Below are 576,716 nucleotides of genomic sequence, written 5' to 3' on the forward strand. Positions count from 1 at the left end.
CCCTAATCATCACACCAGGTACACTGCTCCCCTCCTCCATCACTGATGATGACATTACACCTCCTGATGTGTCGCTGGTCATTGACCACCATACTGCCTACACAGCACTGCCATCCCCCTCTCCTCAGCCTTCAGCAGCTCCTCCCACTTCGCAATTTGCCTGTACAATGTGCCCACCGGTGCATGTCGCTGATTATGACATTTCAGCGATTAACACCTCCACTGCACCGACATCCCACCAATGCACACAGCTTTTTCCCTTTTGCCACATTACAGGGAGGGGGAGGGGGGGGGGGGGCGACGGTTCTGTGGGAGTGTAACACTGTGGAGTCACCTGGGACAATATTGCTGCCCTGAGGTAGCTCAGCTAACCTCTCTGGCTCTGCAGTTAGCTTGCTGTGATTGATATTCGTGACAACATGCTTTGTATCTTGTAGACAATAAAATATATTTGTATGGAATTGTATGACCCATCAGTTGTTATCATACGTAACTACTATCCTGAGTACTGTACTTCCTACAAGCTATTCCATGACTAAAAAATTTGAAAACAATTTGCAGAGAAAATCAGTATTGTATTGCCTCTCTTTGTATGTGGGAATACAATATACACTACTGGCCATTAAAATTGCTACACCACGAAGATGACGTGCTACAGATGTCAAATTTAACCGACAGGAAGAAGATGCTGTGCTATGCAAATGATTAGCTTTTCAGAGCATTCACACAAGGTTGGCGCCGCTTGAGACACCTACAACGTGCTCACATGAGGAAAGTTTCCAACCGTTTGTTCATACACAAACAGCAGTTGACCGTCGTTGCTTGGTGAAACGTTGTTGTGATGCCGCGTGTGAGGAGGAGAAATGCTTCCATCACGTTTCCGACTTTGATAAAGGTCGGATTGTAGCCTATCGTGATTGTGGTTTGTCGTATCGCGACACTGCTGCTCGCGTTGGTCGACATCCGATGAGTGTTAGCAGAATATGGAATCGGTGGGTTCAGGAGGGTAATACAGAACGCTGTGCTGGATCCCAAAGGCCTCGTATCACTAGCAGTCGAGATGATAGGCATCTTATCCGCATGGCTGTAACGGATCATGCAGCCACGTCTTGATCCGTAAGTCAACAGATGGGGACATTTGCAAGACAACAACCATCTGCACGAACAGTTCGACGACTATTGCAGCAGCATGGACTATCAGCTCGGAGACCATGGCTGCGGTTACCCTTGACACTGCATCACAGACAGGAGGGCCTGCGATGGTGTACTCAACGACGAACCTGGGTGGACAAATGGCAAAACGTCATTTTTTTGGATGGATCCAGGTTCTATTTACAGCATCATGATGGTCACATCCATGTTTGGCGACATCGCAGTGAACGCAGATTGGAAGCGTGTATTCGTCATCGCCATACTGGCGTATCACCCGGCGTGGTGGTATGGGGTGCCATTGGTTACACGTCTGGGTCACCTCTTGTTCGCATTGACAGCACTTTGAACAGTGGACGTTACATTTCAGATGTGTTACGACACGTGACTCTACCCTTCATTCGATCCCTGCGAAACCCTACATTTCAGCAGGATAATGCATGAACCCGTGTTGCAGGTCCTGTACGGGCCTTTCTGGATACAGAAAATGTTCGACTGCTGCTCTGGCCAGCACATTCTCCAGATCTCTCACGAACTGAAAATGTCTGGTCAGTGGTGGCCGAGCAACTGGCTCCTCACAATACGCCAGTCACTACCTTTGATGAACTGTGGTATCGTGTTGAAGCTGCATGGGCAGCTATACCTGTGCACGCCATCCAAGCTCTGTTTGTCTCAATGCCCAGGCGTATCAAGGCCGTTATTAAGGCCAGAGGTGGTTGTTCTGGGTACTGATTTCTCAGGATATATGCACCCAAACTGCGTTAAAATGTAATCACATATCAGTTCTAGTATAACATATCTGTCCAATGAATACCCGTTTATCATCTGCATTTCTTCTTGGTGTAGAAATTTTAATGGCCAGTAGTGTATGTTAAATATGAATTAGTCGGAGACTTATATTTGAAAAGGAAAACAGATGGTAAGTGCATTGCTACAGAAAATCAGTTAGCAGACTTTTTACAAAATCTTTTTGCAAACAAAAATTTGAAAAATTGTCACAAGGGTTGGAAATGTGTAAAGTTGTAGACTAGTGTTATATATAATTGAGGTGGAGTGAAAGAATACTAATTCTATATTATGCTCCTTATGATTTGTTTGAAATCTTTGTACTGGAGATTGACTTGCTCTGTAGACTGAATGTGTTTGTATGCCTTGTTGTAATATGTGTCCAACACATTGTTCTTTCTTCAGTGAATAAATTAATTAAAACATAAGTTTCCTGTTTGCAACCACACTCTGCTACTAACTTTCTTCAACATCATTAACACTGACAAGGAGAGAAAAAAAGTACAATTATGGCTAGTAGTAATCAGATGATTAAAAAGTCCAAGATCCTTTTCCTGGGGAGTTATCAAGGGAGGGAAATGTCTGATACAGAACTCCCTGAACAGGTAATTTCAGGTAGCTAGGATAGACAAAATTGTAACAATCAGTGGAGAAATAAAAGATAATAGCTTGGAAAGCACGCAGGGTAACAATCATAATACATTTGGATTTTTCCATCAGAACATAAGTATTTCTGCGAAATGTGCTGTGTATAACAGAGCACAGTCCTAGACCATAGACATAAATGAATACTGCATTGACAGTTATTTGGGTGCTATATTTCAGTAATAGACCAGAGAAACATGCAATAGCAGTTATGACATAAAGGCTCATAACAGCAAATGTTTTAAACTTTGTTAACAATACTTGCAAGATTTAGTAGAAGTAATTGGGAAGAAAATGTCTGTTGAGATTTCAATTTTGATTACGTCTTGGATAGTTCTGATCAATGGCACTTGGTGTTGCTGATGTTCAGGTTTGATTTGATCCACATAGAACATTTCCTATAAGAGTAGAATAATGAATATATATAATAAAAGTAAGCATACAATGTGTGTGCTGCTAAAACTAAGAAATGAGTCCCAGTACAATCAAGGGAGTTGTATGGTGTGATCCATCCATGACGAGGATTCCTTTTTTTTACCTGAGGGGCATACTTTTGAAGATATAAGGTCTGGGAAGGTTTGCCCTCCAGAAATTTTAGAATATTCCAGACCATTTGAGAGTATTCTACAACATTCCAGAATGCTCCACAATCATCTGGGATGTTCTGGAAAGTTCAGAAATAGTCTGGAACATTTGAAAAGATTCATGAATCTTTTGGAACATCCCAGAATGCTCTCAAATGTTGTGGAATGTCTGGAACATTGTGTACCATTCAATGCCTTTTTGGTATATTCTGGAATACGCTCCTGGTGGGGCTACCCATTGGTAGAGGTATTTACCAGTCGTGGGTTCAAACATCAGTTTCTTATCAGTGACGAAGAGAGGAACTAAAAAAGTAGTGCAGTGAGTGAATAAAAACAAATAGTGATGTGTGAATTGTCAAAGTGATACAGTTACTGAATATAAATCGAAAATAAAGTGTGAAAATTGTGTAAAGTGTACTTTGTGTATTTGTTAATTTTTGGCAGCAAAAAATAATACTGCTGATGATATCAACTTTAATATTCAAAAGAGAATTCCCAATGAAGAGAGAATACACAAGTCAGTCAATATGATGGTAAATGTTGAAGAAAGAGTGAATGCCTCCATAGAATTTTTAAACACTTTGCAAGTTCCACGAATGCAAATACACTGCCTTTGACTTAAAATTGGATCTCTGATCATATTCCTCAGAAATCTCAACTCACCAAACTTATGTAATGGAACAAGGATGACCATCAAACAGCTATTGAATAACATCATTGAAGCTGAACTTGTGACTGGACAGTGTGAAGGACACACACTGTTTATCCCCAGGATACCACTGATCTGTACTGAACTGCCATTCCAATTTAAAAGACTGCTTTTTTTAATCAAATTAACCTACAGTTTTACAATTGATGAAGTGCAAGGACTAACTTTAAAATATTAAGGTATCAACCTCAAAGACTCCTGCTTCTCTCACAGTCAGCTACATGTAGCTTACTCTTGAGTAGTAAATTTGAAAAATTTATACATATATACCCTGGATAACAGAATGAAAAATGTTGTTTATAAACAAGTACTGTAAGGAGTACTTGTTCCGTAGATTCCGTAGAAACACTGGAACACGTGAGGCAATACTGACCTTACGACTTATCTTAGAAGAAAGATTAAGGAAAGGGAAACCTACGTTTCTAGCATTTGTAGACTTAGAGAAAGCTTTTGACAATGTTGACTGGAATACTCTCTTTCAAATTCTAAATGTGGCAGGGGTAAAATACAGGGAGCGAAAGGCTATTTACAATTTGTACAGAAACCAGATGGCAGTTATAAGAGTCGAGGGACATGAAAGGGAAGCAGTGGTTGGGAAGGGAGTAAGACAGGGTTGTAGCCTCTCCCCGATGTTGTTCAATCTGTGTATTGAGCAAGCAGTGAAGGAAACAAAAGAAAGTAGGTATTAAAATTCATGGAGAAGAAATAAAAACTTTGAGGTTCGCCGATGACATTGTAATTCTGTCAGAGACAGCAAAGGACTTGGAAGAGCAGTTGAACGGAATGGACAGTGTCTTCAAAGGAGGATATAACATGAACATCAACAAAAGCAAAACAAGGATAATGGAATGTAGTCGAATTAAGTTGGGTGATGCTGAGGGAATTAGATTAGGAAATGAGGCACTTAAAGTAGTAAACGAGTTTTGCTATTTGGGGAGCAAAATAACTGATGATGGTCGAAGTAGAGAGGATATAAAATGTAGGCTGGCAATGGCAAGGAAAGCGTTTCTGAAGAAGAGAAATTTGTTAACATCCAGTATTGATTTAAGTGTCAGGAAGTCATTTCTGAAAGTATTCGTACGAAGTGTAGCCATGTATGGAAGTGAAACATGGACGATAAATAGTTTGGACAAGAAGAGAATAGAAGCTTTCAAAATGTGGTGCTACAGAAGAATGCTGAAGATTAGATGGGTAGATCACATAACTAATGAGGAAGTATTGAATAGGATTGGGGAGAGGAGAAATTTGTGGCACAACTTGACCAGAAGAAGGGATTGGTTGGTAGGACATGTTCTGAGGCATCAAGGTATCACCAATTTAGTATTGGAGGGCAGCGTGGAGGGTAAAAATCGTAGAGGGAGACCAAGAGATGAATACACTAAGCAGATTCAGAAGGATGTAGGTTGCAGTAGGTACTGGGAGATGAAAAAGCTTGCACAGGATAGAGTAGCATGGAGAGCTGCATCAAACCAGTCTCAGGACTGAAGACCAGAACAACAACTGTAAGGAGTTAGAAAAAATGTCCTATGACTTTTTTGCTTCTTAAACTGTATCGTTTTATTTCAACTACAACAACATAACTGTAAGGCATTTACACCTGTCAAGTTTAAGTGAAAAGAGAAATATACAGTTTCATAGATCCATAAATAACTCTGTTAAAAATACAGGATATTCAGAAATTCCTGTTACAAACTTCTAGGACTTGTAGAGGGGAATGTGTACATAATATTTTGATTAGGAATGCATGTCTGGAAACCTATCATTTCCATTCTATGATGATTTCAATTCAGATGTGTAATGCATCCATGTTTTCTGAGGGATAGAGAGTTGCCGAGTTGCTCATCCTGGTGTGCAGTAGGGTAGACAGAATGATGTGCACTATGTCAGACGATCACCTGACATCACTTAATGTCTGGCTTACTGCCTATTCATCTCCCACATGATTCTGTGCACATTTTCAGAATACACAGACATGCTAATTGTGTACGATGAAGCACGAGGTAATGGAAGAGCTGCTAGTCATCTGTATCACAGATGTGTTGTATAACATAGCAAGCCATCACACAAATGTTTTGCCCGAATTACCCAGTAGCTCTTAGGAACAGGTACCTTCTCACTGATGAGGCAGGATTGTGGTGCTCCATGGCAATGCTGAAATGCCTGAATATGAAGAACATGTACTGCATCACGTTGAACAGAATCCATCAACAGGTACATTCTAACAATTATGTGTACAATGTGTGTTAGTCAAAGTATTGTCTGGGATGTTATGCGGGGAGCAACAATTATGTCTGTACCACTTACAAGGGGTATGTGCTATGCGTCCAGCTGATTTTCGAGAATGCGTTGCCTACAGCATGTGGTTCCTGCACCATTGCATCAATGCACCCCTTTTTCTACAAGGAGTTCTGTTCATATACGAATCTCAGTTCACTAGGGACTGTGCTCAGAATTCACAAAACAGCCATGTCTGAGCAAACAAAAACCCTCGTGTCACACATGTTCAAAGATTTCAGCACAGGTTTGGTATTAACGTGTGGGCAGGTATTCCAGGCAGTCATGTGACTGGGAAAGCTAACTGGTACTGCGTAATTTATCTTCATACAAAACACATTTGACCCCTTCTTAGAAGCTGTAACACATTTAGGTCCATCAGGAAATGTGGTTTCAACATGATGGTGCACTACCTCACTTCTCACGTGCGGTTTGGAGACATGTCATCAGATGATATGGTGAAAGATGGTTAGGCTGAAGTGGTTAAACCATGTGGGCACCACAATCACCAGAATTAACTCCTGTGGACTACTTCTTGTGGGGCCGTATGCTTTAATTTAGGAGACTCCTGTAAAGACAGAGGAAGATCTGCTGGGACAAGTTCTGGTCGCTGTACTAGAAATTGAAGAGATGCCAGGTGAGATGGAGAGTGCATACCAGAACATACTGTGTAAGTGCAATGTCTGTGAGAACGTTGGTGGTCACCATATAAAGTTGCTGTTGTAATGTGGTGGTACTGTGCTGTACATATAGTAAGCTGGGTAATTTTTGTTTTGGATGAATGTAAATGTGTAATATTAAATGTTAGTACAAACAAATGTACTTAAGCGATATACCGAGCGAGGTGGTGTAGTGGTTAGACACTGGACTCGCATTCGGGAGGACGACGGTTCAATCCTGCGTCCGGCCATTCTGATTTAGGTTTTCCGTGATTTCCCTAAATCACTCCAGGCAAATGCCGGGATGGTTCCTCTGAAAGGGCACGGCTGACTTCCTTCCCCATCCTTCCCTAATCCGATGAGACCGATGACCACGCTGTCCGGTCTCCTTCCCCAAAACAACCAACCAACTTAAGTGATAAATCAGTGTTTCATTATGTTTACTTTTTAATTGTTACCTAACAACTGTACTGCATCATGTCTAATTCAACTCCTTAAGCAGAAGTGGATGAGTTAAACAACTGAGCTTAAACTGACACAAAACAGAAACAGCACATTTCTGGACATGAGTTCCTACTCAAAGTATTACATACTCACTCCCCTCTACAAATCTTAGAAGTTTGTAGTGGGAATTTCTGAAACACCGTATACAAACGGCACACAGTAGATGAGAAATTATGTAAAGAAGATTGTTCTTAATGACAATAAAAGTTTTCCTTTACAATTGTTCGGACAATTTAAAATCAATAAATGAGAAGAATTCACTAATAACACAACACAGAAATGCAATACAATAAATATGTTTTTGCTATATGATATTACACTGAAAATAGGTTGAAAATTATGTGGCGGAATGCCAAAGAGTAAATTAATCAGTTTGCTCAGAAATTTTATTTGGTTTCCACTGATATAAAAAGGATAGCAGTGTAACATACACAGAACACCAAAATTTCCATGTATGTACATAATGTAATATAACGGTTTCTTTAGCCAGAAAGTTTTATGCTATTATTTACCACTTTATTGTTTCAATCCATCTGTAGACTGCTTCATGTTAACAACAACAAAAAACAAAAAAAGGTGCTTTTAAATATTCAGATCTATGAAACAAGAGCACTTAAATTTTTAAATATATAACAGAAACATATGAACATTATTTTACGTGACTAGATACGCAATTGTTATGAATGGAAAAAGATAGGCAATAAAACAAATTCTGGTAAGCAGTTACTGGTAAGACTGATAAATATTGTCAGCAATATACTTCATCAGAAGTAAGCGCATTAACTTTGTGCTTCATTAATTATCTCCTTTGCAATGTCAGAATACAGAACAATATGTAAAACAACTTTAATCTATCATAAAGCTTGCAGATACAATACAACAAAGACAGATGATGAAGAATATTTGCTACACAAACTAACATCAATTAGCACCATTTTAGCTGTACACACATATATATCTTGCCATGATGATTGGTAAGGAAGCATGAATCTGTTTCCAACAAACAGATTTAATTTGGACCCTCCATGCCTGCAGCTAGATTTATATCTTCTTTAAAAGTTCTCCTCTAAAGTATTTTATGGTTAGCACAGAAAATTCTAATCAGAGAATCCTTATGAAGTTTTGCACGTATGAGGCATCTGCTCCAATTTCCAACTCCACTCACGGAAATCACTTTATTACTTACAGACAATTGAAACTACAAGTTTACAGTAGAAAATCATTTTTATACAAATATATTAGTACATTTTTTTCAATGTACCACAGTGTTTTACACAAGCTACCTTTAGTTCTTTCAATACCGATGCTTACTGAAATCTTACACGATATCCTTTGTTTCATATAAATTCACTGATTATTACAGATGAATATCTTAAAAATAATTTGAGCATGGTTACATCACTTTGGAAGCAACATACCTATTTTAAGCTTGCCAAAATGAAAACCAATATTAATTATAAAAGACAGCTACAATATTTTGAAAAGTTTTGGATCACAGAAATGGGTTTTCACCAGGCAGAATATATAACATGTTTTCTATACAAAGCTTTATATAGGATGTGACATAATAATTAGAATATAAAAATAAACCAAGCAGTCAATGATTTGCACTCAATGGACAAGAGCTTTTTTTTAGAATCTAATGCTAACATCTTTTTGACACATATAGATGCACTTTTATACAAATTGTCACATGATCATTAAAAATATGTGCATTTGTGTTTACATTTACACTGAATAGCTTTAGTTCATGTCTTTACACATGGTTTCAATAAAAATTATATACTTTTAATTAGAACAGTACATAAATCTATAACCATGTGCCTTTATGTAGCATACCTCATGGAAAACATTCACAAAAAATCATTTTCACAAAAAATAATGCAGATATTTTGTATTGCCAATGTATCACACTGTTACATTGCCTTACACAAAACAGTTCCAGTTAGAAGAAATGGTGCTTTGCAGACAGAAAAATCTGCATGAAAGTCTTTTTTTCAAGCATATTTGTCACTTTTGTTTGATCATGCACATCTGGAAGCATCAAATATAAAATGTGCATAAAGTCTTATACTTCACATCCAAGAAATTCAGCTAGAAGATTTGACTTCAAATAAAGATTTAGGAGCATGGCACTAAATTGTGAGTCACCACTCCAGTAACTATAGATTAACATTTATTCTCCACATACAGAGAGTTCTAGCATGAAAAGTATTCTGTCCCTAACCCACAGTTCTGGGACAAATGTGTACTACCTGCCTATTTTTGTCATATTGATGCATAGCTGGTGATCTCTAATATCCCCCCAGCCACCATTACCCTTTCGTAGTTTCTGCTTCTTGTTGCCATTCGTAACTGTCAGAGTCAGATGTGTAGGATACAGATGTTTTGCTGCAAATTTCAGGACATGTTGCACCTTTGAAATTACTGCAGTAGATTCACAGTTGGCTTTCTTGTGATGGACACCACTGTAATTAAAGAGCAGTGTTCACAGAATGTGTTGCATAGTTAAATCTTCATTAGTTAAATATAGAAATAAAGTTAGTTTGATGTTATTTTATCAATTTGGTTGCTACTGTTCCCTATGTCATGTTTTGATTTTTAGACTACGAACATAATACTGCTTGCTGCAGTCTCTCATAGTCCAGCTGATCACAAAGAAAATGATACCTAAAATGAGTTAAAGAATAGCACAATTCATTAAAAAAGTAATGGTGGTGATTATTCATTCACACTAGAGCTCCATTAGGCTCACATGTTTCCCAAACGTTCCTCCTCTAGTCTTTCTGTAATGTGCACACAAAAAATTAACATTAATACACTCACCATTAGTGATAAATCTGACTGTCTTGCAGTTCAGTGAACTACAGAGCTGGGAGTATTATGGTTATGCACCCTCATGTAACACTAAAAATTCCTATATGTGTCATCAAGAAGGTAAGAAAAATTATGCAACAATTGCATTTGATGTCTCTCACATTTGACTCAGTTATAAGAAGACATGTGCCTTTTATATAATCTTAATACATTTGGCTGATGTGTGTATCAACAAATATGTGCTAAATACTGATGACCCACTGTTCAGTTTCATTATCCGTATGAAATACACCCTGTGGCCCAAAGTCTCTAGACAGCCCAATGAATGTCCTCTATGTGACTTCATGCTATGCATCTGAAAATATAAAAATGCATTTAAAATGAAGCAACAGAGGTACTAAGCGCACCTGTACAGGTCTAGAAGTTAAAGCATTCTATCAGATATTTCACAGACATCCCTAGATACACTGTTAGCCATACTACTGTGAAATGGAAAAAGCAAAGCAGCTTTAAACATAATCACTATTCTTGTAGACCTATGAAACTGACTGACTAGAGACATCAAACTTTAAGATGCACTGTGTAAGCCAGTCAGTAGACATCTTCATGAATTACAGCAGAGGATTTGTGTTTCAGCTCAGGGGTAGAGATCAGTGACACAACAATCCAATGGGAGATGTCACAGCTTGGTTTTTATGCTTTTATTGCTGTCATAAAGCAGAAACTAAATATGCTATCTACATCCATACACTGCAAACCATCGTGAGGTGCATGGCAGAGAGTACATCCCATTGTACCTGTTATTAGGCTTTCTTCCCTTTCCATTCATGAATGGAGCACAAAAATAATGATCGTTTGGATGCCTCTCTACATACAGTAATGATTCTAATCTTATCCACATGATCCCTATGTGAGCAATACATAAGGTGTGAGCAATACATAAGGTGATGAAGTATACTCCTAGAGTCATTATTTAATGATGGTTCTTGAAACTTTGTTAATAGACTTTTGCAGGATAGTTTACATCTATTTACTAATTCAGTTCCTTCAGTATCTCTGTGACAGTTTCCCATGGATCAGACAAACCTGTGACCATTTGTACTGCCCTTCTCTGTATATGTTCAAAATACCCTGTTAGTCCTATTTGGTATGGGATGTACACACTTGAGCAATATTCTAGAACTATTTGCATGAGTTATTTGTAAGCAATCTTCTTTGTAGACTATTTGCATTTCCCCAGTATTCTACCAATAAACTGAAGTCCATCACCCGCTTTACTCACAACTGAGCCTATGTGATCATTCTATTTCATATCCCTATGAAGTGTTACACCCAGGTATTTGTATGAGGTGGACAAGACCAACAAGGACTCATTGATATTATAGTCATAGGATATTATATTGTTTTGTTTTATGAAGTGCACAATTTTACATTTTTAACATTTAAAGCAAGTTCCCAATCTTTGCACCAGTTTGAAATCTTATCAAGATCTGACTGAATATTTATGCAGCCTATACAGACAGTATTTAATCATAGATAACTGCATCATCTGCAGAAAGTCTGAGGTTATTATTAATATTGTGTACAAGGTCATCTACATACAACATGAACAGCGAGGGTCCCAAAATACTTCCCTGGGGCACACCTGAAGTTACTCCTCTGTGATACATGGACCCCCATCAAGAATAACAAGCTGCGTCCTCCCTATCAAAAAGTCCTTAATAAAATTGCAAATTTTGCTCAATACTGCGTACGACCATACTTTTGACAATAAGTGTAAGTTTGATACTGAGTCAAATGCTTTTCACAAATCATGAAATACTGCATCTTCCTGTCTTGATACAAAGATTTAAGTATGTTAGGTGAGAAAAGTGCGAGTTGGGTCTCACATGACTGATGTTTCCAGAATCCATGTTGGCTGGCATGTCAGAGCTCATTTTGTTCAAGGTACCTCATTATGTTTGAGCTCAGAATATGTTCTAAGATTCTACAACAAATCAATGTCAATGATGTTGGACAGTAGTTTTGGGGATCACTTCTACTATCCTTCTTGTAGACGGATGTCACCTGTGCTCTTTTTTCAAGAACTGGGCACAGTTTTTTGTACAAGTTTCTTTACAGTGACTGTGTGCTACGGACAATCCCTCCCTTTACAAACTGTCCTACTGGGTATGTATCTATCCAGTGCATAGTCAACTATTCTTTTAAATCCAGGCAATAATTTCTCTGCATGTTCCTGCCCTGTGCTGAAAGTTTCAAATTCCTCATTGAGAAATGACACTACTGATTTTTTAAACTAGTTTACTGAGCAGATATAGCTTTCTGCTTGTATTAGTTGTTCTTTGTAATTTGGTATTCACTGTTGCCAGAGCCAAGGCATGGTCACTGATAGCAGTTTCGATGTAGACATCCTAAAGAGGTCATGTCTATTTGCTGCCATTAGATACAATATATTTCCATCATGAGTGGGGTTTATAACTATCTGTTCTTGGTAGTTTTCAGAGAAGGCATTTAGTAATGTTTCGCTGGATGTCTTATCACACGCACTGCTAACAAAACTGTAATTTTCCCAGTTAATAGCTGGATGATTAAAGTGTCCACCAATGATTACAGTATGATTGGGAAACTTACATACAAGTGAACTGAGGTTTTCTCTGAAGTTTTTGGTTGCATCAGGAGACGAGTCTGGTGGGTGATAGAAAGATCCAATTACTATTTTATGTCCACCCTGATACTGAGTCTTGCTCAAACAATCTCACATGCAGCGTCAGTTTATACCTCAGTGGATCTACATTTCTTGTCTACCCCAGAAGTCTCACTGTTATCAATTTCAGATTTCAACCAGCTTTGTGTACCTTGTATTATGTGAGCTTCACTGCTTTTTGGGAGTGCTTTGAACTCTGGCACTTTGTTATGAATGCTTTGGCAGTTAACCATTAAGATTTTAATACTCTCACCTGTGGAAGACATTTCTTTCAATCTTACACTGATACTTCTGGGTTTCCTACAGCTATCATTATCTGGATTGGATGGAGAGTCAGCTAATCTAAAAAAACCCTTGTGTGCACCCCACACGCAGTCAGCTGCCCAAGTAGCAGCCCCTGTTGTATAGTGCACACCTGACCCATTTAGGGGGACCCTACAGTTCTGGGCCCTATGCACAAATCCAGGAAGTTGCAGCCTATCTTGTCACAGAACCTTTGATATTCTCTGGCTCAGTCCTTCCACTCACTGTGTTAAAGTGATATGTTATCTGTGGTGTCACCGCCAGACACCACACTTGCTAGGTGGTAGCCTTTAAATCAGCCGCGGTCCGCTAGTATACGTCGGACCCGCGTGTCGCCACTGTCAGTGATTGCAGACCGAGTGCCGCCACACGGCAGGTCTAGAGAGACTTCCTAGCACTCGCCCAGTTGTACAGCCGACTTTGCTAGAGATGGTTCACTGACAAATTACGCTCTCATTTGCCGAGACGATAGTTAGCATAGCCTTCAGCTGCGTCATTTGCTGCGACCTAGCAAGGCGCCGTTATCATTTGCTATTTATCTTGTGATGCATGTACCGTCAGACCGATGTTCACCAATTATGGATTAAAGTTAAGTATTCCAGAAGCTATGTACTTTTCTTCCTACTATAAACTCCTATAACTGTTCCAGACCTCACGCCAGCCTGCGTGAGCTTTAACGCGTGCTTTTCGGCTACCCATCATAGTGGCTTGGCTGTCTTGCCAAGTCACAACATTATCCAATGTATACCTAACTGATGAATTGTGACTGTCACACTTGAAAGTATTTTTTGGTATACTCCAATTAAAATTACTCTGTGATGGACGTATTGCAACTGCAGGGGGCAGTGTTGCCATCATGGAACCAGCCATGCTTCACAAGACACTGTATGCAACCTTCAAAACAGTGACACAGTGAGTGCATGGCACTTGAGAAAGGACTGTGACTGGATGGTGGCTGGCCCCTACCATGTCAAGTACAAAGTAATTTTAATCAAAGTATAGTTAAGAATTTTAAAACTGCAAGCTATTTGGAAGTTTTTGTTACTGTTTGTTCATGTAAACTGGTACAGTTGGGCATCAGGCATCTTCAAGGTGGGACGACAATGACAGTACACAACATATTGTGATACGTGCTGGCTTGGCAGTTATTCCATACAGTGGCATCACAGAAGACATATTACGCATAATTATCTATCAAATTGGTGTGGGACTGTCATTTGCAGCTGTCTGATGAAGTTCCTGTAATGCCACACTGACTGTATATGCAGTGTTCCTTTACAGCTACTAATTGTGACAGGAGACATAATATAACTCTTGTCAGAGGAATTACTTTCTGTAATTTAACAGAAAGGTGAAAATATATCCAAGTTTACAGATTTTAGCAGGAGAGAGAGAGAGAGAGAGAGAGAGAGAGAGAGAGAGAGAGAGAGAGAGAGAGAGAGAGAGAGAGAGAGAGAGCATGCATCAGTCCTGCAGTCTTGGTGCTTTTTCCTCCAAGCTTTAGCTTCTGCAGGTGCTTAGCAACATTGAGAAGTTTCTTTCACATTTCTTGATCCTACAAAATTATTGTTGAATTGCCATTTCTTGGACTGGAACATGGAAGAACAACACAGTTCAATGTGTGACACTAATTCATGTCTAAACCTGTATATGCAGTCCACAGCTCTTGGTCTTTACTCACATCAATGTTTGAGTTTTGTCTTCACTATTTCATGAATGGTTAGCACATAAGTGACTTTAGATGTGGGTAACTGTAGCTCCTACAACAAGATGCGTAGTATTATTTGTCACTAATGGATTTCCTGACAACTACGGAAGAACAGTGGCTATCTTTAACACTTTGAGTTAGTTGAACTTTAAGGTCCTGTTATGTTAGATATATGTTGTATGTCATATCTCATGCATAAAAAATATAAATATATGGAGCAATTCAAAATGAATACAGAGGTTAAAAATAGCTATAACTATTTAAGACATAGTAATACATCCATTAGAAATACAGAGAATGTAAATGGAAGTTAAAAAATTAAGTGTTCCATCACTGACAAAATCTTCTCTGCACTATCAGGACAGAATGACGATTGCTATATTCTAATGCACAGAATATCTTCTGTAAATGATCTGACACAGTCACTTTCAACGACATGAAGTTTTTCACTTATGCATTACTGTGTGTGTGCTGGCCTTCAGTTCAGTACGATGGTATTTGGAGCTTTCTTTTACATTCTGTGTAATTCTTATCAATTTATTGCTAAATATGAAATATTTATAGCCATTTATAATCATTATATTCATTTTAAATTGTCTTGTGGGTGCAACAACGAAATTTTTATATAATGATATGAAAACTGATCTTACCATTCTCCAATGTGAAATACACGAGGCCCTTTCATAACCATTGCATACAACTTGTGTGCCATGCAGCCCTGTGAAATATGTTGCAAACTCCAGTCCCAGTTGTAGTCATCGTAGATGCAGAAAAACTCAGCACAACGTCGAATGTCATTCCAAGTTGTGCGGTTGAAAGCCATTCCCATATTATGTTTACTGCTCACCCATGGTGTCACCTCAGCCTATGAAAATCCCAAAACATTACAGTATATTTAAAAATACAAAGCATATATTTGTACTAACAAGTGGCAAACAAAAGGTAAGTGACTGGGTATGTTTTATATGTAATTGCTTTCAAGAGTGGAACTCAAAAAGTTGTTATGAGAAAAAGAACATATTGTGAAGGTGTCAAGAACACAGCAAGAGAGGAAGTGACACATCTAGACTGAGTAAGGAGGTAAGGAGATGGACAGTAGAAACCCAGTAGTACATAAAGAAAATTATTCTTTAGTTTGTTGAACTAGATATGGTGACTCCATCTCATTGCTGGATAATGTGCACAGGTGTGAATGGAAAAGGGGACAACTATATGTAGGTATAGTAATAACCCACTTCGGGCACAGACAAACGGCTGTTAAAATTGTGCAATTTGGAGTCAGAAAAATGTTACTTTCTAGAGGCATTAGATTCTGTAATTAACTATAAATTAATTTACTGCCATGTAATTATATTGTTTACCTGTGTTGGTAACTTTGTTTCTGTTGTGTTGTTCTCATTTCTTTCTGAGTCCATTCTTCACGAGAGGATGAGAGGGTGGGCAGAGGACGATTACTTAAATCCACACACTGTGGGTGGTGTGTCAGTAAACGATTTTGCAATGCAGTGTTTTTATTTTTCCTCAGGAAGAACTTTGTGAATAAAAAAAGGGAATGAAGATAGTGAAACCTGGTAATGGCAAATTGACAGTTAAAAGGGGGTCAGCAACTTTAATGTTGTCATTCAACAGGTTTGTTATCATCACCAGTTTTATGAGTTCTAAGAAGGTCTGGAATTTAACTCAGGACTTTGATATCCCATCTGGTAATCAGGAATACTAATCCACAACCTGACCTAATAATGCTGGTGATAGTTTCTTCCTTCACCTTTGTGCAAACTGAATACCTCCTGATTAAAAGTCATTACAGCAGCATGAGATAGCTACATAGCACACATAGCTCAGGATATTGTAGTATTAATATTGCAAAATTATTAATTTTGAAATTATTGTAATACATATCAGGATCTTCATGTAAATTGGTTAATAGGCAGCATCATTTTCTTTATCAACTTCTGTGAAATTGCCGACATATGGACATATGACTTTTGAAATTTAACAAGTGCCATTCACTGCTTAATTCGTAGTCTGAAGCACAACTATGAACATGATGCTGCCCACAGATGGCAACAAAATGCCAGGAGAAAGAATTCCTACTGTTCAACCACAGCCTCTTAGCCCGAAAGTTTTAATTAATGAAGATGCTGGCTGTGAAAGCCTACACATTATGATTAAACATTTAAAAGTTTTTGTGTGACCTTCTCTTGATTTGCTGTTATTATGGCACAGAAAAGTCAGCTCAGTATGACTCCAGTAATTCACAAAAAGGGGAAGAAAAATCCCAACTGATGTTATCAGTGTATAAATGCTAACAGTCTCTTGAATGCCTCTAGTAAATGCTATGTCACTTTTTGATGTATACTGCAGTCTATATGTAAAATGAGAGCAGTTAGATTCAGGAGGTAAAGTAGTTTATACCATATGTTTCCCTCATCCTTTAATCATGACACCTACACTTTTTTATCAGAAGCAAAACAGAATTTTTTTAAAGAATCACTTCATTTACTAAGCACTTAAATTCTTCATTTGTCTAGTCGTGATGTGTATAGTACATGTATAATTACATAACGAATTTTAAATTTGTCCCTCTAATTACTAAAATTTGTATTTATTTTTCCATACATATTCTTTTTTATTGTTTTAAAAATAAGGTTAGTGGTTCAGAATCAAAAATATTTTTAATTTTGATCTGGCTGTAGATCATAAAACACTTCTTTTCATGAGCTGCAGGTGAGACTGAAAACAGGCCAAACAGACCAGAGAAAATGGCAGTAATAGCTGAGAAATGTGCATGCAAACCACGCTTCTGGTAGTAAGTTGAAAAAGCAGTTCATCAAAACACACTTCAGTAGCTTATAAAAGACGCTCTTTTTATAAATACTATAAAAACAATATTGTAAATATGTTTAATTCCACACTACTGATGATTTTTTAAATCAATAAAACAAAATACATATGGTAAAATAAAAACACTTTTTGGCAGTAATATAGATGTATTTTTGCAGTCAATCATTTCTAGTCAGTTTACAATTAAGATGTTAAATTTACTAGAGCATTTTCACAGCCGTTTGAATATCTCATATTTTATTCTAGCCTTTTTAGCATTTCTAAGAAGTTGTGGTAGTTGCTAGTGGAAACTGAATTTTATGTCACCTACACTGGATCTTAGTATGATACAAAACATTTTTAGTAGACCTGTTGTTGAAACATATGTATATATTTTTGTTGTTTAAGTGTTACAGCATTCTGAAATTGTCATTATAATGGTTACAATAAGTTTATTTCTTTTTCAATTGCACAGTAACAAGGTTTAAACTACAACAAACTCAAAATTATATTACGAATACTGGAGCTATGTAATAATCACTTAACCACTTCTCTTATATTTGATGAAAGCAATAGCAGTAATATTGGAGCTTGAAAGCATGATTACAATCAGTGATATCCAGTTTAGCACAGCTATCTACTGCTGTCATTAGTATTATTTAAGCACAAAATTAAAGTCACCAAGATAGCAAATATAGTAGGCTTTAAGAGGCTTAATAGTTAAATTCAGATTCTTAGCAGAAGCACTTACTGCTTGCACATTTATTAGTATATAAATGCTAATTAACTATTAAGTAGTTATGCAATAAATGCTGATTATCTGTTAAATAGTTACACAAACCTAATAAATAATTACTAGTATGTTGTTGCCGGTAATAAGTCTGAGCCAGTGTGACTTGCCTCTGCTAAAGCACTTATCATATTGTAGGACCTGGGACGATACAACGAGACAGTCTTGGCAGTTACTGAGACTTATATGAATATGTGGTGTCTGTTTTTTCAGAATAGTGTCTGTTCTTTCGGACATGTCACTTTAGATCTACAACTGTAATATATATTTTGTAAATTGAAGGAGGAGGGGAAGAAGAAAGGAAAGGAAAGGAAAGGAAAGGGAAGGGAAGGGAAGGGAAGGGAAGGAGCTAATGATATCAGCTGCATAGGGACTCTGTGTGGAATCAGCAGTTGTAAGTTAAATTGTGTGCTGGACTGGGACTTGGACCTGATATCTCCTGCTTAGTAGGCAGGACGTACCTGAAAGAACAGACACCACACATTCTTATAATTAATTTGCTTTGATGGGAATGAATCCACTACCTTCAGTGCTGATGCACATTTATGTTTGATCTCCAGCGGGAATCTAAAACTAGTGAGCACGGAAGACATTGACGAGGACTGTAGATAGGTGGCATTAGGTGGGAATGTGAGTTGGACAGGGAGCATGCCAAGATAGTCTGTGCATTTGCGATAAACACTGTGTCTGGGTAGTGCAGTGTTTAATGCAACTGCCTTGTAAATGGTAGTTCCCAGGTTTGAGTCCCAGTCTGGCACATATATTCACTCATTGCTGCTGATTCTACACAAAGTCCTAATGCAGCTGACATTAGTTCCTTCCCTTTTCTTTGCTTTCTCCCCCTTCCCCCTCAGTTTACATAACAGTTACTATAGCTGGCTGATGAACCACTAAAATAAAAAGCTGCATGTCAGAAAGGAATACTATATGTTCCAGTCTGAGATGCAGAGGAGGAAGCTGTTGGCAGCTGTGCATAGAACATAATTGGGTGCTATTTGTATCTCATGGTTGGCACCAACAATAGCTTTGATATGTTTTTGAAGCCCAACATGAAAGAAAAGGCTTTATCTTCCTTCATGGAGTGGGAAGCACCGTCAAAATTTGCAGCATTTTTACAAAGTTTGAGTGTAGTTTCCTATGTACAGAAGTGGAATTTCTAAATGACAGCCTTCATTTACCACTTGTTCCTTGGCCTCAGTTTGTCAGTGTCCATTCATGTATCAGACAGCTGAACACGCTACCAAACATGTTATCCTTCACCAAGAAACAAGTGAACCACCCTGTTGCTGAACATGCTACCAAACATGATCTCCTTCATTTCAATGACAGCTTCACAGCCTATGCCACATGGATCCTTCTCACCAACATCAGCTTTTCTGAAGTGCACAGGTGAGAACATACCCCTCCTGGCCTCAACCTTCATTAGTCACTGCTCCCACCCATCCAGCCCCTTCCATGTTCCCATTCCAGCACTACACAGCCATCAACCCACCATCACATCCAGTCTTTTTATTTCTTTCCTTTTCCACTACCTTCTCCTCCACCACCCCCCTCCTCTCCACTCTCCTGCCCTCTGTCTAACTTGCAGCACTTCACTGTCTGCCACCACCACTATACTATTCCTCCCCCTCCCTGCCCCAGCCTCCTCCTTACCCCCACCCAGCCACCACTCCCATCATGCACTGCAGATAGAATATAACAACTCTAGTCAAGTCAGTGTACAAAGAAGATCCCTGACATTGTTGTGGGCTGCGCTCAGCAGCTTTGCATGCCTACCTCAACCGATCATGTAATGTGATTTTGTAAGTGTCTCTGTGGCAACACTTCATTGTTGTCACAGCTATATGAACAACTATATTTTTGCCTTTAGCCATTAGCACCACACAGCTGCAAGCGGGCAACAGCACTACTAACTGTCACGGGCCATCGTATGCCGACTCGACTACAGGTATCGTCACTGCTTATTCACTGTAACTTTTATGTAATTTAATGGATTCTGAGCTTTATCTGTATAAACTCTATACTAATGAACAGTATATTGCTCAGTTGATTTATAATGTCTCTTGCAACATTTATATCAGCCTACAAGCTTTCTGAATGAATGGAAAAACCTGATTCTTGTATTGCCCTGTGAACCACTCCCGCACAGCATTATTGAAATTAGTGCAAATTGTTAAGCACTTTAACTGTGTTTGATCTAGATTATGATCATTTCTCTAACAATAGGAAGGTATAGCAGATTATATTACACAGCAAGGTCAACATACACAAAAGATAGTTATGTAGACAATGAAACATATTGCAAAAATACAAAAGAAATCAAATGGAAAGAAAATCTCAAATGAAACAGATCAGCTGTTAAAGAGAAGGTGACAGTTTCAAGGAAAGATAAAAGGAACATGATACTATGGCAAATTAAACAAACCTATTCAGAAATATTTTGAAGAAAAAGAAAGAAAGAAAGCAAAATGAAAATTTGAAAACAGGAACACTTTGAACACCACTGATGCTGCACTGGAGTGCTTTTATGCTGATGAAGTCAGTGAGGCAATGGTAAGCAGGCTGATCTAGAATAGATGAAGATCCAGCAAGTTGTGGTCAGCACTGGGCAACAGGATGCTTGAGGCGGCTGCGGTGGTGGTGCAGGGGGAAGGGCGGAGGGGCAGTGATCATAGCCTCTGGGGAAACCAGAATAGTATACTGAAGATTAAATTAGTAATTTAACCCAAAATGTTGAATGATGGAATTAGAGGCTGGAGCTTTATTTTATTTTGGAGCAAATGAGCCATTTAGGACTGTACAAAGAAATGAAAAACCTTGGTTGGCCTTCCTCTGTAATAATATTTATTTTCATCTTTTGTTGTGATTTGTCCCCACAATTCAGACAACACTGTAAACTTTCTATCTGAAGCACACTGAAGCTTTACACTTCGTTTACAAAAAGTATGCCAGGCCATTTTTACTTTTGTTTCCTTCTTTAGCTGACTATATAACTATTTTCTTAAACTGCTCTAAATACAAAAGTTCATCACTTCAAGAGTTCATCATTAACTTGTACTACATTCTTTTCAATCTGTTGACTATACAGTACTATAGTCTTATTAACTGGTTAATCTCATTAATTGATTTTCAGCCCTACTTTTCGAGACTGCCATATTAAGTTCTTCCTTGGTCGTTGAACTTTATTTTCACTATAAGAAGACCAGAATATACAGTAAGATGTATTCTGTCTTCATTTTCTCAAATTAAAAATCTGAAGTCTTCCTCCTGGACTGCTAGAAATAATTTTAATGCACTTCTAGCATGAACTTCCCAGTATTCTTATGAATTTTTATGGACACTGTAACATTGGTGTCTATAATCTTCAGTATACTAACAGTTGAATTAATGCTTGTTTCTCTGGAGCGGTTAGGAAATATTTGTTGGGAACTGAGTCATAAGCTTCCTTAAACACAAAGAATCCCAGACAAAGTTAAAATTCATACTTAACTACTTTATTTTATAATGTGGTTCACATGCTTAGCAGATTAAAACTGTGTGCCAGATTGAGATTCAAACTCGAGACCTACTGCCTTTCACAAGCAAGTGCTCTACTGACTTAGCTACCCAAGCTCTGGTTTGCTTCTGCTGGTACATCATCTTCTGCCTTCCAAACTTCAGAAAACCTTGTACAATTAGTACTAGTACTGCATGAGTACTAATTCTGCAAGGTTCGTAGAAGAACTTCTGTAAAGTACTGGTGGAAGTAAAGTTGTGAGAATAGGTCAAGAGTCATGCTTTGGTAGCTCAATTGGTAGAGCACTTCCCTGCACAAGGCAGTAGGTCACAAGTTTGAGTCTTTCTCCAGCACACAGTTTTAATCTGCTATGAAGTTTCATTTTTTTATTTTTTTTATTTTTCCAATCCATTTTGAGGTCAGTGCTTTTGCTTTACTACTGGTTTCAGCATTCAACTATTCAGTAGTCAGCTATATTTTTCATTTTATTCTTTTGGTTGTAAAATTTTAATTTGCTTTTTCTAAAATCACAGTGAATGTCTGTGTGCTGGAACTTTATTACTATTATTATTATTTGAAAGTTCCCAACAGGCAGAATAAAACTATGTTCTGCACTGGAGCTCAAACCTGGGGCCTTTAACTTTCAGTGGCAAGTGCTCTCCTTTCTTTCAGGAGTGCTAGTTCTGTGTGGAGAACTTAAGTGGAGTTATACAGGTAGGAGATGAAGTACTGATGGAAGTAAAGCTGTGAGCACAGATCATGGATGGTGCTTGGATATCTCAGTTGGTAGACCATTTACCCACAAAAGCAAAGGTCACAGGTTCAAGTCCTGGTCTGGTGCACAGTTTTACTCCGCCACAAAGCTTCAAATCAGCACACACTCAACTGCTGACTGAAAATTCACTCTGGATTATTATTATTATTATTGTAGAAGTAGTAAAAAGATAATATGTTTTTTCTGAATGATGTGATTTTCAGTTTAAGCTGTAAATGTTTTTATTTCATTATTGCAATTTTGGCCCTTGTGATATTTTCAGCATCTACAAAGACAAATTCTTAAATAGCAGCTTTCTTTTGTAACATGTGTTACATTTTAAAATATTTTGCACTGTATATCAATGCACATTTGTACAATGTGATTGGATTTCAGTTCACAAGCAGAGATTGACCCCACTAACAACATAGTAGTTAGCTGACATTTAGCCTATCATTGAATTTCTGTTTTGTAGTTGCCAGAGTGGGAGCATTGTGAAGGGGAGGAATATTTCTTAGTATACATAAATTTATGCAAAATATGTTTTCCAAGCTGAAATGTGATAACAGTAGCATTCAGAAACACAGAATAAGGCATTATTTAGTTCGTGTCAACACCTTGACTAAATTTTTTAAACATTTCTAGTGAACTTTTCAATTTTTATAAGAACAATTATCTTTCACCTACTTCCTACACTGAATCACAATTATGACATCAGTTTTACAGTATATATATAAAAAGGAAGGGAAATAGAAAAAATAATAGAAACTTATTTGTAAATTACTGATGTGTTCGGAATAAGAGATGTATATGTTTTAAGAGTTCAGGAAGTACAAGTAAGTAAGCAACAGGCTGATCACTAATATTCAAATCACTGAAGTAGTTTAAATAAAGTAGATGCAGCATGTAGCAAAACTGACACCTGTTACCTGTAATAGTAACTAACAATTGTAATGATGAATGTGTTAGAATACTGAAAACTTAGGTGATATATACATGAAAGATCATTATTGTATGAAGTTGCTGTTAAATTAAATTTTATGTAAATAGCTATCACGGAATTGGGAAAGTGAGGCTCAAGTAATTTTATGTTAGTGCAAAATCAACACCACATGCTATTGTTCAAAGACCTATATAAATATTGTGATCCAGGAGTGGCTCATAATTAAAGGCTCTGTGGTGGAGTCATCCCAAAATATATATTAAAATACATTTCTCAATAATGGATTACAGAATTTAAATTATGAGGAAGCATTTCAGATATCTCTGACATGAATTCATGGAATGACAGTCAACTAAAACCTTATATCCAATATCAAGTGATGTTTTTCTAACAGACTGTACATCAAAATGCAACTTAGCTCCATGAAGGAGAGGTTTATGGATGCGGCTTCTTAAGAGTACAGTTCTTGTGGACTTCAAGAAGGCTCAGCCTCTTCAGTGTAACCATCCCACATCAGGTCTCCATCACAAGCACACAGACTACCTTTGTGATGGAGAAATGGTTTGTGTCCTGTTTTCTCTGGAAATGTTTTATTCACTTTTGTGTTTTCATACAGGAGCCTTCTCCCCATCTCTATCTCTCAAAAGTGAGTTTGTTCCACTGTGTTACCATGCCAGGGAATATGCAACAGCTAATTTCAATGTTGTTTGCTATGTCAATGTCTGACTTGACTGCAATTGGTTATTTATTTATTCATCCAAAAATCACAATCACAGCACAAGACCCATGACATCACAGAAATGTCATGGTTTCAATTTATAAATGTTGCAGACTGAACACACCACGAAACTTCAAGCATTTCAGGCTTAGAATTGAAAACATGAAAAGTATGAACCATGCAGAAAAGCTAACATACACAGCATTAAAGATCTTTCCAAAAATGACTTTCACTACTATTTGTTGCAATAAAGTGTTGGGAAATGTGATGGTGTTAGATAAATAGGCTACCTATGATTATGAAACAGAAGGAAAATAAAGTATGTTAACTTTTGGCTGAACCCTTTGCCGACTGCCCCCCCCCCCCCCCCCCCCCCAATCCTGAGATCTCAGTGGTTGTGACAAACTGATCTGAAGCTTAGCCTAAATTCTACACACATCAAAAAAAGTTTCACCACATCACCCCAGTTTCCTGAACTCCTGAAGACAGATGCTGACCGTGGATGTTGCATCACAGACACGGTCCCTTTCACTGTTCAGATATGTCACTAAACCTGCCCAAAGATGTAAACAACCATGCATGAGCAGCGCTTATTAGAGGGAAGGGGTCTGACAGCTGATCAGTTCCAGTCATTCCATCAGAAAGGAGATACACAGCTCATGTTGTCTGTAGTTCAACCATGCCTAGACGGTCAATACCATGGTTCGATTGCGTCAGCACTGTTACTTTGTGCCAGGAAGGACTCTCAACAAGGGACATGTTCAGGCATCTCAGCATGAACCGCAGTGATGATGTTTGGACATGGAGGAGGTACAGAGAGAGACAGGAACTGTTGATGACCTGTCTTGCTCAAGCTGCCCAACGGCTACTACTGCAGTGGTTGACCACTACCTACGGATTATGGCTCGGAGGAACCCTGACAGCAACACCACCATGTTGAATAATGCTTTTCATGCAGCCACAGGATGTCATGTTATGACTCAAACTGTGCAAAATAGGCTGCATGATGTGCAACTTCACTCCCAATGTTCATGGCAAGGTCCACCTTTGCAATCACAACACCATGCAATGCGGTACAGATGGGCCCAACAACATGCCGAATGGACTGCTCAGGATTGGCATCATGTTCTCTTCACCGATGAGTGTTGCATATGCCTTCAACCAGACAATTGTCGGAGATGTGTTTGGAGGCAACCCGGTCAGGCTGAATGCCTTAGACACACGGTTCAGCGATTGCAGCAAGGTGGAGGTTCCCTGATGTTTCAGGGTGGCATTATGTGGGGCCGACATATGCTGCTGGTGGTAATGTAAGGTGCCATAATGGCTTTACGATACATGAATGCCATCCTCTGACTGATAGTGCAACCATATCGGCAGCATATTGTTGAGGCATTCATTTTCATGAACAACAATTCGTGTCCCGATCTTGTGAATGACTTCCTTCAGGATAATGACATTGCTTAACTAGAGTGGCCAGCATGTTCTCCAGACATGATCCCTATTGAAGATGCCTGGGATAGACTGAAAAGAGCTGTTTACGGATGATGTGACCCAACAACCACACGGAGGGATCTACGCCGAATAACCGTTGAGGAATGGGACGATCTGGACCAACAGTGCCTTGATGAACTTGTGGATGGAATACCATGACAAATACAGGCACACATCAATGCAAGAGGACGTGCTACTGGGTATTAGAGGTACCAGTGTGTACAGTGATCTGGGCCACCTCCTCTGAAGGTCTCGCTATATAGTGGTACAACATGCAGTGTGTGGTTTTCATGAGCAATAAAAAGGGTGTAAATGATGTTTATGTTGATCTCTATTCAAATTTTATGTACAAGTACCAGAACTCTTGGAACCAAGGTGATGCAAAAAATTTTGTGATCTGTGTATTTCTGATCGATAGGTGTTGCAGGTTTCCCCATTATGGAAACACAAGCTGCACCCACTATGATCCATTTCAAGAAATACTCCTTAACAAAGGAGAAAAAGTAATTATTTACTGTATAGACTCTTACCTCAGTGAGTTATATGTCTAAAATAGTGATGCACCAACACCACTCAAGCTCCTGAAATCTACTGTCTCCACTACACAGATATAGTAACTGAATAAACTCGTTTATGGTATGAGATATACACAGAAGTTTTGGAGTAATGACCATGTGTGCTGGCATAAGTACACATCAAATAAAAACCATCTATCTTATTACAATTTGCTCAGACATCGTCAGTGCAGCTGAAGACAGTGACTACAGGTATTGATTGTTTAATCTCTCTGATCTTTCAAAGGAAGTATTGTCAATTTCATTGCCAGACGTACATGAGTTGTTAGTTACTTATCCCATGGATCAAATTCTTGATAAAAATTGATGATATGGATGTGACAACAGAATAAACATATAACACTTGTATACAACTAAACAAAAACTAAGAAAATAATATTTATATGGCCACATGCTGACCATTTACATGTCTTTTTTAACTGACTATCTCCACTTAAGAGTTTCTATATGCTACATAAGGAGTTGTTAAGTAGAAAGCTCTTTAATTTGCTTTTTAAAACATTACTGTTGTCTGTCAGACCTTTTATTTCCATGGGTATATGTCAAAGAACTCGATAGCTGTATAATTCAGCTCTTTCTGTGCCAAAGTTAGATTCATTGAAGGGTAATATAGATCATTTTTCCTTCTAGTGTTGAACTTGTGAATACCTCTATTACTCTCAAACTTAGATGGATTGTTGAAACCAAATTTCACAAGTGAATGACAGTACTGTAAGTCTATGGTTACTGAACTCAACGAGAAGATTCACATGGCATGTCAGTGAAGTGAAATCATCTTGAATTACTAATAACATCAATCTGCAGTGAGTCTGTCTGCAGTGAGTCTGATATGTTTCAGAAGCATAGTCTTATGGGGCAGTGCTTGTGCATTATAATGCATATTGTGTAGTTATTGAATATGTCATAGTGTTAAATCCTGTAAAATTTAATGATCTCACCACTGCTTGTTTATTAGGGTGGAGCTTACACCTACTAACCCATGAGGTGCTGAATAAAGACACTCCAGCATTACTGCTTCTGAGTAGACTACCAAGCTGGACTAAGGTTACCTTCCTTATTTGATTAACAAGATTAGACTTACATTTATACTTTAATTGCTTTCTTAATTACACCTTCCCAGAAAGTAACTGCCAAACTGACAATGAACATATTTTCACAATTCATTGTATGCTTTTATCTTAAAAGTGCTCAATTAGTGCAGATTTGTTTTCTTGCTGATGTCTTTGTTTTGTTTATGTTCAATCTAACATAGCCATGCACAGTGCCATGTCTGTCTTATGTCTGATTTGTCTCATTTGTAAGAACACAATGAACTCCAAATTAATATAGCTCCTGGTTGACTGTAGTGCAGAAGACCTCTTATTTTTACAGGTGGTTAGAGGCAGACTCAGTATTGTCCCCCCCCCTCCCCCCCACACCCCCAACTGCTCGTCTTTTTTTTCCAAAAAAAAAAAAAAAAAAAAAAAAAAAAAAAAAAAAAAAAAAACTCCAAAGAATGACCATTCTGGTGGGGGCTCTGACAGAATGTAGTACAAAGCAATATTATATTTCCATGATACCTATTCATAGTCCTTTATCTTTCAGTAACTAGTTGCCAGCATCCAGGGACAACAGTTTGTCTATAATGATGATAACAGTGCACAGAGCAAGCACTAAATGTGATGATGGTACTTCCTGAAGGAGTGTAACTAGCTGAAAAATCATACCTCTAATGGATACAGAAATTAAGGTATTGTAAGGGCACTGAAGGCAGCCAGATGTGGGAACAAGAGCAAAGAAAAAGAATATAAAATTATCTTTCCCAAAATAGAGACAAGAACAGTTTTAAACTGGGGAAGGAAATCAGCTGTGTTGATTTCAAAAGTTCAAATCCAGCACAAAACATCAGTAATGGAGGGGGATCTGAAAAATAAAGGAAAGGGTAGCAATCAACTTATCACCAACAAAAAATAAATAAGAAATCTTCTGGGGAGTGTGAAAGATAATGCAAGCATTTCCACTTCTGTAGTATTGTATTCCTTGCCACTGTGGCAAACCATATGTTGGAAGAGACAGCACTGTTTCTCACAATTTTACACTGAACAAGTATGCAGAGCTTTGGTGGGAAGACAAATCTCCTCTAGATGAGCACAATTTGGGACAAGAGCACATAAAAAGGCTTTGATTGTCTGCTTGGCAGTACAATTGTGGGCCAATATATAAAGCAAGCAACAGAAATGTCATTAATCAGGATAAGGGATTTTCCCTCAGTGCAGCTTTACAACTCACATTGAAAGCGATAATATGGGACTAATATTGTATTGCTCTCTGTGGGCAGGTAGAAGGTAGCCAGTGCAAGGTACCACCCATGTAAACAGAGTGCACTGAATTTGTTAAAGTGCCCTGGAGTATGTGTTATGGAGAGGAAGGGGGGGGGGGGGGGGGGGAGGGAGAGAGGGGGCAGGGGCTCTCCATAGAGGAGACATCAAGATCATGATATACTTTGTTGGGTGATGGAAGAGGAGAATATACTTCCTGAAAAATTAGCAAAATCATGCAGTATTTTATTCACTTTCTGATACTACTAGACAATAACACAACTCTTGAAAAATAGCCTCTAACTGGAATATTTTATTTGTGAAATATTTGAAGGTTTTTTGTGCAGAAAGTAAATGATAAATAGAGAAAAGATACTTCAGTACTTCATAAAAAGGATTTACCTTTTTGGGTAATGAGATGACATGTACCTTATAGGGAGCGCAAGTACTAGAGAAATTTGCGACGATGACAGTTTTTGTCTGTGCAGTGCATGAAATATGCACAATCACCTCTTTAGAACCTTTAGAACCCATGTATTTTCATCAAATACTGTCAAGACGAGGGCTAATAGAAATCCTTGGGGTAACAGAAGAAATATTGAATTTAACTGATGAAAGGAGAAAATATAAAAATGCAGTAAATGAAGCAGGCAAAAAGGAATACAAACGTCTCAAAAATGAGATCGACAGAAGTGCAAAATGGCTAAGCAGGGATGGCTAGAGGACAAATGTAAGGATGTAGAGGCTTGTCTCACTAGGGGTAAGATAGATACTGCCTACAGGAAAATTAAAGAGACCTTTGGAGAAAAGAGAACCACTTGTATGAATATCAAGAACTCAGATGGCAACCCAGTTCTAAGCAAAGAAGGGAAGGCAGAAAGGTGGAAGGAGTATATAGAGGGTTTATACAAGGGCGATGTACTTGAGGACAATATTATGGAAATGGAAGAGGATGTAGATGAAGATGACATGGGAGATAAGATACTGCGTGAAGAGTTTGACAGAGCACTGAAAGACCTGAGTCAAAACAAGGCTCCGGGAGTAGACAACATTCCATTAGAACTACTGATGGCCTTGGGAGAGCCAGTCATGACAAAACTCTACCATCTGGTGAGCAAGATGTATGAGACAGGCAAAATACCCTCAGACTTCAAGAAGAATATAATAATTCCAATTCCAAAGAAAGCAGGTGTTGACAGATGTGAAAATTACCGAACTATCAGTTTAATAAGTCACAGCTGCAAAATACTAACGCGAATTCTTTACAGATGAATGGAAAAACTGGTAGAAGCGGACCTCGGGGAAGATCAGTTTGGATTCCGTAGAAATGTTGGATCACGTGAGGCAATACTAACCTTACGACTTATCTTAGAAGAAAGATTAAGAAAAGGCAAATCTACATTTCTAGCGTTTGTAGACTTAGAGAAAGCTTTTGACAATATTGATTGGAATAGTCTCTTTCAAATTCTGAAGGTGGCAGGGGTAAAATACAGGGAGCGAAAGGCTATTTACAATTTGTACAGAAACCAGATGGCAGTTATAAGAGTTGAGGGGCATGAAAGGGAAGCAGTGGTTGGGAAAGGAGTGAGACAGGGTTGTACCCTCTCCCCGATGTTATTCAATCTGTATATTGAGCAAGCAGTAAAGGAAACAAAAGAAAAATTCGGAGTAGGTATTAAAATTCATGGAGAAGAAGTAAAAACTTTGAGGTTCGCCGATGACATTGTAATTCTGTCAGAGACAGCAAAGGACTTGGAAGAGCAGTTGAACGGAATGGACAGTGTCTTGAAAGGAGGATATAAGATGAACATCAACAAAAGCAAAACGAGGATAATGGAATGTAGTCAAATTAAATCGGGTGATGCTGAGGGAATTAGATTAGAAAATGAGACACTTAAAGTAGTAAAGGAGTTTTGCTATTTAGGGAGTAAAATAACTGATGATGGTTGAAGTAGGGAGGATATAAAATGTAGACTGGTAATGGCAAGGAAATCATATCTGAAGAAGAGAAATTTGTTAACATCGAGTATAGATTTAAGTGTCAGGAAGTCGTTTCTGAAAGTATTTTTATGGAGTGTAGCCATGTATGGAAGTGAAACATGGACGATAACTAGTTTGGACAAGAAGAGAATAGAAGCTTTCGAAATGTGGTGCTACAGAAGAATGCTGAAGGTAAGGTGGGTAGATCACGTAACTAATGAGGAGGTATTGAATAGGATTGGGGAGAAGAGAAGTTTGTGGCACAACTTGACTAGAAGAAGGGATCGGTTGGTAGGACATGTTTTGAGGCATCAAGGGATCACAAATTTAGCATTGGAGGGCAGTGTGGAGGGTAAAAATCGTAGAGGGAGACCAAGAGATGAATACACTAAGCAGATTCAGAAGGATGTAGGTTGCAGTAGGTACTGGGAGATGAAGAAGCTTGCACAGGATAGAGTAGCATGGAGAGCTGCATCAAACCAGTCTCAGGACTGAAGACCACAACAACAACAACAACTACTGTCAATTTTGTCCACAACAGAACAAGAAGTCATTGCACATGTTTATTGAGAATCTGTTCAAAACATAGCAACATGTTGTACAAAATAATGCTTCTATGAATGTAACTATCACTATTTTTAAATGTAATGTGATGCTCTTTGTGGCATGAATGGCATTGTAAGTGAGACAGAGGGAGGATTTTCAGTTTATGAAGGACTGGGTACTTATTATCTGACTACAGTGAACCTATTTGGAATCAGGGATGGAAATACCACATAATTCATGATAATAAATAGACAGTGATCTTTGTAAAGTTACATAGAACCTTTTTTTAAGGTATTAAATAAAAACAGTTTCTGAGCTCTATAAGAGGAGGAGTACTTTTGCCTAATATTTGTGTACATATAGAAAGTAATCTAGAAGTAAGTCCCATAACTACCAGTGTGAGCAGGTTAGTACTAGACATAATTTGTTGTTACTGAAATGGCCTGGAGTGTCTGCTTCTGGCTGTTAATGTATGACTTGACTCAGTCCACACTGATCTTGAAGGAACGTAGGAGACTTCATACCTCGACTGGAATATTCCTAGTATCTATGGTCTCCATGCTGAATTTCTTTAAACATGATAATTGAACATGCTGGGTGGACTACAAAAACATAATGATGAAAGACAGACAATTATTTTCGCAATATACAGAAGCCGTATTCCAAAGTGTAATGACTCCAATATTTTAATAAACATATTTGTAACTATATTGGAATCAACCACACCATAAAGCACTCAGGGAAATGACATTGTGGAAGTTCCAATTTCCATTGCTTTGCAAAATAGGTATCTTCAACTTACAATGCACTGAATGTGGTATAAATCTTTAGGAATGTATGAAATATTTTTAACAATAATGAAAATTCCTGGATGGATCAATATGTAAAATAAGGGAAAGGCAACCACTTATCTATAACAGATCAATGCATGAGCACAGTAACTCATAACAGAAAACAGCATTCACACAAGCTTTCTAGCACTACCTCTTTCTGTAGCAATAGTACAGAAATTCATACGCACGCAACCACAAAGACATACAAATCTACACTCCCATGGCCACAGCAAGACTTGTTGCTGTGGCCATGGGAGTGTGCATTCAGGTGTCTGTGCGGTGATGTGTTTGAATGTGTGTACTACTGCTAGAAAAGGAGCTAATGCTCAAAAGCCACTGTAAATGCTATTTTCTGTTACATGTTACTGTGCTCCATGCATTGATCTGGGGTAGGTGAGTGGCTGACTTTCCCTCGTTTTATATATGAAAGATTATTAATGTTCCCAGAACCAAATTTTTTCTTCTTGAGATCTACTACTTCACCGTCCTTATTTGTACACCTTTTTTTTTTTCCACCATCACCAGCCATCAGTCATCATTACTCCTTAACATGAATATAATTGTTCTGATCTTGATATTTTCAATTGCTCCTACTTGCAAATTTATGAATTAAAAATAGAAATTTCTCCTAAACTTGCCTGAATAGATTAGAGTATGTCTCAATTTAAAAGTTATAAAGTAAATTTATTTATTTGTTTTCATGTGCAACACACAAATTCCTAATAATACTACAGCCAACATTCAATTTTTGCACTTATAACTAAGTCATACCACGTGCATGAGTGCTAAAAGTATTCTACAACTGTAGTTCAATATCCAAGCATAGTTACATACATAGCATGTCAGTGAATAAGCCACAATAATATTGCAACATGCAGACTTGCAGGGACTTTACTGTCAAATGGCAATATTGGCTACATTTTGAGTGCCATTATTAGCCAGCAATCCTATACCTTCTGGTAATGCTGATAGAGAGAAGGGAGTATCTGGAAGCCCCAGGATGGAGGAATTGAGCCTGCAGAGAAAGACGGGTGGCGTTTCATGGCTCTCAGAGCCTCCTTCTGGAATGTAAGAGAGACAACACAACATACACACACACACATATAGCAGAGGCAAGTGAGAAAGTGAATCAGCATGACAGTGCATGGAAGCTGAGTGAAGCTGCTGCTGAAAAGTTATGTTTCAGTGACAGTTTATGTATGTTATCATTAGGAAAAATTAATGGTGATCTCTACAGTCAACAGCAAATTTTGTATCTTACACAGATTATTAAAATACAAGGTAACTGAAGGGGAACACAGATTAGAATCAACAGTGCAACAGTTATCTGTACATGTACATACAATCTCATTTGTAACCAGGAAGAGGGGACGTTTTATAACAAATGGTGTTTATACAGTTATATACAGCTTGAAACATCACCAAATAGAAACTGCAATAGATTTAAAAAAAATTCTAACACAAAAAAGCAATTTGCAAGCAAAGTTTGAAAATATTGTGTCACTATTAAAAGCTGAAGGAAGCTTAACGTAAAGTGCACAACACATATCAATACAACAATTTTATTATAGAACTGGAAATCATTATATTAAGATGTATATAAAAAGAACAAGAAGTCAAGCATTAGTGGTGAAACATAGTTTCATCGAAAACCAAAGTTTCCCAGAGTAGTACACACAACACTTATTGAATTACTGGTACTGTAAGAAGTCAGAGCAAAAATTACATGGCATGAACATATCCAATACAAAACTATTGGAATGAAGTTAGCATTGCTACTGATTATTTGTCATCTCCCCTCATTCTCTTGACTTGTGATTCACAGCAGGTTAGAGGTATATGTTAGTTGCAGTATCAATGGAACAATGAAGGGCTGTTACTGACTGTTCTGTGTATTACAGAACTGTGCGTGTTTCCCTGGATTTGTCAATAGAAAATATTGTAATACTATTGTGGGTGAAACAGAAGTATCATATTACTTCATGTAACCAACATGTTTTAAGTAATGGAGTTAAAGAATATTATTTATTTTTTAAAAGCTGGTTCTTCGGTAAACTCTCTTGTCTCCCCCTCCCCCTGTCCAAACCTCTCAGTTCATTAAAAATATTTGTTCTGCTTACTAGAGGTTGCTCTGTTGTCTTAGGCCTTGAAATGCCAATACAAAAATTCTTATTGGTTTTAATTTTGAAGACTCAACTTTTGCAGGTAAAAGCATTCCTTGTGTTCTACATTTAAGCAGTTTCCATAAGTAACACTGTGTATTATGTTATTAACAAAAGGGAAGAAATTTCATTTTTTTAATGCAGAAAGAAAATAAAATTGTTCAAAATGTTCAGATGAAGTCTTGCAATCATACACATGCACTCCTATATGTAAAAAACATGATTACCAGGGATAACAGGAGATTACAGTAGTCAATTGATCAGTCCACATAGTACTGCAAACCTTATACGATTAACAATTGATGCTGCGCAACTAGGGTATTCACCATACACTTATTTACATGATATGCATTCCATAAGCAAACACTGAGTGATACAAGCAAAATAAAATCTGAAATTTTATATATCTATTTAATATTGTTCATTTATGTGGTTATATTTATGTAATATTATGTACTCATAAAATTCAGATATATAATCAATATTGTTTAATGTTGTTATATGACATGAGCACTCATGTGATGTGATGGAATGTTCTTGCTGAATTTCATAGCACTTAAGAATATGTATTATATTTATTAGACTTGCATGTCCGAAATCACAATGTACAAATTACTTTTCTTATGAATTATATTTATTTTAATGTATCATTAAACTTAATTTGAAACTAGTTTTAATATCCTATTATAATTTGACATATATATCTTGGCAAAAAGGAAGTCTTTTACCGGAGTACCATTTAGCTTAGAAATTGTGTGTGTTCTAATTTTAAGCAGAACAACTCTGCAACCAAAACAGATTGAGACAAACTGGAAAGTAATCTCAAAAGCAGATTGACATTTGAATCCCAACTGAACTTGTTGTTGAAGAATGACAGTCTCATCCTTTCTGTCTATGACAGAGTGCAGCTTTTATGCTAAAATAACTCATACACTCACGCAAATTTGTTCTTTCTATTCTCAAAATTTGTGTTCTGTATATCCAAGAGGCATTAATTTACAATTGTCCTGAATTAAGTGCAGTATAACTTCCTGGTTAATTGCTATAATAGAAAACAAAGTACATGACAGAATATCTCAGAACATAAGCAGTAAGTGAAGTAGCCATTTCATCAGTGTTAAGGTACACAGATGGCCCTGTCTTTTTGGTTCATGGATAGGAATGCTTGTAAGAAAAATTAAATGATCTTGATGAATTACTGATTAAACAAAAGAGGAGTAATTACAGGCAGAAAATTAAACAATGACAATCTAAGCAAGTGGCGAAGATTAGAGGGAAGGAGGGATTGACATGCTGAACATTAAAATTGAAAAAAAAAAAAAAAATACAGCAGAAGTAATGAAAGAAGTGGTATTAATAAATCCTTAAAGCAAGCAACTGAGTTGTCTAATTCATATCTAGAGACTCAATACATTGTACATTCATCAGATCGGAAGGTTTTTGGCAATTGCTGTACTGAATCTTATGCTTTATTTTAATTTTTTTTTTATATATTTTTCCACATGTGGAAAATATATGTGAGAAACACACACCCAAGTTTCTTACAAAGACTAAACCAGAGCAAACTACTGGTTGACTGTGTGCTGTTTGTTGAAGACATATTGAATGAGGTTTTTTTTGGGGGGGGCGGAGGGGGGGGGGGGGGGATGCATGGAGCAGAGAAAGCCAGCTCCACTTACCCAAGCCCAACACATAGACAACCATGGGAATAGTGGTGGTGCAGGGGTACATGTTGCCCTTACCTCATACAGTTATGGGACTACACTGGTGCTTACTATCTTGACAGGGGACACCATGGCATTCACCATTCACTCGGTAGTGGCTATGTTATGCTCAAGTATTGTATTGTTACATCACCAATCTTGCCTACAGCTGCACACAAAACACTCCTGGCCTGCAGTCTAATACTTCCACCAGCTTAAATATATCAGGAACTAAGAAGCCCTCATTCAGTACATTGTGAACAAACCAAAGTTGGAACATGAAATACATATTTCTGTTTCACACAAAATACTTTGTTAGAAATAACATTTTCTGTGGGAAATATAAGAGTTAATGAACATCTGGAAAAAAAGATAACAAAGAGGGCAGTTTGACTGATAGCTGGTCACACACAATTTAGTTCATCAAAATTGCAAAGTTGTGGTTTAGATTGACATAGCCCAGTCCAGTTGAACCAGGAAACCAATAGATCAAAGTATATGTGGAAACATATACAAGGTACTTACTTCTAATTTACCAAATTTAATATTAAAATATTTTAGGTAGTCAGATCATTCATTTCTCTGACTTTAAACAGTAAGTAGGTGAGTGAGAAGCTCTTTTACACTATGAAAATTTGCCATGTATTACATACTATGCTCTTCTGAATAAACTGAAGGTAAAATGGTCATTCTTGCTATCTTGTATTCAGCATGCCTATAAGTAATGATTTAAAAATATTTATACCTGGTAAACTGTTTCTGAATTTTTTGTGAGAAACTTAAATAATAAAATTTTAGATTCTTTGTACATCCCTCTTAAAGAAACATGATTTTTAAGACCTTCATTTTTTTTTTTTTTTTTTGTGACAGCATAAAACGAGCACATCCTAGGTGCCTGGACTCAGAAGTGTTTTTCAGCAAGAAAGAGTAACAGAACACACATGGCAGTGTCTCCAATCTACTTGACATGGGGCACTTATTGCTGCAACACAATCTGTGGTGGAGATTTTAGCACTGTCTTCTAAGTTGTACTTTAAGGTGTTAAATTATTAATTGTACTTTTTTTTAAAAAAGTTTAAATGCTCAAAAACTGCACATTCGAAAGTGAAGTGTAGACCACAAGAGCACTGGAAAAAGAGAAAACTGAAGCACTTGAAATACTGAAATATTAAACTATTATGTTAACTGAGGATATACTGCAAGGAATATTTGAGAAAGGAAGTCCACAGGAAACCCTTACCAAAGAAGTAAAAAATTAATGGGACCTATACTGAACTATCCAGTATTGGTCACCAAAAGGACCAGAAGAGGGAATAAATTCTGACTGTAGCCCAATTCCAGTACATATCACACAGATTGTTGAGCACATTGGATGTAGTATGCATGCAAACATGAGCACATAATCTTAAGTTAGGAAAAATGAAGGGTATTACCAAAATAGTTGAAAGACTGACAAATGTGGAGAGGTACTGTATGTACAAGATGAAGTAATTAAGTAATATGTGAAGGCATTTTGTAGACATGTAGTAAGGGCAGCCAAGTTGATCAGAATAAGAGATATGAATAAAAGGACTAGCACAGGAACAGATAAGCATAAAAAAGATCAGAAGAATATAAATGCAGTTTTAAAGAGGGTATTAAGAATGCATATTGATCTATATTTTTCCGGCTTATTTCAGTTTCACAAAAATACAGCTGCTCTATTTTGCAGGATTTTGTTTTAAAAATGAAGTTCTCATAAGAGATGAAATATCAAGACCAATAAATAATGTTGTAGTTCTGTGAGGTTTTTGTCAGTATTTGTTGAAACTCTTCTTGATACACATGGGTGCATTGTACTTGTGTCTGAAAGTGAATCTTTGTCTTTATAAGTGATTTTACTTTTTTTATAAAGTCCCTATTGTACAATATAGAGCCAAATTACAGATCTGTTAGTCTTTTTACTTTTATTTTAGGCAATTGGTCTACATCATAGCAAGTTATCCCCAATAAACTGTTACCACTACATTTCCAGCTAATCCAATGGTTTCTACAACCTTTGAAAATGTTTGTAAGTATAATGTAACTAATCTGGTATTTCCCTGCTCTCAGTTGGCAATTTATGTATTCACATTTCATTGACAATAAAATGCCACTTCAAATACTACCAGGTTCAAATGTTTTGAGTATATGGTCAGTTGATTCCAGGTCAGTGAAACAATGTATTTCTAGCTAAGTTGGGATACCACATATAATGATCCAGATTTAATACATAAACAAATATTCTGATAGAGGATGCAAATATATTCATTTATCAACAATATTCTTAACAATTTAAACTTGTAAACAAATATTTCTTACTTTCTTTGAATCTCCATAATAATTGTAGGTTTTCAGGTACGTGCCAAGGGAAAGAATGTTGCACCTATCACAACTGACTTTACAAGTTCTTTCCATGAGATGCATGACATGAATAAAGTCTTCAGCAACAAAATGATCCTCCTCTAGGAACAACACCATCCCTGTAACAATGCACATAGTTAACCTGAAACATTCCCACACAAAAAGTTCAAAGTCTATTCTCTCATAAGTAACCGTTTTCTGAAAGTTGTAGTTTAGCTCTTCAGTGCTGACTCTTGTGTGTGCAGCATACCTGTATGATTTCTTGTAACATCCAGCTGATTGAACACCCTGTTTGCTTTCCACCACCAGTGGTGCTTTGTTTGAGTGAATTTTGCTTCTCTGTAGTGGCCATATAAGTCAGGGTATAAAGCATTATTGCACATCATTTCCTTGGCCCTGGTAGGGAATAAATGAACAAATTTTTTAACTTCATAGTGACATGACATCAAAATACTTTTTCCATATTGTATGGAAATAAACATTAAGAATTAAATGAATTATTTTTCCCATTTCTTAGTTAACAGTTCACCAGGCTATAATTTCACAATACATGTAAGGAAGAAAAATGTTTTGTTAATTCAATAGAAACTAAATAGAAAAACAGAAAATAGAAAATAAATGTAGATTACTCACAATAAGTCACTCTTAAAACTTTGTGAAGTACAAATGCAACATTAAGAAAATTTAGATGATATAAATCATGTGTTCCTGTCTATAGAAAAATACACACACTGTACTCATGTAATCAATGGGACTGAATAAAAATAAATATTTAAATATGTCAACTAACTATGAAAAGGTACATTGCATGCAGTATTACATATACACTTGCTTCAACATTGTTAATGAATAATGAATTCTACAACTCATTTAAAAGTGTATGCCTTTTTCCTGAGAAACTGTTACAAGGAATTTGCATGATTATGTAATTTCTTAGAATATTAAAGAAGTGGGCAATCCTCATTCTATGTGTTTACCCCTGATAGGCAACTGTTGCAGTGAATGATAAATTGTTCAAATCAGTACTCTAAATTTTTGGTTCAATAAAAAATTAAACCAACATACTCTCCATTCATAAAGTGTCAAAACTCACGAGTGAAACTGAATTATTCCCCTGATTGCCTCCAATAAGGGAAATGTAATATGATTTTCTCTCAAACACACCCAAGAGCTCTCCTGTTATGATAAAACTCTCATTATAACAGCTGTTTTATGACAAGAGCCCCCAAAAGACAGGCATCAGTCCCTAAATAAGAACTGAAGCTGCCTAATTGTTTGTGACACTATATGTGTTTTCGGAAGCAGCGAGGTTTAAACACATGTCCATCCACTGGTATTTATAATTTACATGACATCACCCAAATCATTTGAGATAAAAGCTTCTTCCTCCATCTGAGCTATTAAAATTCAGCCTTTTTACATCAATAAAAAATGGAGAAATCATTAAAATCTGGAAAATCCTTTTCCACTTACGTTTCACAAATATACCTCTATAGGACTGCTAGAGATAAACATATTATCAATGTTGGTTCCAGTCTGGAATTTGCATTATCACAGTAATTGAACTACGATTTTCTCCACTTTGTTCATCGTCATTTTTCCATTTGCATGTACTAGCTTAGCACCCACTGCTTCACTCGCATAGACCGTATGGCCTGCAGAGATATTTTTTTATTTAATTGAATTTTTATTTGTTCACAAATTGAAAAACTTTCTAAGCTTTTCACGCTAAATAAGGACATATACGTATGGTCTCTTCCAATGTATTTCTGATCAAAATGTGCTTCTGGTAGCGGAGTCTTAAGTTTTTCTTAACCATACCTTTTGCTTTCTTGTGAAGGTATTTCCATAGCAACTTTCACCCACTCACAAATATTTATTTATATTCAACTGAGAAGTGAAATATTAATTTTCATAAATTTAGCTTTAAAATTTTTTAATGTAATGAAATATTTACTTAAAATTTTTCATCCCTTATTGTACTCTCTTAGGGCTTAAATTTCCAGAAACACTGAAACAAATATTTTTTTATTTCCAACCAAGAATTCAAATACCAGTTTTCAAAGATTTAGCTTTACAAATGCTTTCACAAAGAAATGTTTTCATAAAATGTTTCACCCCCCTTAGGGGTTGAATTTCCAAAAACACTGACATGCATGTGTTTTATTACCAAGAGAGAAGCCAAATACAAATTTTCATGTATTTAGCTTAAAAGATATTTCCATAAGACCTTTCATCCCCCATTTAAACCCCATAAGGTTTGAAATTCCAAAAACGGTGAAACACTTATTTTTTGTTTCTAACTGAGAAGCCAAATTTAAAACTTCATTGATTTAGCTTTAAAAATGCATTTGTAATAAAATATTTTCATAAAAAATCTCAGCCCCTATTGCACCCCCTCAGGGGTTTAATTTTCAGAAACACTGAAACACATTTTTTTTAAATTTGTAACCAAGAAGTCAGATACCAGTGTTCATAGATGTAGCTCTAAAAATGCTTTAGTAGTTCTTTAATAATGACATATTTTCAAAAAAGCTTTCACCCACTATTTCACTCCCTTAGAGTTAATTTTCCAAAAATGCTGAAACACAGATTTCTTTATTTCTGACTGAGAAACCAAATACTAATTTTCGTAGGTCTAGCTTCAAAATTGCCTTAATAGTGACTTATTTAAAATGAAAACTTCATTCCCTATTTCACCTCCTTAGGGTTGAAATCATGAAAAATCCCTTTGTAAACGATGCCTAAAATATAAGATCCATACCTCCTTCAAATTTCAAGTTTCTGTCCTTAGCGGTTTGGGCTGGGCAACGATGAGTCAGTCAGTCAGTCAGTCAGTCAGTCAGTCCATTGCCTTTTTATATATAGAGATTAAGCCAGCAAATGAACTTCCCAGTAAGATAGGGCTGTTATACTGTAGAACAGTATCAAAATGTAGTGGGTGTTTCAATGCTGTTTAACCCAGAATTCTAGTTTACCAAACATAATAGTTGCAAATTGCAAAATGTTTTAATATTAGTCAACTAGCATGACCTTACTTATGGGGACAAAATTACTTTACTTTTCCTTAGCTTGCTATCTTCAATATTTTGTGTGTGTGTGTTTTGCTTTGGTAAACACTTTTCAGATAAACTAAGAACCACAGGCAAAATGTATTTTTTTTAAACAATTGTGAAGGATTTGTCATTACTGTCTATGTGTGTTGCCATGTGACTGACTTTTGTGTAGGGTAAATGCTTAATTTTGAACATAAGACAGTATTTCATTCACAGTGTAAATGCATTCACATATTTTCATGGGTGTGTATGGTAGAATTAGGGAATAATCTTAGATGCAAAAAATAGCGAGTTTAGCTTCTTACACACATGGCCAGTGAGATCAATTTGTGCACAAGTTACGTAATTTTATATTTGCATAAATATTTTGAAACAACATATCACATAATCTGTTGTAGCTCACACAAAAAATGAAGAATTAGACCGTATCTTCTGTTTTATAATTGTAACAGTACAATAGATACAAGATAGGAATGAGAGTTAAGATTTGGGGTAAAAATGTACTATACTTACTGCTCTTTCTTTATGTTGCGTGGACAGTCCCCTGGGGATTCTCCTGGGAACTCCTTTGGATGTGTCTGTATGGAAAAAGGGTAGAAAATCTGCATGACTTTGCAAAAGTCTATGCTCTGCACAAGCTCATTAATCTCTTCATCATAGTAATCATGACTGAAGATTAACAGTACAGTATCTATGTCCCTTGCTTGTGCAAGGCTGACAATTAGATGCCTCAGGTAAATAATCCTTGTGTGCACCTGCAACAGAGATGAGAACATTTGGTCATTGTATTTCTAAATGAGTTTTTACATATACAGCACAGTTCCACTTGATTACAATCAAAACTAATATTTTCAATAAAAATAATCTTTCTCATGAGGAATGACTTTTAATACAGGAAATCTTACACATTGTGCTACAGCCACATCAAAGGCATATAGATCAATGGGCAGATACTCAAGATATCCTCTTTCCTGTCACATGGGTAGCTACCACTAAGGATGGAGGGATAGTCATCAATGCTCAATCAATTTGATATCCATAATGCAATGAAATAAACTATATTAAGGACACAAAAGTGACTCCACTTCTTCACTGGATTGTTAGTTTTTCACAATGATATCTGGATGGCCACTACCTTGTCAAAAGATTTGAAATAAACTACCAGCCATACCATTCTCCAAGACATAAGTGCTCAAGGAAGGATTAGGGGGTATTTTCACGACAATTGCATGTATGGCTAGTGTTGTACACGTTGATGGGTGTTAGATTAGAAAACTGAAAGCTATATAGTGGTGATCACAAACTCTGGATTGACTGCAGTTGGACATAGTAAAGATTAGTGAAGTGAAATGGAAATAATAAAGAGACGTCAGATGGGTGTTGTGAAGCAAGAATGTTACCAGTGTATTATGTAACATAACATTGTTGTGGTTATGAATAGCAAAATGGGTAACACAGTGATAGTTACTTTCTTACAAAATGACAGCAACAGCATTATATAGGTTTGCTTGTTCACATCACAAGCTGACAGTACTAAAATAGAGACAATGCCTGAGGAAATTTAGTAATTACTACTACTGGTTGTAGTGAATATATTGCCCCCAAATCACAGAGTAGAATGGATACTTGTCTAAACAACTTGGAAGAATACTAATTAGTGTAAATACAAGTCAGAGAAAGATTTAGAACAAAATGCAGGGCAGCATATGATGTCCAAGTGATGATGCAAAATCAGATAATAACCCACTATTGAAGATAAGAAGCCAAATTCAAAATTATAAAGAAAGAGGCGTATAGCATTAGGTGGGATGTCAAAAATTCAGGACAGACTGTGGAAAAGTGAAAATTCTGCAGATCAATGACCAACAGCATTAGAAATGGCATTAAGGTTAGAAATAATAAAGATGAAAATAAACAAGTAGGGAAAGGCTGCCATAAATACAATGAAAACAAGGGTGTTTGTTAATTATGAATTTCAATGTGTATGTGTGGTTAAATGACTACTATGTTTTATTCATACAGAAAGATGGTTTCGTTTTATTATAACATTTTGGTTGTTTCGCTAGTATGTATTTCACTGCCTACGTTACGCGAGACTCTCGCGCATTACAGTAGTGCCCTCTCTCGTTAGATGTTCCAAGCGCAAGCTTTATCCGTTTGACACTAAGACACAGGTAAATTTGGTTCTATATTTCTAGTTTACATAAATGTCTTTAATTGGCATGATACGCCTTATTTATTAAGACAAAGTTTGAATTAACACAACCTTTAATAATTTTTGATGCGCTTATGTATGTATTTATGGATTGTAATATGCGCGAGTCTGGCACATGCAAGTGCCCTCTCTCGGCGAAACAATCTACCTTAGTGCCTTCACACTCGTGTCTCAACAGTTCATAGGCGAAGTAACATTGTTAAACTGTTCGCTTTGATCCTGTGCCCATTACACATGTTGTACAAATGGAGATGATATTTTAATTACTGACGACGCCTTTTGGCATAATTGTTTCATTATTCTCCAGTGCATGATGTAATTTTAGTAAGTACTAAAGATTGTGTGCCTGTATTACTTTAGCAATTTCACCATTATTTAAGCTTCTGTTTCTCACTTTCGTTGATATGGCTTTTCTAATGAATGTGTCTTTCTATTCAGGAAGTTTACTTCTGATGAAGGTATATTTATATGTACCGAAACCTTGGTCAAGAATTTTAATAAAAAAATTCTATCCTGCAACTGTTTTTGGCTGCCATCCTTTATTGTGAGGGTGGAAAAAGTCATGAATAAAGAATGAAATGCTCTAGCTCTGTCAGTGAATGTTGAATAAAGAAAATGTAAGAATGGAAATGTGATACATGATGAAATGAACATAACCTATATGATCAAAAGTACCCACTCACTCTAATGTAATATGGAACTGACCACTAGATGTCATTGGAGATGGACCTACCAGTATAAAAGAAGGCAGCAAATATTGTGTCATCAGTAGAGTAGCAGTACCAGCAGAATGGGTCAGTCAGGAAAGCTCAGTGACTTTCAGCCAACTAAAGCTTCTCTCTGTCTGCTGAAGAGATACAATGTAGTAGTCAGGCAATAACTTCCTAAAGCTCAAACACCAATACACTGAAAAATCTAAGTCAATACAAAGAAAACTAATAAAAATCAAAGAGTAAAGCAGATTGTCCGTGCGCTCTTTGCCACAAAATAATATTATGTTTCATTGTGCATTCACAGATGTTCTTCTGGTGAGTCCCACACAGCCCCTCCTCCTCCCCCCCCCCCTCCCCCTCCCATGTAGAATGGATCACTGAGAATGTAGCGGCATGGGGTATTTATATGCCACCCGACGTCCAGCACTCGTGTGTATTGAAGGCTTTGCTTGATCTTCTTCAGCCCCCGGTGCTGGTAGTGATGGTGCAACTTCCTCTTGTGGCTCCAAGACAGTGTCATCCACATCCAGTAGTGTGGATGGTGACATGTCATATTCAGTGTGTACATCCTCTTCAGTCAGTAACATATGTGTGTGTTTGACACGTTCCAGTGATACCTCTTGGGACTTGCCATTTTGACCTATATGCATGGTATGTCCATCTCGGGAGAGAACTCTGCAGGGCCCAGAATGTGGGGGCTGCAGCGGTGGCTTGACAGCATCTGTCCTTAACATTACGCGTGTACATGACCGTAGACCTTTGTGCATAAAACTAGTTACTGCCCCAGGCCTCGAGACAGCAGATGGGTGAAGTCTGGCCATACACTCGCACACCATTTGCAATACATAAGGCAATTCGGTCTGTGGTGCCCCAGTATGATTGGTGAAGAATTCTGAGGGCAGTCTTCAGGGTTCACCATAAACTAATTCTGCAGTGGATGCTCCTAAATCTGCTTTTAATGCTGTACGAAAGCGCAACATAACAAGTGGCAAAGCTGATGACCAAGACTGCACATGGCACATTAAAGCAGCTTTTAATGTTCTATGACAGCAATCCACCATTCAGTTGCTTATTGGGTGGTAAGCCATTGTATGATGATCGTGGAAACCACAGAGGTTGGCCAATTCTGAGAACAGTGTCGATTCGAATTTATGCCCCTGGTCTGTTGTGACATATAAAGGGCAACCAAATTGTGCGATCCACAATGAAGAAAATACCTGGCCACCATTTCCATGAAAATGTCTGACAATGGAACTGCCTCCACCCATATGGTGAAGCAGTCCACTGCAGTGAGTATGGAACAGTACTCTTCCAAAGGCAATAGAGGTCCCATGATGTCCAGGTGAACATGTGTGAAACATTGTGTCGTGGGAAGTCTCCTTCCGCTTTGTGCATGTCTCATCCAACCTTGCCCATCTGACAATCTAAGCACTTTTTGTGCAACTACAGCAGTCCTCCTTTATATTGGACTACATGCATCTGTCCGTCATTAGTTTGATGCTGGTGTTTATTCCCGGATGAACCAGCCCATGGATGCTGTCAAATAATTGTCGTCACAATTTTTTAGGTACAAAAAGTCTGGGTTTTCCCTGTGATAACGAAATCTGCCATGACGTTCTCAGCTCCTTTTATATACTGCAGGTCTGTCATAAACTGGACAATGAATTCAAGTTGTCTAAATTGGTATGGTGAGCAGCCATCCATTTTCCTACTGAAGGCAAAAGTAATAGGCTTGATTTCTGTGAAAACCAAGAGTGGCCTAGCTTCCACTTGTGGTAAGAAATGTCTGACAGCTTCATAAACTGCCAGCAATTCCCTATCGTAAGCACCCCATTTAACTTGTGACAATGTAAATTTATGGGAGGAGAAGCCCAGGGGCTGTCAATGGCCTTCAGCATGCTGGTGCAGAGCTTCACCAATGGCTTGCTGGCTAGCATCCACAACTACTGCCAGTCGTGCCTGGGGAACCAGGTGTGCCAACATAATTGCCTGATGTAGAGACGCCTTGGTCTTGTTGAGTAAGAAAATAAGTATTGTACTTTGACAAACTCTGTCTAAGCCTGTTCAAAGCCCGGTTGAAAAAGAAGGAGGGGGAGGAGTAACACATCGTTAGAAAACCTTGGTTTACCTGACCCGGGTGATATTACCTTGTAAGGGTTCCTTGTAAGGATAACAGCAAAAACCTCAATGGCAGTGAAAGCTGAGATGCAGATCATCGGACCGGTGGAACTGGCGGAAGAGGCAAGCTTTATAAAGTAGATAAAGCAAGTGTAGAAGGCCACAAACGTATGTGTGGTAACCACCGGTACTCTGGCCAGCGTCTGTTCACCATGTGAGGTGCGGCTGAACACTGAGCTCCAGGAACTAATGTCGATATCCCTGTGGAGACACCTCTCATAGTGTGGAGCACTGAAGGGGAGATGTGAATGGCTTCATCATCTGGATGGTTTGGCATGCACAGGTATACCTGACTAGATGTGACCTGGCTGGCTGCAATGCAAAACACAGCTGGACCATTTATCATAGTTGTGTCATGTAAGACACTGGTTCTGTACAGATGGTAGAGTAGCGAATGGTGTACAAGATGCCTGCTGAAACCAAACTGGGACTTTGTGGTGCTGTTGGAGATGACGGGAGTGGTAGCACTGGGATTGCCTCTGCATCAGGATCTGGTGGTGAGGACGCCATCTTTTGAAAGGCGGGATGATATGGAGGCACAATCAATGCCATTGGGTAGCGTATACATATGGTCATCAAGCTGTCAGATGTGTGCAACGTTCCATGCCGGAGTGTCGTCACTGTAGTCAGTGAGCCACAGGTTGTTATCAACAAGTTTGACAGTAATGTTCTCTAGGCTGAAGTCTCCGAGATCAAGTATAATGATAAGAGGGTGTGCTGCATTGGTGTTGACCACCTTTGCATTAAGCGGCAATAACCTCAACTGTTTATCTGGACATGTTGAAACGCCTTACATATCCACAGGTCAAAGAATTGCAACCTGGCATCATGCTGCAGCATGGTGCTCTTTCTCACTGGGACTCGACTGTTAGGAAGCCTTTGAACGGCGCACTTCAAGGTTTCAGGATTGGCTGAGGACGATTTCCTGGCCCTCAAGGCCTCCAGAAGTAAACCTATTCGATTTTTTTTCTTGGGGCTTTGTGAAGGATGCTGCCCAGATCCTGATGCGGGACCTACAAGCCCGCATCAGAGCAGCAGCTGCACACGTTAACGAGGGCGTGCAAGGCTGTACATGCGATGAACTGGAATATGCTAAGATATCCTGCGTGCTGCAGATCGCCCACACGCTCAACTCAACCAGTTCCTACAACTTTAAGTGTGTGTGAACCTTGTGCCGTAAACGACACCGATATATCGCCATCTCTCAAACATAGGTGATCAAAGTTGTAAAGATCATTTTGGAACACCGTGTACTGCAAAGATTTGCAGTAACAAAGAGAGATCTAAATTACTGTTCGACATTTTCATCGTGTTACCGCTCGTGGTCTTGCGGTAGCGTTCTCGCTTCCCACGCACGGGGTACCGGGTTCGATTCCCGGCAGGGTCAGGGATTTTCTGGGTGTTGTGTGTCTTTCATCACTCGCAAGTCGCCGTAGTGGCGATAAAGAACTTGTGGAGCTGCGGCCGAACCGCCCCGCGAAGGGGTCTCCCGGCCACCAATGCCATACACTCATTATTATTATCGTGTTACCCCTCGCTGATTCTGCAACTATCGAATCTACAATTGGGTTCTCAACAATTTCTTGTCGCTGTATGCCGACAAGCTGGTCATCCTGAGGTTGCAAACACCATCGAATGGAATTGGCACTCAGTGCAGCTTAGTAAAATCGCGTCCTGAAGTGTCCTTACACAATTGCGAGTGACTGACGCGAATGAAATTCGAGGGGAAAATTAACGTCCTCAGCAACTGTTGCCATTTTTACTGCCTTATAATTTTGCGCACTTTTGAGTAAACGCGGAAATTGCTGCAATAATCCAAACTTCCGAAGTTTATCGGCATGACTGCATAGTTTTGAAATTATTATGACAGAAAAATACTGACGAGTCAAAAAGTTATGACGTCTGCCCACTGCGACATTGAATGAAACCTGGTAGCGATACGATAAGGGAAGTACATATGTAAACCGAGAATAGACGAATGGGGAAGCTTTCTAGCGACGATACGGGCTGCAAATGGGAAAGATCCACTGGCTTACGCGACTTTGACAAAGGGAAGATCGTTATGCCCGGCGCCTGAGGACGATCTCAGAAAATGGGTAGCTGTTCGCGTATTACCAGGGGCGGTGACAAGGAGGGGGGGGGGGGGGGGGGAGGCTACGGGGGCTGTAGCCCCCCACCCCATCCCCCAATGGAGTATAATATTACGCTGGATAAAATGACTTCAGAAATCAGCGAATATATTACTTTAACAAAATGGTTCAAATGGCTCTGAGCACTGTGAGACATAACTTCGGAGGCCATCAGTCCCCTAGAACTTAGAACTACTTAAACTTAACTAACCTCAGGACATCACACACATCCATGCCCGAGGCAGGATTCGAACCTGCGACCGTCGCGGTCGCGCGGTTCCAGACTGTAGCGCCTAGAACCGCTCGGCCACTCCGGCCGGCTTACTTCAACAGATTCAAAAGGAGAGCTGAAACTACGGAAGAAAAAGTGAGTTGATGAAAGTAAAAGATCTGAAACAACTGAAGATTTAAAGAACTGTGACAAGCAGATTTTCTGAAATGTATATGTTTTACTTCAAATATTTGGGACTATTCCTGTCACTGCAAGCACTCGTGAATGAAGCTTCTCTACTTAGGGACGAATAAAGACTCATTTGCGTAACACAGTGGGCAGGTAACACTAAATGGATTGGCTCTTGCAAATATCCATAAAGAAAGAGATAGGGACATTGAAAATATCATTGACGTTTCAGTAAAAAGAAACAGAGACGAATGAGCATGGGCAGAAGACGGAAATAACCAGTGAAATTTGTAACAGATTTTTTTAATATCATGTCAAGTTCAAGTTTTTACATTTATGTCACCTTCTGTATCCAGAAAATTAATGAAAACTTATTTGTTGTAAGTTGACCTGTTTTACGGTTTATGTAATTTATAAAATCTCCCATGTTAAAACATGTTTTATTTTTACTCTGAACTCCAAAACAGTTACCAAAAACTACTTTAAGCAACACCGAATTTTACCAGTTTGTCGGTCGGTGGAGGACTCTCCTTTTGTTCAGCGATATTCCATTCCCCCAAATCGCTACCCCCGCATTAGCCCCATGGAGGTAAAAATAAGAGGAGTTGTCATGACGTCACAAACTTGAAGCCGACCCAAGAGAAGGTCCGCCATGTTAGCTACCCCAAAACATTCGCTTCTGGTGGTTTGATTCCGTGTAGTCGTGAAGTGTTTTGATAAAAAATGCCGGGCTTGCGTCGCTCACGGGTGTACTAATCGTTCTGATTGTAGTCTAAAGTTTAAACAAATCACATTTCATTCGTAACTGGACTTATTTAAGCGCTATTTTCTTATATATACTTGAAATTCTGATGCACTGTAAAGTTTTACAGTATGGTTTTATTTCTGTGATTTAACTTTAGATTTCTATCAATCGAAGGCGAAGAGCTGTCTGGAAGTGAGCATTAAACTTGGTTTTCACTGTGTGGTTATTCTGAAGTAACTGAAAAGCCCTGGCAAGAAATATCCTGGAAATGGGGACTAATGTTTTAAAATGCAATAATTTAATATAAAACTAATGTAACTACATGTAGTTAATTAAATCTTCAGTAAAATGTGTGGAACACCAGTTACAGTGGTTAAATTATAAGTACTTAAATGGTTACATATTTGTTAAAGCAATGTTCCCTATCGAAGTCCAGGCTTAGATCATTACATTAATCACTGTGTTGTCGTATTACCCTGTAAATTTCTGTTCTTTGCCACGCTGAATGTCATTTGGTAGGTACAATTTAAAAAGAAAGCAGATGTGGAAATTGCAATGGGCCTGACAATCTTAAATTCAGTTCTGTTCCTTCGTAATTTAACGTATTTTTCACTTTGTTGACATGACAGCTGGCTTGTTTATATCATCCCTGCATACATCTATGGGACACCAAAGGAAATAAGGTAAGTTTCTTGCAAACGTGAACATTTAAAATTAGCATTTGACTTGAAAATGCAACGAATACAAATCGGTGGCTCTAAACTATCAATCATTGTTTTTGGAGTTCTGGCTTTATCAATTATCGACACAAACACAATGAAAGTGAATAGAAATGGATTACAAAAGCACGCTTTTCATAGCACATACGTCTCTTCTCGGTTATTCTAAGTGTATAAACAAAAAGGAATTACAGTACTGAGGCAAGAAGCGTAATATTTTTACGTATTACTGTATCGAATACGCATTTAAGACCAGAAAAACGTTTGAAGTTGCGTTCCTTATGCTGTGTTGTTCACTAAAACCGAGTAACATTTACTATATAAACCAAATATCACGTGCACACGACATAAATAACGAACAAGAAGCAATTGTAAACACTCGTCTGTTAATGTTTTGGGGGATCCAAGATGGCGGCAGGCCCCGCCCACTGCCTTCAAAACAACGTACAGCGCAAGTCTGTGGCGCCATCTCCCCTTATTCTACCTCCATGATTAGCCCCCTCCCCTTGACCGGCTTCTAGAATCGCCTCTGCGTATTACTATCGTCAGCATCTGTGGAAAATGACTGGGGGGCGATGAAATCACGAGTAGGCGACAAGGTGTTGGACAACTAAACCTCATCACAGAACTTAAAGCTCGGTTTGACCGCTGTGTAAAGCAGAATAGGAGGCAATGTGAGGAAGATCTGACAACATATCTGGTGCAGGCAGGAGTGTTTCAGACCACATCGTTCAGCGCACTTTGCTGAACATAGGGCACCGTGGCAAACGATCCCCACGTGTTCCTATGTTGTGCGCTTCGTCAGTTACGATTACAGTGTGAACTGGATCATAAATCAATGGAACGTCTTACTTGGTCTGACGAATCACATTTCTTGTTATACCAGGTTGTCGGTCGTGCCCGAATACACTGTCAACAGGGGAACGGCTAGTTGAAATATGCAGCGTGCAACGGATGCACTCCAGTCGGGGGCAGTGTTATGTTACGGGGGACCGGAGCTTCCATAGGAGCTGTGGTAGTAATCGAAGACGCCCTGAGAGCTGTCAACTATAAGTACGCTTAAAATCAGTTGCTACTCTTGACAGTTCAGTAGGGAGCGGGTGGAAGGAAGTAATGATGGGCTAAACTACGATTTTCCGATATCAGTAATTTCTATGAATGCTACTTCTGAGTATCTGTTATTCTTAATTGTGATTTGTTGCAGTTAAGAATCGCAGTTAAGGAATCCAGGTCTTGTATACCTCCGCACTCTACCACTGCTATTTCTGCGACTTCTGTGACTCCTGCGACTTATGACCGTATGAAAAAGTTACACTTGTTCACACAGAAAATTGCATCTCAACAAAAAGGTCATTAGTAAGTATGTTTTACATTTGTTCTTCCGTTGGCTTTACTTTTGTATAAAAGCAACAATTGTGGAAATATTAATAGTCTAATAAATATGCAAGTAGCCATACAGTACCGTAATAGTTCGTGTTTAGAAAACGAATTCTGACGTATTTTTATGTTCACAGGTGTCCGAACTACATTTCAGTCACTCAGTAAAGCGATAATTCAAAATATCATTGTCAACAGATCTGGAGAAATTGCCACTGCGTCTTTAGACTGTCTTCGTCAGACGAGAGGTTAGTTTCTAAGTGTTTCGATGAACCTAATTACCTAAATGAGATCGTTCTTGCAAATGTGAAACATCCCCCAACTATCCACATCAAGACTCTTGAGAGAGAATCGTGAAGATTCAAGGCAGCTGTTAGAGGATTTGCAGTTAAAAAGTGCCATAATTATGAAAGATGTGTGCAGAATGAGTGATTGAACTGTGTTTAATTGGAGTTGTTATGCGATTTTAAAGGAATGATAAATGTTAAATACAGTGCGTGAATAATGAAAATCTCATTTTCCCATGTTAAGCCGTCCTATATCTGTAAATTTTCGTCCATTTAATTATTGGTAAAAACTTGTTGGAGGGTGACATGCCCCCCCCCCCCCCCCTTTACCCACAATCTCGATGTGACACTGACTTGTAACATAGCCTGAGGTCTAGAGTATGCATTTTGAGGCTGTTGATATGAAAGTGGGGAGTACAGATCTTCCAGTTAAATCAGGAATAGTGTAAGTGCAGTACTTGAAGATAACCCAGGAAAAGCTTATTTATGTAGGTGGTTGTAGTGTCGGCAAAAAGTGCTTGTGTGTGCAGTTGCCATGTAGAATACCAGGTTTAAAATTTTTCTCCAGTCTTGAACTGTGTCGGAACAAAAGTGAAACATTCATATGACTCAATAATATTGTTTTCATTTCATTACACTTAGATGTCTGAGTTCTGCTGTGTTAACATTGCAAAGTCTTGTAGGACGTGGAGTATTAACCACAACTGTCATATTGGAAGCAGAATCAAGCACATTTTTTAGGTTACTTGTCTCCAAATGATATTTTCTGGAGAAAAAGGCAATGCTGCTTCTTATCGCTATAATACATTCAGGGTCACAGCCGTGTTTGACCAACCATAACTGGTGCTGAATGTGCATGTCGTCATATAATATGCAGACAGTACATCGATCTCGTGAGGCACAAGGTTCTTATAACGAAGTACGGATGTCGGTCAACAGATGGCACTAGGTAAAGAATGTTAAGTGCGTTTTTTATTTGCTACTTTCGACTTGCAATTTGCCACAGAGATCGCAGTTGGACTCGATAGCGAATAGCAGAGAAAGAGCGTAGTACGAACTTTGGCCAACAGATGACACAGTTAACTGCTCTCTTTAGTTGCTACTTGCGACTTCTAGCCGCGACTTGTCACTGAAATAAAGCAGTACGAAATTCGGCCAACAGATGGCTCATGGCGTTGAATGTGAAATGCTACTTGCGACTGTAATTGCAGTTAGATTCTGTAAAGTTGTTATTGTGATACCTGTGACTTTTCGATCACTGTGAATTCTAACATGTGATTTCCTGGCCCACCACTAGAAGGAAGCATAAGTTGCCAGAGCGTGCTGAGTGCGTCAGCGGGCGACGGTAGCACTCATGGAGGTAGAATAGCACTGCTGGGCGCGTAACCTGTCAGCCGCGCAAGCTGGTCTGTCTGCAGTCTTTCTCAAACGATTTTAAAGAACCTATACGGTAATAAATTCTGAGTCTCGCACTTCTTATAGCTTCATGATGGATTGCCTATCATTTCGTTAACGGTCATAGTTATTATGATATTTCGGTATTGGCTAAGCTAATGCAAGAAATTTTCAAGTTTAAGTGAAAAACAAGGATCACTATGAATTTGCGTTAGGTGAGTGTTACGTCATATGTTATAGCATATGAAATTTAGATAACACATTAAATTATTCTTTAAATCTCGAAGGATATCGCTGTGTCTACAGTGTCGAGAAAATGGAATGTATGTAAAGGACTCCGTCACGAACGTACTCACCAATGGAAAGGCCAGAATGAAATATTCATCAATGCCTCGTATCTCATAAACTATCGGCGGTATCGAAACAAGATTTTTGCATATGATACCACGCAAAGTGAACAGTATTTTGCCACATGATTAATATGCGAAACTCCCATATCCACCGCTATAATCAAGCAACTACAGATTTTTTTTAAAACTAAATAATTCAATTTTTATGGACAAACAATATACTTGCATTTATTTTTATTCTGAGAATGAATGTTCTTATTATTGATTTGTCTCGCCCTCGGTTGCTAGTTTAATAATACGCTGGTTTAGGATTCTTCCACAATTTCAACTGCGTTCGAGTGTTAGTAGGTATACACCTGTATAAACTCCGCTGTGTTTAGGCCAAAACAGCTGATGTTAACACAGCAACAGGAGAACTAACGTATTACTCGACGCTAATTACCGTCCTTCATGAATCCCTGCCACCTCAATTACATTCATGGTACGGTTGACAACTTGGAACCAGTCCTATGATGAAATATTTACAATGAGTTCTTTTTTTCAGCATGCCAGTCGTACTGAGAGTAAATTTCTTGTTGTTTTGCCACAGTACTTTTCACCTAGGCCCATATATTCTCAGTCAGTTTTAAACCAGCATGATAGGTGGATACCTGATTAAACTATGCTCTTTACCGTTAGCCATTTCGACGACCTGACAGTGTGGAGCTTTTAGCTTGTACAGTACTACAAGTTCCATTAACTTCGTCTTATACAAGCTAGGGTCAACTTTATCCGATCGAACATAGTTTTTACATAGAGAAAAATAGCCGCTTTCCTCCGCTGCATTGTTGGGGCTTCATCCATCACAATCGGGCGGCATTGCGCAGTGTCCATTACTATTGTCGAATTCGAAAGAATATTTTGCAACAGAACGTTATATTCAAATCCGATGAACGTGTTCTTGGACGACCTCTTTTATTGCGAATCTCTTGTTCAGACGTACTCCACTGTTATTATTAATGCAGCGCCAACACGAACCCAGATAGCACAGTAAGCCGGTTTCAAAGTTGTTTCCAGCTGTAAAGTTCAAGTATATAAGCTTGATCAAAGCTGGAATATTCAGGCCTGTTAGCTGTATTCAAGCTTGAAACAAACATCAAAGTTGGCAGAGTTCAAGCTATATTTCAAGCTTGACTTATCAAGCTTGGCTCCAGCTGTATCTACACACGTGGAATACAGCCTGGTATTTACAGCTCGTTTTAAGCTATATAAATATTAATCTGAATTTATTGAACCTAATTAATTAAATAAATATCAGAATGGAAATGGTGTGAAAAAATTATGAAGTAGTTTTAATTTATTTGTGCCACGTATTAGAGAGTTAGTTTAAAATGACCTTTTTTTGCTCAACAACTTGTAATATGTATTCTTAGCTGGTAATCCATTTCACTTTTATCCAGGCTCAATTTTTCTACGTAAAAGAATATGGTATTCCTTTACGTTACGTAATATTTAACATTTGTAACATTAACGTACCGAACTGTTTTCTAGTATAAAACAAACTTGTCAACAAACCACAACCATTAACGCGCGTCACAAAGGTAAAATGGCCGTAAACATAGCAAGGCTCAGAAAAGTAAATAAAATAAGATAAAACAGAACTGGAGACAGCCACACTAAAACCAAACTCCGCGCCGTCATGACGTCACACACGACAACACCCTTACGTCACGGCTTATAAACGCTTGTGGCGCTTCCCGTGGACGTCTATGGAAGCTATGCTGCGCGCGCATCTGCTGTACAGCCTTCCAGGGAAATTACAGCTTATTTCAAGCTTGGGAAAATTATTTTAATTCAAGCTAAATTTTTACAGCTTGATGTAAACTGTGTAACAGGTTGATTTTTCAATCTTGAATTTTCAACTGAACCTAAACTCAATACCCACCTTGAAACAAGCTGTGTAACAGGTTGATTTTTCAATCTTGAATTTTCAACTGAACCTAAACTCAATATCCACCTTGAAATAAGCTTGAGTGCTAGCTGGGAAACACTTGTTCACACACCTGACGATGTAGAACACTTCACTGCCAGAAAAAAATCACTTTACAACAAGAGCTACTGAACATAGGTGCCCCCTACGCGCGATACCACGTGGTATTGTTTTTCCATGGCGTGGCAACAGTGGCGCATTACCAACCGAACTGCTGGTGGGGTGGTAGGGAAAGCCGGCTCGCCATTGGTGTTACCTGGGCAACAGCGTCATGTCTCCACCCGGTGAGCCAAACGTCAAAAGTCGCAACTAATTTTGAACGGACTATACGTGGGCATTAATGCGGACAACCTACATCCCTTCACGCTTAATGCCTCCCTGAGGGCGATAGCATCTTTCAGGAACATAAATGTTTGTGTGACAAGGCCATAATTGTGCTGCAGTGGTTTGAGAAACATGACTCGCATTGCTGTCTTGACCATCAAACAAGCCTGACCTGAGCCCGGTGGAACATTCCTGGCACGGTATCGGCAGCTTCGTAGTCACAAACTATCGGCGCAAAATTTTCGGAAATCCATACCATGCAGAATCGCTGCTATATTGAGCTCCAAAAGTGAACTAACACGCTATTAAGAGGAGGTCTTAATGTTTCGGGCTCATCACTGTAGTTACGGTGGTGAAACTGCTTCAGTCATCTAACTTACTAACCGACTAACTCGGTTCATAGTTGATGGATCGTGGTTCACGATTCCAGTTGCAGGTTGCCTATTTAAAGACTTCCATGACCAATGAAGTTTTGGCTTTTAATATTTCATACAATTATTGATCGAATTTAAAGATTTTAAATGCTGTGATAATCTACTCATAAGAGCTATAATCTTATTAGGTTTTTACAGCAACATAAGTATTTCATTTAGAAACTGTATGACTTGAGGCAGTGTAGCTCACTACGTGCGTATCAACCCGACCATACCCATTCAGTATTTTCAAACACTCAGCGACTTCCAACAAACTTCAAACATGATTTCAAACCTTTTCTAAACTTTTTCTATCTTACTTGCTTAACATAAACTATTTAACACATTAACTCACTTTTAAAGTAAAGTAGACATCTGGAGCTGTTTTATACACAGGAGCTCGATTCTTTAAAGAACTGCGGGTTTATTGGTTTGTAATGGTCCTGACGACATATTCAAGTGTCATTCAGTAATTAAAGAGACAAATTAGTCTGAGGAAAACAGCTTTAGTAGGGCAAATTTGGTACTTTTATGGCTTTAAGTTGGCATCACTGGGATGAGCCCTGATCAGCTGATGTACCAACATTGTTTTGTTTATAAAACCTCAAAAATACATTTTAAGATGGCGAGTCCGCTAGAAAATCCACATTAGTTGAACAACGTCCTGTTTCTCGTTTTTTACTTGCTGAATGCGAGAAACCAGTGAATGTATACTGTAGAATGTCTAAAGTTTATGGTGAAGGTTGTATGAATCGTGCAAATTTTTACAAGTGGGTAGAGCAGTTAAAAAATGATCGCGACTCAGTGACTGACGAACACCGTACTGGCCGACCAGTTGCAGTTTCAACTCTCTCACTTGAAAGTCGAATTGATGACATTATTAGTGCCGACCGCCGTGTGACTGTGAAAATGATAGTTGATAAGTTTCAAGTTAGTACTGGCACAGTTCATAACATTATCTGTGACAAGCTGAAGCACCGCAAAACATGTGCAAGATGGGTCCCAAAAGAGTTGTCGCGGCTACACGAGGTAACAAGATTGAGAGTGTGCACAGGACCAAAGGAAGGTTGTGAAAGAGAAGGTGCACATTTCCTGAACAAAATTTTAACTTGTAATGAAACTTGGGTTCACTGTTATGAGCCAGAATCAAAAGGACAAAGCATGGAGTGGAAGCACACCAACCCACCTGTCAAGAAAAAATTCAAAACCCAAGCATCAGCATGAAAAGTCGTGTTGACGGTGTTTTGGGATGCTGAAGGTACAGTTTTTTGTGATTATCTCGAAGCGCAGCGCACAATGAACAGCCAATACTACTCGGATTTGCTTTTAAACAAGGTAAAACCAGACATGAGAGAGGGACGTCGTGGACCTCAGAGGAGAGGTGTGATTCTTCAGCAAGACAACGCACGTCCACATACGCTCAAGTAACCCGTGAAACCATCGACAAAATGGGCTGGGAAGTGACTGCCTCATCCCTCGTGCAGTCCTTGATTATCGCCTAGTGATTTCAATTTGTTTGGTGCATTGAAGGGGGTATTACGTGGGAAGAGGTTCCAGGACAACGAGGACGTGAAGTTTGTGGGAAATTGGTTCAAACATCAAGATAAGTGTTCTTTGGAGCCGGAATAAAAAAGCTTGTAGCCCGATGGATCAGATGCATAAATGTTCAAGGGGATTATGTTGAAAAGTAGAAAAAGTATTGTTTTTAAAAATAACGCTTTTTTTCTGCAGACCAATTAGTCTCTTTAATTATTGAATGACCCTGGTAAAAATAGGACTAGAGTCTCAAGCAAGACGAGGAGTGTGTGTGTGTGTGTGTGTGTGTGTGTGTGTGTGTGTGTGTGTATGTATGTAGTCTTTTAGCCTTTCCAGTGTATTGAGAAAGACTCGAATGTTTCCTAGGCATTTGTATCTGTAAACAAAATGAAATCACGATGTAATAATTAGCCACCCAGATCACAAAGCAAATTCAATAAATTCGTTTTTCTAAAATCAGGAAGTCAAGTATAAATAAAACTTATCGGAAGAAGAAAAGTAGTTTCGTTAATTTTTCAGTGCACAAAGCAAAATCAGTAAATCCTTATATCATAGCAACGTAAATTCAACGTTAGGTCTTATTCGTGATGATAAGATTGCGGCGCTTTATTCTTTCCCTGATGTATGCGTCCGAAAGTAGTTCTGTCACTGAGATAAAAAATAACCGAACAGTACCATGGATTGGTAGTTTTGTGCACTACGCCGTGATGGCCATGACACTGGGGTAAACATCGAACTTCTAAGCGGAACATTCTCCTAAAACTTTAAATTCAGGTATCTTTTTCCCGTGATCCGATTCTGATGGACTAAAGCTTGTAAGTTGCACCTAGCTAATCTCATATCATCTGTGCATATAGACAAAATTTTAAAAAATAGTTTTATTGTATTCTGTTACACTCCTTACATCATCCACCATTAGTTATTGGCAAATCTGTTCAGTGTACAGATGGGACGGTTTTACAGTTTTATTATTAGCATAGGTACAGAGTTACTACAGTTTAATTTTTCGAAAACACTGAGGTAATGGGCTATTACTGTTCAGAATTTAAATTACTGCACCAACAGATTTAATATCAGAAGAATGTTAAGATTATCAGCAACAGCTGCTGAGAAAATTTCTTTGTTTAACAACCAGTTTCCACAGCCCATCATCAGGTTTATATAATTTAATATTACATTAGCAGTTTCATATTGTTTTGTCCTAACCTAAACTTTCACTTATTTCCATATTAAATTGTGCTGTATTCTTTCCCTCCTACATTAACATTCTAACATTTTGTCGACCACCTGAGCCCTAGGTATAAGCAGCTTTCTAAAGCCGTTAAGTCTTATTTTCTTGTCACAGAGAGGGAGTAACGGTTTTTTTCTATTTTCTTTCCTCAACCATTTCGAAATTAATTTGAATTTGCGATGAGTTTTGCTATTTGGGGAGCAAAATAACTGACGATGGTCGAAGTAGAGAGGATATAAAATGTAGACTGGCAATGGTAACGAAAGCGTTTCTGAAGAAGAGGAATTTGTTATCATCGAGTATAGATTTAAGTGTCAGGAAGTCGTTTCTGAAAGTATTTGTAAGGAGTGTAGCCATGTATGGAAGTGAAACATGGACAATAAATAGTTTGGACGGGGAGAGAATAGAAGCTTTCGAAATGTGGTGCTACAGAAGAATGCTGAAGATTAGATGGGTAGATCACATAACTAATGAGGAGGTATTGAATAGAATTGGGGAGGAGTTTGTGGCACAACTTAACAAGAAGAAGGGACCGGTTGGTAGGGCATGTTCTGAGGCATCAAGGGATCACAAATTTAGTATTGGAGAGCAGCGTGGAGGGTAAAAATCGTAGAAGGAGACCAGGAGATGAATACACTAAGCAGATTCAGAAGGATGTAGGTTGCAGTAGGTACTGGGAGATGAAGGAGCTTGCACAGGATAGAGTAGCATGGAGAGCTGCATCAAACCAGTCTCAGGACTGAAGACCACAACAACAACAAGATGATATATGATGATGATAACGACGGACTCATCCAGTCTGCTGACTTGCCTGCACGACTATGATGAGCGTGTCATTCTGAACAGGCCCGAACACTTCCTCGTTGTGGATGGTCTGCATCTCGTTGTAGCGCTCGATGCTGCGCCGGATGTCGGAGATGTTGGGCCTGGGGACGGGCAGCCCCGCCGCCGCCGCCGCCGCGCTGCCGTTCGCTGCAGTGCCTGCCGCCGCCGCCGCCGCCCCCGCCGCCACCGTCGCGTTGCGCCGCGGCTTGGGCGTCAGGAACTTGTGCAGCACCTGCGGACCCACACACCTGTCGTTCAGCTCGAGGGCGCAGCACAAAAGGAGATGGCAACAGCTGGCGCATCGCATCAGTCACGCACTCTGAAAACAATTGTTGCAGTATGTCTCTGCTGGGTGCTTAAAAAACTACTGGACGACTAAGGGGCTGCATGTCCACAACCATATTAGATTAGATTAATACTAGTTCCATGGATCATGAATACGATATTTCGTAATGATGTGGAACGAGTCAAATTTTCCAATACATGACATAATTAAATTATTTTAACAACATAATTAAGTTAATATAACAACTTTCTTTATTTATTTTTGGTTTAAAATTTTTTTATATTTTCTTTGTTTGGTTTTTTCTTTTTTTCTTAATTTATATCTAAAAATTCCTCTCTGGAGTAGAAGGAGTTGTCATTCAGAAATTCTTTTAATTTCTTCTTAAATACGTGTTGGTTATCTGTCAGACTTTTGATACTATTTGGTAAGTCACCAAAGACTTTAGTGGCAGTATAATTCACCCCTTTCTGTGCCAAAGTTAGATTTAATCTTGAATAGTGAAGATCATCCTTTCTCCTAGTATTGTAGTTATGCACACTGCTATTACTTTTGAATTGGTTTTGGTTGTTAATAACAAATTTCATAAGAGAGTATATATACTGAGAAGCTACTGTGAATATTCCTACATCCTTAAATAAATGTCTGCAGGATGATCTTGGGTGGACTCCAGCTATTATTCTGATTACACGCTTTTGTGCAATAAATACTTTATTCCTCAGTGATGAATTACCCCAAAATATGATGCCATACGCAAGCAATGAGTGAAAACAGGCGTAGTAAGCTAATTTACTAAGATGTTTATCACCAAAATTTGCAATGACCCTTATTGCGTAAATAGCTGAACTCAAACGTTTCAGCAGATCATCAATGTGTTTCTTCCAATTTAATCTCTCATCAATGGACACACCTAAAAATTTTACGTTAGCACAAGACTTTCGAAAAATACGGGGGGCTTCAATAAGTAATGCAACACTTTTTTTCTCGGCCAGTTTGGTTGAAAAAAATGCAGAATTTATTCTGAGACATCGTGGAATATTCCCAATTCAGTCCCTACAGTTTCATGACGTTCCGCTGTACGAAGCCTTCAAAATGGCTTCTGTAACAGAGTGCGTTCCAAGCAGAGAGCTGTCATTGAATTACTTCTGGCGGAATACCAAAGCATCGCAGATATTCGTAGGTGCCTCCAGACTTGGTAGTGGTCAAAAGCAACCTGTCTGATATCCCGCCTGCCCGCCGATCGCACACAGGTGTGACTCCTGCAGTGTTGGAGCGTGCGGACACTCTCATTCGAAGTGATCGACGGATCACAATCAAGCACTTCGCTGATCAACTGGACGTTTGGCAAGTCTGCACACCCGAGAAGAGCTCACAAAACTTCATTGGAGTGTTGTTGCTGATGCACCCTACAGCCAGCACTCGCACATTCCGACTTCCATTTGTTTGTACCAGCGAAGGATGCTCTTTGCATAAACCAGTATGTGGATGACGATGACAAACTCAATGCTCTATTCTTTATCGATGGCACCTTAAATGGTGATAAACATCGAAAATCCTTTGAGGACAAATTCCCATATTGCCTGCAGACTTGCGACAAACAGTGTCGTTTCAACATGGTGGTTGTCTAGCACTTTATTCTGTAGCAGCACGCAAAGTACTAGATCGCGTGTACAATCGGCAGTCGACCGGAAGAGGCGGTCTTGTATCTTGGCCTAGAACATCGCCAGATCTTGCTTCACCTGTCTGTTGTTTGGTGGGTTAGTTGAGGAGCGAAGTTTATAAAGCGCAGACAACGCGCTATAACATGATTCGGCGTTAACACTAATGCAACAGTTTACATTGGAAATATTTATCAGTCGTTTCGAATCACCCATGTGCGGATAAATATATGCACTAAAGTGGATGGTGACATTTTTTAGTTCTTATTGTGAAACAATCCTTACAAACAATTACCCCGTTGGTGAGAGGTAGAGACACACCCTCACGACAACATCCCGTTGGTTTCAGGTTAGAGGACACACCTCAAACGAGTTTCTTTCCACAATTACTGAAACCGTCTCGTTACAGTTTTTATCTTTCTCGAGATAATAACCGTTTTTGAACACAACTGTGTTATTTGTCAATAGAGCACCATACATACAACGATAAAAGTGTCACATACAAAAATTACGCATTTTTTCCCATGGAACGCGAATCTACAATACAATAAGAATGAGGTGTTTCTGTTCAAGAATTCAAAGCTTCTTCCCCGCCCCACCTCCTGGGGATGGAGCACTGAAGGGAGGATCAACACTGATAAAGCATTCTTAAAAATATTGAACAAGCATTTTTCCGTACTGTAATCCGATGCGTAGTTTTTGAGATATTTTGTTATCTCAAATAGCTCACTCTGCATATTGCACGACTTGCAGAGGGAGCTACATTAACAATAGCTGTTCAGTGGTGTTCTCCAACTTCCACGCAGGCAGATATCGTTGAACGAAATTATGTCATATCTGTTCAAACAATTCTGGTGTATTTCGAATAATGTCGCTGGCGGTGAGACCCTCTTCAGTCTCAGCAGCCCTTGTGTGTTCAACTCGATTTCTAAACTGAAGGAAACACTTCACGGCATTCGCTTCAGAACTGCTACAAATTCGTCGGGCAATAGACTGCACCGCTCGAACTGTCAACACAACTAGCACTGCTAAGAGTATCCTACGACTTCCACATCGCTGGCAACAGGTTAAACACAATACTGGTGACTGCTTTGAAGGTCAGTAAAACTTTGAAACATGTATGTATTTTGTACGAGATGTAAATAATTAGTTGCCACTATTAAAGTTCCAACCCTCGTACTTAGCGGGAGACACAGCTTTCTAGACATTTTTACGCGCTCACTGTGCGCTCAGAACTGAGAAGAGCGACGTGACGCAATCGACAGATATGTTAGAGACACTGGCCAACAAGCATGTGCAACGCTTCATCGGATTTTAGCTGTGATTTCCATTTCGCGTCCCACCGGACTTTACTTTCCGAACAGCCTTCGTAATTCCCGCCGTGCTGTTATAATCACGTCAGGAACCTCTTTACATGAATCACATGAGTACAAATGACAGCTCACCCACTGCATTGACATTTTATACCTTGTGTAGGCGATACCACCGCCATCTGTGTAAGTCTACACCTTGACAACTATTGAACTAGATGCAGAAAACAAAATACGTAAATTAGTTACAAACTACGGCGTGCACACGCTTTATTCAACATGCAAACGCCACAACAGATATTCGGATTTAGGTTACGACATGTTCGATATGCCTGCCATCATTGGTGATGATCTGGCGCAGACGAATTGCGAAAGTCTGCATGACCTGCTGTCGATGACTCCTGAGTGGCTGCTTTCAGCTCAGCAATGGTTTTGGAGTTATTGCTGCACACCTTCTCTTTAATATAGTACCACAAAAACGAGTCACTTGCGTTCAGATCCGGAGAATGCGGCGCCCAATCGGGGCCCTTGCCAGTGGCTTTTGGGTACGCCAGAGCCAGAATGCAGCCCCCAAAGTGTTCCTCCAGGACACAAAATACTCTTCTGCTTCGAAGGGGTCGAGCTCCGTCTTACATGGACCACACCCTGTCGAAATCAGGAACACTTTGGATAATGGGGATGAAATCGTCTTCCAAAATGGCTGGCTCTGAGCACTATGGGACTCAACTGCTGAGGTCATTAGTCCCCTAGAACTTAGAACTAGTTCAACCTAACTAACCTAAGGACATCACAAACATCCATGCCCGAGGCAGGATTCGAACCTGCGACCGTAGCGGTCTTGCGGTTCCAGACTGCAGCGCCTTTAACCGCACGGCCACTTCGGCCGGCCGTCTTCCAAAACCTTCACGTACCGTTCGGTAGTCATTCTACCATCAAGGAATGTTATTATTCCGTGACTGGACATTGCACACCACACACTCACACATTGAGGGTGAAGAAACTTCACAATCGTGAAATGCGGATTCTCAGTCCCCAAATGCGCCAAATTTGCTTGTTGACAAACCCATCCAAATGAAAGTGGGCTTTGTCTCTACACCAAACCATACTAATTACCATCATGCGCGCCGGCCGGTGTGACCGAGCTGTTCTAGGCGCTTCAATCTGGAACCACGCGACTGCTACGGTCACAGTTTCGAATCCTGCCTCGGGCATGGATGTGTGTGATGTCCTTAGGTTAGTTAGGTTTAAGTAGTTCTATGTTCTACGGGACTGATGACCTCAGATGTTAAGTCCCATAGTGCTCAGAGCCATTTGAACCCGTTTCCCATCATGCACTGCACCCAACCGTGCTGCCTGGACATCCTAACACACCCCATTAAGAAGTTATGGCGATTTTATTTCATATAGTTCAATAACTGTCACCTTTTATATCGCTATCCCAAGACTTTTGTCACCTTGTATATTTTGATCACTCTTCACAGCTGCAGCATGGGGGGGTCTACGAGGCAGGTACGTATATGGAGACTACTGAGCATTCCGTATCTGGTGAAACAGGCTTCACCTGAGAAAAGTAGACAGGCAGGAAAATGATAATGGTCCTTAAGGCTCTTCAGCACTCCTTAGCTCGAGACATGCGAGATCAAGAGTCATTAAGAATTTCAGCTTGCATAATCTGTAAGTGGCAGAGGTGTGGCTGCGGCTGCTTTCCACACAGTAATGGGTGGGATGTCCAAGTTGGTTGACACTGATGGCATCTCCTTCAAGGCTTATCATGCAAGCTCATTGCCGCGCAGTTTTAGCCGAGTAACCGGGCGCTGCAGTCATGGACTGTGTGGCTGATCCCGGCGGAGGTTCGAGTCCTCCCTCGGGCATGGGTGTGTGTGTGTTTGTCCTTAGGATAATTTAGGTTAAGTAGTGTGTAAGCTTAGGGACTGATGATCTTAGCAGTTAAGTCTCATAAGATTCCACACACAATGGAACATTGGCAAGATCGTTAGAAGTCGGGTGTCCACATCGTTTGTTGGTTCTCCATTTTTTTTGTATTGGAATAGCGACTCTCCTGTTCCTCTTAACCAGTTGAACAGCAGAACACCTACACTTCGGATGTCTCCTATACGGGTACTTGACCCCAATAGAACCTGTCCATTTCACTGCAGCTTACATTTGCTTATCCATACATGATACTGTGTCTGTTAATTTCGTGTTGGCGCAAGCTGCCACCAGTCCGCAAAGAGGTTGCAAGAAGATCGATAACAGGCACTGAATCAAGAGCGCCTATCAGGAGAGAGGCCAAAGACAGACTCGCAAGCAACGAGCTGCCAACGCCCTCTCGACTGCCAGTATTCAGTATTTAGACCGCCGCGGCGGACTAGAGGGCCCAGTCAGCCCATCAGTCACAGGCAGTCAGCCCAGTCGCAGTCGGAGACGCAGTCGCAGTCAGTCACAGTCACAGCCTCTATCTCAGAGTCAATCAGTACATAGCGACCAGAGCAGAATACATTGACGGACTTGCATTTCACCAGCAGTGAGGCTAACGTGGACTATTACGGAAGAATTTGTACCACAACACATGGACTAGCTTAAAGATAAGTTTCTTTCTGTTCTGGTAAATATAGAACCCTGTTAACACGTGTGCAGTTGTGTTGTAGAAACAGGATACCGGCCACCAAACAACATCCTCTTCCTTGCTTTCCCTGATACAAGATTCTACAATGGCAACGACGACACAAAAAATTTCGTGGAAGAATGTAACGCCATTTCACTCCGGGTTAACGACTGTACATTCCAGTTCGTAAACACAGAATGCAGTTTTATTGACCTTGCATTTATTTATTGTTTTGTTTCTTTCTTTTATTTCATTATTGCTGTACGCCTGATAATGTTGCTCATGCAGAATTTTCTAGAACATAACATTACTAAGTGCCTATCCCGTAACCCAGTATGAGTTGCCGGCTGTCTGCGTAACGGCTCCCAGGGGCAACGAAAAGTTATTTTTCAATGTTTCGCGTAATTATTGACCAAATTTAAAATGCAGTCATAATCTGCTCATTAAGAGATATAATCTTATGTTAAAACTTTAACGCTACAAGCCAAGTATTACTGTTAGGAACTGTGTGAAACTTATTGGCAGATTAAAACTGTGTGCTGGGCCGAGACTCGAACTCAGGGCCTTTGCCTTTCGCGGGCAAGTGCTCTACAATCTGAGCTACCCAAGTACGACTCACGCCCCGTCCTCACAGCTTTACTTCTGCCAGTACCTCGTCTCCTACTTCCGAAACTTTACAGAAGATCTCCTGCGAACCTTGCAGAACCAGCACTTCTGGAAAAAAATGGTTCAAATGGCTCTGAGCATTATGGGACTTAACATCTATGGTCATCAGTCCCCTAGAACTTAGAACTACTTAAACCTAACTAACCTAAGGACAGCACACAACACCCAGTCATCACGAGGCAGAGAAAATCCCTGACCCTGCCGGGAATCGAACCTGGGAACCCGGGCGCGGGAAGCGAGAACGCTACCGCACGACCACGAGCTGCGGACTCTTCTGATGGCATTCGATAGGTCTCGAAAATGGGAGTATAATGAGACAACGCTTGATAGGGTTTGCAGTTAAACATTTCGTTAAAGCACGCTGGAACTGTGCTACCGCTGCGACAGTCTGTCGGCGAAAATCAGATTAACATCGAGTGCCGCGCAAACACAAACTAATGGCGCTCTGCCGGCGCGTTTCGGACTCTCATTATCCTGGCACTCAGTAACAAGCATTACAGAACGACACTCTTCATCACGCGCTATTGAATGTCATAGATAAAAGGCAGAATATTCCAGAAAAAATCCAATTACCTCAATAATTCGGCAAGTGAAAAGTTACGAGACCCAACGATACTCTCCTATTTGCAAACTGTAATTCGTTTAAGGCCGTGTTTTGATAACTGTAACCATTGATGAAATAGTGAGGATGTAACCGTTACACGTAACGTGCTTTATTAAAATAGTAGGGACCAAACTCGTATACCCTTCAGGGGTAGCCCATTTGATGAATTTGAAATAATATGATAGCTGGCAGAAGTAAAGCTGTGAGTACCGGGCGTGAGTCGTGCTTCGGTAGCTCAGTTGGTAGAGCACTTGCCCGCGAAAGGCAAAGGTCCCGAGTTCGAGTCCCGGTCGGGCACACAGTTTTAATCTGCCAGGAAGTTTCATATCACCGCACACTCCGCTGCAGAGTGAAAATCTCATTCTAGAATATGATAGCTGTTGATGTATATATTTTTGCAGGACACAGCTGCAGAGCTAGGCTACGTCTATCTCCAAAAATATTGCTTTACATAATACGGGGTGTATCTAGAAAGTAAGTTTCCCCCCCTTTTTTTATTATTTTTTTAAAGCAAGATAGTTACATGATAAACTTTATTGGGAACAGGTACAGAAAAGTTTGAGCTATTTTTTGACATAGTAAAAGAATTGAGACACTTGTCATATTTTGGGATCAACTTCTGTATTCCTGTGTCGTAGAAGTCTGCCGCCTGTGAATGGAACCAGCGTGTGACAGTGGTCTTCAGCTCTTTGTCGTTGTGAAAGCGCTAGCTGGAGGACACGAATTTCTTGTGGTGCAAGAAAAGGTGGAAATCGCTGGAAGCAAGATCAAGACTATACGCTGGATGATCAAGCAGCTCCCAGCCAAACTCCTGCAAAACAGTTGCTGTGAGCCGAGCCGTAAGCGAACGAGCATTGTGACGGAGCAGCACAACACACGAGGAGATTCCACGCCTTTTGCTCTGAATGGCATGTCGCATTGTCTCACAGTAAGAGTCAGCGTTCACTGTTTCACCTCTGGGCAGGAAGTCAATGAGTAGAATGCCCATCCTGTCCCAGAACACCGTGCACATCCCTTTCTGCACTGCCACATTCTGTTTGAATTTCGTCTTGATCGCTGCTTGGCTTCCAGGGTCAAGTGAGAAATCCACGTCTCATGGCCCATGACGATCCTGTCGAGGAACTCGTCTCCATCATCACGATACCGCCACAGAAATGTCAGTGCTGACCCAAAGCGTTTCGTTTTGAGCTCGGTTGGCACCCACCCGGCACACAATTTCTTGAATAGCACGTGCTTACTGACAGTTTAACGCAACAAGGATAGCGATACTTGCGGGAAATTGCGCTGATATCCGTAATCGTAAAGTGACGATTCTCCAGGACGCGCTGCCGCTCCACGCACCATCTGTTGGCTCATGATGTTCTGCCTGTACACCTGACGGAGCTGACGGTGAATTTCGATGGGCGCTTTGTGCGTCAAGGAACCACATCATAGACCGAACCTCGAAGGTGGCGGGAGAACGAATAAGAGACGCCTTTTCGGGGCACTGCTGCCTATGTACTGGCACCAGGCGGGACGTGTCCGGCCGGCATTTGACTGTCACGTCATAGATCTGTCGCGCATGCGTGATTTTTCCCGGCTAAAAATGTGCTATTTCAAAGGAAACAACATCGGGAAACTTACTTTCTGGATGCGCCTCGTATTTACCGATAAAAATATGTAAAGGAAAAATAGTTGCCAAATTGGTTCCTGAAGCTTTGTACGTAGACCATGAAGTAAGTCACAGGAAATCAGCGAAAGTATTTCTTCGGTTCGACGAATAAGGAACAAACGCCTGTAAGTGTACGTGAAACTTCGGCATGAAGAACGCAGCCTCGCTATCGTGTTAGTTCTTTCACTGCAAACAGTTGCTCTTCTCGTCTGAAGAGTCGTCACGAACTAGCGAAGCCGAAGCGAATGGTGGTTATTGCTCAAGACAAACGTGAAGTCCTTTGTAATTGCGTCCAAAGGGTTACTTATTACTGCATAATGCTTCCTGCAGCACGTTTTGAGTTTTACCTTCCTCAAAGGCAGCGTGATATTGTAGCAGCTGACATCATTTTACGCGGTAATTCGTAACTCACGATGCTGATGCAGTGTATGCCATGAAGGACTTCTAGAGGAGACAAATAGAAGAATGTGACTAGCTCATTTTATCCGAACCATCCTATAGAGCGATGTGGCGCTGGTTAAGACGCTGGGCTCGTATCCAAAAGGCCTACAGTTCAAATCCCCCTCTGGTAATCCATATATAAGTTTTACGTGATTGTCGTAAATCCGGGATGGTCCCTTTGAAAAAGTGCGGCTGATTCTCTTCTCTACTCATTTCCCAATCCGAGATTGTGCCCCGCTTCGTTTCTAATCACCTACATGTCGATGGGACGCTTAACCGTAATACGACGTTGCACTGCCTGTGTTATTCCGAACTACGATGTTAAAACTTTACGTCGTAATTCGGAATAACACAGGCACTGCAATCTCGTATTTATCCGCCGACACCAGATAGCGACTTTAAGTAAAATGTCTCTCGTATATGGGAATATACATAATGGATGTGCGAGTACAGGATGTCGACACATGGTTGACGACATACGGAAGTTTGGGTCTGACCGTGAGTTGCTCGGACAGCCAAATGGTAAGGCGACCGTTCGCGAAATCCGTATTCGAGTCTTCGTGCGGCACAAATTTTCATTGTCATCAGTCCATTATACAGCTGATTGTAGTCCATATTCGCAACTGCGAATACATTTCATATGTTTAACCCTAAATCCTCATTCCTTCCGAACTATCCCCAGTGAAATCAACAGATTTTTTCTTTTATTTTTTATTTTTTTTTACAATAAACTGAAGCATGGCTGGAAGAAACAAGTCTGGATAACGGCAGAACGTTCTGGCGGAATGGGGGAAGTAACCTGGTAGTTCAACAGATGTTTAGAAAATGAAATATCCCGTAATCCTACAAGATGTAGTATTGGTCACAACCAGAGAAAGTTCCTGTAAGCATACGCCTGACAACAAAAAAACTCAAACTCGTTCGAATATACCTATGAAACTTCAGATATGCTTACATGCATGGTGTCCTGCAACGTGTGCTTGTGGTCGTATGGCACACACCAACGCCTTTCAGTGTTTTTCATAACCAGACGAGGCCAAATGAACGATGAAGACCCTACTGGACGTTTTAGAGACTAGCGACTAGACGAAACCACCGCTTGCTGAGGGATGGGTGCGGTCATTTATAATATGTGTCGTGCGAGGCCTAGAAGGTGAGATGATTCTCCACCAGGCATAAACTAATGAACTCTATCTACGCTATCTAGCATTGTGGTCTTCAGTCCGAGGACTTGTTTGATGCAAGTATGCACGCTAGTCCATTCTGTGGAAGCTGCTTCATCTCTGCGTAACTATTGCAACGTACATCCACATGAAGCTGATTACTGTATTCAAGTCGAGGTCTCCTTCTGCAATTTTAACAGCCCCCCCTCCCTCCCCACAATCCATCCACACACACACACACACACACACACACACACACACACACACACACACACACACACACACACACACTTCCTTCCTTTACAAAGTTGACGATTCCTTCATGCCTGAGGAAGTATCCTATCAACCGACAGGACACTTCCCTTGTTCTGTTCCGAATATCTTCATTAAAGTCAGCTGTGGCCGAATATTGTATTGATACAGGGCATTCCATGAATTACAGAGACGTGAAGATTTTAACATCCACCTCTTCTTTTTGGGAATCTGTCTTCAGGGAAGCTATAGAGATTAGATTAGCTAATAATTTAAATAGAGATAATGGTTTTGATTTGGACAAAGCATGGAATCCGGCTCTTGGGGTAATTAAACTGCAGAGAAGTCGTCATGGTGTCACCGCCGCCGATCATACATCGATAAGCGAATCGAATGTCTGTACGCCTTCGCCACAGGCGGCGCATGTGTAAACGTATTTCTCTGACGCCAACCAGCATCTGTGACCCGCAAGCGCAGTACCGCCGCGGTGGAGCATATACGGCCGCGCTTGGCATCTTGTCGTCAGTCATGTAACCCACTCTGAGGATGGCCGGACGATACGCGGCCGAAATATAAGTGGACGAAATTTTATTTGCGCGGCTGCATGCCCGAAATTTAATGGACTATTCATTACGCCACGAGAAGCTGAAAATGCACACCTTCATTAAATATTCGATCTACCAATCTAATTTTCAACATACACTATTGGCCATTAAAACTGCTACACCAAGAAGAAATGCAGATGATAAACGGGTATTCTTTGGACAAATATATTGTACTAGAACTGACACGTGATTACATTTTCACGCAATTTGGGTGCATAGATCCTGAGAAATCAGCACCCAGAACAACCACCTCTGGCCGTAATAACAGCTCTGATACGCCTGGGAATTGAGTCAAACAGAGCTTGGATGGCGTGTACAGGTACAGCTGCCCATGCAGCTTCAACACGATACCACAGTTAATCAACAGTAGTGACTGGCGTATTGTGACGAGCCAGCTGCTCGGCCACTATTGACCAGACGTTTTCAATTGGTGAGAGATCGGGAGAATGTGCTGGCCACGTCAGCAGTCTAACATTTTCTGTATCCAGAAAGGCCCGTGCAGGACATGCAATATGCGGTCACGCATTATCCTGCAGAAATGTAGGATTTCGCAGGTATCGAGTGAAGGGTAGAGCCACGGTTCGTAACACAAATGAAATGTAACGTCCACTGTTCAAAGTGCCGTCAATGCGAACAAGAGGTGACCGAGACGTGTAACCAATGGCACCCCATACCATCACGCCGGGTGATACGCCAGGATGGCGATGATGTATATGCGCTTCCAATGTGCGTTCACTGCTATGTCACCAAAAACGGATGCGACCATCGTGATGCTGTAAACAGAACCTGGATTCATCCGAAAAAATGACGTTTCGTCATTCGTGCACCGAGGTTCGTCGTTGAGTACCCCAACGCAGGCGCTCCTGTCTGTGATGCATCGTCAAGAGTAACCGCAGCCATGGTCTCTGAGCTGGTATTGCATGCTGTTGCAAACGTCGTCGAACTGTTCGTGCAGATGGTTGTTGTCTTGCAAACGTCCCCATCTGTTGACTCAGGGATCGAGACGTGGCTGCACGATCCGTTACAAATGGTTCAAATGGCTCTGAGCACTATGGGACTTAACATCTGAGGTCATCAGTCTCCTAGAACTTAGGACTATTTAAACCTAAGTAATCTAAGGACATCACACACATCCATGCCCGAGGCAGGATTCAAACCTGCGACCGTAGCGGTCGCGCGGTTCCTGACTGAATCGCCTAGAACCACTCGGTCAATTCGGCCGGCCGATCCGTTACAGCCATCCGGATAAAGTGCGTGTCATCTCGACTGCTACCGACATGAGGCCTTTGGGATCCAGCACGGCGTTCCGTATTACCCTCCTGAACTTACCGATTCCATATTCTGCTAACAGTCATTGGATCTCGACCAACGCGAGCAGCAATGTCCCGATACGATAAATCGCTATCGCGATAGGCTACAATCCGACCTTTATCAAAGTCGGAAACCTGATGGTACAAATTTCTCCTCCTTACACGAGGCATCACAACAACGTTTTATCAGGCAACGCCGGTCAACTGATGTTTGTGTATGAGAAATCGGTTGGATCTTTCCTCATGTCAGCACGTTATAAATGTCGCCACCGGCGCCAGCCTTGTGGGAATGCTCTGAAAAGCTAATCATTTGCATATCACAGCATCTTCTTGCTTTCTGTTAAATTTCGCTTCTGTAGCACGTCATCTTCGTGGTGTAGCAATTTTAATGGCCGGTTGTGTATTTTTACGTTTAAAAAGCTTCTGTCCTTGTTTGAACTGCTTACTGTCCACATATCACTTCCCTGTAAGGCTACACTGTAGACATATATCTTCAGAAGAGACTTCAAAAAATGGTTCAAATGGCTCTGAGCACCATGGGACTTAACATCTTAGGTCATCTGTCCCCTAGAACTTAGAACTACTTAAACCTAACTACCCTAAAGACATCACACACATCCACGCCCGAGGCAGGATTCGAACCTGCGACCGTAGCAGTCCCGCCGTTCCGGACTGCAGCGCCTAGAACCGCAAGACCACCGCGGCCGGCTCAGAAGAGACTTCCCAACACTTAAATTTATACGATGCTGCAGTGCCTGTGTTCAGAATGTTCCTTCGGACATGCTTGCATGGCAATTTGTGCTGGACCGGAGCTGAAACCAAGAGTTCCCGGATACCGCGGGCGGTGGCCTTACCGGAGGCTGTCCGAGCACGCTTCACAGTCAGACCGAATCTTCCTTACGTTGTCAACCATGTATCTACATCCTGCACTCGTACGCCCATTATGTATATTCCCGTTGAGGCGAGACATTTTACGTGAAAACCTCTTGGCCGGTTTCGGCAGATAAATACGAGATTGCAGGGCCTGCCTGCATGCGTGTCGGAAGGAACATTGTGTCTTTATTCGGAATAACACAGCCACTGCAAATTCCTATTTGTCTGCCGACACAAGCGACTTTGATGTCCACCACTGGCCATTAAAATTGCTACACCACGAAGATGACGTGCTACAGATGCGAAATTTAACAGAAAGCAAGAAGATGCTGTGATATGCAAATGATTAGCTTTTCAGAGCATTCACACAAGGTTGGCGCCGGTGGCGACACCTACAACTTGCTGACATGAGGAAAGATTCCAACAGATTTCTCATACACAAACAGCAGTTGACTGGCGTTGCCTGGTGAAACGTTGTTGTCATGGCTCGTGTAAGGAGGAGAAGTGCGTACCATCACGTTTCCGACGACTTTGATAAAGGTCGGACTGTAGTCTATCGCGATTGCGGTTTATCGTATCGCGACATTGCTGCTTGCGTTGGTCGAGGTCCAATGACTGTTAGCAGAATATAGAATCGGTGGGTTCAGGAGGGTAATACGGAAAGACGTGCTGGATCCCAAAGGCCTCATATCACTAGCAGTCGAGGTGCAAGGCATCTTATCCGCATGGCTGTAACGGATCGTGCAGCCACGTCTCGATCCCTGAGTCAACGGATGGGGACGTTTGCAAGACAACAACCATCTGCACGAACAGTAGACGGCGTTTGCAACAGCATGGACTATCAGCTCGGAGACCACGGCTGCGGTTACCCTTGTCGCTGTATCACAGACAGGAGCGCCTGCGATGGTGTACTCAACGACGAACCTGGGTGCACGAATGGCAAAACGTCATTTTTTCGGATGAATCCAGGTTCTGTTTACAACATCTTGATGGTCGCATCCGTGTTTGGGGACATCGCGGTGAATGCACATTGGATGCACGTGTATTCGTCATCGCCATACTGGCGTATCACCTGGCGTGATGGTATGGGGTGCCATTGGTTACACGTCTCGGTCACCTCTTGTTCGCATTGACGGCACTTTGAAAAGTGGACGTTACATTTCAGATGTGTTCCGACCCGTGGCTCTACCCTTCATTCGATCCCTTCGAAATCCTACATTTCAGCAGGATAATGCACGACCTCATTTTGCAGGTCCTGTACGGGTCTTTCTGGATAGAGAAAATGTTCGACTGCTGCCCTGGCCAGCACATTCAGCAGATCTCTCACCAATTGAAAACGTCTGGTCAATGGTGACCGAGCAACTGGTTCGTCACAACACGCCAGTCACTACTGTTGATGAACTGTGGTATCGTGTTGAAGCTACATGGGCAGCTGTACCCGTACACGCCATCCAAGCTCTGTTTGACTCAATGCCCAGGCGTATCAAGGCCGTTATTATGGCCAGAGGTGGTTGTTCTGGGTACTGATTTCTCAGGATCTAAGTACCCAAATTGCGTGAAAATGTAATCACATATCAGTTGTACTATAATATATTTGTCCAATGAATAGCCGTTTATCATCTGCATTTCTTCATGGAGTAGCAATTTTAATGGCCAGTAGTGTACAGTGTCTCGCCTGTACGTGAGTGTACATAATGGATGTACGAGTACAGGTTGTAGACGAGTGGTTGACGACATAAGGAAGTTCGGGTCTGGCCGTGATTCGTGCTCGGATAGCCTAATGGTCGGGCACCAGCTCGCTATAAGTGGGAAATCCAGGTTCGAGTCCGATCCGACACAAATTTTAATTGTCGTCATTCCATCATACAGCTGATGGTTGTCTATGTTCGCAACTGCGAATCCATCTCATGTACATAAATTTATATTCGATGTTAACCAATTTCGCCCATTCAGAAACGCTTTTCTTACTATTGCTAGTCTGCATTTTATGTCATCTCTACTTCGGCTATCGTCAGTTATGTTGCTGCCCAAATAGCAAAACTTGATCGAAAACAATATTAATTTTCGTCAGTATCACAAGCACATTTTTTTTCGCGATTGTCGGCTTAATTATGTTTACTATAAGCTTCCGTAGATCTAATACGGTAGTAGTGGAAGGTCTGAACTATTTCGTTAAATAAACTTAAACCCGTAATTGCCAAAACAAGTTCTTGTATGAAGACGGGAATTAATATTTTGTTAAAGTAATGAGTGATCACGTGTTCACCTGTTTCCCTGTCTTTTTACATGGACTACGTCCGTTGTCTTTCTGCATGTGTAACATTTTCCGGCAGCGAACGTAGTGTGCCTTGCAGAAATTCTTGATAAACAGCATCTGTTAACGTCTTCGGTCAAGTTTTCGGGCCTACTAGTCTGTAACTCACAATTCCCGCCAACACGCCGCTATGAATCGGAGAAGATGCTTATCGTCAGTTACCGGATGTCGTTATCGCGACATGTGTCTCTCTGTGGTAATCCCTCTTCATATGTAAGTAAAATGCGAGGTGCTAGCTGCGGATCTTCGACGCCCTATCTCATAAGCAATCGCCACTACTGCATAATATGACAGTGGGCTTGAAGTCGTACCGTATGTGCGCTGTATAGATTAACTGCTCATGCAACATTAACAACGCAAGAGCTGATACATGCAGCAGCTGCAGTTCTTCTCACTCTATTTTAGGACCGTCTTCCGCTTCCCCCCCCCCCCCCTCCCCCATTTCCATATTTAGCATGTGTACTGTGTGGGACTCCTACAATTCCTTATTCTTACTGAAAATTACTCTACTTCTGTAAATTACTGGAATAATACTCTTGTTTTTAAGGCGGAATCTGGTATTACGTCTATCGTTCGGCGTTTATGTTAAGGGCCTACTGAGTAACACACTGGCATGTCGAGATTTCAAGTGGACTTACGAAGACCACAGTGCATCATATATTAGTCCCATGTTTACTCATCTGTGCAAAGTGTCTTTCAGGTGTGTTCACTTGCCACATAGTTTCATGCTCGTTAATAATACAAAATAGGGAGGAAGAGATAATGTAAACAAAAGAATTTAAGGCTTCCGACCATGTTACACTAATGCATAAGCTGGAACATTAGTGGCACAGCAGAACAATGATCGATGTAATGTCTACAAAACAAGAAAAAGAACTATGTCTAATGTCAGCAAACAGAGAACATACTTTAAACTGACTGGGGATACCACATGCATACGTTGTGGGTCCGTTGCCTTTTTTTTTTTTTTTTTTTTAAATTTGAGTCAATGATCTGTCAAACATGATACGTGATTCAAAAAGTTTTGTTTGCTGATGATACAAGTCACATTGTGAAAGACGATTTCTCAAATAGGCAGGCTCGACGCCAGCAGAATACAAACTGACATTTAAATGCGATAAAATACAGTGCATACAGTTTGTGAAACAAAACTCTCACACAAGCGAAGTCTTATTGACAGAAGGTGGAAAAGTAATGAGTGATGTCGAGCATTTTAAATAGTTACGACTGAAAGCTGGTTGAAAAACGTTCTTAGCAGTATTTCTTTCAGGGTGTGCAGCAACTAAATGCTGCTGTCTTTACCATGAGACTGATTTCCACTGTGCCTGACACTGAAACGCGAAAACTTGTTTATTCTTCATTATTTAGTATATTCTGTGGGATCATATTCTGGGGCAACTGTGAGCATTCACAAAGAAATAAAACTACTCGCATTGTCAATGCCGGTGAACATTAGGCTGAAAAATTATTTGCACTTGGTTAAAATCTTTTGATCTTTGAACAGGAAGGTATGAGTAAATTCTGCAAGTTATTTTTTTCAATAGCGTTCCAAGAGAACTGAAAAATCTAGAGTGATAATGACCTACATCTAAATTACGTTCAAAGACTTCGTTGTGGTACATTTTTTTATATTGAGCAGGAGACTGTCGCAGCAATTTAGGGACTTGCATTGTAAAGCATTGTTTATTGTCCATTCTATTGTAAACCATTTTCAAAAATTTTCATGATTGTCTACACAGTTTTTTTGTGATTTATTTCGTGACTCTCTCCATGACCAAATAGCTTTTGGAATCAGCTAATAAACCGCTTCAGTTGTAAAATATTTATTTGTTCAAATAAATCTTTTAAAACTGAAGCGATTTGTTATCTCATTCCACTGTGCTCAGTTGCGGATGTCCTGTCAACCAAATTTTATGCAATTACCTTTTGCTCAAATGGCCCCACAGAACATGATGAAGTACAGTTGGAAACGTCACTGGCTAAGCTAAAAGCGAGTATCACCTCCGACACATCCACTACGAAATAATAGGTTTCCATTTATGTGGTTTTACCCCGTGGAGCATACATTTTTGTTCTGCCACCTGTGCAAACTCAACGCGGTACGTGCGGAATGGCAAATCGTTAAAGCTGCTATGACCACAGCCAGTGGACATATTAAAAGAGAGGCAAACAAATCACTCAAAATGAACAATGGAAGGCAACATACGCTACCGAGTGCTGACCATTTTTGACGCGAGTAAAAAAATCCGTATCTCAGAAGATAGTTTCTTGTAGACAGACACTCAACGCAATGCTTTTTTTTTACTATTTTTGATTGCGGGGCACTTTTGAAACAGCCTATATGCAACTGGCGTGTAGTCCTAACCGAAAAAACCGTTTCGTTGTGGATAAGAGGAATGGCGTTCGCATCGCAGTGTCGCTTAGGATCTCACGGAACCTCCGTTCTGTCGACCAAGTGTAACATTTAGCCGTACGTCGATGTACTTTACTTGTTCTAGCAGTAGAGCGGTGTATAGCGCGTGTCCACAAGTTTCCACGAGCTTCAGCAGAAATTGCTCTTGCGAATTTGGCTAGTTAAAACTTAAGCAGTGACATTAACTTGGGGACCTGCTTCCAGAGCTCTGCTGTGCGGTGCATCACGGGTGGAGTTCACAAGATGTCAGATGATGCACGTCGTAAAACGCCCAAGTTTGCAGTAGGATTTTATCTTGGGTCAATAGCGGGCCCCTGACGCAGAAGACGCAGTGTCAACACTCCGATCTCCATCCGGGCGACCGGATACCGATCCCCGCTGCAGCCATGTTACACTTCTTGCTTTCTCGAGGACTCGTAACCTAGATAATTTACTGCATGACTATTAAGTAAGAGAATAAACTTCAGGGGGTGGTTCCTGACAGGAAAAGAAACAAAAAAGCTCATATCAACGTATGTCCAGAGAGTGCAATACAACGATTAGTACTAACACCTCCGTCCGTTGTACCTCTTTGACTGGAGTAGAACTATCTTGAGTGACGAGTTCCACTTCGAATTGAGCCCCGATTACCAGCGAGGAGTCCGCGGCTCGTGGTCCTGCGGTAGCGTTATCGCTTCCCGCGCACGGGGTCCCGGGTTCGATTCCCGGCGGGGTCAGGGTTTCTCTGCCTCGAGATGACTGGGTGTTGTGTGTCTTTCATCATCATTTCATCCTCATTCACTCGCAAGTCGCCGTAGTGGCGTTAAAGAACTTGTGGAGCGGCGGCCGAACCGCCCCGCGAGGGGTCTCCCGGCCACCAATGCCATACGCTAATTATTATTACCAGCGAGGACCTGTCTGGGGACGCTGTGGACAGCAGTGGGATACTGTCGTTCGCCACACGTTCCGACAACTACGAGTGACGATCTGTATTGTACTGCAGTGTACTGGGCTGCCATTTCTTTTCACAGCACGACCCCATTAGTTGTCATCCGCGGCACCCTTACAGCACGGCGGTACGTTGACAATATTCTACGCCTCGTTTTGTTGCCCGTCATGGAAAGCCATCCTGAGCTTACATTTCAGCAAGATAATGCCCGTCCGCGGGCGGTGATAGTTTCTACCGCTTGTCTTCGTGCTTGCCAAATCCTACCTTGGCCATCAAGGTCACCGGATCTCTCCCCAAAGGAGAACTTTCGGAGCATTATGGGCAGGGGCCTCCAACCACGTCGCGATTTTGAAGATCTAAAGCACCAATTGGACAGAATTTGTCACGATATCCCTCAGGAGAACCTCGAGCAACTCTATCAATCAATACGAAGCCGAATAACTGCTTGTATACGGGACAGAGGTGGACCAACGCGTTATAGACTTGCTCCGTTTTAGTAGCTGTTTCTCTTGAATAAAGCATCCAATTTTTCTGAAATTGCAATCATTTGTTTGTCTGTACATGTACATCACATCCATCGATTTCCGTCCCATTTGTATACTTCGTTCGTGGTGCGTCATTTTTTCTTTTGTTTATACTACTGGCCATTAAAATTGCTACTCCAAGAAGAAATGCAAATAATAAGCGGGTATTAATTGGGCAATTATATTGTAGTACAACTGACATGTGATTACATTTTCACGCAATTTGGGTGCATAGATCCTGAGAAATCAGTACGCAAGACAACCACCTTTGGCCTTAATAACGGCCTTGATACGCCTGGGCATTGAGTCAAACAGAGTTTGGGTGGCGTGTACAGGTACAGCTGCCCCTGCAGCTTCAACACGATACCGCAGTACATCACGAGTACTGACTGGCGTATTGTGACGAGCCAGTTGCTTGGCCACCACTGACCAAACGTTTTCAATTGGTGAGAGATCTGGAGAATGTGCTGGCCAGGGCAGCAGTCGAACATTTTCTCTATCCAGAAAGGCCCGTACAGGACCTGCAACATGCGATCGTGCATTATCCTGCTGAAATGTAGGGTTTCGCAGGGATCTAATGAAGGGTAGAGCCACGGGTCGTAACACATCTGAAATGTAACGTACACTGTTCAAAGTGCCATCAGTGCGAACAAGACGTGACCGAGGCCTGTAACCAATGGCACCCCACACCATCACGCCGGGTGATACGCCAGTATGGCGATGACGAATACACGCTTGCAATGTGCGTTCACCGCGATGTCGCCAAACACGGATGCGACCATCCTGATGCTGTAAACAGATCCTGTATTCATCCGAAACAATGACTTTTTGCCATTCGTGCACCCACGTTCGTCGTTGAGTACACCATCGCAGGCGCTCCTGTGTGTGATGCAGCGTCAAGGGTAACCACAGCCGTGGTCTCCGAGCTGATAGTCCATGCTGCTGCAAACGTCGTCGAACTGTTCGTGCAGATGGTTGTCTTGCAAACGTCCCCATCTGTTGACTGGGGGATCGAGACGTGGCTGCACGATCCGTTACAGCCATGCGGATAAGATGCCTGACATCTCGACTGCTACCGATATGAGGCCTTTGGGATCCAGCACGGCGTTCCGTATTACCCTCCTGAACTTACCGATTCCATATTCTGCTAACAGTCATTGGATCTCGACCAACGCGAGCAGCAATGTCCCGATACGATAAATCGCAATCGCGATAGGCTACAATCCGACCTTTATCAAAGTCGGAAACCTGATGATACGCATTTCTCCTCCTTACACGAGGCATCACAACAACGTTTCATCAGGCAACGCCGGTCAACTGCTGTTTGTGTATGAGAAATCGGTTGGATCTTTCCTCATGTCAGCACGTTATAGATGTCGCCACCAGCGCCAGCCTTGTGGGAATGCTCTGAAAAGCTAATCATTTGCATATCACTGCATCTTCTTCCTGTCGGTTAAATTTCGCGTCTGTAGCACGTCATCCTCGTGGTGTAGCAATTTTAATGGCCAGTAGTGTGTATTTAAAATGCCTGATATGGCTAGCAACGCAAGTGCTAATAGGTCGCATCTTGTTCTAGGCTGTAGACAAACAGCCTCGCAGGTCACACAGGGGCTGAGTTTAAGACTCAGCAAACAGCAGCTGTTTCAATATACGCTTTTCAGATGCCTCCACACGTTTAAATCCGGTGATCGAAGTGGCAAGGCAGAAGGGCCTCTCTTTCTTAACCCTCTGCAGTTGAAGATGATATATTCACGTACAGTGGCACGGAAGTGTGTTGGTGCTTCACCATCCACCCGTCATATTAACTGTCGTACTGATGAAGCTCCATCCTGCAGCAAAAGAGGCAGATTTTTCTCTAGCAACCCCACATTCGAGTGTCGATTAAGGCGTTCTGGCTAAATAAATGGTTTATTGGAGATTCACAGTTCATTTCCGGACAGCTGCTGATATTTTTTCTCCTATATGGAATTTCCTTCCGAGTTTTGGCCCCTTACTTAATATTCACTATGTACATAACCTGAGAAGCGTGCCCTGGCTTTTCTTCCTTTCTTAGCGAGCACGTAGGAGATGATGGAGCTGAATCTTTCAGTTAATGAGGCATGGTCTTCCCGAATGTAAGTGCCGTACGACTTTCACAACTCATGTAGGCGAGTACTAGACTGGTAGTGGAGTTTTGCATCTTTCTGTCCAGGAAACATGAACTGAACATCCAGAATATTCCATTAACGAAGGAAAGAACAAATACGTTATTTTTAGAGACGACGCCAAACATAATGTTACTCGAGGGGAGAAGAGCGGGTTTATTAAAGGTAAAGACGTAATATTATAGCACTGTACTTAGTAAATACTATGAAATATGCGTGTCATGTACACATGAAACTAATCCACCTTAAAAACATTGCAATACAATACATACTGTGAAAATTGTGCCAAATTTACTTTTTGTGTAACTGTAGTTTCTCAATCTCACCCAGTGCGTTACATAAAAACTGACAATTACTGAATATTTGCCCCGTCTTGGATAAATTTCTGCGCACATCTATGAGAACAACACGCACTTGAATACCTATCTGCTCAAAACGTTCTACCTGACACACAGAATTGCAACTCACATCATTCATATACCTGCCGACGGTGTGTACATACACGAAATTACACTGACGGTCTACCACGACTCCTGGATGCTTCACTTTCATTTTCAGGCAGTGCATCTAATGATCGCAAACGACTCTTGTTGTCGATAGTGCCCACGTATTTGCACAGCTGTAACTCTTCACGTAACACCTTACAGAAATAAGCTCTGTAAACCACAGTCTATTGTTCACTGTAGTTTTTCTGCGACACACTTTTTGACGTGTTCCCTAGTGAACTGATGACGCCTAATGACAAACAATACATTTCCAAATTTAAGTACTTTTTTCTTCCGTGGTAATCCAGTATCCCCAGCAGGAACGCATCCGGAAATCAACTGCGGCTCTATTTACGGAACCGTACCGCCATTAACATAAAGTGACTCACTGAAATCACAGATAACATACATATGGGTGGGTTGGGAGAGATTCGAACCTAGTTATTCCGAATACGAGTTCGACGTCTTAACCCTGTTTTTACTGGCGAAAAAAAAATCATTGTTAAAATTATTATCTTCTTGATATAGTCGCAATCAGACACAAGTCACACTAACATAACTACCAATATTTTCAGAAAAAAGTGTTTTGCCATATTTTACTGATGTGATTTCACAGCGAAATCTCTGGTGAACCATTTTCTGTGGTACACTGCAGAATTATTCATCCAGAGTCGGGCGCATTCTAGATGCTTCTAGATGCTCCCTTTCCAGACATACGTGCAGCTTTAATTCATTTACTCTTCTAGCTTGCAGAACGTACAGCTGTTAACAGCTGAGGCGTAGTGCTTTATTTGCTCTTCCTGTTGGCGATCATATTGATAGCACGACAGTCCTCCCAATACAAACAACTGTAAGCTCCTTCAATCTCATTAATGCAACGTCATTCTATCTACTGTACGAAGACTACAGCCACATCAGTAACATGCCACAGTATGCTGCGCCACCATTCCACTTTCACTTCTGCTGGTGAGGTTTGCGGACTGCTGATAATTTGGCAGTTCACGTAGTAGCTGAAGTGGCACGACACTTACCAGGTCAGCAGCACGAGTGCTTCCATGATATCACTGCTGAAAAGAGAAGATGGCTCCATCCCTACTTTACAATGGTTACAGACAGGAGCTTCACATGATTATCTAGTTTTGTTAGAAAGATGACTCGTAGTAACGGAATGCGCCACACGGAATGCGGTATTAACGGCACATCAACATTCAGTGTCAACAAAAACTGAAGCTCTCAGCAATGTATAATCACCAACGAAAGATTTCAGGCAACGTAGTCCAGGGGGGGACCAAACAACGAGGTCATCGGTTCCGTCGAATTAGGGAAGGATGTCGGCAGGACCCTTTCAAAGGAACCATACCGGCATTTGACTGAAGCGATTTAGGGAAATCATGGAAAACCTAAATCAGCATGGTCAGACGCGGGTTTGAACCGTCGTCCTCCCGAATACGAGTCCAGTGTGCTAACCACTGCCCCACCTCGCTCGGTAAGGAAAGGCGGAAAAATGTCCTATTACAGATAGAGTATTGCAGATGGTCGCTGGTGGTCAATAGCTACCAGTAAACGTCGTTGTTACGCTATCACACCACGGTTTAGGCAGTCCTCCTAAAAAGGATGATTACGAACGGTAACCACTGGTAAACAAATGATTAAAAGATAGAAATGGCAAACAGGATAAGCAAACGAGAGCAACTATCTTTATTAAGACGACAACGTAAAAGTAAGAAATGAAGTTGTCGTTATCATCATGATCCAGTTCGATCACGTGGTGATGTGGCCTTCTTGAGTCGGCGTGCAACATAGGATCCCTACAGGTTCTTCCATTTTAGCCGTTCTGGGACTTCCCGTTGCAGTTCAATTCGGCTGTCTTTCTTAAGTCTCCTTCCTATCCATCCGGTGGTCTTCCCTTTGTTTTTTTTTTTTTTTTTTTTTTTTGTGTAAACCGCGCTCCAGTCTAGTACTTGTTTTGATCACCTGCCATCTTTTCTTCGAGCAATACGACCAAGCCACTACCATTTCAAGGTATTCACTCATTCCAACACGTCACTGACTTTTGTTGTCTATCTGATGTCAACCGCTTTCTTTCCGTCTCTCTTTGGTAGCCCAAATTTAACTTTCATTCTTGCTTAAGAATATAACGCTAAAGGGATACATTTCGACGTTGCCACTCTAATAGACAGCTTATTAAGCTCGTAAAAATAAATAATAATGCTCACATGGCACAGCGAAAGCTCGTAGCATATGCAGCGATAATCGTCCGGCTGAAGTAACTCGGCGTATTTACTAACCTCCAAGGAAATAGCTATTTCGTGGTCTGTTTGTTTACACATCGCGGAAAAACATAAGGGAGTGCCGTATAGTCTGAAAATAGCAGGGCTCGGGAGAAATAAACCCTCGGTTTCACGACAAGTTGCTGGCAACCTACCAACGACTAAGCTTTGGTAATATTGTATTCCGGCGGCATTCTGCTGTCAGAACGCGTAGAATGTAAAGACGGTACCATATCACAACCAAATGCTGCTGCGGTCGCTGCAGTCACAACGTGACACATAAACATGCCGAGCAAAAGGTTCAATGACACGGAGGGTGTTTCAAATCTTTTGTTTGTTCCTTAGTAGTGAACATGGTTACCACGCTAATCAGTTTGTATCTCATTTAGTAATTACAAAGTTCATTGCAATCTCTCTTTCACTTAGAAGGCGAGAGAAGGTAGAATATACTCGTATTACACCGACGGCAAAAAAGTCAAGCATCTGGAAGGAATGGTTTGATGTAGACGCAGTTTAATGCGCTCACATGCCATCGACGGCTATAACGGCAATCAGACTGCATTAGTGTTGTCCCACATGGCCATTTTATAGGTATTATTTCTGATAAGTCAGATGGTTAGTGAACACTACAAAGGATGCTGCGTACTCTTCAGAGACAACGTAAAGTTTTGGGGGGGTATCATTGCGGGTAGAGATGTACATAAAAATGTATCTGCTTGCCTAATAGATTACCAGAAGGCTTTTGATAGAGTAAAGCACGACAGATTGATGGAGATTTTGAGAAATATTGGAATGGAGGAAAGAGGTCTGCGAATCATCAAGAACGTGTACTGGAATCAAACAGCGGTGTTCCGTGCTGATGGTGAACACCCCGAAGCAGTGAAAATTCTCAGGGGAGTAAGACTGGAATATATCTTGTCACCCATACTATTTAATATATACCCAGAATTCATAATTAGTGAAGCCTTGGAAGAAGTAGAAGAAGGACTTTTGATAAATTGAATGAGATTAAGCAACTTTCGATATGCTGTTGACACTATCGTGTTTGCTGACACTATTCAAGCGTTACAATTATTGATGGATCGAATTGTGAAAGTCGGCAGTCAATATGGGCTTGAAATAAACACCACAAGACTAAACTCATAGTCGAAAGTATGAACATGTTTTGGAACCATAATAATCAAGATTCGCATCGGGGAAGCAAGAAATGCCTTTCAGAAAATGAATGCTGTCTTCAAAAACAATAACCTAACTATGAGGGCAAAAATCGGACATTTGCACTGTTATGTATGTTCTGACCTCCTACATGGGGTAGAGACAAGGACATTAAATAGAAACACTGAGAAGAAGCTGGAGGCCTTTGAATTGTGGCTTTATAGGCAGATCCTGAGAATATCTTGCACCCAGAGAGTAACAAATGTAGAAGTTTTGAGAAGAATGAACACAACACCTAAATTAATCAGGATAGTGAAATACCGAAAGATGCTGTATCTGGGACATATCATGCATAATACAAACAGAATGATTTGCTACAAAACTTCAAGGGAAAAATCAACAGCAAAAGAGATCTTTGGAAGAAGACGATTACCTTGGTCTAACAACCTTAGATGCTGGTTCAGTATGCCTTCAACAGAACCGTGTTGCTGTAGCGGGGGTAGCCGTGCGGTCTTAGGCGCCTTGCCACGGTTTGCGCCCCCCCCCCCCCCCCCTTTGAGGTTCGAGTACTCTCTCGGGCACGGGTGTGTGTGTTGCCCTTAGCGTAAGGTAGTTTAAATTAGATTAAGAGGACCTCAGCAGTTTGGTCCCATAGGTACCGGGTGATCAAAAAATCAGTACAAATTTGAAAACTGAATAAATCACGGAATAACGTAGATAGAGCGGTACAAATTGGCACACATGCTTGGAATGACACGGGGTTTTATTAGAACCAAAAAAATTTAAAAGTTCAGACAATGTCAGAGAGGCGGCGCTTTATCTGATCAGAATAGCAATAATTAGCATAACAAAGTAACACATAGCAAAGATGATGTTCTTTACAGGAAATGCTCAATATGTCCACCATCATTCCTCAACAATAGCTGTTGTCGAGGAATAATGTTGTGAACAGCACTGTAAAGCAGGTCCGGAGTTATGGTGAGGCATTGGCGTCGGATGTTGTCTTTCAGCATCCCTAGAGATGTCGGTCGGGTTCCCGGGTTCGATTCCCGGCGGGGTCAGGGGTTTTCTCTGCCTCGTGATGACTGGGTGTTGTGTGATGTCCTTAGGTTAGTTAGATTTAATTAGTTCTAAGTTCTAGGGGACTGATGACCATAGATGTTAAGTCCCATAGTGCTCAGAGCCATTTGAACCATTTAGATGTCTGTCTATCACGATACACTTGCGACTTCAGGTAACCCCAAAGCCAATAATCGCACGGACTGAGGTCTGGGGACCTTGGAGGCCAAGCATGACGAAAGTGGCGGCTGAGCACACGATCATCACCAAACGACGCGCGCAGGAGATCTTTCACGCGTCTAGCAATATGGGGTGGAGAGCCTGGTTCTAATAAAACCCCATGTAATTGCAAGCATGTGTGTCAATTTTTACCTCTCTATCTACATTATTCCGTGGTTTATTAAGTTTTCAAATTTATACTGACTTTTTGATCACCGGTACTTACCAAAAATTTCCTGTTTCCGTGTTGCTACCAACAAGAGGAGAATAGCCACCATGATCGCCAACATCCAAACCACATAAGCACTGAAAGAAGAAGAGGAAGAGGAAGAAGAAGAAGAAGAAGAATCATTGTGGGTCTGCATCTAACTAGTGCAATGTCGAGGTAAATAGGGTGTGCAGATGAGAAAGCGGCCAGAGGCTGCTTTAAATGCAAGCGTGAGGAAAGCCATACGCGTCGTCAACGGTCTCGTCGACCAAGTCCAATGACGCCCAGTTTAGACTCGCCGTATCGTAATCGCTTCACATCTGTCCCCGCCTTCTGGCCACTACAAGACTCCATGTCATCCCGCACCATTGATCTGAGCCTAGCTGAAACTGAACTAATGAATCCTGTATGATTACATTAATTGATTTTCGTGCCACTGCTTGGTAAAACTTCGTACTTATGAATGAAAAGTATAAAAATGTTTAAATTGTACAGTATTAATTTGTTTAGTTCAACTAGTTTTCGGATTACAAGTCCAACATCAGATAATAACTATGGCCATCAAAGAGGCTACATTTTTGATGAATAACTCTGAAAAATACTTTCACGTAGCGAGTGAGAGGCAGAACGGTACAACTGTACTGTCGAACTGCATCTTCACACATCATGTGTAATAACTTTTTCAATGATGTTCACCAATATTCCGAAAGCAGTCTTGTAAGCCGAAAGGCACTTAACCAAAATAAATTAATAATGTAGAACATACATACACTCCTGGAAATTGAAATAAGAACACCGTGAATTCATTGTCCCAGGAAGGGGAAACTTTATTGACACATTCCTGGGGTCAGATACATCACATGATCACACTGACAGAGCCACAGGCACATAGACACAGGCAACAGAGCATGCACAATGTCGGCACTAGTACAGTGTATATCCACCTTTCGCAGCAATGCAGGCTGCTATTCTCCCATGGAGACGATCGTAGAGATGCTGGATGTAGTCCTGTGGAACGGCTTGCCATGCCATTTCCACCTGGCGCCTCAGTTGCACCAGCGTTCGTGCTGGACGTGCAGACCGCGTGAGACGACGCTTCATCCTGTCCCAAACATGCTCAATGGGGGACAGATCCGGAGATCTTGCTGGCCAGGGTAGTTGACTTACGCCTTCTAGAGCACGTTGGGTGGCACGGGATACATGCGGACGTTCATTGTCCTGTTGGAACAGCAAGTTCCCTTGCCGGTCTAGGAATGGTAGAACGATGGGTTCGATGACGGTTTGGATGTACCGTGCACTATTCAGTGTCCCCTCGACGATCACCAGTGGTGTACGGCCAGTGTAGGAGATCGCTCCCCACACCATGATGCCGGGTGTTGGCCCTGTGTGCCTCGGTCGTATGCAGTCCTGATTGTGGCGCTCACCTGCACGGCGCCAAACACGCATACGACCATCATTGGCACCAAGGCAGAAGCGACTCTCATTGCTGAAGACGACACGTCTCCATTCGTCCCTCCATTCACGCCTGTCGCGACACCACTGGAGGCGGGCTGCACGATGTAGGGGCGTGAGCGGAAGACGGCCTAACGGTGTGCGGGACCGTAGCCCAGCTTCATGGAGACGGTTGCGAATGGTCCTCGCCGATACCCCAGGAGCAACAGTGTCCCTAATTTGCTGGGAAGTGGCGGTGCGGTCCCCTACGGCACTGCGTAGGATCCTACGGTCTTGGCGTGCATCCGTGCGTCGCTGCGGTCCGGTCCCAGGTCGACGGGCACGTGCACCTTCCGCCGACCACTGGCGACAACATCGATGTACTGTGGAGACCTCACGCCCCACGTGTTGAGCAATTCGGCGGTACGTCCACCCGGCCTCCCGCATGCCCACTATACGCCCTCGCTCAAAGTCTATCAACTGCACATACGGTTCACGTCCACGCTGTCGCGGCATGCTATCAGTGTTAAAGACTGCGATGGAGCTCCGTATGCCACGGCAAACTGGCTGACCCTGGCGGCGGCGGTGCACAAATGCTGCGCAGCTAGCGCCATTCGACGGCCAACACCGCGGTTCCTGGGGTGTCCGCTGTGCCGTGCGTGTGATCATTGCTTGTACAGCCCTCTCGCAGTGTCCGGAGCAAGTATGGTGGGTCTGACACACCGGTGTCAATGTGTTCTTTTTTCCATTTCCAGGAGTGTATTTTTGTTTGTTGAGGACCCCCTCGGCCAGCAGTATTTTCGATCTGTCCTCGATAGAAACTGTGTGGAACCAGCTAGGAAGTGAACTCCGTGCCCGTAACAATATCCTGATAAAACAGCTGTGGCCTAGCTTAGATCAGGAGGAGAGGATCCACCATGGATTAATAACGAGATTCGGAAACTGCTGAGGAAGCAGAGGCTGTTGCACTCTCGGATCAAACGAGAACGCGTAAATGACGACAAGCGAAGGTTAATAGAGATTCGTGCGTCTGTGGAAAGATCTATACGCGAAGCACAAAATTACTACCGTCGTCATACCTTAGCAAAAGATCTGGCAGAGAACCCGAGAAAATTCTGGTCCTATGTAAAATCGCTAAGTGGGTCTAAAGCTTCTATCCTGTCACTTGTTGACCAGTATGGTGTGGCAGCTGAAGATAGCAAAATGATAGCTGAAGTTTTAAATTTCACATTCAGGAAATCCTTCACACAGGAGAACCGTACAAATGTACCGTCGTTCGATCACCGAAGAGACTCCCGTATGGATGACTTGGTAATAAGCATCCCAGGCGTAGGGAAACTGAGAGAGTTGACAACAAATGTCACCAGGTCCTGTTTTTCAAAGAGTACATAAACAACGGCATTGGCTTCTCACTTAGCTTGCATTTATCGCGAATATTTCTCCCAGTGCAAATTTCAAAGCGACTGGAAAAAAGCGCAGTGGACTCCTGTGTACAAAAACGGCAAAAGAACGGACCTGCAAAATTACAGAACAATATCCCTAACGTTAGTTCACTGAAGAATCCTTGAACATATTCTCAGTTCGGATATAATGAATTTTCTTGAGACCGAGATGTCCACCAATCAGCTTTGTTTTAGAAAGCATCGCTCCTGCGAAACTTAGCTTACGTTTTTCTCATTGATATACTGCAAGCTATGGATGAAACGCAACAGGCAGATTCCATATTTATACACTTCCATAAATCGTTTGACACGGTGCCCCATTGTAAGTTGTAAAAGGAGGTTTACGGATGGAATAGGTTCACAGATATGTGAGTGGCTCGAAGGCTTAAGTTATAGAATCCAATATGTTGTCCTAGATTGCGAATGTTGATCAGAGACAAGATATCGTCAGGAGTACCCCAGAGAAGTGTGATGGGACCGCTATTATTCTGTACATACATAAATGATTTGGCAGGCAGCTTGTTTGCTGATGCAAGACGACAAAATTTCTAGTCGGTGTGATGAATGGCAGCTAACACTAAATGTAAAAAAAAAAATGTAAATTAATGCTGATGAAAAGGAAAAACCCAATCCGTAATGTTCGGATACAGCACTATTAGTGTCCTGCTTGACACAGCCACGCCGTTTAAATATCTGGGCGTAACGCTGCAAAGCGATGTGAAATGGAACGAGCAAGGGAGGATTGTGGTAGGAAAGGCGAATGGTCGACTTCGGTTTATTGGGAGAATCCTACGAAAGTATATCACCTGTAAAGGAGAGCGCATACAGGACGCTAGTTCGACCTAGTCTTGAATATTGCTAGAGTTTCTGGGATCCGTACGAGGTCGGATTAAAGGAAGACATCGAAGCAATTCAAAGGCGGGCTGCTACATTTATTGCTGGTAGGTTCGAACAACATGCAAGTGTTACGGATATCCTTCGGGAACTCAAACGGGAATTCTTGGAGCGAATGTGCCATTCTTTTCGAGAAACACTATTGAGAAAATTTCGAGAACCGGCATTTGAAGCTGACTGCACAACGATTCTGTTGCCTCCAACATACATTGTGTGTAAGGATCACCAAGACAAGATACGAGAAATTAGGGCTCATACGGAGGCATACTCGTTCTATTTGTGAGTGGAACTGGAAAGAAAATGATTAGTACGGAATACCCTTCGCAGCATGCCGTAAGCTGGATTGCGGTGCATCGATGTAAACGTGGATGTACATGTAGAGCACACAACAACTACGTACATGACTGTACACGCCTCCCAAGCATATCCGTGCAAGCATATAGGCTCAAGGGAGTGCAACATATTTCTTAGTGCCAATTTCGTTGTACATTGCACTTCCGCCTCTCCATCTAGGTGTTAACACTTTCCCGTCCGCACGTCTCGCACAAATTTATTCGCTTGGCGCTGGCAGCGCTAGTTCGGATTACTTGGCTTGTCGCCGGCCGCTTGTCACGTTTCCGATGATGACAAGCTTCAAATACATTAACGTCCGCGCCCTTTAATTTTCCTGAAATCCTCTATCATGCACTATCGTTCCACAAACTCGAATTTTCTTTTCAAGTAACTTCTCTGCAAGTTCTACGCTGTTATAATAATCATCCATGCAGAGGTGATGCCGCTTTCCATCAAGAGGTGTCCATAGTTCCATCACTGTTTTTGCTAAAGGCTGTCCAGCGTCGGAATATATCTTGAATGAGGAAATGTATCCTGTACTCGAATCACACAGTATCCGAATGAGTATGCCGTATTTCGTAATTTGAACTTTAAAAATTAACCGTCCACGCCACGGTATCATTCCTTAGGTTTGAGATGTTTTGACTTAGATTAAACGTTTCTTTAAACTTTTTGGAAAAATAAACAATTACGATTTGCACTTTGACAAGCCGGTCGGCATTATCCGGTTTATTGTTGCTGTCGGAAAAATGTAAAAATGATAATATTTGTCAGAGTGGGTTGCGAGACATCGTTTGGGGAAATATCGAGTATCTATCAACGGATTCGTTGACCAAAATCATCGATCCATGCTTTTTTTACAATTCCCATACGGATAGTTCCCATAAGGATAGCAATCTGAAACCATTTTCTAAGTTTGGGTCCCGTAACGTTGACAAATTTGGCAGTTTTTAAATCCAGTTTCCTTCTATTGCAATTTTGGCTGTAGTACTTGTTGGTTTCGTTGCTAATTATTCAATTAGATCGTTCTCAATATATAATTGTACGATATCCTCGACACTCTTTGTATCTTTGGGAAATATGTTTGGACCTGAGGATCCTTCAAATTTATTATTGGTCCTCGGTAAATCAAAGTCTGACCACTGTGCACTATCTTCTTCGTCTGATTCAGCCGAATCAGTTGGCAACCGTGGCGTTCGCCGAGTTCTTCTTGGTCGTATTTCACTATCTTCCTACGATTCTGCTTCACTTTAATTTTTTTGACATTCAATGTCTTCTTCCCAATCGGCCAAGTCGTCCGGAACGTCAGACAAGACGTCCGCGCATTCATCGTAAATAATCCTATTGTCAGTTTCGTCCGCCAAGGGCACAAGTACTTATAAAAGCAAAATGCTTGTTGTCGTGTGTAACTTACTGTTACCTAAACAAAACACCAACAGAATGCAAAAGATACTAAAGCGCTGTCGCTGGACACTGAGCGATACTATGCAGACGACACCACAGTAGTGTCGCCGGCCACTGAGCGATACTATGCTCACGACACCACTGTGGTGTCGCCGGCCACTGAGCGATACTATGCTCACGACAGCATTGTGGTGTCGCCGGCCACTGAGCGATACTATGCTCACGACACCACTGTGGTGTCGCCGGCCACTGAGCGATACTATGCTCACGACACCACTGTGGTGTCGCCGGCCACTGAGCGATACTATGCTCACGACACCACTGTGGTGTCGCCGGCCACTGAGCGATACTATGCTCACGACAGCATTGTGGTGTCGCCGGCCACTGAGCGATACTATGCTCACGACAGCATTGTGGTGTCGCCGGCCACTGAGCGATACTATGCTCACGACACCACTGTGGTGTCGCCGGCCACTGAGCGATACTATGCTCACGACACCACTGTGGTGTCGCCGGCCACTGAGCGATACTATGCTCACGACAGCATTGTGGTGTCGCCGGCCACTGAGCGATACTATGTTCACGACACCACTGTGGTGTCGCCGGCCACTGCGCTATACTATGCTCACGACACCACTGTGGTGTCGCCGGCCACTGAGCGATACTATGCTCACGACACCACTGTGGTGTCGCCGGCCACTGAGCGATACTATGCTCACGACACCACTGTGGTGTCGCCGGCCACTGAGCAATACTATGCTCACGACACCACTGTGGTGTCGCTGGCCACTGAGCGATACTATGCTCACGACAGCATTGTGGTGTCGCCGGCCACTGAGCGATACTATGCTCACGACAGCACTGTGGTGTCGCCAGCCACTGAGCGATACTATGCTCACGACAGCACTGTGGTGTCGCCGGCCACTGAGCGATACTATGCTCACGACAGCATTGTGGTGTCGCCGGCCACTGCGCTATACTATGCTCACGACACCACTGTGGTGTCGCCGGCCACTGAGCGATACTATCCTCACGACAGCATTGTGGTGTCGCCGGCCACTGAGCGATACTATGCTCACGACACCACTGTGGTGTCGCCGGCCACTGAGCGATACTATGCTCACGACACCACTGTGGTGTCGCCGGCCACTGAGCAATACTATGCTCATGACAGCATTGTGGTGTCGCCGGCCACTGAGCGATACTATGCTCACGACAGCATTGTGGTGTCGCCGGCCACTGAGCGATACTATGCTCACGACACCACTGTGGTGTCGCCGGCCACTGAGCGATACTATGCTCACGACAGCATTGTGGTGTCGCCGGCCACTGAGCGATACTATGCTCACAACAGCATTGTGGTGTCGCCGGCCACTGAGCGATACTATGCTCACGACACCACTGTGGTGTCGCCAGCCACTGCGCTATACTGCTCACGACACCACTGTGGTGTCGCCGGCCACTGAGCGGTACCATGCAGACGACACCACTGTGGTGTCGCCGGCTGTTGGCCGCTATTTCGCGCACGACACCACTGTGGTGTCGCCGGAGGGCATAGTGTCAATTTTTGTCTGAGAGTGTATTTTACGATTGTACTTGAAGCAATAGGGTCTAGCAAATTAATGCTATCAACTAATTTTGCATGCGACATTGCTTAATAGATTTCTTGTTAATGTACCATTTGACTGTTATTTGCTTCTTTCACAGGGTCTATCGGTCAGGCGAAATGAATGAATGAATGAATGAATAAAGGAATGACTGTGACGAAGGTGAAGGCCAGAATAAATGTCTTAAATTAATAGGAAATGGCGGAGCGGAGAGATCAGTTTGTAACGAATAGGCACATTATTCGAAAATTAGTTATGTAGGTCATTGAAAACAAATACTTAATATTCAGTACTAAACAGACAGAATTTTAAGGACGACGCACATAATAGCGTATATAAACTTTTTCTGTTTGTCAGTATATTTGAAGATTTTTTGAAGATCTTTTAATAAAAATGGTGACTACTTCTTGAAACGAAATGTAAAACTTCATCTTCCTCGATTTGAAAAAAATTAACGTACTGTGAAATAGATTACTCTACAGTAGTTGTTTTTTTTCGATAGAGTTGATTACTTAAACCCTGGAAATGCGAACGACGGCATCAAATCCGCTTTCGGTGAAAAAAACAAAAAAAAAACAAAAACAAAAACGTTACAGTGGGAAAAGCAGTAATGTCACAGACGCGACAATATTTTCGACGCCTCAGTGACTTTTCACGAATCACACAACAGACGGATTATCCGCATACGAAACAAGCACACAATGTAATGCATGAACAAATATACACTGTTTTGATTAAAAACGGCAACTAACAGATATGAAAGCAACCGTCCAGGGACACTCGCAGCTATATTCAAACCGCAACAATGGATTCCGTATGGTGGCGTTGCGGGCTCGTGACGCGGTAACAAAGTATGTGAGCGCTGCAGACATGGACGGGTGGTCGCCCTAGCGAAAATATAGGCTGCAATCCATTGAGACAAGCGACTTTGACAAGGGGCAGATTATTATTATGCAGAGCCTGTGAACGAATATCTCGATAAAGGCGAAGCTGGTCGAATGTTCACGTGATACTACCGTGAGGATATACGGAAAGATGAAGGTGAACTAGCACTTTTTTTTTTTTGTTAATCTCATTCTGTTCTATATTGTTCGTTGACATTGTTCGTAGCAGACGTCCTATGACACTTGTTTTGGTTGTTCATAGATCGAGGCAATAGCAGCACGGCTGGTGAATGTGTGGCCACGGAGAGTGTCTCTCATTGTTGGAAAAAGCCAAAAGTCACTAGGAGCCAGGTCAGGTGAGTAGGGAGCATGAGGAATCACTTCAAAGTTGTTATCATGAAGAAACTGTTGTGTAACGCTAGCTCGATGTGCGGGTGCATTGTTTTGGTGAAACAGCACACATGCAGCCCTTCCCGGACTTTTTGTTGCAGTGCAGGAAGGAATTTGTTCTTCAAAACGTTTTCGTAGGATGAACCTGTTACCGTAGTGCCCTTTGGAACGCAATGGGTAAGGATTACGCCCTCGCTGTTCCGGAACATGGACACCATCATTTTTTCAGCACTGGCGGTTACCCGAAATTTTTTTGGTGGCGGTGAATCTGTGTGCTTCAATTGAGCTGACTGGCGCTTTGTTTCTGGATTGAAAAATGGCATCCACGTCTCATCCATTGTCACAACCGCCGAAAAGAAAGTCCCATTCATGCTGTCATTGCGCGTCAACATTGCTTGGCAACATGCCACATGGGCAGCCATGTGGTCGTCCGTCAGCATTCGTGGCACCCACCTGGATGACACTTTTCGCATTTTCAGGTCGTCATGCAGGATTGTGTGCACAGAACCCACAGAAATGCCAACTGTGGAGGCGATCTGTTCAACAGTCATTCGGCAATCCCCCAAAACAATTCTCTCCACTTTCTCGATCATGTCATCAGACCAGCTTGTGCGAGCCCGAGGTGGTTTCACTTTGTTGTCACACAATGTTCTGCCTTCATTAAACTGTCGCACCCACGAACGCACTTTCGACACATCCATAACTCCATCACCACATGTCTCCTTCAACTGTCGATGAATTTCAATTGGTTTCACACCACGAAAATTCAGAAAACGAATGATTGCACGCTGTTCAAGTAAGGAAAACGTCGTCATTTTAAGTATTTAAAACAGTTCTCATTCTCGCCGCTGGCGGTAAAATTCCATCTGCCGTACGGTGCTGCCATCTCTGGGATGTATTGACAATGAACGTGGCCTCATTTTAAAACAATGCGCATGTTTCTATCTCTTTCCAGTCCGGAGAAAAAAAAATCGGAGGCCTTAGAACTTGAATGCACCTCGTATTACGTAGGATAGATTGTGATCTGTGGCATCTCTGTTAAAAGAACACAATGATGGCGCACGCACAAGTGTTACGGAGCACACCGTTCATCATACGTTGTTGAACATGGAGCTGCGCAGCAGACCACCCCTAGGTGTTCATATGTTGACCCAACGATGTCGTCAGTTACGATTGCAGTGGGCAATCCATCGGGATTCGACCGTTGACCAATGGAAACGTGTCGGCTCTTCGGGTGAATCATACACAACTGGCCATTAAAATTGCTACACCACGAAGGTGACGTCCTACAGACGCGAAATTTAACCGACAAGAAGAAGAGTCTGTGATATGCAAATGATTAGCTTTTGATAGCATTCACACAAGGTTGGCGCCGGTGGCGACACCTACAACGTGCTGGCATGAGGAAAGTTTCCAACAGATTTCTCATACACAAACAGCAGTTGACCGGCGTTGCCTGGTGAAACGTTGTTGTGATGCCTCGTGTAAGGTGGAGAAATGCGTACCATCACGTTTCCGACTTTGATAAAGGCCGGATTGTAGCCTATCGCGATTGTGGTTTATCGTATCGCGACAATGGTGCTCGCGTTGGTCGAGATCCAATGACTATTAGCACAATATGGAATCGGTGGGTTGAGCAGGGTAATACGGAACGCCGTGCTGGATCCCAACGGCCTCATATCACTAGCAGTCGAGATGACAGGCATCTTATCCGCATGGCTGTAACGGATCGTGCAGCCACGTCTCGATCCCCGAGTCAACAGATGGGGACGTTTACAAGACAACAACCATCTGCACGAACAGTTCGACAACGTCTGCAGCACCATGGACTATAAGCTCGGAGACCATGTCTTGTGATTTGAGGAGCATTATAAGGAATTCACGTTGATGTCTCTGCGACCAAATTCACCTGATGTAAGTGCTATGGAACCCATCTGGGTCGCAATGGGCGCCATCACCGCTTACTCAAAACATCGGCCCGTTATTAATGCGAATTATATGACCTGTGCGTAGACATCTAATGCCGCATACTTCTAAAAACCTACCAACAAACTGTCGGGTCCCCGATGGGCAGAATAATTGATGTATTTCATCCAAAAGACGGATAAACAAGCTATAAAGCAGGTAGTAATAATGTTCTGGTTCATTAGTCTAACTGTAGCTGTGAATGTGCCGGAACAAAATTAAATGAGACCCTAAACTTATTTAGAGAATATGTCCAGTAGTAGCACGGACATAAATGTATACTCTCTAACCGGTGTACTGTTCGAAATACGTGGAGATATTGGATTTAAATTTTTTCATGCCGCCCTACTGATCATTTACGGCATCTGTGAAACTACTGTTTCATTGCAAAATCTTTTGTTAGTATTATTCACTAACTCGCTAGAAATTAAGCCGCATACTGAGGAGGTAATTCCATAGAAGCGTATAATAATAAATTCTATTTAAGACCAACTGGGGAAAGCGTAAAATGTGCGGAAACAGTGTTTTGCGTGTGCCAGAATTAAAAGGCCTGTGGCAACAGAGATACTCCATATCCATTACGTTACACGTATAGTAGCGGTATGCTTCAGGTATGAATTAAAATCTCAAGAATATTGTTTCAAGCATAAGCTGTAACATACACTCGTGAGTAATTGATGGTTCAAATTACTCTGAGCAGTATGGGACTTCTGTATGGGACTTCTGTATGGGACATCTATAGTCATCAGTCCCCTAGAACTTAGAACTACGTAAACCTAACTAACCTAAGGACATCACACACATCCATGCCCGAGGCTGGATTCGAACCTGCGACCGTAGCAGTCCGTGAGTAATTGAGAGGCATCTTGTATTACTTGGGTACCCTTTCAGTATGACGCTGGCATTCCAAAACACTGGAGACCCATTTCGACGTCCGTTTTACGAGTCGCGCCTTGTAATGTCTGTCAGCCACATATTGCTGATGACATTTGTAGGTTGACCAAAAAGTCAAAATCTTATTATCATATAATTAAAAGTAATATCATTCATTAAACTGAGTAACGTATGAAGTCACTGATTTTATACAAGTTGCTTAAATAAATAGGAAACAGAAACAAGTAATTAAATCTAAAATAATTAATATTTTCCGATCAAATCATATTTACATCACTTAAACGGTAGACGGCACCAATAGCAGCCTGTCGGGGTGACGCGGAAAACAGAGCAATCGTTGTCGTAATGCGGAAACGGAGCGATTTACGTGAGGTCCAAACGGACATGACCATCGGCCTTCGGCCCAAGCGTGGAAGCCTTTCCGAAACAGCTAAGTTTTTAAACCGTTGGCGTGGCACCGTTGTTGAAGTATATCGTGCATGGCAAGATCGGCACTATCCAAAATCGGCGCCGAGGTGACTGTGTTGCACCAGGGGCCATATGTGACAGGGGTGCACGACGGCCGCATAGGCGTGTACGGGCGAACAGATGTGCAACTGTTGAGCAACTGACCGCCCCGAGGAACCAAGGGGCTACCAACAGTTGCTCCTCAACTACCCTTCAGGGAACGTTACTGCATATGGGCCATCGCAGGAGGCGCCTGGTTCATGCACCCCATGATGACTGCTGCTCATAGGCGGCGAACGGTGGAATGAGCAAGCCAGTACCGAAGCTGGACGTCCAATGAGTGGAGAGAGGTGGCCTTTTCAGATGAATCACGTTTCATGCTCGACTGGCGTGAAACGTCTGAACGCAAACACCCTACAACAATCGTCGTAACGTTATGGTCTGGGTGATCTGCTCATTCTAGGAGGCACAATGGACCAATATAAGTATTCAGCTATCCTTAGGGACCATGTCCACGCCTACACGCAGCTTGTTTTTCCTCGACAAGATGACATCTACCAGCAGGATACTGCAATGTATCACGCGGCTCGCAGTGTTCGTGCGTGGTTTGAAGACCACCAGGATGTGTTTAGCGGTACTGATAACCTCGCAGTTGTGCACACGTACATCCCAAAAACAACTGAATTTAGGCGGGGTCAGAGATTTTCTCTGCCTCGTAATGACTGGGTGTTGTGTGATGTCCTTAGGTTAGTTAGGTTTAAGTAGTTCTAAGTTCTAGGGGACTGATGACCATAGATGTTAAGTCCCATAGTGCTCAGAGCCATTTGATCCATTTGAACTGAATTTATCGTACTCCCTTGGCCATCAAACTCCCTGGATTTAGACCGAATCGAGGATCTTTGGGACCACCTCGATCGCGCTGTTCGTGCGATGGATCCTCAACCAAGAAACGTAGCACAGTTGGCCGTGGCGCTGAGATGGCATGGCTAGACATCCATGTCGGTAGCTTCCAGAACATTAAGGTTCTGCACATCTTGCAGCAGTCCGTGTCGTAAAAATTGGTTATCTAGGCTTCTCACAGGTGGCCTCATTAATGTGACTGGACAGTGTAATTCCTTGCCTGTCAGTTACGAAATGGAAGTGACCAAAGCGTGAAAACCCACTTACTTCAGTTAATACGAGGGTGAGTCAAATGAAAACCTTAAATATTTTTTTAGATATTATTTATTGTGCAGAAGTGATGTAAAGCTGTATCACTTTTCAACGTAATCTCCCCTCACGCTCAATGCAAGTCCTCCAGCGCTTACAAAGTGCATAAATTCCCTTAGAAAAAATTCTTTTCGTAGTCCGCGCAACCACTCATGCAGCGCGTACCTCTTCATCAGAACAGAATTTCTTTCCTCCCGCTGCGTCTTTGATTGGTCCAAACATATGGAAATCACTTGGGGCAAGGTCTGGTGAGTATGGTGGATGAGGAAGAAACTCAAAATGCAGATCTGTGATTGTTGCAACTATTGTACGGGCAGTGTGAGGCCTTGCATTGTCATTTTGCAAAAGGACACCTGCTGACAGCAATCCCCGTCGCTTTTATTTGATTGCAGGCCACAGATGATTTTATAGGAGATCTGTGTATGATGCATTGGTGACAGTGGTCCCTCTAGGCATGTAATGCTCCAAAATGACGCCTTTTTCGTCCCAAAAGAGAGTCAGCATAACCTTCCCTGCTGATGGTTCTGTTCGAAAATTCTTTGGTTTTGGTGATGAGGAATGGCGCCATTCCCTGCTCGCTCTCTTCGTTTCCGGTTGGTGGAAGTGAACCCAGGTTTCGTCCCCAGTAACGATTCTTGCGAGGAAGCCATCACCTTCTCGTTCAAAGCGCCGAAGAAGTTCTTCACAAGCATCGAGGCATCGAGACGTCGTTCTCTCATTCCAGGAGTCAGCTGCCGTGGCACCCATCTTGCAGACACTTTGTGAAACTGGAGCACGTCATGCACAATGTGGTGTGCTGACCCATGACTAATCTGTAAACATGCTGCAATGTCATTCAGTGTCACTCGGCGGTTTTGCGTCACTATGGCTTCAACTGCTGCAATGTTCTGTGGAGTCACAACTCTTTGTGCCTGACCTGGACGAGGAGCATCTTCCACTGAAGTCACACCATTTGCGAACTTCCTACTCCATTCGTAGACTTCCTGCTGTGACAAACATGCATCAACGTACGGAACGTTCATTCGTCGATTAATTTAAATAGGTTTCACACCTTCACTACGCAAAAACCGAATAACAGAACACTGTTCTTCTCTGGTGCAAGTCGCAAGTGGGGCGGCCATCTTTATACTGATACTGCGGCGGTATGTGTGCATCTGCACTATGCTGCCACCTATAGGCCATTCTGCACGCTGTTTGTAGCACGCTTACCAATTTACAGGTTAACGGCGCGTAATCTCGATTTATTATTACAAATTTAAGGTTTTCATTTGACTTACTCTCGTACATATATCAAGCCATAGTGACCCTGCGCGTCTTTGTACGTTCGGAGAAATAATATATACAAACCAAGACAATACAATCGGGTCAATACTAGCCGACTGAAAGCTGCGATATTGTTATATCTTGCGAGTGTACCGACCGTAACATCTATCTTTCCGTTTTAGTTACATTTTTACACCTTCTGTTACCGTTATTACACCTTTTCTTTTTTCGGTACTTCCAATATCATGAACTATGATATATGAGCCATCGACCAGAAATCCAGAGACCGGTCAGAATTAGATCCAAGATGCGCCCATTTCGCTCTATGGCGTATCAAATAAGCTCACCGGACAAAACAATAGTAACCGCTTTAAAAGCGGCAGCAGCAGTTCGTATCGGGTTGAAACAGACTGTTATTGACATAGCGCTACATTCGTCTCCGAACCCTGTTGGGTAGGATATTTCTAGGAACGCTGTTCATACTCCGTGTTACACGGTTTCGTGTGGTACACCATTCCTTGTAGATACATTCCACATTAACACACCAACAAATCGGACAACTTCAGTCTTGCGGTGGGCATGAGCAAACCCAAAATGATAACTCCTTCCTGCTTTTTTGTCATGCCTTCACGTCTACCTATCTTACTGCACTGATTCTATTTAATCGACCGGATATACACGTCTCATCACTGCCATCACTGACTTCAGTGGTGGAGAGTACTAATTCTACACCGCCTACAGCGTTCCAAAGCGACCAGCGTAGAAATGTAAGAACACGCGAGGCAATACTGATCCTACGACTCATCTTAGAAGTTAGGTTAAGAAAAGACAAAACTTCATTAATAGGATTTGTAGCTCTCGACAATGTGGACTGGAATACACTCTTCGAAATTCTGAAGGTAATAAAATACAGGGAGCGAAAGGCTATTTACAATTTGTGTAGAAACCAGGCGGCATTTATAAGAGTCGAGGGGCACGAAAGGAAAGCAGTAGTTGAGAAGGGAGTGCGATACCGTTGTAGCCTATCCCCGATATTTCCAGAATGAGATTTTCACTGTGCAGCGGAGTGTGCGCTGATATGGCGGGGCGTGAGTCATGCTTGGGTAGCTCAGATGGTAGAGCACTTGCCCGCGAAAGGCAAAGGTCCCGAGTTCGAGTCTCGGTCCGGCACACAGTTTTAATCTGCCAGGAAGTTTCATATCCCCGATATTATTCAACCTGTACATTCAACAAGCAGTAAAGGAAACCAAAGAAAAAATTGGAGTAGGAATTAAAGTTCAGGGAGAAGAACTAAAAACTTTGAGATTTAGCGATGGCATTGTAATTCTGGTAGAGACAGCAAAGGACCTGGAGTACACTTCTTGAAAGGAGGATGTAAGATGAACATCAACAAAAGCAAAACAAAGATAATGGAATGTAATCGAATTAAATCAGGTGATGATAAGGGAATTAAACTGGGAAAGGAGACACTTAAAGTAGTAGATGAGTTTTCCTATTTGGGCAGCAAAATATCTGATGATGGCAAAACTAGCGAGGGCATAAAATGTGGACTAGCAATAGCAAAAAACATTTCTGAAGAAGAGAAATTTGTCAACATTGAATATACACTCCTGGAAATTGAAATAAGAACACCGTGAATTCATTGTCCCAGGAAGGGGAAACTTTATTGACACATTCCTGGGGTCAGATACATCACATGATCACACTGACAGAACCACAGGCACATAGACACAGGCAACAGAGCATGCACAATGTCGGCACTAGTACAGTGTATATCCACCTTTCGCAGCAATGCAGGCTGCTATTCTCCCATGGAGACGATCGTAGAGATGCTGGATGTAGTCCTGTGGAACTGCTTGCCATGCCATTTCCACCTGGCGCCTCAGTTGGACCAGCGTTCGTGCTGGACGTGCAGACCGCTTGAGACGACGCTTCATCCAGTCCCAAACATGCTCAATGGGGGACAGATCCGGAGATCTTGCTGGCCAGGGTAGTTGACTTACACCTTCTAGAGCACGTTGGGTGGCACGGGATACATGCGGACGTTCATTGTCCTGTTGGAACAGCAAGTTCCCTTGCCGGTCTAGGAATGGTAGAACGATGGGTTCGATGACGGTTTGGATGTACCGTGCACTATTCAGTGTCCCCTCGACGATCACCAGAGGTGTACGGCGAGTGTAGGAGATCGCTCCCCACACCATGATGCCGGGTGTTGGCCCTGTGTGCCTCGGTCGTATGCAGTCCTGATTGTGGCGCTCACCTGCACGGCGCCAAACACGCATACGACCATCATTGGCACCAAGGCAGAATCGACTCTCATCGCTGAAGACGACACGTCTCCATTCGTCCCTCCATTCACGCCTGTCGCGACACCACTGGAGGCGGGCTGCACGATGTTGGGGCGTGAGCGGAAGACAGCCTAACGGTGTGCGGGACCGTAGCCCAGCTTCATGGAGACGGTTGCGAATGGTCCTCGCCGATACCCCAGGAGCAACAGTGTCCCTAATTTGCTGGGAAGTGGCGGTGCGGTCCCCTACGGCACTGCGTAGGATCCTACGGTCTTGGCATGCATCCGTGCGTCGCTGCGGTCCGGTCCCAGGTCGACGGGCACGTGCACCTTCCGCCGACCACTGGCGACAACATCGATGTACTGTGGAGACCTCACACCCCACGTGTTGAGCAATTCGGCGGTACGTCCACCCGGCCTCCCGCATGCCCACTATACGCCCTCGCTCAAAGTCCTCAACTGCACATACGGTTCACGTCCACGCTGTCGCGGCATGCTACCAGTGTTAAAGACTGCGATGGAGCTCCGTATGCCACGGCAAACTGGCTGACACTGACGGCGGCGGTGCACAAATGCTGCGCAGCTAGCGCCATTCGACGGCCAACACCGCGGTTCCTTGTGTGTCCGCTGTGCCGTGCGTGTGATCATTGCTTGTACAGCCCTCTCACAGTGTCCGGAGCAAGTATGGTGGGTCTGACACACCGGTGTCAATGTGTTCTTTTTTCCATTTCCAGGAGTGTAGATTTGAGTGTTAGGAAGTCTTTTCTGTTGCTGTGTCGTGAGTGTAGCCATGTTTGGAAGTGAAACATGGATCGTAAACAGTTTAGTACAAAAACAGAATAGAAGCCTTCGAAATGTGGTGCAACGGAAGAATGATGAAGATAAGAAGGATATGTCATGTTATTGATGAGATAGTATTGAATAGAACGGGAGAGGAAAGAAATTTATGGCACAACTCAACTAAAAGAAGGGGCCAGTTGATAGGACACATTGTGAGACCTCAGGAGATTACAAATTTAGTGTTGGAGGGAAGTTTAGCGCAAAAGTCGTAGAGACTACAGTGAGCAGATTCAGAAGGATATAGGTTGCAGTAGTTGTTTGTAGATGAAGATGGTCGCACAGGATAGACTAGCATGGAGAGCTGCATCAAACCAGTCCCTCGGACTGAAGACCACAACAACAACAACAAGTGGCGTTGTCCGTTAGAACAAAATCATGACAAAATGGTAGCTACGGGTACCCCGTGATGTTGGGTCATCGCTTGTGCACTGTGCTTACAACACTAGTTCAAAGAGGTGATGGGGCGTGGCCGCTAGATGTCATTGGTCGACTACAGTTTGCAACGGCGTGATGCAAATTTAGAAATGTAATTTGAAGTACGTCTGCGTACAACTAATTAAATACATTACAATGCAATTAAAAGGGAGCTATAGCTAGAACATGAGTCAGAAAGGAAATATTAGTTTAAATTCTAAAGAGTAGCTGCAAATAAGTGTATGTGTCATATGCAATATAATAAAGTTAAGCTTCGGCACCTTGTCAACCGACAAAAAAAGTCGCGGGCACAGTGGGCATACCAAAAGCAGATCCGCGAACCTCTGACGGCTCGGGGCCTCGACATAATGAAAATGGACAGAATGAGAAATAAAATTAATAAAGCTCTGCGGCTAAATAAAAATATGACAGTGAGCTATAGATAAAATCATAAAAGGTAGGGCCTAGAAGTTGCCTCTGACATGTACGATTCATAAATAAGCGAATTGAAAGCAGTGTATCAAACCACGATAAAAAGCCTGCGGACACAATAGACTCGCCGAAACCGAAGCAAGAAAAATGTGGATGGCAGGGGGAGGAAAAGAGCTCTGTCAGAACAACACACCCATAACAGTTTGTTATATAACGAAAAATAAGTCATTGGGCGTAAATTTCTTCTGTTAAGAAGTTTAGAGGGATGGCGGTTCCTATTTCCACAAATCTCTCTCTCCTCCCAAATACTGAATAGACGTCCTGTTGTGTTTTTTTAAATACGTAATAATGTATTCATTAAATGCTTAGTTATTGAGCGTGCAGTTTCCCTTGCACGTCATATCCCTTCCGCTGCCAGCACCCTCGAGTCGCCTCGCTTATGAGCACTTGTACTCGAGCCACGAGGTACTGCCTTCCCCACTCCCGAGCAGCTGCCAACGTCGCGAGTAACGAGACCTCCCTGACATCACAGTCGACAAGGTAACCTTAGAGAGTAGTGTCGTGCACCAACTGACTGTGAATCTGCAAAGTTTTTTCTGTGTGTTAACGTACTGTTTGTTTATCGTATTCTCTGAGGCGGCATTTGGTATCCAACCCGCTATTTGCCTAAACGACTGTGGGCAACCGCCTAAAAACCACATTCATGCTTGCTGCTGTACGCAGACCACGGTCGTTAATCTGCCGCGCGGATTCAACCTGGGTCTATCTCACAATCCGTCTTTGCAAGCTAGCGCGCTGCGCGTGACGCTATACCAGCAGGTCGTCATATTAGAATTTTTTAATATTTTATGCAATTAAGACAGAATTTTATTTAGTATTTTGCCCGTCTTCAGTAACTGTAGTCGTATATGATAAAATAATAAGCAACCAGTTGCATAAAAGAAATTTAATTTCTTGACCATTTTTGGGCACTTAGTGCCCTTCTTCAGAGGGTTATGTCTGTCGCATTACTTGCGAGTGTCAATAATAAAATGCATACAGCAAAATGTCGTGGTCCTAAAAATATACAAGAGCACTAAGTATTACAATAATGAATACATTAATACAATAAGAGCTCTTAGATGCCTACACGTAGTTCGCAGTGTCTGCAAAATCTAGTATAAAGAAGCGAAACAAGAAGTGCAACACGAAGAGAGCTCCAAAAGCAGGCAACTGCAGGGCTAGCAGGAAGTCCAAAACAGTGAGAGGGAATGAGTCACACTCTCGCTATTCTCCATATTCAAGGGTAAAATTTAACGTTGATTTTATAGCCAAGACATCGTTTTTGTGAGACGACAGGAAGTTAGCAGCATGAGCAGGCACTGATGGCAGCATGTATGTTGTTAATGTACGCCGGATCTTTGTGATGCCACGCGGATTGGCCGTGCAGTTTGAGGCGCCATGTCACAGATTGCGCGGTCCCTCCCGCCGGAGGTTCGAGTCCTCCCTCGGGCGTGTGTGTGTGTGTGTGTGTGTGTGTGTGTGTGTGTGTGTGTGTGTGTGTGTGTGTGTGTGTGTTTTTTTTTTTTTTGCTGTCGTTAGCGTAAATTAGTTTAAGTAGTGTGTAAGTCTAGGGACTGACGACCTCAGCGGTTTGGTCCCTTAGGAATTCAGACACATTTCAAAATCTTTGTGATGGCTCTCCTTCGAATAGTATTTTATGGAGGAGAACAAGCAGGTAGTTTGGCCATTTAACAGTAAAACTTGCAGATGACATTTGGGGCTTGAAAGTCACATGCAGCTATTAGGGAAAGGAACATTTCGAAGCACTTACCGCCGGCCGCTGTGGCCGAGCGGTTCTAGGCGCTTCAGTCTGGAACCACGTTGCTGCTACGGTCGCAGGTTCGAATCCTGCCTCGGGAATGGATATGTGTGATGTTCTTAGGTTACTTAGGTTCCAGTAGTTCTAAGTCTAGGGGACTGATGACCTCAGAAGTCCCATAGTGCCTAGAGCCATTTGAACAATTTTCGAAGCACTTACCTGGGGCCAAGAATTGCTCGCACCCTTGTGCAGACAATGTATTCAGTCGAAGAGGTCGAAAAACTGCCTACCTTGTCCTATCTGTTAGGAACCTCTTGCGTTGTTCAAGTTAGACCTATATGGAAACTCATTAGACCTATATGGAAACTCAACACACGCTGCCTAAAGTGGCCATGGGAAAGAACAAGTCGAGAGCACAACGTCGCCTCTCTGTGCGAGAATTTGCGATTCAGGAATTTACTGCTTCTCCTGAAAAGAGAAGAATATTGTTAACTTTGATTAGGATTGACCAAGGAATAGAGCAGAACTATTAGAGGGGAGGTATGGAGCTCAAGGGGTCTTGTGATTGGCAGAAAACCTTGTGGGGGGGGGGGGGGGGCGGTTGCGGGAGTGCTTTTGTGACATTTACCACGGTTTGATGCAAAGTGAGGAGAGGAGAACTTGGGCTTCTGATTCAGATTCAGGTCGGGCGAAGATTCTGGTCTTGACTTTTGTTATGAGTGGGTTGACTTGGACGCTTGTCCTGGCGTGAGTTTGCACTAGAACTGATCTTAACTGGAGAGCCTGTGGTGAGGACTTAGCTGTGCCTACAGTTTACACCTCTGACATCTCACACAGCTCACTGTGGCAAGGGCAATCTACTCACGACAGGCCGCCATGACGTTGGCGTTGTGCATACTGCCATACAAGTGAGTCAAACTGGTTCAAAAATGGTTAAAATGGCTCTAAGCACTATGGGACTTAACATCTGAGGTCATCAGTCCCCTAGACTTAGAACTACTTAAACCTAACTAACCTAAGGACATCACACACATCCATGCCCGAGGCAGGATTCGAACCTGCGACCGTAGCGGTCGCGCGGTTCCAGACTGTGGCACCTAGAACAGCTCGGCCACCCCGGCCGTCTGAAGATAAGAAACCTCGCGGTTGGCCAATACTTGGATGGATAGCTGTCTGGGTGTACCACATGCTATTGGATGCTTTTTGCTTTCCATTTACGGCCAAGGGGTGGAGGGGGCGTAAAGTTCCTGATCACCAGACTTTGTACCAGTGTCCCAGATTAAATTCCAAACCTTCCTGTGGTGTTCATGTAGTGAGGGCATAGACACTGTTTATAGTGATCCGTCCATTGGATGGGGACGTTAAGCTCTTGTCATCATCATGCAACGCAAACATGACACCACACTACACGCACCCATTAAAGTCACCTATATTTAAACACGACCCCACATCTCATGAAGGAAAGAGGCCATTGTGTGCAAAGGATAGAAAAAGCTTTGCAAATAAGCGACTGCACTTGCCATTTGGGTCTCCAAACCAACCATGCCAAACGATTTTATTTTTTACCACGTTATATGAACCAAAATAGGCAGCTGTTTGGCGACTGTGGTGATCAGTCAGTCAGAGAAGAGATCTTTCACACGTTTCGGTACTAGGAAAGGAAGTTTGCGCTTGAATTGAGAGAGTCCGTGGTCAGCTCTTGTAACGAGATGCCACATACCCTGGAGGTCTAACAAATTTTGTTAAATTTGAGTAATAGTGAATTTTCTGAGTTTTTGATGCATCACAAAATGTTCAAGATCAAATGCATATGACGATTTCGGAAATTTCAGTTTCTTCCGTGATAATTGAAACTTTCTTCTGGGAGTAAAAAATTCCTCCTGGCGTTCTGTGCAATGATAACCTGAAACTATCTAAGTCCAAATGTGATGATCTGTACACTATTTGAGCGAGCATTCGGAACAGTTAAATGTCGTATGTTTTTACACACTACTCACCAAGCCATAGAAAAGGGTTAGTTTTCTAGTATCTGTTCTGCGTGAAAAACGTTAAGCTGATTACTAGAGAGAGAATGCGCTTGCTCAAAGCTTGTTATCAAAGCTTGTTATAAACTGTGGTAATTATGTTTCTTTCATTTCTGTAACTTAAGTGGTAATACATAACCAATATTGTAACTCAAGGAGTCTTTTTCATTTTATAAAATTAAATTTTCCTTTAGACATAAGAGTCTCAACTTTGTAATGATGATGATAGAAACCAAGGAAATGAATTAAAATTTATACCATGTGCAAGACGTGAACGCAGGTCTGCTGCTTACAAGGTAGTGGTGACAGCCATTACACCACCATAGCAGTGCAGGTAACACAACTGCATGGACTACACTAGTCGAATAGGAGAAAGGTGTGAATTGAACAGGACTAGGGTACTCCATGGACCTGTGTTTCCTTGACACAAATTTTAATTCATTTCTTCAACCTCTATCATTATCTTCTTTCCTTGTTATTTAGAACCGGTTCTTATGAAATCCACTGACTTTCTTATTGTAAAACAGTTAAATATATTTATGCACTCTGTTGACAACCGTGGTTGTAACTAGTTATTACAGCTTACAGTTATTACAGCCACCGCCCCATCGCCCTCTTGAGTGTATGCTTTAAGTTGTTGGAACGCCTAATACTTAATAGAATTCAGGACATCGTGGATGGAATAACCCCTGCATATCAGGCAGGTTTCACAAACAAGCGCAGCTGTTGCGAACAAGTTTTAGCCCTAACATCATATATAGAGAGCGGATTCCAGAACAGGATGAAGTCAAGTGTAGCTTTTGTTGATCTGTCGTCGGCATACGACACTGTGTGGCTCCAGGGTCTTATGCTTAAGCTCAAGAGACACATACCTAGTTTAAAACTGGCAACCTTAATGAACAACATGCTGACGAACAGGTCTTTCAAAGTGAGCATCGGCCACAACACCAGCAGATCGTATAAAATAAAAAAAATGGCCTTCCTCAAGGATCTGTGATGGCTCCAACCCTTTTTAATTTGTATATTAGCGACTTGCCAAATACAGTCAGCAGGAAATTTTGCTACGCCGATGATCTGGCACTAGTTGTACAAACTAAAACACTTGGGGAAGGAGCGAACGTATTCACAGAAGATCTGGAGTCCTTGAATTCCTATTATAAAAAATGGCGACTCTGCCCTAATCCAACCAAGACTGAGGTGTGTGCTTTCCACTTGAACAATAAAATGGACCACCAGGAACTGAATGTGAACTTCTGTGAACAAAGAGTCAAACACAACTTCAACCCCAAATACCTTGGCATAACACTAGACCGCTCCCTGACTTACAAAAAACATCTAGAAAACGTAAGCAAAAAGCTAAAGAGTCGCAACAACATTCTGAGAAAATTGGCTGGCTCGACTTGGGGAGTTCAAGCATCCACCTTACGTACTGCCGCAATAGCGCTGGTATATCCGGTTGCCGAATATTGCTCTGCTGTCTGGCATTCGAGCACTCATACCAAGAAAATCGACGTCCAGTTGAACGAGTGTATGAGGATAATAACGGGTACTACTAAATCCACCCCACTCCCTTGGCTGCTTACTCTAAGCAATATCCCACCTCCACAACTGAGAAGGCAAGAAGCAGCAGCAAGAGAGTAGTAAAAAATTCATGACTCAGATTACCCACAGAATCTACCAATCCACGATGTTTTGAACGAAATACCATCGACCCGCTTGAAGTTACGGAAGCCTATATGGGTTAATACACAAGAACATCAACCTGACATCAAGGAGCAATGGCGGCACTTTTGGAATGATTCTGGAATTAACAAACAAGGTATCCAAGATCCTACTCTGGAGTTACTGGGCTTTGTCCTGAAGAGATGAACCTGGACTAAATTAAACCGTATCAGAACGGGCCATGCAAGATGCAATGCATATAAGTACAAGTGGGGTCTATGCGACTCACTAGCCTGTGACTGTGGAGCACCAGAACAAAACGTCCGCCATATTATTGAAGAATGCCCCTTAAGAAGATACGCCGGACCTGTCTCTAAGGTTATATATGTGAAACCCTCTGCTTTGGATTGGCTGTGTAATCTAGATATTGAGCTTTAAATATATGAATGAGTATCTAGTCAGGCTTGCCAAGCTTTTAACGTGTAGTTATTTTGTCTTGAGTGGTTGTACTTCCTCCTTTTGTGCTATTGCTTGTTTTTTACACATGTGCTATTTACACATTGTTTTGTTTTATACATTTCGTTTACATGTTGTTGTGCTTATACAAAATATTGTCGCTGTATTGTCATACGCAAAATAAAATAAATAAATAAAATAAAAAATAACAGCTTTTCTTGGTTTAGGAACATAGTATGTCGCTTCAGCGCAGGATGTGTTCCGCAGAAACAACTACGTTTATTTTCGATGTTAGTACGATGACAGATAAATAAGCAACTCCGCCGTACTTACGCAGGAGAACATTGATGTGGATTGTCTCTTGTACCCAGGTCCAGCGCAGATATCGATTACGACAGCGCACCAGATATGCATGTGACGTTCGGCTTGATAAATACGCCAACCAACCGGAGGCACTGGTGGAATGTCTAGTGCCCCGCAATGCTAAATAAAGAATGCCGATCCGCGCACGCTTATTGGCGTCGTACTAATGATAACAACGCTATTTTGCCTTTAATTCCATTGCAGTAAGTTTGTGACTAAACGTTTAACTTGCGACTGGCTTGGCTGTTGTTTGCAAGTTGTTCTTAGCTACCAATGAGTGCCGCGTTGTTGGCCGTTTGGAACAAGACCACATCTGGCTGAAGTCCACGTTCCTTCCCGTATCCATTAGTGTTTGGTCGATCAGAACCTGAGCGTGAGGGCAGCTTTGCTGTACTTGGGTGTGGGTGCAGGTGTGTGTATGTGTGTTTCGGGTGGGGAGAGCTTTTTTTTTGCATTCGAATGCAACATTGTGTGTATTGAAAAGACCGCCTCCACTGAAGTAACGGGTGTTGGGGGAACACTTTCAACGACGTCATTGCGATCTACAATGCGTAACTTAAACAGTCACAGGACAGTTGTTATTAGCAAACATCTTCGCAACCAGGTGAATGCAGAAAGAGAGACTTCACCCGAGCTCGGCGTGCAGACTGTAGACTAACAAATAATGGAAACATACTATGTAATTTTCGTAGACGTAGTGGTGATAACTTGTTGGTCCGCAGCCGATAACGATGACCTGAAAAAAATTAGTTTCGCAGCTACACTTATTAAAGATGATTATTCAGAATAACTATTTCGATGTATGTTCTTCATTTTCAAATGCCTTCGATGGCTGTTACTGACTACTGCAGGCACCTGAAAAATCTGTAACTACCTAGAAGCCAGTAATGACTGTGAAAATACATTTCTTTGCTGTGAATGGAATTATGAGTATCATGTTATATCATTTATGGCAACAGGACATGTTTAGCTACTGTAACATCCTGACTGTCGTCTTTCGACTGTGAAGAATAGTGCAGATTCTACAAAGTTTTTGCTGTAATTTCAGGAGTATTGGCACGGCCTATGACTACACTAACAAGGAGATACATGTATATGCAACCATTTCGGATGCATTCATTGTCGCAGGTCTTGTTCCCAGCAAGGAAGGTATATTCCGAGACGTTATGCTCTCGTTCTGAAAAGGTTCGAAATTTATTTGATGAGAAAGATTACATAAAATTGTTCCCTGGCTTTCACAAGTGTCGGATTTGAATATTATCGCTCTATTGGAGTCCATACTGGAAGAACTATTGTCCTCTTCCAGCTACACACCTTCCGCTTCTTTTAATCCGGCCCTGATACATTTCAGCGAAAACCTTATAATTCATTGAGGCAGAAAAAGTGCTATGTTCTACCAACTAACATTAAGTTGACGTTACATGAACTGCGTCAATACTGTGTCTTCTAGCTACTATGGTTTCTATCTCACTTTGACTAGCGGCGTGCGTAAACACGTTCAGCGATTTGGTTCAGCACTTATGTTGACGCCTCGGTATTGTGTTTTGTTCATGGCCTGCAGTGACACCTTGTTTTCAGTAAATATGATGTACAAGACGGTTTTGCTTTAAAGTTATGAATTTACTTAAAAATTGCCGACAGTTTTAAGAGTTACACAAAAAAAGTTAACGCGGAATGTTCAAGGACCGAGAACTATTATTGCGTTACGTATAAAGGCTTGTTTGAATATTTGCCGCTCACCGAATTTACAAGATGTTTTACAATTTATGTTACACGCTTCTACAGGTTGTAGAGGAGACTTCATAGATCAAGTTTTACATAGAAACCCCCGTCCTGAATCGTCATCCAACGATGCTACAGAGCGTCAAAGTTCCTAGGCGCCGGTGATTCCGTGTTGATGTTACAGACTTTCAAGGTGAGGCAGAAGGGTAAAAGTATCAATCTGAGTAAAGGGTCCCTGGATCGGAAACGAACGAGTCGAAAGTAATAAGCGAAAACGGTTCTGATACCTCTAACAGTGGAACAGATGTACCTGTATCCAGCTGGAACACACTTGCGAGTAACAGGTACCACATAGGGAAGCTGTACCGTACACTGCATGCAGACAAGCTCCACACACACCCCACACAGTGAGATGATCTACGGCCGATCTCCCACTACTATATAACGATCTTGATTGTTCCAGGAACGAAGCGGCTGCAGCAAACTGGGATACATCGCCATCGCTTGCCCAACCTTGCATGAGCTATCGCAGCTCGTAAGCCACTACTGCTCTTACTACCCATCCCACTGTCGCAGAGGTATTTTTCCCACGGCACGAGCCTTAGCCTTTTTACCCTCTGCTCTTCAAATTGCTACCCTCACTCGCGTTTCGTCCACTATCTATCACCTGATGGACCGCGTTAATGCGTAGTCTTACCAAGACGCACGGTTAACATTACAGCCCAGCTTAGCCGGCCGAAGTGGCCGTGCGGTTAAAGGCGCTGCAGTCTGGAACCGCAAGACCGCTACGGTCGCAGGTTCGAATCCTGCCTTGGGCATGGATGTTTGTGATGTCCTTAGGTTAGTTAGGTTTAACTAGTTCTAAGTTCTAGGGGACTAATGACCACAGCAGTTGAGTCCCATAGTGCTCAGAGCCATTTGAACCATTTGAACAGCCCAGCTTCCTGTGACCCACCTATTAGATAGCTAACATGTTGACGGAGGTGACAGTAGAACTTTTGGTCTGGTCACCAAGTTGGTGCGGGCGTTGAGGGGCCCCATCTCTATAAAAATATTGTTGTCGCTAATACTGTAGGGTAGGCAGCTTTCAGAGGTAGTAATATGAATCAAAACAAGCAAAAATGACTAGCAAACGTGGGCTCTAAAATGCATATCTTAAGAGCTATGAGCACTAGTTCAGTAGAGGGGACATGTTTCACACAGCGAAGATGAACAAGTGCTTAAAGCTCCTCAGATATGCACTTTAGAGTCCATGTTTACAGACACTCTTTCTTGACTTGGTCCATACCAGTATCTCTGAAAGATGCATACTCTGTAGTCTTAGCAACAACAGTACCGGTACATGTATTCCACTGTCAGAGGTGTCACAACCGTTTCCGAACCAGGGACCCTTACCTCAAATTGATACATGTATCCGTCTCCATCATCCTTGAAAGTTTGTGACATAACGGAATCGCCCTGTTTATATATATACCCTATGGATGAAGTTTCCGGACATGGGTTCCGATGTAAAACTTGATCTACTAAGTCCCCTCAACGACTTCTACAAGTGTGTAATTTGACTTGTGAAACACACTGTATATGCGTCTGCAAGAATTGGACATCCAGGCGTGCGTATGGAAAAAGTGGATAGCAATGAAACGATAAAAGTGAAAAGTTGCAGAAGTAGATAACCCAGCGGGGAATATCCAACAACAAATGACACAGCACCTCAAAGCCAGCCTGAAGGTAAGCGAACCATTCTCTAAGCATTATATTTGGTCAAGGAGAAAGAGAACATATCAGACAATATTTGGTGGATCCTACACAAGTAATTAACGTGTCCTGAAAAGGAAAAAAAGAATACTTCGATAGTATTCATTTGTCTAGACTTCAACGTACAAAGAACTGGAAATATTTTCGATTGCTTTAGACAGCAACAAGAGCATGTCTGATTTAGTGCTCAGTTTGGAATTTAACTACGTCGCTTTGATGAATTTTTATAAATACTAATTGGTGAATCAAAAAAGTATGGAAATATAAATTTTCACGCTTTTTCAATGAAAAATTATTTACATTTTCAGCAGCATGTACATGCGTGTTTATTTTTTCAAATTTTATGTAATATAGTACATAAGTAATTAGAAAAATGTAAAACGCAAACTAAAGCTGTCCTAAACCCGAAGCATGTTTTTCGGGCACCACAGTGCTTTACTAGGATCGCCGTATTAGTGGTGCTATGCCTCTGCCTTTCCCCAAGTTTATCCAGTCACAAGGACGCCTGAAATCGAAAGTGGTCAGCCAGACTGACATTTTTCACAAATGCAAATCATTAGCTGTGAGGAAAGAAGCGAAAATTGACAGAAAAAAATACGATCGACTGAGGACTTGTACCCTTACACCCACTTCATCATCGGATTACATATCGTTACGTCAACATCGATATATACGATTACGTAGTTCAGGGATAAAGTCAATCTTCACATTAAATTCGTTTATACCACAGCATTACACGGCTAATAAACTGCTCAAAAAAGTTCTGCACCAACATCATGACTTATTTATCGGAAACTTCGCTCTTAATGTGTCCCTTCAACTCTTTCCCGCCGAAACTGATTATTTATAAGTTTCAGGGTTGTCGTTTCGTCTTTACGCGATGTTTTGACGGTTTACTTAGACGTCTACAGGCAATATTTCGGCGATGGATTCAAGATGTTAATGTGCGCGGACTACCACACCCATCTCTTGATTATGTATCTGAGGGAGGCATGAATCAACTGAATGCATAACTAGTGACCTGCACCCTATGGGGCATGCTTGGGACGAGTTGAAAACTTGCGGTGCGTCGTCGCAGAAACCTTCGTCACGCACTGGATGATCTCAGAGGGGTTTCCGGCGGACGGAGGGACTGGTTTGAGTGACACCATGTCGACCATTTTGTGGACAGCACGCCAAGCAGGAGCGAAGGATGTTGTAACACGTGGGATGGAGCAATGCGCTATTGAATATTACTGTGCATCTCTTTTTACTTGTCCAGATGTGCGCTTTAGGATAAATAAGTTTCATTTTGGTTGTCGTGTTGTTTTTACTTCACGGTAGAAAAAACCTTTTTTTTTAGATTTCGTAATGCTTAATATTTAATTTGTTGCTGCCCATGAATCTAAGCCCAACCACTTTTGCGGTTGTGCAAATAATACAAACCTTTTTTGCGCGGATTACACTAAATATGATGTAGCAACTTGTTTTGAATGCTGCGTTTCAGCCTTTGACTGCTATGTAGGGGTAGGTGACATTGGCAGATCATCGATGTTGACTTCGATTTCATCATCGACGTATAAACATCGATCGGTGATAACAATCGACCCAAAACATCGACGTTAAATGATGAATTTATAGAATGGTGCAAAAAGTAGCATACAACTACAGCCAACATTCATGGATTTCCAGCACACTAGATTAATTGTGGGATAGCAACTTGTGTTAAACAGTTCGATATAGAAACAGCCAAAGTTACAAGATTCACTTTTTTTTAGCTGATGAATAGTTTTGTGTTACCTGAACCCATTTTTAAATCATCCTGAGAGACAAAACAGTGTTTTCGGAAACAGCACATAAACCATGGGAAGATTATACATACACGTATAACAAAATCAAGTTTAACCATGTACAATTATATGTTTGTTTTGTCACTGTCCATGGCTAAACTTATCTTTTTATACGTATACGTATGGTTTATATGCTATTTCGGAAAACACTCTTTTGTCTGCCAGGATGATTTGAAAATGGGTTTAGGTAAACCTACACTAGTCTGCAGTTAAATACAAAGTAAAACTTGTAACTTTGGCTGTTTTGTATCGAACATTCATCATCACATTCATTAACCAATAAATACAGCATTGGGGACTGGAATGCGATTGTAGGTGAAAGGAGTTGAAGACAAGGTTACGGGAGAATATTGGCATGGTAGTAGGAATGAGAGAGGTGAAATACTAATTGAGTTCCACAACAAATTTCAGCTATTCAGCTGTTCAAGAATTACAAAAGGAGGAGGTATATTTGCAAAAAGGCCTGGAGAGACGCGAAGATTCCATCTGGATTACATGATGGTCAGACAGGTTTCTAAATCGGATATTGGATTGTAAGGCGTATCCAGGAGCAGATATAGACACTTCACACTTTAGTAATTTCGAAGAGTAAATTGAAGTTTAAGAGAACCACACGGAAGAATTCATGTGTAAGAAAGTGGGATAATGAAGTACTGAGGAATGATGAGACGCGTCTGAAGGTCACTAAGATAGGATCTTTCGGAAAAATATCACCCACACAATTCCGAAGACTACAAGAGCTGGTAAGTGCGAGAATTATCGCACATTCAGCTTAACAGCTCACGCTGACAAGAATAATATGCAACAGAATGGAAAAGGAAACTGAGGATCTATTATAAGACAATCAGTTCGTCACGGTAAATAATGACAGCCAAACCAGTTGCAGGATAAAGATTTATTAAAATTCTTGACCAATTCTTTTATTAATCTCCATTGCAGGATGTAATTTTAGATATTTTACTTCTGATGAAGGTATATTTATATATACCGAAACCTTGGTCAAGAATTTTACTAAATCTTTATCCTGCAACTGTTTTGGCTGTCATCATTTAACGTGAAGAATTTCAACAGTTGCTGTTTCAGCCATGTTTAAAATCTTGAAACAATCAGTTCGGATTTAGGAAAGGTAAAGGCAACAGAGAGAGAGAGTTCTGATGTTGTGCTTGATATGAAAGCACAACTAAAGAAAAATCAAGACACTTTCACAGGATTTGTCGATCTGGAGAAAGTGTTCGATAATGTTAAACAGTGGAAGATGTGGGAAATTATGAGTGGTATACAGGTAAGTTATAGGGAGAGATGTGTTATTATGCAACATGTACAAGAGCCAAGAGGGAATAATAAGAGTAGAAGAACGAAGTGCTCGGTTTAAGAAGCGGGTAAGACAGGAATATAGTATTTCGCCCCAACCGTTCAATCTATACATCGAAGAAGCAATGATGAAAAGAGTGGGAATACATTTCAAGGTGAAAGGAAATCAATGAGAGGATTCGCTGATGATATTGCTATTCTCAGTGAAAGTGAAGAATAATTACAGGATTTGCTGAATGGAATGAATAATATAATGAGTACAGAACATGGGTTGAGAATAAATCGAAGAAAGACGAATGTAATGAAAAGTAGCAGGTATGAGAAGAGCGCGAAAACATCAAAACTAATGGTCAGGAAGTAGATGAAGTCAAGAAATTTTGCTACCTAGGCAGCAAAATAATCAATGACGGACGGAGCAGGCAGGATATAAGAAGCAGACTAGCACTGGCAAAAAGGGCTTTCCTGGCCAAGACAAATCTGCTAGTATCAAAACATAAGTCTTAATTTGAGGAAGAAATTTCTGAGAATGTACGTTTGGAGCACATCACAGTATGTTATTGAAACATAGACTGTGGAAAAACCTGAACAGAAGAGACTCGAAGCATTTGACGTGTGATATTACAGTAGAATGTTGAAAATTAGGTGGATCCCCCAAGAAAAGGAATGAGGAGGTTCTGTGCAGAATCGGAGATAAAAGGAATATATGGAAAACTCTGACAAGAACAAAGGACACAGTAGCCGACCGTTGTGGCCGAGCGGTTCTAGGCGCTTCAGTCTGGAACCGAGCGACCGCTACCGTCGCAGGTTCGAATCCAGCCACGGGCATGGATGTGTGTGATGTCCTTAGGTTAGTTCGGTTTAAGTAGTTCTAGGGGACTGATGACCTCAGATGTTAAGTCCCATAGTGCTCAGAGTCATTTGAACCAAAGGACACAGTAACAGGATAGCTGTTAAGACATCGGGGAATAACTTCCACTATACTAGAGAGGAAAATAAATATTGGAATACATTGAATACATTCAGCAAATAGTTCAAGACATAGGTTGGTGGATACTGCAATAAGTAATACCACAGTAGGCAGTTCAGATGAAGAGGAGTTAGCATCTTTGAAAAGGTCAATCGCAGATGATGGAAAGAAAAACATAGATACCAAGAAGGTAACTACAAAGGAACCATGGGGAACAACAGAAATACTGATCAACGAAAGAAGGAAGTACAAAAATGTTCCAGGAAATACAGAAATACAGCAATATAAATCACTTAGGAATGAAATAAATACGAAGTGCAGGGAAGGAAAGGCAAAATGTCTCCATGAAAAATGTGAAGGAATCGAAAAAGAAATGATCGTCGGAAAGACTGAGCGTATAGGAAAGTCAAAATAACCTTCGGAGAAAGTTAAAGCAAAGGTGGTAACATTAAGAGTAAAACGCGAATTCCACTGTTGAATGCAGCGGAGAGGGCGCATAGAGGGAAAGAGTACACTGCAGACTTGTAGGAGAGGTGGACTTGTCTTATGGAGTGATACAAGAATAAACGGAAGCCGACAGGGAAAATACGGGAGATAAGTATTAGATTCAGAATTTAAAAGAGGAAGACTTAAGATCAAATAAGGCAGAAGGGGTTGATGAAATTCCATGGATTTCTTAAATCGCTGGAGAAAGTGGAAACAAAGTGACTATTCTCGTTGGTGTGTAGAATGCACACTGAGGCGCGTAAGTCATGGGATAGCGTCATGCATGTATGCAGATGGCCGGTGTAAAAGGGCCGTGCGTTGGCCGAGCTGACATTTGTACTCAGATGATATATGTGAAAAGGTTTGCGACGTGATTATGGGCGCACAACGGGACTTGACAGACTTTGAACGCAGGATGGTAATTGGAGCTAGACGCATTGGTCATTCCACTTCGGAAATCGTTAGGAAATTCAATATTCCGAGATCAACAGTGTCAAGAGTGTGCCGAGAATACCAAACTTCGGTCATTACCTCTCCCAACGGCCGACGCAATGGCCGATGGCCTTCACTTAACGACCGAGGGCAGCGGCATTTGCGTAGAGTGTCAGTGTTAACAGACAAGCAACACTGCGTGAAATAATCGCAGAAATCAATTTTGGACGTGCGACGAAGGTATCCGTTACGACGTTGGGCGAAATATGGCGTTAATGGGCTATGGCAGCAGACAACCGAGGCGAGTGCTTTTTACTAACAGCACGATACCGCCTGCTACATCTCTCCTGTGGTCGGGTGGTAGCTCCATAATGGTGTGGGCTGTGTTTAAACGCAGTGAACTGGGTCCTTGGTTCAACTGAAACGATGACTGGAAATGGTTATGTTCAGCTACTTGCAGACCATTTGCAGCCATTCATGGACTTCATGGCCGGCCGGAGTGGCCGTGCGGTTCTAGGCGTTTGAGTCTGGAACCGCGTGACCGCTACGGTCGCAGGTTCGAATCCTGCCTCGGGCATGGATGTGTGTGATGTCCTTAGGTTAGTTAGGTTTAAGTAGTTCTAAGTTCTAGGGGACTTATGACCTCAGCAGTTGAGTCCCATAGTGCTCAGAGCCATTTGAACCATGGACTTCATGTTCCCAAACAGCAACAGAATTTTTATGAATGACAGTGCGCCATGTCATCAGGCCACAACTGTTCGCAGTTAGATTGAAGAACACTCTGGACAGTTCGAGCGAATGCTTTGGCCACCCAGATCGCCCGACATGAATCCCATTGAACATTTATGGGACATTATAAAGAGATCAGTTCGTGCAGAACGTCCTACACTGGTAGGACTTTCAGAATTATGAATGGCTCTGGAGGCAACGTGGCTCAGTATTTCTGCAGAGGGCTTCCGACAACTTGCTGAATCCGTCCACGTCAAGTTGCTGCACTACGCCGCGCAGAAGGAGATCCGACAAGATATTAGGTGGTGTGTCACGGCTTCCGTCACCTCAATGTATGAGACGGGCGATATCCATCAGCCGTCCGGAAAAAAATCATCCACACAATTCCGAAGATTGAAAGTGAGAGGATTATCGCACAATCAGTCTCTCAAGACGAATAGACAGCAGAATGGAAAATAAAACTGAGGATCTGTTAGAGGACAATCATTTTGGCTTTAGGAAAGGTATAGGCACCAGAGAGACAGTTCTGACATTGCGGTTGGTAATGGAAGCAAGGTTGGAGAATTGTCATCCTGGAAAAAGCGTTCGGCAGTGTAAAATGGTGCAAGATGTTCGAAATTCTGAGACAAAGGGGAGTAAGTTATACGGAAAGGTCGGTAATAAACAATATGTACAGCAACCACGAGGGAACTAACTTTGGAAGGATGTAAGACAGGGATGAAGTATTTCGCCCCTACTATTCAATCTGTGCATCGAAGAAGCAATGATGGAAATAAAAGAAAGGTTCAAGAGTGGAATTAAAATTCAAGTGAAAGTATATCAGAGATGACATTTCTATCCTCAGGACAGCGAAGAAGAGTTTGAGGATCTGCTGAATGGAATGAACAGGCTAATGAGTGCAGAATATAGACAGAGTAAATCGAAGGAAGTCTAAGGTAACGAGAAGTCACAGAAATGGGAATAGAGAGAAACTTATCGAAATTGGTGATCACAAATTAGACGAAATGAAGGAATTCTGCTACCTCGGAAGCAAAATAACCCATGATGGCCGAAGCAAGGTGGACTAGCAACAGCCAAGAGGGCATCCCTGCCCAAAAGAAGTCCACTAGTAACAAAGATAGGCCTTAATTTGAGGAAGAAATTTCTAAGACTGGACGTTTGGAAGCCAGCATTGTTCTGTTGTTGAATCACTGAGTGTGGGAAAACCGGAAAAGAAGAAAATAATCGAAGCAGCTGAGATGAAGTGCTACCGAAGAACGTTGAAACTTGGGTTGACTGACAAAGCTAGGAATGAAGTAGTCCTTCGTAGAATCAGCGAAGAAAGGAACATATGAAAAACATGGAAAAGAAGAAAGGGCAGGATACTAGAACATGTGTTAGGATATCTTGGGATAATTTTTATAGTATTGGAGGGGGCTGTAGAGGATAAAAACTGTAGAGGAAGACAGAGATTAGAATACATCCAGCAAATAATTGAGGACGTAGGTTGTAAGTGGTATTCTGCGATGAAGAGGTTAGCACAGGAGAGACTTTCGTGGCGGGCGGCATCAAACCAGTCAGAAGTCTGATGACAGTTTTTGTCTACAGACTATAATACTTCTTATTAGATGTTGGTAATTCCAAGTAAAATCGATTCTTACTGCACACGCCACATTAAGAGTAACACGCAAATCTTCTCAATTTCTGCGAAGTCTTTCGTAAGAACGTAAATGCTAAAAAATATAAAAAGTGTCAACAACTCGCTGACATCGCTCGTTGGCGAATGCAATGATGCTGCACTGCCGTGTCATTTGGTAATCGTCTGTAATATTAATGCAGACAGCGTGAAAATGAAAAGTGTGTTGAAAGTATTTATTATTTGTAATAATTGTTTTTAAAGTACCAGAAGAGAGGAGTAAAATTATTCGACAACTGACAGAACATCTGAAAAGCCTTGTGTCTGTATATGATAGTTTTCTTTACGTATGTATGTAATTTATTCAGTCCGATCAAATGTAATTTTACGTATCAGAAACGGAGAATGTACTTCCATAATTGAAAGCATAATTTATAATTTTAAAAAATTAAAAATATTTTCAGGATGACTCAATATCAACATTGGTCATAAAATTACAACTGGATCCTTGTCTCGACCAGCAGGCTCACCTGACGTGAGGAACTCTGGTCCTAGGTGAAGACAGTTAGTGGCACGAAAGTTAGTGTCCAGTCACTAACCGAAGGGACAGGAATTAAAACTGAAGGTAGCAAAAGAAAAGCGGCAATGTTTAACTACGTTTCCAAATGTGAGACCTGAGTTTCTCCTGGCGTATACAACTTTCAAATAACTTCCGGGAATTCAGCCAGGTAACACTTTCAGCGACCGCCGATATTTCGGCGGGAGAACACCCCGCCATTTTCAAGGCAAACTGCAACGGACGGGCGGCGTACATGCAAATTTAATACCTCGGTTCTCCGACAGAAGCAGGAAAGATAACACACACACACACACACACACACACACACACACACACACATCCATGCCTGAGGCAGGATTCGAACCTGCGACCATAGCGGTCGCGCGGTTCCAGGCTGAAGTACAGACAAGTACTCTTGTCGTGCTTAGAAAGTAGTGTTGTAAAACTGTCATAAGCTACAGTAGACATCGCGAGTTAATGTGGAGTACGGCAGTTTTCCTAGTAGCGCTGGTCAGTTACGATCGTACCTGCGTTACGTGTATGTTGTGTGTGTTGCATATCTTTCAAGCGTTACCTCACAAGGATGGCCTTTTTTTTGCGAATGCGGTCACTGTTTTATTACATTTCCCTGAAAATCGGAGGTGGTGAAACGTCTAGAAACTGAGTGAGGGCCAGGTAACTTAAGGAATATTTTCGTTCTCTCTGTTACTTGAAAGTAAATCGCATTTAAAGCAAAATAAAAATTGTAAATACTTAATTCAGGTTCTATTCGAACATTGTTGACTTGTTAAGCGAAACAGAGGGATGTTGTAGCAAAAATAAAGAACCCTACAGAAATTGATGATATAGCGCTAGAAAAAGCTATTTGCTCAACAAAAAAGGCAAAATAAAAAAAGCACAAAACAAAAGTATATCAAACATCGCTTCAGTGCTCCGTCAAACTTCTCTAAACATGCCTCTATATGCCCATCTTTTTAGAGATGGTTGTGGGACTCGACTGTTCGATGCAGGATGTCCGATTAAACACCTTTCAGTCATCTAGTTTCCAAACTTATTTTATTTGGCTACGCCGTCGTCAGGCCCCTGATCGACGTGCAGGGTGACTCTAGCTCAGTTGTGATCAAAACAGGGGCCAACAATACTGGTATTAGTGGATTTTTGGGAATGCGACCACTTCAGCCGTCATCAGTCGGCAGATGGCTGAAAGGTGTTTGACATCCTGTGCTCTAAACATGTTCTTGTCATTCATAGACAACTTTCATATCTATCAACTATAAGAGGGAACTCTCAAGTTTGACTATAATGTAAAATAACAAAAACAACTGCAAATAGTTGTGCATATGATGTGTAATTTCAACAAAAGTAATTTCTTTGGTTACATAAAGGCGCAGAAGTTAGGCGATCAACTGATTCTTATTGCTTATAAAATGCCGTTTTTATTCTGGAGGGACATAAAATACACAATGGAGTAACACCGAATGATGTGTGGTTCTAATTGTGAGCAAAACAAAAAACCGAAGAAAAAAAAACGAGTAGTCGTTGGCTCCTAGTTTCTCTCTTAAACACTCATTTACGTTTCTTGCCCTACCAATACTATCGGTAATCCTACAGTTTGTTACCTCATTTATGTAGTGTACCGAAATTACCGAACCGCAGGTTTGATAGAGCTGAACTCTAATTGGAAGTTACATTTACAACAACCACACTGCATGATACTAGTCAAAGTTTCCATGAGGTGGACGTACACAAACTGAGGATGGCTAGTAACGGTCGAAGCTAGTTTTAGATTAGATTAGATTAAATTTACTTTCATTCCAATTGATCCGTAGTGAGGAGGTCCTCCAGGTGTAGAACATGTCAGAAAAACGAAAATGTTCAAATGTGTGTGAATTCTTAAGGGACCAAACTGCCGAGGTCATCGGTACCTAGACTTGCACACTACTTAAACTAACTTATGCGAAGAACAACACACAGTCATACCCAGGGGAGGACTCCGACCTCCGGCGGGAGGGGCCGTGCAGTCCGTGACATGCCGCCATGAACCTCGCGCTCACTCTACGCAGCGGTAGTTTTCAGTTCTCCTGTGTGTCTTTGTTGCTAATCGAAATTAAAAACACTCAATATTCGGTGAAAAAAATCATTGACAGTAGTAACAAGTAGCCTCGTTTCTCTTCGATATCGAGTGTCCATAATGTGTCTCTGCCATCGATGATACGATGTGTTCAAGACTGCAGTGTCGATATTGAAACATATTACACTACCGGCCATTAAAATTGCTACACCACGAAGATGACGTGCTACAGAGGCGAAATTTAACCGAAAGGAAGAAGATGCTGTGATATGCAAATGATTAGCTTTTCAGAGCATTCACACAAGGTTGGCGCCGGTGGCGACACCTACAACGTGCTGACATGAGGAATGTTTCCAACCGATTTCTCATACACAAACAGCAGTTGACCGGCGTTGCCGGGTGAAACATCGTTGTGGTGCCTCGTGTAAGGAGGAGAAATGCGCGTACCATCATGTTGCCGACTTTCATAAAGGTCGGATTGTAGCCTATCGCGATTGCAGTTTATCGTATCGCGACATTGCTGCGCGCGTTGGTCGAGATCCAATGACTGTTAGCAGAATATGGAATCGATGGGTTCAGGAGGGTAATACGGAACACCTTGCTGGATCCCAACGGCCTCGTATCACTAGCAGTCGAGATGACAAGTCATCTTAACCGCATGGCTGTAACGAATCGTGCAGCCACGTCTCGATCCCTGAGTCAACAGATGGGGACATTTGCAAGACAACAATCATCTGCACGAACAGTTCTACGACGTTTGCAGCAGCATGGACTATCAGGTCGGAGACCATGGCTGCGGTTACCCTTGACGCTGCATCACAGACAGAAGCGCCTGCGATGGTGTACTCAGCGACGAACCTGGGTGCCCGAATGGCAAAACGTCATTTTTTCGGATGAATCCAGGTTCTGTTTACAGCATCATGATGGTCGCATCCGTGTTTGGCGACATCGCGGTGAACGCACATTGGAAGCGTGTATTCGTTATCGCCATACTGGCGTATCACCCTGCTTGATGTTGGCATTGGTTACACGTCTCGGTCACCTGTTATTCGCATTGAAGGCACTTTGAACAGTAGACGTTACATGCCAGATGTGTTACGACCCGTGGCTCTACCCTTCATTCGATCCCTGCGAAACCCTACATTTCAGCAGGATAATGCACAACCGCATGTTGCAGGTCCTGTACGGGTCTTTCTGGATACAGAAAATATTCGACTGCTGCCCTGGCCAACACATTCTCCAGATCTCTCACCAACTGAAAACGTCTGGTCAATGGGGGCCGAGCAACTGTCTCCTCACAATACGCCAGTCACTACTCTTGATGAACTGTGGTATCGTGTTGAAGCTGCAAGGGCAGCTGTACCTGTACACGCCATCCAAGCTCTGTTTGACTCAATGCCGAGGCGTATCAAGGCCGTTATTACGGCCAGAGGTGGTTGTTCTGGGTACTGATTTCTTAGGATCTATGCACCCAAATTGCGTGAAAATGTAATCACATGTCAGTTCTAGTATAATATATTTGTCCAATGAATCTGTATCTGCATTTCTTCTTGGTGTAGCAATTTTAATGGCCAGTAGTGTATGAGCTTTCAAGATCGATATATTGTAATCGATTATCATCGAACATTCCCACTCCTGCGTGCCCAGTAGTACTGTAGTGAAGGTGGGCGCGGGCGGCGACTGACCTGAGGCACCATGCTGAGGATAGCGGCGGTGGAGTCGTTGGCGTCCGCGGCGGCGGCAGCGGCGTCTGGCGCGGCGTGTCGGGCGCTGCCCAGGCTGGCGACGTGCAGCTGCAGCCACACGAACGTGACGAGGAACAGGAAGACGGCGGTGCGCACGCACGACGCCGTCCGCCGCCGGCCGATCGCGGGCGCCGCCATGGACACGCGCAGCCCGCGGCCCGCTGCAACCACACCGCCGCACCGGCCCTGCTCTCACTGCCTGCCTCCGTCACACCACCACACGCAAATCACTAGCTATGCCAATCACAGAAGCCAACACACAAACACAGAAGCAAGACATCTGCGATAATCTATACAGGCTGTTACAAAATGGTACGGCCAAACTTTCAGGAAACATTCCTCACACACAAAGAAAGAAAATATGTTATGTGGACATGTGTCCGGAAACGCTTACTTTCCATGTTAGAGCTGATTTTATTACTTCTCTTCATACATGCATCCACCCTCCGTCGCATGGAATCCCTGATGCGCTGATGCAGTCCTGGAGAATGGCGTCTGTATCACAGCCGTCCACAATACGAGCACGAAGAGTCTCTACATTTGGTACCGAGGTTGCGTAGACAAGAGCTTTCACCTGCCCCCATAAATGAAAGTCAAGAGGGTTGAGGTCAGGAGAGCGTGGAGGCCATGGAATTGGTCCGCCTCTACCAATCCATCGGTCACCGAATCTGTTGTTGAGAAGCGTACGAACACTTCGTTGAAATGTGCAGGAGCTCCATCGTGCATGAACCACATGTCGTGTCGTACTTGTAAAGACACATATTCTAGCAGCACAGGTAGAGTATCCCGTATGAAATCATGATAACGTGCTCCATTGAGCGTAGGTGGAAGAACATGGGGCCCAATCAAGACATCACCAACAATGCCTGCCCAAACGTTCACAGAAAATCTGGTGTTGATGACGTGATTGCACAATTGCGTCCGGATTCTCGTCAGCCCACACATGCTGATTGTGAAAATGTACAGTTTGATCACGTTGGAATGATGTCTCATCCATAAAGAGAACATTTGCACTGAAATGGGGATTGACACACTGTTGGACGAACCATTCGCAGAAGTGTACCCGTGGAGGCCAATCAGCTGCTGATAGTGCCTGCACACGCTGTACATGGTACGGAAACAACTGGTTCTGCCGTAGCAGTCTCCATACAGTGACGTGGTCAACGTTACCTTGTACAGCAGCAACTACTCTGACTCTGACATTAGGGTTATCGTCAACTGCACGAAGAATTGCTTCGTCCATTGCAGGTGTCCTCGTCATTCTAGGTCTTCCCCAGTCGCGAGTCATAGGCTGGAATGTTCCGTGTTCACTAAGACGCCCGATCAATTGCTTCGAACGTCTTCCTGTCGGGACACCTTAGTTCTGGAAATCTGTCTCGATACAAACTAAGACGATAACCCTAATGTCAGCGTCAGAGAAGTTGCTGCTGTACAAGGTAACGTTGACCACGTCACTGTATGGAGAGTGCTACGGGAGAACCAGTTGATTCCGTACCATGTACAACGTGTGCAGGCACTATCAGCAGCTTATTGGCTCTTCGGGTACACTTCTGCGAATGGTTCGTCCAACAATGTGTCAATCCCCATTTCAGTGCAAATGGTCTCTTTACGGATGAGGCTTCATTCCAACGTGATCAAATTGAAAATTTTCACAATCAACATGTGTGGGCTGACGAGAATCCGCACGCAATTGTGCAATCATGTCATCAACACAGATTTTCTGTGAACGTTTGGGCAGGCATGGTTGGTGATGTCTTGATTGGGCCCCATGTTCTTCCACTTACGCTCAATGGAGCACGTTATCATGATTTCATACAGGATGCTCTACCTGTGCTGCTAGAACATGTGCCTTTACAAGTACGACACACATGTGGTTCATGCACGATGGAACTCCTGCACATTTCAGTCGAAGTGTTCGTACGCTTCTCAACAACAGATTCGGTGACCGATGGATTGGTAGAGGCGGGCCAATTCCACGGCCTCCACGCTCTCCTGACCTCAACCCTCTCCACTTTCATTTATGGGGGCATTGTCTACGCAACCCCGGTACCAAATGTAGAGACTCTTCGTGCTCGTATTGTGGACGGCTGTGATACAATATGCCATTCTCCAGGGCTGCATCAGCTCATCACGGATTCCATGCGACGGAGGGTGGATGCATGTATCCTCGCTAACGGAGGACATTTTGAACATTTCCTGTAACAAAGTGTTTGAAGTCACGCTGGTACGTTCTGTTGCTGTGTGTTTCCATTCCATGATTAATGTGGTTGGAAGAGACGTAATAAAATGAGCTCTAACATGGAAAGTAAGCGTTTCCGGACACATGTCCTCATAACATACAATCCTGGAAATGGAAAAAAGAACACATTGACACCGGTGTGTCAGACCCACCATACTTGCTCCGGACACTGCGAGAGGGCTGTACAAGCAATGATCACACGCAGGGCACAGCGGACACACCAGGAACCGCGGTGTTGGCCGTCGAATGGCGCTAGCTGCGCAGCATTTGTGCACCGCCGCCGTCAGTGTCAGCCAGTTTGCCGTGGCATACGGAGCTCCATCGCAGTCTTTAACACTGCCAGCATGCCGCGACAGCGTGGACGTGAACCGTATGTGCAGTTGACGGACTTTGAGCGAGGGCGTATAGTGGGCATGCGGGAGGCCGAGTGGACGTACCGCCGAATTGCTCAACACGTGGGGCGTGAGGTCTCGACAGTACATCGATGTTGTCGCCAGTGGTCGGCGGAAGGTGCACGTGCCCGTCGACCTGGGACCGGACCGCAGCGACGCACGGATGCACGCCAATACCGTAGGATCCTACGCAGTGCCGTAGGGGACCGCACCGCCACTTCCCAGCAAATTAGGGACACTGTTGGTCCTGGGGTATCGGCGAGGACCATTCGCAACCGTCTCCATGAAGCTGGGCTACGGTCCCGCACACCGTTAGGCCGTCTTCCGCTCACGCCCCAACATCGTGCAGCCCGCCTCCAGTGGTGTCGCGACAGGCGTGAATGGAGGGACGAATGGAGACGTGTCGTCTTCAGTGATGAGAGTCGCTTCTGCCTTGGTGCCAATGATGGTCGTATGCGTGTTTGGCGCCGTGCAGGTGAGCGCCACAATCAGGACTGCATACGACCGAGGCACACAGGGCCAACACCCGGTATCATGGTGTGCGGAGCGATCTCCTACACTGGCCGTACACCACTGGTGATCGTCGAGGGGACACTGAATAGAGCACGGTACATCCAAACCGTCATCAAACCCATCGTTCTACCATTCCTAGACCGGCAAGGGAACTTGCTGTTCCAACAGGACAATGCACGTCTGCATGTATCCCGTGCCACCCAACGTGCTCTAGAAGGTGTAAGTCAACTACCCTGGCCAGCAAGATCTCCGGATCTGTCCCCCATTGAGCATGTTTGGGACTGGATGAAGCGCCGTCTCACGCGGTCTGCACGTCCAGCACGAACGCTGGTCCAACTGAGGCGCCAGGTGGAAATGGCATGGCAAGCCGTTCCACAGGACTACATCCAGCATCTCTACGATCGTCTCCATGGGAGAATAGCAGCCTGCATTGCTGCGAAAGGTGGATATACACTGTACTAGTGCCGACATTGTGCATGCTCTGTTGCCTGTGTCTATGTGCCTGTGGTTCTGTCAGTGTGATCATGTGATGGATCTGACCCCAGGAATGTGCCAATAAAGTTTCCCCTTCCTGGGACAATGAATTCACGGTGTTCTTATTTCAATTTCCAGGAGTGTATTTTCTTCCTTTGTGTGTGAGGAATGTTTCCTGAAAGTTTGGCTGTACCTTTTTGTAACACCTTGTATATTACAGCGCTAGGCGAAGGGTGCACATGGTCCGTTATTACTACAAACTACATACAGTACTCGTCATATGTTACTTACGGAAGAACAGTGTATTCATTCACAATACTTATTTCATTAGGCGCATTAACGATGGAAAAATCACTACATGTGTCGGCGAGGACCGCGGCAGCCTAATGACGGAAAACAACTCTTTCCGATTGACTTCTATAAGACTCGTGCTGGACCCCTTCACTCTTCCAGGTTCACAACTATGATATGACGAAGAGGCAACCGGGACAACATAACTCTCCCCGCGTACGTTCTGTCCCGTGCCTCGCTGTAAGCAAGGGTCGCGCGGTTGGCTGTGTGATCCCTCGTGAGGAATTCGCAGCACTCTTACTCGGAGTTGCTTTCATGTGACAAGGCTTAAAATTTTAATACTTTAATAGCTCACGGCGTTTGGGAAATTAGTCTGCGTGTCTTATTATTATCATTCCTTATTAATTTACTTGCCTTATTAACCCTCCTATCTGTATCAATTGACCGAGCGAGGTGGCGCAGTGGTTAGCACACTGGACTCGCATTCGGGAGGACGACGGTTCAATCCCGTCTCCGGCCATCCTGATTTAGGTTTTCCGTGATTTCCCTAAATCGTTTCAGGCGAACGCCGAGATGGTTCCTTTGAAAGGGCACGGCCGATTTCCTTCCCAATCCTTCCCTAACCCGAGCTTGCGCTCCGTCTCTAATGACCTCGTTGTCGACGGGACGTTAAACACTAACCACCACCACCACCACCACCGTATCAATTGAGATAGGGAAAAATACAAACGAAAAGAATAACACCCGCTAGGTTTCTTCGAGATTCGAACCCGGGTTTCCGACTCCCAGCCAGTTACCTTGGCCATTGCGCTATCGGTGCTGTCGGCGAAAAGTGTTTAACACGTGGTTACAGAAGCGGCAGTTGTAAAAGTTTCTTACCTCGATTTCTGGAAAAGTTTGCGTTTGCGGACCCCACACCTGATGAGGAAAAATGCTCTATTTACAATTATCTATCGATCCCTCCAATTTTGAGTCGATTGCTCGTCATAACCTTTAGGGATGATTTTCTCAAAATTGCGGGGGTGTTGACCCAAAATATCTTAGATTCCTTCATTTTAGGTTGTACACAAGCGACCTACCAAATTTGAGCCGAATCGGTTGGCCGTGTCTGAGGCCTTCCCCTTGTGAGATCAAGCAAACGCAGAAATTTTCCAGTTATTCAGAACTTAAATACCGGTACCGATTTTAACCGATGGATTTTTCCGATTCCTATCTCTTATTACCATTCAACACCAAACTATACGTACGTGCATTATTTACCTACACCCAAGAGGTAAACATGACACACACCTCTCATAAACGTACGGAAAGGGATCATTGCGTTTAGAGGGAAAAAAAGACTTTCCTATTAGGCCGCTGAACCGAATCCTCTCCTAGGCAATAGCGCCACACGACTGTTCACTTTCTTTCGCCTCATAAACACAACAAAAAATATGTAACAATAAATCACACAGAACAAAACTTGCACGATTTACAGAGAGATGGCCTCTACGACGTTCCCTCAGACATCAGGCTGAGCACTGGGTAGAATCATGCAACAGAAACAAAGTAACACTAAAGCACAGACACGTAGCGGACCCTGCACCACTGCGGCACTAATCCTACGTAAAGAAGAGGCGGCAGTGACGAGTTCCTTGCAAACAACGATTAGACGAACACAATGGACCTTTTGATAATGAACTTTCTGAGACTTACTGTAATGTAACCTCATATTATCTACTGTCACAACGATCTCTAACAGCAGACAAGACAGCTGACATGAGAAGTTGTGATGCTTTCAGGAGTATCTCGACATTCTCTCGGGGCGAAGTGACGCCGTCATGGAGAAAGCCTCCCAGAAACGTGTCCAGGCGTTGCACCACCTCTGCCATAGTGATCTCATCCTGGTGACATTCCGAGAACGTTTTGTATTAGTTCAGTTCAACGAGCTACCTGAAATTTATACGTGGTTTGTTCATTGTGATAGAAGAGACGGAAATGCATTATTTGTCTACATGATTATAATGCAAAAACACAAAGAAATTAACGATCAATACCGTACCGCACTGAGCTGTTTTCTAATTGCAAGTGTGATTCTACTACATTAACTCTCATGAATCAAGCAAAAAAAATCACAAAAATAACTCACCATTGTGTGCCACACGAGATACAAACCAGAACAAAAAAATGATACAGTATGACTAAAACACAAAACACAGTTACTCACGAAGAACTTACGTACGATTTGTTAGAATTTTTTGAAATATGTGTTACAACATCGATGCGTCCCTCTGGTAAGTAGCTTCAGCATGAATGTGGTTGCCTCGAAATATAGCACAAAAAGCCATGAGTGATTCTGTTAGTGATGGCAGACAGCTCTCATTGAAATCCACGTAATGATAGCTGATCCTGAAGTCGTATTTAAGAGACAAATAAATGCTCCAATCCGCATGCAAATGAGGTTATTAAAATCTAAGTGATCAATTGCCGAACCATTCGCAATAAAGCCCCAGAGTTCGTTCCTAAAACCAGTGGAAATTACATAATATAAAGAAAGCGGTTTAAAACTCTAAATTGACATCAGAGAGGATTCCGGAGAAAATTTCAGTGTATTGGGGAAAGATAGGCTAATGGGAATTGCAACTGGTGTATTCGTCACAGAAGACAAGATTCACCGAGATGAATGCGATATCATTTGGGCAAGGCATAGATTCAAGGATGGGCATAAACTTACAAACGAGTCATTCTATCAACCACCAAAAATATAATCGAAAACTTTCGAGAAAACCTCAGCTTGATAATAACAAATGTTCGCCAGTCATATTATCGTCATTAAAGGAGATTTTAATCTTACACCAGTCGATTCAGTAGATCGTGATGGAAAGCCGCCAACTGACACCAGATAATACTGAAGTAGCTACGAACACTGCTCACTTCCTGCAGGATATATTAAAGTTTCACAATGTCACAGCAGTATAGGAGCACCAGCAACATATAACATATTGATGCGTGCGTGCGTGTGTGTGTGTGTTTTGTGTGTGTGTGTGTGTGTGTGTGTGTGTGTGTGTGTACGTAGGTTGGTGTCAGCAGGGGAGGTTGTACCGTTGATCTTATGCGGCGAAGTGTGCCGCTTTCGACCACTAGACGCTGCGAAATAGCGCTAGCACTAGAGTGACGTGCAAGTAAGAAGTCATGTGGGCGATGCGTTTTGTGAAGAGAATACGTTGGGGCGTCATCGATGTGCTCTGTTTCTGTTTCACTCCGATTACTCCAGGAAACTCTTTCCTGTAAAATGGCAACGCTGGGGAGTGTTTCACATGGGGAAACTTTATTCTGGTTTTGTCTCTCTCTCTCTCTCAAATTAGGCCTATCGCTTGTTATTGTAATATTTGCTACGTCAACTGTGTGTTCTCCGTAATAAATGTTACAATGGCCTCATCACGCCAACACAAACACCAAAATCAACGTTAAATATTCGATGCGCAACCCTTATCTCTAGAGGCAGACGTGGTAGAATGACCATTCGCCACAACCTCCCAAACTGCTTCACACTCATATCTCCGAAAAATCCAATCTAGAAGGTGTAGATTGCTGTCTAGTTCTGTTGCGGCATAATGCAGAGTCGTATAAGGCTTGTGCGACAGCTGTCACGAACACAAACCTATGGATAAAATGTCTTCCAAGTCCACCATACCACATCTTTCTCGGAGAAGTTTCCATACATTTGACGTGCGCAAAAAGCAATAGACGTAAAGAAGTTCCGTTTGGGAAAGAGGCACACCACGTGATGGAGAGGCAGTTGCGGATTAACAGTGGAATTTATTTTATTTCAATGCCAAGGTAAACTTTTTAGTGACTAAACCGATTTCGAATTTTTAGTCATTTATATTAGGCCATTGAAATTTCTTGGCCTATAGCTGAGTCAACATTTACGTCGGGCTCCTATTAGTAGGAGAAAATGACTAAACACGCTAAACCTGTTTAGTCATTAAAGAATTTACGAGTGAATGTGAAATAATCTCTGTTGACAATAGGTAATGCGCTTGCTGATGTTGCATGCAAATAACATGGCAAATATACGAGTAAATCTAAACGAATTGTTTCCTACGCGAATTCTGAAAGTATAGAGAAGGTTTACGTCGAAAAGTGGCACAATATTGTGCTACATACGCGCACTAAATCATATCTACAGGAGTATTTGTGATGTCATTTTGGTGTGATTCACGATCGTGGATGTACACTTGGGGACGTTCAATTATATGTCATTAATATACTGATTGGATAAGACACGCAGCTGTTTTATTGATGGTATTTAAATCACACAATAGATTTAAAAATTGTACAATTTAAGAGACTTTAACTAACACTCCAACATTTTCTTGAAATTGAAAGAAATAATCATTTTGTAGAGGTTGTAACGCCGGAAATGCATATCCTCCTATTTCCATCTATTGTACTATAAATTTGTTTTCCTTATTTTTGTTACCTGAATATATGACATTTCTGTGTCTTTATATATTGTAATTGTTTTACTATTTGTATATATATATTTATGCATTTATGTCGATGTGTAATTGGTTTGTTTTGTAAATATTATTTGTATTTTTACGCTGGGTCTTACCTAGGGAAAACTATGCTATCGAACGAATACATCGATAGGTCGTGTGGAGAACCAGAGTGTTTAGGATCTTTGGTAGTGTTAACTCTGTCGCGTGGAGCGCGGGCAGAGGGGGTCTGGCTGGAGGGGGGCAGTGGAGCAGGTGTGTTGTGTGACGCTCCTGCGAGTTGCCGCGCTTTCGGGGTTTGACAGCATGTAATTGCGCTCGACTTGCTATGTTAGTTTCTGACATGGTGTCGCGGACGGGAAGTGTTAGCTGGCACACATCAAGAGCCCGTTTCGGCTGGAGACCGTGTCGAGAAGAAGGCGCGCCAACATCCAGCTTCTGCAACAGCGACGGCCGACAATGAGTGACTGTCGCCACCTGCTCGATCGACGGCTTCAAACCTTCAATCAACCAACAAGGAAGACTGGAAGCACGTAAAGTTTTAGAACTGTATGGCAGACCTCAGCTTTTAAAATTGTTGCATCACAAAATTACAGTAACTTAGCTTCAACCTTTGTTGCTCATTGTCGCAATTGCATTACCAAGCAGGGTTCCTTCCTTTTCCGAAATGAACCTGAGTGTCGTTGTAATTCAGACGCCAGCATTAAAGTAATATCATTCCATTTTACTGCTTTAATTTCAAAGTTCAGTTAAGGTATTCATAGCTGGCTACAATATTTAGATTACACAAGCACAAATTAAGAGTGCGAGTTTTGTTAGCATATTTTAGCTTACCTGTGACTGCAGCTCAGCTTGGTACGTACTAAATGTTACTATTGTTAATTGTTCAGAAGCATTTAATTCAAGTTCAAAGTTAAATCTCTTATTTTTAAATTGGGTAGATTCAAGTAGCTTTTGAAATGATCGTTGAGGTAGCCCAAGACTAATCATATTTTACTGAATTTCGATGTTTTTCAGAAACAAAGCTCACTATTAATTTCAGTCACTAAATTAACTTTCAATTTTCCGGTTTTATTAATTCTTTTGCTAAATTAACTCAGAGTGTAGCGAAATTTATTACTTCTGACAAACTTTCAGTTTTCACACTACACGTGTCAACCTTCAGTTGCCACGCTTCTAGTGCTAATTATATGTGTAATAACCTTTCTTTTTCAGTTACTATAGTAATTGTCCATAGGACTGGCGACCGTAATTTCCCCCAAATCTCAAATATCTAATTACCGCTAGTTAATTGTTAACATAACGACCGCACATTTACTTTCTTTATGAACTTTACCCCATTTCAAAATTAATGTCAACCAGTTTCATTTGCATTTTTCCTTTCATTTAGATGTAACCCTTTCCTCCCTCTTTACCGACAGATTAACTTCGGTGACGATTGTTTTTCCCAAATTTCCATTAGGTACACGCGGTTTAATTTTTCACTGTCATTAAGGTCGATAAGTGAGGGGGAGGTTACAAGTTTTCGGCTACACATATCTGTGATGACGTTTGAACGTTGGTGCACTGTAAAGAGCTTTTTTCTTCACCACTAGCTGTTCCCAGCTATTCTTTGCTGTGGCTCAGTCTAAGTGAAAAAAAATAAAAGGGAAAGCACATATTTCTAAAATGTACGGGAATTGTGCGTACATCGTAATCTCCTTCGCCCTCCTGCCTCTGTCCGTCTCCTCCCTGTTCCAATTAAGACTGTTGATATTTTCAAAAATATCCGCGAGTGAGATTATCGATATTAAAAAAAAATATCGTTATCGGCTGTCGACATATCTATACGTCGATGGAGATAGTATTGAAGTAACTGGCTATAAAAATATCGGCTGCACATTGTAAATACACTGCCGGTTTTAGAGCTGTATTTTTAAGTATTGATTTATTATTAGATGTTCAGTACATGAACAGGCTAGCAGCTTGCCTATCCCCTTAGAACAAGAACTGCAAGAAAACCGATGCACGTTCACGCTTGACGATAACGACTTTGCTAACAATAGTAATTGCACCTGAGTATCACAATAAAAAGTGTCCGATGGGCCCGTCGGTCGGTTTCTTCACATCCCCGTTTTTTTCATTTCTGCCAACGCCAGCGACCTAGCAGCTGAAGTGTCAAAATTGCGTGGTAAAGCTAAACGTTGAGTTTCTGTTGGTAGCGCCGATTACGTCAGCATTTCCCCTTCCACGTCTCCGCCACACCGCAAAGACCAATCTTGTCATTTAGATTTTTGTTCAAAGTTTTCAGCACAGGTTTTTGAAAAATTCCGATGTTTTTTATCGTAGCTGGTGTGCTATTTCTTTACATTGGAAATCATGTTATTCCATTCACAGCTCCACTTCTCAGTTCAACTGGACTTCTCCTTTTGCGCCACATATAATTGCTTCACACATTCAAAGAGAGAGATTGGACGCTATAAAAGCTCTAAAAGTAGTAAGACTTCTTTACACAGTGAAAGTAATTTACTTCTACTACTTCAATTTCAAAAGAACATCTTCAAATATTTACCAGAAATTGTGAAAAAAATATAATATAGTCTTTCAATATTTCCATTTTGATGTCGATATATCATATTGGTGCATACAATATTACCAAAGTATATCGACATACTGTTGAGAAACATGTTGACATATAGATATGTGTGTTGATGGGAAATATTTTAGGGAGAATTGTCGATCTATCGATATTATATCGACAGCCTTACTAACCACTCTCTCTGTCCCACTCTCCGACCCCCCCCCCCCCCCCGTCTCTCCGTCCACCTTCTCCCTCTTCATCTCCCCCTGTCCCATCACTTTCCCCTCTCTCTTTGTTCATCACCTCATTCCCCCTCTTTCTGTCCATCTTCTCCTTTCTCTCTAGCTCCTCTTGCCCCACCTCTTTTCTCCTCTCTCTGTCCTCACCTTATCTCTCTTTCTCCGTTCATCTCTTCTCCCCCCCCTCCATCTCCTCCTGCCACCTCTCTCTGTCCATCTTCTGCTTTCTGCAAGCTATGTCCATTTGTTTCCTCTCCTCTGCCCATCTCCTCTTCACCCTTTCTCTGATCTTGAGCGTTGTTTATTATTATTGCAAATTCAACTGGTTCAACTGGCTCTGAGCACTATGGGACTTAACATCTGTGGTCATCAGTCCCCTAGAACTTAGAACTACTTAAACCTAACTAACCTAAGGACATCACACACATCCATGCCCGAGGCAGGATTCGAACCTGCGACCGTAGCAGTCGCGCGGTTCCGGACTGAGCGCCTGAACCGCTAGACCACCGCGGCCGGCTTGCAAATTCAAATTCTGTAGGAGTGTTCTAATCACAACCTGAAATCCATGAAGACAACTTTCGTGATTGATAACTAAAGTTCCACTACTGTGTCCAAACGTTTATTACACTAACGTCTAGAAATTTTAAGTAAATCGATCGAGTACTTTTTGAGGTTTTTGGTAACAATGTTTTTTATACGTTACATATTTATTTATGTACTACATAAATTTTGAAATTAGGTGTATAAAACCTTCGTGTATTCGCATACAACATTACGTCAAAATTTCGAAGCAGGCGTTGAAGAACTTACGGAGATTTAAGATTTTGAACAAAAGAATATTTACATTTTGTTACAGATTTCGCGCTCCAGTAAGTATATAAAAACACGCACGTATTCGAAAGCCACGTTGTGTCAAAACTTCAAAGCAACTGGCGAAGAACTTTCGGAGATTCATGATTCTGAACAAACGAACATTTACTGTTTTATTTATGTACGTTATTACACGTTTTGCATATAGCACGTCTGCAGTTAAAACTGTATCACTTCACATTAATTAAATACCACCAATAAAACTACTGAGTGAATTATGGAGTAACAGTATATTAATTTCTAGTATCAATTTTTAATACACATAACTGGGGTACAGTTGCGACCCTACTTCTTCGAATACAGAAACTACAAACATCGGGCGTTGGCATATGTTAGCCCAAGGCAATACTCGACTGAAACATATGGAAGCAAGAAAAGTTTTATTGCGTACGCACATCCAAAGTACGAACTCCTACGGGAAACAGAGTCTGCGAGTAAGGGGTTAATCTTCTGGTAGGGGGTTAATGGACGGCGGTCGTTGCGGTGCGGCGAGTGGGAACTTGGGAATTTGTGACTGACGAAATGCGTGTCCGGATGGCCGAGGTTGTTAATGCAACCGTTCTAGAGAAGCGGAGCATCCAGGTTCGAATCCCGGCAAGGTACATAGTTTCAGCTCTCGCCGTTGCGTTGCCGTAATGCCCTGTGCGGAAGCAATTATTTCTTTCCTATTTCTTTCCCAACCTGTTGCTTTCCATTCCTTTCAACCCAATTATTGATGGAGAAGAAGCAAGGTCAAACCAACGTCTGAGTGATGTGCCACCCTTTGCACCAGGGCTTCCCCCTCCCCTCTTACTATTCATCCAGTCACAGTTCAGTAGACGACGACTCGACGCCATTAATATTCCTGGGTCTTCCTCCCTCTCTGCGTCACAGTACTAACTGCCGCCCTACTCTGGAACACGCAGTTCTCTCCGACGTACAGAAGGATGCAAGCGGGTTCCAGGGTCACTGACATGTATGCGGTGGTTTGTGCAGCACACGTGCTCCTAAATGTTGCGGTTTTCACGATTCTCCTTAATTTATGGGGAGCAGTGTATCGCGTTCCTCGGAATTTCGCGCCGGGGCTCGGGGATCCCTTACCGGGAGCCATCAGCGTCAATTACGCAGACAAAGCGCTTAGAGCTGTGCAAATGGCGGACCCGGCTCAGGTTATGGCCGGCGTAATCACCCCGAGGCCGCGAGGTGAGTTTCGCAGCGCGCCGCGACGAGGTGAATGAGCGGGATTTGCAATTCATATAGGCGAGCATTAAGCGGCCTGTGTTGCGACGCCACTGGGGCCCGCGCAACCCATTCCTTAGCTGCCTCCTGCCGGCGTGGCTCTGCGACCTCGCTCTTCTTGCCCCTACAGTTTATGGCTTGTAACCGGATGCAGTAGCGAAAGGCATCCATCATCAGCAACACATGTCCCCTAGACACATGCAATGGCGTGCCGAAAGCGGTAATGTGAAACTGTTATTGAAAGAACGACATCGTTTCTATCAAGCTGTTATTTCAAAATAGCGCTTAATTGAGCAATACCGCTAATTTCCAGCGTTGCACATCCTCAATTGCATAACAGATCTGAGCACATTATACTGTAAAAAAGAATTAAAAAGGCTACTTGTTGAGCCGTACCAAGTCGATAGGTCACGGTACGCCTTCTGCATGCCATATTTGCCTCTAGCGGAGGGCGTGCCGTTTTGACGTAACCAAGTGGAGTGCGAAGAGCAGTGGCAGCTCGTAAGTTTCGCAAATTTTTAAATTCATATAAATATGAGAGTCTGAAGTTAATAGCGTCTGCTATATAGCAGTTACGCTTATCAATAATACGTATAAAATGTCTGAAGAAAGAAAGATTAGTCTTTGTGCAATTTTGTTGTTTTGTACATGGCAAGATCGAAATAATGTTTAAGCTTTCACTACTCTCCGTTTCGCATTTTTGTGTAAGTCTGAATTTTCGTTCTTTTTCATTTCGTCGGACAAGATCCCTAATACATGTATTAGTTAACGAATTAACTTCCGGGCTGAAAATGCGACATTCTTACGTTGCACTCACACAACATCATACGCTTATTACATACTTCTTTGTTAAATGTCCGCTTGTAGTCAATCTTATTTGATTTCGTCACTTTATCTGACAACGGATCTAGTCCGGGTGCACTAATTCCTTTGTGGCTAACTTTTCCTAGGAACTTTCTTTGCTGAAAGCACTTAAAACATATTCATCATAGTCTACACAGGAAAGCCGATTCCTGCACACTGAACAACCAACTCCAAACACAAACTGCCGTTTGCGGAAATGATTAAACTCAAGCAGTACTACCCACCAACAAGGTCACTTGACCAGAATACAAGTGAGGCGCTGAGATTCAAATGGTCCAAATGGCTCTAAGCACTATGGGACTTAACATCTGAGGTCACCAGTGCCCTAGAAATTACAACTACTTAAACCTATCTAACCTACGGACATAACACACATCCATGGCCGAGGCAGGATTCGAACCTGCGACCGTAGCGGTCGCGCAGTTCCAGACTGAAGCGCCTAGAAACGCTCGGCCACACCGGCCGGCCGTAGCTTAACTCCAAGAACCAAGAGGGAATAATAAGACTGGACGACCAAGAACGAAGTGCTCGGATTAAAAAGATTGTAAGACAGCGCCCCTACTGTTCCTTCTGTACATCGAAGAAGCAATGATGGAAATAAAAGAAAGATTCAGGAGTGGGACTGAAATCCAAGGTGAAAGGATATAAATGATACGATTCGCTGATGACATTGCTATCCTGAGTGAAAGAAAAGAAGAATTACACGATCTGCTGAATGAAATTAACAATCTAATGAGTACAGTTTATGGACTGAGAGTAAATAGAAGAAAGACAAAGGTAATGAGAAGTAGCAGAAATGAGAACAGCGAGAAACTTAACATCAGGATTGATGGTCACGAAGTAGATGAAGTTAAAGAATCTACTACCTAGGCGGCAGCCGGCCGGTGTGACCGTGCGGTTCTAGGCGAGTCAGTCTGGAACCGCGTGACCGCTACGGTCGCAGGTTCGAATCCTGCCTCGGGCATGGATGTGTGTGTTGTCCTTAGGTTAGTTAGGTTTTATTAGTTCTAAGTTCTAGGGGACTGATGACCACAAGATGTTAAGTCCCATAGTGCTCAGAGCCATTTGACCCATGATAGGTCGGAAGCAAGGAATTGAACGACATAACAAATCCAAATTTATCTACGTGAACGAAACAGACACAACATGGTTACTTTAAAAAGCCACATAAACGACACTACTACGTAGGTCGACATTTGACCTGCGTTTCTGCTGAATGTACACTGTACCAAGATAACGAGAACAACGAGAACGAAATTTCATTGACATCAGAGCCATCTCTCTGACAAGTAGAAAACTTCTCTTCGTGGGTATATTTCTTCATATGACGAAGTTCTATTCCGTGAGAAAGAAGAGAGTGACATTTAAACTTGGTGTGTGTGTGTGTGTGTGTGTGTGTGTGTGTGTGTGTGTGTGTGTTCTATTCCGTGAGAAAGAAGAGAGTGACATTTAAACTTGGTGTGTGTGTGTGTGTGTGTGTGTGTGTGTGTGTGTCGTACTCACAGGAAACACGGTAGGCCTCTAAAATTCCGTCCAGGCGCCGCGAACCCGCGCGGCCTCCGCTCGTGCTGCGATCTGGTGGTCGCGGTAATTAATAGCGACGCTGTTCTAATTACTGGCCCCATTCAAGCCGACGTTCGGCCCGCACTTCAGCCGCCTAATTAAGCCAACCCAAGGGCCCTCCTTTTTTCTTGTTGTAGGGAAAGGGAACGGACCGTTTCGGAGAACTTCACGCTCGCGGCTAGAAGTAGAAAAGAGGCACAAGAGCAGAAATTACGTTCCAGTAATTAATGGCACTCAACTCCTATCGCCGCTCACAACTCGCCGGCGTTAGTACAATAGCAGTTGTCTACGCTTTGTTCTATAAAGTGGCGGAACGGCAGGAGCACTGCGCAGAGACGGTGAAGTGCTTCCAGCGCTTGATTTCGCAAACAAAGCACATAGGTACTTTGCAAATAGGACGCAATATTCTGAGAGAGACCATACTGAAGTATTCTTTACAGACCACTACTCATGGAACTCGTCTCTTGAAAGGTCTCAACGTAGAAATATCAGGTGACATTCGCAAAGACAATCTAGGCCCTTGCTTTATATACCTATCATCTTATTTAATTACTGTACGGCAGTCGGCCGGAGTGGCCGTGCGGTTCTAGGCGCTACAGTCTGGAGCCGAGCGACCGCTACGGTGGCAGGTTCGAATCCTACCTCGGGCATGGATGTGTGTGATGTCCTTAGGTTAGTTAGGTTTAAGTAGTTCTAAGTTCTAGGGGACTGTTGGCCACAGATGTTAAGTCCCATAGTACTCAGAGCCATTTGAACCATTCGAACCTTAGGTTAGTTAGGTTTAATTAGTTCTAAGTTCTAGGCGACTGATAACCTCAGAAGTTAAGTCGCATAGTGCTCAGAGCCATTTGAACCATATGAATTACTATACGGCGCTGTGGATGATTTTTAGAAAACATCACGGAGCTGAAGATTGCGGTGAGACCGAAAGCTTGGGTTATTGAGGCCCTAAAAGGCAAACTATTCTATTATGCGTACCTCAGTTCGAGAACTGCTAATGAGTATCTGAAAAATATTGTGCCCTCAAAAAATGGTTCAGATGGCTAAGCACTATGGGACATAATTTCGGAGGCCATCAGTCCCCTAGAACCTAGAACTACTTAAACCTAACTAACCAAAGACATTACACACTTCCATGCCCGAGGCAGGATTCGAACCTGCGACCGTAGCAGCAGTGCGCTTCCGGACTGAAGCGCCTAGAACCGCTCGGCAACAGCGGCCGGTTATTGTGTCCTCCTTTGATGTTACAATCGCCCTGACATCATTTGGTGTGGGCTTCGGAATAATATATTTTTGTGTGTTTAATACTCCTGTTTAAATCGAGACATTGAAGCAAGTATGTTTTATTGTTAAAATGCAACGATACACTTTTTGAGGGCCTTCGAACACTCTTGAGAAGACGAGTACAGTAATACAACGCTCGTTAATGTTGGAGCTGGAGTTTTTCGCAAAAATATCCGAGAAATGTGCTGAAATTGTAACGAAAAGCGGCCAGAATCGACTATTTCGGTGTAAGCTTCACCTTCCATTGTTTCAGTTTACCTAGCACGACTGCACTACAAAGAAAACCTATAACATGCTGCCGCCTCTTTATACGACATAAATACAGCTGAGACTGTTGTAAATGCCAATGTCAAGTATATTTGAATGGGTTTAGGAAAATCATTTAAAATGTATGTACACACTCCTGCTTCGGTGGACAGCCTATGTGTAAAACAGTCGAGAGGCTTGTTAGGTTCAAATGGTTCAAATGGCTCTGAGCACTATGGGACTTAACAGCTGTGGTCATCAGTCCCCTAGAACTTAGAACTACTTAAACCTAACTCAACTAAGGACATCACACACATCCATGCCCGAGGCAGGATTCGAACCTGCGACCGTAGCAGTCGCGCGGTTCCGGACTGCGCGCCTAGAACCGCGAGACCACCGCGGCCGGGAGGCTTGTTAGGAAAAAAGTGTTGCATGAGGCACATTCTCTACGGGATTAAGATCGAGTCATTTTTGGGCCAGTCGATTTGCGAGAGCTTGCGTGAGTGTTCGTCAAACCAGGGACGTATGTGAGCAAATTTGCCAACATGGTTAATGTCATGTAGGAAGATGGTAGTGTTCACGGCATGCTCGTAATACGAGAAAGAGCAACATTTGGTAGTCGAGAATGGTGAAATAAATATCCTGGTTCATGTTCAGGATAAACTGACTGAAATTGTATAAAGATCAGATTGAATAAGTTTCAAAGTGGTGGTAAGATGGATCACTTGCTTTGATTCCATATAAAGTTACGTTCTCCATAAAATGAATAACAGTCATAGTATCCTATGACTAAAGTATCAGTGACAATCACACAGGCTCACTAGCAGGTGAGGTAGGTGGCAGACTTCTCTTTATTGGCAGTGTAGTGGGAAAACGCAGTCTAAGAAGGACTTTCAAAGAATACTGCTGAAGTGTGTGGAGCCCATACCTAATATACTGAACGCATACGTGGAAGGCCGGCACGAATGGTCCCAGGTTTCAAGTAGTAAAGGGTATTTCAACCTGTCACAATGATGTTCATTGCATATCTAGATTACGGTTACTGTGTGGCATCTCCACTGCAGTAAATGAACGTCAAAACATTAAAAACACTTATACACGCACATAGTCCCAAATGGGCTTTTCATGTCAGATATTTAACAAAGAAATTCGCTAAACAGCCGTGAAAGTTGAGAAGTTATTTTATTTTGGTTTCGCTGCCAGTTTCGGCAATTCAGTATGCCACCTTCCGGTCCCATATTCACCTCTCAAAAATTATGGACACTGGCATACTGGGGCCATCCGTTTCTGGATGTTGTGAATTCTCAACTGCTTCCTTCGAAGACTTGAGTTGCAGTCAAGTCTTCGAAGGAAGCACTTGAGGATTCACAACTTCCGGAAACAGATGGCCCCAGTATGCCAATAACGATAATTTTTGAAAGGTGAATATGTACGGGGTCTGAAGATGGCATACTGAATTTCGGAAACAGGTAGCGAAAACAAAATAAAATAACTTCTCAATATTCACGGCTGTTTGGCATAATTTCTTTGTTAAGTGTTTGACCAGCCACTTTCCCACGTCCACACTGTATCAACAGACGTTCATGTCAGAGGCTGAGTTGTGACTTAGTGGGTGTTGTTTTCCCGATTTCCCTGTGTGCCAGGGGTTCTCACACTTTTCCTTTGACCAAATTCTTCGACAGTCTTGGCATTTTGACGGAACACCTTGTTTGTTTTGAAGGTTAATACAATTTGTAAAAATGTAAATAAATTGGTATAATCTGTGACTACTTCAGTTTAAATCATCACTGACAACACAGAAATCACAATAATTGTTTTGAAAAATAAGAAATATGTCGGAAAAAACCATCATGTTATTGATAGTTTTTCACGGAACACTTATTTACTCTCCGTGGGAAACCAGTGTTCCGTAGGACAAAGTTTTGGAAACGCTGCTGTATGCGGTATACGGTGCCTCATTGAAACGCCATAAACTTGGGCTACCTTACAAGGGGAGGCCACGACGTTTGGAACGCGAATTTACTGTAAACTTCGTACACTCATAGTACTCCATGAGGACAACAAAATGTGTAAGCATTAGCGCGTACTTCTCAAGCGTTATTGAGAAAATCGCAAGATAATTTCGGTCGCCAGATATATACCTGTGCATGGCTATTTTAACCATGAAGCGGCTGCAGCCGAGTGGTGCCGGCACGGTAGCCTCAGCGTTTTCGGTCACAGCGTTAGTTTCCCTTTCCACTAAAAAAAACTGAGCGAACTGATGAAAGAACGAACTGAACGGGTGTCATTGGACGTCCGCCCTAGACACATTCAGCGAACAATATAGAAGAAAAATTTTTTGTTTTTTTTTTGTTTTTAAAGAAGTGGTTGGCGTTCAAGCCGCTGGATCGAGTTCCGTTCGTCAGTTTTTTTTATTTTCAATACAGTCATTTTCTTTATTATTTATATTACAATTGATGTAGTGGGGAAAATACGTGTAATCGGATGAATTTTTATTAAATTTACTATGTTATTTGGCAGTCTACTAATTTTTATTATCACAAATAATATAATATTCATAACTATCGACTAGTAAACGATCAAACGCATTAAGTGATACTGAAAATGTATGCTTGTCCGTGATTTGAGAAATCCCTTATACCTGGAAGGAACCCTAAACGACTTGCTACCTCCAAGTTTTGACCGGCACAGACGACTTTCGAAAGATGTACAATTAATCGTCGCTTTCGACGTTAGGAGTACCAGTTGTAGGATGGTATTTCTCGTAAAAACGTGGAAAACATAAAGTTAAACGGCACCAGCTGCATTTAATAAATGCCATGTTTCCGCATTCGCAAGGTCTTCTGACATTTACCGTGGAAAAACAAACCTCGTTAACATTTTCCAAAACCTCTCTTTGCGGTTCTAGGCGCTTCAGTTTGGAACTGCGCGACCGCTACGGTCGCAGGTTCGAATCCTGCCTCGGGCATGGATGTGTGTGATGTCCTTAGGTTAGTTAGGTTTAAGTAGTTCCAAGTTCTAGGGGACTGATGACCTCAGATGTTAAGTCCCGTAGTGCTCAGAACCATTTTTTTGAAAACCTCTCTTTCAGACGATAGTTTGGAAGCAAACCATGCATAACGCAGTATTTCCTTAAAAATCGGCGCTGATAATTGGTTATGCAGTATCGTGTGCATTTTAATAGCGTCTTCCTAGAAGCAATTTTTCGTGCCTCTTTCAATTAAATACGAACAGTTTTGAAAACACGGACAAGCATACATTTTCAGTATCACTTTATGCGTTTGGTCGTTTACTAGTCGATAGTTATGAATATTATATTATTTGTGATAATAAAAATTAGTAGACTGCCAAATAACATTGTAAATTTAATAAAATTTCATTCGATTACACGTATTTTCCCCACTATATCAGTTGTAGTATAAATAGTAAAGAAAATGACTGTACTGAAAATAAAAAAGAACTGACGAACGGAACTCGATCCAGCGATCCAACGGCTTGGACGCCAACCACTTCTTTTTTTTAAAATGGCACTGAGCACTATGGGACTTAACTTCTGAGGTCATCAGTCCCCTAGAACTTAGAGCAACTTAAACCTAACTAACCTAAGGACATCACATACACCCATGCCCGAGGCAGGATTCGAACCTGCGACCGTAGCGGTCACGCGGTTCCAGACTGTAGCGCCTAGAACCGCTCGGCCACTCCTGCCGGCTCTATTTTTTTTTAAAACATTTTGTTCTATATTGTTCGCTGAATTTGTTTAGGGCGGACGTCCGATGACAGCCGTTCAGTTTGTTCGTTCATCCGTTCGCTCAGTTTTTTTTTTTTTTTTATTGGAAAGAGAACGCTTTTTTTTTAATCTGATTTTGTTCGCTTTTGCTCGTTGCATCTGCTCGGGGAGGACGTCGTAAGACATCCGTTTAAGTTCGTTGTTGATCGATTAACTCAGTTTTTTTATTACAAAGGGCAGCTAGCCCTCTGACCGAACACGCTGAGCTACCGTGCCGGTGGGGCACCAATCGGCTGCAGCTGCTTCAAGGTTAAAATGGCAACGCACAGTTATATGTTTGACGACCGAAATTATCTTGCGATTTTCTCAGTAACGCTTGAGAAGTACGCGCTACTGCTTACACATTTTGTTGTCCACATGGAGTACTACGAGTGTACGAAGTTTACAGTGAATCTGCGTTCCAAACGTCGTGGTCTCCCCTTGTTAGTTACGGAAGCACCGACCACAGGAGCACCAACAATCTTCCCGCGATCGAATTGACTTAGCCCCGACACAATGCACTCACAGCTGCACAGAAACTGTGTTCTGAGTACGACTGACACTTGCGACGTATTGAGGACATCCCACAGGCACCGTTCGTGGTCAAATAAAGTAGCACAACCCGCGGGTTTGGCCAGCATCTGCATGCATTTCTCTTAGTGTTCCCATATCTTTTGTCCAACTCGTGTACATTCCACTTCAGTGCCAATGGTAGAGGCCCAGCTGACCGCCTGGTACCGCTTCGTTCTCTCCTCCCCTCTCCCCCCCCCCCTTCCCCAACACAACATACAGGGTGTTACAAAAAGGTACGGCCAAACTTTCAGAAAACATTCCTCACACACAAAGAAAGAAAATATGTTATGTGGACATATGTCCGGGAACGCTTACTTTCCATGTTAGAGCTCATATTATTACTTCTCTTCCAATCACATTAATCATGGAATGGAAACACACAGCAACAAAACGTACCAGCGTGACTTCAAACACTTTGGTACAGGAAATGTTCAAAATGTCCTCCGTTAGCGAAGATACATGCATCCACCCTCCGTCGCATGGAATCCCTGATGCGCTGATGCAGCCCTGGAGAATGGCGTATTGTATCACAGCCGTCCACAATACGAGCACGAAAAGTCTCTACATTTGGTACCGGGGTTGCGTAGACAAGGGCTTTCAAATGCCCCCATAAATGAAAGTCAAGAGGGTTGAGGTCAGGAGAGCGTGGAGGCCATGGAATTGGACCGCCTCTACCAATCCATCGGTCACCGAATCTGTTGTTGAGAAGCGTACGAACACTTCGACTGAAATGTGCAGGAGCTCCATCGTGCACGAACCACATGTTGTGTCGTACTTGTGAAGGCACATGTTCTAGCAGCATAGGTAGAGTATCCCGTATGAAATCATGATAACGTGCTCCATTGAGCGTAGGTGGAAGAACATGGGGCCCAATCAAGACATCACCAACAATGCCTGCCCAAACGTTCACAGAAAATCTGTGTTGATGACATGACGGCACAATTGCGTGCGGATTCTCGTCAGCCCACACATGCTGATTGTGAAAATTTACAATTTGATCACGTTGGAATGAAGCCTCATCCGTAAAGGTAGCATTTGCACTGAAATGAGGATTGACACATTGTTGGATGAACCATTTGCAGAAGTGTGCCCGTCGAGGCCAATCAGCTGCTGATAGTGCCTGCACACGCTGTACATGGTACGGAAACAACTGGTTCTCCCGTAGCAGTCTCCATACAGTGACGTGGTCAACATTACCTTGCACAGCAGCAACTTCTCTGACTCTGACATTAGGGTTATCGTCAACTGCACGAAGAATTGCCTCGTCCATTGCAGGTGTCCTCGTCGTTCTAGGTCTTCCCCAGTCGCGAGTCATAGGCTGGAATGTCCCGTGCTCCCTAAGACGCCGATCAATTGCTTCGAACGTCTTCCTGTCGGGACACCTTCGTTCTGGAAATCTGTCTCGATACAAACGTACCGCGCCACGGCTATTGCCCCGTGCTAATCCATACATCAAATGGGCATCTGCCAACTCCGCATTTGTAAACATAGCACTGACTGCAAAACCACGTTCGTGATGAACACTAACCTGTTGATGCTACGTACTGATGTGCTTGATGCTAGTACTGTAGATCAATGAGTCGCATATCAACACAAGCACCGAAGTCAACATTACCTTCCTTCAATTGGGCCAACTGGCGGTGAATCGAGGAAGTACAGTACATATTGACGAAACTAAAATGAGCTATAACATGGAAATTAAGCGTTTACGGATACATGTCCACATAACATCTTTTCTTTATTTGTATGTGAGGAATGTTTCCTGAACGTTTGGCCGTACGTTTTTGTAACACCCTGTATACTTCAGAGATCTTGTGCGTAATGTTGTCACAGTCTCATGAGATCTACCAGCAAGTTGCAGCCTCTCAGTAGACCGATATCGCAACTGCATAGCGCACAGTATACACTTTACAGAGCAGCGGTGGTGGAGCGGTTAGCAGGCGAGGCACGCGACTACGCATCCTCCGCGGCGGACGCAGCGGGCGACATTGCCATTCAGCGGACAGCCGCCATCCCTTTAAGCTGCCAGTGACGTCCGCGTGACGCATCCAAACAATGGCGTAAGGAGCTGTGGCTTCCCGGCTTCCCGGACGTCGCGAGCAAAATCGATCTCTGTCGCCATCGCTAGCGGCTGCTCCGGGTACTGTTCCGATTACAACTCTCTTCTGCGGCGCCTGTCGTCTGTAGCATACAGGCATAAAGCAGCCGAGGACTGGCAAACACCAACTGCTACTACAGTAGTTCACATATGCTACCGAATATCACAAAAACAGCAGCAATTCAGAAGAACTACACCACTGGCCATTAAAATTGCTACACCAAGAAGAGATGCAGATGATAAACGGGTATTCATTGGACAAATATACTATACTAGAACTGACATGTGATTACATATTCACGCAATATGGGTGCATACATCCAGGGCAGGACTCTTAACATTTTCTGTATCCAGAAAGGCCCGTACAGGACCTGCAACATGCGGTCGTGCATTATCCTGCTGAAATGTAGGGTTTCGCAGGGATCGAATGAAGGGTAGAACCACGGGTCGTAACACATCTGAAATGTAACGTCCACTGTTCAAAGTGCCGTCAGTGCGAACAAGAGGTGACCGAGACGTGTAACCAATGGCACTCCATGCCATCACGCCGGGTGATACGCCAGTATGCGGAGACGAATACACGCTTCCAATGTGCGTTCACCGCGATGTCGCCAAACACGGGTGCGACCATCATGATACTGTAAACAGAACCTGGATTCACCCGAAAAAATGACGTTTTGCCATTCGTGCACCCAGGTTCGTCGTTGAGTACACCATCGCAGGCGCTCCTGTCTGTAATGCAGCGTCAAGGGTAACCGCAGCCATGGTCTCCGAGCTGGTAGTCCATGCTGCTGCAAACGTCGTCGAACTGTTGGTGCAGATGGTTGTTGTCTTGCATACGTCCCCATCTGTTGACTCACGGATCGAGACGTGGCTGCACGATCCGTTACAGCCATGCGATAAGATGCCTGTTATCTCGACTGCTAGTGACACGAGGCCGTTGGGATCCGGCACGGTGTTCCATATTACCCTCCTGAACCCACCGATTCCATATTCTGCTAACAGTCATTGGATTTCGACCAACGCGAGCAGCAATGTCGCGATACGATAAACCGCAATCGCGATAGGCTACAATCCGATCTTTATCAAAGTCGGAAACGTGATGGTACGCATTTCTCTTCCTTACACGAGGCATCACAACAACGTTTCACCAGGCAACGCCGGTCAACTGCTGTTTGTGTATGAGAAATCGGTCGGAAACTTTCCTCATGTCAGCACGTTGTAAGTGTTGCCACCGGCGCCAACCTTGTGTGAATGCTCTGAAAAGCTAATCATTTGCATATCACAGCATCTTCTTCCTGTCGGTTAAATTTCGCGTCTGTAGCACGTCATCTTCGTGGTATAGTAATTTTAATGGCCAGTAGTGTACTTACTGTGCGTAGCGGATGATATTTCCTCCACCAGTAACTTCTGTCCCCCCCCCCCCCCCCTCCCGCCCTCCGCCCTTTCGAGTTCCATTCGTGGAACATACGCTCGAAGAACGACAGCGATACGACCTCAATTTATTTTCATCCTAACGCTCGTTTCGCAAGATGTTCGTGGGACGAGTGTGGCTTGCTGGCGTAGTGGCTATCGTCACGGAAACCAACCTTTTTAAATGGCTGTCAGCCAGCACATCCCCGGCTGGAATCAAGATAGAGCTTCTTGGCAACTATTGAAGCTCTTATAGGAAAACAACAGCAAGGAAGGATCTCAAAATGGTGGGCGAAATGTCAACATTTGTAGAAATGGATAGTTCCGAACAAAATAGCTTCCTCTTTGTCATTCAGAGAGATGGACGACATGAGAGGGTCTCAACAACGCTCTAGCACCACGAGATGCAACACCACCCTGCAGAAGTGGGGCCTTCCTGTGGCGTCACTTTTTTTCTGCAAGTATGTAGCGAACTAACAACCTTCAAGTACAATATTCCAACGTAGTACTGTATCGGAGCTGAATAGGTCGCTTCAAAAAAGTCATACAGGCCGCTGACTTGATACGTTTCGGATTTATTTCCATCACCCAAGTGCACAGAGGGTCACACGATACCAGAGTTACTAGATGTGCACTGAAGCGCCAAGGAAACTAGTGTAGGTATCCGTATTCGAAAACAGAGATATGTAAACAGGCAGAATACGGCGCTGCGGACGGCAACGCCTGTGTAAGATAACAAGTGTCTTTGGCGCTGTTGTTAGATCGGTTCCTGCTGCTATACTGGCAGGTTATTAAGATCTCAGTGAGTTGAACATGGTGATACAATCGACGCACGAGCGATGGAACACAGCATCTCCGAGTTAGCGATGAAGTGACGATTTTCCCGTACGACCATTTCACAAGTGTACCGTGAATATCAGGAATCCAGTAAAACATCAAATCTCCGACATCGCTGCGGCCAGAAAAAGATCCTACAAGAACGGGACCGACGAGAATCGTTCAACGTGACAGAAATGCAACCCTTCCTCAAATTGCTGCAGATTTCAATGCTGGACCCTCAACAAGTGTCAGCGTGCGAACCATTCAACTAAACATCATCGATATGGGCTTTAGGACCCGAAAGCCTCTTCGTGTATCCTTGATGGCTGCACGACACAAAGCTTTACGCCTTGCCTGGGCCGGTCTACACCGAAATTGGGTTGTTGTTGACTGGCAACATGTTGCCTGATCGGACGAATCTCGTTTCAAATTGTGTCGACCAGATGGAGGTGTACGGCTAGGGATACAGCCTCATGGATCCATGGCCCCTGCATGTCAGCAAGGGACTATTGAAACTGGTGGAGGCTCTGTAATGGTGTGGGGCGTGTGCAGTTGGAGTGATATGAGACCCCTGGTACGTCTAGATACGACTGACAGGTGACACGTATGTAAGCAACCTGTCTGATCACCTGCATCCATTCATGTCCACTGCGCATTCTGATGGACTTGGGCAGTCGCAGCAGGAGAATGCGACACCCCGCAGGTCCATAATTGCTACAGAATGGCCGAGGAACACTCTTCTGAGTTTAGACACTTCTGCTCGCCACCAAACTCGCTTGACATGAACATTATTGAGCATATCTGGGATGCCTTGGAACATGCTGTTCAGAAGAGATCTCCACCACCTCGTACTCTTACGGAATTACGGACAGCCCTGCAGGATTCATGGTGGTCCGTTCCCTCCAGCACTACTTCAGACATTAGTCGAGTCCCTGCCACGTAGTGTTGCGTCAGTTCTGCGTGCTTCGATATTAGGCAGGTGTACCAGTTTCTTTGGCTCTTCAGTGTATATGTATCACAAGTTTACAGTATGTTATAAATCATGATCGCCTGCCTCCTACGAGATTTCATGTCTCAGCTACATATCTTCTAGAGTGTTCTCGAGCAACGCGCACAATGAGAAACCTGATGAGGGCGACACCGAATGCACTGGACGTGGCCAATTTCTGGTCAGCCAATGTATAAACTGGTCAACGAGCGATTTCTTTTGATGATTATTTTTTTGTCCTTCTAACGCGACAGTAACGCGAAGGGTTAGTTTTGAATCCTCAGCAACTCTGGATTTTTTATGTCACTTACCGCTGCTTCCACTTTTGGCATTGATTTGTCAATATGAAAAATGTACCACGGCTCGGAATTCACGATGAACTGGTTGGTTAGTTAGGGTCCGGTGGAATTCAAGGGATCATACCCAGAAAAATACTGCGATATTCAAGTCTACCTTCCGGTCGGACGTTGCTTTATCGTCTTTACATGAAAAGAAATAGTATGAAATGAGCACCTCAGAAATTTTAATAGTAAGCTTTCCTTTTAGCGTCTGCGATTGGAGTTTCGTGAACATCTCCGCGAAAATCCTGCACTTAGTTGAGGAACCGGTGACGGACCGTGCTACTCTTCTTTGGATCTTCCGTGTCTCCTCCATTGCTTCTGACTGATAAGGCTCCAGAGAGAAGAATCGGTCGAAGGAGGGTTTTCTAGCTAAATAGCATTTTACAGCGATCCTACCAATGAATAAGTTCACACGAATGCAGCTTCACCAATGTGAAGGTAACTGTTGTTACGCGAATAGTAGCGTGCGACTTCCACAGGGCTCAAAGAAATCGACGACGTCAAATGGTTGAAATGGCTCTAAGCACTATGGGACAATCTACGGTCATCAGTCCCCTAGAACTTAGAACTACTTAAACCTAACTAACCTAAGGACATCACACAACACCCAGCCATCACGAGGCAGAGAACGACGACGTCAGCACTAACTCTCGTTAAAATGGATGAACTGGAAGAGGTTGTTTCTCGAGTTATAAAACAGTCGTCAAAAAAGTCATTTGATACATTCTATGAACAATTATCCCGACCGTTAGCAACCGTTACAAATATTATAACGAAGCAGAATTATCCAGACACTAACATAAACTGAGCAGCCAGAAGATTATGACAACCGACCTACTAAACAACGACGGCATTTGAAATCCGTGGATTTTACTCGCCGCGGAAGAAGACCAACAGGCGGACCAAAGAAGAAGTGGAGAGATGGAATCCTTGGGGACTTGCTGCAGATTAGCGCATAGTGTGGCTGGCGACAGAGGGCAGGAAATAGAATCCAGTGGAAAAGGAGCATTCAAGGTGCGCGCTGTCGTCGGGACCTGACCGCTTTAAGTAATTAACAGATTACAGTGTTGGTTACAGCCAAGTCAACAGGTTACTTGCAGCTTCCTCGGGGTAACCTAATGTGACTTTACGAGGGTGGGTCAAATGGGAAACCTTAAACTCGTAATAACAAATCGCAATTTCGCGCCGTTATCCTGTAAGTTGGTAAGCGTGCTACAAACAGCGTGCAGAATGGCCTGTAGGTGGCAGCATAGCGCAGATGCACACATACTGTCGCAGTATCAGTATAAAGATGGCCGTCCCACTTGCGACTTGCGCCAGGGAAGAACAGCGCTCTGTTATTCGGTTTTTGCGCAGTGAAGTTGTGAAACCCATTGAAATTCATCGACGAATGAAGGTTCAGTACGGTGATGCATGTTTGTCACAGCAGCAAGTCTACGAATGGAGTCGGAAGTTCGCAAATGGTGTGACTTCAGTGGAAGATGCTCCTCGTCCAGGTCAGGCACAACGAGTTGTGACTCCACAGAGCATTGCAGCAGTTGAAACCATAGTGAAGGAAAACCGCCGAGTGACACTGAATGATACTGCAGCACCACACTGTGCATGATGTACTTCAGTTTCACAAAGTGTCTGCAAGCTGGGTGCCACGGCAGCTGACTCCTGAAATGAGAGAAAGACGTGTTGATGCTTGTGAAGAACTTCTTCGGCGCTTTGAATGAGGTGATGGCTTCCTTGCAAGAAACCTGGGTTCACTTCCATCAACTGGAAACGAAGAGAGCGAGCAAGGAATGGCGCTATTCCTCATCACCAAAACCAAAGAAGTTTCGAACTGAACCATCAGCAGGGAAGGTTATGCAGACTCTCTTTTGGGACGAAAAAGGCGTCATTTTCGAGTATTACATGCCTAGAGGGACCACTGTCACCAGTGCATCATGCATAGATCTCCTAAAAAATCATCTGCGGCCTGCAATCAAATCAAAGCGACGTGGATTGCTGTCAGCTGGTGTCCTTTTGCAACATGACAATGGCCGCGTGGGATTAGCCGAGCGGTCTTAGGCGCTGCAGTCATGGACTGTGAGGCTGGTCCCGGCGGAGGTTCGAGTCCTCCCTCGGGTATGGGTGTATGTGTCTGTCCTTAGGATAATTTGGGTTAAGTAGTTTGTAAGCTTAGGCACTGATGACCTTAGCAGTTAAGCCCCATAAGATTTCACACACGTTTGATTTGAACATCACAATGCAAGGCCCCACACTGGCCGTACAACAGTTGCAACAATCACAGACCTTTTTAGTGTCTTCCTCATCCACCTTACTCACCAGACCTTACCCCAAGTAATTTTCATATGTTTTGACCACTCAAAGGCGCAATGGGGGGAAAGAAGTTCCGTTCTGATGAAGAGGTACGCCACGCGGTGCATGAGTGGTTGCGCGGACTGCCAAAAGAATTTTTTTCTAAAGGTATTTATGCACTTTGTAAGCGCTGCAGGACTTGCATTGAGCGTGGGGGAGATTGTGTCGAAAAGTGATACAGCTTTGTACCACTTCTGCATAATAAATAATATTAAAAAAATATTTAAGGTTTTCATTTGACTCACCCTCGTACAATACTTTACGTAAGATATAGAAGATATAGGTTGTTCAGAACACTCTTGTGTCGAGTGTTTCTCATTACAACTGTTTCGTAGTTATTCGTCCTCAAGATCCGATCTTATGCTGTCGCTATTAGAAATTCTTACTCTGCCCTCACTTTTATGCATGCAGATGCGTCTGATTTCTGTCAATATTTAAATTTTCCAGGCCTTTTGAATACTGCCACGAAGAAATTTCTGTCTCCGTATTTGTTTCAGCTTCTACTGAGGTTCCATTTTCATGTTATTCTTCAGAAGTGAGACAGTTTCAATATCTTCAGGATTTTCAGTCACTTCCTTATTCCTCATTTTATAGTTTTCTCTGCAGCACCGAAACAAATGATTCAGTTTTGTTCACTATCCTCTGATAAATACGTTGAGAAACATTACAGAGCGGAAGTAATCACAGTCAACGGGAACCGTTTTTCTAATTTCATTTTAAAATCTAAGATAATTACTACAATAGTTGCTTAAATGATTTGCTATATCCTTATCAGTCGCCTTCATATAGGATGCATCGCAGGCTACAGACTTTTCGGTAAGTCACGCAATTTGGCTGATTGTTTTCCGTCCAAACAGTCTCGTGTTTATCAACGTATGTTCCTGTCTCCCTCATACCGGTCGTTCTTGCAAATTCCTCTCGTGTGAAAACGGCCTAGGGGTGTGCCCGCGTCATAAAGAACGTTTTTGCGTCTTGGCATGCTATCTTTTCTTTTAAATGCGTTCACGTCGCCTACCAAGAATAGCAAGTGCCTCACGTCAGCCACAAGACTGCTCGCAAAAGCCGGAAAGCGGAGCTTAAACGGCGCGCGGCCGCATCTGCAGCAAGAGCGGCGCTTACCGTGTGCGTCACACTGAGGTACTCTTTAGTCGTGCAAACACAAACACAAGCGGGCCTTCCTTAGCAATCCAGTTTGACGCGGCGCCGCCAAGCCTTCCTCCTCGTAGGAGATCCTCCGGAGCAGAGTAAAATGCAAATGTGCTGCGACAAGGGGAGCAACTTTCTGTTCCGCCCCCATGAATATTTAAGGAGCGCTCTCCAGGGACCGCCTAGCTGACAGCTGGGGGCTCTTCCGAACAGGCAAGAAGAAGCCTACATATTGTGAAAGGAAATGTTTATGCAAGCACGCCGATTGATTGTACACAGCAGGCGTGGCCACTGACCTTCCTTTGCAGCCTCAAAACCAATGGAATTGATCGGAGGGACTAATAGTTAACATTAACTAAGAAACATTTTCATTTAATTTACGAATACGCGTTTATTTTTATTATGACACTAACGTCATTCGAAAACGTTTTATTGCACAACAAAAAAATAAGAAGATACCTTCAATATGCGAATTTTCGAGTGTTCATTTTTTATGTGAGCTGTCTGAAAGCTTTCTGATAACCGGCAAGCGGCGTGCGCACAAGTTCAAAAAATGGTTCAGATGGCTCTGAGCACTATGGGACTTAACATCTGAGGTCATCTGTCCCCTAGAACTTAGAACTACTTAAACCTAACTAACCCAAGGACATCACAAACATCCATGCCCGAGGCAGGATTCGAATCTGCGACCGTAGCGATCGCGCGGTTCCAGATTGAAGCGCCTAGAACCGCTCGGCCACACCGGCCGGCTCAGGAAGATCGCCACTGATTCATTCTTCTATGAAGGTTGTGATTGTCGGAGTGTTCTGAATTTGAGGAGATGTAGTTGACCAGTCGTACCAGCGAAACATGTTGATACCGAAAATATCTGCAGTGTACAGCGTATGAAGTTGGCGAGAAGGTTGCTCATGTACAGCACTGGAAAGTGGACAAGAGCCGCACTGGGCTGAGGCACTAGCCACGTACGCAGTTCGAGAAACGCGTCCTCGCCGCTCGTGGTATACACAATACGAGGTGCATTCAAGTTCTAAGGCCTCCGATTTTTTTTCTCCGGACTGGAAAGAGATAGAAACATGCGCATTGTTTTAAAAATGAGGCCGCGTTCATTGTCAATATGTCCCAGAGATGGCAGCACCGTACGGCAGATGGAATTTTACCGCCAGCGGCTAGAATGAGAACTGTTTTAAATACTTAAAATGGCGACGATTTCCTTACTTAAACAGCGTGCAATCATTCGTTTTCTGAATTTGCGTGGTGTGAAACCAATTGAAATTCATCGACAGTTGAAGGAGACATGTGGTGATGGAGTTATGGATGTGCCGAAAGTGCGTTCGTGGGTGTGACAGTTTAATGAAGGCAGAACATTGTGTGACAACAAACTGAAACAACTTCGGGCTCGCACAAGCCGGTCTGACGACATGATCGAGAAAGTGGAGAGAATTGTTTTGGGGGATCGCCGAATGACTGTTGAACAGATTGCCTCCAGAGTTGGCATTTCTGTGGGTTCTGTGCACACAATCCTGCATGACGACCTGAAAATGCGAAAAGTGTCATCCAGGTGGGTGCCACGAATGCTGACGGACGACCACATGGCTGCCCGTGTGCCATGTTGCCAAGCAATGTTGACGCGCAACGACAGCATGAATGGGACTTTCTTTTCGTCGGTTGTGACAATGGATGAGACGTGGGCGCCATTTTTCAATCCAGAACCAAGGGCCAGTCAGCTCAATGGAAGCACACAGATTCACCGCCGCCAAAAAAATTTCGGGTAACCGCCAGTGCTGAAAAAATGGTGTCCATGTTCTGGGACAGCGAGGGCGTAATCCTTACCCATTGCGTTCCAAAGGGCACTACGGTAACAGGTGCATCCTACGAAAATGTTTTGAAGAACAAATTCCTTCCTGCACTGCAACAAAAACGTCCGAGAAGGCCTTCGCGTGTGCTGTTTCACCAAGACAACGCACCCGCACATCGAGCTAACGTTACGCAACACTTTCTTCGTGATAACAACTTTGAAGTGATTCCTCATGCTCCCTACTCACCTGACCTGGCTCCTAGCGACTTTTGGTTTTTTCCAACAATGAAAGTCACTCTCCGTGGCCGCACATTCACCAGCCGTGCTGCTATTGCCTCAGCGATTTTCCAGTGGTCAAAACAGACTCCTAAAGAAGCCTTCGCCGCTGCCGTGGAATCATGGCGTCAGCGTTGTGAAAAATGTGTACGTCTGCAGGGCGATTACGTCGAGAAGTAACGCCAGTTTCATCGATTTCGGGTAAGTAGTTAATTAGAAAAAAAATCGGAGGCCTTAGAACTTGAATGCACCTCGTACAGCCTCTCGAAGAATTTTTAACGGTCCGCTTCTTCTATATAAACAATCCGCTCCTTACAAGCTGACGGAATATCCGTGCAGTTACCCGTATTTTACAATACTCTTTTCAATTATTGTGGGCCTTTCGTGTTTATTTACTACCCCTGGATACAAGATCCGTGAAGCTTCTGTTAAACGCCTCACACAAAGCTCGCTCAGCTGTACACTGTCACTACATTCGCTGTGCATGTCCACTTCATTCAGATATTTCGACGCCTCTGTTATTACCAGGGCGCTTGTTTCAAGCGATGAACCTGTTTATATTTATAAATGACAAACGATTACTTGTTACGGTTCCATTAAAAATTATTTTAAAAATTATTCAGTTGGTACTCGTCGACTGTATGTCACAGAAAACAAGCAGACGCAAGTAATTTTATAAAAGTAAAATCTTGTAGGTTATTAACAAGGAGCATAGAATTTTCTCGTTTTGAGAGTACTGAAGGGCGATCAGTTTCAATTGTTAAAAACCATTCAACAGCCAAGATCGCAAATAATATATTTATTTATTCAAGACAATCTGTTTCAACAGACTTTGCTGTCATCTTCGGGTCTTAAAAATCTTTGTTTTATAAGACGTGTTCATTTTACGCTGAACCTCAAGCACAAGATGTCAAGCGGATAAAAACCAGCACTTTAACTTATTTTAGCGATGACAAACTTTTCATAATGTGCTGATTTTTATCCACTTGACATCTTGTGTTTGAGGTACAGCGTAAAATGAACATATCTTATAACAAAAAGTGTTTTAAGACCTAAAAATGACACCAAAGTCTGTTGAAACCGGTTGTCTTAAATAAAGAAATGTTTTACGCGATCTTGACTGTTGAATGGTTTTTAGTAACAAGGAGGAAGAAAGGAAGCTTGCGATTTAAACATCCCGTCGATTACGAGGTAGTTACAGTTGGAGCACAACTTCGGATAGGGAGAAGAGAACTGACACGGGACCCACCGTACAAGGTGTATCACAAAGATTCATGCGACAGTATCTTCACCAACGATAGTAGAAAGTTGTGGTAAATTTTAAGTTACGTTTCGAATCTAAAAGTTTACTTTGGCGGCAGTTAAAAAAATATCCGAAGCTTGTAGGTGCATTTATCTAAAAGATATGGCCTTGTAAAATCGAAAAGCGCTATAGTCCTACACTGTAATTGAAATTCATCCCAAGTTTCTGTCTTCATCTATTCTGTTCTGAAATCGGAAGAATCATGTTTAACAAGAAGATTTTGTCTCTATACCACTTCGCAACAAGTTAGTGTATTTTTACTGCTTTTTACCGTTATTCTTGAATTATCTAGAGAGAATAATAGCTGCTGTTAGTATGATTTGTTGTAATAATCTACTTTGTGCTCTGTACGTCTTTACACCGTTTGTTTTATCATTACATGTACCATCTATGTAATAAAATGTTAGCTGCAGCGTATGTACGTCAAAAACGATGGATGTTTCAAAGAAAATGGAAGGGGCAAATGAGGCTTGCTAAAAATCAAGAATACTTTCACTGATAATGACCACGAAAGCCTCGAGACTTTATATAGAGAGCTGCGCCAACACAGGTTCTCTCTGAGCCATTTACCCGTGATACACTATACACTATAGCATTACTCCACTGCTGCCAACGAACTGGTAGTCTCAAGGCACAAATAATTACACTACTAATGTGTTTTCTCCTTACAAGACGTGTGGTCGCAACCGTACGCTAATTACTCGCTAAGACTAAAAAAAAAAAAAAAAAAAAAAAAAAGAAGAAAAAACCCTGTAGCTAACTGCACTCAGGTTCTCAGCTTCAGAAGAGACGCGTTCAGTTAATATTACATATGTAACTCAGGGTTCAGTGTTATGATAGCGTGCGATTGTCTACATCTTCCAGCAGCTCGCGGAATTCAACCGCTGTGACGCGTGAAAGTTAGAACCACTGAAGCAGTAATGCTTCACAAAACCAACAGCAGGTGTCTTCTGCACAGCAGGCGAGCAGGTTTAAGGAGGATATGAGGACCATCGCAACTGCTCGCAACTACATTTCGCTGAAGACTGATAAACGTCCATATGTAGCTGTCGGGAATTATCACTTGCAGTCAGGTGACGGAAAGAACTTCGTTATCACACTTCCCACTTATCGAGCGTGTTAGCGGCCCACAGGAAACGTGATATTCGTATTCGCACCGAGATAATACTCTTGTCAGCAAGAGTCTGCAATAATTCAGTTCAGCAGCATGCGAAAGTATGAGTCGCGCTATTACGTCGTCTCTGCTTTAAGCGTCTGCATAACGACCGTGCAATTCAGTTATATGACAGCACCGTGCATAGGAACATGAGTGGTTGCTAAAGATATAAGATCATTATTAGACGCTAAAAGTAGTCAATGAGTTTTGATCAAATGAAGCTATATGGTTTCAAGTCTCAATCACCTATGACGTACTTGTATGTACGCACACTGAATAGACGAATGGAAATTTGTACCAAAGCCAGGATTCGAACCGAGGTACTCAGGTCTCCTGCTGACGAGGCAGATGCGTTAACCACTACGCCAGCCTGGCACAGTGGCTTTGCAAAACTGTGCGGACTACACTAACATGCCTCCTCCCTCAATCCAAAGTCACATTCACTCCTTAGTCCACTTGGTATTCTCTCCAAACTGGAAGAGCGTTGCAGGGGCTCTTCAACTGTATTGTAATTGCACGTCAGCATAGAACGAAACGAGAGATCCTGCCAGAAACTCAGGCAAAGGTGTTTTAATCAAATGAAACTATATGTTTCAGAGAACTTTTCGAGTCCCAATTATCTATGACGTATATCTGCAGACCGAAGCGATGAATCCGGGTCTTCATAAAAAATTTCATTCACGGCTTCAGACTGCTTATATACACCCATGGGTTTTGCTATTTGGGCAGCCAAATAACTGATGATGGACGAAGTAGGAAGGACATACAGACGGGCGATAGTAACAAATGCGTTTCTGGAAAAGAAATTTAAGTTTTGGTAAGTCTTTTTTGAAGCTATTTACAGGGTTATTACAAATGATTGAAGCGATTTCACAGCTCTACAATAACTTTATTATTTGAGATATTTTCGCAATGCTTTGCACACACATACAAAAACTCAAAAAGTTTTTTAGGCATTCACAAATGTTCGATATGTGCCCCTTTAGTGATTCGGCAGACATCAAGCCGATAATCAAGTTCCTCCCACACTCGGCGCAGCATGTCCCCATCAATCAGTTCGAAAGCATCGTTGATGCGAGCTCGCAGTTCTGGCACGGTTTCTTAGTAGAGGAAGTTTAAACACTGAATCTTTCACATAACCCCACAGAAAGAAATTGCATGGGGTTAAGTCGGGAGAGCGTGGAGGCCATGACATGAATTGCTGATCATGATCTCCACCACGACCGATCCATCGGTTTTCCAATCTCCTGTTTAAGAAATGCCAAACATCATGATGGAAGTGCGGTGGAGCACCATCCTGTGGTACGTTTAGCTCCCTGCTTGCTTTATTCGTAGAGTTCCGCGGGCTACGCGTGAAACTTGCCCGCACGCGTTCAACCGTTTTTCGCTCACTGCAGGCCGACCCGTTGATTTCCCCTTACAGAGGCATCCAGAAGCTTTAAACTGCGCATACCATCGCCGAATGGAGTTAGCAGTTGGTGGATCTTTGTTGAACTTCGTCCTGAAGTGTCGTTGCACTGTTATGACTGACTGATGTGAGTGCATTTCGAGCACGACACACGTATTCTCAGCTCCTGTCGCCATTTTGTCTCACTGCGCTCTCGAGCGCTCTGGCGGCATAAACCTGAAGTGCGGCTTCAGCCGAACAAAACTTTATGAGTTTTTCTACGTATCTGTAGTGTGTCGTGACCATATGTCAATGAATGGAACTACAGTGAATTTATGAAATCGCTTCAAACATTTGTAATAGCCCTGTATATGCAGTGTAGCCTTGAACAGAAGTAAAACGTGGATAATAAGCATTTCAGGTAGGAAGACAACAGCTAGCTATTGAAAGGTGATGCTACAGCAGAAAGATGAAAATTGTGTGAAGAGATCGAATAACAAATGATGAGTTGCCGAACTGAAATGAAGAGAGAGAGAAAAAAAGAGTGGCGCAACTTCACTGAAATGAAATGACTATGGCATTATTGGCCGAGGCCCCGTCTGCGGTAGTTCGGTCGGCTGTTGCTAGTCTTTTTACACCCATGCTTAGAAAAAGCACAACATCTTGAATGACTAGAGATAGGACGTTCATTCCACAGGACATGTATATTAGCATGTTCTGTGGAAATGATTAGCATTTCAGTCACTTCGGTTCAACATGTGTCCTGTTGCCTAGTAGGCATAGGGTCTGGCATGGGCCGCGATAACTTGTTCCATGCGTAACGGCATCGATGCGAATAACGCGAATACTGTCGTGTAATATAGCCATCCATGCTGCATTCACTTGCTTTCAAAGTTCGTCTGTGGTGCTTGGCATTTGGCTACAGCACTGCACCCGTTGTTTCAGCGTATCCCACGCATTTTCGATGGGCGACAAATCTGGTGTTCTGGCGCCCTCAGTGGTTCACAACCCCACAACAGGCTACAGCTATCCACTCACCCCGCCGCCGCCCCGCACCGAACCCAGGGTTATTGTGCGGCGGTTCGGTCCCCCGTGGACACCGCCCCCCCCCCCCCCCCTTCAGGAATGTCTCATACCAGACGAGTGTAGCCCTCAAATGTTTGCGTGGTAGAGTAATTACGGTGTACGTGTACGTGGAGACAGTGTTTACGCAGCAATTGCCAACATAGTGTAACTGAGGTGGAGTAAGGGGCTCCAGCCTGTACTGGCCTAGGCAGATGGAAAGACGCCTTAAAAACCATCCACAGGCTGGCCAGCACCCCGGACCTCGACACTAATCCGCCGAGCGGATTCGTGCCAGGGACTGGCACGCCTTCCCGCTCGGGAAGCAGTGCGTTAGACCTTGCGGCTAGCCGGGCAGGCATAGCAACATGTGGTCGTGCACTGTCTTGCTGAAAAATGACCTCTGGAGATCTGCCCTGTAATGCCATTCGTATGAGGCGTCGATCTTGTGATTCACGTAGGTCACACATAGGACACTACTCAGTAGCACCCAATACCATAAGGCCCTGAGCTGGCACTGTATATCTTGTGCGAATGCAGTCACTGTGATGCTGCTGCCCCTGCCTGGGGCGAACTAAAATGCGGCCTGATGGATGCAACACATTCTCTCATGCCAATAATGCGCCCTCTTTCAAACCCACTGATTTGACGGTTCGGCTCGCGTGTGTGTCTGGAAGACATCCTGCACATCTTCTCAAGTCACACTGATTCATTACCTTCGGCTTGTGGCGACAACGAGAACCGCAGGCACATTTTACCGGTAGTGGTGTTACGCTGCGATATCGATGTTGACCTTGAACTCAAGGGGCATTCCTGCTGAACATACTAATGTCCTCGTGTGTATGAATGTCTCTTCTCTAGATGCTTAAGGTGTTCTGCTTTTTATGAACATGAGTATTTGACGCCACTACGACGACTTTCGCGCCGATAAAGATGAGATGGGAAAGAAATACAGTAGAAGAAGAATGGGTAGCTTTGAGAGATGAAGTGGTGAAGGCAGCAGAGAATCAAGCCAGTCTCAGGACTGAAGACAACAAAGACAACAACAACAACTACTACTACTACAACAAAAAGACGAGGGATAGTATAAATCCTTGGGTATAAATCCTTGGGTAACAGAAGAAATATTGAATTTAATTGATGAAAGGAGAAAATATAAAAATGCAGTAAACGAAGCAGCCAAAAAGGAGTACAAACGTCTCAAAAATGAGATCGACCGGAAGTCAAAATGGCTAAGCAGTGATGGCTAGAGGGAAAATGTAGAGATGTAGAGGCCTATCTCACTAGGGGTAAGATAGATACTGCCTACAGGAAAATTAAAGAAACCTTTGGAGAAAAGAGAACCACTTGTATGAATATCAAGAGCTTAGATGGAAACCCAGTTCTAAGAAAGGGAAAGCAGAAACGTGGAAGGAGTATATGGAGGGTCTATACAAGGGCGACGTACTTGAGGACCCTCCGCCACACACCGTCAGGTGGCTTGCGGAGTGTGGATGTAGATGTAGATTATGGAAATGGAAGAGGATGTAGATGAAGATGAAATGGGAGATACGATACTGCGTGAAGAGTTTGACAGAGCACTAAAAGACCTGAGCCCGCATCTCGTGGTCGTGCGGTAGCGTTCTCGCTTCCCACGCCCGGGTTCCCGGGTTCGATTCCCGGCGGGGTCAGGGATTTTCTCTGCCTCGTGATGGCTGGGTGTTCTGTGCTGTCCGTAGGTTAGTTAGGTTTAAGTAGTTCTAAGTTCTAGGGGACTGATGACCATAGATGTTAAGTCCCATAGTGCTCAGAGCCATTTGTACCATTTTGAAAGACCTGAATCGAAACAAGGCCCCGGGAGTAGACAACATTCCATTAGAACTACTGACGACCTTGGGAGAGCTAGTCTTGACAAAACTCTACCATCTGGTGAGCAAGATGTATGACACAGGCGAAATACCCTCAGACTTCAAGAAGAATATAATAATTCCAATCCCAAAGAAAGCAGGTGTTGACAGATGTGAAAATTACCGAACAATCAGTTTCATAAGTCACGGATGTAAAATACTAACGCGAATTCCTTACAGACGAATGGAACAACTGGTAGAAGCCGACCTCGGGGAAGATGAGTTTGGATTCCGTAGAAATATTGGAACACGTGAGGCAATACAGACCCTACGACTTATCTTAGAAGCTAGATTAAGGAAAGGCAAACCTACGTTTGTAGCATTTGTAGACATAGAGAAAACGTTTGACAATGTTGACTGGAATACTCTCTTTCAAATTCTGAAGGTGGCAGGGGTAAAATACAGGGAGCGAAAGGCTATTTACAATTTGTACAGGAACCAGATGGCAGTTATAAGCGTCGAGGGGCATGAAAGGGAAGCAGCTGTTGGGAAGGGAGTGAGACAGGGTTGTAGCCTCTCCCCGATGTTATTCAATCTGTATATTGAGCAAGCAGTAAAGGAAACAAAAGAAAAATTCGGAGTAGGTATTAAAATCCATGGAGAAGAAATAAAAACTCTGAGGTTCGCCGATGACATTGTAATTCTGTCAGAGACAGCAAAGGACTTGGAAGAGCAGTTGAACGGAATGGATAGTGTCTTGAAAGGAGGCAAAAGCAAAACGAGGATAATGGAATGTAGTCGAATTAAGTCGGGTGATGGTGAGGGAATTAGATTAGGAAATGAGACACTTAAAGTATTAAAGGAGTTTTGCTATTTGGGGAGCAAAATAACTGATGATGGTCGAAGTAGAGAGGATATAAAATGTAGACTGGCAATGGCAAGGAAATCGTTTCTGAAGAAGAGAAATTTGTTAACGTCGAGTATATATTTAAGTGTCAGGAAGTCGTTTCTGAAAGTATCTGTATGGAGCGTAGCCATGTATGGAAGTGAAACATGGACGATAACTAGTTTGGACAAGAAGAGAATAGAAGCTTTCGAAATGTGGTGCTACAGAAGAATGCTGAAGATTAGATGGGTAGATCATATAACTAATGAGGAGGTATTGAATAGAATTGGGGAGAAGAGAAGTTTGTGGCACAGCTTGACTAGAAGAAGGGATCGGTTGGTAGGACATGTTCTGACGCATCAAGGGATCACCAATTTAGTATTGGAGGGAAGCGTGGAGGGTAAAAATCGTAGAGGGAGACCAAGAGATGAATACACTAAACAGATTCAGAAGGATGTAGGTTGCAGTAGGTACTGGGAGATGAAGAAGCTTTTACAGGATAGAGTAGCGGGGAGAGCTGCATCAAACCAGTCTCAGGACTGAAGACCACAACAACAACAAGGATGAGATGAAACGATTAACAGGAGGATCAAGGAAGGCATCAGCAATTTAGTAGTTCAAGGAAGCTTGGTGGGATGGGGTTGGATAAAAACTGTAGGAGACTCCTGCACAACGCAGTTCAAATATATGGACGGAAAAAAATTGCATCACACGAACTTGTGCAACATACACGAAAGTTGGTGGGCATGTTTCTACATCTGAAAGATGGTGTCTATTCAAATTTCGCGCCTGTCGGACAAGAGTGGCACTAATAGCGCCACTAGTTTACTTTAAATAAATTCTGTAACGGTCGTAATTGTTAGTTTTCTTTGAGCCTGGACGTGGCGAGTTGATGTTAATCAACAATGCCACAAGGCGACAAACACGCCAGTATCAACACCTAACTTGTTTGAACAAGATCGTGTGACAGGGCTACGAGAAGTTGGGTATTCCTTCCGCGATATTGCAGAAAGACTTGGCAGCAATGATCGCTGGCAGTGGTGGTCACGACAATGTACGGTCACAAGAAAACCGGTCTCCGGACGGCCACGTGACACTACCGAGAAGGAAGACCGTTGTGTTCGGCGTACGACAGTGGCGCATGGTACTGCATCTGCAGCAGCAATTTGATTAGCAGTTGGTACCACAGTGGCATAACGAGCTGTTACAAACCTGGTACTGTAAGGACAGCTGCGCCCTGTAGCGTGCATTCCACTGACCCCACACCACCGCCATTTGCAACTTCTGTGGTGTCAAACAAGAGCTCATTGGAGGACAGGTTGGAGGTCTCTTGTGCTTTCTGCTTATTCTGCCTCTTGTACTTGTTCTGCCTCGGTGTCACTGATGGTTAGAAGGAAGCCAATTGAGGACCAGAAGCCAACCTGTCTGCGTGCTAGAAACATTGGAGCAACACCTGGAGTTTTGGTGTGGGCTGCGATGTCGTATGACAGCAGGAGCACTCTTGTGGTTATCCCTCACATCCTGACTGCAAATTTGTAAATAAGTCCTGTGAATCGAAAAAAATGGCTCTAAGCACTATAGGACTTAACATCTGTGGTCATCAGTCCCCTAGAACTTAGAACTACTTAAACCTAACTAGCCTAAGAACATAAAACACATCCATGCCGGAGGCAGGATTCGAACCTGCGACCGTAGCGGTCCAGACTGAAGCGCCTAGAACCGCTCGGCCACTGCGGCCGGCCCTGTGAGTCGATCTGTCGTGCTTCCATACCGGAACAGCGTTACAGGGGGTGTCTTCCAACAGGATAACGTTCGACCACATACCGCTGTTGTAGCCTAACTTGCTTTACAGTGTTTCGACATGTTGCTTTGACCTTCTCGATCACCAGATCTGTCTCCAATCGAGCACATATGAGACATCATCGGCCCACAACACTAGCGTCATCCACAAACAGCATCAAAAACGTCCCTGTATTGACCGATCAAGAGGTATGGAACTTCATCCCACACACTGATATACGGCCCCGGTACAGCACAGTGCACGCACCTTTGCATGCTTCCAGTCAACATTCTGGCGGTTACACGGGTTATTAATGTACCAGCATTTCAAATTTGCAATGGCTTGTCTCGCGCTTACATTAACTTGTGATCTTGCAATGTTAATCCCTTAAATAAGTTATCCACACAAATATATTCCCGTAATTTCATTACTCTACACTAACTATTTTTCGGTCTTGTAATTTTTTCCGTCAGTGTAGATGTAAGCTGCAGCAGTTATGTAGAGGTGATGTTTGCACAGGATAGATTAGGATGGAGAGCTGCATCAGACCGGTCTTCGGACTGAGGATCACTACAATAACAAATCATTGTAAACTGCACTATATAAGGTACCTTTTCTTTGCCTTGGACAGGTGACGCCCAGCTCTATAATTGGCTGCGTCAGTAACTTAATGGGCAGACGAAGGGAATGACATACCACGTATAGAAAACAGAGAGATGATTGCCTAAAGCGACAAAGGGAAACCAGTGAAGCCCTAACTATGGAATACTGGCTGGGGTTCGAAGCGGAGTCCTCTCGAGTGCGAATCCAGTGCCTCAGAAGTGCGCCACCTCGCTAGGTCGTGTCTGTTAAAGCACTACAGTGTTGAAAACAACATCGGAGGAAAGGAGGGGACTTCTACAGCCGTAATCACTCTTTGGTAGCCAATAATTTTTGAACAAAATGAAATGTACTTACGGTTCTTGAGCGATAGTGTAGTGTAATGTCCTCTCATCAGCTGACCTCCGTGTGTTATACTGACAGAAAGGCTTGCATGAATTAACACTGAAACATATTTCTAGCGCCCATTAGGGACTTGAATCAGAGACTGCACATTATCTCTATTTTTCCCAACGCCTCTCTCATATCGCTTACCGAGACACGCAACCAATTGTGCTATATCTGATAATGATAAAACACTCCACGCTGTCGCTAATGGCTCACACGGAGACGACTCCTCCTATAAGCGTTGCTGATCGATCCTAGGATGTGGTTTGTAAATCGATCTACAAACCACAGTTACGTGTTACCTAAATCGAGCGAATGAAGTGATGACAACGTGGTGAAAATTCTGGACTCCTGGTCTAAAGGAGCGGTTTTCTAATTACCGTTTGGACTTCCTGAGTTGAGGGCTAACGCTGGTTTCACATACTCCATGTGGCGTTGACACGACTTTCGTTATATGGTCGAATGTTGAATAATTAAGATGTTCTTGAGACGTCCTGCGGTATATAACGTGATTAATTACCAAAGGATGATGAATCTCTTGAAAATGACTATAGAGCTGAAGCTGTAACAGTACCCAAAAGGAAACAAAAGAAGAGTCTGATAGCGAAAGAGCTATCACTTAAACAGTTGTACACGACTGTTTCAAAACTAAGAAAAATCATTCTGACTTCGGTTTCCGAGATTTCCTTACGTCACGGAGAGCACGGCCACGAATACTTTTCTTTCCCATCCCTTAACAATTAAATTTTTGCTCCGTCTTTATTGACTTCAGTTTTGAAGGGGTTTTGAAGATCATTTTTCATTCTATATATTTCTCTTCTTGCCTTTTCCATACCACGTAGCCGTGTTCGCTAGCATCTACAGAAAACCAAATGGTTAAGTTCTGACAAGTTCTAAAAGACACCTACATCATCAAGAAGAGAGCACTAAAATGCGTCAGTAAACAGGCCACAGCCTGATTCGATTCGAAGCAGCTATGGAAACGAAAATCGCAATGGGCACAGCGGGATTTGAGTTCCGTTCTTGTAGAATGCGAATTCAGTATATCAGTCACAACCGCAGCTCTATTGGGAAACGCACCAGAGGTTGCGCCTGACCGGCGCATCTGGTGTGGACTGTCCCAGTAATGCTCTAGAGGAGACGTTCTCGTTAGCACCTCTGCCGCTAAGTGTCCCCGGATGTCGATTACCTGTCTCCAGAGCTGTGCAAAGTGATGAGCACCTAACGGCTAGGGCTTGACACTGTGTCAGAATATGGTACAGTTTAAATCTGCTGAGGAGATAGAGTAAAGCTATAACTCCTGTTCCAGTTACAATTGTGTGATGTGTGTCGATAAAGCAGCATGGATTTTAGAGTGGTTAAAAAATTTACATTATCTACGGAGTAGGCAAAGCACGCACGCGTATATATATATATATATATATATCAAAAAGTCAGTATAAATTTGAAAACTTAATAAACCACGGAATAATGTAGATAGAGAGGTAAAAATTGACACACAGGCTTGGAATGATGTGGGGTTTTATTAGAACAAAAAAAAAACACCCCATATTGCTAGACGCGTGAACGATCTCTTGCGGGCGTCGTTTGGTGATGATCGTGTGCTCAGCCGCCACTTTCGTCATGCTTGGCCTCCCAGGTCCCCAGACCTCAGTCCGTGCGATTATTGGCTTTGGGGTTACCTGAAGTCGCAAGTGTATCGTGATCGACCGACATCTCTAGGGATGCTGAAAGACAACATCCGACGCCAATGCCTCACCACAACTCCGGGCATGCTTTACAGTGCCGCTCACAACATTATTCCTCGACTATAGCTGTTGTTGTTGTTGTGGTCTTCAGTCCTCAGACTGGTTTGATGCAGCTCTCCATGCTACTCTATCCTGTGCAAGCTTTTTCATCTCCCAGTACCTATTGCAACCTACATCCTTCTGAATCTGCTTAGTGTATTCATCTCTTGGTCTCCCTCTACGATTTTTACCCTCCACGCTGCCCTCCAATACTAAATTGGTGATCCCTTGATGCCTCAGAACATGTCCTACCAACCGATCCCTTCTTCTGGTCAAGTTGTGCCACAAACTTCTCTTCACCCCAATCCTATTCACTATAGCTTAGCGACTATAGCGACTATAGCTATTGTTGAGGAATGATGGTGGACATATTGAGCATTTCCTGTAAAGAACATCATCTTTGCTTTGTCTTACTTTGTTATGGTAATTATTGCTATTCTGATCAGATGAAGCACCATCTGTCGGACATTTTTTGAACGTTTGTATTTTTTTGGTTCTAATAAAGCCCCATGTTATATATATATATATATATATATATATATATATATATATATGTGTGTGTGTGTGTGTGTGTGTACACCACGTGAGTCTCCAGTGCGCTCAGTTTCCTGCTGTCTCCTGTTCTGTGGAGCTGCACCACGAACAGAACAACTGTCGTCTGACGTATTCTTAGCGCTTCTCTCAACTTCGTCCTCTTTCTATAAATACAAGAGGCGCCAGCAATGCGCTCCAATTAGATGTTTTCTGAGAGAGAGAGAGGGAGAGAGAGAGAGAGAGGTGGAAAGGGAGGGGGCGGTGCAGCCGTACAACTAACGTTACAGAGGAAAAAGGTCGAAAACATTCAGAGGCTACTTCAGAAATACAGTCACTGGGGTTTCCCAAACTTCGTGTCAGAGAACCGTTCCCTGCATCTACTGCCAACACAAACGCAATACCTTGGAACGTCTGCGCGTCCTGGACAATGGACGTTTAGGTGCCAACCTGGATTCGCGGGGCTGTCGGTAATCGTCATACACGTACAGAATACCTGTCTATATACATGTCACACAGTGGCTGCTTATATTTTAATACTTAAAATGGGCGGTGTTGGGGAAAAAACAGAAGAGTTTATATAATATTTACGAATTTTTGGATGTGAGGTCCGCCAGTTATGAAAAACACCGTTTTTCTCAGTACCCAAACATGTTTCGGCACCACTGTGTCATCATCAGCGGGTTTTCGTTTGTTTTTTTAAATTTATTCTTCAATGTGAACATTTTGTTAAATGATTATAAAATTATGTGCATTTTTACTTCAAACAACAGCTAATTTCTTTTTGTAAATGCCTTTACATTTAGTATGCATGAACTTTCTGGATCACTTTTGTTTTAATTACTACATGTAGTTTGTCATCTGCAACCAAACGTTGTTGATGAGAAAGTTTTTTGCTGGGAGTACACTTATCTTCTAGAACGTAATTTAGTTTTTCGCGATGTTTTCACGGCTATTTTCGTATTTACTTACGTTTTCGTGTGGCAAGCGCTTCCATTCTCCACATCATGCTAAGATGTTGTGATGCATACGTAACTATAACAAGTATTTTCTAAAAATAGCGTAGTAAAATACTTTTTCACTACACCAGAGCAGAGTGTGATTGTGGTTTGTTATGTGTCCCAGCCCTGTCAGTGTTCATTTGTTCACCAGAGAGTTCGGCGCCAAATTTGAATTTTGTTTGCATTTTATCTTTGTGTGTGCGTGTTTTCTGTGTGCTTCCTTAACTGTGTGTATTGTCTTTTATATGATATTCCTTTTGTGTGTAAATGGTGCGTCTTTGGAGATTTTAGTGTATCTATTTTTCGTGTGTGTGTGTGTGTGTGTGTGTAGACTTTATCTGTTTGTGCTGTTTTTATTTGTAAAGTTCCTAAAGTTCCTTTAACGTGTTAAATAGTGTGCCCTTGCAGAGTGTAGTGTATTCGTTTAAGACCTGTTTTCCTTCTGCTACTGCCTTCTGTATATCGAGGTTTTCCTCAATGGTCAGTTTGCTGTATAGGCTGTGGCTGAGTTTTAGTATTCTTAAGTCTGTTTCTATTGTGGTTGGGTGGTGGTTGTTGGCTACAAGGTGGTCAGCAAATGTGCTGTGGGAGCTGTTGCTTTTTAAAGCTCTGAGATGTTCCGAATATCTTATTTTGAAGTTTCTGCTGCATATCAAAAGATGAATATTTATGTAGCTTATAGGACTACCGTCAGATATAGGTGTTCAATGAAAAACTGTTCAAAAAATGAAGGTTGCTAAGGGAGAGGTGCAAGTTGGCAACTGCAGGGTGCGACAGGGAAACAAATGGACCTAGGTGCAGGCTGGAGCGAAGGCAATATTGTGGCTGTAATGGCAATGAAATAAAGGTGGCCGCAACATGCTGCCAAGGGAGTAGATGGATGAATCAAGAGAATTCCAGGAGGTCAGAAAATTTATAGAGAAAGATCTGACAGAAGTTGGGTAGGTGAGGTTGGAAAACACGCGGGAGTGGCATGGACTAGCATGACTGCAGACCCTAGTTCTTGTAAAAGCCTGGGGGAGATCTTTTTTCAGCAGTCGACAGGAAACAGTGGATGATAATTATCAGGAAAAGTTGTACATACGAAGCACGGTTGTGGGGAAAAAAGGAAAGGTAACACACAAGGGCAGCGATATACAGTAAAATTGCGGACTGTTGAAATATTTAAACATAACTGAAAACAATCTGATCAAGAATATCCGGAAACCTATTAGTGGTCGATATTATGGGGTGTGTTCACGCTTCGTTTATATGAGGCCTGAACTCTGCTGGGGACAGTTTCAATGAGGTGTCTGAATGTCTGTGGAGGAATGGCAGCCCAATCTTCCTCAAGAGCCGAAACCAGAGAAGACCCTGGGGGGTGGAACGAAGTCGACATTCTAACTCATCCAAAAGGTGTTCCATGGGATTTAGGTCGGACCTCTGGACATGCCTGTCCATTTCAGGAACGCTTTTTTCTGCAGACCGTTGCCTTACAAATGCTGCTTTATGATTGGGGGGGAGGGGAGGGGGAGGGGCATTGTCACGCTGATGTAGTTATCGTCTCCGAACTGTTTTCGACTGTACGCAAAATACAATGGTTTTAATTCCGGATTTAGCGGTGTCTGGCGTGTGTTAGCAGGACCACACCTTACGCTGAAAAACACCCCCATACCGTAACACCACTTGCTCTGTATTTCATTTTCGGCACTACACTTGATGACAGGTAACGTACTCCATGCATTTGCCAAACCGGAAACCTTCCATTGGATTATCACAGGGTTTAGCGTGATTGATGACTCCAAGTCATTTGTCTCGAGTCACCGAATGTCCAACAGCGTCGCTCCTTACACCATCTCAAGTGTTGATTTCCGTTGACCACAGAAATCTGTGGCTTTGGCTTATGAGGAGAACTCTTTCCAATTCCGTACGCACAATTATTGTGCTACCTGGACCGCTGGTAGAATTTTGCAACTCACGAGTGATTCCTTCCGCTTATTTAAAGATTTTTTACCCCAGCATCCTCCGCAATGCCCGAGGCCCCTGTCCCTCAGTACATGGAGGTCCTCATGCTTCCACTTTACACCAATGACTGTTAGCAGAATATGGGATCGATGGGTTCAGGAGGGTAATACGGAACGCCGTGCCGGATCCCAACGGCCTCGTATCACTACCAGTCGAGATGACAGATGTCTTATCCACATGGATGTAACGGATCATGCGGCCACGTCTCGATCCCTGAGTCAACAGATGGGGACGTTTGCAAGACAACAACCATCTGCACGAACAATTCGACGACATTTGCACCAGCATGGACTATCAGCGCGGAGACCATGGCTGCGGTTACGCTTGGTACTGCGTCACAGACAGGAGCACCTGCGTTGGTGTACTTAACGACGAGCCTGGATGCACGAATGGCAAAACGTCATTTTTTCGGATGAATCCAGGTTCTGTTTACAGCATCATGATGGTCGCATCCGTGTTTGGCGACATCGCGGTGAACGCACATTGGAAGCGTGTATTCGTCACCGCAATACTGGCGTATCACGCGGCGTGGTGGTATGGAGTGCCATTGGTTACACGTCTCGGTCACCTCTTGTTCGCAATGAAGGCACTTTGAACAGTGGACGTAAAATTTCAGTTGTGTTACGACCCGTGGCTCTACCCTTCATTCGATTCCTGCGAAAGCCTACATTTCAGCAGGATAATCCAGGACCGCATGTTTCAGGTCCTGTACGGGCCTTTCTGAATACAGAAAATGTTCGACTGCTGCCCTGGCCAGCAAATTCTCCAGATCTCTCACCAATTGAAAACGTCTGGTCAGTGGTGGCCGAGCAACTGGCTCGTCACAATACGCCAGTCACTACTCTTGATGAACCGTGGTATCGTGTTGAAGCTGCATGGGCAGCTGTACCTGTACACGCCATCCACGCTCTATTTGACTCAATGCCCAGGCGTATCAAGGCCGTTTTTAGGGCCAGAGGTGGTTGTTCTGGGTACTGATTTCTCAGGATCTATGCACCCAATTTGCGTGAAAATGTAATCACATGTCAGTTGTAGTGTAATATATATGTCCAATGAATACCCGTTTATCTTCTGCATTTCTTCTTGGTGTAGCAATTTTAATGGTCAGTAGTGTACATTTACAAGCGCCAGTGGATATAACTTTGACGCTCTGTAGTGTCGTTGGATGACGTTTCCGGGCGTGGTTTCCTGTTCAAAGTATTACGTACTCACTTCACTCTGCAAGTCATAGAAGTTTGCAACGAGAATTTCCGAACGCCCTATACACTGTGTTTGTGTGTGTCTTTCAACAACACGAGAGAAAGCAGATGACAACGGATGTTTTGAAACTAACTGTGGCAAACTACCAATATAATGTGCAGAGTGTCCTATATAACAACGCCAAAAATTACTGAATAAAGAAAAAAAAGTTACGATGGCAGAAAGATGCTGAAACGTGTTTACGTTTACGTAAAAAAAACTGTTGTTTGCATATCAGGCGGGAATGAAATGCAGTAATTGGGTTGAAAAATGTGTGTACATAGTACAGACTGCTGATGTATTGGATGACGGCAGAGGCGAATGCTCCACAGAACATAACAGCTGTAGAAAACAAGATTCAGATGCAGCAGCGTTTGCGGAAGCACCTGAAGCCCGCAACAGAGTCAAAGCGTCGTAAGCAAACGCGCGCGCTCCAGCCTGAGTTGGACGCGGTGACAAACTGCGAGAGTAATCTGCGCTTCTCTGGAAGCCGCGACGGCTAAGCCTTCCGCTTTCTGATGCGATGCCTGGCGGAGATACCGGGAAGTCTGCACGCAGCTGGGAAGCAAGGCGCCTCGGCCTGCCTATTCTGAGAACAGAGCCGCTAGCGAGGCCTGCCGTTACAGCGGGACACCTGCAGAGAAATCACGCGACCATGTCCCCGGGCTATGGGACCCTCTTCTAGGACTGCAGTACGTAACGGGACACACTATTTTCCGCTTATAATAGTAGTACTGCATGAATGGCCACTTACGTGCGTGAATATTACCAGCTATACGTTCCTGACCGCGAAAAGGTGGTTGCAGACGAGGATATAGGGTAGCAAGCGGTGTATCCCTGACCTAAACTCGTACGCGAGACTAGGAACTCGTTTATCAAAATAAACTACGTACAAGTGTACGCAGAGTGCTACTCAAGCTGTGTTTGTTTATACGCATCTCGCTCAGTGAAGATCATCCTCGGACTCCGTCGCTTGGTGTTGCAACGGATAAGCTAAGTCAACAACAGCCTGCAGTCGCGATTCAAAGTTTCTTCTGAACTTTCACCAGTAGCGCGGAGCGTCGAGACGTAATTGATCCGGTGTTCCGACATTCTCATAATTGAAACGAAAGCACTCGTGAAATGGGTAGCACCGACTACGTTGTGTTGACAGTATCTTGAGAAATAAATACACTTCTGGCCATTAAAATTGCTACACCAAGAAGAAATGCAGATGATAAACGGTTATTCATTGGACAAATATATTATACTAGAACTGACATGTGATTACATTTTCACGCAGTTTGGGTGCATAGATCCTGAGAAATCAGTACCCAGAACAACCACCTCTGGCCGTAATAATGGCCTTGATACGCTTGGGCATTGAGTCAAACGGAGCGCCGGCCGCGGTGGTCTAGCGGTTCTAGGCGCGCAGTCCGGAACCGCGCGGCTGCTACGGTCGCAGGTTCGAATCCTGCCTCGGGCATGGATGTGTGTGATGTCCTTAGGTTAGTTAGGTTTAAGTAGTTCTAAGTTCTAGGGGACTGATGACCACAGATGTTAAGTCCCATAGTGCTCAGAGCCATTTGAACCATTTTCAAACGGAGCTTGGATGTCGTGTACAGGTACAGCTGCTCATGCAGCTTCAACACGATACCACAGTTCATCAAGAGTAGTGACTGGTGTATTGTGACGAACCAGTTGCTTGGCCACCATTGACCAGACGTTTTCAATTGGTGAGAGATCTGGAGAATGTGCTAGCCAGGGCAACAAAGAACATTTTCTGTATTCAGAAAGGCCCGTACAGGACGTGCAACATGCAGTCGTGCATTATCCTGCTGAAATGTAGGATTTTGCAGGGATCGAATGAAGGGTAGAGCCACGGGTCGTAACACATCTGAAATGTAACGTCCACTGTTCAAAGTGCCGTCAATGCGAACAAGAGGTGACCGAGACGTGTAACCAATGGCACCCCATACCATCATGCCGGATGATACGCCAGTATGGCGATGACGAATACACGCTTCCAATGTGCGTTCACCGCGATGTCGCCAAACACGGATGCGATCATCATGATTCTGTAAACAGAACCTGGATTCATCCGAAATAATGACGTTTTGCCATTCGTGCACCCAGGTTCGTCGTTGAGTACACCATCGCAGGCACTCCTGTCTGTGATGCAGCGTCAAGGGTAACCGCAGCCATGGTCTCCGAGCTGATAGTCCATGCTGCTGCAAACGTCGTCGAACTGTTCGTGCAGATGGTTGTTGTGTTGCAAACCTCCCCATCTGTTGACTCAGGGATCGAAACGTGGCTGCACGATCCGTCACAGCCATGCGGTTAAGATGCCTGTCATCTCGACTGTTAGTGATACGAGGCCGTTGGGATCCAGCACGGCGTTCCGTATTACCCTCCTGAACCCATCGATTCCATATTCTGCTAACAGTCATTGGATCTCGACCAACGCGAGCAGCAATGTCGCTATACGATAAACCGCAATCACGATAGGCTACAATCAAAGTCGAAAACGTGATGGTACGCATTTCTCCTCCTTACACGAGGCATCACATCAACGTTTCACCAGGCAACGCCGGTCAACTGCTGTTTGTGTATGAGAAATCGGTTGGAAACTATCCTCACGTCAGCACGTTGTAGGTGTCACCACCGGCGCCAATCTTGTGTGAATGCTCTGAAAAGCTAATCATTTGCATATCACAGTATCATCATCCTGTCGGTTAAATTTCGTATCTGTAGCGCGTCATCTTCGTGGTGTAGCAATTTTAATGGCCAGTAGTGTATTTATCAATTACAATTAACTCTGAAACAAAATGAGATTATTTCTCTGAGGACTTATTCTCATCTGAAGATTAAGCCAGAGTTTTAGAAGAAGCTAAGAAAGGATGCTGCTGCCCTCATCGAAGAAATATACGAATTTGCTGTCTTTCGCATGTACGAAAATAAACACTAAATGTCTGCCATTAAATTCAACGACATCATAAATACGAGTATAGTAAGCCCACGGATCTACGCTTACAGGACACTCCCAAGTGTTTCGAGGGAGTCATGCTACAGTGCATTCCAGTTTTCCAAAATAGTAACTTCGTGCAACGCTGTAGCCACTGCTCTGTGACAGCCACATTCTCTTTTTTTTCGTACAGATTACTATGCAAGTGCATACTTTCAAGCCCCAAATGGACAAGCCGCTAACTTTCTCCGTGTGTAGTTAAAACTACCACGTTCACGACCTATTCTATGTACTATAATGTACGCTAAATCTCGAATACAGTGTGGGATCGTGTATTTTCCACGGGTCACAGAGCGACATGTGTCGGAATCATTTCTCTCCTCCCTCTTACATTCCCTAGTGGTACGAGAGAAGTACTGTTGGGGGTGTCTCTGTATATCTCAGATTCTGCAGTGTCCTGTTCTGCTTTCTTAGCAAGATTACGATCCACCCTCTGGCCTGCTACGAAGTGTGTATCTGCGTAGTGTGGTTGATTGATGATTACTCGTGGGATTATTGCTTTAAGCGTGGGTGGTTGTTACAGGGTGGTTGTTATAGATGAGTGTAGGAGGAAGGAACGGAGCGAGTGGGGCAGAATCGGAATGACAGACAGCATACAACTTGGCTCCATTCAATCAAAACCAAGAAAGCTTGCGACATTAACGCCCCTATTCGAAAGGAGGTATCTTCATAAACAGTGTATGAAGAGGTTCGGAATTTAACTTGAGTCATTGCTGCAAAGACGGATGATAGAGAACTTTGCGCCACCTTCTCTTGCTGACTGTATTCTAGGGACAACACTGCCATCAGAATTCGAATTAGCCATTCGTTTATCCAAGTTTTACTACGGGAACAAGTTGATTTTCTCGCCCTTATTTGTCAAATTTGGGATCAAACATCCTTTCGATTGTTACTTTGTGTAGTTGCATTTTCTTTTTATTTATTTATTTCTCTACCTTGAACTATTTGCCAAAGAATTCATCATTGTTAGCTGCAAATTACAGAGCATTTACAGATAAGTCTTCTATTAAGTGTTTTTTTTTAATTTTCCAGTTAACTTTTAATATGACACAGAGCACAATACATACTCCGAATATAACGATATTTTATCGTCTATATCTCTGGTGCTAATTCCCACAAGTCTTTTCTGAAATATCGCCAAACTTGTATATGTGTGTAAGGTAAAAATAAAAATACGTAGTCGTTGAAAGAGACTATTTTGTACTTATGTAAGCGTTGTGTTATTGGAGGTGATATGTCCTTGTCTTGGTTCAAGTAAGAAACTTTCCACTCTTTGTCACTTACATTCATTCCTTGAAGAAAGATTGAGGTTCTCTTCGACGACGACTAAGACGACGAGTACAATGACGTCATTGGACACGGTGCAGTAGCTGAGGTTAGAGACGATGGGAGAAATAATTCGGTCGTGTTTTCTTAAAAGGAAGGAACCCGGAATTTGCGTGAAGTGATTTAAGAAAATCACAGAAACCTTAGGTATAGACAGACGGTGAGGATTTAAATTTCCGAACTCCAGAATGAGAGTCTGGTAGCTTAGCATTGCACCACCTCTCTCGCTTCTATTCTTTGAATCGTTAAAATAATGACTTAAAATTTCAGTCGCAAAATTATTTGTATTTAGTCACTGTCTTGTAGAAGCAAGTAAGTTTATGGCTTAGAGTGCCATTCACGGATAAAGGAAGAGTGGAGAAGCAGGTTGGGCGATCTAGCTACTCTTCATATTTTTGAAGATATCAGGGAACGCCTCTTTCTGATACGTCATCTCGCTCGGTAAGATATCCAATTCGCGGTCAGTACACGCTCTGAGGAGCCTATTTTTGAAACGGTTCGCTCCAGTAAACCACCATCTGAACTACTACTTGCCAGCAGCACCACCTAATGGCAAAACTTCTGTAGCTACAGGGAGCTTAGTTCTAGTAGCAAGGTTACGTAGAGGAACGCTTCATCCTTCGGCGAGCAAACAGGCTGGTTTTATGATGCCGTCTCTTTATTATTTAGTTGGAGGCAGAAAATTAAAGAAAATTAGGGTTTAGCGTCACATCTTGGAGGGAGAAGACCGTCTTATGAAAGCTGCAGTGCATCGAAAAACTTATCAGCGGTCTCCGTTCTACACAATATTTTTTTTTTTTTTGTATCGTATGCACATAACTGTATAACAACAGAACACCAATTACGCTCTCGCTCTTACGTAACGTAGTGTCACGTGAAAAAGTCATCAAACCTGTTAATTGTGAACAAGGAGTGCACATTTTTAGTGTTTCGTACTCAACATTTCCTTACAGAAAGCTTAGATAACAGCTCTGTTTCATCACGAGAGGGTGTTGCCAAGCATGCACACCGGAAATATAATGATGATGATAAACCCCCACGCTACGTTTTCGCCTCGCGTGGTTAGGGTCTGATCAGGTTTAGTTTAGCGGTAGTGCCGGAGCACATAGCTAACTGTAACCAATAGATCATCCGTGATCGCACGTCTGTCAATAGGCTTAGCCATCCGTGCCAGTCAGAATATTCGGCACGGGCTCCACCCATACTGAACGGGAAGCGCACATTAATTACCCCCAATACAGCTGTCACGCTGTGTTTGTAATTGGCTGCTGAGAGAGAGGGAGGGAGGGGGTAGGGGGTAGGGGGAAGGGGAGGGGGAGGGGAGGGGAGGGGAGGGAGAGGGAGAGGGAGAGAGAACAGCGGAATTCCTATAAAAGTCACACTAATCATAGCAGACTTGTGACATAGTTGTTTACAACGCAACTACGAAAGTATGCATTTGTATTCCACGACGTCTGAGCTATACCTATTAAATATGAAGAAAAAGGGAAGGGTAATGAAAAATATACTGTACCGTCGACGACAAAGTCAAGAGAAATGGAATAAACGCTAGGTTTCATCAAGAATGTGGCAGGATGTCGACCACTGGTTTCTTTTAAGGAGGCCATTCTTGCATTCGTCTTAAATGGTACATGAAGTACAGAAAACCTATGCGTTGAAACGTGAGATAGAATTTGAACCTTTCATAGTATGGTGCCGGGCCTCCAAAGTGTGGGACACACGTCTCCAACTACGGAAAAAAATGCATTTGCAGTGGACGAATTATTTCTGTTTCACCTTCGTATTATTATCAAGCTGATATCAGTACAAAGCATTTTATAATCTCTGATAGGGTGTGGGTGATCAAGTGCAGCAGTTCTCGTGCTTTGTCCTGTCCCAGTCATGTGTGAATCCTGTCAAAGGCCTGTGTTTACCGCTTGACGCATAAGAAAAGAAAAGAAAGAAAAAAAGAAGTGGACGGTGCAAATCTTCAGAGATAAGAACTCGAGACGTAACTTTTAACTGGGAGAATTGATTCCTGAAGAAGGACTCCTACAAGCCACACAGAATTTCTTTTTCACGGAGGAAAATAAATATTTCTTTATTGCCTTCTTTCCCTTTTTCTACTTGAGCTGCATTTACTGTTTTCAGTTTTAAATTATGTCGATATCAAGCCAGAACCTCTCTGTCAACACGCGCCTGGACCTATTTGCCTTTGAAATTGCTAGCTTTTAAAACAAAAAACAATAAATACAGCTGATTGGGAAAAAGGAAAAAAGAGGGTAATAAAGCAATATTTACTTTCCTCCGTGAAATTCGTGTCAGTTAACGGCCTTGTCACCTTTGATCATTATGTCGACTTCAAAACATGCAGAAAAGTGGAGTACGTGGAAAAAATGGAGTACTTCACCGCATCTTTTAAGAGACTCAGAACTATGTTGATCAGCACACTGAACTTCCCACAAACTTGTAACATCCTCGCTTGACTTCTTTCCAGATATATACATCAGTTTATATTTAAATATTACCACTACTTAACAGGTTGTTTTGTGCAGCGTTATATAATTAGTATATACAATTTAGTATAAGAACAGTGGCAACACCCACCGACTTAAGGAGACTTGAACAGGACTGAAAAATTTAAAAGCCGGTGGGCAGCGAGTAGATTAGATATAGGATAGTTAGTTAGATTAAGATGTACGATAAGGGATGGCAAGATTCGAAGAGTTTCTGTGACAGCCATGAAACCTTGCACGCATGTAGAATAGAAACGGAATAGTAGTACAATTATTGGGTTTGGATTACTTTTGGTTGGTAGTGGGCTTTCATCAATTTCATTTTTTGTCTTATTATGTTAAAAATTTTATTTTGCTACCAATAACTTTGTAATTGTAATCTCAACAATAATGGATTGTGATATAGAGCCACATGTCTGTCAAAGTAAATGCAATAGAAATTCAAGAGGGCTGATCTTGATGAAATAACAATAAATAAATTTAAAAAATCTGTTTTGCTGTTACAAGCAGCAACACTAATTTCCAGAAATGGGATTTCGCTGTGGAGTGAATGAGCAGAACTTACCAGATTTCTTACAGTTTCACTTGTGCCTAGCCTCATGTACCACGGAAGAGTTAGCGAAAACCATCAGAGCACTTGAGGATGACGAATCCGGCATGCAGTTGTTTAAGATTTGTTGACTTTACACCAGGTGGCGTCCTAAGAGTCGTCAGGCGTATTTTGTCTGATATTTCGACAGTTTCCAGTGTTTCAGTTTTGTTTTTGCAGTGTGGAGATGCAGTCAGCCCAAACAAATACTGCTCGTCACGTCCCTAATGCGACACCCACTGTCTGCTTTTTAGGTCCTGCCTGCTCCCTCCCTCGTGGGTTATTCTGCTGCCTAGGTAACAAAATTCCTTAACTTCGTCGTCTTCGTGATCTCCAATCCTGATTTAAGTTGCTCGCTCTTCTAATTTTCGCTACTTCTCATTACTTTCGCTTTTCTTCGATTTATTCTCAATCCATATTCTTTACTCATTAGACCATTTCATTCAACAAAAAATGGTTCAAATGGCTCTGAGCACTATGGGACTTGAATTCTGAGGTCATCAGTCCCCTAGAACTTAGAACTACTTAAACCTAACTAACCTAAGGACATCACACACATCCAGGTCCGAGGCAGGATTCGAACCTGCGACCGTAGCGGTCTCGCGGTTCCAGACTGCAGCGCCTAGAACCGCACGGCCACTTCGGCCGGCTCCATTCAACAGATCCAGTAATTCTTCTCCAATGCCGCCAAGGCAAGCAATACCATCAGTGAATGTCATCATTGACACCTGTATATCTTGATTTAAAAAAAAAAGAAAAATGGTTCAAATGGCTCTGAGCACTATGGAACTTAACATCTGAGTTCATCATTCCGCTAGAACTTAGAACTGGTTAAACCTAACTAACCTAAGGACATCACACACATCCATGTCCGAGGCAGGATTCGAACCTGCGACCGTAGCCTTGAATTTTCATCCCACTCTTGAACCTTTCTTTTATTTCCTTCATTGCTTCTTCGATGTGTGGGTTGAATAGCAGGGGCGAAAGACTACATCCCCGTCTTACAACCTTTTCATCAGAGCACTTCGTTCTTGGTCTTCCAGTCTCATTGTCCCTTTTTATTCTTGTGCAAACTGTTTAACACCCGTCATTACCTGTAGCTTACCCTTATTTTTCCCAGAGTTTTGAAAATCTTGCCCATTTTACATTACCGATCGCTTTTTCCAGACCGACAAATCCTATGAATGTGTGTTGATTTGTCTGCTGTCACGCTGCCATTATCTATGTCAAAAGTGATACTCTGGTGCCTTTACGTTTCCAAAAGCCGAACTTAACGTCATGTATAACAGATCCTCATATTTCTTTTCCATTCTTCTGTACATTATTCTTGACAGCAACTTGGATGCATGAGCTGTTAAGCTGATTGTACGACAATTCTCGCACTTGGCGGCACGTGCAGTCTTCGGAATTGTGTAGACTGTGGTTTTCCGCAAGTCTGACGGTGTATGGCCAGTCTCCATCTACACACTGCAAAAACGAAATTGCAAATATCTGCGGAAACATGAGAGGGAAAAACTGACTCTGAGCACTATGAGACTTAACATCTATGGTCATCAGTCCCCTAGAATTTAGAACTACTTAAACCTAACTAACCTATGGACATCACACAAGACCCAGTCATCACGAGGCAGAGAAAATCCCTGACCCCGCCGGGAATCGAACCCGGGAACCCGGACGCGGGAAGCGAGAACGCCACCGCACGACCACGAGCTGCGGACACATGAGAGGAAATACGCTTGATAACTCTTAGGAGGATACCTGTATATCTCTTCTCATTACAGCACTGCATGTGTTGTATGTTGTTTCCTTCTGACACGATAAATAAATAACGTGAGAAACGGTGTTTTCATTGCTTGTCCAACTGCCCAATATCACTCTCCCGCTGGGTGACCAAACCGGTTTCCTTGCAGCATTGCATGTCCCACGGCGCTGCGTACTGTTGTAGAAGAGTGAACAAGCGACGCCCTCCACTCACAATGCAGGCAGCGGTTGTGCCCTGGAAAGCGAAAGCGCATTCCTGCGCGCGCCGCCGGAAAGGTAAGGGAGTCCAGGCGCCGGCGACTGGAAGGGGCGTGGCCCGGCTACCTGTCCAGCGCTCACGGCTCAGGGCCACCTGCTGTCTGCTCCACTCTTGCCTGCGCCGCTCGTCACGAAGCCTGCTAAGCAACTAGCGGGAATGCGGCCGGGTGCAGCCCTCGACATCCGCCGATATTTCGACACGTGACTACTCCGTCATTCCCAAAGCACAAATGAAAGGAGTGATCGCTGTCCAAGTAAACTTAACCGCTCGGTGGGCAGGGCTGCAGCAAGTAGGAAACCATAAGATAGCGTATGCAAACAAACACACACACACACACACACACACACACACACACACACACACACAAAATTCCATCCCTCTGTTGCGAGACTAAGGGGAGATCAAGATTCCAGGCAGGATTTAAGCAAAAACCTTTATCTCTATTTATAAGGTTACCCGAAAACATGCTTAATTACTCTGTTACAGTAGTGGGAAGGAGACACCAGAATTTTTGTGTTGTTATATTACATAAGATGATCTACACTGAAATGCCAAAGAAACAGGTATAGACATGTTACTCTAATACACAGATATGTTAACAGGCAGAATACGACGGTGCGGTCGGCAACGCCTATATAAAACAAGTGACTGGCGCAGTCGTTAGATCGGTTACTGCTGCTACAATGTCAGGTTATCAAGATTTAAGTGAGTTTGAACGTGCTGTTATAGTCGGCGCACAAGCAATGGCACACAGCATCTGGCACGACCATTTCACGAGTGTACCGTGAATATCAGGAATCCGACATCGCTGCGGCCGGAAAAAAGACCTTGAAAGAACGGGACCAACGACGACTGAAGAGAATCGTTCGACGTGACAGAAGTGTAACCCTTCCGCAAATTACTGCAGATTTCAATGCTGGGCCATCAACAAGTGTCAACGTGCGAACCAGTCGTCGAAACGTCATCGATATGGGCATTCGGAGCCGAAGGCCCACTCGTGTACCGTTGATGGATCAAATGGTTCTGAGCACTACGGGACTTAACATCTATGGTCATCAGTCCCCTAGAACTTAGAACTACTTAAACCTAACTAACCTAAGGACATCACACAACACCCAGTCATCACGAGGCAGAGAAAATCCCTGACCCCGCCGGGAATCGAACCCGGGAACCCCGGCGCGGGAAGCGAGAACGCTACCCCATGACCACGAGCTGCGGACAATGTGTACCGTTGATGACTGCACGACACAAAGCTTTACACCTCGCCTGGGCCTGTCAACGCCGACATTCGATTGTTGATGAGTGGAAACGCGTTGCCTGGCCGGACGAGTTTCGTTTCAGATTGTAAACGAGTGGATGGACGTGTACGGGTATGAAGACAACCTAAGGACTCCATAGGTCCTGCATGTCAGCAGGGGACTGTTGAAGCTGGTGGAGGCTCGGTAATGGTGTGGGGCGTATGTAGTTGGAGTGATATGGGACCCCAAAATACGTCTAGATATGACTCTGACAGGTGACACGTGGGTAGGCATCCTGTTTGATCACCTGCATCCATTCATGTCCATTTGGGGCAATTCCAGCAGAACAATGCGACACCCCACACGTCCAGAACTGTTACAGAGTGGCTCCAGAAACAAAAATACTGCCACGGGCCACCAAACTCCCCAGACATGAACATTGAGCATATATGGGATGCCTTGAGACATGCTGTTCAGAAGATATCTCTACCCCCTCGAACTCTTTTGGATTTATGGACACCCCCTGCAGAATTCATGGTGTCAGTTCCCTCCAGCACTACTTCAGACATTAGTCGAGTCCATGCCACGTCGTGTTGCGGCACTTCTGAGTGCTCGCGGGGGCCCTTCATGATATTAAGCAGGTGTGCCAGTTTCCCTGGCTCTTCAGTGTATGACAACAGAGAGATTCAGGCGTTTACTTCTAGTTAGTAGGATAGTACTCTTAGAGAAGCTTTTGAGATTAAATTAGCAAGAGACCTCAAAAAATAATTTTAAAAAACCCGGACAGGACTCACGCTCGATAGTTAAATGTCGGCAGTATTCCTAATTACTATGTTCCAGTAATGGGAAATGGATACCAGAATTTCTGCGTTGTTACATTATATTGGATGACATACACGTAGTTCATTATGGGTATAGATCATTCATCTATAGGTTTCAATGAGTGAGATCGCGCGTTTCAAAATACACTCCTGGAAATGGAAAAAAGAACACATTGACACCGGTGTGTCAGACCCACCATACTTGCTCCGGACACTGCGAGAGGGCTGTACAAGCAATGATCACACGCACGGCACAGCGGACACACCAGGAACCGCGGTGTTGGCCGTCGAATGGCGCTAGCTGCGCAGCATTTGTGCACCGCCGCCGTCAGTGTCAGCCAGTTTGCCGTGGCATACGGAGCTCCATCGCAGTCTTTAACACTGGTAGCATGCCGCGACAGCGTGGACGTGAACCGTATGTGCAGTTGACGGACTTTGAGCGAGGGCGTATAGTGGGCATGCGGGAGGCCGGGTGGACGTACCGCGGAATTGCTCAACACGTGGGGCGTGAAGTCTCCACAGTACATCGATGTTGTCGCCAGTGGTCGGCGGAAGCTGCACGTGCCCGTCGACCTGGGACCGGACCGCAGCGACGCACGGATGCACGCCAAGACCGTAGGATCCTACGCAGTGCCGTAGGGGACCGCACCGCCACTTCCCAGCAAATTAGGGACACTGTTGCTCCTGGGGTATCGGCGAGGACCATTCGCAACCGTGGCGCCGTGCAGGTGAGCGCCACAATCAGGACTGCATACGACCGAGGCACACAGGGCCAACACCCGGCATCATGGTGTGGGGAGCGATCTCCTACACTGGCCGTACCCCACTGGTGATCGTCGAGGGGACTCTGAATAGTGCACGGTACATCCAAACCGTCATCGAACCCATCGTTCTACCATTCCTAGACCGGCAAGGGAACTTGCTGTTCCAACAGGACAATGCACGTCCGCATGTATCCCGTGCCACCCAACGTGCTCTAGAAGGTGTAAGTCAACTACCCTGGCCAGCAAGATCTCCGGATCTGTCCCCCATTGAGCATGTTTGGGACTGGATGAAGCGTCGTCTCACACGGTCTGCACGTCCAGCACGAACGCTGGTCCAACTGAGGCGCCAGGTGGAAATGGCATGGCAAGCCGTTCCACAGGACTACATCCAGCATCTCTACGATCGTCTCCATGGGAGAATAGCAGCCTGCATTGCTGCGAAAGGTGGATATACACTGTACTAGTGCCGACATTGTGCATGCTCTGTTGCCTGTGTCTATGTGCCTGTGGTTCTGTCATTGTGATCATGTGATGTATCTGACCCCAGGACTGTGACAATAAAGTTTCCCCTTCCTGGGACAATGAATTCATGGTGTTCTTATTTCAATTTCCAGGAGTGTATGTACCACAAATGGCCGTATCTTTCGACTGCAATGACTTAGACGGTTAACATTTTTACACCGCCAAGGGATCGTAGATACTAGTTGTTGACATAAATTTCAACTTGATAGCCCACCCGTTTCTGAGAAAAAGGCGTCTTAAAAGACAAACAGACAGACGGAGAACGAAGTGACCCTATAAAGATTCCGTTTTTACCGGCCGAGGTACGGGACGCTAAGATTTCTGCTTAAATTACGCGTAGAATCCGGCTCTCTCCCTGGTTGAACAACAGAGGGACGGAGTTTAGTGCTACCTGTACAGTCGTTGTTAACGTTGTTTACGGTGTTTACGGTGTGTCCCATCTTTAGGGATGTGCCGTATTTTAGTTTCGTGGTTGGCGCAGCTCCGCTACAGAGGACTTTGTGCCACTTACAGCGACCTCTCGATCACCAGTACTTTGAAACTGACGGGGTTTCCACCTATCGAAATATCGGTGGTTGTCATGGATGCCACGCTGCTGCATTTCGGTAAATTATTTGAACACTCCATATGGCGGTAGAAGATAAAATATATAGGTCTATTACTTCAACGATCGCTTAAACTTACACAAAATATTCGCTCTACCGGTTTCGGCAAACAGCTGTCATCTTGAGATGTGACAAAATCCACTACACTGCTTCGTACTGGTCTATAACACAAACATTTAGACACTTCGACGATATGAAGTCAACAAAAATTTTCAGTGAATGTGCATCATGTCGCCACATGGTGAAAACAGTCTTTATACCTTGAGACGATATGATGTACATTCACTAAACTATTTTAGTTGACTTCATGATGTCCGAAGTGCCTAAATATTTTTGTTATACATATGTACGAAGCACTGTAGTGAATTCTGTCACATCTGAAGATGGCAGCTATTTGCTGAAACCGGTAATGTGAATGTCATGTATGTTTAAGCGATCGCTGACGTTATAAATTATTATACAGTACAAACACTTACAAAAGCGGCATACTTCCAGCTGAAAATATATCATCTTTTTAAAAAACCGATAATCTATTACTACTGAAAGTCACTTCATGTCTTCTACGGTGGCAAACAATTTGCTGAACCAGCTAACCGAGGGATGATTGAAGACCCAGTAACTGTGTGACGATTTTATGTGTTATAATCTATTTCTCGACACATTATTCTATATTGAACTGTTGTTCAATGATTTTCTAGCTTATTCTGGCAAAAAGGCGCACCGAAATCTGAAAAATTGGAGTTTGCATCGCTCACAATTCCCTCACTCGCTAAATTCACTCCAACACACCATTCCTCCATACTAGTGAAATATAAGAAGTCACGAGGAGATGGAAATGCCGTGTGACTAGGGCCTCCCGGCAGGTAGACCGTTCGCCTGGTGCAAGTCTTTTGAGTTGACGCCACTTCGGCGATTTGCGTGTCGATGGGAATGAAATGATGATGATAAGGACAACACAACACCCAGTTCCTGAGCGGAGAAACCCTCCGACCCAGTCGGGAATCGAACCCGGGCCGTTAGGTATGTCATTCCGTCGCGCTGATCTTTCAGCTACCAGGCGCGTACACGAGGAGATGAAGCTTGGGGAAAGGGCAATTGGTGCCAGAATAGGATTTATCGAAAAAATCCTGCATTGCTACTTAGGCGTCAAAAACACACACGGAGGTGGCAAAAGTCATGAAATACCTCCTAACATCGTGACGGGTCTCCGTTTTCCCGTCGTAGTACAGAAACTGGACCTGGCCTGGGTTGAACAAGTCTTCGGAAATCCCCTGCAGAAATAATGAGCCATGATGCTGCCTCTAAAGCCTTCCACAATTGCGAAAGTGTTGCCTGTGCAGGATTTTGTGCACGAACTGATCTCTCGGTTAGGTCCAGTAAATGTTCAACGAGATTAATGTCGGGTGATATGGATGGCCAAATCATTCTCTCGCGTTGTCCAAAATGTTCTTCAAAACAAACGCTAACAACTGTGGCCCGGTGGCATGACATCGTTGTTTGGGAACATGAAGTCAATGAATGGCTCCAAATAGTTTTCAAGTAGCTGAAAATAACCATTTACAGTCTATGACCGGTTCAGCTGGACCACAGCAACCAGTTAGTTCCATGTAAACATAGCCCACACCATTATGGAACCACCACAAGCATGCACAGTGCCTTGTTGACAACCTAGGACCATGGCTTCGTGGGGTCTGCGCCACACTCAAACCCTGCCATCAGCTCTTACCAACTGAATCGGAACTCATCTGACCAGACCACGGTTTTCCAGGTGTCTAGGGTCCAACCGCTACAGCTACGAGCCCAACCCAGGAGAAGCGCTGCGGGCGATGTCGCCCTGTTAGCAAATGTACCCGCGTCGTTCGTCTGCTGTCATAGCCCATTAACGCCAGATTTCACCACACTGATACTTCCAAGCAAACGGCTCTGCTCTCGGTCGTTAAGTGAAGACCGTCGGCCACTGCGTTGTCCGTGGTGAGAGGTAATGCCTGAAATTCGGTATTCTCGGCACACTCTTGACACTCTCGATATACTGAATTTCCTAACAATTTTTCGGAATGGAATGTCCCATGCGTCTAGCTACAGTTACCATCCCGCGTTCAGAATCTGTCAATTTCTGTGGTGGGGCCATAATCACGTCGCAGACCTTTTCACACGAATGCAAATGACAGCTTTGCAAGTACACTGCCCTTTTATACCTTGTGTACACGATACTGCTGCCATCTGCACACATCTCGTGTAATGATCACGACGCATGGAACTAGAGAATCTAGGTTCAGCATACGACCTACAAATAAAACGGAATAGAGGTATGTGATACTCTTGTACCGTGTTCATCCGACAAGTAATGTACGATGGCTTGTGGAGTGCAGATGTGTGGTGTGCGTACTGTAAGACCTTCAGTACACACACCATCAGATTATATGACTTGTGGCTCTAACGAAGTAGGCCAGTGTCAGCAATATGTTTCGTGGTCTTATCGTGGTGTTTATCTTCTGCCGTTAGGTCAGACGATAGAAATGCCTCTTGCACGCTTATAGTAGCAGATTGACGGTGACCAACTCTAAACAGAACTTGATTAATTTTCACACACATTTATTAAAATAATAAGAAGCATAAAAATTACTTAACTTGGTTCTGGATGCTATTTAAAATTGACAACCTGAAGTTCCTTTGGTATTGGTACGTTACTCTTATTCTCACATATATCTATGATACTTGACAAAAGTGTCTATACATTTATCTTCATGGCTATGTACAGAAATATGGTAATCTTATTAGGCGCAGACTGAAACTTTACTATAGACTGTTACAGACAAATGTAGAACTCGTACAGACTGTTGCAGACAAATGCAGACTCGCTAATCGGAGGTCTGTACACTCGTTATAATACCTCGCGCGTTCACGTATCACTGCGCGAGTGTGACCCGCGAGGAGAAAAGGTTCTACGTAAGGAGCAATCTCATTGGCTGCGTTACATATTAATACGCGGATCGGCGGAAGCAGAATTTGGTCCGTCTCTATATGACAGCGCAATATCGCAGTGCGGAGACGGACGCGCGCTGCGCCTGCGCTGTTGTGCTTAGCGGGGCGCGCTCTAGTGGGAAAGTTGTGCACGCGCTGACTACGCGGAACTATGTACACAACAAGATGCAACTGTAATACATTCTACAACGACCCATTCAGATATATACTCAAAGACTCGTCCCTGAATCTAATATTCTGCTCTCAGTTACGCACAGCAGAGCAGGTCACAATGACGCGGTCCCTGTTGGGAGCACAGCAGCGCGCGCCAAAGCTTTCGGTATCAGGAGCAGTAAGGTCACGCTGCCTCAGTGGTACAGGTGAGTGGGACTGGACTGGAGGAGGTGGTCGTCTCCAAGGTCGTCGCCAGCGCACACAAACCGGTCGCTCAGGCCGCCAGCACGCGCCGCCGTGCCCAGCCTATGCTCGCCTCCCGCTGTTCAATTAGCAGCTTGACGCGGGCCTCCGTTCACCGTCCACTGCGCGGGTTGAAGGACCGCGTGACACCCCAGCTCACGCAACGGGTGTAGCTACAGCCGTGTCCAGGTCGGCCATTTGCAACACAGGCCACTCAGGACAAACACATCTGCTCCATTTATATTTAGCAAATCACATTATAGTGCGTTTTAGGGAGTACTTCTTACTCTCTCTGTGTTAACGTCCCGTCCCCATTTCATTCACGGATAGAAAATTATATATATACAGGGTGGTCCATTGATCGTGACAGGGCGAAATATCTCACGAAATAAGCGTCAAAACGAAAAAACTACAAAGAGTGAAACTTGTTTAGCTTGAAGGGGAAAACCAAATGGCGCTATGTTTGGCCCGCTAGATGGCGCTGCCATAGGTCAAACGGATATCAACTGCGCTTTTTTTTAAATAGGAACCCCCAGTTTTTATCACACATTCCTGTAGTACGTAAAGAAATATGAATTTTTTAGTTGGACCGCTTTTTTCGCTTTATGATAGATGCCCGTCTCATCATCAATTATACGATTCTCTTAAGGAACATCTCGTTCTCATTCGCGCGATTCAAAAGCGCTTCACACATTGCGAGGTGAAGGTCTTTCTGGTCTTCACTCGGGTCTCGTGGGACGAACTTGGCGGCAGCACGATGCATTCCCAGATCCTGTGTCAGGATTTCGTGACATGATTCAACTGAAATGCTACATTCTTCTAAAATCTCTCGGAAAGTCAGTCTTCAATTGGCACGCACAATTTCGTTGACGTTCCTGACATGAGCGTCGTCGGTAAACGGTCAAAGGGCGTCATGAACGACGGTCATCTTTTGTCCGGCCATTTTTAAGCTGTGTGAACCATGCGTAATAACGAGTTCAGCTTTAGCACTCATCACCGTAGGCTTCCTGCATCATTTGGTGCGTCTCTGGAAAGGTTTTCTAGAGGTTCACGCAAAGTTTAATGCGGACGTGTTGCTCCTCTAACTCTGCCATCTCGAAATTCGCAAGGTGTAGAAGGTATGTTGATGAACAAAATGACAACATGAGTGTAGAAATCCATGTCCGGAAACGTCATCCAACGACGCTACAGAGCGTCGAAGATACAAGTGCCGGCACCTGTTGTTGTGGTCTTCAGTCCAAAGACTGGTTTGATGCAGCTCTCCATGCTACTCTATCCTGTGCAAGCTTCTTCATCTCCCAGCACCCACTGCGACCTACATCCTTCTGAATCTGCTTAGTGTATTCATTTCTTGGCCTCCGTCTACGATTTTTACCCTCCTCGCTTCCCTCCAATAGAAAATTGGTGATCCCTTGATGCCTCAGAACATGTCCTACCAACCGATCCCTTCTTCTAGTCACGTTGTGCCACATATTCCTCTTCTCCCCAATTCTATTCAGTACTTCCTCATTAGTTATGTGATCTACCCATCTAATCTTCAGCGTTCTTCTGTAGCACCACATTTCAAAACCTTCTAGTCTCTTCTTGTCTAAACTAGTTATCGTCCATGTTTCACATCCATACATGGCTATGCTCCACAAAAATACTTTCAGATAAGTCTTCCTGACACTTAAATCTATACTCGATGTTAACAAATTTCTCTTCTTCAGAGACGCTTTCCTTGTCATTGCCAGTTTACATTTAAATCCTCCCTACTTCGACGACCATCAGTTATTTTGCTTCCCAAATAGCAAAACTCATCTACTACTTTAAGTGTCTCAATTCCTAATCTAATTCTCCTAGCATCGCCTGATTTAATTCGACTTCAATCCATTATCCTCGTTTTGCCTTTGTTAAGGTTCATCTCATAGCCTCCTTTCAAAACACTGCCCATTCTGTTCATCTGTTCTTCCAAGTCCTTTGCTGTTTCGACGGAATTACAATGTCATCGACAAACCTTAAGGTTTTTATTTCTTCTCCATGGATTTTAATTTCTACTCCAAATCATTCTTTGGTTTCCTTTAATGCTTGTTCAATTTACAGATTGAATAACACCGGGGATAGGCTGCAATCCTGTCTCGCTCCCTTCTAAAACATTGCTTCCCCTTCATGCCCCTCGACTCTTATAACTGCCTTCTGGTTTCTGTACAAATTATAAATAGCCTTTCGTTCCCTGTATTTTACCCCTGCCGCCTTTAGAATTTGAAAGAGAGTATTCCAGTCAACATTGTCAAAAGCTTTCTCTAAGTCTACAAATGCTATAAAGGTAGGTTTGCCTTTCCTTATCCTATCTTCTAAGATAAGTCGTAGGGTCAGTACTGCCTCAAGTGATCCAACATTTCTACGGAATCCAAAGTGATTTTCCCGAAGGTCGACTTCTGACAGTTTTTCCATTCGTCTGTATATAATTCGTGTTAGTACTTTGCAACCGTGACTTATTAAACTGATAGTTCGGTAATTTTGACACCTGTCAACACCTGCTTTCTTTGGGATTGGAATTATTATATTCTTCTTGAAGTCTGAGGGTATTTCGCCTGTCTCATACATCTTGTCCACCAGATGGAACAGTTTTGTCAGGGCTGGCTCTCCCAAGGCTGTCAGTAGTTCTAACGGAATGTCGTCTACTCCCGGGGCCTTGTTTCTACTTAGGTCTTTCAGTGCTCTGTCAAATTCTTCACGCATTATCGTATCTCCCATCTCATCTTCATCTACGTCCTCTTCCATTTCCACAATATTGCCCTCGAGAACATAGCCCTTGTATAGACCCTCTATATACACCTACTACCTTCCGGCTTTTCCTTCTTTGCTTTGGACTGATTCATCTGAGCTCTTGATACTCATACAGGTGGCTCTCTTTTCTCCGAAGGTCTCATTTGCTGTAGGTGTCATCTACCTTACTCCTAGTGATATATGCTTCTGCATCCTTACATTTGTCCTTTTGCCATTCCCGCTTAGCCGTTTTGTACTTCCTGTCGATCTCATTTTTGAGACATTTGTATTCCTTTTAGCCTGCTTCATTTACTACATTTTTATATTTTCTCCTTTCATCAATTAAATTCAATACTTCTTGCGTTACCAGAGGATTTCTACTAGCCCTCGTCTTTTTACCTACTTGTTCCTCTGCTGCCATCACTATTTCATCTCTGAAAGCTACCCTTTCCTCTTCAACTGTATTTCTTTTCCCTATTCTTGCCAATCGTTCCCTAATGCTCTCTCAGAAACTCTGGTTCTTTCAGTTTATCGAGGTCCCATCTCCTTAAATTACAACCTTTTTGAAGTTTCTTTAGTTTTAATCTACAGTTCATAACCAATAAATTGTAGTCAGAGTCCACATCTGCCCCTAGAAATGTCTTACAATTAAAAACCTGGTTCCTAAATCTCTCTCTTATCTTTATATAATCAATCTGAAACCTTCCGGTGTCTCCAGGTCTCTTCCACGTAACCAACCGTCTTTAATGATTTTTAAAGCAAGTGTTAGCGATGATTAAGTCATTTTCTGTGCAAAATTCTACCAGGCGTCTTCCTCTTTCATTCTTTGCCCCCAGTCCACATTCACCTGCTACTTTTACTTCTCTTCTTTTTCCTAGTACAGAATTCCAATCCCCCATGACGATTAAATTTTCGTCTCCCTTCACTATCTGAATAATTTATTTTATCTCCTCACATATTTCTTCAATCTCTTCATCGTCTGCAGAGCTAGTTGGCCTATAAACTTGTACTAAGGTGGTAGGCCTGGGCTTCGTGTCTATCTTGGCTACAATAATGCGTTCGCTATGCCGTTCGTAGTAGCTTATTCGCGTTCCTATTTTTTTTATTTATTATTAAACCTACCCTCGCATTATCCCTGCTTAATTTTGTATTTATAACCTTGTACTCACCTGACCAAAAGTCTTGTTCCTCCATGTCATCAGGAAAAGTTACTGCTGTAGTTTCCCCTTGCTTTTAGCCGTTTGCAGTACTGGCACAGCAATGCTGTTTTGATTAATATTACAATGCCAGTTCAGTCAGTAACTACAGCACAGAATCACCCTTTATATGCATACATATTCAGGCCCCGGCGCCTATGATTTCGACGTAGCGTCGTTGGATGACGTTTCTGGACACGGGTTCCTATCCTCATTTTGTTCCTCAAGACATCTTCTTCATTCTCTGGAAGTTTTCCAGTGTAATTTTGATACACCAAATACGTAAAGCGAACTCTTAACAGTCTCCTTCAGAAAACTTGAAAGCGTATTCACGAGAAGCGGTTCACAATTTTGGAGCTTCTCCAGTGGTTGAGTTGGCAACGTATCTTTGCTATACAATATTGTTATTGAGATCACCACATCGTCAAAACTCTGTGGGAGCAATGTGAACGTACATGAATATTGTTATTGTCTTAAGTCAGACAGGTATGACGCACTATTCCAAGCGAGCGTGTTATGTCAACTATCTTCATCTCTTTACAGCTGCCATGACCTCCGTTCACTTTAATCGGCTTATCCCAGTTATGTTTTGATCTCCCTCTACAGTTTCAACCCTCTCCCTCTCGCAACAACCCCTCACCACTCCCCTTCACTATTAACTTTCGTTGTATCCTGGTGTCACCCTCTTCCTTCTTTAAAATCCCAAAGACTTTTGAGAATAAATTAGTAAAAAATAGATATATGTTAACATGGCGGTTTTACGGCTTTCGTTGTCGTATATCATCTCTCCCTCCCTCGCTTCCCACAGTTACATACGTTCAGACGACTACCTGAAACTGTCAGAAAGGTCCTTCTTTGTGATGTACAACTTGGGCCTCACATTGGTTTGAACGTTGATTATATCATCGAAGCGTTGTTCCTTAATATGGATCTCTGTACTGTGCCGCCTTGGGTTCGCGTTGATAACAACAACACCAAGCCTCGTCGCCTGTGTCGATTTTTTCCAGAAATAATTATCCACGTTTTGCATTTAACACGTCGAGGCAGTAGTACACGGGTTGTTGTGTTTATTCGGGAGTCACGGTATGCTGGGCAAAAATCTGCACACAGCATTCTCTTCTTCAGAGCATTCTGCAGAATGTCTTGAGAACTCGATTTAGGTATGTGACGCAACAATGCTGACACACTACGGTCGCATGTGTACTACTTGAAACTGCCTGGTCGAAAACGCATCTGCTTTTTACAGTTGTTAGTTCAAGCAGCCAAGGCAGTCACTGCGCTGGCGTCATACGCCAGGAATAAAATCAGTCTCGGAACTTACTGGAAGGACGGTGCATTCATTAGTTACTAGCATCATTCTGTAACAACACACTTCAGAATTTTCTATTCTCCTCTTCTCTGCAGTTTTTCTCTGCAGTTTCACTCTCCTGTAAGGCTACGCAGATTCCACGACAAGAAACTTATTCTAGAACTTTATGAAGAAGTTATAGTAATAAAAAAATTAGTTTCCGTCTCGACTGCAAATTTTGTTTTTATGAGTATTTGAACGATTTCTATACCTCATGCACCATCATCAGATGTAAAATGCTTGGCTACGAAATGTAAACTACAGCATCACACAATAACAGACTTCACAAGCTGTGACGTAGTCACTGGTTAAAACAGGAAGTGTAGAACAAATTTATTCAGTGATCACAAAATGTTTTGAATATCATATCAAACACCTTTCAGCTGTCTAATATCGAAACTGTTATTTTATTGGGCTACCAGTCTCAAACATCATCTGTCGACCGATGGTGTTTGAAGTGGTCGTTGTATCAAGCAGAAATCGACATGTTTTACAAACACGTGTACGCAAATGTAGATCTTGAATGAAGTGACATGTACTAAAACGACGGAGAAAAGAATGTTTGCCGGTACTAAAACGTTAAAAATGCTTTCCTTGGATTATGTGGAATATGCATTTCACCTCATTCAGGAGAAGAAATAAAACATGTATTAAGACAAATTACACCTGACGATGGACCCGCAGAGGCCGAAATGCATCGTGTAGTTAATAAAACGCGAAAAATTGTGACTGAAGGCGTTGTTTAATTCATACCTCCAATGTTTTGAACGCAGTCACGTTTTAAGCTGCAAAATATGGATAAAATTATGCAGATACGAGTCTTTGAGTGCTGGCCCCTATTTTGATCAGAACCGAGGTTGGAATCTTCTTAAAGGTCGGTAAGGGGGCCTGAAGATGGCATAATAAATCGCCGAAACTGGATAAAATAACAGTTTGGAAACTAGAGGGCTGAAAGGTGTTTGACTGGACATTGTGTACGGAACAGCCGAGTCTCGCAACCATCTCCGAAAAGATGGACATACAGAGACAAAACATTTTTGTCCTTAGACTACCGGATTCGAACAAATACGGGTCCCGGGTTCGATTCCCGGCGGGGTCAGGGAGTTTCACTTGCCTCGAGATGACTGGGTATTTGTGTTGTCCTCATCATTTCCTCATAATTCAGGAAAGTGGCGAATTTGGACCGAGCAAAGGTTGGGACTTTGTATGGGCGCTGATAACCGCGCAGTTCAGTGCCCCACAAACCAAACATCATCATCATTATCATCATCATCATCATCATCATCATCGAACAAATACAACTAGTGAACTGGCAGAGTTGAAGCTGTGAGGACGGTCGCGACTCGTGCTTGGGTAGCTCAGTCGGTAGAGCACTTGCCCACGAAAGGCAAAGGTCCGAGTTCGAGTCTCGGTCCGGCACACAGTTTTAATCTGCCAGGAAGTTTCATATCAGCGCACACTCCGCTGCAGAATGAAAATCTCATTCTGGGAACTAATGGACAATTTGCACCTTAAAATAATAAAATATGCCATAATAAAAGTATAACTTTCGTAGATGTGGAGACATACGCTTAAAATAGGACAAGGCATACCTTCCTTATAACGTGTCGCAATATAACGAAACCACGGAAATCAGCTTAGCTTTGTCGTGCATATTTAAAATTTGGTATCAACAAGGCCAGAGAGCCGAAGGGGTCATACTGCTAATAACGCTTATGTTCAAAATAATCTGAGATACAGTTGTCACGAAATATATTTGTGTCATAGGCACGTTGGAAGTCGGTAATGAAAGCTTATTCATACTCGTTAATTCTTATAATTGTACAAATTGCAATAAAATGAAAAATACAACAGGTAATATTTGTAGTGGGCTCATAACGGGTATAATTTATTACAATTATAATCAATTAAAACACGAATGAAGCTAAAATTTAAAATAGACAAGAATACGTAAGCTTAGGAAGTTAACAAAATAATACGCGTTTAAAATAACTAGGGAAAGAAGCCAAACATAAAACAAAAAGCCTAAAACATATAATCAACGCCCTCTGTTGGCATAGCCGCCAGAATGTATTGTACTCCTACCTCCCAACATGTACCAAGAAAACAATAACAAAACATCGTACTATTCCATTAATAAGACTATGTAAGGGAGCACGACAGTAACGTGATCAATCCAAGAAATACGTACGAGAGGCATTCAATGATTAATGTAAAACATTATCGAATAAAACAAAGTAGGCATTTGGAATAGAATCGCAGCCGGCGAAGTGGCCGAGCGGTTCTAGGCGCTTCAGTCTGGAACCGCGCGACCGCTACGGTCGCAGGTTCGAATCCTGCCTCGGTCATGGATGTGTGTGACGTCCTTAGGTTAGTTAGTTTAATTTGTTCTAAGTTCTAGGGGATGATCACCTCAGATGTTAAGTCCCATACTGCTCAGGGCCATTTGAACCATTTGAATAGAACCGCACTACCCATTGGGCCCTCTTCTTGGCTCCTGTTCAAGCTCTTCGAATAAATCGAAAGCACGACCTTTCAGCACCCAATGGAGAATAAGCATACTACTCACAGCGCATGGCCGGTTTCCTCTAAATGCAATCCAAAGGCAACTTTGTCACTTGGATGTGTATGCTTGTGAAACGTTACATTAAAAGAACGGCTGGTTTGGTAGAAATAATTTTTATCACAATTATTACAATAAATTCTGTATGATAGTCCCTTATCTGCTTATAATCTCTGCTTATATATGTGTTACTTCACTGACTATATAGTCTTATTAATTGACTGGTACAATATTTTACTATCGTATTGTTGGTACGACATGTGGGGAGGAACGAGAGGCCCTCTACAGTTAAGTTTCCTCCGACTACTACTCGCGTATGCTGCGTTCTGACGACTACGCCAACAAAGGGCCGTGATTATACACTTCAGTCTTTTGTTTTTTTCATTTGGGTTCTTTTTTTGTTGTTTAATAAATCATATTAGTTTGATAGCTCCAGAAGCTTATTCTTGTCTATATTATTATATTTTTATCTAAAATCACCGGAATAGTGTCTCAGGACCACAAATTGTCAAGTTTCTTTTTTAACAACTTTAAAATTTAACTTTATTCGTATTTTCATTTGTTAAATTTCATCACTGAAATAATTTCTACACCTTATAAGCCCACTATAGATTTTACCTATTGTACTTTTCATTTTACTGCATTTTGTGCAATTATAAAATTAACGAGTAGGAATAAGATTTTATAAGCGACATGTAACGTGCCTGTCAGACAAACATATTTTATGACTACTGTATCTCAGATTAGTTTGAACGGTGGAGCTGTTAGCAGGATAAGTCCGCCGGCACTGTGGCCTAGTTTACACCATGTTTTAAATAAGTGCGACGAAGCTGAGCAGATTTATTGTGTATTTCTTGACAATGCCACTGTGGCTTCATTATATTAGGGCATGTTGTAAAACAGATATGCCTTGTTTATATTAAGCGCATGTTTCCACATCTATGTAAGCTGTTCTTTTTTAATTATGGCACCATTTATTATTTTAAGATGTAATCTGGGCACTAGTTGTATTTGTTTTCCTATGTTTTGCTGCAGATCTGAAGACTGATCACTGATCGAAAACGGTAGTCTAATGACCAAAACGTTTTGTGTTCACTAACGGAAATAAAAGAAATTTATACTAACAGAATTGTGATCGCTTTGTTCCTGTGACATCGTCATCATTCGAAGAACATTTACTCAGAAAATTCGTGTTTTTCATTCAGATTATTCAGCACTTGTGTTTCGCTCACTTGCGAGTCAAACAAATCTGCAAAGAAAAAGCAAAGCCTTTTGTTACGCATTGCATACGCTACGTTGCTTGTGCAGTTATTCCGAAAAACTTAAGGGTAAAAGTTATACAAATGGTTTTACTGCTCCAGTTAGACAAGATTCCTTTTTTTACCCACTGCAATAATTATTTCAAGAATAAAATAGGAAAATATTAATTTGAAACTGTTGCTGGGTGAAGTGAGAAAGGCAAGTGGAGAAATAACCTTTTATTAATAATTTTTTGAAAAAAAAAAATTGTTACATGCAATCGACAAAAAGTTTCAGAGTTAGCTGCCCGCTAAGAGTTCAAGGGGGTTACAGTACCCACAAGACTGGCTTACTTGCAGTGGAGGTACCGAACAGTGGGCAAGGGGCACGGATGGAGTCCACAACCCGTTGCTGCAGTGTAAAAGCAGGAAAACTTCATAAATTTATCAGGCAGTCACTACTTTGGCTGTTTTCTGAGCTGACCAACATACATTTGCGGCGGAGCAGTTGCAGTTATTTTTCATAGAATGTTAGAGTGTTATTATTACAAGGTGCAGTGCGCGTATTATTATTTTCGGAGTATATTCAGACTTTATGTTCACTACTGAGAATATTATTTGAGGGAATACGTAGGGCAGTGCGTATTTATTTTCATTTAACTGCAGAGTATGTAGCTTTTTTAATTGCAGTGAGGATCAGGGGCAATTATTTATTCCTTGTTTTGTCATTTAGTACTCTTTCACCTACATCTGCATCTACAAAAATACTCCGCAATCCACCGTGTGGAGGAGGGTACCCTGTACCACAACTAATAAATTCCTTATTTCACTCGCAAATACAGCGTGGGCAAAATGACACTCTATATGCCTCCATACGTCCCCCAATTTCTCTTGTCCGTTCTTCTCGGTTCTTACAAGGAAACGTACGTTGGCGGTTGCAGAATCGTTCTGCATCTCCTACAAATGCTTTTTCTCTAAATTTTCTCAATAGTGTTTCGCGAAAAGAATGTCGTCTTCCCTCCAGGAATACCCACTTGAGTTCACGAAGCATCTTCGCAATACTCGCGTGGTGATCGAACCTACCGGTAACAAAGCTAGCAGCCCGCCTGTGAATTACCTCAGTATCTTCCTTTGATTCGATCTGATGGGGACCCCAAACTGTTGTGGACTGGCAAGACAGCCAATCCACAGTGACGGGTAACCGAAAGGCACGCGCTTAAACTCACGCAGGCTGGCGTGAGGTCTGAAACAGGATACGTAATGAATGCTATAAAGAAAAGTACGTAGCTGCTGGAATACTTAACTTTAATCCACAATTGGTGAACATTGGTCTTGTTACTGTACATGCTTCATTAGATGCATAGCAAAGGATAAATGGCGCCTTGCTAGGTCGTAGCAATTGACTTAGCTGAAGGTTATGCTAACTATCGTCTCTGCAAATGAGAGTGTAATTCTCAGTGAACCTTTCCTAGCAAAGTCGGCTGTACAACTGGGGCGAGTGCTAGTAAGTCTCTCTAGACTAGACCTGCCGTGTGGCGGCGCTCGGTCTGCAATCACTGATAGTGGCGACACGCGGGTCCGACGTATACTAGCGGACCGTGGCCGATTTAAAAGCTACCACCTAGCAAGTGTGGTGTCTGGCGGTGACACCACACAAACACTCTAGCACTACTGAATAATGTGCCCAATCAGTGTTTATACAAGGCCTTTTTTACGTATGACTCACACTTTACTAAAATTCTCCCGCCCGCATCTCGTGGTCGTGCGGTAGCGTTCTCGCTTCCCACGCCCGGGTTCCCGGGTTCGATTCCCGACGGGGTCAGGGATTTTCTCTGCCTCGTGATGGCTGGGTGTTGTGTGCTGTTCATAGGTTAGTTAGGTTTAAGTAGTTCTAAGTTCTAGGGGATTGATGACCATCGATGTTAAGTCCCATAGTGCTCAGAGCCATTTTGACCATTTTTTTAAAATTCTCCCAATAAACCGAAGTCGACCGATCTTCTTCCCTACTGTAGTCCTTACATGCTCGTTCCAATACTGATTTGCAGCATTACGGCTAGATATTTACTCGACGGCCCTGTGTCAAGCAGCACGTTATTAATGCTGTATTCGAATATTACGGGATTGTTTTTCCTCTTCATCTGCATAAATTACATTTCCTACATTTAGAGCTAGTTGCAATACATGACTCCAACTAGTAGCCGTCACACGAACTACAAATTTTGTTGAAGTCACCTTGTATTCTGCTACAGCCAGTCAACGGCGGTACCTTCCATGTACACAACAGTATCATCAGCAAACAGCGTCATATAGATGCCCCGTCCGCCAGGTCATTTATGTATATAAAAAATGACAGCGGTCCTATCACACTTCCCTGCGGTACTCCTGACCATAAGATTGTTTCTGGTGAACACTCATCATCGAGGACAACGTACTAGATTTTATTACTTAAGATGTTGTAAGATGGTCATGTCATTTTGATTTTTGTAAGTTATCGATTTGCACGTCAGAGAGAGAGAGAGAGAGAGAGAGAGAGAGAGAGAGAGAGAGCACGTTATGTTACTGTTAAACAATCTTTGGTGTTGTGGCACAATCTGTGCCTTTGCTAGATCTGATACATTCTTAGTTGGAGCGTGGTAGGTGACGGACGTATTACGTAATGCTGTGTTGGCTTGTGATTGTATCTGTTGGATAAAGAAAGATTTACTATAAAGGACAGCAAGGATGAATGTGATGTATGTATTGAAAGGCGAAAAGAATATAAATTTTAAATATTGTTATTTTTTTGAAGAGAAGAAGTTTGAGATAAGATGGCAGTACTGCGCAGCTAGTTCGTCGGAATTCTTATTGTCTGCCATTTAGCTTGCTCAGAGCTGACAGAAAGACCACGCCACTTCCCTGAGTCATGCAATAAGATAATATCTGATTAAGCGGTTTGGTTTTTACAGAAATTCATATCATTGTTCACTTTGTTAAGCATAGTATTGTTCAGACCAATGTTGTTGAATGCATTCTAAAATCATTGTCTTGGAATATCATTTCATAGGAATAGTTACTCTCCCCATCCCACTGTTTAAAGAGGTTTATCGTTACGCATTACCACATTGCAAAGAGGGTTATCATTACGCATTAATACATTGCTCCATATGGTATGCAGCAGTTCGAATACCGTGAAATTTTATTTAAAAAAAGGGCGCTTCAGTCTGGAACCGCAAGACCGCTACGGTCGCAGGTTCGAATCCTGCCTCGGGCATGGATGTTCGTGATGTCCTTAGGTTAGTTAGGTTTAACTAGTTCTAAGTTCTAGGGGACTAATGACCTCAGCAGTTGAGTCACATAGTGCTCAGAGCCATTTTTATTTAAAAATAGAAATCTATCTTAGCTGCTGCCTGTTTGCTGTTGTGTTTTCAAGAAATCTACAACAATGTTGTCCAGACGCGAAGTAAGTGTAAATTTTGATTAAAGCCAATTCATTGTTTTACATCAGTTGTGCATTTAATTTAAAGACAATCTGTATTAAGACCAGTTACATTTCAATTCAAATTAGGCTCTGTTTATTCGAAGGTTAGCATACGAGTCTGTGGGCGCACGGTTTTGGTAACACGCAGACTTTTCATAGAAAGGGAGGTAAAGTTGGGCAAAGTTTCATACAGAAACGTATGGTGGGGATCTTTCGAGCCACTCACATTTCTGGGAACCTAATGCGTACACTCGTACTTTCGTTAACAATTTGCTACTGGGTACGTGTCTAACGCTTTTCGGAAATCTGGGAATATAGACTCTGCGTTTTGACGTGCCTCCATGGTGCGCAGGAGATGGTGCGATGAAAGTGCAAGCCGAGCTTCCACTTGCGATGGTTTCTAAATCCGTGTCGATTTGTTGAAGCAGCTTTTCCATCTCAAGAAAATGTGCTATATTCGAACGTACAATATGTTCAAGAATTCTGCAGCATACCGACGTTAGGGATATTGGTCTGTAATTCAGCGGCTCCGTTCTCTTTCCCTTCTTATATAGATGAATCATCTGAGTGTTTTTTTCACAGTCGCTGGGGACTTTGCGCTGGGCGAGAGATTCACGGTAAATCCAAGCTAAGTAAGAGGTCAGTGGGGGCCTGTGGCCTGTGGCCTGTTGTGGGGTTGTGAACCACTGAGGGCTTCGGCGGGACGAAGCCTTTCCGTCGTTTCTAGGTCCCCGGTTCAATACACAAAAGCCCAGTGCCGTAGTGTACTCTCTGTAAAATCGAATTGGGATTTATTTATTTTCAACTCTTTTAGGTGGTTCTCCTTAACAGGGACGCCTACTGCTGTGTCCTCCGTACGGGAGTCTGTGCAGTGGTCAGACGACGATATGTTTCTACGGCTCTCCTGAGTGAATGATTTCTTAAACGCGAGATTTAAAACTTCGTATTTCCTTTTGCTCTCTGCTACTGTCACATCAGACTGGTCAGCGGGTGACTGGGTAGAAGACCTCGACCCGCCTTTACGTAGGACCAGAATTTGGTGGTTGTCGGGGCCCGAAGCCGCGGAACATTATTAACAACTGTCAGGTGCGAATTATATAGTCGCAATATACATGGTTTCAGTAGTGGTGATTTATTCTTTAGTTTAGACCCTCTCAACCGAGAGAAATTACCACACTCAAACTATATGAACTTCAGCGCTCGGAATCAAATCGTTTAATTTTTAAAAATGGAGCGAGCACGGACAAAAATTAAGTACATTATACACAGTGCGAACTAGAGCTCTAGCGACAAACCTTCGGAGGTTATTCAAGGATACTTTCTGTTGGGTCTTGCCCACTGGTCTCGTATAGGGTGCCTAAAGGATGCTGCGTTCTCGGAATGCTATACAACATTTCAAGCAAATAACATTAGTAGTTTTACTTCTATGAAGCAGATTGACAATACTTAACTTTAACGTACAAAGGTGTCGCAAGCGATTGGCGACATGCAACATAAATCCGAGTCCTTGTTATACAGAGTGTTCCTGCAAGTTGACACACGTCACTGATAACTATTCTCGTAGCACTCTCTGCTAGGCCGTGCTAATACTCTGCGAATACTGTCCACTAATATCCGGCAGAGGCTGGCAGGAGCGGCGCTTACATTCACTTCTTGCAGAGGTCGCTCCTGGCGCGGCGCGGTCCTTGTCAGCGGGCTATCGGCTGACGCCGCCTCACCGCCTTCTATGGTCTTGCGTTCTTCCTCTTCGTTCCAGCATTTGTGGTTACGCCGGAACACACTCTGAGTATTTTTGTACAAGTGACCCACGGTCGCCAGCGGCTCTTTGCAGAGTTATTTCGTTTCTTTCTGTTTCTTTCCTCAGTTAGCGTTGTATTGCACTGAAAATACAGCGCTGTTTGTCTTGCTCACGTGACCTTCTGTTGACAGCGGTAGTACTCATTTTACTTCAAGCTTGCATTCAGTACTGCTCGGAGCTGTCTCGTCTTTGTTTTTGCGGCAGTATTAGTTGTGGGTTAATAGCGATACACAGCAGTATGGACACGTTTATTGATGAAGAGCTGGCCTGCGTGCGCCTCGTGTTTGGGTTCACTGTATGCAGTGGAGGACCGGCACAGCGACGCAGTGTTAGCTTTTCCCGCAGCGGCGACAGCCACTACACAGCGCTGTGCTTCGTCTCACAGCTGTTGCACTACTCTGTGTTGTGTGCTGTATGTTTTGGCTATTTTATATTACAGGTTTCTTCACTGCTGTGAAGGTATTTTCAAAGAAGCAAGTCTGACTGAGGTAACATAGCGAATACATCATAATTGCATTGTTACTCTGTAACGACCCGCCGGAAGCTGTGGCCGAGCGGTTCTGGGCGTTTCAGTCCGGAACCGCGCAACTGCTACGATCGCAGGTTCGAATCCTAAATCGGGCGTGGATGTGTGTTATGTCCTTAGGTTAGTTAGGTTTAAGTAGTTATAAGTTCTAGGCGATTGATGACCTCAGAAGTTAAGTCCCATAGTGCTCAGAGGCATTTGAACGATTTTGTAACGAGCTGACAGAAACCGTGGATCCTTTATAGAAAAAACTGGTTGTTTGATTTGGGGGAGGTGACCAAACAGCGAGGTCACCGGTCCCTTCGGACTGGGGAACGGTAGGGAAGGAAGTCGCCCGTATTCTTGCAAAGGAACCATACCGGGTTTGCCTGGAGCTATTTAGGGAAAAGACGGAAAACCTATATCAGGATGGCCGGACGCAGGTTTTGAACCGTCGTCCTCCCGAATGCGAGTCCAGTGCGCCAACCACTGCGCCACCTCGCTCGGTAACCCTCAACAAACTGTGAAAGTCTGTCGATGGAGTTCTGCTTCACCCTGTATAATGAACCGATGGTGGGAAATGAATGTTTAAAAAGTTCATCGCAGATTAAAACTGTCAGCGACAGGGACTCGAAGCGACGCCTGGTTAGCTCCTTCAGCAACAGCATCGATCGCGAAAGGTAAGGTTCCCTTTGCTAATCCCGGTCTGGCACACGGTTTTAACCAGCCAGAAAGGTTCGAAACAGCGCGCACTCTGCTGCAGAATAAAATATTCATTCGGGAAATGGGAGATGTTGATGTCAATAGAAACTAAACATTCGACTTACATCAACAAATTGTGGTCATAGCAACTATACACAGTAACTACTGCGGCTCTCAATGCACAAACTACAAGGGCGCATAGTTCCATAAATTTTTGCCGCGTTCTCTCAAATATGCAAGTTGCCTGTTGTACAATGACACGACCGCCTAAAACCATCACTTCACCTTTCGTCTCAGGTTTCAGATCTGCAACAACAACTTAATGTAAACTGTATGACTCAACTGCCTCTATCACGCTGAGCGTGGGCCAGGTCGTCCTCTTCCAGTCCAACTATAAGGATGTCTTGTTGTGATCACTGGCATTTGTCTCAAAGTGCGATAATACACCGTGGTATTCATTCCGACCCCTCGAGGGCAACAAGAACTACAACTTCCAAACACTGTGGCAGCACGTCTCGACTGAAAAGCAGGTAATGTACACTGTTCAGACCAAGTAACAGCAAGTAAAGACATGTTAGCCGATTTTGTACAACTCCAGCCCGCAAGCAGTCAGCCATTCATTGCCGCTGTTCTGATACCGGCGTAGTAAGCGAATTTTCATCGCTCCAGGCATGGCTACGCGACAACTGAAAGCAGGATCATGCCCGAAAAAGACATCCCTGAAACAGCACAAACTGGGGGAATTTCAGAGCAGCAGTACTGAGCTGGACAACCCCTTAACAAATTTGAACGTTGGGCTCAAAGTCATTTGACTCCATTGCGTGTTACTTATGCGAGGAGTGGAACTATTGGTCCGCCAATAGTCCCGACAAAGTATTCTTGAAAGGGGGCGTTTCAGAGGTAAGTTGTTGGGTGCTTATCGGTTAATCTGCTTCCATACGATCCATTATCGGAACTGGCTGGCATGTGCTTGTCATTAACGACAAACAGTTGATAAATAGACAGGAGAAAATTTCTAAGAATACACATTTGCAGTATGGAAGTAAATCACGGGTTGTACGAAAACCGCAAAAGAAGAGAACTGAAGTGTTTGAGCGTTGTGCTGTTGAAGGATGTTATACATTAGGTGGACAGATACGAAATGAGGCTCTCTGTAGAACCGGCGACGAGACGAACATTTGGAAAACGTTGACAAGAAGAAGGGACAGTATGAATGGTTAGGTACTGAGATAACAAATGGCTCTGAGCACTATGGGACTTCACTTCTGCGGTCATCAGTCCCCTAGAACTTAGAACTACTTGAACCTAATCAACCTAAGGACATCACACACACCCATGCCCGAGGCAGGATTCGAACCTGCGATCGTTGCGGTCCAGACTGTAGCGCCTAGAACCGCTCGGCCATCCCGGCCGGCACTGAGATAACAAGCAATAATTTCCATGGCCCTTCAGGGAGCTTTCGGGGGTGAAAACTGTAGGGGAAATGTTAGGCCGGGATTCGAACTCGGATCCCTGCCTTTCGCGGACAATGCGCTGACAATTATGCCATTCGAGCACACCTCATGGGCAGACTCAAAGCTGTAACTCGGCATTCGTCTCTTTTTTTCGTTTCAAAGCATTTTCTGGAATGTAGATACACGTATACTATAAGTTGTGTCTGGAAAGACCCGTCAAAAAATGAAGGAAACAAAAGTTACAAATAAAATACTTTTGCTGGTCTTCAAGCAATTACTGTTAGCTAAAACATACTTCTGACATCGGTTGTAAAGCTGTCGCGCATTGTCGGATATCCGTATTATTACAGGAGATCAGATATGGTGCCGCCTATACAATCCGGAGACCAAGCTGCAGTAAATGGCGTGACGTTCACTGTTTTCCCCGCCTCCCAAAAAAACTGACAAAATTCAAGATAAAGACGATGTTGTCCACTTTTCTCGACAGCAAAGGGTTGAGCCATCATTAATTTCTACCCGAGGGAGGAGGGAACGTCTATGAACACCGTGCCAACGACTGTCGCTTGGTCTCCGGATCTATTGGTAGCACTAGGTCTCCCTTCTATGATACACTGAGGTGAAAAAAGTCGTGGGACACATCCTAATATCTTGACGGACCTCCCTTGCCTGGCGTAGTACAACAACTCAACAAGTCGTTGAAAGTCCTCTGCAGAAATATTGAGCCGTGCTGGCTCTAAAGCCGTCCTCAAATGCGAAAGTGCTGCACGTGGTGCAATTTGTGCGCGAATTCGCCTGTGTCCCATAAATGCTTGACGCGATTCATGTCGGGCGATCTGGGAGGCCAAACGATTCGCTCAAATTGTCCAGAATGTTCTTCAAACCAATCGCAAACAATTGTAACCTGGTGACATTGTGCTTTGTCTCCACGTAACTGAACATAATCATATACAGTGAAAGATCGGTTCAGTCAATTCCATGTAAACATAGCCTACACCATTATGGAGCCACTAACAGCTTGTTAACAAATTGGGTTCATGGCTTCGTAGAGAGTGTGCCACACTTGAACCCTACCTGCAGCCCTTACCAATCGAAATCGAGAACTCATCTGACCAAGCCACAGTTATCCAATCGTCTAGGGTCCAACCGATATAACCACGGGTCCAGGGAAGTCGCTGCAGGCGATATCGTGCTGGTAGCAAAGGCACTCGCGTCAGTCGTCTGCTGCCATAGTCCATTATTGCCGAATTTCGCGGCACTGCCCTAACGGATACGCTCGGCGTACACCTCACATTCACTTCTACGGATATTTCGCGCAGTTTTGCTTGTCTGTTGCCAAAAACAGCTCCACCCAAACAGCGCTACTCTCAGCCGTTAAGTGAAGGCCATCGGCGACTGCGTTGTCCGTAGGGTAAGAGGTAATGCCTGAAATTTGGTATTCTCGAGACACTCTTGACACTGTGGATCTAAAACGCCGAATTCCCACACGATTTCCGAAATGCAGTGTACCATGTGTCTATACCTTGTGTCTAACTCCAACTACTATTCCTCGTTCAAAATCTGTCAACTCCCATCGTGCGTTTTAATCGCCTTGGTACCTGAGTACAAATGACAGCTTTTATACCTTGTGTACGTGAGACTACTGCCATCTGTATGTGTACTTATCGCTATCCCGTGGCTTTCGTCACCTCAGTGTAACGTGGATATTCAACAACGCATGACCACGTGTTTAGCGCGTCTGGCAGTTCCCAACAGCTTTACTGCCAATGTCAGAATTGTATAGTGGCTACTGGTGATTACTTTGAAGACCAGTAAAGGTATTCTGCTTGTAACTCTCGTCTCTTTTGTTTTCTGAGGATATTCACCGAACTTTTCAGACGCCCCTCATATAAGCGTATTGTGATTTTTCTTCAATAAAGCAAAGTTGTCGTCAACCCGAAGGCTCGTTTGTAGTCTGACACTTAACCACTAGGCCACTGAGAGAAATTTTTTTATTTTCCTTCTACAAGTATCTAAAAGCTCAGAGCTACTTCTCCTGTGGTTTTCCCTTAAGCCAAACTGATGTTTGTTAACTACTTTTCGTTGACAACTTTCAGCAATTGTCCAATAACGTCTCTACCCTACTTTTACACTGTTCGCAGTCCGCTAGACAAACTGGAAGATTACAATAAAATTGTCCTTTAGGTGTGTGGCTGCCATGTCTACAGTGTCTGTTCGTCGTGTTTGTGGTGGTGCTTGCACTTACGGAAATTGGGAAGTTGCGTGATAATTAGCGCTGTCTCCGTGATATACAATGGCGTAAACTTGTAATGAGAGTGTGTGTAATGTCGAGAAACCCCTCCACCGACGCGCCGCTACCTATTACGATCAGAATTGTGTTCCGTAACAGGAAGCAATTTGCTGAAACTGCTTAGTTCCGCGGTTTCGTCTTTTTCGCTGATAATGCTGAAACGCTGACAATTTTCCTACCTTACAGTAACTGCACCTCAGCTCGATTTCCAAGCTATTAAACATTAATTTTCCGGTTGCGTGAAACGCCGGGGGAAAGTTTTGTGCGTCTCTTTACTCTGGAAATTAGTTTCGTTGGCGAAGCACCGCTGATTAGTGCTGGTCTCGCTCCGCGGAACGATTCGTACTTAATGAGACGAATCGTATCGGAACAAACTGTTGCAATGTCTTACGAAATTCCTCGAGAGAAAGCAGATAAAGATAGGGCCTAATGCACGGAATAAGAAGGTAGGCTTAAGTGGGCGAAAGTTTCAAGAAGTCGCTGACGGCGAACAAAAAAGTTCGTTGACGATAGATGTATTTTCCCTTACAGTGCCCCGTAATGGATACTGATGCCATGAAAGGGACAGGACATCATTCCCTCATCTCCTCCGCCTTTCATTAGAAACAACTGAACGAAAGCTGTGTACTTCCTAAAGAGACTTCAAATATTTTATTAATGGTTTCATCGCCACCAGGTCGAACGTCTTCATTTTCATCAAAGAAAAACACAAATTGTCTCATCATGAGCTGAATAATAATTACGTTTCTGCGCCGGAATATCATTCCTCTCGTCATTTCATATTTCCACAAGATCGTATGCCATCTTGAGGGCAGTAGTGTGAACTGTCCTGTGCGTTTCTTTGGCGGAATTTGGAAACAGTCTGGCATTCGTTAGAGGTTTGTGGAGAAAATCGTCTAATACACACCCTCAAAAGGGCCTCCATGCTGGATCGAAAAACGACAAGCCACTCTGATTCCATATGGAATTGGGTCATTTACCAATCTCACAAACTGATCGTCTTGCGCATTATGCTACGCGAGCAGGTCAAATACAGGCTACGGAAGTTCAAATTTAGTTTTCCTCTTAACCAATTTTCGGTCTACAAGGACAACAAAAATCTATCGTCAAATACGATAGCTTGCTAGCAAACAATTTTGAAAGAGAAAAAATGATATTACGGACGAAAAATGTATTGGAACCATGCAGATTAGTCACTTTGATGATACAACCATTAGAGCTATGTTGTTGTTGTGGTCTTCAGTCCTGAGACTGGTTTGATGCAGCTCTCCATGCTACTCTATCCTGTGCAAGCTTTTTCATCTCCCAGTACCTACTGCAACCTACATCCTTCTGAATCTGCTTAGTGTATTTATCTCTTGGTCTCCCTCTACGATTTTTACCCTCCACGCTGCCCTCCAATACTAAATTGGTGATCCCTTGATGCCTCAGAACATGTCCTACCAACCGATCCCTTCTTCTGGTCAAGTTGTGCCACAAACTTCTCTTCTCCCCAATCCTATTCAATACTTCCTCATTAGTTATGTGATCTACCCATCTAATCTTCAGCATTCTTCTGTAGCACCACATTTCGAAAGCTTCTATTCTCTTCTTGTCCAAACTATTTATCGTCCATGTTTCACTTCCATACATGGCTACACTCCATACGAATACTTTCAGAAATGACTTCCTGACACTTAAATCAATACTGGATGTTAACAAATTTCTCTTCTTCAGAAACGCTTTCCTTGCCATTGCCAGCCTACATTTTATATCCTCTCTACTTCGACCATCATCAGTTATTTTGCTCCCCAAATAGCAAAACTCCTTTACTACTTTAAGTGCCTCATTTCCTAATCTAATTCCCTCAGCATCACCCGACTTAATTAGACTACATTCCATTATCCTTGTTTTGCTTTTGTTGATGTTCATCTTATATCCTCCTTTCAAGACACTGTCCATTCCATTCAACTGCTCTTCCAAGTCCTTTGCTGTCTCTGATAGAATTACAATGTCATCGGCGAACCTCAAAGTTTTTATTTCTTCTCCATGAATTTTAATACTTACTCCGAATTTTTCTTTTTTTTCCTTTACTGCTTGCTCAATATACAGATTGAACAACATCGGGGAGAGGCTACAACCCTGTCTTACTCCCTTCCCAACCACTGCTTCCCTTTCATGTCCCTCGACTCTTATAACTGCCATCTGGTTTCTGTACAAATTGTAAATAGCCTTTCGCTCCCTGTATTTTACCCGTGCCACCTTTAGAATTTGAAAGAGAGTATTCCAGTCAACATTGTCAAAAGCTTTCTCTAAGTCTACAAATGCTAGAAACGTAGGTTTGCCTTTCCTTAATCTTTCTTCTAAGATAAGTCGTAAGGTCAGTATTGCCTCACGTGTTCCAGTGTTTCTACGGAATCCAAACTGATCTTCCCCGAGGTTGGCTTCTACTAGTTTTTCCATTCGTCTGCAAAGAATTCGTGTTAGTATTTTGCAGCTGTGACTTATTAAGCTGATAGTTCGTTAATTTTCACATCTGTCAACACCTGCTTTCTTTGGGATTGGAATTATTATATTCTTCTTGAAGTCTGAGGGTATTTCGCCTGTTTCATACATCTTGCTCACCAGATGGTAGAGTTTTGTCAGGACTGGCTCTCCCACGGCCGTCAGTAGTTCCAATGGAATATTGTCTACTCCGGGGGCCTTGTTTCGACTCAGGTCCTTCAGTGCTCTGTCAAACTCTTCACGCAGTATCATATCTCCCATTTCATCTTCATCTACATCCTCTTCCATTTCCATAATATTGTCCTCAAGTACATCGCCCTTGTATAGACCCTCTATATACTCCTTCCACCTTTCTGCTTTCCCTTCTTTGCTTAGAACTGGGTTTCCATCTGAGCTCTTGATATTCATACAAGTCGTTCTCTTATCTCCAAAGGTCTCTTTAATTTTCCTGTAGGCGGTATCTATCTTACCCCTAGTGAGATAGGCCTCTACATCCTTACATTTGTCCTCTAGCCATCCCTGCTTAGCCATTTTGCACTTCCTGTCGATCTCATTTTTGAGACGTTTGTATTCCTTTTTGCCTGTTTCACTTACTGCATTTTTATATTTTCTCCTTTCATCAATTAAATTCAATATTTCTTCTGTTACCCAAGGATTTCTACTAGCCCTCGTCTTTTTACCTACTTGATCCTCTGCTGCCTTCACTACTTCATCCCTCAAAGCTACCCATTCTTCTTCTACTGTATTTATTTCCCCCATTCCTGTCAATTGCTCCCTTATGCTCTCCCTGAATCTCTGTACAACCTCTGGTCCTTTTAGTTTATCCAGGTCCCATCTCCTTAAATTCCCACCTTTTTGCAGTTTCTTCAGTTTTAATCTACAGGTCATAACCAATAGATTGTGGTCAGAGTCCACATCTGCCCCTGGAAATGTCTTACAATTTAAAACCTGGTTCCTAAATCTCTGTCTTACCATTATATAATCTATCTGATACCTTTTAGTATCTCCAGGGTTTTTCCATGTATACAACCTTCTTTCATGATTCTTAAACCAAGTGTTAGTTATGATTATGTTGTGCTCTGTGCAAAATTCGACCAGGCGGCTTCCTCTTTCATTTCTGTCCCCCAATCCATATTCACCTACTATGTTTCCTTATAGAAATGTCAAAATTGTGTGCTCAATTAGATGTACGACAACGCAAAGATGATTCAAATTATTTTGGTTATAGCGTCAGGGTTGTCTAAAATGTTATATATAAGAACGTTCTCGGTCTACGAATGAAGGCACAAACTATTACTTTGAAAGATTTCTTTTCGATACGAACCCTTGAAGACACACTGTCACAAACATTTTCCGTTGTCACTGCATCGTCTTCTGGAGGTCAGCGAGGTGGACATCTACAACTGGTTCTTGGTTTAAACGACGACTGTGACCAACGAAAAACAGTAGGTTTAGGGAAATGATGTTAGATAGTAGACGCCAAATACCGCTGTTCATGATGCGAAGGCTAATGTTTACCATTTCCGAAAAACTTTTTGTGGGCAGATACAGAAAAGGCCTTCTCCCGTCCTAGAAATTAGGCCTCTTTTCGCAAATTATGCCATCCGGCGAGTCTCTATCACGGGCAATTCTGCTGCTTTATGACGACATGTGAAATAAACTACTGGCTATGATGGCTTACGATATCAAATCGTTACCTACAAGATAAGACATAGATAACATTCTTTTGCATTTTTTGAAATGATTAGGTGCAACAGCAATCAAATCTACTCAAGTTCTATATATGAAGATGGTATCTGTTCTTTCGGACATGTCCGAAGAACAGATACCGTCTTCATATACACAGTTAAGGCTCACCGGCCATTTGACCATCCTCTTCTGTGCGGATGCACAAACAGTGCCCGAACTCTTACGGGAATCGGCAAAAAGCCGCGAGTAATGAGTATAATGGGCAGGGGCACTTTGAATGTAGTGCGGGACATCAAGTTGGGAATGTGGGTCTTACGGGAGGCGTGCCAGAGATAAGTCCCTGCAATCACACTATCCTCTGTGTCCTCGATGGCTCAGATGGATAGAGCGTCTGCCACGTAAGCAGGACATCCCGGGTTCGAGTCCCGGTCGGGGCACACATTTTCAACTGTCCCCGTTGACGTATATTAACGCCTGTATGCCGCTAGGGGTATTCATTTCATTGTAATTTCTACTCAAGTTCGTTTGTAAAATCTACGCATCTGGAAATATACCATGAGACTTTTGGAAAAATTGCATCCACACAATCCCGAAGACAGGAAGATAACACGCTGTGGCATACTCAGCTCCACATCTCAGCCATCCAAGATCCTAACGAGCACAGTATACAGACGAATGGAAAAAGTTGATGATCTGTTAGATAACGATAAGTTTGACTTTCAGAAAGTTAAAGGCACCAGAGAGGCAGTTCTGACTTGGGCTTGGTGATGGAAGCCAAAGTGAAGAAAACTCAAGGAACGTTCGAACGATTTATAGAAAATAGGTGTACGCTACAGAGAAGGAACGAGAATTATACAATTTAGCGTAAAGAGACAATTTTGTTCTGTAACTTATTTTAAGTGGGAAAAGTTTTCTTTTACGATAAAAAGCTATTTGCATAGTATGTAAGCTTAAAATGTTGACAACTTTGAAGTATATTTTCTTTTTTTTGTCTTGCTACATTCTCGTGTCACTTCGTTATTTGTTCTCCTCTAGCCTCTATCTGTACAGATGAGTGTAATTATGTAAGTTATCATTTTGGAGGCTAATAAGTATGAACAAACCGACACATTGTGCTTATTCACTTTCCTGATACTAATGGTGTACTCGTATTTGAATTTAACGTTGTCGGCGTGCTTGTTTCATAACTGCAATTAGTCAGATTGGACATAATCTGTTTAGCCGCCATTACGGCTATCTCATTGAGATAACTACTAATTGCAGTAATTAGATCATACCTTTTTTTGTCACTAGGTCCGATACACAAGTTCGAACAAGATTGGTGCACTTAAAATATTTAAAATTAGCGTTCGCAGAATGATTAACCTGAGCCAGCTGCTTATAAAATACAATATTTCGTGTTTTTAATTTGACATTTGATCTGGGCCGTCAACGTAAAATTTCGTTACAATATACACGAAAGAAGAGAGAACAATAAGGATGGAAGACAAAGAACAAACTGTTGGGATTTGAAAGGAAACAAAAGATTTAGGAGTAGAGTTGAAACTGAGTACGAACAAATATCAATAAGATTCGTTGACGACAATTCGATCCTCGCCGGCCGCGGTGGTCTAGTGGTTCTAGGCGCGCAGTCCGGAACCGCGGGACTGCTACGGTCGCAGGTTCGAATCCTGCCTCGGGCATGGATATGTGTGATGTCCTTAGGTTAGTTAGGTTTAAGTAGTTCTAAGTTCTAGGGGACTGATGACCACAGATGTTAAGTCCCATAGTGCTCAGAGCCATTTGAACCAATTCGATCCTCGGTGAAACTGAGGAACAATCACAGGACCCACTAAATGGAATGAACAGTCAAACGAGCGCACACATTACTTGAGGACAAACCGAAGGAAGACGAACGCAATGACGAGTATCAGAAATGAGATTAGCGATAAACTTTTTAACATCAAGATTGCTGATCATCAAGTAGAGAAGGAGTTTTGTTATCTTGAAAGGAACGCGTGAGGTGCGAAGCAAGGACAACATAAGCAAAATACACTGAAGCGTCAGAGGAACTGGTATAGACATACTCATTCAAATAAGGGATATGTAAACAGGCAGGCAGAATATTGCGCTGCGGTCGGCACCACCTATATAAGACAACAAGCGTGTGGCGCAGTTGTTAGATCGGCTACTGCTGCTACGATGGCAGGTGATCAAAACATAAATGAGTTTGAAAGTGGTGTTATAGTCGCTCACGAGCCATGGGACGCAGCATATCGGATGTAGCGATGAAGTGGTGACTTTCCCTTACGATCATTTCACGGGTGTACCGTGATTATCAGGAATCCGGTGAAACATCAAACCTCCGACATCGCTGCGGCCGAAAAAAGATCCTGCAAGAACGGGACCAACGACGACTGAAGAGAATCGTTCAACGCGACAGAAGTGCAACCCATCAGCAAATTGCTGCAGATTTCAATGCTGGGCCATCAACAAGTGTCAACGTGCGAACCAGTCATCGAAACGTCACTGATATGGGCATTTGGAGCCGAAGGCCCACTCTTGTATCGTTGATCACTGCACGACACAGAGCTTTACGCCTCGCCTCGGCCCGTCATCAGCGACAATGGACTGTTGATGACTGGATACGTGTTGCTTGGTCGGACGAGTCTCGTTTCAAGTTGAATCGAGCGGATGGACGTGTACGGGTATGGAGACAACCTCATGAATCCGTGCACCCTGCATGGGAGCAGGGGACTGTTCAAGCTGGTGGAGGCTCTGTGATAGTGTGGTGTGTGCAGTTGGAATGATATGGGTCGCCTGATACGTGTAGATACGACTCTGACAGGTGACACGTACGTAAGCATCCTGTCTGATTACCTGCATCCATTCATGTCCATTGCGTATTCCGACGGATTTGCGCAATTCCAGCAGGACAATGCGACACCCCGCATGTCCAGAACTGCTACAGAGTGGGTCCAGGAATATTATTCTGTGTTTAATAATTTCCGCTGGCCACCAGATTCCCCAAATGTGAACACTACTGAGCATACCTGGGATGCCTTGCAACGTGCTTTTCAGAAATCTCCGCCCCTCGTATTGTTACGGATTTATGGACAGTCCTGCAGGATTCATGATGTAGGTTCCCTCCAGCATCACTTCAGACATTAGTCTAGTTCATGACACGTCGTGTTGCGGCACTTCTGCGTGCTCGCGGGGGCCCTATACAATATTAGGCACGTGTACCAGTTTCTTTGGTTCTTCAGTGTAGTACAGCAAATAGAACATTCCTACTCAAAAGAAATATTTTCATATCACACATAATACTTAATTTGTGGAAGAAATTTCTGAGGATGTATAGCACTGTATGGCAGTGCGACATGGACTGGAAAAGAAGAATCGAAGCGTTTGCGATGTGGGGCTACAGGACTATGTTTGGTGCAGTGATAAGAAATGGGAAGATTCTCCACAGAATGGCGGGGAAAGGAATATGTGGAAAACATCGACGAGAAGAAGCGACGGGACGAGAGGACATACTTGAGGGATGTGCAGTGGTTAATAACTGTAAGCGAAGACAAAAGGTGGGATGTTGAGGACGTTGGGCGCAAGGGGTACCGTGAGACGAAGAGGAGCGACATCCGTGGTGAGCAGCATCAGACCAGGCACATGACTTGCTGACTCGAAAAACTACAACATAAGGGGCAACAATGTTTGGAACAAAATTATCCAGAAAGCTCGATGGAGATGAATTTGGGTTTATGATACAGGATATACAGTAGCCATAATCAACACAATATTTTGCGAAGAAATCTTCGAAATTTATAAACCAGTACTTGCATGCTTTATCAGTTTGGAAATTCCTTTCAGCTTTGTTGAATGGTCTAGAATATTCGAATTTATGAAGCACTTTAAACCACTCTCGGACACTGTTATCAATTTTCTGTGTTTTATGAGTATATGAAGATCGCTGCATCGAAACATATTACAAACAAAAACTTGATAACTTAATAATTGGTGTTAAAATAAAAAAAATAGTGAGACGAATTTTATAAGAATGACTACTGGTGTTTGTCGAAACTGATGACCAATATTTACAGTGATAGTCAATAAATAAGGAAACATGTACTGAGAGAATAACATAAAAATACTTAAGCAGCTGTAGTGATTGTAGCTGACTTTGCGGAGAATCTACAAAGATCATGTAACACAGACTAACAGTAAACTCTTTTCCTAAACACTGAGCGAGATGGTGCAATGGTGAGCATACTGGACCCGTATTCGAGAAGCGAGTGATTCAGGTCGGCACCCAGCCAACATATTTGTGTGTTCTAAATCGCTCATTTCGAATGGCAGGATTCCTTTGAAATGGTACGGCGGATTTTCTTCCTCCTCCTTACGCAATGTAACTGTCTGCTGCGTCTCTAACGACGGTAACGAAACAGGACGTTAAATTCAAATCTTCTCCCCCCCCCCCCCCCCCAACTCCAAAGATACTGAAAATAAGAGGATGGTAGCAAAGTACCAAAACCAGAAACTGTAAGTGTGAATCGACGGAAGACAGAAGATATATCCCAAGCTTCTACTTCTTAATTATTTGACTACGTGTAGATGGAGGCACCACCAGAAACTGTGAAATTTTAACAATTAAAAAATCTGTAGCGAATGATTAGCTTCAAACAATTTCCGTTTAAACATCAAACAGTACGTAAAACATTCATCTCGACCAGTAGTTTCTATGACTCAGAGACTGGTCAGTAACTGACGAGTTTCGTTAGATAAAAGTTTTTACATCTAATGAACAGACAGTGTGGCGAATGAAAATGTCATTAATTATGAAGGAAATGCAAGTTGGGAGTAGACCAGCAAACCAAACGAGAAACAGGTGAAGATTAATTTTTGATAATAAATATCGCAGAAAGAAAATCCTAGGAAATATCGATTCATACAAATATCAAAATGTTAATACGGTAAGAAAGTGAAATACTTAAGCTTAGAAGTACAATACGTCAACTGAAACTACAAATTACTGTGACCATTCACATTTGTCATATTATACCTTCCACTAGCCGTTTCGGAGGATTGTACCTCTTTCACCAGACAGATTTATGTAAATAAATGAAGCACGAAAGTTTTGTTTGTAGGACTTTAGGGGAGGCTGAAGAGAGTATACGTGCTCTAAATACGACTGTAAAAGCAGCCTGTGACCACTGAAAGATTGTGCTGCAGATTACCCAGAAGTCGTCCACTCACCACCAAACGATGAGGCATAATGCTACGAAAACACAGTGGGAAGCGCATTGTAAATAAGCCCGGCTGTAGAAATTTATATTTTCAATTGTTATTCGGTAGCACCAGGACCAAGCCAAACCTAAAAATTTAGGTAACAACATACTTCAAGTTTAAGAGACTACGAGGAGAGGATTAATAAAAATGGTTCAAATGGCTCTGAGCACTATGGGACTCAACTGCTGAGGTCATTAGTCCCCTAGAACTTAGAACTACTTAAACCTAACTAACCTAAGGACATCACAAACATCCATGCCCGAGGCAGGATTCGAACCTGCGACCGTAGCGGTCTTGCGAGGATTAATAAATGACTACAAATGTTGCCAATAATTCACGGGGCCAATAGTCTTGTCGCAGTGGTAACACCGGTTTAGGACTGCTGATATTTGTAAAAATATCTATATCAAGTATATCGATATTTAAAATGTATCATATGTGCCTCCGGTATAACGAGAAAAAATATCGATATATTGACGGAAAATATATCGACGTACCGGCCTATAGAAATATCGGCTGCACATTATAAATATACTGCCGGTTTTAGAGCTGTATTTAAGTATTGATTTATTATTAGATATAACAAGCTTGCAGCCTGCTTATCACCCTTATAGCAAGAATTGAAAGAGAAACAATGCACATTCACGCTTGGCGGCTAGGCGATAACCACTTTGCTAACAATGGTAACTGCATTATTTTATTTGGCTACCAGTTTCGGCGATTTACTACGCCATCTTCAGGCCCCTGACCGACGTGTAGGAAGATTCCACTTCGGTCCTGATCAAAACAGGGGCCAGCAATATTGGAATTAGCAAATTTCTGCCGACCAGATGATGTTTGAAGGTATTGCTAAAGCAAGCAGAAATCTACTAATACCAGTATTGCTGGCCCCTGTTTTGATCAGAACCGAAGTGGAATCTTCTTACACGTCGGCCAGGGGCCTGAAGATGGGGCAGTGTTTGGCACACTGGACTCGCATTCGGGAAGACGACGGTTTAGACCGCGTCCGGCCGTCCTGATTTAGGTTTTCCGTGATTTCCGTAAATCGCTTCAGGCAATTGCCGGGATGATTCCTTTAAAACGGCACGGCCGGCTTCCTTCCCTGCCGTTTCCTAATCCGATGGGACCGATGACTTCGCTGTTTTGTCCCTTTCCTCGAATCAACCAACCACCCAACCGTCTCCGCCCACAGCAAAGACCAGTATTGTCATTTATATTTTTTGTTCGTCATCTTCACTAACTGATTCGAAGAATGCCGATGTGAAGTAGTAGCACACGAGTTGCGACAAAAATTGTTTTTTAACGCAAGAGGTGGGCTATTTCTTCGAATCGGAAATCTTGTTATTCCATTCACACCGCCACACCAGTGTGGCCGAGTGGTTCAAGGCGCTTCAATCTGGAACCGCCCGACCGCTACGGTCGCAGATTCGAATCCTGCCTCGGGCATGGATGTGTGTGATGTCCTTAGGTTAGTTAGGTTTAAGTAGTTGTATGTTCTAGGGGTCTGATGACCTCAGATGTTAAGTCCCATAGTGCTCAGAGCCATTTGAGCCACCGCCACATCCCCGTACAATCAGACTACTGCTTTGTGCCACATGTACTTGCTTCGCGCAATCAAAGAGAAAGACAGGGTGTGATGAAAGCTCAAAAAGTAGTACGAATCCTTCACATAGTGATAGTAAAATTATGTTCTACTACAATTTAAAATATTTATCGAAAATTGCGAAAAAATATAATACAAAATAAAAATCTTGACACACACTATATTATTTCGCTATCGATTTATCGGTAAAAGCGATTCGCCGATATAATCGGTACTTTCTGGAACAAATATCGGTGTATCAATGTTTTAACAACAGCCCCACACCGGTTCCCGTCAGAGCACCAAAATTAAGCGCTGCCGGGCGTGGGCAGCACTTGCATGTGTGACCGTCCTGATCTATAGAGCGCTGTTGGAAAGTGGGGTGCACTCAGCCCTTGTGAGGTCAATTGAGGAGCTACTTGATTGAGAAGTAGCGACTCCGGTCACGAAAACTGACAATGGGCGCGAGACCGGTGGGCTGACCACATGCCCTCCATATCCGCATCCAGTGAGGCTTGTCAGTTGAGGATGACACGGTGGTCAACCGGTACCGTTTGGCCTTGTGAGGCCTATTCGGATGGAGCATAAATCACAGTAGAAAATAGTAGGATTATATGAAAGAAAAGAAGACTTGACACTACAGTGATGCCGGCTAGGATGGAGACGCCTAACATTTTAGACTACCACATTAGTTAGTGGTTAAACAAGACTGGTGACCACGACAGGACTTTGGGGATCGCTAACTTGGCATGGGAAACGCCTCGCTTGTTGCAGATATCCCGGCTGTCGATACAGAGCGGAGCTGCAAAGAAACAGGTTGCAGCGGCAGGTAGCGGCGTGGTGGGAAAGCGGCGGTGGCAGGCGGTGACTGGCCGCAAGGCGAAAGCGGCGGTCGATGGCGCCACGCTACCTGGAGCAGTCCGTAGGCCGCCTATTGTACAGGAACGCACCTCGCGGCGCAGTGGACCGCGTGCCTTCCGGCTGGGTACAGCCGGCAGTCTAACCTACTCCAGTCTCGGTCCGGCACACAGTTTTAATCCGCCATGAAGTTTCAGTCTAACCTACTGCCTGCCGAAGTAGGTGGCAGGAGCCGAAATGAGGCCAACAGAAGATTCATAGAGTATACGAAGTTAAAAAATATATATGTAATAAAACTGACCATGTGCCTGTAGGACTCGTGCACTATGGGTTCCGTACACACTTCATTTGTATATAGACCATCCATCATGGGAACTGAGAATCTCGACGATTTCTGTCTGTTAGCCGGCCGCGGTGGTCTAGCGGTTCTAGGCGCTCAGTCCGGAACCGCGCGACTGATACGGTCGCAGGTTCGAATCCTGCCTCGGGCATGGATGCGTGTGATGTCCTTAGGTTAGTTAGGTTTAATTAGTTCTAAGTTCTAGGGGACTGATGACCACGGATGTTAAGTCCCATAGTGCTCAGAGCCATTTGAACCATTTTTTTTTCTGTCTGTTATCGATATCGGTACTGGCAAGATAATGGCCCCGGAATTTCCAAGAACGTACCAAAATCTCTACAGTAATTACTGAAACTGGCCCGCGCATACTAAATATACACTGAAGAGCCGAAGAAAGGGTACATCTGCCTAATATCGTGTAGGACCCCCGAGAGCACACAGAAGTGCCGCAACACGACCTGACATGGACTCGACTAAAGCCTGGAGTATTGCTGGAGGGAACTGACACCATGACTCCTGCAGGGCTGTCCATAAATCCGTAAGAATACAAGGGATGAAGATCTCTTCTGAACAGCACGTTGCAAGGCATCCCAGATATGTTCAATAATGTTCATGTCTGGGGAGTTTGGTGACCAGCGGAAGCGTTTAAACAAGAGTATTCCTGGAGCCACTCTGTAGCAATTCTGGACGTGTGGGGTGTCACATTGCCCTGCTCGAATTACCCCCAAGTCCGTCGGAATGCACAACGGACATGAATGAATGCAGGTGATCGGACAAGATGCTTACGTACGTGTCGTCACAGTCGTATCTAGACGTATCAAGGGTCCCATATCACTCCAACTGCATACGGCCCATACCATCACAGAGCCTACACCACCTTGAACAATCCCCTGCTGACATTCAGGGTCCAAGGATTCATGAGGTTATCTCCATACCCGAATGTCCATACGCTCGATACAATTCGAAACGAGACTCGTCCGACCAGGCAACATGTTTCCGGTCATCAACAGTCCAATGTCGGTGTTGACGGGCACAGGCTTCGAAAGCCCACACAGATGATGTTTCGTTGAATGTTTCGCACGCTGACACTTGTTGATGGCCCAGCACTGAAATCTGCATCAGTTTGCGGAAGGGTTCCACTTCTGACACGTTGAACGATTCCCTTCAGTCGTCGTTGGTCCCGTTCTTGCGGGATCTTTTTCCGGCGGCAGCGATGTTGGAGATTTGATGTTTTACCGAATTTCTGATATTCACGGTACACTCGTGAAATAGTCGTACGGGAAAGTCCCCACTTCATCGCTACCTAGGAGATGCTGTGTCCCATCGCTCGGGTGGCGACTATAACACCACATCCAAACTCACTTAAAGGTTGATAACCTGCCATTGTAGCAGCAGTAGCCGATCTAACAACTGCGCCAGAAACTTCTTGTCTTATATAGGTGTTGCCGACCGCAGCGCCGTATTCTGCCTGTTAACATATCACTGAATACGACATGCCTATACCAATTTATCTGGCACTTCTGTATAATAAGCGAGCGGAGGACTTCAGTTTACACAAGATGTTCAAAAATTTAGTGCCCAAATCAATAGTCATGACGCAGACAAAAACAAATATATTTCCTAAAGCAACCACGTGTCGGAAACTCATCCTGTTGTACTGGGTATGCAGGAGGTTAGTGTGCCATTGACAATAAAACGTCGTTAAATGTTTTTCGTTGTTCTATTGTTCTGATCACTATTACATTACAATAAACGTTCAAAATAAGCACCATTAACCTCATCGCACAGCCAGTATCGACGTAGCAGGGAGTCTCGTGTTCGCTGGAAAATGCGTTGTATGTTCTGTATTTGTGTGACTGATGCAAGAATTATTGCGACCAATTCCGCCTCCTAGTCAACAGGGGTAGAATGCACGTCGGCTTTCATGTAGTCCCAGCGAGAGAAGTCTAATGGAGTGAGGCCCGGGGATCTTGCTGGCCAATGTACAGGTCCTCCCCGGCCGATCCACGTATTGCCAAAAGTACTGGTTTTTACTGCTCGGAATGGTTCTGCAAAATGCTCTACGGCCCCGTCATGCTGAAACGTTCGCAGCACATTCATAGACTATTCTCTTCCATGTCGACAATGCAGCTGTCATGCAGACACTAGTGCAACCATCTGTTGTCGACCGGCCGGAGTGGCCGAGCGGTTCTAGGAGCGACAGTCTGGAACCGCGCGACCGCTACGGTCGCAGGTTCGACTCCTGCCTCGGCCATGGATGTGTGTGATGTCCTTAGGTTAGTTAGGTTTAAGTAGTTCTAAGTTCTAGGGGACTGATGACCTTAGAAGATAAGTCCCATAGTGCTCAGAACCATTTGAAGGTATTGAAGAGCAATACACCACAGTACCCTACGTATCTCGAACTAACATTTGGTGCAACAACGTTAGACACAACTACTTTTGCCTGGTCCACTAGTTTATTAACTACGCACGCTCAGTGCTCACGCCAATACGGGTTTCCGACACGTGGTTGCTTTACGAAATATATTTCTTCTTGTCTCCTGTATCACTGTGTTAGCGTGGGCACGGATGTTCTGAACACCCTGTATATGTAGAGAGAGAGAGAGAGAATATAATGAAATATATTTTTGTTTACTTAGAAAGCCTGATTGCCAGCGGCCTTGCCGCAGTGGTAACACCAGTTTCCGCCAGAATACCGCAGTTAAGCGCTGCCGAGCTCGGCTAGCACTCAAATGGTTAACCGTCAGGGTCTGCCGAGTGCTCTTGGTAGGCTGGGGGCAATCAGCCCTTGTGAGGCCAGTTGAGGAGCTATTTGACTGAGAAGTAGCGGCTCCGGTCACGAAAGGGGACTAAGGCCGGGAGAGCGGTGTGCTGACCACATGCACGTCCATATCCGCATCCAGTGGCGTCTGTCTAATGAGGATGACACGGCGGTCGGTTAGTAGCATTGGGCCTTACGGGGCGTGATCGGGGGAGGGGGGGAGGGGGGGGGGAGGGGGAGGGGGGAGGGGGGAGGAGGAGGGGGAGGGGGGGAGGGGGACGACGACGACGGACAGAGCGCCGATGAGGCGGTCAGTGCTCGCCGACCGTTGGCGACACACGCGCACTGTCTGACAGAGGGAGATTGGAGCGGGATGACCATGGGTTGGTCGTTCGGTTGGTCGTCTCATCGGCCGACGTAAACTTGGTCCTTTCGCCGTTTCCGGGCCTCGGAAGTCGGTCGGTTGGTGTGGAGCAGCGAGGAAATCTCCACGGCGCGTGGCGCGTAGTTTGGCCGAGCCCGCTAGCGGCATCTATGCGGTGTCGGAGTGTGTGGTGCTGTTCCCATGGCTACGAGGTTCGAGGCTCACCGATCCTTGACATGAAAGTTGAGTTTTGATTTAATCTACCAGCAATTCACGACTGTTCACATTGTGCCGTCTTGAATTCGTGGTCGGCTGTTAGGATATTCCCATGAGCAACAACGTGTGTTTTCAAGTTGGCAAATTTTAGCCACCCTCCGTTAGAGTATAGCTGTACTAGGTTATTTGAACTGAAGTGCACCATCGGAATCTTCTGCCTTGTGGCCGTTAATGTTCCGGTTACCTGCCCTGGCCGTTGATGTATTTTCCTCATCGTGTTGTCGCTGTCCAACACGGTGTGTAGTTTGACAGCTGAATGCATAATAGGTTGTGGGCGCCAATACCTCCTACATTGTGCAATTGAACTCCCTGTTGTGTGCTGGTCGGGTGAAGCGGAGGTTGTGTTGTTGGTGGGTCTGTTGACTGTCTGTCAGTTGAGTTGTCGTCGGATCGACAATGGTTGGGCCGACTGCCAGTCTCACCAAAGCGAGCGTTAGTGTTTGAATTCCAGGCCGACCCTCGGAACTTCTGAGCCGCCTTGGGTGTACTGCCTTTTCTTGTTTATTCTTGTTGTTTGTACTTGTATGGCTTCTACCCGATTTTTAGATTAAGGTTGTTTTGCCCTTAAGGCGTCAGATTTTTTGGGCCTTCAGCCTAATTGAAGAACTGTTTTACAAAAAGCCTTTGGCATTTTTAAAAGTAATGTTATTGAGTCTTAAGTGTTGGGCCTTCAGCCGATTTTGAATTTAAGTTGTTTGCTCTTAAAGTCTCAGATTCTTTGGGCCTTCACCTAATTAAGGAACTGTTTTAAGATAAGGCTTTACCTTTTAAATTTCTGATTTTGGTCGACCTTTAAGTTATTGGCTTTCAGTCGTTTTTAAATTAAAGTGGTCTTGCCCTTAAGGCATGAGATTATATGGCGCATTCAGCCTCTAATTAAGTTCCAAAACTAAAGCTGTGTTATTTTTTAATTTTTCTTGGCTCCTTTTTGGTGTTCAGCTCGCCGTGTATATCTCTCGTTCCTGGGGAACGTAGGTGGTCCTGTTTTTCGCCAGAGGCATTTATTTTGTACAGTCTTGTAATGATTTAACTGGTAGTCTCTCGTTAATCCCCATGATGACCTTCCATATAACATCGCGTGTGTAAATGTCGCTTTAATTTTAGTATTTACATCATGTTTTCAGCTCTGTAACAATGTCAGAGGTAATTTCGCCATGACCATAAAATTTAACGCTTCTGTTGGACATGATGCTTGAAGTATTATTCGTGACAAAGGTTAACGGAGGTAATGTGAATTTTGTTGTTTCTGCTCATTTTTCCAATTCCGTCGATCTTGCAGTCTCCTAATGTACGCCGTATGTCATCGTCCACTTGTGAGACAGCGAACTGCGCGAAGATAGCTTTGTTCTTGGGATATCGTTCATGTATATGTTAAATACTGCAAGCGACAGAATTGATTCGTGAGGAGTATCTGCTGAAATCGTCTTCATTTCTGACCTCTATCTCTGGATTTTAACCGCTGGTGCTACGCAGCTATTTATAGCCGACTTCGACACCATCTCCTACGCTCTTCGGTGCGTATTTGTTTTTCGGAACCCGCACTGTTAAGCTCTGAAACGCACATTCTCTCAGCGTTTTCCAGATCTGACGCAATACTCACAATAGTTGGAGTCTGGCAGAGTCCATGTAACGGGCGCAACTGTCCACAGTTCCGTCTGCCCGCATCTCGTGGTCGTGCGGTAGCGTTCTCCTTCCCACGCCCGGGTTCCCGGGTTCGATTCCCGGCGGGGTCAGGGATTTTCTCTGCCTCGTGATGGCTGGGTGTTGTGTGATGTCCTTAGGTTAGTTAGGTTTAAGTAGTTCTAAGTTCTAGGGGACTGATGACCACAGATGTTAAGTCCCATAGTGCTCAGAGCCATTTGAACCACAGTTCGGTCTAGTGTTTAGCATCGCTGTCTCCAGTTTGCGGACCCGATTCCCGAGTCAAAGATATTCGGGGACTGAATGTTTGTGTTACCCTAATGTTTTTACCATTATCGACAGGCAAGTCGTCGAAGCAGCGTCAAATAGAAAGATTTGCTCCAGGCGACAGACAATCCCAGAGTAGATATAAAGTTCTCGGGTTTCCAGCCGCGTCAACTGATTAAAATTGCACGAGCTTTCGGCCAAACACTCTCTGCCCGTTGTCAAGTGGTATAACAGGCAGTGGGATGCTATTACGCCCCTTAGATACACTTGCTGGCGGCTGTCGCGTCATCGCCATACCTCGGCATGCGTTGACTCTGCGTTCGATGTGCCCCCTTCCACTGCGCGATCGCTGGATCCCACCCTCAACTGCAGGCCACTTCCGTATTCACGATGTTGTCGGTGATTTTTTTCGTTTCAGTGGCTCCTTTAATAACACGTCTCAGAGGCGGGCTGGAAACCCGTGAACTCTTTATTCAATGTTACCGCCGCGGTACTCCGCGTTCTTACAATCTCTCGCTTCGTCTCCAAGCCAGTGACGCCATACGTCAATTCGTTTCAACAAAACAACTCGCACCACCTGAAGAAGCAGACTGTATCGGTGTCGTCGAAATGGTGTGCAAAAAACGGAATAGCCAAGTCACCTGCGCAACCACAATCACACCGATAAGCAGTCACACGAGAAAACCTAAGAGATCACATGCAGCGGGTGGACAAAAATGTGGAAAACACAACTAACACAACATCACCAAGACTAAGACGGTGTAGGAAACCCGTCGGTATTCAAAACAGCTTTCAGTTCTCCTGGAATGGATAAATGCAGGTCCTGTTTTGGTTTCAAGAAAACTTATGCCATTCCTCCTTAAAAGAGTGAAATTTTCAGATAGCGATGATGGAAGTGGACAGCGATCACACACCCTTCTCTCTAAAGCAGATCATATTCTCGATCATGTCGGGATCTGGAACTGTGGTGGCCAGGAAAGATGTGACAATGCAGCCTCGTGCTCTAAAAACCAGTCCTCGACGATGCGAGTTGTGTGAACAGGGAATATGGAACACAGCATCACCATTGAGGAACAAACATTGTAGCATGGGAGGAACATATTTAGTCAACATTGTCACATAATCCACTTGCAGAGTAACCATAGTACCCATGGACTACCACGATCTGGCTGCCCAAATCATCACCGAACTCCCTGCCACGCTTCACTTTTGCGACGTAAACTCGAGCTTAAGTTGGAAACAGCGTGAAACAAGACTTAACCGACTAAATTACTTTCTTCAGTTGCTCCACACTCCAGGTTTTATGGCTTCGGCAACCGCGTTTTCCTGCTACGGGCAAGTTTTAGAATTCCACCTCACCCCCGCCGTTCCCAACTCCTTTCATGTTGTTTCGTTACTGTCGGGTTTCGCTAGGGCGACATTCAGTTCTGTAGTAACTTTTGCAGCTGGCGTCCTCTTATTTCACTTCACAGTCCTCTTCAATGATCGTTTGGCACGATTAGTCAACACACACTTTCGTCAGCGTTCTGACTTACCGGATCATGTTTTTCCGCTTTCTCTGTATGCGGTGTAACTCTTCGATACGGTGCGGCTTGAGAGACAAAACACATCGACTATCTTGGCTACGGAAGCACCCATCATATAATCACCAACAATTTGCCCGCGTTCGGACAACTACAGAGAAAGCTGTTTGACCATGTCTGACACCTGCAACGGATTAAGGACATTGAGCAGGTGCCGTTCGTGCTAAATACAACGCTGCAACCCTCAAGTTCGGTGAGCATCTAAATTTTTGTTCAAGCATGCGTTTCTCGCGGTCTTTCCACGTTTTTGTCCAGCCCCTGTGCTCTGGTCTCACTACTCAGAGTACAATTTAAGTACAATTCAAGATCAGTCTTGCACAACTCACCCACCCAGCGCTCTGCCTAAAACAAGTCGACTACTGAGGAGAGAAATTTCTGCTGGCTTTCTTTGACTTCATGTTTTATAAGGCATTCTCGATTTGCGAGTCAATCCAGGCACTTCAACGGACCTTCAAAACACGTCCACTGCTGCCTTTGAAATTACATCTTTTGTGTGTTCCTCTAATGGACTGCTGAACAGTTACTAACTTAATTGAGGATAAAGAATTTCAGCTTTAGAGGCATAAAACCAGAGAAGTCGACATCAGCGAACTCTTTCCTTACTTCCGTTATGCGATGAATCAGATGAATCACACAATTTAAAGGTTGCCGAGTAAACTAAATACTTCTGGACTACAATTACGAACAACTTAAAAGCAACCATCGTCCAGAAAATGTTGTGGGGAAGGCGAACCAAAGATAGCATTTTACTGGCAGAACAGGAGGTGAAGCAAATTGCTAGCAGAGACTGCTTACACTTGACTCATCTGTCGTCTGTCAACTTAGTGCTGTGCAGCATGGGATCCTTAGCACATAGCACTGACAGAGGACATCTAATAAGTTCAAAGACCGACATCTCATTTTGTATTATCGCAGTATAGGGGAGAGAGTGTCATGGATACGATACGCGAGTTGGTGGTGGCGATCATATATATATTTACCGGGTGATCAAAAAGTCAGTATAAATTTGAAAACTGAATAAATAATGGATTAATGTGGATAGAGAGGTACAAATTGACACACATGCTTGGAATGACATGGGGTTTTATTAGAGAAAAAAAAATACAAAAGGTAAAAAAATGTTAGAAAGATGGCGCTTCAGCTGATCAGAACAGCAATAATTAACATAACAAAGTAAGACAAAGCAAAGATGGTGTTCTTTACAGGAAATGCTCAATATGTCCACCATCATTTCTCAACAATAGCTGCAGTCAACGAATGATGTTGTGAACAGCACTGTAAAGCATGTCCGGAGTTACGGAGAGGCATTGGCGTCGGATGTCGTCTTTCAGCATCCCTAGAGACGTCGGTCGCTCACGATACACTTGCGACTTCAGGTAACCCCAAAGCCAATAATCGCACGGACTGAGGTCTGGGGACCTGGAAGGCCAAGCATGACGAAAGTGGCGGCTGAGCACACGATCATCACCAAACGACGCGCGCAAGAGATCTTTCACCCGTCTAGCAATATGGGGTGGAGCGCCATCCTGCATGAACATCGTACGTTCCAGCAGGTGTTTATCAGCCAGGCTGAGGATGATGCGATTCTGTAACATATCGGCGTACCTCTCACCCGTCACGGTAGCAGTTTTGCTGTCCCGCGCCATGTGTCGGACATTTTGTGAACTTTTTTTTTTGGTTCTAATAAAACCCCATGTCATTCCAAGCATGTGTGTCAATTTTTACCTCTCTATCTACATTATTCCGTGGTTTATTAAGTTTTCAAATTAATACTGACTTTTTGATCACCCGGTAAAATCCTTTTTCGTTGCGGCGAGATCTTATCACGAATTATCAATCACAAAGTTCCTATTCGGAAGGCGAAAATATTTTGTTGACTCCCACCAATATAAGATGAAGTGACCATCATAATAAAAGAAACCAGAGTTCAGACGGAAAGGTTTCAGGTGTTCGTTTTTCCCAAGTGCTCTTCGAGAGTGGAACGGTAGAGAAATCGTCTGAAAGTGATTCAATGAACTCTGCCAAGCACCTAAATGTAAATTCCAGAATAACCAAGCATATACACGTGCAGAAATAAACTTTTATTCTACGAGGGTCACTGCAAAAGAAATGCACACTATTTTTGTAAAAATACAGTTTTCATTCTGCATGTGTGAAAGTTTTGCAGTGTGTAGATACATCCTTCCCGCTTGTTTTCAAACCTAGTTAAACCTGTTCCCGTGAGTGACGCCGTCACAGCATGTCTTTAAGATGGCTGCTACACTTGACGTTCGTCAGAAGCAACGTGCTGTTATAGAATTCCTGTGCTGTGAAAACGAGACAGTGGGAAACATCCACAAGAGGTTGAAAAAGGTGTATGGAGATGTTGCTGTTGATCGCAGTACAGTTAGTCGGTGGGCAAGCAGGTTACGTGATGAAAGCGGGCACGGCAATATTGAGGATTGTCCTCGCACCGGCAGGCCTCGTACTGCACACACTCCAGACAATGTGCAGAGAGTTAACGAATTGGTGACTGCTGACAGACGCATCACAGTGAACGAATTGTCACGCTACGTTGGGATAGGGGAAGGAAGTGTAAGCAGAATACTGAAAGTGTTGGCGTTAAAAAAAGGTTTGTGCCAGGTGGGTTCCCAGGATGTTGACAGTGGCTCACAAAGAAACAAGAAAAATGGTATGCAGGGAACTTTTGGAACAGTACGAGAATGGTGGAGATGAATTTCTTGGAAGAACTGTGACAGGTGAGGAAACATGGCTCCATCATTTTTCACCAGAGACGAAGAGGCAATCAATGGAGTGGCATCATGCAAATTCACCCAAGAAAAAAATTCAAAGCCACACCTTCTGCTGGAAAAGTTATGGCTACGGTGTTTTTCGATTCCGAAGTAGTCTTGCTTGTGGACATCATGCCAAGTTGAACCACAATAAATTATGATGCATATGTGACGACACTGAAGAAACTTCAAGCTCGACTGAGACGTGTTCGACCACATCGGCAAAAGCAGGATGTTTTGCTGCTGCACGACAATGCACGGCCACATGTTAGTCAAAAAACCGTGGAAGCGATCACAAAACTCGGATGGACAACACTGAAACACCCGCCTTACAGTCCTGACCTGGCTCCATGTGACTATCATCTCTTCGGGAAACTGAAAGACTCTCTTCGTGGAACAAGGTTTGAAGATGATGACTCCCTTGTGCACGATGCCAAACAGTGGCTCCAACAGGTTGGTCCAGAATTTTATCGGGCGGGTATAAAGGCGCTGGTTCCAAGATGGCGTAAGGCAGTTGTTCAAATGGCTCTGAGCACTATGGGACTTAACTTCTGATGTCATCAGTCCGCTAGAACTTAGAACTACTTAAACCCTACTAACCTAAGGACATCGCACACATCCATGCCCGAGGCAGGATTCGAACCTGCGGCCGTAGCGGTCGCGCGGTTCCAGACTGTAGCGCCTAGAACCGCTCGGCCACTCCGACCGGCCAGTTGAGAGGGATGGAAATTATGTGGAGAAATGAAAATATTGTTCCTAAAGGATGTATCTACACACTGTAAAACTTTCAAACATGTACAATATAAGATGGATTTTTAAAAAAAAAATAGTGTGCATTTTTTTTGAGTGACCCTCGTATTTTAAATGGAAACAATGGCTGAAAGTGGAGAATGGAGTAGAAGGAAGCTAACATACGTGGCCGAACTCTTATTGCATATATTAAGAGGGAGGAGGAGAATAGTACGTAACTCACGGTATGCACGGAGACTATGGATCCGTTCTTCTAGCAAGTGGGTGCCGCGTGTTAAGAACACTTTTCCACCGGACGCTTGAGGCACGCCTCCGGGGCAGACGGACTTAGATGTGTTCCTCTGTTTGCAGGCGGCGCAGAAATACTGGCGCCTGTGTCTTCCCTCTGACGTGGCAGTTTGTCTCAGGGAAGCCGCTGTTTGCGTGTGGCGGATGCATCTGGCGGTAAAGGGTCCAAATAATGTTCCACTCTGCCTGATAAAGGTGTCAGGCCAGGCCTTGGCAATGCCCGTAACACGCCTACTTTTTCACCGTCTGCTAAGCATTTGCCACTCTACAAACTTGCCGCTTAGAATGGCGTGTTAACTTACTATGTTATTCCACACCGCGTCTGTAAACTTACAACGTGACCTTGAAGCATATCAATGTACATACTGACAATAAATACACACATGGAATAATAATAAGATTAGTTGTAGTAGCAGAAGTATTATGAGGCAGACATACATGTTACATTGTAGTGTAATGCAGTATGTTAAATAAATAAATCCATACATATTATAAAAATGGATATACGTTTGTACGTATGTTCCAAATCTCGTCCTAAACCACTGGCCCGATTTCAACCAATCATGGTACACACATGATTTACTTTCTGGAAATCTTCGCTGTGGGAAGTAAGAGCCACCTACCTGTCAAAGAGCCCGTGGGGCTGGGGCTGTGAACGCACTGTAGCCTATGACGCGCGAATAGCTCTATTTTAGTCGTTCAGTACTTGAGAATGAGAACGCTTAGTGACTTGGAACGAACTTCACACTTAATTTCAAACCTTTACGAAGTTTTTTCTTGCTGATAACCCCGACATGATGAAAGGGAAGAAGTTCAGCACTTACTAAATTTTCGCTGCTCATGCAGTAAAACTGTCGCGGGAAGCATGACGTTTTAATTTATTACTTTTTTACTACTGACTGTATTCGCAGCACATTTTTCATACAGTACTCACACATTCCACTGAATGCACCAGCAAATGTATATAATTGTACGACACACAGTTCACTGACGTCATAAACACTGAGATGCGTGAAAAATGCCACCTCATGCTAGATGTTGAAATTGATTGCTTCCTTGCTACTAATTCTATACAGCAACACATTTCGCAGTCGGTAGCCACATACATCACTGGAAGCACCTGCAAAACTATATCACTGTACAGCACATACAGGGTGTTTCAAAAATGACCGGTATATTTGAAACGGCAATAAAAACTAAACGAGCAGCGATAGAAATACACCGTTTGTTGCAATATGCTTGGGACAACAGTACATTTTCAGGCAGACAAACTTTCGAAATTACAGTAGTTACAATTTTCAACAACAGATGGCGCTGCAAGTGATGTGAAATATATAGAAGACAACGCAGTCTGTGGGTGCGCCATTCTGTACGTCGTCTTTCTGCTGTAAGCGTGTGCTGTTCACAACATGCAAGTGTGCTGTAGACAACATGGTTTATTCCTTAGAACAGAGGATTTTTCTGGTGTTGGAATTCCACCGCCTAGAACACAGTGTTGTTGCAACAAGACAAAGTTTTCAGCGGAGGTTTAATGTAACCAAAGGACCGAAAAGCGATACAATAAAGGATCTGTTTGAAAAATTTCAACGGACTGGGAACGTGACGGATGAACGTGCTGGAAAGGTAGGGCGACCGCGTACGGCAACCACAGAGGGCAACGCGCAGCTAGTGCAGAAGGTGATCCAACAGCGGCCTCGGGTTTCCGTTCGCCGTGTTGCAGCTGCGGTCTAAATGACGCCAACGTCCACGTATCGTCTCATGCGCCAGAGTTTACACCTCTATCCATACAAAATTCAAACGCGGCAACCCCTCAGCGCCGCTACCATTGCTGCACGAGAGACATTCGCTAACGATATAGTGCACAGGATTGATGACGGCGATATGCATGTGGGCAGCATTTGGTTTACTGACGAAGCTTATTTTTACCTGGGCGGCTTCGTCAATAAACAGAACTGGCGCATATGGGGAACCGAAAAGCCCCATGTTGCAGTCCCATCGTCCCTGCATCCTCAAAAAGTACTGGTCTGGGCCGCCATTTCTTCCAAAGGAATCATTGGCCCATTTTTCAGATCCGAAACGATTACTGCGTCATGCTATCTGGACATTCTTCGTGAATTTGTGGCGGTACAAACTGCCTTAGACGACACTGCGAACACCTCGTGGTTTATGCAAGATGGTGCCCGGCCACATCGCACGGCCGACGTCTTTAATTTGCTGAATGAATATTTCGATGATCGTGTGATTGCTTTGGGCTATCCGAAACATACAGGAGGCGGCGTGGATTGGCCTCCCTATTCGCCAGACATGAACCCCTGTGACTTCTTTCTGTGGGGACACTTGAAAGACCAGGTGTACCGCCAGAATCCAGAAACAATTGAACAGCTGAAGCAGTACATCTCATCTGCATGTGAAGCCATTCCGCCAGACACGTTGTCAAAGGTTTCGGGTAATTTCATTCAGAGACTGCGCCATATTATTGCTACGCATGGTGGATATGTGGAAAATATCGTACTATAGAGTTTCCCAGACCGCAGCGCCATCTGTTGTTGAAAATTGTAACTACTGTAATTTCGAAAGTTTGTCTGCCTGAAAATGTACTGTTGTCCCAAGCATATTGCAACAAACGGTGTATTTCTATCGCTGCTCGTTTAGTTTTTATTGCCGTTTCAAATATACCGGTCATTTCTGAAACACCCTGTAGGTCAGGTGATACGGCGCCGTAAACGTTAAAATGCGTGAAAATGAAACTGCAGGGCTAAATTCTCTAGAGATACGGATGAAATATGTGTACAGTTACTTATGAAATATGTCAAACTTACGTGAAATATATCTGACGAGTGTACGTGAGCAAAGCTAAGGGCAAAAAGCTCGTCCTAAACCCCTGGGACGATTTCAGCCAAATTTGGTACATATATTGTTTACGATCTGGAAAGAAGCACTCTAGCAATTAAAAAAAAAAAATGTAAATTTCGTGTGACTAGGGCCTCCCGTAGGGTAGACCGTTCGCCGGGTGCAAGTCTTTCGATTTGACGCCACTTCGGCAACTTGCGCGACGATTGGGATGAAATGATGATGATTAGGACAACACTACACCCAGTCGCTGAGAAGAGAAAATCTCCGACCCAGCCGGTAATCGAACCCGGGCCCTTAGGATTGACAGGCTGTCGCGCTGACCACTTTTTTTAAAAATCTCATTTTGTTCGTTTTCGTTCGTTGTACCTGCTCGGGGCGGACGTCGCAAGACACCCGTTTCAGTTCGTCGTTGATCCATTAACTCAGTTTTTTTTTATTGCAGAGGGCAGCTAACCATCTGACCGAACACACTGAGTTACCGTGCTGGCAATCCACTCAGCTGCCGGGGGCGGACGCTGTGGCAGTAAGAACCACCCACGTTCTGTTGGAGTGAGCGTGATGCTGTGGAGTGAGAAGGGGCAGGAGAGAGGATGGTGAGACAGCGAGGGGAGGAGGAGATGGACAGAAAGAGGAGATAGGAGCAGAGATGGGTAGAGAAAAGAGGAAGAGGTGGACGGTACTGAGAGAGGAAGACACAGGCAGAGCAGGGAGGAGAATATGAGAAGAGAATGGGGGAAGAAGAAATGGAGAGAGAGGGGGAGATGGATAGAGTGAGGGAGGAGGAGGCTGTAGACTAATAGGTAACTTGAATAAATACATATCTGGGCTACGCTGGATATTAAGATGGTAGTGAATGAAATAAATAATAGTGGGCATATTTTAGCGTGGCAGAGACTGGGGCTGTACTACCTTATCACACTGCCAAGTTGGGCGGGAAGCATTATCGAATGCATTTTGTACTTTGGTGTTCACCATACTCTTTTCTTGATCTGAAATGGGTGAATACGCCAGCCCTCGTCCACCATGGGGTTGGAGTAAGACAGCCACGGCATCAGAAAGGCTCAGCGATCCCTATGAGCATATTATGTCCTGTTTCCGCAGAAGCGGACGTGACGGGGATACGCTGCCAGCCCAGCGAGAGGGAAGCGGGTCTAGTTCGCCTGCAGCGCTCTCACCACGCTGTCTGTCTTTTAAGTAGTTTGTTTACACTCGTGTCCGCCCTGCACTAATACTGCATGCATAAGATGTTGATTTCAGTGTACTAATAACTGACAGGGAGTGGGGCCGATTGCACCATCGTTCGTTGTTAGGAACTTTCACAACAACGCAGCAGAAACACCGCCAAACATTTTAATCAAAAATCCGGGAAAACACAACAACCCTCAGTCGTCTGTACAAGAACCACATTTCTTACATCCCATTGATTTTAATGTTACAATAACAGCAAACACATTCCTGCAGATAACAGAAGTTCAAATGGTTGAAATGGCTCTAAGCACTACGGGACTTAACATCTGAGGTCATCAGTCCCCTAGACTTAGAACTACTTAAACCTAAGGACATCACACACATCCATGCCCGAGGCAGGATTCGAACCTGCGACCGTAGCAGATAACAGAAGTAATTAGTCAATACAACAACGCTCAATTTGAGTTCGAAAGTAAGCTATTTATCAACGACCGCTTTCAATTGTTACAGTATTTCTCAGCTATAGCCATCTATTCTACTGTCAACAACAAATAGCAACAATGAATGAGAAAGAATAATTTCCACTCGTGCTGTTCATTTGTGTAACAGCTTTGTTCTGCACTGCTGATCACTTTACATTCTGCGTCATTTATAAATGCACCTATCAGCGGCAACAACCGGACCATAAATCTGTACAGAACTGTATGTAACGTCACAATGTGAGGTACTCACATGATTACTTAACCTTGGAATGGACACACCCTTATATCAAATGTCAAAACTAGCCTCCCAAGTAAAGATCAAATACAACAAATTAAATAGCCAGTATGAGCATAGCAGTACATGTAAATAATAATAATAATAATAATAATAATAACACCGTCTGAAAAGGCTTGAAGGCCCAACGGTACCGACCGGCCGCCGAGTCATCCTCAGCCCTTAGGCGTCACCGAATGCGGATATAAACATTTATTTTTTTTAATTTTCTGATAGGTTTGATGCGGCCCGCCACGAATTCCACTCCTGTGCCAGTCATTTTATTTGAGAGTAGCACTTGCAACCTATGTCATCAGTTATTTGCTGGATGTATTCCAGTTTCTGTTTTCCTCAGTTTGTATCCTCTACAGCTCCCTCGAGTTCCATGGAAGTTATTCCCCGATGTCTCAACACTTGTCCTATTATCCTGGCCCTCCTTCTAGTCAGTGTTTTTCATATATTCCTTTCCTCGGCGTTTCTGGGGAGAAACTCCTCATTTCTCACATTAGCAGTCCACCCAATCTTCAACATTCTTCCGTGGCACCACAAAAAATGGTTCAAATGGCTCTGAGCACTATGGGACTCAATATGTGAGGTCACCAGTCCCCTAGAACTTAGAACTACTTAAACCTAACTAACCTAAGGACATCACACACATCCATGCCCGAGGCAGGATTCGAACCTGCGACCGTAGCAGTCGCGCGGTTCCGGACTGCAGCGCCTAGAACCCTAGCACCACATCCCAAATGCCTCGATCCTCTACTCTTTCCGTTCCCCCCAGTCCATGTTTCGCTACCACACAATGCCGTGCTCCAAACATACATTCTCAGAAATTTGCTCTTCACACTGAGACCTATGTTTTGATACTAGTAGACTTCCCTTGGCCAGGAATGCCCTTTTTACCACTGCTAGTCTGCTTTTTATGTCCTTGCTCCGTCCGATACTGCACGCTTTAAAGAGGCAAGGTATGACAGGAAAAACCAGTCGTTTGCGTATCTTGTATTTACACAATAGTTGGATACTGCAGAATTCGTTGATAAAGTTTCACATATGGTGGACCGTTAACAAGCTAATGACAACATTACCATCGCGTTAACAACCACCTCCTTAGTTTCTTATAACGGTGGCACTCGTTTCGGAAGTAGTCGTTTAGAAAGTTAGTGTTTGCTGGCAAGTAGGCAGTTCTCAGTGTACAGTTCCTTAACACCAGAAAGTAAAAGATTGTACTGGTTTATGCATAAGCTCCTATGTAGTGTGTGACGCTGTAGATGCTGATCCTTCCGTTAGATGGAAGACACTGACTCGTCATACCCCTTGGTGCATCCTAACGAGTAAGCGAAATGAGGGCATTGGGTTTCATTTCCTCCTTTCCTGTCAACAGAAGCAATCACAGTCATCCACACGACAATAAGAGCCATTTGAGACGCTATGGTAGCTGCGCATAATGGGGCTACTCCCCACAGTATTTCTTTGAATTAGAAGCAATGTCAGTAAGTATACTTGACAGCGGTCGGTTTAGAATGACTAACCAGAATCCTTGTGAAGTTATGATGTTAACACTTCGTCCGCGGGGTGTGTCGATCGTTGTTACTGTGAAAGATGTCAGTTTGCGGTATGCTAGGTGAAATATTAAGCACCCGTTAGCGTAGTTGGTCAGACGTATGTGAGGTAACGTGAGAGCTCATTCCGAGATACAAATGATGAAATACATTTAATCTTGTTACATGTCTCACGAACAAGGGCTCGCAGTGTTTGAATGAAAGCTCTTCCATTTCACTGTATAGACTGCAGGATACATGAAAAATACAATGGACCGAAAGTATGTAGCATTATGCCAATAAAATGTGGGATTAAAAAAAATTGTCGATGGTTGCGTTTTGTTGCTCTTAGAACTGACCTACGCTGCACTAATGCAAGATTATAATTCATATTCAACGTAGTACATCATTCTTGGTATAACCACTGTATGTATTCATAAGTTAGTACCGCCCTCCAAAGATATATGAACCTTGTTCAATTTATGTAAGTCGAGAATATTGTCTACAAAATGTCTCTTGATTCAGCCATAGAGTACGCCACGTAAACTGACAGCTTGTGATGTTCAGCTGTGGCTTCCGTTAAATTAATGCCTTTAGATAATGGTACCTGGACATGTAATGACTGTTTTGCGATCATTTTATGGCACAGTTACTAAATGTATGTATGTATTGTTCTATTTCCGCAAGACATTTTGTGAATATGTTCTCATTTACGTGCTATGGCTCCTGCATTATATAACCAAGTTTAATGTACTCACATTTCGAAGATTACTTCTTTTACAGAAGTCTGATCACGCTTAACATGTAACTAACATGTCAATAATTGTTAAATTCTAAAAAATAAAACTTTTTTTGGCCCATTGTATTTCATATATACCACTTTCGACATTCCAGTCATGTCATTTTCAGGGCTGTCTCATGATTGACACCAGGTACCACTCCCGCATGTATAAGACAAGGCATGTGTGAAGAGCATACATGCTCACGAAGTTCGGATATCTACGGAACCAGATACGGATATTGGTGCCTCGGGCATGGATGTGTGTGATGTCCTTAGGTTAGTTAGGTTTAAGTAGTTCTAAGTTCTAGGGGACTGATGACCTCAGAAGTTAAGTCCCATAGTGCTCAGAGCCAATTATTATTAAGTGTCATCGACCAGCCGCTGTCCAACGCTCCTGAGCCCAGTATGGAGTAACATTTATTTAGCTTAACAGCGCGTTGGTAAACCCAAGGATTCTGCATGCCATGGATTCGAGAAATACTTGGTGGCACCAGATATCCATGGCCAATGCCTTCAGCTGGAACATGTTTTAGCTTGTAAGTGACTGCAAACATAGAGCGAAATGTGGCACAGCAAACGATGGTGCACGTTTGACATTTTATATGCGGCGCACTTTGTTAGGATTCTCCGCACACTCGCAATGAGGAAAGAGGCCGCCTCGCATGTCTACCTGGAGCACGCGGTAATTCCACGCGAGGTCTGGGCCTGCTTGCGCAACGCCGTAACGCAACGCACCATCCGCAATCCTTGACCTGCGGTGACACTGGAAGCTCCGGATAGGCGGGTCAGCCATTGGAAGCCTCTTCCCAGCCAGACAACTGTGTGGAACAAATGCATTAAACAACACACTAGAGGTCTTAATGCTCCCCTCACTTCCCCTCATTCCCCCTTCCACCTGAAAATGAGTTTAAATAGAGTTCATGTCCAGTTGATATGTGGTCATTAGAGGCCAAGTTCTAGCTCAATTGAAAAGTGGTGGCGGTCGAGGATTTCTCACAGTACTCGCCTGAAGCGGTTTAGGGAAATCACGAAAAGTATCTCGAAGGCCGAGAGCAGATTTGAATGTCATTCCTGCAGAGCGCGAGTGTGGAGTCTGAACCACTACTCTACCTCGCACGGATGATTTGTATCAAGTAAACTTTCCCTCCGCTGCAATGAATAGGGATAGTTACGATGAATTTTAGCAAAACGTGAAGCTCAGTGATAGTACTGTGCGGAGATTGGGAAGTCACTGCTTATGAGCATAGTTGAGGATGGAATGGCCCTTGATACGAGCCTACATTCTTCAAAAACCCGAGGAAATGTCTACAGGCCACCGAAAGGCGCGTTGCGATTGTATGTCGTTTATTATTCTTCCCCCTCCTTTCCTGACGTCTAAGCTAACAAATTTATCTACTTTTTCCGTTGAAGCCGTTAGGTGATATATTCGTGGGGAAAAGCAACATGTTTCTGAACTCTTCACGGGTACTGGTGGTTCCGAATGACGTGGATGAATGATTGAGACACTGGACTCACATTCACGTTCTAATCCTAGTCCAGGCACCTAGATTTAGAGTTTCTGTAATTTCGCTAAAAAGTTGGAATTATAACAGCAGTCCTTCCATTGCGTATATTTGTTCTAGCGGTTCCCAGTGGACGTTGCTGAGCATAATGCGCTGGTTAAACATACCTGTACTTTCAGCGAAGTGCAGAAATCTCTTTTTCAGTCTACGACTGTCGTATGTCAAGCTTGTAACTGTAGTTTAGGGACAACAACCGTAGCCTTGACGGTCAGGTGGAGATATGGACGCCTTTCCTCCCGAATGCGAGCGCCGCTTCGTGGGATAACTATATTTGTTCCACAGCTTCGTTTTTTGGTTGCTGCGGACCGTAGCACTTACATGTTTCACTGGTGTGGCTAACGATTAATAGCAAATCGTGGGTTCCAAAAATATGAGCCCTTGCTACCTCATCGCGTGTATTCCATTACATTTACTTACAATGAGTCAACTATCAATCTCTCAACAGCAAAAAAACTCTGGATAATCTGAAAACTATCTTAGTGAAATTAACTGCTGACGTTCATTCTTCGCATATATCAGCCCCATAACTCCACAGACTTTATCTAATACTCCGTCGTATACCTGTCTTAATGCATTTCACAACAATTTTCTAGTGAAGCAATCTCAGTTACGGAACTGAGTCGTCGCAAACTGCTCCACGGAACTTTCGATGTTATCTGCTAGGTAATATGTAAACGGTGTAAGCAGTAATGAACCTTTCACTCTTGCTTGAGGTACCGCCGACGGTACTTTATTCTGAAGATGTCTCATGATTAAGAGATTGCATTCTATTCGCCAGTACGTCCCCAGTCCACGAACATTCTGGTCCAATAAGCGCATTATTTTCCTCCTGTGAGTGTATTCATCTATAACACTTCAACTAAAATATTTCAGTTAATATTGCGGTTAATATCATACAAAGAGAATACTTACGTTCCCGTCGCGTTTCATAACGGTCGATCAAAGCATAACAAATACGACCACACTGGAACCATACCAGAATAATACTGGTCGTCATTCAGCTCTCGTTGACAAAATTCTAGGCCTAATTTTCGGTGAATGCTACTTCTGCATCTGAGTAATTCTGTTAAAATTGTGACTGATGTTATCATTCAAACTTCTGTTCCTTAACACTACAATTAAGGGTGAAGCAGCAGATTTCCGATAGGTTACAGATTAAACTTCTGTAATAATAGATCGTTGAGCCCTAGATGCCACTCTCCTTGACTTTTTGTTATCAACCACGAAGAATATTTTCGGAGTTTGTTTTGCAAAACTGTTAGGGGTTCATCCATGGCTTACTCAACTATTCTCCTTCGGGAGGGGCGTCAAAAAATTTATAATCTAGAACGCAGGTTTACGGCATCATATGGAAGACTCGTTTGCTTAGTTCCTTGTTCCACTGAGCGTTCCACTAGTGAACTGAAACATATTGTACTTCTATATATATATATATATATATATATATATATATATATATATGTGCGCGCGCGCGCGTGTGTGTGTGTGTGTGTGTGTGTGTGTGTGTGTGTGTGTGTGTGTGTGGTGTCCCTTCTTCCAGACATATCGGAAAAAACAGACACCATTTTGATCCATTTTGAGCCATTATGAATTAAGACAAGATTTACAAGCATTTTCTGCGAGCGGGCATTGATTCAAATCAATGAAGAAGGATGAAAATTTGTGCCTGTCTGGGATTCGAACCCGAGTCTCCTTCTTACTAGGTAGATGCACTGACCAGCGAGCCATCCGGACACAGTGGTCTTCGCAAATATGTCTGACGGGATGCGTGCAGTAGCTATGACCACTGTGCCCAGGCGGCTCAATGGTCATAACATCTTCCTATTAAGCAGGAGACCGGGGTTCGTATCCTAGTTCGGCACAAATTTTCAGCTTTCCCCATTGATTTGAATAAATGTGCACTCGCACCCAATGCCTATAATTCCTTTGCTTTTCCAGTCGCAAACGCAGGTTGCATAAAAACGACTGTCTATATGCCTCTGTACGAGCCTTGATTTCTCTTGTCATCGCTGTCTTTAAGCGAAAATGTATATTGGTAGCAGCAAACATAGTTCTGCACCCAGCAGTAATGCCGGGTCTCTAAATTTAATTTCGCGAGAAGATTGTCTTCTTCCTTCCAGTGACTCCCATTTGAGTTCATGGGGCATTTTCATAATAGTCGTGTGTTTATCGAACCTACTGATAAAGAAACCTAGCAGCTCTCCATTGATTTGCTTCAATGTCTTCCTTTAATCCGACCCGACGGAGATCCCAAATACTCCAGTAGTACTCAAGAATAGGTCGACAAGTGTTCTGTACTCAGTCTTCTTTATGTACGAGGTATATTTCCCTGGCATTCTCCCAACAAACCGAAGTCGATCATTCACCTTACGTTCAAAAATGGTTCAAATGGCTCTGAGCACTATGGGACTTAACTTCTGAGGTCATCAGTCCCCTAGAACTTAGAACTACTTAAACCTAACCAACCTAAGGACATCACACACATCCATGCCAGAGGCAGGATTCGAACCTGCGACCGTAGCGGTCTCGCGGTTCTAGACTGTAGCGCCTAGAACCGCTCGGCCACTCCAGCCGGCTCACCTTACGAGATCTTTCCATTTCATGTCGCTTTGAAACGTAACGCCATTAATTCTGCATTCGAACACTGAAGGATTGTTTTTTCTTCTCATCTTCGTTAACTTACATTTTTCCACAATTACAGCAAGCCGTCAATCATCACACCAAATAGAAATTCTATCCAGTTTATCTCGTATTCTCCTGCAGTCACTCAAAGACGGCACTCGGAGTACACTACTGCGTCATCAGCGAAAAGGAGCAGATTGCCACTTACCACATCCATCAGGGCGTTTATGTACTGTATAAGAACATAACAGCTTTCAGTAAATAATGTAGAGCGATGATGATTTTCAGTTAAACAGAAGGAAGGCAAACAAAGTCATAAGTGGCGAAGTATAAGCTCACATTGCGGTAAATATGAAGCCCATGTTCACTTCAAAGAAACGTTGCCGCCACCATCTTACGAGTATATTGCTGAGAATCAGATGAGAGAGAGACCAAAATATAATTTTCCCTTCTGTCAGTAAGCGAATGGAGAAGCACAGAAGTGGATAAAATCGGCGCAATTTACCCTCTGTCACGCTTACGTTTACGTAAACCGCTTGAAACAAACAAATGGGTACAGCATGGGGATTTGCACCGCCGTCCACCCACATGTTACTCCACTGCGTTACCCACTGCGTGACGTTACTCGTTTTCAGTAGAATCAAGCGCCAGTAACAAGGAAGGAATTTGAAAACCATTTTCTCCTGAAATTACAGTTTTCAGTTAAACAGTCGTTGGTCCCCGCATCTGAGACACAAGCGTGTATGAGTATAATGCATAGGTTGCTGGTTCGTTTCCTGGTACCGCCAGTGATGTTTCTTAGTCGGCTCTACATGTGCGTCTCGGCGGAACCGGAGCTGTTAATTACAGTAAAAGAAAGCGTGTGAACAATATACGCAGATGTCGACATTTTGAGAGTGGATGTGTAGTTGGGCTCAAAGAAGCCAGATGGAGTAATAGGTGAATCGCTCGACATTTGAATAGGGGCGATGGCATTACTGCCACTGTTCGACGATGTTGGCAGCAATGAGCGAACCATGGCCGAGCATAGCGTCAAGAAGGAAGCGGTCGACCTTTGAGAGACGACAGAATGTGAGGATTCAGTAATCGTCAGAGCCCCGGATTCATCATTATCATTGATCCGACGTGCAACTGGCGGTCCAGTGACCATAAGGCCCATTAATAGGCAGCTCTCAGAAAAGGGGCTGGGTTCACGACGCCCCTTGCGCCGACTGCAATTTCCCTCCGTACACCAACAAGCGCCTTTGAAGTGGTGTCGGGCGCATTCGGCCGGGGCCTCACTGACTGCAGTAGAATTGTCTTCAGTGATAAGTCCCTTTCGGATAGAGCCCCGATGAGGACACTGTGTTCATCATAAGAATAAGCCTGATGTAAACATTACACATGTATTCTTCCGCGTTTTCTGGTATCTCAATGGCCGGCCGCTGTGACCGAGCGGTTCTTGGCGCTTCAGTCCGGAACCACGCTGCTGCTACGGTCGCGGGTTCGAATCCTGCCTTGGACATGGATGTGTGTGATGTCCTTAGGTTAGTTAGGTTTAAGTAGTTCTAAGTCTAGGGGACTGATGACCACAGATGTTAAGTCCCATAGTGCTTAGAGCCATTTGAACCATTTTTTTAAAAATATTAATGGATTTTGTTTTACAGGGAGAGGAAGCCAAGCTGTCTCAACTACAATCAAGTATGATTTTAGGCATACGTTTTATGCTGTGCGTATTGCGAAATCGACTCACAGATACTATGGGACAACACTTTTATGGACACATTTATCTTGGACAGCACTGACCAACCAGCTGGTCCATCTAACCTGCAGTGATGTCCTTCCACATCCGAAGCCGAGAAATATCTTTCAGTACTGGAACTGTCACCTGCTACGTTGATAACCAGTCGATCAACAACAAAATCCACGAAGCCATCCAAGCGCCCCATTTTCGTCTTTTTCTTTTATGAGGTGCCGTTCTGTGGCCCGCCAGCGTTTGGCACTGACGTGTGAGAAAGCTTCGTGCATTAGTTCCAGTACGTCAGGCATCTAAAATGCCTTGTTATATCTCGCGACAAAACCCGTAACTTGGCTCTAGAACATTTCTGTTGGGTTCATATTGTAGTGATACGACGTAACAGTAAAAATGTAGCATTTGCATGGTGTGCATGTTTTGAATGTTCCCACGACAAACATTGCTGTGGCTCGTGAGAGACTACATCTATGGTGTACAAGAATGGACGTATCCCCAATGAAGTGTATTTGATTCGTCATTTTTGTCCTAAAAATAGATTTGTTATGGTTTCTTAAGCTTTATTAACGATCTTTAATAAAGTATCGATAATTAAGAACTTATATTTGCAATGACAACTGGAATTTTGTGTGTAATATGTAATTAGTCACATGAAGACGTGCGTTTTTCAATAAAAATGATGATTAGATGCGTGTTAATTAGCATATATTTGACGAAATTTATATTTAAAAGATGTAGATATTCCAGATTAAATGAAAAAAAGAACCCCAAAGCGAGATTGGAACTGTCGACGAATGATTCGCACCGAATTATAATTTAACACATTTGCAATGACAACTGGAATTTTGTGTGTAATATGTAATTAGTCACATGAAGACGTGCGTTTTTCAATAAAAATGATGATTAGATGCGTGTTAATTAGCATATATTTGACGAAATTTATATTTAAAAGATGTAGATATTCCAGATTAAATGAAAAAAAGAACCCCAAAGCGAGATTGGAACTGTCGACGAATGATTCGCACCGAATTATAATTTAACACATTCCGCCTACAAGCACTTCTTAACATTAGTAAATACAATTCCTCACGAAACTTTAAAGGTGATTGCTACTGTAAACTTGAGAAAAACATTAAGAGCGACCTGTTTCTCGCGACTTTTTAACGCTGTTATAAGCGCATATTTCACTATAGAGAAAGAAGCAGCGTCGGTCATTTTGGAACTAGGTATTGACAGCGCGATAGAACACGAAGGTACAGAGACGGCGACTATACACGATTTTTTTAAATGAAACTGCATAGCTAAAGTATGATTAAACAAAACGTCGATGGCTCTTAATACATCACAATATCTTAAAATTTCATTTACTGTAACACAGTAATAACTAATAAAATATCTAATACACAAGTGGACCTACTTCCAAGAGTGTAACAACAGCAGTGTTCGGTGTAAACAAACATAGACGCTGATCAATCATCGCCTTTTTGTTTGTTTGCATTAGGTTTATTCCTGCGATGCACAAAGCATAGCGAAGACGTATCTGGAGAAGCCCCAGAGAGCAGTGAGATACCAACATGACTGTTGCCCGCCATACGGCCCGGCCAACCAGGAACAATGGACTGGGGAGTTATTTCCATTTCGTAGCAGAGGACCCCTTTGGCGGTCATCCGCGACACCCTTATAGCATAGCAGTCCGGTGGCGACATTCTACGCCACGCTTTGTTGCTCTTCATGGCGAGCCATCCTGGGCTTACATTTCAGCAAAATAACGCTGGACCGCACACGGCGAGAGTTTCCACTGCTTGTCTTTGTGCTAGCCAAACACTGCCTTGGCAATCAAGGTCGCTGAATCTCTCCCTAGCTGAGAACGTTTGGAACATTTCGGGAAGGGCCCACCATGCAGCTCGGGATTTTGATGATCTAACGCGCCAATTTCACAGAATCCGACGCGATGTTCCTCAGGAGGACAGTCAACAACTCTGTCAATGCCAGGCCGAATAACTGCTTGTATAAAGGCCAGATGTGGACCAACGGGTTACCGACCTGCTCAATTTTTGAATTTCTTTGTCGTGAATAAATCATCCGATTTTTTCTGAAACTGTAATAATTTATTTGTACATGTACATCACGCCTATCGATCTTCATCACATTCGGATAACTCTTTCGTAGCGCGTCATTTTTGTTTAAAGTCTATATAGTTAAGATTTTCGCCCTGAGAACAGTTTCAGCTTCTTGTTCAAAGAACTGTGCTGTAGCACGGCTGACTTGTTGGTGTCTACTGCCAGACTCTATAAAACGCTAGCGATGGTCACTTAATATTAATAAGAAACATCGCAGCTCTATTAAACTATCGGGTACTTCAATTGATTCCCTCTGTTTGCTACACAGAAAAAAATGGTTCAAATGGCTCTGAGCACTATGGGACTTAACTGTTGAGGTCATCAGTCCCCTAGAACTTAGAACTACTTAAACCTACGTAACCTAAGGACATCACACACATCCATGCCCGATGCAGGATTCGAACCTGCGACCGTAGCGATCGCGCGGTTCCAGACTGTAGCGCCTAGAACCGCTCGGCCACCCCGGCCGGCGCTACACCGAAAACACGTGTGTATTTTAATAGGTAGGTATGCGATAATTTAATGAAAGTAGTGTCCTTTTCTCACTTTTCAGGTAACGCATTCTGCGATTAAAAAAAATATAGATATATATCTCAGGTACGTTTGAGATGAGCCACTCCTGGAGCTAGTTTACGACGCCGGTAAAAGATGTGTAGCGCCGTTCAGGAAGGCCATGCTGCATGGACCGAAACAAATGGTAATCGAAAGGGGCGATGCCTGGTGAATGTGTCGGGTAGGGTAAGACGTCCCGTGGACGATTTCCTTCAGTCAGCTTGGCACTAGCATGTTGCAGAATGACTTAATAATTTCTGTTAGCATAATGCGTGCGTCTCTTTCTAACAGCGCGATTAAAACTGAATAATTGTGTTTCATAGCGATCAGCATTCACCGTCTGACCTGGTTGCAACAGCTCGTGCTGTACCACTTCGACCAGGATGCATTTTGTCATTCAACTGCAATTACTCCGTACAGTTCCACTAGCAAACGATTACTTTCCGCAGCAGATTTCTTAAGCAGAAATCAGAACAGTAACACTTTCCGCAAATGTTGTGTTGAATGTACAAAACACTAAACGTTCGTGGCATTAAATAGATACGTTATTTTCACTCAGCTCGAAAGTCACATACAGAGCTGAAGGCCGGGGGACCGATGACCGTAGCAGTCTGGTCCCTTTAACCCCACAAACCAACCAACCTGAAGGCCGGCCTTTTTGTTCGAGCGGTTCTAGGCGCTTCAGTCCGGAACCGCGCTGCTGCTACGGTTACAGGTTCGAATCCTGCCTCGGGCGTGGATGCGTGTGATGTCCTTAGGTTAGTTAGGTTTAAGTAGTTTTAAATAGCATGGAGAGCTGCATCAAACCAGTCTCAGGACTGAAGACCACAACAACAACAACAACAACAACAACAAGTCTAGGGGACTGATAACCTCAGCTGCTAAGTCCCATAGTGCTTAGAACCATTTGAAAGCTTAAGGTGTCTGCTGGTAAAGAGCTCTCGTGTTGCTGTCCGCTGTGCTTCACTAATACAAGTACTGCCCATTCTTCGTCAACAGCTAGAATTAATTGAAGCTCCCAATGCATTTATTTTGTGAAGACCGGTTATGTTGAACGACCGTCGTCAAGTGACGATGCCATCAGCCTTTTAACAAATCCTCGCTGTCTTGTGCTATCTGACGACGTTCATTGAACGAAGAAATGTACCTGCATACAGCTGCGGTTGTTCTTATTAATAGTAGCATAAGTCAGTTGTGCAGCACAATATGACCACGATCGTCGCTTACTTTGAGTATTAACCAAAGAAGAAGAAATTATTGTGTAAGTAGGCTGTTTAGGTTTTTTTATTGGTAACGCCACCTCTGTATGAAAATCACTGGCTGTGCTGTGTGCAGTCTGTGGCTGCTTTGCACTGTTGTAATACTCGCCATTGTAGTGTTGGGCAGCTGGATGTTAACAGCGCATAGCGTTCGGCAGTTGGAGGTGAGCCGCCAGCAGTGGTGGATGTGGGGAGAGAGATGGCGGAGTTTTGTAATTTGTCATGAACTGCTATATGTATTATGACTATTAAGGTAAATACATTGTTTGTTCTCTATTAAAATCTTTCATTTGTTAACTATGCCTATCAGTAGTTAGTGCCTTCCGTAGTTTGAATCTTTTATTTAGCTGGCAGTAGTGGCGCTCGCTGTATTGCAGTAATTCGAGTAACCAAGATTTTTGTGAGGTAAGCGATTTGTGAAATGCATAGGTTAATGTTAGTCAGGGCCATTCTTTTGTAGGCATTTCTGAAAGTCAGATTGCGTTGCGGTAAAAATATTGTGTGTCAGGTTAAGCACAGTCCTGTACAATTTTTCAAAGGGGACGTTTCATATGGCGACCCTGCCTGCATCTTTGATGACCCACCAGTACCATTATCTCTACAAGGACTACAGTGGGTCTACATCTTTGATGATCCATCAATACCATTATTTCTACAAGGACTGCAGTGGGTCTGCACCTCTGGTGGCCCACCAATACCGTAATCTCTATCAGGACTACAGTGGGTCTGCTCTGTGATGACCTACCCACCAATACTCTTCAAAACTTCGACTGACTCCGCTGTGGGTTTGCTCTGTTGTGGCCCATGAGCTGTCTGCATGTCGAGAGTCAGCACTGTCTTTCCGTTGGAAGGACAACGCTACTTCTTCAAGACTGCATGGAAATCCACTACTTCCGTGTGCATTTTCTTTTACTGTTCAGACTTTGAGAAAAACACTGCTATTTTACTGTGATGAACGATTAGGACTGTCTTTATGGACTGTGAGAAAGTTTAGCTTTTGACCAACATTGTATCAATAAGTGTGTGCAATTGATATCTTTGTTATTGTAATTATAAAAAAAAATTTATCAAATCATTATTGGCCACTGTCCAAAACAATTTGTAAATTTTTTTGTGGGGAGCATGGGGGCTATGTAAGTAGGCTGTTTAGGTTTTTTTATTGGTAACGCCACCTCTGTATGAAAATCACTGGCTGTGCTGTGTGCAGTCTGTGGCTGCTTTGCATTGTTGTAATACTCGCCATTGTAGTGTTGGGCAGCTGGATGTTAACAGCGCATAGCGTTCGGCAGTTGGAGGTGAGCCGCCAGCAGTGGTGGATGTGGGGAGAGAGATGGCGGAGTTTTGTAATTTGTCATGAACTGCTATATATATTATGACTATTAAGGTAAATACATTGTTTGTTCTCTATTAAAATCTTTCATTTGCTAACTATGCCTATCAGTAGTTAGTGCCTTCCGTAGTTTGAATCTTTTATTTAGCTGGCAGTAGTGGTGGTGGTGGTGGTGGTGGTGGTTAGTGTTTAACGTCCCGTCGACAACGAGGTCATTAGAGACGGAGTTCATGCTCAGGTTAGGGAAGGATTGGGAAGGAAATCTGCCGTGCCCTTTCAAAGGAACCATCCCGGCATTTGCCTGAAGCGATTTAGGGAAATCACGGAAAACCTAAATCAGGATGGCTGGAGACGGGATTGAACCGTCGTCCTCCCGAATGCGAGTCCAGTGTGCTAACTACTGCGCCACCTCGCTCGGTGCTGGCAGTAGTGGCGCTCGCTGTATTGCAGTAGTTCGAGTAACCAAGATTTTTGTGAGGTAAGCGATTTGTGAAATGCATAGGTTAATGTTAGTCAGGGCCATTCTTTTGTAGGGATTTCTGAAAGTCAGATTGCGTTGCGCTAAAAATATTGTGTGTCAGGTTAAGCACAGTCCTGTACAATTTTTCAAAGTGGACGCTGCAATTGCTAAGGCCAAGATTATGAAAGAGTGTTAATACTCAGATGATAAACCTCTGATGGCTTCTTCTTATCGACGTGGCAAGATAAGGTTGAGAGCAGTTCAATCGCTGGTTTTCAGTATAAGTGCTGAGACTTTTCTAACGGTTTTACACCGTTTCGTGGTCAGATCATTCCTACGCTGTGAGCTATGCTAGACTGGTACCACGGAGCAATACCACAGTCCTAGGCAGCGCCAGCCACGGACATTGCCGAAAAAACAAAATAGCACAGATAATTACCGTCATTCAGACTGTAACTCAAGAAAGGCCCACGACGTGACCCTACCTCAAGATCAGTTGGCTGCTATCCAATTCTCTTAGCTGGATCGGCTAACTGGGCGCTGCCTCTTGGACAACGAGGAAATTCCAATTTTACAATCTTTTAGAATACATCTCCCTTTCTTCTTCGATATTACCGTTCCCCTCAATAAGCCAGCTCCCGAACGATCTGTATGTTTTCAGTCGATCTACATCAATGCTGCAATTCCTCTTACGGTGCTTGACACATGATACACGCTATTATGTTATTTTTTTATTTTTTCATTATTTCGAATACCTACACCATTTAAATATTAAATTCATCATATATTTGGTGATTAACATTTATTCGTAATTTTTATGAAAATGCACACAAAAATCCACTTTTCTTTCCAAGTATAGGTTCTTAATAGTAATCAGTTATAAAATATTGTTTAAATAAAAAAAACATTAACCTTGTCATCTTTATGCATTTTACGCTTCATGAATGCTCGTAGAACATGCGCTTTTGTTTAAAAATTTGCTTCAGTCGGGAATCGAACACGGCACCTTAATGTTTCACCTCGATCCAGTCGCGAATTTTGCTCGTACGTACATATTATGTTTCTTAGTCACCAGTTCGGTACTGAATTCAACGGTTTTCGATAGCAAAGAAACCTAGCATCACCTCTACCTCTGTTAAGAATGTTATACACGAGGAGCGATATTTGAATGTCACATTTTTTAAAAGCTTTTCATATTTTTAAAAGGGAGTACGTAGTAGTGACTACGTCTGACTTGTCCTAGCAATTTCAGCTGCTTCCATTAGCACTAGTAACTTACTTTCTATCATTGTGAAAGCTTTGAGCAGTAAATTAACCTAATGATCGGTTCGCTTACATTTTATATGCACTGCGTTCTGCGCTGCAAAGACACGCTCGTCGTCACGTTAACGACGCGAAAGCAAACAGGTCGTTGTGTTTACTGGCTGCGGTGTTGCGTTCTACTCTGCTCGTTAACTAGCACGTCCTCAGCGTGTCGTGTTTCAGCAAGATTCACGATGTGGAAACGACAGTTTAGCCCTAATTCCAGTCTCCAGCACATGAAATTCAGAGCGCAGTTATGTCGGCCGTTAAACGATGTGGAGGATATCCACTAACCGTGTAATATCATCGACCTGGAAAGCATTTGACACAGTGTCACACTGCAGATTGTTAACGAAGATCCGAGCATACGGTGTAAGAGGTATGCGCTATCTGCGATATGAGAATCGCTGACCAGAGAGCAGTGTTGACTGCAGTACGAACTGTGTAACTGTAGAAGTTAGTTGTTGCTAGTCGCTTGTCTGAGGTTGTCTGCGCTTGTCTGCAGTCTGCTCTGGTCGGGAATCTGGAGATGGAGTATTATTGTATAAGGTAAAGAAGCAGCGTCGCGTATATCTAGTAATGTATCTGAACTGTCATCCAAATGTTTTAAAAATGTCCTAATAATAATTTTGGTAATATAAAGTAATTTTTTTTTAAAAAAAAGCATTCATTTTAAAAAAAATCAGTTGCTTCCTTTAACAAATCACAAATGTATAGGCCAGCATTGCACGGAGCTGTGCCGAAAAAATGTTAAGTAAGAGCAGATATATTCGCCGTTTATATTGAGGTAAGAATTTTTGCTTTTTTATTCAGAATGATCTTACAGGGCCACGAAGCAGCACTGCTGTCGTCCAAATTTTACCAGGTTACTGAATTAATATTTTTTTATTATGAGGTTTAAGAATTTTTCTGTTTCGAGCTTATATTAAATGAGAAAAGAATTTTGTGGCCACATTAAATGTGAACGCATTTGTACACGGAGATTATAAATGGGAACCAATTTTGTTCTGAGGTCACGCAAAAATGAGAATCGCTATCCATAATAATTATTTTTAATTTCAATTTTTTAAATTTTGTGAAGAGGTTACAACGGAATAGATTCTCAGACATGTGAGTGGCTTGAGCACTTCTTAAGAATTGGAACCCAGTACGTTTTCTGGGCGGCGAGTGTTCATGAGAGGTTAAGGTATCGTCATGACAGTCCAGAGGAACCGTGAGAGAACCAACTTATTCTCTGTAAGTATAAGCGATATGGCGGGTACGGTATGCAGCAATCTGCGACTGTTTGCTGATGACGCTGTAGTGTGCGGGGAAGTGTCGTCCTTGAATGACTGTAGGAGAATACAGGATGACCTGAATAGATTTTCCATTTGGTGTGACGAGCGGCAGCTTGCTCTGTAAGTTATGCAGACGAGTAGGGTACACAATCCTATAGTCTTTGAAGACAGTATTACTGTTGTGCTTCTTGACACGTCTAGTAAATATCTAGATGCAACGTTGCAAAGCGATATGGACTAGAACAAGAATGGAGAGTCAGCTTTAGGGAAGGTTAACGATTGAGCGATTTGTTGAGAGCATTCTGGCGAAAAGCAGCTTTTGTGTGTCAGCGACCTTGTGCAGAACATTTGTGCGATCCATTCTTGAGTACTCGAGTGTCTGGGATCCTCACCAGGTTAGATTAAAGGAGGACACTGAAACTGTTCGGAGGTATGTGTTTGGTGAGAAGTTTAACCATGATAGTCAAACGGGAAACTACAGTGGATGAAAAAATTGATGACAGCACAATAAGGAAATTTGATCAGAGGGTAAAAGAAAGAGGGCCGGGCGGGGTAGCCGCGCGGTCTCAGGCGTCTTGTCACGGTCCAGGCGGCTGCCCCCGTCGGAGGTTCGAGTTCTCCCTCTGGCATGGGTGTTGTCCTTTGCGTAAGTTACTTTAAGTTAGGTTAAGTAGTATGTAAGCTTAGGGACCGATGACCTCAGCAGTTTGGTCCCTTAAGAATTCACTCACATTTGAACATTTTTTTTGTGTTTTTTTTTGTTTTTTTGCAAAATAAAGAGGAAATCTGGTTTACTGGGCCTGGCTACAAGCAAATGCTTGAAAAATACGAGGTGCGACAGTAAAGTAATGAGACTGATGTGAAAAAAAATGTTGCTCTACCGTTTTAGTCAAGTTTCGTGTTGTCTCCTTCAAAGTAGTTCCCTTCTAATTGCACACACTTTTTCCAGCGCTTCTGCCATTGACGGTAACATTTCTGGAACTCATCTTCTGTAATATCCTCTAAGATCCTCGTCACAGCTTTTTGGACATCTTGTGTTGTTTGAAAATGGTGTCCCTTGGACGCCATTTTGACTCTTGGAAATAGAAAAAATGTCGCACGGAGCGATATCTGGTGAATAAGGTGGCTGTGGTAGTGCTGAAATTTGTTTTGAGTTTAAAAATTGCTATACTGACAGAGCAGTATGGGATGGCGCATTATCGTGATGCAGAATCCAGTTGTCAGAAATGTTGTCACGGACACGAAGAACTCTTTTACGAAGTCTTTCTAAAATTTCTTTATAGAAATATTGGTTAACTGTTTGTCCAGGAGGCACCTACTCTTTATGAACAATTCGTTTGGAATCAAAGAAGCACACAAGCATGCATTTCACTTTTGACTTTGACATGGGAGCTTTTTTTGGTCTGAGTGATTCCCTTGAACACCATTGCGAACTTTGGCGTTTTGCCTCTGGATCGCACTAAAAAAACCAACTTTCATCACCAGTGATAAAACGGCCCAACAATTCTGGATTGATTTCCGTTTGCTCTAACAGATCGGCTGCCACATTTTTCCGTGTTTCTCGCTGTTGTAGTGTGAGATTTTTGGGGACCATTTTTGCAAAAATCTTTCTCATACCAAGATCTTCAGTTATTAATAGACAAACCGTTTCTCGATTGATGTCCAGTTCTTCTGCAATCATTTTCACGGATAATCTTCGATCAGATCGTACGAGTTCACGCACCCTGGCCAAGTTGACATCCGCCCGTGAGGCTGCTGGTCGTCCACTGCAGTCTTCATCTTCAACATTCGTACTACCTTCACTAAACATTTTATGCCAGCGAAAACCTTGAGCTCTTGACATAACCTCCTCTCCAAAAGCCTTATGAAGCCTACTGTAAGTTGTCGTCTCGTTTTCACCCAAATTAACGCAAAAAGAAATGGCTTACCGTTGCGCAATATTATGCGGTTCCATTTGCGTGGCGAGAGATACAAACACGTGTTAACTCATTAAAGCACAACTCACGATTGAGCAGTTGCATCGATGTGCCGCTTGGAATAGAAGCAGCTTATAGACCAAGGTCAAAGATATTGTGCCTACGCAAGCCTGCAAGGTTGCCACATCTCGCAAAGAAAATCAGTCTAATTACTTTATTGTCGCACCTCGTACATATGACAGATAGTTTATACAATACGCTATACGCCTATGGTGGGACACCAAGACCATAGTGAGCATAAATAGTTATTTTCACTTGGGCTAATGCCCAGTATAGCTGCACACCGCGACTTTTATTGTAGCTTATAAGTGTGGATTTGGAGAAACTGTCAATCAGCATGAAATACACTGACAATGAAACAAGTAGCTCATTTTGAAACACATACTTGTATAAACAAATATATGTGTACATAACTCTGATAACAAAGAGCATAGTTACCGAGGGAACGACGTACTCCTAGTGCGTGTGCCTGATAAACGATATTCGCGGTAGCTTTAATATCGATACAAGACTTTTTAAATGCATTGCTTTCCAAGGTACAGCAGTTCCATCATACACAAGGTGTTCTACTGAATTAACGGGCTATAGGAACGAGCCCTGCGTAAGACTAGGCCTACATACTAACTGGAGACTGCAGAAGTATTCATTGCTGTCTGTGATTACTTCACCTCGTGTAGCAAATTGTTCCTTCGCATATAGGACTTACGTGGTTTGTACTGTTCAAGCGTAGAAACTCTTTAAAAGTGAAAGCAAAGAGTAAAAGCTCATGTGCCCTGGGACACAGTAATCGCCATACTGAACATCTTCAGGATACTGTTTAAGGCAATAGAATGTTTTCTTGTGGTTTCCATTGGTTCGTCGTGATGTGTGAAATAAAAGACTACGCGCCGTTACTTTAGTCAAAACGAAGGAAGTATTAGTCACGATCCAGCACCTAAGTCGAAGGTAACTGACACGGTGAATCCGCGTCCTTTTATCATCAAATCGAAATCAAATTAACAACAAATAATCTTTCTGGAATTGAACATGTTTCTTAAAACATTGCAAAATGCTGAACCTAGTACATATATCACAGCGGATACCACCCAATTTTAATAATTGCTTCCGCTGAACGATTATTGAGTAATAACTGTCTTCCAACCCAAAATTAGAAAAAAGACTTCGATCTTTTGGGTAATGTTGTTGACAACGAATAGTGGCATTATCTTTTACGGCTTAAGGAGAGGGCTAGAAATACTAACACAAAAAGAGAAAAAAAATCAGTACGTTCCTGTTGTACAGAAATGCGTACATTTTATTGCAGATAAAGCTTCCGTCAAGCAGGAGGTAGGTTTGAATACCACAGAGCTTTACAAGCCATGGTTCTTCTCAAAGCACCATGTTCTTACCTTACTCCTACATTTGAACTGACTTATAAATAAGACTATCTGCAGATAAACGTGGAATCTGAAGTAACAGCCACAGGTGAAGTAACAAAAAATCTCAGACCGTTGACGATTGAACCCAAGATTTTTACGTTTGTAGCCCAATACTTAGATCCCAATTAGATGGGTAGATCACATAACTAATGAGGAAGTATTGAATAGGATTGGGGAGAAGAGAAGTTTGTGGCACAACTTGACCAGAAGAAGGGATCGGTTGGTAGGACATGTTCTGAGGCATCAAGGGATCACCAATTTAGTATTGGAGGGCAGCGTGGAGGGTAAAAATCGTAGGGGGAGACCAAGAGATGAATACACTAAGCAGATTCAGAAGGATGTAGGTTGCAGTAAGTACTGGGAGATGAAAAAGCTTGCACAGGATAGAGTAGCATGGAGAGCTGCATCAAACCAGTCTCAGGACTGAAGACCACAACAACAGCCCAATACTTATCAACTCAAGAACCGAGCCGCGTCCTTGATACAGTAGCTACAAGGATTTCACTTTTGTGTTCGTCACTTTTCTCCATGCACATTTCACCGCCTGGTGACGACAGTAAGGATCGACACACAACATACGCACAAGGGATTGCGTTTATGTTAGAAATGTGAACTGCAGAACAATTCTTCGATATTGGAGTGTGTGGGACATAGTAAATAGAAGTAAATAGGACACTGAACGCACACAAAATAGGGCAGCACGAATCGTCGAAAGATTTGTTCACTCGTGTGGGAACGTCATGGAGATGCTGAAATACATGAACGGACAAGGCCCTCGCATATAGTTGGCAATTGTCCTGCAAAAGCTTATTATGCTTCGAGACCGGTATTAAGAGAAGAATAAAAAGAATGTAGTGTAACCCACTATCTGTCCCTCCCGCAGGGATCGCGAAGACAATATTAGAAGTTACAGCGCACGTAGAGGCATTATTCCCGCGCTCCATAAAATTTGGTTGTGTTTCCAGTGCTATTATATGTTACATTGCAGTCAGTTACAAGTTGAAGGTCATCCTATGTAAACCCTGCCACAATTACATGGAATTTTATATATCCCTGAGGTGGCTAGGGGGTGACGAGCATCTTTTGTTGATCTTAGGCATTCACTAATTTTCGTAGTAGGTCTGAAAATAGTCTCCACCTGAAACTTGGCTAGTACTTTCCCAATGCGATCCCTGATGTTATGGATGAACGGAAGAAATACTTTTCCAGCTGATGGTTGTTGCTGTCTCCTATTTTAAGGCATTTTTCTACTTGGGTGAAGTGCTCGGTTAATCTCGTTTTTCGTATAACCATTTTTCGCAAAAGCCATTGTGGCAGGGTTTACATAGGAACTACAAAAAGAAGCATCAATACACGGTTGACGGAGCACAAAATAAACTGTCGCTTGGGACATATCGACAAATCGGCAGTAGCGGAACATGTTTTTCAGGATGGAGATCACGAAATAAAATTTGGTGAGACAAGCGTGCTAGCGAGGACGTCGCATTATTATATACGTATGTATAGAGAGGCAATTGAAATCCACAAACATCAATACAATTTTAATCGTAAAGAAGAAGGATTAAAATTGGGCAAGATATGGCGGTCGACGTTGCATCAATCACGTGACAATCGATTGCCTGCAATCGAGAGAACAGACGATAGACTGAGATAGCTACACATCGACGCCACGTGACGTGCGGTGGCGCCCTCTACGATCTCCATATAAGCAGCGGCCCCGGCTCCTAGCAGCCAGTCGTCGACTCACCTCGGAAGATGTTCTCCGTAGTTGAGAACGAAACGTCAGGGAGAGGAAGTTCTGCAGATCGACCACGCCAACTTAGCCCGGAAGTGTTTACTGATGAAAATGTAAAATATCTCACAATTTTTAAACAACCGTCACTGATACATGTAGCAATTTCTCAAGTTGCGACATGGTCGCGAATAAAACAGTGACCCGAATATGGAATGAATTTCCTTTACTTTCCGACTATGGCCACAACTTTTTGTCATCAGGCTACCGGTCTCGGTCTATAGTGACCATCTTCAAATCTGTTTTATGAAAATATGTCCTAATGTACTGCAGCCATAGTGGAATTTGTGTTTAACATTTGACGATGCCACTGTGGCTGCTTAGGTCTTGTTATTATAAAACAAATCTGATGATGGTCATTATAGACCGAAACTGGTAGTCTGACGACAAAAAATTTGCGACCATAGACGTAAAGTACAGGAAATTTATAGTAGTAATTTCATGGTGATAATCTGCATTAGTTTGTGAACTATTTGTTACAAAAATTATTGATTTGTCTTTTAAAAAGCTCTTTTCTGTTGTTTTTTAGTAAATAAATGTTTGTGTAGCTTTTGTTTATTTATGAATCACGAGGGCCTTTTTCAGTTTTATAGATGCTACGAAGCGTCCGATATTCAAAACATTTTCCAATAACGGTGTCATTCCTTTCTTCTTGGTGTTCCCGATAAGACGACCATACCTCACCTCATAACCTGCCTTTTGGACTGAAGTCTCAAGTCACTGCCGTTGAGTTGTCGTACGTGATCCACAATCCCAACCGCCCATCACCGCCGGGGTCAGGCAAGCGGATGTATTCCGTGGTACCTTCTAACATTCGAGACACGTGTCCTGACCATAGAATTCGTCTCGCCTCTATTTCAGATCCTAGCATAATTTCGTAATTTCTTGGTTCTTCCTATTCCAGCCGTCAATATTTCTCACTAGACAAATGATTTCCCTGAATATTTTTCGATAAAAATTATGCATCTGTAGTATTTATACCCGAGCCGCGGATAGAGAATCCCTGACAATCGGAGGCTATGTTGCCAATCTACTACGCAGTACGCAGCTTTGTTTGGTCGCGCGACTACGAAGGTCACACCCGAAAATTGTAGAGCCATTGCAATGGCGTACGACCGAAGCGTGAAAAATCGCTAATAGTCTTGGAGGATTGAAAAATACTCTCGCAGTAATTAAAAACAATAGGTATGGAAATATTAGTTGACATGAACTAAAGATTACGTGGTGGAAGGCGCAAAGCACTTAGACCATTTTCTTCTGCAATTTTGTCAGTGTCATAAGTGATATTACGTGATTTATTCTCTCTCACGGTTTCCAGCATTTCTGTCTTTTTCGTTCCACTATCAAATGAAACTATGCCTTTCTTCTCTACACCGTCCACCATCTCATCCCTGCTTCTGCATGTAGGTACTTCGTTTAACTGAAGCAAGCGATATGGTGCATAAGCGAATATTATCGTAGAGTTCTTTTCTACGTTTGGAAGCAAAGACAGGACGAACCACTCTTTAAATTTCGTTGCGGTCATATCACTTTTGAAATCCCCAGATTTCTTTGATGTTGTGAACAACAACAAAGCATTTCGCAGAAACCCATCGACTGCTCCAACATATAAAAGAATGAGCCAGCTGTCTTTTCCACCTGGAGCTTTCATTGTTTCTCGTGCAGCGTCGTTAAGTCCTCACTGTCCGTATGGAACGACCAGCATTTGCCCAAGTATCGTCCAACCAGACGATTTCGTGAGGTTTGTAGTTAGGTACTTCCCTCAAAAGACAGCACCTCAAGGCAACGATTTCCTTCCGTTCAAGCAGAACTTTTCTTTCAGAAAACGTTTTACAACGAAAATATTTCTTGTTTAGTATCACACAAGGCTGTTTTTTTTCTCTGAAAAAGAAGTCACCTCGTACTGACGGAAGTAGCTTCTTCCTAGTGGGATATCCTTACTGCGACTAATAGTCAAATGTATGTAACCGAATTATGTCTTCTTGAAAATTACCGATTTCTGTTATTGTAGCAGCACACACTGTCTTTCCCTGGGGGCGAAAGGGCAGCAGTTGGTTCCTGTAGACCTCTAGCTCAGTTCCCCCTCATTATTTTCTTCGCAGATGTCGTTACAAATTTCAGAGCTACAGCTACTCATTCGATGACTTTTGAAAAAGTTGTAACAGGGCCGCGGTTATTCCTTTCTTCCTCACAATATCATCGTAATTTATATATGACCTCACGAGATGGCCCTTTAAAGTGGTGCCCCTGTCTAACTTTTGTGCATCTTGAAGAAGCGACCTATCATATACGTTACACTGTTCTTCCCGCTGCTCGGCTATAAATACCGCAAAAGCATAGCTTTTATCGAAAAATTTTCAGGTAAATCTTTTTTCTGGTGAGAAATACTCAAGAAATGGCTCTGAGCACTATGGGACTTAACATCTGAGGTCATCAGTCCCCTAGAACTTAGAACTACTTAAACCTAACTAACCTAAGGGCCTCACACACATCCATGAGAGGCAGGATTCGAACCTGCAGCAGCGCGGTTCGGCCTGAAGCCCCTAGAATCGCTCGGCCACAGCGGCCTTCCATTCACGAATTTCAAGCTCGGATTGGCGCTAGAGTATCCACTCCACATAACGCGCTCCTTGTGTGTGAACAGTAAGCGAGCCACGTTTAACAATTAAATACAGATGGAAAACAATCGACATCTGATCGACTGTTTTCGGATTAAAGACTCTTTATCCCTACAGCATAATTTTTCACGATGTGCATGGCATGCATGGTGAAATCTCGTTTTTTTTCATGTCGGTCATATTACTTATACGCACTGTAGCAGCTGTAACAAGCGATTAGTGTGTTTCATTTTTTTTATGTCTAAAGTCTGACTATTGACAGTCACAGCGCCTACCATTCGCGGTGATGTAATATGTTTTATGGGGGCAGATTCCATGAGCTAACCCAACAAGTCTGATACGAAAGTACTAGACCACCTAAAGATCATCGCGTTTAGGATCTAGGCGGATAACAGGTTCCTGCTTTTAACGCCATGAACTAATGCTCATGAACAGGCCCAGACAACTATCCCGTGAGTGGAGCAGAACTACAGAATTCGCGACACGTCCTAGAGTAGGAATGTCCAACGCTTTACACCAAGGCCACGCTGGAAGAAGACGAGTACTTTTGGGCCGCACAAAATATATTTAAGACTAACAATAACCGCTGAGGCACAAAAGGAAGAATGAAAGGGGGCGCAGTCGAAAACATAAAATGTTAACACATATTATCATGTGGCAGGAGTTTCAAATTGAAAATATTCAGTTTATCATAACATAACAAAGCAGATTTTTATAGACTCTCTGTTCACCGGGCACGGGTTGGACACTTCAGTTCTAGAGCATCCAATAGGCTCATTCCTGGAGAACTCGCGGAGTCTCCTCACGCTACTCTCGAAAAATTTTAGAAACGCATCATTGCTTTGCTTGAAGTTATTACTCTGTTAACATTTTTATGTATAAGCACCACATGGTTCGTAAAAATCCTTATTGTTGTGGCTATAGTTTCGACAACATGTCTGGCAAACGATGACGTGCTCTAGAAACTAGATGTAGGAATAAAAGAAATTTAGGAGCTTTTGGCACTAATACATAAAAATCTCTCATAAAGCTGTGAATGACAAGATTCTCTACCATTGGAAACCCTAGATTAGAATATCAACAATGTAGGAAAAGACAGATTGCTACTGTAAAGAAGACACGTTAAGTCGCAGACAGACACAATTAAAAGATACTTTCATAAAGCTTTCGGCCACAGCCTCCATCAGTAAAAGTGAGAAACGTACCACTCAGAAGCACACCTCTTGCACCCATGACCGCCTACTCCAGTATCTGTTGAGTAAGTATCAACTGTCTTTTCCTGGATTCTTAAAGAAGAATCTCTTATTGCTCCCTCGCTCCCCGCGCCCGGGTTCTCGAGTTCGATTCCCGGCGAGGTCTGGGATTTTCTTTGCCTCGTGATGACTGGGTGTTGTGTGATGTCCTTAGGTTAGTTAGGTTTAAGTAGTTGTAAGTTCTAGGGGACTGATGACCATAGATGTTAAGTCCCATAGGGCTCAGAGCCATTTGAACCATTTGATCTTATTGATCTGATTTATCATGTTACTGTTTTCCTGACAGCATGTCACCCGAATAAATGAAGAAGATGATTTATTTGTAGCGACCTCAGTACCCAGATCTCTCCACACGTATTCGTTGGCAACGTCGCGAACGACCAACGCCGGAATGACCGCGCTCTCCAGCAGTCAGTAGGTCAGTGCCTGCTGCGGCGCGAGGATCGTGGTGTTTGCGGCTGTCTGACGCGCGCTACGTGGAATACCCAGCGGGACGATAACAGTATATGTGATAGCAGTTATTTGTCTCGTTATGCTAAAGACGAGTAAAAAGCCTTGTCCTTTGGTGACGTGGACACTGGTAGCCAAAACATTATGACAACTGCCCACCGCGACGTTGGATGCCACCTGGTGGCGTTCCGGCGACGTGACATGGTAACAGAAGTAGACAATGTGGTCAAAAGTATCCGGACACCTGGCTGAAAATGACTTAAAGTTCGTGGCTCCCTCCATCGGAATGCTGGAATTCAATATGGTGTTGGCCCACCCTTAGCCATGATGAAAGCTTCCACTCTCGCAGGCATATGATCAACCAGGTGCTGGAAGGTTTCTCGCGGAATGGCAACCCATTCTATAGAATTCAGGTCAGGACTCGGCGTGCAGGCCAGTACATTACAGGGATGTTATTGTCGTGCAACTACTCCGCACGGGCCGTGCATTATGAACAGGTGCTCGATCGTGTTGAAAGGTGCAATCGCCATCCCGAACTGCTCTTCAACACTGGGAAGCAAGAAGGTGCTTAAAACTTCAATGTAGGTCTGTGCTGTCACAGTGCCACGCAAAACAACAAGGGGTGCAAGCCCCTTCCATGAAAAACATGACCACACTGTAACACCACGGCCTCCAAATTTTACTGTTGGCACTGCACACGCTGGCAGATGACGTTCACCGGGCATTCGCCACGCCTACACCCTGCCGCCGGATCGCCACATTGTGCACCGTGATTCGTCACGCCACACAACGTTTTTCCGCTGTGCAATCGTCCAACGTTTACGCTCCATACACCAAGCGACGCGTCGTTTGGCATTTACCGGCGTGATGTGTGGCTTATGAGCAGCCGCTCGATCATTAAATCCAAGTTTTCCCAACTCTCGCCTAACTGTCATAGTACTTGCAGTGGATCCTGATGCAGTTTGGAATTCCCGTGTGATGGCCTGGATAGATGTCTGCCTATTACACTGTACGACCCTCTTCAACTGTCGGCGGTCTCTGTCAATCAACAGACGAGGTCGGTCTGTACACTTTTGTGCTGTAATGTCCCTTCACGTTCCCACTTCACTATCACATCGGAAACAGTGGACCTAGGGTTGTTTGGGAGTGTGGAAATCTCGGGCACAGACGTACAACACAAGTGTCACCCAATCACCTGACCACGTTCGAAGTCTGTGAGTTCCGCGGGGCGTCCCATTCTGCTCTCTCACGATGTATAATGACTACTGAGGTCACCGATATGGAATACCTGGCAGTAGGTGAGGGCACAATGTACATAATATGAAAAAGTATGTTTCTGAGGGTGTCGGGATACTTTTGATCACATAGTGCATGGAAGCAAACGCGAACGGAGGATCGCTCAAGCAAAGATGCAGGCTGCAAATGTGGAAATCCATTGAAATATTCGACTTTGACAAAGGGAAGATCATTATTACGCAGAGCTTGTGAACGATCATCTGAAAAACGGCGTAATAGGTCGAATGTTCACGTGCTACTGTCGTAGCATATGGAGAAAGAGGTAGAGGGACAACGAAACTATCGCTAGGCGCTAAATGGTTGGACATCCACGACTCTTCACAGAACATGTGGTTCGGAGGCATGTCCTGTCTGTGAAGTAGGATAGACGATGATCTGTGGCATCTCTGCCGCAGAAGCACAATGCTGGTCCAAGAACAATTTTTTCGGACCAGACCGTTCATCTTACATTGTTCAACGCCTCAGCAGACCACAGCTACGTGTTCACATGTTGACCTAACGACATCGTCGATTACGATTGCAGTGCGCACTGGAGTATCGGGTTTCGACTGTCGATCAATGGAAACGTGTCTGTTCTTCGGGTGAATCACGCTTTTGCTGCACTAGGTCGATGGTCGTCTTCACAAACGCCGTTATCGAGGTGAACGGTGGCTCCAAACGTGCAGCACGAAGACTGCTGGAAGCACTATTATGCGTTGGGAGGCATGGGACCTGTGGCAGTAATCGAAGACACGCTGACAGCTGCGAACAACCTGCATCCCTTCATGCTTGGTGTCTTCCCCGACGGCGATGTCGTATTTCAGCAGCTTAATTATCCGTGTCTCGGAACCAGAACCGGGATACAGTGATTTGAGGAGCATTACAGTGAACTCACGTTGATGTCCCAGCGACCAAATTCACCTGCTGTAAATTCTATGGAACCCATATGGCTCGCCATCTTGCGCCATCACCGCGTACGCAAATCAGCAGCCCTTTATTTACGCTAATTACGTGACCTGTGCGTAGATATCTAATGCCACATACCTCCACGAATCTGCCAACGAACTATCGGATCCCTGATATGCAGAATCAGTGATGTATTTCGTTCCAAAGGCGGATAAACAAGCTATTGAACAGGTGGTTGTAATGTTTCGGTTCATCAGTGTACGTATTCAAGCAATGGATTTACAGCCTAGTGAGAAATAATGGTACGTGTCACGCAACAGAGTCCACCTGTAAGGCCGTGTAGGGGCTTCCGCTGGCGAGTATCTGCTGCTTTTATCAGTTCCCATGACCCCCATGTTTCTTGGAGGCGTGTCTGTGGGACTCAGAGCAGCCATTGTGTGTCGGCGAGTTTGCGAAACGCCTTCCTCCGCGTGACTCACTGGTCGACACAGGCGTGCGGCGGTTGCGCCTTTTCTCACGGGACTTTGGAACGCTGAGACGCGACAGTGTTTTGGAAGCCTCCGACTCGTCGGCGCGGGTGTGGTTGTCGGCAGGCCTCGACAGATAAAATCAGCGCCTCCGTGGTTCCTGGAGGAGCGAGGTAACCACTGGAGCCTTGACGCAATCGCCATTATCCGCAGAGTGCTCGGCGCGAGATGAACGTGGGCCGGCGGCGGCAAACGTCGCCATGACGCCCACGCAGCCACGCAGCCACGCAGCCTGCCTCAATTAGGAAGTTAACGCCGCGACGCCCAGCTTACTCGTGCGCTCTGAAATTCGTTGGCAGGAAGCGAAAATACAGCGAGATCGCTGGTGAGCTTTCACTTCTGTACATGTTATAAATGCCACCGCCGCATTTCTCTGTCTACACCGATGTGCCAAAACATTATGACCACGTACACTACTGGCATTAAAATTGATACACCAAGAAGAAATGCAGATGATAAATGGGTATTCATTGGACAAATATATTATACTAGAACTGACATGTGATTACATTTTCACGCAATTTGGGTGCATAGATCCTGAGAAATCAGTACCCAGAAAAACCAAGTCTGCCCATAATAACGGCCTTGATATGCCTGGACATTGAGTCAAACAGAGCTTGGATGGCGTGTACAGCTACAGCTGCCCACGCAGCTTCAACACGATACCACAGTTCATCAAGAGTAGTGACTGGCGTATTGTGACGAGCCAGTTGCTCGGCCACCATTGACCAGATGTTTTAAATTGGTGAGAGATCTGGAGAATGTGCTGGCGAGGGCAGCAGTCGAACATTTTCTGTATCCAGAAAAGCCCGTACAGGACCTGAAACATGCGGTCGTGCATTGTTGTTGTTGTGGTCTCCAGTCCTGAGACTGGTTTGATGCAGCTCTCCATGCTACTCTATCCTGTGCAAGCTTCTTCATCTCCCAGTACCTACTGCAACCTACATCCTTCTGAATCTGCTTAGTGTATTCATCTCTTGGTCTCCTCCTACGATTTTTACCCTCCACGCTGCCCTCCAATACTAAATTGGTGATCCCTTGATGCCTCAGAACATGTCCTACCAATCGATCCCTTCTTCTGGTCAAGTTGTGCCACAAACTCCTCTTCTCCCCAATCCTATTCAGTACCTCCTCATTAGTTATGTGATCTATCCATCTAATCTTCAGCATTCTTCTGTAGCACCACATTTCGAAAGCTTCTATTCTCTTCTTGTCCAAACTATTTACCGTCCATGTTTCACTTCCATACAGGGCTACACTCCATACAAATACTTTCAGAAATGACTTCCTGACACTTAAATCTATACTCGATGTTAACAAATTTCTCTTCTTCAGAAACGCTTTCCTTGCCATTGCCAGTCTACATTTTATATCCTCTCTACTTCGACCATCATCAGTTATTTTGCTCCCCAAATAGCAAAACTCCTTTACTACTTTAAGTGTCTCATTTCCTAATCTAATACCCTCAACATCACCCGATTTAATTCGACTACATTCCATTATCCTCGTTTTGCTTTTGTTGATGTTCATCTTATATCCTCCTTTCAAGACACTGTCCATTCCGTTCAACTGCTCTTCCAAGTCCTTTGCTGTCTCTGACAGAATTACAATGTCATCGGCGAACCTCAAAGTTTTTATTTCTTCTCCATGGATTTTAATACCTACTCCGAATTTTTCTTTTGTTTCCTTTACTGCTTGCTCAATATACAGATTGAACAACATCGGGGAGAGGCTACAACCCTGTCTTACTCCCTTCCGAACCACTGCTTCCCTTTCATGTCCCTCGACTCATATAACTGCCATCTGGTTTCTGTACAAATTGTAAATAGCCTTTCGCTCCCTGTATTTTACCCCTGCCACCTTTAGAATTTGAAAGAGAGTATTCCAGTCAACATTGTCAAAAGCTTTCTCTAAGTCTACAAATGCTAGAAACGTAGGTTTGCCTTTCCTTAATCTTTCTTCTAAGATAAGTCGTGCATTATCCTGCTGAAACGTAGGGTTTTGCAGGGATCGAATGAAGGGTAGAGCCAGGGGTCGTAACACATCTGAAATGTAACTTCCACTGTTCAAAGTGCCGTCAATGCGAACAAGAGGTGACCGAGACGTGTAACCAATGGCACCCCACACCATCACGCCGGGTGGTGCACCAGTATGGCGATGACGAATACACGCTTCCATTGTGCATTCACCGCGATGCCGCCAAACACGGATGCGACCATCATGATGCTGTAAACAGAACCTGGATTCATCCGAAAAAAATGACGTTTTGCCATTCGTGCACCCAGGTTCGGCGTTGAGTACACCATCGCAGGCGCTCCTGTCTGTGATGCAGCGCCAAGGGTAACCGCAGCCGTGGTCTCCGAGCTGATAGTCCATGCTGCTGCAAACGTCGTCGAACTGTTCGTGCAGATGGTTGTTGTCTTGCAAACGTCCCCGTCTGTTGACTCAGGGATCGAGACGTGGTTGCACGATCCGTTACACCCACGCGGATAAGATGCCTGTCATCTCGACTGCTAGTGATACGAGGCTGTTGGGATCCAGCACGGTGCTCCGTATTACCCTCCTGAACCCACCGATTCCATATTCTGCTAACAGTCATTGGATCTCGACCAACGCGAGCAGCAAAGTTGCGATTCGATAAACCGAAATCGCGATAGGCTACAATCCGACCTTTATCAAAGTCGGAAACGTCTCCTCCTTACACGAGGCATCACAACAACGTTTCACCAGGCAACGCCGGTCAACTGCTGTTTGTGTATGCGAAATCGGTTGGAAACTTTCCTCATGTCAGCACGTTGTAGGTGTCGCCACCGGCGCCAGCCTTGTGTGAATGCTCTGAAAAGCCAATCATTTGCATATCACAGCATCTTCTTCCTGTCGGTTAAGTCCGCGTCTGTAGCACATCATCTTCGCGGCGTAGCAATTTTAATGGCCAGTAGTGTACTATTAAAAAAGCGTGTTGGTCCACTTATGGAACGCAGTTCAGCAGTGATTCTGCGTGTCATGGATTCGACAGGTTTCCAGATGTTTGTGACACCAAGTGCGTATGCATAATTCACACACTTTCCGTAATTTACGACCGGTTGGTTTGTGGGCTTGAACTTGGCGACCGATAGCACCCCAGCTGGGTTTTATCGGATTCAGATAAGCCGAATTTGATGGTCAAAACATCAACGTGAGTTCGCTGTCACGCTCCTCAAACCAATGCAGCACGATTCTGGCCTTCTGACACGGACAGTCATCCTGCTAAAGGAAGCCACAGCTGTTGGGAAAGACATCAAGCATGGTGGCTTACAGATGGCTCCTAATAATGCTCACGCAGTCCACAGCTGTCACGGTGTCTTCGATTACTACCGCAGACCCAATGGACGGCCAGGTGAATGTCCTCCCATAACATAATACTGCGACCCATCGGCCTGCTGCCATGGCGCGCTGCATCTTTCGAGCAGCCGCTCTCCTGGATGATGGCATATCTGGACTGAACAATCGACCTGGTTTAACAATAAACAGTATTCAGCCAAGCAGGCGACACGATTCCATTGACCAAGGTCGAATTCCGATGATCCCGTGCCCACTGTAATCAGGACTGACTATGCTGATGGGTCAGCTTCGAAACACTGTACACTGAACGGTGTGCTCCGAAACACTTGTGGTTGTCCCACACTGGGCTCTGTCGTCAGATCCGTCGCAGATCACCTCCTATCCTACTTTAGAGAGCGGGTAAGCCTCCCATCCCTATGTTCTGTGATGAGGTATGAACGTCTAACTTCTTGTCGCCTACTCGTGGTTTCAGCAATCTTCAACCACTTTCCTTACAAGGGAACCTCCCCATCGCATCCCCCTCAGATTAAGTTATAAGTTGGCACAGTGGATAGGCCTTGAAAAACTGAACACAGATCAATCGTGAAAACAGGAAGAAGTTGTGTGGAACTATGAAAAAAATAAGCAAAATATACAAACTGAGTAGTCCATGCGCAACATAGGCAACATCAAGGATGCTCTGAGCCCAGGAGCGCCATGGTGACGTCGTTAGCGTGAGCAGCTGCGGAACGCGAGGTCCTTGTTTCAAGTCTTCCCTCGAGCGATAAGTTTGATTTATTTTATTTTATTTATGATTATCACATCCACAAGAACACCTAAATCGGGCAAGGTACAAGAATCTTTTTACCCATTCGCCAAGTGTACAAGTTAGGTGGGTCGACAACATATTCCTGTCATGTGACGCACATGCCGTCACCAGTGTCGTATAGAATATATCAGACGTGTTTTCCTGTGGAGGAATCGGTTGACCTATGACCTTGCGATCAAATGTTTTCGGTTCCCATTGGAGAGGCACGTCCTTTCGTCTACTAATCGCACGGTTTTGCGGTGCGATCGAAAAACACAGACACTAAATTTATTACAGTGAAGAGAGACGTCAATGAACGAACGGACAGATCATAACTTTGCGAAAATAAAGGAAGTACATTTTCACCGCGCGTTCCGTAGCTGTTCACGCTAACCACGGGACCACGGAGCTCCTGAGCTCACAGTATCCTTGATGTTGGCTATCTTGCTCATGGACTACTCAGTTTTTATATTTTGCTTATTTTTTCATAGTTCCACACAACTTCTTCCTGCTTTCTCGATTGATCTGTGTTCAGTTTTTCAAGGCCTATCCACTGTGCCAACTTATAACTAAATCTGAGGGGGGTGCGATGGGGAGGTTCCCTCGTTAGACGCTCACGACAGTAGCACGAGAACAGCTGACCAGCTTCGCCTTTTCCGAGATGCTCGCTCCAGTGACTGGGTCAAAACAATTTCGTTTTAGTCAAAGTAGCTTCAGTACTAGGATTTCCGCATTTGCGCCGCTTATCGATGCTAGGATATACCTCTTTATCGAGCGAGGTGGCGCAGTGGTTGCACACTGGAATTCGGGAGGACGACGGTTCAAACTCGCGTTCGGCCATCCACATTTAGGTTTTTCGTTATTTCCCTAAACCGCTCCAGGCAAATGCCGGAATGGTTCCTCTGAAAGTGTACGGCTGATTTCCTGCTCCATCCTTAACACAATCCGAGCTTGCGCTCCGTCTCTAACCACCTCGAAATCTGGTTTCGGAGGACAGAGCGTATCGGGTTGTGGAAAGGTGCCAAAATGAGTTACTGTTAGTGACACAAGAACACAGAACTTTATTCCTCGAAAACACAATGCACAGTTTTCTCTCTAAAATAACAAGGATCAATTCACAGCTGAGGGCCAAGTAACTTCTCAATAATAAGGTTTAAATAAATTCTTTTAAAAGACAATGATTTAGAGAAACTTTGCAAAAACAGACATAATGTCTTATGGGACAACCGCAATCAGTGATTTTATAATGTTACTTAAAATCCGTCTTGATTGCAATTTTTTTTTATTATTCATATGACCGGTTTCGGTTCATTCAGAACCATCTTCAGATCTGTAAAAATAATTATACTAATTTACTATTTCACGAAAGCAAATCTTTTTCATCCTATCTTATCAACATCAAATGTACCAGAACGTACCTGGTATTTAAGTTACAGGAGTAACCCGTCCAATTCAGCAACTTTCACATGCTACGTCACATAAAATTGGTTGGCAGAGTGCACGTCATTTATATTAATTATAACACTATTACCGACAGGTGGCGTCTGGTACATTTGTTACATTCCATTTGCACATACTGTATTCAGTAGATCTTTTTTATATGAAAAATATTTAATTAAAATATGTAGATGTCAAAGCTAAAATCTGTACTTGTCAGGATTAAAAAACAGTAAAATTATCATTTTTATACGATCTAACAGGCATAGGGCGATTTATATATCTATGGTGCTGGTGTGAACTTGTTTTCTTCTACGGTCTGCTTCCGTGGTTTCCGCCACTTTGGTGTTGTGCCGCGTCGTTGACGGGGCCCTCCTGTGCGGCCCTCTTGCCCGCGGCGATGGACAGCAGACGACTGAGCGGACCGCGGCACAACACCAAAGTGGCGGAAACCACGGAAGCAGACCGTAGAAGAAAACAAGTTCACACCAGCACCATAGATATATAAATCGCCCTATGCCTGTTAGATCGTATAAAAATGATAATTTTACTGTTTTTTAATCCTGACAAGTACAGATTTTAGCTTTGACATCTACATATTTTAATTAAATATTTTTCATATAAAAAAGATCTACTGAATACAGTATGTGCAAATGGAATGTAACAAATGTCCCAGACGCCACCTGTCGGTAATAGTGTTATAATTAATATAAATGACGTGCACTCTGCCAACCAATTTTATGTGACGTAGCATGTGAAAGTTGCTGAATTGGACGGGTTACTCCTGTAACTTAAATATCAGGTACGTTCTGGTACATTTGATGTTGATAAGATAGGATGAAAAAGATTTGCTTTCGTGAAATAGTAAATTAGTATAATTATTTTTACAGATCTGAAGATGGTTCTGAATGAACCGAAACCGGTCATATGAATAATAAAAAAAAATTTGCAATCAAGACGGATTTTAAGTAACATTTAGAGAAACGGCTGAAGGCCTTACTGAAGTAAAATTAAAATATATTCTCGGTTAAAGGCCCGAATAATATTTCAGATCAACAAAGGAAATTCTTTAAAAGGCAAGCATTTCCTAACTTCGGCTAAAAGCCATAGTAAGGAAAATTCGAATTAATTCCTCGGCAGAAAGCCCAATAATACTTCAACGTCACAAAAAGCAACCTTTAAAGACAAGCATTTGCACAATACAACAGAAAACCATTTTAAGAAAACTTGAAATATCTTAACGGCTGAAGGCCCAAACAATTATTCAGAATAATTAAACACACATCTTAAGATAAACATTTACACAGTATGGCTGAAGGCCATTTTAAGACTTCAAGATAATTAAAGAGAAACCTTACAGACAGGAATTTACACATTACGGCTGAAAGCCACAAATTTGAAAATAAACGCGGCTGAAGGCCTAAATACAGAGCAAACAAGAATTTTAAATAAAACACGGCTGTAGGCCTAATCTCAAAATACTTCACATAAGGTTGGGATGAAGGCCATATACTAAACAGAGAACAGACAAAATTAATACACGGCTAAAGGCCTGGCACAGTACTTGCAACAAAAGAAAATCACAATCACAAACAACAGAACTGTGGTGCTCAGAAGTGAAATCGACGGGATGTTAAACCAATTTTCCTACTCTTACCACGTCACGTGCGCTATGGGCGCGATGGGCAGTGCTCGTAATGTTTTGTCTTACCAGTGTACATGTGAAGCTAATCTCAGGAACTACTTTAAGGATATTGATACAGTTTTCTCTAGTAGATAGACTGAGTCAAGAGAAATTCTAGTGCTTATAATTTATTAAGACACAAAGGAATTAAAGACATTAGCTGCCAGTGAACATTAATTTATATCATTGGGGAAAGTTGAAAATTGTGCCGGACGTGGATTCGAACCCTTGTCTCCTACTTACTAGGCAGATGCACTGATCACTATGCCATCCGGATACAGTGGTCACCACAGCCGAATTGACTGCCCTAGCATGCCTCCTGTCAGACTCAAATTCTCAACTACTGAGGTAGTACCCCTGTTCATAAGCCTCATTAAACGCGGCATCTCTTAGATTCCCCTAAGAGTTCGAGCTTGTGCCTCTGCGCTGATGAGATCATTGGCCGTCTTCGCCTTATGTGTGTGCGTGTGTGTGTGTGTGTGTGTGTGTGTGTGTATGTGTGTATGTGTGTATGTGTGTGTGTGTTGTGCCTGTACTGTGCTGTATAATTTCAGAATTTGGGTCTGACTGGATGCGTGCTAGGGTAGACCGCGCTTCTGTTGGGTTGTTTGGGGAAGGAGACCAGACAGCGAGGTCAACGGTCTCATCGGATGAGGGAAGGATGAGGAAGGAAGTCGTCCGTGCCCTCTCAAAGGAACCATCCCGGCATTTGCCTGGAGCGATTTAGGGAAATCACGGAAAACCTAAATCAGGATGGCCGGACGCGGGATTGAACCGTCGTCCTCCCGAATGCGAGTCCAGTGTCTAACCACTGCACCACCTCGCTCGGTGCGCTTCTGTAGTAACCACTATAATGTATTGTTTGTAATAATGATGAGTGTGAAACGTACACTGCCCTGCAAAACTTTGGAACGAGATAGATAAAGTAACACAACAAACTAACAACTGGGTAGAAATGAATAAAAGTGCGGGTGTATATTGCCGGAGGTCTCCCAAGCGTGCACAGAAAGCCGGCCGTCTCTAGGCGTGAGATCAGCGTGACTATAACGCCATAGAGCGCTCTCGCTGCAACACGGGGCAGTTGAATGAGCAGGAAAAGAAAGCGTGTGTCAATCAGCGAGCAGGTACGGTGCATTGTGGTCGGTTCTTCATTACAGCATGGCCCGTAGGCGACGTCTCAATGGCTACACACGGGGAAGAATCATCGGGAAATTAGGAGGAGGCCGATGTGTGACGAGTGCAGGCCAGGAGTTTGGTGTCGTTCACAGCATTGTTTGCAGTTTCTGGGGAGCGTTCCGAAGCACAGGCACTGTTGCCAGAGGGATAGGTGGTGGTCGACCACGCTAACATTGTACGAGAGGCAAGGAGGGACCCACGTCAACGGGGACAATTGCAACGACATTTAACAGGACTGCAAGGCATGCAATCTCACGCTCTACAGTGGCACTGCGACTGCATGGGGTGGTCTCTTTGCCCGACGACCAGTACGTTTTGTTGCGTTGATACCCGCGCATCGGCGGCATCGTTTTGCGATGTTGTCAAGAGCGTAGGGACTGGACCAACAACGAATGCGGTCGCGTGCCCTCGGATGAGAGCGGATTCAGTCTGAGTAGTGATTCTGAACGTACTCTCATACGGCGAGAGAAAGGGAGACGTAACGCACCTAGCAACTGTGGTGTCACCGCCAGACACCACACTTGCTTGGTGGTAGCCTTTAAATCGGCCGCAGTCCGTTGGTGTACGTCGGACCCGCGTGTCGCCGCTATCAGTGATTGCAGACCGAGCGCCGCCACACGGCAGGTCTAGAGAGATTTCCTAGCCCCCCCCCCCCCCCCCCCCCCCCCTGAGTTGTACAACCGACTTTGCTAGCGATGGTTCACTGAAAAAATACGCTCTCAATTGCCGAGACGATAGTTAGCATAGCCTTCAGCTACGTCATTTGCTACGACCTAGCAAGGCGCCATTACCAGTTACTGTTGATACTGTGCATAATGTACCGTCCAGAGCGACGTTCACCATCAATGGATTTAAGTTAAGTATTCCACCAGCTACGTCCGTTTTTTCTAAAGTCTAATTTCCTTGTCCTGTTCCAGACCTCACGCCAGCCTGCGTGAGCTAAAACGCGTGCCTTTCGGCTTCCTCTAAAAACACGGTGTTGGCTCTCCTGTCAACCCACAACAGCAACATCGTCAAATTTGATCGTTTTGGTGATCCATGTGTTACGGTGTGGTGAGGCGTAATGTTGCATGAACGAACTGCCCTCCAAATCTTTGAACACGGTACAATATCCGTTCAACGTTATTCTGATAATGTATTCTTTCCCATGAGCGTCCTTTCAAAAGTTCATTCGGCCCTGAATTCATTTTTATGGATGACAAGGTGCAACCGTTTCGAACTCTGTATTTGGGAGAATTCTCGCAACAAGAAGATAGTCGGCCACCGCAACTCTAGAGAGCAGCGAAGCTTGATCAAAGTCTTTTCGATCTTCTTTATACACTGATCAGCGAGAACATTATGATCACCGATCTACCGGGTGATCAAAAAGTCAGTATAAATTTGAAAACTTAATAAACCACGGAATAATGTAGATAGAGAGATAGAAATTGAAACACCTGCTTGGAATGACATGGGGTTTTATTAGAACAACCCCATATTGCTAGACGCGTGAAAGATCTCTTGCGCGCGTCGTTTGGTGCTGATCGTGTGCTCAGCCTCCACTTTCGTCATGCTTGGCCTCCCATTTCCCCAGACCTCAGTCCGTGCGATTATCGGCTTTGGTTTTACCCGAAGTCGCAAGGGTATCGTGATCGACCGACATCTCTAGGGATACTGAAAGACAACATCCGACGCCAATGCCTCACCATAACTCTGGACATGCTTCACAGTGCTGTTCACAACATTATTCCTCGACTACAGCTATTGTTGAGGAATGATGGTGGACATATTGAGCACTTCCTGTAAAGAACATCATCTTTGCTTTGTCTTACTTTGTTATGCTAATTATTGCTATTCTGATCAGATGAGGCGCCATCTGTCGGACATTTTTTGAACTTTTGTATTTTTTTGGTTCAAATAAAATCCCATGTCATTCCAAGCATGTGTGTCAATTTGTACCTCTCTATCTACATTATTCCGTGATTTATTCAGTTTTCAAATTTATACTAACTTCTTGATCACCCAGTAATATCAATACAATCCCGACCAGGCGATATCAGCGTCGTCTGGAGAGGAATTGCTGCTGGCCAGTCACATGCTAAGTGCATGTAGTATCAGTGAGTGTGTTGTCCATGGTGAGAATTGGTGAGGCACGCGATCTATCTGAGTTAGACCGAGGGCAGACTGTGATGGCCTGGAGGCTCGGCACGAGCATTTCGGAAACTACACGGCTTGTCGGGTGTTCGAGGAGTGCTGTGGTGAGTGTCTTCAACGCTTGGCGAAACCAAGGTACAACCACATCCAGATGTAGCGGGTTTGGGCGGGAACCCCTCTTTACAAACGTCGGACGTCGTACGCTGGGCAGTCTGATGAAACAGTTTCGGCGGCGAAATGTGGCGGAACTGACATCAGACTTTAATGGTGAGCTGAATGGAAGTGTGTCTGAACACACAGTGCACCAAAAACTCCTAACGATGGGGCTCTGCAGCCGAAGACACTTGCATGTGCCAATGTTAACACCGTGAGACTGGCAACTAAGACTGACATGGGCTCGTGACCATCGCCACTGAACGTAGGCGCAGTGGAAGAGCGTTGCATGGTCTGATGAATCCCAATAGCATATTCATCACGCCGATGGGGGAGCGCGAATCCGTCGCCTACCAGGGGAATAGCGCCTTGACGCCTGTACTGCAGGACAGAGCCAAGGTAGCGGTGTCTCCATTACGCTCTGGTGAACATTCACGTGGACATCCGTGGATCCAGTGGAATTCGTGCGAGGCATCACGATAGCCTAGAAGTATCTTACACTGGTAGCAGATCACGCACACCTCTCCATGACGATCATGTTTCCCCACGGCAGTGGCATTAATCAACAAGATAACGCACCATGTCACAAGGACAGCAGTTTCACGGAGTGGTTCGAGGAGTTCAATGGCGACTTTCAATACATGTGCTGGCCCCCAACTCGCCAGATCTGAACCAGGTGAAACATCTACATCTACCTGACGGTCGTGGCGGAGGGTACTTTGAGTACCTCCATCGGTTCTCCCTTCTATTCCAGTCTCGTATCGTTCATGGAAAGAAAGATTGTCGGTATGCCTCTGTGTGGGCTCTAATCTCTCTGATTTTATCCTCATGGTCTCTTCGCAAGATATATGTCGGTGGGAGCAATATACTGCTTGACTCCTCGATGGAGGTATGTTCTCGAAACTTCAACAAAAGCCCGTACCGAGCTACTGAGCGTCTCTCCCGCAGAGTCTTCCACTGGAGTTTATCTATCATCTCCGTAACGCTTTCGCGATTACTAAATGATCCTGTAACGAAGCACGCTGCTCTCCGTTGGATCTTCTTTATCTTTTCTATCAACCCTATCTGGCACAGATACCACACTGGTGAGCAATATTCAAGCAGTTGGTGAACAAGTGTACTGTAACCTAATTCCTTTGTTTTCGGATTTTATTACCGTAGGATTCTTCCATTGAATCTCAGTCTGGCATCTGCTTTACCGACGATCAACTTTATATGATCATTACATTTTAAATCACTCCTAATACCTACTCCCAGATAATTTATGGAATTAACTGCTTCCAGTTGCTGACCTGCTATATTGCAGCTAAATGATAAAGTATCTTTCTTTCTATGTATTCGCAGCACATTACACTTGTCTACATTGAGATTGAATTGCCATTCCCTGCGTCATGCGTCAATTCGTTGCAGATCCTCTTGCATTTCAGTACAATTTTCCATTGTTACAACCTCTCGATATACTATGGCATCATCCGCGAAAAGCCTCAGTGAACTTCCGATGTCATCCACCTGGTCATTTATGTATATTGTGAATAGCAACGGTCCTACGACGCTCCCCTGAGGCACATCCGAAATCACTCTTATTTCGGAAGACTTCTCTCCATTGAGAATGACATGCTGCGTTCTGTTATGTAGGAATTCTTCAATCTAATCACTCAATTGGCCTGATAGTCCATATGATCTTACTTTGTCCATTAAACGACTGTGGGGAACTGTATCGAACGCCTTTCGTTAGTCAAGAAACACGGTATCTACCTGGGAACCCTGTCTATGGCCCTCTGAGTCTCGTGGACAAATAGCGCGAGCTGGGTTTCACACGATCGTCTTTTTCGAAACCCATGCTGATTCCTACATCTTGGATGTGATAGATCGTGGCGTCAGACCTCATCGCCACCCTCCTGGGAATTAACGGGGATCAGGTGACGTGTGTGCATATGTAGCGCCAAGTCCCTCCAGTCACCTACCAAAGCCTGACTGCTTCCATGCCACGAAGCGTCGCCGCTGTCATCCGTGCCAAAAGGGGGCATCCCGGCTGTTAGGTAGGTGGTTATAATGTTCTGGCTGATCAGTGCATGCTGTAAATTAAAGTCTCCTAATTGTCTGTATCTGAAGGATAATCACAAGTAGTAATGCGGGGATTTTGATACTATTTTGACGAGAAATGTTTCTGTATATAGGCCTAATTTATTGGCACTATGCATGACAAGTCGTCCCGCCATAGACGGTGCTACTCATGCGAAGCCGCGACGGGCTGCTGGTCTTACATAAATAACGAAATTACAGGATTATCTCGCTAGAAGAACAGAGCAGAGTCAGGAAGGGTAAATCCAGTGAAAAAGATCATTGGGAAAAGAAGAGAGTGGAATCACAGCCCCTAAACTGTATTTATAGACCAGGCCAGAGCTTCTGACAGAGTACTAAGGAACAAACAGTTTAGCATCGAGGACAGATGGGGATTCCACAAGGATCTTACAGACCTACTGGAAAACCTCTGTGATAAGTGATGCATGGTAACGGCTGCTCGACGCGGAAAAGCCACAAAGAGATGAGTTGAATCACCCACCCTCTAACGGAGTCAGCGTCACTGCTAACGTTCCTCAGTGAAAGACACAAACATAATCTCTCTGTAGCTTGGTGGCGTTGTCATGACATTATTCGGCCAAGTACATACGGAAGTACCAAGTAGCCTAATAATACAGTACTACAGTTCGATGTTATCGACGGATGATGTAGTTGAAAGCTTCAGTATATAAGCAAATCTGACGCGGAAACTAAGCTGAGAAACATTTATCCAAGAATGTCACCTCAAAAATCTACCGTCTCGCACGCTTCAGTTAAGTTTTAAGAAGAGGCCAAGAGAATTAATTTCAGGATACATTAACATTTCCTAACCGTAGGGCTGCTCTTTGTTGCTGGTTTTATGTAATTTATGCCTTGATGACGTTATTAGAGATTGGAAAAGAGAGCTTCTTCAGTACGTTTTGATAATGACGTTTTGTCATTGTTTTGACTCTCTACTTCGCCGACGATTGGGTAATAGCTTTAAAATTTGAAAATTCATTGCATAAAACAAAATAATGGCATTTTACTGTACAACTCAGCAGCAAGTTAGCTGTTAATGACATATCCATTAAACAGGCCGGTTAATTTGCTACCCTTGGTTGCACACTATCATCAAGAAAACTGAAAAAAAACAATTGGCAAAGTTTGTGGTAAAGTAAGTGGAACGCTAATAAACAAAGTAAGGAAAGACTTTTTTTTTTTTTGGCCGGCCGCGGTGGTCTAGCGGTTCTAGGCGCTCAGTCCGGGACCGCGCGACTGCTACGGTCGCAGGTTCGAATCCTGCCTCGGGCATGGATGTGTGTGATGTCCTTAGGTTAGTTAGGTTTAAGTAGTTCTAAGTTCTAGGGGACTGATGACCACAGATGTTAAGTCCCATAGTGTTCACAGCCATTTGAACCATTTGTACCTTTTTTATGGTGCTGGAGTGTTGCATCCTTACAAGCAAGGATGAGCAAGTAGCAACTCCGAAATGAAATTTGTTCGATCGGTTATGCAGATGACGAGGGAGGACAGCAAAAGAAATGAAGACACAACGCAAGCACTCTTTGCAACTTCTCTCACGAAATCTTCCAAATTAGGCGTCTCCTACAGAACGGTTGATCGAAGAACATTTGCTGAAATCAATCTCCAGGTATTGTGTACAGTGGGAAGACCACAGAGAAAATGGAAAGATCAAGTTTGAAGGTCGAAGAATCTAATGCGTGAAGAAAAGGATGGTAATAAGGATGTATTCGTGAACTTCTGGAAGATTTTACGCAACTTTTCTGGGTTCCTGCACAAGATATAAAGTATTCACGTTTTCCTTTTTTTCTGGCAACTCTTCCACACTGTAAACGAGTTTGGAACGCCATTTGGAGTACAACATCGCCGACTACGCAGGTGCTTCAAACGAGATCCGATTCAGAACGTATGTAACGCCTGAAAGCATTCAACAGCCAAGATCAGATAAATATTGCTTTATTTAAAACAACCGGTTTCGACAGACATTGCTGTCGTCTTCAGGCCTTAAAAGATGTTTTTGTTACGAAACGTGTTCATTTTATGTTGGACCTCACGTCAAGTTGTCATGTTGATAAAAATTAGAAAATTATAAAACGTCTGCCGTAACTAAAATATTTAAAAACTTAAAACACCTTGAGCAACTGGCCATGTCCATAAATATATCGCTCACAGATGCTTGTATCGTCACAAAAACACAGTGTACAGTAGCACGTCTGTTTACATAAGCTGGACATATTTTAAACACCGAAAATCCACCTTAAAGGGCGCATGAGATACAAGTAACTTTGTTTACTAACTGGTGTGCGCATATGAGCAACTGAATCAGACACACGTACCAATTAGTACCGATAACAAAGAGGACACCAAATTCGCTGTCCTATCACGGATGTGTGCAACACTGACATGTACGAGAGTAAAAACGGTAAAGGTTCCGTCTAAGAGCCCCAGTATGGCAACACCCTCGGTTCCACCCACACACATTTGATGACGATGTTTGGTTTGTTGGGCGCCCCGACAAATTCCCAACCTTTGCTCAGTCCAATCTCGCCACTCACATTAATGAAGATGAAGTGATGAGGACAACACAAACACCCAGTCATCTCGAGGCAGGTGAAAATCCCTGACCCCGCCGGGAATCGAGACGGAGACGGAGAGCAAGCTCGGGTTAGGGAAGGACTGGGAAGGAAATCGGCCGTGCCCTTTCAAAGGAACCATCCCGGCATTTGCCTGAAACGATTTAGGGAAATCACGGAAAACCTAAATCAGGATGGCTGGAGACGGGATTGAACCGTCGTCCTCCCGAATGCGAGTCCAGTGTGCTAACCACTGTATCGCGAAATCACGGCAACTACGCACTGCTGCTAGTCAAGAAGTTAAGCCGACTAAGAAGGCTAAGAGAGCGTCTCTCAGTACTTTTGTAGCATTGGACATAACCTTGTCTGACAGGAAACGTCCCTGCAGCCAACAAACATGGGGTGGCAATGCAAACTGTTCTCTACTGTATTCGGCCAAAGGGGTCAGTCGGGCTTCTGGACTCGGGTTGTCCGGACGTGGGCGGAGGCACTGCTCCTAAGAGCCAGCTTTGCTGTCGGTTCCATTTGAAACTTGCTGCCCCGGAACATTTGCCGATTTTCGCCATCTTGCATATCTTGAGAATTAAATGATCCTGAAAATTGGTCAACTGTTGCCATTAGATAATCCTGTACTCGGGCAAGCTATTCGTAATTTCAGTTGGTCGGTGAAAAATGATTTATAGGGCCGTGTCTACTCGTGGTTACTTAAGCAATACGAATGTATGATCGGAAACGTGATTATAGACCACTGTCATAAAAATTGCTACACCACGATGATGACGTGCTACAGACGCGAAATTTAACCTACAGGAAGAAGATGCTGTGATATGCAAATGATTAGCTTTTCAGAGCATTCACACAAGGTTGGCGCCGGTGGTGACACTTACAACGTGCTGACATGAGGAAAGTTTCCAACAGATTTCTCACACACAAGCAGCAGTTGAACGGGGTTGGCTGGTGAACCGTTGTTTTGACGCCTCGTGTAAGGAGGAGAAATGCGTACCATCATGTTTCCAACTTTGATAAAGGTCGGATTGTAGCCTCTCGCGATTGCGATTTATCGTATCGCGACATTCCTGCTCGCGTTGGTCGAGATCCAATGACTGTTAGCAGAACATGGAATCGGTGGGTTCAGGAAGGAAATATGGAACGCCGTGCTGGATCCCAACGGCCTCGTATCACTAGCACTCGAGATGAAAGACATCTTATCCGCCGGCCGACGTGGCCGTGCGGTTAAAGGCGCTGCAGTCTGGAACCGCGAGACCGCTACGGTCGCAGGTTCGAATCCTGCCTCGGGCATGGATGTTTGTGATGTCCTTAGGTTAGTTAGGTTTAACTAGTTCTAAGTTCTAGGGGACTAATGACCTCAGCAGTTGAGTCCCATAGTGCTCAGAGCCACATCTTATCCGCATGGCTGTAACGGATCGTGCAACCACGTCTCGATCCCTGAGTCAACAGATGGGGACGTTTGCAAGACAACAACCACCTGCACGAACAGTTCGACGACGTTTGCAGCAGCATGGACTATCAGCGTGGAAGCGTGTATTCGTCATCGCCACACTGGCGTATCACCCGGCGCGATGGTATGGGGTGCCATTGGTTACACGTCTCGGTCACCTCTTGTTCGCATTGACGGCACTTTGAACAGCGGACGTTACATTTCAGATGTTTTACGACCCGTGGCTCTACCCTTCATTCGATCCCTGTGAAACCCTACATTTCAGCAGGATAATGCACGACCGCATGTTGCAGATCCTCTACGGGCCTTTCTGGATACAGGAAATGTTCCACTGCTGCCCTGGCCAGCACATTCTCCAGATCTCTCACCAACTGAAAACATCTGGTCAATGGTGGCCGTGCAACTGTCTCGTCACAATACGCCAGTCACTACTCTTGATGAACTGTGGTATCGAGTTGAAGCTGCATGGGTAGCTGCACCTGTACACGCCATCCAAGCTCTGTTTGACTCAATGCCCAGGCGCATCAAGGCCGTTATTACGGCCAGAGGTGGTTGTTCTGGGTACTGATTTCTCAGGATCTATGCACTCAAATTGCGCGAAAATGTAGTCACATGTCACATCTAGTATAATATATTTGTCCAATTAATACCCGTTTATCATCTACATTTCTTCTTGGTGTAGCAATTTTAATGGCCAGTAGAGTAGTTTTTTTCAGTTTTCTTCTTCTGTAAGGGGTCTGAACTGGGCAGCTGCCGACGTTTCTCCACTTGCTCTATACGTCTCCGAAAAGTCTCCTGGTTACAACATGTAGTATATTTCACAACATACCTTAGGGTGGCTTGAGGAGCGCACCTCGTAAATGACATCTCAGTCACATTACATGCAGAATTATTTCACTTGTCGAGTGAGAGGAGTACTTTCTCCGTGCTAGAACCGCTTTTACTGTATGGACAGATTATATTGAAATATAAATTTATAGTAACATGGAATCATAAGAAGTGGTTTAGGTACCGAATGTGGAAGATACCGGAGATAACGGTAATAAGTTAGGTTGGGCATTTATTTTCAGACAGACGCTAATGGTCACTACAGTTCTCCGATGTCTTTATTCTCATCTAAAATGCTTGGAAATTTAACCTATTTTTTGGATTTATATCATGTTTAAATTAGGTGTGTGAATCAGTAGTTTATATCCTTTTTACTGTGTAACGCACAGTACTTCCATCGATGAAAAATTATACGATTAGTTTTCGTTTTCTAAAGGGCAGGCCACTGCATATTTTTCTTTTCTTCAACCAAGAGGTCTGCTTCACTGAGCGGTCTCTTGTGTCTCCGTAACACAACTTCCTAACTAAATTGTTTACTCAGTCTAAATTACAGACTTTTTGCCATGAGGAACGCTTTTCCCAACTGAAACACCCGCCCGCAACAAATAACAGAAAGTTAATTTTTTTTTGTCTGCGGTCTTCGGTGCATATTGAAATTCCGGCGCCACAGCACCTTAGCACGGTGTCGGATAAGCCGCAACATAACAGCATGGCCAGTTCCATATGATATGCTCCACAACGCCAGGTATTTGTGCCAACTGAATGATTCTACTTGTGTCTTATCAATATTTTAGTCATAGGACACTATGTTTGTTTTGCAAAGAGCACAGCTGTTGTATTACTGAACATTTAAAGCAGATTTCGTTTCATTGTACCTCTTTGGAATCTTACCAAGATCTGTCTGAACTGATGAGGTTATGAGAATGTGTAAAGATCAGGTGTCACAGGAAACTGTGCAAGAAGGCGGTTTGCCCCAGCTCGTTCTGTACATCAGAGGGTAGTCACAAATGCTGCTTCTAGGGGCTCTCAAAATTTGCCTCCCCGTCCCCCTTAGCATTCTCCTGAAATGGCACCCAGTGACTTCCAGTTTGATAAGATGGAAATAGCATTCTGTGGCATGCAATTCCAGAATGGCGACGAGACGATTTTGGTGACGGAACATTTCATGAGTAGCCAAAACGTGGACTTCTACAACCAAAGTATTTGACAAGTCATCGTGAAAAATGTGTCGTTTTGAAGTGTGGATTAGCAGGGAATGACTAGCAGCATCATTAGGAGATTGGTTTCATCGAGATGGTAACTAAAACGTCATGACTACCGTCTGTACGGAGGATAATAAAACGTAAACTCCGTCCTTAGGTCCTGACGGGTCATCGGTAGCGACCGACCACCGTGTCTTTCTCTTCCAGTGGCGTCATTGGATGCAGTATGGAGGGGCGTGGCGTCAGCACACTGCTCTTCCGGCTGTTATCAGTTTTCGTGAGGGTGGAGCCACTGCTACGCTGTCAAACAGCACCTCAGCTGGCTGAGTGCACCCCATTCCAGTCCCCCCCCCCCTCCCCCGCTCCACCATCAAGGAAAAACCCCTAACGGTACCAGGAATCGAATCCGGGTCCTCCCCATGTCAGTCAGCCACGCTGACCACTCATCTACGGAGAGGGACGTACCATGGATAGTGCACAGTGCTAAGTAGGTAAGAGCTGGGAAGTACAGGGTGATTAAAAAAGAATACCACAACTTTAGGAATTTAAAACTCTGCAACGACAAAAGGCAGAGCTAAGCACTATCTGTCGGCGAATTAAGGGAGCTATAAAGTTTCATTTAGTTGTACATTTGTTCGCTTGAGGCGCTGTTGACTAGGCGTCAGCGTCAGTTGATGCTAAGATGGCGACCGCTCAGCAGAAAGCTTTTTGTGTTATTGAGTACGGCAGAAGTGAATCGACGACAGTTGTTCAGCGTGCATTTCGAACGAAGTATGGTGTCAAACCTCCTGATAGGTGGTGTATTAAACGTTGGTATAAACAGTTTACAGAGGATGGGCGTTTGTGCAAAGGGAAAAGTTCTGGACGGCCGAGAACGAGTGATGAAAATGTAGCACGCATCCAGCAAGCATTTGTTCACAGCCCAGGAAAATCGACTCGCAGAGCTAGCAGAGAGCTGCAAATTCCACAATCAACTGTATGGAGAGTCCTACGAAAAAGGTTAGTTATGAAACCTTATCGTCTGAAATTGGTTCAAGCACTGTCTGCAGCTGATAAGATTAAAAGAATCGATTTCTGTGATTTTATCCTTGCTCAAATGGAAACAGATGAATCTTTCGTTTCAAAGATTGTGTTTACTGATGAAGCAACTTTCCACACTAACGGGAAAGTCAACCGTCACACTGTCTGTATAGGGGGCACTGAGAATCCGCGGGAAACAACTCAGTACGAACGTGACTCGCCTAAGGTGAACCTTTTTGTGTGCCATTTCAGCCAATAAAGTTTTTGGTCCCTTTTTCTTCGAAGGTGCTACTGTAACTGGACTACAGTATCTGGAGATGTTAGAAAATTGGCTGTTCCCTCAGCTCGAACAAGAAGCACAACAATTCATATTTCAGCAGGATGGAGCGCCACCACATTGGCACTTATCTGTCCGTAACTACCTGAACGTCAACTACCCGAGGCGATGGATCGGCCGCCAGGCAGCCCGTGACAGAGCACTTCATCACTGGCCTCCAAGAAGCCCTGATCTTACCCCCTGCGATTTTTTCTTATGGGGGTATGTTAAGGATATGGTGTTTCGGCAACCTCTCCCAGCCACCACTGATGATTTGAAACGAGAAATAACAGCAGCTATCCAAACTGTTACGCCTGATATGCTACAGAGAGTGTGGAACGAGTTGGAGTATCGGGTTGATATTGCTCGTGTGTCTGGAGGGGGCCATATTGAACATCTCTGAACTTGTTTTTGAGTGAAAAAAAACCTTTTTAAATACTCTTTGTAATGATGTATAACAGAAGGTTATATTATGTTTCTTTCATTAAATACACATTTTTAAAGTTGTGGTATTCTTTTTGAATCACCCTGTAGGAAAAACATTGGGTAGATACTGAAAGTTGCTAACGAAATGGCTCTGTGCACTATGCGACTTAACTTCTGAGGTCACCAGTCGCCTACAGCTTAGAACTACTTAAACCTAACTAACCGAAGGACATCACACACATCCATGCCCGAGGCAGGATTCGAACCTGCGACCGTAGCGATCGCTCGGTTCCGGAGTGTAGCGCCTATAACCGCACGGCCACTCCGGCCGGCGTTGCTAACGAAAAGCAATTATTGACAAATATCCCTCTTACGTATCGATTATGAGTAAAACTCATCCCTAAATCGGTGTTCCTTTATGATCTCATGATCATAACATATACTTTCAACTTGCCCATTGCTCCTCCCGCGAAAGGTGACACTGACACGCACACACACACACACACACACACACACACACACACAGAGAAAATTTGGTGTTTTCATCATCTGGATCCAGAGAGAAGTACGTTGCAAATAATTTAAAACTTTCCCGCCGTGTAGATTGTTCCATGAAATTTCGAGCGAACTGCCGCATGTAAGTAACCTGCTGCCAACACATTTCGCCGCAGAGGATTCTGGAGACCTTCAGGTACCATACTTCCGCTATATACACCTGAAGATGGCCAGAAGATAGTGCGCTGAAATGTTGTGGCAGCAAGTTGCCGACGTCTGGCAGTTCGTCGAAAATTTCAAGGAACAGATGGGTATCAGTTTGGAGCGTCGTGCTTCGCGGCTACGCGAATTCCGCAGTGGTGCCCCGAATCTGTGCCAGGGTCGGATATCCGACGGCTATACTGGCGAAGCCGGATGCAAATTCCACGGCTCTTCCGGCAGGCGCGAGGTAATTAAGTTGCAAAGGCGTCGGTGCGGCGCCCGGCGGTATGCTCGGACGGAGGTACGAAATTTACGGCTGTGCGTGTTTCATCAACACTCAGAACAGCACACCACGTGCAACTTACCAACTACGTCTACAAAACAAAGTGAGCTTATAAGCCGCACAAGGATATGATAGATATAAAAACAGCCGACCGTTTGCTATAAAATTTTACTTTTACCAGGTTACGGCACCGACTACTCATGATTACCTAAAATGATTGTAAATAAACATTAACATAGAGAAAACTGAAGTAACCAGTTTCTATTCAGAACAGGTTTATAAGGAGACTGTACTCACAAGTGATAACTGACGAACGAATTTAAGAACAATAATGCACTCGTCACATAAAATACTTCATTAAGAAGTAAATACTAAAACCATGTACAATTCAAGACACTGAAATTTCCAGTAAAACTATAACTACACGGAGTTGCACGGTACACGCCAAAAAGGGTTCCGAGAGATACCAGGCTCTGGAGATGGCATCAAACTAAGAGGTACACGTGCCGAAATTGATACAACATGGACGCAAAACAAGTCGCACCATCTAATAACAATCGAAGATAACAGCTGTCTAAATTTTGAAAAATATTTTAAGTGTCATATAAGCGCTCATCCGAAGTATCAGTAGCCAGTACGCAAAATGAAAAGATTATACAAGACAATCCATCTACAAATATTAGGTACATTTTTGTACAATTACAATGTAATAAATGAACAAAAGAGAGGAAGCAGATATTTTAGAATCTTCTCTGAGAGAAAAGGGTCTCAACTTTAGGCACATCTAAGTAACAGCTTTTGTAACACTAAAATTTTTTTATCACGTAACTGCAACCATTCATTAAGAATGAAACCGTCGTTAAAATAAGAGTGTTTGAAAATTTCTAATAAAAACTTTCTTCGGCTTTCTCTATGTTAATGTTTATTTACAATCTTTTTAGGCAATCGTGAATTTTCTGATGAAGACGCCCACAGTCGGTGTCGAAACATGGTAAAAGTAAAATTTTGCTACAAACGGTTGGCTGTTTTATACCTATCGCAAAGTGAGCTTAATAAAAGTGGAAAATCTAGAAAAACAAATTTACGCTAAGTAACAATGGCAAACCACCTCCGCTAGGACCTTGCCTAGGGGGGAGAAGGGGATACTAAACCAATTTTTTAGAACAGTGAAAGGTTTGTGTCGAATAATAAATAGCATTACAAGCAAATAGTTTATGAAACGTTAACACTTTTCTTAAAATTAATCCAGTTTTGTGAATACAGAAAATAAGTGGACAGTAACTAATGTGGTTTATGTTTTTTCAGGTTTTCGTGGATTGGGTGAGCTAATGCTGCCTGATGAACCTCAAGCTGAACGTTTCAAGGACTAAAATGCAGACATCCTTGATGATGGCGGTTTTCGTTGAGGACACCGCTGTAAAACAGAGATGTGTATTTTAGTACTTTCTAATCTGAGGGAGTCGTACCGAGTGAAAAACTAGGCTGTCTTATCGAGAGGTACATGGGCAGAAAATTTCTCACAAAATATATTGACTAGCAGAGGACCGAGACAAAGATGTTCCGTTTCACCAAACCTTATCGTTATTCACGCTGTTGTCATATAAACAAACAGGAAAAACGACAATGTGAGATGAGATGACTGAAGAAATTGAAACTGGGAGAGTGGTTAAATAAGGCCGTGTCTTTCGCTAAATCTGATTAATACATATTTAGCTGAGTTCAAAACAGCTTCCAACAAAAGAGAGGCTTGAAAATACGAGGAAAGATAGCCAAAATCATAAGATTTGCTGATGACATGGTATTACTACGTAAAAATTAAAACGGGAACATATGTTGAAAGAACTGAAGACCAGTTGTGAAGAATATGGAATGGAGATAAATGTGGATAACACTCAGGCACTGATATTTACAAGGCAATTCAGGAATATAAAAGCGAAAATCTGTGATGCGTCAGTGGAACAAATTGTTGCCCATGATGCAGAGCAACCAGGAACACGACATGTAATCAAGAGATAAAAACGAGGATAGCAGCTCGTAAGAAATATTTTACAGAAGGAGTAGTATTTTCTTGGGTCCATTAAGTAAACAATTACTGAAAAGAATAGTCATGTGTTTTACGTGGGATGTTGTCCTGTATGGTGGAGAAACATTGGCACTAAGGTAGAGAGAGAGGAGAAACGCTTAGATTTTGAGGTGTAGATTTGATGAAGAATGGAAGTTATGACAAGGACAGATTAAATAAGGAAGAATGACGTGTTACGCAGGATGAAGAAAGGACAAACACTGGAAATAGGAAAATAAATTGCCTAGGACACTGGATAAGAAGAGACTACATAGTAAAGGATGCGTTAAAGGGAATAGTGACAGTATGAGGACCAGAGGAAGAAGAAGGTACCGGCTAATTGACGACATCAAGATGCATGTCTCATATACAAGTACGAAAATGGTGCCGAAAAACTGGAAATGCTGGAGAATCTTATTTGAAATCAGTCTTGTATTAGATATCCACACGCTAATTAAAATATCCAAAAAATACGAAAATTCGTTCAAGAAAAGAAAGCAGCGACCGTTATAAGACAAGATCCAAAAGGATCGACGATTGCAGTTAACAATACCGTACTGCAACAAAAGCTTTCGGATGTCGAAGATGTAGAATAATTTATTACTACAGACAAAATGTTGGCACAAAATCTAAATAAATACGTTGAATAGGGATAGTGTCCATTCTTTCGGACATGCAGACGGCCTTGCCATAGATCATTGCGGATGCACAACAGTATCCGAACCGCTGCAGGAATGCAGTTAGGCTGCGAGTTAGTGGATTAATGGACGGGCGGCGCTGCTCTGTAGCGTGCGGCATACGCCTATGAAGATCTGGCTCGGAGGTGGACGGGCGGCGCTGCTCTGTAGCGTGCGGCATACGCCTATGAAGATCTGGCTCGGAGGTGGACGGGCTCGGACGGCCGAGGCGGTTAACGCGAGTGCTCGTGTGAAGCGGGAGATTTGGGTTCGACTCCCGGTCCGGCACAAATTTTCACCCGCCGCCGCCGAGTCCGCTCAATGCCCCACTGCAGCTAAATGTCGGATACTCCTTTCGTCATGTAAATAAATTTAGTTGTATATGTGCAACAGTGAACAAAAATGTGAGGGATAAGACAAAGAAGGGCACAGTACTAAAGTTTTGTAAGACACTGACAGTCCACATCCTTATATATGAAAGTGAATATTGGATTCAATATAAGAAATAAAAAGGTAGAAAAAAACGCAGCAAATGAAATATCGTAAAAGACGACAAACGCGGCATGATAACAGACAGGATTAGAAATGCTGACATACCAAAGAACATATAAAACACTAGCTGGTGTAGTACGCATTTCTGCCGATAGGCGTGTATAGCTCGACTCATTGGCTGTCCAGTGCTGTGTTGTCGACCTGGCTTTTTCTCTTCATATGCAGTGATTGTTATTGCTAGTTTGTTTCTTCTCGTTTCGTTTTTTATGATAGCAAGTTTAAGTGAGCAACGTGCAGCCGTGAAATTTTGTTTGCTACTCGCTAAAAATGCTGCTGAAACTTCTCTAATGTTGAAAAAGCTATTTTAATGTCGAAAACAGCTTACCAAGATGACGCTATGGGAAAAACTCAAGTGTACGAGTGGTTTGCTCGATTTAAAAATAGTTGATCAACTGTCAGACATTAGTGGGTTGTCTCGGAGCTCGGTTCAGCGAATGATAATGGAAGATTTGGGAATGAAAAGGGTTGCTACAAAGTTTGTTCCTCGGGCTCTGACTGACAATCAAAAGGAACTTCGAGTTCAAACAAGTCGTGCTATGAAACAACAGCTTGAAACTGATCCAGATTTTCTGTCAAAGGTCATTACAGGTGATAAGTCGTGGTGCTATGGTTACGACGCAGAAAGATAGCAACAGTCAAGCCAATGATCGATGTCAACGTCACCACGTCCAAATAAATGTCATCGAGTCAAATAAAACATAAAGCCAACGCTAATTTGCTTTTTTGATGCCAAGGGCGTAGTTCATTCAGAGTTTGTCCCCAGGAGACTGTTTTTTCCAACGCGACAACGCACCTACACACACAGCCATCTCTGTTAAATAATTTTTGACTAAAAATGGCATGTTTCCGCTGTCCCACGCACCTTAGTCACCTGACCTGGCTCCAAGCGCCTTTTTCTTATTTCCACGCATCAAAAGTGGCATGAAAGGACACCGATTTAACAACACTGAAGCAGTCAAGGAAAAAAAAAAAAAACAGGGGAGAAGCTGTGAGCCATTTCCGAAGATGAGTACAAAAAACGTTTCGAACAGTGGAAGCCCTGGTGGGACAAATATGTTAGTTGTAATGGAGAGTGTTTTGAGGGGGATAAGGTTGTTTTGTAAACAATCTGAAAATATATAGCTTTTAAAAAAATATTTCCGGTTCTTTTGGATACTCCTCGTATCGAAACAATGTACAGTGAGAGAGTATCCTTAAATGCCAAAAATCATTCAAGATATGTATACAGTAACAGGCAACGCTTTCCGAAACTTCTGGTGAACAAGAAGAAAAATATAATTGGTGCGTCCCCCACATAAAAGTTTGGTAAGATTAAAAGACGAAGTTCTTTCTGTAATTTGCGTGACATTAGCCAGTCTATCGGCAATGGTTTCGTAAGAAAGAGTAACGAAGCGTTTGAGATAGGGTGTTACAGGCGCTTGTTGAAAATAAAGTGCAGTGAAAAGATAAGAAATGAGGTCACTCTTAGCAGAATCGGCTAGGAAAGAAGTATGTGGAAACACTAATTAGGATAATAGGACAGGTCTTAAGACATTATGAATTGCCCGTTTGATACTGACATCCAGCCGTTCAGCCGTGAATTATTTCGTCATGAGCTACGTCGGCAGAAGTTGAAGCACATTATGGAAGGATATGGGGAGGTGTAACGCGAAAAAAATGTTGGAGGAGCCTGGAGAGCTTTAAGTGTTCACGAGTATGGAACCAGGATGTTTTTTTCAATTGAGAAAACTCGAAAAAATAACTGAAAGAGACGAAAAAATGGTTCTACTTTACTATTGCTTGAGTCCTTCTCACGTCGTGCTGCAGCATATCATACGAGCAGTTGCTGTTTCTTTCTTGGACGATCGGCTGACAAATTTGGCTGTGAAACTCCCATTCGTAAGAAATAATGACTACCGTCGAAGGACAACTGTGGACGAAAACAACCAACCATAAACGAGCAGAAATCTGATTTGTCACGTCACAGTTTCCTCCGCCCGGAAGCGCCTTGTCAGCCGACATGACAAGAGTGACAACAGAGGAAGCGGAGATAACACACTCACCACCTCCAGTAAATAATGTTCACGCTACGTAATAAAAGTACTTGTTATATAAGAATTACATCCAAGGCAATGTCTTCCCATGCGTGTCCTCTGAGTAGGCGTTTTGTGTAAAACAGACGTGAATCTTCGTCAAGCCGGCCGGTGTGGCCGTGCGGTTCTAGGCGCTGCAGTCTGGAACCGCGTGACCGCTACGGTCGCAGGTTCGAATCCTGCCTCGGGCATGGATGTGTGTGATGTCCTTAGCTTAGTTAGGTTTAAGTAGTTCTAAGTTCTAGGGGACTGATGACCACAGATGTTAAGTCCCATAGTGCTCAGAGCCATTTGAACCAATCTTCGTCATGTATTGCAGTTTCGTATGTTGTATGACAACATGTAATTTTTACATATTGAGTAGTGTTGTTGTTGCCTGGCATTAAGATATAATTTTCTTCTAGTTTCGTAATTACGTATCATTTGGCAGATTAAACGTATTGTATAATGATCCTGTCGTCTTCTCTTGTTAATCTATAGACCGTCTGATGACCACCACTGGATGTTTTAAACCAAAAACTGCGTTTTGAAATGCTTTTATGATTTCTGTCATAAAAAATACAGGGAGATGAATAGTCAATCGCTTATTCTCAGTTGGTGACATGCCATTTTGCCAATGATTGAAAAAAATGAGTAGACAACTGATATTATATTCGTCTGTTCGAAACCATTACGAATATGTTTAATAAACTCGAATAATTGATAGCAGAAACGTGCGATATTTTCACCTAAAAGGGCAACTCCTGAAATTCTGAGAAGCAGTTTTTATAGGGGAGACTTGCCCCCGATAATATACATTCCACGGGCGGACAGCAGGATAATCATACCGAACCACAAAAAAATTGGTTACCTGGCGTGACGGAGCTACGGCCCGTAGATAGTGGGGAAGGGGTCACAGCTGCCTGTGACGTGTACGTTAATTTTGTCTGTCCGCAGAGGCCTGTTTTGTTCGCCGTGCATATGTCGTGGCGGAAGATCCATGTGACGCAGCGGCAAAACATGGTAACGGGCTACTGGAGGTCCTCTTGAGAAGGAGGTAGCGCAGTTTGGAAGTCTACCCCATCCTACGACAAGCAAAGTATGTCGCAACTGAGATCGAAAGACTACTGTCGCAGCGACTGCCCGTACGGATCACGGTTGTGGCAAAAATGTTCTATTCTCTGAAGAATAGAAGCTGCTTGCGGATAACAACGTTGGACCTCCCAAAGCCGACTGAGAACGAACTCTGCAGGATGGAATTTATTGTATGCAAAGAAGTGCCCAAGAGACGCTACCTCTTGCTCTCAAAATCTCTGGGAAAGACCAACAGTGATTGGAGAAGAACTGGAACCATTTGTGGTTACAATTGCATTTTTGTCCGCACGTGAAGTATGTGTAGCGACGTGTTCGCCATAAACTTCAGGATACCAGTAAACGACCTAACACATTCGTGCACTCATATCTACGGGTAAAGTGGTACAAAAGTAGCGAGACTGTATTAATAAGCAGCTATTTGTGGTAACCTATCAGTGCTTGATTGTTTTAGGGACTTTGTGCCCTTACACTGTCCCAGGTTCCACCAAAACCGATCACCTTAGTTACAGTGGATTGACATTTATTTTATTTATTTATTTATTGTTCCGTGGGACCACATTTAGGAGAAGTCTCCATGGTCATGGAACGAGTCAATAAATGAAATTATAACACGATTGTAGAAACAGATAAAATGAAATATAAGAAACATATTCAGGCGACAAGTCGTTAGTTTAAATAAAGAAAATCAAGAATGTAACACTGGAATTTGCTTAATTTTTTAGCTCTTCCAGGAGCTCCTCGACAGAATAGAAGGAGTGAGCCATGAGGAAACTCTTCAGTTTAGACTTAAAAGTGTTTGGGCTACTGCTAAGATTTTTCAGTTCTTGTGGTAGCTTATTGAAAATGGATGCAGCAGGATACTGCACTCCTTTCTGCACAAGAGTCAAGGAAGTGCATTCCACATGCAGATTTGATTTCTGCCTAGTATTAACTGAGTGAAAGCTGCTAACTCTTGGGAATAAGCTAATATTGCTAACAACAAACGACATTAAAGAAAATACATACTGTGAGGGCAATGTCAAAATTCCCAGACTATTGAATAGGGGTCGACAAGAGGTTTTCGAACTTACACCATACATAGCTCGAACAGCCCGTTTTTGAGCCAAAAATACCCTTTTTGAATCAGAAGAATTACCCCAAAAAATAATACCATATGACATAAGCGTATGAAAATATGCGAAGTATACTACTTTTCGTGTTGAAATGTCACTTATTTCAGATACTGTTCTAATGGTAAATAAAGCGGCATTTAGTTTCTGAACAAGATCCTGAACATGGGCTTTCCACAACAGCTTACTATCTATCTGTACGCCTAGGAACTTGAACTGTCCCGTCTCGCTTATAACATGCCCATTCTGTCTGATTAAAATGTCAGTTCTTGTTGAATTATGGGTTAGAAACTGTAAAAACTGAGTCTTACTGTGATTTAGCATCAAATTATTTTCCACAAGCCACGAACTTATATCATGAACTACATTATTTGATAATGTTTCAATATTACACACAAGATCCTTCACTACCAAGGTGGTGTCATCAGCAAACAGAAATATTTTTTACTGCAGACGTATTATTTTGGTCCACTAGAACATATTCTATGTGAAGCCTGTTACTAAAGAGGCGAGGCTGGTGCAATAAGCTTGTACACTTTTAAAATATGATCAAATTAACAGTGCTCACTGTCAAAATAGGACCAGGATCAATACGATCCCTCGTCTTTGTTGTTGTTGCTGTTTAGTGGTCATGAGTCCCAAACTTCTTTGATGTAGCTTTCCGTACTAATCTCTTTTCCAAAATTTCTTCATATCAGCACAGCTGCATGAAGCCTTCTTCAATTGGAACCTGCTTACGATATACGAGCTTTGGCCTCCCTCTACAATTTTTGTATTTTACCCCTAACTCTTCTCTCACTTACCAAATTAAGTACTACTCGATGGCTCAGAATGTGCCCTATCATTTATCTCTTCTTTCAGTCAAATTGTGCTATAAAGTTCTTTTCTGACTCGATCCAGTACCTCTTCATTGGAAATCCCATTCACCCACCCAATCTTCTGTATTATTCTGTAACACCACATTTCAAAAGCTTCTACACATCTTTTTCCTTACTTATTATTTATTTATTTAGCGTATGGCAGTGCACATCATTTTACGCTTCTTACAAATGTTTAAACAAAGATATACATAAAAAACACAATAAAACATACAGATAATGGGCAACACAATAGAGACATCAAGATTATATATGGTCAATAAAATTAATACAAAACATCAAGATTATTATAAAGTTTTTTGCGGCGTCTGTTGCCATCAGAACGTCACTGAACCTGCCACTGTATGCTCTTCTTTCGCACTCTTGGACGATGTGGCGGATGGTCTGTCTGTTGGCTCCGCAGTTGGGAGTTCGTGCCTTTCCCCATTTGTAAAGGGTATCTGCACATCTTCCGTGATTTGTCCGTATTCTGTTAAGGGATTACCATATTTTACGTGGTAGTTTTACTTGGTAGTTCATATCCGGGCCGTCTTGACAATGCTCAGGGCACACCTCTCGCCACTACTCCTTCCAGGTCTTTATTGCATACTTTGCAATTCCTTGGCTGTTATAATTGTTGGATGTCTAGATCGAAGTCTGTTTCTTTCCAGGTCAGGCATTTCCCAGTGCATAGGGATCTGGGCGTTGTCGAGTATCTTCCTATCTTCCTGGAGAAGAGCATTCTTCCGACGTAGGTCCGCATGTGTTATGTGGCTTAGAATTGGCAGCCAATGTATTGGGGTTGATCTCATGGTTCCGCTGACAATTCGCATCGTGCTATTCAGCTGCTTGTCGATTTGTGTGTGTGTGTGTGTGTGTGTGTGTGTGTGTGTGTGTACACTGTTCATCCAGACCGGACCGCATTGCTCCGGAGCCGAGTAGACCAGTCCGAGTGCCGACGTGTGTAGCGTGTCAGCCGAGGAGCCCCAAGTAGTGCCGCACAGCTTCTGGAGAATGTTATTCTTCGTCTTTAGTCTGGCTGCAGTATTTTCCAGATGTCGTTTATAAGTAAGCGCTCTGTCCAGAGTGACTCCAAGGTACTTTGGATGCTCATTAGATCGGAGCCGACTTCCCTCGAGACGAACGTCAAGTTGTTTGCTTGCTAATTTATTATTGAGATGGAAACATGTAGTTTCGGTTTTTGTAGAATTTGGCTGTGATCTCCATTTACGAAAGTATGTACTTAATGTCTCCAAGTCAAATGTCAAGGTTGGTTCCATGACCTCTAAGTTCTTGTGTTGTGTTGCAAAGACCCAATCGTCTGTGTACCCAAAATTCCTGGAGGATGTGGATGGCATATCGGCAATATATAAGCCGAAAAGTAGTGGAGCCAACACGGAGCCCTGCGGTAGGCCGTTGTTCAGGGTTCTTTGGACGCTTATCTGTTCTCCTGTTACTACCTAGAATGTTTTGGCAGCAAGCATGGCATCTATAAATCTGGTAGTTCTCAGGCAAGGGATTGTTCTCATGAATTTGTACAGCAGACCATGTTTCCAGACAGTGTCATAGGCAGCAGACAAATCTATGAAAACAGTTGAAGTTTTTAACTTCCTTTGGTACCCAGCCTCTATGTATGTAGTTAGTGACATAACCTGGTCTGTACAGCTGCGCGCAGGGCGGAACACGGCTTGCTCCACGGGAACTGACTCCAGAATATTGGTGGCAATGCGGTTATAGAGAAGTCTTTCCAGGAGTTTAGAGACAGAGCTCAATAATGCGACTGGGCGATACCTCTTTGGTTCTTTACTCGCCTTCCCAGGCTTTCGGAGAGCAACGATTTTTGATCGTTTCATTTGCTGAGGGACTATTCCGTGTGTTATAATATCTGTAAATAATTCTGCTAACTATCTTTTCGCACATTTTCCGCAGTTCAGAACAAAACTCTTTACCGTTTATCGTACATTTGTCACTTCGACACAAAGCTACACTGGAAACGAATACCTACAGAAAATCCAAACACTTAAATTTGTATTCGATGTTAACAAACGTCTCCTTTCCAGAAACGCTTTTCTTGCCATTGCCGCTCTGAATTTTATAACGTGTTTACTTATGCCATCGCCGGTTATTATTCTCCTCAGGTATCAACTATATTTAGTGTTTCAGACCCTAATGCAATTTACTCCACACCACCCGATCTAATTCGTCTACACGTCCCCACCATTGTTTCACTTTTATTGATATTCATCTTAGAATGTATTTTTCAAGACAATACCTATTCCATTCAACTGCTCCTCCAAGTCCTTTGACGTTCCTGCCAGAATTGCAGTATCAACGACACGTTTGTATTTGCTCCTCCCACTGTGCAAAACACTTCTGCGTTATGGTTTCCAAGAGATTGCGCTGGAGCTCTGTTCTCGCCTAATTACTTGTCGACTGCCACTGTGTCTGTACACTTTGATGGAGCTTCTCGCAGATGTGGGCACAATTCAGGGTCTAAAAAATGTTGCGCGAGAGGAATATCTCCTTAGTAATGCGTGCATAACCGTCTCTTTCTCGTCGGATCTTGTCATTCTTTGTCTGTAGTATGCACTGTATTCCCTGACGAGAGGGTAACAAAGTGTTTTCTTATGCCAGACCCTCAATCCCTGTATCGACTGAGATTATTACTATCAAGCAAAATACTTTCGATGAAAATTCGATATTTTGCCACGGCAAATACAGGTATTAGTTATACGAAAATTCAGAAAGCTTCTCAAGAATGTTATTGGTACTCAAGGAATTCTCATGTATGCGATAGCAGACCATTTATCTCGTCTAATAACTTTTTTGATGTGTATGTAACATACAACTCAAAGTGGAATTCTAGATGTATTGCGCCTCAGTTCTGTGGTCAGATAACAACGAGGAAACACGACCAAATGTTCGCAGAAGTTGCTCACACTATCATGTTTTCTCGGAACTTCGCAATTTATTTTGAGTGAGCGCGCTGTGGCTGGATGTGGTTTTCCCGAACTGCAACGCGCCGATGCGTTCCAGGCCGGCCGGAGTGGCAGAGCGGTTCTGGGCGCTACAGTCTGGAACCGCGCGACCGCTACGGTCGCAGGTTCGAATCCTGCCTCGGGCATGGATGTGTGTGATGTCTTTAGGTTAGTTAGGTTTAAGTAGTTCTAAGTTCTAGGGGACTTATGACCACAGCAGTTAAGTCCCATAGCGCTCAGAGCCATTTGAACCATTTTTTTTTTATGCGTTCCAGTAGATGGACCACGCGGTCGATCTTATTATTACACTCTCGCTCCTGCAGTAGTATACAACGTTGTGGTCTTGGACAATTACAGTACCGTTGTAGACTGCTTTGCTGCATAGTTTATAACAGCCCCGACACACAAGGGTAAATACAAGAAAGGAGAAACAAGCGCTGTGTCTGGAATTTCCAGCAACGTTAAGGCGTTCGCGGTTCTTGATTGCAGTTTAACATTACGGACTGTGCGATATCGAAGGAGGAACAACAGTTTATATTATGCCCTTTCGCGAAGGAATAATTTAAAAGCCTTTTTCAAAATGGTCCAAATAGCTCTGAGCACTATGGGACTTAACATCTGAGGTCATCAGTCCCCTAGAACTTAGAATTACTTAAACCTAACTAACCTAAGGACATCACACACATCCATGCCCGAGGCAGGATTCGAACCTGCGACCGTAGCGGTCGCGCGGTTCCAGACTGAAGCGCCTAGAACCGCTCGGCCACAGCGGCCGGCAAAAGCCTTTTTAGTAGCTCATTGTATACCGACATATGGAAAGCGTTTCTCGAATTCTGATCTTTACTGAAAATTCTAACATTCCTCAGAACATAGGAAACACTGTTGGTGAGTCGAGCAACACAGTCACTGACTCTTTTGTAGAGTAGTTAATTCGTTTACCACATCAACGGGAGCGTACCTTGAGTATTGCTGACGAATACTTACATGTAGGAAATCAACGGCCTTGCCTCAGTGGTAAAACCGGTTTCCGTCAGATCACCGAAGTTAAGTGCTGCCGGGCTGGGTTTGCATTTGGATGGGTGACCATGCGGTCTGCTGAGCGCTGTTGGAAAGCGAGGTGCACTTAGCAATTGTGAGCCAAACTGAGGAGCTACTTGATTGAGAAGTAGCGGCTCTGGTCTCGTCAACCGACATACGGCCAGGAGAGCGGTGTGCTGACCACATGGCCCTCAATATCAGCATCCAATGGCGCCTGTGGGCTAAGGATGACATGGCGGCAGGTCGGTACCGTTTGGCGCTCATGGCCTGTTCGGGTGGAGTTAAGTTTAGTTTTAGGAAATTAACTATAGAGCGGGTGCTCCAGTCAATGAAGAACGTTCTTGGGATTTCATTCTCCCACACTGTCCCCCCCCCCCCCCCCCCAAAGTGTTAGATAATTTCTTAATGGTTGTCGATTGAGTGACTATTAACATGGCTATGAAATTGCCAGTGTTAGTATAAGAAGTGATAATTATTTTGATACATGTTTAATATTCTTAACGATTTTTATACAGAGAGATAAATACCTTAGAAGTTCGAAAAGTCATGGATTAACTATTACAGTAAAACAGCTGTTATGTACTGAAACGTCCCCTTAGAAAAATTATGAATGACAGTGCTGGAAAACCTCTTACGTTATTTGTTTTTCAAACAGTTAATCAAAACCCAAGCTACTCAAACAGTTTTCTCTTTACTTATTCTGATCATCACTAAACTGACACACAATATTTTTAGCGCAACGCAATCTGACTTTCAACAAACCCTACCAAAAAAAAAAAAAAAAAAATGGCCCTGACTGACAATAACCTATATCTTTCATGAATCACTTACCTCACAAAAATCTTCGTTACTCGACCTACTGCAATACAGCGAGCGCCAATACTGCGCGCTAAATAAAAGATTGTAACTACTGAAGGCACTAACTACTGATAGGTATAGTATAGTTAGCAAATTAAAGATTTTGATAGAGAACAAACAATGTATTTACCTAATAATGTTCAAAAGTCATCATATATATATATATATATATATATATATATATATATATATATATATATATATATTTACAAATTTCCTTTTTCTGGCGGACACACGTCCGGATCGTGCTAACATAGTAATCTCTCAAAACTCCGCCATCTCTCTCTCCACATCCGCCACTGCTGGCGGCTCACCTCCAACTACCAACGCTACGCGCTGTTCACATCGAACTGCCCAACACTACACAAGCGAATATTTCAACAATATCAACCAGCCACAGACTTTACACAGCATAGTCAGTGATTTTCATACAGAGCGCTACGTGGCGTTACCAACATAAAAACCTAAACAGCCCTACCTACAGTACTATCGTACGATAAAAAGTTGTTGCCAATATCTTGAATCGTTAAAGAATATATACTACGTATGTTGTAAACCACAGGAATGTTCGTCTATATGTTCACTAGTTGGAGTGTAGTAATACCATGGACACATCTTTATCGCTAAAAACATCAGTCTGTCATGCGATGTCTCCAAATAACATCTTTTGCAAATACTCTTAAAGGGAATTGCACATGAGATTGTACTTTTTTCTTGTATTGCTCACTTGTACGAGCTGCCCTAAGCATACTTTATCTGATGATAACTACTCGATACGCGTCATGAATAAAGTTTTTAATGATCAAGACGTTTCCATGGGATTCCTAAATGTGAAGTCTGGATGGTCCATTTGTTACAAATGGAGGGCTTTATCAGTCAAATATAAGATATTCACTTATTGTAGGTATCACGCTGACATAATCTTCTGGCGCCGACCTGGCCCCTCTCTCGGATGAATTTGTCAACCACATGAAAAAAAAGCGAAGATATTTCTAAATGAAGCAGTCGAAACAGCTTTCAAAAATTTGTGATGCCAATTTTTCAGTAATTACAGGGAATAATATGCAACATCTACAAAAACAAGGTGGTGTAATAAAAATTGAAAGTCAAGCAAGTGCGTGTTAAAAAGGGTGTAAGGCAGGTCTGCAGATGTTCACCGTTGTTGCTCTCCATCTCCATTTACAAATGGAGGGTGTCCTTCCTAAGAATCATCTGACTCATTTCCTCTTATGTTTCGGAGGATATCTGGAATTTCTTTTTTGCAATGTGTAGCTGGAGTCAGCACAAACAAATACTGCTAATCGCGTCTTTCATGCGACGCCTAGCGTCGATGGAAAGCATCGGTTTGTTTCTTGTTACAAATCATTTTTGAAAGGGAATTTACATGCTTATTTTATAGCACTCCGTCTTCAGGCCACAAGTGGCCCATCGGGACCTACCGACCGCCGTGTCATCCTCAGCTGAGGATGCGGATGAGAGCAGTGTGTGGTCAGCACACCGCTCTCCCAGTCTTTATGATGGTTGTCTTTGACCGGAGCCGCTACTATTCGATCGAATTGCTCCTCAATTGGCATCACGAGGCTGAGTGCACCCCGAAAACTGGCAACAGCGCATGGCGGCCGAGATGGTCATCCATCCATGTGCCGGCCACGCCCGACTGCGCTTAACTGCGGTGATCTGACGGGAATTGGTGTATCCACTGCGGCAAGGCCGTTACCTCATTTTATAGAGCGGTGGCAAATAAGTTTAGTGCGATATTCGTCTTATCGATGTGTATCGACAGGGAGAGCAGAACACAAAGAATAACTAGTACTCCAGCAGCGACTGACCAGCGCTGCTGTGTGTTGCCGGCAATCAGTGCCGACCAGGGCGGCGCTCAGTCGCTGCTGGAGTACTGTTTATTCTTCGTGTTTTGCTCTCCCTGTCGATACACATCAGTAAGACGAATAGCGCACTTAACTAATTTGGGATTGCTGTAAGGAATGGGCACGTAAAATTCCTCTTTAAAAGTGAGTTTGTTTGTAATGGGAAACAAATCGACACATTCTGTCTACCCTGGGACTTGCAAGGAAAATATGCTGAGCCGTATTTGTTTGGGCTGATTCCAGCTACACATCACAAATACTTTGCCAGCTTACAGGTAGCTTCGAAATCAGGAGGAACTTTTGGAAGTAATGAAAGTTGCTCATAGAATGAAGGCCTTTACGGCAGGTGTTGTCATCACTTAACACTTCCGGGATGAAATGCCGTGGTCCATACATAAGACTCTCCCCTGACGTTTCGCCTTCGACAGCGGAAGGCATGCTCCGAAGACAATCCCGACGAACTGCAACGAGAGCACGAGTGAGCGCCGTATATATAAGCCATCCAGAGGGCGCCGCTGTCAATCACGTGACGTCGGCTGTGCTATGATCTCCGATATTGCAAACTTTCTAAATTGAAATTAATCGATTGTCACGCTGTTGCTGCAATGTTGACATCCATATCTTATCCATATTTTCTATTAAAATTATTACCGTGTTTGGCAATCTCAATTAAAACATGAATAGACAGGGCGCACAAAATATGTGAAAGTTGGCAATATCAGAGATCATAGCACAGCCGACGTCACGTGATTGACAGCGGCGCCCTCTGGATGGCTTATATACAAGGCGTTCACTCGTTCTCTCGTTGCAGTTCGCCGATTGTCCTCGGAGGATGCCTTCCGCAGTCGAAGGCGAAACGTCAGGGGACAATGTACGGACCACGGCAACTCAGCCAGGAAGTGTTAAAAAGAATGTAAGTTGCTGTTTCGATACGTGAGCAAATAGGGAAGAAAGCGATTTTTTGTCACAATAGCGCAAGACAGGAAAATGGGGAGGACAGCATCAAACAAGTATAAAAAAAAGGACGATGGATTTCTTCATGAGAATACCTCACAAAATTTACACTAATTGCTTCCCAGGTCATCTTTTGCAGTCTTACTTTTTGTTTTTCTTCAATGTGCTAGATTGCTTCCTGAGGTATGTACGCTATCTGATCAAAGTATCGAGACAGCCGTACGTAATGGGGAATTGACCACTGGATGTTAGGAGACGCGGACCCGCTGTTATAATAGAGGGCAAGGAGTAATGTGTTGTCAGTAACGAAGCAACAACAGCAAAATGGACCGTTCAAGAGCGCTCAGTGACTTCGAACGTGTGCTAATAATCGGATGTCACCTGAATAACAAATCCGACAGGGACATGTCAGCCCTTCTAAAATTGTCATAGTCGACCGTCGCTGATTGCTGATTGCGTAGTGGGAAGGAACAACCACAGCTAAATCAAGACCAGCGAGACCATTGCGGGAGGAGGGTGGTTCCAAAATATGGCACGAAATCAGCGGAGGGCGCTAATTCCAAAGAGCTCCCAGCAGTCAAGCTGGCACAATGTCTGTGTTTAGGAAGTTAAAAAGAACGGGGTACGATGGTCGAGCAGCTCCTCATAATCCACACAGTGGAATCAGCGCTAAGCTGTGCCTGAAGTGGTGCCAAGAACGAGGACTGTGGACAGTAGATGAGTGGAAACGAGTGATTTGGAGTGACGAATCACGCTGAGGATTGACAATCAGTGATTTACTGTGTTCAGTCACACTATACCTTACAGCAATCGGATGGAAGGCTTTGCGTTTGGCGAGTGTTTCGAGAACGTTACGTGCTGCCAAGTGTAGTGGCAAAAATGACGTGTGGAGGAGATGGTGTTATGGTGTGGGAGTGTATTTCTTGGTTAGTGCGTGGTCCACTTATTGTCCTTTAAGTAAAATGCTGAATGTCTAAGGATGTGAAGACACTTTTAGTGCGTACATCAGAGGAATAGTTCGAGACCGAGAGATGTGGCACAGTGGTTAGAACACTGGCATTGGAGAGGACGGTGGTTCAAACCCGCATCCGGTCGGTCTGATTTAGGCTTTCCGCGATTTTCCTAAATCGCTTCAGGCAAATTCCGGGATGGTTCCTTTGAAAGGGCACGGCCTGCTTCCTTCCCCACCCTTCCCTAACCCGATGGGACCGATAACCTCGCAGTTTGCTCCCCTTCCCCCAAATAAATCAACCAACCAACCAACCGACCGACCGACCGACCGACCAACCACAACCAACCAACCAGTAGTTAGGAGAAGAAGACTGTTTGTACAAGCCTGACAACGCATCCTGTCAGTAAGCAGTATGATTCGTGGAAAATAAGATTTCTGATGTGGGTGGGACTGCTCAGAGCCCTGATCTGAATGCAGTGGACCACCTTTCGGATGACTTAGAGCAGGCTCATCCAAGAATTGCGCCCAGCGGGCGCGGCCGCGCCCCGCGGGCGCAAGGCAGTGTAGTTCAGCGCCCCGTCCGCGATCGTGTGTCGCTAGTGTCGGCCTAGGAGCGAGAGAGAGAGAGAGAGAGAGAGAGAGAGAGAGAGAGAGAGAGAGAGAGATAGCTGCGGAGCGAGTAAGACCGCACAGCACTGCTCTAAGCTGGACTGTCCCGCGGTCAGAGCCAACGAAAACAAAATAACAGAGGAAGCGCAGCTCTGTAAAAGTGGTCGATGAGCGGTGAAACAAGCAAACCATTTATTGTTTGCGTAAAAACTAGTGTTCGTGTGGCAGAATTACTACGCAAAGCTTTAGGAAACAATATCCAAAACAAGAATGGAACAACACCTTAGTAGTTTTCTGACTCACAGGTTGATTCTATTAGTACTGCACATGCACACTCATCATATGTACAGTAGGCGTCTTCTGAAAAATGTATCAGTTTCTTAAATGAACTAGAGTCATGAATATCCTATTTTAGAAATAATTTTATGTAAGGGATATACAGTCTCATTCTTACTGTTAGTAGTTACAAGTAAATACTTTTTGTTATACTTCGTGCTACAGCTTTTTGTATCCCTTTTCAGAGTTTAGAAATCGGATCCTTAGTTTTCTGTTTTGTACGTAATAATTTTAACTACATCTACATCTACATACATACTCCGCAATCCACCATACGGTGCGTGGCGGAGGGTACCTCGTACCACAACTAGCATCTTATCTCCCTGTTCCACTCCCAAACAGAACGAGGGAAAAATTACTGCCTATATGCCTTTGTACGAGCCCTAATGTCTCTTATCTTATCTTTGTGGTCTTTACGCGAAATGTAAGTTGGCGGCAGTAAAATTGTACTGCAGTCAGCCTCAAATGCTGGTTCTCTAAATTTCCTCAGTAGCGATTCACGAAAAGAACGCCTCCTTTCCTCTAGAGACTCCCACCCGAGTTCCTGAAGCATTTCCGTAACACTCGCGTGCTGACCAAGATTGAAAACTTATTAAAAACAGAATTAAGGTTATAAATCTCTTTAATTATTACAGTCAACATTGTTAAAGAAGACAACATTTTACACTTTTTTGTTTTCGAGGAAACGATTTAGTCTAGCTTTGGTACAAATTTTCGAACTGACTTTTGTGACAGGTATTAAAGTGCCGTTCAATCGAGTACTTTTTTAAATACATGAGGTTCCGATGACATACTAAACATTTGGCATGATTTTCGACAGCAGTACAAAGGAAATTAATTTCCTACTCGGGTTTAAATAGTGCGGACGCACCGCTCCTCTTTCTTTTTGTCTGCTGCTGTTGACCATCCATCTCGATCCACTGTAACCTTACGTCTTGTTGACTAAAGGCTTCGTGTCGCTTTCGACCGCTGCTGGCGTGGCGGTCTGTCGTCCGTAAGAAGCGCGCGTACAGCGGCATGGCGAGGCTCGGCGGGCGGTCCGCAACAGCCAGCTGAGCGACACGGCTCGGCCACTGCGACAACACACGAATTCGATCGGGGCGCTGGCCGCGGGCAATCGCGGGCGCTAGCGCCCCAGGGGCACAGCTTGGACGAGCCTGACTTAGAGCATCGACTTCGCGTCAGAACCCATTTCTCTGGTTTTGGCTCTTGAGGAAGAAAGGGCCGACATTCCTCCACAGACATACTGACATCTCTTTAAAAGTGTTCCGAGCAGAGATTAAGCTCTAATAAAGGCAAGGGTGGACACAATCCATATTAATATCCACTAATATGTGTCTGTATACTCGCGATCAAGTGTTGTACAGCATTCTACTCACAAGGGAACCTCCCCATCACACCCCCATCAGATTTAGTTATAAGTTGCCACAGTGGATAGACCTTGAAAAACTGAACACAGATCAATCGAGAAAACAGGAAGAAGTTGTATGGAACTATTAAAAAAATAAGCAAAATGTACAAACAGAGTAGTCCAAGGGCAAGGTAGGCAACATCAAGGATAGCCAGAACTGAGGAGCGCCGTGGTCCCGTGGTTAGCGTGAGCAGCTGCGGGGTGAGAGGTCTCTGGTTCAAGTCTTCCTTCGAGCAAAAAGTTTAATTTTTTATTTTCAGACAATTATCAAAGTTCAGGCACTCACACATAATCAACTTCGCTCTCCAAAATTCCAGGACATGTTCAGATTTGCTTGGACATATGCAGGATTTGACGGTCTACACACGGAAAAATTTGAAAACGTTAAAAACATATGTTTTGACAGAGCACAGAGAAAAGTGTGCGACTGTGAGACTTTTGGATTCATGTGTTGCAGTTTATGTGACAAACACTTATGTTTTCATCACTTTTTTGGGAGTAATTATCACATCCACAAGAAAACCTAAATCGGGCAAGGTAGAAGAATCTTTTTACCCATTCGCCAAGTGTACAAGTTAGGTGGGTCGACAACATATTCCTGTCATGTGACGCACATGCCGTCACCAGTGTCGTATAAAATATATCAGACGCGTTTTCCTGTGGAGGAATCGGTTGACCTATGTCCTTGCGGTCAAATGTTTTCGGTTCCCATTGGAGAGGCACGTCCTGTCGTCTACTAATCGCACGGTTTTGCGGTGCGGTCGCAAAACAGAGACTAAACTTATTACAGTGAACAGAGACGTCAATGAACGAATGGACAGATCATAACTTTGCCAAAATAAAGAAAAATATTTTTGCTCGAGGGGAGATTTGAACCAAGGACCTCTTGTTCCGCAGCTGCTCACGCTAACCACGGGACCACGGCGCTCCCGAGCTTACATTGTCCTTGATGTGGCATATGTTCGTGTGGACTACTCAGTTTGAATATTTTGCTTATTTTCTTATAGTTCCACACAACTTCTTCCTGTTTTCTCGATTGATCTGTGTTCAGTTTTTCAAGGCCTATCCACTGTGCCGACTTATAACTAAATCTGAGGGGGGTGCGATGGGGAGGTTCCCTTGTCAGTGCCATCCGTGGACTTACGAGTACTTGGCTTAACGTAAATTGCTTGTTTATTAGACACATTGGAGGGCACCATTCCTGAACTAACTGCAGCACCTTCTATAGGCGACGAAAAATATTCATTTTTTCGTAAATCGGTTTAGTTTGCTGATATGGCCCTTCAACGACTTTCAGCCAAATGTCGGTCGTTACTAGTTACTGCTGAAGCCCTGGAAACGTTTCCGGTCTGTGTGGCCCAGAGGGAGTTCGGTGCTAGTCCAGTGCAGTCTGCTAGCTGGGAAAGCGCCGCCTGCCCCGGCGTGGAGTGGTGCCCTGAGGGCTCCGCGTTACGGTGCACAGCGCAGCGCGGAGACCTGCCGCGGTCCGCCCATCGCCAGACACAGACAGACACGGACGTAACCGCCGGCGCTCGGCGCTAGTCGCTTCCTCTACCTGTTCTGCTTCTGCCGGGCCCCAGGCCGCAGGAATGTGACGCCGGAACTCCCAGCCACTGCAGGAGGAATCTGCATCTGACAGCTGCTTCCAACAATAGCAGTGCAGCGTCACTAGATGCGCATCCAAACAGGAGGGAGAGGGGAGGGGGTTGAAGGGGGGGGGACTTGACCCCTCCTAAGGAAAATTTTATTAAATGACTTTATGTTTTTACGTATATAAATTAGCAAATTTCTGAGCTAACTTTCGGAGGACATTCTACCACATCATTTACAACTGGGACGCCGCCGTGCGGTATTAGCCGAGCGTTCGGGGGCGCTGCAGTCATGGACTGTGTGGCTGGTTCCGGCGGAGGTTCGAGTCCTCCCTCGGGCATGGGTGTGTGTGTTTGTCCTTAGAGTAATTTAGGTTAAGTAGTGTGTAAGTTTAGGGACTGATGGCCTTAGCAGTTAAGTCCCATAAGATGTCACACACATTTGAACATTTTTTTTTTTTGTTGCAAGGTGATAGCTAGAAATGGAAAGCTATATTGGGAAGGGGAAATGTTAGACAGTAACAAATTCCGCCCTCCTCCCAGGACTCAAGCCTTCACCTGTAACTGCACTTCGCTTCCACATAGTAAATCGTAGAGTGTGGCTGATCGTTATAACATCCCTGTTTTACAGAGCTCTCAGGAAGCTATCGTTTTAACATGATTTTATTATGTAGCTTTCTTGTCTGTACTCATTTTGCAGTTGATTTTAACTTCCCAATGAGGTAGAGACCTGAAATTTTGAACATAGATCAAACGTGGGTGACAATGAAATATTATCGCACTTTTGTCTGAATTATCCACGTAGCTCTGATGGGGGTAGGATTGAAGTGTATTGGTAATGCCTGACACCTTCAGCAGCCCTGCGGGACCGGCGTGTTGGGCGGGTAGTATCGGAATGCGGCACAGGCGGTATGCGTGGAACTCCACGACAGCCGCCACACGACACTGCTAGACGTGTGAGCGCTAGTAACGCGTCTGTTGTGCTGGCCTCGTGACGCTACGCGCCCGTTGCCGGCGAATCAGTACTAGTGGCTGCACTGCACAGGTATCTGCACAACGGATCTACATTAAGTAGTGAGAGTATGCACCGTGGTCTCGTATCGTTCTCGTTACACACCGTTGGTTTTGTCTCAGATTAAGCTATGCCTTGTCACTCTTGCTTTACTCATTTGAACTTTGTTATACCGCCATGTCGTTTCCGTTGTCTGTTTTCCTCTTATTGTTGTTCTCCTGTTCACAGCTAACTGCCGATAACAGGCCCTGGTCAGTTGGCCAGTCTTTGTTGGTTCTTTGAGTCGTTCTTGATCCTTGTCAGATTCCGGTCACAATGATTTGCAAAAATAACATGCTCTCATGGAAATGTTGAAATCTATTGAGAAATAACACGCACACGACTAAAAAGTATAAAATAATTATTTAAATAAAAAAGAATTTTTAATATAACACACTTTTAAATCGGACTAAATAGTATGTGCCTCAGTCAGTGGTAAATGACAACTCTTTTGCCACTAAGTGGACCACATCATCTCATTGTGAAGCTTTGTTATTCTGTTGAGGAAAATAATTGTGACTGTAAAAAGGATGTTAATCTCTTGTTGTACGACGTATAATATGTGAAAGCTTTATTATTTTTATCTCTCCCTATGCGATGGCAAAAGACCGAAACCGGTTGGAATAAATAGGAAATCACAATACAGGACTGAGTTCTTCTTATGGGGCAGCCACCAACTGTAGAAGTCCATTTTGTAAATTGAAGAAACCGCACAGCAGTTGCTGCATCAACAATGTCGTTGATTTAGCAACTATTATGCGGTTCCTTCAATTTACAAAACAGCACTATACTACACATTCCTTACAACAGAGGTCAGATTTGCAGATAACGTCTTTTACAGAGGCGACGTGCAGTATTTTCCTTAAGCGGGATGCAGGAGCCAGTTTTAACACGCAATCCCTCACAGTTGTTGTCACATGGATGGCAGCAACAATTGTCACTACTGCGGCGTATCGCTCCTCCCAGAGATCACCATCGGTGTCGCAGCATGTACACACTACTAAGCGGCAGCACTGACTGCTTCTTCCGCTCGAATCGTGGTCTTTCGATGGCCTATGTAGAGGCAATGGCTCTGGCTTGTCAGCAGTTCAGCTTTGCGTCTGAAAATGGCGCCCATTTAGAGCGCCGAAATATCATGTCAGAATCTCAGGATCTAGTTATAAAACCTGCGAACACACCACGAATTACTACGGCGAGGAAGTCTACGCCATCACTGGTACTTCGGTGGTTTTCTCCGCCCAAGGACTGAGTATTTGTGTTGTCCTCGTCATTTCGTCATCATTCGGGAAAAGTGGAGTGACTAGACTTTGACAAGATTGGAAATTTGTACGGGCGCTGATAACCAAGCAGTTGAGAGCCCCACAAATCAAATATCATCATCATCATCGACAACGTCGTCGTCGTCGTCGTCGTACTCATCACCAACGTCGTCACTGTCAGGGGTACTATCTAATACACTGTTAAAAAAAAAAAAACTAGGATACGTCCTAATATTGTGTCGGACTTAATTTTGCCTGGTGTAATGCAGCAACTCAACGTCGCATGGACTCAGCCAGTCGTTGGAAGTCCCCTGCAGAAATACTGAGCCACGCTGCCTCTACGGCCGTCTACAATTGCAGAAGTGTTGCCGGTGCAGGACTTTGCGTGCGAACTGTACCCTCGATTATGTAAAATAAATGTTTGGTGGGATTTACGTCGGGTGGTCTCGGTGGCCAAATTATTCGCTCCAATTGTCCAGAATGTTCTCCAACCCAGTCACGATTAATTGTGGCCTGGTACCATGGTTGTGTTGTTTGGGAACATAAACTGCATGAATGGCTGCAAATGTCTCCAAGTGACCGAACACAAACATTTCCAGTCAATGATCGGTTGGACCAGAGGACCCAGTTGATTCCATGCAAACGCGGCGTTCTGGAGCCACCATCAGCTTTCTCAGTCCTTGACAACTTGGGTCCATGGCTTCATGTGGTCTGCGTCTTACTCGAACCCTATCATTAGCTCTTACCAACTAAATCTGGACTACCTGACCAGGTCACGGTTTGCCAGTCGAGCTCCAGAGAGGCGCTGCGGGCGATGTCGTGCTCTTAGCAAAGGCACTCGCGTCGGTAGTGTGCTACCATAGCCCATTAACGCTAAATTTCGCCGCATTGTCCTAAAGGATATGTTCGTCGTACGTCCCACACTGATTTCTGTTGTTATTTCACGCAGTGTTCGTTGTCTGTTAGCAATGAAAGCTGTACGCAAACGCCGCTGCTGTTGGTCGTTAAGTCAAGGACGCCGGCCACTTCCTTGTCGGTGGTGAGAGGTAATGCGGTAATACCTGAAATGATCTCGGACTATTGAATTCCCTAACGATTTCCGAAATGGAATGTCCCACGTGTTTAGTTCCAACTAACATTGCGCGTTCAAAGACTTAACTCCCGTCATGTGGTCACAACCACATTTGAAGTCTTATCGCATGAATCACTTGAGTACAAATGGCAGCTCCGCCAATTCACTGTCCTTTTATACACTACTGGCCACTAAAATTGCTGCACCACGAAGATGACGTGCTACAGACGCGAAATTTAACCGACAGGAAGATGATGCTGTGATATGCAAATGATCAGCTTTTCAGAGCATACACACAAGGTTGGCGCCGGTGGCGACACCTACAACGTGCTGACATGAGGAAAGTTTCCAACCGACCTCTCATACACAAACAGCAGTTGACCGGCGTCCCCTGGTGAAACGTTGTTGCGGTGCCTCGTGTAAGGAGGAGAAATGCGTACCATCATGTTTCCGACTTTGATAAAGGTCGGATTGTAGCCTATCGCGATTGCGGTTTATCTTATCGCGACATTGCTGCTCGCGTTGGTCGAGATCCAATGACTGTTAGCAGAATATGGAATCGGTGGGTTCAGGAAGGAAATATGGAACGCCGTGCTGGATCCCAACGGCCTCGTATCACTAGCAGTCGAGATGACAGGCATCTTATCCACATGGCTGCAACAGATCGAGCAGCCACGTCTCGATCCCTGAGTCAACAGATGGGGACGTTTGCAAGACAACAACCATCTGCACGAACAGTTCGACGACGTTTGCAGCAGCATGGACTATCAGCTCGGAGACCATGGCTGTGGTTAACCTTGACGCTGCATCACAGACAGGAGCGCCTGCGATGGCGTACTCAACGACGAACCTCGGTGCACGAATGGCAAAACGTCATTTCTTCGGATGAATCCAGGTTCTGTTTACAGCATTATGATAGTCGCAGCCGTGTTTGGCAACAAGGCGGTGAACGCACATTGGAAGCGTTTATTCGTCATCGCCATACTGGGGCAAAACCCGGCGTGATGGTATGGGGTGCCAGTGGTCACACGTCTCGGTCACCTCTTGTTCGCACTGTCTGCACTTTGAACAGTGGACGTTACATTTCAGATGTGTTACGATACGTGGTTCTACCCTTCCATCGATCCCTGCGAAACCCTACATTTCAGCAGGATAATGCACGAACGCATGTTGCAGGTCCTGTACGGGCCTTTCTGGTTACAGAAAATGTTCGACTGCTGCCCTGGCCAGCACATTCTCCAGATCTCTCACCAACTGAAAACGTCTGGTCAATCGTGGCCGAGCAGCTGGTTCGTCACAATACGCCAGTCACTACTCTTGATGAACTGTGGTATCGTGTTGAAGCTGCATGGTCAGCTGTACCTGTACACGCCATCCAAGCTCTGTTTGACTCAATGCCCAGGCGTACCAACGCCGTTAATACGGCCAGAGGTGGTTGTTCTGGGTACTGATTTCTCAGGATCTATGCAACCAAATTTCGTGAAAATGTAATCACATGTCAGTTCTAGTATAATATATCTGTCCAATGAATACCCGTTTATCATATGCATTTCTTCTTGCTGTAGCAGTTTTAATGGCCAGTAGTGTACCTAGTGTAAGCAATATTGCCGCATTCTGTATATGTGCATGTCGCTATCCCACGACTTTTGCCACCTCAGTATATGTTGAGACCTAATGTGCACTTTTTTCTAGTGGTTTTAAATAAAAAAATATTTAGCACCAAACAAGGTTTTTTTTTAATCTCATTTTGTTCGTTGAATCTGATCGGAGCGGACGTCGTAAGACACCCTTTTAAGTTCGTTGTTGATCTATTAACTCAGTTTTTTTATTACAGAGGGCAGCTAACAGGTTTGAACTCAGAACCCCTCGCTTAGCAGTCATTCACTTAAATCATTACGCTAACGCAGGTCGTCAGTTAATACATCTCGCGGAGGACTTTAAAATATGACGATATTCCCTCAGGAGGGATCGCAGCTTAAGATTCCTTACACTGTGGCGCGCCTTTTTAGATAATAATAGTAATTTGAGACGGAATTAAGGACGCAAAGATACCTGTAGGACATTCAGCTACTGGGATAGAAGACTTCTTGCTAAAGTTTTCCACCACGGGGCCTTTGCGACCTGTGTGTAATATCCGTCCCAGTACTCAGGGCAAATGCCGCTGATGGACGACACATGCGAAACCATGCCACTCCGCGCTACGTAATTTTCCTGCTTACAGAAAATTTATTTTTCGCTTTTGGGTCACAGCCATTTCAAATACAGAAGTTGTATGCGCATTATCTTGGTCACTCTGTAAATTCTGTTTCTTACGTAAATATCAATATGCGTAGATCACACCGAGCAAAACTTCGTAGCTGAGTAATCTTTGCCTATTGCTACAATATGTGTTGTTACATAGCCTCTGCCTGAGAGCGCTAGCAAAGTTACACGAGTTGTAAGTTGAACAGTGTTAAGTAGCAGACGTTTTTTGAAGAATGGTCAGGAAATTTTCTTTGTAGGAATGATACGAAGTAGATGAAATTGGAGTATGAATATTTTTGATGCGATTAGGGGGAGAGAAGCTAAGGAGATAATTTGCGAATTTTTCTGGAGTGTTGAGAGATTGAGGTAAGCACGCAAGCACATAACTGTTTTGTGCCATTGATATTGTAGTAACGAAGTCCAGATAGTGGGATTGTTACGTGTCTTGCCCTAATAGGATGATGAACCCTTGATTAAATTTATTTCTTAAAATTATGTTATGTAAATACTATTGTGAACATTAAGTTTATTTTTAGAAAATTACTTTTGAATACAGAGTTTCTTTTGAATTTTGTCAGAAGTTATTTCTTACTAGTTAAAATTCCTATCTTTTCATTCTGTTTATTAAGTACGTTCGCACATTGCATTTTGTGGTATGGAATTTTCTGCGGCAGTTTTTTAATGTTGCATTGCTGCTGTATGCTGTGCGCTGCTTTCGGGAAACCTGCAAAAATGTTTGTCAAGACATGAAGTGAAAATACAGTTTAGGGCCACAAATTTCTTTGTAAGTTCAGTTGCGCATTTATTAAGTCAAGACACATTCAGCATAGAATTTGTGGACTGTGTTGAGTAAAGCATATGAAGTCTTTCTATAACTCAGTCTGAGCTTTGCACATTACACGAGTTTAAGTTAGGTATTAGTTCGTGTAGCTAATAGTTTTGAGAAGTTCTGGTAGACAGTTTTAGGAAGATTCACTCAGAGAGAGATAAGCAGACAGCCGGTTAAGTTACAAAGACTCTTCTTAACATGCAGTTTTGTCGTATGATGACAATAGAGACTGTGTCTGTTATTTGAAGACAAATGTTGATGGTGTTAGGACAGCAACCAGCCACAAATTTACTTTCAGTTCCTTTATTCAAAGGGTTCCGTTACCTGTTTCGAATCGTTGTGATTCATATTCAGACGGTTTACACGCTTTCCTTATGACATGTGGTGCGTTTTTTACAGATTAATTGTCCTAAAATATAAATAATACATAATTATAAGCACGCCATACACAGATGGTTGCGTTACAGATTTTCGTTGCATGTGACTTACGTGAAATGTCGGTATGGAGTGTTTGTTTTCACAACATTCGTCCAACAGATGTGAATACACATTCCCACTGCATTCTTATTGTTGCACACGTAAATTTTTCTCACTGAACGCTTTAGATTTGTCACCGAGAAGATTTCTACCACGCACCACATGTTATGATACATACAAAGAGCTTACAAACATGTGAGTATCAAAGATGCTATGACAAATCATAACATTTGAAGACGTCCTATGTTTGGAAATATTCACTTACGCAACTGTTCAAGTTACGAAGTCTTAAAGCATCAATGTGTTCTTTGAATCTAATTTCAAAACTTCTGCCTGTCTGCCCAATGTAGAATTTTGGGCATGTATCGCATTTGAGTTTTTATATTCCTGATTTGCGGTAGGGACACTTGGAGGTATTTACATGATGGATTACTTTTTGTTGTAATTTATTATTTGTGGAAATGCTGATTGTGGTATTTTTCTTTTTAAATAAGTTTGCTATTTGGTATGATGTATACAAATTCAAATGCGATACGTGCTCAAAATTCGAGATTGGACAGACAGGCAGAGGTTTTGAAATGAGATACAAATAACAAATTGATGCTTTAAGACTTGGTAATTTGATCAAATCTGAATTTGCAGCCCATATTGCTGAAGAAAACCATTCAGTGGGAAACATTGAGAACAACTTAAAAATTTTACATCTAGCAGAAAAAGGAGCTACTATGAATATATCAGAAGAAATAGAAATACACACACACACACACAAACAGCACCCCAGACTATATCCTTAATGAAGAAACAGAGTTAGCTAACACCCCTTTCATGAAAAATTTCCAAAAATTATTTTCCAATCTCCAAAGCAAATAAGGAAAGCGTGTAAACCGCCTGAAGATGAATCACAACGATTCGAAACCGGCAACGGTACCCTTTGAATAAAGGAACTGAAAGTAGATTTGTGGCTGGTTGCTGTCCTAATACCATAAACATTTGTCTTCTTAAGATTTTGCTCGGTCTGCGCTGAGCCCATCCACTGTGCTAAGCAGTGTGTTCATTCCACTGAACAGACGTGCCAGTCTTCCCCGGAGCAGTGCGTCTTTTTAATTAAGGGTGAGGTGGACAGTCAAACATTTGTTCTGCAGGCGGCGACGACAAATTCGACAGAGGGTCGCGTGGTTAGCCGCGGGCCTGCCGTGTTTGTCGCCGTGGTTAGCTGCGAGGCGCGGACGCCAGCACCGTCGGTTAGCGGGCCGAGTTAGCGGGCTGTGCCGACAGCAGAGGCCGCCGTCTCCGGCGGCAGGCTGGAGCCTGCAGTCCCTGCCGCCCACACCGGCGCCAGAAATACCTGCGGCCGCGGGGGCGGCGGGGGCGCAGGCAGGGACACCGGACCCCTCACGCATTATTCATCGCCCGTCCGCTAGCTGGCGGTCAGGAGGTGAGCGCCGATTGATTTGGCCAAACTGTCGGCAGGTAACTGGAGCTCTGCTCCAAAAAGAGGCACCAGAAATGTCTGACAGAGACCCCGCTACAAAACCAGGCCATTAAAATTGCTACACCACGAAGATGAAGTGCTCCAAACGCATAGTTTAACCGACAGAAGAAGATGCTGTGATATGCAAATGATTAGCTTTTCAGAGCATTCACACAAGGTTGGCGCCGGTGGCGACACCTACAACGTGCTTACATGAGGAAAGTTTCCAACCGATTTCTCATACACAAACAGCAGTTGACCGGCGTTGCCTGGTGAAACGTTGTTCTGATGCCTCGTGTAAGGAGGAGAAATGCGTACCATCACGTTTCCGACTTTGATAAAGGTCGGATTGTAACCTATCGCGATTGCGGTTTATCGTATCGCGACATTGCTGCTCGCGTTGGTCGAGATCCAATGACTGTTAGCAGAATACGAAATAGGTGGGTTCAGAAGGTAACACGGAACGCCGTGCTGGATCCCAACGGCCTCGTGTCACTAGCAGTCGCGATGACAGACATCTTATCCGCATGGCTGTAACGGATCGTGCTGCCACGTCTCGATCCCTGAGTCAACAGATGGGGACGTTTGCAAGACAAAAACCATCTGCACGAACAGTTCGACGAAGTTTGCAGCCGGCCGCGGTGGTCTAGCGGTTCTAGGCGCTCAGTCCGGAACCGCGGGACTGCTACGGTCGCAGGTTCGAATCCTGCCTCGGGCATGGATGTGTGTGATGTCCTTAGGTTAGTTAGGTTTAAGTAGTTCTAAGTTCTAGGGGACTGATGACCACAGATGTTAAGTCCCATAGTGCTCAGAGCTATTTGAACCATTTTTTGAAGTTTGCAGCAGCATGGACTATCAGCTCGGAGACCATGTGTGTGGTTACCCTTGACGCTGCTTCACAGACAGGTGAGCCTACGATGGTGTACTCAACGACGAACCTGGGTGCACGAATGGCAAAACTTCATTTTTTCGGATGAATCCAGGTTCTGTTTGCAGCACTATGATGGTCGCATCCGTGTTCGGCGACATCGCGGTGAACGCACATAGGAAGCGTGTATTCGTGATCCCCATAGTGGCGTATCACCTGGCGTGATGGTATGGGGTGCCATTGATTACACGTCTCGGTCACCTCTTGTTGGCATTGACGGCACTTTGAACAGTGAACGTTACATTTCGTATCTGTTACAACCCGTGGCTCTGCCCTTCATTCGATCCCTGCGAAACCCTACATTTCAGCAGGATAATGCACGACCGCATGTTGCAGGTCTTGTACGGACCTTTCTGAATACAGAAAATTTTCGACTGCTGCCCTGGCCAGCACATTCTCCAAATCTCTCACCAACTGAAAACGTCTGGTCAATGGTGGCCGAGCAACTGGCTCATCACTATACGCCAGTCACTACTCTTGATGAACTGTGTTATCATGTTGCAGCTGCACGGGCAGCTGTACCTGTACACGCCATCCGAGCTCTGTTTGACTCAATGCCCAGGCGTATCAAGGCCGTTATTACGGGCAGAGGTGGTTGTTCTGGGTTCTGATTTCTCAGGATCTATGCACCCAAATTGCGTGAAAATGTAATCACATGTCAGTTCTAGTATAATACATTTGTCCAATGAATACCCGTTTATCATCTGCGTTATTTCTTGGTGTAGCAATTTTAATGGCCAATAGTGTATATGAGGTGTCTGACCTTTCGAACGTGTCCGAATTAGGATAATGGGTAAAAGTTGTGAATTTGGGTATGACGAGAGGCGTGCTATGGTAGTCCAGGCTGTGGAAATCACTACTGTGTCTGGAAGACACAGTGATAAGGCCATCTGCCTAATAATAAGGAGACACTGTTTTGAATCCTAATGTGGCACAAATTTTCAACTTTTCCCATTGGTTTAAATCAATGCCCATTAGCAGCTAATGTCAGTCATTTATTCATGTCTTAAAAATCAGGATGCATGACTGCAAGAAAGGGTCAACTGCATGTACGGGGTTGCACCATCCGAAAATTCGCGAGAATGCAGGTAGATTTGGGGATTATCAACATACGATGCAGAGACTCCCATCTAATGCAAGTAAAATAATATTATTCAGTTACTCCATCAATGCATCTAGTCACACCATACTATATCTTGGAGTATCCATTGCCAGCGACTGAACACGAGTTCAGGAAGATGCAGACATTTACTGGCAAAAAGGACAATAAACTGAAAAAAATTAATAAGAGAGGCCGCTTACAAACCTCGCTTCCTTTCTATTATTACTGTTCGTGAGCCAAGCTAGACTTTATAGTTACATGTGGGATGGATCCGCAGCCTTCATGTCATTATTATGTACGGTGTTTAGAGCTGTCAATACTTTTTCAAGTTATCACTGTAATTTAGAAAGTTAGGGCTGATCTTCAGGCTGTATTTACATCTGCATGCGTATTTCTATTTGAGGTGTCTGCTTGAAGATACTTGAAATTGAAATCGAAATAAATTAAAAATTAATTATTATTGTTGGTGGAACAACCATATTTAACAAAAATGAAGGAGAGAGAGGGGTGGGAGGGAGATGCGGGGGAGGGGGAGAGGGAAGGTGAGGGAGGGATGGAGGAAGGAGGTAGAGGGGGTGAAAGAACAGGAGTGAGAGAGGGACAGAAGAAAAGGTCAAGTGAGGAGGGAGAGGTTGAGTGAGGAGGCAGGGGGTAGGTGAGGAGGGGGAAGGTGGTTGAAGACGGAGAGGGCCAAGGGAGGAGGGATCATGGTGTGTGAGATGGAGGCAGGGGAAGGACCAAGGTGGAGAATAGGACACAAGGTGCGGATATCGAGGTACAAAGGAGGAGGGAGGGAGGGAAGGGCCACAGGATGAGGGAGGGAAAGACGGCAGGAGAGATAGGGGAGTGGAGTCAGGTGAGGAGGAGGGAGGGGGGGGGGGGAAACGAGGGAAGGAGGGATGTCAGGAGAGAGCTAAGGGTGGGTGAGCAGGGGAGAGGGGCTTCCAACTGTTCGCTAGAGGCATCTGTACTTCGAGCGAAAATTTGATGCTCACAACATTCGAGAGAGGAAACACTCCTGAATGGACTTGAGTTGACTATGACTGACTCGCCTGTGTCCCATGGTAGGTTATGGGAGAACCACTGTGAATTTATTGCATGTTACTGCTACATATCGATGCCCCTCTGGTAAAGGGAAGACGCTATGGTTTACAGAATCTTTATAACTGCAGCTTACTGTTGTGGGTTTTGCTGTCCCGTGGTATCCTTGTTAACCCTCTACCCCACTCCGCTCTGTATCGTCAAATAAAATTAGTTCGCGCGTGTAGATAGGCATCCCAATGGGCATATCTGCAAAGCGGACTGCAGTCGCGCCTTTCCCAGCAATTGCTGCCAATGAACTGCACGTACGTTTTGACATTTGCCTTGTCATAAACGGTGCCCATACTGAGCATCTGCAAGCTGGACAAATGCTCTACCCACCGATGTGGTCTGTGTCCTGTACGTCTTGTAGTTTTTGCCAAATGTCTTCTGAAATCCCGGAGGTATTGAGAGTAGCTCTGAATGTGCCACCCCTCCCTAAGCTGGTAAACGAAAGGGCGGGAAAAATTTGTTTCATATTGTTTTTTATGATTATGGTATTAATTAAAATAACAGTACATAAATATCTTTTACTCCGAAACAAAACTAGTAGTCAAACTGAAATTACGGCAGCGTATGTTTCAAGGCGAACGGATGGACAACACATCGCATTATACGTTGTGCAATAAGAATTATGTCGTTTTTAATAAAAGTGTTCATTTTCATTATTACAGTCAAGACTACTGCTTGTAATTTTTACGCCTTTAGAATTTCTCCACAACGTGGTTGAACCATCGCCGATTACAATTTTTTTAATGTCTGGATACTCTCGGTGGTATAAATTTATTATTCCATCACCAGGATCAGAATGTAAAGAATTTGATGAGTGAGTCGGCTTTGTGAAATCTAATGATCTGATTTTCCAACACGAAATATCCGGCTGTCAGTTTTTTACCAGATGTGACAAAAACCATTAAATTTTTAGAGAATTACCTAGTTATTAAAGAAATAATGATGACTATCTTAATAACCGAATACTTTTTCTCAAACGTGTACTCACATTTTAGTTTTGTCAATGAGTATCAGTTCTTTAAGTTTTCTGCATGAAATGCAGTTGTTTAACGCAGACCAGTGCAGTACTATATCCTCCGATATTGTAAGGAAAGACGCTTGATGAAGTTATTATTAAATTACATAGAGTCAAAGAGTGGATATAAAAAACATGTAATCATTTCTGATTGTTTACTTTTTCATTGTAAATAATTATAATCTGTACTTACAGACCAAGATGATTTATGGGGTGCAGCGGAACCCATGAGACACATACCTAAGGAAAAAAGAAAACCCTTAAGAATAGAACAATCTATGCTTCAGTTCAAATTAACTTCTATTGTAATTTGAGAAGACAAGTTTGCTCTAAATGGTCCATTAACGTGGATGTATACGTCTAGCTGCAGTTATCCAGAAGGGAGGCCATGAACATCCATGAACAAAATTCTACTTTTGTGGTTCTCTCTTCTGCTGAGCTGTCAGACCATTGTTTAATTTGCATTGTATTGTTAACAGAAATCAATTATTCTTGCACAATAAGTAGCTGGGCTGCTTATGTTGGAAACTAAAAATGTTAGGAACGCTAGCAAACAGACGTGCACTTCCACTTGAAATCAACAACATACCACTGACTGAATTTCAGTGCAGTTATCTGGAAAGCACATCAGATCTGTTTTAATTATTCTGAAGGTTAACAATAAAAATAAATACATTCTATTCTACACATAAAGGTGGTATACTGTAGTCAAAGAATTTGCATTCCTATATAATGTAGGAAGACCAGGTTTTTTGAAAAAGAAGTTTATTATTGGGCTCATTTCAATTTCCTTGATGACATTACTATGTTTGGAGATTATTTCAGTAATTCAACTGTGACGTTACGTTGCTATATTAATAAAGGTGCGCCCCTGGCACACATGATCACAGCAATAGCAAGTCTGTTACAGCTACTTTACTTGGCACTTTAAGTGTGATTTACAGTTAACTGCACAGATAGCTTAGTAGAGTTCAGCAGATTCATGACAGGCCAAACATTTATAACTTTAATTCAATAATTCACACTATCAACATTAATACTCTGTCTGAGTCGAGATGTAGCCCTTCTTACCTAAATAAAGACTAACATTAATGTAATATATTTGTATCTGTTTATGTATGAGTGATTGTGTGTGTGTGTGTGTGTGTGTGTGTGTGTGTGTGTGTGTGTGTGATTTTGTTTAGTTTGTGGGGCGCTCAACTGCCCGGTCATCAGCGCCCATACAGAGTCCCAATTTTTACACAGTCCAATTCTTTACACAGTCCACTCGAGTCACTGTCACGAATGATGATCATGATGAAATGATGAGGACAACACAAACACCCAGTCCCCGCACAGAGGAAATCCGCAACCCAGCCGGAAATCGAACTCGGGACCCCGCGATCCAGAGATACCAAAGCTCGCCACTAGACCACGAGCTGCTGACGTACGTACGTGTGTGTGTGTGTGTGTGTGTGTGTGTGTGTGTGTGTGTGTGTGTGTGTGTGTCAAGTTTAACTTTTACTAGCATGCGAAAACGTGAGATGTTGCCACAATAACAATACGGAATGAATATTTTATTCATATTCAATCTATTTTGTTAGGACAACAGCAAATGTGTAGATAGTGATTGAGTGTTGGTTAAAAACAGTGACAATTAGTCCATCATCCATACATACATAGAGGAAAGATAGTATTTAGAGCAGTATTTGCGTGTTAATCAGACATCACCTACGTATCTACAAAATCGTTTTGATCGGAAGATTATTAGATGATCGAGACGAATTGCTAATAAAGAATTATGTTATCGGTGACATTTGGTGATTCTTAAATACGACGTTTCCGAACTGTCTAAATTATCCCAGGTGAATGCCCAAATTATTGACATTTCCTGACAGATTAATACTGTTATGAAACTTTCTGGCAGATTAAAACTGTGTAAGGACGGGGCGCGAGTCACGCTTGGGTAGCTCAAATGGTAGAGCACTTGCCCGCGAAAGGCAGAGGTCCCGAGTTCGAGTCTCGGTCCGGCACACAGTTTTAATCTGCCAGAAAGTTTCATATCAGTGCACACTCCGCTGTAGAGTGAAAATTTCATTCTAGAAACATCCCCCAGGCTGTGGCTAAGCCATGTCTCCGCAATATCCTTTCTTTCAGGAGTGCTAGTTCTGCATGTTTCGCAGGAGAGCTTCTGTAAAGTTTGGAAGGTAGGAGACGAGGTACTGGCAGAAGTAAAGCTGTGAGTACCGGACGTGAGTCGTGCTTCGGTAGCTCAGTTGGTAGAGCACTTACCCGCGAAAGGCAAAGGTCCCGAGTTCGAGTCTCGGTCAGGCACACAGTTTTAATCTGCCAGAAAGTTTCGTATGAGTGCACACTCCGCTGTAGAGAGAAAATTTCATTCTAGATTAAAACTGTGTGCGTGCGTGTAGACGTGTCAAAGCACAACTCACGACGCGTCCACTTGGTATCAATTTTACGGGTTAATGAAAAACCGCTCCAGCTGCTGCTAGGCACTTTATTTACGTCCACGACCGATTTCGACCTTCACACCCACGCCATTTTCAAGCGGATCTGAAAATTGTACTCTCGTGAAGCGAAGTACATGTCAGCAACCGGAGCGGCTCTTCATTAACTGAATGTGCTGTTGCGGGATAACAGCACTCTCCGAACGTGGAGAAACTAATAATTTTGCCTGTACCTCTTTCCAGTTTTTCAAGCTCTAGAGAAGCAACATACGAGAAAACGTTTCCGCAGCATTTTGAGGACAGGAGACGAATACTCGAAGAATTGCAGTGCGGGTCGTTGATCTGGAGCTGTATTGCCCATGCAAGACAAAAACAGTGCATTTACCACTTCAAAATGGAAGGTTTGTTAGGGCTGCAAATATTATTCTACAAAGGTCACGACCGATATTTTTCCGAATTCTGAACCATCCGAACTACCCCTGCGTCTAGAATGATCTCGAAGTCAACTGGGTGTTGAAGTCTGACTCTCTTTCTTTCCTTCTTTCAGTTTTTAGCTCTTTATATTGATAGCCATTAAAATTGTGATACCAGGAAAGGTAGCAAATACCGAAAGACTACATATTGCGAGTACAGTGTATGCTATAGTACGCCGAGTAAATTACTACATCTGTAGGTGACTTGTGGCTGAACATAGCGCGAAATTTATACATCGCCTCTGGCAGTAACAATGGCTCTACCCAGGGTGGGCATCGAGTCGACCTGAGTTTTGATGACAGGTCTTCTTGTTGTTGTTGTTGTGGTCTTCAGTCCTGAGACTGGTTTGATGCAGCTCTCCACGCTACTCTATTCTGTGCAAGCTTCTTCATCTCCCAGTACCTACTGCAACCTACATCCTTCTGAATCTGCTTAGTGTATTCATCTCTTGGTCTCCCTCTACGATTTTTACCCTCCACGCTGCCCTCCAGTACTAAATTGGTGATCCCTTGATGCCTCAGGACATGTCCCACCAACCGATCCCTTCTTCTAGTCAAGTTGTGCCACAAATTCCTCTTCTCCCCAATTCTATTCTATACCTCCTCATTAGTTATGTGATCTACCCATCTACTCTTCAGCATTCTTCTGTAGCACCACATTTCAAAAGCTTCTATTCTCTTCTTGTCCAAACTATTTGTCGTCCATGTTTCACTTCCATACATGGCTACACTCCATACAAATACTTTCAGAAACGACTTCCTGACACTTAAATCTATATTCGATGTTAACAAATATCTCTTCTTCAGAAACGCTTTCCTTGCCATTGCCAGTCTACATTTTATATCCTCTCTACTTCGACCATCATCAGTTATTTTGCTCCCCAAATAGCAAAACTTCTTTACTACTTTAAGTGTCTCATTTCTTAATCTAATTCCCTCAGCATCACCTGAGTTAACTCGACTACATTTTCATTATCCTCGTATTGCTTTTGTTGATGTTCATCTTATACCCTCCTATTCAAGACACTGTCCATTCCGTTCAATTGCTCTTCCAAGTCCTTTGCTGTCTCTGACAGAATTACAATGTCGTCGGCGAACCTCAAAGTTTTTATTTCTTCTCCATGGATTTTAATACCTACTACGAACTTTTATTTTGTTTCCTTTACTGCTTGCTCAATATACGGATTGAATAGCATTGGGGAGAGGCTACAACTCTGTCTCACTCCCTTCCCAACCACTGCTTCCCTTTCATGCCCCTCGACTCTTATAACTGCCATCTGGTTTCTGTACTAATTGTAAATAGCCCATCACTTCCTGTATTTTGCCCCTGCCACCTTTAGAAGTTGAAAGAGAGTATTCCAGTCAACATTGTCAAAAGCTTTTTCTAAGTCTACAGATGCTAGAAACGTAGGTTTGCCTTTCCTTAATCTTTATTCTAAGATAAGTCGTAGGGTCAGTATTGCCCCACGTGTTCCAACATTTCTACGGAATCCAAACTGATCTTCCCCGAGGTTGGCTTCCTTCCAGTTTTTCCATTCGTCTGTAAAGAATTCGCGTTAGTATTTTGCAGCTGTGACTTATTAAACTGATAGTTCGGTAATTTTCACATCTGTCAACAACTGATTTCTTTGGGATTGGAATTATTATATTCTTCTTGAAGTCTGAGGGTATTTCGCCTGTCTCATACCTCTTGCTCACCAGATGGTAGAGTTTTTGTCAGGACTGGCTCTCCCAAGGCTGTCAGTAGTTCTAATGGAATGTTGTCTACTCCCGGGGCCTTGTTTCTACTCAGGTCTTTCAGTGCTCTGTCAAACTCTTCGCGCAGTATCGTATTTCCCGTTTCATCTTCATCTACATCCTCTTCCATTTCCATAATATTGTCCTCAAGTACATCGCCCTTGTACAGACCCTCTATATACTCCTTCCACCTTTCTGCTTTCCCTTCTTCGCTTATAACTGGTTTTCCATCTGAGCTCTTGATATTCATACCAGTGGTTCTCTTTTCTCCAAAGGTCTCTTTAATTTTCCTGTAGGCAGTATCTATCTTACCCCTCGTGAGATAAGCCTCTACATCCTTACATTTGTCCTCTAGCCATCCCTACTTAGCCATTTTGCACTTCCTGTCGATCTCATTTTTGAGACGTTTGTATTCCTTTTTGACTGCTTCATTTACTGCATTTTTGTATTTTCTCCTTTCATCAATTAAATTCAGCATCTCTTTTGTTACCCATGGATTTATACTAGCCCTCGTCTCTTTACCTACTTGATCCTCTGCTGCCTTCACTATTTCATCCCTCAAAGCTACCCATTCTTCTTCTACTGTATTTCTTTCCCCCATTCCTGTCAATTGTTCCCTTATGCTCTCCCTGAACCTCTGTACAACCTCTGGCTCTTTCAGTTTGTCCAGGTCTCATCTCCTTAAATTCCCACATTTTTGCAGTTTCTTCAGTTTGATGACAGGTATGGGTACTTAAATCTAGGCTGCTTCACCTTTTAAACCAGAGTTTATCAGTAATGTTGGCTGACGAGTGGTGACACATGACCAGACGTTTTCAGTGTATGGAACATCTGGAGGAGTTCCTAGAATGAAATTTTCACTCTGCAGTGTGGTGTGTCCTGATATGAAACTTGCTGGCTGATTAAAACTGTGTGCTTCACCGAGACTCGAACTCGGGTACTTTACGGGCAAGTGCGCTACCACTGAGCTACCAAAGCACGAATTACACCCCTTCCTCATAGCTTTACTTCCACCACTACTTCGTCTCCTACCTTCCATACTTCAGATAAATTCACCTGCAAACTTGCGGGACTAGTACCTCTGGAAGAAAGGCTATTGCGGAGAAATGGCTTAGTCACTGGTAGGAGTGAGGTAGAACGTTTGCCTGCGAAAGGTAAAGGTCCCTAGTTCGAGTCTCGGTCCAGCACACAGTTTTGATCTGACAGGAAGTTTCATATCAACGCATATTCCGCTGCAGAGTGAAAATCTCATTCTGGAAACGTCCCCCAGGCTGTGGCTAAGCCATGTCTCCGCAATATCCTTTCTTTCGGGAGTGCTAGTTTTACAAGTTTCGCAGGAGAACTTCTCTGAAGTTTGGATGGTAGGAGACGAGGTACTGGCGGAAGTAAAGCTGTGACGATGGTGCGTGAATCGTGCTTGGAAAGCTCAGTTCAGCGAGCACTTGCCCGCGAAAGGCAAAGATCTTGAGTTTGATTCTGGATGCGGCACACAGTTTTAATCTGCCAGAAAGTTTCATCTGGAGAAGTTGCTCGCCGGGGCAATAGTCGAGTAACATCCTTTGCATCGAGATAAATCAGGTCAGCGCAAGCAATACGCAGTTTTGCATTATCCTATTGAAGACTATCGAAGAGACTTCGGAGACAGGAACATCCACCACCCTTAACATACCAGAAATTGACGGCTACTGTCTTAATTACCTACTATGTGAACGAGACGTGATCGCCATGGCCACACACAGGCAACAAATACCATTAAGATAGACGCTGGATCTCACGAGTGCAATGTGAACAACTTTTGTTCTCCTCGGAGCCTCTACAAACGGATACTTCCAATGTGATGCTCTATGCAGAGCCGGGACTCATGTGAAAAGATGGCGTGGCACCATATCTACGTCTAGTGTTCACGTTGGACGCATCAATATCTGCGTGCCTCTTTTTGCTTCAACAATGACCACCGTGCAAATTGTCTGTGGAGCTCCAGACGTTGTCGCACTCTTCGTGTTGATACCGATCTAGCTGCAAACACGTCCACTTCCTAACTCACGGTATGTGACATAGCACTACGCTCGTGAACGACCAAGCAAACAATCAATACGTCCTCTCAGGCGCTAGTCAAGTGGAACGTTGAGATCCTCAGCTCATCGACTTCATATTCACATGACAGTCGTCAGATTCTGATTAGCACAAGCAGCAATATCGGTGAACGGTAAACAGCGGGACACGATTCTGCTGATGCTGAATTCAGACAAGTGTTGGTATACGTTTCCACATCGTAAAAGAGAAATTACACGACTTCTAACAAACAAATAATGCACCACAAAGGAGTTATCCAAATGTGACTAAAATTGTTAGATGTGACGTACATGTAAAAACAAAAATATGATCACAGTTTCAAAAAAATTGGATGATTTATTCAAGAGAAAGAGCTTCACAAACTGAGCAAGTCAGTTACGCGCTGGTCCACCTCGGACCCTTATGCAAGCAGTTATTCGGCTTGTCATTGATTAACAGCGTTGTTGGGCTTCCTCCTGAGGGATATCGTGCCAAATTCCGTCCAACTGGCGCGTTAGATCGTCAGAATCCCGAGCTAGTTGGAGGTCCCTGCTCATAATATGCCTCATGTTTTCAATTGGGGAGAGGTCTGGTGACATTGCTGGCTAAGGTACGGTTTGGCAAGCACGAAGACAAGCAGTAGAAACTCTCAACGTGTGCGGCGGGCATTATCCTGTTGAACTGTAAGCCCAGGAAGGCTGGCCATGAAGGACAACAAAATGAGGCTTCAGAATATCTCCGATGTATGGAATGGCTGGCTCGGTTGCTCAGTTCCAGGTTCCAAGAACTGTCATGGGACAAAACCCTAGATGTATTGCTCGCAAACAAATAAACTGTATGTTGCAGAAAGAGTGGCAGGAAAGGTGGAACAAGACACAGAATGGCAGGGAAACGTTTAGCTGGGTTCCAAATGTGGAAATGTGGCAGACAGGCTGGCGTGGGGGGATGGTTCCACCATACTCACAAACATGTCTTCTGACAGGCCACGGTCTGAAAAAGAAAATATGTGAGCTGGGAATAGAAGGCAATGGCAGATGCACATGTGGCGAGGAGGAGGACTCAAATCATGTAGTATACACCTGCACACTATACAATGAACCCAGAGAACAGCTGATGGGGGTAGTGGGACCTGAATCTATCAGACAAAAGAAAGCTACTCAGCGATAAAGGAATTCTCGGAGGAAGCTTTCGATATTCGGGAAGTTTCAAGGATACTGCATAACATAAAGTATCACCTAGGTGCCCCAGAAACATCAGGAAGCGACCGAAGAAAGCTAATCTTAGCATAGAGGAACAACATAAGACTCAAGACCCAACGATTCCGAAACAGCCCTAAATTCTTGGACACCTGGAGGACCATGGCTGAGAGTGGAGGGGTAACGAGCTGCCTCTCAAAAAACCACCAATGATGCCTCTACATGGATCCTGGGACACCAGTGGCAAGTAGGGTATGTCTGAGGGTGAGATGACCAACTCCATGGTCAGGAATAGGCTAAGATACTTGGAAACTGGTGATCGACAGCATGTGGGCCTCGCCAGCCTGGGGACTACACGTTGTCCCCCTGGGTACTCCTCAAATGTATGAACATACTGTAAGTGGATGCTATACTGCTGAATAGAGTCGCTGTCAGCAGTGGCGGCGCCGCCTCCACATGGTTACTCATGGGCACCACAAAGGGTAGCTAAAGGCTCTCTTCAATTGGAAGGTCCATTCCCCCATTAATGGGGGTAGTTTTTCCAAACTGGTTCCCTTCGTCGTGGTGGAGTTGGGTGGTGGATACGTGGCGTGAACTTGAAGGGAGGATGAGCAGTAGCTCGGGGATCCCTGATGATGATCCACCTCTGGCAAGGGGAAACCCAAGCCAGAGCTGCCATGTATGATACCGTTTTGCTGAAAGGGTGCCTCAGAAAGGAAAGTGGTCACGCTACAAAATGAAATATTCCCCGAGACCATCATTCCTGGTTGTTGGGCTGTGGTGGCTGACAGTCTGGCTGGTACCCCATACCTGTCTGGGGCCTCTCCAGGCACTTCTTTGTTGGTCATCGGGGACTAGTTCGAGGCGGACTCATCACTGAAGAAATCTATAGATTCCAGGCCCTGATTATAAGTAAAGACATGTCTGAAGACATCCCGGGCAGTAGTGGGATACCGACCTGACTGTGACGCACCATACTGTCCGACTACCAGGAGCGATGGTCCGGGATGGTATTTTATTTGACAGCAGGACCCCTCTGGTTGTCCTCCGCGACACCCTTATAGCTGTCGACGATATTCTACGTTCCGTTTCGTTACCACTATTCATGGCAAGCCATTATGGGTTTACATTTCAGCAAGATAACGCCTGTCCGCACACGGCGAGAGTTTCTACTGTCTGGTTTCGTGCTTCACAAACAATAAGTTTGCAAACAAGGTCGCCGCATCTCTCCCAGTTGAGAACTATTGGAGCCTTATGGGCACCGTCAGTCAAACAGCTCGCTATTTTGACGATCCAAGGCGCCAATTGCTCAGAATCTGGCACGATATCCATCAGGACGACGTTCAACAACATTATCAATATAAGCCATGCCAAGTTACTGCTTGCATAAGGGCCAGAGGTGGACCAGCCAGTTTCTCTGAAACTGAAATCATTTATTTGTCTGAACATGTACGTCACATTTAGTGATTTCCATCCTATTGAGATAATCCTTTATGGTACGTCCTTTTTTTTTCTTAGAGTGTAGATTGTGTTATTGCTACCTAATTTGTGCGGTTGCACTGATATGCTAATCATTTGCATATTCGAAATGTATAACTCTTCATGGCACTTAGACGTTGCCTTCATGATGTTGCTTGGTACATAAAGCAACTTTGCTGTAACATATTAGAACCCATGAAGCAGCTCACTTATGCTTTCAAATCAAAGTTAAAAAATCGATATCGCTTGGATCGAGACGTAAGTGTTTTAACGTCGGAGACGTAATGTTTTTGGAGTGTTTACAGGCAGTGTTGTTTTGCTCTCGACTGGAACTTGCCTTCCATCGGGCCCTGACACGATACAGTGTGGAACCTCTTCCTATGTTCTGGGGCAGGTATTGCACGACCTGATAACGGCTCGTCCTCGCTGAGGCATTATCAGCAACATGCACAAGGACATAACCAGGGCCTTGACAGGAAAGCCATGCGGGCCTACGTAACACCTGGTCTCAACTCCTCTGCGGCAGAATCTGCAAACGGATCGCACGGCAGTGTTTTTAGTGAACTTGCGAAGCCTACAGCTGAGACAGGCGATGCAGACTTCTTATGTGTTTTGAAGGTGGAACGCTCTTTGACAATCACCATACAGAAAACTGCTCTCTTGTGTTTCTAGCTATGTGAAAAATAAATGCAAAAACTGAGGTAAAACTTAATTTCTCGGCTGATAAAATACAAATACTTTCAATAGTTCCAAATTGTTTTCGTAGACTATTGAGTCTAACACAAATTTATTGTATGTTTTTAAATTCGCACAGCTATCTATCTTCACGACGGAACCGACATCTAACACTGCGCAAGATACTTAAGGCGTGTGGTGGAGTGTACTTTGTGCACCATTATCGTTTCCTCGCTTTTCTGTTCCACTCGCGAAGGGTTCGCGGTAAGAGTGATTGCTGGTAAGCCTCGGTGTCAACTCGAAGCTCTCTAATTTTACCTTCACGATCTTTACGGGAGATACACGTAGGGGGAACCATATACTGGTTAATTCTCCTAGAAAAGGACGCTCTTGGAACTTTAATATTAAAGCATCTGCCATTGGAAATGTCTGAGGATCTACGCGACGCTTTCGCGCGTACTAAATGAGCCTGTATCGAAACATGGTGCTCTTCTTAGGATCTTCTCTCCTGTCTGGTGCCGGCCGTGGTGGCCGAGCGGTTCTAGGCGCTTCAGTCTGGAACCGCGCGACTGCTACGGTCGCAGGTTCGAATCTGCCTCGGGCATGGATGTATGTGATGTCCTTAGGTTAGTTAGGTTTAAGTAGTTCTAAGTTCTCGAGGACTGGTGACCTCAGATGTTAAGACCCATAGTGCTCAGAGCCAACCCTGTCTGGTGCGGATCCCAGACTCACGAGCAATATTCAAGTATTGGTCGAAAGGCGTTTTTGTAACATTCTTCATTTGTAGTTCGACTACATTTCCTGAGGAATCTTCCAATGAATTCTAACATCTGCCTTACCTGCGATTAGTTTTATGTGGTCGGTCCACGTTCCCTATGTACACTCCTACATATTTTATGGCTCTGAGTACTATGGGACTTAACATCTTAGGTCATCACTCCCCTAGAACTTAGCACTACTTAAACCTAACTAACCTAAAGACAGCACACAACACCCAGTCATCACGAGGCAGAGAAAATCCCTGACCCCGCCGGGAATCGAACCCGGGCCCCCGGGCGTGGGAAGCGAGAACGTACATATTTTATGAAAGTGACTGCTTCCAGGGATTGTTCAGCGATGTAATCACACAGTAATAGGCGTTTCTGTCTATGTATTCACAATACGTTACATTTGGCAGTGCTACTTCGCAGGTATTCCTCGGCAAGTAATGCTCATTCTGAATCTCCGACACCTTTTTCTAACTGTTCAATCACAGTGAATACTTTTATTTCACTCTGCACTAGCCATCAGTTTCGGCATCCGCGCCGTTATGAAGTGCACGAGTCTCAAGTAACTGCGTGATCTACCGAGGTGCTGTCAAAGCTTCACAGTGGTTAAAGCGTAGGTAGAACACTACCACGAAGATGTCCCTGTGAAGTACGCCAGTCACACCAAGGTCTTGCGGGAATGTTAGGGACTACTTCCGCACAGTGTTCTCTTAAAATGGTTTGAAAGACGCACTTTACTGTTTCAACTCGCTCTGATTTTCAGCAGCTAATAATGGATTAGAGTCTATGTGCGGAATCTGGCTACATTTTTTACACCAATGTGCACTGCCTTCTCCATATTTGTCTGGTCAGCTTTATTACCTCTTACGCCCAATGTCCCTTCGCCCATACCAAAATGATCTTTTAACCAAGATGATATTATTATGCGATCTGTTAATATACCAAGTAGTTGTCGGTTTCGTTCACTACATAATGAAAAACAGAAAGTAATTTTGAAACCGTTGCGATTGCGTCCTCACCTACTTTATCAGCATATTTAAGTCCTTCTAGTGCGGTTTGAGTAAACACAGAAATCTCTATCGTACACCCTGCCGTGTCTTTTCATCCTAGTCTGCACAACCCATGCATTCACTCGTACGCGAGCCATCTATATAGAGGTGCATGTTAGAAACCTAGTAGTTACAGACGACCAACGAAAATTCACCATGGCATACTGGCAAGTACAGTAACTAAGACCAGTATCATAGAAATACGTCTGTAGTTATTAAAACCGGAAGGTAAACATCCAGAAAATGCCGCGCGGTCTAGGGTGTCCCCTCCCGTCGGTAGTTCGAGTCCACCGTCGGGCATGGGTGTGTGTGTGTGTGTGTGTGTGTGTGTGTGTGTGTGTGTGTGTGTGTTGTCCTTAGCGTACGTTAGTTTAAGTAGTGTGTAAGTCTAGGGACCGATGACCTCAGCAGTTCGGTCCCTTAGGAATTCACACACATTTGAACACTTGAAATGCATGAGAATCATAAAGTACCGCGACTATTCAAGCACAGTGCTTTTCCTTAGAATGACTTGAAAGACGCGCTTTACTTCTCAAGCTGGCTCTAATTTTCAGCAGCTCAAATGGATCTGAGTCTGCGTGCGGAATCTGGCTACGTTATTCGCAGTGAGGAACCTTATACCTACTAGAATGCTACTTACTTAAAGTTATGCGGAACTGTCGGGATGCCAATGCCAGGATATCATGAGTAATGCCGAGTGTCGTTGAGTTACAAGTGGCTATTTACGTCGAAAGGCGTCAGCAATTAACGTCAAATATATCAAGACTGCCGCACTTAAGACTAGCAGTCAGGATTTCCAGGTAAGTCTGCGAGATTTCCAGTCGGAGCTAGGTCTACGCTGTAAACAACGAAGTGGTTTTTCTCTCTCTCGTTAGGCTGCATTCACACGAGAGTAACTCGTATCATCGGCTGGCATGCAGGTGACTGTTGCCAAACAAAAAAGGATCAGCGACTCTGTCGAGCTGCTTCCCCTTCCACATACCTCACAGCTGCAGCGGGCAACCTGTTAGTACGTCTTGTGGCTGCAGAAAAAATAGTAATTATTGCCCTCTTGCGAACCTGTATTGCCTAGCTCTCCCATAAATTTCAAATACTGAAGTATAATGCTGACAGCGAGTGTGAAAGGTTTGTAGCATATTAACGCTACTTATCATTTTATCTTGATTTCTGTTCTTGTAGAAAAGGAATTATGGGATGCCATAAAGTCGTGTTGAGACCAATCGAATTCTTAATAAAACTGTCGTCTTCAGAAGATAGCTGACCATTTAATATACATGTACTTTTTCTAGGGCGTTCAATCTTGCACTGTAGTCGGCAAATACACTGCCTGACAAAAAAGTATTCAGAAGAGGTGAGATAAATTAGACAAAACATCGAGCATTGAGAAGGTATGCGATTATATTTCAGTGGTTACACAGTCGAGTTAGATTTACAAAGAACTTGGCATTATGAGTCCCGACAAAAACGGATTACAGACATTGGCTGCAAGCTGGTATTGGTTGAAATCAAAGGGAACAGCTGAAAATTTTTACCAGTCCGGGAATCGGATCTGGGTCTCCCGCATACTAAGCAGATGCTCTGACCACTTCTTTTTTTAACATGTCCAAGTTGGTTTATTTGTCACCATGGAGTACAAAACAATGTCACGTATTACAAAACTTTCAGTAGTGCAAAACACATATATAAACTGTATCGTGGCCAGAATATAACTGATTGCAGTATTAATGTTCATTCATATATTACTCATTTTTACTCTATGTGCAACTACAATCGTCTCATGGCACGTGAAGGCTTCGGGCTCCTCCCTGCGATAATGACCGGCGCTCAGGTGAAGATTCAATCCCGTGAAGGAGAATTCTCGTGCCACGCGAAGAACAACCATCAGCTTGTGTGTCAGTTATCCTTCCGAGCTACAGCTGTAAAAATGTTTCCTCCAGGCTAGATCTGTTCCGGCGATGTATGTATTTTTGCTTACAGAAACTCTACAGTACACCTAAATTCTTCAAGCCTTCAGTTTTAATTCCTTTCTGAGTATTTTGTCATTTTGCAGTGCAGTGCCACCTGACTAGCGTGTGAAGGACGACCTAAATCTGGGTCTGATGGGCGATGTGCTAGGCTAGTCCAAAAATGGTTCAAATGGCTCTAAGCACTATCAGACTTAACATCTGAGGTCATCAGTCTCCTAGATTTAGAACTACTTAAACCTAACTAACCTATCACACACATCTATGCCCGAGGCAGGATTCGAACCTGCGATCATAGCAGCAGCGCGGTTCAGGACTGAAGTGCCTAGAACCGCTCGGCCACAACGGCAGGCTAGAGTAGTCCGTACAGTTGCGATGAACACTGTGCCTGGATGGCTTCGTGGTCAGAACATGTGGCTAGTAAGCAGGAGACTCTGGTTCGAACCTTGGGCATGCACAAATTTTCAGATTTCCCCATTAATTTGAATCAATACCCTCTTACAGCCAATGTCTGTAATTCCTTTGTGTCTCAATTCATAAATCATGAAAATGGCGTCTGTTCACTAGAACCATATACACTCCTGGAAATGGAAAAAAGAACACATTGACACCGGTGTGTCAGACCCACCATACTTGCTCCGGACACTGCGAGAGGGCTGTACAAGCAATGATCACACGCACGGCACAGCGGACACACCAGGAACCGCGGTGTTGGCCGTCGAATGGCGCTAGCTGCGCAGCATTTGTGCACCGCCGCCGTCAGTGTCAGCCAGTTTGCCGTGGCATACGGAGCTCCATCGCAGTCTTTAACACTGGTAGCATGCCGCGACAGCGTGGACGTGAACCGTATGTGCAGTTGACGGACTTTGAGCGAGGGCGTATAGTGGGCATGCGGGAGGCCGGGTGGACGTACCGCCGAATTGCTCAACACGTGGGGCGTGAGGTCTCCACAGTACATCGATGTTGTCGCCAGTGGTCGGCGGAAGGTGCACGTGCCCGTCGACCTGGGACCGGACCGCAGCGACGCACGGATGCACGCCAAGACCGTAGGATCCTACGCAGTGCCGTAGGGGACCGCACCGCCACTTCCCACCAAATTAGGGACACTGTTGCTCCTGGGGTATCGGCGAGGACCATTCGCAACCGTCTCCATGAAGCTGGGCTACGGTCCCGCACACCGTTAGGCCGTCTTCCGCTCACGCCCCAACATCGTGCAGCCCGCCTCCAGTGGTGTCGCGACAGGCGTGAATGGAGGGACGAATGGAGACGTGTCGTCTTCAGCGATGAGAGTCGCTTCTGCCTTGGTGCCAATGATGGTCGTATGCGTGTTTGGCGCCGTGCAGGTGAGCGCCACAATCAGGACTGCATACGACCGAGGCACACAGGGCCAACACCCGGCATCATGGTGTGGGGAGCGATCTCCTACACTGGCCGTACACCACTGGTGATCGTCGAGGGGACGCTGAATAGTGCACGGTACATCAAAACCGTCATCGAACCCATCGTTCTACCATTCCTAGACCGGCAAGGGAACTTGCTGTTCCAACAGGACAATGCACGTCCGCATGTATCCCGTGCCACCCAACGTGCTCTAGAAGGTGTAAGTCAACTACCCTGGCCAGCAAGATCTCCGGATCTGTCCCCCATTGAGCATGTTTGGGACTGGTTGAAGCGTCGGATCACGCGGTCTGCACGTCCAGCACGAACGCTGGTCCAACTGAGGCGCCAGGTGGAAATGGCATGGCAAGCCGTTCCACAGGACTACATCCAGCATCTCTACGATCGTCTCCATGGGAGAATAGCAGCCTGCATTGCTGCGAAAGGTGGATATGCACTGTACTAGTGCCGACATTGTGCATGCTCTGTTGCCTGTGTCTATGTGCCTGTGGTTCTGTCAGTGTGATCATGTGATGTATCTGACCCCAGGAATGTGTCAATAAAGTTTCCCCTTCCTGGGACAATGAATTCACGGTGTTCTTATTTCAATTTCCAGGAGTGTATATGAGCCCACTTGCAAGTATGTCGTTGCACCCCCACAGGTCAGGATGCATCCACTGACTCTGTTGGGAAAGTTGTCATAAGACCTTTGTATTGTGCCCAGGGGATAGCTGGCCCACAACTATTGTAATTGGGACGACTTGATACTCTGGAGACTGTCACTGGGACGGAATTGGTTTCCAAGCTAATCCCACGCGTGCTCTACACTTAAGAGCCAAAGGAAATGGTTCACCTGCCTAAAATCGTGTAGGGCCTCCGCGAGCATGCAGAAGTGCCGCAACACGACGTGGCATGGACTCGACTAATGTCTGAAGTAGTACACCATGACACCACGAGTCCTGCAGACTGTCCATGAATCCGTAAGGGTACGAGGGGCACGTTGCAAGGCATCCCAGATATGCTCACTAATGTCCATGTCAGGGAATTTGGTGGGCAGTGGAAGTGTTTGACTGCAGAAGAATGTTCCAGGAGACATTCTGTAGCAATTCTTGACGTGTGGAGTGTCGCATTGTCCTGTTGGAATTGCCCAAGTCCGTCGAATGCACAACGGACATGAATGTATGCAGGTGATTAGACAGGATGCTTACGTCACCTGTCAGAGTCATATCTAGACATATCAGGGGTCCCATAACACTCCAACTGCACACGCCCCACACCATTACAGAGCTTCCACCAGCAAAATGGTTCAACACACGCAAATGGTTCAACACATCACACACATCCATGCCCAAGGCAGGATTCGAACCTGCGACCGTAGCGGTCGCGCGGCTCCAGACTGAAGCGCCTAGAACCGCTCGGCCACACCGGCCGGCAAGTAAACACAGCCCACACCATTATGGAGCCATCACCTACATGTACACTGCCTTGTTGACTACTTGGGTTCATGGCTTTGTTGGGTCCGAACCACACTCGAATCCTATCATCAGCTCATGTTTGAGTCAACTGTCTTCTAACAGGTTTCATGGGGCCCGCCAAGAATTCCTCTACTGTGCCAACCTCTTCATCTGAGATAAGCACTCGCAACCTACGTCCTCAATATCTGCTCATTGTATTCCATTCTCTGTTTTTCTCTACAGATTTTACCCTCTACAGCTCGCTCTACTACCATGGAAGTTATTCCCTGAGGTCTTAACAGGTGTCTCACCAACAGCTCTTACCAACTCATCTGACAAGGCCACGGTTTTCCAGTCGTCTAGGGTCCAACCGATGTGGTGAAGAGCCCAGGAGAGGCGCTACAAGCGATATTGTGCTGATAGCAAATGCACTCGAGTCGGTCGTCTGCTGCCATGGCTCATAGACGCCAAATTTCGCCGCCGGACTTTCCTAATGGATACGTTCGTCGTAACGTCCCACATTCATTTTTGCGGTTGTTTCACGCAGGATTGCTTGTCTGTTAAAGTTGACAACTCTACGCAAACACCGTTGCTCTCGGTCGTTACGTGTACGCTGTGGTGAGAGGCACTGCCTGAAATTTGGTATTCTCGTCACATTCTTGACACTGTGGATCTCGGAATACTGAGTTCCATAACGACTGCCGAAAAGCAATGCTGAATGCGTCTAGCTCCAGCTACCACTCCGCTATCAAAATCTGTTAATTCCCTTCGCGATGCCATCCTCATCGCGCAAGCACCCCAGTACCTTGCTTCAGAGATTAAAAACCTGTCATGTCATCATAATCGAAACACGAGGTCACTCTTATTTGGTATCCTAACTGTGCCCACTCACAAAACAAAAAGTTTTGCAAACTCCTTCTCAGTTGCCGCTGTCCGCCTATGGAACAAACTGCCCCTTACCTTGCGCAAAATTCGATCTCCTGCTGCTTTTAAGAAGAAGTTGAAGCATTTCCTACTATCATCCTCACAAAGTTCTCCACAAAATTAATGTACAAGGACAATCCCCTCATCTGTCAAATAGCAAAGCTAGCGTCTCCTATCTTGCTCCTGAGATGCCTTCCTCTTCATCTTTCTCTATTAGCCACGCAATCTTCTTTTCCTTTATATTTCCTTAATTATGTTTCATCATGTCTCTATTCTTCTCCTCCCTTCACCATGAGTCTCCCTCATACTCCGTGCTGCCGGCACTCCTATCTAAAATCTGTCTCTTCAATAATGTCTAATTATAACAGTACTTGTGACCTAAGAATATAAACTCTATATGTATGTATTTTTCCAGGTGTACCTTTCAAATTGTTTATTTCACTTTTTGTACTAGATGTAGTTTAACATGCCTACTAAAACATATGAATGTAAAATAAGTAGAATGCCTGGTTAGATGTAAGAGAGGGCCTGATGGCCCTAATCTTGCCAGGTTAAATAAATAAATAAATAAATAAATAATTAAGTCGCAAACTTTTTCACACGAATGACATGAGTGCAACTGACAGTTCCGCCAATGCACTGCCCTTTTATACCTTGTGTACGCAATACTACCGCCAAATGTGTGTGTGTGTGTGTGTGTGTGTGTGTGTGTGTGTGTGTGTGTGTGCGCATATCTCTATCCTATGACTTTTGTCACATCAGTGTATCAAAAAATATGTAGCCTACGTCCGTCTGAACATTTATTCGAGTATCTTGTAAATATTTTAAATAAATCGATGAAGAATTTTTTGAGATTTTGTGGTAAAAACGTTTAGGCAACATCTTGTCTTTATGGAGTAGTACAGGTTGGAAGTCTTAATACAACAGTAAAACATACCGATTCTCGTCATGCATATATCGCTAACTCCAACCATAGGCCAAGGGGTGAAAGTAGAGCTCGATTATATGGTTACTTAATCGAAGAGATTACGTTTAAAACACGTTCGTGCTTCACACATCCGCAATTATCTCGCAAGCGGCTCGGTTGCGCACCCCTATTTACTGGGACGTTATTGCTTCTTTTATCGTATTCTTTCAGCCGTGTCAGTTTCATTTATTAATTGTGATTCGCCCTGTATACGCAGGTAAAAATAATTGTGTGCGTTGTTTATGAAAAGGTTCTCATACCACTTAAACGACTACTGCATCGCTTCTAGACGAATTAAGTTGGCAGTCATGGGTGAACGCGTAGAGAAATAAAAATGAGGAGGTCGGGTATCTCATTTTGACGGCTAATTCTCTTGTTTACGTGTCCGTGTCACGGCGTGCGTCATTTGTCACCGCAGCGTTATCACGTGCGCGCTTATGCGAGGAATTTTGCTTCGTTATCCGAATTACTAAAACTCGGTCCGCGCACTGACGGCCTGCGTTTTTTTTTTTTCATTGCTATAGTTCGCGCCAGGCGACGGCTGCGTGAAAAAGCTTTTGTACAAACTTTTCGGCAAATAACGCTGCCAGTTACGGCTTTCCCAGAGGGGCAAAAACAACGCTTTTTGCCACCCTCCACCGCAACTTTCGCCTTGGGCCTCTCTCTCTCTCTCTCTCTCTCTCTCTCTCTCTCTCTCTCTCTAACCTTATCCTCGCTTTCCACTCCCACTGCCTTTTCCCTTTTTCCCTTTCCGCTTTTTCCCTTTCCCCTTTCTGTCGGCAAGAGTGAAAAATTTGCGGTGGGTTTCCCAATGGAAACGTCAGGTCAGAGCCGGCACATATATTTTCATCGCCGGTTCCCTAGCCCGTTATAGCTCAACGGGGTGAGCAATTATGCGGCTTCTGCCGCTCTGGAGGCAGCACTCAGAGTGTATGCGTAATCATATCGACTGGTCGACAGACCATTACTATCAGCACAAGAGAGAGAGAGAGAGAGAGAGAGAGAGAGAGTTAAATCGATATTTCCTGCACTGCGTGCGAGAATTAGCGGGAGGTGGCGATCGATTTTATCATCATTTTGGACGCAGCATTGTCGCCATATGCAAGCCTAATGTTAGCGAAGTAGTATATCACATGTTTTGTTAAGACGGGGTAAGTAAATTCGAAATAACACGTTAAGAAATTGTTTAGCTTTCGTCAGGGTTGCCCGAGGGAAGTACAGGTATCACCAGCGAGTTTTGACTCCAAACCACTGAGTCAGCTAAAAGAACACGGTCTGTACTTATAAACACTACTTTTATTACTATCATTCCCCATAGTTCCATTTTCGCTTTCCAGTCTACTCGAGTATGACTGTAATTTTACTTATATAATACTATTTCTTCACCGCATTAATACGTTATTTCGTCTGTCGCTGATAACAACTATTTCATATTTTGGGGACGAGAAAAAGCAAAACTGATTGTCAACCTTGTGTTGTATTTATTTTTATTGAGACGACAATAGTAAATTTGGTAGAAAGCGCTGAAGTCCAATTCAATTTCAGTATGGGTTCACTGGGTCTCGCTCTTGATTTTATTCCTTTTTTTACGCTATTGTGTTTTCATTCAGTTTCCTTTTCTTTCAGCAATTTTTCTCTTCTGCTGCTGCCCGAGACCTGACGCCACAAGTTAAAAAGTCTTCAAATAAACGTCTTAACAAATTTCGTCCTTAGTTCTTAATTACAACAGCTGTTGATAAAATAATTTTTATTTCTGACTGCCTTGTTCGCCACTACAATTGTTCTTTCAACATCTATCAGACATCTCTAATCATCAAGTAATATACTATCAGAATTCGTTTACTTGCATTTCAGTTACATTTCTGATCACAACGTTTGAGCTCCCTTATCTACGTAGTTTTTACACAAATAAAAAAAAAAGTTTTGCGCCGGCCACGGTGGCCGAGCGGTTCTAGGCGCTGCAGTCCGGAACCGCGTGCCTGCTATGGTCGCAGGTTCGAATCCTGCCTCGGGCATGGATGTGTGTGATGTCCTTAGGTTAGTTAGGCTTAAGTAGTTCTAAGTTCTAGGGGACTGATGATCTCAGATGTTAAGTCCCATAGTGCTCAGAGCCATTTGAACCAAAAGTTTTGCATCACCCCGGCTCCCAGAACTCCTGGAGATACACGTTGACTGAGGATATTGTACCACAGACACAGTCTATTTGACTGTTCAGAGATGTCAGTAAACACACACAAAGATGTAAACAGCCCTGTATGAGCAGCGCCTATTAGACGGAGGGGGTCTCACAGCCGATCAGTCCCAGTCATTCCACCAGGAAGGAGGTACACGGCTCGTGTTGTCTGTAGTTCAATACCGCAGTTCGATCGCGTCCGCATTGTTACTTTATGCCAGGAAGGGCTCTCAACAAGGGAAGTGTCCAGGCATCTCGGAGTGAACCAAAGCGATGTTGTTCGGACATGGAGGACATACAGAGAGACAGGAACTGTCGATGACATGCCTCGCTCAGGCCGCCCAAGGGCTACTACTGCAGTGGATGGTCGCTACCTACGGATTACGCCTCGGAGGAGCCCTGACAGCAACGCCACCATGTTGAATAATGCTTTTCGTGCAGCCAGAGGACGTCGTTTTGTTGCCACTTCCCCCAATGATTTTAGAAATTCTGATGGAATGTTATCTACACCTTCTGCCTTATTAGATCTTAAGTCCTCCAAACTACTCTTAAATTCTGATTCTAATACTGGATCTCCTATCTCTTATAAATCCACACCTGTTTCTTCTTCTATGAAATCAGACACATTTTTCCCTTCATAGAGGCCTTCAACGTACTCTTTCCACCTATCCGCTCTCCCCTCTGCATTTAACAGTGGAATTCCCGTTGCACTCTTAACGTTACCAACCTTGATTTTAATTTCACCGTATGTCGTTTTGACTTTTCTTTGTCAACCTTTCCGAGAATCATTTCTTTTTTGATTTCTTCACATTTTACAACAGTCATTTCGTCTTAGCTTCCCCGCACTTCCTATTTATTTCATTCTTCAGCGACCTGTATTTCTGTACCCCTGAATTTCCCTAAACTTTTTGTACTCCCTTCTTTCATCGATCAACTGAAGTATTTCTTCTGTTACTAATAGTTTCTTCGCAGTTACCTATTTTATACTTATGTTTTTCTTTCCAACTTCCGTGATTGTCCTTTTCAGAGATGTACTTTTCTCTTCAACTGTACTGCCTAATGAGCCATTCCTTATTGCATTATCTACAGATTTAGAGAACTTCAAGCATATCTCTTCATTCCTCAGTATTTTCGTATCCCACTTATTTGTGTATTGATTATTCCCGACTAATCTTGTAAACTTCAGCCTACTCCTTATCGCTACTAAATTTTCATCTGAGTCTATATCTGCTCCTGGGTAAGCCTTACAATCCAGTATTTGATTTTAGAATCTCTGCCCGACCATGATGTAAGCTAACTGAAATCTGTCCGTATCACCCGGCCTTTGCCAAGTATACCTCCTCGACTTGTGATTCTTGAACAGAGTATTCGCTATTACTAGCTGAAATTTATTACAGAACTGAGTTAGTCTTTCTCCACTCTCATTCCTGGTCCCAAGCACATATTCTCCTGTAATCTTTTCATCTACTCCTTCCCCTACAGCTGCAGTCCAGTCCCCAATGACTATCAGATTTTCATCTCCTTTTATGTACTGTATTATCTTTTCGATATCCTCATGTACATCCTCTATCTCTTCATCTACAGCTTGCGACGTCGGTATATATACCTTTACTATCATTCTCGGTGTTGGTTTGCTGTCGGTTCTGATCAGAACAACCCTACCATTGAACTGTTAACAGTAACACACTCTCTGCCCTACCCTCCTTTTCGTAACGAATCCTATTTCCATTATACCATTTCCTGCTGCTGTTGATATTGCGCTATACTCATCTGACCAGAAATCCTTGTCTTTTTGCCATTTCACTTCACTGACCCTACTTTATCTAGATTGAGCCTTTGCATTTCCCTTTTCAGATTTTCTAGTTTCCCTACCCCGTTCAAGCTTCTGACATTTCACGCCCGGATTCGTAGAACGTTATCCTTTAATTGTTTGTCCTTTTCTCAAGGTCACTTCCCCCTTGCCAGTCCTCCCCCCCTCCCCTTTCGGAGATTCGAATGGGGACTATTCCGGAATCTTTTGCCAATCGATACCTAGAGACCATAATGTCGCTTTTTCAATTACAGGCCACATGTCCTGTGGATACGCGTTATGTATCTGTAATGCAGTGGTTTCCATTGCCTTCCGAATATTCATGCTGTTGATCATTAAAGTTTCCCACCCCAAGGACAAGAGAGTGCTCTGAACCTCTGTCCGCTCCTCTGCCCTCTTTGACACGGCTGTTGGCAGAATGAGGGTGACTTCTTATGTAGCAAATCTTTCTCCGCCAATGTTGATTTTTAATCAAAATTTAAGCAGTGATTAGTTTCGAACCCGGGACCGGTGACGTTTAGAATACCAATCAAACACGCTACCCCTTGTTTTTCATTTTTGAACCTCGTTTTTCTCGTTATTGTTCGTTCTGTTTGTTCGGGGTGGACGTCCCATGACGCTTGTTCAAGTTCATTGTTGATCCACTAACTGGTTCAAATGGTTCAAATGGCTCTGAGCACTATGCGACTTAACTTCTGAGGTCATCAGTTGCCTAGAACTTAGAACTAATTAAACCTAACTAACCTAAGGATATCACACACACCCATGCCCGAGGCAGGACTCAAACCTGCGACCGTAGCGGTCGCACGATTCCTGACTGTAGCGCCTAGAACCGCACGGCCACTCCGGCTGGCGATCCCACTAACTCAGTTTTTTTAAATATTATTTTTGATATAGAGGGCAGCTAACCCTCTGACCGAACACGCTGAGCTACCGTGCCGGCGCCCCTAGACCATGGTATTTTCTGTCTCGTTGGATGTAGCAATCGCGTCAGCGAGTAGTTCTAAGTCCGAATGCGTTTCGTTCGTTTATCCCCTACGCAAATAACTATTCTTCAAGTGTGAAGACGCGTTGTATGAACACTAAAACATTTGAGGGCAGTATCGTGTTGATCTTCGAGCACCGCTATTTCGGTCGGTCGTGATTCACAAACATCGGATAAACACAATGAACGCACGCATTCACGAATGTCAATGCTAATATCGTCGCTGTTACGACAGAATATGTTTCGCGAGTAGCGAATTTAGTTTCAGTATTTGAATAATGCGCCAGCGAGTTAACAACTGTATCGCGAACTGAACCGCTTTGCTAATGGGTAGTCCGTGTTAATTTGCCGATAGTTGCGGGTGTGAATACTCGCGAATTACACTGGCTCGCAAACTGCAAGCGTGTGTTGAGCCGAGAAATCCATTAGCAGAAATACTTGTATTTTCCACCAAAGCATAAACAGACATAAAAGACGACCACTCAGCTACTGCTCATACGACAACATTTAGCGTTGTGCACAGACGTTACAAAACGACCCCAAATCTCCGAATTAACACCACTATTTTCGCTATCATCCTCTCATAGACAGCGGAATACTGCCAATTGAAGTACGAGAATCTGTCTACGAAACACTTCAGTTCCTAATGAAAACTTTGTCTTTACACTCGCGTCCTACAAAACACGAGCACATTTGGCTCGTATTCGGGAGCACGACGGTTCAAATCCGCTTCCGGCCTTCCTGATTTAGCTTTTCCGTAATTTCCCTAAATCGCTCCAGGAAAATGCCGGAGTGGTTCGTTTGAAAGGACACGGTCGACTTCCTTCCCCACCCTTCCCTAATCCGATGGGACCGATGACTTCGCTGTTTGTCTCCCCCCCCCCCCCCCCCCCCCCGCCCACTCCCAACCAACAACACTAAAATTTGTCACTGAAATTAAAACAGCAAAGAGCCACATTTATTTATTTTAATCAGACTGAATTGTTATCACTTTAGACTTTAAACGATTCAACAGCAGGTGGCAGTGTTCTGACGTCATCTAAATTTCGTCGTTAGCAAGGCAGTGTGGGTTTACATCGCGAGTTTTTCGACGCCTCAGGGAAAATCTGTAGTGAAGGCTGTATGAAATCTCTACCGCTGCCCAACGATGTTCCGCAGATATTCGGAGCCGCAAAGTCTCTATCTGTTAAAATACAGATAATAACAAAGGCTGGATGACTTGAGTTAGAAATTACCAATTTCCGTTGGTTGAAAAGTTAATTTTCATTAACACTTCATGACCTGAGAGCTTCCAAGCTTCCCCTTTAGTAAAGATGCAAAAGTTAATCATCAGCGACTACATTATTTCTCATTCATCCCTCAGAAGTTTTGGCACAAAAGTTTTTGTCTGTGGTTTTACACTGTCTTTGTTATTCTGGCCTTCTGCCATGCATTCCACATGTTTTCGTCTGTTTTCTGTAGTATTTGGCTGTTAAATAAATAAGATTAAATGTGTGTAGTTATTAATTCATATTGTCATTTATCTTCTCAAGCAATGTGCATCCAGATACTCTTTTTATGTATGGCGTCTTTATGCTATCTGTTCTCCAAGATTTCACAAGTCCTCGTGAATAACTCTCTCTCTAACTCCGTCGTACAGCAACTCGAGGTGCGGTGAGATAAAGTCTCACTGAGAAGATTACAGAAACTTGTGAGTAGAGCGTGCATGTTTTGTGATTGAAAATGTGGTCCTCCCACGAAGCGGAGTCGTCTGTCTCAAAAACAGTGCCATTTAATTGATTTTCATCCTCGTAAAGAAGATGTGTCATTTTTTTAAAACAGACTTGGCTTTGAATTCGTGGTGAAACACGGTGATTATTACACAAGAAAACATACTTTTTTCCTATTTTTCATAACTTTGTATTTTACACGACCCATTTTTAGAGTTGCAATCCCGTTTTCAGATGTTACTCACTACTTCTATTGTACCATGAAACCAAAAATATACAACTAGCAAGGAAAGCAAAGGGTAGTTTGAAATATACCAAGATTTTACAATACATAACGAAGAAATTAAATAACAACATGAGGCAATGATGGTGTATAATAGATTACAACTTAAACAGTTTCTCATTACATAATACTGACAGTCGAATAGTTATTATATTATTATTATTATTATTATTATTATTATTATTTATTTTGAGTCTTCAGTTTTCTGACTAGATTGATGCGTCTGGTTTCAACATCTCGATCTTCCAGTAGCACTTGCACTCAAATTCCTCAATTATTTGTTGGATACATTCCAATCTCTGTCTATCCCTAAAGTTTTCACCCTCTACTGTTGCCTCAAGTATCATGGAAATTAATCCTTGGTGTCAGACGCGTCCTATCATCCTTTCCCTTCGATCCTTTTCTTCTCTGGTTTTCGAACAGCCAACGATTCATTACCATACAACAATGTGCCCCAAACGTACATCCTCAGGAACTTCTCCTACAAATTTATTATTTGCTACACAATGAAGAGTTATGTTTCAGAGTATACGCGAAGTGCACAGGGTTGATGAGGAATGCGGAATGATCAACTAGCTTTTTCTCTATTATGACAGTATCCAGATGTCATCAGAAAGCAAAACCTGGTTTAATTGTTCAGAAGCCGTTCTAGATGGCTCTTTTTCTTTTGTTTTCTAATATTTCAATCCCTGTAAGACTGTCTTTTCCGTTCTGAGTGCATGACAGTTACTTTCGGGGTTTTCAACATTGTCACCCATACATTTGCGAAATCTGCTTCATGGCAAGTGTTAGCGCATAGCCGGTAATGTGTACTAATGGAGGCGGGAGGACCGGGAACAGGGGCGTGGGGTTCAACACCCCGTCGATACCGAGGTCATTAGAAGCGAAGCACCAGTCGGGCGTCTTGTGCTTTGCTCGGGCTCGAATGTGGCAATAGTAGCTCAACGTGAGTTCTCAGCCACGCCATTTAACACAGTCCACAGATTAAAGTCGGGAAAAAAAGGCCCAGCATTATAGAGACAGTGAGTCCGTGGTTCACATCAGTACAAATTCCACAGATATCAGGACCATTTTAGAATCACTAATTGTGAGCGATCCCCCCAATAAACTATTCCGCTACGCAGTACATGCGAGTGCAGCGAGATACGCACTGATCAGCCAGAACATTATGACCACCGACCTACTATCGATATAAACTTGTCCAGGCGGTAGCAGCGTCACCGGGCGAGGAATGACTGCTGGTCAGACACACGCACGGTGCGTGTAGTGTCAGTGAACGCCCTATCCGTGTGTAGAGTGGAGAAGGCGCGCCATGTATCCGAGTTCTCCCTAGGGCCTGGAGGCTCGGCACGAGCATTTCGGAAACTGCGCGGCTTGTCGGGTGTTCGAGGAATGCTGTGCTGGGTGTCTTCAAAATGTGGCGAAACCAAGGTGAAACCACTGCGCTGGGCGGCTACCTCTTTCTACAGATGCCGGCGGAACTAACGTCAGACAATAATGGTGGGCGGAGTACATCTACATCCATACTCCACAAGCCACCTGACGGTGTGTGGCGGACGGTACTTTGTGTATATCGGTTCTCCCTTCTATTCCAGCCTCGTATTGTTCGTGGAAAGAAAGTTTATGGGTATGTGTTTGGGCTCTAATCTCTCTGATTTTATCCTCATGGTCTCTTCGCGAGATATACGTAGAAGGGAGCAACATACTGCTTGACTCCTCGGTCAAGGTATGTACTTCAACAAAAGCCGGTACCGAGCTACTGAGCGTCTCTCCTGCAAAGTCTTCCACTGGAGTTTATCCATCATCTCCGTAACGCTTTCGCGATTACTAAATGATCCTGTAACGAAGCGCGCTGCTCTCCGTTGGATCTTCTCTGTCTCTTCTATCAACCCTATCTGGTACGGATCCCACACTGCTGAGCAGTATTCAAACAGTGGGCGATCAAGTGTACTGTAACCTACTTCCTTTGTTTTCGGACTGCATTTCCTTAGGATTCTTCCAATGAATCGCAGTCTGGCATCTGCTTTACCGACGATTAATTTTATATGGTCATTCCGTTTTAAATCCCTCCTAATGCCTACTCCCAGATAATTTATGGAATTAACTGCTTCCAGTTGCTGACCTGCTATATTGTAGCTAAATGATAAAGGATCTTTCTTTCTATGTATTCGCAGCACATTAGACTTGTCTACATTGAGATTCAATTGCCATTCCCTGCACCATGCGTCAATTCGTTTCAGATCCTCCTGCATTTCAGTACAATTATCCATTGTTACAACCTCTCGATATGCTACAGCATCATCTGCAAAAAGCCTCAGTGAACTTCCGATGTTATCCACAAGGTCATATATATATATTGTGAATAGCAACGGTCCTACGACACTCCCCTGCGGCACACCTGAAACCACGCTTACTTCGGAAGACTTCTCCCCATTGAGAATGACATGCTGCGTTCTGTTACCTAGGAACTCTTCAATCCAATCACACAAATGGCCTGATAGTCCATATGGTCTTACTTTATTCATTAAACGACTATGGGGAACTGTATCAAACGCCTTGCGGAAGTCAAGAAACACGGCATCTACCTGGGAACCCGTGACTATGGCCCTCTGAGTCTCATAGACGAATAGCGCGAACTGGGTTTCACACGATCGTTTTTTTCGAAACCCGTGTCGATTCCTACAGAGTAGATTTCTAGTCTCCAGAAAAGTCATTATACTCTAACATAATACGTGTTCCAAAATTCTACAACTGATCGACGTTAGAGATATCGGTCTATAGTTCTGCATATCTGTTCGATGTCCCTTCTTGACAACAGGGATGACCTGTCCCCTTTTCCAATCTTTTGCAACGCTACGCTCTTCTAGAGACCTACGGTACACCGCTGCAAGAAGGGGGCAAGTTCCTTCGCGTACTCTGTGTAAGTAAGTGTTTATGACCAACACACAGTGCATCGAACACTTCTAATGACGCGCCTCCGCAGCTGACTAGCCATACGTGTGCCAATGTTAACACTGCGACATCGGCGGCTACGACTGAAATTGGCACGTAACAATCGCCACTGGAGTGTTGCGTGGTCTGATGACTCCTGATACCTTCTTCATCATGCGGATATGAGGGCGCGAATCTATCGCCTTCCAGGGAAACAGCTCCTAGACACCTTGACGGAGAAAAGCTGGCGGCGGCTCCATTGCGCTCTGGGGAACATTCTTGTGAGCATCCATGGGCCCCGTGGGGCAAAGGAGTATCGTATACTGGTTGCAGACCACGTACACCCCTTCATGACGATCACATGGCATTTTTCGACAAGATAATCCGCTATGTCACAAGGCCAGAAGAGTGATGGAATCGTTCGAGGAACACAGTGGCGAGTTCCAGTTGATGTCCTGGCCCCTCCCCCCCCCCCCCCTCTCCCCTCCCCACCCTCCCACCCCTTAGCAAGCCAGATCTGAACCCGACCGAACACATCTGGGATGTGGTTGAATCTGACGTCAGAGCTCATCGCCCCCTCCCTGGAATTTACGGGAATTAGGGGACATGCGCGTGCAGATGTGGTGCCAACTCCCTCCAGAGACCTACCAAGGTGTCATTGCCTCCAGGCCACGACGCATCGTCATCGTTATTCGTGCCAAATGTGGACATAGTGGCTATTAGGTGGGTAGTTATAATGTTCTGGCTGATAAGTTTCCTCGTTATGCCCAGCTTAAGGGCACGTTTCGACTTGTTAGCATCGCCTGGCAGTTTCCTTTTGTACTTCTCTTCCATCTCACTTCATACATTTACTGTTTCCTTTGTTGCGTTCCTATGTCCACTGTTTTTCAGTGGTCTTTTTAGCTTTCTCTGCGAATGAATGGTTTCCGATTAGGATCAGAGGCTTGGCGTTCTCTGAGTATCTTCTGTGTCGTTCATTTCATGTAAGTCAAATGGCTCTGAGCACTATGGGACTTAACATCTGAGGTCATCAGTCCCCTAGAACTTAGAACTACTTAAACCTAACTAACCTAAGGACAGCCGGCCGATGCGGCCGAGCGGTTCTAGGCGCTTCAGTCTGGAACCGCGCGACCGCTACGTTCGCAGGCTCGAATCCTGCCTCGGGAATGGATGTGTGTGATGTCCTTAGGATAGTTAAGTATAAGAAGTTCTAAGTTCTAGGGGACTGATGACCTCAGATGTTAAGTCCCATAGTGCTCAGAGCAACTAACCTAAGGACATCACACACATCCATGCGCCAGGCAGGATTCGAACCTGCGAAAGTAGCGGTCGCGCGGTTCCAGACTGAAGCGCCTAGAACCACTCGGCCAAGGAGGCCGGCTTCATGTAAGCCCTTAATTTCTTGTAACCAAGTTATTTTGACCTTTTTTGAATTTATTATATTAAGTAGTTTAACATGGAGACCTGAACAGAGAAACTAATTCTGTGGCCTTATTGGCATACAACACATTAGAACCAAAACAGCGGTAGATCAGAAGTTTTTAGTGAAAGTAAACCTCTTCAGTCACCTAGTATATGAGCTAACATATGGTCACAGCAAAAATAGAAAAATGGAGCTTCGTGAATTCATCCAGGTATGTGGCACAATTAACAGAAACCTTAAAAACTAGGAGATAAATTCTACAAAACTATTGTAGTCTCCATGCTGCTCTATGCAAGCGAGCCTCAACTGATTAGCAAAAAGCAAGAAAGCTGTATTCAGTCTAAGAAATGAAATTCCTCAGACGAGTTAAAGATTGCGCAACAGAGTAAGGAATCAAGAGTTTAGAGAAGAAATAAATTTCTTTAGTAGGAATGAACACCTAGACAGAATGAAGAGTGACAGATTCCTCATAATGGCTAGAAATTATGTCCCAAGGAAGTAGACACAGAAGAAGAGACCGGCAACGTTTGGTTTTGTAACAAGCAACTTCGCCTAGTACCTGAACAGAAGAAATGCCATTTATATTACCGATACTATAATTTTTTGAGAATTTTTCGTTCTCCCTTTTCAGTTTCATCAACTTTTGAGTACCCTTCCAGAGCTGTACTTTCTGAGGCATATAATGCTTCTGACAAAACAGCTGTCTCGTAATGCTGAAGTTCCGCATTACGGGATACAACTCGTTTATTGTAGCGAGTCCATGTTATTCTGAACGCTTTCTTGAGTTTAGTAGCTCTTTCTGAAGTGACATTATTGTCTATTCCCAATTATAGTATTATTTCCCCGAGATACTTGAAAGAAGACACAGATGAAATTCTCATATCTTATCTACTGTGTGGGCCTGTATACATTTTTATGTTTTCATGTTTTTTTGCTGTCTCGTGTACCTTCTATGCGGCACACTTGGTTTCTTCATTATTCTTAGTGAAGATAACTAAATCGTTTGTCCTGACTTTCACGCTTGTCAACTAAAGCCCGTGATACACAACAGTTGCTTCGGCGCCAGTTTCTGATTGCGCCGTTTTGTCATGCGCGTTATACTTTAACCACGGAGGCATACGAATGGCTAAAGTTAGCCGATTCGAAAATGCTTCCACCTTTGGCCTGAAAGTCAATGATTTTGCCCTTTTGGACGCTGCGTTTCCCCTTACGATAACGACTGCACAGTTTTCTGCGTCCCCTCCCCCCCTCGACATGATTTATATATACCCTCCACTCCTCCACTGCTAGTGCTGCCACCTGCCGTCTGTGAGTGGTTATTGCACGCTGACATCGAACACAGGCGGTGGCCACATTAATGTGACTAACAGTGCATCTATACGCACACGAGAGCATTCGCTACCTAATATATTTCAAAACGCCGCGCATAAGAAACGGGATTTATCCGGGGCCAATACTTTGGGTTCTTTTGTTGTTGAAAGGGAGGGTTAAGCGTTATGGATAGCCCTTCGGATAGGGACCATTTGTATACCCAGTAGAAGGCTCGCCTTAACTGTAACCATCTTACAGTACAGGGTCGAAGTTTGAATGTTACACACTTCTTCTAGCTAAGGCAAACTGAGCAAATAGATTGAGTCTTTTCGCATTATATGTGGTCTATGGTGCACCTTACTGGCTCATTGCGGCACTATTTACTTCACGGGCGGTTACTGAGAAAAACCGAAAAACATGGTTTTTGGTACCAAACGCGAACCGTCGATTCCAAGACGGCTGTGCACATCAGATGGCTGAACTTTTTACTATATTTTCCCAAGATTCCGATCTCGAACAACCTTGAAAATGTTCTTGATACCTTTATCCGTTCTCGAGACGAAGAGGGTTTTGGGAAAAGCTTGTAAAGCTGGTGAGGAAGGTAGAATGAGGCAGCTGGTACCCCACTATTCAGTCAGATTCATTTAATAAACTGGAGCCTATTACCCTTTTTTGTGCTCCGATAGGAGCATTTTTCCGCTGGCTATCTACACGTGCTATAAATTAAAGTCCCCGGCCGGGTTTTTCTATCTATATGTGAAGGCTAATCTCAAGAGCTTCTGTAGGGATTTTGATGGTGTTTTCCCTGACAGGTAGATTGATTCGCGAGGAAAGTTTGTGTCCATAATTTCTTATCACTACGCCAGTTAAGACGTTCGACCGTTGATACTTCGGGCTATCTGTGCGAAGCCGCGGCATCTCGCTAGTAATTATATAAACGCGAAAAAGAAAAATAACATTAATTATAGAACTAAAGAAGTTTTAGCAACTTAAAAATCGGGCATTCTTTCTATCATCTACAAGTAGAGGTCAAATGGGTCAAATGGCTCTAAGCACTATGGGACTTAACAGCTATGGTCATCAGTCCCCTAGAACTCAGAACTACTTAAACCTAACTAACCTAAGGACATCACACACATCCATGCCCGAGTCAGGATTCGAACCTGCGACCGTAGCGGTCGCGCGGTTCCAGACTGAAGCGCCTAAAACCGCTCGGCCACACCGGCCGACAGTAGAGGTCAAATGGAGTTTTTATACGTGAGCTGCTTCAAAACGTCGTACATCTCTATGGCCAATTTCAGCCTGGAACTCGTTGTGTAACAAAGATTATTTCCTCTAAAAAGCAGGTGATACAATATGAGATTAAAAAAAATGATGCATTTCGTGTTCTTTTGATACAAGACTAAAGACTGAAATGAAGGCAGGTGATCGATTAGCTACCAACCCACTTGAGTTTTATCGGGTGATATCATAGTAGTACAAAATATCCTGCCGTTGTTTGTATTGAACGAGCATTGGCAACGAATCAAGATATTACCCGTACAAAGTGGAGCACACTCCTTTTTTTATCTCGAACAGATATGCGCGAGACTGGGTTTTAATGTCTCGACTCAGCGTCTGGCCAAAACACTCTTTTACGAGATCGTCAGGACGGCTCACGTTGTAAAATGAACTGATTTAGAGGATCGTGGGGGAATGAGCGACTCGTTTCGTTTTATACGGCTGTGCGGTTAGTGGGAGGGACCTGCACTCGTAGGCTGCCGCGCCCGCTTCGATCGGGCCCTTGAGAAGTCGATGCGTGCACGAACAAACAAGGCGGCAAGGAGTGAGAGGTTTGTACGAAACACCAAGCTGCGCTCATTAGTTTTAATTATGACTCTTTTCAGTAGACGAAGTCACAATTCAAAGCGAGATTGCTGTTCTGGAAAGATTCTCTTATAAATCACGTTCCGAATGCCCTTAACAATACAATCGCAGATCAGACTGTAACGAGAACATAACCGAAAAGAACCGGTCAAGTGAGAATAGGAGCCGTACAACTTAATTATGTGTACAGATAATAATAAATATTTCGTGTGGCTCAATGCTCTGCAGAAATTCTTTTTACTGGACGCCACTTTGGCGACTTGCGTGTTTTTAATTTGCCCCAGTTATATTGTTGTTGTTGCTGTTATTGTGGTCTCCAGTCCAGAGACTGGTTTGATGCAGCTCTCTATGATACTCCATCCTGTTCAAGCCTCTTCATCTCCAAGTAACTACTGCAACCTACATCCTTCTGGCTCTGTCTAGTATATTCATCTCTTGGTCTCCCTCTATGATTCTTACACTCCAAGCTGCCCTCCAATACTAAATTGGTGATCCCTTGATGCCTCAGAGCGTGTCCTACCAACCGATCCCTTCTTCAAGTTGTGCCACAAATTCCTCTTCTCCCCAATTCTACTTAGTACCTACTCATTAGTTACGTGATCTACCCATCTAATCTTCAGCATTCTTCTGTAACACAATGTTTCGAAAGCTTCTATTCTCTTCTTGTCTGCACTGTTTATCATGCGTGTTTCACATCCATACATAATTGTAGAAAGGGCTTCCTGACATTTAAAATCTATACTCGATGTCTGTCTCCGACAGAATTACAGTGCCATCGGCAAACCTTAAAGTTTTTATTTCTTGTGCATGGATTTTGATTCCTACTCCAAACTTCTCTTTTGTCTCCCTTACTGCTTGCTCAATGTACAGACTGAATAACCCTGTCTCACTCCTTTCTCAGTCACTGCTTCCCTTTCGTGCCCCTCGACTCTTATAACTGCCGTTTGGTTTCTGTATAAATTGTAAATAGCCTTTCGCTTCCTGTATTTTACCCCTGCCACCTTCAGAATTTGAAAGACAGTATTTCAGTTAACATTGTCAAAAGCTTTCTCTACGTCTACAAATGCTAGAAACGTGTTTGCCTCCTTTCCTAAACCTATTACCAATTATTATACTGATAATCGTAAATTTTTTTTTTTTAGAAATGGTAAAATGAAGATCTAGTGTCGGCAGTTTTTTGAAGGAACAGACAGCAAATGAAATGAGGGACACCAGGATGTGACAGTACTTCGAAATCAGGGCGTCGGCTGTTTGAAATCCTCAAGCATGCTATGAAAACGGAGCTGCTCGGAGGCTCCGAAAAGTGTCGGCGAAGCTTTCGCCTCCGGAAAAATCTTGCCGGGTGACCAGCACTACACATAAGCATCAAGAATGCCATCTCCACTGACCGGCGCAATGAAATGGAGCTAAGGAATGGAAATGAGCGTTTGGCGTCGTTGGCCCCTTACGGGGCAGGTCCGGCCGCCTTGGTGCAGGTCTTATTACATTCGACGCCACATTGAGCGACCTGCGCGCCGGATGGGGATGAAATGATGATGAAGACAACACAACACTCAGACCCTGAGTGGAGAAAATCCCCGACCCAGCCGGGAATCGAACCCGGGACCGTAGGACGGCAATCCGACACGCTGACCACTCAGCTATCTGGGCGGACAATTGAGCTATATAAGTGCACGTATAGATGTACCACCCCGTATACAGGCGCTACATTGTCTAACGGCAATGTTTTCAGGAGATGTTTTATGGGTAATGACGGGATGTACAGTTTATTGGAGTTTAAAGTTCTGTCGACCACGAGGTCGTTACCGACGTGGAATAAACTCAGATTGGACAAAATTAGAGAATAAAACAGCCCATGTCATCTAGTGAAGAACAACCTCAGTTTTCACCTTAATCGAAAACGATTTAGGTGAGGGAAGCGATGAAAAAATCATATTTTGCATCGCGAGGCGGAGAGTTGAACTCGCTCCAAGAGAAAGCCGTTGACCCTTTCGTCCTGTGGATGATAAATCAAGGTACCGGCTGTTTTCCAAAGCCTAACACATCTATTGTCACTTTGTAAACAAACAGAAACTCAATCGGGACTTCACAAACGTACGGTTCATTCCGCGTGTTTGCGTAGCCACTGCGAACCTCTCATGACGAAAGGAGAGCGATTTGGCTATGGATAAGAAGCATAAATACTGCCACTCCGGTGAAATGGATGCTCGGTCCTGTTCCTTTGAGTTCACAATAGCTAAAAATCTGTGTCCAGCGTGCCTTGTAACTATTGATAGTTTTTGGATGAATCTTCTCTGCCACTAGCATCTCGTAAGAAGTTTTTGCCACGTTCTACGATTACGAATCACGCGAGCACCTCTCATTTCGACCTCCGTGCAATTTTCCTGTGGTCTTTCATCGCGGATCGTGCTGTAAATGGCACACTAAGATGTGTATCACAGGGTTTCGTAACAACTTATTTTTGTCAGTCGTAGCTCTAGACGACACAAGAGTTCCAGAATGGTTGAGGCCCTAAGAGGACATCTTGAGATCTCGGTCGGTTGAATACAGTATAGCACATTTATCATCGCGTTTGCTTGCTCCCATCATTTTAACATCGACGCAACCATTCACGACTGCTGGGACGCGTTGAACTTTAAGCAGCCAGTCTATATCTGACGGAAGTCTCTAACGGCACTTGTACCCCCTCTTACGGCAAGACGGCAGCTGTCTGCTACGTACAAATGATACACGCTGATAACACAGCGTATGTATGTGGCATTTTGGTGGGATATTACGTCTCAACTAGTGCTTTTCCCTAGGTTATTGCTGTTTTTGCGTCTTTTTTCTATAGTTTGAAAACTTTGTACTCCAATCAACAAATCAGTTTTTCGTAAGATACAAACTGTGTATTGATACCTGATATTTTTATATTAATTATAATTTCCATCGCCATATACGCCTAATGTTTCGGTAGCACGGCATTTTGCTACTTGCGTGACTATTATTAGGCTTTAGCACAGCAGGGACACGCAATTGTGAGATTGCAAATCTGGAGCGGCGCGTAAATGCTGAAATTACTTTTCTGACTTTAGTAATTTACGACTGATAAAATCTGCAGAATATGATTGTTGCTGCAAGAACTTTGTTGCGTAAAACGTCACGCTAACCGGTCGGTGCCCGGCGTCTGCGTAACGATGTTATCATTCCCGTGAGATACATCAGCTGCCACCAAAGGTTACAGAATTGAGACGCTGCTATTTCTCTTGACTTATCGTACACCGAAAGCGGCCGATCGCTGCAAAAATTACAGCAATTAATCTTTGCGTAATAGTCTCCACCAGAATTTCTACACAATCCATAATATATGTATATTTCAGCCAAACTTCGTACATACATCCCTTACTGTGAGGCGACAATCACTGTCGAGGTAAAAACCACCTATCGATAATAGTTCAGTACATATGACGTCATAAACAATGAGACGCCTTAAAAACTGCCGCGTTATGCATGACGTTTAAATTTATTACTTCTTTGATAGTAACTCTATTCGCTACACTTTTTGCAACAGTATACACATATGCCACTAAACGTCTTACACGAATGTACCGCTATACGACACGTAATTTAACGTCAGAAACACCGAGATGCGTGAAAAATGTCACATGATGCCTGAAGTCGAGTCAAGGAAACGCTTGACATCTGACAGTGCTTTTCACAGCTGTCAACTGCGAAACGGAAGTGGCTGCAGGCGAAACAATACTCGTCTGTAGAGCTATGAAGAGGCGTTACCGCACAGACGTTTTTTGTACATTATGCGTATTTCTTTGCATGACTGTCATAATTTCGAAGGTATTTCCACGAATACATGGAAACAAAATGTTTTCGATATTACACTACGAACACAATTCATTTTTTGTTATAGTTTCTATTAGAAAATTGGTAAAATGGAAACCCCGTCAATGTCGGATTCGTCAGCTAGTATCAAATATGAGACACAAAATTATTTACGAATTTCGTAGAAATCAGTTTTTTCACTACTACACCCTGTAGTCCAGTGTATACAGTACATCCTAAGCTAAGTCGACAACTTGTTTCGGCGTAGCATTTACTGTAGACCGTCAGTTTTATCTCGGAAGGTGTAACTTTAGGTCTGATAATGCCAGTGGCCGAAACACGTTAAACGAAATGTACCGGTAATAAATAAAAATATAATTTCCGTGGTATCATTGGCAAAACTGTTTTTTAATGTCTAGAACTACTTATGAAGCATCTGAAGCATGTAGAAATATTAATTATCTACATGAATGTTTTCTCTAATTATTATATAACTCTTATTACCAAGAGCGTGCTCCGAGCAAGGAGGTAGTGAGCAAGTTGGAGTAGTTTCGCGATGAATAACGAGATTTCACGAGAAATCGTTCTGGGTGCACTTGTTACTAGTCAATATGATACGCCTTTCTTCATACAGTCGATACATTGGTGTATGAGGTGGGGCAGGAGGCGAGGCGAGTTCTGTTCATGAAGATTACGTTTGTTTTTCCTAGCGTCTGGCCCAGCTGCCTCCCCGCCCCTCCCCCTCTCCATCCCCCTTTCCCCTCTGTTCCCATGGCCTCTGACCACACCCATGCTGTGATGGCAGTTGCGCAGTATTTTTTTTTAATTTTCATTTCCTCAACAGCAAAACTTTACCATAGAGGCTGCTGTTCATAATTTTGGGATACCAGATGAAAACGAAACCGGTACATTATAAAGGTTTATTTATCAGCAATTCTTGGCGGTTCTCAAATGTAGGGCGTATCAAAAAGGACTTTATAAGTACGAAAATTCGTACAAATTTATTCATACGACTTAAAGACTTAGTCTAAGTGTCATCTTGAAGGAAATTAGATCAATCTTTGTTTGGTAAGACGTCAGGGATTTCCTAAATGTCCGCTTTTCACGTAAGTGAACGGTGAGGTGGGCCAATTTCATGGCCCCCACGTTCACTGGACCAGACACCTCTTGATTTTCTCCAGTGGTCAAGGGTACCTTGCTCGTTCCGCCCTTACCGTCGTCTCAGCTCAGAGTCAGAAACTAGCTGGTAGCCGAACAAGTCACAGCTGCTAAGGTACAGTGAGCTTGACAAGAAATCGACTTCAGATGGATGTGTACCATGTAACCAATGGAAGTCATTTTTAGCCTTTCCATGTGTATGGTAAAAAAATGACCATTTAAAACAATTTCTGTAGGTTAAATGAACAAATCAATGTGAGTTTTCAGAGTAAGGCGTCTCTTCTAAGAGTATCCAGTCTCATTTTCCCTGGTGTTGTAATTTCGTTTCTTGGTTGTTTAGCTTGATTCAGTCCAAACAATTACTGTCATCACATCTTTCATGCGGCGTTCCGTGTCGACTAAAAGTGTCAGTATGTTTCCAGTTACAAACAATATTATTTTTAAATCGCTGTTTTACGTGCCCACTCGACAAAGCGCTCCCAAATTAGTCCAGGCCAATATTCGTTTCATCGGCGTGTATTAACAGGGACAGTAGAAACACGAAGAATAAACAAACGTCCAGCAGCAACTCAGTAGCACTGCATGCTTGGCGGTAGCAGTCAGCGCCGTCATTCTGGAATACTGATTCTTCTTCGTCTTTTACTGTCTCTGTTAATACATATCGATTAAACGGATATAGGCTTAGACTAATATGAGACCGCTCTATTGAATAGGCACGTAAAATTTCGCTTTAAAAAAAAGCAACAAACCGACGCTTCTGCTGACACTGGGCTGACTTCAGTTACACAAGAAAAAACGAATTTGCAAATATCTTCTGAAACACGGATATGATCAGGAGGATCATTCGAAGCAATAAAGTATAGTAAACATTGGGTCTAAAATGCACACCTTAAGAGCTAAGAGTATTTGTTTGTTTTCGCTGCTGTGAAACACATCTCTTAGCTCTTAATGTGTGCTTTTTAGAGCCCATGTTTACTAGACTTATTTTCTTGTTTTGATCCATACTGCCTCCCTCCAAATTATAGAATGAAGGAAATGAGGAAAATTGGGCTTAACGTCCCGTCGACATCGAGATCATTAGAGACGGAGAACAAGCTCGACTGTGTCAAGGATAAGGAAACCGGCCGTGCCCTTTCGAAGGAATCATCCCGACGTTTGTCTGAAGCAACTTAGGGAAATCACGGAAATCCTAAATCTGGATGGCTGGACGCGGGTTTGCACCATCATCCTCACGAACGCGAGTCCAGTGTGATGACCATTGTGCCACGTCTCTCGGTTCCCAAATTATGGATAGCAAAGAGCTTGCAGTAGAAGCGATTTGGTTCACAGTATTGAAGATGAAGAAGTGCTCATAGATCTTCAGGTATGCTACGAATGATCGTTTCTGTCCTATCCCTGAATATGACCGTTGCTCCTGGGACAAATTTGGAATGCACGTGGGAAAGTATGATTCTCTCTCTCTCTCTCTCTCTCTCTCTTTCTTTCTCTTTCTCTTTCTCTCTGTCTATCTACACTACTGGCCATTAAAATTGCTACACCACGAAGATGACGTGCTACAGACGCGAAATTTAACCGACAGGAAGAAGATGCTGTGATATGTAAATGATTAGCTTTTCAGAGTATTCACACAGGGTTGGCGCCGGAAGCGACACCTACAACGTGCTGACATGAGGAAAGCTTCCAACATATTTCTCATACACAAACAGCAGCTGAGCGGCATTGCGTGGTGAAACGTTGTTGGGATGCCTCGTGTATGGAGGAGAAATGCGTACCATCACTTTTCCGACTTTAATAAAGGTCGGATTGTAACCTATCGCGTTGGTCGAGATCTAATGACTGTTAGCAGAATATGGAATCGGTGGGTTCAGGAGGGTAATACGGAACGCCGTGTTGGATCCCAACGGCCTCGTATCACTAGCAGTCGAGATGACTGGCATCTTATCCGCGTGGCTGTAACGGATCGTGTAGCCACATCCGGATCCCTAAGTCAAGAGATGGGGACGTTTGCAAGACAACCACCATCTGCACGAACCGTTCGACGACGTTTGCAGAAGCATGGCCTATCAGCTTCGAGACCACGGCTGCGGTTACCCTTGACGCTGCATCACAGACAGGAGCGCCTGCGGTGGTGTACTCAACGACGAACCTGGGTGCACGAATGGCAAAACGTCATTTTTTCGAATGAATCCAGGTTCTGTTTACAGCATCTTGATGGTTGCATCCGTGTTTGACGACATCGCGGTGAACGCACATTGGAAGCGTGTATTCGTCATCGCCATACTGCCGTATCACCCGGCAGATGGTATGGGGTGCCATTGGTTACACGCCTGGGTCACCTCTTGTTCGCATTGACGGCACTTTGAACAGTGGACGCTACATTTCAGATGTGTTACGATCCGTGGCTCTACCCTGCATTCGATCCCTGCGAAACCCTACATTTCAGCAGGATAATGCAGGAACGCATGTTGCAGGTCCTGTACGGGCCTTTCTGATTGCAGAAAATGTTCGATTGCTGCCCTGGCCAGCACATTCTTGAGATCTCTCACCAATCGAAAACGTCTGGTCAATGGTGGCCGAGCAACTGGCTCGTCACAATACGCCAGTCACTACTCTTGATGAACTGTGGTATCGTGTTGAAGCTGCATGGGCAGCTGTACCTGTACACGCCATCCAAGCTCTGTTTGACTCAATGCCCAGTCGTATCTAGGCCGTTATTACGGCCAGAGGTGGTTGTTCTGGGTACTGATTTCTCAGGATCTATGCACCCAAATTGCGTGGAAATGTAATCACATGTCAGTTCTAGTATAATATATTTGTCCAATGAATACCCACTTGTTATCTGCATTTCTTTCTGCTGTAGCAATTTTCAAGGCCAGTAGTGTAGTTGTCGTTGGCACTCTCTGCAATATTTTCTTTCCTGCATTGAGTGCACCCATTTTGCTCCCGAGGGTGCGAAGTTCCCGTTAGCTACTCACCGCCAAAGCGACTCGATTAAATTGTGCACATATTTGTAGAGCAGGGATTTTCCTCGATCCGCGGCCGCTGTTTGTCGAAGATAAGCGGCAGCTGTCGGTGTTTGCCTAGCCTAGACGCGGCTGTCGCCGACGCCGACGCGACGGCGAGAGTCAGGAGGGCGCGTCCAAGGTGAGCCGCTTGCCGGCGCGTCCACGTCACCAGCCCGGCACGGCCTCCAGGTGCGGGGTCCTGCACCACCCGCCGCCAACTACAGGTGCCGCAGCTTCCGTCTGTTGTTGTTGTAACTCATACACGTCACATATAAATCACAAAACATAGCGAAATATTTCGGTCACGACTTCTAATCCACACTGCACTGGATAACGCGCCATGTTCCGAAGACGAGGACGATGCTCTGCAGCAGTTCAAATCTTTCTGCTGACGGAAGCGCGGAGAGACAAAGGGAATCGCACGAATGTTTCTATCGTCGTGGTTGTGGAGACCCCACTGTATCAGCTCCAAGGTCAGAACATCTAAGGAACATTTGATGTCCCCAAAACAGGATTTGAATTGACTACGCCAGAACTAGGGCTACCATATTAGTCGTGAATTCTTATTACACCGGCATAAACAATTTGGTTAAACTCTCTTAAATATCCATGTTGACAATTGTACAATGAAATATGCAGCTAGTACAATACAGAGTAATTCCTTTTTAATTTCTACTGTAATGTACTCTTTTCTCCATTGTACGCTGCAGCTTTGGTAAAAGATTGGTTGTGGTTGATTTGGGGGACGGGACCAAACAGAAAGGTCATCGGTCCCGTCGGGGTAGGGAAGGATGGGGAAGGAAGTCGGCCGTGCCCTTTCAAAGGAACCATCCCGGTATTTGCCTGAAGCGATTTAGGGAAATCACGGAAAACCTAAATCAGGGTGACCGGACGCGGATTTGAACCGTCGTCCTCCCGAATGCGAGTCCGGTGTGTTGGCAAAAAAAAAAAAAAAAAAAAAATTCTGTGTCTACCACGAGTAGCTGTTAGAACTTAAATGTACTACAAATAGTTTCGTCAATTGTCGTCATCGTGTGGCAGACTGTAACGGTTTAAGTGATGTAAGCGACGTGTGCTGAGCCAATCTCTACCATTCAGTATTCTCGACTCTATTTTCAGCCCCCCCGCCCCCATTCGTCATACGTAACTCTCTCTCTCTCTCTCTCTCTCTCTCTCTCTCTCTCTCTCTCTCTGTGTGTTTTGACGCTAAAGCTGTGAAGTTGCAAACTTTACAAATTACCAAGAGTAAGTAAATTTATTGCTGTTTCGCAACACCGAACCGATACATTGAAGAAAAAAAAAAGAAAAAAAAACCGAATCAATGGCCCTCTGGTCCTCTATCTTGCAGATGGCGTGCGAAAAATTGATGTATTTGCGCAGGGGAGTGGGGGGGGGGGGGGGGGGGAGGGGGGCGCAGAGGGAAATCAGCACGATCGCTGCGGGGTGCACGGACATGCGAGGGGAAATGTATACTGTTTACCACTTTCAACATCCTACCTTCGCGAAACCGTATTTTCTGAGTTGGCTGCTTTCAAGACAAAATATAGTTCTCACCTAAACATAGAGTTGCTATTTCTAATATTAAGCCCTCCTTCGAAAACTTTGTTCCTCAAACCAGGCCCAAGAGAGGCACTAATAATTGCCAAATTTGTTTTTAATTTAGTGTTAACAAGCTAATTGTTAAATGCATTGTGCAGTACTATTATGGTCCTATTTGTAAGCGAATTATATAAGGGTAAAAGTGAATATTAATTTTTTATTGCCTCACAATGTATTTTTCTTTGCTTTAGTTTCAGCAATTTCTATAATTTTTCAGTTTATATTAAATTTTCTCGTCAGTGAGGTCGTACCCCCCACTACAGTTTGAGAATCGCTGCTGTAGTATCAACTGCACCTGGTGTATTCCATGACATCATCCAGCTCCTAACCATATATTCATGTAACATCACAGGGAAAAGAGTGTCTTGAAAATTCACAGACTGTGTAATGTTTCTCAAGGTAGAGCCACCCACATCGCTGGAGTTTACAGACAGGTGCCTCGCTCACACTACTCTTTCAATACTTCGCGTTGCCTAAAATTTTAATTTCCGACCACTGATTGCGTATCTTAAAATAGTTCACAATCCTCTATAACTCGTAAAATTTTGGAGCTGAATGACTCCCTGTGAAATTCGTTATCGTGTCCGGACCTGTCGACTCCTATTTTCGTCCCCTGTTCGAACCAACTTTCCGCTGCCTCATTTTGACAAGAGGTACTTTTCGTTCTTAAATTCACCCTGCTTTTACATCGATATTAATACTATTACAGTATCACTAGCATTTCTATGAATTATATGAAATAGACATCTTTCTACGATTAGTTTGTGATCTCCAAATACTCGGTTTAGAATATGACTCTAAATATTTGGAGCAACCTGTGTCTCATCCGATTGTCGGGTAAGCTGTTGTGAATGGAAGCGTTAGAAAAGCACGAAATCCAATCATCGCTTGCCACGCTAGAAAAAACAGGGGAGTCACCTAACGTTACCGCTAGATGTATTTCGTAAACCACATCAAATACTGACGAATCGATTCCACAGACCGAACGTAAGGAGAGGGGCTAGTGTAATTGGTTAATACAAACCATAAAAAAATGCACGGAAGTATGTTTTTTTACAAAAACCTGCGTTTTTTTAAATGGAACCCCGTTAGTTTTGTTAGCACATCTGATCATATGAACAAATACGTAATCAGTGCCGTTTGTTGCATTGTAAAATGTTAATTACATCCGGAGATATTGTAACCTAAAGTTGACGCTTGAGTACCACCCCTCTGCTGTTCGATCGTGTGTATCGGAGAGCACCGAATTACGTAGGGATCCAAAGGGAACGGTGATGGGCCTTAGGTACAGAAGAGACTGGAACAGCACTTTACGTCCACATGCTAACACCTTTTTATTGGTCTTTTTCACTGACGCACATGTACATTGCCTTGAGGGGTGAGGTGAACGTACACACGTGGTTTCCGTTTTCAATTACGGAGTGGAATAGAGTGTGTCCCACTGGAAACGCGTCGACGTATGTGGTATCAGCATGATGGTGCACCTGTACATTCCGCAATTAACACTAGGCTGACCCTTGACAGGATGTTCGACAAGCGTTTTATAAGACGTGGAGGACGCATAAATTGGCCAGCCCGTTCTCCTGATCTTACACCTCTGGACTTCTTTCTGTGGGGTACGTTAAAGGAGAATGTGTACCGTGATGTGCCTACAACCCCAGAGGATATGAAACGACGTATTGTGGCAGCCTGCGGCGACATTACACCAGATGTACTGCGGCGTGTACGACATTCATTACGCCAGAGATTGCAATTGTGTGCAGCAAATGATGGCCACCACATTGAACATCTATTGGCCTGACATGTCGGGACACACTCTATTCCACTCCGTAATTGAAAACGGAAATCACGTGTGTACGTGTACCTCACCGCTCATGGTAATGTACATGTGCGTCAGTGAAAAAGACCAATAAAAAGGTGTTAGCATGTGGACGTAATGTGCTGTTCCAGGCTCTTCTGTACCTAACGTCTATCACCGTTCTCTTTGGATCCCTACGTAATTCGGTGCTCTCCGATACACACGATCGAACAGCGGAGGAGTGGTACTCAAGCGTCAACTTTAGGTTACAATATCTCCGGATGTAATTAACATTTTACAATGCAACAAACGGCACTGATTACGTAATTGTTTATATGTTCAGATGTGCTAACAAAACTAACGGGGTTCCATTTAAAAAAACGTAGGTTGTGTTAAAAAAACATACTTCCGTGCATTTTTTTATGGTTTGTATTAACCAATTACACTAGCCCCTCTCCTCACGTTCGGTCTGTGGAATCGATTCGTCAGTATTTGATGTGGTTTACGAAATATATCCAGCGGTAATGTTAGGTGACCCACCCTGTATAAGGCAAAAATCGTCTGATAGGGGTGCCGAACTCTAAAGGGCACCGCATAAAACAATCCTCAGAGATACTCGCTGCAGCTCAGGTGTAGAGGCAAATGACTGCAAGAAACGCCGAGAGGCGTTGGGGCGGCGTTTTAATGTCGGCGCTGCAGGCCAGAAGCTACTGACCGCAAGCAAGAACAGACGTCGCTTGCAGTGGTGGAAACAACAGCCGCTGTTTGCCTGCGGAGAGCTGAAAGGAGGTTTTGTGACATTATGAGTCACGGCTATGTTGCCTTTACATGGGTGCGCATTACTGTGTTGTATTGACAACGACATTTGGAGTTGGTGGTGTTTCAGCTCCAGCCATTGTTACTGATCAATGGCAAAATGAATTCGATGTGGCGCCATCGCTTACAGAAACGGTGAAAGAAGGCCCTAGGTCACTGATAACGCCCCTTTTCGTCGCAGAAGGCATCTCCGGATGACGTACAAGTGACTGGTCAAAGTGGCTACCTACGATGAGCGGGACGTCCAGGTCAGGATCTCATTACCCATGTTCTGCATTTCTGAATAGATTTCTCGGACTGCACTAATATTTCATGTCATTCCATCTCACAGATTTCGTTATCAATTATCAGATTCATTTAATTTCAGTGAATTTATTTCAGCTGGCACAGAATACCCTAACATTACATTGTGTTGGAGCGAATTACTGGAACAGCGGGAAAGGTTAAGCAGTCTTTCCTGTCACGATTTCGAAACCGCTTTGTGAGCTGACATCATTTCCACACTTGACCCTGATCAACCTCACTTCGCGACAGTTGCAATTTTAATATATTTGGCTGTACACGCATTTATGATTTTGGTCTTGGATGCCTAGTGATGGAATTTGATACCATTCACGTGATGTTCCGCAACGTATCAGTGTGTTAACTTTGCGTGGTCACAATACCTGAGTGATAAACTTACGGGCCATTGTTTTGGAGTTACGCAATTCTGTCGGGCAGTTCTCGTCATTACTGAGTTGCGATGGCTGCCTCCAACAAACCACAATCTGTTTTGTTTGTTAACTCACCGGGAGCTCTCGGAGCAGCTGAGTCTACTTTTTTTTTTTTTTTTTTACTAGCGTTTAGCATACTATACTTTCAATCAATCTTCTAGAAGTAAATTTGAATATTGTAGTGTCACAGAAACTTCTGTCAAATGGATCGTCATACCTGCGCAACAAAAGAATGGATGTGAAGACGGTTTTAAGCCATCAATCGTCATATATAACTATGCACATTGGTTTCACACAAGGTTCCATCTTGGTGCCATTACTGCTTGAATTAATGGCTTTTCCTCAGGAAGTTTGTTTTGTTTTCCCATGACACAAGCATTTCTTAACTAGAAATATTAATATAGAAATATTTGTTAGCGAGATTTTCACAGGCTTTAAAAAATGCGTCCTGTCTAATCTTTGTCACTAAACTTTGAAAAGAAACACCATGCGCACCTGAGAATTTTAAAGAGGTTCGATCCAGTTTATGTTGAAAACTCGATAAAAAAATAGGTAAGAGAGGCTGATGATGTTAAAGAAATGGGATTAGAGCGCGACAAATTTAGCTAGCTCGAGCATATCACAGAACTTCTGAAACGTCTAAACAAATCTTTATTTGTAATGTAGATGTCGTCAGACACAGGTAATATAATAATTAATTTTTTACTTTCATTCTTCAGTGTCATATGGGACCATATTTTGGGGTAAATCATCAAGGCCGCCCGGGTTTAGCCGAGCGGTCTAGGGCGCTGCAGTCATGGACTGTGCGGATGGTCTCGGCGGAGGTTCGAGTCCTCCCTCGGGCATAGGTGTGTGTCTGTTTGTCCTTAGGATAATTTAGGTTAAGTAATGTGTAAGCATAGGGATTGATGACCTTAGCAGTTAAGTACCATAAGATTTCACACAGATTTGAACATTTTTTGAAATCATCAAGACAAATTAGTGTTTCCCGAGTCCAGAAGCGTGTAATACGTATTACTTGTGTTGCGAATTCAGGAACGTCCTGCAGAGACCTACTTGAGGAAATGGGAAAAAATAATTTGTTCGCAATATATTTCTTTCTTAACGACATTTATAACAACTCATACATGCCTTTTTCAGACCAAGAATTCAGTTGATGGAATCAATACTAGAGATAAGAATAATCAACATAAAAGATCCAGAAAGACGCCTGTTGTTGAGTAACACGTATTTTCAGTAGCTTTCCAGCAACCGTAAAAAATTTAGCTACTAATGAAATTCCGTTAAAGAGAAGTGTAAAGGATCTAATGGAGGTGAACTACTCCTATACCACTGACGAATTTGAAAGTAAAACCGCTTGGTGTGTATATCATTATTACCAAAATCAAACACTGTGGATGTTACAAAAAATCAGATCAGCACATCTTCAGTGTAGTACTGGGATGTTGTAAATAAATGTTGTAATCTTATTTCTGTATGACGATGTGTGGCTACAGTAGACTAAGATTTATTATGTATACCTCAGTGTATTTGGCTATACATTTATACCTTTGTGACAAGTATATAATAATAATTCAAAATTTCTTGTGACTTGGTTGTCAGGTGCAAGACTTTCAAACGGACGCACGTCATTTCAGCGTCTTGCTTGGTGCTAACATACCCAGTTATCCAAGGGGTGGCGGGGGGGGGGGGGGGGGGGGGAAGGGGAACTACAGTTTAACGTTAAACTCCTATTATCGATGAGGGGTGAAGGCTAGGTTAAACCGATGACTCAAAAATCCGTGGTGGAACCGAGATTCCATTTCGTGACCTCTCGATTTCCAGGGACGGGTTTTACCGCTGGAACGCCAGGCCCGACATTGTGACAAATTTGTTACTGCATCTGAAATGAAAATAGAAATTGAAACAAAATTTAAATCTACGTGGATACTCTGCAGATCATACTTAGATGCATGGAAGAGCGTTACTCGAACCACCTTCCCAATAATTCTGTATTATTTCAATCTCGAGCTGCGCGTGAAAAAAGAAACCACAACTATATCTTACCGTGCGCGCTCTGATTTCGCTAATTTTATTATGACGATAGTGTCTTCCTGTATAGGTCACTGTCAACAACATATTTGTTGGTGACTGAAATTTCGTGAGAAGATCCCTCCACAACGAAAAACGCCTTTGTTTTAATGATTTCCACTCCAAATTCTGTATCATTTCAGTGACACTCTCGTCCCTATTTCCGATGATATAAAACGTGCTGCTCTTCTTTGCACTTTCTCTTATCTGGTACCGAGCGAGGTGGCGCAGTGGTTAGCACACTGGACTCGCATTCGGGAGGACGACGGTTCAATCCCGTCTCCAGCCATCCTGATTTAGGTTTTCCGTGATTTCCCTAAATCGTTTCAGGCGAATGCTGAGATCGTTCCTTTGACAGGGCACGGCCGATTTCCTTCCCAATCCTTCCCTAACCCGAGCTTGCGCTCCGTCTCTAATGACCTCGTTGTCGACGGGACGTTAAACACTAACCAGCACCATCTGATCTGGTAGGGATCCCAGATAACTCCAAAAGAGGGCGGACAAGCATAGTGTAGGCAGTCTCTTTAGTAAGTCTGTTACATGTCCGAAGTGTTCTGCCAATAAAACGCTGTTTTTGGTTTTCCTTACTCGGTGACTTTCCGTCAGTTAGTACGACCTGTGACCTGTCCAACAGGAAATCGCGAATCCAGTCACATAACTAAGACGATATTCCATAAGCACGTAATTTCACTACAAGCCGTTTGTGCGGTGCAGTGTTAAAAGCCTTCTGGAAATCTAGAAAGTTGTGTTTCACAAGAAATATGTTTTCTAAATCCATGTTGCCTGTGTTTCAATAGCCCGTTTTCTATGAAAAAAAAAAGCACTCCGTCTTCAGGCCACGAGTGGCTTTACCGGGACCACCCGACCGCCCTGTGATCCTCAGAGGAGGATGCGGATAGGTGGGATCAGCACACCGCTCTCCCGGTCGTTATGATGGTTTTCTTGACCGAAGCCGCTACTATACGGTCGAGTAGCTCCTCAATTGCCATCACGAGGCTGAGTACACCCCGAAAAATGGCAACAGCGCATGGCGGCTTGAATGGTCACCCATCCAAGCGACGACCACGCCCCACAGCGCTTAACTTCGGTGATCTCACGGGAACCGGTGTATCCACTGCGGCAAGGCCGTTGCCCCCGTTTTCTATGAGGTAATTCGTAATGTTGGAACACAATATATGTTCCAAAATCCTGCTGCATATCGACGTTAATGATATGGGCCTGTAATTTAGTGGATTACTCCTACTACCTTTCTTGAACATTGGTGTGACCTATGCAACATTCAGTCTTTGGATACCCATCTTTCGGCGAGCGAATGGTTGTATATGATTATTAAGTATGGAGCTATTGCATCAGCATACTGAAAGGAACCTAATTGGTATACAGTCTGGACCAGAAGACTTGTTTTTATTAAGTGATTTAAGTTGCTTCACTACTCCGAGGACATTTACTCCTATGTTACTCATGTTGGCAGCTGCTCTTGATTCCAATTCTGAAATATTTACTTCGTCTTCTTTTGTGAAGGGCCCGCAGCTCGTGGTCGTGCGGTAGCGTTCTCGCTTCCCACGCCCGGGTTCGGTTCCCGGCGGGGTCAGGGTTTTTCTCTGTCTCGTGAAGACTGGGTGTTGTGTGATGTCCTTAGGTTAGTTAGGTTTAAGTAGTTCTAAGTTCTAGGGGACTGATGACCATAGATGTTAAGTCCCATAGTGCTCAGAGCCATTTCTTTTGTGAAGGCATTTCGGAAGGCAGGCTGTGTTTAGTACCTCTGCTTCAGCAGGATTGTCATCGATAGCATTTACAATGCTCTCGCGCAGAGAAGGCACTGATTCTTTCTTCAGGCTAGCATAGTTTATATACGACCAGAATCACTTTGGACTTTCTGCCAGGTTTATAGACAAAGTTTCATTGTAAAAACTATTATAAGCTTTGGAGTGCGAGCTAAATTTCGAGCTTCTGTAAAAAATTGCAAATCTTGAGAGATTTTATTCGCTTAAATTTGGCATGCTTTTTTCGTTGTTTCTGCAACAGTGTTCTAACCCGTTTTGTGTATCCAGGGGGATCAGCTCCGTCGTAGCTCCGTCGTTTGTTACTTTATTTGGTATAAATTCCTCAATTGCTGTCGATATTATTTTTATGAATTCAAGCCACAACGGGTCTACACTTTCATTGTTAATGTGGAAGGAGTGGAGATTGTCTCTCAGGAATGCTTCAATGAGTTTTTATCTGCTTTTTTGAATAGGCATATTTTTCGTTTACTTTTGGATAATTCGGGGGTTACAGTATTCAACTTCGCTACGACAACTCTATATTCAATAAGTCCTGTATCCGTTTTGACGTTCGTTATTAGTTCAGGATTACAAATTATACTGTAATACATTTGGAGGCTACTCCGGGTAACCACGCACGCACGGACGCGCGCACACACACACACACACACACACACACACACACACACACACACACACACACACACGGTACGTCTTTGCATATTGTGTCACTGTCATATGCCATCTTTAACGTGGGATATTTGACACTTTCCTTTTATTCGTTACAAGAAAATAAGAAAATCCACTACCCACTGTTTCATCATCACATAACTGTTTCATAAAATGTATGACACACAAATGTTGACTTTATTTATATTTTACTCTGACCAGTTTCGGTCATAAACCTCGTTCATGGCCCTGTACGAAATGCAAAACAAAAATCATGTCAAATAGAGAAATGAAAAGACCTACAAGGTCACAAGATATTTCGAATGTAACAACAGAAAAATTACTTATGTCGAAAAATTGATCTGCAGCCAACATTACACGTCTAAACTAAAAGTATCGTACATTTCGAACATTACAAGTATATCTGTGTGGAGAGCAACTAACAACTAACTGAAGAGAACCAACACGAGATACACACGGACATTGCAGGGACAGAAATCATAGTAAAGAATTCAAAGACCAAGGACTACAGAGATTGTTTATTATGACTTCTGGTCCTGCGTGTCTCGTGTTGGTTCAATTCAGTTAATTGCTCATCTATATTTGCAATGTTCGAAATGACCAATACTTTTAGTTTTGACGTGTAACGTTGGCTGCAGATTAATTTTTCGACGTAAGTAATTTTTATGTTGTTACAAATGGTTCAAATGGCTCTGAGCACTATGGGACTTAGCATCTGAGGTCCTCAGTCCCCTAGACTTACAACTACTTAAACCTAACTAAACTAAGGGCATCACACACATCCATGCCCGAGGCAGGATTCGAAGCTGCGACTGTAGCAGCAGCGTGGTTCCGGACTGAAGCGCCTAGAACCGCTAGGCCACAGCGGCCGGCGAGTGTGTTTGTACGTTGTCTAATTAGGAAGGAAGCCTTGTAGCCAAAAGCTAACTTGTTTGATAGTATCTTTGTTGTGCATACCTGCGACTCAGCATCTCCGCTATGTGGCGAGTAGCATTCTGTCCTTCTCATAATATTATCATTATTCCAACCTGGAGTTACGACTGTTTAAAAACAACATTTGTGTAACGAGCTGCCTTAGCAAGATGTTTACATAGACTATTGTTGGTATAATTTTGAGACGGTGTCTCTTCTGAAGCAAGATTTCAAACAGTCGCTCAATTACGTCCCGGTAGCTGGTCGTGTTATTGAGTTGTCATTGTCAAGGGGGGCGGGGGGGGGGGGGGGGCTGCCCTGCCGGACGGGCGTGTGACGTAAGCAGCGCTGAGATGCTGTCATCGCGGTCAACAGCCCGTGCCGTTGGACTCTGGTGCCTCCAGCTTCCGCGGCCTTGCACGACCCCCGCGGTGCTGCTAATAAACAGAAGCCAGAGGTACTCCTGCGGCAATAATGTCACAAATCATCCAACATGAAGGGATCCCCAGGGTGTTTATAAATTAGTTATGTAAAACTAACCTTTAATTGTGAAACGGGTACATAATTACAGAAATGTTTGATACATCATTGAGTGCAGTATATTTCCAAGTTTAATTTCCGCCTTGCTGACGTCCCCTCTAGGTGGCACATGCGTTCCAACAGTCATCATATAGTCGTACAACAGCGCAGAGCCTGCCCAGTGTTGTTCACCGTCTCATCAATTCAAATCCGTTACTACAGTTCAGAGACAATTCAGGACTAAATATAGTAAGCCACTACATCTACATTTACATGATTACTCAGCAATTCACAATTGAATCCCTGGCAGAGGGTTTATCGAATCACCTTCAGGCTTCTTCTTTACCATTCCACTGTTGAACAGCACGCAGGAAACACGAACGCACATATCTTTCCATGTGAGCTCTAATTTCTCACATCTTATTACGATGATCATTTCTCACTATGTAGGTGGGCGCTAACAAAGTATTCTCACACTCTGAGGAGAAATGTCCTGTCGAAGAGAAAAAGCCTTCGTTTTAATGACATTTTTGTGCTCAGGTGGATGACTTCACACTTTTCGTGATTTAGAGTCAATTGCCACTTTTTGCACCGTACAGATATAGTGTCTAAATCATTTTGAAATTCGTTTTGATCATCTGATGACTTTACATGATGTTAAATGACAACATCATCTGCATACAATCTGTGTGGATTGCTCAGATTGTCTTGTAAATCGTTTATATATGTCAGGAACAACAGAAGGTCTAAACAGTTCATTGGTGAGCGCCAGGTATTAGTTCTGTTTTAGCTCCGTCAGTTATTACCAACTGTGACCTTCCTCACATGAAATCGCGAATCTAGTCTCACAATTGGAGCGATACTCCGTAGGCAAGCAGTTTCATTAGCAGGAGCTTGCGAGGAACAGTATCAAAAGCCTTCTGGTAATCCAAAAATTTGGAATCAATTTGAAATTTCCTATCGATAGTACTGTTGTTAAATGGTACAATAGTTTCACTGAAACTCTCTGTATACCACACAGAAAGTCAGGTCAGGGTCGCCAGCAGCAATTGAGCAAGTTCGGCAGTCATTCCTCGTCCGGGTAAATCAACAAGACATGTCAGCTTCTACTTGACTGCGCATAATATTACTATGTGGAAGGTATTACACAAACGCCTGTCATTTAAAGCCTACAAACTGCAACTGTTGCAAGCTTTAAGAGACCGAGAAAAGAAAAAAACGAGCTGAGTTTTGTGTAGAAATAGTTAACAAAATTCAGACTGAATATTATTTTCTTAATAAAATTGTGCACAGAGGCGAATCTGCCTTCCATACCTGTGGTAAAGTGAATCGGCACAATGTTCAGATACTGGGTGTGCAGAAATCACGTCACGTAATCGAACATTTGTGGGACTCGCCGAAGGTAAATGTTTTTTTATGCTGTAAGCTGTATCAAGATTTTTTTTTTTTTTTTTTTGCCGAGTGAACCGTAACTGGCATATCGTGCCTGGACATGCTTGAACATAATCTAATGCCTCAATTTCACCATACATCGGCACATAATTTGTTTTCCAGCAAGATGGCACGCCACCACATTATCATCAGGAAGTTATTGCACATCTCCGTAGGAATGTGCGACTTGGACTGGACGTGGGGAACAATAACCTGTCCATCACGATCACCTGATTTAATCCCAATATATTTACGTACATGAGGTTACGTGAAAAATAAAGTGTTTGTTCTCCGCTTCCAGGAAACGTCGAAGAGCTGCGATGACGGATGACAAAAGCAGTTGCCGCTATACATAAAAATTCCTATATCAGGATGGACGGCACGCAATATTTACTGTGAAAAAACAATATAGCGGGAAGAATGTGTGATTGAATTTGAACGTGATCTGGTGCAGTTTTGTTGGACGCTATGTTTGGAGTGGAACTTTTACCAGCATTACTGTCTATTATTGCTACGGTCGCAGGTTCGAATCCTGCCTCGGGCATGGATGTGTGTGATGTCCTTGGGTTAGTTAGGTTTAAGTAGTTCTAAGTTCTAGGGGACTGATGACCACAGCAGTTGAGTCCCATAGTGCTCAGAGCTATTACTGTCTATTATATGAGTACCATTGCGTCGGTCTGAAGCCCTTTGTGCCATATTTACCTTACAGACAACACGAACCTGAGTTTTTTCGCTGTCTTCGCGCTCATGTTTACAAACGCAGGAAAACGATTAACTGCAAACACCAACAACTGTTATATCACTGTAAACTTTTTTTTTTCGAGCTATCGAATCCAAAAGTACATCGTTCTGTAGTTGTTTCAGAGTGTCAACAAAATTCAGTACAAAGGGCTGGAGCAACAACGGCCCTAACCTAACTAGGCGCTTTGATGGCAGATACCACTTTGTTCATATTTATGCCAAATTCATCGATCGTCAGAGCTGGCGAATGATGGTGCACCAGACTCTCGGCTACCCATGAGCAGATGTTTCCAGTGGGCGAGAGATCTGGAGAGCGTGCTGGCCAGGACAACAGTCGAGCCACATCTGTGTCTAGCTACACTATCGCTCAAAAGAATTTTGTACAGGTAATAAAATCGAAAAAAAAAATTCTTCAAGAGAAAATTGAAATGAAAGAACGTTATTACCAAATCTCTATAATGTTTACTTTATTATCACACACATATTATATAATTCTAATCTTTGCATCAATAATAAAACACAAATGAACAGAAGAGAAGCTGTAACTAAGTCTTCACGCAGGGTGCACTTGGCTTAATACTTCGTTGCAAAGCCCTTAGTGTGTATTACTGCAGCACACCCGGCTGGCCTAGAATCCGCGAATTTGGCCAGTCGCGCCTGAGTTAATCTTCTTCCATTCCTCACACGATTCTTCGTAGAAAGCCTCCTTGTTGGTGCAGTTTTGTTGGCGAAAACGTCAATCCAGCTCGCCCCCAAAGACGTTCTGCGCGGTTTAAGTCTGGACTTTGGCTTGGTCATTCGAATACCTTTACTTTGTGCTAATTCACAACTGCTTTCATATGGCCAGAAATGAGCTTCGAATCGTTGTCATGCATATTTTTTCTTCTGGGAGGTATCATATGATCTGTTAATATTTCACTATATTATAGACTACCTGTTACCCACAAATTTCGGCGAGAGGACCTACACCATTTGGTGAGAAACAGTCCCATACCATGGTATGTCTTCCTTCTTGCTTCGTGGTGTGTACTTGGTACTTTCCGTCATTGCTCTAGTTTTTCTGCCGCCAAAACTACTGAAGAGAAGAGATTAAACTTGATTTCATCACTCTATAGGATTTTTGACCAGTCTGTTGTGGTCCACGACACGTACTTCTTGACGAATTTACTCGGCGAGTTCGTATTTTTTTCTCTGAACGGGAGTGCGGGACGGTGTCGAAAGTCTTCCTGAAGTCCTGTTACACAGCATCAATCCAAGCGCCGCCGTCTACAGCTCTGTGGATCTCATGGAAGAACCGAGAGAGAGAGAGAGAGAGAGAGAGAGAGAGAGAGAGAGAGAGATGAATTTCGGAAGATCTATGTTTGACTTTAAAGAGGAGATTTTCGTTCTCTAAAAACGTCAGAAGTTATTTACATAATCAAATCAAGGAAAACCTAGTGCTAACGGTCGGACAGAACTTGGAACCTCACTCCACTCCTACATCTACAATCCGCAAGTCTCGGATGACAGTTCTGGTACAACTACTATCATTCCCACACATTAAAACGCTCCGTACTGCTCATGGCTCCTCTCTTGCCATTGGGGGTTTGTTGAACATGTCCTTAAGACTCTAGCGTCGACTAAATGTTCTGCTTTTGGTGGGATCTTCTTCGCATCTTCTATTAATTCTATCTGGTAAAGATCTCAGACTGAAGAATGTTTTAAAAGTTACTTCTTTTGTACATGAAATACATTGCCCTGATCAACTCAAGATAAGTAGACTTAGTATTCGACATGCGATAGTAGAAAAGAGGGTAGAGGTGTGAGATGTTGAGGATTTTGCTGTGGTATTAGAATTCTATGAACTTCTTGTGTGACATTCTAACGAATGTTCCTGGTGTCTCTTGGAAAGAATAGTGCAGTAAAAGAGTGGACGCTATGTTTGGAGTGGAACTTTTACCAGCATTACTGTGTATTATATGAGTGCCATTGCGTCGGTCTGGAGCCCTTTGTGCCATATTTACCTTACAGACAACACGAACCTGAGTTTTTTTCGCTGTCTTCGCGCTCATGTTTACAAACGCAGGAAAACGATTAACTGCAAACACCAACAACTGTTATATCACTGTAAACTTTTTTTTCGAGCTATCGAATCTAAAAGTACATCGTTCTGTAGTTGTTTCAGAGAGTCAACAAAACAGACACAAATATGCATCTTACATAAACTTATTCATTTCTTTGTGTACTATTAAGGGTCGTAAAGTTACGAAATCTGCTATTAGGAATGGCCATTTGAAGTATTTTGTGTTGTAAACTGTTTCGTTGATTCTCGTGATAGAAATGGCAGGATTTTACACTGCGTACTTCATTTAATTTTCAGTATCAAGGATTTTTACTTTGCATAAGACGTGTCTAATATCGCCTTAACATCTGCTATTACCTGCAGAGAACGCTGGACAGATAATGAATTGATTAGAAACTCGTTTCTAGAGACTAAAAACTTCAGTACATTGATCTGTGTATTGGTGACAGAAATTTGCTTTAACCGTGGTTGTTACTAAGCTTGTAACCAAGCAGCTAACGTGGTGACAATGGCTAGCGATTAAATCCTTCGTCCAGCGGGGCCAGCAGTGGGGAATACATTGTTTTACACGGATGCTATTTAAGTTCGGCAAAAGTACGTTTCCAGATACGACTTCATATTCACTGAGTCTAATGAGGTTTTACAAACTTTCTATACACGTGGCAATATTTTTGCCGTTTCATTGCTATGAAGACAGTGGAACTGCAATGGCCTATTGTCCAGATATTTTGTTCAAATAAACTTTTCTGTGGAATTATCACCGCCTCATTTGGGAATTTTCAACAAACATTTTGTGAAACTGTGGATATTCTACTTTATGTCTGGATTTTACAGCGAGGCATGTTATTACAAAACACTTGGAGAGTAATCGGCAAAGAAAGGGCAAATGCGGCCTGGAAAGACGATCTGTCCGGCGAGATTCACCTGGTGACTAAAGAAACATTTCAATTTTGCCTTCTTTTCTCACGCTGCGCTTCTTAACGTCCTGATAACGTCACGCTACACTGATGGAGACCGTGATTGACGCAATTATTGTTCAGCCGTTATCCCAACACGTCGTCTGATGCTGACATTCCAGTTCTTCCATGGGATGGCAAATACAATTTGTCAATAGCTCTGAAACTTTTGTAGCCTTCGTTAACTTTCCCTTGTGAAAAAGGCAATTAAAAATAAAGAAATTCAATGTGTCGTATATTTATAAATGAATGCACTTACAAACGTTCCTTTACGGTTTTCAGAAGCACATCTTTGAAACACATGATTTATAATAATTTTTTAAAAGAAGACATTGGCCGTTATGTGGCACAGAATTTTCAAATGAACTGAAAATTGTACAGCCCATAACGGACAATGTTTTCTTTTCGAAGTTACACCGAGGCTGTTGACCCGTGTATAAACAAGACTTCTATTAACAATGATTTCTATTAACAATGATTTCTATTAACAATGATTTCTATTAACAATGATTTCTAGTAACAATGATTTCTAGTAACAATGATTTCTAGTAACAATGATTTCTAGTAACACTGTCACGCCCAGGATTGAACAGTTTCTTGAACTTTTGCAATAATACACAATATTTGTTTGATTATTTAATTTGTTGATTACGATCTGTAGTACAGTGTCAAAATTGGATGATCGGTGTTATCGACGTTCTAATCTTGCGTTAATACTTAACTCATTTGCCTCGCCAGTAAAAAATCTTCCACCTGGCTACTTTTGAGTAAGCTCTAAACATCTTTCATAAAATGGGCTCAAAATCGTCGTTATTTGTTTCTAGGCTGAGAATAGTCATCGTTCGTAACTCCAACCTCTTAATAAAAAGACCGTGACTGACTCTCTTTCGCAAATGAACTTGTCTCATTCTGACATTAATGTATTTTACCCCGTCTGATCAACGTTACCGTTATACTTCAAAGCTGATTGTCTCTGTATCTTCTGTCTATTCGACCTGCTAAAATGAAGGCTTGGACAGGGAAGATGAAAGGTCGTGTCATTTTCAAAAGAACCAACCCAGTATCAGCCTCAAACGATTTAGGGAAACCATGGGAAAATCGGCATGAATGCGATCCCAGCGCGTTAACTATTGCTACAGCTCTTTTGTTTAGGCCTGGATGCCAAGCTGTAGGGATAATTTTCAACAGGCTCGTGGCGATTCTCTACCTTTAATTTGTTTAAACTTGGGTCAGATACAAGGTATGCCATCCTGATGATGAAAACGAGCTTCAGGTCTACCCACTAACTAAAGAGGATCCTTTCTGAACCTGCCAACGAATTTATGGCCAAGGACTACAAGTTATTTTCTGTAAGCAGTGCTGGACAGCTTTGAGGGAGGCTAAAAATCACACTCTATCACACATTTCGCACTACTCCATTTTTCCAGAATGAGATTATCACTCTGCAGTGGAGTTTGCGGTTATATTAAACTTCCTAGCAGACAGAAAGAGTGTGCCTGAACGAGACTCGAACTTTGCTTTCCTCGGACAAGTGCTCTACCGACTGAGATACACAAACACGACTCGCTCTCACAGCTTTACTTCTGCCAGTACCTCATCTGCTATCTTCCGAACTTCACAGAAATTCTCCTGCGAAATTTGCAAGACTAGCATTCCTGGAAGAAAAGTTCGGTAAGGCCTTTTAATCTGCCAGGAAGTCTCATATCAGCGTACACTTCTCTGCAGAGTGATGATCTTACTCTCGAAACATCCCCCAGGCTGTGGCTAAGCCACGTCTCCGCAATATCATTTCTACCAGAAGAGCTAGTGTTGCAAGTTTCACGCCGGCCGTGGTGGCCGAGCGGTTCTAGGCGCTTCAGGCCGGAACCGCGCGACTTCTACGGTCGCAGGTTCGAATCCTGCCTCGGGCAAGGATGTGTGTGATGTCCTTAGGTTAGTTAGGTTTAAGTAGTTCTAAGTTCTAGGGGACTTATGACCACAGCAGTTGAGTCCCATAGTGCTCAGAGCCATTTGAACCATTTTTGTTAAGTCCCAAAGTGCTCAGAGCCATTTGAACGAATTTGCAAGTTTCACGGGCGAGCTTCTGCGAAGGTTGGAAGGTGGAAGACGAGGTACTGGCGGAAGTAAAGCTGTGAGGACGGGTCGTGAGTCGTGCTTGTACAGCTCCGTTGGTACAGCACTTTCCCGTGAAAGGCAATGGTCCCGAGTTCGAGTCTCGGTCCGGCACACAGTTTTACTCTTCCAGGAAGTTTCAAACTTCATTGTTATGAAGACTAACATTTCGATGATGAATGTGACCATCTACAGATCTCAAAAAAGGTATTCAATAATGCACCGCAGAACTGCAGTGCCCAGTGGAACTCATCAAGTTTTCCATTCATTACACAGCTGCCCATGTGTAACAGCCATGTCATCACTGGCATCGGAGTTAGGAGCGGCCTTGGAAGGAAATATCTTTCGCCACTTAGCACTTCAGACGTATTATCAGTCGTACTAGGCACAAATCAGTGATAACTGATAGATTCAGCCACTTTAATGGGACTAAAAACAGATTAACATCGCATTTCGAGAGAAAGCGCTCTCAATATCAGGTTGTCCAAGCTCAAGACGTATGGTTGAAACACTAAAAGTTCAACAACACACTTGTGTCGTTCATGAAATAAAATAAAACAGAAACACATAGGACTACGGACTCCCGTGTTACTTAGAGACTGTTCACTTCTACCCTCAACCGTCTCATCAGACTCTGCAAACGAGTACCAAATGGTTCAAATGGCTCTGAGCACTATGGGACTCAACTGCTGAGGTCATTAGTCCCCTAGAACTTAGAACTAGTTAAACCTAACTAACCTAAGGACATCACAAACATCCATGCCCGAGGCAGGATTCGAACCTGCGACCGTAGCGGTCTTGCGGTTCCAGACTGCAGCGCCTTTAACCGCACGGCCACTTCGGCCGGCAAACGAGTACCAGATCGTGTCCTTTCACCCGTGGACGACAAGAGCGTCCGGGTGTAGTTGTGAGCTGTTACGCCCGACGTACCTCTGTATGCACAGCATCTGTCTAAACCAAGTGTTGACAACCTGATGATGAGACCATCGACTCCTGAAACGCCTTGTTAACTCGTGTTAAGTCCAATTCAATTGGCTGTTAGCCAACCAGACAGTAGCGCATGCAAATTCAAACGACCCGCCAGGGACGGTGTCATCAAACGTGTTCTTCGTTTGGTTTTCTAAAGCCGGAAAAGAGTGGACATGGGACGGTACGAAGGATCGAAGCCGAGCGAAAGGCTGAGAAGTCTCGTGCGCCATCATCTACGCTATGAGAATAACTGACACTAACTGTATCCGGCGGGCCGCTTGAATTTTCGCGCTCAATGGGCTGATCGGCTAACTTCAATGCTACTTGACTCGATAAGGGGCGCAACGTTTCGAATTTATCTTTTAACAGTTATGTCCAGGCACAACCTACCCTGCAACACGCTTACAAAGTTTTCAGACTGTTTTTGGCCACCCTGTGAAACTAACAGTGACACACATCCGAAAAATGTGATTATTGAACTGCAATCCACTAACTAAAAATGAAGTGTTACAAAGGAACGGCAGTCTATGGTCTGAAGAATCAAACTTCTGTTACTCTGTGTCAGTAATGTATCTAGTTATTGCAGTCTGTGCATGATGGCGAGTTGATAAGATAGTTCATACCACCAAAAACAGCTAGTAATAAAACAGAAACTGTTTGTCAGTGTGTCGTGGAGCTTAGTGAAATCAGTCGCCGTTTGTCGGGTACATTGGAAGGATGCATTAGTCTATGATTTTTCGTTGAACGGTTCGCACGCCGACACTTGTTGATGGCCCAGAATTGAAATTTGCAGCAATCGGCAAAAGGGTTGCACTTCTGTCACACTGACGGACTATCTTCAGTCGTCGTTGGTCTCTTTATTGCAGTATCTTTTTTTCGGCCGCAGCAGTGTCGGAGATTTGATGTTTAACTGGATTCCTGACTTCACGGTTGAAACGTCCCCTTTGTACAATTATACAGGACTGTGCTTAACCTGACACACAATATTTTTAGCGCAACGCAATCTGACTTTCAAAAATCCCTACAAAAGAATGGCCCTGACTAACATTAACCTATACCTTTCACAAATCACTTACCTCACCAAAAATCTTCGTTACTCGAACTACTGCAAAACAGCGAGCGCCACTACTGCCAGCTAAATAAAAGATTCAAACTACGGAAGGCACTAACTACTGATAGGCATAGTTAGGAAATGAAAGATTTTAGTAGAGAACAAACAATGTATTTACCTTAATTGTGTTGAAGAATCATAATATACATAACAGATCATGACATCCAGTCTTACAAATTTCCAAACTCCGCCATCTCTCTCCCCACATCCACCACTGCTGGCGGCTCACCTCCAACTGCGCAACGCTACGCGCTGTTCACATCCAGCTGCCGCTGCCCAACACTACAATGGCAGACAACAATGCAAACTAGCCACAGACTGCACACAGCACAGCCAGTGATTTTCATACAGAGCGCTACGTAACGTTGCCAATAAGAAAACATAAACAGCCTACTTACACGGTACACTCGTGAAATGGTCGTACGACAAAATCGCCCACTTCCACACCACCTCGGAGATGCTGCGTATGTTCAAACCCACTTAAATCTTGATAATCTGTCATTGTAGCAGCAGTAACAGATCTAACAAATGCGCCAGACACTTGTTGTCTTATACAGGGTGGTCCTTTGATCGTGACCGGGCCAAATATCTCACGAAATAAGCGTCAAACGAAAAAACTACAAAGAACGAAACTCGTCTACCTTGAATGGAGAAACCAGATAGCGCTATGGTTGGCCCGCTAGATGGCGCTGCCAAAGGTCAAACGGATATCAACTGCGTTTTTTAAAATAGGAACTCCCATTTTTTATTACATATTAGCGAGCTACGTAAAGAAATTTGAATTTTTTAGTTGGACCCCTTTTTTCGCTATGTGATAGATTGCGCTGTAATAGTCAGTAACGTATAAGTACGTGGTATCACGTAACACTCCGCCAGTGCGGACGGTATTTGCTTCGTGATACACTGCCCGTGTTAAAATGGACCGTTTACCAATTGCGGAAAAGGTCGATATCGTGTTGATGTATGGCTACTGTGATCAAAAGCCGGCCGAAGTGGCCGTGCGGTTAAAGGCGCTGCAGTCTGGAACCGCAAGGCCGCTACGCTCGCAGGTTCGAATCCTGCCTCGGGCATGGATGTTTGTGATGTCCTTAGGTTAGTTAGGTTTAACTAGTTCTAAGTTCTAGGGGACTAATGACCTCAGCAGTTGAGTCCCATAGTGCTCAGAGCCATTTGTGATCAAAATGCCCAACGGGCGTGTGCTATGTATGCTGCTCGGTATCCTGGACGACATCATCCAAGTGTCCGGACCGTTCGCCGGATAGTTACGTTATTTAAGGAAACAGGAAGTGTTCAGCTACATGTGAAACGTCAACCACGACCTGCAACAAACGATGATGCCCAAGTAGGTGCTTTAGCTGCTGTCGCGGCTAATCCGCACATCAGTAGCAGACAAATTGCGTAAGAATCGGGAATCTCAAAAACGTCAGTGTTGAGAATGCTACATCAACATCGATTGCACCCGTACCATATTTCTATGCACCAGGAATTGCATGGCGACGACTTTGAACGTCTTGTACAGTTCTGCCACTGGGCACAAGAGAAATTACGGGACGATGACAGATTTCTTGAACGCGTTCTATTTAGCAACGAAGCGTCATGAACCAACAAAAATGGTTCAAATGGCTCTGAGTACTACGGGACTTAACTTATGAGGTTATCAGTCCCCTAGAACCTAGACCTACTTAAACCTAACTAACCTAAGGACATCACACACATCCATGCTCTCATTCACCAACAGCGGTAACGTAAACCGCCATAATATGCACTATTGGGCAACGGAAAATCCACGATGGCTGCAACAAGTGGAACATCAGCGACCTTGGCGGGTTAATGTATGGTGCGGCATTATGGGAGGAAGGATAATTGGCCTCCATTTTATCGATGGCAATCTAAATGGTGCAATGTATGCTGACTTCCTACGCAATGTTCTACCGATGTTACTACAACATGTTTCACTGCATGACAGAAAGGCCATGTACTTCCAACATGATGGATGTCCGGCACATAGCTCGCATGCGTTTGAAGCGGTATTGAATAGCATATTTCATGACAGGTGTATTGGTCATCGAAGCACCATACCATGGCCCGCACGTTCACCGGATCTGACGTCCCCGGATTTCTTTCCGTGGGGAAAGTTGAAGGAGCTTTGCTATCGTGATCCACCGACAACGTCTGACAACATGCGTCAGCGCATTGTCAGTGCATGAGCGAACATTACGGAAGGCGAACTACTCGCTGCTGAGAGGAATGTCGTTACACGTATTGCCAAATGCATCGACGTTGACGGACATCATTTTGAGAATTTATTGCATAATGTGGTATTTACAGGTAATCGCGCTGTACCAGCATGCGTTCTCAGAAATGACAAGTTCACAGAGGTACGTGTATCACATTGGAACAACCGAAATAAAATGTTCAAACGTACCTACGTCCTGTACTTTAATTTAAAAAAACCTACCTGTTACCAACTGTTCGTCTAAAATTGTGAGCCATGCGTTTGTGACTATTACAGCGCCATCTATCACAAAGCGAAAAAAGTGGTCCAACTGAAACATTCATATTTCTTTACGTACTACACGAATATGTAATAAGAAATGGGGTTCCTATTTTAAAAAACGCGGTTGATATCCGTTTGTCCTATCGCAGTGCCATCTAGCGGGCCAACCATAGCGCCATCTGGTTTCCCCTTCATGCTAGACAAGTTTCGTTCTTTGCAGTTTTTTCGTTTGACACTTATTTCGTGGGATGTTTGGCCCGGTCACGATCCATGGACCACCCTGTACAGGCGTTGTCGACCACAGCGCCGTACGCTGCCTAATTACATATATCTGTATTTGAAAACGCATGCCTGTACCAGTTTCTTTGGCGCTTCAGTGTATGAGGTGCGTGTAATTTGTTTTTCTACTGATTAACCCGATCGCGGTCTTACGTAACAGACTGTAGGTGTGCGGCGGAATAGTGCATTACGTCCGTTTCGCAACACTTGCACATACTTACTGCACGTTTCCTACAGTGGTCTGTAGACCACAGGATTAGCAAAGAGCCACCGATGAGTGGATTCCTTGTTGACTTCTGCAACGTGAAGCTCGCATGAGTCACGAAAACAAGAAGTTTACCACGTCAGCGCCTTTCCTTCTGTCCGCTAAGCGAAATGCAAATGCTCTCTCCCAGGTCTCTGCGAGCAGAGTCCGGCTCTCGAAGCAGCCTCTGTGATAGGGCGATATCAGCTGTCTGGGGATACGGCTGCGGTCAGCAGCGAGAAGCAATATTCTGGGATTCCGCAGCTTGAGAGAACTTGCGGTATTGGATTTCTACAGAGAGACTTGCATATGTATATATGTGTGCCTGGCGCTATCGTAGGAGTGCTGACTGACCTGGACCGCGCTGGCTGTGCAAGTCTCAAGTGCCTCAGCAGTGCTTATTCGCCCGACATCTCGTCGACTGCTTCTCTGCAGAATCGTGCACGAGCTGCCTCCACTGCAGAGTCGTGTGGGAAGTTGTTTCGCGCTTGCTGATTCGTCAGCCTCAGCGTGCCCGATGCTCTTTTAAGCGCAGATTTGGTACTGACATCGAGAAGAAATCAAGCCCTTGCAAGATATAACTTTTATTTTTCTGGTTTAAAATCTTGCTGAATTACCTCGAAGGAAACGGTCTGCTGACACACAGTCAACATGGAAAACACCGTTCCTGTGAAACACAACTAGCTCTGTATTCACATGAAGTGATGCTATTGACAAGGGATTTCAGATCGAATCCGTATTTCTGGATTTCCGGAAGGCTTTTGACACTGTACCACACAAGCGACTCGTAGTAAATTTGCGTGCTTATGGAATATCGTCTCAGTTATGTGACTGGATTTGCGATTTCCTGTCTGAGAGGTCACAGTTCGTAGTAAGGGATTACAGGCGTTCCCCAAGGTAGTGTTATAGGCCCTTTGCTGTTCCTTATCTATACAAACGATTTGGGAGACAATCTGAGCAGCCGTCTGCGGTTGTTTGCAGATGACGCTGTCGTTTATCAAGCAATAAAGTCATCAGAAGATCAAAACAAACTGCAAAACGATTTAGAAAAAAATATTTGAATGGTGCGAAAAGTGGCAGTTGACCCTAAATATCGAAAAGTGTGAGGTCATCCACACGAGTGCGAAAAGGAACTCGTTAAACTTCGGTTACACGATAAATCAGTCTAATCTAAAAGCCGTAAATTCAACTAAATACCTAGGTATTACAATTACGAACAACTTAAATTGGATGGAACACACAGAAAATTTGTGGGGAAGGCTAACTAAAGACTGAGTTTTATTGGCAGGACACTTAGAAAATGTAGCAGACCTACTAAGGAGACTTCCTACACTACGCTTGTCCGTCCTCTTTTAGAATACTGCTGCGCGGTGTGGGATCCTTACCAGGTAGGACTGACGGAGTGCACCGAAAAAGTTCAAAGAAAGGCAGCACGTTTTGCATTAGCTTGAAATATGGGTGACAGTGTCACAGAAATTATACAGGATTTGGGATGGACATCATTAAAAGAAGGCGTTTTTCGTTGCGACGGTATCTTCTCACGAAATTGCAATCACCAACTTTTTCCTCCGAATGCGAAAATATTTTGTTGACAGCGACCTACATAGGGCGGAACGATCACCACGATAAAATAAGGGAAATCAGAGCTCGTACGGAAAGATATAGGTGTTCATTCTTTCCGCGCGCTATGCGAGATTGGAATAATAGAGAATTGTGAAGGTGGTTCGATGAACCCTCTGCCAAGCACTTAAATGCTATTTTCAGAGTATCCATGTAGATGTAGATCTGCACTGATATAGTTTGTACGATTTTAACAATTGCGTACTTGAATGACAGGGAGAGTGAGCAGAAAGTGAACATTTTCTCAACACCAGAAGGAAGACAAAGCGAATCCTGAGGACAGAGAAGACAAGATATCCAACCAGTTTATTAGCGCAAGTGGAGGCAGAGAGCCACAACGGGAATTGAATTTTTCCAATGTATAAAAATCACAAACCTGTTTCATTAGAGAAAGGAACAGCGACGTGATAAATGACAAGGAAAGAATTATAGAAAGATGAAGATAACACTTCTCAGAACTCCTGAATCGTCCACATCCAGGTGAGAGGTTACCTGCAGTCACTAAAGAGGTAAACGAAGAAGAAAAAGAATGGCAAGTGACCCCGAAGATGTGAAGGCTGCAGTCAAACAAAATCAGAAATAACAAGGCCCCAGGGGAGGACAGAATAATGGGAGAATTAATCAAAGACGGAGGTGAGAGGTTGCACTGCGAATTATATTAACTGATCAAGTTGATATGGAACAAGCATTGCCAGAAACATGGAAAGTGACCATAATATGCCCGATATACAAGAAGAGAAATAAAAAGGAATATAGCAACTGCAGAGGTATAAGCTTGCTGAATGTAACCTACAAGGTATTGTCTATCATTATCCTCAGAAAATTAAAACCTTTCATAGGGAACAACATAAAGGAATACCAGGCTGGATTTCGACCAAACGGATCATATTCTCACCCTATGACAGTTGCTTGAAAAACATTGGGAATATGATAATATCTATAGTCTGTTCGTCATTTTCTTTGCGCATGCGACAGCATTCACAGGGATAGCCTATACAATGCACTGGATGGCTTCAGAATCTCTCATAAGCTAGTGAGAATGAGGCAAACTTGTATGGATGGATCAAGGACAGTAGGGTCTTTCCGAGGAGTCACGTCAGAAAGGTTCAAGAGTGAGACAGGTCTCAGACAAGGGGATGCTCCCTCATGTGTTCTGTTCAATGTCGTCTCACAGATGATGCAGTATTGCTAAGTGAATCAATCCATCACTTGAAAGAAATGTACCGGAAAATGGACAACTACGCACAGGAGGTTGGGCTAAATGTGAATCAAGAGAAGACGGAATTCGCACCATTACGAAGAAGTGAATAGCAGCAAGGATTTCTTGAGATAGATAGCATGAGGTTCAAGAGAGTTCACCAGTGCGAATATTTACGATCTTGGTTTACCAGCAACAACAGGATAGAAAGGTACATCAGCAAAAAGGTATCAGCGGGAATGAAACGCGTATTTTCCCTCATGCAGACGCTCAGCTCAAAATCAGTATCTGAAATAGTAATTTGAGAATCTACGACACAGTGATGGTTGGCTCTAAGGTCTGCTTGGAAATACACTGACTCACACGCAGGCATCACCGCCTTGTGACAACAAAGGTGATAGGTTGGTTGGATCAGTACATTTTTCCATTCTGGAGATGTGGCGTCTTAGTGGAATATGTGTTGCCAGAATTGTTGAGGGATGTATCTCTGAATATTAGACAAAGGATGTACTTCCACCACGATATAGCGCCAGTCCATTTCAGCCCGCATCTCGTGGTCGTGCGGTAGCGTTCTCGCTTCCAACGCCCGGGTTCCCGGGTTCGATTCCCGGCGGGGTCAGGGATTTTCTCTGCCTCGTGATGGCTGGGTGTTGTGTGCTGTCCTTAGGTTAGTTAGGTTTAATTAGTTCTAAGTTCTAAGCGACTGATGACCTCAGCAGTTGAGTCGCATAGTGCTCAGAGCCAGTCCATTTCAGCACTGCTGGGAGGAATCGCCTGAAAGCCACCTCGGGCCCAGGTGGCCCTGTGGTTTGGCCATCCAGATCAGTTGATCTCAGATGTATGGATTTCTTCCTCTGGTGTATGAAAGCGTTGTGGAACCTGAAGAAGGCCTTGTCGCTAGAACTGCTGTCGCTGCTGGTACCACTGCAGATATGGGAGGAGTCCTGGAAAGGGCACGACAATCAATGGTCCGACGATGTACTGCGTGCATACAGTCCAGTTCCTGTGAAAGCCACTCCTGTAATTAACATGCTACATTACCTTCGGTGTAAATCGTCCCTAGCATTAGAAATTGCGGTCGGGGACCTTATACACGCATGCTCATAAATTAAGGATAATGATGATACATGGTAAAACAACTCTCTGGTGGGCGGTTTGCGGGTTTAAATCACCTCGGGGTATGACCATGCGGTGCATTTGACTTGCAGTCGTCGCACGGTGGCGCTGGCAGCAGTCCACATACGGAGAGTTGTGTTGGTGCATGTCTGAGTACGGTGCAGCGAGTAAGTGTGCAGACGTTTTCAGTCGTGCTAGTGGTGACTGGCTCAAAGAACACATATTGATGACGTTATGAGGGGTAGAATACTAGGGCGACTGGAGGCTGATCAAACACAGCAGGTCGTAGCACGGGCCCTCCGTGTGCCACAAAGTGTGATCTCAAGATTATGGCAACGATTCCAGCAGACAGGAAACGTGTCCAGGCGCTACAGTACGGGACGTTCCCAGTGTACAACACCACAAGAAGACCGATTTGTCACCATCAGTGCCCGCAGACGGCCACGGAGTACTGCAGGTAGCCTTGCTCGGGACCTAACCGCAGCCACTGGAACAGTTGTCTCTGGACACACAGTCTACAAACGACTGAACAGCCATGGTTTATTCGCCCGGAGACCTGCAAGTTGCATTCCACTCACCCCTGGTCACAGGAGAGCCCGTAAAGCCTGGTGTCAAGAACACAGTACATGGTCATTGGAACAGTGGTCCCAGGTTATGTTCACGGACGAGTGCAGGTTAAGTCTGAACAATGATTCTCGCCGGGTTTTCATCTAGCGTGAACCAGGAACCAGATACCAACCCCTTAATGTCCTTGAAAGCGACCTGTATAGAGGTCGTGGTTTGATGGTGTGGAGTGGGATTATGATTGGTGCACGTACACCCCTGCATGTCTTTGACAGAGGAACTGTAACAGGTCAGCTGTATTGAGACGTCATTTTGCACCAGTATGTCCGCCTTTACAAGGGTGCCGTGGGTCCCACCTCCCTCCTAATGGATGATAACGCACGGCCCCACCGAGGTACCATCGTGGAGGAGTACCTTGAAACAGGCGAATGGAGTGGTCTGCTTGTTCTCCAGACCTAAACCCCATCGAGCACGTCTGGAATGCACTCGGTCGACGTATCGCTGCACATCTTCAAACCCCCAGGACACTTCAGGTGCTACGACAGGCACTGGTGCAAGAATGGGAGGCTATACCCCAGTAGCAGCTTGACCACCTGATCCAGAGTATGCCAACCCGTTGTGCGGCCTGTGTACGTGTGCATGGTGATCATATCCCATATTGATGTCGGGGTACATATGCAGGAAACAGTGGCGTTTTGTAGCAGATGTGTTTCGGGACGGTTTTCTCAACTTATCACCAATACCATGGACTTACAGATCTGTGTTGTGTGTGTTCCCAATGGGCTTATGCTATCAGCGCGTTTTGTGCAGTGTCACTTTGTGTGGCACCACATTCTGCAATTATCCTTAATTTATGAGCATGGGTGTATATATCACAACTAAATATATTTGTTATGATGTTCTCTACCTCCTGTATTAATTTGTACGAATAGTTTCGGAACACATTGTATTGTGTGCGAGTTGGATGCCTCCCTGCATACTATGATTTTGATGCATTTCGTCTTTAGCACTGATTTAGATACAAGTTGTCATGAACTGACACACTTTCTGTAATTAATGTCGTTCCATACCTAGGTGATCCGTTATCTGTCCGAAACTGGTCGCTTGTGATAAAGTGATAAAAAACAACTGTGGAAGTCATAATATTTCAAAGATGTTTAGGAGCTGTAAATCACGTCCTTCTTAAAATAATAACTGTCTCTTCAGGTCTACCTTATGCAACTACGTAAGAGTTAAGCTCTTCATTCTTTTCCGTTTTCTCTCCCGCTCTTTTGATATTTTCATTGTTCTCTTTTCAAATGTTCTCTTTTGGTAGCCCCCTCTCTCGTTCCTACACCGTATTAGTAGGTTTGTACACATGTCTCCATTTCTTCTCATCCACTTTGATCACTGTCTCAGATCAGCCCTTCCTGCGCTGAACAGCTCACTTGATTCCCTATCTTTTCCCTCGTGCTAAAGTACAATAATCTTCTGGCTATCCTATTCAAGTCTGACACAGTTACTTCTCCAGCAAATATTGTCATTTCTTCTAATATGTGCTAAAGTGTGATTATATTTCTTCCCTTGACATTTCCCCTCCTCGTTCATCTTTTTTTTTGTCCTCAGTACCTCAGTAAGGATTTTTCTATCACAATTTTCTATTTGTCTTCACCAACTGTTTCTACCGTTAACGTAACAGCTTCAAACATTGGCGCATCATCACTGTTACGTTGCAGTTTCTTATTGCGTTTCGCTATAAACGTCTTTGATGTTACAGGAAGCCATTTACATCTTCCTTACCCCTTTCTTCTATCCCCTCACTACCACTGTTTCTTCGTGTTATACGTTCTAAATGGTTCAAATGGCTCTGAGCACTATGGCACTTAATTCCTGAGGTCATCAGTCCCCTAGGACTTAGAACTACTTAAACCTAACTAACCTAAGGACATAACAAACATCCATGCCCGAGGCAGGATTCGAACCTGCGACCGTAGCGGTCGCGCGGTTCCAGACTGTAGCGCCTAGGACCGCTCGACCACCCCGGCCGGCTTATACGTTCTTCCATGTGTTTCATTTCAACCACATTCTGCACAGTATCCTCTGAAGACTTTAACAGTGGAATATATAACGGTACCCATGCCAACAAGAAAACGACCGAAGCTCTTTCCCAAAAAATTCGGTAACCCAATTTGTATTCCAGAAGATCACACGCAAAAATAAACTTTTTGTTACCATAGTTCTTGTGAGCCAACCAACGTGTAATTATTCTAAATAAGCTGTCTAATAGTTCACTTTACTGCTACCAGTCACAAAAGTGTTACCGCGCGGGCTTAGCCGAGCGGTCTCAGGCGCTGCAGTCATGGATTCTGCGGCTGGTCCCTGCGGAGGTTCGTGTCCTCCCTCGGGCGTGGGTGTGTGTGTTTGTCCTTAGGATAATTTAGGTTAAGTAGTGTGTAAGCTTAGGGACTGATGATGTGAACAGTGTGTAGCGTTGCGTAGTTGGAGGTGAGCCGCCAGCAGTGGTGGATGTGGGGAGAGAGATGGCAGAGTTGTGAGAGCGGATGATCTGGACGTGTGTCCATCATAGGCAGTAAATTTGTAAGACTGGATGTCATGAACTGATATATATATATATATATTATGACTTTTGAACACTATTAAGGTAAATACATTGTTTGTTCTCTATCAAAATCTTTCATTTGCTAACTATGCCTATCAGTAGTTAGTGCCTTCAGTAGTTAGAATCCTTTATTTAGCTGGCAGTATTGGCGCTCGCTGTATTGCAATAGTTCGAATAACGAAGGTTTTGTGAGGTAAGTGATTCATGAAAGGTATAGGTTATTGTTACTCAGGGCCATTCTTTCGTAGGGATTATTGAAAGCCAGATTGCGTTGCGCCAAAAATATAGTGTGTCAGTTTAGTGTTGATCAGAATAAGTAAAGAGCGAAATGTCTGTGCACTTTCAGTTCTGCTCAGCTCTTTGAAAATCAAATAACGTAAGGGGTTTATCAGCACAATCATTCATAAATTTTTCTAAGGCGAGGTTTCAAGTCCCATAAGATTTCATACACACACACACACACACACACACACACACATATATATATATATATATATATATATATATATATATATATATATATATATATATATAAGTGTTTAAAAATGATTTGTGTTTAAACAATTTTAAAAAAATCTGCTGTTACTAACAGCTATCAAGTGAATTAAACCTTATTTATTAAACTCGCAAAAAAGGTGAAGCGAGACTAAAGAAATCGGTCTATTTGTTAAGAAGATATGTACATAAATGTTTCCGTGTAAATGGGGTAGTGGTACTATAGAGACCTTTCAAAACACAAGATTGCTATCGTCAGTACACCTATCAGCCATTTGACTGATACTGGTTTTGACATTATTTTGTGTCAGTACCTTAAAACGTTCCATTCCCATATCCTGACAAAGTATTCGAATTAGTCAGACGTTTCACGATGAAATGTGTGTGGCAGTTATCCTCCTTTTGTTCACAGCACATTGGAAATGTGAGTTTGATACATTTTGAAGTTCAAGCCAGGATGTATGGGCACCAGTAAAAACTGTGCTTGTCAGCTGTCAACATTTATAGCTGTACTTTGAGCTGTTGGCATTAGATGTCAGCAATACTGCCGTTAACTTACAGAATGCGAGAGAAAGGACTGCACGCGCTCTAGTTTCAACTTTTTTGCGTCTGCAACCGTTACGCTCTAGGTGAGTGGTCGGCAGTGAATGGAATCTAAGGTATCTCGCCAAAGTCAACACAAGCAAATGCGTGTCGCTTTTGCAACTTATCTTTTAACAGACTCATCGATAGTACGACAGACTTAAATTTGGTTTTATGTCAAACCAACTGCAGTAGGTCTGGTAACTTCAAATGTAACACAGATTTAGCGAGTGTAGCGGGTCGATAAAGTGTAAAAAATTTGATAAATCGCTTGACTGAAGATGTATCGGACCCGGTGCACGAGGAAGGCATTCAGTGGTTCTATTCGATCAATCTACTGACGTGGAAATATGGCACTGAGGAAACAGATAAGGTAATGGGGGGTGGGCCATCATGCTGGAGTTGTGTACGACGCTCTTGGACGTCCTTTCGATCTGTGGAGCTGCAAGTTTTCCTCTCTGGATACATTCTTATTGTTCTCTCTCAGAAAAAAGGGCTTCGACTTCGTCGTTACTTAAGAGACAAAAGATGCAAAGTTTTAGCTTGTCACTAATGCATTCTAGAGATTACTGTAAATTTTCACTGTCCTAACACTTACGTACGTGTGTGTGTGTGTGTGTTCAATTTGATCGTAAAATAAAAACATGATTTAATACTGAATATTTTTCGAGACGGGAGGGGAGTAGTTATAAGTATTCTGACTGTTTTGGTGCGGCCCACCACAACTTACTTTACATCGGGTAGACTGTATTCCCAACAAACTCAGTGTATTGGTCCAGTTGATTTACGCTGTTAGCACAAAAACATCTTCGAGTCACTTCAGTATATTTTAGTTCTTGCAGCATTACATTAACATGTAAATGATTCCTTAATTTAGGCCAATCAATCGCGTGTACAACAATCAGTTTAAGAGGAGCACGCTGTAAGGAAATTGTTAGACTGTTAACAAAACCTTGACCCGATTGGCTTCCATTACGTTACTTGAGACTTACTATATATCGAACAGCCAAAATGATTCGGGGGAGGGGACCAAACAGCGAGGTCATCGGTGCCATTGTGCTAACCACTGCGCCACCTCACCCAGTGATCTCAATAAGAAGGAAAGGGCAGAAAGTCGGACGTGTCTTTTCAAAGGAAAAATCCCGGCATTTGCCTAAAACTATTTAGAGAAATCGCGGAAAACCTAAATCAGGACGCCCGGACGCGGGTTTGAACCGTCGTCCACTCTAGTGCGAGTCCGGTGTGCTAACCACTGCGCCACCTCACTCAGTGATCTCAATAAGACACTTAAATTATGCGCAAATATTGAGCACGAAAGTCCCGTTGCATGGTTGTTGGATACCGTTATTCACGGATAAAAATACTGCAATTAAATACGGTAACAATAAAAGCATTCATTCCGAATCAATTTATCATAGCGCTTACCGCAGTGTCATCCGGTATTATTCCACTTTGTGAATAAAACTTTGATGTACCATACAAAATGACAGTCGTCAAAACGAACTTTTATACAAATAGGAATTTTAGAAGCCTTTACTGAAGAACCTGAAATAGTCAATGAGTATCCGTAGTAATTATGTTCATTTTCCGTTGATATTAGATATTACTCATTTTTCAAGGTACTTTTTAAATCACTGTGTTCTTCCTTAAGGAAAGGGAAGGGAGGTGAGAGAGCTAAATTCCTTAATCTTCCTACCTGAACCGGTTTCCTTAAAACGCTTCATACGGCAGGCTGCACTACTTTTTTTTCTTTTTCTTTTTTTTAAAAGTGACCAATTCCTAATTGCAGCAAGCGGTCCGCCTTTCATACCGTTGATGACGACAGACAAAGTAAAAGCTATCTTCTTTGTTCTAAGGTTCACTTAAGATACAAGTCTGACAGTTAAACGGCAGATGCTCCTTTCTCCGAATAGCAGGGTTAGGTTATTTTTGTCGATACTTTCCCTGATATTTGGAATTAATTGCGGCGGAGGGGCAGGTTTTGATGAATGCATGTTTGTAGGGAAGGTGTCTCAAATATCACCGCAGCTTGTAAGGGGTCCGTAGGCCCTTACTGTAAGTTTGCACTCGGCACAGGTCGAGGGGGCAAACAATCGAAAGTGTCATGTTGCGTGAGCGAGTGTGAGTTGAAGTCAGTTCCCAGGTTGCGGGCCGTGCTGTGTGGAGGCCTGTCGATGTAAGGCAAGGCTTACCGACAAAGGGAGTGGCCATCGCCGCGGTTTAACCCCTTTGTGTTAGAATAATACGGGAAAGTGAAGAAGTTTAATTACGAGAGTGATCAGTGATATTTTTGTGCCGATATTTTTGGTTTCGCGTCTACCGCGCCGGCATCATTTGGATTGCAGTGTTGGATTGCAGTGATTGAATTTGCGTGTGGCAATAATGAATAACGAAGAGGCCTGTGCTGAGATTAGCCGTAATTAATTATGTATGACGAAGGCAGTGGCTGTCTTTTTTTTCTTGTGTTTTAGAGACGAATATAGGTTCTTGATTAATGAAGCTGTGTTGTCGTTGTTCTTCTTGTCACCAGATATTTCATTATTACAGCATTTGAGAAGGACAAAATGGAATGTAACAACTCCATAGCAGTGAAATCCGATTGCCAGCCCCATTAGGTACACGATCACATTAATTAATTATTATCTGGGCTGCTATCAGATCCCGATCGAGCGGGATACATAAATCGGAGGTGTTACAAGCTGACATATTAGTTGTGAGAGAATAGCAACTGTATTATGAAAAACAATTTTAATATTTAATTTTCAGTTTCAGATGCAAATTTTTTTTACAGTATGACTGGTTTCGATCTCCCTGGATCAACTCCATATCTATGTAGCTGTGTCAGCAAACCGTCTTATCTGTGTCGGAGCCATCAGTGGTTCTGATACAAATATGACAGGTTGCTGACGCAATTACATTGATCCGAAGATGGACCACGGAGATCGAAACCAGTCTTACTATAAAAAAAGTGCAGCTGGAACTGAAAACTAATGCGATATATTAAGACCGTTTTAAAGTTTCAAATATATCTGAAAGGGGAGTGCTTGCCTCGAAGTTATTAGACGAAGCAAGTACATTTACTGCAGAGCAAGTCACCGAAACTGAATAAAATCTCAAGTTTGTACTCATCCTGGCCCACTCTGTCGTATACGTCATATAAAGACATTACATATTATACTATGATACCAAGGCGCTGCTGTGTTAAACAGGCCTAGTTATGTGTGATTGCCATCTTTAGGCTATACCAGATGGTTTTGATACCCATATGACATCGATGTCTCAGTTGCTGTCGCACTACTATAAAAGTGTGCTTCATTGATGTTGGTGGAGCTAATACCAGGTGATGAACTTTTGCTGGAGCAATTATTTGTGAAGTTATCCAGTAATGGGAGTTTATTTCATTGCGACGTTACTTGACAGATGAACTGTCGGTTGAAACGGCGATGCTATATGTTTTACAGCGGCGTCTTGGTCTCATAACGTAATATATAACGTCCTTATAAAGCTTAAGTCTTTGGAGCAGGCCGCGCGGGGTAGCCGTGCGGTCTGAGGCGTCTTGTGACGGTTTGCGCGGCTGCCCCCGTCAGAGGTTCGAGTCGTCCCTCGGGCATGGGTGTGTGTGTTGTCCTTAGCATAAGTTAGATTAAGTTAGACGAAGTAGTGCGTAGTCCTAGGGACCGATGACCTCAGCAGTTTGGTCCCATAGTCCTTACCACAAATTTCCTAATTTCTTTGGAGCTCCGATGTTCAACACTTAGAAAGGCTGACTTATGTTGGCATTGTCACGTGTTTCGAAATAGATGGCAGTTTGCTGCATAATGTGTCTATGTCCGAACTGAAGATGTTAAATATTTTATCTGCCAGTAAAGCTGTAACTTGATTTTCGATTCGCTGACCGTGCTGTAAGCCATTAATTATCCTGAAGCAGTGCAGAATGTTTAGAAAAACAGTGGTCATGAATCCTCGCACAGGCAGCTTGTTTACGTTAACTCCAGCACAGAGATAGGTAGTGAGTCACATGAACTACTGACCTCAGATAACGTGTGACCAGATTGAGATATCGTTGTTATTATACAATACAATGGAACACCTGCAGCTATCCTTAGGATGTTGCTGTTCTTCTTTATCCCCACAGTCACTTACCATACACTGGAGCGCCAAAGAAATTGGTATAGGCATGCATATTCAAATACAGAGATATGTAAACAGGCAGGCAGGATAAGGCGCTACGGTCGGAAACAACTACAAACACAACAAGTGTCTGGTGCAGTTTCAGATCGGTTACTGCTGCTACAATGGCAGGTTATCAAGATTTAAGTGAGTTTGAAAGTGATGTTGTAGTCGCCGCACGAGCGATGGGACGCAGCATCTCCGAGGTAGCGATGAAGTGGGGATTTTCCGGTGCGACCATTTCACGAGTGTGCCTTGAGTATCAGGAATCCGGTAAATCATCAAATCTCCGACACCGCTGCGGTCGGAACAAAGATCCTGCAAGAACGGGACCAACGACGACTGAAGAGAGTCGTTCAGCGTGACAGAAGTTCAACCCTTCCGCAGATTGCTGCAGGTTTCACAGCTGGGCCATCAACAAGTGTCAGCGTGAGAACCATTCAACGAAACATCATCAATATGAGCTTTCGGAGCCGAAATCTCATCCCGTGTACCCTTGATGACTGCACGACACAAAATTTTACGCGTCGCCTGGGCCCGTCAACACCGACATTGGACTGTAGCCTGGTCAGAGGAGTCTCGTTTCAAATTGTATCGACGTCATGGACACTGCATGTCAGCAGGGGACTGTTCAACCTGGTGGAGGCTCTGTAATGGTGTGGGGCATGTGCAGTTGGAATGATATGGGACCACTGTTACGTCTAAATACGACTGTGACAGGTGACACGTACGTAAGCATCCTGTCTGATAACTTGCATCCATTCATGTCCATCGTGCTTTCCGACGAACTTGGCAATTCCAGCGTGACAAAGACACACGTCCAGAATTGCTACAGATTGGTATCAAATTCCCGAGACATGAGTGTTATTTAGCATATCTTGGAAGCCTTGCAACGTGCTATTCAGAAGAGATCTCCACCCCGTCGTACTCTTACGGATTTATGGACAGCCCTGCATGATTTATGATGTCAATTCCCTCCAGATCTACTTCAGACACCAATCAAGTCCACGCCAAGTCGTGTTGCGGCACTTCTTGCTCGCGGGGGCCCTAGTCGATATTAGGCAGGTACACCAGTTTCTTTGGCTCTTCCGTGTGGATGCATTATTGGGCATTTAAGTAAACTGAAATTGGAACTGCAATGTCGCTACAATTAACCGATGTATCATTCCACGAAATCTGTGCGTATATATAATTTAAAGTCTTCCGTCGCATTTTTCTATACATAGACTATGTGATCAAAAGAATCCGGACACCTCCGAAAACATACGTTTTTCATATTAGGTGCATTGCCCTGTCACCTACTGCCCGGTACTCCATATCAGTGACCTCAGTAGTCACTAGACATCCTGAGAGAGCACAATCGGGCGGAACTCACGGACTTCCAACGTGGTCAGGTGATTGGGTGTCTCTTGTGTCATACGTCTGTACGTGAGATTTCCACACTCCTAAACAGGGGTCCCACATCATTCCAACTGCACATGCCCCACACCATTACAGAGCCTCCACCAGGTTGAACAGTCCCCATGAACCATGGACCTTGCCGTTGGTGGGGAGGCTTGCGTGCCTCAGAGATACAGATGGCCGTACCGTAGGTGCAACCACAACGGAGGGGTATCTGTTGAGAGGACAGACAAACATGTGGTTCCTGAAGAGGGGCAGCAGCCTTTTCAGTAGTTGCAGGGGCAACAAAAAAAAAATGGCTCTGACAAGGGAACCTCCCCATCGCACCCCCCTCAGATTTAGTTATAAGTTGGCACAGTGGATAGGCCTTGAAAAACTGAACACAGATCAATTGAGAAAACAGGAAGAAGTTGTGTGGAACTAAGAAAAAATAAGCAAAATATACAAACTGAGTAGTTCATGGGAAGATAGGTAACATCAAGGACGCTGGGACAGCAGGAGCTCCGTGGTCTCGTGGTAACGTGAGCAGCTGTGGAATGTAAGGTCCTTGGTTTAAATCTTGAATCGAATGAAAATTTTAATTTTTTATTTGCAGTTTATGTGACAAACTCTTATGTTTTAATCACTTTTTTGGGAGTAATTATCACATCCACAAGAAAACCTAAATCGGGCAAGGTAGAAGAGTCTTTTTACCCATTCGCCAAGTGTACAAGTTAGGTCGGTCGACAACATATTCCTGTCATGTGACGCACATGCCGTCACCAGTGTCGTATAGAATACATCAGATGTGTTTTCCTGTGGAGGAATCGGTTGACATATGACCTTGCGATCAAATGTTTTCCGTTCCCATTGGAGAGGCACGTCCTTTCGTCTACTAATCGCACGGTTTTGCGATGCGGTCGCAAAACACAGACACTAAACTTATTACAGTGAACAGAGACGTCAATGAACGAACGGACAGATAATAACTATGCAAAAATAAAGAAAGTAAAATTTTCACTTATGGGAAGACTTGAACCAAGGACCTATGACCTCTGCATCTGCAGCTGCTCACGCTACCACGAGACCACGGCGCTCCTGAACCCACGAACTCCGTAATGTTGCACATGTGACCCATGGACTACTCAGTTTGTATATTTTGCTTATTTTTTCACAGTTCCACACAACTTCTTCCTGTTTTCTCAATTGATCTGTGTTCGGTTTATCGAGGCCTATCCACTGTGCCAAGTTATAACTAAATCTGAGGGGGGTGCGATGGGGAGGTTCCCTTGTGAGCACTATGGGACTTAACATCTATGGTCATCAGTCCCCTAGAACTTAGAACTACTTAAACCGAACTAACCTAAGGACATCACACAACACCCAGTCATCACGAGGCAGAGAAAATCCCTGACCCCGCCGGGAATCGAACCCGAGAACCCGGGCGTGGGAAGCGAGAACGCTACCGCACGACCACGAGCTGCGGACTGCAGGGGCAACAGTCTGGATGATTGACTGACTTGGCCTTGCAACATTAACCAAAACGGCCTTGCTGTGCTGGTACTGCGAACGGCTGAAAGCAAGGGGAAACTACGGCCGTAATTTTTCCCGAGGGCATGCAGCCTTACTATATGGATAAATGATGATGGCGTCCTCTTGGGTAAAATATTCCGGAGGTAAAATAGTTCCCCATTCGGATCTCCGGGCGGGGACTACTCAAGAGGACGTCGTTATCAGGAAAAAGAAAACTGGCGTTCTACGGATCGGAGCGTGGAATGTCAGATCCCTTAACTGGGCAGGTAGATTAGAAAATTTAAAAAGGGAAATGGATAGGTTAAGGTTAAATATAGTGGGAATTAGTGAAGTTCTGTGGCAGGAGGAACGGGTAAGCTACTACAAACAGCATAGTGAACGCATTATTGTGGCCGAGATAGACACGAAGCCCACGCCTACCACAGTAGTACACGTTTATATGCCAACTAGCTCTGCAGATGATGAAGAAATTGAAGAAATGTATGATGAGATAAAAGAAATTATTCAGGTAGTGAAGGGAGACGAAAATTTAATAGTCATGGGTGACTGGAATTCGAGAGTAGGTAAAGGGAGAGAAGGAAACATAGTAGGTGAATATGGATGGGGGCTAAGAAATGAAAGAGGCAGCCGCCTGGTAGAGTTTTGCACAGAGCATAAATTAATCATAGCTAACACTTGGTTCAAGAATCATGAAAGAAGGTTGTATTCATGGAAGAATCCTGGAGATACTAAAAGGTATCAGATAGATTACATAATGGTAAGACAGAGATTTAGAAACCAGGTTTTAAATTGTAAGACGTTTCCAGGGGCAGATGTGGACTCTGACCACAATCTATTGGTTATGAACTGTAGATTAAAACTGAAGAAACTGCAAAAATGTGGGAATTTAAGGAGATGGGACCTGGATAAACTGAAAGAACCAGAGGTTGTACAGAATTTCAGGGAGAGCATAAGGGAACAATTGACAGGAATGGGGGAAAGACGTACAGTAGAAGAAGAATGGGTAGCTCTGAGGAATGAAGTAGCGAAGGCAGCAGAGGATCAAGTAGGTAAAAAGACGAGGGCTAGTAGAACTCCTTGGGTAACAGAAGAAATATTGAACTTAATAGACGAAAGGAGAAGATATAAAAATGCAGTAAATGAAGCAGGCAAAAAGGAATACAGACATCTCAAAAATGAGATCGACAGGAAGTGCAAAATGGCTAAACAGGGATGGCTAGAGGACAAATGTAAGGATGTAGAGGCTTATCTCACTAGGGGTAAGATAGATATTGCCTACAGGAAAATTAAAGAGACCTTTGGAGAAAAGAGAACCACTTGTATGAATATCAAGAGCTCAGATGGAAAACCAGTTCTAAGCGAAGAAGGGAAAGCAGAAAGATGGAAGGAGTATACATAGGGTCTGTACAAGGGCGATGTACTTGAGGACAATATTATGGAAATGGAAGAGGATGTAGATGAAGATGAAATGGGAGATAAGATACTGCGTGAAGAGTTTGACAGAGCACTGAAAGACCTGAGTCGAAACAAGGCTCCGGGAGTAGACAACATTCCATTAGAACTACTGATGGCCTTGGGAAAGCCAGTCCTGACAAAACTCTACCATCTGGTGAGCAAGATACATGAGAAAGGCGAAATACCCTCAGACTTCAAGAAGAATATAATAATTCCAATCCCAAAGAAAGCAGGTGTTGACAGATGTGAAAATTACCGAACTATCAGTTTAATAAGTCACAGCTGCAAAATACTAACGCGAATTCTTTACAGACGAATGGAAAAACCAGTAGAAGTCTACCTCGGGGAAGATCAGTTTGGATTCCGTAGAAATATTGGAACACGTGAGGCAATACTAACCTTACGACTTATCTTAGAAGAAAGATTAAGGAAAGGCAAACCTACGTTTCAAGCATTTGTAGACTTAGAGAAAGCTTTTGACAATGTTGACTGGAATACTCTCTTTCAAATTCTAAAGGTGGCAGGGGTAAAATACAGGGAGCGAAAGGCTATTTACAATTTGTACAGAAACCAGATGGCAGTTATAAGAGTCGATGGGTATGAAAGGGAAGCAGTGGTTGGGAAGGGAGTGAGACAGGGTTGTAGCCTCTCCCCGATGTTATTCAATCTGTATATTGAGCCAGCAGTAAAGGAAACAAAAGAAAAATTCGGAGTAGGTATTAAAATCCATGGAGAAGAAATAAAAACTTTGAGGTTCGCCGATGACTTTGTAATTCTATCAGAGACAGCAAAGGACTTGGAAGAGCAGTTGAACGGAATGGACAGTGTCTTGAAAGGAGGATATAAGATGAACATCAACAAAAGCAAAACGAGGATAATGGAATGTAGTCGAATTAAGTTGGGTGATGCTGAGGGAATTAGATTAGGAAATGAGGCACTTAAAGTAGTAAAGGAGTTTTGCTATTTGGGGAGCAAAATAACTGATGATGGTCGAAGTAGAGAAGATATAAAATGTAGACTGGCAATGGCAAGGAAAGCGTTTCTGAAAAAGAGAAATTTGTTAACATCGAGTATAGATTTAAGTGTCAGAAAGTCGTTTCTGAAAGTATTTGTATGGAGTGTAGCTATGTATGGAAGTGAAACATAGACGATAAATAGTTTGGACAAGAAGAGAATAGAAGCTTTCGAAATGTGGTGCTACAGAAGAATGCTGAAGATTAGATGGGTAGATCACATAACTAATGATGAAGTATTGAATAGAATTGGGGAGAAGAGGAGTATGTGGCACAACTTGACAAGAAGAAGGGCCCGGTTAGTAGGACATGTTCTGAGGCATCAAGGGATCAGAAATTTAGCATCGGAGGGCAGCGTAGAGGGTAAAAATCGTAGAGGGAGACCAAGAGATGAATACACTAAACAGATTCAAAAGGATGTGGGTTGCAGTACTGGGAGATGAAGAAGCTTGCACAGGATAGGGTAGCATGGAGAGCTGCATCAAACCAGTCTCAGGACTGAAGACCACAACAACAACAACAACAACAAACATTCCTAGGTCCACTGTTTCCGATGTTATAGTGAAGGTGAAACGTGAAGGGACACGTGCAGCAGAAAAGCGTACAGGCCGACCCTCTCTGTTTGCTGACAGAAACCGCCGACAGTTGAAGAGGGTCGTAATGTGTAATAGGCAGACATCTATCTAGACCACCACACAGCAATTCCAAAGTGCATCAGGATCCACTGCAAGAATTATGACAATTAGGCGAGAGGCGAGAAAACTTCGACTTCATGGTCGAGCGGCTGCTCATAAGCCATACATCACGCCTGTAAATGACAAACAACGCCTCGCTTGGTGTAAGGATCGTAAACATTGGACGACTGAACAGTGGAAAAACATTGTGTGGAGTGACGAATCACGGTACACAATGTGGCGATCCGATGGCACGGTGTGTGTATGGCAAATACCCTGTGAATGTCATCTGCCAACGTGTGTAGTGCCAGCAGTAAAATTTGGAGGCAGTAGTGTTATAGTGTGGTCGTGTTTTTCATGGAGGGAGCTTGCATCCCTTGTTGTTTCGCGTGGCACTACGGCACCACAGATCTACATTGATGTTTTAAGCACCTTCTTGCTTCCCACTGTTGAAGAGCAGTTCGGGGATGGCACTTGCATTTTTCAACACGATCGAGCGCGGCCTATGGGGCAGTGGTTACACGACAATAACATCCCAGTAATGGACTGGCCTGCACAGAGTTCTGACCTGAATCCTATAGAACACCTTCGAGATGTTTTGGAACGCCGACTTCGTGCCAGGCCTCAACGACCGATATCGATACTTCTCCTCAGTGCAGCACTCCGTGAAGAATGGGCTGCCATTCCCCAAGAAACCTTCCAGCACTTGATTTTACGTATGCCTGCGAGAGTGGAAGCTGTCATCAAAGCTAAGGGTGGGCCAACACCATACTGAATTCCTGTATTACCAACGGAGGGCGCCACGAACTTGTAAGTCATTTTCAGCCAGATGTCCGGATACTTTCGATCACATAGTGTACATGTACTACTTCTCTTTCTTTGCATAAGCGATGGATAATTTCAGGAACTGCTGTATGAACTTTGACAGTTTTCACTAAAAGAGAGATTGATAAAGGTGGAAGGTTTGTGCATGTAGTTTGTTACCTCTATAGCAAACAGGTCTTCATAAATCAAAAATCAAGTTTTTACAGTTTCGTTTTCCCAGTGCGTAGCTGGAGTCAGTTCAAACAAATACTGCCCACCACGTCTTTAAAGCGACGTTCAATGTGGACGGAAAGCGTCTGTATGTTTCCCATTACAAACAAAGTGATTTTTAAAGCGCGATTTACGTGTCCGCTCGATGGAGCTATCTCATATTAGTCCAGTGCGATATTCGTGTTACCTATAGGTTTTTATAGGTACAGTAAAACACGGAGCCGGCAGCTGTGACCGAGCGGTTCTAGGAGCTTCAGTCTGAAACCGCGCGACCGCTACGGTCGCAGGTTCGAATCCTGCCTCGGGCATGGACGTGTGCGATGTCCTTAGGTTAGTTAGGTTTAAGTAGTTCTAAGTTCTAGGGGACTGCTGACTTCAGATGTTAAGTCTCATAGTGCTCAGAGCCATTTGAACCATTTAAAACACGGAGAGCAACCAGTATCCCGGCAGCGCCGCCACTGCATAGCGGTAGAAGCCAGCGCGTGCCGGGGCAATGCCGTCTCTGCTGCAGTACTGGTTATTCTTCGTGTTTTACTGTTCCTGCTGTTGCATATCGATAACATGAATGTCGCACTAATTTGGACTGCTCTATCGATGGGAACGTAAAAGTCTGCTTTGAAAACAATTTTGTTTATAACGGAAACAAACCAACGCCTTCTGTCCATACTAGATATCGCATGAAAAAAATTGATGAGCTGTATTTCTTTGAGCTAACTCCAGCTACACATAGCGAAAACAAAATTGCAAATATCTGCCGAAACACCAGAGAAAATGCTTTTGGCGATCCATAGGAGAGCCTATTTGCTGAGATATTACAGCCGGTACCTGCGGGGAAAAAATAAGTATAGGAATACACTTGTTGTAGCTGGGATTCACAGTCATAAAAAACTTTTTGAAGTACATCATCTTTACGCCAGTGACTGTTATAAGTTTTTTTTTACACACTATGGCGTCAGGCCATTATCAAGTGCTGTTGAAAAATACAGAATGTTTAACAAATTATTTCACACAGTCCTTATGTATCTCGACGTTATGCCGATTATACAAAACATTTTAGCTATGTAGCCATGTTACTTACTTATTACAGCTTTAAGCCATGTCATTGTAATGTAAGCTGACGCTTTTGTATATCGTTGTCAATCTTGTTAAATACACAGTGTCGTTGTTACACAGGGCGAGCACACGTATTCAAACATCGTAAAACAACAAGTTCGTTAATCCATCACTAGTCACACATGCATTAGACCACAGCTGCAGACTACTGTTTGCAGGCTACTAAAAACCATTTTGGCGCGTAAACGGGTTACAGACATAGTTTTACTATGTGTGGAGCTCCAATGCGGTCCAACGACTGTGTTAGGAAGAAAAGAGTATGCCCCCGTTGCACAATTATGAAGTCTGATATAAAATCTTACGTGACTTATTCTTAAACCATCATAGATAAACGTGCGGATTATACATCAAATTACATACCCAAGTGTTATACATCATTATACATAAAACCTTACGTGACTTATTTTTAAAACATCATGAATAAACGTGAGGATTATACATCGAATTACATACATAAGGGTTGAACATCGTTATACAAAACTGTAGGTATTCCTTTTTGCTCACTCTTACTGTTAAACTTGCACAAGATGTACACTACTACGTCGCAGGTTTTCTGCACCTACACTATATAACCAAATTGACAGAGGCAGTGAGACGTCACGCAGCACCTCAAGTGCTACCAAATCAGAAGCACGCTCCCATAGAGCCACCTTCGCTGAAAGCCAACGCAGCTGGCGTAACATTTTGTCAGATTTACAAGCATTTTCAGTACATAAATTGGTCATCGACATAGCCAACGAAAGTAATATGAAAATAAAATATAGTACGTCTTCTCTATGTCAATTACATAAAACGCGCTACCGGCATCGAAGAGTAAAATAATAAATCGTAAGAAAGTGTACAGTATCGTTTTGACGGAAGTTCGTCATTTTGGTTCAAAAATGGTTCAAATGGCTCTGAGCACTATGGTACTTAACATCTATGGTCATCGGTCCCCTAGAACTTAGAACTACTTAAACCTAACTAACCTAAGGACATCACACGACACCCAGTCATCACGAGGCAGAGAAAATCCCTGACCCCGCCGGGAATCGAACCCGGGAACCCGGGCGTGGGAAGCGAGAGCGCTACCGCACGACCAAGAGCTGCAGAGGTTCGTCATTTTATAAAATTCATACTACACTGCATTTGTATTCGTCGTTGTATAAAAATCATAATACACTGAATTAATACGTTAATCTGAACCTATGTCTGAGCTGCTATTAGCGTGTGCATCGTAAGATCGACTAAAAATTATCTAAGAATCGTTTGTTTCTCAATTCGGTTTCGTCATTTAGAAGATTACCAGGATAATTTTTGTAAGGAATGTAAGTCTGCAAATTTCACGCCACGATGCTGAAAAGATTACTAAAAAATGTGAGAATTATCCGACCGAAACGCTCGAAATATTTCTCTGGGAGCATTTCATGTGCGCAGTGTACGAAACAAATCGTTTCTTAGAATATACCCATTTGGTGAATGGGTTTTGCTCTTAAATTTGGTTTTCGGTAACTGAACTATCTAGTAAATTCACTTGGGAGATGAAACTTTAAAAAAAAAAAGAAAAAAATACGTATTAACTGAAGAATGTGGATCCATGATTAAGATGTCAGATACCGTACCACTTGGACTACGTTTACCAAATAAAAGACATATTGCTGAACGCAGGATCGAACCCTCGACCTCCTGCATGTTAACCCAAAACGCTATCCACTGCAGCAACTGAACAGCAAAACTACAACGTGTTGACGGAACTAGTTATTATACATGTGGTTACAGTGTTGCCTGATTGCCACTCTTTAACATCCTTTTTCTGCCAGATGTACTCGCCGGACGAAATTTTGGGACAGGCATTTTTTTTATTGCTGGCATGTGAGGAGTCGCGCTGCGAATCCCGAGTGGGCGAATTTCGCTTCACCATATATATATATATATATGTGTGTGTGTGTGTGTGTGTGTGTGTGTGTGTGTGTGTGTGCGCGCCTAGATTCTCCATTTCTTTTTCGTTCAGGTACCCTCTGCACCGCAACAGCTCACAGTTGTTTGTGTCATTTTGGAACACCGTGTACAGGAGTTACGTAGTTAGGAAAGGGCGCGCCTGTCCTCGGCAGGGAGTGTGAGCAGCAGGAGAGCGCCCGCTGGCTACAGAGCTGCGTCGCTAGGTGCCACTGCACGCAGCGGCGTGTGGCACGATGCGGCGCCGCGTGGTCTGCATGCAGCCCAGTCTCATTAAATTCACGCCCCGCTCATGCATCGATCGCCGACGGGGGATGCTAAGCCCGCCGTGGCACAGGTAGCTCCTCTCCCAACAGCTGGGCGCCAACCATTTAAAACACTTCTCCCCGCCCGACATTAGAGAGAGAAAGAAAGAGAGAGAGAGAGAGAGAGAGAGAGAGAGAGGGGGGGGACGCGTTCCAGGTAAAAGCACCGTGCAACTCACTGCCAGTAGTCAGCGCTCCTCTTTTGCACCTCTTCGTCCGGCGAAAAATACAAATTGTTTCAAAAAGATTCATCCGAATTCACAAGGATATCTTACACGAATAAACGACTAATATGGGGCAGTGTGCCAGTTGCAGATTCCGTCTTTAAAGCCTTACATGAGCCTTTTAATACTTCATGCAGTTACTAACCGAATTTAATAATTTAAAGTGGTGTTATAATTTAGTCATTAACAGCTGCATTTTTACGTTAACGGTTTCGCACAGCAATACAAGTATCACAGTTATAAACAATGTAAATTTCTTGAGGCCGCGCAACTCACGGCGCGCAAATTACCCAGACTAACAGAAAGGTAAAACTAATATACAGGGTGGTCCATTGATTGTGACTGGGCTAAATATCTCACGAAATAAGTGTCAAACGAAAAAACTGCAAAGAACGAAACTTGTCTAGCTTCAAGTGGGAAACCAGATGGCACTATGGTTGACCCGCTAGATGGCGCTGCTATAGGTCAAACGGATATCAACTGCGTTTTTTGAAATTAGGAACCCCCATTTTTTATTATATATTCGTGCAATACGTAAGGAAATATGAATGTTTTAGTTGGACCACTTTTTTCGCTTTGTGATAGATGGCGCTGTAATAGTCACAAACATATGGCTCACAATTTTAGACGAACAGTTGGTAACAGGTAGGTTTTTTAAATTAAAATACAGAACGTAGGTACGTTTGAACATTTTATTTCGGTTGTTCCAATGTGATACATGTACCTTTGTGGACTTATCATTTCTGAGAACACATGCTGTTACAGCGTGATTACCCGAAAATACCACATTAATGCAATAAATGCTCAAAATGATGTCCGTCAACCTCAATGCATTTGACAATACGTGTAACGACATTCCTCTCAACAGCGAGTAATCCGCATTCCGTAATGTTCTTACACGCATTGACAGTGCGCTGACGCATGTTGTCAGGCGTTGTCGGTGGATCACGATAGCAAATATCCTTCAACTTTCCCCACAGAAAAAATGCTCACCGACGTTTTTGAGATTCTCAATTCTCGCGCAATTTGTCTGCTACTGATGAGCAGATTAGCGGCGACAGCAGCTAAAACACCTACTTGGGCATCATCATTTGTTGCAGGTCGTGGTTGACGTTTCACATGTGGCTGAATACTTTCTGTTTCTTTAAATAACGTAACTATCCGGCGAACGGTCCGGACACTTGGATGATGTCGTCCAGGATACCGATCAGCATACATAGCACACGCCCGTTGGGCATTTTGATCACAATAGCCGTATATCAACACGAAATCGACCTTTTCCGCAATTGGTAAACGGACCATTTTAACACGGGTAATGTATCACGAAGCAAATACCGTCCGCACTGGCGGATTGTTAAGTGATACCACGTACTTATACGTTTGTGACTATTACAGCGCCATCTATCACAAAGTGAAAAAAGTGATCCAACTAAAACATTCATATTTCTTTACGTACTACACGAATATGTAATAAAACTTGTGGGTTCCTATTTAAAAAAACGCAGTTGATATCCGTTTGACCTATGGCAGCGCCATGTGGCGGGCCAACCATAGCGCCATCTGGTTTCCCACTTCAAGCTAGACAAGTTTCGTTCTTTGCAGTTTTTTCGTTTGACGCTTATTTCGTGAGATATTTGGCCCGGTCACTACCAATGGACCACTGTGTATAGAAGGGCTGTACACGTGAAATGAACTTCAAAGGCAGTGTTATGAAAAGTGAAGAAAAAGTAGATGAAGGTGAGATGGGAGAAATGATGCTACAGAAGAATGCTAAAGATAACATGGGTAGATTGCGTGACTAATCAGGAGGTACTGAAAAGTGACAAAAGAAATTTGTGGCGTAACTTGAATGAAAGAAGGGATCGGTTCTGAGGCATCGAGGAATCGTCAAACAACTTATCAATCCACTATTTGAGAGGCAGAGCACTTAATAGTCGACCACAATATTATCATATCTGGGAGACAAACGGTGAGTTTTTTTGTGATATTTAAGGAGAATGTACTGAATCACTTGACAGTACATGCTCAACAGTTCTTAAATTATTCACATCGCGACGTATTTTCCTTAGACACCACTGTACTTGCTTACAGTGACGTCATGGCGTGTTTCCTACAACGGCCACTGGTGGCCAAGTGCAGTGATGTCGTGGTCGGGTAATAGCGACTTCCGACAAACTTTGCGCAAAATTTCAAACCTTCACAAAACATTTTTTCGCCTCCCCCCCCCCCCCTTCCTTCATCCCCCCTCCCCCCGCAAAACAATGAAAGGTAAAAATTTTTAAAACTTACTACATTTTCGATGTTTATAATGTAAAACTGCAGTATCTGTCATGACGTTGTAAGTTACTACTTGTTTACTACTAAATCTATTCGCAACGCCTTTTCTCAGATGGTTTGAAGAGATATTCGTGGCTGGCCGCATCAAACAAGCCAGAAAACTAATGACTCAAATTGATTTCCACATATACCTCAGAATGTACCTGCAAAGCTGTATCACGGTACGATACATAGTTCGGAATGTACGACGCTTTATACGTGACTGATTCCTTAAAGAATCGGGGTTGGTTGGTTGGTTTTGGGGAAAGAGACCAAACAGCGAGGTCATCGGTCTCATCGGATTAGGGAAGGACAGGGTAGGAAGTCGGCCGTGCCCTTTCAGAGGAACCATCCCGGCATTTGCCTGGAGCGATTTAGGGAAATCACGGAAAACCTAAATCAGGATGGCCGGACGCGGGATTGAACCGTCGTCCTCCCGAATGCGAGTCCAGTGTGCTAACCACTGCGCCACCTCGCTCGGTAAAGAATCGGGGTTTACTGGTCGAAACTAAAAGTAACCGTGGGCCAGTGGTAAATTGCTGATTTATGGGGTTGCCGGTAGGGGTCTATTTGGTGCAGCTAGCTCGTTTGTTACCCAATGCCCGTCCAGTCGAGTTAGCTATAATGCAGCCACAAAGGCTTGCAGCAATTGATTTACGCTTTGAAACCCAAGCGTCACCACAAAGTACGCCGGCCAGACACACACATGAGGAATGCGTAACTATCTGCTAGCACGACTGGTAAACTTCCGTGTTGTGGGCAAAACTGTGTTGAATGCTCTTTACATCTTGTAAAGGCACACGGAGACGACCTGTGGATTTCCCCCTAACACAAACAACCAGTGCCTTAAAGGTGTTGTTGCCACCGTGGATCACCTTTAACTGTGGCAGGTCCTTTCCAGCGGTTTCGACTGGGGTAACGCCGCCCATTTGCCACTGTTGAAACAATGAAAGCTGTGGTGTCGCCACGTTGACTCAACGCACGATAGACGATAAGAGCCAGTGAGCTCCGCCAGGAGACTTCTATCGGCGTAAATTAAAACTGGTCCAGAATTTCTCTTTTCCTTTATGTAGAAGATACAGTCTTGTCAAATCGGATGAATCTTTCTGAAACACCTCACAATATGCACATTTAAAAACTTTCCGGAGCGATTTAAGTCGAAACAACCGCAATGCAGTAGGTCTGAAATTCGTCGGAAGAGTCCTAAAAGATATTACAAAGTCTTCTCTCTACCGATTCAGAATCAACTGAAACAGCCAAATAGTACTAAAACAGTGCAAACACGTATTACTTAACGTGTAACAGCTGCGCCTAAATATGTTAGTGTGACGAACGGTGAACATTCTTAAGAGTGAGTACGACTATTCTACACTGCTTGACAGCTGCTAAGAAACGACTGACACATGCTAAGGAAACACTGCCAATTGCTACGGAACAATCGACAGTTGGAAAAGAACAATGGTAGTAAAAGGAAATTAGATGATCAGATTGGCTTCAGGAAAGGTAAAGGCACCAGAGAGGCAGTTCTGACGTTGTGGTTGCTAATGGAAGCAAGACTGAAAAAAAAAAAATCAAGAAACGTTCATAGGGTTTGTCAACCTAGCAAAAGCGTTCGACAATGTAAAACGGCGCAAGATGTTCGAAATTCTGAGAAAAATAAGTTTAAGCTATAGGGAGAGACGATAATATACGATATGTACAGGAGCCAAGAGGGAACGATAAGACTGGACGACAAAGAACGCAATGCTCCGATAAAAAAGGGTGTAAGAGAGGGATGTAGTCTTTCTATCTGTATATCGAAGAAGCAATGATGGCAATAAAACGAAAGTTCAGGAATGGGACTAAAATTCAAGGTAAAAAGGTATCAATGATACGATTCGCTGATGACATTGCTATCCTGAGCGAAAGTGTAGAAGACTTACATGATCTGCTAAATGGAATGGACAGTCTAATGGGTACAAAATATGGACTGAGAGTCAACCGAAGAAAGACGAAAGTAATGAGAAGTAACAGAAATGAGAATAGCGAGAAACTTAACATCAGGATTGAAGATCAAGAAGTAGATGAAGTTAAGGAAGTCTGCTACCTAGGCAACAAAATAACGAATGACAGACGGAGCAAGGAGGACATCCCAAGCAGACTGGTACTTGCAAAAAGAGCACTCCTGGACAAGAGAAGTCTACTAGTGTCCAACATAGGCCTTAATTTGGGGAAGAAATTTCTGAGAAATTGTATGGTAGTGAAACATGGACTGTGGGAAAACCGGAGAAGAAATCGAAGCATTTAAGATGTGGTACTACAGACGAATTTTGAAAATTAGGTGGACTGATAAGGTAAGGAAAGAGGAGGTCCTGCGCAGAATCGGAGAGGAAATGAATATGTAGAAAACACTGAAGAGGAGGAGGGACAGGATGATGGGACATCTTTTAAGACAACAGGGACTGACTTCCATGGTACTATAGGGAGCTGTAGAGGACAAAATATGTAGAGGAAGGCAAAGATTCGAATACATCCAGCAAATAATTGAGGACGTCGGTTGCAAGTGCTACTCTGAAATGAAGAGGTTTGCACAAGACAGGAATACGTTCAAATGGCTCTGAGCACTATGGGACTTAACATCTATGGTCATCAGTCCCTTAGAACTACTTAAACCTAACTAACCTAAGGACAGGAATACGTGGCGGACGACATGAAACCAGTAAGAAGACTGATGACTCAAATAAAAAAAAAGATGAAACAGTTGTGAACGTTTACACATGTTCCTGTGGATGGCGCTTTGTCTTGCTATGGTCGTTTGGTTTTTCAGGACAATGTATATGCCGTTTAGTGCAAACAGTACACATATTCTAAATAAATCAATGTGCCACACAAACACTTTACAATATTCTTCATGTAACTCACACATATGTTTTACATTCGATGTTTTTGTTTACAATGCAAAGAGCATCCACTAAGCAAATATATAATTCATTTCTTATATGTTTTATTGAGCACAGAGCTAAACAAAGCAAAGAAAACGTGGGGTGGTGCAGCATGTCACTAACATAAAAAGGCTTATAACTCTAAGAATGAACTTAGTATTAAAGGATTATAGGAGACGTTGGCTTCAGTAGATTTCTTCTTTTTTTCAATAATTGGGAGCGAAACATTATAACGTCACCAGATTTTCTGCTATATATATAATCTCACACACACACACACACACACACACACACACACACACAAACTGGTCAGTGCTAGAGTTTAGATTTTCTTAAAAGGAGGTTCAATAAGTAATGCAACACACGTTTTTCTCCGCCAACTTCGGTTGAAAGAATTCATAATTTGTTGTGAGACGTCGTAAAACACTCCCGCTCCAGCCCGTATAGTTTCATAATGTTCCGACAGGCGGCGGTGCTATACGTAGCCTTCAAAATGGAATCTCTTACTAGAGTTTAGACTTAATTAACTTGACTTCATAAACAGGTTATTTCAAATATAAATATATGCAAGTAATAATAATAGCATGTTTTAGGAAATGTTAAAATTAAAAATATTTGTTATTAGGGCACTCTGAGTGTCTACGTAGTGTGGTGAGTTTTGTTTCCGTTCCTTTACTTCTGTAGTAGTTGTCAGTACGTAAGGAAGTGTAAGTGTTCTTGTATTGCATTAAGAACACTCTTGTTCACATTTTTTGCTGTTGAGGGTCCATATTGTGTTTAAGTTCTGTGAACAGCCCAAGTAAATTATGTAGAACATGTTTCTTAGCTGCCGGCCGCGGTGGTCTAGCGGTTCTGGGCGCTCAGTCCGGAGCCGCGCGACTGCTACGGTCGCAGGTTCGAATCCTGCGTCGGGCATGGATGTGTGTGATGTCCTTAGGTTAGTTAGGTTTAAGTAGTTCTAAGTTCTAGTGGACTGATGACCATAGATGTTAAGTCCCATAGTGCTCAGAGCCATTTTTGTTTCTTAGCTAGCCCGAGTTTCTTATTTAGAGTGAAGTGAGTGTGTCACTACGTATTTCTGATTTGTATAGAACGTCCAGCATGGATCATCTGCCCTGTATATGTTCTCCTTGTTTCCCACTGACTTCATGCTGTGTCTGCACAGTGGAGTAAAAATCGAATTCACCGAATTTCATGCGCTAGCTTTTTTCTCTCGTTTACTCAACACGGTGTTTCAAGCTTTCTGTGTTTCAAGCTTTCTCTGGACTGCCCCATCAAAAAGTGTCCTGCCGTTTTGCACATTCTATCCCCAAGAATTTTAACGCAAAACAGAGAGAGAGAGAGAGAGAGAGAGAGAGAGAGAGAGAGAGATGCTAAATTTTCTTCGACGTCAGATAATATTGGTCTTCAAGCCAGTAATACACATCACAGAAGTTAGCAGTACTACCAGCTACCATACCGTCGTTGCCGGCCGCGGTGGCCGAGAGTTTCTAGGCGCTTCAAAAAATGGTTCAAATGGCTCTGAGCACTATGGGACTTAACTGCTGTGGTCATCAGTCCCCTTGAACTTAGAACTACTTAAACCTAACTAACCTAAGGACATCACACACATCCATGCCCGAGGCAGGATTCGAACCTGCGACCGTAGCGGTTGTAAGTAGGCTGTTTAGGTTTTTTTTTATTGGTAACGCCACCTTTGTATAAAAATCACTGGCTGTGCTTTGTGCAGTCTGTGGCTAGTTTGCATTGTTGTCTGCCATTGTAGTGTTGGGCAGCGGCAGCTGGATGTGAAAAGCGCATAGCGTTGCGCAGTTGGAGGTGAGCCTTCAGCAGTGGTGGATGTGGGGAGGGTGATGGCGGAGTTTTGAAATTTGTCATGAACTGCTATATATATATATATATATATATATATATATATATATATGATGATATTAAGCGCGACTGCTACGGTCGCAGGTTCGAATCCTGCCTCGGGCATGGATGTGTGTGATGTCCTTAGGTTAGTTAGGTTTAAGTAGTTCTAAGTTCTAGGGGACTGATGACCACAGATGTTAAGTCCCATAGTGCTCAGAGCCATTTGAACCATTTGAACCATGATGATATTAAGGTAAATACATTGTTTGTTCTCGATTAAAATCTTTCATTTGCTAACTATCCCCATCAGTAGTTAGTGCCTTCCGTAGTTTGAATCTTTTATTTAGTTGGCAGTAGTGGCGCTCGCTGTATTGCAGTAGTTCGAGTAACCAAGATTTTTGTGAGGTAAGCTATTTGTGAAATGCATAGGTTAATGTTACTCAGGGCCATTCTTCTGTAGGGATTTCTGAAAGTCAGATTGCGTTGCGCTAAAAATATTGTTCAAAGGGGACGTTTCATATGTCGACCCTTAGCCGAAGATTGCTCACTGGAATCTTCTGATTTTTTCCTTGTAGTTTGTGTAATTAGCGTAGATTTTGTTTATTGCTAGCGCGTAATTGTAGAGAGAATCTCCTTTGTAGTTGCAGTCTTTCATTGTTGTACAGTAAAACAGTTGTGACATGCATGTAGATTTGCACCAAGTATTTAAGTAGACATTATTTCCATTTCTATGTTAATATGTTATTTTATTTTGCTCTTCAAATTGTGCTTTTCTGTGTTATCGTGTGAAATATTGTGACAATTATGGCGTGTGAAAAACGTAATGCTAGGCTCCAAAGTAAAATGAGAAATGACAGTGAAGACGAAAGCAGTGTGTTAGTGCCGCAGAGTAATGAATTAACTAATGTTCAACATAGTAACTTGGTAATTGTGCATAGGGAAATGGAGCGGGCGGCAAACAATGGCGTAGGCAGTGAAACAATTAGTGAACAGGGAAGCAATATCGATCGATCGGTCGGCAACAGCTCGCCTCAGGAATCGGGAATGACAGAAGACAATATTGCAAATACTGTACACTCAGGTTTTGGGTTCTCACCGTTTTCTCAAATGAGTCAAGACACATTTTCTGCTTGTCAGAATGTGAATGTTGCCGGTGCAAATTCACTGCCGAAAAGCACTGAGGAACATGTTTCAGATACCAGTGCATTGTTATTACAATTAATGCAACAAATGGGACAAAAGCTTGAAAAGTTAGACACAATGGAACAACACCAGAGACAAACACAGCAACAGTTAGACACACTGGAACAAAATCTCAAAAAGTTAGACACAATGGAACAAAATCTTCAAAAGTTAGACTCATTGGAACAAACTCTTGAACAAACACGTGAAGATTTAACTACTGAGTTACATAACATTGAATCGAAATGTCAAAAAGTCTGTAATGACGTAAAAACACAAATTTGTGAGCATTTTCAACCTATTTTTTCGCGGCATGAAAATGCATTACAGAATCAAGAAGCAGCCATAAAAGAACTGCAAACTATTGTTCATGAAAATCATGAGACCTTGCAAGCTAAATTTGACTCAGTTGCATCTACCGATTCGGTTACGCAACTTGCAAAAACTCAGGAAAACTGAAAGGACACAGTAGATACTCTGAAACTGGTTCAGAAAGACACATGGAGGAAATTAGTTCATTATCAGAGAAAGTAGTTGAACTTTTGGATCAGCTAAATAATTTATCTACGAAGGTAGATGATAATCTGAATGACACAAAACCGGTAGTCTTTAATGACACAGAAGAGAGCGAACAAATTAGGAAACTGAAACAAAATCTGAATCAAATTAATACGCAACACCAAAGAGAAATCCGGGAAGTACAAGATCAGCTGACACAGGTAATACAAGAATTACGTATTTCAGAGGACACTCGCGCTCCAACACGAGAAGAGGGACTTAAAAATACGGAAAAGCCGCAGAATAATAACACAGGGCATTTCCGAAGTTATGAAAGAAATTGGCAATGTGCACCGAATTTTGAGATGGAACCGCCGACACGACCTAACAATGACCGATATGCGACTCGCCGACACGATGATTTTGACTATAAGCTGTTCATTACTACACGTAAATTCAAAACAGTTAAGAATTCTGGCAACGACATTCATCCACAAGCATGGCTCCATCAATTCTCTCATTGTTTTCCTCCCAACTGGTCGTTAGAACACAGATTAGAATTTATGTGTGGCTACTTAGAGAATGAACCAGCTGTAAGAATGCGATCGGTCATTCACGATTGCCACAGTGAAGGAGAATTTTACCATGCCTTCCTCTCAGCATATTGGTCTCAAGCCACACAAGACCGAGTAAAACATGGCATCATAATGATGAAACATTTCGAACAATCTGAATTCTCCAGTCTTGTGAAATATTTTGAAGACATGTTGCACAAGAATCAGTACCTGTCAAACCCATACAGCCCCTCAGAACTCATCCGCATTTGCTACCTGAACATTTACGACATATTATTTTAGCAGGACGTTGCAAAGAAGACATTGAAGCTTTTCAGGGACTCTTACAATAATTGGAAATTGACACAGACAGTAGCGGGATGCGAAAACAGGAAAACAATCACTACAGGTCACATCCGCCACATTTCCGTGATGACAGAAATAATAAATGGACACGACAAGGCTATTCTCACAACACAAATCGTGACCAAAACAGACACCACCCTTATGACAACCGCTGGCAGAATAATAGTTATAGAGAAAGATCGCATTTCCGTAGTAATGAATATGACAGAGATAACCATAGAAATAGACAATATGGTAACCAGAACTATTATTGTCAAGGGAGGCAGAATAATTTCAGATGCAACAGTTCAGCGCGCAGTTACGATTCAGGGAGAAATTCTCCACCACGTGACCGACAAGAAAGAAACTGTGTAAACTACCGACAAAACGACAGACCTGAATTTCATCAGAACTGGCGAGCTTCAAACAGGGCAGGGCCTTCCCGTCAAAGTGAATTTGTAGAAGTTAGGTCTCCTAATCCCAATAACAACGCGCGCCAACAAAGAGACAGACAATGACTCGCGCCGCAGGCACCCACGTGCGCCGGCTGGCTCAGAGAAAATTAACATAGAAGCTAACCTTGAGAAAAATTCCAGTATTCTTTACCAACGTATACTGCATGATAATTGCGTTCAAGTTGAAACTCTGAGTACTTTGAAGAGTAAAAGATTGTACCACATTTCACATGTAAAACCGTTTATTGAAAGATAATCTGCTTTTTAACTTTGTCTTTGCCATAAAACTTTTCAATTGACGCTGCTAGTATGCTTTGTCACACTGAGAAACTGTTAACATGCAACAATGTTTTGAAGTTAAATATTCAATCAAGAACCAAGAGAACTTATTTAAACAGAAATTACGAATGCATTGTTATAGTGAACAGACGTCACAGTGTTATTGTGTGTGTACATTATTGCTTGTTAGTTGCATGATTACGTAACGACTATAAGGCTCACATACTTAGAACATTTACCAGTACTGCTAATGAGATTTTAATGCAACATTTTGGTTTACTTGCAAATACATTGTGGATTCAAGGTGCTTTCTGAGAGATACCAGGTGACACAGTGGTTAGTTTACTTGACAGCTACACGATTTTTATCACGATGCTACTAATGAGTGACAATTTACAATGTTGCTTTTGCGGTGTATCTGTTTTATATCTGCACAGTTTTCTGAATTCTTCTGGAAAGAAAAACATGTTTTAGTAGTAACTTTTGTGGTATAGCAACAAATGAGGCAGCCTTTTTCGTGGCACAACAATACGTTACTGTACAGTACTTTCTTCATCACGCCAATAAGCATAATAACTACGATATCTATACGCAAAGCATTTCACTTTTGTTTATCATGAGGTAAGTACATTGACTTCTGCAGAACTTAGCTTTCGGAGGACGATAACTATGACACTTCCACAGAGATTATGTTACAAGACGCACAGTTTAGCGCTACAGTACACGTATTTGAGTGATTAATTTTATACTTAAAACATTTATTTTTAAAGATTTTTGAATTACAAAGAAAGTTTTCCGTGATACATTTCATTCCATTGGTGTAATCTGTAACACCTGAGGGTATAATTACTTTAATCCTCAGGGGGGTACGCGCTTACTTTGTGTATCATGTGTTTGGCAAGCACAAGGAGCCCTAGCTAATATGGTATTTGCTTATACAACTTTACACATCGGTACCATATTTCTGTAAGACACAAATTACGCAGCTATCTGATCATTTAACTGAGAGATAAACATTCTTTTTTACTACGTCAGTGACAGATGTTTACGTAATTACACAGTTGGGTAACTTCACACTTACGAAATTGTATTTTGTCTGTACTTTGTGAACTGTTCATATTTTTTCGGAACCATTGTGATACTACGAGAGCTTTGAATGATGTATTTGGTATGAGATCATGATTTTTAAAGTACATTTGAGGTAGATGACACTTTTGAAATGAGCAGAGAATTTTTTTGTAGGTTTAAAATATTCAGAAAGCTACGACGATTTTGAGATGTGATTGATCTGTTATGATGTTATTATTATGACGACGATGTGTATTATGCTGTTGAGGTATGTTTATGATCAATAAGCTCATGCTATATGAGTTATTTGAGTATGCTATGTATCTGTTATCATGAAATATTGAAGAAGTGTCGACGAATAAGGTAAGGAATAATGAGTAGTGGTGACTCTGGTTTGTGAAAAAGGTTGTTGGAAACCAAGAATCGTACTTTAAGAGTTATGAAATGTGTGTATATGCGTGAATGTATCACAATGCTGGCGAAAATTTTTTGGACGCTGTTATATTTACAGGATTTTGTTTCTACACATTTGTAACGCAAATTTTCGACCTGTGAAATTTTTATATGAGACTGTCACTGTAGCGAAAACTGCTGTCGTAAATATTTCGGTAAGAAAGGTAAGTGACCGTGACGTAATTCGTTGTGAGCGGCCAGGTGTGCCAGCCGCCTTGAGGAAAAGCCATTAGGTGGTAGAAAAAAAAGGGGAGGCCATTATCCTCGCTATCGACATTCCTTTGTAGAAAGCATCGTAAATACGACACCCTCAAACTTGAAAACATGATTACACTGTAGAGTTCTTAATTTATGATATTTACTGAAATGAAATGATGAGAAACATTTTATGTCTATTGTCTTGTTAGTTGAAAGATTGTTTACTGCATTATGAAATGCCATATGGCTAGTGAATGACGTTTGATGCCTTGCTTTGCCTATTTTTTTTAATATCTAGTTTCTAGCTGCACTGCAGCATTGGTTAAAATAGAATTTTATAGATGTACTAATATAAATATTTTCTGTCTACAGATCGAGTAAATAATAATTTTTTTTCAAAAAAATGAGGGAGCACAAAAAGACATTTACCTTCACAGGAACTGCATTCATAATTTTCTTTTCAAGTACTTGGTAATTTCTTTTGTAGAATAAATTGTGATGCATCACTCTAGTGTTAAGATGTGACATAGGTATTAGACATGGCCATTTTTAGTGTAATATTTTTTCCAGCTTGAGCTATGTCATGTTTAGATATATGTTTCTTTTATTTGCTGCTGCTGTTTGCCAGGCATAATGTTACTGAATTTGACTTTGTATTACGCTGTTAAGCCAGTTTACTACGCATTTATTTTTCTTGTTTGCTGCACAGTGCCTTACATTAGTTGTAATATTGCAATTGCTTTGCCTATTTAAATTTTTTGTCATTGATGTTTGTGTTAATTGTTTTGTGCTGCTGCATTGCCTCGTCCCTTAGTTTAGCATCTGAGCTCAGTAGATTTAAGTTAGCTTAAGAGGTGGTAGCCTATAAGAGAATGAGTTGCGATGAATTTGAAGAAATGCACTGAGAGGCTATACGAGAAAAGTACAGAAAGCAGGTATAGATAGGACTTTTGGAAATAATGAAGAACGAAGGGAGATCTCCGAGAAGTAAAGAAAGTTTTGTTTGCAAAATACTGCAGTAAAACAAACCCTGTCCTTTCCTTTTGTATTATTATGTATGTGTTTGTGTACCCTTGTGTATTTGTGTACTTCCTGTCTTTAGTTGTTTATCTGATAAGACCTATATTGTAGAATTTTTCTAATACTATGTTATTTACTTTGTAAAGATGTTTGGACATTATTTATTCTGGTTTGTTGCTCACATGTGAAGGTGATGTTTCAAAAGTTCTTGTGATCTTTATGTATCTACTTATCTCATAATTCCTGTAACATTGATGTATATGTTTATTTCTATTCTTTTGTAAAGCCCCTATTATCTACAAATGTTATCTGTATTATTATGTTTTAATGATGTTTTCTGTATCTTTGTAATTGTATTCTCATGTTATAAAATTGTACTTGACACCAGTTCATCAAATTAAGTAACTTGTAAGTTACATTTCACTGTACACGTTTCTGTTGGTCATAGTATATGGACAATATGTGAGAAGTAGGAACTGATAATGTTTGCACGTGTGTTAATAATTCAGCAAGGGACTGGATAACAGCATTGCTGGTTCTAAGGACAATTAGAAAAAAAACTTTCTGAGTGCACTAGTGGTGGTTTATGGACTTGCTATATTATCTGCAAGACTCTTCAATGGTGATTGTGTACCTGCACAGTCACAACAGATGGCTGCTGGCCATCTCCACAAGGACTACAGTGGGTCTGCATCTTTGATCACCCACTAATACCATTATCTCTACAAGGACTACAGTGGGTCTACACCTTTGCTGACTCACCAGTACCATTATCTCTACAAGGACTGCAGTGAGTCTGCACCTCTGGTGGCCCACCAATACCATACTCTCTACCAGGACTACAGTGGGTCTGCTCTATGATGACCTACCTACCAATATTCTTGAAAACTTCGACTGACTCCGCTGTGGGTTTGCTCTGCTGTGGCCCATTACCTGTCAGCATGTCAAGAGTCAGCACTATCTTTCCGTTGGAAGGACAACACTACTTCTTCAAGACTGCATGGAAATCCACTACTTCCGTGTGCATTTTCTTTTACTGCTCAGACTTTGAGAAAAGAAACGACAGTTTTACTCTGATGAATGATCAGGACTGTTTTTATGGACGGTGAGAAAATTTTAGCTTTTGACCAACATTGTATCAATAAGTGTGTGCCTTTGATTTCTTTGTTATTGTAACTATGAAAAATTTTATCAAATCATTATTGGCCACTGCCCAAAACAATTTGTAAAATTTTTTGTGGGGAGCATGGTGGCTATGTAAGTAGGCTGTTTAGGTTTTTTTTATAAAACCTAATTTTGTATAAAAATCACTGGCTGTGCTGTGTGCAGTCTGTGGCTAGTTTGCATTGTTGTCTGCCATTGTAGTGTTGGGCAGCGGCAGCTGGATGTGAACAGCGTGTAGCGTTGCGCAGTTGGAGGTGAGCCGCCAGCAGTGGTGGATGTGGGGAGAGAGATGGCGGAGTTTTGAAATTTGTCATGAACTGCTATATATATATGATGATATTAAGGTAAATACATTGTTTGTTCTCTATTAAAATCTTTCATTTGCTAACTATCCCTATCAGTAGTTAGTGCCTTCCGTAGTTTGAATCTTTTATTTAGCTGGCAGTAGTGGCGCTCGCTGTATTGCAGTAGTTCGAGTAACCAAGATTTTTGTGAGGTAAGCGATTTGTGAAATGCATAGGTTAATGTTACTCAGGGCCATTCTTTTGTAGGGATTTCTGAATGTCAGATTGCGTTGCGCTAAAAATATTGTGTGTCAATTTAAGGACAGTCGTGTATAATTTTTCTAAGGGGACGTTTCACGGTCACGCGGTTCCAGACTGACGCGCCTAGAACCGCACGGCCACACCGGCCGGCTAAGGAAGAAAAGTGGATACGCCAACAAATCGGTGTGAAGGCTGCTTCTCTTGCAGCACGAACGGGCTGTTTGTGCCGTGGCTGTTGTGTGCCGTGTTGTGCTGTCTCGCTGGGTCGTGAGGCCGGCAGGCGGTAAAAGCTAACGGCCCCGGGCCCCGGGGACGCCTCCACTACCGTTCCACTGCACTGGGGCAGCGGCGGGCAGAGCCGGTTCTCGCATATCTGTCCACGGAGGTCGTGAGATACCGCATATGTAACCACCCGTGACGGTGCACCGGGATATGCTGATACGGCCAGCGCGGCGCGTTATCCTGCACTGGGAGATACACGGACTTTTATTCCTTTTTCAGTCAACAGTCATCAACGATAGATTATAACAACTGTTATACGTCTTTCGCAACTGAATTTTAATTCGTTTAATAACCAAACACGTTTGACCTAATTACTTTCGGTACCTTCACTAGCCTACAACAGAAATGATCAATATAATGTATTGAATAAGATTTTCACTCTACAACGGATGTGCGCTGATATGAAACTTCCTGGCAGATTAAAACTGTATGCCGAACCGAGACTCGAACTCGGGACCTTTGCCTTTCGCGGGCAAGTGCTCTACCATCTGAGCTACCGAAGCACGACTCACGCCCGGTCCTCACAGCCAGTATCTCGTCTCCTACCTTCCAAACTTTACAGAAGCTCTCCTGCGAACCTTGCAGAACTAGCACTCCTGAAAGAAAGGGTATTGCTCTGCGAGGACGGGGCGTGAGTCGTGCTTGGGTAGCTCAGATAGTAGAGCACTTGCCCGCGAAAGGCAATGGTCCCGAGTTCGAGTCTCGGTTCGGCACACAGTTTTAAATTGCCAGGAAGTTTTATATCAGCGCACACTCCGCTGCAGAGTGAAAATATCATTCTGGAAACATCCTCCAGGCTGTGGCTAAGCCATGTCTCCGCAATATCCTTTCTTTCAAGGGTGCTAGTTCTGCAAGTTTCGCAGAAGACCTTCTGTGAAGTTTGGAAGGTAGGAGACGAGATACTGGCTGAAGTAAAGCTGTGAGGACGGGGCCTGAGTCGTGCATGGGTAGCTCAGATGGTAGAGCACTTGCCATCGAAAGGTAAAGGTCCCAAGTTCGAGCCTCAGTCTGGCACACAGTTTTAATCTCCCAGGAAGTTTCAATATAATTTATTATTATATTGCTATAATTTTTTTTGTTGTTGGATCGTTTGGTTTAGATAGGAAGTTTCACAGCTCGTTATAAATTTACACACTGAGAACTTTGTTTGCCGATTCTATCTTCCACACGCGTCCTTGATTGTTCTGTTTATCCTTCACGTTTCCACTGTAATGAACTGTACTGCACTGTTATGTAGTCATTGTGCAAGGATAAGTGAGAGATCTTGGCTAGTAGCGAAGAGCGTGGATGCTCGGGTCAGGGGAGATGATGATACGGTAGTGGGGTTATTCTTATGTGTGTATGAGAGTGTGTGTTCTTTAGATTTTTTATGCCAGGTTTTGAATCAGTGGAAATATGTATCTTCTTTTTGTAGTGGCATTTGCTCGCATCGTTTTTTATTTATCACCTTTTATAAGCGGAGAGTGACTGTACACTTCCTTCTTTTGCTTTTGCAAAGGGTTGTAATACGGTATATCTTTCTGTTCCAGTGTAATGAGTGTTTTCGTGTATTGAGCATTGTGCATATGTACACTGCTTGACAATTGGTAAGGAACAGAGATATTGTCGGACAGGAATAATCACAGGCAACAATGGACGACGTGGAACACAGTGCATACGTAGTAGTGGTGGTGGAGTGGTACATTTAAAACGAAAAATGGTATACATTTCACCACATGGGAAAGCAAGATAACGGATATAAATGAAGTTCTTGTTTGATACGGGTCAGATTCCATTCATAAAAGTCGATATCGGACTCTCAGTAAGGAATATGCCCTCTTCGGACACTAACGCAAATTTTGCGTCTGTTATTCATGCTGGCTACCAAACTGTTGAGGACTCCTTGGAGGATATTATCCCTCTCTCAAGGGGGTTTCCAGTTCTTGCACTGTTCGGGTAGGAGATGTTCGTTGAGAAACTCGTCTGCTAAGAGCATCTCGGGCATTCTGTCTGGGGAGTACGAAGGCCATTCCACGCCTTCAGTATCTTCACTTTCCAGTGTGTCCGACGCCTCAGCCGTCCCGTGTGGGCGGGCATTGCCGTCCATAAACAGAAGTCAGTACCTACTAACCTCCAAGTAAACGGACATGATCCAGAATAACCTACATGCAATACAGCTGTGTAGTAATTGTATCTTGCGCAAAGATATGCAGCGGTGTTCTGCCACCGTGCATAATGCTTGTCCACAACATGACGCCTAGGCCACACCGATGACTTAATGAACATTCTGTGGAGTGTAACGTGTTCCCCTCTCTTTCTCTCCACACTAACTGATGGCCAGAATCACCTTCCACGGTGAAGCGCGACTCCTCGGAGAACATCACTCTGGATCACTGACCCCAACCAACATGCTCCCTATGCCTGTGAACTCTTTCACGACGTTGGCATGGTTGAAGTGGGACGCATTTAACAGGCTTCCGAGCATACAAACCGGTGTGAGTTAATCGCCGCGAAATGGTTCTGGCGGAGACACGTGAACCGGTAGCCGTTGCAAGGTCTGCAGCGATCCCCCTAGGAGTGAGATGCCGATTTCATTTCGACACGTGGACTACGTATCGATACTCTTGCGTTGTTCGCATTTTGCACCGAAACAGTTTCCATTGGCGTCATGCCTTACTTCACCAACAATTTAACCAGTAAGATTGCAGAAGCTTGGAATTCTGTCGCTCGCTCCTGATGAAAGAATTTTCTTTACCGATGGAGCTAACTGACTGTACGAAATAAGCATTTATGGGTCACATTAACTGTGGCAAGTTGGCACAAGTCGGCATTGGGGACAGTATACGGTGAACGTTTGATGCAAGAATGTTGGAGACTAGGCAACTGGTCCCTACTTCGTTGAAGAAACTTTAACACATAAAAGATAAAATGGTTCAAATGGCTCTGAGCACTATGGGACTTAACTGCTGTGGTCATCAGTCCCCTAGAACTTAGAACTACTTAAACCTAACTAACGTAAGGACGCCACACACAGCCATGCCCGAGGCAGGATTCGAACCTGCGACGTAGCGGTCGCGTGTTTCCAGACTGTAGCGCCTAGAACCGCTCGGCCACTCAGGCCGGCACATAAAAGATAGGATCAGTTTCTCACCGATGTGCTACCGGCCTTCCTAGAGAAAGTATCACTCGAAATCTGTAGATGTACGTGGCGCCAGCGTCGCTGAGACGCCCAGCTTAACCCGCAGGACAGGACAGGTAGTTTAAATTGTGGAAAGGGGCCAAAATAAGGGGCAGTCAGTTACACTCGAACATACTACTTTGTTAATTGATCAAGCATTTGCAAGAGCCCAAAAAATATTTTTTTTAAACACACAGCTTTAATCTTTGGGACTTAATTACCGGCTGAAAGCCACTTTAATTTAAAAACGACAGAAGGCCAATAACTTAAAACGCAAGCATAATCAGAAATTTAAAAGCCAAGCCTTATTTTACAACAGTTCTTTAGTTAGGCTGAAGGCCCAAAGAATCACACACTTCAAGAGCAAACAAGTTAAATTCAAATTGGCTGAAGGCCTAACACCTAAAACTCCATAACAATAACTTTTTTTAATACCATAGACCTTACGTGAAACAGTTCTTTAATTTACGCTGAAGGTCTTAAGAACAGAGCAAGTTAAACTCAAAATCGGCTGAAGGCCCAGCACTTAAAATTCAACAACATTAAAACCTTTAAAATACCGAAGTTCTTTAAATTAGGCTGAAGGCCTACAGAATCTTACGCTTTAAGGGCAAAACAACCCTAACTTTAAAAAAAATCGGCTAGAAGCCATACAAATACAAACTGAAGTGTTGGCAGAAGTGCCAACACCGTGTTGCTAAAGGAGGCCGAAATGCACGCTTTTAAGCTCACGCAGACTGGCGTGAGGTCTGGAACAAGGTAAAGTAATTATAGTAGCCAAAAATAGTACATTTCTTCTGGAATACTTAACTTTAATCCATGATTGGTGTACATCGCTCTTGTTTAGACACTATTATCAATCTCAATATGAACTGGTAATGGCGCCTTGCTAGGTCGTAGCAAATGACGTAGCTGAAGGCTATGCTAACTATCGTCTCGGCAAATGAGAGCGTATTTTTCAGGGTTGCATCGCTAGCAAAGTCTGCTCTACAACTGGGGCGAGTGCTATTAAGTCTCTCTAGACCTGCCGTATGGCGGCGCTCGGTCTGCAATCACTGACAGTGGCGACACGCGGGTCCGACGTATACAGGTACTACCGGACCGCGGCCGATTTAAAGGCTACCACCTAGCAAGTGTGGTGTCTGGCGGTGACACCACACAAACAACAAGAACAAATTTTAAAAAAGGCAGTACATGCAAAGGCGTTTAGATGTTCGAGGGTCGGCCAGGAATTCAAACACTAACGCTCGCTTAGGTGAGACAGGCAGTCGGGCCAACCATTCACGATCCGACGATAACCCAACCGACCGACAGTCAGCGGACCCACCGACAAGATAACTTCCACTTCACCCAACCAGGGCACAACAGGGATTTCAACGGAACAACGTAGAAGATTTTGACACCCACAACCAATCATACATGAAGCTGTCAAACTAAACGCCGTGCTGGACAGCAACAACACGATGAGGAAACTATACTGCCTGAAATTTACGTCAACGGGCACAAGGCAGAGATTCCGCTGGTACACTTCAATTCAAATAAACAAATACAGTGAAACTCCACCAGAGGGTGGCTAGAATTTTCCAACTTGAAAACCACGTTGTTGCTCGCGGGAATATCCCAACAGCCGACAACGAACTCCAAACTACACAATGTGAACAGTCTTCACTTGCTGGTAGGTTAAATCAAAACTCAACCTTCGTGTCCAGGGTCGGTGAGCCACGGACCTCGTAGCAATGGGACCAGCCCCACACACTCCGACACCGCGTAGAATCCGCCAGCGGCCCCGACCAAACTACGTCCCGCAGAGAATTCCTCTCTGCTCCAAGCCAACAGACCGACTTCCGAGGCCCAGAAACGGCGAAAGGACCAAATATACGTTGGCCGATGAGACGACCAAGCGAACGACCAACCAACGGTCGCCCCTCTCCAATCTCCCTCCGTCGGACAGTTCATGTCTGTCGCCAGCGGTCGGCGAGCACTGGCTGTCGGCGCCTCACCGGCGCTCCGTCCCCGACTTCACTGCTGGTCCGTCCCGAACTCACTGCCAGACACACGACGACCCGGAAATACTAGCGGTCGCTCCAGAGATGGTACGACTGTGCACTTATCGATACGCGCTGCTGCTGCCGCTCACGGGCAAGTAAGGCAGGAAGTTAGTGACCCCAGTAAATAGAATAAGAAAACGAGGCTGCAGTACCGTAATAGAAGTTGATAAACAATAAATGGGATAAACGCGAGCCGTGCTCGGTTCAGTGCCTAACACACTACTTGCTTGTGACCAGGAGACTGCCGATTCAGCTCTTTCCTGGTCGCTAGATACGATGTGGAAGCATTGTCAGTTGACCTGATCGTTCATCTGATTTGAAGTCACATTTTTCTCTGGGGTAAACTAGATCGTCAGTTGTTTTCTCTGGGGTAAACTCGAAATCTATGCACAGGATTTAGATCATTACATTGTTACAGTATGGGCAATGATATGGCAAGTATTTGTACAGTCTGTCCAGAAGTTCATGCAATGGCGACTGAAATCGTGTATTGCAGCAGAAGTTGGGCATTCCAAACAGTTGATAACATAACTGGGATTTAAAGGAAGTGTTTATGATGAAATTATTTTGTGATTTCCTTTCTGATGCTGCTGCTGGTATAACTTTGCTCTGTATGTATGTATCTTGTCATTAAACTAAAGTCCGCAGCTCGTGGTCGTGCGGTAGCGTTCTCGCTTCCCACGCCCGGGTTCCCGGGTTCGATTCCCGGCGGGGTCAGGGATTTTCTCTGCCTCGTGATGACTGGGTGTTGTGTGATGTCCTTAGGTTAGTTAGGTTTAAGTAGTTCTAAGTTCTAGGGGACTGATGACCATAGATGTTAAGTCCCAGAGTGCTCAGAGTCATTTGAACCATTAAACTAAAGACGTGAAGATTTTATTTAACAGGCTTTATACTGCAGTTCACAGCTGTAGAAAGTCATTCGATTTTTGACGTACAGCTTCCTTCCAAGGCTCTTGCAGAAACAAGAGCAGAACGGTTACCACTATTAACTGGTGACTCATCCTTAGATGCTACGTCCTTTGTCTTCCAGTTGGTGTGTGTGTCTAACCACAATCAGCCACGTATTATTAGAATCGGTCTTGAACTTCTCTCCACTACTCCGTTTTTGTGAGTAGAATCTCTTGGCCGCGTCAAACTGGAGCGCCTCACCTGTCCGACGCGACAGTTTCACGTAAAATAAGAGCTGAAGCCCAAGTTATAATTTCTCCACAGCAACGAACTGGATTTTGAAGAGTGAAACGACATTGAATTGGTCTCTTTTCGCACTACGGTACTAGCGGCTGAAATTACTAGAGTTCCAGCAGAAAATGCGAAGTTGATAATTAATACAGTTATGAAAATAGACTATACGTAGTTTAGAGAGGACTTTTTCACAATTAACCCCTTGCCTTATCATTTACTCCGAGCACGAGCGATTGGAGGCGACGCATGCGAAAACCGTGGACACCTGTAATGTAGCTACACGTTTGCTTCACGTGATACTGCTATTCTAGATGTTAACGCTAGTTTAATTCTTGTTGCTTATATATATAAAACAGTACTTCAAAGTATAAATATAAATTTTTACACACGAACAATATTTTAATAGAAATTGTAATCTTTATGGGCTCCTTCAGTTGTGCCTTCTTTAGAAGGAATGTAACAACGCGACGCCTACACGTAGATACTGTCAACAAAAAATGTAATTACGATAAGACATGCTCCTCTTGAACGAATTTATAATCGGAGAATAGCAACAATTATAAAAATTAAATGACATACATGGCATGGTAGTTTCGATAGCATTGTGCTACATGCAACGCCACTTTCTCTCAGTGCATTTCCACGTCTTTTCGCTTCGTACTTCAGTTTCATGCAAACTTTGCTCATCCTTGTTTTTTTTTCGGGCATCACATCGATATGATGTGAGTAACAGGCCAAGAACTGCACTTGGAGTCGAAGAAGTGTTTCCCCTAGTGATGGTTTTCCCACGCTTTTCGTAGTCCAACAATCGAATGTGTTTTCTGCATTTATCCGGTACTCGACATATGTTTCCTTCCTCTGACCGTGTATTGTTTATAGATAACGTACGTATGAATAGAGCCATATCCGACATATAAAAAAAAGTTTGGCCCAACTTTCGTTACAAGTGTGAATCATGATCATTACGTGGTCCGCATTTGTTTTCACGAGTCGGACTCGCAAAGCACAGCGAGGGGTTAGTTTGGGTGAAAACAGAATTACAATATCTTAAACGGCACAGGTAAATAGGTAGACAGCTTAGCTGAAGCAGTCGGTATATTGAGCGGCTACGGTGGAGTGGCAAAAGTTAAACATAAATTGGAATAGGACAAGAACATCGAGAATTTGAGCCCTGTGAAGTCAGGCTGAACATTTTGTTAAACATGGCGGTAAGGAAGTAGAACTGATGATACGAGGGCTATCCACAAAGTACATTACATTTCGGAATTAAAAATAAATAAAGTATTGGAATTTTTTTTGTTATATACAGATGAAAGCCACACTTAAATACTACTTTTCTACATAGTTGCCATTTAAATTAAGGCACTTATAGTAGCGATGGACGTGCTTGGAAATTCCTTCGTCGTAAAATTCGGCCGCCTGCGCCTTCAACCACGTGGTTACCTCTTCTTTTGGGACAGAAAAGGTGTGATTTTTGTGAATTTCCTGGAAAGAGGCACTACAATAAACTCTCAAAGGTATTGCCAAACTCTGCATAACCTCAGAAGAGCAATACAAAACAAGCGCAGGGGAAAGTTGGGCTCAAAGATCTTGCTGATTCACGACAACGCCCGGGCCCACACGGCAAATGCCACTCGTGAAGTTCTCGAATCTTTTAAGTGGGAGTTGTTTCCTCATCCGCCGTACAGTCCCGACCTGGCACCGAGCGACTTCCACTTATTCTCAGCAATGAAGAAGTGGTTGGCTATGCAGCGTTTTGATGACGACGCACAGCTTCAAGAAGGGGTAACCACGTGGTTGAAGGCGCAGGCGGCCGAATTTTACGACGAAGGAATTTCCAAGCTCGTCCATCGCTACGATAACTGCCTTAATTTAAATGGCAACTATGTAGAAAAGTAGTATTTAAGTGTGGCTTTCATCTGTATATAATAAAAACAATTTCCAATACTTTATTTATTTTTAATTCCAAAATGTAATGTACTTTATGGACAGCCCTCGTACTTCTAAAACTATCGGGAATCCTATATCCCGATATTTAAAAAATATCATCATCGACTCCTGTTATACTGAAAGAAAGTATCGATTTATTGACGAAAGGAATATCGTCATACTTGTATATAAAAATATCGGCTGCGCGTTGTAGATATAGCGCCGGTTTTAGCGTTGTATATTTGAGAACTGATTTACTATCAGATATTCTGTACATCAAGAGGCTATCAATGTGCCTATCCCTCTTAGAGCAAAAATTGAAAGTGAGACGATGCACTTTGCTATCAATTGTAACTGCAGGTAAGCGGCACAATAAACGATGCTCTGCAGGTCCGTCGTTCGGTTTCGTCACATATCAGATTTGTCCTTAACACTTCATGTCGACTTACCTGTTCTTTTTTTTCTGCCGATGTCAGCGACCAAGCAGTTGTAGTGTCAAAATTGCGTGGCGAAACTAAACGCTGCAGTTTTTGTTGGTACCGCTGAGCGCCGATTACGTCAGCACGTCTCCGCCCACCGTAATGACCCAACTTGTCATTTAGATCTTTGTTTTTTAACGCAACTGGTGTGCTCTTTCTTCATATCGATAAACTTGTTATTCCATTCACACAGCCACCCCCTAGCTCAATCGGACTTCTTTTGTGCCTCATATACTTGTTTCACGCTCTCAAACAGTTAGACTGGACGTTATGAAAGCTCAAAAAATAATAGGGCTAATTTTAACTTTTTTAAAACCGACAGCCTCTGTTGCAGAGTTTACCTAGATTTACCTGGGTTTCAGTCGGGATAACCCAACCTTCTTCAGAATAAAAGTAACTACCGTTTGTCCACAGAGGACATCGCCAAGCTAAAACTACAAATCCATAAATTACCGTCAGACTGTAAAAACCTATCTGAAACTGCCTCGGCCCCACTTCGCGACCGCGATGCAGCAGCCTCGAGTGCTGTACTGGCAGCACAGTACTGGCTGTGAAACTGCCAGTACAGCACTCGTGGCTGCCCCATCGCGGTCACGAAGTGGGGCCGAGGCAGTTTCAGATAAGTTTTTACAGTCTGACGATGATTTATGGATTTGTAGTTTTAGCTTGACGATGTCCTCTGTGGACAAACGGTTGTTACTTTTATTCTGAAGAAGGTTGGGTTATCCCGACTGAAACCTAGGTTAATCTAGGTAAACTCTGCAACTGAGGCTGTTGGTTTTTAAAAAGTTAAAATTAATATTTATACATTTGCTGACAGGGCCGCGAAATGTTGAAAATATTTAAATAGTAGGACTCCTTCACACAATGGAAGTAAAACTATTTTCTACTGCAATTTAAAAAGAGCAACTTCAAATAATTACCGAAAATTGTGACAAATATAATATAAAATAAAAATATCGGCACTCAACATAGCCCTTCTGATATCGATATATCGTCGGAAATATTATCACCGATATATAGACATTTTTGGAAAAAAATATTTTATCAACAAGCGTATAAAGAAGACGTTAGCGATTGCACATGACAATTATTTTCTAATAACAAAATCCCAGTTTGTTCTCGAAAATAAATACGAAAATCATTTATGCCTTTAGAATAGGTAGTGTGTCTACGAAAAACTCGAAACTTATAATCGGCGACTAAAGAATTAAACCCAATCTCTCATAATTTCATAAACCACAAATTTATTTGTCAGCATCATGCCCACAAGCCTCTCCAAAAATTTTGCCCAAAAAACGAAAGTAACTAATACTGGAGTTGAAGTACAACAACTTTTCGGAAGGGAAATATAATCGGCCGGCCGCGGTGGTCTCGCGGTTCTAGGCGCGCAGTCCGGAACCGTGCGACTTCTACGGTCGCAGGTTCGAATCCTGCCTCGGGCATGGATGTGTGTGATGTCCTTAGGTTAGTTAGGTTTAAGTAGTTCTAAGTTCTAGGGGACTGATGACCACAGCAGTTGAGTCCCATAGTGCTCAGAGCCATTTTTTTTTAAATATAATCCAGACAACTTCGTAAGCGTGGATTACATTCGTTCGTATATTTTATCTAAGTCAGCCCGTTCTTATTCTATCCGGTGCTTCATTATAATGTGAGACTACTGTGGTAACGATATCCACGATGCCACGCGTAAATACAAATTATAAAGTTGGCACTACGACAGACGCCGGCGACAGCGCACTCTAGCCGGAGCGGGAGAGCTCTACGAGCTCCGCTCCAGACTCTGCCCATTTCATCACGAGCAGACGGCCTGGAAACATCGCTTCATATAGAGACGCGCTCATCACTGCAAAGTTATGTATGCCCTGGAAATATTTATCCACTAGTAAAACCATTTCTAAGAGCAGTACCGAGAAATTTTCACATTGTCCTGCTCCTACTCACTTCCTATATTCGGCCTAGCCTTCAGTTTACAGGAGCAGACCCGCGCCCAGCCTTCCAGGCGGGATACAAAAATTATCTCCGCTGGGGCGTATTAAAGCGATGCTACCGGCTACGATTTGCACAATATTCGGTGATGACAAAAGAAGGGTGTTGAGGATAAATAAAAAGTCAATGTATGAAATATATGTATAAGTAAATAAAATAATTGTAAGACGTGTGTATTTCTATTGTCAAACCACAATTTATGAAAGATGTTTATATTTTATTAATACGATTAAGTAGGAATAATTAATATTTGTCATGTTGGAAATAATTGTGGTAGGAGGTAATGTGTGCACCAAAGTATTGTTGGCAAGAGAGACCGCAAATTGATATAATTTTAAAAAGGGCGGGAGAGACCGCTTATTGATACATTTTAAGAAAAGAGCGGGAAAAACCGCGCATTTGATACATTTTTTAATGGTAGCGGGGACTGCCTGCACCAGAAAGCATTGTTGGCAGGAGACACTGCACTTCAGCGTTCGCAGGACGTCAGTAGTAAGCGAGATGTGAAACGGGTTGGCGAGAGGCTGAGAGGAGCGGTGTGCCTGCCAGCCACCAGCTATGATTTACAAGAGATTATAAACGGATGTACAGACACACCAGCTAACTATTATCATAAGAGAAACTAACATTATTGAATTATTTTCTTTGCGATATTCAAGACTACTGAAGGTATGTTTGCGCAATGCTAGTTGTAAGATTATTGTAAAAAGTAAGTCCCATTTGAACGTTTGTAAAATCGTTTCATTACCAGCAGTAAATATTTGAACCGTTTTCAGAATATAATTAATTTTTGCCAGCAATGTTGCATTACTGATTATAAAACATCCCAGAAACCACCAACCTAAAACTTTGCAAAAATTTTATTGTTGTCAAGAAAAAGTGTAACTATGAATTACGTAACTTCAGTCAAATTAATTAAAGAATAACGTCAGCTTTGCTATTAAAGAATAACGTCAGCTTTGGTAATAAATACAGCCACTTATTATGACAGCCCACCAGCAACTAATGGAGTATAGTAAAACAGAGTAAGTATATTCATGTCGCAGTTAGATGTAGCGGTCAGATGGCGATCCAGTAACAGTAAAAAAGGTAAGGAACAGTTTTGGGTTATTGCAGATAACGACTGAGGGCCACGACGACGACACATTCTATGTTTCGTCTAAATAATCAGAAAATCACTTTTAATAATCAGCAATTAAATTTGTATGCGAAGATTGAGAAAAAGAATAAATTTCAAAGGGAAGATTTCATTTGTTATTATTACGCAAGAGATAGAAATCATAAGGAAAGGTTTCATAGGTTATTGTAGAAGGGAAGGTTGCGTAAAAAAATGAGATATAGAGGACACGGGAAAGTTTCATAATTAAATACGAAAAATCACCACAAATCAACTGCCACCCTTAACTTAGCCTGTTATGTCCTAAAGCAACGCAGTTAGCGTACTTAGACAATACCATCGCGCGCAAGATTTCCGCACAGCGTTTCAGGCACACTGCAAGCTAAAAACAGAGCAGTAATCATTGTACTTTGCGAGTGGTAATGTTACGGCCAACCTGAACGACTATTGTGCACGCAATTTGCGGTTCATTTCGTACAGATGATAAAGCCAGTGTAGCAAAAAAAATACTTCTCTGAGTGAAGCGTAGCTAATCTAAGTGTTCACGACATCTCGTGTACATGCAGAGGTCGATTAACCACTGGCAAACATAGTGAATAAATAATGAAATTGATCTGCTGGGCAGTAGCCCAGGATGCGCGAGATTCCGAATCCGATAGCTCTCATGCGACGCTAACGACTGAACACATTTCCGAGTAACTGAAGCTTTGTGTCGGTATCAGAATTCGACAGAATCTAGGCTAAACACCCCGAAAAAAAAAAGACACTGCAAATAAAATGCTGCAGCTGTGAACACAGAACTGAGCTATTACTCAGTGCCATGTCCTGTCAGTAGATTATATGGGAAACATAACATTACACGAAAGTTTCAGAAAAAATAACGAATCAAACAACGGCGTATAACTTTATTTGGGAGAAAAGTTCACTATCTGCGGGCAATAGATCCTTGATCTCGTTGGGTGGGTTTGTTTTGTGTACAAAGGATGCTTGGAATAGTTAAAAGAGGTCACTAGCAGCTGAATGGCTCACCTTGAGGGCAGCCGAGACAGATCGCGAATGGGATACAATAGCCTACAGCGCAACCACCAGGGTTTGCCCTTTAGACGATCAGTCACGCTTGCGGCGAATAATTTTCTGCTGATTCATCGTTCTCTCTTCAAGGAAACGTCGAGGCAAACACAACAAAACCCTTAGCACATTTTTCAGACTTCTCTATACAACATTGCACTTTTACAGGGCTGAGATAATTTGGACACTAACTGTTCGTCTTCTTTCTCCATGCTTTTTCCCGTTTCTCGATGTGTTTTGGCAACGTTAGTGATAGTCTGTGGCCAGATGCCTTACCCGAATCCCGGAAGCGGAGCGTTCTCGTGCTCGGCTGTGTGGGCGGCTCACAAACCACTGATTTCACTGAGAAATAAGATTATATATTTATACAGGGAGTTCCTCCTGAGAGTCATCAGGGCTAATTTCTTTGGTGTTTCTGCAGATATCAGTAATTTCGTTTGTGCAATGTGTAACTGGAGTCAGCAAAATAAATACTGTTCATATTGTCTTTCATGCGACACTCACTGTTGACGAAACCCGTCGGTTTGTTTCCCGTTACAAACAAAACGATTTTTAAAGTGGAATTTTGCGTGCCGTTTCGAGAGAGCTGTCACAGATCTGTCCGGTGCGATACTAGTTGTAGCGATGTGTATTAACAGGGACAGTAAAAGATGAAACATAAACAGTACTCCAGCAACGACTGACCAGCGCTGCCAGATGACGGTAAGAGTCAGCGCGGGCCGCTGCTGGGATATTGATTATTCCCTGTGTTTTACTATCCCCTTTAATACATACCGAAAAACCAATATCGCGCTAGGCTATTTAGGGACCGAACTGTCGAATGGACACGTAAAATTCCGCTTGAAAATCATTTTGTTTGTGTCGGAATACAAATGAAAAAGGAGATGAGCAGTATTTGTTTAGGCTGACTCCATCTATCTGCTGTAAAACCGAAACTGCAAGCATCTGTCAAAATTTGACAACATATAAGTAGGCCACCCTGAATATATATAAAGGGTGGTCCATTGATAGTGAGCGGGCAATGTATCTCACGAAATAAGGGTCAAACAAAACAACTACAAAGAACGAAACTCATCTAGCTTGAAGGGGGAAACCAGACGGCGCTATGGTTGGCCAGCTAGATGGCGCTGCCATAAGTCAAACAGGTATCAACTGCGTTTTTTTAAAAATAGGAACCCCATTTTTTTATTACATATTCGTGTAGTACGTAAAGAAATATGAATGTTTTAGTTGGACCACTTTGTTCGCTTTTTGATAGATGGTGCTGTAATAGTCACAAACGTATAAGTACGTGGTATCACGTAACATTCCAGCAGTGCGAACGGTATTTACTTCGTGATACATTACCCGTGTTAAAATGGACCGTTTACCAATTGCGGAAAAGGTCGATATCGTGTTGATGTATGACTATTGTGATCAAAATGCGTGTGCTATGTATGCTGCTCGGTATCCTGGACGACATCATCCAAGTGTCCGGACCGTTCGCCGGATAGTTACGTTATTTAAGGAAACAAAAAAATGGTTCAAATGGCTCTGAGCACTATGGGACTCAACTGCTGAGGTCATTAGTCCCCTAGAACTTAGAACTAGTTAAACCTAACTAACCTAAGGACATAACAAACATCCATGCCCGAGGCAGGATTCGAACCTGCGACCGTCGCGGTCTTGTGGTTCCAGACTGCAGCGCCTTTAACCGCACGGCCACTCGGCCGGCTTAAGGAAACAGGAAGTGTTCAGCCACATGTGAAACGTCAACCAACACTGCAGCAAATGATGATGCCCAAGTAGGTGTTTTAGCCGCTGTCGCGGCTACAACGCACATCAGTAGCAGACAAATTGCGCGAGAATCGGGAATCTCAAAAAACGTCGGTGTTGAGAATGCTACATCAACATTGATTGCACCCGTACCATATTTCTATGCACCAGGAATTGCATGGCGACGACTTTAAAAGTCGTGTACAGTTCTGCCACTGGGCACAAGAGAAATTACGGGACGATGACAGATTTTTTGCACGCGTTCTATTTAGCGACGAGGCGTCATTCACCAACAGCGGTAACGTAAACCGGCATAATATGCGCTATTGGGCAACGGAAAATCTACGATGGCTGCAACAACTGGAACATCAGCGACCTTGGCGGGTTAATGCATGGTGCGGCAATATAGGAGGAAGGATAATTGGCCCCCATTTTATCGATGACAATCTAAATGGTGCAATGTACGCTGATTTCCTACGTAATGTTCTACCGATGTTACTACAAGATGTTTCAATGCATGACAGAATGGCGATGTACTTCCAAGATTATGGATGTCGGGCACATAACTCGCGTGCTGTTGAAGCGGTATTGAATAGCATATTTCATGACAGATGGATTGGTCGTCGAAGCACCATACCACGGCCCGCACGTTCACGTGATCTGATATCCCCCTGATTTCTTTCTGTGGGGAAAGTTGAAGGATATTTGCTATCGTGATCCACCAACAACGCCTGACAACATGCGTCAGCGCATTGTCAATGCATGTGCGAACATTACGGAAGGCGAACTACTCGCTGTTGAGAGGAATGTCGTTACACATACTGCCAATTGCATTGAGGTTGACGGACATCATTTTGAGCATTTATTGCATTAATGTGGTATTAACAGGTAATCACGCTGCAACAGCATACGTTCTCAGAAATGAGAAGTTCACAAAGGTACATTTATCACATTGGAACGACAGAAATGAAATGTTCAAACGTACTCACGTTCTTTATTTTAATTTAAAAAACCTACCTATTGCCAACTGTTCGTCTAAAATTGTGAGCCATATGTTTATGACTATTACAGCGCCATCTATCACAAAGCGAAAAAGTGGTCCAACTAAAACATTCATATTTCTTTACGAACTACACGAAAATGTAATAAAAATGGGGGTTCCTATTTTTAAAAACGCAGTTGATATCCGTTTGACCTATGGCAGCGTTGATTACCAATCTGCCTTACTCGGCAAGTGAACGTTGCAAAGTTCTGTCTCTCACTGACGTACATACAGGCTTCAGAAGACAGAGTTTTGAAAATATGGAATTCGTAATGAGTATGAAGTCTAAAGTCTCCTTCTGCTACAAAAATCGCTTTAAAATTTTTAATTCACGCACAATACACATTTTTAAAGTGTGTACGACCGTATCAAAAATTTTAATCGTGACCGGAGCTACGCTTTTACTTGAAGCAGGCGAAATCTTCATCTACGGAAGAGTTTCTTTCCGAAGGACTGGCAGGCACAATGTTTTACGCAACTGAAGTGGCAATACAGTGGAAACCGACAATGTCAGGTTCTCCTTGGTGTTCTGCTACCGGGAGTAGTCCATTCCACTAGCTGCCAAATGCTAGCTAGCTAATTTAACAGGCCAAAGTTACGTCACTGTGGTGGAAGTGATTGAGAACCCAAGGTTAAAAGCCGAAGCAGCCATAATCTGAGAAGCTTTCAGCCAGGCGAATTTCAATTTTATATGACTTTAAACATAAAATGCAAACATCAAATCGCTCTCTCTCTCTCTGTGTCTTTCCGTAAGTGCTAGAAAGATACAAGGAATGGTACAAAGAAGAGAAACGAGGAGGACGTAGTGCCTTCATCAATCTGTTAACAGGAGTTATAAATACCGTAGCTTGTCTTCCAAATTTGTCCATGGAAAACAGTCAGCCACGCGGAATGGTCGCGCGGTTAGAGGCGCCATGTCACTGACTGCTCTGCCCCTACCGTCGGAGGTCCGTGTCCTCCCTCGGACCTGTGTGTGTGTGTGTGTGTGTTTGTTGTTCTTAGCATAGGTTACTTTAAGTAGTGTGTAAGTCTCGATGACCTCTGCAGCTTGGTCCCTTAAGAACTCACACTCATTTGAACATTTGAAAACCGTCAATTTGACGGCCACAACAGGCAGAAGAATGTAACGTAGTACCTTTAATGTCCCATTCCCACTTCCGTTACTAGAAAAAGTTATCCTAGACTGAACTGCAGTGCTATTATTCAACTTTGTTGCACGTTCGCCTCATACCGTTACCCCACCGTTTTTTTTTTTTTAAATCTTGCATGAATAACTCAAGATGATTCCTGAGGCTGTCGCGCGATTCATCAGATCATATAAGAATTCAAAGGTAACCAAAACATCGTAGACAAACAAAAACCGAACGAAGCCGCAACTGCCCCGAGAGAGTAACGCTTAAAGCGTTCAACGAATTTAAAGTAAAATTCCGTGTCAATAATGGTATCGAAACGGAGGATGATAGTAAACTCCTTTTTTTCCCAAAATTGTTTCACTGACGGGAGATCTACTGCTGTTCCTTCTTTCAACTGTCGCATGAACGTCAAATTGACGAATACCGAAATAAATGACAACGGGGTAGGAAAATCAACCAAAATCGTTCAACAGGGAAAGGCGACCGGAACTGAAGCACACCAGAGGAGAGGACATAGAGTACCAACCTGACTACAGCAGATGTTGATAGTGACCACCATTCATCTCTTGACGCTTTTGGGTCCTGGTCAACAAGTTGCTGAAGGCGGATCGAAACCGGACTGCTGGAATTGGTGCAATCTCATCCGAAATGTTTCTGCGCAGTTATCGAGGACTGTGAGGGTTTTAGCGATACGCCTTAGACTTGAGGGCTCCCCACACAAAGTAATCGCACACTGACTTCTGCTAACAACTCTGTTAGGCATGAAGATTGTGTAAATGTGCTCCAAGGTTCGTCCGGCTCTATGGGCTGTTGCACCGCCCTGTTGGAAGTTACTGTAGGTCTTTTCCTCCTCCGTTATTGCATACATCCACTCGTCCAGGCCACTGCTGTTTGTCCCATCATGTATACAGAGTACGCGAAAGAGGTTGTTCCTCTCATAGCGTTCCAAGCTACTGAAAGCAAACGAAAGGACATCGAACAGACGCACACGTATTTAGGGCCACGTCGCTGACGTAGAACTGCAGAGCAAGTACTATGTCGGCCAGAGTTTCTGGAGACCGAGGATTCCCTCTGTAGGAAGCGATATAGATTTCACAGATAGCGATGTTGTGATATCTGACTCACTATGTTCGGCCACGGCTACGAGACCCAGCAAGCAGAGGATCCCGACTCCCACGATGATGCCCTGTTCCTTGGCTTCTGGTAGGCGTTCGGCACAGTTCCGCATTGTCGCTTAGCACGCTAGCGTACAGAGTCTAAGACCAACTTTGTGACTGAACTGAAGAGCTCCTGGCAAACGGAACACAGCATGTCTTTCTTAACGGAGAGATATATCCAGAGGTAAAATAGCTTTAAGTATACACCAGGGAAGTGTTGTAGGGTCATTCCTGTTCACAAATTACGTAGCCAGAAGTTCCAACGGGCTACTCGCGGATGAATAGTAAGAGAAGTCTTAATGCTCGAAATTTTTAATGCCGCTTGGAGCAGAGATCGACAGCTCAAGGTGAAAAACGTACTACGCAGAAATCGGCAGAAGGATCGATATCGTACGATTATTTAACTGTTGTCACATTCATTAAATACACTACTGGCCATTAAAATTGCTACACCACGAAGATGTGCTACATATGCGAAATTTAACCGACAGGAAGGAGATGCTGTGATATGCAAATGATTAGTTTTGCAGAGCATTCACACAAGGTTGGCGCCGGTGGCGACACCTACAATGTGCTGACATGAGGAAAATTTCCAACCGATTTCTCATACACAAACAGCAGTTGACCGGCGTTGCCTGGTGAAACGTTGTTGTGATGCCTCGTGTAAGGAGGAGAAATGCGAACCATCACGTTTCGGACTTTGATAAAGGGTTGATTGTAGCCTATCACGACTGCGGTTTATCGGATCGCGACATTGCTGCTCGCGTTGGTCGAGATCCGATGACTGTTAGCAGAATATGGAATCGGTGGGTGCAGGAGGGTAATTCGGTACGCCGTGCTGTATCCCAACGGCTTCGTATCACTAGCAGTCGAGATGACAGGCATCTTATCCGCATGGCTGTAACGGATCGTGCAGCCACGTCTCGATCCCTGAGTCAACAGATGGGGACGTTTGTAAGACAATAACCATCTGCACGAACAGTTCGACGACGTTTGCAGTAGCATGGGGTATCAGCTCGGAGACCACGGCTGCGGTTACCCTTGACGCTGTATCACAGACAGGAGCGCCTGCGATGGTGTACTCAACGACGAACCTGGGTGCACGAATGGCAAAACGTCGTTTTTTTTTCGGATGAATCCAGGTTCTGTTTACAGCATCATGAGGTAGCTTCAGTGTTTGGCGACATCGCGGTGAACGCACACTGGAAGCGTGTGTTCGTCATCGCCATACTGGCTTATCACCCGGCGTGATGGTATGGGGTGCCATTGGTTACACGTCTCGATCACCTCTTGTTCATATTGATGGCACTTTGACCAGTGGACGTTACATTTGAGATGTGTTACGACCCGTGGCTCTACCCTTCATTCGATCCCTGCGAAACCCTACATTTCAGCAGGATAATGCACGACCGCATGTTGCAGGTCCTGTACGGGCCTTTCTGGATACAGAAAATGTTCGACTGCGGCCCTGGCCAGCACATTCTCCAGATCTCTCACCAATTGAAAAAATCTGGTCAATGGTAGCCGAGCAACTGGCTCTTCACAATAGGCCAGTCACTACTCCTGATGAACTGTGGTTTCGTGTTGAAGCTGCATGGGCAGCTGTACCCGTACACGCCATCCAAGCTCTGTATGACTCAATGCCCAGGCGCATCAAGGCCGTTATTACGGTCAGAGGTGGTTGTTCTGGGTGCTGATTTCTCAGGATCTTTGCACCCAAATTGCGTGAAAATGTAATCACATGTCAGTTCTAGTATAATATGTTTGCCCAACGAATACCCGTTTATCATCTGCATTTCTTCTTGGTGTAGCAATTTTAATGGCCTGTAGTGTATATGGGAGTATGTCTGCGGATAAGTGTAAAGTGGAACGATTACATAGAACTAACTGTAGAAATGACAAATGCCACATTGAGGCTGACTGGAAGAATCCCCATGAAGGGTAATCCACCCATAAATGATCTAACTTACGAAAGCTTTGTTCGACCGATACCTGGATATTACTTGTCGGTGTGGGACCCGTCGTACCGGAAAAGGTTGGTATATGAAATGACATCCAAAGAAGGGCAGTCTATTTCGTAACAGATTTGTTTAGCAAGCGAGAAAGCGTCACGAATATTCTCATTAAATCTCAGTAGCAAACGCTACAAGGGAGGCTTTGTGCATCAAGGTGAGTTTTACTGTTAAAATTCCGAGGGCGTACGTCATTAAGAGAGTAAACAATATACTAATTTCTCCCACATACATCTCACGAAATGCTGATGAAGTAAAATTAGAGGTTCGAGCTCACACGGAAGCTAACCAACAATCCTCCTTCCCGTGCCTGTTCGCGACTGCAAGCACCCTCCGACACACATGGTAAGGTGGCTGTGAGTATATATGTAGATTTATTTGTCTCTGCGAAAAACGAATGCGCCAGGCAACCGTTTGCAGCTCGGGCGCCCACATGAAAGGCTGAGAAAACAGGTCGTCTGGTGGGATGCTGAATCTGTAGGCGTGAGATGACGGACCACTGTTTACCTTACGTCACTCCTCTGAGTCGACCTGATTCCAAAGCAGATAGCGCTGGGTCCCACGCTTTAATTAAATCATCTCTCGAGGGCAACATTTTTAATAACAGCGCGAGAAGAGGGAAGCAGTAGTGAGGTCCTTGGTGTTTTTTGTGGTCTAAGCTCTGTACTGGGTCCAGAGAGTGCTCGGTAACCAACGTTTCTTTTTTTTTTTCAGTTTCCCTTTACCGAATATGACAGCGATGTTCGTCGCATTCAAACAATACGGAGGGAACGGAAGCCATACTGCCACGCAATTGCGAAACAAAGCCGTGTCTAACAGAATCAAGTGTCTGCGTACGCACTTGAAGAGTGAAAATTATGTTTGGTCCTTAAAAAAACTGCCAATCTTCCATTGATGAGTGCTCACTTGGCTAGTGATCACCTAAAATTCACAGGTGCAGTCCGAAACGAATTCGCTGTTCAGAGTTCTTGACATAAGACAAATATTATTTTGATATTATAAAATATTATTTTGGCTGTATCTACATAAATATTTACAGTTTACACTGAGCTTCATTTTTTGTATAAGCCGTCCTGACAATATGTTTGTTCGCTATACTTCTGCTACCTAGCAGTACTTTACCTTTGCCTTATGCTTGCCATGACACTCCTTAGATGTCAGTCTGTGCATAACTCAGGTGTTCAGTAATTAGGTTAAGCGACTGTTTTGAGATGTTGGACTGCAGTAATATTGTTCGTTTCTATGTTCGTAAGCATATTTTCGCTTTCTGTATTCATCTAATGCCCGATTTCACGCTACGTTAAGTAAATACTTGATCGATGTCCTACGCTTATACGACGAAAGCTAAAGACTATGGTTATTGAAATACTTCAAGTGTACAAAAAAAAAAAAAAAAAAAAAAAAAATCTGAACCACATATTATTATTTATCTTTGAGTGGTATTATCAAGAGTGCTCATTCTAGTGCAATAGCCGGCCTCTGTGGCTGAGCGGTTCTAGGCGCTTCAGTCCGGAACCGCGCTGCTGCTGCGGTCGCAGGTTCGGATCCTGCCTCGGGCATGGATGTGTGTGAAGTCCTTAGGTTAGTTATGTTTAATAGTTCTAAGTCTAGGAGACTGATGACCTCAGATGTTAAGTCCCATAGTGCTTAGAGCCATTTGAACCATTTATTTAGTGCAATAAGGACCGTAGGTGACTAAATCGATATTGTATCTGTTCCGGATTCGAAATGATTCGATCCCCATGTGAAAGCACGTTTTTTGCTCCGATACATCCACACGGACAATGGCAACTTCTTTCCTGAAGACACAAGTTGTCACATGTGCGCTTCCGGTAAACTCCATGACCTTAGGATCCTTGCTGGCTACATGTAGTACGGATAAGTTCGGGCTTATCTCCGCCTCCATGACGAACCGAATTAAGATGAAGGAATAAATATAACGCAGCTGCACCTTTTAAGATTCATAACAGAACGCAGCCTTCGATCAACCGTATACTTGTGGAAGCCACAAGACAGTAATCGTAACGCCTTCTTGTGCACGTACAACGTAGAGCAAATAATTTTAATTCTTTTCTCATATGAGACAAAGAAATCAATTCCTCGTCAGGTTCTGTCAACAGCAACGTCCTTGTCAGCTTTGCCGATGCCCACTGAATGTTTACAGATGTTTGTTAAATCGTCAATAACACCCGTTATTTGGATGGGTGACCCCCAGTTCATTCTCAAAGCAATAACTGTCGTTCTGAGCAAATCGCTAAAATATCGCTTGCATCCCCGTGAAACATTCCAACAGCCTGTACGTCAGGAAAAGCTTAACGTCACACTGTAGAAACTGTTCACATGTAACAACTGTTCGTACAGAATATTCCAACAACGAACATTCCGCTACGAATACTTTTAGAATGCTACTGACTTCGCAAAGAAACAGTAATAACGACTAATCCCTTTACAATTGGGTATCCTTTTCTAGACCAGGGACGCAGAGCTTAAGGCTCTGATTTTGGAACAAATCTCAAAGCAACAGTTACTATTCAATTTATATTGCTCGTCAATGAGCTGTGCTTGCATCTTTCGACGATTTACTGACCGTTACACGCATCTGATCACGTTGTTTTTGTGTTATAATATGGATGAAGAAGAAAGTTTACGAAGATATCTTGATTAGAAACACTTAAGTTTACATAACATTTTTAAATGAAGAGGACGTAACAAGAACTTCCGTGTTGTAGCTGATTGCGAATCATTGCAACTTTTGTTTTAAAAGTAATTGACGAAATGTGCACTGCTTCTATGTACCAAATTTCACGAGTAAGGGTGAAAACTACTCAGTTTTTCTGCGTGAATTGGTCGAACAGTGGGGACTCTCATTACACTAAATGTGAATGTTGCTAAATTTACAGCCACCCACACGTGATCTCTAAACAAAACCGTAAAGCAACTGAGCTTTGTACTTCACCCAAAGTTTGAAGCACCGTGGCGGCAAGCTTATGTAAACACCGGCCAGGTCTCTAGGGAGACCGTGTTGTTACACAGGCAGTTTCAACACACTCATCGAAGAGGCGCAACCAGTGAAAGCGAGGAGAAATTTGATGAAGAGGAGAGGCGGGAAGAAAGCAATGGAGAGGACAGAAACGATGTTATTAGCCTGCTCTCTCCATGAAGCAATCTTCCGCAAACAGTGTACACTTCACCATTAAAACACGCTTATGTTTTCGCAACACTGCTCTAAACCAACTACTTTTTTGGCTATTTCCATACATGGATCTAATCACAAAATCGTTTCGTTAAAACTGTACATATGTGTATACAAATGTAGTATTTCTTTTTAAACTGAAGATGTGTACAGTGTTTACGGCACTGATATAATACCAAGGGGCAGGAGGATTAAAACCACATTAAATTCCTTCCCATACTTCTACAGCTGACCTAATACGATCTCTGATACATTTTCTTTGTTAGTATAGCTTACTAGTTGTTCTTCAAACTGTGTCACGACGTCACCGACATGTAGCCGCAGCTATGTTCGATTTCCTGTTTCTGTCATCTACCTACCAATTCAGCCAAAGCTTTTATTGTTTACTATAATCAGAGACGATGCTACCCGTTAGTAACGCAGTACAGTGGCAACCATGCTGCTTCAGTAAATCAGTAGCTAATCTGATGAAAAAGGCAAATAGTTATCGGTATTGATATGGTAATACGGCGGAACAGAAATTATTTACCGTCGGAGGGTACGCGCTGCACGTGTTTTATGCAGTAATGTTGTGTTAGTACATCCAAATCGACTGCGCAGGGGAGGAATCGCTTCACACAAAAAAAAAAAAAAAAAAAAAAAAAAAAAAAAAAAAAAAGCAAAGGAAGATATGTTGTTTGTCTGCACACTCCACTGAAGATTCTTTCTCAAAACCTTGAAGGCAGCAATACTAACACTCGGTAACGACGTCGCTAATGTGTACTGTAACAGAAATGGACATCTCTAAACTGAAAACGATTCAAAAATGTTTTTACGCATAGAAGAGAAACTTGATTTGTAAAACAATATGTACGAGTTGTTAATCTTTACAATCCATTTTCACTGTTAATAGATGTTTTCTGTTGCGAAGTTAACTGTGAAGAGATGTCCTTGGTAACTAACATCAGAGTTTTTTTTCTCAGTCCTAATGATAGTCATAAAAATTGCTAACTCCTACAGTTTTACGGGCAATAATAGTCATGAAGCAGTGTCTAGGCTTTATGCACTGTATACAACAAATCAGCGGGGACTCGGATACAAAGGAAGAAAACTCTGGCGCAATGGAATGGAAACAATGTAGCGCCTAAAGGTCACCTGCTGTACTTATGCATTAAATAACTCTGTAGCAATCGCTGTTTGGCTGGGAATGGAACGAGGATAAAAACTCAATAAGTTTACAGAGTACAGCACAACACTCTACAAAAGCACCAAATATGAACACTTACCTCTAAAGCACGGCGTGGTGCCTTACGAAGGTACAGTCCTTGGTGCGGAGTCTGTTGCCATCAGAATAAGCGAAGCGTCGACATGCACTGTTAACACTTTCCCAAGCCTGTTCATTGACTACGGCTGCAGGCACACCCACCGGCAACGAAAGCTCTTTCACTACTGAGTAGTAAACTTTCCATAACACTCACGTAAGATGTATGTAGAATACTGTTCTATTAACACTTCGACTAACGAAGGAATGGTGTCACGGACAAAATGTTTTACAGCGACTCATCGTCCACGTCGCTAGGTAAACATTGCAGAAAGCAGACGAGACGAAACTCCGAGGAAATTATTGGCAATTTATCTACGTCTGTTTACTTCCCAGCGATCGTATGTTAGTGCATCTTCTGCCAAATATTGTTGTTTGACACCAGGGGTTGACACGAAAGTAAAACCCCTTTTCGGCACAGTTCAAAATGTGGCTCTTCTCAGTAAAGAACTGCAAAGTGCTCACAAACTTATATATCAAATTTCTTATGTACACCAATAGATGCTGATACTAACAGCTGTAATAAAATTGTCTCTTGAAATTCACCAATGATTCAAGTCGTTCGACAACTGTCCTTTATGACGAATATAAGGAGTTATTGCTGCATTCGAGGTCGTTAATCCGAGCGCCGATCCCAAAGCTGGCTGTGCAGTCCACCCACGCCAAGTGCACGGGTCAGGCTGTCCACGCGCGTCTCCGTGAGCGCCTTTTTCTTCACCCACACTCTCGGCAGAGGAGTTAATCCGGATGCGGCACCAAGTGTCACTTAACAGTCATATGAGACGCACGTAGTGACGCAACGCAGCTGCGAAGAGCGGCTCCCGTCAAGATATGACACAGTCACACACTGGCGCTATACACACGCTTTCGAACCCACTTTGCACGTCAGCTCCACTCGGAGTCTGTCATCTGATCGGCGAAGTTAACGACACAGCGCGATCTGAGAGATGAACTGGAATCTATTACGAACAGCTGACTATCGTAATGTACCCATATTAGCCACGCAGGACCGCGGGCTGCACGCTGCACCCGCACTCGGCCAGGGCTGAGGGCAGACTGGCGTCCCTCGGCTGCGGTCGTCCGGACTCGGCTGCCCCGAATCGGCGCAGACGCAGCAACTGCGCATGCGCACGCACATAGCCGGCTAGCCACAGCGGCGCGGTCGGGAGCGCCGCGGCTGCCCCACGCAGAGCGCGGGCGGCAGGTTGCCGCGGTGACGTCATCGCCCGCTTACCTGCCACACTCGCGGGTACTGCTGGTCCGCAACAATTACCCCCACTTCTGCCGCGCCAACTAGTTGCTTCGTGAAACAGATGGCCCACAAAAAGTACCCTTTGCTGCGCAAGCTAAGAGCTCTGAAGTGGACAAGCAGGCGCGTGTAACTACCTCACGACGTCTTAAAAGCCACCAAAAATCCGAACCAATAAATCTATATAAAACGTCACATAATTACGAAATAAAGCATTTTTCGACCTCTTATGGCAAGATGAACAAAACTGTACGTTGCAGTAGCAAGCAGGGAACCAAGTGGTATACATAATGTTGATGGTGTACCGCAGCAACTAGCCACAATTTGATCTTAGGGGACATTATTCAGAAAACCGCTTTGGAATTGGTACAATTTATCAGACGGCTTTCATGCTTTCGTTAAAACACAATGCTATGTTGATTTATTGGTGAATTACCGTGAAATGTCTGTCTGGAACATTTGTTTTTACAGTTTAGCATGAAAGTTCCATGCGGCTTTTCGCGGATGATGCTGTAGTATACAGAGAAGTTGCTGCATTAGAAAATTGTATCGAAATGCAGGAAGATCTGCAGCGGATAGGCATTTGGTGCAGGGAGTGGCAACTGACCCTTAACATAGACAAATGTAATGTATTGCGAATACATAGAAAGAAGGATCCTTTATTGTATGATTATATGATAGCGGAACAAACACTGGTAGCAGTTACTTCTGTAAAATATCTGGGAGTATGCGTACGGAACGATTTGAAGTGGAATGATCATATAAAATTAATTGTTGGTAATGCGGGTACCAGGTTGAGATTCATTGGCAGAGTGCTTAGAAAATGTAGTCCATCAACAAAGGAGGTGGCTTACAAAACACTCGTTCGACCTATACTTGAGTATTGCTCATCAGTGTGGGATCCGTACCAGGTCGGGTTGACGGAGGAGATAGAGAAGATCCAAAGAAGAGCGGCGCGTTTCGTCACCGGGATATTTGGTAACCGTGATAGCGTTACGGAGATGTTTAATAAACCCAAGTGGCAGACTCTGCAAGAGAGGCGCTCTGCATCGCGGTGTAGCTTGCTCGCCAGGTTTCGAGAGGGTGCGTTTCTGGATGAGGTATCGAATATATTGCTTCCCCCTACTTATACTTCCCGAGGAGATCACGAATGTAAAATTAGAGAGATTAGAGCGCGCACGGAGGCTTTCAGACAGTCGTTCTTCCCGCGAACCATACGCGACTGGAACAGGAAAGGGAGGTAATGACAGTGGCACGTAAAGTGCCCTCCGCCACGCACCGTTGGGTGGCTTGCGGAGTATCAATGTAGATGTAGAAAGCCGTCTCATGTCGAATTTTACCAATGTGAAACTGGTAATGTTATTTTCACAATAAAGAAATCTAAAACCATTTTGTGACTGGTTATTTGGTTACTGCTATACACCATTACCAACGTAACAGTTATGACCTCCAATCATGTCTTTATTCGACAAAATTGGTTCAAGTGGTTCCTACCTGAGAGTGAAATACAACCACATTTAAAAAATGGTTCAAATGGCTCTGAGCACTATGGGACTTAACTTCTGAGGCCATCAGTCCACTAGAACTTAGAACTATTTAAACGTAACTAACCTAAGGACAGCATACACATCCATGCTCGAAGCAGGATTCGAACCTGCGACCGTAGCGGTCGCGCGGTTCCAGACTGTGTAAGGTAACAGGGGATAATATGGAACTCTTTCAAGTAATTTAAAATTTAAAGCACAGCAGCAGAGATAATATGCTGGGCAAAATAGACCAGAAAATACTTGTTTTGTGTTTTGATGGACGTTGTAGTTCCGTTGAATAGTGTTTTGGTTTTCTTTTAATTGCAACGAATTATATAAGTGTGGTGATAATTTGTAAAATTATATAATGTATTTAGATTTAAGTATTTAAATATTATAAAATACTGTAAACGAATTGTGGCCATGTTTAGCAATTATTTTGACTACTGTGGTGTCATGTGACCCGACTCAGGACTGTGGATGTGAGCGGGAAAATCGAGGTCTTTGGTGGTTGGCCGTTGTGGTGGCGAGTTGGGAGCGGAAAAATGCCGCGAGTGCAAGCATGGACGCCAGGGTATGCGAAGGAACAAAGTGAAAGTGTGTGGGTGTGAGACAAACAGTGTACGAATTGCACCGATTATTATTTGTGAACTTAAAAAATTGCATGGCCACAACGTTAAAGTGTTTCTTTTGAATAAATAAGTTTCAATCTGAATGTGTATAGTTCAATTCACTGCTCTTCAAAAGCCAGCCAATATCAGACTCAATAATAGGGGCGCAAATGCAACCGTTTACTACCAACCCCCTTTACAGATGAGCCACGTGAAAAAATAGGTAGTAAACGAGCCCGAGTTCAGTTGCAATTGGGGGCTCAGCCGGGATAGGACTTTCTTCCATATTCCATAGTATTTCGGAATCGAATGTCCGTCTGATGTTAGGCTTTTGAACAGTCAGTGTGGGGGCTCTGAGCTAAATCGGTGCATTAGCAGTACCGGAGTGTTTGTGCTGGACAAGATACGCGCTGCCCCGTGGTTACGCCGATATAAGGCCGCCACGATTGTGAAGCAGTCAGTTACACAGTCTGATGAGTCGACCACGCGTTGCCGCGGGTAAAACCGCCGTGCTTGCCGTGTCCACGTGTTGCCGCGGGTAAAACAGTCGTCCGTGCCGCGACACGTGCTGCCGCGAGAAGAAACCGTCGTCCGTGCCACGTCCATGTGTTGCTACGGGTAAAGCAGTCGAAGCTGTATCCACGTGCTGCCGACGATCAACGCCGTCGTCCGTGCCACCGACCAACACGACTACATGCTGCCAAGGGCCTACGCAACGTGTTCTCGCTCCTGATTGAGTTTGCTGTGTGCCCACGCCGCCGATTGAGATTCATTGCATAGCTGTGCTGCAGAGCTCACTGCAGACGTCGCGTCATACGAGGATTTAAAAGATAAGTACAGCCAGCAGCTACATTGCAAAATTGTGTCCTTGTCATTAGCCATGGCCGATGAGACGCGTGAATCTCAAAGTGAAGGTGAATCAGTGGATGTTAGGAGTACCTGTAGTAGCCCTAGCATGCCAAAAGAAATAGGCTGGGTACCAGGAAGTGACCTCAGCACATTTTTTGTAAAACTTACTAGTAAATTAGGAGAAATAGACTCGAAAATAGGGAATATAAAAATTGCAATAGTTGGAGAAATGGATTCGAAAATAGGGGCTATGGAATTAAGGCTTAGTGATAAAATAAAGACAGTGAGTGAAAAATTTGATCAGCTAGATCTCAAATTCACTCAAATTACAGATAAAGTTGAAAACACAGTTAAAATTGTTGAGGGAATTATTGAGAGAGTTGATGAGGTTGAAAGAGGCCTAGTAGCCAAGGTGGACACTGTGCAAAGTAATCTTGTGGGGCAGATTCAGGTACAGGAACAGAAATGCACATTATTTCAAAGACAAACAGAGGCAGACATTGAATCCATTAAGATAGGAGTGCTGGATTGCCATAAGGGAATTACTGACAATAAGAAGGAATTAGAAGGGGAAATAAATGTCTTGAGGGAAACAGTTAATACTGTGGCAGCAGGGAATGGAAATTTATTGTTGGGATATCCTCTGGGGCATGGATTTCTGTCAAAACCTTTTAATGGGGAGAATAAATACCATGCAGTTGATTTTCTAGCTGCGTGTAAGGATAACTTTGTGACAGGGATGAGTGAGCAGGCAAAAATTAAATATGTTAAGAGGCAGTTGGAAGTGGGAGCTCAAACATGGGCAAACCAAAATGATGATAGATTTTGTGATTTTAAAACCTTCGAAAACCTGTTCTTGAACAAATACTGGGGCCAAGCAAAACAATTAAGATTGCAAAACGATTTTTTGGATGGATCCAGTTACAGGAGTGGAAAGGAAAGTATGAGAGAGTTCTGTGTTAGAGAACTGAATAAATTAAATCATCTGGATAGGCCACTGGGCGTATTAACAGAAATATCTACACTAAAGAGAAGATTACCAGAGCATTTGCAATGGGATTTGATTCACAGTGCAACAGATTCAGTGGAAGAATTTCTTAATTTTGTGGATAATATGGACAGGGCATTGTGTTACAGACCTAAATACATGGAACATAGGGAGAGTGGAAGGTATCATGAAAGGGGAAACAGTATTAATTATGAATACAGTAATAACCATAACAGGTGGACAGAAGATAGAAGTGATCAGAATAATCAGGATAGAAATTGGAGAAGCAAGCCACAAAGGTATGACAGAAATTTTGGAGGGAGAAGAGACAATTTTGATCAGATGAGGAGTGATAGAGAAGGTATGAGGGTAGGAATGCCAGATGCAAATGGACAGGGTAGGCAATCAAAAAACTAATTGATGCCTCACTTAAGGTCCGCAGGGGGGCTGGTAATTATGTGAACAGGGCCAGACAAGGACATGATGGGATGAGTAATAAAGTCAGCAAGGAAAATAGGGAAATTGGGATATGTCATATGGATGCTGTCTTAGGAAATGAAAATCTATGGAGGGGTTTTAACAATTATAGAAATACAGATAAAAGGTATAAGAGGAAAAAAGGGAACAAGGCTAATATCAGCAATGAACAGTGGGAGTATTACATTGATGACATGTTTAAAAGGGAAGAGAAATTACAAGCAGAGAAGGACAATATTGGTTTGTGTGCAGCAAAATTCATTGAAAGACCAGAGACAGAGGTAGTTTCATCAAAACGGGGAACAGAAGTGGATATGGAATTAAGGGGCAATGTTCACAGTAATAATGGGTGTGATGAATGGGTAGAGATGTCTATTGGAAATAGTATGGAGAATTGTGGAAAAGGTGAGGCGAGGGTTATTCAGTGTGATGTAAAGGCTAATATGAGTGGTGTATTTAACAATGTGGAAAATGCTGTTAAATCACCTATTGATAAGGTTACTGTGCTTGTGGGTGCAGGTGTTAACTGTGGTAGTGATAATGACTTCAGTGTGGATATGGAAATGTGTAATGATATGGAGAATGTTGCTGTAGGTTGCCCAGAAGATAAAATTGAAACCTATGTTTTCTTAACTGATGATGCAAGCCTCAAAGATGTTAATTGTGGATGGTTAGGAAAGGAGGAGGCTGATTATGATTTGAGTGATTGGGTGTCCTATGCAAAATTACATAAAGCTTTGATGCCTGAAGAATGGGGTAAAATAAAATTTAAAATTGCCAGAAAATTGGAAGAATTAAGTGAAGAAGAGAATGTTGAGTTTGCTATTAAGGATCTGTTTGAAGGGGATACTGATGTATGTTTTGGAGAAAGACCTAAAGAGATTTGCATTATGCAAGAGGAAAGCAGGAGTGAAGTAGAAAGAGATTTATTACGGGAATCAGGGCTGAGCAGAGTAGAAATAGAGGTGATACAGCCAATAATTGATATCAGTGTGGGAGGAGTTGCAGATATAGCATTATTAGACTCTGGCTCAAGTTTATCTGCAATCTCTGAATCTTTCTGGCAGCAAATTAAAGGTTTAGGATTAATAGAATTACCAGTTACAGGAGTCAAAATTAAGACAGCAACTGGGACATGTAGCAAGCCCATCAGCAGGGAAGTATTACTGGAATTTAATAGTAATGAGTATTGTTTTGATATTAGTTGCTTTGTGGTGAAGGGTTTGGCATTGAATGTAATTTTGGGTATGGACTTCTTGTACAAGTATGACTGTAGCATTTTTGTAAAGGACAGAATGGTAGAATTTGATGCTGGTGGAAGTAGACGAAGAATAAAATTTAAAGGGGAATTAAAAGGAGGTGAGACTATTACTCATTTACAAAGGATAGAAGAGGTAGGTGATGAGATCTGCACTGAACAGCAGATACATGACAAAGTGAATGAAATGGGACATTTAAATGAGGAACAAAAGGTGCAGCTTACAGGTTTATTGTGTAAGCATAAGCATGTGTTCTCTGACAGACCTGGAAAAGTCGTAGATTTCAGTTATGTTTTGAGGGTATTGCCACATGAAGTGATAAGGGCCAAACCTTATCCTATAGCAATAGCTAATAGAGAGGCTGTAAGGGCAAGGATACAGATGATGTTGAAGTGGGGCATATTGGAAATGGGGAGGAGTGAGTATTGTAATCCAATAGTAGTGGTGAAAAAGAGGGATGGTTCTATAAGAATAGTACTGGATGCAAGAAAGCTAAATAAAATAATAGTCAAAGAAAATGATCAGCCAGAGAACATGGATGAGCTGTTGCAAAAATTTTATAATGTTAAAATTCTGTCAAGTGTTGATTTGACTTCAGGGTTCTGGCAGGTGCAATTGGCTGAAGAGAGCAGAAAGTACACTGCTTTCTTATTTGAGGGCAGGACTTATATGTTTACAGTTGTGCCATTTGGTTTATCAATATCTGTAGCAGTTTTTGTAAGGGCTTTAAGTCATGTGTTGGGTGATGAACTAATGAGAAAATTGACAGTGTACGTAGATGACATTTTGATTACGAGTAGCAATTGGCAAGAGCACTGTCAGCTGTTGGAGGATGTATTCAAGGCTATATCTAAAGGGGGGATGACCCTTAAGTTAAGTAAGTGTGAATTTTTTCAAGCAACATTACTATTTCTCGGTCATCAGTTAACTCCTGATGGCATTCTGCCCAATAAAGAGAAAATCAAGGCTATTGTTGACTGCAAGGTGCCAACAAACAGGAAACAATTGAAATCATTTATAGGACTATGTTCATTCTATAGGAAGTACATAAGTGATTATAGCCTGAATTCACCTAACTTATGTAGACTATTAAAGAAAAGTGTAACCTGGTGCTGGACATCTGACTGTGACCGGGAATTTAAAGCCATCAAGAATAGCTTAAAAAACAGCAAAATTTTGTTCTATCCAGATTTGTCTTTGCCTTTCTGTATTGGGGCAGACAGCTCAGATTATGGGATAGGGGCAGTGCTATTTCAGGAGAGGGTAGTAGATGGGAAGACCGAGCACAGGGCAATCGCTTTTGCAAGTAGAATGCTGTCCAAACATGAATTGATGTATGGTATCTCAGAGAAGGAACTTTTAGCCATAGTTTTTGGATTTCAGAAGTTCAGGATATATGTGGAAGGTAGGAAAGTGATTGTTTACACAGACCATAAGGCTCTGAGCTATTTGCAAGAATGTAAGCTGTTAAATAATAGACTCATGAGATGGGCCATGTTTTTGCAGCAGTTTAACTATGAGATAAGATATATTAAGGGCACAGACAACAATGTGGCTGATGCCTTATCAAGATTACCTTTCATTGGAGAAGAACATGAAGCGAATGGAGACGAGAAAGGACTACAGATATTGTATATGAAAGGAGTGGGTGAAGAGAAGGAAATCAGATCCATCTGTAAGGACATGAGGAGACTTCAGGATGGGGACCAAACCTTGAAGTTTATCAAAACAAACTTTGGAAGTAAAGAACATGAAAAAATAGCTAAATATTATAGAATTTATAAAGGTATTTTATTTAGACGAAGAAATTTGGACAAAGAGGAGTGGAAGGTATGTTTTCCAGATGAGCATGTGGAAAAATTAATAAATTACATCCACCTTAGCCATGGGCATTATGGGGCTCAAAAATGTTTGGAAATACTGCAGGACTATGTTAGTTTTAACAACATGGCCAGGAGAGTAAAGACACAGTTGGCTTCTTGTGACAAATGTCAAAAAGTGAAGTATAATACTATTGCAGTACAAGGAGAGATGCAGAATATTGTTCCTAAAAGAAATGGTGAACTGCTGGCTATTGATTTATTTGGGAGGCTGCCAACAGGTCGAGGGGGTGTAAAGTATGTTCTTTTAGCTGTTGATGTATTCTCAAAGTTTGTAAGGCTGTATCCACTGAAAAAGGCCACTAGCCAGAATATAATTAACAAGCTAGAGAAAGATTACTTTGTGAATGTTATAAAACCAGAGAATGTTCTGTCTGATAATGGAGCACAATTTGTATCTAGTGTGTGGGGGAAGTTTATGCAAAGATCTGGGATTAAGCATATAAGGATTTCAGTGTATCACCCTGCGGGAAACCCTGCTGAGAGGTATATGAGGGAGCTGGGTAGGCTATGTAGGACATATTGCAGTAAAAAGCATAGTACTTGGGCAGAATATATAACTGTATTTGAGGATCTTATGAACACAGTGAAGAGTTGTGCAACAGGATTCTCACCCTATGAACTCATGAAAGATATCAAGCCTGACAATCTAATAGCAGAACACATAGATTTTCCTCCATCTCAAGACTTGACAAGTCAAGAGAAGATGCAGGTGGCCAGAGAGCAAATGTTAAAGAAAGGACATGAGAGACAGAGGAGGCATGGAGAAAGGTATAAGACAACAAAGTTCAAGGAGGGAGATAAGGTGCTGGTGAGGAACAAGAAAAAATCCAGTGACATTGATGGCGAAATCAAAAAGTTATTTGAATTATACCATGGACCCTTTGAGATAACGGGTTGTCCACACCCTAATGCATATAGGTTGGTATATCCAGTGTCCAAAAAGCCATTTGGACTGAGAAATGTAACGGAGTTGAAAAAATATGTGGTAAAAGAATAAAGGTTAAGGAAGTGAGATTCCTATGTACACTTTTGTCGAGTTAAAAAAGAGATTTGATTAAAATTCCTAATGTATCTGTGGCACCTGGAGTTGATACTGGTGCGTGGGGGTAGAAGTGTCGGAGGTCCTGATCTGGGAATATTTGAAGGGTGAAATAGAATATATTTAACTATGCCATGTTTGTGTTTGATTTATGTGCATGTTTGTCATTTGTACAAACCTCAATAAGAACTGATCAGTGAAAACAGGATGTTCCAGGGAGGATTTGGATAGCCTGATTCCTGGGAAATGTGGGTCTGCATGTCTAGCCAAGATTTAAGAGGATTTGATTAAATTTTGATAGGATGGCTTGGCTAATGAGAGGAAGCACAGTGCTGTTGGCTGGCAAGTTTGGAAAGACTGTATTCCAATGCATAAACCTGTGAACAAAAGGATCTGGTTACAACAACTTTGTGCAACTTACAGCAACAACTGTGTAAAAAATGGAAGTGTTAATGTGCTGTGAGTGTGCAACCTACATATAGACTAACATGGGCATTAATTTTGCCTGCCCAATCAGACTCAATAGGAGACTATCCAATTGTATATTTGAGTTGGATACATTGTTGGATTATGTATGTATGTTTTCTGATGACAGTACTTACACTGATTAACTCACCGCTATAACACTGTTCTACATGTTTTGGTGCCATTATAGTTATAATTAAAATGTTTAATATGTAAAGTAATATGGGTTCACTCCATTTGGTGCTACTTCATGTTGCCGTTACTAAGGTAATGTCTCCATGAAGTGGGGGTATGTAAGGTAACAGGGGATAATATGGAACTCTTTCAAGTAATTTAAAATTTAAAGCACAGCAGCAGAGATAATATGCTGGGCAAAATAGACCAGAAAATACTTGTTTTGTGTTTTGATGGACGTTGTAGTTCCGTTGAATAGTGTTTTGGTTTTCTTTTAATTGCAACGAATTATATAAGTGTGGTGATAATTTGTAAAATTATATAATGTATTTAGATTTAAGTATTTAAATATTATAAAATACTGTAAACGAATTGTGGCCATGTTTAGCAATTATTTTGACTACTGTGGTGTCATGTGACCCGACTCAGGACTGTGGATGTGAGCGGGAAAATCGAGGTCTTTGGTGGTTGGCCGTTGTGGTGGCGAGTTGGGAGCGGAAAAATGCCGCGAGTGCAAGCATGGACGCCAGGGTATGCGAAGGAACAAAGTGAAAGTGTGTGGGTGTGAGACAAACAGTGTACGAATTGCACCGATTATTATTTGTGAACTTAAAAAATTGCATGGCCACAACGTTAAAGTGTTTCTTTTGAATAAATAAGTTTCAATCTGAATGTGTATAGTTCAATTCACTGCTCTTCAAAAGCCAGCCAATATCAGACTCAATAATAGGGGCGCAAATGCAACCGTTTACTACCAACCCCCTTTACAGATGAGCCACGTGAAAAAATAGGTAGTAAACGAGCCCGAGTTCAGTTGCAACTGAAGCGTCTAGAACCGCACGGCCACACCGGCCGGCGAAATAATGATAATAACAAGGTCTTTCGAAACTACAAATTAACTTTTTCTGTTACCCTACAAGGAGATTATAAAATATGGAATAATGTTCATTAGCTAAAATCTTTAACGGGCCCAAGACGCAAGCTAAAAAGTTAAAGCTGCCATCAACCCGAAGATTGGATCGAACACTACAGTGCTTTACTAAACATGATCCTATTAGACGTGGTTGCCTTGCCATTCTCCGACCTTTGCATCGACTTTTCTAGCCCGTTATTGAAGGACCTTCGGATTATCTTGGATTCCAAACAACGAAGCAAAACAGTATTTTTCGGATTAAAAACATTGTCAGAGTCGGAAGAAATGACAGGAATGTGATAAGCTATATGAATAAATTTCAAGACAAGAAACGCTGTCCGTTAAAGGAAGATAATCTGCAGTATGAGTCGGGAGGAAAGATACATGCTTTGAGGGGTGATGGTGATTCTGAATAAAAAACAAATGGACATATTTCCAGAATGAGATTTTCACTCTGCAGCGGAGTGTGCGCTGATATGAAACTTCCTGGCAGATTAAAACTGTGTGCCCGCCCGAGACTCGAACACGAGACCCTTGCGTTTCGAGGGCAAGTGCTCTACCATCTGAGCTACCGAAGCACGACTCACGCCCGGCACTCACAGCTTCACTTCTGCCAGTATCTCGTCTCCTACCTTCCAAACTTTACAGCCCCCAGGCTGTGGCTAAGCCATGTCTCCGCAGTATCCTTTCTTTCGGGAGTGCTAGTTCTGCAAGGTTCGCAGGAGAGCTTCTGTAAAGTTTGGAAGGTAGGAGACGAGATACTGGCAGAAGTGAAGCTGTGAGTGCCGGACGTGAGTCGTGCTTCGGTAGCTCAGATGGTAGAGCACTTGCCCGCGAAAGGCAAGGGTCCCGAGTTCGAGTCTCGGTCGGGCACACAGTTTTAATCTGCCAGGTAGTTTCAAATGGACATATGCCCTATTCCGAATGGTTTCAGTGACAGAAGACATTTAATATACATAGTCATTTATTTTCTGTATTATTCAAACATTGTCATTGTTCACAACGTACCGCAATAGTGTAGAGAAAGTTGAGACGAATAATTTGATATTTGTGGTTTTTCCAGTGGGGAAACTACCTCAAATTGGTCTACAAAAACGAACTAAACTACAGCGAATGCGCGTCGTGCGAGGTTTCCATTATTCGCGTGCTCTCTTCGTGCAAGCTGTTAGTCTTAGAGAAAAACTAAGCAGGACATTTTTGTAGGAAATTTACTGTAATTTAATTTTGCTGTGCGCCGCGTTTTGACTGGTGAGTGCGGTTTTCGAATTATTCAAGGAAAACGTACAAAGGTGGTATTAAATGTGTTCTATCTCGCAAACCATTCGGAATAGGGCGTATGTCCATATGAAGGTTTTTGTTCAGAATCACTGATGCAATGAGTCCTGAAAGCGTGTAACTTTCCTCCTGACGGATCCTGCAAATTTTCACTTTATTTCACCGGCAAAAACCTGATAAGCTAATTGCCAATAACTGGATAGAGGAATGACAACACCGATCAATGTGTTAACAGGAATGTTTACTTAGACCAAACACAAAATTATGAGACTACCCGTACTGTGACGCCGTACCTCACAAGCGGCTTGTAATAAAAATGCGTGCTTGTGGAATGTCGTCTTGGATTCGTGATTTCCTGCCAGAGAGGTCACACTTCGCATTAACTGACAATGTCACCGAATAAAACAGAAGTGATTTCTGGCGTTCCCCAAGGTAGTGTTATAGGCCCTCCGTTGGTCCCTATCTACATAAACTATTTAGGAGACAATCTGAACAGCCGCCTTAGGTTGTTTGCAGATGAGATGATGCTGTCGTTTACCATCTAATAAAATCTTCAGAAGACCAAAACCAATTGCAAAACGATTTAAATTAGACATCTGTATAGTGTGAAAATTGGCATTTCACCCTAAATAATGAAAAGTGTGAGGTCACCTACATGAGTGCTAAAAGGAAACGACTTAACTTCCGTTACACGATAAATCAATCAAATCTAATGGCCGCAAATTCAACTAAATACCGAGGAGTTACCACTTAAATTGGAAAGAAGATATAGAACATGTTGTGGGGAAGACGAATCGAAGACTGCGTTTTATTAGCAGAACACTTAGAAAATGTAACTGATTTACTAAAAAGACTGCCTACTTTACGCTACGCTTGTCCGTCCTCTTTTGGATTAGTGCTGGGTGATGTAGGATCCTTAACAAATAGCATTAACGGAGTACATCGAGAAAGCTCAAAGAAGGACAACACGTTTTGTATTATGGAGAAATAGCGCGAGAGTGTCGCGGACATGATGCAATATTTGGGGTGGACATCATTAAAGCAAAGGCTTTTTTCGTTACGGTGAGGTCTTCTCACGAAATGCCAATCACCAACTTTCTCCTACGAATGCGATTCCCCTATAGGAAGAAACGATTAAGGTACTAAAATAAGGGAAATCAGAGCTCGTACGGAAAGATATAGGTGTTCGTTTTTACCGCGCAGTGTTCGAGAGTGGAATAATACAGAATTTGTGTGAAGATGTTTCGAAGAATCTTCTGCCAGGCAATTACGTGTGATTTGCAGGGTAGTGAAGTAGCTGTAGCTGGAGATGGAGATGTATGGAGAAATTAAACCCACAAAACCAACAAAGACGCGGCCTATCAAAGTAGGATATTTCTTACAGGCACAGTAGTAATACTATTAGTTTTTTTTGTTTGTGTAACATATACAGAGGGTCGCGGCATTCCCGTGCAGCTGTGCAACTAGTAGAGTAATTTTTGTCGTCAGGGAAGCAGCCGAAGCGGCTTGTTGGGTGTATCGGTGATCCCCCGGAGCGCCAGATGACGCCCCCACGTGGCTGCGGACGCAACAGCAACCAGCTGGTAACCAGCAGGCTTCATATTTCCCATCCCTCCCATCCCCCCATTCGCCGCCTCCACTACCGTTACTCTCTTTTTGTTATATACACTCTTACAATCTGCGGCTGCTCGGTCACGCTGAGGCGGACAATTTTCGCTGCTGTTAGAAATTTACACTATTCTAGAAAGGTACGGACTTCTCCGTTGTGTAATGACTAGGGTGCACCTCCCTACTTCCCTACTTTATGAGGAACTAAACCGGTATGCATAATTTAAAGAGATTGACGATGTATACAGGGTGGTCCATAGATCGTGACCGGGCCAAATATCACACGAAATAAGCGTCAAACGAAAAACCTACAGAGAACGAAACTTGTCTAGCTTGAAGGGGGAAACCAGGTGCCGCTACGGTTGGTCCGCTAGATGGCGCTGCCGTTGGTCAAACGGATATCAACTGTGTTTTTTTTTAAAATAGGAACCCCCATTTTTATTACATATTCGTGTAGTACGTAAAGAAATATGAATGTTTTAGTTGGGCCACTTTTTCGCTTTGTGATAGATGGCGCTGTAGTAGTCACAAACGTATGGCTCACAATTTTTTACGAACAGTTGGTAAAAGGTAGGTTTTTTAAGTTAAAATACAGAACGTTGGTACGTCTGAACATTTTATTTCGGTTGTTCCAATGTGATACATGTAATTTTGTTAACTTATCATTTCTGAGAACGCATGCTGTAACAACGTGATTACCTGTAAATACCACATTAATGCCATAAATGCTCAAAATGATGTCCGTCAACCTCAATGCATTTGGCAATACGTGTAACGACATTCCTGTCAACAGCGAGTAGTTCGCCTTCCGTAACGTTCACACGTCCATTGACAATGCGCTGACGTATGTTGTCAGGCGTTGTCGGTGGATCACGATGGCAAATATCCTTCAAATTTCCCCACAGAAAGAAATCCGAGTACGTCAGATCCGGTGAACGTGCGGGCCATGGTATGATGCGTCGACGACCAATCCACCTGTCATGAAATATTCTATTCAATACCGCTTTATTGCACGCGAGCTATATGCCAAACATCCATCATGTTGGAAGTACATCGCCATTCTGTCATGCAGTGAAACATCTTGTAGTAACATCGGTAGAACATTACGTAGGGAATCAGCATACATTGCACCATTTAGATTGCCATCGATAAAATGGGGGCCAATTATCCTTCCTCCCATAATGCCGCACCATACATTAACCCACCAAGGTCGCTCATGTTCCACCTGTCGCAGAAATCGTGGATTTTCCGTTGCCCAATAGTGCATATTATGGCGGTTTACGTTATCGCTGTTGGTGAATGACGCTTCGTCGCTAAATAGAACGTGTGCAAAAAATCTGTCATCGTCCCGTAATTTCTCTTGTGCCCAGTGGCAGAACTGTACACGACGTTCAAAGTCGTCGCCATGCAATTCCTGGTGCATAGAAATATGGTACGGGTGCAATCGATGTTGATGTAGCATTCTCAACATAGACGTTTTTGAGATTCCCGTTTCTCGAGCAATTTGTCTGCTACAGATGTGCGGATTAGCCGCGACAGCAGCTAAAACACCTACTTGGGCATCATCATTTGTTGCAGGTCGTGGTTGACGTTTCACATGTGGCTGAACACTTCCTGTTTCCTTAAATAACGTAACTATCCGGCGAACAGTCCGGACACTTGGATGATGTCGTCCAGTATACCGAGCAGCATACATAGCACACGCCTGTTGGGCATTTTGGTCACAACAGCCACACATGAACACGATATCGACCTTTTCCGCAATTGGTAAACGGTCCATTTTAACACGGGTAATGTATCACGAAGCAAATACCGTCCGCACTGGCGGAATGTTACGTGATACCGCGTACTTAAGCGTTTGTGACTATTACAGCGCCATCTATCACAAAGCGAAAAAAGTGGTCCAACTAGAACTTTCATATTTCTTTACGGACTACACGAATATGTAATAAAAATGGGGGGGGGGTTCCTATTTTAAAGAAACGCAGTTGATATCCGTTTGACCTATGGCAGCGCTATCTAATGGGCCAACCATAGCGCCATCTGGTTTCCCCTTCAAGCTAGACGAGTTTCGTTCTTTGTAGTTTTTTCGTTTGATGCTTTTTTCGTGAGATATTTGGCCCGGTCACGATCAGTGGACCACCCTGTGTATGTGGCGATCGAAATGTTCCGTTCGAAGGCTGCAAGAATCGGCAAATTCGCCTTGAGTATTGAGGAAATCATCTCACCGACGTACCAGGCTGAAGATATGGGTTTGGTAAAATGCTGTGTCCTGCTGTTCGCAGAAGTTCGTAACTGGCTGCTGCACATCCTCGTCCGCGAAGAATCGTCGCCCTTCACCCTTTTTTTAAGGGACCGAATGCGCGATAATGACATGGATAGAGGATCAGGCAGGTGCTCGAATGCCTTCAACTTGAGCTGCTGGATGGCCACCAGCACGGAACTTACAGATAATCCATCACTGAAGTGTATGTGGGACTGCGGCTCGTCATAAACATGTAGAAAAAAGGAATATAGTTTTATAAAGTAATTAATAGTTTCTACACTGTGTTAGTGTCATCTTTTGGACCCTATGCTAACTGAATGATGGTATCCAACCGTCGGTGCATTAGGACAGGTACCATGTGTATTCACTGGTCTCATGGATTTCTGTTTACACGATGTGTGTCCCCCAGGCATCTAACAACAACTGCCCAATTGTCTTTAGAAGGCTAGAGTACAAGTCGGTTCCGTTTGGACGCATTTGGTAATGACGTCGCCATAGCTCACGTTTCCGCATTTACCGTACCCAGGTCGGAAAGACATGAATGCAACACTAATCCCTTGCCTATATGTTGGTGCTTGTACAGGGTAAACGTAAGTTAAACCGAGAAACTGCAGGGACGGGTTCCTGACAGGAAATGGGGGAAAAGTAATCCTATGAAATTTGTCCGGAAATGGACGGTGTGCGTGCAACGACAACAGATCGTTCCGGAACACAGCACAGAGCTGCATCGCATTCATGTCACAGCAGATGTTCAATGTGGCCTCCATGCGTTGCAATGTCGTGCAGGATACCCATAATAGTACTTTGGCTTACACAATGTTGGCGGGCCACTTGTCTGCAGCTTGTACTAGGGGTCGTCTCAACATCCTCTAGAAAGCTGTCCTCCAAATCTGGTCTGTGTACAGTCCACCGCCTCCCTGCACGTTCGTCTGTCTGAAAGGACCCCTGATCACATAAACACCCAGAAAGGGCTTGTTGTGTGATGCGGCTGCTGTTTGTGAGGGTACTTGTTTTGGTATAGCCGTGTTGGCTCTCGACCGTTTCCATCTACTTGGCTGTACGCAAGCACCATCTCGGCTTGTTCCCGACATGAATACCGGGCCATTCTGCAGCTTACAGTAACAAACGACATGTCGTGAGCGTAACTGTTATTCGTCTGCGCCATCTACCTTGGCAATGATACATTTCCAGACGCGTGTTAACAGGACCTTTTCCCCCCAATTTCCAGTCAGGAGTCCGTCTCCGTGGTTTTTCGGATTTATTAACGTTTACCCTGTATATCTGCATGGGAGTCGCGCTACGTTGCATATACACTGCAGCAACACCCTCAAACGGAAACCTTTTGATCGCTCCTGATAGATACTTGTACATTTTTTCTAATATAAAAATTAATCATAATCAAATGCATACAATAGCTCTGTTTCTTTTTCTCTCCCTTCAGGTTATAGACAAAATTTCTGTTTCTCCTGCAGCCAATGGGTCGAACGGATTTTTCTGGTGTCTTCCAGCATCTCTTCGCCTTTTAGGTCTGCATCCTGTATTATGAAGTCTTTCGACTATTCTGTTGCTAAGATACTGGACGAAAAAGTAGTAACTCCGTTCATGAAGCACAATGGACCTTTTTGAGAGCAGCAAATGTCTTAGAACAGCCACTAGACGATGATGTGATCTTCTAGCATTTGCCCGCATATCGTGGTCGTGCGGTAGCGTTCTCGCTTCCCACGCCCGGGTTCCCGGGTTCGATTCCCGGCGGGGTCAGGGATTTTCTCTGCCTCGTGGTGGCTGGGTGTTGTGTGCTGTCCTTAGGTTAGTTAGGTTTAAGTAGTTCTAAGTCCTAGGGGACTTATGACCACAGCAGTTGAGTCCCATAGTGCTCAGAGCCATTTGAACCATTTTTTTCTTCTAGCATTGACGTGAGTCATAGCAGCGAAGTGATATACCAAGGCGTGCAGGAAAGTAATGCCTCCGAATTTTTTATATGAAAACTCTCAAAGATTTTTAAATAAAAGAAACATGATTAACATTCTACATATTTACAGCCCTCTGTCGCTAGAGGGTTTTGAATAATAGCGTGTGAAATGCCAGTGTGTACCGTAACTATATCGGTGCGTGAGAAACAGTATGTTGAGTTTCAAATTTGAGGAATTCGTCCACACATCAGTTCGTCCACACATCTGCTTCAGCATGACAATACCAGACCACACGCGAACGCTGGGACATCTCCAACAATCCGACGCCTTGGTTTCACCGTCATAGATCGTCCTTCTTACTGTCCCGACTTGGCCCCATCCGATATTCATTTGTTTTCAAATCTTAAAGAACACACCTCGAGGATTTGCCTTTCGTAGTGATGAAGCGGTGAAAGCAGAGGTGAGGTTGTGGCTCCGTCAACGAAGTCAAACATGCTACAGTGACGGTATCAACAAACTGGTCTCTCGCTGGGAAAAATGTACTCGTCGCTATGGTGACTGTGTTGGGAAATAAATATGTAGACATGAAAATAAGGATGTAGTATGTTGATAACGTCTATGTTTTACTGATCGAGTCACGGTCGGACCACGGATTTTTCAGTCTTCGTGATGTGAAGAGCCGCCGTTTCAGATTCCACCTTAGACTGTGGGTGGGAAATTGGAAATTTGTTGTAAGTTCCTATGGGACCAAACTGCTGAGGTCATCGGTTCCTAGACTTATACATTACTTAAGCTAGCTTAAACTAACTTACACTAAGGAGAACACACACACACACACACACACACACACACACACACACACCCATGCCCGAGGGAGGACTCGAACCCCCGACTGGGAGAGCCGCGCGAACCATGGCAAGGGGCAATAGCCCGCGTGGCTAGACTGTAGGTCCCCTTTCCTCGATTGGATAAGTGGGGTAGTTTAGGGACAAGCAAAGTCGCCAAAGTGGTGTCCAATTGAAACACTTGGACGAGTCCCTGAGGTCACTGAATGATGTGGTATGTATGTGGCAATCGTTTCTGTGGAATCGTTGCTGTAAGGTGGGTTGAAGGGGAGAGGTGACGGACAGGAAGAAGCTGTCGTACTTGCAGGTGCCAATGTCCACACCGTGAACGAAGCTGTCTGATTTTGTATGGTGCGTCGACGCGAACAGTCCAATGTTTTTTTCGAACAATGGTGTACAACTAGCTACCGTGTAATACGGCGTAAGAACGGTGATCGAACGAAGACTCTCTTACCGACAGTGCAATGTCTTGTCAAACCCGACAGGAACTGCTGCTGTCAGTGAATACACGTCCATCCCAACTAGTTTCCCAGATAACATTGCGAAGGGAATTGCATTCAATGGAAGTTTGGAAGCGGATACCTCGCAAAAGGCTTTTGTTCATGCATTGCATGTCTTAAATGGGACAGAAAGTAAATGGACAGTATCTCACAGGAGGGAGTGTGCTGTGGTCTTATGAGTTGCGGTTTGTCTCCTTGCTAGTGGTGCAGAGCGCCGAACACACCGACGGCGTCATGAGGTGATCAGTCCCCTACGTGTGGAGGGTGTAGCAGCGGGCATGTGGTTGTCTGATGTTTAAGGAATGTTTTTCGGAACGTTACTTAGGTCCACTCAATCAGGGTGCTTTGAATCGTAACCAAGATGTTTATTAGGACCAAGCGTTGCACTGTCTTCTACTTGTTCATGATGATAATGCTGTGGACACAGCCGACTTCCATTATGACTACGACCGTGTTCACAGGACTGCATGCCTATGTTCCTCCTTTCACGAAAAGTCAGGCACCCATGAAAATGCCGGGGCCATACGGAACAGTGCATGAAACGTAGCAGTCAACAAATGGCTCTGAGCACTATGGGACTTAACATCTGTGGACATCAGTCCCCTAGAACTTAGAACTACTTAAACCTAACTAACCTAAGGACATCACACACATCCATGCCCGAGGCAGGATTCGAACCTGCGACCGTAGCAGTCGCGCGGTTCCGGACTGAGCGTCTAGAACCGCTAGACCACCGCGGCCGGCAGCAGTCAACATTCCCGACAATGATAGCTATTCGCCATGTAATCATCAATGGGTGACTTTCTATGGCACACCCAAGGAATTTGCGACCCCTCTTCCGCACCGAATGCATTATGTTCTGTTCCTACAATAGGTTAGCAAGGCGAATTGAAATAACAGCGCAGTATTCATTCTCGTGAAATAACGTCGTTCCATGGGAAGTTCCTTCGTTATTATTCTATCGCCGCGTAGTGAAACATAATCTAAGACCATGTCTCTCTTGTGCAGATGGTAGTCAGGTATTGCTTTGGATAATCACGTGGCAGGAAATAAAGCAACTACCAGAGAACTTCCTGACAAGTGATCTCATTATTTGCTGGTTTGTGGTTGCATGTTTCACTTGGCCTAACATCCACACTTACATTGTGATCTTAAGCGCTTTTCAACACGACAAAATCTGTGTGAATAGTTTTCGTGTTACCAGCGAGACGTTGAAAATGTTCGCCGACTCGTCTGACCTGCACGATTGTCATACCTGTCCTCCTTTGCCCATGTTTGGGATACGAAGGGGCGGTGTCCGACTTTGTCTGTCCGTTGACCAACGGCGACTGCGTGTGGGGACATCGTGGAAATCTTTCAATGTAACATCAGAAACTTCTATGCTGCTCTCTACATCCAATCTGCGCAGTTTTCTAAGGAAGGATGTGCAGTTGAAACGGGCGGGGCTGTTCGGGTGAAATGCCATTCATTCCTTGTGTTCACATTTATTTCCCATCTAACTATGCCCTTGACGATCATGCATTCAAAAACGGGCGGGGCTGTTCGGGTGAAATGCCATTCATTTCTTTTGTTCACATTTGTTTCCCATCTAACTATGCTCTTGACGATCATGCATTCAAAAACGATTGATTCCAGTGTCACTAAACTCCTTCAAGATCGCAAAAAACGCCACTAAATACTTGTGCAGAGGTACGATTGTATGTGTTAGGTATGTTGACACAGGATAGAGTAACATGGAGAGCTGTATCAAACCAGTCTCAGGACTGAAGACCGCCGGCCGGTGTGGCCGAGCGGTTCTAGGCGCTACAGTCTGGAACCGCGCGACCGCTACGGTCGCAGGTTCGAATCCTGCCTCGGGCATGGTTGTGTGTGATGCCCTTAGGTTAGTTAGGTTAAAGTAGTTCTAAGTTCTAGGGGACTGATGACCTAAGATGTTAAGTCCCATAGTGCTCAGAGCCATTTGAACCATTTGATTTGACTGAAGACCATAACAACAACAGCAGGTATGTGGACAATGTGGAGACGTGGTGGACGCCTCTGTATCTTTAAGAGATGAAGTCAGTAGTAGATAAGAAAGACACGGCCTGCTCTCATCAGTAGGTATGCGTTCTTTCGCAGTATGGCAGTGCGGCTTGTGCCGTTGCAGAATGCGTTGGTGGGGAGTGTGGAGACCGTGCTCAGAGGTCAGAGTCATGAGTCACAGAGTCATGCCCTGAGTAGGCCGGCAACGACGGGGCCACAGCTGTGGCTCAGGCTGGGTGAACGCAGCAGAACAAACTCGTCTTCCCACGTCTCTAGCGGTCGGGAAAAAGAATAGCAGTGAAACTAATTCCGGAAATTCCTTCTGACTTCTTTTCTCCCCTACGAGTCACCGAGTGACGTGACGCAACGTCTGAGGCAATGGACTCGTATACAGGAGGAGCGAGGCTCAAATCTGTGCTTGTCCAGCTTGACTCAGATTGTTCGAGAGAATTATTGGGAATCAGTTGCTTAAAAACAAGTAGTCCACTACCAAGCGAAAAGCTATCGAACTGAAACCCATCTGAGAACCAGATTTCGAAATTACACTACTGGCCATTAAAATTTCTACACCAAGTAGAAATGCAGATCATAAACGGGTATTCATTGGACAAATATATTGTATTAGAACTGACATGTGATTACATTTTCACGCAATTTGGGTGCATAGATCCTGAGAAATCAGTACCCACAACAAACACCTCTTGCCGTAATAACGGCCTTGATACGCCTTGGCATTGAGGCAAACAGAGCTTGTATGGCGTGTACAGGTACAGGTGCTCATGCACCTTCAACACGATACCACAGTTCGTCAAGAGTAGTGACTGGCGTATTGTGACGAGCCAGTTGCTCGGCCACCATTGACCAGACGTTTTCAATTGGTGAGAGATCTGAAGAATGTGCTGGCCAGGGCAGCAGTCGAACATTTTCTGTATCCAGAAAGTCCCATACAGGACCTGCAACATGTGGTCGTGCATTAACCTGCTGAAATGTAGGGTTTCGCAGGGATCGAATGAAGGGTAGAGCCACGGGTCGTAACACATCTTAAATGTAACGTCCACTGTTCAAAGCGCCGTCAATGTGAACAAGCCATGCGGATAAGATGCCTGCGATCTCGACTGCTAGTGATACGAGGCCGTTGGGATCCAGCACGGCGTTCCGTATTACCCTCCTGAACCCACCGATTCCATATTCTGCTAACAGTCATTGTATCTCGACCAACGCGAGCAGCAATGTCGCGATACGATAAACCGCAAGCGCGACAGGCTATAATCCGACCTTTATCAAAGCCGGAAACGTGATGGTACGCATTTCTCCTCCTTACACGAGGCATCACAATGTTTCACCAGGCAACGCCGGTCAACTGCTGTTTGTGTATGAGAAATCGCTTGGAAACATTCCTCATGTCAGCACATTGTAGGTGTCCTGGAGTGAATGCTCTGAAAAGCTAATCATTTGCATATCACAGCATCTTCTTCCTGTCGGTTAAATTTCGCGTCTGCAGCACGTCATCTTCGTGGTGTAGCAATTTTAATGGCCAGTAGTGTAGTTTCTTCAAATGGTTCATATGGCTCTGAGCACTATGGGACTTAACTTCTGAGGTAATAAGTCCCCTAGAACTTAGAACTGCTTAAACCTAACTAAACTAAGGACATCACACACATCCATGCCCGAGGCAGGATTCGAACCTGCGACCTTAGCGGTCGCGCGGTTCCAGACTGTAGTGCCTAGCACCGCTCGGCCACTTCGGTCGGCTTGGTTATTCTTCAAATATATATATGATACATAACAACCCACTACCTTATGCAATTAGTGGGTCCTAGTTGATACATTTCAAGTGTTAGTACTACAGCTTACTCTATGTTAGTTTTCTTTTGCTCTCACTATGGGGACTACTGTTATGTCTTTCTATGTTATTTTATTCTACTTACGCTAATCTACTTCTACCTGCAGCGTTACAGACGTGCCAGCGTTGTATAAACCTGTGTTGTTGGCCGTGTTCACCGAGCTAATCCCGGTGAACGTGCCCCTGGCACCGGGCTGGCCAGAGTTGTTGATCGCTGCAGCACTATACTGATGTTGTTATCCTAGCTTATCCTACATCTAACCTAACTTAACCTAGTGTCGAAATCGGTGAGTGTCGTAGATCGGTAATTGGGCGCACCCTCCCCCTAATCCCAGACGTGGCGGATTCCAGGCGTGAGGCGGCTGGTCAAGTCTGCGCCTCGGCGGCAACAGGACAGGTGCGTGGAGTCAGATTGGGTGTAATGAGATCTTAGTCGTTGTTCCTAAGATATTCCCTTATCACTTTGAGTGAGATCTCATTTGCTAACTTATTCAAGATTGAGAAATGCTCCTCATGCCTGAGCAGGTGATACGTGTCATGGTTTGGTAGCTGCTGGCGTAGTTGCGCCGCTAGTCGTCGAAGAGGTGGCACTCATACACCACGTGTTCTGGGGTGCCTGGTGTGGCCCCACAGTCACACGCTGGTGTAGCCCGTTTCTCGAACCGGCATAAGTATGCCGGGTAGGGTCCATGACCTGTGAGGAAGTGCAGCAGCCCTCGTGATGGTGTAAAGTGTTTCAACTGCAATCTTTCCCTGATACTGGGGAGCAGTTCGTATGTTCTGCGACCGGTTTCTTCATTGTCCCATTGTTCTTGCCAGAGTTCTTCCCCCCCCCCCCCCCTACTTTTGATTTCTATTTTGTTTCCCACATGAATCCCCATTAGATCAACTATTTTATCCCTGTTACCCTTTCCCACATGAATCCACATTAGATCAACTATTTTATCCCTGTTACCCTTTTTAACCCAATACCATGTTGCTTGCTCTCTGATTTTTATGTCAAGCGGACAGAGCCCCACTAGTACTGTTAGGGCTCCTCCCGGTGTTGTTCTGTATGCCCCTACTGATCTGAGAAGCATGTTTCGCTGCACTCTTCTCACAGCCATGGCAGGCATAACCCTCGTTAGTCTGTGGGCCCAGACTCCTGACCTATATCCTACAATTGATGTCAGTATGCTGTTATGGTATAATTTGATTAATTCTGGTGGCAGGTGGAACCGCTTGTGACCAATCGCTATTAGATTATTTAGTGTTTCTAACGATCTCTGTGTGACGGCGTCAATATGTGATGTATAAGTCCACCTCTCATCGACGACTACGCCCAGGTATCCCGCCTCATGGCGTCGAAGAACTGGTGAGCCGTCTATCCTTACAGTCGGATTCCTAACTAATTGTCCTTTTAGGAGTAGGTACGTAGACTTAGTTGGTGAAATCTTCATTTTGGTCATATGGCACCATGTACTCAGCATTGATATGGCCCTCTCAATTTTCGGCTCTAAGTCTTCGCGGCTACGGCCGCCAACCAGCAGGAGGAGGTCGTCCGCGTAGGCTATGCCCTCTAGCAAATCGTCGCTGTTCTGTAGGTTGTCCAAGAGGGGTTCCATGTTAATATCTCAGAAGAGTGGCCCCAGGACAGATCCCTGTGGACACCCCTTGGTGATCTTTTTACTTATTCTCCCGCTAGGGGACGATAGCCAAACCTCCCTATTCTCACAATAGCTCCTGAGACAGCCATATAGCGACCCCGGGCATTCCTTCTCTCGCAAGCGGGAGAAGAGCGAGGGCCACCACAGGCTGTCAAAGGCGCCACTGATGTCCACCATGATGCCGACCACGTATTTGTGCGGGGTAGAGGCACAGACCTCTGCAGCCAGGGCGATGGCGTCAGACGCCGATCTCCCGGCCCTGAAGCCAAATTGTCTGTCACTCATCCCGCACAAAACTCGGTGTGCTGCCAGTCTGTCTGCCAGCAACCTCTCAAAAAGTTTCCCCAGTGTGTCTAGTAAACAGATGGGCATGTAGGACTTAGCTTCTTGTGGATCTTTGTCTGGGCTTTTCTTGATTATTACTACTGTGGTCTTTTTCCATATTTGGGGGAATTTCCCGAGCCGCAAGCACTCGTTGTATAACTTTGTGAGAGGTGCTACCAACTGGGGGGCCAGGAATTGCACCACCTCTGCAGTGATGCCGTCTGGGCCAAGAGCCTTGCGTCTTTTAAGGGCATTTATGTGAGCGGCTACTTCTTCTTCGGAGAAGGGATATACCATGTTGTTGTTTCGGTATTCCTCTTGATCTTGTCTCCGAATCTGCTGTTGTGCCTCAGAGTCATCATTCTCGCCATCGTCAGGCAGCAGGACACGGAGGAGGACCTCAGCAGTTTCCTGCCAGGTTTCCGTCATCCTGCCCTGATCCCTGACAGTGGACAGCACCATGGGTGACCTAATCTTTTCCCGTACTAACTTGTGCGGTACGCCCCATGGATCCGTAGCTTATTGTGTCTGTACATACTTCTACCAGCTCTGTAGCCTTACTGCTTTAAGCTCCTGTTGGAAGTGCTCCATTGCCTCTCTGTATCTTTGCAACAAGCGTTGCTTTCCCTCCAGACGACACCCCCTTTCGGCTTAATTTCTTCTAACAGTTTATCTTACACACTGATAAACCATAACATTATGACCACTGCCCACCGTGACGTTGGATGCCCCTTCGTGGTGTCGCGGGCACGTGACGCCATAACAAAAGTATGTAAGTGGTGCAGACACGGAATGGGATCACCCTAGCGAAGATATGGGCTGCAAATGGGGAAATCCATTGAGATAAACGACTTTGACAGGGGGAAGATTATTATTACGCAGAGCCCGTGAAACGGCGAAGCTGGTAGAATGTTCGCGTGCTACTGTCGCGAACATCTACGGAAAGAGATAGATGGGCAGTGAGACTACCAGTATGCGCTAAATGGTTGTACGTCCACGGCTCTTCGCAGAACGTGGGGTTCTGAGGCTTGTCTGCTCTGTAAAGTAGGATAGATGTTGATCTGTGCCACCTCTGACGAAAGAGCACAATGCTGGTGCATTCACAAGTGTTTCGGAGCACACCGTTCATCGAACATTGTAGTCCACCCCTACGTGTTGACATGTTCATCCAACGACATCGTCAGTTACGATTGGCGTGGGCACGGGACCAGAGGGATTCGATAGTTGATCAATGGAAACGAGTCGGCTCTTAGGGCGAATCACATTTTTGCTCCACTAGGTCGATGGTCGTCTCCACAAATGCCGTCACGAGGTGAACGGCAGCTCAAACCTTACAGCGCACCACGGACACAGGCTGGTGGGAGCAGTATTATCCTATGCGAGACATTCTACTGTGCTTGCAAGGGACCTATGGTAGTAATCGAGGACCTGCTGACAGCTACGAACCACCTGCGTCCCTCCATGCTTGACGCCTTCCCCGACGGCGATGCCGTCTTTCAGAGTATCATTGTCCGTTTCTCGGAGCCAGAACCGTGCTACAGGAACATTATAGTGAACTCACATTGAAGTCTCGGCTACCAAATTTGCCTGATGTAAATCTGATGGAATGCATCTGGGTCGCTATAGGGCTCCATCACCAAGTACGTAAATCATCGCGAATTACGTGGCCTGTGTGTAGAGAATCTAATGCCACAAACCTACCAACAAAGTGTCGGATCCCTCATACGCATAATCAGTGATGTATTTCGGTCCAAAGATGGACAAACAAGCTATTAAACACGTAGTCATAAGGTTTTGGCTCATCAGCATATAGCTGCGTAGGCTATCGCGGCCAGAAATAGTTAGCAAGAAAGTATTCTGGGTACAATACCGCATCATATTGTAAATAACTGTCACCATCGCTTCAGGCACGGTAACAGTGGCCTTCTTCTGGTTCTACTGGTATCTTTCTTGTTGCCCAGTGTCACTTGACTGCTCTGCTGAGCATGAAATTGCATCACAATTTTGTAATGTCGTGCTCAGCAGAGCAGTCACAATAATATATGACTATGGATAACAAGAAATGTACTAGCAGAGCTAGAGGAAGCCACTGTAATCGTGGCCGAAGCGCTGGTAATAGTTATACAATATGACGCGGTACCATGTACAGAAGACTTTCAAGTTATCTTTTTATCTCTTGTCTGCGATGCTATTGAACTGTGTGTGCTATAGCAACGTACTTCCACTGCGACATTCTTCGAGGACTTCATCGTGGAATTTTCGCTTTATTCCCTACTGTTATTTGAGTACTCGATTCGCTTCGCACTTGCAAAATGAACCCTTCACTCTGCCGCATTTCAGCAGTGTACGCTGTCGAAGGGCATGAGGGGAGAGCAGGGTTGAGAAGGGAGCTAGGCAGGGTTGTGCGGTACTCCCAATGTTACCAATCTGTACATTGAGCAGGCTGTGAAAGAAGTAAGTAGAATTTTGGACAGGGAATTAAAGTTCAGACAGAGGAAATAAAGGCTTTGCGCTTTGCCGATGACACTGTAATTCTGTCACAAACAGCAAAGAGCTTCAGAGGGTACTTGAACGGGATGGACAATCTTTACAAGAGGATATAAGATGAATATTAGCAGAAGCAAAACGCGTGTAATGGAATGTAGTCAAATTAAATCAGGCGATGCTGAGGGAGTTAGATTGGGAAATGAGACACTAAGGGTAGTAGAAGGCTTTCGTTATTTGGGCAGTAAAATAACTTGTGATGCCCGAATTAGGAAGGATACATAATGCAGAACAGCAATGGCAAGAAAAGCATTTCTGAACAAGGGAGATTTATTGACTTCGAAAACAGACATTAGGAAGTCTTTTCTGAAGGCATTTGTCTGGAATGTAGCCACATGTGGAAGTGAAAATGCACGATAAACAGTTCAGGCAAGAAGAGAGTGGAAGCTTTTGGAATGTGCTTCTGTAGAGGAATACTAAAGATTGTTTGGGTATATCATGTAACTAATGAGGAGGTACTGAATAGTATTGGGGGGGGGGGGGGGGGAAAGAAACTTGGGGCATAACTTGACTGAAATAAGGTGTCCATTGGTAGAACACATCAAGGTATCGTCAGTTTAGTGTTTGAGGAATGTGTATGTGTGTGTGTGTGTGTGTGGCGAGGAGGGGGGGGGAGGTGAAAACTACAGAGGGAGACCAAGAGTTGAGTACCGGATGTGCGTTGCAGCAGTAATTCGGAGATAAAGAGGCTTGCACAAGATAGAATAGCATTGAGAGCTACATCAGACCAATTTCCAGACTGAAGGCGCAACTACAAAGTTATATAACTTCCCGTCACCTGAAAACCGTGTGTCACACCAAAATAGTAACTCAGAACTGTATCTTCAGACGAAGTAAACTTTGCTTTTCTACCTCGTGGAATGCTTTTCGGGATGGTTGCCTAAAAAATGTCCAGCCCTATCCTTGTTCAATTAGTGTTCCGTCTTTGATGAGTAACGACCTCTTCACTGACATTAAGCTAAACCGAGCTTTCCATTTTTACTTTCACATCGCGGTCTATGCGATGTTCCCGGCCACTACAAAATTCTACCACATTCAGTGTTGGGTAGATCGAGTGTTCTCTAAAAAAATATTAACAATTTTCCATGTGTCTGCGGCTTTCAAGTAATTGGGTAATATAAATAGAATCAGTGGAATTAATTTAGAAAACAAATGTACAACTTTTGTAAAAAACCGAAGTGATCGATAGAATACGTTTTGAGGCACCAAAAACCAGCTAAACCCGTAATGGAGGTAGGTGCTGGAAGTAAAAATTGTAGCGGCAGTCTTAAGCTTTAATACCGTCAGAAATGTCAAATACGAGATGCAGGTTTCAGTAATCATACGGAGATGATGAGACTTCTGCTGGCTAGTCTAGTGTGGAGACGTGCATCAGACCTGCCTTCGGAGTCTACGAGGTGCATTCAAGTTCTAAGGCCTCCGATTTTTTTTCTAATTAACTACTCACCCGAAATCGATGGAACTGGCGTTACTTCTCGACGTAATCACCCTGCAGACGTATACATTTTTCACAACGCTGACGCCATGATTCCATGGCAGCGGCGAAGGCTTCTTTAGGAGTCTGTTTTGACCACTGGAAAATCGCTGAGGCAATAGCAGCACGGCTGGTGAATGTGCGGCCACGGAGAGTGTCTTTCATTGTTGGAAAAAGCCAAACGTCACTAGGAGCCAGGTCAGGTGAGTAGGGAGCATGAGGAATCACTTCAAAGTTGTTATTACGAAGAAACTGTTGCGTAACGTTAGCCCGATGTGCGGGTGCTTTGTCTTGGTGAAACAGCACACGCACAGCCCTTCCCGGACGTTTTTGTTGCAGTGCAGGAAGGAATTTGTTCTTCAAAATATTTTCGTAGGATGCACCTGTTACTGTAGTGCCCTTTGGAACGCAATGGGTAAGGATTACGCCCTCGCTGTCCCAGAACATGGACACCATCATTTTTTCAGCACTGGCGGTTACCCGAAATTTTTTTGGTGGCAGTGAATCTGTGTGCTTCCATTGAGCTGACTGGCGCTTTGTTTCTGGATTGAAAAATGGCATCCACATCTCATCCATTGTCACAACCGACAAAAAGAAAGTCCCATTCATGCTGTCGTTGTGCGTCAACATTGCTTGGCAACATGTCACACGGGCAGCCATGTGGTCGTCCGTCAGCATTTGTGGCACCCACCTGGATGACACTTTTCGCATTTTCAGGTCGTCATGCAGGATTGTGTGCACAGAACCCACAGAAATGCCAACTCTGGAGGCAATCTGTTCAACAGTCATTCGGCGATCCCCCAAAACAACTCTCTGCACTTTCTCGATCATGTCGTCAGACCAGCTTGTGCGAGCCCGAGGTTGTTTCGGTTTGTTATCACACGATGTTCTGCCTTCATTAAACTGTCACACCCACGAACGCACTTTCGACACATCCATAACTCCATCACCACATGTCTCCTTCAACTGTTGATGAATTTCCATTGGTTTCACACTACACAAATTCAGAAAACGAATGATTGCACGCTGTTCAAGTAGGGAAAACGTCGCCATTTTAAGTATTTAAAACAGTTCTCATTCTCACCGCTGGCGGTAAAATTCCATCTGCCGTACGGTGCTGCCATCACTGGGACGTATTGACAATGAACGCGGCCTCATTTTAAAACAATGCGCATGTTTCTATCTCTTTCCAGTCGGGAGAAAAAAAATCGGAGGCCTTAGAACTTGAATGCACCTCGTATAGCTCAACAAAAACAAAAGATAAAGGTGTGATTTTAAGACGCCAACTAGACTGAGTGCTATTCCAATATAAGAACCATTCACGATGTTGTAGATTGGTAAGATAAGGAATGAGGGGCTTCCCCGCAGAATTGGTGAGAAGATACATATGGAAAACACTGACACGAGACAGGACAATAGGACACTATTAAGGCATCAGGGTGCTAGAGGAAGCTGTAGAGGGTAAAAACTGCTGGAAAGACTGAGCGTGGAGTACGTCAAACAAATAACTGACGAAACGCGTATTATTTTATGTTTACGAGACTGCAGAACTACCTGTGGGCGCAGTCACATTTGTTAAATATCTGGGGAGCAAGCGCGCAGAGCGCTTTAAAGTGCAACGACCACGTGAAGCGTATCTCAGATGCCAGTCTGAGATTCATTGGGAGATCCTCGGGGAGTGTAATCCACACAAAAAGGAGGTGAGTAGCTTACAGAACTCACCGTTCGCCTAATTCTAGAATATTGCTCGTCAGTCTGAGGTCAGTCCCATACAGGAATGATAAAGAAGAACGAGAAGATCCAAAGAAGGGCAGCGCGTTACGGTACAGGTTCATTTAGCGAGCGCGGAAGCGCCATGGAGATGCGCAGCAGGAGAGTTCTTCAGCCTCACGATGTGGTGTTCTGTGAAAATTCCGAGAACGTAGGTCCCTAGAATATTCAACCAATATTAAGTTTCCTCCCACGTATGTCTCGTGAAAGGCCAGGGAGGTAAAATTAACGAGGTTCTAGCTCTCACGAATGCTTAGCTACAATCGGTCTTTCCATGGACCGTTCACTACTGGAACAAGAAAAAGTGGACATGGAAAAATGGGAAGAGGATCGTTAGTCATACAGAGGGGAAAGGTGAGGCAATTTTGTTTGGGTGCTTTCAACATTTAATCATTTTTAACCCTTTGTTTGGAGCACATAGAAATATTGTTAAGAAAAAAAAAATTAACGCTAGCAACATCAAGGCGTTTCCACAACGCACATTTCCAAGGGGGTTGGTTTGTGTCCACCCTAAAGGTTTAAAACACGTTGGGATCAATGCTATTTGTCCTAGAACATAGTGTAAAATCAACCACATAAAAGCAATGATATCGAGATGTTGAGAATCTGTGGAACAAATTCGTTAAATATTGTTGAATTATATTAGCAACATACTTTTTAAGGAAGTACAGATGGTCCAGAACCTGAAAATACCTTTTACAACACTTAGAAATAACAACACACCTTCAATAAAGTGAACTACTGCCTTTGTGGCCACCACACAAAATATTAAAAAAATGCAGCTTTCGTTCATTGCTGTTGAATTTTACTCTTCATATACTTTTTAAAGAGATATTGATTTGTAACTAAAGCTTTGGACCTGGAAATATTGAATACGACTTGCTTTGGGGAAAGTGTGAGTGTTGTGAGACTTAAATATTTGAGTTAAGTTTAACTGAAAAATTAAAACACATATGGAATTTGGTAGAAGAATTCATTGAAAACATTAAATGTTTTTTTTTCAAAATCTCAAAATATAAACGACTGACTAGATTGCAATATTTTCAAAAACTGGGCATAAAGTCCCCCCCCCCCTTTCCCTCTTGTTATGGCGAGGGTTAAGTTACATTAATTAGATGTATATTCTCATGTGAACAATGTTACATATATTGTTTCAACCAACAGTGCGTTACCTGTTAGTATCACTGCCGCAAAATGCACATGTGTGCTACAATAGCAGTACTACTATGTTGTCGCTGTGGCTCGAAAAATGGTTGCGTTAGCACTGTTGCGTGATAGTCTCAAAACACTGTTTGGTACAAAGCACAGAACGATTACACATTTTCCACAATTTATGGTTGAATATCCCCGAGGGCAAAGCCCACATCTCCCTTCTTGGTCCATATAATGGGCAGTGACCGAAACTGTATCGCAGTAGATCATTCACCGGCACAGGAACTGATGTTTACTTCTTCTTCTGGTCTAGTTCTCTATCCAATACTCAAAGCCAGTCCTTCTCTTTCCAGAAAAGGTACGTGCATTTGCAATGTCTCACGTAAGAATTCTCTAACACATTTATATAATAACACGCCATCAAGACTTACTCTTTCGTTGTAAAATAAAAAAAAGCACTATAAAAGCAGATGAAACTTCTACACCGGTAACTGATGCTCACGTAACCTCTCAAGGTGTCTGCTAAAGACGCACACTGTTCAGAAACTTTACACCAAAAACAACAGAATACCGATCTCTTCGAAAGCTTAAATGTTGCTTGAAAGCACCATTACCCATCCAAGGACGAAACTTGGGACGTGTTACAGAAACCAGAATGTAATTTTGATGTGTGCTTGAGAGCAGCATTTCCAAATTAAGGGTTAAAACACGTCATCTTTGTCCTAGAACATAGTGTAAAATCAATCACATAAACGCAATCATATTTTAGAGTTAGACGTACATCGAGTGCTGAGAATCAGTGGAACTTGCTTGTAATGAGATGATTCTTTTGTCCTTATTAAAAAAAATAATACAAAAAGATATTTCACTTCCGCCCGAGTGAGTAGCTGCGCAATATTAATATTTCTTAAATGCTCCTTCTTTGTCAACACAGGCAAACTATTATTATGATATTTTCACATATCACTAACTGGTGCTGTGCCTGTCAGGTCACTTATCAGTAATGGGTGACTGTCGTTCAAAAAAATGGTTCAAAAGGCTCTGAGCACTATGGCACTTAACTTCTGAGGTCATCAGTCCCTAGAACTTAGAACTACTTAAACCTAACTAACCTAAGGACATCAGACACAACCATGCCAGAGGCAGGATTCGAACCTGCGATCGTAGAGGTCGCGCGGTTCCAGACTGTAGCGCCTAGAACCGCTCGGCCACAACGGCCGGCGGTTGTCGTTCACTTAATTCTTAATTTTGCTATGCGATCCGAAAATTTCACGTTTGACGGATTGTGATTTCTCACCGTTTTCAATGTTACTGATTACCAAAGCGCAGTACTGTACTTATAAGCAAAAGTTAAATTTATAATGCAGTTTCAACGTGTGTGCTATGAAAAGTTACCTCCACTATTTCTTTGCCCCAGGACAACAATGTGCAATTTCCGCGTTGTTCCTCATTCTGATTCGTGTACAGGACACATTTCACAATAATGGTAATACATAAAGCTAACAACAATGTAGTTTTTGGAAGAGGTGTCAAAAGCACACTTGCAGGAACATGAAGATAATTTTGCATTGTTGACATTCTGTGCATACAGTAAAATAAAGTTTTCAAGGTTCACACAAAATAAATATTAAGATGTTTTTTCTCCGTCACACGATTTTATTCGCGTCAACTCGGTTAGCGCTCGAAGCTTAGTACTAGGAAAATTAAATGCATGTAATCGACTTGACATAATCCACTTTCACAAGTTTTAAAATCGCCTTTCACCGTTCTACCCCTTTATCCGCTGAGATATGGCCACGTGAAGTATTATGTGCAGCAGTAAACTACTTTATACCGCCGTATGACACGAAATAAGTCTCTTGCTTAGACTTTTCACGCCACAGATGTTTTACAAGTATCAAGCGTTATTTTGTCTTCGTCGCTTGAAAGAGCAGTGAGCAGAGAAATCACACGGTATGCAATTCTTCCTCCATATGGGGCGGCGTACGGAACCACGAAACCTGCTATATACTGGAGCATTGGCAGTAGTTCGGTTTGGTTGGCTGGTTGATTTGGGGGCGGGGACTAAATAATGAGTGAGTAGTGGCGCTCGTTACTGGCGCGCCAGTCTCTTGCATGTCCATTATCGATCCTTAGATGTTTCTTATCTTTGCTTGCCTTGTTGTTATCCGGATTCGCGGGGCAAGTGGCAGTTGACGTTTTTGCTCGGGCTACCTGCTGAGACGCCGCGAGGTACGAGGTGGGAAGTAACCACGTATATGTGGAGTTGGTTGTACGCAGTCTGCCGGTTCAGGATGGAGGATATGTATTGGCTGCCTGCCTGTCTGCTCTCCTGATTTTGCTCGCCATGCCTTGCGGCCGCTTAGCTTGGGTTGCTGCCTGGTGTATCCTACACGAGCCATACCGGACGTCCAGCAGAAGTTAAGCAGCCTTGTGTTTCTTTTAAAGAAAAGGAGCAAATGTATAAGACTTTTGTAACCAATTTTGGTGGCCTCTTAAGTGTGGCCTTAGCGTTTACACTGCCTTTGGGGAGAGCTAATTCTTTTAAATTTAAATAGTTGGGGTTCCCTGTCCTTTATAATCTTTTGTGGGTTTTATTTGGATTTTCTCTTTGGGGTTCCTTCCTTGTGCGTGGTTAAATGTTTACTTGTATAGCGCGAAGTGACTCCTGGTTAAAACTCGGAGAAGGTGTTTGATGTTACTGCCGTCTCCGGCATTCGTCTTTTCAATTAAGTGTTGTCATCCCTTCGAGCGACCTGGTGTCACTCCTCGTTAATTAATGCTGGTTTATGTGTATTTAATTTTGAATTGGTCATTTGAATTAATATTTTGGAGCGCAGTATAGCACTAAGGCAACCTCATTGTTTACCACCTTGTGCATCGGTCTAGTACCTTAATTTTCAGTGGCACGAGTTAGCTCCACTACCGGTTTTACTGCTGTGCTCCCTTCAAAATCTTGTCTTGTATACGTTTGCCCTATGTGTGTCTGGGAACACAGAGATGAGCTTTAGTGTGACTTCAGTGCTAGTCAGTTAATGGAATCTTCATTTTGGCTTGGCTTCCACTGAAGAGTTTGAGTGGAGTGTAGTATGTTTGATTTGTTATTCATTTAATTACTGTAAGTTTGTTTATTTAATGGGAGCAAGACATTTAAAGACTGTTGGTATTAACTCCCCTAGTTGCTGGGTGTTGCTAATTCGTTCCAAATGGCCAACTACTTATTCAATGGCAAGGCTGTTGATTAGTTGGTTACTGTGAGTACAAATTCACGCTATTTGTTTGTTGCCGAAATTGTTAAAGTGCCTGTGTCGTGATTCAATCACTAGCTACGTGTTGGAGATGAACTGATATAAACCTTACATTGCCTCCTTAAAATTTGTTGCCAGCAGGAACCCTTGAGAGAACTAAGTTTTGTCACTGCTTATGTTAACATTTACTGGGAGCGATATTTTATGTAGTTAAATTTTGTCTTAAAATGTGTATTTCTCTGATGTAATAAACAAGTGATAAAAGAAAAAAGCAAAGGGGCCTGGTCCTTCCTATTGTGTCCGGTTCGTAACATGTATCAGTGTGGTCATCGGCCCCATCATTTGGGAAGGCTGAGGAAGTCGGCCTTGCCCTTTCACAGGAGCCATCCCGGCATTTGCCTGAAGCTATGGTGTCACCGCCAGACACCACACTTGCTAGGTGGTAGCCTTTTAAATCGGCCGCAGTCCGCTAGTATACGACGGACCCGCGTGTCGCCACTGTCAGTAATTGCAGACCGAGCGCCACCACACGGCAGGTCTAGAGAGACGTCCTGGCACTCGCCCCAGTTGTACAGCCGACTTTGCTAGGAAAGGTTCACTGAGAATTACGCTCTCATTTGCCGAGACGATAGTTAGCATAGCCTTCAGCTAAGTCAATTGCTACGACCTAGCAAGGCGCCATTAACAGTTTATAGTCTTGAACGTACCGTCCAGAACGATGTATTCAAATGATGGATTAAAGTTAAGTATTCCAGCAGCTACGTACTTTTCTTTATAGCATTCATTACGTATCCTGTTTCAGACCTCACACCAGCCTGCTTGAGTTTAACGAGTGCATTTCGGCTTCCTCAAACAACACGGTGTTGGCACTTCTGCCGACACCTCAGAAGCGATTTAGGGATATCACGGGAAACCTTAAATCAGGATGGCCGGACGCGGGTTTGAACCGTCGTCCACCCGAATGCGAGTCCACTGTGCTAACCACTGTGTCACCTCGCAGAGTGGCAGTAGTTCGGAACCATGCAGTATTTATGAGAAGACTTTGTAACACTGGACAGTGGACTGCTTTGGAAAGTACACTCCCTGCAACTGCCTTTTATAGGGAGGGAGACAGCTGGACTGCTCCGTAAAGACTGCTGCGTTTCCCTCTGGGACGCCATGACCGTGTACCTTCGGTTCAATAGAAGATTGGTGCTAAATATCTAAGCGTTGCAACAAACGAGTTGGTGAAGTGCTAAGGAACTGCACTCGTATTCGGGAACGCGGCTCTTCAAATCACCATCCGGCCATCCAGATTTAGATTTTCAGAGACTTCCTTAAAGTCACTTTTACACCTACATCTACATCCATGCCCTGGAAACCACAATGAAGCGCATGGTAGAGGATACTTCTGACCATACCACGTATTAAGGTGCCTCCCCGCTCCATTCGTACATGGTGCGAGGAGAGAAGCTTAAATGCCCCTGTGTGCACTATAATTTAATCTTGTCTTGGCTGTCCCTACGGAGAGGTGTGTAATGGGGTTGCGCTGTATTTCGACGTTCCTCATTTGATATGGTTTCTCGAAACTTTGCAAGTAGGCCTTTACGGGACTATTGTTGTCTGTCTTCAAGTGCCTGTCAGTTCAGCATCTAAGTCACACACTCCATTGGGTCAAACAAATCTGTGACCATTCGTGCTGCACATCTTTGTACACGTTCAAAGTCCCCAATTGGTCCCGTTTGGTATGTGTCCCACAGTCCTGAGCATTATTCTAGAATGTGTCGCACGAGTGTTTTCTTAAGAAAGCTCCTTTGTAGACTGACTGTACTCTCCTAGTATTCTACCAATGTTCCTTCGAAAGGGCATGCCTGATTTCCTTCCCATCCTTTACCAATCAGAGGTTGTGGATGGTCTGCAAAGATCGCGTCGTCGAAGAGACATTGGACCGTATTCTTCCGTCTTTCTTCGTTCTGGTTTGTAAAAGATGTCACCTAGTGAAGGCTTATTTATTTAGTATTTGCGCCACTCGATGCATCAGCGCTATGCCTGGGACAAGAAAGTGTTAAATATATTTTTATATACACTGCCGGAAAAATTAAGACACTCATTTAGATGTATCCAGTTCACTCTCAGGATTTGTGGTTGCAATAGGGTATATGGAATACACGAAATGATCATATTTACAGATCAATAGCACAAGCGGTTCTGAGGCACCAGGTATGGAACAGCCTTATTAGAATGTCGTGTAGCCTCCATAGGTGGTAATAATAGTGAGCGTATGGCATTGGTGGCCGGGAGACCCCTCGTGGGGCGGTTCGGCCACAGCTCCGCAAGTTCTTTAACGCCACTACGGCGACTTGCGAGTGAATGAGAATGAAATGATGATGAAAGACACATAAAACCCAGTCATCTCGAGGCAGGGAAAATCCATGACCCCACCGGTAATCGAACCCGGGACTCCGTGCGCGGGAAGCGAGAACGCTACCGCAAGACCACGAGCCACGGACTCCATAGGTGGTGACGCAGGCTCTGACTGGCATATAATCGATCGTACAGATGTGAATACTGTCTTGGGATACGTTACGCAACGCCTGCTAGACATGTTCATGTAGTTTTGTAAGAGGTGTTGGTTGATGAGTCACTTGAGTCATTTCTCGTCCCATCATAACCCACATGTGCTAGACTGGAGGCAAGTCCAGAGAGCGTGCTGGCCAGGCGAAGTTTCTGTACGTCTTGTAGAGCACGCAGAGTTTCATGGGCAGTGTCTGGGTGAGTATTATCCTCTCCAGTAACACCAAAAGTGAACGAGGGTTGTAAAAAAAAGAAATGTTCAAATGTGTGTGAAATCTTATGGGACTTAACTGCTAAGGTCATCAGTCCCTAAGCTTACACACTATTTAACCTAAATTATCCTAAGGACAAACACACACACCCATGCCCGAGGGAGGACTCGAACCGCCACCGGGACCAGTCGCACAGTCCATGACTGCAGCGCCTTAGACCGCTCGAGAGTTGTAGCTCACCAAACACCAGACAATAAGGCTAGAGTCCTGGACGAATGCACTCTCGCGAGACAGTGCTCACCAGGTCTATGTCGTATGGGCAAACGACCATCACTTGCATACAGGCAGAATCTGCTTTAATCGCTGATGACTACGGCGCGCCATTTCATCTTCCAAGTGATCCTCTGGAGGTACCAGTTGAGTCATGCGCGTCGATGCTAGGCGTGAGTGGAAGATGGGTTAGAGGTGTGCGTGACTGCAGTCCCATTGCTAATAGCCATTTGTCTTAACGTGTCTGGGTTCACATGCCCCCTTTTCTGTACTGTGGTAGCTGTACAATCTGCCACTGCTGGAACACCCATATTACTATGTGGTGTAGCCTCCACAGGCAGCAATTCAGTTACTGACTTTGGCATCCAGTCGATCGTACGGATGGCGAATACTGTCTTGGAATATGTTATGCCACACCTGCATGATCTCTTCACATAGTTCTCTAAGAGCTGTTGGTTGACAAGTCGCATGTGTCACTTCTCGTCCCCTCATTTCCCACACGTTCACATTTGGAGACAAATACCGAGCGCTGGTTAGCGTCCCCTCAAGAAACACCAAAGGTGAACGAGAGATGTTGCTTCTGGCACACCAGTTCGCGAGGCATGAGTTGGGGCCAGTGTGTGCTAGGACGAATGCACTCTACGAGACAGCGCTCGCCAAGTGTACATCGCGAACGCAAACGACCTTCACTTACGTGCAGGCAGTATCTCGTTTCATCGTTGAAGATTCATCTTCCAAGTGATCCCCTGACAGCATCAGTCGAGCTGTGCACGTCGACGCTGTGGCGTGGGTGGAAAAAGACCTAGCGGTGTGCATGCCCGTTAATCCTACTGCTGATAGCCGGTTCGCAACAGTTCGTGGTGGCACGTCTGGGCTAAGAAGCCCTCCTACGTTTGCTGTGGTAGCTGTAGGATGTGCCACTGCTGCCCTTTCAATACGACGATACTGGCGGGCGTCTGTGCTGCGTCGACGTCCAGAACCTCCTCTACTGGTGTGAGAATATTCACGTGACTACTGATACCAGCATGATCGCACAACTGACGCAGAACGTCCAACTTGGGTGGCCATTCTCCGAGTGGACCATCTCCCCACTCAGAAGACCACAATTTGACCCCTTTAAAATACGCCTGTAGGAAGCATGAATGCATCTCTGTGACGTAATTGCCCGTTTGCTTTGCACATTTGCAACACACTCGACTCTTACGACTGTGAGAATTTCCTATTAAATGGTAGACACAGAAGGCGCTTTGGTAGCTATACAAGTATTCTGTCTGTTGGCGGAAGACATTGAAAACACTGTCGATATATTCACTACCTCCCAGGTGGCATATGCCATCATTGGATCAAAATCGACATCATCTTTCCAAGTGTACTATTTTTTTTCCCAGCAGTGCATATTTTCTTCTATCTCCGAACGGTTTGATGGCGACGAGAAAGAACAGGAATGGGGGGGTCATACCACTGGGGTGAAAAATAAAAAATAAAAAAAAGTACACGGACAGAATTAAATTTTCACTTCTTGGAGTGAGCGCTGATATGAAACTTCCTGGCAGTTTAAAAGCAGTGAAGTTTGGGAGCGACACTTTCTAGCGGAAGTAAAGCGTGAGGGCCGGTCGTGAGTCGTGCTTGAGTAGCTCAGTCGGCTCAGCATTTGCCTGCAAAATGAAATGAAATGAAATGATCGGATGACATTGTTGGCCAGGAGGCCCCATGTGGGGACGTTCGGCCGCCGTATTGCAAGTTCTTTTTAGTTGACACCACTTCGGCGACTTGGGAGTCAATGATGATGAACACACAACACCCAGTCATCACGAGGTAGAGAAAATCCCTGACCCCGCCGGGAATCGAACCGGAGACCCGTGCGCGGGAAGCGAGAACGCTACCGCAAGATCACGAGCTGCGGACATTTGCCTGCAGAAGGCAAGGGACTCGATTCGAGTCTCTGTAAGGCACAGAGTTTTAATCTGCCAGGAAGTTTAAAAAAACAGGTAGACTGTGTGACATTCGCAGACGATATTAGGATATCCTCGGAATCAAGAGAAGAGGCGGCTAACTAAGCCCCCCAGCTCCGAAGACAAATGGCTGCAGCGGGTTCACAGATCTCTATCGTGGAGACACAGTATATGGTGAACATCAAGACAGCTGCTAGATGGACGGCATCAGATGGAAGGAAAACCCAAAAGGTAACACGAACACTAATAAGGAAGGTGACTTTAACACAATAACTCAGTATGAACATCTGCAATAAGAAGAATCTATTGATCTGGAGCTACATCTGTCCTCCGTAAGCCACTTAACGGCGTGTGGCGCTGGCAGCTCTGACAGCATTACCATTTTCCTCCTCTGTTCCATTCGCAAATGTTGGTCGGAAGAATGACTGTTAATACACTTCCGCATGACCCTTAATTTCTCTGATTTTCCGTTCGTGGTCGTTTCACGAGACGTATGTCGTAGGAAGTGATACGTTGCCTGACTTTACTTCGATTGTACGCTTTCGGAATTTCTACGGTAAACTTCTTCACGATACGCAGCGCCTCTCTGTGACTGTCACTGATGTTTATCGAGCAACTCTGTTACGCTCTCGCACCGACTAAACGATCCCGTGGCGAAACGCGTCACTCTTAGTGTGATCTTTATCTCTTCTGCTAATCGTACTTGGTAATGTTCGCGAACTGATAAACAGCAATCAACAATCGGTCGAACAAGTATTTTGTGAGCCTCTTTCCTCACGGATGAATTACATTCCCTGAAGCGTCTTCCAATCGATCTCAATCTGACAAATACCTTTCCTCCAATTACCTTAACGTGGCGTCTCCAGTGTAGGTCGCTCTAGACGGTTACTTCCAGCTATTTTACGGCAGTGGCTGTTTTCATTGAGTTTTCACCAATGGGAAAAATCGAACAACAATGGATATCTACGCCTACTTACGCGCAATATGTTACACTTGTTTAAGTTCGCGGTCACTGCCAGCGTCTGCACTAATCGTCGATCCTTCACAGGTGTTCCTACGTTTCACTATAGTTTTCTGCCATTGCCACCTCCATGGAAACAAAAGTATCATCTGCAAAAAGTCGCATGGAACTTCCGACCTTATCCATTAGTCATAATTAAAGGGACAAATTGGCCTGCAGAAAAAAAGCGTTTAGTTTTACAAAATAATGCTTTTTCTTCTTTTCAACGTAATCCCTTCGAACATTTATGCACTTGTTCCAGCGGGATACAAGCTTCTTTATTCCGGCTGCAAAGAACAAATTTCTTACAAACTTCTTCACGTCCTCGTTGTCCTGGAACCTCTTCCCACGTAATGCCCACTGCAATGCACCAAGCAAATGGAAATCAGTAGGTGCTAAACAAGGACTGCAAGAGGGGCGAGGCAGTACTTCCAAGCCCATTTTGTCGATGGTTTCACGTGTTAGTTGAGCATATGAGGACGTGCGTTGTCTTGCTGGAGAATCACACCTCTCCTCTGAGGTCCACAACGTCTCGCTCTCATGGCTGGCTTCACTTAGTTCGAAAGCAAATCCGAGTAGTACTGGCTGTTCATTGCACGCTGCTCTTCCAGATAATCACAAAAAACTGGACCTTCAGCACCCCAAAACACCGTCAACATGACTTTTCCTGCTGATGCTAGGGTTCTGAATTTTGTCTCGACAGGTGAGTTGGTGTGCTTCCACTCCATGCTTTGCCTTTTTGATTCTCGCTCATAATAGTGAACCCAAGTTTCATCACAAGTTAAAATTTTGTTGGGGAAGTGCTCACCTTCTCTTTCATATCGTTCGTTTAGTTCTGTGCACACTCTTAACATTGTTTCCTTGTGTAGCTGCGTCAACTCCTTTGGGACCCATCTTGCGCGTATTTTGCGGTACTTCACCTTCTTACAAACAATGCCCGCATCTCGTGGTCGTGCGGTAGCGTTCTCGCTTCCCACGCCCGGGTTCCCGGGTTCGATTCCCGGCGGGGTCAGGGATTTTCTCTGCCTCGTGATGGCTGGGTGTTGTGTGCTGTCCTTAGGTTAGTTAGGTTTAAGTAGTTCTAGGTTCTAGGGGACTGATGACCATAGATGTTAAGTCCCATAGTGCTCAGAGCCATTTGAACCATTTTTTACAAACAATGTTATGAACTGCACCAGTACTAACTTGAACCTTGTCAACTATCATTTCCACTGTCACACGGCGGTGGGCACGAATAACGCCATCAATTCGACTTTCAAGTGAGGAAGTTGAAACTGCAACTGGTCGGCCAGAACGGTGTTCGTCAGTCACTGAGTCGCGATCATTTCTGAACTTCTCTACCCACTTGTAAAAATTTGTACGATTCATACAACCTTTACCATAAACTTTAGACATTCTACAGTGGTGTCTCGCATTCAGCAAGTAAATAACGAATAACAGAACGTTGTTCAACTAATGTGGACGTTCCAAGCGGAGTCGCCATCTTGAGATGTATTTTTGAGGCTGTAAACAAAACAATGTTTATATATCAGCTGATCAGGGCTCACACTGGTGATGCCAACTTAAAGCCATAAAAGTACCAAACTTGCCCTACCATGCCGGCCGGTGTGGCCGAGCGGTTCTAGGCGCTTCAGTCTGGAACCGCGCGACCGCTACGGTCGCAGGTTCTAATCCTGCCTCGGGCAAGGATGTGTGTGATGTCCTTAGGTTAGTTAGATTTAAGTAGTTCTAAGTTATAAGGGACTGATGACCTCAGATGTTAAGTCACATTGTGCTCAGAGCCATTTGAACCATTTTTCCCTACTAACAGTTTTTTCCCCGGACCAATTTGTCTCTTTAATTATTGAATGAGCCTCGTACATTGTTCAGAAGAGTTAGGGGGAGGTACTTATGATCTGAGTGCATGGCTTCAGATCTTCGCTTTCAATATAAGCAACAACTGAAATCATGCGCCATACTTTTAGGCATTACTGTGACCCCTCACAAGAAAGTGAGTACCGGTGGGCCAGTGTTTTCTAGTGAGGTTCACAGATGGCAGTTGTCAGTTATGGGCTTTGCATTCAACAGGCTCATGCCGTGCAAGTTGGGAGGGCGGTCTATTTGATCCAAACATGATGGACTTTCGGCCAAGCTGCAGATGCCAATGCCTCTCCGTGTGTCATATGTAGATTTCGGACACAGTACATGGGTACAGGTCAGTACACAGGGCGGGTTGGACAAGGTCGCCGACCCATTACAACCCTACTTGAAGACCGATATCTGGCCATCTCTGCTTTGCGGCATTGCACGAACACCTCCAGTAGGGCCACTGGAGCCGCTGTGTCCGATAAGACTGTAATGAATAGGTTACGAGAAAGGACCCTGCGATCCAGATATCTTGTTTGAGTTTCCGGCTGGACAGGACAACATCCCGTTGCTCGGCTTCAGTTCCGCCACAGCCATGTCAACTGGCAACTTCGCCACTGGCGAAACGTGTTACTCAAGGTCGAGACCAAATGTCCTCTGACACAAGATGACGGCCGTTATCTTGCGCTGAGATCCGTGGTGAGCGGTAATTGCAAAATATTTCCCAGGAAATTGACAGATTTCCAAGATTCTTTGATACTGTGGGGAAACTTCTGTGTTGACAGTCATACGGATCTTGTCGTTATCAATGGCCGCCTTACCGCCAGACACTACATCGAAAACATCCTGTTGGATAATGTGGCTGCCACATACATGGTGGCCCTTAGTTCCTTCTAACGCCAGGGCCTAAGTGGCGGGCGTCAGCAGGGATGTGTTGCGAAGTCTGGACATTGCAGCGCAGCTGTCGGTGAGTCCTGACCTAAGCTCCACGGTGCATATGTGGGCCTTGCTTGACAGACATGTACATGGTAGTCCGGTTCCACCACAGACTCTCCAAAAACTCTCATGGGCTCTTACTGAAGAATGGGAACGGATGCCACAGAGTGACCACCACAGACGTATAAGGAGCATACCACCGATGGTCCAAACGTTATTGAAGCTCTCAAAATTCAGTCAAAAACACCATGGATGACGGGAAAAATGATTATTTCCATTTTGTTTTCGGCACCATCTGAATCTCAGTTATTTTTATGTAAACAACAGACGTTTTGTTGTCTATTCAATTTGTGAAAGATAAAGGCATAATTTCGTAACATACTTAGTCCTCAACAGTTACGGCTCAGTGGAGTTTTGCAGACGCCCAAAGTTATGTTTGAGGCGTGGCGCCTTATATAATTCCTGGTTCAAATGGTTCAAATGGCTCTGAGAACTATGGGACTTAACATCTGTGGTCATCAGTCCCGTAGAACTTAGAACTACTTAAACCTAACTAACCTAAGGACATCACACACATCCATGCCCGAGGCAGGATTCGAACCTGCGACCGTAGCGGTCACGCGGTTCCAGACTGAAGCGCCTAAAAACGCACGGCCACACCGGCCGGCTATGATTCCTGTCTAGAGCCTGTGTATCGGAAGAATGACTCAAGCGTGCGTTGTGACAAATGGTCTGAAGCAGGTTCAGTCAAGTACGTAGTTCTAAATTTCATCTGCCAGAGGACAATAGTGCACAGAGATTTTCAAAGGGCATTTATTTCTTGAAAGCTTTTTTGTTTCTTAATGTTTGTACAGTTTTTATATGCTTTTAGTAGTGTGAATGATGCGTGAATGTGGTCTAAAGTAAATACATACGAGATCATTGTTCTATTGATAAACGCTGTGCGAACTAGTGTGAGGAATTGTTAAGACTGTGTGAATGCAGACGACGGGGAATTTTGTATCATAATATGTTAAGTAAGTTTATTGTAAAGGAAAAGCTATGTTGTTGTTGCGGTCTTCAGTCCTGAGACTGGTTTGATGCAGCTCTCCATGCTACCCTATCCTGTGCAAGCTGCTTCATCTCTCAGTACCTACTGCAGCCCACATCCTTCTGAATCTGCTTAGTGTATTCATCTCTTGGTCTCCCTCTACGATTTTTACCCTCCACGCTGCTCTCCAATGCTAAATTGGTGATCCCTTGATGGCTCAGAACATGTCCCACCAACCGGTCCCTTCTTCAAGTTGTACCACAAACTCCTCTTCTCCCCAGTTCTATTCAATACTTCATCATTAGTTATGTGATCTACCCATCTAATCTTCAGCATTCTTTTGTAGCACCACATTTCGAAAGCTTCTATTCTCTTCTTGTCCAAACTATTTATCGTCCATGTTTCACTTCCATACATGGCTACACTCCATACAAATACTTTCAGAAACTACTTCCTGACACTTAAATCTTTACTCGATGTTAACAAATTTCTCTTCTTCAGAAACGCTTTCCTTCCCATTGCCAGTCTACATTTTATATCCTCCCTACTTCGACCATCATCAGTTATTTTGCTCCCCAAATAGCAAAACTCCTTTACTGCTTTAAGTGTCTCATTTCCTAATCTAATTCCCTCAGCATCACCCGAGTTAACTAGACTACATTCCATTATCCTCGTTTTGCTTTTATTGATGTTCATCTTATATCCTCCTTTCAAGACAGTGTCCATTGCGTTCAACTGCTCTTCCAAGTCCTTTGAAGTCTCTGACAGAATTACAATGTCGTCGGCGAACCTTAAAGTTTTTATTTCTTATTCATGGATTTTAATACCTACTCCAATTTTTTCTTTTGTTTCCCTTACTGCTTGCTCAATATACAGACTGAATAATATCGGGGATAGGCTGCAACCCTGCCTCACTCTCTTCCCAACCACTGTTTCCCCTTTATTTCCCTCGACTCTTATAACTGCCACCTGGTTTCTGTACAAATTGTAAACAGCCCTTCGCTCTCTGTATTTTACCCCTGGCACCTTCAGAATTTGAAAGAGAGTATTCCAATCAACATTGTCAAAAGCTTTCTCTAAGCCTACAAATGCCAGAAACGTAGGTTTGCCTTTTCTTAAGCTAGCTTCCAAGATAAGTCGTAGGGTCAGTATTGCCTCATGTGTTCCGATCTTTCTACCGAATCCAAACTTATCTTCCCCGAGGTCGGCTTCTACCAGTTTTTCCATTCCTCTGTAAAGAATTTGCGTTAGTATTTTGCAGCCGTGGTTTATTAAGCCGATAGTTCGGTAATTTTCACATCTGTCAACACCTGCTTTTTTTGGGATTGGAATTATTATATTCTTCTTGAAGTCTGAGGGTATTTCGCCTGTCTCATACATTTTGCTCACCAGATGGTAGAGTTTTGTCAGGACTGGCTCTCCCAAGGCTGTCAGTATTGAAACACGTATGTAACGCAGCAGCGATGGCGAGGCATTGTAGCATCTGTGACCAGAGAGTATGCGCTTGACCGCGCGAGTGTTGCGAGCGGTTCTCCGTCAGTAGTAGTCTTTGCGAGTTAGTTGTCGCTATGCAGAGTAGCAGTCAGTCAGTCGTTGCGAGTCTGTCAGTTCAGTCGTTGCGAGTCTGTAGCTCTGTCTAGTTGAGAGCAGTACTCAGTCTGTAGTCGTCATGCAGAGCGGTCGGTCAGTAGTAGTAGCCCAGTGCGGTTGTGTGATGTAGGCGGTCGGCAACAATGGTCAAGATGAGGAATAAGGTATACTGTTAATTAATATAATCATTAGATAATGAAAAATTTTATTTATTGTATTTATTCTCCAACAAGTCTCCCAATAATAATTTTTTTATTTCAAAAGCATTTTCTCAAAAATTTAATTTTTTATTGAACTCAAGATTTCGTTGCACTTTCCATTTCATTCCACTTCTTTTGAAGAAAAATTCCACTAAAATCACAAAAAAAGAGAATATTATTATTTGCAATGCAGTTCCTCCAAGCGGTGCGCAACAACAAGAGCAGATATGTGACATCCATTTATTCTGAGGTAAGACTTTAATTCTGATTGTTTTACACAGGGCCAAAGACCGATATTTCGGTTTAATTGAATTTTCTTGTCACTGAATGGACTTTAATTTTTGAAGGATTTATATTTGAGTCAGATTGCGAATTTCACATTTTTTTGTTGCCATTGTCAGTACATTTCATTGTGGGCAGGCTACGCTTAGAGCAATGTACATTAGCATTCTTAAATAATATTGTCAATAATTTTTCAAAAATTATTGTGGGGACGTTACACTTGGCTCCCATTTGTATTAAGTATTGTCATTACATTTCTTTTAAAATTACGGTGGGGAGGTTACACTTGGCTCCCATTTCTATTAAGTATTGTCATATTTTCTTATATAAAAATTGCGGTGGGGAGGTTACACTTGGCGACACCCAGTCCAGGATCGTATTTCGTTGAGAGTCTTTTGAGCGACAGTCAGATATCTGCTCTTATTTGCTTAGATATAATTAGGATTTGGCGCTACGCTTTTAATAATATTGTGACTTTCTCTCTACAGGTCAACGGCAATTTGTTGCTTTGTTGTATTTGTGTGTTATTTTTGCATTGTGCTTATTTATTTTCTGAAAAATTGTGACTATTGTAAAAATGCCGCGAAAGACTGTGAATAGTGTATCGCGAGGTATTTTGAATGAAATTACCGACTCAAACAGCGTGACCGATAGTAATTATGACACGCAGTGTGATGATGACAATCCTGCGTTCACTAACAATCAGTGCAATACAACCACTAATGATGACTTTTGTCTTAATGATGAACAAACGAACTCGGTTATGTCCTCTGTTGATATGACGACAATCGATGACGCGGGACGCTCTATTGTAATGAGCGCTGCCGAGCTTAACACACCCGATTTAGAAAATCTAAGTAATGTACAGACAAATTTTTCGAATGAAAATGGTCAGCGTAGTGAGAGTATGACGGATCCATTTAATTCCGGAACAGTGTCTGATAGTGCACATCCGACTGATAAACCTTTTTGTAAATTACAGAATGACCAAATGGTCACACAAAACGCGACAATTATAGATACACCATCAAACAGTACTGAGAATAGAGTAGGTAATGTCACCTTGGAGCAACTTATGGCAATATTGATAGAACAGAACAAACAGCAAAGTGAGAAAACTAACAACAATCTCAAACAACTTAATGAACAAGTCAAACAACAGAGTGTAGATAACAAACAATTTAAAGAGAATTTCAAACAGCTTAGTGAACAAATTAGAGACGTTGCCGCGCAGTGCCATGACACTAAGGAACAGTTGCGCGTGGAAATTGAGGCTTGTTCTCAAAAAAAATAGCGAAGAAATAAAGTCGGTTGCGCAAGAATTAAGGGAAATGCAAACAGCCGCGACAAATACACTCAGAGACGAAATTAGCGGAGTCGCCAAACAGTGCTCTGAAAAAGCTACACAATTAAGGGACGAGTTTAGAGCAATGACGGTAGAACTTTCGCGCACTATGGACGCAAAGATAGACACGAAATTCGAACAGCAGAACACTCAGATTAACGAGCGCTTTAGTCAGTACATACAGAACAGTGATACGCGTTTCCGCAGATTTATTCAAGATCAAAACAAAGTAAAACGACAAGTCATGGAAACAATCACTGCACAGAGACAAGAGGACAAACGTAAAATATTCGCGAAAGCGAAGACGTATGTAGACAATAATATTACTACAGTGTCCGACAAAATTAATACCATAGAACAATTGAACGCGGAATTACGGGATGAAATTTCTGATCTTAAAGCAAAAACAGATACACACACAGTAAATATTCAAACAGTGACAGATAGATTCGAACAACTAGATCTAACACAGGATTGCGATGTCATCAAAGCTGATGTTAAAAAACTGAGCGAAACTACGCGCAAGTTGCAAAAACAGATTAATGCGTCTGATTCTAAAACCGATGATCAGGTTAAAATACTGACTGAAAAATGTGATGAATTGGCCAGTCGTATTGATGTTATCGAAAATACTAATGACAATAAATCAGACGATACTGCACCGGTTTCTTTTATCCAAACACCTGAATTTCAAAATTTACAGCAGACAATTAATGAAATCGATTCATCTAACAACACGTTACGTAGGAAGTTATCAAATTTACAACAAGAAGTAACAGAAATGAAAAACACTTCTGTTAATAATACACAACAGACGCCACTTTATGAACATGTGTCAGACTCACGCAGCGCGTATAATTTGGGTAATCTGCAGAGAGTACGGGAGTTAGATTCCGATCAACCGCAGTTCAATAGATTCTCTTACGATCCTGAACCTGTTCCATTACACAGAGATGATAACTTCGACTATAAACATTTTCTGTCAGTAAGAAAGTTCAAAATATTTAAAAACGATAGAACGCAGATTCACCCACTGGATTGGATTCAGCAGTTTAGCTTTGCTCTTCCACCGACTTGGCCTGTAACACATAAACTTGAATTTATTTGCAGTTTTCTGGAAGGCGAACCGGCAACTCGTATGAGACCGATCGCGAGGCAATGCTATTCAGTAGAGGAATTTCAGAATGCTTTTCTGTCAGCGTACTGGTCGAAGACGACACAGCGCGGAATTAAAGACCAACTAATTAGTTTGCCAAACTACGAGAACTCAAATTTTCCCAGTGTAACGCAATTTTTTGAGCACATGGTACAACAAAACCAGTACCTAAGTGAACCGTACAGTGAATCCGCACTTATACAACTATGCATCTCTAAATTACCACGGTCATTACGAGTGTCACTTCTAACGGGCCAGCAAAAAGAAAACATTTCAGCATTCAGAGATCTTTTACAGCTCTTGGAAGTACAGCAATCCGATTATTCTTTTGTAAACAAAAACTTTTCGAGTAACAACCAAGGTCAACAACAGTACTACAATTATGATCAGGGACGTAATTCCAATCGGAAAGATAACAGACGTTTTAGGAACGACAACTACCAAAACTTTAATAACAGACAAAACTCTAATTATCAATACCGTCAAAATTTTCAGCAACAGGAACAACACTTTAGTAACAATAGAGGTGTTTCACAACAACAACATCAAAACCAGCCGGTTAACATACCTAACCAACAATGGAATACACAAGGTCAACCAGGCTTTAATGTTTCGCCGCGTGGACGTATAGCCCCTGGTCCAACAAATAGTAACGTACGTCAGCAAGGAAACAACTACGTACAAAGAAGACAGTATTTCAATTCCTATCGTAATGCACCGTATAGGAATGACTATTACGACAGACGTAAAAATAATGAGGACAATTTTCAGCGAACATCTAACAACAGTCGGTCATACCAACAGCAAAATCATACGCAAGAACATATTGTCATGAATGAACCCGACAGTAGGTACCATCCAGAGCGTAACACGCCTGGAAGAAGTAATAGGACAGTTCAAATAGTCGAAATGCCACAGAATCTTCCTAATAATAATAACACGTCAGATAGAATCTGACTAGATAATGTACAGGACGCATCTTGCAATAATACAAGCACTACCTTAGACACGCAAAATGTTGTTCACGAAAATGTAATTACTTTTGACGACATCAGAGACACTCTTTTACAGGAAAGACCTGTTATTCAGAAAACCATTTCACATCCTGTTATCGAAATTAAAATTGGTTCATCAAAATTCTCAGCAGTAATTGATTCCGGCTCACCTATATCAGTAATAAATGAGGAGACTTTTAATGAGTGCAACAAAGAGAATACCTATCCGACATTACCTTTAGGCAAAACAAAAGTGAAGGGAGCAGTATCGAGTAAAGGAGTAGACGTTAAATTACAGACGCATTTATCATTTTGTATTGGAGGTCATACTTTTCACTCTAATTTTTGGATTGTGCCTTTATTAACAACAGACGTTATTTTAGGTACGAATTTTCTGGTACAACACGACGCAGTCATTGATTTTCAGAATTCTTATTTAATGTTAAAGGATGAAAACGTACAACTTGCTTTAGAATTTCAGCACTCACTATCTGCGGAAGAGCAAACAATTAACCGCACAGAGGTCATTTCCGCAACACGTAACATAGACTGTAATCCCACATTGTTCACGGATACGTACGTACATAACTATAATACTCCAGACGAAGCTGACTACGACGTTATGCAGTTAATTTCTGATAAGGTTAAAGAGAGCAGTGCAACTACAGACGACGAACGAACGCAATTACACAAAATTCTTTTACAGCAAGCTCCAGTTTTTGACAACATTCCTGGTACTATGTCCGGCTTTATGTATGAATTTCAAGTCAAACCGCACGACACATTTAAAGCAAAGCATTATCCCATTCCATATATTCACAGAGAACAGGTTAAAAAAGAGCTGCAAGATATGCTTGATCAGGGAATTATTGAACCAGCAGTTAGTCCGTACATAAACCCGCTGCATATTGTTAAGAAAAAAGATGGCTCACTTCGCCTTGTACTTGATTCACGTCATATTAATGACATTATTATTAATGAAACAGATCGACCACAGACACTAGAGGAACTTTTACAGAAATTTCATGGTACAGCTATTTATTCTACATTAGATTTGAAATCGGGATTTTGGCAAATTCAACTTCATCCGAATTGTAGAAAATATACAGCTTTTCTCTGTTTCGGCGACTGTTATCAATTTTGCAAATTACCGTTCGGCTTAACTATTTCTTCTGCAGCTTTTATTCGCGGTTTGAACACAATACTTCCGACAGAACTTAAAGACAGAATTACGACGTATGTAGACGATATTCTTATCGCAGAAGCTAACTGGTCTGAACACAATCTGATTCTTGAACAACTGTTGCAAACTTTCCATGCACAAGGACTTACAGTTAACCTCAGTAAATCGCATTTTGGCAAAACTTCTGTAAAATTTCTTGGACACGTAATTTCGGCAGAAGGCATTGCACCTGATCCGGAAAAACTTCAAGCTCTACGTGACATTACTGTTCCTACGACGAAGAAGCAATTACGCAGTTTTTTGGGCTTAATTAACTTTTTTCGTAAATTTATTCATCACTCTGCTTTAGACACACCCAGATTATGTCAATTAACAGGTAAAAACAGTATTTGGTCTTGGGATAAGCAAGCACACTCTGAATTCATGAACCTGAAACATGCTTTGTTGAATGCACCACTTTTATCGCACCCAGATCTTACTAGAAATTTTTCCATTGCCACCGACAGTTCCAATACCGCTTTAGGCGTACACATTTTTCAAGAAATTGAAGAAGATGGCTCTACAGTAATTAAAAACATCGCATTTGCAAGTCGCATTTTGTCACCCGCTGAACGAAATTATTCTGTTACAGAACTTGAAACATTGTGTGTTGTATGGGCTTTTACGAGATTTCGGCACTTTCTTTATGGCAGACATACCACAGTTTACACAGATCACAGAGCGATACAATTTTTGCTTTCAGCCAAATTCACTCACGATAGATTAAGTAGATGGAAGCTGTATTTACAGGAATTTAATTTTACGATTGTTCACATTCCCGGCACACAAAATGTTATAGCAGACGCACTATCGCGTTCTCTCGGCAACAATCAGCAAGACGTAGCAACCAACTTCTGCAAAACAAATTTCAGTGTCATGTACATTCAGCAAGTCGCATTTGAAAACTTTATTTCATCGTCACTACAGGACATAGCGCAAGAGCAAAATAAGGACAATGTGTGGAAAGAAATCAAACACCTTTGGCAAGATAGGAAAAATGTTACGATTAGGAACCACTACACTGTACGCAATGACATTCTGTTTCGCCGCTCTCATCCTGACAGCAACAATTGGTTATTATGCATTCCTGACGAACTGGTCAACAAATTAATTTGGTACACTCATTTAAGCTACGCACATTACGGAGCACGAAAATGTTTTCTTATACTGAGACAGAATTGTTATTTTACTAACATGGAAAAACGTATACGACGAGTTTTAGCGTCTTGTAAAATTTGCCAGAAAGCTAAATCAGACACCACTTCACATATTCCTCCTTTATATCCCATTATACCTGTTAAATTAAGACACATGGCCGCAGTAGATATTTTTGGTCCGATTCCCAGAACTAACAGAGGTTTTTGCTACATTTTTGTCGCTATTGAGCTCACTTCAAAATTTGTTACTTTCACTCCGTTACGCAAAGCTACTGCTAAAACTGTTTCGAAAGCATTTGTAAAACATTTTCTATTTCATGTAGGGCATGTAATGAAAGTAATTTCTGATAATGGATCTCAATTTCGTAGTAGTGTATGGACACGCATGTTACGAGCTAGAAACATTTCTCCGATCTATATATCCAAGTACCACGCTTCTTCGAACCCCTGTGAAAGATTAATGAAGGAAATTGGTAAGCTGTGCAGAATATACTGCCACAAAAGACATATTGATTGGGATACACACATACTCTCATTCCAAGATGTAATTAATTCCATTCCAAATGAATCCACTATGCTATCTCCGACTGTTATACTGAAAAACGTTGAACCACCGAACAAAATTAAAGAATTAATAGAATTCCCCAAAAATCGTCGCCTACGACACCACGAAATAATTGACATTGCGCTGAACAACATCAAACGTGCCGCAGAGCGCCGGAGAAGACAGCAAAAACAGGTTTGTACACGTCGCGACTTTCACGTTGGACGGAAGATATTAGTACGTACACACTATTTATCCAGCAAATTAAAAGGTAAGTGCAGTAAATTTGAACTTCTATACGCAGGTCCGTATCGGATTCGCAGTATCCCTCACCCCAATGTTGTACACGTCGAAACTTTGAGAACCAGAAAATCGAAAGGCAATCACCATATCTCAAACATTAAACCGTTTATTGAGTGAAACCACTGTATGATTCAACACACTATGGTGCCATTTACTAATGCAATTAATTCACCTGACTAATTATTGATGATTATCGTATTTTTTTTTTTTGGCAAGTGCCCGGCAAGGTAAGGTTAGCAGGTCGCTCTTCTTGTCGTTACACATCAGACCGTGCATATTTTTCCAGATGAATTTACACATTTACGACTATTTCAGCAATTATATTTATGTGACTACTTATCGATGATTATCGTGTTTTTTCTTGGCAAGTGCCCGGCAAGGTAAGGTTAGCAGGTCGCTTTTCTTGTCGTTACACATCAGACCGTGCACATTTTCCATTTTTTTGTGTATATGACTGTACTCCAGTTTTGTTTGTATGCACTATGAAATAGTTAAGATATAACACACACCAGTCGACTTTGACATTTTTTTTTTTGCCTTATGACATCTCAACATCGTGACTGTTTCACATTTTTTTTTGCTACTGCATTGTATTATTCTGTGTACATTTTTTCGCATCCGAACACTGTCAATGTCTTGGACATATTACGTTTTCTGTCATGTTATGCTGTATGGTTAATTGTGTCACCATAAACCAGTCATTATTTAGTGGGTATAGGATTTAAATGCAAGACATTAATCTTTGTTCATCAATTTCAGAAAGGAATGATGATTCTAAGAAATAAATTTAACATAAATGGGAATTTCACCTACGGAATAAACGAAAGGAGATGCAATAACTTTATGAGGAAGAGTAAAGGGATCAGGATTAACAAGCATTAACAAGACTATACTATACTCATCACAGAATAGCAGTCTTAACTAATTTTTTCTTTCAGAATACAAGGTGATTGATGCAGGCTGTCAGAGAGAACTACACATCTTATTTTTAGTGATGAAATATGCTAGAGATAAGGAATAGTTATATAATGAGTAATGAAGTGATTTTTTGCAGATGATAATGAATACTGATGAATAATGATGAAGGATATGCTGTTATGAATAATGAAGTTTTTCTTTACAGGTGATGATAATAATGAAGTTATGATAATATGGATAATGAAGTGATGGATAATGAAGTTTTTTTTTTACAGATGAGGATAATGTTGAAGTAATGTATTTATGCTACGTAGTTATTTAAGTATTTGTTGCAGTTTGCTTTGACAGCAGGTGTTACATTGCATAGTAGGATGACGGAAAGTTTTGGAAAGGACAGCTATGGAACACATTTTATACACATTTCACTACTTGTTAATTCGAAGTTCACTACTTTTCAGCATAGTGTGCGTTTCTTCTTTCAGGTCAATAATCCGTTTTTGTATTTTTTCCAGGAGAAGTTTTTCATGACACTTACTAAACCTGTTACTTATTATACCTGTTCTAGTACTTGCATTTTTATATTTTTTACCCATTTGTGTTTATCATTTATAAATGTGATCACATGTACTGCCTTGTTACATAATCTTGCTACAGCTGACTCATGACGAATGACGTTACCTATCCTCATTTGCTGCAATAGGTCAAAAGCAAATAGTGTTATGTTTCAGCAATTAATTATCGATCCCAACGCAATGCATTGCTAACAAAAAAAAAAAAAAAAAAAAAAAAAAAAAAAAAAATATAAAATGTATTAACAGTCCCAAATAGTGATACCAGTTTGAGAAAATTCTGAATAATACTGATCAACTCTGAATAGCATGTCACTCGAGTAATGACCTCTTAATGAGACTATATTCAAAATAATGCTTTGTCACTAGCTAATAACTGCCACTGTTTATTGTAATGCCTGTGATTACTAATGATTTGACTGTAATTAACTGATTTTTAATAATGACTTTGTAATGATCTGAATAATACTGAATGATGAACTATGTTTTATTCTATTCAATACTTGATGGCCACTGAGTGCCAATAATTAATGTCACACCACGAATTGTTATTAATTATGCCATTGATTAGCTCTTGTTTCCAATGTTGGTACTTTGTAATTTGAAATGAATGTGACTGTTTCATAATGCTTTGTAATTAGGAAAAGACTAATGATTCTTAATAGATTGGAATGACACATAATTAATTAACTATGGTACTGTTTAATAATGCTTTGTAATTAATTAAGGCTACAAATGATTAATTAATTAACTGTAATTAGACAAATGATTAATTAACGACAAATGATTAATTAACTGTAATTATACAAATGATTAATTAACTGTAATTAGACAAATGATTAATTAATGACAAATGATTAATTAACTGTAATTAGGAAAAGGTTAATGATTCTTGATTATACTCTGTAACTGAAAAGAATGCGATTATTTCATAATGCTTTGTAACCAGGAAAAGAAGGCTACTGATTCTATGTAAAACAATTAATGAACATTTTTCTGTAATACTACATACTTGGTACAGAAATGTTCAATAACTGGGCTATGAATGCCACGAACTATCAATGAAGACTGTAATTGTCAATATTATGTGACTTGATGTCCTTCACCTCATAAGCTGACTACCCTGAATTACTGCAATGTCCATTTGTCCTGTTTATCCCAGTGATCATGGAGCACTATATTTGGTTTTGCACTAATTCTACGTTGGTGTGCCTTGTAAGAGTGTGGTGTTGACACGACATGCTGTCCACCACCATGAGCGATGAAGACATTATTATGGTCCCACTGTTTGGTGTACGTAATGTACTGCCAAAATGAAAACATGGAACATTACTACGACAGTTCAGTGTCTTGGCTACACTGATAAATTCTGATGGGAAAAGAACTTCAAGTTGTGTCACTTGGTGTTGTACTACTGTGGAAAGATATGGACTTTCAGAGCAGCTGTGTGCAATCTAAAGTGCTACAACCATGATGCAATCCTTCCCTTTCCTATCCTGATTCTTGTCACATAAAGAAAAAATTTTTTTTGGTAACATCATTTATGTTCATAGGTTATACATTTTTCGATTCGCTAAACTCCAGTGTGAGTACACTTATGTCACTGGTCGACATGATGTTTGCCATTAGGTTTATTTGTTGTGAAAATACTAAAGACATTTTTCAGTGCATGTGCACTTTGGACATGAATTTTTTTTTTTGCCATTAGGTTTATTTGTTGTGAAAATACTAAAGACATTTTTCAGTGCATGTGCACTTTGGACATGAATTTTTTTGCCATTATGTTTATTTGTTGTGAAAATGCTAAAGACATTTTTCAGTGCATGTACACTTGTCAACATAATATTTTTGCCAGTCTGTTTATTTGTTCTTAATATGCTAAAGAATTTTTTCAGTGCCTGTGCACTTTGTTATCTGTCAAATAATTTGTATATACTTTTCTGATTTGCTACTATGTTTTGTACTCACATTTTGTCTTTGTCTGATATATTTTGTACTTAGTGCGTGTGCACAACATTTACTTTATGTACTACATCTAATTATTCTTGCCAGTCTGTTTATTTGTTCTGCATATGCTAAAGAATTTTTTCAGTGCCTGTGCACTTTATCTGTCAAAAAGTTTGTATATACTTTTTTCTGATTTGCTACTATGTTTAGTATTCACATTTTGTCCTTGTCTGATATATTTTGTACTTAGTGCGTGTGCACAACATTTAAATATTCTGTAAGTTGTAGGATTTTGTTAATTAAAGAAAAATTTTGCCGCGCTTGGCAAGTCCAAATGACTCACCATCGCTGCCAAATTTTTGCCCCCCGAGTGGAGGGTTATGAAACACGTATGTAACGCAGCAGCGATGGCGAGGCATTGTAGCATCTGTGACCAGAGAGTATGCGCTTGACCGCGCGAGTGTTGCGAGCGGTTCTCCGTCAGTAGTAGTCTTTGCGAGTTAGTTGTCGCTATGCAGAGTAGCAGTCAGTCAGTCGTTGCGAGTCTGTCAGTTCAGTCGTTGCGAGTCTGTAGCTCTGTCTAGTTGAGAGCAGTACTCAGTCTGTAGTCGTCATGCAGAGCGGTCGGTCAGTAGTAGTAGCCCAGTGCGGTTGTGTGATGTAGGCGGTCGGCAACAATGGTCAAGATGAGGAATAAGGTATACTGTTAATTAATATAATCATTAGATAATGAAAAATTTTATTTATTGTATTTATTCTCCAACAAGTCTCCCAATAATAATTTTTTTATTTCAAAAGCATTTTCTCAAAAATTTAATTTTTTATTGAACTCAAGATTTCGTTGCACTTCCCATTTCATTCCACTTCTTTTGAAGAAAAATTCCACTAAAATCACAAAAAAAGAGAATATTATTATTTGCAATGCAGTTCCTCCAAGCGGTGCGCAACAACAAGAGCAGATATGTGACATCCATTTATTCTGAGGTAAGACTTTAATTCTGATTGTTTTACACAGGGCCAAAGACCGATATTTCGGTTTAATTGAATTTTCTTGTCACTGAATGGACTTTAATTTTTGAAGGATTTATATTTGAGTCAGATTGCGAATTTCACATTTTTTTGTTGCCATTGTCAGTACATTTCATTGTGGGCAGGCTACGCTTAGAGCAATGTACATTAGCATTCTTAAATAATATTGTCAATAATTTTTCAAAAATTATTGTGGGGACGTTACACTTGGCTCCCATTTGTATTAAGTATTGTCATTACATTTCTTTTAAAATTGCGGTGGGGAGGTTACAGTATTTCTAACGGAATGTTGTCTACTCCCGGGGCTGTGTTTCGACTTAGGTCTTTCAGTGCTCTGTCAAACTCTTCACGCAATTAGAGTGCAAATGAAAATAGTTAATAACCTAAATTATAAAGAAAATATCAGATTGTTAAGTAATTACTTTGGGCAAAATCACAGTTCGAAAGTGTTTTATTTGTTGATTGGTTAGTCATGAAAAGCGCGGACTAACGCGGGAGAATAATGTTTTTCTATTGACCTTGAAGAAAACTGGCCAATCAGAAAAGAGTATTCTTAGCTCGTCTTTTCTCTTAGAGATATCGAGTACTTACATCAGTCTAAGGGTGTTGGAGCCCAGCCTTTCAATGGTACGGTCGCGTGCAGTATGAGCTCCGAAGGAAGTTATAATTTGACGATTTTAGTTGTGCTACATGCCTCAACAGTGTTTTAAAGTTTTTCCGGTGTTTGTTTTTAGAAAGTGTGGATTTTTTAAGTAATTTTGTGTATGAGAAAAGACAGTAATTCCGTGTAACATATTAAGCAGACAGGTGACTAAAAGCTTTACTGTATTAGACACCGGTAAACTTAATACTATGGCGAACATTTTCATTTGAGAACAATCCGCGGGGAATGCGTTACCATAAAGTTGCTAACGTGATTGAAAGGGTTTGTGCATGACTGTGTTAAGATTAGCACGGGCTTGGCAGTGAACGTGTACATTATCAAGGTTCAGAGTATACCGAAGTTTTGCCAGTATTTCCACCTTTCATTCAAAATTAAGACCTTTTCCCGATTGTTGGAACAGTTACGTTGTATGCACCCTGGTGCAGTACAATAGGTTCCTGCTCGGCTTTTCAACCGGCGATCTGTTGCAACGACTTCAGAGGTAGGTGCAGATAATGGGTGAAAAGGAACCGAGCCGCCGCTTATTCCTCTAATCGTTTTGATTACTGTGTACAAGGCAAACAGTACTGACCCTGTAAGACATTTTTGGAGTACTGAAGAAATGCGTTTATGTCTCTCTCTAGTTAAGCATAAGGTATTCTGTGTCTTTGAAAGTCCGGATTACAATTAAAAGTCTTGTACGATGTTCTATAAGCTCGTAATTTGTTCATTAAGCGACTATACGGAACTGTATCGAATGCCTTCCGGAAATCAGGGGACACGACGTCAGCCTCGGCTTCTTGTATACGGGGCTCTGGATTTCCCTAGACGTTTATGAAGAGGTTCTTTGTAAAGGAGGTTTATCGTTTCCAGATCATGTTCATAAATTTACGGCAAATTAATGTTAGTGATAAAGGCCTATGATCATGTGCTTCACTCCACCGAGTCGTCTTGAAAACAGCAATGACCTGTTATTTATTTATTTATTTTCTTCAAACGCTTGGCACTCTTCGTCGTCCCAGTGGCATTTGATAAAGTGCTGCTAGAAGCGTAGTAAGATCTTTCGCATAATCTCTGTACCTCTCCACCTCTATCTTTCTGTCCTCTGTATACTCTTGCAGAATCTCACAAGTATCTAATTGATTCAGATGTCTTTACGTCACTCAGCGATTTCAGTTTTCTATTGTGCTATCAGTTATCTGCCATTTTTGCATAAGGATGATAACGGAGAGAAGAGCCGTGTTTCGACTGTCTGCAGTGACACCATTTCGGAATACTGGATTCAGTATTTCAGTTTCCTCTCTGTCGTCTTCCGGTTCGGTGCCATTATGGTCACTGAGCACTTGAAGAGAAGATTCAGACCCACTCACTGAGTTCTTTGGGTTTTTAGTCAGAACAGTGGGTAAAACTGTACTTTCGAATTCATGGAACGCCTCTCATATTGCTCTCCTGACGCACATTTTCGCTTTGGTCAGATTTTTTCTGTCAACTCGACTTGCACTTGGCTTATATCTGTGATGAAGGTCTCTTTGATTTCGTAGTAACTTTGTAACACGGCTAGAGCATCACGGTGGACGTTTACTAACCCTCGCTACATGCTCGGCACATACTGGTCTTGCAATGCTTCTGAATTTTATCCATTTCTGCCCCACATCCTCGTCGTCACAGCTGAATATTTGATGGTGACATCACAGATACCTCACAATTTGTTGCCTATCTCTTTTGCTAAGAAAATATATTTTGCGATCATTCTTTATATCTTTTCAAACAACTGTAGTAAGTAAAGCCATAACTGCCTCATGATACTCCTCTATACTAATTTGTTTGAAAAGTACGTTTCTTTTAGTTACTAGGGGGAAAGACTTTATCCTCGTGAGGAGGTTCTGTGTCTGCAAAAATTAATTTTCAGTAAGACATTCCAAATAATCGCACTCGAATACCTGCCTCTGGCACCAGAACTTTATCGCATGACTCTCCCATTCTGCAGACGGCAAACTGAGGTCCCCTCCATTAATAATACCATGATCCGAAAACTCACGATATTCCACGTTTTTGTCCGCAGCTCGTGGTCGTGCGGTAGCGTTCTCGCTTCCCGCGCCCGGGTTCGATTCCCGGCGGGGTCAGGGATTTTCTCTGCCTCGTGATGACTGGGTGTTATGTGGCGTCCTTAGGTTAGGTAGGTTTAAGTAGTTCTAAGTTCTAGGGGACTGCTGACCATAGATGTTAAGTCCCATAGTGCTCAGAGCCATTTGTACCATTTTACCCATTCCGCGTTTTCTCTCAAAAGCTCAGGCACTACGGCTCTTGAGGCTGGTGCGAGCAAGGACAATGCAATGTGTCACACAGCATACGATTACTATGTTTCGTCCAATAAGGCAAAACTGAAGCAATGATCCATCCTGAAGATACGCAGCAGAAACATTCTGAACCGATTAAGAAGAGGATAACTTATGAAGCTGGCAACTGCGAAACGAAGCATTCTCAGAATGATGAGACCTCGGCCAACAAGATGTGAGAAGTACGCGTTCCTCAGGTGTTCAAGTTTCGTGTTAGCTTATTGAATGATGTACCTTTGTATGGGTTTTAGGAGGCCACTCACAATGGAATACACTGACTAATGTTTTACTCTGAGGGCCGCACACCCAGCAGAGCAGGTTTGAGCAAGCAAATTGCATGTGAGTTTAGATGTCACCGTGGACTGTATTCGCGTGTCGCAGTTAAAAATTTCATTAATTACGAGTACCGGAGAACGCCCCTCCAACAATGTGTCTGCAGCACTCTTCTACTGCCACTAATCGTAACTCACGTTCTCTAACCTCGTTTCGACGTTGAAAGTTCTTGTAGGCAGGTAATTAACTGCATCCATCCTCGTGGAGGGATTTGTTTGTCTCGAAGGTAATTAGTACACTACTGGCCATTAAAATTGCTACACCACGAAGATGACGTGCTACTGACGCGAAATTTAACCGACAGGAAAAAGATGCTGTGATATGCAAATGATTAGCTTTTCAGAGCATTCACACAAGGTTGGCGACGGTGGCGACACCTACAGCGTGCTGACATGAGGAAAGTTTCCAACATATTTCTCATACACGAGCAGCAGTTGACCGGCGTTGCCTGGTGAAACGTTGATGTGATGCCTCGTGTAAGGAGGAGAAATGCGTACCATCACGTTTCCGACTTTAATAAAAGTCGGATTGTTGCCTATCGCGACTGCGGTTTATCGTATCGCGACATTGCTGCTCGCGTTGGTCGAGATCCAATGACTGTTAGCAGAATATTGAATCGGTGGGTTCAGGAGGGTAGTACGGAACGCCGTGCTGGATCCCAATGGCCTCCTATCACTAGCAGTCTAGATGACAGGCATCTTATCCGCATGCCTGTAACGGATCGTGCAGCCACGTCTCGATCCCTGAGTCAACAGATGGGGACGTTTGTAAGACAATAACCACCTGCACGAACAGTTCGACGACGTTTGCAGCTGCATGGACTATCAGTTCGGAGACCATGGCTGCGGTTACCCTTGACGCTGCATCACAGACAGGAGCGCCTGCGATGGTGTACTCAACGACGAACCTGGGTGCACGAATCGCAAAACGTCATTTTTTCGGATGAATCCTGGTTCTGTTTACAGCATCATGATGGTCGCATCCGTGTTCGGCGACATCGCAGTGAACGCACATTGGAAGCGTGTATTTGTCATCGCCATACTGGCGTATCACCCGGCGTGATGGTATGGGGTGCCATTGGTTACGCGTCTCGGTCACCTCTTGTTCGCATTGACGGCACTTTGAACAGTGGACGTTACATTTCAGATGTGTTACGACCCGTGGCTCTACCCTTCGTTCGGTCCCTGCGAAACCCTACATTTCAGCAGGATAATGCACGACCGCATGTTGCAGGTCCTGTACGGGCCTTTGTGGATACAGAAAATGTTCGACTGCTGTCCTGTCCAGCACATTCTCCAGGTCTCTCACCAATTGAAAACGTCTGGTCAATGGTGATCGAGCAACTGGCTCGTCACAATACGCCAGTGACTACTCTTGATGAACTGTGGTATCGTGTTGAAGCTGCATGGGCAACTGTACCTGTACACGCCATCCAATTTCTGTTTGACTCAATGCCCAGTCGTATCAATGCCATTATTACGGCCAGAGGTGGTTGTTCTGGGTACTAATTTCTCAGGATCTATGTACCCAAATTGCGTGAAAATGTAATCACTTGTCAGTTCCAGTATAATATATTTGTCCAATGAATACCCGTTTATCATCTACATTTCTTCTTAGTGTAGCAATTTTAATGGCCGGTAGTGTATTTACAATCATGAAACAAGTATTACTTCGTCGTCCAGTGTGCATTTTATTAAAAAGGCAAGGCGTCATGTTTGTATTGGTAATGAAATGCACACAACACGATGTAGTACTCTTTTTGTTTCCACAGTTCTAGAAAGTGATGACGTCAGATACGTGGTAACCACAACACTGAAGCTTCACAACCAGACAGGCCAGAAGTTGCTTGATTAATCACATCGAAGACGACGTCGAATTTCTTGGAAACAATAGCAGATAAATAGCAAAACAATGAATGCTGCTGATTGGGAAAAAAATAATCATAGGATACCGTTTATTCAAGGATCAGAGTCATATAGAAGTGTCTAAATGATAATGTTATCGCGATATGACTTTTATTTCCCTCACGATACAGTATTGTAATTCTGACCTTATAGCCAGTGTCAAATGATTTATTCTTTCCTTTTCGTAATGTCGAAAGCAGCATGTTAGTTAATTTACCAAATAGGAATCACGACGTTATTGTCACTTAATCGGTTGATGAGAGTAGGAAATGAAACCATCATACGGGTTGTTAGTTTTGTATCTTTTATCTCGTGCTTCGAAAAATGATTCTTTTTGCTAACCTACACGATACTTTCAGTTCTTACTCTAACAAACGATGTAAGCGACATTAAAATGACAATCACTGTCTGATCAAATAACAAATATGATCTTCATAACATATACTACTACGTGAAACGTAACTAATTTCAAAAGTACAATTCCTACAGAACTGAAATTGTAACAGTTTATCCAGAAGCAAATACGAAACAGTCTGAATCATTCAGACAAATAAATAACACCAATTGTTTGATCGGTATCAGCAATGTAAAATCTTAGTATTTAATGTACTGTATAGTGGTAGTCTTTCACTTTTCTAAAATGGCAGCGGATTTACTGTTAACTATGCTAGCATTTTCCCACACATATTTCGCCGTCGTTTCTGTGTTATTATTTAAACCTAGTAATACCAAGACATTTTCCATAACGTGCATTTCCAAGAAGTAAAAAGCTAATTTCGTTAACTGTCACTGAATTACATTAACAACATAATTTTTAAAGAGATACTGGCTTACAAGTAGGTTCCAGGGCTTCAAAATACCTTTCGAAACACTCTTAAAAACACCAGGACACCCTCAATGGTGTGTACTACTGACTTTGTGACTACCACCAAAACAATCTGAAAAATACAAATTTCTGTCATTGTTGTTGACTCTTACTCTCAAGAGATTGATGTGAACCTGGAAATGCTGAATACGACATTCATTGGAGAAAGTGATATTTACTGCTGAGTCTTAAATTTTTGGGTTATGTTTAACTGAAAAATTTAAAACATGGATGGGATCTGGTAGAATAATTCATTAAAAAGATTACGTATTTTTTCCAAAATTTGAAATGTAAAGTAACCGCTTCTGGTGAGCTTCCTTCCCACACAAAGTTATACGCCGCTCGATTCCTTATTCTTGCCGGAACTTTAGTGTACGTTACGCTTGCTGTGTTATCTGCTGACAGAACCTGTTGCTGAACAATAGCATGCTCACAATCACAATCCCCACTCGCACCACCGTTGACAGTTGCGACATTATAGTAGCAGTCTCACTGTTTTCGTGTTATTTACATGTTCTCTCAGTTAGTAGGAAAATGTGTTTCGTTATTAGCGGCGGCGCAGGGGAGCCATGAGATTCGAAATTCCATGCGTCGTTGTCCACTGGCCAACAGATTAATTCCATTATTAATTCACGATGATTGCCAGTGGTTAATAGGACTGTGCATGTACAATAGCTGCCACATCTTCTCGCGGGCTGTCATTTCAGCAGAACCAGAGGTAAGCATAAAAATGGCTGTCTGGACCGCAGTGACAGTAGAATTTTTCACAATTCTCAACTGTGTCCAGTTCGTGTACACAGTAGCTTCTTTCTTATCGTTAAATAGTGGGAATAAAATGTGAAGTGTACTCGTCAGTGTAGAATACAAATGAACATCACGACCACGGTATACTGAGTGAGACAGAAGGCAGGAGGCGCGTCGTTTCACGTCACCGACCTTAACAAAAAAGACTTCCAGTTTTCAGCTCAATATCAATTTCATTTATTGCCATAAATCTTAGACCTGTTGCAGAGAAATTTTAAACAGGTGGTACATATTCAAAACAATAAATTGCCAGTTAAGAAGGTAACAATAATTTTTTTAACGCCTCGGGATATCTTTTGCGGAAGTGTATTAAGGGCAAAACTGATGGAAGTTGACGTCGGATCAGTTTGGGTAAAAAAATCGTAGGTCATACTGACCCAATGTCTTATCTTAAAGTCAGGTAAAAGAACGGTAGATCCATATTTAGAAACAATGTTGACCGGAACACACTCTTCGTATTTCTTAAGGTCTAAGGGGTACAATACTCACAGTGGAAAGTTATCTGTGCCTTGTACAGAAACTAGACTGTAGTTATAAGAGTCGAAACAGACGGAAGGGAAGCAGCAGGCAAGAGACACACTTGTAGCTGTTCCTCGATGTTATTACATATGCACATAGGTTACAAGAGCACCTACACACAATGGACAGGGTCTTGAAAAGAGGTTGTAAGGTGAACATCAGCAAAGGTAATAAGTAAAGGTAAAGCTCCGTGTTCTAGCCCTAGGCGGGTCAGTCCAGCCCCACCGACCGCCATGTCATCCTCTGATATAGGTGTCATCGGATACGGTTGAAAGCGGGCATGTGGTAGGCACACCGCTACCACCGCCGTTGTCGGGTTTATTGACCTTTGAAGCGCTACTAATCGGTCGAGTGGCTCTTCAGTTGCCCTCACGAGGCCGAGTGCACCCCGAACCATTCCTCTCATCAAGGGAAAACCACTGGCAGTACCGAGAATCGAACTCAGGTCCATCATGTGTCAGTCAGCCGCGCTGACCAGACAGCTACGGAGGCGGACATTAGCAAAAGTAAAACGATGGTAATGAAATGTATATGAATTAAATCAGGCGATACTGAGAAAATTACATTAGAAAAAGAGATACTAAAAGCAGTTAATGGGTTTCGCTGTCTGGATACTAGAATTATAGCTGGAAAAGTGAAAGAGGATATAAAATACATACTGGCAATAAAAATAAAGGCGTTTGTGAAAAAGAGAAATTCGTCAACGTTGAATACAAATGTAAAATTTCAGGAAGTGTTTGTAAAGGTATTTGTGTGGAGTGTAGGCCTGTACACAAGTGAGAAGTTTAGAAAAGAAGCTTTTGAAATATGATGCTTCAGAAAAAAATATGAAGATTAGATGGGTGGATCGAGGAGACACGGAATCGAATTGATGAAAAAAAAAATTAAGTTGTGGCGCAACTTGACTAGAAAGTATGGATCGGTTGATACAGTACATCCTAAGGCGTCAAGGAATTGTAAATTTGGTAATGGAAAAATAGTGGAGAGAGACCAAGGTTTGATTGTAATGAGGTTGAAATACATGTAATTGCAATAGTTATGGAGAGATGAAGAGGCTTGCACAAGCATAGACTAGCGTGGTGAGATGAATCATACCGAGCCTGGGATTGATGACCACCATAATAGCAATAACAGCAAAATTAATTTCGTTTATTTTTCCTGTCGACACAGCTGTGTTTGCTCTCAGAGGATAAAAGAAGTTATAAAGATTTAGTCATCTTCATTTCTATTCGGCCCTTTTCTAAAAAAAATCGTCAGTCTTGTGACTGGGTTGTTGTAGCCCCTCCCGAATTTCCTCCCTTTTACCAAACTCTTATCTCAGAGTAGCAATTGCACCCTACACCCTCAGTTATTTGTTGAATGCTTTCCTGTCTCTGCTTGCCCTACAGCTTTTACCCTCTACAACTTCCCCGATTACCATGGAAGTTATTCTCTGATCTCTTAAGACAGGGCTTCACAACATACATGCTCGCGGAGCAAGGTGTGAGCAGCAAGGCGCGAGCACGGAGCAGCGCGAGCACGCTACCCCCACTACCGGACCAGAGTGGAGAGGGGGGAGAGTCACGTGGGGCACACAACAGCTGCCGCCAGTCAATGTAAATCCGCGGCCACCTGCAGGGATATCACTCACGAATTATTACTGCGACAAATGAAACAAATAAAGGAGAATGTACACGTGCCACATAATTTTATTACCTTAGTGTATGCCTCTACATTCGTATTAATTTGTGAACTGTTACACAATAAAAGGTGTCACTGAAGTGTGGGATTCTCGGTTATCTTGTACTTTTTGCCCTTTACAATTGCATCTACGTTCGGAGTAATTGTGCTTTTGCATTGTAGGCGCAGCGTGCAGTTTAAATTTCGATCAGACAACGCGTTTCTCAGGCGCGTCTTGTTACATTTCATTGCAGAGAACAGTTATTCACAAACATACGTGGAACCGAACATTGATATAATTGTAGCCGCCAGTTTGTGCAAACGAGGAAATCTATCCTGAGGGAAGTGTCTGTAGAATTCCAAAATGTTTTTCTTGTTCTGAAATTTGTCTCTGTATTCTCTGTCACACTGCAGGTCAATAATTTCTAGTTGCACCTCAGGACGAATCTCTTCAATGTTCGCCGAATATGGAGAGGAGAACAGTTCAAAATCACTGTCTAGTGCTGTCAGATCTTGAAAGCGTTGATCAAATTCCTCCTTAAAGGCAACTAAACTATGTGAATAACGTTCACAGTCTTTGTGAACATCTTGCATGGATAATAATTTAGGAAAATGAGCTAGATTTCCTGTTTCCAGCTGACTCACCCAAAGTGTCAATTTCATTTTAAAAGCTCGTATTCGATCTATGAAATGAGTAATTAGCAGATCTTTACCTTGTAGTGAAATGTTCAAAGCATTCAGATGGCTGATTAAATCTGCTAAGAACGCGAGATCACATTTCCATGAAGGCTCTTTCAATTCAGGAACACACATGTTATTTATTTCCGTGAACATATTTATCTTATCTAATAGGCAAAAAAATCGATTTAATAATTCGCTACGACTAAGCCAGCGGACCTCGCTGTATTAAGGCAGGCTACCATACTGCCTTTTTACATCCTCAAGAAAGCTTTTAAATTGCCTGTGTTGTAGCCCATGCTTCCTTATATAATTGGTTGTACGAACAACAACACTCATCACATTTTTTAGAGCGATACTCTTTGCACATAATTTTTCCTGGTGGATCACACAGTGATTGCATTTTCTCCTTCAACAGCGCAACGAAACCTGATTTTTTCCCTGTCTTCGCTGGTGCACCGTCTGTAGTCACTGAAACTAAAGAATTCCACGACAATCCTATATTTTCAACACTTTCTTCAACACTACTTAAAATATCACCTCCGGTTGTAGTGTTCTTCATGGCTACTACATCGAGGAGCTTCCCCTCACCTGAAGATCTCTATTAACACCTCTAATAAGTATGGCAAGCTGTGCTGTTCCAGTGATATAAACACTTTCGTCCAGAGCTAGAGAATACGCCATAAAATTTTTACAGATATTTGCAAGCTGGCTCTGGACGTCGTCTGCCATGTCCTGTATGCGACACATAATGGTCATGTTAGATAATGGCACAATCCGAAACTGTTCAACTTGAGATGGACACAAATGTTCCGCTGCAACTACCAAACATTCTTTTATTAAATCGCCATCAGTGAAGGGGCGCAGGGCTTTTGCTAAAAGCAAAGCAATTTTGTAACTCACTCTGAGAGCTGCCTCGGTTGAGTTTTCTTCGTCGTCCAGATCTTCATCGGATAGCTTCCTTTTTAAGTTTAATAACTTCCTGTGCACGATGTGGTCCATCACATTTTCCACTTCCGTGGTCTTTCGCGTGGTACGACATATAATGTCGCTGCAAATTAAATTTCCTAAAAGAATTCAGCGTTTTGTGACATACTGAACATTTTGCAACACCATCTTTTTCTGTAAACCGATACAATTCATCCCAATGGGGGTTGAACTGCGAAAGCATGGTTGGGGTTACACAACGGCGACTTGACATGATTCTTAACCAGCGAAGTGACTGTTATCTGAGCTGATCGTAGTACTTTAAACGTTACACAGTCGGCGCGAATTCAACAGGCACGCTGCGGCCCTATTCAAGCGTGCGCGCGCATTTCCCCTCCCTCCCCTTCCTCCCTACTCCGCGACCTTGCACCTGCTCGCGAGCACGTGCCTGAGCAGACGCGAGTACTCGCGCTCAAAACCGGCCAGTTGTTAAGCCCTGTCTTAAGACATGGCCTACCATATTAGTGTTCCCTAAATGTTCCTTTTTTCGCTGATTATGCAGAAAATCTTCCCAATCTTTATCTTCTGTGTCCACTTAATTTTCAACATCCTTCTATAGCAAAGTATCTCAAATGCTTCGATTCTCTTATTTTCCTGTTTCTTCGCACTCCATGACTCACCACTATAATATTCTGTGCTCCAAACGTACATTTTCAGAAATGTCTTCCTCAAGTTAAGGCCAATTATTTCATACTAGCAGACTTCTTTTTTGCCAGGAATGTCTTCTTTGCATGAGCTAATTTGATTTTTATGTCTTCCTGAGTCAGTGTTATTTTGCTTCAATTGTAGCAGAAATCCTTTGTGGTTCCTAATGCTGATGTGAAGTTTATCGCTGATCTTAATATCATTTCTGCTAGTCCTCATTACTTTCGTTTTTCTTCGTCTTACTCTCATTCCAATTCTGTGCTCGTTACACTGTTCATTCCATTAAACACCTCCTGTAATTCTTCATTTTAACTGAATATAGAACATCATTCGCGAACCTTGTCATTGATATAATGTTACCCCACATTTTAATCCTACTCTAGAACTTCTCTTTTATTTCTGTCATTGCTTCTTCGATGCATAGCTTCAAAACTAGTGACGAAAGACTGTATCCCTGTCTTACATACATTTTAGTCCGAGGAGTTCGTTCTTGGTCTTCCAGTATCAATGACCCCTCTTGGTTCTAACATGTTGTTTATTACTAGTCTTTCACTGCAGCTTATTCCTATTTCTCTCAGGACGTCGAAGATCTTATACCATTTTACACCGTCAAATGCTTTTTCTAGTTCGGCTGAACCTATGAACGCAAACAGATTTTTTTTTAGTCTGGCTTCCATTACGAAGCGCAGCAACAGATTTGCGTCTTTCGCGTTTTTAGTTTTTTGAGAGTTAAACTGATTGTCATCGAACAAATCCCCAATGTTCTTTCTAATTTTTCTTTATATTTTTCTTGTTAGTAGCTTAGATTCATAAAATGTTACGTAGACTCTGCGATAATTCTCGCACTTATCTACCGTTTCTATGTTCGAACTTCTGTGGATGGTATTTTTCAGAAAGTGTGATGATATGTCTCCAAACTGATAGATTCAACACACTAACTTGGATAGTTGTTAACTTGCAATTTGCCCCTGTGATTTCGGAAATTCTGAAGAACTGTCGCATCTGCCTTATGCGATCGCAAGTGTTTCAAAGCCGTCTTAAACTGTATTTAATACTGGATACCCTAGATTTTCCACATCGACTCCCATTTCTTCTATCACGTCATCACGCAGTTCCTACCTCTCGTAGAGACGTTCAGTGTAATTTATTCAAGAACCCAATCCCTGCATTTAACAGTGAAATTACCATTGTACTGTTCATGTAGACGCTCTTGCTTTTAATTTCACTGAAAGCTGTTTTGGCTTTTTTATATGCTGAATCAAGCTTTCCGACAATCATTTCTCTTTCGATTTCTTCACGTTTTTCCTGTAACTATTTCGTCTTGGCTTCCTCTACTTCCTGCTTCATCCCTAAGTGCCTTATATTGCTGTATTCCTATCATTCTCTGAATTTTTTGTATTTAGTCAATCGACTGAAATATTTCTCGTGTTACCCAAGGTTTCTCCGCAGTTATCTTCCTTGTACCTATATTGACTTTGGAACTTCTTTTTAGCCTAACAGATTTAAAGCAGGTTACCTGAGTCGTTACAGTGTTATTCTATCCCGTCGGCGACAAGATCACAACTGAGGGGATGAATAATTGGGGAAGAACGAGAAAGAGAATTGGGCGGGCCCTATCCAACCGGCAACTACCGTACGCGACTTGGGCAAGTCAGGGAAAAACTAAATTAGGATGGGGAAACGTGCCCATGAACCTCCGTGCACTCGAATATGAGCCCAGAGTCTTAACCATCACGCCGCGCCTCGGTCGGTGGTTTCTTACGTTCGAGGCTTTCACCCTATTGTCTGACACCATTATATCCTATGTCCCAAGTTAATAATTTTCCTTTGTGGTCCAACGTATCGAAACAAAGTTTCCGGCAATCGATAGCAAGCAAAAGAGTGAATAATTTATTGTGTTTTTAATAGTCGTAACTTTTTCATTTATCGAAATATTGAAACTAAAGAATTTTTTAATGGAACGATGTGGAGTATACAAGGTCCAGTCACATTAATATGACCACATGTCGAAAGCCTTAATGACCTTCTTTTGCAGCGCAGACGTGCAGGAAGAGTGAATGAGGTTCAGGAAGGTACCGACAGGGATGTGGAGTCATGCCGAGTCCTAGGCCGGGGCCAGTTATGGCAGGTTTCTCGGTTGAGGATGCATGACACGAAAAGCCCGAGCGAGGCGGACCAACAGATTCGCGACTGGGTTTTAATCCGGAGAGTTTGGTGGCCAAGGGAGTAAAGTAAATTCATCCTGATGCTCTTCGAATCATTCACGTACACTGCGAGACGTGTGACATTGCACTGACCTGCCATCGTACAGAAGAAGAAACAAAATCCATGTAGGGATGGACATGGTCCCTAAGAATAGAAGCATAATTGTGTCGGTCCACTGTGTCTTCCGCAATGACGAGATGACCCACGAAACGTCACGAAAACATACCCATGACCATATCGCTTCCTACTCCGGCATGTATCCAGCAGAAGATTGTTTGCTGGGACGTTCACGCTAAAGACCATCTGTACAAATCGTCATGATGGTGTTGGTTTACGGGGCGCTCAACACCTTAGTCATCAGCTCCCGTACAAGTTCCAGTCTTTCTATTTCCAGTCTCGCCACTACCGAATGATGATGAGATGGTGAGGACAACATAAACCCAGTCTCCGGGCGGAGAAAATCCCCGACCTGGCCGCGAATCGAATCCGGGACCCCGTGATTCGGGGGCAGCAAATGCTAGCCACTACACCACGAGCTGCGGACTGTATAAAACGTGATTCACATGAAAAAGCCATCTTTCGCCACTCACTGAACGTCCAGTTGCGGTATTGGTATGAAAATTCCAGCCTTCGTCGCTGACGGACAGCAGTCAGCATGGGGTGCACGAATCACGCGCCTTCTGCGGAGCAACGTTTGCTGAACCGTCGTTGAAGAGAGGCTGTTGGTAGCACCTCGGTTCAACTGGGCCCTCAGTCGCACGTCTATTCGCCTGCAGCCGTCGTTCACATCTGTCATTTCTCGCCTGTGGTGGACCGCAGTTTTCTCGGCGCCCGTATTGGATAGCTCCAATTTGCCATGCACGGTCTAGTTTAACCACGACCTGCCACGTTAGCCGAGAGCGCTAATGCGCTGCTTCGTGGACTCGGGTAGGCTCGCCGGCCCATGATAGAATACGCCCGGCGGATTAACGACGACGGTCGGTGTGCCGGCCAGCCTGGATGTGGTTTTTAGGCGGTTTTCCACATCCCCCTAGGTGAATACCGGGCTGGTCCCCACGTCCCGCCCCAGTTACGTGGCTCGCAGATATATGAACACTTTCGCACTATTCAATGGATTACACTATTACACTAGTCGCAGACAAATGGGGTACACTAATTCCGTCCTGGGGGGGGGGGGGGGGGGGTATGGGGTGGCGGCAGGCCCTTAATCTAACATCGCCGACCCTGTGTACCTGTGGGAAAAAGGCACCAACGAAAAAAAGTCCAGTTTAACCACGGTGGCACACAAACAGTTTTGAAAACTTAGTCATTTGAGAAATGCTTCCACTCTTCACCTGAAAGCCAATAGCCATGCCGTATTTGACATCAGATAAATCGCTCCGTTTCCGCATTACAACGACGACTGCATTGTTTTCCGCATCCCCCAACAAGCTGTACATACCCTCCAATGCTACCGCTGCAACCTTACATTTTTGAATAGGTTTTGCACGTTGACTTCGAACATAGGCGGTGGTCACATTTATGTGACTGGACTGTGTAGTTTAGTGTCAATTTCAGTGTCGCCTCCATTTTGAAGAAAAATAACTAATAACTTCGACGAAACTGCGACGCCTCGATGGTATGCGTGCTCACACTCGACGCATTTTCCTGCTGTTTGCATGAAATGCTCCACTGCGAACATCCACAGGTGGTCTGTCGTTGGGCTTCCTTTTCGTATGTTATCGGAAGTCGTTTAAAAGTAATGTTAATAGCTGTTCTTTTAATAATGCTACAGGTTCTTGAATATCTTGGCGACAATGATTTACCTGCAGTGAATTTCTGGCCTAAGCGCGATCAATAAAAGTTTTGCATCACCCCGCTTCCCACAACTCCTGAAGACAGACGTTGACTGTCGATATTGTATCACAGACACAGTCCTTTTGACTGTGTCTCTGATACAATATCTCTGTTCTTTGACTGTCCAGAGATGTCACTAAACCCGCCCAAAGATGTAAACAACCATGCATGAGCAGCGCCTATTAGACAGAGGTGGTCCCACAGCCGATCAGTTCCAGTCATTCCACAAGGAAGGAGCTACACGGCTCGTGTTGTCTGTAGTTCAATACCGCAGTTCGATCGTATTAGCATTGTTACTTTGTGCCAGGATGGGCTCTCAATAAGGTAAGTGTCCAAGAGTCTTGGAGTCAAACAAACCGGTGTTGTTTGGACATGGAGGAGATACAGAGAGACAGGAACGGTCGATGACATGCCTCGCTCAGGCCGCCCAAGGGCTACTACTGCAGTAGATGACCGCCATCTGCGGACTATGGCTCGGAGGAACCCTGCCAGCAACGCCACCACGTTGAATAATACCTTTCGTACAGCGACAGGAGGTCGTGTTACGACTCAGACTGTGTGCAATAGGCTGCATGATGCAAAACTTCAGCCGGCCGCTGTGGGCGAGCGGTTCTAGGCGCTTCAGTCAGGAACGGCGCTGCTTTTACGGTCGAAGGTTCGAATCCTGCCTCGGGCATGGATGTGTGTGATGTCCTTAGGTTAGTTAGGTTACAGTAGTTCTAAGTCTAGGGGACTGATGATCTCAGTTGTTAAGTCCAATAGTGCTTGGAGCCATTTGAACCATTTTTTGATGCGCAACTTCACTCCCGATGTCCATGGCGAGATCCATCTTTGCAACCACGACACCATGCAGCGCGGTACTGATGGACTCAACAACATGCCGAATGGACGGCTGAGGATTGGCATCACGTTCTCTTCACCGATGAGTGTCGCATATGCCATCAACCAGAAAATCGTCGGAGGCAACCCGGTCAGGCTGAACGCCTTAGACACGCTGTCCAGCGAGTGCAGCAAGGTGGACGTTCCCTGCTGCTTTGGGTAGCATTATGTGGGGCCGACGTACGCCGCTGGTGGTCATGGAAGGCGCCGTAACGGCTGTACTATACGTGAATGCCAGCCTCCGAAATGATAGTGCAACCATGTTGGCAGGATATCGGTGAAGAATTCGTCTTCATGGACGAAAATTCGCGTCCCCGTCGTGCACATCTTGTGAATGACTTCCTTCAGGATAACGACATCGCTCGACTAGAGTGGCCAACATGTAATGCAAACATGAACCCTCTCGAACATGTCTGGTATAGATTGAGAAGGGCTGTTTATGGACGACGCGACCCACCAACCACTCTGAGGGATCTATGCCGAATCGCCATTGAGTAGTGGGACAGTCCGGACCAACAGTGCCTTGATGAACTTCTGGATAGTATGCCACGACAAATACAGGCATGCATCAATGCAAGACAACGTGCTACTGGGTATTAGAGGTGCAACAATATGGACCACACCTCTCATTGTCTCACTGTATGGTGGTACAACATGCAGTGTTTGGTTTTCATGAGGAATAAAAAGGGCGGAATTGATGTTTATGTTGATCTATATTCCAGGTTCCGGAACTCTCGTAAGCGAGGTGATCCAAAATTTTTTTAGAGTGTCTATAATTATTGGATACGTAGTCCTCACATTTTCAACCGTGTGTGAAATATTAGAGGGTGTCCGTATAGGAAATTCATTTTTTATATATTTATTTATCGAAGCCCATTTTCTTGTCGACAACAGTGGGTCGTTAAATATAAAATATAATTTATGTGACCTTGCATGATAATCATTTTCTTTCTTCTTTTTTGTTTTAGATGTGGTGCAACTATTTCAATAGAAACTGGGAATGAGGAATGAATTTCACTTCACACGAACGTGCTTGGAACCTAGAGTAAAAAATTTTCTCAGGGCTTTGATACTGATTCAGCCAGACACGTTTGGAATGCAAAACATGAATCTGCGACCACCCATGCACAACGGAAAACGAAATTGAAAGCTCTTCAAAACAAAAGGAAACGACAGCAATTTCCTGCAAATATTTGTTTACCAGTTAACTTGGAAACAATGGTTGCAGATAGCAGCACCTCATTTATGATGATTGGTATTTACCGCCACTGAGTGGGAAGCCTTTTACGAACCAAGGCTAGTGGAAGTGATTTCAGATAATACGACGCGCAGTTGCATCGCACGGAGTTGGCGTTAAAGCAATAGGCTCTAGAAACTGACGCAGGCGGCTGTGAGCTAATCGTCGCGTTCGATTGCTGATAAGTGATATCGGAGCCGAGGCCCTGATATCGGGGCTGGACTGGGGAAGTCCGCTTCATGTACAGTCTGCGTTACTTTACCTAGACGCGTTCAGTACGTTACAATATGGATTGTCTATAGGCTTATAGTTTGCAGGTTACAGCGGCGTTAACGGGCGTAACCATCTTCTCAAATCAGACTCGCTCCCTGCTCCTGCACACACATAATCCAGTTCAGTATCTGTTTGAAGAAAGCCGAAAGAGATAATTATGGACCACTAGCAACTGAACCGAGAGCCATTTGCCGTCAGATCTCAAAACTCAAAACTCTTTCTTTAAACGGAAAATGCCAGATGGCCCTGTGCTCTAACGGCTTCTAGATGCATTGTACCTGCAATTCACTATGTTTTTCCTCGCGTTATAGGCGAAAAGAGAAAATTAGTAAAATGAGAATACAGAATGTAGTTTCATGCACCTGAACGTCAACTGCCTGACAGCAAAATAATGTGTACAATTGTCATACAAAATATACATCGTAGGCAGCTGTTACCTGTTATAAAGTTGAGGCGTTAAGCATGTTTTGGTATAAATAAATACAGATGCAACTGTGAAAATAAAAGAATGATTTGGGAATGAAATTAAAATTCGGGGTGAAAGATTATCATTATGAGATTTGCTAGTGACATTCCTATCTCAGTGAATTCTGTACATAGAGTATCAATTTAGAATTAAGGTTGACGAAGTAAAGTAATTCTGCTGCTTTGGAAACAAAATAACGATTGACTGACGAAGCAGGAAGGACATAAAAAGCAGACTAGCACGGGCAAAGAGGCCAGTCCTGGCCAAGACAAGTCTCCTAGTATCGAGTATAGGTCTTAATTTGAGGAAGAAATTACTGAGGATGTACGTTCAGAACACAGCATTCTATGGTACTGAATCATAGATGTTGAAAAACGAAGAAAAGAACGTATGGAGAATACTGACAGTAAGAACAGGGCAGTTTGACAGATACGTATTAAGACGACAGGCAATAACCTATACTAGAGGGAGCTGTAGAGGGTAAAAACTGTAGGGGAAGACAGAGATTTGAACACATCCAACGAAGGTTGCAAGTGTCAGCTTGAGATGAATGGGTTGGCACTTGAGAGGAAGTCAAACGCCTCATCGAATCAGTCAGAGGAAAGTTTTGAGTCTTTTTTGTAAGAATTTGTCTTTCGCTTTGTCCTACCTTCCCTTTCTGTGAAACACGTTTGACTGCCCCACCCATTCCCCTTCGCCCCTCCCCAACGCCCTTAGTGGCATTGTAACGTAACAGTTGAAACGTCCCCTTTGAACAATTATACAAGACTGTGCTTAACCTGACACACAATATTTTTAGCGCAACGCAATCTGACTTTCAAAATTTCCTACTAAAGAATGGCCCTGACAAACATTAAACTATACCTTTCACAAATCACTTACCTCACAAAAATCTTCGCTGCTCAAGCTACTGCAATACAGCGAGCGCCACTACTGCCAGCTAAATAAAGGATTCAAACTACTGAAGGCACTAACTACTGATAGGGATAGTTAGCAAATGAAAGATATTAATAGCGAACAAACAATGTATTTACCTTGATATCATCATATATAAATATATCAGTTCATGAAAAATTACAAAACTCCGCCATCTCTCTCCCCACATCCACCACTGCTGGCGGCTCACCTCCAACTGCGCAACGCTACGCGCTGTTCACATACAGCTGCCGCTGCCCAACACTACAATGGCAGACAACAATGCAAACTAGCGACAGACTGCACACAGCACAGCCAGTGATTTTCATATTGAGCGCTACGTAACGTTGCCAATAAGAAAACATAAACAGCCTACTTACACAGTTACAGACGAAATTTAAATCTTTTTCTTGTCAATATTGTATTTGGTACAGTTCTTAAATTTCTCATGTTTGACTTCTGTTCCGTACTTCTCAAACTTCTAAGTTTCTGAGTAGTTTTTTTAGTTGTAATTAAGTAATTCTACATCTACATTTTCATCGATTATCCGCGAACCATGATATAGAGTGGGTCGGATTCTATTTTTTGCTTCAGTGTTACTTCCTGCTTTTCTGTTATTTATTAAAGATGAACCATTAGCATTCTTCTTATAAATCGTGCTAATGTACAAGCATAAAAAGACGACCGCGAGGTCTCAGGCGAGGCGAAAAGCTTTGTGTCATGCAGTCATCAAGGGTCCAAGAGTGGGCCTTCAGCTCCGAAAGCCCATACCGTTGATGTTTCACTGAATGGTTCGCACTTGTTGATGGCCCAACATTGAAATCTGTAGCAATTTGCGGAAGGGTTGCACTTCTGTCACGTTGATCGGTTCTCTTCAGTCGTCGTTGGTCCCATTCTTGCAGGATCTTTTTCCGGCCACAGCGATGTCGGAGATTTGATGTTTTTACCGGATTCCTAATATTCACGGTACGCTCGTGAATTGATCGTAGCTGTGGCCGAGCGGTTCTAGGCGCTTCAGTCTGGAACCGCGCTGCTGATACAGTCGCGGGTTCGAATCCTGTCTCGGGCATGGATGTGTGTGATGTCTTTAGGTTAGTTGTTGTTGTTGTTGTGGTCTTCAGTCCTGAGACTGGTTTGATGCAGCTCTCCATGCTAATGTATCCTGTGCAAGCTCCTTCATCTCCCAGTACCTACTGCAACCTACATCCTTCTGATTCTGCTTAGTGTATTCATCTCTTGGTCTCCCTCTACGATTTTTACCCTCCACGCTGCCCTCCAATGCTAAATTTGTGATCCCTTGATGCCTCAGGACATATCCGACCAACCGATCCCTTCTTCTAGTCAAGTTGTGCCACAAACTTCTCTTCTCCCCAATCCTATTCAATACCTCTTCATTAGTTACGTGATCTACCCACCTAATCTTCAACATTCTTCTGTAGCACCACATTTCGAAAGCTTCTATTCGCTTCTTATCCAAATGATTTATTGTCCATGTTTCACTTCCATACATGGCTACACTCCATACAAGTACTTTCAGAAACGACTTCCTGACACTTAAATCTATACTCGATGTTAACAAATTTCTCTTCTTCAGAAATGCTTTCCTTGCCATTGCCAGTCTACATTTTATATCCTCTCTACTTCGACCATCATCAGTTATTTTGCTCCCCAAATAGCAAAACTCCTTTACTACTTTAAATGTCTCATTTCCTAATCTAATTCCCTCAGCATCACCCGACTTAATTCGACTACATTCCATTATCCTCGTTATGCTTTGGTTGATGTTCATCTTATACAAATACTTTCAGAAACGACTTCCTGACACTTAAATCTATACTCGATGTTAACAAATTTCTCTTCTTCAGAAATGCTTTCCTTGCCATTGCCAGTCTACATTTTATATCCTCTCTACTTCGACCATCATCAGTTATTTTGCTCCCCAAATAGCAAAACTCCTTTACTACTTTAAGTGTCTCATTTCCTAATCTAATTCCCTCAGCATCACCCGACTTAATTCGACTACATTCCATTATCCTCGTTATGCTTTGGTTGATGTTCATCTTATATCCTTCTTTCAAGACACTGTCCATTCCGTTCAACTGCTCTTCCAAGTCCTTTGCTGTCTCTGACAGAATTACAATGTCATTGACGAACCTCAAAGTTTTTATTTCTTCTCCCTGGATTTTAATACCCACTCGAAATTTTTCTTTTGTTTCCTTTACTACTTGCTCAATATACAGATTGAATAACATAGCCGGCCGCGGTGGTCTAGCGGTTCTGGCGCTGCAGTTCGGAACCGCGGGACTGCTACGGTCGCAGGTTCGAATCCTGCCTCGGGCATGGGTGTGTGTGATGTCCTTAGGTTAGTTAGGTTTAAGTAGTTCTAAGTTCTAGGGGACTTATGACCTAAGATGTTGAGTCCCATAGTGCTCAGAGCCATTTGAACCATTTGAATAACATCGGGGAGAGGGTACAACCCTGTCTCACTCTCTTCCCAACCACTGCTGCCATCTGGTTTCTGTACAAATTGTAAATAGCCTTTCGCTCCCTGTGTTTTACCCCTGCCACCTTCAGAATTTCAAAGAGAGTATTCCAGTCAACATTGTCAAAAGCTTTCTCTAAGTCTACAAATGATAGAAACGTAGGTTTGCCTTTCCCTAATCTTCCTTCTAAGATAAGTCGTAGGGTCAGTATTGCCTCACGTGTTCCAACATTTCTACGGAATCGAAACTGATCTTCTCCGAGGACGTCTTCTACCAGTTTTTCCATTCGTCTGTAAAGAATTCGTGTTAGTATTTTGCAGCCGTGGCTTATTGAACTAATAGTCCGGTAATTTTCACATCTGTCAACACTTGCTTTCTTTGGGAATGGAATTATTATATTCTTCTTGAAGGCTGAGGGTATGTCGCCTGTCTCATACATTTCTACGGATTCGAAACTGATCTTCTCCAAGGACGGCTTCTACCAGTTTTTCCATTCGTCTGTAAAGAATTCGTGTTAGTATTTTGCAGCCGTGGCTTATTGAACTAATAGTTCGGTAATTTTCACATCTGTCAACACTTGCTTTCTTTGGGAATGCAATTATTATATTCTTCTTGAAGTCTGAGGGTATGTCGCCTGTCTCATACATCTTGCTCACCAGATGGTAGAGGTTTGTCAGTGCTCGCTCTCCCAAGACTACCAGTAGTTCTAATGGAATGTTGTCTACTCCCGGGGCCTTGTTCCGGCTTACTTCTTACAGTGCTCTGTCAAACTCTTCACGCAGTATCATATCTCCCATTTCATCTTCATCTACATCCTCTTCCATTTCCATAATATTGTCCTCAAGTACATAATTCTTGTACAGACCCTCTATATACTCCTTCCACCTTTCTGCTTTCTCTCTTTGCTTAGAACTGAGTTTCCATCTGAGCTCTTGATATTCATAAAGTGCTTCTCTTTTCTCCAAAAGTCTCGTTAATTTTCCTGTAGGCAGTATCTGTCTTACCCCTAGTGAGATATGCCCCTACATCCTTACATTTGTCCTCTAGCCATCTCTGCTTAGCCATTTTGCACTTCCTGTCGATCTCATTTTTGAGACGTTTGTATTCCTTTTTGCCTGCTTCATTTACTGCATTTTTATATTTTTCCCTTTCATCAATTAAATTCATTATTTCTTCTGTTACCCAAGGATTTCTACTAGCCCTCGTCTTTTTACCTACTTGATCCTCTGCTGCCTTCACTACTTCATCCCTCAGAGCTACCCATTCGTCTTCTACTGTATTTCTTTCCCCCATTCCTGTCAATTGTTCCCTTATGCTGTCCCTGAGACTCTGTGCAAACTCTGGTTTAGTAAGTTTATCCAGGCCCCATCTCCTTAATTTCCCACCTTTTTGCAATTTCTTCAGTTTTAATCTACAGTTCATAACCAATAGATTGTGGTCAGAGTCCACATCTGCCCCTGGAAATGTCCTACAATTTAAAACCTGGTTCCTAAATCTCTGTCTTACCATTATATAATCTATCTGATACCTTTTAGTATCTCCAGGATTCTTCCATGTATACAACTTTCTTTTATGATTCTTGAACCAAGTGTTAGCTACGATTAAGTTATGCTCTGTGCAAAATTCTACCAGTCGGCTTCCTCTTTCATTTCTTAGCCCCAATAGGTTAGTTAGGTTTAAGCAATTCTGAGTCTAGGGGACTGATGACCTCAGGTATTAAGTCCGATAGTGCTTAGAGCCATTGGAACCATCTGAATTGATCGTATAGGAAAATCCTCACTTCATCGCTACCTCAGATATGCTGTGTCCCATCGCTCGTGCGCCGACTATAACACCGCGTTCAAGCTCACTTAAATCTTGATAACCTGCCATTGTAGTGGCAGTAACCGATCTAACAACTGCGCCAACCTTGTTGTCCTATATAGGCGTTGCTGACGGCAGCGCCGTATTCTGCCTGTTTACAAATCTCTGTATTTGATTACGCGTGCCTATACCAGTTTTTTTGGCGCTTCAGTGTATATCCATTGGATTATTGTAATGCTAGATGCATAGAAGTGGCGGAGATTAGAATAAAACTGAATATCATTTAATTACAGTTTGAGACAAATCCATTCTTATGCTCGACGGAAAAAAAAGACGTAGCATCACAATCGTATCGGAGGACAACGTTATCAGGTCACAACGCCCAGTGTTCGGATGATAAGGCAACCTACACTGCCTGTCGCCGCCTGCATGACGTACTGACTACAGCAGCAGACAGTGCCGCAGTCACGTCCACCGCCTTCTCTTCTCTCGTTCTCTCCCCACGCTCGCCTTGTCGCGCAGTACACGCGCCGCACTGCCATGCGCGGGCTTCCGCCGCCATTGAAGATCGTATGCTGTGACCGGCGTGGGCGCCACCGGAATACCAATCCGCTCACCCAAGGTCCCGCGCCAACGCCAACAATCCTGCATTGCGAATCACAACTGCTCTATCCCTTGGATGCTTCCCTCCCAAGAAGTAACTCTCTCTACGGTCGGACGACTCAAATATACACGTAAGCCTTCGAATCTGTCTAACCATTAATAAAAAAAAAAACCACATCCAAATTCTTACAGTAGTTTTTCCTATCAGCGTTCACATACAGACAGAAAAAACACAGCGGGAGTTGAGGCCAGCGGGTAGGGGGATCTTCAATAATATGTACAAACAACATAGCAAAGCTGTTTCCAATAGACCATCATGCAATGTGGAGCTGTTTCTAAGTAGCTTCACCCGATTTGAAATATTGGGGGAGGGGGGGGGGGATCAGGAAGATTCGTCTGGTTTGACAAGGCTGTATGTCTACATAAATGAGACAGCAACTTGGGTAAATTTTTGTCTTATTCACAGGTCGGAGAAGAACTATCCGATTTTACAAGGGGATATGTTTTACATCCTTTTTGCAGCTATGTTTACGAAAAGGCACAGATCAAGGAGGGGTTTCTTACGTTTATCCATTCCCTTCTCACCCAAATATAATTTCCTATCACTTCCAATTTTTAAGCACAGCAATTTAATAGTAATAGAAATTACATAAATGAAGTGTTTTAACATAATAATAATAATAATAATAACTTGCTTACATTAATGCTTATTAATCCGCTTTAGCGTAACTTACAAACACGCACTAAGACCACTGTGCAAAAAGAGAGGTACCTTCTCAGAGGAGAATAAAACAGTCCTGGATAGTAGATGCATCACTGAACTGTTAATGTACTCCAGAGTTGAAGGATGGTCACAGTGATTACTGTAGGCAAAACAGTCATGGTGAAATTGGTGAAGAAAAAGCTAGAAAAATTCTGTGTGACGTTTACTATACACTTTAGAAAGTGAAACAAAGAAATCTGATGTAAAGACACACAGACGGACATTATAAAAAAAATTAAAAAGGGTGAAAAGTGGCCTGTTGTGGCCCAGCCGGATGCAGAATGGAACCACGTTCATACTTTTAATATCGTGTAAGGGCTACTACTAATTTACAATTCGTTACAACTTCAAAATTTATTTATTTACACGTCCAGTTCCGTAGGACCAAACTGAGGAGCGAATCTCCAAGGTCATGGAACATGTCAGTATACGAAATTACAACATAAAAGTAATAACAGATAAAAATAAAATGTTTGTGAGCTCAAAAAAGTCAAGCCGTAAGTTTAAGTAAACGCAATCAACAATATAACATAGGAATAAGCTTAATTTTCCAAGGAATTCCTCAACAGAATAGGAGTGAACTATAAGGAAGCTCTTTGGTTTTGATTTCAAAGCGCGTGGATTACCGCTAAGATTTTTGAATTTTGTTTTAGCTTACTGAAAATGGGTGGAGCAGTATACTGCACACTTTTCTGCACAAGAGTTAAGTAAGTCCGACCCAATTGCAGGTTGGATTTCTGACGAGTATTAACTTAGGGAAAACTGCTTATTCTTTGAAATAATCTGATATTGTTAACAAGAAAGAGGCCAATGTCAAATTGCCCAGTCTAGTGAACAGGGGTCGACAAGAAGTTCGCGAACTTACACCACTTATTGCCCGAACCGCCCGTTTCTGAGTCACAAATATCCTTTTGAATGGAAAGATTACCCCAAAATATAATACCATACAACATAAGCGAATGAAAATAAGCAAAGTACACTAATTTTCGTGTCGAACGATCACTTACTTCAGATACCGCTCGAACAGTAAAAATGGCAGCATTAAGTCTTTGAAAAAGATCCTGAACGTGGGCTTTCCACGATAGTTTACTATCTATCTGAACGCCTAGAAATTTGAACTGTTCAGTTTCACTAATCGTATGCCAATTCTGTGACATTAAAACGTCAGGTTTTGTTGAATTTTGTTAGAAACTGTTAAAACGTGAGTCTTACTGTGATTTAGCTTGAGTTTATGTTCCACAAGCCATGAACTTATGTCATAAAACCGAGCGAGGTGGCGCAGTGGTTAGCACACTGGACTCACATTCGGGAGGACGACGGTTCAATCCAGCGTCCGGCCATCCTGATTTAGGTTTTCTGTGATTTCCCTAAATCGCTTCAGGTAAATGCCAAGATGGTTCCTTTGAAACGGCACGGCCGACTTCCTTTCCAATCCTTCCCTAAACCGATGAGACCGATGACCTTGCTATTTGCTCTCCTTTCCCAGACAACCCAACCCTATGTCATGAATTGCACTATTTGAAACCCAGCCAGTGTTGCACACAACATCCTTTACTACCAAGCTAGTGCCATCGTCAAACAGAAATATTTTAGAGTTACCTGCAATACTAGAGGGCATATCATTTATGTAAATAAGGAACAGGAGTGGCCCTAACACTGATCCCTGGGGCACCCCCCTTTGACTGTTTGTGCGTGAGACAGCTGTATGCTAAAGGCTGTATATGCAGGAAAATTAGGAAGAAGTGGTTGTAGAACAGTGCGAGTGCTTCTGAAAGCCGTATATTGCAACATACTTTTATGAAGAGGATTTCATAACTACTATTAAGTTTCCATTCTTATTTTTTCACCAAAGCACTAACTTCACTACATAATGCAATGAGTGCATTAGACACTGCTAATATAATAAGCAGAACTACAAAAATCATTACATACTGCCACTTATCATTAAGTTGTCATGTATCTAAATTTATACACATTTCGATTGTAGGATACGTAATATATCTGGAACAATGGTTTGTAACACAAACATATGGTGTTATGCAGGTTAAAATACGTTACCTGAGAGTTGGTGGGACCTTTTGAATTTCACAACGGAAAAAAACATTAAACCAAACAACGAAACAACTTTAGAGAGTTGTCTCTGCAGTCCAGGAATTTGCTTTGGTGTAACATTTTATAAATCTCGTAAATTTCTACAACTGGACAACAGGTCATTGAATCAGGTGCTACATTCTCGTGACCTCCTCTTTCTGTTTGAAAAGGTCAAAAGAGCCTCTGCCAGTGACATCCTAAATTCAGGAAGATCCATAAAGGTCTCTTTCACAGTCTGGTTTTTACGGCAGTGCTCTCTGCACAGAAACCAGTAACTGATAGCTGAAAGATCTACGAACTGAAATGAAATGATCGTATGGCATTGATGGCGGAGACTCCCCACCTGGGGGAATTCGGACGAAGAGTTGCACGTCTTTTACTTGAAGCCGCATTGGGCGCCTTGCATATCGATGATGATGAAGACAACACAACGCCCATCCCCGAGAATAGAAAAATCTCCGACCAGGTAAGGAATCGAACCCAGGCCCGCTTCATGGTAGTCAGACGCACTGACCACTCAGCTAAGGGGGGAACGCGAAGTGCAGTAAACACAGGGGAGTTATTTGATTTTCTGTTTGACATGTGTGAGCGGTGCACGGCTCGCGTTTATCCCATTTATCGTTTGTCATATTCTATTACGGTACTGCCGCCTCCATTTACTGGCGTCACTAACTTCCTGCCTTACTTGCCCGTGAGCGATAGCAGCAGCGCTTATCGATAAGTGCACTGTCGTACCATCTCTGGAGCGACCGATAGTATTTCCGGGTCGCCGTGTGTCTGGCAGTCAGTTGGAGACGGACCAGCAGTGCAGTCTGGACGCAGCAGCAGTCGGGGACGGAGCGCCGGTGAGGCTCCGACAGCCAGCGCTCAGGGACTGGGTGTTGTGTTGTCCTAATCATCATCATTTCATCCCCATCGACGCTCAGGTCGCCGAAGTGGCGTGAGATCGAAAGACCTGCACCAGGCGAACGGTCTACCCGACGGGAGGCCCTAGCCACACGACATTTCCATTTCCAGTGCTCGGCGACCGCCGGCGACACACATGAACTGTCCGACCGGGGGAGATTGGAGCGGGACGGCCATTATTTGGTCGTTCGCTTGGTCGTCTCATCGGCCGACGTATACTTGGTCCTTTCGCCTTTTCCGGTCCGTGGCAGTTGGTCGGTTGGCGTGGGGCAGCGAGGAAGTCTCCGTGGCGCGGGTCTGACCGGCGCCGTTGGCGGGGCCGACGCGCGGTCGGAGTGTGTGGGGCTGTTCCGATTGCTACGAGGTCCGTGGCTCACCGATCCCAGACACGAAAGTTGAGCCTTTACTTAATCTACCAGCCAGCCCCAACTGGTCACATTGTGTCGTTTGAATTAGTTATCTTGTCGGTGGGTCCGTTGACTGTCTGTCGGTTGGGTTGCCGTCGGATCGTGAATGGTTGGCCTGACTGCCTCACTGCCTGTCTCACCCATGCGACCGTTAGTGCTTGAATTCCAGGCCGACCCTCGAACATCAACTGCCTATTTTTTTATTTGTTCTTGTCGTTTGTACTTGTATGGCTTCTGGCCGATTTTTTTTTTTCAATTAAGGTTGTTTTGCCCTTAAGGCGTAAGATCCTTTAGGCCTTCGGCCTAGTTCAAATGACTTTGGCATTTTAAAAATTTTAATGTTGTTCAATTTTAAGTGTTGGGCTTTCAGCCGAGTTTGAGTTATTTTGATTTTAAGGCCTCTGTTTCACGTAAGGCCTTTGGTATTTAAAAAGAAAATTATTAACGTTATGGAGGTTTAAGTGTTAGGCCTTCAGTCGATTTGAATTTAACTTGTTTGCTCTTGAAGAGTCTGATTCTTTGGGCCTTCAGCTTAACTAAAGAACTGTTTTAAGAGAAGGCTTTGCCTTTTAAATTTCTGTTTTGGTTGAGTTTTGCCTAATCAAGAACTGTTTTACGTAACGTTTTTGTCTTTTTTAAAAAAATTAATGTCGTTTAGCCTTAAGTGTTGAGATTTCAGCTGTTTTTGAATTCCAATTGTTTGCTCTGCTGTTGTAAGATAAGGCTTGCATTTTAATTATTTGATTATGCTTGCATTTTAAGTTATTGACCTTCAGCCGTTTTTAAATTAAAGTGGTTTTGCAGCCGTTAATTAATTCCCAAAGATTGAAGCTGTGTGTTTAAAAAAAAATTTTCGAGCTCTTGTAATGTTTGATCAAATAATAAAGTTGTATGTTCGAGTGTAACTGACAGCTCCTTATTTTGGCCCCTTTCCACAATTTAAACTACCTGTCCTGTCCTGCGAGCTTAGCAGGGCGTTTCAATGTGCATCTTTCATCTTATATACACCGATGTCCAAACTTAAAGCAACAAACCACTATTTCCCCGTCCTGTGTCTAATTCCGATATAGAAACTGTCTACAGATGTCTGTACGATCGTGCTCTGCGGGGAAGATAACATTCCGGTCTACGAACGACCCCGCCAACGACGACGTCAGGGCACCTGTCAAACGAGGTAGTGTTTGGCTAGTAGTTCAAATCCACAATCGCTGTGCACACAATCATAGACGGTGCTGCATGGCACTGAAGACTCCAACCAGACTCTCTGCGGTGGAGGGACATAGGAAGAACGGAAGCAAGACAGTCGCAAACTGATGTGGTCCGATGGCTTAACGTGAATCTTTCTGTTATTTTTCGGAAGAGGCGACAGTTCATATAGATGGGATCTATATCCCGAAGACCAGAGCAGGGCCGACCATGTGTAACATCGGAAAGAAAGGAGCGTTATTTGTGTGTTAGGGGACGACGGTACTGCCTTCTTAATGCACAGCAACTGGTTTTTGAATCCGCGGCATCAACTGGAAGTTTTGTATCGAGGCAAATGGTGTACAGAAGCTTTCGGCAGAGTGGCCTTTAATGTCTGAGACCTGCAGTATGTGTACCTGTGACACGTCTTCAGAGAAGAGAATGACTAAAGTGGAACCGTCAACATGCCACCTGGACGGTCGAACTGTGGGCCAATGTTCTTCTCACAGATGAGTGCCGGTTTGGTCCGGAGAGTTATTCTCGGCGGATTCGCATCTGGAGGGATCGTGGAACGTTATTTCGGGTCACAAACACTGTGGAAAGAGACCGATATCGAGATGGATGCCTAATGGTGCGAGCAGGGATTATGTTGACCACTGAAACACCTCTTCATGAACTTGTACGGTGGGCTTATACTAAATCGTTCTGTTGTTTTTCGGATGTGGCGACAGTTCATAGAGACTACTCGAACAATACTAAAACCAGTGACTGTGGAACAACAAGGACGAGTCACGAGTCGACACACACGGAGAACCCAGAAGTGGTCGGCGACCAAATACACGTCGTCCTATGAGACGACCGACTGAACGACCAACCAAGGTCGTTCCTACTGAAGTCATGTGTGTCGGCAACGGTCGGACGAGTCGTGGCTGTCCGGACCTCACTGCTGGTCCGTCTCGACTCAACTCCCGACACACGACGATCCAGAAATACTAGCGGTCGCGCCAAAGATAGTACGACAGTACTCTTATCGATAAGCGCTGCTGCTGCCACGCATGGGCAGGCAAGCCAGCAACCTAGTGGCGACAGTAAATCGAATTTGAAACGGGACGACAATACCCCAAAGACAAGATGTCAAGCAATAAATGGCACGAAGACGAGCCGCGTACGGCTCACAAACGAAGACTGATCTATTTTCCATCTGGGCTGCCGGCGATAAATTGACAGGAGTCTCTTATAGTACGACCTGTAACATACAATTTCCGACCGAGCTCTCAGGTGTTTGGGACGCAAGAGCTGGTTTTCCGTGGAGGTGGTCTGAGCGAAGCCCGGAGGCGATGGGTCGGGCCGATATTATCCTCCTAAAGTGGCTGTGGTCGGAGCCACTAGACTGGCTTAACGGCTCGTGACCTCCCCATGACATCAGATATGCTGTTTTGATAAACTAGTAAACAAAACACGAAAACTTGTAGTCAATATCTTCTTCTTCTAAAAGGCTTCGCCTTGATTCTACAGCAACAGTTTCCTCTCTTCAGCAGTCCTCTTGATCTCCGTGAATGAAGAACCTCTCACTCATCATATTTTTTTTACAGAGGATTTCGTCGGTTGCCCTATCGTTTTCTTCCCTGCATTCATGCTTTCGACAATAGTTTATTGAAGAATATGACTTCTAATTAAGTGTCCAGTAAGTTTTGCTTTTCGTTAACGTATAACCTTCAGCATATCTACATCCACATCCATACTCCGCAAGCCACCTGACGGTGTGTGGCGGAGGGTACCTTGAGTACCTCTATCGGTTCTCCCTTCTATTCCAGTCTCGTATTGTTCGTGGAAAGAAGGATTGTCGGTATGCTTCTATGCATACCGTAATCTCTCTGATTTTATCCTCATGGTCTCTCCGCGAGATATACTTGACTCCTTGGTCAAGGTATGTTCTCGAAACTTCAACAAAAGCCCGTACCGAGCTACTGAGCGTTTCTCCTGCAAGTCTTCCACTGGAGTTTATCACCTCCGTAATGCTTTCGCGATTGCTAAATGATCCTATAACGAAGCGCGCTGCTCTCCGTTGGATCTTCTCTATCTGTTCTGTCAACCCTATCTGGTACGGACCCACACTGCTGAGCAATATTCAAGCAGTGGGCGAACAAGCGTACTGTAACCTAATTCCTTTGTTTTCGGATTGCATTTCCTTAGGATTCTTCCAATGAATTTCAGTCTGGCATCTGCCTTACCGACGATCAACTTTATATGATCATTCCATTTTAAATCACTCCTAATGCGTACTCCCAGATAATTTATGGACTTAACTGCTTGCAGTTGCTGAACTGCTATATTGTAGCTAAATGATATGGGATCTTTCTTTCTATGTATTCGCAGCACATTACACTTGTCTACATTGAGATTCAATTGCCATTCCCTGCACCATGCGTCAATTCGCTGCAGATCGTCCTGCATTTCAGTACAATTTTCCATTGTTAAAACCTCTCGATATACCACAGCATCATCCGCAAAAAGCCTCAGTGAACTTCCGATGTTATCCAAAAGGTCATTTATGTATATTGTGAATAGCAACGGTCCTATGACACACCCCTGCGGCACACCTGAAATCACTCTTACTTCGGAAGACTTCTCGCCATTGAGAATGACATGCTGCGTTCTGTTATCTAGGAACTCTTCAATCCAGTCAAACAATGGGTCTGATAGTCCATATGCTCTTACTTTGTTCATTAAACGACTCCTTTTTGCAACACCATCCCATTCTTTTTTGTCACTCCAGCTAGTTCTTCTTGTTCTCCTCCAGAACCACAGTTCTGCAGCTTTGAGGCGCTCTTACTCCTGCTTTGGTAAAGTTCAGGTTTTACATCCGTATGTAAGGACACTGCATACAAATGTCTTTATATATCTTTCCTTAGTATGGAAGCTTAAGTGCTTATCAACAGAAGTTTCTTACTTTGTAAGGCGCTTTTGGCCAGTGATATTCTTCTCTCCATTTCGTCGAGACATCCTCTATTTTCCCCCTCATTGCTATGGAGGTAGCGAATTTCGTTGCCTCTTCGAGTTTATCACTACCTACTCTTACGTCACCCTCACCGCCACTTACTGTCTTGTCTATAATCGTGACTTTTGTCTTTTTGGTACTGATTGTCTGTTTTACTTTCCTTATATCCTGATTTGAGACCCTAAACATTTTATATAGCTCTTTCTCCGAGTCTCCCACTACTGCAGTGTCATCAGCAAAACTGATGCAGTCAATATGCATACCATCAATTTTTATTACAGCCGTCTTTTATTTCATTGTTGTTATTGCCTCTTCGATAAGCATATTAAGTAAGGTGATAGAGGGCACCCCGTCTCATTCCTCCTCCACTATAGGTACTTACAAAAGATATAATAATGTAATAAAACTGTGATAAAAAGCAAAAGGCCGCTGGTTTGGCGTCAGCATAATGTCAACGCTCGCTACGCACCTATACGTCGCTACTGTACTTGTGTGATCTGATGTTGGGTGCATAGTGGAATGCTGGCATGAATTTTAATCTTCCCAAATGTGAAGATATATAACTCAACCCTTACTGAACGCCAAAAAGTGTGATTGTTATCTGGTTACAAATGGTGGATGAGGCGTGCTATAACGCTGTGAAGATTATGCTTTCTTATTCGTGTTCAGTTCTTGCTGCCTCCAGCTGAGCGACAGGGTAATATGCCGCTTCACAGTTACTGATGTATAATGGTATAGTATCATAATGAGCAATGGAAAACATTTCAGAAACAGGCATTTTAAAATAAACTGTGAGTTACCTTCCTATCTGTGCGGCTGGAAAATGGCTCTACAGATACAGAACTACCTAAAAATGCGGTTCTAAGTATCCTAGACCCATTAATGAAAATCGCATATCACTGAATGTGATTGAATGTGTAGCAACGTACGTGAATCTCAGACAGTCTTCATCTCTTTCTGTTTTCACACTGAACCTTATATTCTGAATGTAGGATTTAATGATACTACTTTTGGTCGAGATGTTGGCCGTTACCGCATTGTGACGTGTTACGAAGTGTCAGCTGTGTATCTGTGAATGCTTGTATAGGGCTATTTTTGTACTGTAAGGCAGCCGGCCGGGATGGCCAGCCGGTTTTAGGCGCTACAGTCTGGAACCGCGCGACCGCTACGCTCGCAGGTTCGAATCCTGCCACGGGCATGGATGTGTGAGATGTCCTTAGGTTCGTTAGGTTTAAGTAGTTCGAAGTTCAAGGGTACTGATGACCTCAGAAGTTAAGTCCCATAGTGCTCAGAGCCATTTGAACCATTTTTTGTACTGTACGGAATAAAAGGAAAATATGTTTCAAATGGCTCTGAGCACTATGGGACTTAACTTCTGAGGTCATCAGTACCCTTGAACTTAGAACTACTTAAACCTAACTAACCTAAGGACATCATACCCATCCATGCCCGAGGCAGGATTCGAACCTGCGACCGTAGCGGTCGCGTGGTTCTAGACTGAAGCGTCTAGAACCGCTCAGCCACATCGGCTGGCAATAAAAGGAAAAGATAGGTCAACGTACGATGCCAGCCCATTGCCTAATCTTCTGAAATGACAGAACGGCGAATCACCACCGTCAGTGTGGTAAGCTCTTATTCCATGACACACTGTACAGATATAAGGAATTCATTCTCGAAGTTGGCAACAATCTAAGTTTCAGTCGTTGTCGCTGCCTCCTTCTCTTTCATTTGTCGTCCAAACATTGGTACGAAAGTTTCTTCCTGCGCCGGAATTTTAGTCAGCTGCATCCGCGTCGCATGGCACCACACTGCCGTGTGTGGTCCAACGTGACTGCAGACGAATGTGACAAAAAAACACGACAAAATGTCAGAGGTCTGCGTATTCCACTCAAAATTTCGCCTGAAATGCAGCACCGTGTACTGGATGAGTAATACAAGTAGATTATTTTCTGGTTCCTACAGTCTTTCCGAATTAATTATGTATCTGCTCGTTAAACAGAGTGGCTGACGCAAGAAGATCTCATTCAACAGATGGATCACACATATCATCCCGCTGGGATGAAAATACGATTTACTTAATTAATACTGTGCCTGAATTCTAACTGACTTTTCTCACCTGTGAAAAAGTTACGTTAAACCTGGTGGAGTAGTTGAGTAAATCCGATAGTATAATCGAGAAAATGTGTTCCCTTAGGAGTAAGAAATAAGGGTAACTCAACCTTAAGACTGGTGGAAAATCTATCTATTGTCTTTTCAACAGCATTTTTTCTTTGTCAACGTACATTTCCAAACTACAACTTCATCATAAGTGTTTCAGTTCTTCTGTTAGGACGTACATTTCCAAGCCAGAACTTCATCAGAAGGGTTTCAGTTCTTCTGTAAGGATCTTGCGTGAGATGAACCCTGTTGATGTAGTAGTGACTTACAAATTTACTTTGACGAAGTAAAAAAGCTGTTGAAAAGATATTAGTGTTTACTATTAAAATTTACATTTTTTTCACTCTCTCAGTATTGTCAAGAATATCCGTTACGGCTACCACGAAATTGTAAACTAGTGTTTCGATGCTTCTTTAAGTGTTCGCTCAAAGTATATCACACAGGGAAACAAAAAAGTTATAATAAATAAAAACTACGACTACAACCGCAAAGTGACTTTCAGTACAACGGAAAACCAGCCAAAGATGCAAATTTCACAAAAAATTGGTTTATTTTCTTGTGATTTTGTGAAGTTTGCTGTAGTAAAATTTTTACGCTTGTAAAGGATTGGAAGTGACGAATATTTTTTAATGTGCTATTATTTTTTTTTAGTACTTATGTTGTAGTTCACACTTAATGATTTTTTTTACGTGCCAGCATGCCATACGAACTTTTCGTACGCGCCGTATGTGGCGATGCTGTGCTTTACTTTTCAGTGATTTTTAAGTATCTGGCCGGGCGCGGTGGCCGTGAGGTTCTGGCGCTGCAGTCCGGAACCGCGGGACTGCTACGGTCGCAGGTTCGAATCCTGCCTCGGGCATGGGTGTGTGTGATGTCCTTAGGTTAGTTAGGTTTAAGTAGTTCTAAGTTCTAGGGGACTTATGACCTAAGATGTTGAGTCCCATAGTGCTCAGAGCCATTTGAACCATTTTTAAGTATTTGACTGTTTTTGGTAAAGATTTTAAAATAATCAATTTAATTGTTGGCTTTTACTGCTATCGTATTAACTGTTGTATTTTTGATGATTGGAGAAAATTGAAATAAATACAAAAGGTATCCTATTTCCTGGTAGGGCGCGCCCGTCCCGAGATAGGAGTAGGCTGTATGCACTGTAAATGTTCATCTGCACTTCATTATACGTATGTATTTATCTTGACATGGCTCCTGCATTTTTGGAAATATAAATTTGATTATCTGATACGTAAATCTTGAAACGATACGTTCTGTGTTTACTGCTGCTGTATCTGATTTCCTCGTGGTAGGAAGCGTGCTTTTTGCGTGTATTTAATCATTCGATTAATTTCAGCTAGGTAAAGGAAACACTTGGTGTATTTAGTTTATGTATTAGTTTTATCAAGAGTATTTGTGAAATACATCTATTGGAGTTTGTGACAAATTGTGAGTTGTTTCCCGTTGACAGTCTCATGATCGTCACTGAATTTTTAGCTGGTGGAGACTGTGAGCCGGCAATTAGCTTACCGTCGTGCTTGGACCGGCATTAAGTGAAGTGATGGACTCTGCTAGCCTATTGACGATCAGATGGAGGAGTGAAGCTGTAAGGGACAGCGAATGTGTGGTACGCCGCTGGTGCTTTGCTGCTTATTAGCTCCACTTTTTGACGATCTCAGCTAGAGTAGAGGCAGAAGAATTCACATGTTTCGCTTTAAAAACCAACTCCGGGGAATTTCACAAGATAATTGATATATTTGTTCTAGCATCTATCAGATGAGGTCTTCATTCTTGCTACATAGCCCTGCCAGGTATACAGACCTATGAATATTCGCGTTCTCCTTTGTATATGCCTAATGTCTATTGCTCAACGTGCTATGAGTCATACAAAGTTGGACATTATTGCAATATACCCTGTGTTATCGCTTTGTAAGCAGTCTCGGTGGTAATCAGTTTAAAAGTATTCTTCCAATAAATCTAAACTGTCATTTTCTTACGCTACAACTGAAATTGTGATATTCTTTTAATTCTTATACAAATTATGAAGTATTAGTTCATTTGCACAGCACTGCAGGTCATTGTTTAGTTAACGACTACTACATGTTTACTTTACGTATTGAGCAAAACATTTCTCCACTCCAAATGCTAGTTGCAAATCATAGCACCCTGCTGTTACTTTTTAAAGATCTATCTGAAATTTTAGTGCCCACTATTGCCGAAAATATTAAGATTCCGAAAACCAACATTTTTCAAGAAGTAATTAATATCATGGTCTGTCATTTGAAACCCAATTCTGGAAAAGGCCTATTCAGTGCATTACAGTGTTAAGCTTTACACTGCCAAGTAGTTCTACCGCCTCTCCATTACTCGATATAACAACCATAACAAAAGCCCTAACAGATACTAAATAATATTTTTCCGAGTACAGCTACATACACAAGAAGCGCAATTTGCAGCTTATCTTAACAAATAGATCTACGATTTTTTAACGAAGAACAGCTAGAAATTTTTTTTAGAGCAAATACACCCTTAAGCAAACTGAAATTCTAACTGGGGGGAATGTACTCAGCAACGATCTATCATCCAACGTAAAAACCATGTGGTGCAAAGCCGTCAACAATAAAATAGCAACCGACAAAAAATTGTACAACATCCACCTCAGTACACTTCCACTTGTGAACGTGTGGACTCGTTGATATGTTAATTCACAGGTTCAGCTGTGTAACCGCGTCTGTGATCTGGTCTTATATCCGAAGGAGAGTTGTAATCATAGATCGCACAACCCAAATTGCAATGACATAACAGAAACGTTAAGGTCACCAAAGCTACGATTCCCACGATCCAAAAACAACGCAGCAACATGGGTGATCGGACACACGGTGAGGCGTGGCGCCTTAGATCGCTCCTGTCTAGAGCCTGTGTATCGAGAGAATCACTCAGGCGCGCACAGTGACAGGTGGTCTGTAGACGGTTCAGCCGAGTACGTAGTCCTAATTTTCATCTGCTAGAGGACAGAAGTGCACAGAGTCATTCAAGAAGTAGGTCAAGAGAATGTTTTTTTGGATTGTTCTGTTTATTTCTTGAAGGCTTTTTTGTTTATTTATGTTTGCACAGTTTTGTATATGCTTTTAGTAGTGTGAATGATGCGTGAATGTGGTCTAAAGTAAATATGTTGATCATTGTTCGACTGATGGCCTTTTTACGATGGGAAATTTTGTATTACAATATGTTAAGTAAGTTTAGGGTAAAAGGAGAACTAATTAGAGCGCAAATGAAAATAGTTAATAACGTAAAGTATAAACCAAATATCAGAGTGCTGAATATTTATTTAGGGAAAAAGTACAGTTCGAAAGTGTGTTATTTGTTGATTGGTCAGTCATGAAAAGCGCGGACTAACGCAGGAGGATAAAGTTTTTTCTATTGGCCTTAAAGAAAACTGACCAATCAGAACGGAGTATTCTTCGCTCCTCTTTTCTCTTGGAGATAGGCAATGCTTCCATCAGTCTAAAAGTCGGAGCTCAGCCTTTCAATGGAACGGTCATGCGTAGTATGAGCTCCGAAGGAAGTTATAACTTGCCCGGTTTAGTTGTGCTACATGCTTCAAAAGTGTTTTAAAGTGAAGGCACATTTATTCCGGTGTGGTTTTTTTTAGAAAGCACGGATTTTTAAGTGATTTTGTATGTGAGAAAAGACAGTAATTCCGCGTGGCATATTGAGCAGATCGATGACTAAAAACTTGAGTGCATTAGACTTAATAGTATGGCGAGCATTTTCATTTTCATTGAAGAACAATCCATGCTTAGTAGCTGTTCAGGTTTCAGGGAATACGTTACCATAAACTTGTAAACGTGAATGAAAGGGTTTGTGCATGCCTGTGTTAGGATTAACACGGGCTTGGTAGCGAAGGAGTAATTCTCGACTTCAGAATATACCGAAGCTTTGCCAGTATTTCCACCTTTCATTCAAAATTAAGACCTTTCGCCGATCTTAGAATAGTTACGTTGTATCCAGTCTGGTGCGAGTTCCACTACGGTAAGGTTTCTGCTCGCATTTCCTACCGGCGATCTGCTGCAACGAGTTCACAGGTAGGTGCAGGTAATGGACGAAAGGAACCGCGCCGCCGCGACGGCTATCTTACATAATTCAAAGTCGATCAGCCGTTTTTAACTATTATTTTTAATACATAAGTACATAAATTAGAATGTCAAGCAATAAGATACTATAAGAATTACGCAATTGGACAAATGGCTAAACAATATGAGTATACCACCGTAACTAAAAAGAAAAGATGAGTAATAAGAAAAAAAGGAGGCTGCAACGATGGATGGTTAAGAATGAAGTGTTCCAAAGTGGCGAGCCTTCATTTGTATGGTGATAGAAGCCCTATATTCATCATATGGCTAAATCTCGATCATGATTCTACATTATTTCTTGTGATAGCACTATGTGCAATAATTTTTCTTTGCAAAATTAATATTAATAAATTTCGTCAAAAAGTTAGGTCACCGTAACAAAATTTTCTGAACTCTTGAGGTCCTACAAAGAACTTCTTTCGCTCCGCTATCATTCATTGACTTGGATAAGTCGTCTACCCACCTCGATTTCATTATCATAACTGTCGTAATTATGTCTTCCGCTGCATTCTGTTTCCCCACCTTATTAACAGTAATATGTACGAAAGTAATGTCTCAGATGTGTAGGGGATCGAATGATTAGAGCGATTAAGTTAGTTAAAGGTAGGAGTATTACAGAAATGGAGTTAGTTAAAATGTGTTGGAGTCAGAAGTCGTATGTGTGTTACATTCTGTTGCGCACCTCGGGGTATGATGCAGTGGGTCGGTGAAGCGCTGAGTTAAGCAACATGAAGGAGAACACTGTCACCGACCAGCGGAGGACGTGATAAGAAGCGGCTCTTCGCACGCCAGGGTGTAAACATCGAGGGTGGTATCAGGTCAGATACCCCAGCCATGCAACACCGGAATACTCCACTGACATGTAGGGGACGAAGAACTACAAACATCAGCGGCAGAATGCCTTATTTAAGAACCAGCAACCGGTTTGTCATCATCGACCGCCATGCGGCGTTGGACTGATGCAGAGCGCGTGTCACTCAGTGCCGCCACCAGTTCGGAGTCGCAGTCATCGTAATAGACACCGTTGTGTTTTCGGGTCTTCGCCTAGGAGGCGCCAGAGTGACGCCGCCGCTGTAGTCATCACGATCGTGGGACGCCGTAAGGAGGCAGCCATCTGTCATGCGAGTCATATGTAAACGCACTGTCGTCATCGTGTTGGAACGCTGCTTCCACAAAAACCGTCATTGGGGCCGGAGTCGGAGATCCTGGCGCGCCGAGGACGGTCGCTGACGCTGAGACGGGGCACTCGTCTGCCTCAGTGCCACCACAGCCACGCCCCCCCCCCCCCCCCCCCCCCGCCCACAGCCGCGATCACAACAGAGGCTGACGGCGCTTGGTTCCAGACGCCATGGTAAGACCCAACACGACCTTAGCATCGCTGCCGAGGCGGCAGATTCCAGTTACGCCAGCACAGCCACAGTCGCAGCAGTGGGCGCATGTGTCAGCATCCGTTGCCCACCTTCCTCGCTGCTGAGAATGTTACAAACCTCGCCCAGAGGGGCAACAACCAGTTTATTGCATTTGATCAATAAATGTTGTTATTCTGTTATCAGGTACCATCCGTGGACATGCCTCCATCTTCCTGACGCTCAGTATAGAACTCACGTTTGAATCCTGCGACAGGCGTTGGAATTCCGTGCCTGTTGACACTGGTGTCAGGAAGACTAAAAAATGGCTCTGAGTACTATGGGACTCAACTGCTGAGGTCATTAGTCCCCTAGAACTTAGAACTAGTTAAACCTAACTAACCTAAGGACACCACAAACATCCATGCCCGAGGCAGGATTCGAACCTGCGACCGTAGCGGTCTTGCGGTTCCAGACTGCAGCGCCTTTAGCCACACGGCCACTTCGGCCGGCTGTCAGGAAGACTGCTGAGTCATTATGGAGGACGGACCTCGTGGAGTTAGTAGTCAGCAGTATGGAACACTCACAGTGATGGTATGCTACGTAGCAAAGGAAGTAATTGCCGGTTTTAGTTATTTTGGTTTCGAGACTCTGCTTCCTGGACTCGGGTAGGAGCGCCGGCCCCGGATCGAATCCGCCCGGCGGATTACCGACGTCGGCCGGTGCGCTGGCCAGCCTGGACGTGGTTTTTAGGCGGTTTTTCACATCTCTCGAGGTGAACACTGGGGTGGTCCCCACGTTCCGCCTCAGTTACACGACTCGCAGACATCTGAACACATTCGCACTATTCCATGGATTACACTAGACGCAGACAGCTGGGGTACACTAATTCCGTCACGGAGGATATGGGATGGAGGCAGGAAGTGCATCCGGCGACCCCTTGAAACTAATCTTGCCAACTACGATCCTAACCATGCCGACGCTGCGAAACCGCGGGACAGAACAGAACTGCTGAATTTTCCCTTTTCCTGTTTTTGCCTGGATCATTTTTGTATTCTTTGGGTCTACATTTCTCTTGATTAAATTGTAGTTATGGCGAAGTAACTTTCAGCTGCTGAGGTTATTGAGCAACTTAGGGATCAGGCAGATGTAAATGAGCTCAGAGTGGCGAAGAGGGAACACTTACCACCCAACGCACCCATCTGGATGGCACTGCTGCGGGTTTGGTTACCCAGTTTTCAGGGAAAAGGGGGAAGATGTTTTTCTTTATTTTTTTGTCAATTTGGCTACAGCCACCAAAAGCAGGGGGGGGGGGGGATGAGTTGAGAGCGTTTATTACGTATTGCTAGACTGAAGTTAACGGGAGATGCTACAGCACATGTTATGTGTAATGAGAATCTGAGAGAGGCTAAGACATTTGAGGATTTTCAGGAAAGTTTAATAGATATCGGAATAAGAACGCAGAAAGATATCGTCGGGAGTTTACTAGGTTTTTCGTAAGCAGGATGAATGGGCTGAGAGTTTCACTGTCCGTATTCGTCAAGTCAATATAGGTACCTATGAGATCACGTATGATGGTCGGATTAGTTCCGTAATTTTGCAGCAAGCAGAGCAGAGGGCTCTTGACGCTTTTTTGAGGGGCTTAAAACCGGAAATGTTAAGAAGAGTTCGTTTGGAATTTTCGAAGTATTTAGAGGAGCAATGGTATTGTATTTTCATGGGAGAAAATTGAGTCATTAGCTTGGTCGCTTCAACGTCGGTCAGTGTTTACTATGGACATAAGTTGTTTTCTGTGTGGATGAAAAGGTCATGTACAGAGAGACTGAAGACAGCATCGTTGGAGGCGCTGTATGAAATTTGGTTACTCAGAACGGCAGTGCCGTAACAGAAATCACCAACAACAGTGGTTTCAGGCCGGTCGGGGTGGCCGAGCGGTTCTAGGCGCTTCAGTCTGGAACCACGCTACCGCTACGGTCGCGGGTTCGAATCCTACCCCGGGCATGGATGTGTGTGATGTCCGTAGGTTAGTTAGGTTTAGGTAGTTCTAAGTTCTAAGGGACTGATGACCTCAGATGTTAAGTCCCGCGATTTGATTTGAACCATTGCGTGCAGCACGGTTAACGATGAGTTTAGAAGCCGGCCGCGGTGGCCGTGCGGTTCTAGGCGCTCCTGTCCGGAGCCGCGCCACTGCTACGGTCGCAGGTTCGAATCCTGCCTCGGGCATGGGTGTGCGTGTGATGTCCTTAGGTTAGTTAGGTTTAAGTAGTTCTAAGTTCTAGGGGACTGATGACCTCAGATGCTAAGTCCCGCGATTTGATTTGAACCATTGCGTGCAGCACGGTTAACGATGAGTTTAGAAGCCGGCCGCGGTGGCCGTGCGGTTCTAGGCGCTCCAGTCCGGAGCCGCGCCACTGCTACGGTCGCAGGTTCGAATCCTGCCTCGGGCATGGGTGTGTGTGTGATGTCCTTAGGTTAGTTAGGTTTAAGTAGTTCTAAGTTCTAGGGGACTGATGACCACAGCAGTTGAGTCCCATAGTGCTCAGAGCCATTTGAACCATTTGATGAGTTTAGAGAAATGTCATTTTATATTGCAAGAAGTTCGGTATTTGTGACACATACACTAAACCAAGGCTGGCTGAGGCTGTTCAAAATTTTCCAACTCCCACCAAGGTAAACGAATTGCCATCTCATTTGGGGCTCGCCAAATTTTTGTCTTAGGTATGTTCCAAAATTTGCAGAAATTGCAAGACCTCTCGTGCAATTGCTACGGAAAAGAGTGATATTTCATTGGACAGCTCAGTGTGAGGTGGCGTTCCAGAAGTTAAAAAAATCAACCGACATCTAGTCCCATTTTGGTCTATCTGGATTTTTAAAAGCCGTTTATTCTTTATTGTGATTCGAGCGATTTTACACTAGGAGTTATTTTGAGTCAGGAACTAGATGGACAGGAGAACCCTACTGCTTATGCCTCACGGAAGCTCAATAATGCTGAATGAAATTATTCCACTTCAGAAAAGGAAATGCTCACAGTGATTTTTGGAATTGCGTCATTTCGTTGTTACCTGTGTGGTAGATATTTAAAGCGCTTAACTGGCTTTTGGGACCTAAAGATCCAACGAGTAGATTGTTGAAATGGGCCGTGCAGTTAAACGAGTTCGATTACGAGGTAGTACATCGACCAGGAAGGTCGTGCACTAATGCGTACAGAATCAGATGTATGGTACATGCTGTGGGATGCACAGGCATTGATGTAACTGGATGGAGGACAGCACCAAGTGCTGACCCAGACTGTCAGCGATTTGCTAAACAACATCAGTTCTGCGCAGAGGATGGAGTATCGTATCAAACAACGCAAAATGGGCCATGGTTAGTGGTAGCAAGGGGCTTGCATGACGAAGTGTTGAGGCAAGTGCATGATTCGATTTTAGAAGGACATTCATGTCAAACAGCAATGGAGAGAAGGATACCACACAATTATTGGTGGATGATGCACAGGCAGGATGTAGACTGTTATATGAAAAATTGTGCTCTGTGTGCACAAAGAGCAGAACTTAACCACCACAAAATTGAACTACAGAGGTTACTGGAAGCTGCTAAATCCTTCCAAATGGTGGGGTTGGACATACTAGGATCCCTAGCACAAACACCATCAGGGAATCGTTACATATTAACCATTTTTCTCGTTACGTTTCCAGCAACACGATAGTGGCTCAGGCACTAGTCAGCCAGTGGTACTTTGGTTTGTGACACCTGAACCATAATCAAAGATCAGGGCACAAACTTCAGGTCGAAATTAATGCAGTAACTAGAGAGGCTGTTGGGTATTAAGAAATTATGGACGAGCACTCTGCATTCTCAAGTTAATGGTCGCAGAGAACAAGTCCACAGAAAAACAGCGAAAATGTTGAGTTTTTACATAAATTCCCACTGTAACAAGTGGGACATCCTATTGGCCTACGTTGTCGCTACATACAACTCGAAAGTTCACCAGAGCACAGGGTTATCCTCATAAGAAGTAATTTTTGAGCGTAAGATGCCCTCACCCTTTGAGTTCTGCAAAGCCCCGCCGCAACAAGACATTTCATCAATGAAGGATTTCGCAAGGAGAGTGAAAGTTATCTGGAGACAAGTACAAAAAATGAATACGAAGGCTTTAGAGGGGTCAATGGGTTATGTTAGCGAATCCTTGTGTGCCTAAGGGGAAGGTGAAGAAGTTTGTGTCATGGTATAACGACTCTTACCAGGTAATAGACATGACATCGCTGGTTAACATTAAATTTGCAATTTCCACCGTTGATAGTCAACGTAAGCCGAATTCCGGCGTTTAAGAGGATATAGACAATTTATCTCGTGTGACCACAGCTTCTGCAGAAGGGGCGGGGGTGGAGGAGAGAGCTTCTGTAAAGTTTGGAAGGTTGGAGACGAGGTACTGGCAGAAGTAAAGCTGTGAGTACCGGGCGTGAGTCGTGCTTCGGTAGCTCAGTTGGTAGAGCACTTGCCCGCGAAAGGCAAAGGTCCCGAGTTCGAGTCTCGTTAGGCACACAGTTTTAATCTGCCAGGAAGTTTCATATCAGCGCACACTCCGCTGCAGAGTGAAAATCTCATTCCAGAAATTATATGTGCGTTACATTCTGTTGTGCAGCTCAGTGGTATGGTATTGCCGAGTTAAGCAACGTGAAGGAGAATACTGTGTCACTGACCAGTGGGGGATGTGTCCGCCCCGATAGCTGAGTGGACAGCGTGACGGATTGCCGTCCTATGCGCCCGGGTTCGATTCCCCGACTGGGTCGGGGATTTTCTCCGCTCCGGGACTGGGTGCTGTGCTGTCTTCATCATAATTTCATCCCCATCCGGCGCACAGGTCGCCCAATGTGGCGTCGAAAGACCTGCACCAAGGCGGTCGGACCTTTCCCGCAAGGGGCCTCCCGGCCAACGTCGCCAGACGCTCATTTCCAAGTGGGGGATGTGACAAGAAGTAGCTTTCGACACACGAGGGTGTGAACATCGAGGGCGGTAATCGGGTCAGTTACACCAGCCGAGCAGCACTACAATATTCCACCGACTTACTGGGAAGGAAGAACCGAAAACATCAGCGGCGGAAAGCCATATTTAAGGACTGGCAGCCGGCCGAAGTGGCCGCGCGGTTCTGGCGCTGCAGTCTGGAACCGCGAGACCGCTACGGTCGCAGGTTCGAATCCTGCCTCGGGCATGGGTGTGTGATGTCCTTAGGTTAGTTAGGTTTAACTAGTTCTAAGTTCTAGGGGACTAATAACCTCAGCAGTTGAGTCCCATAGTGCTCAGAGCCATTTGAACCATTTTTTTTAAGGACTGGCAGCCAGCTCGTCGTCATCGACTGTTGTGAGGCGTCGGAGTGATGCAGATCCTGTGTGATTCAGTGCTGCCTCCTCTTCAGAGTCATCATTGCCATCACAGTCATCGTAACAGTCACCGTCGCAATGCAGGTCGTCGCCTACGAGGTGCCAGAATGACGCCGCCACTGTATTCATCACCATCAGGACCATCGGTCTGCAGGCAACCATCTGTAACGGGTGTCATCGCCTGGGGTGCATTGTGATAACGCACTTCGCCAATGTTCTGGGATGCTTCCTCCACAAGTACCACGAGGAGGGTTGGAGCCGGGGACCCTGGTCCGCCAACGCCTGGCAGCCGCCCCTGTGACAGGGCACTGACCTGCCACCATGCCCCCCCCCCCCCTCCGCCATGATCACAACAGAGGCTGACCTCATATGGTTCCAGTCGCCACGGTACGACCCAGCAAGGCCATAGCAGCGCTGCCAAGGCAGTGCAGCTCTAGTAGTAGCAGCGGGCGCCTGTATGGGCGACTGCCGGCCGCCTACGTCGCCGCCGAGAATATCACGGAGTGGAAGCAAACCTCGGCCAGAGGGCCAACAACCAATGTATTGCAGTTAATCAGTAAATGTTGTTGTTCTGTCATCAGGAGCCATCCGTGGACTAACTCCCACCATTCTCTTCCTCGTACCCTGCAGAGAACCCATATTCAAATCTGCCGACAGGCAGTGGAAAGCTGTGGCTGTTTACAGATGATACAGTTATCTACTATCTGAAGTACTGTCTGAAATATAAACAACATTAATATTCAGTCAGACCGTCCTGAGATATCAAAGTGGTGCAAAGATTGGCAACTTGCTTTAAACCTTCTGAAGTCTAAAAACGTGCATTTCGCAAAACGAATATTGGCAAGCTGCAATTGGAATCTGTCAACTCATACAAATGCCTGGGTGTAATAATTTGTAGGCACTTGGAATGGAACAATTACTTAGGCTCAGTTTTAGGTAAAGCAAGCGGATGACTTCGGTTCATTGGTAGAATACTAGGGAAATACAATCAGCGTACAAAAGATGTTGCTTCCAAAACACTCACTTTATCCAACATAGTCTCGTACAAAATAAGAGTGACAGGGGACAGTAATACCTGGCGTTATCAGTAAGCATTGATTAGAACCACTCCTTTTTATTTCATTGGCGTAACTAGAACTTTATTAATGCTGTCTCTAAAATTAGAATCATCTGAAGATGGCTGTGTGAACTACCGAAACTAGTTATCAGATTAAATGTTGATATTGTTCGCGATATAGATAATTTAAAAATTGTATTAAATTTTAAAAAATGATGTTTTTTTAGTAAAGAGGATATTGAATGTGTACAGAGAAGGGCAGCACAAGTGGTCAAAGTGAAACGTCCCCTTAGAAAAATTATAAATGACTGTGCTGATAAACTTCTATGTCATTTGATTTTCAAACGGCTGAGCAAAACTTAACAGACTCAGACATTTCTCTCTTTACTTATTCTGATCATCACTAAACTGACACAGAATATTTTATTAGGGCAATGCAGTCTGAGTTTCAATAATCCCTACAAAACAATGGCCCCGCCTAACAATAACCTATACCTTTCATGAATCACTTACCTCACAAAGATCTTCGTTATATGAAACGTCCTCTTTGGAAAATTGTGTATTACTGTGCTGGTAAACCTCTTACGTTATTTGTATTCCAAACAGCTGAGCAAAACTGTGCGTACTCAGACATTTCTCTCTTTGCTTATTCTGATCATCACTAAACTGACACACAATATTTTTTTAGCGCAACGCAGTCTGACTTTCAATAATCCCTACAAAAGAATGACCCTGACTAACAATAACCTATACCTTTCATGAATCACTTACCTCACAAAAATCTTTGTTTTTCTCGAACTACTGCAATACAGCGAGAGCCAATACTGCCGGCTAAATAAAAGATTCTAACTACTGAAGGCACTAACTAATGATAGGTAGAGTTAGCAAATGAAAGATTTTGTTAGAGAACAAACAATGTATTTACCTTAATAGTGTTTAAAAGTCATCATATATTCATGACATCCATCTTTACAAATTTCCTTTTAGCGGACACACGTCCAGATTGTCCGTTCTCAAATCTCTGGCCGGACGTTGTGGCCGAGCGGTTCTAGGCGCTTCAGTCCGGAGCCGCGCTGCTGCTGCGGTCGCAGGTTCGAATCCTGCCCCGGGCATGGATGTGTGTGATGTCCTTAGGTTAGTTAGGTTTAAGTAGTTCTAAGTCTAGGGGACTGAAGACCTCAGATGTTAAGTCCCACAGTGCTCAGAGCCATCATCAAATCTCTGGGATCTATCTCTCCACCACTGCTGGCGGCTCACCTCCAACTGCACAACGTTACGCGCTGTTCACATCCACTGCCTAACACTACACAAGCGAATATTGCAACAATGAGTCCAACCAGCCACAGACTGCACACAGCGCAGTCAGCGATTATCATACAGAGCGCTACGTGGTGTTACCTGCATAAAAACCTAAACAGCCTACAAACCTAAACAGCCTACTTACAAAAGGTATATTCTGCTGGTGAGAGAGTGTCACTGAGAAACTGAACTGGCAGACGCTGTTCTGAGAAAGGCTGCTTACAAATTTTCAAGAAACAGTTTTAAATGATGAATGTAGGAATATATTAAAAGTCCCTACGCATCACTCCAGTAGGGATTGAGAGGACACGGACAAGATTAAACTAATTACAGCTCGTACAAAGGCGTTTGAATAACCGTTCTTACTGCATTCTACACCGTCCAGTCATATTGATGTGACCACCACCTGTACAATGACCACTCACAGACGACATGTGGCAGCACTAGCAGTGGATCATATATGAAGCGTATCAGGGAGGGGGGGGGGCGGATAACAGTGTAATCATTGTTGTAATGCGGAAACGGAGCGAATCCTCTGACGCCCAAAAATGCATGATCACTGGCTTTCAGGCCAAAGTTGGAAGAATTTCTGAAACGGCTGAGTTTCTAAACTGTTCTCTACTACATCTACATCTACATTTATACTCCGCAAGCCACCCAACGGTGTATGGCGGAGGGCACTTTACGTGCCACTGTCATTACCTCCCTTTCCTGTTCCAGTCGCGTATGGTTCGCGGGAAGAACGACTGTCCGAAAGCCTCCGTGCGCGCTCTAATCTCTCTAATTTTATATTCGTGATCTCCTCGGGAGGTATAAGTAGGGGGAAGCAATATGTTCGATACCTCATCCAGAAACGCACCCTCTCGAAACCTGGCGAGCAAGCTACACCGCGATGCAGAGCGCCTCTCTTGAAGAGTCTGCCACTTGAATTTGTTAAACATCTCCGTAACGCTATCACGATTACCAAATAACCCTGTGACGAAACGCACCGCTCTTCTTTGGATCTTCTCTATCTCCTCTGTCAACCCGATCTGGTACGGATCCCACACTGATGAGCAATACTCAAGTATAGGTCGAACGAGTGTTTTGTAAGCCACCTCCTTTGTTGATGGACTACATTTTCTAAGCACTTTCCCAATGAATCTCAACCTGGTACCCGCCTTACCAACAATTAATTTTATATGATCATTCCACTTCAAATCGTTCCGCACGCATACTCCCAGATATTTTACAGAAGTAGCTGCTACCAGTGTTTGTTCCGCTATAATATAATCATACAATAAAGGATCCTTCTTTCTATGTATTCGCAATACATTACATTTGTCTATGTTAAGGGTCAGTTGCCACTCCCTGCACCAAGTGCCTATCCGCTGCAGATCTTCCTGCATTTCACTACAATTTTCTAATGCTGCAACTTCTCTGTATACTACAGCATCATCCGCGAAAAGCCGCATGGAACTTCCGACACTACCTACTAGGTCATTTATATATATTGTGAAAAGCAATGGTCCCATAACACTCCCCTGTGGCACGCCAGAGGTCACTTTAACGTCTGTAGACGTCTCTCCATTGATAACAACATGCTGTGTTCTGTTTGCTAAAAACTCTTCAATCCAGCCACACAGCTGGTCTGATATTCCGTAGGCTCTTACTTTGTTTATCAGGCGACAGTGCGGAACTGTATCGAACGCCTTCCGGAAGTCAAGAAAAATAGCATCTACCTGGGAGCCTGTATCTAATATTTTCTGAGTCTCATGAACAAATAAAGCGAGTTGGGTCTCACACGATCGCTGTTTCCGGAATCCATGTTGATTCCTACATAGTAGATTCTGGGTTTCCAAAAACGACATGATACGCGAGCAAAAAACATGTTCTAAAATTCTACAACAGATCGACGTCAGAGATATACACTCCTGGAAATTGAAATAAGAACACAGTGAATTCATTGTCCCAGGAAGGGGAAACTTTATTGACACATTCCTGGGGTCAGATACATCACATGATCACACTGACAGAACCACAGGCACATAGACACAGGCAACAGAGCATGCACAATGTCGGCACTAGTACAGTGTATATCCACCTTTCGCAGCAATGTAGGCTACTATTCTCCCATGGAGACGATCGTAGAGATGCTGGATGTAGTCCTGTGGAACGGCTTGCCATGCCATTTCCACCTGGCGCCTCAGTTGGACCAGCGTTCGTGCTGGACGTGCAGACCGCGTGAGACGACGCTTCATCCAGTCCCAAACATGCTCAATGGGGGACAGATCCGGAGATCTTGCTGGCCAGGGTAGTTGACTTACACCTTCTATGGCACGTTGGGTGGCACGGGATACATGCGGACGTGCATTGTCCTGTTGGAACAGCAAGTTCCCTTGCCGGTCTAGGAATGGTAGAACGATGGGTTCGATGACGGTTTGGATGTACCGTGCACTATTCAGTGTCCCCTCGACGATAACCAGTGGTGTACGGCCAGTGTAGGAGATCGCTCCCCACACCATGATGCCGGGTGTTGGCCCTGTGTGCCTCGGTCGTATGCAGTCCTGATTGTGGCGCTCACCTGCACGGCGCCAAACACGCATACGACCATCATTGGCACCAAGGCAGAAGCGACTCTCATCGCTGAAGACGACACGTCTCCATTCGTCCCTCCATTCACGCCTGTCGCGACACCACAGGAGGCGGGCTGCACGATGTTGGGGCGTGAGCGGAAGACGGCCTAACGGTGTGCGGGACCGTAGCCCAGCTTCATGGAGACGGTTGCGAATGGTCCTCGCCGATACCCCAGGAGCAACAGTGTCCCTAATTTGCTGGGAAGTGGCGGTGCGGTCCCCTACCGCACTGCATAGGATCCTACGGTCTTGGCGTGCATCCGTGCGTCGCTGCGGTCCGGTCCCAGGTCGACGGGCACGTGCACCTTCCGCCGACCACTGGCGACAACATCGATGTACTGTGGAGACCTCACGCCCCACGTGTTGAGCAATTCGGCGGTACGTCCACCCGGCCTCCCGCATGCCCACTATACGCCCTCGCTCAAAGTCCGTCAACTGCACATACGGTTCACGTCCACGCTGTCGCGGCATGCTACCAGTGTTAAAGACTGCGATGGAGCTCCGTATGCCACGGCAAAGTGGCTGACACTGACGGCGGCGGTGCACAAATGCTGCGCAGCTAGCGCCATTCGACGGCCAACACCGCGGTTCCTGGTGTGTCCGCTGTGCCGTGCGTGTGATCATTGCTTGTACAGCCCTCTCGCAGTTTCCGGAGCAAGTATGGTGGGTCTGACACGCCGGTGTCAATGTGTTCTTTTTTCCATTTCCAGGAGTGTAGGTCTATAGTTTTGCGCATCTGCTCGATTACCCTTCTTGAAGACTGGGACTACCTGTGCTCTTTTCCAATCATTTGGAACCTTCCGTTCCTCTAGAGATTTGCGGTACACGGCTGTTAGAAGCGGGCAAGTTCTTTCGCGTACTCTGTGTAGAATCGAATTGGTATCCCGTCAGGTCCAGTGGACTTTCCTCTGTTGAGTGATTCCAGTTGCTTTTCTACTCCTTGGACACTTATTTCGATGTCAGCCATTTTTTCGTTTGTGCGAGGATTTAGAGAAGGAACTGCAGTGCGGTCTTCCTCTGTGAAACAGCTTTGGAAAGAGGTGTTTAGTACTTCAGCTTTACGCGTGTCATCCTCTGTTTCAATGCCATCATCATCCCGGAGTGTCTGGATATGCTGTTTCGAGCCACTTACTGATTTAACGTAAGACCAGAACTTCCTAGGATTTTCTGTCAAGTCGGTACATAGAATTTTACTTTCGAATTCACTGAACGCTTCACGCATATCCCTCCTTACGCTAACTGTGACATCGTTTAGCTTCTGTTTGTCTGAGAGGTTTTGGCAGCGTTTAAACTTGGAGTGAAGCTCTCTTTGCTTTCGCAGTAATTTCCTAACTTTGTTGTTGTACCACGGTGGGTTTTTCCCGTCCCTCACAGTTTTACTCGGCACGTACCTGTCTAAAACGCATTTTACAATTGCCTTGAACTTTTTCCATAAACACTCAACATTGTCAGTGTCGGAACAGAAATTTTCGTTTTGATCTGTTAGGTAGTCTGAAATCTGCCTTCTATCACTCTTGCTAAACAGATAAACCTTCCTGCCTTTTTTTATATTCCTATTAACTTCCATATTCAGGGATGCTGCAACGGCCTTATGATCACTGATTCCCTGTTCTGCACATACAGAGTCGAAAAGTTCGGGTCTGTTTGTTATCAGTAGGTCCAAGATGTTATCTCCACGAGTCAGTTCTCTGTTTAATTGCTCGAGGTAATTTTCGGATAGTGCACTCCGTATAATGTCACTCGATGCTCTGTCCCTACCACCCGTCCTAAACATCTGAGTTTCCCAGTCTATATCTGGTAAATTGAAATCTCCACCTAAGACTATAAAATGCTGAGAAAATTTATGTGAAATGTATTCCAAATTTTCTCTCAGTTGTTCTGCCACTAATGCTGCTGAGTCGGGGGGGTCGGTAAAAGGAGCCAATTATTAACCTAGCTCGGTTGTTGAGTGTAACCTCCACCCATAATAATTCACAGGAACTATCCACTTCTACTTCACTACAGGATAAACTACTACTAACAGCGACGAACACTCCACCACCGGTTGCAAGCAATCTATCCTTTCTAAACACCATCTGTACCTTTGTAAAAATTTCGGCAGAATTTATCTCTGGCTTCAGCCAGCTTTTTGTACGTATAACGATTTCAGCTTCGGTGCTTTCTATCAGCGCTTGGAGTTCCGGTACTTTACCAACGCAGCTTCGACAGTTTACAATTACAATACCGATTGCTGCTTGGTCCCCACATGTCCTGACTTTGCCCCGCACCTGTTGAGGCTGTTGCCCTTTCTGTACTTGCCCAAGGCCATCTAACCTAAAAAACCGCCCAGCCCACGCCACACAACCCCTGCTACCCGTGTAGCCGCTTGTTGCGTGTAGTGGACTCCTGACCTATCCAGCGGAACCCGAAACCCCACCACCCTATGGCGCAAGTCAAGGAATCTGCAGCCCACACGGTCGCACAACCGTCTCAGCCTCTGATTGAGACCCTCCACTCGGCTCTGTACCAAAGGTCCGCAGTGAGTCCTGTCGACGATGCTGCAGATGGTGAGCTCTGCTTTCATCCCACTAGCGAGACTGGCAGTCTTCACCAAATCAGATAGCCGCCGGAAGCCAGAGAGGATTTCCTCCGATCCATAGCGACACACATCATTGGTGCCGACATGAGCGACCACCTGCAGATGGGTGCACCCTGTACCCTTCATGGCATCCGGAAGGACCCTTTCCACATCTGGAATGACTCCCCCCGGTATGCACACGGAGTGCACATTGGTTTTCTTCCCTTCACTTGCTGCCATATCCCTAAGGGGCCCCATTACGCGCCTGACGTTGGAGCTCCCAACTACCAGTAAGTCCACCCTCTGCGACCGCCCAGATCTTGCAGACTGAGGGGCAACCTCTGGAACATGACAAGCAGCCATGTCAGGTCGAAGATCAGTATCAGCCTGAGACAGAGCCTGAAACCGGTTCGTCAGATAAACTGGAGAGGCCTTCCGTTCAGCCCTCCGGAATGTCTTTCGCCCCCTGCCACACCTTGAGACAACCTCCCACTCTACCACAGGTGAGGGATCAGTCTCAATGCGGGCAGTACCCCGGGCAACCACAGTCGTAGTCCGATCGGGGGATGCGTGGGACGAGCTGGCCGTCCCCGACAAACCCCCATCCGGACCCCCACAATGATGCCCATTGGCAACAGCCTCAAGCTGTGTGACCGAAGCCAACACTGCCTGAAGCTGGGAGCGAAGGGATGCCAACTCAGCCTGCATCCGAACACAGCAGTTGCAGTCCCTATCCATGCTAAAAACTGTTGTGCAAAGAACGTCTGAACTAATCTACAGAGAGCGCAAACAAATCGACACAAAATTTAAACGGTTATTAAAATACAAGATTGCCTAGTAAATGCAGTAATGCTGCTACTTGCGCACTGCTGACACACTGCTCGGCGGCGGAAGGAGACTACGCGATTTTATACTATTCAGGTACTAAAACGCGATGCTACAACTCTCAAATACTATAATACGCCCGAAATTTATGAATTAAACAATGCAAGTACCAAAAACACGCAAATAAGTTAAGAATTAAACTACATAACAAATGAGTGCCGCCTTGGTTAAAGTACACCGAGTATGGCAGAACGGCGCTATCAAAACGAGCGCCACGGTAACTGTGGTTCACCACAGGACATGGATGACAGTGTTGAACAGTGGCTGCAGAGATCGTAGGGGCGGACAGGGCTGCTACTGTTAAGCAACTGACTGCCAGGTGAACCAGGGGGGTACCAACGGTTTCACCTCAACAGCTGCTCAGCAAACGTTGCTGGGTGTGGACCTCAGCAACGGGCATCTGGTTAATGCATCCATATTACACTACTAGCCATTCAAATTGCTACACCACGAACATGACGTGCTACAGACGTGAAATTTGACCGACAGGAAGAAGTTGCTGTGATATGCAAATGATTAGCTTTTCAGAGAATTTACACAAGGTTGGCGCTGGTGGCGACACCTACAACGTGCTGACATGAGTAAAGTTTCCAAACGATTTCTCATGCACAAACAGCAGTTGACCGGCGTTGCCTGGTGAAAGTTGTTGTGGTGCTTCGTGTAAGGAGGGGAAATGCGTACCATCACGTTTCCGACTTTGATAAAGGTCGGATTGTAGCCTATCGCGATTGCGGTTTATCGTATCGCGACATTGCTGATCGCGTTGGACTAGATCTAATGACTATTAACAGAATATAGAATCGGTGAGTTCAGGAGGGTAATACGGAACGCCGTGCTGGATCCCAACGGCCTCGTATCACTAGCAGTCGAGATGACAGGCATCTTATCCGCATGGCTGTAACGGATCGTACAGCCACGTTTCGGTTCCTGAGTCAACAGATTGGGACGTTTGCAAGACAACAACCATCTGCCATGGTGTACTCAACGACGAACCTGGGTGCACCAATGGCAAAACGTCATTTTTTAGGATGAATCCAGGTTCTGTTTACAGCGTCATGATCGTCGCATCCGTGTTTGGCGACATCGCGGTGAACGCACATTGGAAGAGTGTATTCGTCATCGCCATACTGGCGTATAACCCGGCGTGATGGTATGGGGTGCCATTGGTCACACGTCTCGGTCACCTCTTGTTCGCATTGACGGCACTTTGAACAGTGGACGTTACAATTCAGATGTGTTACGACCCGTGGCTCTACCCTTCATTCGATCCCTACGAAACCCTACATTTCAGCAGGATAATGCACGATCGCATGTTGCAGGTCTTGTACGGGCCTTTGTGGATACAGAAAATGTTCGACTGCTGCCCTGGCTAGCACATTCTCAAGATCTCTCATCAAATGAAAACGTCTGGTCAATGGTGGCCGAGGAACTGGCTCGTCACAATACGCCAGTCACTACTCTTGATGCACTGTGGTATCGTGTTGCAGCTGCACGGGCACCTGTACCTGTACACGCCGTCCAAGCTCTGTTTGACTCAATGCCCAGGCGTATCGAGGCCGTTCTTACGGCCAGAGGTGGTTGTTCTGCGTACTGACTTCTCAGGATCTATGCACCCAAATTGCTTGAAAATGTAATCAAATGTCAGTTCTAGTATAATATATTTGTCCAATGAATACCCGTTTATCATCTGCATTTCTTCTTGGTGTAGCAATTTTAATGGCCAGTGGTGTAGCTGCTGTTCATCGGCGACGAAGGATGGGATTTACATGCCAGTACCAGAACTGGACGCCCACTGAATGGCGGCAGGTCGCCTTTTTAAATAAATCACGTCTTGTGCTCCAACGGATAGATTGCTATTGGCGTATACTGCGTGAAACGTGAGACAGCAAACACGCTGCAACAATTGTCGAAATGATCCAAGCTAGGGAGGGAGCATTATGGTCTGGGAAATGTCTTCGTGGCATTCACTGGTTGAGTTCATCGTTCTGGAAGGCACAATAGATCAACACACGTATGCACCTGTCCTAGGGGACCATATCCACCTCTACATTCAGTTTGTTTTATCCTCTGTACTATGGCATCTACCAGGAAGACAATGCAACGTGTCACACTGCTCGTGGAGTTCGTGCTTGGTTCAGAGAGCACCAGTACGAAATTACCTTACTACCCTGTCATCATGCGCCCCGTATTTAAACCAAGTTGAGAATCTATGGGACCACCTCGATCGGCTGTTCGCGCCATGGATTCTCAGCCTAGAAAGTTAGCACAGCTTAGCAAGGCGCTGGAGCCGGCATGGCTCCACATCCGTGTCGGAACCTTCCAGAACTCCGTTGACTGTCTTCCTGGACGACCGCGCGGGATTAGCCGAGCGGTCTAGGGCGCTGCACTCATGGACTGTGCAACTGGTCCCGGAGGAGGTTTAAGTCCTCCCTTGGGCATGGGTGTGTATGTTTGTCCTTAGGATAATTTAGGTTAAGTAGTGTTGTAAGACGTCGTGGTGTCCTGACCTTCATTGCTTACATATTCCGACCTCACAATCATGTTCCTAACATCAAGACGCTTCATTCGAACCCAAACTCGATAAGATAAAGTCAGTGTTGTCTAAATTCATGTAAACGATATGCAATTGACAAGTGAGTGCACCGTGGTTGAAATACGGTCACAGAGGCTTTTAGTTCGGGAGAGAGGCTGCACAGCAGGACGACAGGCCTTTCAGAGGACGACCGAGCCCATGTCCGCCAGTGACCGCCCGTAGCAGACAGCGTGGGCCCGAGTGAAAAGGGGGAACGACCCCGCGTTCAGCTTAAAATCAAATTCCGCTACATTGTGTGGGAGCAGCCAGCCTACGCATTCTTTACGCATAGCACGCAGTTTCAGAGATTTTCACAGGGAGACAGCAAACGCCAAACGCCAATGCTGCAGGTTTCCGGGTTGGTCGCCTTAAACAAAACATCATTCTCCCGCTTTAGAAGAGCAATGCTGATTGACAGACGATATTTCTGACGCTTGAGCCGAAGGAATAATGGAAGAGACCGAAAGATATACCCCTTCACGTCTGGGGTGGAGAGGCGCCGTTCAGTTGTCGCTCTTGGAGGGAGAACACATAACGAGAGCGTGCGCGCTCGTACGTGTACTCGAAAGAGTCTCTCCTCAGTACTTCACTGGGAGAGCACCTCTGTCGAGAGCGAATCAAAGGGCGACTCTGTATTGAGTCCTTGCGATTAAGCGTTGTTCATTGTGTTGGCCGACACACTTATTGTGCGGTGGAAACGGACAGAGTTATAGTTAAACGCCTGCGAGCGAATTTTGAGTGGCATCGCGGTGGACTGATCATCTGACCGGTGTACCACGCCAATAGTTAGACTAGGTTCAAATGGTTCAAATGGCTCTGAGCACTATGCGACTTAACTTCCGAGGTCATCAGTCGCCTAGAACTTAGAACTAATTAAACCTAACCAACCTATAGACATCACACACATCCATGCCCGAGGCAGGATTCGAACCTGCGACCGTAGCGGTCGCTCGGCTCCAGACTGTAGCGCCTAGAACCGCACGGCGACTCCGGCCGGCCAGTTAGACTAGGGGCGAATAGGAATCCTTGACGTCATCAGGGCATAGGGAGAGTTTGATTGGCGAAGGTCAATCCCGATAGAACGAGAGTTATCTTATTTGTCAGCAGTGAGCGGCGCAGACAGCAGTCATCACAGCTTACGGTATTGTGCGCTACAGCTATTGCGAGCCCCATATTTCCTCCACAACAGTACACTTCACTGCATTTCACACTCGACAGCCTCGACCGTAACTAGCAACATTCTAAAGGATAATTATTCAAGTTTAGTAGCCGCGCCTCTCAGCCATTCTGCCAAGGCAACAAGCATCTTAAACTTTGTATAGAAAATTCATTAGCGAATCCTATCCTTGAGAGGTAACTTCACATTCCGAAAAGGACCAGGATATAACTTGTTCAATTCATAACTAAAAGTGCCATTGTGATTTCTCAGAATTTTGCAAAATAAATAATAACTTTCGTTGGATTCATGTATTTCTTACACTAACTAGCACTACTCCAGTACCCAAGTATCCCACTAGTTACGTAAGAAATTTTGTGAATTTTTGTGTCATTTACTTACAGCGGACGACTCCAGAAGATATTTATTGCTGAAACTTTTTCAGGCATTTCTCTTTAGAACGTTAGGAGCGTCTGTTTGACTTCTGTAGTAGTGTGGGGGTGGAAATTGCATCTTGCAGGAGCCACAGGGTAAAGGGTACATCTCAGATTAATCCGTTGCGGAGAATAACAGATCAACCCCACACCGCAGAGTGTGTAAGCTTAGGGACTGATGACCTTGGCAGTTAAGTCCCATAAGACTTCACATACATTTGAACATTTTTTTTGCCTTCCTGGACGTGTCGCTGCGATCCGTGCTGCGAAAGGTTGTTATTCGGACTTTTGATAGATGGTCACGTTAATGTGACTGGACAGTGTATATGGGAATCGAACGGGAAGAAGCCGTAATAGATGCTACAATGGACAGTAACCACTGCCATTCATTGAGTGGTTTACCATGAATGTAGATGCAGAACGGCGCTGTCACATCGGGTACTGCCGCTGTGTGTGATTATCCAGTGCTGAGTTCTGCATGTTAGTTAGTCCTCAATTCGAACGTAGATAGATGATATGTATCAATATGAAGTCCTTCTCATGCATCGATGTCATACTGACTCTAAAGTTTTTAGATAATGTAGGAAAAGAAAGATCAGAGTTTGACGTTCCACCGACAGCAGGTGGAGCTCGTTATCTGATTGGGGACGGAAATCGCCCTCGCCGTTTTCAAAGCAACCATCTCACGACTTGCCTTAAGCGATTTAGGGAAACCACGGAAAACCTAAATTGGATGACTGGACAGAGATTTGCGAATCTGGTGTGTTACAAATGCTCCACTTCGCACGGTCGTTTTGAGACATTATGTCTAAATGATTACCACTATCATGGAAGACAGAGGACTAGCAAACTTGTTAAAGTTTAGGAGAGGCATTAATCTGGAGTGATTTAGAGACACTATAAAAATTTAAAGCCCGATATTCCCCTGATTAAGGATCCAGTGTCTTAACCAGTAAGCAACGTCCTTGGCTCAAATGGCCCTGAGCACTATGGGACTTAACAGCTGAGGTCATCAGTCCCCTAAACTTACAACTACCTAAACCTAAGGACATCACACACATCTATGCCCGAGGCAGGATTCGAACCTGCGACCGTAACAGCAACGTCCTTCAGGAGTGAGAAAAACGTTAGGATAAGTCAGTCCGACTCGTAATTATTTCGTTGTAGTTTCTTGGTGAAGATGGAAGGGTAGCTCGAAAGCTTCCAATCCCGTGTAAAACAGACGAACAGAGACAGAAAGTTAAGTGAAAATCCATTTTCTCTGGTCGCGCGAGGCGTGACAAGACTGTTGTTTGTGGTAATCTACTGTGGGAAAGAGACGCGCTGGAGCGTGCTGGGCCTCCTCTCTGTCTCTGGCTGAGCAGCGGAGAACGTAAAACAGTTGAAAATAAAGCGCCAAAGAACGTTTTACACACAAGAACAAGAAACAGGAAGCAGTCAGTGCTAATAGCGAGGTAGCGGGCGCTCGGGAACCGGCGCTTCGTCTTATTTTGCTGTTTGTCACACGTGATGTCGCGTTTCCTGAACTTCCCGGTTCGGCACACCTCTGGGACCTGTTAACTAATTCCACGGGTCGACCGAAACGAAGTAGCGCAAAACAGTTCTTTTTGAGGGTGGCTCTCCGTTTTGTTGCCTGATTTCACGTTGCCTTCGCTGGCCTGGATTCCTTTCGGGAACAAAAAGTCGCCGGGTAGCCGGCTGCTGCGAATGCAGGGGCGCACGACTGCGGCGTCCGCAAGAAACTCCAGCGCAGCGCAGCGAAGCAATCTGGATCACGGACGCCGGGGGCGTTCGCCGAGCTTGCGTCGCTGCAACAGCTGACATCAGGTATACCGGCGCTACGTTTACAAAGCACGCAACTTCCGGAAACAGGTTGTCGCTGTTGTATTTACATGTTGTACCTGAATCGATTTCGCTGGCTCGTCAAAGATTGGTTTTCCGAGCGTGTTTTTTTTACACGAAAGGTGTCCATAAACCAACTGTCAGATTTCGTCTGCACTATGTAGAGAGGTTACCAGCAATTTCGTAATAGTTTTAATAAAGACAGAACACTATTTCGCGCCGGCCGGTGTTGTCGAGCGTTTCTAGGCGCCTCAGTGTGGAACCGCGCGACCGCTACGGTCGCAGGTTCGAATCCTGCCTAGGGCATGGATGTGTGTGATGTCCTTAGGTTAGTTAGGTTTAAGTAGTTCTAAGTTCTAGGGGACTGATGACCTCAGATGTTAAGTCCCATAGTGCTCAGGGCCATTTGAACCACTATTTCGCTGCGCGGGATTAGCCGAGCGGTCTGGGGCGCTGCAGTCATGGACTGTGGGGCTGGTCCCGGCGAAGGTTCAAGTCCTCCCTCGGGCATGGGTGTGTGTGTTTGTCCTTAGGATAATTTAGGTTAAGTAGTGTGTAAGCTTAGGGACTGATGACCTTAGCAGTTAAGTCCCATCAGATTTCACACACACAACGCTACTTCCTTATGAATTTCAGTTAACCTACGAGGAGAAGAAGGAATTTGTACAGGAAGAAATGACTAAAAAATTTTTCGGGCAAATTAACGCGTTCGAAACTATTTTATTAACAGAGGAAATAGATCTAAAGAAGAGCACTGTGTTTCATCACACGTTCGCTTAACATGTGCGTACGTCTGTAGATATATCATTAAGTATATCGTATCTTTCTTCGTGTACCGTGCGCGAAAGTTAGAAAACTGGAAGTCGCACAGAGCATTCCTTGTGCGCACCATTCCCGACTGGAACAGCTTTCGTACGAGTCAGCTGCACAACGATTGGAATTCACGATATCTATTTTTATGGCGCTGTACGATAAGTTCGTGACCTGAAGATGGCAAAATGAATTGCCGAAACTGGTTGTTTTCAGAATAAAATAAAATATCTTAAAAGTGTACGGCAGTTGGTAAAGTTTACTGAATTGAAAAGGAACAGCGGGGAGGAGGGGGGGTTGGGTTGGGTTTGGTTGGGTTGGGGCGGGGGGGGGGGGGGTTGGGTTGGGTTGGAGGGGGGGGATTGACAGTGATTAACAAAGTACTACTCACCTCTTCTCCTAATGCAGTTCACAGACTATAGATATAGATTAACCTGCCTACATTAAGTGCATTGTGGAAAAAGCGCGAAATCACATTAGGTGGAAGATTATAGGGATTTGGAGGTCGGATGCCACGAAACTTCTAGGCTAGACACTTTCGTATTTCTAACCACAGGAAGAATGAATGCTTTGCTGCCAATCAGATCGATTTTTTTTCATCTGTGTGACCATGTAGTGGTAATTATTTTGTAATTGCACAAGGTATTTTAAATCCGTCTTCGCAACTATTAGAAAATGCGTATGCTTGTCATCAAATGTGTTTCGTTTTACACAAATAAAACAGTGTCATTGGATTGTAACTAAAGATATTTATAGTTAGGCTTTCTTTTTTAGATCGAAAAAGCAGTTTCTTACAAAAGGCATTGATTTTGCTTACAGTTTTTAATGCAAGGCTTTCGCTCTCATCAAGGAACGCCGTCTTCTTTCATGTTGTTGAGTCATTCGTTGGTTGACACTGTTAACTGTAAGGAGTAATGTTAATGTTGAAGATTTACATGGTGAGTAGCGGGGCGGGAGCGAAAGGCGGGCGGGCAAAGAGATGAGTGAGCAGTGAATGCGGAGTACTGGAATGGAAAGTGAGTTGGAGGAAAATGAATCACGAGGAAGAGGTGCCTACGCACTTTTTAAAAGGGTAGAGCGTTTGCATGGGAACGAATATCGATCTTGGAAGAGGAAATCCGGCAGCTAGAACCTAATGTCCAGAGCAGATATTGAGATACTTCTACTTACATGACAAACCAGTAACGTCCGCAGCTCGTGGTCTAGTGGCTAGCGCTGCTATCTCTGGACCACATGGTCCCGGGCTCGATTCCCGCCCGGGGTGGGGATTTTCTCCGCCCGGGGATTGGCTGTTTGTATTGTCCTCATCATCATTCGGGAAGTGGCGAGATTGCAACTGGAAAGATTGGGAATCTGTACGGGCGCTGATGATTTCGACTTCGAGCGCCCCACCAACCAACAACATCATCATCACAAACCAGCAACGGTACTGGCGCCCCATGTAAATGTAATATGTGAGTCATTGTTCTGGCAACGCCTTTGCGTGGCGGCTTCAGCGCATTATGGCCCCAGACAGGCGGTACACAAGCTTTCCTACTGCTACGCAAAGTATCACTATCATTTCTTCGTCTCTCCTATTCCATACCCGCGGCCTACGGGGGTTAGAACCTAGCTACTGATTACATTTAGAATAAAAATCATCAACAATTGCCACCAAAGACTTCTGGCGTAAGTAGTCACCTTCGGTCTGCCAATGGAATTGTTAAAGATAGGTCCAGCGCACTCCCTTGCCCCTGGGGTCAGAAACTGTGTCTAAATGGCGGAAGAATCAGCAATGATCAACGGCATAAGGATGCGGAAGACAATGGAAACCACTGCATTAAAGACACATAATGCGTTTCCACAGGACACGTGGCTCGTAATTGTGGAATGGCCATGATATTCTGCAAAAAAAAATGCCTTATTACTGCCTTCTTCCAGGTCTCCTGGAAGGGAATGCCAAGATGGTAAGTTAATAATGAGGAAAAGAGGTAATAACCAACGAAAGGGAAATGCCAAGATTCGGAGAGTGGAATGTCAGAAGTTTGAACGTGGTAGGGAAGCTAGAAAATTCTGGAAAGGGAAACGCGAAGGTGGAATCTAGATGTAATGGGGGCAGGAAGTGAAACGGATAGAAGGAAAAGATTGCTGGACAGAAGAATATAAGTAATATCAACAGCAGTAGATAATAGTATAAATGGATGAGGAATCATTATGAATAATAAGGTAGGGCAGAGAGTGAGTTACTGTGGACAGTTCAGTGATAGGGTTGTTCTCATCAGAATCGACAGCATACCTACGCCGACAACACTAGTTCAGGTATACCCGCCGATGTCGCAAGTGGAAGTTGAAAAAATATAGATAGAATACTAGGATACTGAACAAGTAATTCAGTATGTAAAGAGAGGTGAAAATCTAATGTTCATGGGGGACTGGAATGTGGTTGTAGGAGAAGGAATAGAAGAAAGGGTTACGGGGAATGTGGGCTTGGTGAATGAGAGAGAAGAAAGAGTGACTGAGTTCTGCAACAAATTTCAGCTAGTAGTAGCGAACAATCTGTTCAACAATCACAAAAAGAAGAGGTATACTTGGAAAACACCCGGGGACAGTGGCAGATTCCTGCTGGATAACATCATGGTAAGAGATTGGGAAATGAGAAATTGGATTTTAGGTGCATCCAGGAGCATATGTGGACTCATATCATATTTTACTAATTATGAAGGGTAAATTAAAGTTTAAGAGAATCATCCAGAAGAATCATTATGGAAGGAAGTGGGATACTCAGATACTGAGGAAAGACGAGATGTGTTGAAGTTCGCTAAGGATGTGGATACGTTGATAAGGAATACCACAGTAGGTAGTTCAGTTGAACAGGGTGGACATCTCTAAAACGCTCATACACAGATATTGGACAGCAAACACAGGTACAAGAAAGGTAACTGCGAAGAACCTTGGGTAGCAGGAGAAATACCAAAATTGATCAACAAAAAAAGCAAATACAAATGAAATCTGGTTTCGCAGGTCAGAGCGGATCAGGCTGTGGAAAGGGGACCAAATCAGTTGCTGCTAGTTGCACAATCATACAAACTTTATTTTACTAAAACACTTAATCATACATGCCCTTAAAAGAATTCAGTAACAATAAGGCTGAAGGCCAGAACACAAGTTATTATAATTGCCTTAAGGAATACACATCGCTGAAGGCCTTAGTTACAAAATAGAAGAACTGAGGGCTTAAGGCCTGGATAACAAGAACTCTAGTAAGAAAATTTTAAAAGATTTTAAACAAATGACCTTTCAGATTTTGGTTTAAGGCAGCTGATGGCCTTATCTTAAAATATTTCATGTAGAAATTCGGCTGAAGGTCACATACTGAACATTAAAACAAACTAAATTAATTCACGGCTGAAGGCCTTGCACAGTACTTGAGACTAAAAGAAAATCACAATCCAAAACAACAGAACAGTGGTGCTCAGAAGTATTCCAAGGGTCGTCCTTGGGAGGAAACTAATATAAATTTAGGTGAGACAGGCAGCCAAGCGTAATACTAAATAACTGGATGGCAACACGATCTAGGGGTGGCTGAAGAAGCAACCAACAACCTAATCAATTCCCTTCAACCCGACCAATGGCACGACAACTGAAAATATCAGCGAGGATGAAGATACCAGCAGGACTACGTCTTGACAATTGGCATCTAAATACAGTCAAGGCACAATAACCACTCAAAAATATGAACAACACCAAGGCTGTTGAACTACACGCTGTGCCAGACAGCATCAACACGACGAGGAAAACACACTGCCGGAAAACTACGCTAACGACCATAAAGTTAACGGCCACAATGCAGAAGATACCGCTGGTGCACTTCAGTAATCAGTTACATTCAATTCAATAGTTAAACACCATACAGGAAGACGGCTGCAAAATTTTGCCGACTCCAGCACACCGTGCATTGCTGCTTGCGGGAACGACCCAGGAAGCAACAACCAGCAATGAACGAAGAGATATCACAGCAGTTGAGGTTTCATGACAGGTTAACTGATTACTCAACTCCAGTATCCAGGTTCGGTGGGCGACGATCTTTGCAGCTCTCGCAGCTAGCGTCTCACAACTCCGACTGCGCATGCGCGCCGCCAGCGGCCCCGGCCGACTGCCTCACACACACCACCACACGGAAATATAGCGGTCACACCAAAGATGGTACAGCAGTACTAGTATCGAAATGCAGGAAGATCTGCAGCGGCTAGGCATTTGGTGCAGGGAGTGGCAACTGACCCTTAACATAGACAAATGTAATGTATTGCGAATACATAGAAAGAAGGATCCTTTATTGTATGATTATATGATAGCGGAACAAACACTGGTAGCAGTTACTTCTGTAAAATATCTGGGAGTATGCGTGCGGAACGATTTGAAGTGGAATGATCATATAAAATTAATTGTTGGTAAGGCGGGTACCAGGTTGAGATTCATTGGGAGAGTCCTTAGAAAATGTAGTCCATCAACAAAGGGGGTGGCTTACAAAACACTCGTTCGACCTATACTTGAGTATTGCTCATCAGTGTGGGATCCGTACCAGATCGGTTTGACGGAGGAGATAGAGAAGATCCAAAGAAGAGCGGCGCGTTTCGTCACAGGGTTATTTGGTAACCGTGATAGCGTTACGGAGATGTTTAACAAACGCAAGTGGCAGACTCTGCAAGAGAGGCGCTCTGCATCGCGGTGTAGATTGCTCGCCAGGTTTCGAGAGGGTGCGTTTCTGGATGAGGTATCGAATATATTGCTTCCCCCTACTTATACCTCCCGAGGAGATCACGAATGTAAAATTAGAGAGATTCGAGCGCGCACGGAGGCTTTCAGACAGTCGTTCTTCCCGCGAACCATACGCGAGTGGAACAGGAAAGGGAGGTAATGACAGTGGCACGTAAAGTGCCCTCCGCCTCACACCGTTGGGTGGCTTGCGGAGTATAAATGTAGATGTAGATGTAGATAAACGCTGCTGCTGCCACTGACGGAGGCAAGTCAGAAACTCGTTATAGTAGTAACTCAGGGAGCAATAAGACGCCACTCAATTGTGAGAAAATGCCAAAGAAGAAACGGCATCAACGCGAGCTGGCCACGGCTCAACAAAAAAGGTACAGTGAAAGATAGAAATACAGATATAAAAATAACTAAGGAATGAAATGAATAGCAAGTGTAGATAAGTCATGGCGAAATGCTGCAGAAAAAAAGTGAAGAAACCGAAAAACAAATTACCGTTGGAAGCACTGAGACAGCATATAGAAACGATAAAATAACCTTCGATGAAATGAAAACCAAGAGTTGTAACCCTAATCGTGCAGTAGAAGTCCCACTTAGATGAGAGACCGTATAGGTGGAAAGAGTACACTGAAGTCTTAAATGAGGGAGAGGAATAGTCTCATCACGTGAAAGAAGAAGAAATTGGAGTTGATAGGGAAGAGACGGTGGATCCCGTGTTAGTATATAACAAAGATTTTGCAGACTTGAGATAAAAAAGGCGTAAGAAATAGGTAACATTCAATCGGAATTCCCCTGGCTACATAACATCAGACTTTCGGAAAAGTGTAGTTCAGACAACTTCGAAGATCTCAAGAGCAGATAAATATGAGAACTGCCGTAGAATTAGTTTAACCTACATGCATCCAAGTTGCTGACAACAATGATACAAAAGACTGGGAAAGGAAACTGAAGATCTGTTGGATGACGATCAGTTTGGCTTTAGGAAATGCAAAGGAAAACACCAGAGAGGCAGTCCTGACGTTGCGCTT

At 43.3% G+C, this 576,716-nt stretch overlaps 1 protein-coding gene and 1 non-coding gene across 3 annotated transcripts; one reads left to right on the forward strand and one right to left on the reverse strand.

The window, feature by feature from the left end:
• Nucleotides 1–7,674: 7,674 nt before the first annotated feature.
• Nucleotides 7,675–452,424, reverse strand: LOC126481799 (alpha-1,6-mannosyl-glycoprotein 2-beta-N-acetylglucosaminyltransferase). Of its 2 annotated transcripts, XM_050105753.1 has the most exons (9): nt 451,344–452,424; nt 126,941–127,161; nt 60,184–60,429; nt 41,905–42,146; nt 38,586–38,731; nt 38,294–38,454; nt 33,042–33,149; nt 15,493–15,707; nt 7,675–9,778 (listed from the first exon to the last, which is right to left on the reverse strand). In XM_050105753.1, the coding sequence occupies exons 2-9, from the start codon at nt 127,136–127,138 to the stop codon at nt 9,562–9,564; spliced, it is 1,533 nt and encodes a 510-aa protein (XP_049961710.1). In that variant the 5' UTR covers nt 127,139–127,161; nt 451,344–452,424; the 3' UTR covers nt 7,675–9,561. The 2 variants fall into 2 exon arrangements, with proteins under 2 accessions (XP_049961710.1, XP_049961711.1); XM_050105754.1 differs by lacking the exon at nt 33,042–33,149.
• Trnat-cgu (transfer RNA threonine (anticodon CGU)) lies at nt 217,345–217,418 on the forward strand. The gene has a single exon. It is a non-coding gene; the product is annotated as a tRNA-Thr (tRNA).
• Nucleotides 452,425–576,716: the final 124,292 nt, after the last annotated feature.

Source organism: Schistocerca serialis, chromosome 5, assembly GCF_023864345.2.
Source record: "Schistocerca serialis cubense isolate TAMUIC-IGC-003099 chromosome 5, iqSchSeri2.2, whole genome shotgun sequence".
Classification (NCBI taxonomy): Eukaryota; Metazoa; Arthropoda; class Insecta; order Orthoptera; family Acrididae; genus Schistocerca; species Schistocerca serialis.

What these genes read in the sequence shown, in the direction of transcription:
- LOC126481799 (XM_050105753.1), bottom strand. Translation starts at nt 127,138, where the DNA reads ATGGCGGCGCCCGCGATCGGCCGGCGGCGGACGGCGTCGTGCGTGCGC. An exon ending in TCTATCAGCATTACCAGAAG is followed by an intron (nt 15,708 to 33,041) that starts GTATAGGATTGC and finishes GGATTTTCATAG; the next exon opens with GCTGAGGTGACACCATGGGT. An exon ending in GTATTTCACATTGGAGAATG is followed by an intron (nt 9,779 to 15,492) that starts GTAAGATCAGTT and finishes CTTTAATTACAG; the next exon opens with TGGTGTCCATCACAAGAAAG.